The 576,716-nt window shown below is 42.9% G+C and overlaps 3 protein-coding genes and 1 long non-coding RNA gene across 7 annotated transcripts in view; 3 read left to right on the top strand and 1 right to left on the bottom strand.

The window, feature by feature from the left end:
* The window catches only part of DNAH8 (dynein axonemal heavy chain 8), a 329,691-nt gene extending 64,192 nt beyond the window's left edge, over positions 1-265,499 (bottom strand). Inside the window, exons 1-80 of the mRNA XM_090046651.1 lie at positions 265,236-265,499; positions 259,073-259,386; positions 258,289-258,423; positions 255,954-256,038; positions 249,735-249,883; positions 246,726-246,915; positions 246,220-246,383; positions 244,931-245,107; positions 243,616-243,729; positions 236,106-236,213; positions 232,929-233,030; positions 227,935-228,081; positions 221,387-221,584; positions 214,214-214,290; positions 213,742-213,841; positions 212,536-212,655; positions 208,150-208,285; positions 205,820-206,007; positions 202,837-202,917; positions 199,432-199,548; positions 197,599-197,718; positions 195,460-195,601; positions 191,430-191,545; positions 185,420-185,526; positions 184,649-184,751; positions 178,759-178,939; positions 175,792-175,988; positions 166,748-166,874; positions 161,071-161,306; positions 157,793-157,897; positions 152,647-152,760; positions 148,492-148,554; positions 146,227-146,327; positions 142,563-142,700; positions 134,546-134,786; positions 128,538-128,737; positions 126,685-126,838; positions 126,419-126,582; positions 125,345-125,447; positions 124,819-124,923; positions 124,354-124,515; positions 119,696-119,920; positions 117,526-117,698; positions 111,426-111,604; positions 109,365-109,552; positions 104,442-104,528; positions 104,177-104,284; positions 103,502-103,636; positions 102,754-102,915; positions 92,797-93,043; positions 83,665-83,906; positions 83,446-83,586; positions 79,075-79,312; positions 74,100-74,242; positions 68,100-68,234; positions 65,118-65,240; positions 62,629-62,842; positions 61,672-61,781; positions 58,309-58,472; positions 51,374-51,566; positions 50,890-51,012; positions 46,217-46,347; positions 45,689-45,842; positions 44,547-44,711; positions 42,854-43,080; positions 42,290-42,408; positions 35,995-36,098; positions 30,317-30,493; positions 28,199-28,366; positions 23,367-23,579; positions 19,466-19,603; positions 18,758-18,885; positions 17,797-17,968; positions 12,751-12,906; positions 8,826-8,981; positions 7,281-7,463; positions 6,734-6,839; positions 3,457-3,709; positions 3,161-3,351; positions 1-26 (exon numbers count right to left, since the gene is read on the bottom strand). The exon at positions 1-26 is cut by the window's left edge and continues 96 nt beyond it. Coding sequence (XP_089902777.1) covers positions 1-26; positions 3,161-3,351; positions 3,457-3,709; positions 6,734-6,839; positions 7,281-7,463; positions 8,826-8,981; positions 12,751-12,906; positions 17,797-17,968; positions 18,758-18,885; positions 19,466-19,603; positions 23,367-23,579; positions 28,199-28,366; positions 30,317-30,493; positions 35,995-36,098; positions 42,290-42,408; positions 42,854-43,080; positions 44,547-44,711; positions 45,689-45,842; positions 46,217-46,347; positions 50,890-51,012; positions 51,374-51,566; positions 58,309-58,472; positions 61,672-61,781; positions 62,629-62,842; positions 65,118-65,240; positions 68,100-68,234; positions 74,100-74,242; positions 79,075-79,312; positions 83,446-83,586; positions 83,665-83,906; positions 92,797-93,043; positions 102,754-102,915; positions 103,502-103,636; positions 104,177-104,284; positions 104,442-104,528; positions 109,365-109,552; positions 111,426-111,604; positions 117,526-117,698; positions 119,696-119,920; positions 124,354-124,515; positions 124,819-124,923; positions 125,345-125,447; positions 126,419-126,582; positions 126,685-126,838; positions 128,538-128,737; positions 134,546-134,786; positions 142,563-142,700; positions 146,227-146,327; positions 148,492-148,554; positions 152,647-152,760; positions 157,793-157,897; positions 161,071-161,306; positions 166,748-166,874; positions 175,792-175,988; positions 178,759-178,939; positions 184,649-184,751; positions 185,420-185,526; positions 191,430-191,545; positions 195,460-195,601; positions 197,599-197,718; positions 199,432-199,548; positions 202,837-202,917; positions 205,820-206,007; positions 208,150-208,285; positions 212,536-212,655; positions 213,742-213,841; positions 214,214-214,290; positions 221,387-221,584; positions 227,935-228,081; positions 232,929-233,030; positions 236,106-236,213; positions 243,616-243,729; positions 244,931-245,107; positions 246,220-246,383; positions 246,726-246,915; positions 249,735-249,883; positions 255,954-256,038; positions 258,289-258,423; positions 259,073-259,378 — 11,970 coding nt within the window. The 5' untranslated portion in view covers positions 259,379-259,386; positions 265,236-265,499. The remainder of the gene's footprint in view (positions 27-3,160; positions 3,352-3,456; positions 3,710-6,733; positions 6,840-7,280; positions 7,464-8,825; positions 8,982-12,750; positions 12,907-17,796; positions 17,969-18,757; positions 18,886-19,465; positions 19,604-23,366; positions 23,580-28,198; positions 28,367-30,316; positions 30,494-35,994; positions 36,099-42,289; positions 42,409-42,853; positions 43,081-44,546; positions 44,712-45,688; positions 45,843-46,216; positions 46,348-50,889; positions 51,013-51,373; positions 51,567-58,308; positions 58,473-61,671; positions 61,782-62,628; positions 62,843-65,117; positions 65,241-68,099; positions 68,235-74,099; positions 74,243-79,074; positions 79,313-83,445; positions 83,587-83,664; positions 83,907-92,796; positions 93,044-102,753; positions 102,916-103,501; positions 103,637-104,176; positions 104,285-104,441; positions 104,529-109,364; positions 109,553-111,425; positions 111,605-117,525; positions 117,699-119,695; positions 119,921-124,353; positions 124,516-124,818; positions 124,924-125,344; positions 125,448-126,418; positions 126,583-126,684; positions 126,839-128,537; positions 128,738-134,545; positions 134,787-142,562; positions 142,701-146,226; positions 146,328-148,491; positions 148,555-152,646; positions 152,761-157,792; positions 157,898-161,070; positions 161,307-166,747; positions 166,875-175,791; positions 175,989-178,758; positions 178,940-184,648; positions 184,752-185,419; positions 185,527-191,429; positions 191,546-195,459; positions 195,602-197,598; positions 197,719-199,431; positions 199,549-202,836; positions 202,918-205,819; positions 206,008-208,149; positions 208,286-212,535; positions 212,656-213,741; positions 213,842-214,213; positions 214,291-221,386; positions 221,585-227,934; positions 228,082-232,928; positions 233,031-236,105; positions 236,214-243,615; positions 243,730-244,930; positions 245,108-246,219; positions 246,384-246,725; positions 246,916-249,734; positions 249,884-255,953; positions 256,039-258,288; positions 258,424-259,072; positions 259,387-265,235) is intronic.
* LOC149873534 (uncharacterized) lies at positions 39,580-109,136 on the top strand. Of its 3 annotated transcripts, none has more exons than XR_016442261.1 (4): positions 39,580-39,754; positions 54,998-55,123; positions 55,944-56,099; positions 107,873-109,136. It is a non-coding gene; the product is annotated as an uncharacterized LOC149873534 (long non-coding RNA). The 3 variants fall into 3 exon arrangements; XR_016442260.1 differs by lacking the exon at positions 107,873-109,136 and adding an exon at positions 65,807-65,927; XR_016442259.1 differs by lacking the exon at positions 107,873-109,136 and having other exon boundaries at positions 39,582-39,754; positions 55,944-58,279.
* Positions 265,500-276,869: 11,370 nt separating the features above from the next.
* GLO1 (glyoxalase I) lies at positions 276,870-291,438 on the top strand. The gene is made up of 6 exons (XM_090046639.1): positions 276,870-277,038; positions 279,634-279,716; positions 282,103-282,243; positions 286,626-286,693; positions 287,940-288,029; positions 291,247-291,438. The coding sequence occupies exons 1-6, from the start codon at positions 276,958-276,960 to the stop codon at positions 291,333-291,335; spliced, it is 552 nt and encodes a 183-aa protein (XP_089902765.1). The 5' UTR covers positions 276,870-276,957; the 3' UTR covers positions 291,336-291,438.
* Positions 291,439-298,224: 6,786 nt separating this feature from the next.
* Positions 298,225-574,747, top strand: BTBD9 (BTB domain containing 9). 2 transcript variants are annotated; one of them, XM_090046617.1, is made up of 11 exons: positions 298,225-298,298; positions 314,541-314,751; positions 315,887-316,250; positions 318,694-318,958; positions 323,141-323,360; positions 333,989-334,108; positions 451,948-452,057; positions 475,732-475,921; positions 497,598-497,705; positions 554,084-554,162; positions 564,740-574,747. In XM_090046617.1, exons 2-11 carry the CDS (start codon positions 314,567-314,569, stop codon positions 564,932-564,934), a joined length of 1,836 nt encoding a protein of 611 aa, XP_089902743.1. In that variant the 5' UTR covers positions 298,225-298,298; positions 314,541-314,566; the 3' UTR covers positions 564,935-574,747. The 2 variants fall into 2 exon arrangements, with proteins under 2 accessions (XP_089902743.1, XP_089902752.1); XM_090046626.1 differs by lacking the exon at positions 298,225-298,298 and adding an exon at positions 298,462-298,546.
* The last annotated feature ends 1,969 nt before the right edge of the window (positions 574,748-576,716 follow it).

Below are 576,716 nucleotides of genomic sequence, written 5' to 3'. Positions count from 1 at the left end.
AGCTTTTAGATCCAGTGCTGCACCTCCTAGAAAGAAACATCATTGTGATAAAATACATACGATGCAATTTGATATTTGTTTGGGAATACTACAGCAATATGACTTAAAACAACTGCATAATAATCAGAGTTTCTATATTATGGGCATGTCAACATACAACAGAAAATATATTTTGGAACTTTAAGAGGGAGATTATGGCAGAGCAGGAAGAAATAAAGGTTGCAGAGTATATCTGTTCTTTTCACCTTGTTTTCAGATGATCTAAAACAGTAGTTCCCAACCTCCTTAAACTCAAAGTGCACCATAGAATACATCAGCTCTTAGCATTCACTTGTTTTTTTGACTACAGAAAAAAAACCAATAGAGTTCTTCTGTTGCAAAAAAAACTCAGACCACAACAGGTCAGTGTGTTTTTTCACACTACAGGTTCCAATCCATGTGCTTTGTGTGTAGGTGTTTGCTAGGGCTGTGCAAAGGTTTGGGTGGTGATTCAATTTGGAGGAAATTTGGCCTGGTTCGGTGGCTGAATCTCCAAATCTGAATTGAATCAGGGGACCAATTAAAAGCTCCAAATCAATTCAAAGCTCTGAATCTTTGGAAAAGATTCAGAGAGCTTTGATGATTTGGACAGTCCCTACCTGCTGTAGCATGGAGCTGCAGTCAGACTTGAAGCTGGTAAGAAGGGGGTGGGAGAGAGGGGTCTGGGGGAGGGGAGCTTTTACTAGCTTTGTTTTTCTTTAATACAATATAATATGGCAATGCAGGTATTACTGCAACAATATATGACCACAGGCAAAGCTGACTCCAGCTCTAAAGGCAATTATCTTTGTTTTAAACCCTGTTTTTAGCTTTAAGATGTATCCCTGAATCCATTTCATAATGCTTCAGATCTAGAATATACAAGCAGTTGTCTTCATTTTTATAGGAGGATACTGATTACACACTGATGTGTTTAATAGTTTATCACAAAACTATTTATCATCCTGACAATTTCCTGATATTAGGTTGTTTTACTGTACAGGGAATTCTTTGGATGAATTTTCTTCTATTTCATTTATTATAATGATGTATTGTAGATTGTTTTGCATTTACTTTTAAGAAGAAAAATATTTCTTTATGAAGAATTTATCCTTAGATAGTACTTTTAAAAAATAGCAGAGAAGGAAAGCCAAAAGGGAATCTTGTACTGTCAAAAATACATTGCACATTCACCTGCAGTTCTGCCTCTTTTCTAATACTTAGCATTTCTATAATGTTCACAGAACATTATTGACATTACTAAACTAGTCCATGAGGATGGTGGAAAGCCAAGGAAGGAGGAGAGAGAACGTGGAAAGGTAGAAGAAAGAACAATCACTCTGGTCTGAAGGACCTAATCTTGAATGATTAACAACAAAAGGCCCAACAAGCTAAGAAAGCATATCTGTGTTCCACAGTGTCTGACAACACAACTGGAGAGGAAATGCAAGTGAGCATCTCTGGAAGAGAAGTACAAACCAATTGTTACAGACTGGGAGAAAGGTCAGGATCTGAGTCAAATATTTTTACTATAATTTCCTTTTTCTTAGAAGCTTCTTTCATCATAAATGCATTATGCCTCTTTTCTGGGAGCCATTAAGGGTTTCCAGTGGTGTCTTGGAGGCCTCCAAAGCTAAACTGCCTCCCTCCTTTCAGGCTACCAGAATAACGCTTCTAACAGTGTAGAAACACTCCAAAAATTGTGTTAGCTCTAAAAGAGTATTTTGGAAAGTATGTTGACTAAACAGAGGTAACTACATGTAAGTATCCTTTTAGCTGGAAAAAATACAAAATGTTACAACTTGCATTGTAATGATGCAATAGATTAGACAGGGATGTAAAGTGAAGGAACAGAAGGAAGGAAATAAGAGCGAGCAATTTTCTGATCTGTTACACAACTCTGGGGCCTCATTCTACATGGATGAGATTCTGCCATAATTGAATCACATAAGTAGGAATGGAAAGAGCAAAATAAAAATATTATTACAGGGTACATCTACATGTGTGCTTTCCTGCAGTTGACTAATCAGCTCTGCAGTAAAGCATCACTGTCTACACGTGTGCTGGTATTAGGGCACAGTAAATTAATTAACTCTGCCATAAGATAGTACTATCCCTGGCAGTACTATCTTACAGGGGAGTAATTAAGTATGACAAAATGCACGTGTAGATGGTAACAAAGGCAGACCGGGGCATGAGGATGCTAAAGTGCAGGAGCTGCCTGTCACATGGCTCTCAATTTAGCACTGTTATGCCCTAGCCAGTCCTGATGTCACCCAACACTGCCACCCAGAGCCTGGGTCTGATCCCCCCCAAACCTGCTGTTAGCCCAGGGCTGCTCCGCCCTGGCTCAAACTGTAAATGCTGCATCTGGGAGCAGCTGACTCAGGCTTGAACTGGTCTGTGCTTTATTGGGTCATGTTAATTCATGTGAAGATGCACCCACCTTAGACTAAAAAAAATAAATAAACTCCTCAATACAAAGTAACTACTTTATACTTTAAGAAATTGTTGAGGACCATCCCCGTCTCAATGTTGACTGTACAGAGAAACAAAAACTCAATTTGTAGAGTGTGATCAATGTACTACAGAAATTATTTTTTACAAATTCCAATGCTATTGAACATTTTTTTCCAAAATGCCATTACAGACATTGTAAAGGGAAGTCTTGATTCTTTCAGGAATGTTTCCCTGCGTGCCTCAAAGATTCAGGATTTTTTTTCCCATCTTTTTGAGATTACTTTTAGGGGCAAACACCTTTGCATTCTGAATGAATGAATAAAGCACGTAACAAAAGATTCTGTACATTTGAGAATATCTTTGGAGCTCGCTGAAAGTGTGTTTGGAATAAAATCTTTCTATGGCATCATTAGAATTTTCTGCTAACATCTTATTATCTATGGGTTATTGTGGCAAAGAGTTTCACAGGAAAATTGTGGCTTGTATAAAAATATTTTCTTTAACAAATTTTGAATTTGCTGCCAATTTATGAGTTTTAAACATTATGGGATCTAGAGAGATTGGGAGGGGGTGCAGTTCTCTGCCAATATGCTTTCTACTTTCTAAGTTTAAAAGGTCTGTTAACTCACCAATAAAGATTCAAAATATTTTTTTATTTTAAATTCATCTTTTTTCTTTTTACCTCTAATAAGTGCTTGGAACTCTCTGGTTTTGACGTGTCCCCTCTGAAGATCAATTTTTAGTGTTAGAAGAAGGGTAAAGAGGAATTTGTGGTTTTCATACAAGCCTCTGACAGAGTACATATAAGTTTCATACGTAAGGTATTCAATAATATTTGAGATTCTTTTCTGAGGCAAAGGAGACTTCTCAGATCTAAAGCATGAAAAGAAAACACATAGAAATGGTATAAATAATATTGATATTAATTGTAATTGAAAGCTAAATGTTCCAATCATAGATAGGTCTGTATTATCATACTTGGCCATGGACTGGTCGAATAACTTTAAGAACTGGGCCAGTGAAGTTTGGTACATGTTATTGACCATGCTCATTTCTGTGATAAGAAAGTAAAGAATGCTTCCTCGTGTAGCAGCAGGTCGATATTCCTCTTGTGCAGTATTTATCTTCACTTGAGTTTCTCCTGCCACATATAACTTTTCAGCTACCTCAGCTGCTGTTTGTTTAGTTGTTCGCAGAACACCAATCAAAGATTCATCATCTACTAGAGAACCTAAAAAGTTAAATATAAAACATATTTAGAATTGGTTTTAGATTTTCCACATGCATGATTTTAAATGAAAATTAAAATGAAAAAGTTATTCGTTCTGAATGACCTACTGAATTTCACAATTGCACACCAAATAAAACAAGTACAGAATCAAAATACTAAGTTTTGCATACTAGAAAATTGCACTGATGCAGCTTATTCTGACATAGCTGTACCTTGGCTAACTGCAACTGTGCAGTGTGTCAACAACAGACACCATTCTCCATCACAGGGGTCAGCAACATTTTTGGGCAGAGTGCCAAAAACACCTGGAACCTTGACTTTCTAGAAGTCGGTGCCAGGGGTGGATGGCAAGGTAGCTGTGAGGGGCCCAATTCTTTCTATGGCAGTGCAGCCCCAGCCCCTTACGCACCATCCACCCCGAAGTGCATGTGCCAAGCAAAATGCCCCATGTGCCAGGGGTTGCCTACCCCTGCTCTATCAGGATCTCTAGACTGTTGCACTGAAAGTCAACAGGACTTAAAGGCTTCTAAATAGCTTAGATTCTTTAAAACTATTATCCTATATCCTTTAGAAGGCACACCGGCAGTTTTAAATCTGCCTAGTTCCATTAACTTTAACGAAGCTACGTACATTTTCACAAAACCTGAGTATCTGTCATAAGCAGTTTTGAATCTTTGTGTTACAGTCCTACTACATTCATTAAACTTCCCCTTCAGTGGCAGTGACAGTGTTTCCACCCAGGTCAAGACTTCTTTTTTTTTTTTAGTGTTAGAGCAATGCCTCTTTCAGTAGAGGCACTGACATACTAGTTAACTAACTTTTACCTTCTTCTTTAAAAAGATACCTCAGAAAGGGTCTGTGTACCAACTCACAAACATACTCCCAAGGAAAGGAGCAAAAGAGACAGTCCACCAAATAATGCTCAGTCTTTACTCATGTATTCTGCTCCTAGATGTGGTGTCAGGGTTCAAACAAGGAGAGTCAGGGTTCTGATATGGTAGCCCAGTTTCAGCTGCAGCACGCCTCCAGGCTTCAGGTGGATAATACCTTAATTAGGCTTAGATTAGGTCAAAAGGGGAAACTGGCCCCTATACCAGCATATAGGAGCCAAAATGATTGCCCCCAGTTTGGATAATTAATTTGGGTGTTGAGGAACTTCACAAAACAGAGAGATGAATTCGGACCCAGGGGCTCTGAGTAGGGTGGCCATCACAGTCCACTTAGCCTCTGTCCTCTATTGATATGAAACCCGATGCCTTTATGTCCTATAATTTTTTCAAGAGAAAAATAGAGGACATAAAGGCGTCAGGTTTCGTATCAATAGAGGACAGAGTAGCAGAAAACCGGAATGTCCTCTATGATGGCCACCCTAGCTCTGAGATGACAATACAACTGTTTCACAGCATCTGTGCCATCTTAGAGGCAGGTCTTTTGGACTTTCTCAGTCTCAAATACATCTTGCCCCCATGAAGTTTTCATTTTTACAAAGAGAAAGGAGCTCTATGCAACTTTCCCAAATCCTGCCTTTGCATTTGTACAGAACTGTATCCATTTGTGCCCATTTGTAGAGGTCTACTTAATTTGTGGTTTCACAGATTTTGCAGAAACGATGAAATCTGGAATTGTCTGCAAAATCCATGAAATCAACAAAAAACCCCACCTTAATAAAAATAAAATGCTGGCTCCCTAGTGGTCCTCACTGCTGGGAGGGAAAAGCACCAGCTGAAGGGGTAGCACAAAGGCCAGTAGGCAAGATGGCTGCTGCCACATCATCCCTTCTCCCCCTCCACCAATCAGCATTGTGGGGCAGGACCACACAAAGGGCAACGAGAAATCAAGATGATGGCCACCCCCTCAACTCTCCGCCCCCCCAGGGCCTCTCTGCCAATCAGCACTGAGGGATGAGGCTGCCAGGAAATGAATGCAGAGTGAGAACTTTATGCCATGATCAACCTATGAAAATTGGTAAATACCCCCATGATTTAGGTAGACTCCTACATATAAGCTCACAGAATCAAGGTTCACTTTATGAATGCAAGACTTGTCAGCTTCCTCCACTAGAGCAGTGGTTCTCAAACTTTCTGGACTTGAGGCATCCCTCACTGAACTGAAGGCACCCTTCGCTGGATTTGAGACAACCCTCCATAGCTTTTGTGAACTGAGTAGCATACACATTTAAAAAATTAATGTATAGATTACAGCACTTACTTTCTTGCAGAAGGGAATGGCAGTGGGGCTGGGGGATCTTTCAGGCAAGGACAAGCCTCTGCCTGTGCTTATCTATTTAATTTATCTGCTTATCTCCTAACACCTTACTTATCTCCTCATCTCATGGATCCCTTCAAAAGTTCCCAGAGGCACTTTTGGATGCCCTGGCACCCTGGTTGAGAATCACTGCTTTAGAGCAGGGATTGGCAACATTTTTGGCTGAAATGCCAAAAACACCCCAACCCTGACTCACGTCTTGAGTTGGTGTGGCAGGGGCAGACCGTGGGGAGATGGGAGGGGCCTATCCTCATTGCCACCAGCGGCTGCATATGCACCTCTGGGCAGACAGCAGAGGAAGAGCCAGGGTTGCACTGCTCCAGACCTCTCCCCTGCCATCCACTCAGAGGCGCATGTACAGTTGCTGCTGGCATAGAGTCCAGCCAGGGCTCTGGAGCCCAGTGAAACTGTCTGCAGCCTCCTGGCTACTGCCTGCCCCAGCTCTGGGCATCTTCTACCAAGCCATAGAGCCTGGGCTGCTTGCAGCAGAGCTTGTAGCCTCCCAGCTGCCTTCTGCAGGCAGCCCAGATTCCATAGCTGGCAGCAGCTGCCCAGAGCCTGGGTCAGCTGTGACATGCTGAGCAAAATGGCCTTGTATGCCATGCTCTGGTATGTGTTGGGGGTTGCCAACCCCTGCTTTAGAGGGTAATCTTGGTTTTGTTTACTCAGTGCCTCTGTGGAAGGACTTTGATGTAAACCACCATTTTATTTTGTTTACAAAAATCTCATATTCTCATATTTTGGATATTAATACAGAACCTTTAGTTGCACTTAGTTTGTAGAGAAGATTATCTTCAAGTTCTTTCATCTTCCTCTTATTAAAAGTAACATCTTCCATGAGTTTAATTCGTTCTGCTTCAAGCTCCTATTGTCAAAAACCAATTGTTAAAATTGTTTATAGATAGTATTAGTGTATTATATTTAAAATGCACTTTTCCATATTTCACTTTAGTTAAATTGTATTTTCAGTTATTTTAAGTTTTCACATTTTGAATAAATGGTATTTGCATAATGATCTTTTATTTATCTGTTAGCCAGTGTTTTTTTCTGTGTTCATCCATCTTAAAGTATCTCACTAAATGTCTAGTGCCAATATGCAATTCTTTCTAATGCCAATAGAACTCTTCATAGACAATCCAGAAGTACGTATTTCTGTTATTTAAAAAAATCCAATCTGAAACTTAATAAAATATTGTAAAATGGTTTGTCATTCTCTGCCTGCATTTTCCTTCTTCCAATACTACTAAAAGCAGTTGGATAAACCACAAGTAAGCATCACTGAACTTTGTTCATCTTAACAGCTTACCTGTTTCTCAGTAAGAATTACTCTTCTTAGTAATTGATTTTCAAGTCCCTTCATTGTAACAGTAAAATCAATAACTGATGTTTTAGCATTGATCTCAGGTGTGAAAGCTGGATTGGGTAGTTTTGTAGTAATGTATAGCTTAAATGTATTCATTACATCTATTTCTTTATCACCAACTTTCACCTGTAGAATAAATTAAACAAGTGTTAAATAGAAGAAAAATAATTTGCTTTCAATCAATCATGTTAACTGAACACATAATAGACCAAGGAAAAACATTTTAATTTTGGAAATATTAAACAAAGAAGACTATTGGTATATTTAGACCTCATATTTGCCATGAAAAAAAGTTCTCTGTGTAATGTTCAAGAACTAAAGGTAGTGGTTAGCAGCCATGGTGAGTTATAAAAATATTAGCATCTAAATACATGCAGAGAGTGCTTTCAGTGTAGAGCTCTATCTGCTTCAAGGGCATTAGACTGAATTCTTGATGTTATGCATAGCTAATCAGAGGTCAAGCTAAATGCTTAAGTGGTAATGTCAGAAAGTTTGAGCATTACTCATGATTTCCCTTTTAATATACAGGCTGGTGGACCTGGGCTGCTTCAAACAATAGTGCAGACTCAGTGGAAAGAATCAGGGGGCTGAATCACCTCTTCCTTAAGCAAGTTTCTTCTGCTGTTTTACTACTTCAGATAAAAATGGAAAGGATGAGTAACTGTTTTATATAGATAATTCCCAATAATACCAACAATCTGGTCTATAATCTTTTACCTGTTCTCTTCAGCTTCTAGCTTAGTTAATGGACAATTAAACTGAAATATAATGAAGACTTAAAAATAACCAGATTGGTCTTTTTGGTTTTTATGATAAAATAGGATGCAGTTATTTTAGTTGAGGAGACTTCTGTTTTTCTCTTTTATAACTTATGAAGGTTATTTTTTTGGTCTTGTGACAGTCACAGTGGTGGAAGACTTGTCAGTGTGGGGAGGATCAGAAGGAAAAAATGTGTGCACGAACAAGGAAGATGGACACTTCCAATATATCCTGTGGAAAAATCAAACCTATTGAATTATATGTAGTGTGCTCTTATATTACTAAATTAATGTGAAAGGGCTACACAAGTCACCTGAGTACAAAATTAAGAGATAACACAAGAAGTCTGAGATATTGCTTATTATTAACCAAATAAACATACATCTTGAATTGTTCTTTCTGAGAATGTATCGACTGCTTAAAGATCCCATGTCATAATGATCAGCCCTCTGGTATAGACAGACAGATAATGTTCCTTCAGCTGTTGGTGGGTATTAGGAGAATCACTTATAAATCAACAGAAAGTGCCTCCACCTTTCAATAGGATGAGCACAAATGATAGGTGGACCAGAAACTTCAGGATTGACCCTTGTAATTAAACTCAGATTCTCACACAGCAACATCGTTTATATTACCTCAGAAAATAAAGTTTGCACAATTTAGTACAGATATGGAAGTTAAAGAGAGAAGTATATTATTTATCATGAGCTCTTCTGCTAAGGAACTAACCTTGTAAGAGGATCCTGATTTAATGAAATTCTTTTCTAATATATTATCAAGGGCAGGATCCAACTCTTCACCTATATCCTCAATAACAAGTGATCGTCCCAGTGAAAGGCTGTCCTCCAAATGTGTGCGGAAATACTTGTGATTTAAAGTTGTCACCTTAAAGAGGAAATAATTAATTGGAATAAAAATAAAAGTACTTCTTCAAAGTACTATGTAAAAACTGCAAATCTTTTTGGAAAAATACTTTCTAATTTTTAAAAAACCAGTGGATTATGTCTATTTGCTTTACTATAGCAATCTCAAAATTGACGTGGTAAGAAATACTTCTTGTTACAACTACAAAGATAAGTTATAAAAAAAGCTCTGAAGAACAGAAAATGATCCCAGAGATTGATTGTAGTAAGATAAGAAGTCTTTCACTGCTGGGTACCCAGAATAAATCTGATACAGATTGTTCACAATTATTTTTTACTACTAGACAGCCATTCGATATTTTCAAACTCAGCAGCTGCTTCTCTATTCTGTTCCCTTCATGAAGATTTTCTAGCTGAACCACAAGGGCTGAAATTTGAATTCAGTCTCAGAGAAATATCAGTAGTTCACTGAAAAATCATGAACCATGGTCAGAAATCATAACATTGGATAAAAATTGTGATTAGAAACAAATATTTTTTAAAAATTGCCCCCTGGTTTTTGAGCCTGTAGGTCATATTTCCAAGTATTGGATGAAGTAGGCTATTACCTACATAAACAAGTTAATCTCTAATGGTGCTTGTCCATGTGACAAAAATGGGCTGTTTTCATAGTTGTCACAGAGCACTTAGGCGCCCTGCACCTGAGAACAGAGATGGCTCAAGAGAGACCCCTAGCGGTGAGAAGGGGGAGGCACAGCAGCCAGTCACCAGGGCAGCACAGGTGCTGGTTGCTGGGGCAACCAGCGAAACCTGCTGACAGGAAAGGGCAGGTCTTAGCCCTTCTTAAGCCCAGGTGGGAGGCCAGGGTGGCAGTTCCCCTCTGGCAGCCAAGGAGAGGGGAGCTCAGCCAGTGCGGAGAGAGGGGCAAGGATTGACTGCATGAGCATCCCCTGGTTTGCTGCCATGGGCTGGAGTATTTTTCCCGGTAGGGATCAAATGTTGTTTGACTGGACGGTTTAGTTTTACGTTATAGCCCAGGGGCTTTGTGCTTTGTCTTTACTGTTTTACCGGAGGACCGGGTGAGGCTATTAGGGGTTGGAGGAGGCCTCATAGGGACCCCACGGTAGCATGGGGGTCCTGGCCCCAGAGCGAGAGGGGGGCAGCAAGGAGCCCCAGAGCAAAGAAGGGGGTGCAGTGAGGAGCCCCGAGCAAAGAAGGGGGTGCAGTGAGGAGCCCCAGCGAGGTAAAGGAGAGGACCAAATTACAGCAAGGCCCAGGTCAAGATCCTGGCGGTACCATCTATGAGGCCTGGGCTGCGGTGTAGGGGAGAAAAGAAGCCGCAGATAGCACCCCCTGGCACCGGGTGTAGAAAGTGGGCAGCCTCCCGCTAATTAAATCATTCAATCAATTAAGATGAAGGCATGGCAGGCGAGTAAGCAGGCAGCTGGCCCATAACAGGAGGGCGGAGTCATCACCAAAACGACTCCAGCAGCAATACTCCTGTCACAGCAGTTTAACTGCATCATGCTGTACATGTGCGGGGGGGGGCGGGGTTATGATTCAAATGAGTTTGCTACATTGCAAACTAAACCACATCCACATGTAGTTTAGTTAGCAATGTAGCTATTTGCAATGTTGCAGCCTTTGACAGCTCGCCACCTCCCCGCTGCAGGAGAGGTGGGCTAAAGGCAGAAGTGGTAAGGGACCTGATCCTTTTTTTTTCATGGAGCCTGGCCACCTCTTCCATCGCCAAGGAGGCAAGTTGCTGGTGGGCCCTGAGCTGCAGGGAGCCCCATACTTTCCCTCCGCACCAGCAGTGTCCCCTAGGCAGCATGTGCCCACTAGCAGCTCACCCAGGCAGCCCTGGGTGATGCTGCTGCCACAGAGGGAAAAACCAGGGCTGCCAGCAGCTCACCTCATGAGGAATGTGGGCAGGCTCTGTAGGGAAAAAAATGATCAGGCCCCTCATCGTAACAGTGATGGAAACCCCTAACTTGAAACAGTGGCTTTTTTGTCACTGTAATTAAAAACCCACCATTTCAATTTAGGGGACTAAACCCGTTACATGTACAAGTGGCCTAAAGTGTCACCGTGTTGCCATGCTTTCTGTCTTACTTCAAACTAACATGACTCACAATCTCTCTCTCTCTTTCCATAGCAAGGAGGTCTAGAAACCTACTGTTCTATTACATGAAGACTGAAATTCTTAGTCATTTTACTTTAGGACCTGAATCTAGTGGAGCAAATATTTGCTTGAAATATATACTAGAAAAACAGCAAATAATATAAGCCTCATTATGTAACTGTGAAATTTGACACTGACATTAAAACTGTCAAAAATATAGGCTTTCCTGTCTGAGCTACTTTAGCTAATCTGGCTTGTTACTCTTGTGCATTAGGTTATAATGTCACTGCAGTGAAAATTTCTTATGTTCTTTTGCATAAATGGACTGTTTAACTTGATGATTTAGTTTGTAAATCTATTATTTTAATATCAATAATTTTGAGGGTGGAAACAGACTTCACCTTTTATCACCTTTGCACTGCCACAAAAAATGTATAGTGGCACAAAGGCCAACAAACAGACACATCAATACTTCTTTTCATACCACAAATACCCCAAAATTGTGTCTATGACAAAGTTGGTATCAATCCGTGCTGCTATTTAGCAGTAGATGTGCATTTACTTGATGGTATGAGACACTGGGCAGCCTGGATGGCAATCCAGGGGCTTGAGAGGCCCAGTCCCACACACCTTGGGAATTCCCAAATAGGACTGGGATCCTCAAGCGACAGGGGCTTTCCCTGCTTGCAGACATGTGCCTCCAAGAATCTTCAGGGTATATCTCTGTAAGCAGGGAAAATCAGGGCTTCCCCACATTCTGAGAAACATCCCTGGGATCTCTGGGGCACATCTCCGTAAGTGGAAAAAGTCAGGGTTTCCCTGCTTACTGAGATGCACCCTGAATATGCCAGAGGCACATCTTTGGAAAGAGGGAAGCACAGACTTTCCCCACTTACAGAGATGTGCCCTGGAGATTAGTGGGCGCATGTCTTTAAGCAGAGAAAGCTGGATAGGTGGTCCCAAGGCTTGAGGTGTTCAATCCTGCCTGGGAATTCTCAGCGTATGCAAGACCAGGCCCTTCAGGCACTGGGTGAATGTCCCATTTTCTCATGGCATCAACAGAAGGGACATCAGGCGATGTGTTTTCACCCAGACATATCCTGGCATAGCTGATCTACTTAATTTGGCAATATCTATTTCTAACCAGGGTTAGATAGACCTAAGTCCTTGCATTTAGACCTCAATTTACTCCAGCAATGACAGATCTATTTATAAATTCCTTCTCTTGCTCCAATTCCACTTACATATCAATTTTAAATATCTCATCTACACTTCCAAAGGGCTGCATAATTCTGCCTTTGGTCCTGTCAATGGATGCACACTCCCCCCTCCATATGAACTAGTATCTTTGATCCTGAACAAAATGCAATCTTCCTTACTTCAAATATAGCTCAGGTACCGTCAGCTGGAGCTGTGACATGCAAGAGGAGGGGAAGGGTTTGCAACCCAGTTTGAACTGTATGCTGCTGCAACTATACTATCACTACTTAAACTAGCTAGTTTAAAGTTTGGAAGACCCTTGTTGTAGCTAGTTTCAAGTTAGATTTGGTATTACCTACATAAGCTGTAGTCTCTGCTGTGACTGCAATGTACACATGCTCTAAGGAATAAGGGAAGGCAGAGTGATATACAATCAAGCATATTTCCTTAAAACTTTATTACTCACCTGCAATTCATTACCCTGTTCTTTCTTTTTAATCCATGTTTTCCCTTGAGTTTGTGGATCTATCAAAAGTGGGTATCTAGTTGCTTTAGTAACAATGATGCCATTCTGAATTGAGAGTTCATCTCCTGGCAGCCCTTGCAGGTTCCACTCACTAATCTGGAAAAAAGAGAGAACTTTATTACGGCTTGAACTAAACCTCACTGGACATATTTACATGTGAAATTAAGACAGAGCAATAAACTCTGGTACAGTTCATGCTGGAATCAACTGTTCCTGGATACAGTGCTTACATGTGCACCCAGGACCACAGCACTTTGAGCTGGGTAGAAGTCCCAGTCTGGCAGGGGGCCTGAGGGGTCAGTCCTGAGCTCTGGGTGGTGGTGTTAGGTGGCAGAGGAGCTGGCTGGGGCATGAAGGTGCTGAAGTGCAGGGCTAGGGTGCAGGCAGCTCCCACACTTCAGCACTCTCATGCCCCAGCCAACCCGTCACCATCTACACGTGTGTTTCAACACATGTAATTACCCTGCCATAGGACAGTAGTGTCCCCAGCAGTACCATCCTATGATGGAGTTAATAAACTTACTGCATCCTAATACCAACACATGTAAAGACTGTGACCCTTTACTATGGAACTAATTAGTCAACTTGCAGGGAAGCGTATATGTGGTTGCACCCACTGAAACTGATGAAGAGAGGTAAAAGAGCATAACCAAAGCCCTTCATTTTGGGGTATGGACAGGCACAAAAAGCAAAGGTACAAGCATTCAAGCAGTTTGTGGCAAAAGGAACCTAATGACTCCACCACAAACATCTAGCTTTAAGTAGCAACTTTTCTGTCTTCTATTGCCACATGTAACTCTTGTTCGGTTACACGTGGCAGGATGGGGGTCCTGCTGTATTCCACAGTTCTCCACTCTCTCTCCCCTACCCTCCATAGGGGATGGAGAGAGGGAGACTGGCTAGCTCCCTAATAACCTGCCCAGTGGTGAGCAGTCAATGAACCTATGGGGACTCTGCTGTTCCAAGGTCTCGGGTCTCTCCAGGATGTTTCAAGCAGCAGCGCCACTTCCCTTAACACCTTGCATGTTCCTAGATCTTCCTAGGACCATGTAAGGGGGTGGGGCATAAGTCCACAGTTTGAACCACCCTGGAGAGAGACCTGGAACAGTTCAAGCAGCAGTGCCACTGCTCCTCAACCCCTGAACATCCTGGGGATACTTGGTGGACTGTACAAGCGGTGTGGCGAATGCCTGGGACTTGGGGGCGGGGGTGGGAACGGTAGTGGGGAAGGAGAGCCATTCTGATCACCCCTGCTACCCTTACAGGGCACATGGTTATTGTTGGCAGCTGCTGCCTTTCAGCAGCTGCCAGCTGATCACTGATAGCCTGTCCCATTCCCCAGCAGGGGAGAGGGCAGGCTGTTAATGATCAGGCTCCCCTGTCAGCAGGGGCCAACCAAACAGTTGCCCCCTATTACTCCTTAGCTGGATAGCATGTGACTGTAGCTCTCCAAGCAGGGAGCTGGAACACCAGTATGGCTCCATTCGCACTATGCTTTTGTGGCACTGGAAATATTTTGTGCTCAAACAGCACAACTGTCTATATCTCTAGACAACTGTGAAAAACAAGAGAGGCCTCAAAACAAAACACAGCCTGTAATACCATGTAAAACAAAGGTTATTGGAAATTGCTCAAGGATTTGAGCTAAATGGAAAGAGGGACTTTTCTGCCTACTTCTTTTGAGGATGTTTGTGTATGTAAAGGAGAAGCAAAAATGTAGAAAAGTTGAGAGAAGAGGCTGCAAAGAAGTATTAGATACAGCTTGAACAAGCACCAGGAGTCTAGCTGCGTTAAAGTTTTCTGGTCCAAGCACTGTAATGATCACCTTTAGTTCTTTAATATATTTCATGAAATCTATCTATACTTTGCTCAGCAATGTAATATCTAATAGAAGCCAGTAAGAGCTTTGATATATTGCTAAGTATCATAGAATCATAGAAGTAGGGTCAGAAGGGACCTTGTAGATCTTCAAGTCCGACCCCACCGTCTGGGCGGGAGAAAAGACTGGACTCAAATGAGTCCAGCCAGGTAGTCATCAAGCCTCTTCTTAAAGATCCCCAGGGTAGGAGCCAGCACCATTTCCCTAGGAAGTTGGTTCCAGCTCCTAGCTGCCCTACCTGTGAAGTAGTTCTTGCGGATGTGTAATCTAAATCTATTCTCTAATAATTTGTGTCCATTGTTCCTTGTCATGCCAGGGGGCACTAGGGGAAACAGTGTTTCCCCATAACCCTTCTGGTCCCCCCTAGTGAGTTTATAGACAGTCACCAGGTCCCCCCTCAGCCTTCTCTTGTGAAGGCTGAACAGGTTCAAGTCCTGCAGTCTTTCAATATAGGGTCTGCCCTGTAGTCCCCGGATCATGCAGGTGGCCCTCCTCTGGACCCTTTCAATGTTGTCCACATCCCTCCTGAAATGGGGCGCACAGAACTGGACACAGTACTCCAGCTGTGGCCTGACCAGCGTCGCATAGAGGGGGAGGATCACCTCCCTGGCTCTACTTGAGATGCACCCGTGGATTCATTACAAGGTCTGATTAGCCCTGCCAACTGTGACCTCGCATTGTCGGCCCATGTTCATCTTGGAGTCAATAATGACTCCAAGATCCCTTTCTGCCTCCGTGCTCTCAAGAAGGGAGTTTCCCATTCTGTAAGTGTGCTGCTGGTTTCTACTGCCTAAGTGCAGCACCCTGCACTTGTCAGTATTGAAACGCATCCTGTTTACGTTGGCCCACTTCTGTAACCTATCCAGGTCTTGTTGCAGTCTTTGCCTCCCTACTAGCGTGCTCACCTCACCCCAAATTTTGGTATCATCAGCAAATTTAAACAGGTTGCATTTCACCCCGTCGTCCAAATCACTGATGAAGAAATTAAACAGCACAGGCCCCAGCACCAAGCCCCGGGGGATTCCGCTGCCCAATTCCCCCCAGGTCAAATATGACCCGTCCACCACCACCCTCTGAGTACGACCCTTGAGCCAATCTGCAATCCATCTGTAATTAGAGAAAAATGGGTATCAGTGATTATTCTTTAGAATCACAGAAAATTAGAGTTGAGGGGGACCTCAGGAGGTCATCTAGTCCAACCCCTGCTCAAAGCAGGACCATCCAACTATATTACTCCAGCCAGGGCTTTATCTAGCCATGGACTTTCCTTTAAAAACCTCTAAAGATGGAGGTTCCACAACCTCTCTGGGTAACCTGTTCTGGTGCTTTACTATCCTCCTTGTGAAAAACTTTTCCCTAATATCAAACCTACACTTCCCTTGCTGCAATTTGAAATGATTGCTCCTTGTTCTGTCATTTGCCACCACTGAGAACAGTCCAGCTCCATCCTCTTTGAACCACATTTCAGGTAGTTGAAGTCTACTATTACATCCCCTGCTCAGTGGGCACATCTACACATGACACTATGACATAGCAACATACTATGGCAACATAGATTCCTCAGGCAAAACCTGTGATGCTGCAGCTACGTCGCCATAGCAACATGCTCCCCCATGATAGCACATTATTATGGCAATATAGTACCTAAAAATAACCATGCGCGGTGAGCACAGCGCAGTACCAGCTGTTACTGCCCTGTCTTTTAGTACTTCAAAAGGAAGTACTAAATGATAGCACAGTAACAACAGCATGACAGCATCATGTGTAGATGCACCCAGTCTTCTCTTTTCCACATTAAATAAGCTCAGTTCCCTCAGCCTCTTCTCTTAAGTCATATGCCCCAGCCCTCTGAACATTTTCATTGCCCACTGCTGAACTCACTAATTTGTTCACATCCTTTCTTGAATGAGGGGCCCAAAACTGAACACAGTACTCCAGATGTGGCCTGACCTGTGCTGGAAAGGGGAATAATCATTTCCCTTCATCTGCTGGCAACACTCCTACAAATGCAACCCAGTATGCTGTCAGCTTTCTTGACAACAAGGGCACACCATTGGCTCATATTCAGCTTATTGTCCACTGTAACCCCCAGGTCCTTTTCTGCAGAGCTACTGGCCAGCCAGTCGGCCCCCAGCCTGTACCAGCATATGGGATTGTTCCATCCTAAATGCAGGACTATACACTTGTCCTTGTTGAGCCTCATGAGATTTTTTCTGGACCAATTTTCCAATTTATCCAGGTCTCTCTGAATCCTAGTCCTACCCTCCAATGTATCTACTACTCCTCCCAGCTTGGTGTCATCCACACATCAGCTGAGGGTGTATTCCATCCCATCTTCCAGGTCACTGATTAAAATATTGGACAAAACTGGTCCCAGGACTGACCCCTGGGGCACTCCACTTGATACTGGCTGCCAACTAGATAGAGCCATTAATTACTACTCTTTCAGCCCAGTGATTCAGCCAGATTTCTATTCACCTTACAGTCCATTCATCGTACTTCCTCAGCTTACTGGTCAGAATGTTGTGGGAGACTATCCTAAGTAAATGTTGTTCCAACCTTAAAAACTATTTATAGCAATAGTGGAGATAAAAATTATGAAGAACAGAATTTAGCTTTGTTCATTTGCATGTCAATTTTCAGAATGATTTTTCAAGTTATGGTTATTTTTATTTAAGAAGTTGGTGCTCAAACTCAGAAAACTAAAACAAAATGCTGAATGGTCCTTAAAGTGTATAACCTCATAAATCCAGGTATCAAAAATCTGGAATTATCAAAAATCCAGCACTTCCTCCTGCTGCTCCCTCCAGCCTCCCAGACACAGAGGGGGACGCTTGCATGTGGCAGCTGCTGCCGCCATGCACCACCCTGTGCTGGCACTCTGCGTGCGGCTGACGCTACAGTCCCCACCCTGCTGCCCTGCTCCATAACCGGCTGTTGCACCTGTTTAAAAAATCTGGCATTTTCAAATTTCCAGCAGGTGCTCAGTCCCAAGCACATCAGATTTATAAGGTTATACTGTATTCTGTTCTTATTAAGTATTAATATCATAATGAAAATGTACATTAAAATTAACTGTATACCAAAACAACATGATACTAACTTACCGTTGGTGGATCTACCAACATTGAAATTAGATTCAAGTTTTCAGTAAAAGGGATTTTCCGGTTTCTCATCTCTGCTTCCCACAAATCTTTAAGCAAAAGGTTCCGAAAATTTTGATTAAAAGGCCCACAGTAGGAAAGGAATCCTGTGCAGAGCAAAACATCTCCCACAAGTCTAGAAAAAGAACAAAACCACAATTAAAAGGTATGACTTCCAGCCCCTGGAGTTGAACAACAACATTTTAAAACATATTTATTATAAAAAAAGGCAACTGGGTTTTTGGTTGTAGCTGTGTTAGTCAAAGCACATAGGCAGGCAAGGTTCTTTGGGTGGATGTGATATTTTTTACTAGACCAACTGAGTACTTGGAAAAAAGTTCTTAGCAAGTTTTTGGGCACAGTCACCCTTCTTCAGGCACAGGGAGTCTCTGCTGGTCTGAGACTCCAAGGAATGAGAGAAGCTAAAAGTGTGGCAGGAATTCAGTGAAAATGTACATAGGTAGAAATTAGGGGAAAAAAAAGGTAAAGCAGGTAAAGGAGGGGGCAAGCAAGAGGAGAGAAAAAAGGCCAAGGGGAGACAACAGCAATATAATACAAGGTAGGAAAATAGTTGGAGATCATGAAAACAGGAACAAGAAAAGTGAAAAGTGTGACAGGATGTTAGTGAAAATATAAATAGGTAGAAATTAGAAAAACAAAAGGTAAAACAGGGAAGGAAGGGGGAAAAAAGCAAGGGGGAAAAAAGCCAAAGGGAAACACTACAGTGATAATAATACAAGCTAAAAAAGACACTCTCAGTGAAAAGGAAATAGTAGGAAATCAGGAAGACAAAAGGCAGAAAAGTAGGGGAGAGAAAGCAAGAAAAGGTGGGGGAAAAGAAGAATGTTCTTCTACCTGCCTGACCTGACCTCTTACATTCTTCTTCTGTTTTTTTCTAATTTGTATATTTTGACAGATGATATACCTGTTAATCTGAGCTCTGAACTCCTTACTCTGCTGAGTCCATCTAACTTTCTCTCCACTCAGACCATCTATAAGCGCAGAAGCTGCTTGCATCTTTCTCCTGCACATTTCTGCATCATTCAACAGGTCCTAAAATTGCCAAGTCATTCTAGCTTATTAAACACTCAATTTCTAAAATTCAAAAGCCTATATTTACAAAATCTATAACAATATTTTTGAGAACACCCAACTGATTGATTCTTATGTATAAATGAAAAAAAAAAAGAGAACTGAGGGAGTAGAGACCTTCCTTGGAAGCTGCCCCAGACAATTCAAGGCAATGGGCCCTGGATGGATGTACAGCTTTATCAGTGCCTGGCCCCCATGTTTCAAGCCAGGGTCTTTTATTAAAATAAAAAAAAATTCTTTTAGGTGAGTTTAAAAAACTTTAGAACTAAACCCAGATGAGTAAAAAGGTACTGTATTAAAAATGCACATAGTCCCTGAGATAAGAAATGGGTTAAAAGAGACTACATTTGCCATTCTAACATTGGCCTAATGCCTGAGAATGCTAATGTTTGTCAAGCAAACATAATATATGCTGGACAAATTATGTTTATCTTGTCTTTTAACTTATTCTGATCTGACTGAATCAGTAAGAACAAATTAGATAACCCTAAAATTTCTGCATGCAAACAATGTTTATATTAATAGAATATTTTTATCTCACCATTTTCTCCGTCATTGCTGCATCAAACTTTGCCTGCACTTTATCCAGCTCAGCTTGTTTCTCATCTAGTGCCTCCTGAGCCTGGGCTAACTCTGCATTAGCTACTTTCAAACGCCCTTCTTGTTTTGCCAAGTTAGCCTGAGAATAAAGAATAATTAGACAATGAGTGAGCATTTATAATCTATTTTAAATCTATTATTTCAGGCCTGTTTCACTACTAATCAATATGGACTTAGGATATGCAACTCTTGTTATCAAATAATCGCTGACAGTGTATGTTATCTTTATTAAATAAAGAGTATGAATACATATCTTTAAATTGTTTCCTTTATCAATTTCATTTAAATCCATTATTTAAATCTGCAGTTAATAATTATGTAATCATTTAGCTTTCTGTTCCCTACTATCCATTTTCTTTATGTTTTAAAAAGTATTCCAATCTACCAAGATATCAGATAACTTAGTGAACAAGACAGAACCATACAGAAAAGAACCAAGCAATGGATTGTAAATTATTGATCTGTGACCTTGATTATCTTGGAAATGAGAACCATAACTCAGCTTTATTGTTTAGATCTTGAACTTATTTATTTAATTTGTGTGCTCCACAGTGGTGAATATTTTTGTGCTCAGGAGACCTGTGAGTGATCAGTACCAACATACCTTCTCAGCCAGTAAGAAATACACCCCTAGACCAAAGAGCCACACAATTACTGCCAAGTATATATTTATATTAATTTCAGAATAGACTTTTGACCAGTGTTTTTGATCACTACCCTGCAATACTGTTGCTCTTGCAGTATGATACTATTTTCAGTTACAGCAAGTTTGCTGGCTGAAGCTCTGAAATCACTGTGCAGATTTCCCCCTATGTTTCACTTTATTAAACTTTTGAGAATTAAGTTCTATTAAAATCTCATAAATCTGTAGGTACCATGAAGGTCCTTGCCAGGTTCTTTCATAGAAACATCAAAAAGAATGGTTACTCATTCTATAGTAACTGTGGATCAATTTGAGGTGGTGCAGTAGAGCAACACAAATTATCAGAAGTCTAGAAAAGAAGAAAACAGTTTTTATTGTAGGGCTGCATCCTTTGTTTCAGTTGAAGCTGGCTCTTGAAAGAGTTAAAGTTATGTTAATGTGCATAGCCATAGTGACCTCAGTGTTCCCTTTAATTCCTGAGCAAGTGCAGTGCTGTACCTCTCTAGTTGCTGAAGAATTCTATTTGACACATCTATAATCATCTGCCTTTAGAGTATTGGATACTTGCTCCCAAGAAATGAAGGCTCACTATTCAGAGCAGGAGCAAAGTAACCATTACTTACCTTTAACTTATATAATCCACAAATATGTATCACTTATGGGACATGTGTGTACACAGTACATTCAAGTCAGAGATGTCTGGTCAGCAGTATGTGTTTAGTGGTGCATGCATACTGCACACATACTTCTGAGGCAGTAACACTGGCCAGAAGAGTGAGAAAACTGCAAACCCAAATGACAGGCTCCTCCTACTACATTTTCCACATACACAAAAAAAGACTTTCGCCTAATATGCTACAGTGAGAGTAAATGGACATATGGATGTTAGGTAAGTGTGTGTGAAAGACTAAACCTGAGCCATACATTTCATATCTATAATGTCTAATACACATCAATCTTCTGTAACAGTATTTGAGAAATGCTTAAATTAGTCTGGTGGTCAACACGGAGATGAGATGGTAAGTTCATAATAACCGGGTGAACAGTTAAATTTTCTGCCTCAGGTATGTACAGCAGTAGGTGATATGAAGTCTTTGCAAAGAAAGGATTGTCTCATTGAAAACTTTAATAATTTCTTTAAAGAATCTATTCATCAACTATTGGTACACCTATGGTGAGCCTGTGGTTTCTAATACTTCTAATACTTTTGCCTGGGAGTTGGTGTGAGTGCTTCTAGAATTCAAAAGGGGTTGTTCTTAAAACTCTGAAGGCAAGGAAATTTCATATGTCTTCTCATTAAAAAGATTATAGTTCACAAAGGGAAAATCATCCATGGGAATGCAAGAGGAACGGTGCCAGGAAGATTTATATTGTTACTGATTTAGATTCTGTGTCTGCTGTAATGGGGGCATTTTGCAGCAATGTTCTTATGCTTATCTGTGGTTTCGGTAGATAGATTTCTCCCTGGGTCTCTATGGTAATTTATCAATTAATTACAACATCAGATCCAAATTGACAAAACTGTATTCGTCAATTCCAGTTCAGTAGTTTGAGGTCCATGTTCACAGACTGGAGGTGTAATAAACCTGCCTCACAAGTCTGTGAAGTGTGTGGTATTCTTTTGAAGGACAGACTGTAGCCTGCAGTTACAACAGCCTGGCTGATGCTGGTTAGGTTTGGCTTCCATTTGCTGTGCTCAGATCTTTTATGTGGTCCAACTTTTTTTGCTCCTTGTTTTAAAGTGTAGATTTCTGATGTCCCAGGTAAGATCTTTTATCCACCAAATACTGGGTCAGTAATTTACTGATAACCATTTTTTGACAACAACAGAAAACCACAAAGTGTACTGAGTGGTTAAATGATAACGCCTGACTAGTATTGACAGGAAGTGAGAAGGAACTGACAGGTGTGTTGGGGAAGCCCGATCCTTCTGTACTCTCAGTTGGAAACATGAAAACATTCAGGTTGTGTCCACTGCCCCAGTGTGTACCACTGACTGAAATCTCCAACTTGAGTACAGAAGGTGCAAGCATAGCAAGAGTGAAGCATCGAGGAATAATCTATCAAAGCAGAACATTTTAATTTAGTAGATCCCATTCAGATCCTGCAATCTTTTGAATAAAGATGACTAAGGAAAAACATGCATCTAATTTTGTTTGGAGAGAAAACAATTTTCTTAGGCTTGGGGCAATATTTCTCTATTTTGTTTGGATACTATAGGAAAGGCTACTGTCATGTATGCAAGTGGAAGATCTATTTTCAGGTGTCTATCTCTAGTCTTATACTCAAATTGGAATAAAGCACCCCACTTTATTTTAATTAACCAAAGAGAAGCTCAGCCCTAAAGACTTTGAAGCTGAAGGGTCCTTGATACTCTATACTGCTGTGGAGGTTTCTATGCAGCAGATTGACTGGAAACCTGGATTGGATCCAAGATAGTTAATTCTATTGACCTGGAAGTCAGAACAAACGTAACACTATGCTGAACTCTATTACACAAAACGGGTAAAATTAACTCAGTAAATTGATGCTTCAACCTCGAAGCCATTTGTCAGGAGACAATGGTACTGAAGCAGCACATCAGTTCAGAAATTCAACAGCCACCAGAAGGCTTCCTTCGGCTCTGCCAAAATGTGATGGAAATCAAATGTCTTCTTTTCTCTTTTTCAGTGCTTTGGAGGTGGAATAAAATCAAGTAGCTCAGGCAAGGAAAAGCAAACTCATCTACGCAAATATAATGCCAATAAAAAGGATTTTGAAGTTTTATTTCCTAGTGCACTCACCCCCAACTGAAAAATATGCCAGGCAGACTCTAATAAGGGAGTATCATGGCATCCTAAGTACAAAGTGTCCTGCCTATAAGACACTTTTTTTTGCATAAAATGCACCTTTTAAATCCTAATTTCTTACTATTTTCAGTCATTATGATTTGAAGATAAGTAACGCTGAGAAATAAAGGCTTTAACAATAACATTGAATAAACATTAGTTAACTAAGGTAAACTGCATTAAAAACAAGAGAAACCCTTCTATTTTTTGGAAGGGACAGGAAGAAAGGAGAAAGTTTCTTATCAAACACCAGCAGTTCCAAGATCAGTTTTATAGACAACAGTACATTTCCAGTACATTTTTGCTAAAACCGAAACAGTATAGCCATTAACTACTTTATTAACATATTAAAAACAAGGAGTTTCTTTTACCTTAAGAGGTAACACTTCTCTGTTAATGCTATAAAATATTGCCATGGCTTGTGTCCAAGATAGGAGTCCTGCCACATTACCACAGACCTTTTTACCATTCTCCAGAGTATAATCTTCCATGTTGAAATAAGGCTGTAATAATTCTACTGTCTCCTCATTGATACTGTCCTTAGGAAATTGCTGGAGAGACTGCAGAAATGGACCACTCATAAGCTACAAAAAGAGAAAAAATAAAACTTTATAGAACATGTGTTCTTATTCTTTATTAAATATCTCAGTCTTCCACATTTAAGTATTTGCTATGGAAAGATGCTAAAATAGTTTTCTACAAGCAACAAACTGGTATAGCTAATAGGAAGAGAGCAAATTTTACTGTTCTAATTACTCCTAAATGTTTATATAATTATCACAAGAGTTTTAAGAGTCTTTGTGCAGTTCCACTTCTGGGATGTTGTCCTCATTGTTCAGTTCACAGAATGCTCGCTAAGACAGTCTGTGTGGGGAGGAGCTCTCTCATGGTGCTGAACAACAGTCATCCATGTCTGTTTAAATGCAATGCTCCAAACAGCTTCAGCTCCTTCTCCTTAATTACAGAATCTGGTCTGTGTAGAAAACTCAAAGGTAGAGGAGAAAAGTACATTGGGAATACGAGCGCAAGGATTCAGCTCTTCAAGTAATGAAGATTGCACACCTATGACTGGAGTTATTCAAGAAACATCTACATATTCATAATGGTATCCACAGGTGGTAGATTTGACTGGTGGAAACATTTCCTAAAATTGCACATCAGAGCTGCCCTTCCTCTTACTGTTCTTGAATTCTTTGAGAGAGAAGTTAAAAACTAGATGGGAGTACTAGTGGTTAAGCAGTGTTATGAGGAAAAGGAAAAGGCAGCTCAGGAAGGGTAGGGAGTTTGAATGTGTAGAATCCATTTTGCAGACATGCAGTTACAGGTGTGAATTTTCACTTCTTCCTCAAGAGGTTTCTGAATACATTCTAAATATAGGTTGACAAACTACTCTTCATATTGTGGACCAGGAAGTCCTAGTTCAGCAACAAGTGTAATACTATAAGAAAATGAGCTTTTGATCCAAAAGCTAGAGTTAGTCAGTAGCAGGGACCCTGTTTTTTTCCATTTAAAAATCCCAAACTCTCTAATAAAACCCCCCAAATCCACATTTTCCACAATTAAAATAAAACACCTCTCTCTCTCTCTCTGTGTATATGTATATGTGTATGTATGTATGTATGTATCAGCTGAACACAGTATTTTATTGATATATTTACAATTTGAAAGCAATTTCGAAGCCTACCAGTGCCTCAATCTTTATAATGAATATATTCTAAATACTTATATATTTTGGCATTTGATTTGGGGGTTTTTTATCATGGAAAATCAGAGTTCTCTCTGTCCCCTTCGCTCACCAGGATGTGGGTCCATCTGTGGCTGTCCTGCTTTGTGGTGCTAAGCAGCCCTGATATGCCGGTGCCCTGCCCCTATCAATGCTCCTGCCCCACACTCCCAAACCACAGCCCCCCAGGCCTGCTGGCACCCCTCACTGCTGACTCATAGCCCCCTGCCCCTGTTTGAGCCTCTCACTCCTGAGCCACAGACCCCCCGGCCCTGCTAGTGCCCCTCACCCCCGACCCACTGCCCAGTGTTTAAGGGAGGAGGTGGGGTGTAGGGAAGAGAGGACACAGACAATGATCTGGGGCTGGGGGGGAACATGCCCCCTAGATGTCTGTTCCCACAGTAGGGTGCAGGGCTGCATCCAGGCCAGACCAACTCCAGAGGAGCCACCTCCACAGCCCAGCAGGTGGGACGTAGCATGGGAAGGAGCACTGTGCCATCATGGTGAGTCATGGCAATGGCAGCACAGAATTGCGCAGCTCCTCAGGAGCTCGTCTGACTCAGAGACAGCTCGTGCCCCGCGGTGGGTGCAGAAATCTCAGGGTTCATGTGTGCCCCCCATTGTGTTGCCCTGCCCCTCGCCCCCACACACATCATCCGTGCTCCCCACTAATGCGTCACCTGTGCCCCCCCCCAATAGACTTACCTGGAGGGAGCTGTGGGAGCTGCTGTCCACCACTGCCTGGCTGCCCACATGCATGTGTATGTACACATGCACATGACACGCCCGGCATCCTACTCCCCTCAGCCCCAAGCAGCCCCTTGCAGACTGGAACTCTGCAAGAGGAAACCCATGGTTTTACCCTTTTACCCATTTTACCCTTTAAAGGAAAAAATCCATTAAAGAAGGAAATGTGCACTTTTCTGTGTTTTTCCACAGCAAACAGAAAACCTGGATCCTTGGTCAGCAGTATTTTTTTAAAGTGTGAATTGAGTTCCAAATAGCAGCTTTACAGATCTTCAAAATCAGGACACATTTAAAACATGCCAAAGAAATTGCATTTTGTCTTCTGAAATGTGATCCAAGTCCTGTGAGAAGATGTTTCTCAGACCTTTGTATAGAAATGTGTGTGACTTGTTTAGACAGGCACCGAGGTAATAGCTTGTCTTCTACTATTATCTTCATATGAAATAAAGTGATGATTACTCAAATTCCTCAAGCCAGTTTAAATAAAAACCTAGAGTTCTCTTCATATCTAAGGTGCTTCATTTTGCTTCACCTGTATGAGTCAAGTCTGAAGGAAAAACTGGCAAATTACTGGACTCGTTAAGACTGAGGTAGAATTCTGTTATCACTTGGGAAGAAGCTTAGGCTGCAGCCTTAGGACCACTTTGTCCTGGTGAAAGACTGTAAATGAAGGATCAGTCATCTATCTGAGACTGTAGTTTGCTTGCTCATCTAGTAGATTTAACATCCCCAAAGAAAGTTTTCTTAACTAAAAGATGAAATATGAACCAATCTTTCAAAGATTTTTGTAAGTGGAATAAGTACTGGGTTGAAGTCCCATATTGATACTGTGTTCTCGACTGGAAGGCAAACATTCCTAAGTCCCTTCATGAATCCCTCAACTAAGTTAGCATTAGTAGATGGAGCACAAAATAACTGCCAGCTGTACTTTCTTAATGATAGAGTCATAAAAATCATAGGGTTAGAAGGGACCTCAAAAGTTTCCTAAACAACATGCATTTAAGAATTATAAATGAAGGCACTACTTACATATGGATCAAAGTTGATGCAGCCTATTTGCTCAAACAGGAAAACTTCCCATTTAAGGACACAGAATCTGTGGACTGATTTTTTCTGTAATAGGGAAGAATATCTTGAAAACTGTTTTGAGCCAGGTCTGTTTCTAGGTCTATTAGTGTCCTATATTCCATGCTGTTACAATTGGGGGTTAGGATGGTAAAACCAACTGTTTTGCAAACTCAAATCTGTGTTTATTGGGAGTGTCAGGGGCACACCTGGGACACAAGCAGTTAGGGCTTAGCCCATTGAGAGTCACAGCACAGGGGTTCAGGAAGCAGCAAAGTCAGGGAAGCAAGGATCCATACTAGAGCCAGGGTCAGGGGATCAGAAGCAGGCAGGTCAGGAAGCCAAGGTCTATAGGGAACAAAAGGTAGGCAGTCACCCCCTGGGTAGAACCACAAGCCAAGGGAGGTCAGGCAGAATGACGGTAGGGATCCAGGCTGGTGTCACTAGCCAGGGGGTCTGAAGCAGGCTGCTATAGCTCATGGGCAATCACCTATCTAAGCCATGAGTCAGAAGCTGGCTGTCAGAGGACAGGTGTCTAGAAGCACAATGGATCAATGAGCTGGCAAGATAGTCTTAAAAGCACAGAGGGTCTGGGCTGGAGTCTGGAACTGGGAACAGGTCAGCAGGAATCAGGATTAAATCAGGAAGCAGGACCCAGGGCAAAGGAAGCTAGGAATTCACAAGTAGGACCAAAGACACTAGGAACAAATAAGCAAGACCTAGGAAACTGGGAGCAGAAAATCCAAAAGTGCAGAGCTAAACAAATCTTGCCGAGTAGGTTGCTGGACACCAAAAGGGCTGCTGCTTCAAAGTGGTAAGCCACACCTGAGACAACTGGTGCCAACTTGTGAGAGTTAAGCCACTGACAACCAGGCCACTCAGATAACAAGGGCCAACTAGTGGCAATTTAATTAGCCTGCTGCCTTGCTGCCTGACAGGGAGACAGATCTTTTACTGTATTTTTTGTAAAGTATGGAAAACATTCTCTTATCTATGATGGGGCAAGCAAAATCAGCTTAGCCTTATCCAGTCTTATTTTGAACAAGAGAAAAATGGGGAAATGGGAAAGGAAACTTCACAGCAGGCACTGTTTTTTTGTTTTGCTAAAAGCCTAAATATTCAAGACAAAGTTCTGGTGAAAATAAAACGGACTGCCTACCTGGAGAACTTCAACCCCTAGGAGGAACCCCCCTCGCTTCCCCCAACTTCAACTCCCAATAGGCAAAAAACAACCCAAAACAAACCAATTCAAGCTACTGAAGAGAAACAGAATACCATACCCTAGGAAAACAAGGGCAGAAAGGGCTTTTATTATTAAAACTTTAAAATTAATTGGCCTAATGAAATAGTCTGAATTAGGGGAACAGAGATGCTATATCCCCTTGTTTTACATCCATTGCAATTTTATCACAAGGGTCTAGACACAACTTTGTATTTACCCAACAAATCTCTAAGCAACAGACACATCACAGTAAATATGTAGCAAGATTTGTTTTGTCAAATCTTTCTGCATATTAATGTTGCTGTACAACTATAAGTTTGTGTCCATTTTACAGACCTATGTCCCTATTTTGAACAAGGATTTAGAATATAAGTTCATTGATTTTTTTCATATTGCCATTTTTTAAAGAAACTGTTCAAGACTCCTTGCTTAGAAATGCTACTTACTTTTAGTGACTCGCCCCAGGATGGCTTACAGCAAGGCTTTTCTGGATCCAGCATAACTGGGTCTATTTTCTTTTGGAACAGTAACAGAACACAATCCATGATCCTCATGATTAGATGAGGGGGTTTTGCAAGCTTCCTAACTGTGGCAATATCCACTGGTTTGATGGTCTGTATTGTGGAAAATAAAGTAGAATTACTGTAGAATTACTTCCCAAGTACTATTTAATAAGTTCTTTTTCATTCAGCATTTTATTATTACTGTTATTCTTTCTATGCATCTTTCATTGAGGGAAGTTAGATTTATAAATGCCTGGTAGATAAATTATTGGGATTATTTTACCAAACACTGCCATTCCACACCGCTGAAATATATTTGAATCAATACGCATTTCAGAAATATTTTCTCAATGCAATGAAACAGATCTGAAAATCAAAATCAAAAACACATAATACTGACATTATGGAATTAAGCTTTTAAGAGACTGAAAAAAGATGTATAGTTTACACTTTTAAGAGTTTATATTTCAGGATAATGTTTTTGGCAATACAATACACAAGGCTAGAAAATGGGCTATATGAGTATTTGGTTAATATGGCCAACTACTGTGAAAGCAAATACATTCTTTTCTTGCCTGGCAAAGTTAGTAAAGTCCCGAGCCGTTACTCTTTGACTTTTTATTAGTATTACTTTTAGGGTACAGCTTAAATACATAATCACTCAAATAATTAGGGTACTGCTAAACAAAAGGCCATTTCAAAACTAGCAAGTGAATTTATTCCTGAAAATATATATGCATTCTGCTATTTGCTTAGCAAAGAGGTAACCACAGCCACAAAATGGAATTGTCAAGGTGCATGTAGATGCAGGGTGCATCTACACGAGACACTGGTTACTGTGTGCCTGCGAATGTTTTTTAAGTGATGCTACTGTGCAGTAGCCTAATAATACTATGCAGTAGTGTATTAGCACTGTCCATCCCATGACATGCTACGGTGCAGTATTATTTGGCTACTGCACAGTCGGCATCTCATACAAATGTGCCCGGGGGCATGTAATTTATAAGAGCATCTTGCATGATGATTTTGCAAGTTTGGTTCATTCTATCATCAGAATAGATTTCAATTTGGAGAGGATGCTTGATTTTTTCTGAATTGCAATTGTCTGAATTGTGGACAACATTGAAAGGGTCTAGAGGAGGGCCACCCATATGAACCAGGGACTACAGGGCAGACCCTACATTGAAAGACCTAAACCTGTTCAGCCTTCACAAGAGAAGGCTGAGGGGAGACCTGGTGACTGTCTATAAACTCACTAGGGGGGACTAGAAGGGTTTAGGGGAGACACTGTTTCCCCTAGTGCCCCCTGGCATGACAAGGAACAATGGACACAAATTATTAGAGAGTAGATTTAGGTTAGACATCCGCAAGAACTACTTCACGATCAGGGCGGCTAGGAGCTGGAACCAACTTCCTAGGGAAGTGGTGCTGGCTCCTACCCTGGGGATCTTTAAGAAGAGGCTTGATGACTACCTGGCTGGACTCATTTGAGTCCAGTCTTTTCTCCCACCCAGGCAGGGAGTCGGACTTGAAGATCTACAAGGTCCCTTCCGACCCTACTTCTATGATTCTATGAATATTTTTCTTGTTATATACTAGGTGCGTCTACATGTGCGCCCCACTGCATGATTGGTATTGCACAGTCATTTAGTACTTGCTTTAGCATTTCTAACCCTACTGTGCAGTAGGGGTCGTGTCATGGTTAGTGCCTGCTGATGCTACATTACCATAGCTACAGCAACATAGCATCCCATGTACACATGCCCACTTACTAGTAATTTAAGCAGCAGATTGCTCCAATATAAGTTACTACTGCTTTATTTTTCTACATCACCTCTTTCTCCCATGGTTCTTTTGTAAGTTGTCCCTCTCAAAGAGGAATTCAGCATGCATTTTGAAGTAAAATGTGAGCTCCACAACTACTAACAAAAGATTTGAATATGAAATTAACAGAATGAAAACTCAAAATGACATGAAGCTTTGTTCTGGTAGAATTATTCATTCTTTCAACATATGAGTCAATGTCCAGTAAATTCATGAAAATATAAATTAATTACTTACATTCAGTGCAGCTTCTGCATCTTCTAAAGCTGGTCTAGCTGCCTCCAATTTGGTCTCAGCTTTTACTTTTTCTGAATCAATTTCATCTACAATTTTTTGTGCTTTGTCTTTCACACCCTGGACTTCATTTTTCACTTTAGCTGCAGCTTCAGCACTTACTGTAACTTCTGCCAGCACCTAACATTAAGATTAAAAAAAATATATGAAAAAATGGAATGAATTAATACTTTGCAAATGCAATGACATCCAAATCTAAACTATTGTTTTTATTTAGCATTTCTTATACATGATCTATATATACATGATACACACACACACACACACACACACACACACACACACACACAATTATGCAAGAAATATACCTGGAACCACAGGACTTGATTTTGTTATCTGGGCAGGTATCCAAGAGTTAAAAAGCCTAATCCCAAATGTAGAAATTGTGCTTGGACATCACTGTGATTTCTATAATGTATACATATGCTTCATAAACCAATAACAGTTATTGACTCAAAGGCAGTGGCATGGTTAGATGGTTGGCAAGAATGGAATGTACAAAATTAAACAGAGACTTAAGAAAGATGCATGGAGAGATAAAGCAGAGTTAATTTGCTATACAGAAGACTGCTGTTGAAGAACAGTAAGGTCTCATTTTTTTATGGTCCAAACTGTAGATTGTCTCTTCAGAGGATTAGGAGAAATATTTTCCTTCTTTAAACTTAAGTGAAGCTGACAGAAAACAGGTAAATTATAACCACCGCAATCCACCCCCCCCCACACTGTTCTGTCACTTGGTAAAGTGAATGTATTTGCCACAACACAAATAAAGCCAGGTGCAACAAGACGTCTCTGCTGGCATAAGTATACCTTTGTTTATGAGAGATTTTGCCTTGGTTCTTCCAAGTTCAAGATGTTAAAAAGCCCGCATTTTTCTTGAATTCTTATTGTAGATTATCAAGTCTGCTTGATAATGGTATTCGTATCAATGGAACCCCCGACTTGATGAGCAGAGTCTCCAATTTAAAGTTAGCTTGCTTACACAGTTTGGATTCTATTCAATTTTATAGTTGCTTATTTGTTCATTTCTTTTTTTTCAAAATTGCAACAAAGAACACCAAAAACTGCAACAAAGATATTGGATTTACCCTAAGAACCTTGTCTGCCTATACCCTTAGACCATCATGGCTACAACCTACACCCCTGCAAAAGGTCACCAAACTTAGAAAGTCAAAGGTGACAAATATGAAAATTGCATGTTCTGCTTCCAAATTAATACCTATATCCTTCACACAAGCAATGTTGTCTACTTAAGTGGATAAAAGGGGTCAATGCTGAAGTAAAAGCAAAAACATGTTCCTCCTTTTCCTCCTTCCTTCAATATCTTAACTCAAGAAAGCACCTTCCATTCAGAGGTGTGAAGGTATCTTTCAGAGACTCAGCTAAACCACTTAACTAACCCACTTACCTGTAGCAACGTTTTCATTAAAACAGGATCAGGATATTTGTATTCCCTTTTATAAAGATGGTGTTTAATTGCCCTTAGGACTGTTTCGCATTAATTTTAGTCAGCTCAGGGAACAATTAACCCCTGGATTGTCCACACAATAAGATGTGTAAACTAGTTTTAAGCATCTTTTAGGCATCTTAGGGCTCAAACAGGAGCGCAGCTCACCACTGTAACTCAGAAGGCTTTGCAGGAAGTGTTCTGAGTAACCATGATCACCTGGACCAAACAGAAGTTCATTGTTGGTTCTCCAGGGAGGAGGGGAGTCTACCTGCTGGCTGTGAACCTGCAGCCAGTTTCACTCAGAAATTGCCCCTCCTCTCTCCCAGCTTGTCCCTGTTTCAAAATGAGGAGGGGGAGAGAGGAGAGGAACCTCATTTTAGGAGTTCCCCAGCCAGTGTTGAAGGCAGGGGTGGCTGTACTGAAGCCCTTCCACCTTGGGGGCCGGGGAGGGGGCTTCAATATACCCACCTCACCCTCCAGCAAGGGCTGAAAACGTCCCAAACTGAACTCCCTCCACTCCCTTTCCCCTCTCCCATTCTGAAAACAGCTCAAAGCTGGGAGGCAGCACAAAGCTGGGAGACAGAAGTTACAGAAGACCATACGCAGCGGAAGGCAGGGGGCTAATGGGGCACGCCCCTCCCAAATACAGGGCAGCAGTAGGGTCACAATGCAGCTTGGCCACGGGCTTCCCACAGCTGCAGCAGGAGTGGGGTGGGGCACACAGGCAGCAGTGAGTAAGGAAGTGGGGCTGGCACAGTCTGGGGCAGCCTAGGGCAGCTTGTCTGGGCACTGCGGCTCCTGCTGCTACGCACACCCCGGCAGGCAAGGGGGGCATGTGTCCCCAGATCTGCATGGCGCAGGGTAGAGTGCTGCTGCAGGCTGGGGCCAGGGTGTTGCTGGGCTCTTCCTGGAGAGGGGTGGGGCTTGGCCACCCTGTGCTTGGGGCAGGCAGCCATGGAACTGGGAGGGGGCTATAGAGGGGAGGGGCTGCAGCCACCCCAAAATTTGCTGTGGTCCCTCCACTCCCATCCCAGTGCCACTGCCACTTGCCCTGAGCACAACACAGCACAGCCTCCACCAGGAAGAGCCCGGTGCAGCCCCAGCCCACAGCAACAGCCTGCCCTGCCCCATGCAGATCCAGGGGCACATGCCCCCCCATGCCCTCCTGTGGCACATACAGTGGCAGGAACCACCCCCCTCCCCAAGCCCCAGATGAGCTGTGGCTTATTCCCGTGCCTTAGTCCCAGCCCCACTCTCTCCTCCCCTCCCCCCACAGACTTACCTGTTGGGAGGGTGCGCACGTGCTCAGCCCCCCCACCCCAATTTTTTTCTCCCTCCACCTATGCAGAAGACACTTTTGAAATATATTCATGTGACCACTCATGCAATGAAGGTTCAACATTTCGCCTGATGGGCCATTTTTAAAACAGTCTGCAGCCACACACTTGTGTTTGGTCACAACTATAGATTGCTTTCTGTGGCTACATCAGGTGAAAATTGTCACTTTTCTCTGTGCCCTTAAAGTTACACCATTCCAGGTCAGGTTTATGTCTGATCCATGTTGCCCAGCTTGTGTTTCACAAATGTGTGGCCACTCCCCAGAGACAAGCCGCCAAAGTTTCAGTCCTCCATCATCCCAGGATGCAGTGTCCACCTCCTGCCCCATCCTGTTCTGTGTAGGCAACTCACAAGGTAGCTCCTAGTCAGTCCCCTACTTGCCAGCTCTCTAGTGGCAAGTCACAGCTACATAGGTCAAGGAGAGTCAAAGAAGGTTTTTAGCCTGAAAGTGTAATTACTCTAAATTCAAACTAACACTAACAACAATCAACATTTAAGAACCTTAAAGTGTAACAAGTTCCTTATATATAATACACCAGACCAAGATCATGCAGAAATACTCGGATATTTTGAAATTATATAAGACAAACAACTGAAATTCGACCTTTCTTCCTGGATCTAGTATGCTACAGCTAAGAACTGAACAATGATAAATTTGCCTAACATAAAACTGACTCAGGCCACAAAAAGAAGTTCATTTCTATAAGTGCTGGGGAGCCCAGGGGATGATGCAGTGGGGCAAAGCCCCTGCTTACTCCATATACCTGGGACTTTGGTATAAGGAGTGGGACCTGGATTTGCTCTGCTACCCTTCGGAAAGCCTCCCTGGATTTGGTTCCCAACTAACTGGTTTCTCTTGGCCCTCCCCACTCCCTAACCCCTCCCCACTGCTTCTCACACTAAGAAGTCCAGTGTAAGAAGCATGCAGGGGGCTGTGCTGCTCCCTATTGGTCTGCTTCCAGCGTCTGGCAGTCGAGCAGAGGGAGTGATGTGGCAAAGCTTCTCACATCAGGAACTCTGGAGTGAGAAACAGGTGAGGAACAGCTGGTGGCTCCTCCTCCTCTCTCCTCCCAGTCTACAAAATAAGTGGGAGCAGCTACCCCTGAGCCTTCTTTAGAACTGGTCTTGTGGAGGCATGGGAGCCTTTCCCCCAGCTCCACTCCACCTGGTCCCCAGGAAGAGTTAAGCTGTGGAAAAGTGTGCAGGTATTCAGCTTTCTAACAGAAACTCTCCTAGGAGACATTCCATACTTGTTCCTGGGTTATTTTACTCCTAGGGCAGCCAATTTTGCTCAGCCTGAACACCTGCATACTTGTAGTTTCTACTGGGAGAATGATGATTCTCCCAGAAGAAAAGGAATGTCTGCCTCAGCTACCAACGATTAACAAATTGCCTAATTAAACACATATATAAACCAAACTTTTACTATTAACAGCCGCAAGGCAAGTTGCACTACAAAGTCAATGAGACCAAAAATGAGCTCCAGTGCTCATGGAGATACAAAAAGAAATTGGGCATGTGAGGAGAATTATTTCTTATCTAGCCTTCCTACCACTTCTCTCCCTCATGAGTTTGACCGAACAGTGGCAGCTTTCAATTCTTTGGGCTTCTTCAGGAGATCCAGTAAGGCTAGGGACAGACATTACACATAAACTGGTTTAAATGATCAAAAAGTGGTTTAAACCTGTAACAGAACAGATGTTCAGTGCACATAAACCAGTTTGAAAATGGCTGAAACCACTTTGAGATAAACCTGGTTGCATGTAGTATCAGACTTAACTGATTTGGGTCAAACTGGTTTATTCAACATCTGTCCCAAACCCTTTCCTGGTTTAAGTTAAATCAGAGTCCCCCAGCATCCCAGAGGCTTTGCAGCCCTGGGAGGGGCTCTATGTTCCAGAGGGTTGGGATAGCCCCTCACCTCTGCTCCCTGGCGGGAGCTCCGGCAGAGACCGCAGGTACAGTGGCATCTGACTGGCCTCCTCCTGGCTCCCCATCCTCCCACCGCTCCCAGCTCAAGTGGGACTCCCCCTTCCCTCTGCTTTACACAGACACCTCTCAGCATTAGCCAGCATACCACATGCTGACTATGGTCTGGGCTGTGGGAAACAGGACAAAGGCAGATAGGACAGTGTTGGCTTAGGGCTTTTTGGAGTTAATTAATAGATAGCTGGTAATGTTCCTCCATTTCTTCCTTGGAAAAAGCTGTTTAAGAAGAGCTTAAACTAATGAGAGAGCATTTTGTTTTGTTTGATGGGCTGATAAATGCTAACAACTCCCTGTACAACTTCCTGCTGTGTAACTAAATGCTCTTATCAACAGCAAGGTGGGGATGGGGGAACATCTCCCTAACCAGATCATCCTGGTGGGCATAGCCACACTCCTTCCTCAGCTCAGCACTATCAATGGGAAGGGAGGGCTGCTCTAGCACCACTACCCCTACCCCACTTGGCTTCTAGCCTGAGCCACTGCAGGCATGTACCTGCATTTCTTCAGTCCAGAGGGGATATCTGAACAGTTACAAACTGGTTCAGCCTAGGCAGATTAGACTTACCTTCAAAGAGTGAATCAATTCAGATTCAGGCTTTTTGAATGTCTGTTCCTAGCCTGACAGATACTGTGGAAGATGTGCTGAAGAATCAGAATCATGTGCTGAGACCACACTCCCTTTCTGAACAACGGCATACACTATTTTCTTGTACTTATTACATGGAGAGGTTCCTGACGTGGGGAAGATTGTAGACCTTTTACACTATTGTAGTCCTCTAAGCTATTTTTTGCTACTTTTGTAATGGATATAGATCAGAAGTGGGTTTAACACTCCAGTACTCACTTTATCTGCTTTTATAGAAGCTGCAGCCAGTTCCTTCTCTTTAACTGCCAACTCCTGAGAGAGTTTAGCTACAGATTCACTGGCTTCCATCAGCTTAGAGAGACCTATCAAATATAATATAATAGCAATTCAGAAAGGTAAAGATTGATATTTTCTGCTAATGTTATCATTTATTATAGCTATGGATCCTAAGGATCTAATTTTTCCCTGAAATTTCTATACTCATTAACACCTGCATAAAATGAGACAAAAGACATAAAAATAGCATTCTGATCTGATTGTGCTTTATATTTATTTTTCACAAGTGCAAATGGTTGTTTTGAAGCATAGGAGTGCTTTCTCTGGTGGTCTTTTGCTGCTGTCACTTTGGACATGCAGGCTGCTGGGTTCTGTGCGTTCTGGAAGGTGGATGCTAGCAAGCAGCCTTCCAAATTCCATGGGTGATACAGAAAAAAGGACTTGACTTCATGTTCAGTGACAAAACTCAGGTACATTTACTGTCACTTGGTCAGTACACCAACTGGTTTGTTTAACAATCAGCCCAATTTAGTGAATCTTGCTTGTGACAGATAGTTACGCACTACATCAATCACGCTCCCCAAGGTAACTATGAAAAACGAATCTAGTAGCCCTTGTATTTATACCCAAAATACCTTAATCTCACACCAAGTTTATCTGTCTACATATTGAGATGTTTATTTCTACTTGTCTCTTTCACCAAGCCTGCACACCTGCATTTTCAGTTTTTATCTCTGCCTCATTAATGTGTTCTTATTTTTATATTACTTCTTGAGCTATTCAGTTACTGTTTATGCTTCTCCCTTCTTTGAGTCAGTTTTTCACTCATTAGTGTGTTTTTATTTTTTACATTTTTTGTTAGGACATACAGCAGTCATGTGGCCTGTTCTTCCTGAGCTCCTTTTCAGATCTTTAGCTTAACTATAGCTTAGCATAACTGGAACTCCTACATAAATGATGGCATGAGGCACAAGACAACAGACAAACTAGCCTTGATTTTCATGGATGGGACATTACTAACAATGAAAAACTATCCAGGCATATATTATATATTACCTTTCTGGACTTCAGCAAGGCCTTTGACACCATCTCCCACCCCATCCTCATTAAAAAATTGGGCGACTGTGGCATTGATGCCTACACAGTCAGATGGATTGCAGATTGGCTGAAGGGTCGCACTCAGAGAGTGGTGGTGGATGGGTCATATTCGACCCGGGGAGAAGTGATCAGCAGAGTCCCCCCGGGCTCGGTTCTTGGGCCCGTGCTGTTCAATCTCTTTATCAGCAATTTGGATGACAGGGTGAAAAGCACCCTATTTAAATTCACTGATGACACCAAAATTTGGGGTGAGGTAAGCACACTAGTACGGAGGGAAAGACTGCAGCAAGACTTGGATAGGTTACAGGGGTGGGCTAGCAAAAACAGGATGCGCTTCAATACTGACAAGTGCAGGCTGCTGCACTTGGGCAGTAGTAACCAGCAGCACACTTATAAGATGGGGTCAAGCACAGAAGCAGAAAGGGATCTTGGAGTCATTACTGACTCCAAGATGAACATGGGCCAACAATGCGAGGTCACGGTTGGCAGGGCTAACCGCACCTTTTCATCCATCCACAGGTGCATCTCTAGCAGGGACAAGGAGGTGATCCTCCCCCTCTATGCAACACTGGTCAGGCCACAGCTGGAGTACTGTGTCCAGTTCTGTGCGTCCCACTTCAGGAGGGATGTGGACAACACTGAGATGGTCCAGAGGAGGGCCACCTGAATGATCCAGAGACAACAGGGCAGACCCTACAGTGAGAGACTGTGGGACCTGAACCTGTTCAGCCTTCACAAGAGAAGGCTTGAGGGGGGACCTGGTGACCATCTATAAACTCACTAGGGGGAACTAGAAGGGTTTGGGAGAGACCTTGTTTCCCCTAGCACCCCCTGGCATAACAAGGAATAACGGCCACAAGTTGTTGCAGAGTAGGTTTAGATTAGACATCCGTAAGAACTACTTCACAGTTAGGGTGACTAGGATCTGGAACCAACTTCCAAGGGAAGTGGTGCTGGCTCCTACCCTTAAGAGGAGGCTTGATGCCTACTTAGCTGGGATCATTTGAGTCCAGTTTTTTCTGCTGCCCAGGCAGGGGGTCGGACTTGAAGATCTACAAGATCCCTTCCGACCCTACTTCTATGATTCTATGATTAATTTAATGGGTTAAAATACGATATGGAGAGGCAGATAAGAAAATAAAGCATCTCAAAGAACTCCAGTTAATGTATCAGTAACTCTTCCCTTTAAATGCTTGTCTATATGTGTATTTTACTCTACTGATTTCCAAACAGAAATCTAACTTGAGATCACGAATTCTCAAAGACTTGTGTGTGGCACCTCATGGCACCCTTAAAAGGATCTCACAGCATGGCTAGGTACCATGGCACCCTGGTTTAGATTCACTGTTCTAATACAGTAGAACCAAGATAATTCATATCCAGGTGAATCACAATATGCTTAATTTACAATTGGTTGCTGAATTAAGAACAAGCCATGCATATTTGGTGAAGCTTTTACTTCAAAACAGCACTCTTGCAAATAAACGCCATAGCAACTGGATCACCTCACCAGACCCACACAGCTATTTGATGCAGCATCATAAACAATATTCCCAGAAATTTCATTTCAGTTTCATATTTACAAAATGGCCTTAATAATACATTACCTTACAGGGTAATTCTGAAAATAAATCATACAGTATTTGTGAAGATATTTGTGATGACTGCCATAATGCAGGAGTAAATTAATAAACCTATGTTCAGAGAGGGGTTTCAACAGCACGCAGTATATAAAACATTGGGCCACACAATGATAAACAAAGATAGATATAGAATATCTGCCAATTAAGTGAACATTATCCTTAATGTGCAATAAATGAAGTAGATGTATCATAGAAAAAATTGCATGTAGTCATGCAATTAAAGACTATATCATAAATCATGACTAAATCATATATTATGAATCATAAGATCATAAGAAAGTAGGGCTGGAAGTAAACTTACAGGTTAGGGACAGAACTTACACATAAACCAGTTTAAGTGATCAGAAACTGGCTTAAATTTGTAATAGAATGGAAGCTTAGTGCACATAAACCAGTTTCAAAATGGCTGAAACTGGTTTAAGATAAACTGGGTTGAATATAGTATCTGACTTAACTGATCTGGCTCAACCAGTTTATGAAACTTCTGTTCTAGTCCCCTTCCTGGTTCAAGTTAAATCAGAGTCCTCCAGTATCGTAGCATTTTGCAGCCCGGGGCTGTGCTGTGCTGCCTGCTCCAGAGAGCAGGGCTGGCCCTACCCCTCTGCTCGCTAGCTGGAGTAGTGAGAGCTGGCTGACGAGAGGGGAGGGGGTGGCAAGCCCAGCTGGAGATGCAGCCCAGTCTGAAAGTGGGAGGGACTGCCCCCTCCAGGCAAAGCCCAGCTGTGGTCTGTAGCCAAGGGAGGGAGTTAAACACCCCTTCCCCTGTTCAAACTAACTGCTGGCTGCAACTGTGAACTACAAATCCCAAAAGCATCTGGAAGCAGGAAGAGGAAATGATGAACAATGCTGCGGAGTGCTGCTCTTATACTTCTGAACTGCAAATCCAAGACCTCAGGGGCAGCAGGAAGAAGTGAACACACAAACAGAGAGCCATGCTGCAGTGCCTCCAGGCAGCTGGCCTGAGATACTGCAGGCATGTGGCTGCATTTCCTGAATCAAAGGTAAGTGTCTGTTCAACTCTGTTTTAATTTAATTTGTGCAGTTTAAACTAACCTGCAAAGAGTGAATTGATTCAGCCTTGGGCTTTTTGGTTGTCTGTACCTAGCCATGAGGTCTAGACTAGCCCTGCGCTTAAGGCAGAATTATCCCTGACTAAACCATCCCAGCCAAGTGTCTATTCAACCTACCCTTGACAATTTCCAGGGATAGAGATTCCAAAATTACTCTAGGTAGCCTGCTCCAATGCTTGAGCACCCTCAGAAAGTTCCATCTTCAACCTAAAATTTCCTCTGCAGCAGCTTGAAACCATTGCTTCTACTCCTGTCCCCTACAGCCACTGAGAAAAGCCCATCTCCACCCTCTCCATAATCACCTTTCAGCTATTTGAACATTTTTTTCAAATCGTGTCTTCTTTTCTCCTGACCCTAGTTCTTTCAACTTTTCTTCGTAAGCCTTGCCTCCTAGGCCCCTAATCATTTTTATCACTCTTTGCTATAATCTTTGCAATCTGTGGGATTTAAGAATGGGCACAGTACTCCAGGTGAGGCCAAACAGAGCAGAAAAATCACTTCCATTGATTTGCAAGTGACACTCCTGTCAATACAACCCATTTTACTGTTGGCCTTTTTTGCAATAAGAGCACACTGTTGGCTATTATTCAGCTCATGGCCTCAGGAACTTCTCTGCTGTACTACAGCTTAGCCAATCATTCCTAATCTGTATTTGTGCATGCAATTATTCCATTCCAAATGCAGAACTCTGCACTTGTCCTCACTGAATCTCAGCTCACTGATTTTGAATAATTTTTCCAGTCTATCCAGGTCATTCTGGATCCTAGCCCTCCCCTCCAAAATGCCTGCAGCTCCACCCAAGTTGGTGTCATCTGCAAATTTATTAAGAATCTACTCAATTCCATCATCCATTAATAAAGATGTTAAACAATACTGGACGAAGGACAGAATCCTGGGGAGCCCCACTTGATACCTCCTTCCAACTAGACACTGAGCCACTGAGGACTACTCATTGAGCAAGATGATTCAACTATTTTACACTACTTTAATCTAGTCTTATATTGTTAGCTTGTTAATGAGAATGTCATGGATGAGTGTCATACTAGCAAGGTTTTTATCACATCCACTGTTCTCCCTCATACACAGAGCCTGTCACCTTATCACAAAAGAAAATCAGGTTGGTCAGGCATGACTCACTCAATTACTCAATTAGTGAATCCATGTTGGCTACTCCTGATTACCTTGTACTCCTTAAGGTGCTTCACAATAGATTATTTGAGGAGCTTTGCAGGTATTGAGGTCAGATCATGCATATACATGCATATAAACAAGGAGATAGATTCAAGTAGCAAAAGCAGCCTCAAATTTGGCCATTTCCAGCTTTGAAGCAGTTCATTGTCATCTTGAATATTCAATTAATGAAGACTGGAATTTTTTTTAAAAAATTGAAAAGAACAAATTTCATTATTGTATTGACAATCCCATGTTCCATCAGCAATATTGAAACCTCTAGATCATGGGTATCAAACTCATCATAACCCACAGGCTGCATGTGGAGCACAAAGCTGGCCAGCAGCTGGACTTGGTGCACAGGCAGGTGTTGCATGACATGTGTAGCACATGCACTGGCTCATTGAATCATGAGTGTATGCCAGACTGCCTCCACGTGCAGCATGCAGGGGTCCGGATGGCACATGCTGCATGTGGGGCCGGCCAGTCCAGGGCATGCAATGTGCAGGTCCAGTCCGAGATTTACACTCAGCACCACAGGCTGGATGATGTGGCTTTGTAGGCTGGATCCACCCCATAAGCCATATCTTTAACATCCCTGCTTAGATCATCCTCACTTGAGGCAAATATTTAACATGGACAATTTCATTCTGAATGGTAAAGTTCTTACAAAGTTACAAGCAAATGAAAACAGAGTCTTGTAATGAGAAATATGGGTCAGTCTTAATAATAAATAGCATTACCTGTTTTAATTATAATAATGAACTTAAGGAAGTTCTTTTATAAACTATTACAGGTATCAGCAGCAGAGGCAGCAAAAGCCTATCACTTTCCTCATACTCTCAACTCCAGCCATATTTAAAATAGTAGGTGAAGTGGTAGGCAAAGCAATATCTTTGCCCTGAAGTCCCACTACTAATGCAGGAACTTCATGAAAAAGTGAGGTAACTTTATGCTGCCTTTTTTAAATCTAAGCCAATTAGAAAGGTGTTATTTCTGGCTATTTTCAACTTGTATTTTCTGTTACAAAAGGTAAACTGAAAATATTAAACATTTTATTTTCTTACAGAGAATGGTCAAATAGATTATTAAACCACTTTTTAATGTTTGTCTGTGCCTTTTTCAGACCAATCAATTTGGCCATATTATGAACACATATTTATACATGTTAAACTTGTAGAATTCTAGTTTGGGCTACTGGATTTATCTTAAATGATCAGTGAATAAGATACCGCACTATAAAAACACATCTGAGATCGCATATGAGAAGTTATCTTTAACCCCTATCCATCATACCTATTTGCATGCGTTCAGCTTGTTCATTAATATTTTCTAGCTTATCAGCATAAACTTCTTTATAACCATTTATGAAAGAGAGATAAGATTTGGGTGTAACATGTGCTCTTCTTCGATATCTGAAAGACAGAATATCAATAGCTCTTATTTAATATAGAACAATATTGTGGCTTTCATTTTTTGCTTTAAATATAGGTTTTACAAAGTAGATCTTAATTGTAATGTAATTACTGTTAAAAATATAGGGAAAAAAGCATTTAAATGAAGTAAAAAATCCCAGTATTTCTTTAGAATAACGATGACAATTAAAACTTATGTCCAGTTACCCATAAAAGCTATATTAAAATTTATTCTATCCTTTTCATTCTTATACAGTGAGAAAAAAGGTAACATAGCTGTACTATCCTTGCAATTAGTGTTTATGGACTTTGTGTTTATTGGCATACTACTTTCACTTCTGTAAACTGGGAAAGCTGATTATAACTTCATCTATTACAATGACATAAAACAATTGGTGACAATATTTTGTAGTTATTTAACTATTCCACTTTCATAAAATGTTACCTCTGAAAATAATTATCACAGCTCTCAGAAACTATATCATGGAAGAGGCCCATAGTTTCTACTACACGTGCTTTAACTGAAGTGGAACAGACCATGTTAAATTCTGAAAGAAAATAACTAGCTACAGCAACAAGAGCTTCCTTAGGCCACCGATTAAACCAGTCCATAGTGCAGCCTGATATCAGACCAGGAAATTTCAAAGAACGAGCACGAAACTTCTCGCCTACCTAAAAAGAGTGAAAATTTTAAAACAATGTTTAATATAGAATACCAGATACCAAATACAAGTCTTAAAAATGTTATGCATATAAAAGAATTATCTTAGTTTGGTTTTTGTTAATGTTGTTGTTACCCTTATAACTTTATGCATAGGCTAGGTACAGACATTCAAAAAACCTGAGGCAGAATCAGTTCAATCTACACAGGTTTCTCTAAGGTGCGTAGATTGAATCATGAGTGAAAAGAACACACATTCATTCGTTGATTAGGACAGGCATGCTGATGTCTTCACTGGCCAAGGCCAGAAGGTGGGGGCACTCCTGCATACCTCCCAAAGTGCAACAGATTGCTAAGGGCAGTTGAGTACAGCTGAGCTGGGGCCACCCTGATCAGCTGTCAAACACACAGCTCCAACCCCTACTGCCACTGTGGATCCTCCCCTGTGCCCAGCCCTAGTTTTCCAGGAAAGTCCCAGAGCATGTCATCATGGCAAGTCACCCACTGCTGCTGTCACCCAAGCTACGATGGGAGCTGGCAGAGCTCACTGGAAGTGACAGCTATCAAGATGCACTGGGCAGCCCAGGAGGCTCGTGCCAGGGAGCAGAGACAGGAGCATTCCAAAGAAGAAAGGATCAGGCCCATTTGAGCTCGGCACCATCAGCAGACAAGAGGCCTGATACTTCCTTTTGTGGAGTGCTCTTTTCTCCACTGCCCAGTGTAAGGCTCCCAGGCAGCTCAGTGCATTTTTCTGGAGTTCTGCACTAGCAGCAGCTGGCAAGACCTACCAAGGTGCTCACTGCATCTTGCTGGAGCTCAGCACAGCAAGGTCTATGTTAAACCGGGTGCTGCCATTTTAAACCAGTCTATGTGCACTGAACTTCTGTTCTGTTACAGATTAAGCCAGTTTTCAGTCACTTATACCAGTTCATGTGTAATATCTGTACCTGGCTACAGTGTTTACCTTACTGCTGCATCCTATTTTATTTAGCTACCTTGAAATCCTCAATATTATCAACAAAATAAGAAGCAACTACTTCAGATGAGCAGAACCTTAATTTCATTTAAAAGGTAAAGTTTTTCATCTGCTCTGGTATGCTTCAAGGGTTCCTGTTTATCTGCCAAGCAGCAGTGACTTCACAAAAATCTAAAACAATTAAAGAAGCTTCATTTGCTGTTTTATAGCAAAGTTTGCTACTGTTGAAGAAGAAAAACAAGAAAACCCTGAATAGTCTTTGCATATAAAAGATGATTCCACTTTAAACTGTTCTCTCTTTAAATTTTGGCAATTATTAATATTATTTGCACTAGCTCCACCAATTTTAGTATAGATTTTAGTCACATTTTTATTCATCTTTAAAGCTTATGTTTCTGTCTGTAACAATTCCCAAAATTATAAAAGTTGTATGATTACAATATATTTATGAGAGAATCTATTTATGGAAATAAACAAGGTAGTTATAAAAATAAAACTCACAGGAGAAAAGCAGAGAACTACATGCAAATTCTTCTTTGCCCGAGATATAAAATACTCATAAAGATTATCATATGTAGGAGGACTTCGAGGCAGCTCTTTTTTCATCACAGATATTAATCCTTGAGTGATTTCATCCAGTTCATCCCGAGCAAATAAATTAGAAATCTTTAAACAAAATCAAAATTGACATGATAAGAAATTGCATTAAATAATAATGATTACAGTTCATAATTATAATATATCACTGTCTTTCTCTAGTTGGTTTATCTAACATTATGCACAAAAAATTGGTTGATTTAGAAGCTTCTGGGCATGCACAGACACAGAAGAGATCCTGTTTGATGCTGGGGATATGCCTACATCCTTAGAGGGACTTGATTCATTGAGTGCACTTGGAGCAGAACTTGCTAACTTTGAGCTGAATTCAATACTGTCAAAGACTAGTGCTGGTGGCTGTACCACAATATATCTATGATTACAGCAATCATCTAGGAAATGGGAGACGTGGGTTTAGCCCTATTGAGTCTAAAGTGATTCGCAACGCCCATTTTTAATAAGAATGTTCTAACCAGTGGGTACAGAATAAGCTAATTAAAGCCATTGCCCACTCCTCCTGTTGATATTGGGCCATTGAGTGCAAAGAGTTAAGGATCACAGGAGTAGAAGCACAGTAAACAAGACAAAGTATGCCATGGTAATTTATGACCGCACTCTGAGTATTACAGTTTGTGCTATGACTGTAATTTCTATTTTTTAAGTAATGACTATGTAACATACAATGCACAGCATGTAAAAGGAGCAAATAAGAGAAGACCATCCCTCCATGGGTGAATGGTTACAGCCCACTGCTGGAAGGAGAAGCCATGGTTTCTTGTCTGTGCTCCAAAGACAAGTACTATACTTTTAAGACTCAAATACACCTTTGCAAAAGCACTGATCTAGATTCAGTTTTGCCCCACCAGACAGTCCCAAGATTTGCAGTATTTGGGATACAGATTCTTGTCTGCCCCATAAACTATTACCAGAATCAATGACAATCAATTAAGGAGGAACCAAGAGTTCTAGTTTTTTGTAAACCAATTAGGAACAAATACTGATGCTTCTGATTGGTAAAATACAGCTTGCTAGTTTGAGGCTCTAACCTCTCCTGAGGACAGCAAATTGTTAAGGTATTCCAGAAAAGCCTCATCTTTTATTTCACTATCAGTGAAAATGAAGGTAATGCCTTTTCCTTCTGCTCCAGCTACTTTATACAGCAGTTTTAAATCATCTGTAAGATTGCTCACATTATATGATCTATGAAAAATAACAGAAATCACAAATTAGCTGAAAATACAATATAGAATTACAGCACTTTCAGATTATAAGATCCACCCACTTTGACCAGGATACATTCCATCTTTCAGTTAGATCAATGGGAAGTCTCAGACCCTGACTTAGGAAAGTACTTAAGCATCAGCTTAAAAGTATTTTTCCAAAAAGGGATATTTTGCCAAATCAAGACCCTAGTGTAAAATCACCTGCAACCAATACTGTATAAGTTGATCACATCATTTTTTTTAATTTACTCCTTTTAAAGTGGTGGCTAAATACGGATTTTTTTTTAAAAAAAAAAAACATTAGTTTCTAGGTGTAAAAAAGGAAAGCAAGAAAAAAAATCAATTTCTTACCTAGTTAAAGTGATCTGAAATATCCTATATCCTGCTATAAAAGAGGCCAACCTTGAAAGACTCTGTTTTCCAGAACCACCAACTCCCACAAGTAAAGCATTTCCACATGCTGTCCGAATTATTCGTGAAATCTATTTTAAAAAATGAAGTTAATCAGTGCTGTTGTATTTGTTTAGTTATAGAAGAGTAACAGAATTAAATATTGGTTATATTTAGGGATGTACCAAAATCACAATGTCACAATTTCCAAGGAAAAAGCAAAATCAGGGATTTTCTGCAAAAATCAGAGAAATCTGTGAAAAAGGAGCCCCGCAAAAAAAGCCGAGAAAAGCTGGGCTCTGTATAAAAATAAAAGGGTTTTCTTTTTTTCCTCCTGATTAAGCTAGAATGGCCCTCATGCAGTCTCTCAGCCCTGCAACCTGGGTAGACAGGGACTGGCCTAGCCTTGATTTTTTTTCGCTGCAGCCACAGCCACAGTCACAGCCATCCAACCCATCTGGGCCCGTCACACTGTAAGTGGGTGCTGTGGAAGGTAGGGAATGGGATTGTGGAAAGTGGGGCTGGGCCAGGAAAGCAGAGCTGCGGTGGGGCAAGACAGGGCAGTATAGCTGGGTTGTGGTGGGGGGAGTGGGGCTAGGCCAAAAGGAGCAGAGCTAGGCCAAGGCGGGCAGGCAGGGAGGGGGCGCGTGGCTTGGCCAGGGCAGTGGCGTGGCAGTGACCCATCCACATGCATGCGTGGGGCCAGAAGGAGCAGGGTTTGGCCAGGAAAAGCAGAGCCAGGTTGGGGCAGGTGGGCAGTGTCACTTGGCTGGGGAGCAGCAGCATGGTGGCAGCCCATCTCTATGTCTGCAGGGAGTCAGGGGGGACTGTCCCACTCTCTGCCGCCATGTGGGGCTGAGTAGGGAGTGAGGACAGGCTGGGCCAGGGGGCAGTGGCAGCCCATGTGTCTACTGGCTGCTCCAGCCAATCAGAGGCATGGGGGGCAACCATATTTTGCCCATGAAACTGGACCTTGGAGCCACAACAAGTCCGTGAAATTTGGCCCTGGGCTCTGTGATTTGAGTCCATCCCTACATATATTATATTCCAAACTTATTTGACATCTCAGAGATCAGCAGAAGGATTCTTTGTTTTGCAGAGAGCTTTCTGTTCCAGAAAAGTTAGGAGGACCTGATTTCCAAATAAAGCAGTATTACATCCCCCCAAAAGCTATGTGAGACTTGCATGTAGAAACGTGGCATAGATCTTCTAATTCTTGAAGAACATGTGTGATTTCAAAATAAAACATATGTAGAATTTAAGACTGATACCCAATCTACCATGCAGGGCCATCATGCATGAGCTCTCCACATACTCATGGGTAGCACTGCAGGCTGGATGACTGCAGTGGGCTGGATCTGGATATGGGCTGGGGGGGGTCAAGCACCCCTGAACTATGCCATTTTGCATCAAATATATTTATGTAGCACTGTGTGTCATACATAAGTAAATAAAGGGCATATGATATTTACTCAAATATAAGATGACCTTGATGACACCCCCAATAATTAGATTCTATATATGGAAAATATATAATTTTGTTACGATTTTCCAGGTGTAGAATCTAATCATTGGGGGTTTGGCTTGAATCTGTTCCCATCCCACCACTACAGCAGGGAAAATAAAACCATGGCATCAGGTAGTACTCTTTTTGCCTCCCCCAGACTTCTCTCCCCTTGCAGCCCTTTCTCCCCATGCACCCCTCCCCTGCCACACTTATTGTCTGACCACGCTCTCTCTCCCTGAGCACATGGAATTGAAGAGCAAATTGGAAAACACTGAACTTAAACATAGCTGTAGTAATTTGCATATAGTACCCATAAACTTAGTTCATCCAAAATTGATGCATGTTACATTTTTTTGAAACTGCTGCAAATTTTAATACAAATACTCCATAAACACACTTTTAAGGAACACATTGGCATTTACTTATATATAGTACAAACAATACATGATATTAGTCCAAAGCCAAAAAGCTGAGGATTTACCACATAGTTCATTGGGCTGGGCCCTAGAACAGTCAACAGCATTTCAAGCCATCATGACCCCATACCTCAGTACTGCTCAGTATGTATGTGTATTCCAGACATACCTCCCCCACTCAGAGAGGATCCATGTGCTAATTAGCCTCCCATTCATGACTTGTCACAAGTCTTTGGATCGTCCAAAAATGTATATGTGGAGGCAGCAATGATGAGCATGATGATGCCAGAAAGCAGACAGGAGCAGAGGAGAAGCAGAGGACAGCAGGACCACAACAGCAGGCTGATCCACCAGGATTGGCATGGCAGGAAAATGTGGAAAAGACACTGAGAGAAGCTAGAGAGGAGTGAAGGATGAGGATAAAGACAACTTTAACCAGTGACAGGAGGCAGACAGGATCAACAATGAACAGATACGATATCTTGAAAAAGGTACTGTTTGAGATTTTGGAGGTGCAGGTGGGGCATCTCACCAGTCTGACTGCTTTCTTGAACCAAAAGATTTGGGACTTGATTTACTGAGACAGAGAAGGATATGAGATTTTTTGGAAGAAATATGCAGAGAAACATGGAGGGTCATGTCAGTAGAGAAAGTAGGGGACAAACATGTGGACATCAGCAGAAGGACCTATGAAATTTTAAGAAAAGTTCTGGGCACGGATAGGGACAGATACAGTGGAAGTGTTTGAGGAAATAGCAGAAACAGAAGAGACAGGGGCAGATTTTGCAAGGGAGGTTGTGATCATATTCTTTGAAAAAGGGGAGAAGGAACTCTTGAAAAACCAGACTGATTATGCTGTCTAATATGAACTATAAGTTAATGGCCAAGATGTTGGCTTTGAGGAGGAGAAAAAACCTCTATCAGATAATACAGGAAAACCAGGTATGCCAAGTACTAGGTAGAAGGATCTCCAAAGAAATCACTGTGATCAGAGGTAAACTGTCTCATGTCCAAGAGAGGCAAAAAAAAAAAAAAAAGGTAAAGCAAACCTAGGTTTAGAAAAAAGTATATGATAGAGTGGATCAAGCTTACATATTTGAGGAGCTAGGAAAATGGGGTTCCCCAAGAAATTAATATGCTGGATAAGTTTATTGTATAGACAAACAGAGTCAAGTCCAAATCCATGGGCACCTATGGATTCTTTAAAATCCATATGGGGTGAGAAAAGGGTGCCCCTGTCACCACTACTATTTGTGTGTGACATGGAACCATTAGCCCAAAGAATAAGAAAACAAAAGGTCATAAGCAGAGTAAAGATACTGGGATCGGGTGAGGTAAAATGTGTAGTATACAGGGATGATATAAATGTTGTAATTAGAGATAGACTTTCAATGGAAAGGGTGCTAAAACATACATCAGAATATGGAAAAGTAGTGGGGGTTAAACTAAATAGATCAAAAAGTATAATGAGAGTGGGGAACTGGAAGAATTTGGAGAAGCTGGGCCATCAAATAAAAGAGAGAGAAATCAGAGTGCTAGGGTTCTTGATGGATGCCAAAAAGAAAAGTAATACAGCATGGAAAAGGATTATGGCAAGGCTATGACAAATATTTTGGTTATAATTCAAAAGGACACTGTCCTTTGCTGGAAAAGTGGCAGTGTTTAAGGCTGTGCTACTGCTGATTATTCTGTATACAGGAATTGTGTTCACTGACATGGTGGCAGATAGCAAAAGTACAGAGGTAAATACGTATGTTCTTCTGGAACGCCAATAGAGAAAGGTTGGCTAGATCTGAACTGTACAAAGTAAGAGAGATGAAGGGATGAGGGCTGCCAGACTTGAGATTGTTCATCTATGAGAAATATGTAAGCGAGATATGCAAGGCTTATAGTTGGTTTGCATTACTGAGCACATGCTGCTTTTGGCCACAGTTTAAAAATAGACAATGTATTTAATGAAGCTTCTTTATATACAAATATAAAATGAGGGGCTTTTCCCACCTCCATGCTGATTGGAGGGGAAAAAAAAAATCTCATGTGGCATTCCAGTAAATACAGTATTATCATAACATATAGAGGTGGGAAGGCAGACTCACTCAAGTCAAAGAAGCCAGGTAGCCCTGCCAGTTACATAATACTTCAATATTCCATCTTGTGTAACGTGTTGAAAGGAACCATTTTCTTTTTTATACAACCTAAGGCTTGGCAATTTTTGCTGCTGACAAAGCATTAAAGCAGTCACTTACCATTATCTTATCACTTACCATTATCTTCTAATATATCTGCCACCGATGCTTCCTTTGATACAGTTATTTCTGAATGACTTCCCCACACATATACCTTTACATTAACTTAAAAGGCATTCCATATTCCATTCTTTACTGATTATTCTATCCTTTTTTAAACCTCATAGGTATTACTCATGTATATCTTGACATCAACGTTTAACTTTAAAAACTTACATTTCCAAGACAATGTAAACTAGGAAGCATGTTACATCCACCCTATAACTCATATACAAGCCTGGCTTCTATATCAAGGTGTCTGTATCCTATTCCTTCCTTCTAAGAGGATTTAGGTGTGCACACAATTACATTCTGTACAATATCTGATAGACTATTTGAATTCAGATTGCCATTCTAGTTCTGTAGTACAGGCGACTCATGAGTTTTATTCATCTAAACAAAATATGTTAAAAAAAACCCATCAACCTTAACAAGATGAGTCATTGCATCTTTAAAAAACACCAGATCGAGAAATGATCCCCTGATGCATTCATTGTAACTTTTTTGGTACGCTTGAAGTCTTTCGCACAGAAATTCAAAAGTGGGAATCTGAAAGAGAAAAAGTTAATTTTCATACATTAATTTAGGACTTTTGTGTATTTATTTCTCAGGTTTTAAAATTGTTTGGAGACTCCTCAGTGCTGTCTTAAAATGCAAGTAACTGTCCACAAAGAAACACAACATTGTTTCAATGGGTTCAACTAGGGAGAGTCATATATGTCTCTGACAATGGAGAACGGACTACATTGATAAGGTAGATTCCTTACCACATTTTAAGACTTTTTAAAAATGTGGATAAAATGACTGACCTGACAAATCTGGAAATGTATTCCCCAGAAATTCAGCACGTGTTTAGTAAAATTTCCATATAATGTGAACTCAGCAATATGCCACATGTAAAATAAAATACCTCTTCATACATTTTTGGTGCTTCAAATACAAAATCTTCAGGTTCTTCTCCAGTGGGTTCAGGCATTTCCCGTAAAAAATCTACAAAATATGGTTCATTCTGGAGAACTGATTCTAATCCTGCACCCATACATTCCTCAACTGCTCGAGAAATGGTTTTATCAAACCAAGCTACGTCTTCAGCAGTAATAAATCTACAAGATACAGATTAGTACAATTTAAAAATTGAAAGATTTTTAATTAAACACACGTAAAAATATTTAATAAAATACAGAACAGACAAATCAAAAAGCATTTAATGAATTATAAATTATATAATTATAGCTACAAAAGTGTAAGTGCTCTCATGTTTCACATGTACAAGAGTCATAGCCATTCAATATATTGTACAGGCATACCTCGGAGATATTGCGGGTTCGGTTCCAGACCACCGCAATAAAGCGAATATCGCAATAAAGTGAGTCACACGAATTTTTTGTTTTCCCGGTGCATATAAAAGTTATGTTTACACTATACTGTAGTCTATTAAGTGTGCAATATCCTTATGTTAATTAAAAAAATACTTTATTGCTAAAAAATGCTAACCATCATCTGAGCCTTCAGCGAGTCGTAATCTTTTTGCTGGTGGAGGGTCTTGCCTCGATGTTGATGGCTGCTGACTGATCAGGGTAGTAGTTGCTGAAGGTTGGGGTGGCTGTGGCAATTTCTTAAAATAAAACAACAGTGAAGTTTGCCGCATCAATTGACTCTTCCTTTCACGAAAGATTTCTCTGTAGCATGCGATGCTGTTTGATAGCATTTTACCCACAGTAGAACTTCTTTCAAAATTGGAGTCAATCCTCTCAAACCCTGCCGCTGCTTCGTCAGCTAAGTTTATGTAATATTCTAAATCCTTTGTTGTCATTTCAACAATGTTTACAGCATCTTCACCAGGAGTAGATTCCATCTCAAGAAACCACTTTCTTTGCTCATCCATAAGAAGCAACACCTCATCTGTTAAAGTTTTATCATGAGATTGCAGCAATTCAGTCACATCTTCAGGCTCCACTTCTAATTCTAGTTCTCTTGCTATTTCTACCACATCTGCAGTTACTTCCTCCACTGAAGTCTTAAACCCCTCAAAGTCATCCATGAGGGTTGGAATCAACTTCTTCCAAACTCCTGTTAATGTTGATATTTTGACCTCCTCCCATGAATCACGAATGTTCTTAATGGCATCTAGAATGGTGAATCCTTTCCAGAAGGTTTTCAATTTACTTTGCCCAGATCCATCAGAGGAATCACTATCTACGGCAGCTATAGCCTTATGAAATGTATTTCTTAAATAATAAGACTTGAAAGTCAAAATTACTTCTTGATCCATGGGCTGCAGAACTGATGTTGTGTTAGCAGGCATGAAAACAACATTAATCTCATTGTACATCTCCATCAGAGCTCTTGGGTGACCAGGTGCATTGTCAATGAGCAGTAGTATTTTGAAAGGAATCTTTTTTTCTGAGCAGTAGGTCTCAACAGTGGGCTTAAAATATTCAGTAAACCATGTTTCATAGTTTCTAGGGTCGGAAGGGACCTGAGCAGATCATCCAGTCCAACCCCCTGCCATGGCAGGAAAGAGCACTGGGGTCAAACGACCCCAGCAAGGTGCTCATCCAACCTCCTCTTAAAAAACCCCAGGGTAGGAGCCTGCACCACCTCTCTTGGAAGCTGGTTCCAGATCCTAGCTGCCCTGACCGTGAAGACGCGCCTCCTGATATCTAGCCTAAACCTACCCTCTGCCAGCCTGTGACCATTATTCCTGGTCACTCCAGGCGGTGCTCGGGGGAACAGCGACTCCCCCAATGCCTGCTGGTCCCCCCCCGACTAGTTTATAACAGGCCACAAGATCCCCCCTCAGGCTTCTCATGATTGGCCACAAGATGAACATGAGCCTGCAGTGCGATGCTGCGGCTCGTAAAGCAAGCAAAACGCTAGCTTGCATCCATAGATCCATAGATGCTTCTCAAGCAAATCCCGGGATGTCATTCTCCCCTTGTACTCTGCCTTGGTGAGGCCGCAGCTGGAGTACTGTGTCCAGTTTGGGGCTCCACAATTCAAAAAGGATGTGGAGAAGCTTGAGAGAGTCCAGAGGAGAGCCACACGCATGATCAGAGGTCAGGAAAACAGACCTTACGACGACAGGCTGAGAGCCATGGGGGTCTTTACCCTGGAAAAGCGCAGGCTCAGGGGTGATCTGATGGCCACCCATAAGTTTATTCGGGGTGACCACCAGGATCTGGGGGAGCGTTTGTTCACCAGAGTGCCCCAAGGGACGACAAGGTCAAACGGTCATAAACTCCTGCAAGACTGTTTCGGGCTGGACATAAGGAAGAATTTCTTTACTGTCCGAGCCCCCAAGGCCTGGAACAGCCTGCCATCAGAGGTGGTTCAAGCACCTTTGTTGAACACCTTCAAGAGCAATGTTGTAAACAGATGTCCTGTCATCCAGGCTTTGTTGTTCCATTTATAGAGCACAGGCAGAGTAGATTTAGCATAATTCTTAAGGGCCCTAGGATTTTTGGAATGGTAAATGAGCACAAACCTTCAATTTGTAAAAAACGCAATATCTGCGAAGCGCAATAAAGCGAAGCGCAATAAAACGAGGTATGCCTGTACTTTTACTTTGTCTTTCTTCCAGGGTTATGACAGACAATTTTATCAGATACATAAAAAGAAACAACTCACCAATGATTTTGTACATCTCTTTTTGCAATGGGATTTAGTGAAGTTATCAGGCAGCAAGGAGGAAATGCATACCTTGGACAAGATATACCAGCATAGAAATGACATCAATCTTCATTTTCCCCCCCTGCACTCAGTAGCCTCAGCAAGGGTTCAAGACTTCTGATGTGCCAGACAGTTTAAACCCCAGTAGGACTGTTTGGCATGGGGATTTAAATTCCCTAGGATGGGGAACCCTTCAACTTTCCCTGCTCCTGACTGGAACAGCACAGGCCAGTTGGAGACCCTGGGTTTCCCCTGCTGCCAAATTTTCAGACTCATAGGGATACCATGGGCCAGATAGCATGGCCCTGCACTCCATTGGATTACCTTTTTTGTGTACCAGATGGCACCTGCATTAAGCTCAGGACAACTTGCCTCCCTTCTGCGTATAGTTCGTCTCCACTAACATACAGTTACAGAGGAGATGCATAGGAAGATGGTGTTTTTGAAGGTGATTGATCCAAAGAGATAAAGACACTCGGGGGCCGGGGGGGGGCAGTTTTGTTGGACAAGAAGCTCAAGGGAGAAAATGCTGGAGGGTTTCATTTACTGGAGAATACAATAGGACAGGAAGAGGCATGAAACCAAAGGACAGAAAGGGAGAATGATTGGATCAGCAACATAAGTGAGGACAGGCTTCGGGGACAATAGAAGGAAGGAAGGAACATCAAAGTGTTTCCATATTGTTATCATTTTTTGATCTATGCACTTCACATAAATTCAGGGTCTTGGAGCCTGTTTCTCTTAGAAGAAAAAGCTGATGTTGAAATCAGGTAATTTCTCTGATGTGATCCAATTGCTAAATCTGGTTTTAATAAAATAAAGTCAAAGGTATTCGCTCATGGTTTATTCCTTCTTCCTGAAGTTTACAGACAAAGTCCAAGCTGGAACCTCATGCAAGTCAAAAGGCTGAGATAGTCCCTGAGATGTTGCAAATGCAGTTATACCTTTGGACAGAGGAATTTGCCCAATGAACGGGCTAATATTTCAGGTACAGTAGCCCAAAACCACAATTCAGGGTTCTTAACCAGAATGTTCTGCCTCTAGTTCTCTAAGGTTTTGTTTCAGCACATGAAGGGTGCTACCAATCATTTAGGTTGAAGTTACCTACAGTTATCAGCAGTTAGTTAAACTGCCCCTTCAAACTTATCAGTTAGGCTGTGTTAACAAAAGATTTTTTGATTCAGTGGGTGATTTGCGGGGAGGGGAGGGGAAATGGTTCAGGGGGATCCTAAAGTGTTGGGTTTCACCATTTTTGGTGAAATGGGAAAAAAAAAGAAAAAAAAAAAAAAGAAAAAAATATTTTGGATCCATCTGAAAAAAATGGGTTTTCATTTTGGCCACCCTATTTTGCCCCTATTTAATTCAATTTCAAAATAAAAATGCCATTTGAAATAAGAAGTTTAAATATTATATTTAAAACATTATAAAATAAAATAAGCATTTCAACATTTTCATTTTTCCCTCTGAGCTCTTCAATGAATTTGACAGAAATTCAAAAATAGTTCAGCCCCCCTCCCTGCATTTTGAAGGTAAATTTACTGTTTGCTAAAAAAAAAATTCCCAGGTGTATTCAGGAGAGCTGTCTTTTATGTAACTATTCACCTGTCCCAATTGGCCTCAGTCTTTGTTCTTCAAGAAGATTCATCTGGTCTTCCAGTATTAAAGCCAGGTAATTAGCCACCATCTTTTCTGGGTGATTGAAAAAGCAACCCAATGGACTTCCCAGGAGATGGTAGAAAAGGAACTAAAAATGTTGTAATTCAGAGGGCCGTCCTAAAGCCAGGTCTGTATATTATAAATTTTTCCAGATATGCTGCACTATAACCTATGCAAGGCTATAGCAACGGATACATAAAACACTGGAACATCACTGGGAACCCATGTGCACCCACCAGGCCTCGATCATCCGGTCCCTCACCGCTCAGCTCTGGATTTTGATGATGGTCTTCCGCTCCGTCCCAAAGGTATTAGGGCCACGAGTTCTCACCTCGGGCAGTCTTATCCCCTCCTAATCCTGCCTGCCACGACTTTGATGATCCTATCAGTGGTGGAGGGGTCCAACCGTCCGGGTTCGGTTATCTCAGGCTGAGTGGTGATGGTCTTCACGAGGCTCCAACCTCCCCTGTACCTCACCCTATACCCAGCCACGACGGTGTGCTGATGTTGTTTTCCATGGCCAGCCTTCCCTGTGCAAGAATGTATTCCTGGGTCTCGCTTAAGCCTGGGTTGTATGGCCAAGTCAGACTAGGCCCTCTAAATCCTTGGCCTTTCGTAGCCCTCCGCCTGACTTTTACCCCAGCGTCCCAGACGATAAAAATTAACAAATAAAAAAGGAAAAGACGCTAGCAACAAAAACTGCCTACCACCTCTCAATAATCCATTAATCACTATCCTGGGGCACCTCAGTTACAGCGTGCCCCCTCCACGATTATACCACCCCTCCACCGGCTGCCCCCTTGGTGCTACCTATTCCCTACCTTAGTGTACCCTATGTGCATCCAACCCTTGACATCCCTTCTGCCTCAGAAAAGAAACCTTCCGACGGGCTCTCCAGGATCTTCTGTCCAGGACGTGATGGTCTTAGCTAGCTTCTTGACCGTTCACCTCTCCCCTTGGCGATTTGCTGGAACCAGCCTCTGCCAGTGAGGATCCTCCTGCAGGCTCTCCTCACAGCTTTAGGATAATATGCAGCCTGGACACCTCCGTCTTTCTAAGTCCAGTAATAGCATCTTTATATTGACGCTTCTCCGTGCGTTCTTCTGCCCTATTGGCAGCATTCTCCAGCTCCCCCTCCTCCTTGGTGGGTCCAGGAGATACTTTCTCTTTCTCCACCTCTCCTCCCCTTCTGTCTTGCTGTCTCCCTTTCTTATCCTTCCGTGCTGGCTCTCCTCCCCCTTCTCTCCAGCTGATTTCACTTTAAAAAAACCGCGGCTAATAAGCCGCGCGGGTCCTGCCGCCGCTTCCAGTCCCGCTGCGGTTCCTGCGGCAGGTAGGGCATTTTTACTTGTTTTTTCTTCTCTTATGTTTTCTCTGGGGTGTGTAGTCCCCCAGAGTCCCTCCTTGACCCTTCAGGGTCCATGTCCTCCCCTTTCCCCGGAACACCATGCAAGCCACAAGGCTGAGATAGTCCCCAAGGTGTTATACCTTTGGACAGAGGAATTTGCCAATGAACTGGTTAAACTCAATATACTGATATATTTAGCACTGCTTAAGTTTGACAAATCATCCCTGAGCCATGCGCCAATCTTGAATTTAATATCATTCATTCTTCTGAAATCTTCATTGAAATTAATTTCCTCATTCTCTTTTGGAACATACTATTGCTAAGCACCATGGACCATTTGATGTGGATTTGCTGTATCTTCTCTTCCACCCTGGAGTTCAGATGTTCTGGAATCTAATATGTTTTTTAAAGGTATCAAGGGAAACCCTTCCATTTCATCTGTATGCTGAAACACATTTTTCCCCTGACCTACAAGAAACTATAATGTGGAATATACTGATACTCTGGCTTAAATGCACATATTGTTCAGCTGTACAAATACAGGAGGTCAGCTGTCTATCCACTGACCTCCTGTACTTGTCACAATGCTTATGCATCCTCTGCTAATTTTCTTCCTGATTGAGGAGCCCAAACAACACTTTCTTTTTGTTTTTATTCTAAGATATTATCAAAAGTATATGAAAGTTCTTTCTTTTTCTGATAATTCCATTTAATAATTTACCAGTCCTACTTGATTAATACTTCTAATAGATGTTTTGCTAAGAGCTTACTGTCACAATAGCAGGTACTGACAACAGAATCTTGGATCCTACCTCAAGCCGTCATTCTGAAAGTCATTTATTGTACAACTTCACTTTTCTTAAGTGTTTGAATTTTATGATCTGTGGGCCATGTATAAATTTAAGACCACAGGTTTTTCTCACTTCACAGTGGTGCTCTCTCCTGAGGTCAAAAATTAAGACTAGAAAATGTCCTATGGAGAATCTTGGTATCTGCTGGGATAACAGCAGTAGGCAGCAAGCTCACAGAAAAAGTAAACATCTTTAAACTTGGCCTTATAATGCTAACATTCATTTCTAAAGAAACATCAAGAGCCTATTATCATAAATAAAATGGTCTCCTAGTACTCCTAAATATTTTATACATATAAAATGACAGAATTATTGTACCTGTCAGCAATTACTCTGGTGCATTCATGTTTAAAAAGTGCCATAAGTGTAGTGATATTGTTGCATTCTTCTGCTTTTATAGTTAGCATTCCTTGCCAAATTCTGGAAAGGTCTCGAAGATTGAAAATATAATGAAACTTGGATGGTGTGGGTAGCATCTTAGTCTAAAACCAAAAATATAGTAATTAGTTAAGTCAATGAGAACCAGGAGGAAACAAGAATATTACAAATCAAAATAATAAAGACATTTGCATTCTTAAATTCCACTTTGGGACTCATCTGCCTGCAATGAAATCAATGATAAAATCTTCTTGATGTTAGCGGGAGCAAGGTTAAGCTGTATATGTAAATGTCAACACTGAGAACATTCATGAGTGGCTATTTTTTAAAATAACAAAGAGACATCTCAAGTCCACAATATATGAATATATTAATGCTTGGGGTGTACATAAGGAACTCTCTAGAACTTACAGGAGTTAATAGACCATTAAAACTGTGTACACTGAAATCTTTAGATGTTTTTGGACTTTTACTCTAAAACTTATTCTCATAGCAAGCCCCTTCCCCCACCTCCTTTTGGCTTCTACTGTTGCTCCTTCCATTCTTACCTGGCTCTTGAGTTCATTACTATGACTTGTATGATTTGGTTAAGTTAGAGAAATTGGAATGAATATATCAAATAAATTGTTTAAATATAAAACATTTTAAAATGTAGGAGATTATATTTAGAATATGTATGCAGTCTTAATTCTAAAAATAGATACAGTTTAGAAAAATGGAAGTGTCTCATTATGACCTTACAGCAATAGCACTTTGGTGTCTTCAGTAAAAATACACTTTAATAAAGAAGTAAGCTAGAACCCTCAGTATAATTAAAGGTCAGGTGTGGATTTTATTTTACGGAAGTGTTCATATTCTTTGTATGAAGAATGCTGTACCTCCCCAAAAATGCTGTATATAACCTATGACAGAGGGGTAGCCATCAAGTTTGGCAACCTGGACAAACATCCCTGAGGAGAGGGAGCTAAGGGCCATAGAGGAGAGGGGTGATCTTGCTGCTACTGTTGAGACCCTTGCTGTTCCAGTTGTGTTCCAGCACCTGGCTCCTATTGTAAGGAAGGTTGCTCCTGACATGGCAAAGACTTTAGTGGAAAGGGGCACCATTCCTGTGCCCCCTCTAAGTTGGCAACTGGGGCTATCTCACTTCCCTAACTTACACTACTGAGCTATGACCAAAAAGCCAATATTTAGGAAGGGTGAGGATGGTAGTTGTTTATGCATTTTAATGAGTAACTCTTGAATGAAAAATGCATACATGTGTCCTTGAAGATTTGATCAGCAGGGATCTGGGTTTTCCTGTTTCCCACAGAAAAACAGAGAAAACCACAGATTTCCCCTTTTTATCAGAGAAAACGCAGATTTCTTCTTTTAGCAGAGAAACGCACAGATTCCCTGCTTTTGCAAACAGCTCTTGCAGGCTGGTTGAGCTCCAGCCTGCAAGAGCTGTTTGCAAACAGGGCGGGAAACCCCCAGCCCTGCCCAGAGAGGGAGGGAAAGGGCAGGGCCTGAGGTTCTCACTTAGCCACGGCTCCGCTCAGCTCAGCTTCACTCTGTACCTGGAGCCTGAGGTAACTACGACTGAGGTAAGGGGCAACTCTGGCAAGGGGTTACAGGGCATGGCTGGGGGGCACCAGCAGGGCTGGAGGGAGCCAGGAGAGCTGCAGCCCCACCCCCACCCAAGCAGGCAGCAGTAAGGGAGCTGGCTCCATGCTGCTTCTGCTGCAGCTGCCTGCTGTTGGGGGCAGGGAGCTGCAGACTTGGGTCCCTGGCCCTATAACCCTGGCACCTGGGGCTCCCTCTGGCAGGGCTGCGGGGCAAGGGCTGTGGGTGGGGGACAAGAGGCATGAGTAGGGTGGAGGAGCTATTGTGGGGGCAGTGAGGGTCACCAGCATTATTGGGGGGCTTTGGGGGCAGTGAAGGTCACTAGCAAGGCTGGGGGAGGCTTTGGGGTCAGTAAGAGGCACCAGCAGGGTTGTGGAGGCTTTGGGGGTAGTAAAGGTCACCAGCAGTATTGGGGGAGGCTTTGGGGGCAGTGGGGGGGGGACCAGCAGTATTGGGAGGGGTTTTGGGGGCAGTGAGGGGCACAAGCAGTGCCAGGGGAGAAGGCTTTGGGGGCAGTAAGGGGCACCAGTAGGGCTGGGGGGAAGCTGCAGGGGTCTTTTAATTTTAACAACAGATTTTGGGTGTTTTGTTAAAGAATTTGATATTTTTCATCAGAGAATGTGACTTTTTTTATCAAAGAAAACCAGGATCCTTGGTGATCAGAACTCAGGACTTCTGTTTGACAGGAATGCCCTTATCATACAGCTACAGAGTCATTTTCTTGAGCTTAGTCTCTTTCTGGCCTTATGGATTTTGTGGTTTTGGCTGTACAGTAGCACAGGTCCAACAGGAAGGGCTTTGGATTGGTATAATTGTTTTGTCTATATATATATTCTCTGATGAGAAATGGAAGTCATTACTGTGGCCAAGTCTTCACAGTTTTTCTATTAGTGTAACTACTTCAGTTAGAGAGCCATACACAAGGAACCTTGCAAAACACAAAGGAACAGTCAAAACCCCTCAAAGGGGAGCCAAGATAAAGTTCACTAGGACATAACAGCTCAGCAAAGGAAAGAACCATGATACAAGTCCAGAGATGTATTAAGACCACAAAGGTAGCCAAAGCAGCCCAAAAAGTTTTGTTAATTACATTCAGAACAGCTATACAACCTATTCTAAGTGGCATATCCTCTAGGTTACCTTACTCTGAGGACAGAGCTTGGAAGACTGATACCACTATTTTCTGTTTCCCTGCTGGAAAATGGTAACAACTGTGGATAGCTCCATGCAAAATATGATTTTTCTGATTTTCCAGTGCCTGCCTAAGTTATGATAAAAGCTACTTTGTGTGACCTGGTCATGCCTTCTGCCAACTCATTTATTGCAAGGCAGTCACTCTTTTCTCAGGTTTCAACAAAACCAGGCCCTTCAATTTGAAATCTTATCTAATACAAGTTCAGGCTACTCTACCCACTTGATTCAAAGGAAATAAAAAGAAAATAACTTAGCTCTTTCAGTTCAGGCCTCAAAGGTTCTTCAGCATCTCTCAGTAACAGTAACCTTCTTCAGGTCTCAGTTCTCTCTCAAGAGCTTTTAAATGCTCTTTGCTGGGAATCCAGACAGGAATCTGATTCCCCCTATCTGTACCTCAGTGTCAAGCAGAGCTAGCAGCCATTTTTGGTTCCTTAAATGGTCCCTACACCCTGTTGCACATTGTTCATACATAGTGAATATATTTTCATCATTTTTAGCATTGTGTACCTTTGTCCACTGCCATAATATTCTGCCAGTTGGGACTAATTTCTTGATTACGTCACATATCTCAGAACTGAATTTTCTACATGGGTGAAAGTATCCAGAGCCAATAATTCCTGAAAAAGAGTAAGACACAAGACAAAACTTTAGAATAAATGTAATATATACCTCATTCTTTCCTAAGAAAGAACTGTTATTTTGCAAAACCTTTGGTTCTTTGGGATGTGATATCCATACTGATCCCACTTCTGATGATTAGTCACCCATGAGATCCAATCCTTTTTGGCAAGTATTCTCTTGGGGCTGTGTCTGCACCTCCGCCTGGATGCCTTCACACCCCCAGGCATGAAGACATTAAAAGCAAAGCAGATCCAGTTATCCCTCAGATCCAGATATAAGACTCCATAGCAGAGGAGGGAAGAAGATCCACATGGAGAACACAACTTGAAGATCTGCAGTTATTATAAAGTAAAGTAACTACTTTTTTCTTCTTCAAGCTTTGTTCATATGGATTCCACTTTTTATGACCATCAAAGCAGGGTCCTCATAATTCAGGAGGTGGGAATGTAAAGTCCTATTTAAATAGCAATTACAAGACAGGTCTGCAAAAATGGCTGTTAGATCTTGAGGTCTGAGTTAAGTAGAAGTGTGGACTGATTCCCAATAAAGTGAAGAAGCTGTCTAAACCCTGGCTTTAACTTGCATGGGGTAGATCTAATCCAGCTAGAGAAGCTCTCAAAGGGTCTTACTGTACCAAAACAACATAAAACTCCCCACACTTAGGAATTGAAATCTGACTACCTTGTAATTGGAGTAAGACTCAGAAAAGGATGAAATCTGGGGGTACTACTGAACTAAATTTATGTGAGAAGAGAATTAAGTTTATAGCTTACATGGCTTAATTGGCAATAAATTATACATATACACATATATTATATATAAATAAATAAGTAAAAAGAGTACCAAAGATTTTGTCTATGGATGCATTGGATGGCAACGTGCAATTAAATATAGAAAACTGCCTCTTTAAACGCTGTGGGATATCATTACGACCTCCTCCAGGATGTATCATAGCTGCTATTAACTGTACATCAACAATTGTTGTAAAGTCTCCAGGTTTATCCAAACTGTACATTCCTTCCATTTCCATCATCTGGCGCACTATTTCATTTGTGATCTATAAAAAAAAAAAATTCACTAATTACCATTCCAAAGGAAAATAATGGAAAACAATCACATGCTAATTTCTTTAAATTGTGCTGTCTTGGTACTTGCTTCCAAAGAGTGTTTTGTGCTTTAAACTAGACATAGGTCAGAACAGAGATAAAATTTCAAGATTACATAAGAGATAATACCTTATCCCAGAGGACAACAGCCTTTTTCAAGCCTCAGGCTGAACAATCCAGCTCCAGTCTGATAGGGGATGGGTGGCTTTGGCAATGCATTGATGGCAGAGGCCAGAGCAGTGGGAGGGGAAAGGGAATGCTCGGCTGCTGCTTCTCCCAGGCCTGCTTGGCTGCAGTGCGAGTGCACCTCCCAGCAGGAGCAGAGCTGTGCTGTACTGGGCTAAGATGGGGTTGGGACAGAGGGAGAGGTGGGCAGAAGTGAGAGCAGCAAATTTCAGTTCCCCATCCCACCTATCTATCTATTCACCAGCAAAAGATCTACATGTTAACTAGAAAAATATTAATGAGTTTGTCTACCATTTTGTGGGAGGTACTGGCAAAGAGTTGAATAGAAAAAAAGAAATTGTTAGTTAAAAAACTATAAGCTGTAAACAGCTATAACTGAAAACTGTTTTAAAAGACAAAGGGAATGCTATACAGTAGGTCTAATAAAAGATATCACTAGAAACCTTGCTTTTTGCATATTTCCTGGATTATCACTGGTACAAGAAAACTTCAACCCTTCTTCTTAAAAGGGAAGCAAGATTTGCTAGTCAAAAGCTTGAATCAACTGTTCGAGATTAACAGTTATATTTAATCAGCCCTTACACTGGTGTGAGCGAGCTAAAGCACTGTAACTTTAAACCTGAATAAAATGGGTTTAAAGTTACAATGGTTTAGTTCTTTTTATACCAGTGTAGGAATGAACAGACATAATTATTATGTCATAGCATCTTACACTGGCACAATTTACTACTAGGATAATTGCTACATTTGTCCACACCCACAGTATTGTCCAACATAATTTTAACTGGATGCATCTACACATGAAATTAAGACGAAACAATAAACTCTGGAGCTGTCTGAACCAAAATAAACTGCTCCTGGGCACAGCATCTACACATGAGCCTGGGACAGTAGTAATTTGAGCTGGGCAGAGCAGGCCCAGGCTGGCAGGGAGTTCAGCCCTGGGCTCTGGGTGGCAGCATCAGGCAGTAGAGGGGCTGGTTGGGGCACGAGGATCTTGAACCTACAGACTTGCGTGGCTAGGTGGGAAGCAGGAGTCTGGCCCCTGCCTGGTCACTGTCTATATGTGCATTTCAGAGCAGTTAATGACTGCTGTAAGATAGTACTGTCCTCAACAGTACTATCTTACAGCAAAGCTAATTAGTTTACTGCACCCTAATACCAGTGTAGGTATAGAAAGTGATGCTTTACTGCAGTCTAGCTGGCACTAAAATGCATGTGTAGATGCACCCACAGATGGAGAAATCAGATTGCTGCTGACTTCAGTGAATGGGTTCTAATGCCTTTTGGAGCTGGTATTCCTATAGACCTATCTGTTGCCAAAAGGTTTTTTTATGTACCAAATAATAAAAACTTTGATGATTTCTGCCCTTTGCTTTTTTGGTTGAAAGAAGCAAATAATGTTGTATGTCTTTCTTAAGAAGAAATGTCCAAGAGAAAGATTCTGCAGGCTCTTTAATCATTTAATGTATGCAATACATTTTCCCATGGTGTGAATTGGCTTTGGACAAACAAGCAGACAGATGTCTTGGGAAATGTAGAATGGAAATAAATATTTTAAAATAAATATTTAAGCAGTGTTAAGAACTTTTATGTCTGCCTACAAGACACAGATGGCTTTTCCATAGAGAACACAAAATAAAACTTAAGCTTTCTCTAAAACAGCACTAAGTGACAGTTACCGTCAATTTAATATCACACAGAAAGTTAGTAACATGTTCTTTTGGGAATTATGCTGCTTTCATATGGTCTTATAAAATATGAAATAACTTAAAATAATGTATAAAATAGTACTTCTAAATCTGAAATATATATCTGAGATGTCTAATCTTCCCTTTTTGCTTCATAAACATATTATTATATGACTAATTTCCAGAATGTATTTATAAACAAAAATACTGCATAATAAAAAAGGATAAAATCTTTCCTGTATGTGAAAAAAAAAGGTTTGAATTATGGTATTTAACACAAATAATTACATCTGAAGTTACTTTAGAATATATTTTGTAATATATTAAAATATTAAATTTTAAACAATACCTGATCACCCCATTCATTGATAATTGGCATATTAATATCATCAACAAATACAGTCATTTTTCTGCCTCCTGGTGGTCCATAAGTACTACCCATGCGTTTGTCCACATAACTCTCTATCGTCCTCTATAAAAAAAAGGTTCTCATTTATTGTCTATTCTGTGAAAATAATTTTAAAATATTCTGTATACACTTCTATTTATTTTGCACTCTACTTCTTGTTCCCTTGAGATAAATGAAATTTTCTACCAGATCATTTTCTTTTGTTAACAGCTGCTCTCTCAGTTCTTCATGAATGGACTCTGCCTATCCCTGTTATTATTAGTGGGTTCAGGATTAAGTCCTGAAGTTCATTTCAGCCAGCAGATCAGTTCTTCTAAAGTTGAAGAAACAACTCTAAATTATTAGCAATAAACCCACAGTTAACAATAAGTTGTATGACTTTTTAGAATAAACAGGTTGTTAAATGACTGAAATGTAATTCATTACAAACTACCACAGCTGGCAGGATGAAATAAGAAGCAGTTAAAAGGAAGACAATTATCAGATAACAATTTGACAACTGACAATTTAGAAAAGTAGGCCAAGTTTTATTGGTAAAGGCAATAGAAACTTTAATGCTAGTCTCCTTACTTATTTCACATGCATTTTCACAGACCTACATTTTGTATATTGGCTTCTATTCCATGCAGGAGAGCATACAACACACCAGCAGACTCCCTGTGCCTGAAGAAGGATGTTTCTGCCCAAAAGCTTGCAAAGAACATTTTTTCCAACTATTTAGCTGTTCTAGTAAAAGATACTACATTTACCCAAAGAACTGTGTCTGCCTAGTCTCCTTACCCAGCACAGAATTAGAACTATCATCTTTTCTTCTTCTCACATTATCTTCTGGGGGGTGAGTCTTAAATGTGGGAGAGGTGAGCAAGCCTTCTGGCTATCTGTTTGAGACAGCAACCATTGCCAGTAGCGTGGAAGTTGTTTTTCTGGTGAAATAATCTGGTCATTGTGTGCAAATGAAACTGGCAAATTCATGCTTGTTGGGAAGTCAAATGTATGAGAAGTCATAAAGGGTATTTAGGATCAAATCCTATATCACCATGACACACCTACATATGTAACCCAGGTGGTACTCCAAGAGTTACCGCCTCTCCAATTGAAGGGATCAAAGCAGATGCACAAGCACTGTGGGAGGTGTAGAGACTCTCCTCCTCCTATAGAGCAGAGCCAGACCACCGATGGGGATTTAACCATATACCTTTTAATACTGGGAATATAACAGGCATAAATCAGAGGGTATAGTGGACACTACAATGCCCCAAGGGGGCAGGATTCAACAAAGGTTAGACACTTACAATCACGGACAAAAAACAGGGTTAAACAAAATATAAAACACAAACAGCAGAACAAACAATACGGGTTGGTGAAATATAAAAAGGCACAAAATGAGAAATGTCAAATGACAAGGAAACATAGGGCTTTAGTACCTGGAGGAGGAGAAAGGGGGGAAAACACAATGGCCCTTTTCTACTGCAAGAAGATTTGCTTCTTGTTAGCACACTCACCCCAAGTCACCTCAGCTGGGACTAGAAGCCAGATCTCCTACATGGTAGGCAGGGACACTGCCACACAACCACCACCGGTAGCACTGCTCTAGCCTGCTAAGGGTCTTGATCTTCCCGGAGCCCCGGCCTCACGTCGAGCTGCCTGGCCTCTGATTGGAGGAGCTGGAAGCAGAACTGGGAACCTCTCAGGTCGCTCCTCAGATCCTTGCTGATTGGTGAGGAAAGGAAATCCCAAGTCCTCCAATCATCTTTTGCCTTTTCAAAACCCCTGGGCTAAGTCACTGCCAGCTAGCCTGTCACACATAATTATGTAAGTGCAATTTTTTCAACTTAGAGTATAAATTCTGTTTCCACTTGTACCACTACACTCAGAAAGCTGCACAATGGCTACATAGGCTCCAGGGCAGAAAATAATCAATTTAAGTCCCCCTTTAACAAGAGGGGACCAATACTACATCCCCCACTTCCCAGGAAAGTTACTATCCGCTGGAACCCTAGCCCTACCTTGATCCACTGGGCCTCTGGACCTACCTTGATCCACCAGGCTTCAGGTCTGCAACTAAAATGCTCCATTCCTAATTGGCACCCACTGTGGCCTACCCCCAGCAGTCTTGTTAGGGCTCTCCCATGCTTGCCCCCCTTGACCAATGAATGTGATTACCCCTGATGTGACTTTGGCATCTTTGTAGGGCCAACTTTATTGCTTTAGCTCCAAGAAACTAATGTTCTGATACTTTCCAATGAAATTACACGTTTTGCTCCGGTTTCTCAAAGGATGGGCTGACATTTGTTCTGAGTTTTTGTTTTGCAGAAGCCAAGTTTTAATTCCCTTGAGCACCTGGAAATCTGCTTTTGTACCTCTTAACTTGGTTCTTGCATAGTTTGTATGCAGCTATTATTACAGTCTGCTAGAGAAGTGCCACCCCAGAGGTCCCAAAAGATTAGACCTTTAAAGTTTCAGTGATTCCTCATTTAACATATAATATTAAAAATGAATAAAAGTTAAACCTATAAAATGAACTATTTGGAAAAAAACCTGACTCAACCAATCTTTTCCCTAGGCATACATTTCTCATCGTGTGAAGTAAAGTGTGAGACGTAGTCCTAGAATCCCTACAAAAAATACTGAATCATCTCAGAGCTCCATGAAAACAGGACACAGTCCATTTGTGAAGAATGAATGAATTTGTGCACCTCTGAACTATTTACTATATCTTATTTTAATTGGAAAAGTATTTTGGTAAAGGATTTTCAAGAATGACTAAATGACGTAGGAGAACAAGACCCTTTCATAGGAACTTGCAGTCTTAACTCACTGAGGATATTTAAAAAATGTTAACCTATATTAACAAAATTAGGAACTTTCTAAATAGTTACACAAACAAAAATGCGTAAGTATTGCATAAATATAAGCTTTTACCTGAAACATAAATGGCTCTGTGGCAGAGGAAAAGTTTAAACATTTCGACAAATGTTGTTCAGGGTCGTATTTTTTCAAATAAGCTTTAATCATTACAGATTTTGCCGTTCCTTGTTCTCCTGTGAGCAAAACTGCCTGTAATAAACATTTAAAAAAAAACTTATGACAGAGCATTGCAGAAATATTTTAAATAATACCAAATAATTTTGGTATTAAAAATTATAATATTTAGTTATGAATGCATTATACTTGTAGGATTCCTATACCACTATAAAAACTATGAGGGTTTACCATCCCTTCCAGATACCCCAACACAAATTATTGAAGATGGGAGGCTAAAAGGAGTAAAATAAAAAGAATATGTATGGGAGGTTCCACAACTTTTTTCCTTGCAATTTCTGTGTATCACATTGTTCCTAAAACAATCACTTCAATAGCTTCCTTAAAGTGGTCCATTTGAGCTATTAAAACTGCATGTGGTAAGGACATTATAGGACCATCAAATGCAGTTTCTGACACATGATTTCAATATAAAATTTCTTACCCAATAATTTCCTTTCTACTACCATTGACTCCCACAATTTTGCCACAAAGAGCTTCCCTCTTCCTCTGAAATTTCTTAGAAGAGGTTCTGCATTGTAACATGGTATAGCAGGGCACTGTTTGTGCCTGCCACTTTAAGACCACAGCCAAGCAGCCAGCAGGTGCTTGATTGTGGCAGCCATTTTGACCCTGGCTGCCTATATAAATAGTTCAGTTCCCTACTGGCTGGTCAGGCAGCAATGCTGCCTAGCTGGGAGGCTTCTTGGAACATCCTGGAGGTAAGGGAGGAGCTGTAGGGGATGGCTAGGAGGCTGCTGGTCCTGGCCATGACCTAAAACTGCACCCTGCCGGGAGTGGGTGGCCTGGTGGGGCTCTCGGTGGCACAGGAGCCCCCAGGAAATGCCAGGCCACTTACCACCCCAGTGAAAAGCAGGTTGGGGTGCCTTAACCCCAGCTCCCACAACTGGGTGGGTTACTTGCTACTAGGGCCTGGAGGGCAGATGCCAGGGGAGAGAGTGGGGCTAGAGACTCAGACCTGATTGAGAGAGTACCCTCAACTGGTCAGTGCTGGGGCCAGGACCAGAATAGTCAAAAGGGCCAGGGGCCCACTGCAAGGGACACCCAGAGCTAAGAGGGCCTGGGGTTTCTGACTGGCCTTGGAGGTGAGGCCAGGGCCTGTGTGTCTAAAGGTCCCAAGGGGACCACACCTGGGAGGGTAAAATAGTTTCAGGGAGCTAGATAGCCTGAATGAAGGTGGGGTAGGCTGCCTAAATGGAGGGATCTTGGAGGGGTCCTGATAGGAGGATTCTGGTGGCCCAGTGTGTGCCCAGTGAGTAACAGCTGGATGCCATCTGTGAGGCATGGGGTGTAGTGTAGGGAAGGTACAGAGCTGCAGATAGCGCCCCCTGGCATCAGGGTAGGAAAATAGGCAGCCTGCCACCTAATTAAGACAATTATTTAACAACAAGGCATGGCAGGTGGGAATGAGAGAAAATTATCAGGTAAGGAATTTTCTATTCCACAGGCTATTTCCTACGATTTTATGTTGCCTAAGAACTAGCAAATAGAAAAATATAGGGAAACAGAAACAGGCTGAAGTTTTTTCTTTTTTTAATTTCTTGTCAGTAAATACATATGCTTTCACAATACAGAATTTAATCCATCTGGCCATGAAGTGGCAAGTTCTTTGGGCATCTTAACTATTCAAGTAAAAAGAAACAAAGAGCATGATTTTTTTTTCCAGTTTGGTATGTCTAAAATAGATCTTTAGTACTGGACATGCCTCCAGATTATACTATTACTCTTAAGCAGGATATTTTTTTCAGCAAAATGTTTCATAGTTTCATAGTAGCTAGAGTTGGAAGGGACCTAGGAAGATCATCTAGTCCAACCCCCTGCCTTGGCAGGAAAGAGCACCGGGGTCACATGACCCCGGCAAGGTGCTCATCTAACTTCCTTTTAAAAATCCCTAGGCTAGGAGCCTGCACCACTTCCCCTGGAAGCCGGTTCCAGGCCCTAGCCGCCCTGACTGTGAAGTAGCGCCTCCTAATATCTAATCTAAACCTACCCTCCGCCAGCTTGTGACCGTTATTCCTGGTCACTCCTGGCAGCGCACGGGGGAACAGGGACTCCCCCAATACCTGCTGATCCCCCCTGACCAGTTTGTAGCAGGCCACAAGGTCCCCCCTTAACCTTCTCTTGTGGAGGCTAAACAGGTTCAGGTCCCGTAGCCTCTCCTCATAAGGCCTGCCCTGCTGACCCCTGATCATACGAGTGGCCCTCCTCTGGACTCTTTCCATATCGTCCACGTCACCCTTGAAGTGTGGCGCCCAGAACTGGATGCAGTACTCCAGCTGCGGCCTGACCAGTGCCGCATAGAGGGGGAGGATCACCTCCCTGGACCTGCTCGAGATGCATCTGTGGATGCATGACAGGGTACGGTTGGCCTTCTTGACTGCCTCCCCACACTGCCGGCCCATGTTCATCGTGGAGTCAATGACGACTCCAAGATCCTTTTCCGTCTCCGTGCTGGCAAGAGGGGAGTTCCCCAACCTGTAAGTGTGGTGCCGGTTCTTCCTCCCCATGTGCAACACCTTGCACTTATCAGTGTTAAACCCCATCCTATTCTCATCCGCCCACCGTTGCAACCTGTCAAGGTCAGCTTGTAGCCTATTGCACCCTTCTAGTGCACCCACATCCCCCCACATCTTAGTGTCATCAGCAAACTTGAACAGGGTGCTTTCTACTCCGTCATCCAAGTCACTGATGAAGATGTTGAACAGTGCGGGCCCGAGGACCGAGCCCTGCGGAACCCCACTGCCCACGTCCTTCCAGGTCGAGAAGAACCCATCCACTACCACCCTCTGGGTGCGGCCCTCTAACCAGTTGGTGACCCATTTGACCGTGTGGGCATCGACACCACAGTCTCCCAGCTTTTTGATGAGGACAGGGTGAGAGACAGTGTCGAAAGCCTTCCGGAAGTCCAGAAAGACTACATCCACAGCAACCCCTGCATCTAATGATTTGGTGACCTGATCGTAAAAGGCCACCAGGTTGGTCTGACAAGACCTGCCACTGATGAACCCATGTTGGTTGCCCCTGAGCATGCATTCCCCCGCAAGGCCCTCCTGGATGTGTGCCAGGATGATTTTTTCAAAGAGCTTACCCGGGATTGAGGTAAGACTAACTGGCCTGTAATTTCCCGGGTCCTCTTTTTTTCCCTTTTTGAAGATAGGTACTACATTGGCCCTCTTCCAGTCCTCCGGCACCTCACCAGAGCACCACGAGTGCTCATAGAGCCGTGCCAGGGGTCCCGCAATGACCTCGGCCAGTTCCTGTAGAACCCTAGGGTGAAGATCATCCGGACCAGCGGACTTGAACACGTCCAGCCTCTCCAGAAGTACCCTAACTAACTCCTCGCTAACCCCTGGCCCAGGCGTGTCTCTCCTGGGGCCCGAGGGGGGCCCAGCAGGGAGGTGGCTGAACTGGTCCCTACTTAGGAAGACAGTGGATTTGGACAGATGATAGAGGGATTTATTTTTGTGAAGCATGAAAAGTGGAAATTCACTTTTGGTAAGACAAAATTCTTAGAACTATATTGTAATTATGGGGCATGCCATGTGGTTCCTTCCAAGACAGAGCTTGACAGAGTCCATGATTCTAGCTCAGAGGTAGGCAACCTAGGTAGGCAACCTTTTCTAGCTGGGGGTGAGAATGACCTACCCCATGTCAGAGGCAGGTGGTGGCTGAGTCTTAGTCCCCACCCACCTACTATCAATTCTTCCTAAGGCAGCTTGGGGACAGCATGCACAGTTGGTGCTTGTCCCCATGGCAGCATGGGGAGACAGCCCGCAGCTGAAACCCACGCTACTGAAGCTGTATGTCTGCTAGCCAGATGCAATGTTTCAGTGACCCAGACCTGGCCCCTGCTCTAGTTGATCTTATGATTAATAAGAGGGTAGAGATAAACAGATAAAATGGTGCAACCCTTGCTACAATTCAAAGCAAAAGGAGGTGCTTGTACATGTGACAAAAATAGCCCATTTTTAATTGCAATTTAATTGCATTGCGCTGTACACAACATGGGGTATTTTTTACAACTTAAATGAGTTTATGTTGAAAACTAAACCATATCCTCATGTAGTTTGGTTTGTAACATAGATATTTATAACATTGCAGCCTTTTGAAAGCTCCCCCAACACCCCCCCCTCCTTCCACTGCAGAAGAGGCAGGCTGAAGGCAGAAGTGGTGAGGGGCGTGGTCCTTTCCCCGCACCCCCAATGGAGCCTGCCTGCATCTCCTACAGCCTGGGATTGAGCTGCTGATGGGCTGAGCAACCCCTGAGCTACAAGGGGCCCTGGTCCTTTCCTTCACTGTGGCAGTACCCCTTGGGGCCACCAAGACAGGCTGCTAGTATGCCAGATGCTGCCCAGCTCAGGCTCAGAGAAGAGCTGGATTGGACTGGATGCTGCCTCTAAGCTGGGGAAGTAACTGCTCACTAGCCACCCACCCGGGCAGTCCTGGGACATGTAGCCACCACAGAGGGGAGGGCTGGGACCACTTGCAGCTCAGGGCCTGCCAGTAGCTCACCCCCTGGCCATGGGAGAGGCAGGCAAGCTCCATGAAAAGGTTCAGGCCCCTTGCTGATTTTTTTTTCCCAGTGGAGTCTACCCACATGACCTGCCAGTGGGCTGCACACTGCCTGAGCTGTGAGGGGCCCCAATCCTTCCCTCTGCAGTGGCAGTGCCCCCCAGGGCTGCCTGGGCAGGTTGATAGCAGGCAGGTGCTGCCCCATCTCAGGGGCAACACCTGCCAGATCTATCTCTTCCCTTGAAGAGTTGAATCTGGCAGAGTACTGCTTCCAACCCTACAAACTATGAAACTTGACAATAATGGAGGCCACATTCCCTGGGCTACAACATAACAATAAGAATGGGGCCACATTCCACCCCTTCATGAAGGTAAACTTCTCTCTTATTATTGTGTGCCTGTTGGCCCCAGGTATCTTATGAGCTCCATTAATCTTGCAGGCAGCAGATCTGGCCATCAAATGCCTTTAAGTAGTTCTTCCCTGAAAGAGCTCCTTCCCCTGGTGACAGCCAGGGAACTAACTCCTGCCAGCCCCTGCCCTGGGACTTATGTTCACACAGGGCCCTGCCTCCTTCCAGTCAGCTGACTGGGTGCAGGTGCTGGCTAATTCCTAATTAGCCTGCTGCAACCTGCAGCTGTGGAGCTCTGCCTCAGCTGGCAGGGCTCCCTAGCCCAGCTGGTTCTGTTCTTAAAGAAACAGCCTTAGTGCCCTGCAACAAATACCATTTTGGTTTACCCAGGTCTGTGGGAGGTTAGTTCTATGCCACAAGTGAAGTACTGTAGTCAGAGACCGGTCTCTAAGTCACCATGTTACAGTGTTACAATCCACAGAGATTTTAAATTGCTCTTTGCTGCATTAAACTATAATAAAAAACAAAAGTTAGTGAAGAGAAGGGTTAGGAACAAAGCAACCTGCCACTAACTGCAGGTGACAAGTTATTTTTAAAGGATGATGCTTAGCTTTCAAATCTAGATTTCCTATTCATGCAGGAGAGCATGGATCAGTTGATATTCAAAAAGTGTTGTAAAGACCTCCATGAGCCCTTTTCCAGACAGGGGAAAAAGGCAGGGATTATTCAGGTTATGCTTAATATATTTTTATATTAAGATCTTATTGAAATGATTTATTGATGTTAAGAATGGGCATTACTTTTAAATGTTTTTATATGGATCCAGAGATAATTGTGAGAGGCATATGCTTAGAAATAGTAAATAAACCAATAGGTAAATAAAAAAATTTTAAATACTGCTCAACCTACCAAAATGTGACTGGAGGCAGAGAAAATACAGATAACTTCTTATTTCCAAGTTTTAGCCTCTTTACTTTATATATTAGCTGCAATATTAAATAAAAAAACACACACTTACTTTGTGTTGCTTTGCAATAGTGTCAATCAAAAACTGAGTTCTCACATTGTCAACATTTGGAACCAGAATAGATGCATATTCCGGGATACTGTCTGTTGGATAAACATATTCTTGAACTCCTTTACTCCAGTGTTCCCAGTCACCTAAAAAGCAACAAAAGGGAAACTGTTTTGCCTTATATTTCCCTGTACACACCTAGAACTTTCACTAGTCCAAATACTGTTTTCCCATTTGCTGAGATCCCCAGAACAGCTCAGCCACAGGTGACTTACAGCAGAAGCTGTTATCTGGGAAGTCAGACAGTCAGATTTGGAGAGAAGCCCTTCCTTTCTCTGCTTCCTAGCTCAAAGAAAAAGGAAGGTGGTGGGGGAGGGGGAGGACACACTTATTCCACTTTTATATTATAAAGAAAAAGGAACTGGAGAACTATATCAACTCTTTCTTAGTGTATCCTGAATTCTGATGGAAAAAGGAGTCACTTTTAAGAAGCTAAATTTTGACTCTTCCTCCGATACTGTTAAGATGGCAGAATGCCACTGGGGTTGGACAGTTACTTAGTTGTTTGGGCTTTTCTGTTTATTGTAAATCCTCAGATGGGTATACAATCTTATAGAATGATTTTTGGAAAAATCTTATATTTTCGGGGCATAGAAAGTAGATGTAGCTATGAAATATACAGATGGGTAAGCAACCAAGAACCATACATTTTTTGTGAAAGTGACTATTTTACTGAAACTAAAAAAATATTGTGGAAATGGCTATATGTATTCTTTTTCATAGATTTCATAGACATTAGGGCTGGAAGGGACCTTGCAAGATCATTGGGTTCAGCCCCCTGCCCAAGGGACAGGAAGTCAGTTGGGGTCAAATGATCCCAGCAAGATTGGCATCTAAGAGTTTCTTAAACATGTTCAGCATAGGTGCTTGTGCCACCTCTGGGGTGAGTCTATTCCAGGCTCTGGGGACTCGGCAGTAAACAAGTTTCTTCTTATGTCCAGCCTAAAATGGTCTTCCAGGAGTTTGTGACTTTGTCTTTCCTTGGGTGCCCTGGTGAACGGATGTTCTCCCAGTTCCTGATATACACCCCTTTTATATATTTATAGGCTGCCACCAAGTCCCCCCCCATGCCATTGCTTCTCCAGGGTGTAGAGTCCCATTGCTTTCAGCCTCTCCTCATAAGGCCTGCTCTCTTGTCCTCTAATTATGCACGTGGCTCTTCTCTGGACTCTCTCTTAAGCTACGCCACATCCTTTCTAAAGTGCAGAGTCCAGAACTGGATGCATTCCAGCTGCAGCCTCACCAAGGCTGAGTAAAGTGGGAGGATGACTTCTTGGGTCTTGCTTGAGATGCATCAGTAGATACAAGCCAGGGTTTTGTTTGCATTGTCAGCTGCGGCATCACATTGGTGGCTCATGTTCATCTCGTGGTCAATTGTGACCCTCAAGTCTCTTTCTTTTGGTTTTGGTGCTAGTGAGTGTAGAACTGCTGAGCCTATAAGTATGGTGTGGATCCCTCTCTTCCCCCCTGAGGTGGTGCACCTTGCATTTCTCTGTGTTTTAAATGCCATCAAGTTTAGATCCACACACCTTGAAAACCTATCCAGACCTCTAGTGCAGGGGTTGTCAACTGTGGGTACACATACCCCCGGGGTACTTGGAAAGGCCCTAGGAGGTACGCATTGGCAGGTGGGAATGGAGCACCACCACCCCGCACTGCCGCCTTCCAGGAGCAGTGTTGGGGGTGGCGAGGGCAGCAGCGCCCCTCTGTGGGCTGCACAAGTACTGCCTGGATAGCTGGATACAGAGGGAGCTTGCATGTGGTTGCTGCTGCCACCATCCACCACCCTGCGCTGCCACTGCATCACATCCAGCTGCCAAGGGTACATTTATTTAAAAAGGTTGAAAACCCCTGCTCTAGCATGACCACACTTCACCATAATTTGGTGTCATTGGTGAACTTAGCCAGTCTGCTTCTGATACCTGAATCCAGATCATTTATAAAAATATTAAAGAGTACTGGTCCAAGTACTGCCCTGGGGAACATCACTGGTCACCACGTGCCGTGCACATATGGTTCCATTGATTATTACTCTCTGGGTCTAACCACAGACCCAGTTCCCTGGCCATCACACCATAAGGTTGTCGAGGCCTCAGTTCCCAAGTTTTTTTTTTTTTTGGAATGCAGATATATGATATCCTCGGTGAGGCAAGATCTACCTGCAATGAAGCCATGTTGGCTCTCTCTCAGAATGTTGCCTTCCATTAACCTGTTGTTAATGGTTTCTTTGACGATTTTTTCCAAAACCTTACTAGGGATGGAGGTCAAACTGATTGGTCTATAGTTCCCTGGGTCTTCCTTCCTCCCTTTCTTGAAGATGGGCAATACATTGACCCTCTTCCAATCTTCATGAACCTCTCCTGAGTGCCACAAGTTCTCAAATATCCTAAGCATTGGCCATGCTATGATGTCAGCCAGTTTCTTTAGCACTCTTTGGTGCATTCCATCCAGGGCAGCTGATTTGTACCTCTCAAAGCATCATCTCATGAGATCTTTGCCAATGATAGGCATATGTTTGCCCATACCCTGGCAATCCTGCATCTTGTTAGGCAGAGTGATCCCCTTAGGCTGGCGGAAGACTGATGCAAAGTAATCATTAAGGAGATGAGCTTTTTCTTCCTAGGAGTCAGTTGTCCGTATTTGGTTTAGCAAGGGTCTAATGTTGCTCTTGCTTTTCTTCTGACTACCCACATATCTGAAGAAGGATTTTTTTTATTGTCCTTGATTTCCGTAGCCAGTTTGCGTTTGCCTTGACTTTCCCAGTTTGCTGCCTACAGGTGAGGGCCAGTGCTGAATACTCCTCCTTGGTGATGTTACCTGACTTCCATCCTTTATAGGCTTCTCTTTTAAGATACAGGAGGTCCATGAGTTCTCTGTTTAGCCAAGGGGGTCGCCCAAGCCTTTTGCTACTGTTAGGTACCTCCTTAACTTGCATGCCCGTAGGACACTGCCTGCCGGCCAGCTTGAAGGACAAATTCCAATTGGAGGTCCACACACTCATGTTCTCACCTGCCATGACTTGGTGTTTAAGGGAGTTGATTCAGTACCTGGATGTGTACGTTCAATTAGACGTCCCACGAGGTCCTACATTCCTGAGGGCTCCTCCGCCCCTACACTCTCGCCTGTTCCACCAGTGTCTGATCAGCTATTTGGTCCTTCCCCGTGACCTCCGTCCAAAGAAGAAAAAAACCCCAAAAAAACAAAACAAAACCAAGCAGTCCTGGCCTGGTTTATTGTTCTGACTCCTTTTGGCAGAAAACAAACAAAATTGACGTCCGTGAGGTCAGCCCCTCTTTCTTTTCTGCTACCGTCTCTATGGTGGCTCTCTACAAGCATCTTATTGAGGTTGTCAAGATTCCCCTCATCCCACCGGTCTATCCATGACACAAATTTTGCTTGCACCCCTTTTAGGGTCTTTTAAGGTACCAGTTTTGCAGAGTGCCCCTCTATTAGACAGTTTATGGTACCTGTCTCTGCCGGGCTCTGCTGGCTCCCGGCATGGTAACAAGCAGTTCCAAGTACTGCTGGGTCAACAGTCGTCTCTCTAAGTTCCCTCTGGGGAGCTCGCTCTCTGGAGGAGTCTCCTACCAGCTCTCCCCGTTGCTGTCAGGGTTCCCTGCATTGTGGCTTGGCTCAATCCCTCTCCTTCCGGTTCCAAGCTCCCCCATCTTGCCTGTTCTGGGCTCCTCTTTATACTGGCATTGGAGTTCCCAGCCCCTCCCCTCCAGAAACACCTGGATAAGGAGGGTTTCTGCCAGGTCCTTTGGGGTTGTGGGTCTGGGGCCACTGACCCTATGTTTAGCCCTTGCTCTTTTGAGCCCTATGACTCTTTCTCACAGCTACTTTTCCTACAGGCTGGGATGGACTTCCCCTTGTACTTCAAGGATTGTGTCCTTAAGGAGCAACCACTCATCATAGACTCCGCTCTGTCAGATCATGGCCTCTGAGGGCCTTGGCAACCAGCATCCTGAGCTTGTGGAATTTGGCTTTCCTAAAGTCGAGGATTTTTGCATTTCTGGTTGATTTGCCAGCTTTGTGATGCATAGAGAAAGTGATCAACTCATGATCACTGTCTCCCAGCTTCTCTTTGATTTTTCAGGTCACTCACTAAATCATCCCCTTTGGCCAGTACCAGATCCAGCAGCACCTTGCCTCTTGTTGGCCTGTAGACTTCTTGAGACAAGTTTGTCAGTGCAAGTGGGGAAGCTTCACAACCAATCAGGTTTGGCAGAATGCTCTTCCCATGAGATGCCAGAGTAGTTGAAGTCACCCATGGCAACTACGCAATGACAGCATGCTGCCTCTGCCAGTTCCCTAGTGAATACGTAGTCAAGATCTTCCTCTTAGTTAGAGAGTCTGTAACAGACTCCTACTATTACATCCCCTTCACCACGTTTCCCAAACCAATATTATCTATTCCAAACCATGCTATTGGAGATTAAATAAAATAATAATAATACTATATTATTAAGAGAAAATTGAGACAGTTTATAGCAAGAAAAAATAATCATGAAGAAATACTTTCAAGTTGAAAATAAAGTACCAAATAAAAGTAAAATTAATTTAATGTTGAAAAAACATCCATGAAAATTCTCTCTAATTTACAGACTTTTCAAGGGCACTCAACAGAAAGAGAGGTCATGAGAAATAAATTAAAACGAAAAGGGATAAAAACTTTTATGAATAATATTAAACCCTCCCCTAAAATCCCTCTAGAAAAATGATTTATCATCTAAGGTATTATATTCAGATCCCATCAAACTAGTGCATTGCTAGGTTACTGGCAAGAAGGAAAAGGGTGACCAGGAAACAAGATAGTATAGAAATGTAGTCCTTTTTTTTATTATTATTTGCAAGCGATATAGTTATTTAGAAAAATAACCGAATATCAAAAAAAGTCCAGTGTGTGTTCTCTTACCATAATCAGTAACATAAAACTCATACATTGTTTGATTGGTTTCTAGAGGGATTTCTGGCAAATCTAATTTGTTATCATGAGCTCTAATGAAGGCTTCAAGTTTATCCCTGCTATCCAGTTCCAGAAGGGCACCTAAACTCCACATCAGCCCAAAGCTGAACAATTTATGAAGATGGAATACAGTTGAAATACCGCCTTCTTCCTTTGAGGGAATCAAACCCTCCAAAAGATGAATAGACTGAAAATAATAACAAAAAGACCATTAAGAAAACACTATACCATTTTTTACCTTCAAATATATGCAAACATAAAACACAGATTCTGAAAAACAATCTAAGTTGATAAACACAAGGAAAAAGAACAAAAAATAAGTAAAGCCACAGTAAAACTACTGACATTTTTTGTGCTCATGTGATTTTTTGGAACCCAACTCTCATTTTCGAAAATAATTTGGGCATTTAGAACCCATTCTTATTAGAAATCAATGGTCCAAATATTTAAAGATATTTAAGTGCATAAAAATACTTACCTACTGCGATTTTCCCATTTACCTAGGTGCCTAACGGCTATCAGAAACAATGAAAATGTAAGGGCCAGGTTGTATGTGAACTTTAAGTGCCCTAAATTGGACTTAAATGGAATGTAGGCAATTAATTCACTAAAAGAAATCTCTTTATTTCTACTAGATATTTAAGCCTATATAGTCACTTGGTCAAAGAATAAGTGTCTTGCCTCAGAACACAAAGTATTTGCTATGCAGGTAGATCCACCTCTCTCAAATGCCATGTACAGGAATTATATTTGTGCCAGGAGAAAAGCCTTTCAAATGCTTTCTTGAAGAAGAAAAATGGCTCATGGGGGACCTGAATTTCCCGGACATCTCCTGGGAAGAACAGTCAGCCAGGTCTGAACGCTCACGTAGGTTCTTGGCCAGAGTGCAGGACCTCCATCTAACCCAGGAGGTGTACAGCCCCACCAGGGGTGATGCCTTGTTGGACCTAGTGCTGGCCACGGGTGATGACCTGGTGAGGGGGCTGCGGGTGCTTGACCACCTGGGCGACCGCGAATTCGCCTGCTGGAATTCACCATCCAGCGCAAGGTGGCAAAGGCATGCAGTAAGGCAGCGGCCCTAGATTTTAGGAGGGCAGACTTCAACGAGCTAAGGAGGATAGTTGGAGAAGCGCTGAGGTCCCGGAGGGGAGGGGAGCCACGTGTCCAAGGAGAGTGGTCACTCCTTAAGGAGACGATCCTCCAAGCCCAAAGGAAGGTAATCCCAACATGGATCAAAGGGAGCAGGAGAGCACACAAGCCTCCGTGGCTCACCAAAAGCATCTGGGAATGTCTCCTTGCTAAAAGGGAGGCTTACACCCAATGGAAAGAAGGGGTCATCACCAGGGAGGACTATTCTGTAGTTGCTCGGGGATGTAGGGGGGTAGTTAGGAAGGCCAAGGCAGAGATGGACCTGGGACTAGCTTCCCAGATTAAGGACAATAAGAAGTCCTTTTTTAAATACATAGGGGGCAAAAAGAAGATCCCAGGTAATGTGGGGCCCTTGCAGGACTCCATGGGAAACTTGGTCGTCACACCAGATGGCAAAGCTAACATGTTTAACGATTTCTTTGCCTCTGTCTTCCTAAGTAGGGACCAGAACAGCCACCTCCCTGCTGGGCCCCCCTCGGGCCCCGGGGGAGGCACACCTGGGCCATGGGTTAGCAAGGATTTAGTTAGGGAGCTTCTGGAGGGGTTGGACATATTCAGGTCAGCCGGCCCGGATGATCTCCACCCTAGAGTTCTAAAGGAACTGGCCGAGGTCATTGCAAGTCCCCTGGCACAACTTTATGAGTACTCATGGTGTTCTGGTGAGGTACCAGAGGACTGGAAGAGGGCCAACGTGGTCCCCATCTTCAAAAAAGGCAGGAAGGAGGACCCAGGAAACGATAGGCCGGTTAGTCTTACCACAATCATAGGCAAGCTGTTCAAGAAAATTATGCTGGCACATCCAGGAGAGGCCAGCAGGGGACTGCATGCTTAGGGGCAACCAACATGGGTTCATCAGTGGCAGGTCCTGTCAGACCAACCTGGTGGCCTTTTACGATCAGATCACCAGATCATTAGATGCAAGGGAGCAGTGGTTATAGTCTTCCTGGACTTCCGGAAGGCTTTTGACACTGTCTCTACCCCGTTCTCATTAAGAAACTGGGGGGCTGTGGTGTCGACACCCACACAGTCAAATGGGTCGCCAACTGGCTGGAGGGCCGCACGCAGAGGGTGGTAGTGGATGGGTCCTTCTCAACCTGGAAGGACGTGGGCAGTAGGGTTCCGCAGGGCTTGGTCCTCGGGCCCGCACTGTTCAACATCTTCACCAGTGATTTGGATGAGGGGGTAAAAAGCACCCTGTTCAAATTTGCTGATGACACTAAGATGTGGGGGGACGTGGGCACACTGGAAGGATGCAACAGGCTACAATCAGACCTAGACAGGTTACAAGGGTGGGCGGACGAGAATAGGATGGGTTTCAACACAGACAAGTGCAAGGTGATGCACCTTGGGAGGAACAACTGGCACCATACCTACAGGTTGGGGAACTCCCCTCTTGTCAGCACGGAGGCAGAAAGGGATCTGGGGGTCATCACTGACTCCAAGAAGAACATGGGCTGGCAGTGTGGAGAGGCAGTTAGGAAGGCCAACTGCACCTTAGCATGCATCCACAGATGCATCTCGAACAGGTCCAAAGAGGTGCCCTCTATGCGGCACTGGTCAGGCCGCAGCTGGAGTACTGCATCCAGTTCTGGGCGCTGCACTTCAAGAGGGATGTCGACAGCATGGAGAGGGTCCAGAGGAGGGCCACTCATGATCAGGGGACAGCAGAATCCCCCTGCCTCCCCCTACACTGCTCTGCATTGGCCCAGAGGAGTGCAAGAAATGGGAGCTATTTTCCTGCAGGGGAAACAGGGAGGCTTCCCTCCATGAAAAAAAATGCTTCCCTGGGCTGTCTGTGGCAGCGGCTGCTTTTCAGCAATTAATGGGATTGGCCCAATAAGCACCTCACCCCACCCCCCCCATGAAGGAGAAGGGAACCAAAACCAAAAAACCCAGAAATTCCTGATTTCACAGAATAACAAGCAAAACTTTCTATCCACTACTTCCTCTCCCTTAGGGGGATAAAATTTCTGAGGCTGCTCTTTGAATTAATATACAAAAATGTGGATTAGATATGACATGTGGGATGTTGGTAAAGAAAGCAAGCAGGAGAAATTAAATCTACTCTAGGCCTAAGGTAAGTAACAAAGAAATGAATGTAGGAATAATATAAAGGTGAAAAATAGGATAGAAAGAGTATATATTGATAGACTGGCACCAGCAATTAAAATGGCTGCAATGGAGAGACATGGAAACACTTTATAAAATGATTAAACAACTAGCTGGAGATTTAGTTATGGGAGGAAAGGTCCAATAAAAGATAAATAAGGAAGAGTCATTATTACTTTAAAGGAGAAAAGGAAGAGGAGCAGAACATTTCTATAATAACCTTAACAGATCCCCACAAAAATAACATTTACATCTGATAATGGAGAAAAGATAGCAGAGCTTGATGTTTTCTGTGAAAAGAATATGTTGGTCAAATTTAAAGTAGCCACCGAACGACTGAAGAAATAATATACCTTTAGGGGAAAAAATCAAATCACAGCAGAATGTCTCAAGACAAACGGACAGATTGACAAAAAACCTGTTATACCTATTTTTTTGAAAAGGGAGAGTGGAATTTTCCATTCTTCTCAAAAGAATGGAAAATGGGATCATAATAAAAATGCCCAAAATAGAGAGAGAGATTTGAAGGACAAATGGCACAGAACTATGCTGATTTTAAATTTTCAAACATCTTACATAGATTTAGTTTTGGTGTGATGTTGTAGACATAATGGTCCAGGAAATATGTGAGGCAAGAATTTTTGTGGATGATATCTTTTATTGGATCAACTGCATGGCTGGTATAGATTTAGAGAAGCTTTTAAATGCAGGGAATTCTTCTACAGGTCCCTTTGCCTTCTATCCCAACTATGCAGTTGGTCTAATAAAACTATTACCCACAAAACTAATGCCTTGCTTAAGTAAATTTTGAGATTTCACTGAGAGCAGATATAGAGGAAAAGTTCAGTTTCACCCAAACTGGAAACACAAAAGGCTTTCTTGTATATCTTAGTACCAATTTCTGGCCATCCAGTTGTTGGGGTACATTTTTTTTTAAATGCAGTTTTACTGCACACTGAACAGCATTCATAGAAATGATTGTTTTGTTTGTTGTTTCTAGACACTTGGCTATAGAATGAATTCATAGACAAATATAAACTAATTTGCATGGCAATATATTACCTGCATAATATAGTTACATTCTAGAAGTTCCACTTTTGGATTAAGGCTTAACTTCATATATGTATACGCTGGTTCAAAGATTCTGTCATATAAATTTTGTAAAACATCAGCTTCTTGTGAAGAGCGTTTCTTCAGCCATGCCTGTGGGGGAGAAAAAAAATCTATACACTGTACAACAAAATAAAACTAGTAAGTAATGCTCTTCAGTCTTAATCTTACTTGTAATATTGGTCTCCAGCTGAGGGCAGAGGAACTGATGTAGACCATGCCCATCCGAGAAACTGTTGCAGGAGAGGCATTCTCAATGTTGTGAACCTCAAATAACAACTTACAGGTAGGAGCCATAGGAATTCTATCACCATTAGCCAGAGTTAGTGTCTTATTATCATCCAAAACAGAATTTAGATTTTCAATCCAAATTGCATCGACTGGGCCATCTAGAATCAGAAATATATTCTCGCCTGGAAATAATTGAAGGAGGAATTGATATTTTACACCAAAATGGCTGTACAATACATTTAAAAGAAGATACTTTAAACACCTAAATCATCATATAAAAATGATTCATCTATAGTGAATCTTATGTTCCTACAGTACTCCCTGTAGCAGCTGTATACCTCATCACTGAGCCCTAATTTACCCCAAAGATTTAAATATAAATAGTTTACACCAGGAATTAGCAACATATGGCCCCCACATCCACAGAATCTAGTCTGCAGAGCTGGGAGGAAGCTGTGCCAGCACTGCAGCTAGAGTCCATACTGGGCTGCAGCAGGACAGGCTTTGCCCAAGCTGCAGCCAAGCAGCTGGGAGGAAAAGGTGGGGCTTTGCCCACACCATGACTGGGCATTAGGGAGCAGCAGCAGCAACAGCAGTGGCCTGGGTTGGGAGCATAGGCCCACCACGAACTCTAGGAGGGTTGATCCAGCCTACTGCTCCAAAAGCTTGCCTAGCCCTGATTTATACCCTTCAGTAAAGTGGTCTGCAATCCACATTGCCTGTGAGATCCTGTGAAATTGGCCAGAGCCATGATATATTAAAAAGTTGAGAGCGAGCAAAGTAGGCTATTGCCTACAGCATGCTACTTCCTCAGTACTAGTACCCTGGTCTGTCACTTTTGTTCAGCTCCTGACGCCATATAGAACTGAGCTCTGAATTAGAGAGAAAGGAAGAAAAGTGGCTTGCAAAAGCAATAGTCAACATCAAAAGTTGGTGAATATAAAAGACATCTTTATCTTCTTTCTAGTATTGATTCCCAAGAGTTTCATTCTTAGGCTCCTGCCATGCATTATATATATTATGCAATTAACATGTTAATTGAACAATACATTTAGACCAGCCACATGTGCAAAGTAATTAACATGCCATAAACATGTCTACCCATCTATAAAAGAGTCAAACAGCTACACAGTTAGTGCTTGAAAATGCATAACAACTTTATAGTTGGTTTCTATCCAGCTTTAATTTGAACATTTAGTAGGGCCCTAAGGGTGTTTATACACATGTTCTGGGATTGGGGGGAGGGGGGGTTGCACTTTAATCTGAGTTGCTCTGAAAGCCACTCTAATTAAAGCACCTGGAGCATCATGTGCATCAGTGTCCCTACACTGACAAATGACAGTGGGGGCATGTAGCAGAGCACTAGGGTGCTTCCTACTAGCAAAGGTAACAAGGACCCAGCTGCCAATCTGCAGGGCAGCGCAGGTGGAAGTTGCTAGGGCAACTGATTGGGTCAGCTGACCACCAGGGGCCGGGCCTGGTCTTCATAAGCAGCCAGGCAGAGGCAAGAGGTCAGTTCCATCTGACTGCCTGAGGAGTAGGAGCTCTGCTACAGAGCCGAGCTGAGCCAGAACTCTGATGCAGAGCAGAGCAGAGCAGAGCAGAGCAGAGCAGAGCAGCCTTACCACCTGAGTGTCTGTATGAGGGAAAGGGGTGGAGAGAACCCTGACTGGGAAGCGTGAAGAACAGCCAGGTTGGCATGCAATTTGTTATAGCCGGGCGGCTTATTTTGAGTTATAGCCGGTTGGCTTATGGCTTTATGTTCCCTGGTTTGTTATTGTTATACCAGAGGACCAGGTGAGGCTGTAGGGGAAGGAGGAGTAGCGTGGGGGTTCCTGGTACCCTGGGAGGGCACAGCAATATGGTACCAAGGAGGGCACAGCAGGTGGTGCGCTGTAGGGTTGTGCTGTGTTGTGGGGTGTCCTGACCCCAGCCCAGTGGGGCAACATCGGGCAGAACTAGTGGGGTGTCCCGACCCCAGCCCAGTGGGGCAGTATCACGGGTAGAGCCCAAGCAGGGCATCTGACCCAGAAGATGGGTCAGGGGGCCAGGCACGGCTACAGGCCACCAGAGCCCCAACCGCGGGAAGTGCGGGCGACGAAAACCCAATGGGGTAGCCTACTGCGGGAAGTGCAGGCGATGAAACCCCAGTGTGGGTGAGAGCACGTGAGCGCGGGGAGACAGGCCCAGTGGGGGTGCTGCCTCTACATGAGAGGCCCTGGAGAGGGCGTGCTACGTATTGAGAGGCCCCGAAAGGGGAGGGGGTGAGTATAAGAGCAAGACGACCCAGAAGGGGTCACTAAGACGAGTGAAGACACAAGAACGTCCGGTACATCTGCAAGGCTTGGGGTGTGCTACAGGGGAGGTTGGAGGCACACGGCGCCCATAGGGTTAGGGCACTAAATTCATCTGGTACAGAGCTGGGACCGGTAGAGTAAGAACACCAAGTCCAAGAGGCCAAGTAAGGCAGCCTCCCATTAATCTTAGAGAAACAGCAAAGTCGTGGCGGGCGAGAAAAAGGGTGCTAGACCGGCAACTTGGCACGGTAGGGGCGCCACGGGAGATCATGGCCGCTCCTGGGTCCCCGCCCTGTGATGGGGCACTTTAACTAAAGATCATTGAATGCATGAGTTAAAAACTTACCAGGGGGACCAGCAGGGAATGGGAGAGACCCTGTTCACCCAAGCACCTTCCGGAGTAACAAGGAATAAGGAATAACGGCTATAAGTTGTTTGAGAGTAGGTTCAGGCTGGACATTAGAAAACACTACTTCACAGTCAGGGTGGCTAGGATCTGGAACCAACTTCCAAGGGAAGTGGTGCTGGCTCCTACCTTGGGGGTCTTTACGAGGAGGCTTGATAATTACCTAGGTGGGGTCATATGAACCCAGTATTCTCTCCTGCCCAGGGCAGGGGGTTGGACTTGAAGATCTGCTTAGGTCCCTTCTGACGCTACGTCTATGAATCTATAATGTGATCCACTGAAAATTATTTTTGTTAAACACACTGCAGACCTCTGGAAGTACAACTAGCAAGTTTTCACCCTGAACAAAGCCTTGCAGAGCAGGACTAGGAAAGGGGACAAAAAAGCTTTTGGCTAAATCCTGCTCTGGAGAAAGGAAGGGGGTGGCCAAGCACTGGACAGCAGGAGTGGGAGGGGGCACTCAAAGTCCCCAGCTGCTGCAGGTGTTGACTGGTGTGCCTGGCCCCAGCTCTTCCTGCTGTTGCTACCATGCCATCTGCCTTTGCTACTACAGCTAAGGCATGGGGTGGATGATGCTTAGACTCCTTCCTGGATTCCTGAGACAGATGTTCAACCAATCTAAGTATGGAATCCTGATAAATAAAAACACATTTTGCTAACATTACTTCTTAATTTGCTATTCTCATCTGTTAAATGAATACAGAATAGCTCTTTTGGCTGAAGGGACCAGCTTCTTATGCCATTGGTGTTTTAGCTTATGTCTCTCAGGATGTAAGCAAATGCTGCATTTCTCCTGGGAGAAAGTATTTTGTTCTGGGATCCTATAGACGTACATATCCATTGTCCCCCTGCTTGCTTTAATTTCTTTTAAAGGGTAACTTAGACTCATTTTTACAATACTCACTTTATTCCTACACTTTCTGACTGATAAGTTAAAGCAACCTTTGCTGGTTAAGTCCTTTTTCCTATTCCTTGTAGGATTTCTACTCCAGTATTGGTTTTGAGGTGGTTACTCATCCACGTTTGGAGCCCTTTTATAAGTTTTTTCCTCTTGACAGGAATGAAAAATCCAGATAATTTTTTACTTAAAAACATACAAGATTTCTTCACAGCAAAGTCATTGAGTTTTTTTAGTCCAGTCGAATTCACTACCTAGTCCAGGGGTGGGCCATTATTTTGGGTGGAGGGCTGCTTACTGAGTTTTGGCAAGCCATCGAGGGCCACATGAGAGGCAGCCAAGGGCAGATAACTATTAATTTTCTAAATTTTTTAGGGGCCCCAAGGGCCAGATAGAATGGCTTGGCAAGCTGCATCTGGCCCGTGGGCTGCATTTTGCCCACCCCCGACCTAGTCCCTTAATTTCTCCAAGTTTCTTCCATTTAGTTTTAAATGAATCGGCTTATATTCTCAAGGTCATTTTCCATGGCTGGCTTTTCTATAATACTCTTATTTTAACAAAACAACATCTAAACTATCATTACCTCTTAATTCAATGACAATTTAGTAAAATAACCAAAACCTGTCATTTATCACAGCCATGAACATTTATACCTTGCCGTTATTAGTGGTATTGTTCACCAATCTATATCTAGGAAGTTAAGTAAACTATTTCTGCAATATTATCAGAGAAATCTCTAACTTCACTTCCTGACTTCCTAGGCTTAACTTCTAACTTAACATCTTAGGGAAGGATGGTAAAAGAAGTGCTACTGGTGTAGTGCTAGGAGTCTGTTGTAGATCTTAAGGTCAGATTTTGACACAAACAGAAATTTCTGTAATATTATTAAAGAAATCTCTTTTCATATTAAAAACTCCCTAGCATCTACAGCAGACTCCCAGAACTACCAATAGAACTTCTTTTACCATCCTTCCCTTGAGATATTTTGACTCACACTCATTCTGTTTAATTCATGTTATTTTTCTTATTTTTCACAATTTAGTTTAATGAGCTGTTAACCCCGCCTTTACATTTTTTCTAATTCTAACATATACTTAAGTTCCTGAGTTTTAGACATGATTGCTAGTTATAGGTATACCTAACATTAGCCAATTCACATCACAAGTGATGTAAAAGTAGTCTCAGTTCATCCATTTCGTTGCTGAGGCTGTTTGCATTGACACAAAGTTTCAATTTTTTACTCATCACAACTAGTATCCTAGATATACTTAATTCAGTCTTTCTGTTAGCTGTATTGTCTATCTAAAAATTGTTTTAATCAATATTAGTACTTTCTTCCTCCTTGCTGTCTGCTCTCCTGCCTTCAGTTTTCCTTTATCAATCATTGCATCTTAATTTCCCTGACTTACCTCTTTGTATGTATTAAAAGCAGACAGAAAATTTCTCCCATCCTTCTCCTCTTATTCCTTATTTCTCTCTTGCAAAATGTCCAGAAACTTACTTGGTCTACTCTGGACCATCCTTACTTGAGATTTCTAGAACTGAAGCTATCCTCAAGACTCAGTCTTGAAGATGTTGATGTCTGGGAGCTACTGCTTCTTTTGGGGACAAAGACAATACAGTATAGTATCATGAACCTGGCATGAGCACCTGCTGGAAATGTGAAAATTCCAGATTTTTGAAACCAGAGCTGTGGCAGGTCCCAGAGTGGCAAGAGGAGGGGGAGGATAGTGGTGGCCATTCCCAGAGCAGCGGCCACATGCAGAGCAGTGACATGGGATCGTGGATGGCAGCAGCAGACACCGCATGCAAATTTCCCCCTCTGCTGCTCCAGGACCAGCTGCCACTACTCCCCAGTGGAGTGTAGTTTTAAAAAGTGCTGGATTTTCAATAATTCTGGATTTTTGATATCCGGATTTATGAGGTTACACTGTACAAGACCATGGGAAGATTACCCAGTCACCTGAACATCTTGGTCAGATAGTGATTTCACAAACATAGCTGAGGAGAGAACAGAATGAACTTCTTAGAGGCTATGGAGTTGGTAACCTTGGTCTGGAACACCTGGCTGATACCAGTTTTCTGTGCTGGGGAATTCCTCATGCACCTCAAAATTCCAGGGAATTTAATAAGCACGGGGTGCTAGAAGCCAGCATGGTATGTAGCAAGAGTCTTTCTTTGGTCCTTGTTTGGTTATGGTTGGGAGTCTGGAATTTCTATCTGTTATGGGAGGTTTAGAAAATACGGAAGCAACAGGCCACATAGAGGAAGACTTTCTCTTGTCCTCTGATTCTGGTGAGGTATGAGAATGTTCCTCTAGGAACAGAAAAACTCTTTCTGGTAGAGTAGTAGATGTACAAGGGAATGAGTTCTTTTCTGTTGCCAGTCAATAGTGCCTTAAGGTGTGTATAGAAGTTGCTTTTCTGGGTACAGAGCTTTAAATTAACACTTATTCAATGAGGTATTAAAGTTGAAGTGCTGTATTTTACAGCACTTTAGTAACCTATAGTGCTTCGAATAACTTCTGTGTTCTGCACTTCTGTCACGTTTAAGAGTGCTGTATCTTTATAGCATTATAAAAAGTCCTTTAAATTACAGTGCTGTAAAACGTGCACAGAGCATTTCTGTACATACCATTAGATGACACTGTAGGGCAGTAGCTTTATGAAGGCTAAAAGAGAGAGATCTGATGCTGACAAGAAATTCAAGCCACTGAAGTAACTCTTGGCACTGAAAACTGTAATGTCAAAGTTGGAACAGTGGTTGAAGACAGCCAAAGAGTCAGTACCATCAGGTGTGATCTTGAGAGTTGCTACCAACCACAAAAGATACAGAGAAACACAAATTTAAGCCACTGGAAAGAGGAAAGGGGAGCTGACACCCAGGAAAGCACATCAGCTATTACAAAGTAATTATTATGTCTGTGTGCTCCTGCAGGGATGCAAGTTAGAAAAATCACTGTAAGGATACTGTTACATGTTACCTTTCATATGTGTTAAGGACTTTTAAACTAGGAGTGTTCACACTCTGTGGTAGGAAAAGATAAACTAACTGCCTTCTGCTTGTCTGAGAGATAATCCTCTTCAGGTAAGGATTATCTTCAACTGGTATTAGGGAGCTCATGTTGCAGTCACATCAGACTACTCCATAGGGTTAATCTGAGTTGGGAGCAGCCCTCCAGCATTTCAGGAGACATTGTTTCCAGGGGACATTTTATCCTGCTCTGAGCAACAGCAGGGAGAGCTGGCAACCAGGGAGTCCTAAAGTTAAGAATCTCCTCTTTTCCTTCTGTGCTGTACAGGTTCTCTTCCTTCCTCTCCTGTTATACCACCCCCCCAACACACACACACACCTCTTCTGTCCCTTGGGGCTCACCCTCCCACTCCTGGCACCTTGGGGCTCATCCCTCTGCCCTCGTACCTCCTGGTCCCTTGGGGTTTACTCCCTGTCCCATCCACCCTTAGTCCCTTACTGTTCACCCTTCCTGCTCCCAGTCCTTCAGGGCTTATCCCCTGTCCCTCAAGAGTCACCCACTCTCAGGCCCCCTGGGGACCTCTCATCTGTCCCCACTGATTACCTGTGCTGCCAATACTGTTCCAGCAGCAAGTGGGGAAGGGACAGGCAGGGAGGGTGAAACCCACCTGCCTGACACCAATACCACTCTCCAGGCTCAGTCCACCCACTGGAGGCTGCCACAAGTGAGCAGAGAGCTGCCAAGGAGCCATGGGAAGGGTAGGTGAGTGAGCCTCTATCTGGATGGGAAGAAGGGGGAGCTGATGAGGTCAGGCCAGGCGGGGGCTAATGAGGCCCTGATCCTGGAGCCTGTACTATCTTAGAGATCCAGCAAGCCAAGCTTCTAGCTCCTAGCCAGTCCTGTAGGAGCAGGTCAGTGCAGTGCACATTACAGAGGGTATTAACCCTTACTGTGTGACTGCTCACAGCTAGTGCTAACTTTAACACACCCTTTAGCATGTGCTGATTGTAATGTGTAACAACACCTTAAGTTTAACCCTGTAAGAAACAGTGTCATTACATTTGTATCACTACAGGAGCTGTAGATGTAACAGTTACATTATAACAGCTTACAGCTCTAGAATTTGATACATAATAGCTTATATTAGTCTCAATTGATATTGCTACAATTCTTATATCTGTCTGCACCCAAAAATATGAATAGCACAGGTGCCATTGTGACTAGAAATCAGAGTTGTAGTCACCAGTGAAATCAATATGAGGGATAAATGAACAATTTTCATTAGTACCAAGGACTTCAGAATTGATAGTATGGTACAGTGGATGGTTGAGGGTAGAGATAATGACTAGTGGTATCAAATGATACTGATATAAACTGTTATAATGCACTTATTATATCTGCATGCTCTTGCAGTGATATAAATATAACCAAACATCAACACTAAATCTATTCTATTCAGGTTTATATTTACAGTGATTTATCTTAACTCTATCACTACAGGATTATGAAAATGCAACTATTACATTGTATCAACTAATAAGCCTTCCCAAGTAGTAGCTCTCCTTCCTAGAAATACCTCTTCTCGGAAGTTTCTGCCCAGATAAATCCAAGGTACAGGCTAATCACATGGATTTCTCAAGTGAAAATATCTTTAAGTGAGAGTCTCATACTTGAATTCTTCCTGAAAATGACCAATAAATGGCATCTCTCTTATTAATGTGGCCTTTTCCAAGGAAAATAAGCATCTTACATGCATTTAAATGAGATTTTATATCACCAGATGGACAATTTTTGAATTTCACAGACTTCCAGTCAATAATAACAACTAGGGAAGTATCATAATACCATCAAAATAAAATAGAATCAAAAGAAAAATAGGAGTTTTCTATATAGAAAAAGGAAACGCCCCAAAATATCTATTCTACCAATCAAATTTCACCTTCCAGTTCACAGGCAATGAGAAAGAACTGTCATTAGCTGAAGCTATCAAAATACTCATGATGCATGAATAAGGAAATAAGATTCCTTCCCTATACCAAAATATTTCACTGTTTAAATTTGAGATAACTATGACATTACTATGAACAGGAATTTTACAACAGCATATCCTGGGTTATTTAAATACAAGAGTTACTAAAAGCTTTTCAGACCATGGCAAAATATTATTTCAAAGCTACTAAAACTAATCCATATATATCTTGACTATGACTTTACAGCAGCAAAACATTTTTCATAGTCTCTGTACTGAACTGAACTGGAAAACTGAAGTGATTAGACTATATGTAGCTGTATATTTAAATAAGGTATTATCATGTTGAAGTAAGAAACATGGAAACTACAGCGTTCTCTCAAGGAAGGTACCTTACCTTTATCATTAAACTTACATTTCTTCATATTACAGGAAGCATTTTACTACATTTGCAAATTCAAGATGCTTTTTTTAAATATAGCATTCATGAGATCTATTGATCATATCACATACAATATATTTGCCTACCCTTTTTAGCTTTCAATGTTTTTCTCCACAGTGTAGAAAAGATTCCATCAGTCCAGTCATTAGTTGCAGTATCTAGTTTGCCAAACATTTGAGGAGCAGTAATAGCTTTTGGGTTCATACGCATCTCTCTGTGAGGATGCCCACATTCTGTCATTGCCCTCATCAGAATAGTTATAACTGTTGTTTTCCCAGAGCCACTGGGTCCAAGTGTCATCAAACCATGGCGTACTTTAGAAGTTTCATATAGCTATAAGAAAAGCAGTAAAATACTTTCTGAAACTTTATGCTAATTTAAAAAGGACATTTTTGCTCATCTTAAATCATATAATCAAAAGATAATATTTATGAAGTTACAATTTCAGGTAAGATACATTATATGCTAGAAAGTAAAAAGTTCTTAAAATAAAAAATTCAAAATCATAAGTTTAAAAAAGTGTATTTATATACTGCTACTAACATGTAGTGTCTAAGTCTGGGAGCACTGAAGACAGACTTCTTTCACCTAGTGGATAACTAAAGTGAAGTTTGTAACCAACTCTGAGTTACCTGGGCATGAATGTGCCCCCACTATAGGAACAGAACTGCCTTCCAGAAATGCAGAGATATCTCCCTGTTCCAATAACGGAGGCACCCATGTGCCCAAAGTGGATAACAGAATCACCCAAGCACTTTAGTCAGATAACTCAGAACTGCACTTTGGTTACCTACTAAGAGAAATAAAATTCTGCCCTAAAAGTATACTAGGAGAGTTCCCTGAAAAACCAAGCTCTTCAGAGCAACTCAAAATAATTTTACTATAGTGTATTTTCTAAAAAAGATTCAGTGCTATTCATAACAAAAAGTAAAGAGTAGTACAGAAGAGCCTATAGCCACATCACACAGCATGACCTTCAGTTCCGATTGAGTATATTTTATGATTATGTGCATTTTTGTATTTTCCCTATGACCGAGAGATTTCAGTGGCAGAAACAGTTGTTATTAACCAAGGACAGCCCTTTTCACAATGTGCATATATGATATGATGATAACATCAAAAGTGTGTTTTGGGTCTCCTTGCATCCGTTTGATAGACAATTAATAATTAGCATTAATTAACTAATTAACATGCTCAGAAAAAATACTACATACAACTATTTAGAAAAAATGAGGAAGAAATAGTTAAAAAAAAAAAAAGAAGGATAGATGCATTAGGAAAAAATTCCTTCACCTTTTAAGAGAAAATGTGGGTGATGACAGTACAAATGACACTTTGACACTGTTGAATGATGCATGTATAATGCACCTTGAAGCATGAAGACAACTAACAGTAGAAATACTAGTGCTCATATCAACTATTCATCTGTTTAACTCTTGATACTCTCTTCTGGATAGTATTCAGTGCTTAGCCTTTGTTTAGGCCTAATCCGTTTAAACTGGAAGAGGTTATCCAACATGGAACTACAATAAGACATTTTTTTTAAAAACTAGCAAAAAACCTGTCCTGCACTTCAAGAAGAAGAGTCAAACTAAACAACCAGCATTTTACTGTCACCACAGTTTCTACAGTCGCATCATGAGTACTGAATATGAGGCACTATATACTGCCTTAGATTCACATGGTTTTCTTGTCCTTCCTTATAACAGCACCTGAACACTGCAAGGACATTTTCTACATAAGACGTAGTTAGAGTTATATCCAGTCCTAGAAGCACAAGAAAGAAAAATTTCTTTCCGTAATTCTATAATTTTCATTCTAACAGCAGCATCTCCCACAACCAATAATGAACAGCCTGCCCCTCTTCCCTGAGGATTATAACAATGGTCCAATTTTGCTCTCAGGAACTCTGGGAGAGTTCTTTCAGATCTGTAAATAGATTCAAAGCTGTAAAACAAAACTGCTATTAGCTTCAAAATTGAATAACCTACATACATACCTCTCACTTCAATAAATAATGTTACCTATGTAGACTGATTCATTGGGGGTTATTATTTAAAGCAAAAATTATTTGGCAACATTTTTCATAACATGGTCCACAATCTGTGATAAATGGAAAGTAGTGAGTGATGAACAGTGTGAGTAGTGAAAGAAAAGATAAAGTTGAAATACTGTTGTTATTATTATGAGGAATTCATAATTTATGATTCCATATTTAAAGATACTGAGCTTTGCCTGGAAGCTGGAATTTGACTACTCTGATTCATTAACATAGAAAGGTGAAATACTAGATTGACTTGATATTCTCAAGGGAAAATACGGATGATCACACCTTCATTTTTTTCCTTCTTCCTTCCTGTTTCAGCATGTAATTTATGTGAGCTGCTCTAGAAAAGGCTTGTTTACTTTCTGCCTGACACATTATTTCCATTGTTTTTTTAAGGCCCAGATCCAAAACATTCTTACAGATACCTTCACTTAGATATTGCAATGCTCAAAAATAAGTACCTTGTCTCAGGAGGATGATCCAAATCAACAGGGTTAGATACTTGTGCTGCCTGTACAGTGAACTGGGAGAGTCTAGCCTCTCCAAAGGGTGATCCAAGCCACCTAAGTGCTAAGCAGGGAGGCTTTCAGAACTAGCTAACAGAAGTGTTGGTTCACAAACAAGCACCTGAACTCCCACTCCAATCTAGGGCTGACTCAGGACTCTTTTTTAGGCACCTATGTCACCTTGGAATTCAGAGTGCCCATGGGGAGGTACTAAACTGATCCATACTGCCAACATTGAGTTCGGTACAAAGCACAGCAACCTGTAGCCACCAGGAGAACTTCAAAAAAACTTAGAAATCATCTCCTTCACATAACCTACTCCAGAAGAGATCAAGTCAAGAAGGAAATGGACACATGCTGCAACAACTTATCCAGCATAAAAAGAAGAAAGGTAACCCAGCCACAAAACAACCATCAGAGTTGGTTAGTGGGCAGCGGGGTTCGGCAGGGCTCGGTCCTTGGGCCCGCACTGTTCAACATCTTCATCAGTGATTTGGATGAAGGGGTAAAAAGCACCCTGTTGAAATCTGCTGATGACACTAAGATGTGGGGGGACGTGGGCACATTGGAAGGATGCAACAGGCCACAATCAGACCTAGACAGGTTACAAGGGTGGGCAGACAAGAATAGGATGGGTTTCAACACAGACAAGTGCAAGGTGATGCACCTCGGGAGGAACAACCGGCACCATACCTACAGGTTGGGGAACTCCCCTCTTGTCAGCACGGAGGCGGAAAGGGATCTGGGGGTCATCATTGACTCCAAGATGAACATGGGCCGGCAGTGTGGAGAGGCAGTTAGGAAGGCCAACCGCACCTTGGCATGCATCCACAGATGCATCTCGAGCAGGTCCAAAGAGGTGATCCTCCCCCTCTATGCAGCACTGGTCAGGCCGCAGCTGGAGTACTGCGTCCAGTTCTGGGCGCCACACTTCAAGAGGGATGTCGACAGCATGGAGAGGGTCCAGAGGAGGGCCACTCGCATGATCAGGGGACAACAGGGCAGGCCCTATGAGGAGAGGCTATGGGACCTGAACCTGTTCAGCCTCCAAAAGAGAAGGCTGAGGGGGGATCTTGTGGCCTGTTATAAACTAGTCAGGGGGGATCATCAGGCATTGGGGGAGTCACTGTTTCCCCAAGCACCGCCAGGAGTGACCAGGAATAACGGTCACAAGCTGGCAGAGGGTAGGTTTAGGTTAGATATCAGGAGGCGCTACTTCACAGTCAGCGTGGCTAGGATCTGGAACCAGCTTCCAAGAGAGGTGGTGCAGGCTTCTACCCTGGGGGTGTTTCAGAGGAGGTTAGATGAACATCTTGCTGGGGTCATTTGACCCCAGTATTCTTTCCTGCCATGGCAGGGGGTCAGACTAGATGATCTGCTCAGGTCCCTTCCGACCCTAGAAACTATAAAACCCTAGAAACTATGAGAAACAACACCAACACCTTACAACATTCCAACCTCATACTCAATGAAACTGAAAGAACCAATCAACCCTCAAATATTACATCAATCTCTCCATACACACACTTAACAAAGCTGAAAAATCTGTCCCCTCTCAAGTTGTTAAGTTCTGTCCAGAAAAATACTCTAATATACTACAATATGGAGAACTAGAATAATTTTTCTGACACCTCCATCTCAAGGAAAATTTCCACAACCAAAATTAAAACACTTCAAACAACACTTCATCCTTTGACAACATTGAGGAAAAGATTAACCCCCCAAAACAAAAAAACATCAGATTGGAAGTCTCATAGTGGATAAAATTCAAACCTTGACCTCTATATTAGCTGCATCAGACAACGAATGAACAATGAAATAATAAACAACAAATGGCACCATAACAACCTTTCCCTCTCAGAGAGAAGGGCCATAGAATCTCTAAGATTTAACCACTAAATAGTAATAAAACCAGCAGATAAAGGAGGAGCTATAGTTATCTTTAACTATGAAGATGACATAAAAGAAGCCGATAGAAAGCTCTTTGACACCACCTACTACAAAAACTAGAGGAAGATTCAACTCCCCTTTTCACTTTAAAACTCAAAACCACCTTCACATCATTTCCACCTGAACTACAAGAAAAACTACAGAATTTGATCACCAATCATTTACCCAACTTAGGGACCTTTTACATGCTCTCTAAAATCCACAAACAAGGGAACCCAGGCAGACCTATAATATCCAACCACAGAACCCTAACTGAGGAAATATCAGGTTTCATCAAATCCATCCTAAAACCTCTTGTTACCCAAGCAGCAAATTTTGTCCAAGTAACAATAGACCTTCTACAAAAACTTAAAAGCACAGACTATCTTCCCAGCAACAACCCCCTAATCACCATGGATGTTACCAGCTTATACATCCCACACCAGGATGACATCAAAACTTGCCATACATATCTACAAGGTAACATTACAACTCATAGTAAAGACCTAAAAATATTTCTGAATATATACACTTCATCCTCACACACAACTTCACTTTCAATAACCAATACTTCCTCCAGACCATGGGCACAGCTATGGGCACCAAAATGGTCCCACAATATCCCAACCTTTTATGGCCCATCTGGAAGAAGAATTCCTCAAGAACTGCACCATCAAACCCATACTATATTTACAATATATAGATGACATCATCATTCCGACCAATAGCCTGCAATCTCTGATTGATTTCTATCACAAATTCAGTCCACAAATTCAGTCCACTCCATCAGACTATTTCCTGAATACTCCAGCACCAATATTTTCTTTTTAGACACCATGATCAATATCCAGAATGGTAAAATACAAACCATCATATTCAAGAAACCCACAGACCAATATATATATATCTGCACAGAATCAGCAATCATCCTAAACACACCAAGAAAAAGTCCTCCGATATCACCGAATTTGCACTGAGAAGAACACCTGTGATCATCACATCACAAATCTCAAAAGGGCTTTCACTCACCAAGGACACTCCTCCAGAGAGATAGAACACATTTTTGAAAGAGCCACCCGGATACCACATGAAGAATTGTTGCAGTTCAAAAAGAAAATCCCCACAAATTGCATACCATTAGTTATGACATATCATCCCTCCCTGGAACCTACACAGAAAATAACCTAACAATTGCAACCCATACTAGAAGAGGACCTAATTCTTAAAGAGATCTTCCCAGAACCATCCATCCTAGCCTTTAAACCAAACCTTGCCAATCTCATCACCAGAAGCAAACTTCCTATGGCCCAAAGCATGCCAAATAGATCCAGACCATGCTGGGACAAGAAATGTAAAACCTGCCAACATATCTCTACCACTTCTACAATAACTACACCCCATAATAGATCCATCACCATTCCTAGATCTTACACCTGCACCTCCAGAAAAGTAATACATCTCATCCAATGCACTAAATGCCCTGATGGAAAATATGCAGGAGTAACCAAACAACAACTGCGTACCAGAATGAACACACACCAAAAATCTATCAAAGACAAAAATTCCCAATTATCTGGGGGTGCACACTTCTCACAAGACAACCACTCTCTCTCCAATCTCTCAGTTTTAATCCTCAAAGGGAATTTACAAAACACCTTTTGTTGATGAGCCTATGAACTTCGCTTCATGAATCTACTGGATACAAAAAATCATGGACTAAAAATAGATATTATTTATGGCACATCTGATAACCCCAGGTAACCTCTGCATTTTACCAACTACATTCTATTAGCAGCTCAATATTTCCCCTTCTGCACACCACCTGTCTTGCATCTATTATTTCCCATGGCCTCTGATGCTCACTGACACACATCTGCATTTTCCCGGACCTGCATTTTGCATATTGGCTTCTATTCCATCCAGAAGAACACAAAACAACAACAGACTCTCTCTATGGCTGAAGAAGGGTGTGTGTGCCTGAAAGCTTGCAAAGAACAAATTTTGCAACTATTTAGTTGGTCTAATAAAAGATATAACATTTGCCCAAAGAACCTTGTCTGCCTGTGACCACCAAACACTCCAAAGCCATTTTCACTTACAAACACTGCTGGTGGTACTACTGTTCATCTTATGCACTGTAGTCTATTGTAATGAGCCAAGGCCCAGTTAAGAGAACTGCATGGGCAACAGATCACCTAGTTATGCCTCTGGTCTGCTTGAAACTCCTAAACTCTGTGCTCTGAGCCTCTGGCTTGTGATTCCCTGTTCTGAACCTCTAGCTTGGACCCTCCTGCTTATTCCTGATTTCTTCTATTTCTGTCTTGTGCCTTCCAACTTGTATCAATTGCTTTCCCTGACCACAACCTTGTCTTGACCTTCATACTGACATCCCAGATTCAGACAGATACCCAACTTGACCCCGGTTTACCTTCTGGTAATCCTCTGACCTAGCGTGCTCCATTCAGAGTGACCCTAGTCATCCCTTACATTTAGGGTACCTACAGACATTAGGTAGTCACGCTCTAACTCATGTAAAACCTTTCTTTATAGAAAGTGCCATGAGTTAGAGCCCCATCCCCACCCCCAACAGATATTCACCTGTTGAATTGGGGGGGAATCAAGCCTCGCTGCACTGGTACAAGCCAGCAAATGGGGGTGCTCCAGCAGCTTCTGAAACACCTCTCTCCCCAGTCCCGCCTCCCACCCCAGGCTCCAGGGCTGTCAAAGGGGGAAGTAAAGGGAAGGAAGCAGCACAGAGCTGCCAGCTGAGCTTTTTGCCTGGCCAGAGCAGGGCGGGGGGACAGAGTGGAACAGAACCCTCTTGCCTTGTGGGTCTCGTTTCCCACCCCCCAGCTACCCTGGCTGGAGTATTGTGGGGAGCTGAGCAGGGCCCATGAGATGAGTGACTTCTGTTCTACATCTGTCCTCTCTCCAGCTCATGCTGGACAAAGTAGCTGGCACCTGTTGCTGCTGCACTCAGGAGGCCTGGCTGGAGCTGAGGGGGAGGGGCAGGGGCAGGGTGGAACGGAGCCCCCTCACACCATGGGCCCAGCCTGGATTCCCCCAATACCCCAACTGGAGTAGTGGGGAGGGGGGCATGAAGCAAGGGGGCTCCATTCTATCTCACCCTCCCTCTCCAGCTCTGGCTGGGCAAAGTTCAGTCAGAGGCTCTGTGCTGCTCCCTTCCCCCTCACTCCACCACTGACAGCCATGCCCCTATGCAAAAAATTTACCCTGGTTCCTAAGGCACTCTGCCCTTATTTAATATCTGATTTGATGAGTTATTTTTTTGCATGTTCAGAAATTTTAAAAGCATTCTGCAGCCATGCACATGTGACATGTCATGGCTATAGAGTGCTTTCAGGGGCCCAATCGCATGAAAAAATGTTACTTGCATAACCAACCTTAGTGACCCAAAATTCCTTCCTCCCAGGAGTCTGCTTTCCCCACTGGACAAGTCAAAAAAAGGGATGTGATTAGCAAAGGCTACATTATGCAGCAAGCTCCCCTACTTCTCATCATTCTGAAACTGCAGGCAGAAAAGAAGAATCATGCAGCTCAGAACTGAGAGAGATGCTGCACTGCAGAAGAGACTCCCAAAATGTGAGTCTGTTATGAGGACAGGCTTCCTATTGCACTTTGTGCTTAAACCTATATTCTGTAAAACAGGGAAGGATCCCTTACTATTTTTGAGAGACAGATCCCTATCAGCTAGCAGAGTCAGAATCCATAGACTGAGAATTGAGAAGGCACAATCTGGTCCTAGAACCCCAAGAAAGAACAATAAGCCACCCCTGGATTCCATCGAAAGAGGAATATTCCATTACTTATGTAATAAAAGGGAACATTAAGTGCTAAAATGGATTATTTACATAGATATTTTGACAGCAAATTACAGAATCATAGAAAATTAGGGTTGGAAGGGACCTCAGAAGGTCATTTAGTCCAACCCCCTGCTCAAAGCAGGACCATTCCGAACTAGATCACCCCAGCCAAAGCTTTGTCTAGCCGGGTCTTAAAACCTTCCAAGGATGGAGATTCCACCACCTCTCCAGGCAACCTGTTCCAGTGTTTTACTACTTTCCTAGTGAGAAAATTCTTCCTAATATCTAACCTAAACTTCCTTTAATGAAACTTGAGACCATTGCTCATTGTTCTGTCAGCTGCCACCACTAAGAATAGTCTAGCTCCGTCCTTTTTGGAACCATCCTGCATGCCGGTGAAGGCTGCTATTAAATCCCCTCTCAGTATTCTTTTGACTAAATAAGCCAAGTTCCCTCATTCTCTCCTCAGCAGTCATGTGTCCCAGCTCTGAAACCATTTTTGTTGTCTTCCACTGGACTTTCTCCAATATGTCCACATTCTTTCTGTCGTGAGGGGCCCAAAACTGAACACAGTACTCCGGATGTGGCTTCACCAGTGCTGAATAGAGGGGAATAATCACTTCCCTTGACCTGCTGGCAACACTCCTACCAATGCAGTCCAGTATGCCATTAGCCTTCTTTGCAACACAGGTATACTGTTGGCTCATATTCAGCTTATTGTCCACTGTAACGCACAGGTCTTTTTCTGAAGAGCTGCTGCTTAGCCAGTCAGCGCCCAGTTTGTACTGGTGCATGGGATTGTTCTTTCCTAAGTGCACTTGTTCTTATTGAACCTCATGAGATTTCTTTTGGCCCAATCCTCCAATTTGTCTAGGTCACTTGGAATCCTAGCCCTACCCTTCAGCATATCTACTACTCCCCCCTTGCTTGGTGTCATTACAGACTTGCTGAGGGTGTACTCTATGCCATCTTCCAGGTTGTTGATGAAGACACTGAACAAAACCACCCCAGAGCTAACCCCTGGGGCACTCCACTTGATACCAGCTGCCAACTAGATATCAAGTCATTGGTTATCACCCTCTGAGCCCAATGCTTCAGCCAGTTTTCTATCCACCTTACAGTCCATTCATCCAAACCATACTTCCTTAGCTTGCCTGTGAGGCTGCTGTGGGAGACTGTATCAAAAGGTAAAATCAAGGTATACCACACAGGCTGGTCTCCCCATGTCCACAAAACCAGTCATCTCATCATAGAAGGCAATCAGGTTGGTCAGGCCCTTGGTGAATCCATGCTGATTGTTCATAATCGCATTCTTCTCTTCCAGGTACTTAGAAAGGGATTCCTTGAGGATCTGCTCCATGATTTTTCCAGGGGATGAGGTGAAGCTGACTGGTCTGTAGTTCCCCAGATCCTCCTTTTTACCTTTCTTAAATATGGGCACTATATTTGCCCTTTCCCAACTATTTGGGACCTTTCCTGATTGCCATGCATCTTCAAAGATGATGGCCAGTGGCTCTGCAATCTCATCAGCCAACTCCTTTAGCACCCTTGGGTGAATCCCATCCAGCCCCATGAACTTGTATATGTCCAGCTTTTCTAAATAGTTCCTAACCTCTTCTTTTGCCACTGTTTGCTGATTACCTTTCCCTCAAACTGTGCTGCCGGACACAGTATTCTGGGAGCTGACCTTGCCTGTGAAGACTGAGATGAAAAATTATGTCCAAAAGAATGCTTTACCTGAACAAGCTTCAGATTCCAAGGTGGATGATTAATCAATCCTGCTTCTTCAACCTGATTAGTTACTGCAGCTTGCAATTCAACATATGTATTACTATCTAACTGCAATCCTGGAAAGAGGTCGTTTATAAGACTGAGAAATAAGGGTTCATCTTCATCTACCTGAAATGGTAAAATTATATATATTTTTAAAGGAAGGCTATGCAAAGTATAGTTTTCTTAAATGAAAATGAACCTTTATGTTAAAACAATGGGAATTAATCAATTTAAGGATATAGTTTCAAAAGATATACTGATGGTGAAATTCAGACTTCAAAAAAACAAGTTGCCTCATTTTAAGTAGATGCAAACAATAATTTCTATATATCCAATTATGAGAATTCCAGAGTTGTAACTATGGAGATGCATGCATTCTTGAGCACACTGGCAGTGGAAAGCAATCTGGTTAAGTGACCATTCAGGTTACTCTGTTCATATACACCACGCTTATCACTCCATATACACTGAAATTAACAAGGACAATACTAAACTGCCCAGGAACATTATTACTATTACTTTGTTTATAACCTCCAGAATCATAAGGATTTTCAAGAGTTAGAAACACATGCTGCTTATTGAGCATTATCTACATGCCAAGTTTGATTTCTTCAAATGAGATTTAGAATTCCCTGAGTTTAAAAAACATCTGAAAGAACTATGAAACATCTAGCCGGCTCACCTGTACAATGTATGGAAATACTGAACTCACCAGTTTAGAGAGGTTCATATCCCTTAGCCCTCTCATAACAGTACTTAATTCACTGTCATCTGGTCTGGCCCTTTTTTGAGCTCCAAGAGTCCTCAACACTGAAAGGATATTTCTCAGACCAAAGTCGTAATGAACCTAAAATGGAACCCCACCCGCCAAAAAAAAACCAAACAGCTTACATGTCAATAATGAGAGGTTTTCAGTAAGTCAACACTCAGTTGTGTGCTGATCCACATAGGAATAGAACAACTAGACAACAAAAGGCACAAAAACTATGGCCTTAGGGCCCTGTTACATATTACAGTGTGAGCTGTGCTAGCTCAAGTTAGGGGCAGTAACATGTTCAGGCCACCAGGGGCCTAGGGGACTGAAATGTAAGAATCCCTCCCCCTCCTTGCTCCCCCCCCAGCCATTTTGGAATTCCCCCTTTACGCCCTAGGCTTTGTCCCCTGCTCAAGGTTCCCCCTGCCCCAGGGGCTCCAAATTAAAAATGATTGTTGCTCAAGTGCTTTATATGCTTTTCGGAGAGAATATTTGTTTGAAATTACCATTACAGTTTCAATTTTTTGCAAAAAACAGAAATCTCATTGTAAGGGAGAGCTGCAAGGAGCAAAGCCTACAGGAAAAACAGTACTGAAAATCCTGTAAGATAAAAAGAAAAGATAATACCCTTACCTGCTTGGTGAGCTGCTCCTCGCAAAGTTTGTAAAGAACAAAGAATTTCTGAGCCAAAACCACATTATCAATAAATCCACAACTTGCAAGCTTAACTCGCATAATTATCTGAAATATAACACAGTTTTAAGATTTACATTAGCCTTCTTGAAACGTAAAAAGAAGGAAAGACAGGGGAAGTAGCCTAATTTTAAAGAGGTATCAACATTTTTAAAAATGTATCTCTGTAAATATAGTTTTACTTTTGCATATTAATGCATTTTACCTGCCTATCTGGTACCATCATGGAAACAGTTCTAAATTGAATTTTTAGATTTTCAGGTAATTCCTGACGTCCAGCATATCCAGGATTCTATAAATAAAAGTATACTGCAATATTACAATACATAAAGTACATTCTTTTCATTCTCTAAAACAGTTACATAACAAATGTGAAAAATGGCTTACATAAACATGGGCTCATTCAGTTCATTGTACATTAAGAGAGTGAAATAAAAAACATGTCTTTTGTTTAATAATTAGTAAATGCTGTGAGTAAAATGTCAATAAATAGCTATAAATATAGCTGCTTATAAAATACGGCTGAAAAGGCATTTTCATAGTAAGTGTTTCATTGATTACCATTTTATGGAATAAAGTACCTATTTGGGTCATTTTTTCCTGATAATTTTCACCTCAAGAATTTAGAAGTGGAAATACTTAGATTGTATATATGAAACATCAACATTAAGATACTCAGTGACAATCTACTTATATAGAACTCGGATGGCCAACCCACAACTTGTGAGCCACAAGTGGCATGGACAGCTGCTATGTGTGCTACATGAGCCTTAGCTGCTCAGTAAAGGGAAGTACCAAAATGGAGACATGAAGCACAGTGCTCCATGGAGTGGAGTAGGGGCAGAACACTACTATGAGAGGTCTCACTGCCAAGAGACAAGTTATTCCTTTCTTGTCCCTGCAGCAGCCACCAAATTCAGAACTTTGGATCCTCACTTGCCATATAAAACTGCAGGGCCAGGGTAAGCTTAACTCGGCTTCTGGCAGTGACACCACCTCTTGCAGCAGCATCCTGTCCCTGCTCTATTCCATGTGGCCACAGCCAGAGGATCGAGCCCCTCTGCCTCCATTCCAGTACCCCAGGATGCAAACTATCATCAGTTACATCTGGTAGGGGAAGATCACAGTGACACTTAGGGGAAGTAGGACGACTTGTGACATAGCTGACAGAGGTTGGTTATCACTGAAAGAGGACATCCGGAATCATATTCCTTTGAAGCAGAAGTAGAAATACTATACAAACCAGACCCATCTTAACTTCTAAACTGATGCTATCAAGACTATTACAGCAGGCTCTTGCTTCAGTAACATATACACCACTCAGGAAGTTCAAAGAATGAGGAATGTTTCTGAGTACACTCTAGCAGTCATCTTCCACACACAGCTTAAAGGCAAAGTTACAACACTTTGGCCATGTCCATACGTGGTGTGGACGTTTGGTTCCCAGGGACAACTAGCAGCACCGCACCTTGCACCACTGCTAGTTGTCCCTAGGGAACACCTGTGCCATTCACGCTTTAGCACGAGGCAAGTTACCTCGAGTGGGGTAGGGGAGGCTGGGAGCAGCAGCCTTACCTGGGGTCCTCCTGGGGCTGCAGCAGTGGCGATTCTGCCACCCAGAGCCTGACTCACAACTGCAGCATGGCTCTGGGTGACCCAGCTCTGCTTTTGAGTGGCGTGAACTGCCTGCCTGCGGACTGCTCCACTTGTTTTCGCCACAAGTTTTTTTAACCCCTGGATATCCAGGGATCAAAAACCCTCTGTGCTGCTCCTTTGCAGCACAGATAACAACTGAACGTGTGGTATTTGTGGACATACTGCATGGCTGCGCTCACCTAGACATGCCCTTTGAGTTTATTTGTGGCAAATAAGACTGTCTCAGTGTTCCCAGTGGTGTAAGTTCTTTGGTTAATGAACCAACTTTTGTAACTTGCCTTCATCTTACCCTGAAGATCTAGTAAGAAAAAACAAAAAGGAGAAGGACCTTCCTACCTTTTATGTTTGCATTTTTCAAGGACCCAAGCAAAATGGAATATGACTGTATTTAAGCACCTAAGTACCAAGTAGTGCCTTAGATGTGGAGTAGGATTTAAGTCTTTATCTCATTGAAGCTTTCTTGCAGCAGTAAGTACAAGAGATCCAGTTATGGGATGAATATAAAAATACTCAATTCCATCCTTGCCAGTTTTCAGGAGCAGGTTAGACAGACACTTAGCTGGGATAATTTAGTTAGTGATGATCCTGCCTTGAGCAGAGGGGTTGACTAGATGACCCTGTAAGATCCTTTCCAGCCCTACTTCCCTATTATGCTAATTCCTGAAGAGGATATCTGGTAATCTGTATCTTTTTCAAAGTCAGCGCAACAGATACTGGTATCTGCCACAAAAACTTTACTATCTCTAACAATCCTTCATTAATTAGCAAAGATGCAAAATATCTAACAGTCTGAAATCTATCCAGCTGCACCTCGACTGACATTTCTAACGTCTTGAGCCAGGACTTGAAGAGTATTTTAATTATAGGGAGTAAGAGAGGGATAAAAGTTGATTGTACTAAATACTACTAACAAAATGGCAGCAAGAGTGAATCCAGTAGACTAATGGTGTTCTTCATCAGCAATTTGTAAATAATGAAGGTCAGTAATAAGCACCTAGCTTGTTGATATTGTTGAATACTCAAGATCTGATCCCTGAGGAGGCAAACGAAACATGCTTTCTGGGACTCTGAAGCCCTCATGGTGTATAGAAATAGGAAAAGGAATCCATAAGCAGAATAGTGCCTGTTAAATATCAGGCTACCTTTTCTTAACTCTTTTTTGTCTAATGGACTACCTCAGGCTCTGAAATCCATGTGAGAGGCATAACAGTTATGTGAGTAAGATCTAGGCATATGTGGGTAAACCCTTCTCCACTGAAGCCTGAAGCAAATAAGCAATAATCCTCCTCCAGTGAAGAAGCTGGTTTAACAGGTGCTCCAAAGCCTGTTTAAAGAAGATTCCCCTAGGGCACATCTACACAAGTTGCTAAATGTGCAGTAGACTAATTCTATTGTGCCTTATTAGTGTGTTACAGTGAAAGCTGTACTATTGCACTAATGCCCAGTAGAATTAATGTACTGTGCATTGGCATCACTTAAAAGGTGTGCATTGGTACTACTGTGCAGTAGCAGTGGTTACTGTGCACTTAGTACCTGTTATTACAAGTACTAAACTTAACGTGCAGTAACTACAGCACATTAACGCACACATAGATGTGCCCTGTTATAACTAAAGATTCATCTACTACCAAAAACAATAGCAGCAACTAGAAAAAAAACAGATACTTTTAAAGTTCTCAGTATCATGAATCTCAGTGCCCGAGGTGGTCAATGCAACCAATGGTTTTGAGGTCAAATATGCTGGAGTGGTAAGCGCTGATGTTGGTATCAGTCACATCAGTACTGCTACATGAGCCCTGACATCAGTCCTGAGAGACTTGTAGGCAATATTGTCTTGACGGAGCCAGAGACCAAAGGAGAATACACATAGGCCAGCACCAAAGTATAGAGTCCAGAGTTTTTATGGGTGCCAGAGGTAGTCCTTGTACTACTCTTGACTATGGAGAAAAGGTGATAATCTCTACCCTTTTTTGTTACTAGGTTCCTCAGAGGAAGTCGGTCCTTGTTCTCTTTAGTGGTGAAGTGCCCTAGGTCTAGTAGTTGATGATGGAGACTGGATAACAAGTGCCATCAAAAGAACAACAAGAACAGCAGCCCAGGATCAGAAGCAGAATTCATGGGACCTCTTCTGCAAGAATACTGCTCAGATCTGGGTGTATTATGTCCAAATTATAAGCAGACCTCAAATTTGAGAAAAAAAAATAGCATCCATACAAACCATGAACACAAAAGTGAAACATATGTCCATAAAATGTCATTCCCCACAGTAAAACTGATATCTCATATAACAATCACTGAATGGGACAGATGCCTCACATGAGGGGTATTATTCAAACTTTGATAATTTCTGCCTTGGGGGGTATTATTCAAACCTTGAGAATCACCAGGGTGGAAGCCTGGTACTAAGGAAAACCAAAAAGCAAAGTAAAAACTTATCTGTAGCAGAAACCTAGTAAAACTGTACTAATTCCTACAACTGTTTTTCAATGATAATATGTACAGTGTACAAACCCATCACTTTGTAGGTACTACAAGGTAACTAGTAATGTTTTCAAGCTTATAAATGTAGATATATAAATGCAAGAAGTGAAGCTGCTGTTAACTTTCACAGATAAGTAGTAAGAAGAAGCAAAAAAAAAAGTCATTTGGTTTCAATCTGTCCCTTAATGTCTCAGGGAGCAGGAGAAGATGGGACAAGCATGAATCTGATCTCAGATGTAAGGGGGGAAAGTACAATAAAGTTGATTAATATATACTGGACAAGCAGTGAAACAATAATTTATTACAAATATTCAAAATCTGTATAGAATCTAAAATTAGGACAACTCTGCACTTTTCAGGATCTTTGACAGTCTTGTTAGAATCCTATTTTTTCATGAAACAATGAATAGAACTATTAAAAACTTAATACATTATTTGTATGTTATGATTCTTTATTTAGAAACAGAGGTGTAACTAGCTATTTTAGAGCCCTGGGTAAAGCAGGAGTGTGGGTGTATTTTGCTGAGTATGGTAAGCAGGGGATGAGGGAGAAGAGTTTTACTTGCCACAGCACAGGCTCTCTGCATTCTGGCTGCTGCTGTGGCTGCAGGACAGGCTCCCCACATACAAGCTGCAGTAGCCTGTGTGTTTCAGGTCCCCTAGGAGCTGCCATTCTGGAATCTCCTCTAAATTGGCACACAGGGTTAGTCCCCTGCTAGTCCACCCTTAGTTATGCTACCATCCAGAAGGATGTTGTATTGATTTGGACAGAATTGTTGGGCTTTATTTGTGGAGGAAAAAAAACAGAAGGTAGTGAGGCAGTGATTTACTGCATCTTTATGATTATATGCAAACTCATGACTACCTAGATAATACCATGTAACTAACAAAGTGAATTACTTTCAAGTAACTACGCAATTAAATTTTATAATGTGCAATTTGTCATCTCTCAAGGACTATTAAAATTACATTCTTCCAATCACATATTTACCATTGTAAGAAAAATTCCAAATTCCGGGTTTAAATCTACAGTGTCTCCATCAGAAAAAATGAACTGCTTTTTCCTTTCTTTCCTTGCTGTTAAAATAATATATATTTGTTGAGCTGCCACTGACAAGACAGGTAATTCAATTCTGTTAAATTCATCAAAACATCCCCAGGAGCCCGACTGTGCAAGACCTAAAATGGGAAGAAGAATATCTGTTACCTGTTGATACACTGTGTGAGAATGATCTCCATGCATAGCTACATGTGCAAAGTAGCTATCACATGATAAAAAGCTCCAACCAGCTATAAAGTTAGACCTCAAAAATGTGTACTAAGTTTAGGTTGCTATCAAGCTTTAATTTGCATGTGTAGGAGTGTCTTACCTGCAGCTAGGAGCCCCATCAGCTGACAGGACTCCCAGCTCCAGGGTTGCACAATGTTCAGTGTGAAACCCCCAAGCCCTGGGGATCACAGCTACTGTGATACCCAACACTCAAGGATGTATGAAACCACTGGGCCCACATGGGGATCCTGGCCCTGGCTGCAACTGAGACACCCTGCAACTGACAGGACTCTTGGTCCCAACTACTCTTCATGCACAGCTATGACGGGGAGCCCCATCAGTTGAGGGACTCTCAGTTTCTGCTGCACATGGCTCCTGTGGCTGGCAGCCCCCACAGCAAAGGGGGCTCCCAACTGTGGGAGCCTGTTTCTTGCCAATGCAGGAGGAGCCCAAGATTGGATTCCCTCTACACCAGCAGTAAGGCATGATTGAATCTAATGTATGATCCCACAACCACACCTCTGCCGGGCATATGTGGTATGACAGAAGGCATGATTGTGTGGATCATACATTAGATCCAACTATGCCTTTACCTGCTTGTGTAAAGGGGGTTTGAGATCATAATCCTAAGCTCCCTCTGTGCTGGCAAACTGAAAACCAGATTTTTTAATGCAGATCTTTCTGAACCAATGTATATTTTCATAGACCTCAACTTCTATAATGGCAGGATATACAATACCAGGGTATTAGAGAGGCTTTCCTATTTCAGTGTGGATAAGCAATGTTTCTACCTCTAAAAAATAGTGATCAATGAACGGAATTCCCATGCAAGTGATTTTAACTACATGCTGAGCAGGATGATAGTAGACTATGCTTCTGGACAACTGAAAGCAAGGGGGCAATTCTTAATGACTCATTTCATCTACAGGTATTTAACACTGTAGATGTGATAAGGACATATAAGGTACTTGTAATATGAAGCTAAGTCAGGAGTGGGCAATTTTTTGCGCTGGAGAACCATTTAATAAGTTTTGGTGAGCTGTTGAAGGCTGGGTGAGGGGGAGATGCCAATTGCTCCTATCCAGGCCAGCAGCCATTGCTGGGAGTCTGAGAAGGGAGGGCTGTGCCCTGCACCACTCTGCTCTGCCCCATCTGCAGCTGGGCTGTGCTGGGTCAGGCCATGCAGCATACATATTTCTCCACCCCCTCTGCACCCATCCCCCTCCTGCCTGGCTTTCTGTTGGCACTGGGCAGTCCTGCCACCTCAACCACTGGCAGCTGGGCCTACATGGGATGGGGCACAATGCAGCACACTAAGTAGCTGTCTTGCCCTCCTGCCTGCCAACAATGATGAGCTGCTGATGTCATGCCACACTGGCAAAGCAGGGGAGGCTGCCCTGGGCTAAGCCCCCTTCCACGGCCAGCACAGACTCACTTCCTAGCAGTGACAGCACCTCATTGCGGTAGACTGGCGGGTAGGATGGCTACTCAGTACACTACATTACACCCTGTCCCATGAAGCCCTAGCTGTTGGCGGCCACAGTGCCAGGACTGTGCAGCCATAACACCAGTATTATGAGACAGTAAAATTGGGTCTTCCTTGCTTGCATCAAATTTGGGTGAGGACTCCTATAGTGGAAACCTATGGTGACTAAAGTCAACTTAGGGTAGTAAAACTTGATAGTGAAAACAGAGTGCAAGTCATTTAGGCACTTATATCCTCTATGACTGTTATCATTTTTGTTCATTGTTTCTCAACATGGTTAATACTGAACATCTTACCTTTGAAGATTCTTCCCAAGCCTCTGAAATCCATTTGATCAGAACAGTTAAATACCACTACATATTTTCCAAGAGCCTTTCCCATGTCTTTTGTGGTTTCTGTTTTACCAGTTCCAGCTGGTCCTGCAGGAGCGCCTCCCATGTTCATTCCTAATGCCTGAGCTAAGGTAATATAGCATCTGCAAATGTTAATTCAAGTTTATATTTAATTATACATCAAAGAGAGATAAATGCATATGGATATAATAAAAGCAGTAGGTATGAATGATCCTCTTCATCCCTTACATTGCATTATAGTTTATTCCAAGAGCAGTCCCACCGATTTCAACATGGCTACTCATAGGATAAGGCACTACTTAATATGAGTGAAAGTGGCAGAATATAGCCTTTAAGTATTAATGTAATAAATACAAATTGTGTCCTGTTTTATTACAGCACACAAATATTAGATTAGCTGCTACATAATGCCTAAAAGGGAACAGTGAACAAGTATTAATGTGTATGACAGAGACAGTTCACTATCATCGACTGTTAGTTCTGCTAGTCATTTTGATTAACAGATTCTGCTACTGTGTTCACCCTAAGTAGGACTTTACATTGTATATAGTTACATTAGACTAGATTGTCTTGAACTAAATGCTTAAGCACAGAAGAAAGAGGAACTAAAATATCTTCAGAGTAAATGGGTGGACAATGGGGCAGTACTATAGCAAGAGCAGTGCCAGCAATGAATCAGCAACATGCACCCTTGCACTAAGGGTGCCAAATCAAATGGAAGTAATGTTACACAGAAGTATGTAGAGGAGTACTCTGTACATGACCTACACAAGGCACCAAAATGCCTGGCTAGGGCTCTGGAATGAAGAGAGTCTTGGGTTAGCAGCTCATCATGCCAGCCAGTACATCAGAGCTGACACATCTCAGGCTGTGTGATATAACCTGTTGCTAGTAGAGACCCACCACAAATTATTATACTCCTGCCTTCAGAACAAGGAGGCAGCCAGGAGGGACTTGTGCCTCAAACAGAATGGCATTGGCTATTGTATCTAAAGGCATGATATAACCCATATATATTGTTCTGAAGGCAAGAGGGACTTGTGCGTATATATGGAAAAAACAAGACTATATTTTTCCCCCACTGGTATATCAGCATAGATGTTCACTGCCAGACAACCTCCAATTTCTGCTCTGTTTTCTTTGTCTTCTTAAATTTCTCCAAAATTCACCCTCTTCTTTGATTTACCATCCATTATTCTTACTTCTGAACTAGCTGTGAATATTTGTCATCATATGCCAGCTGTGCAAGCTTACAGCTAGGATACTCTAGATATCAGCCCCTCTTTTATGAGCAAGCATTTTTATAGACAGACCATGTATATATAGAACACGCCTAACTTAAAATCATAACATGTACTACAAGATTTGGTAAGATATTGCATGACTGGAATCTGTCTATTGATGATTATAGTTACTTCAGTAGGAACAGGCAAGGGAGAAGTGAAGGGGTGTTGCATTGCACATAAAGATTATGGACACTTGCTCCTTGGCCCCACAGGTGTGCCAGATACATTCATGATGAAGATAACAGGAGTAAAAATAAAGAAGATGTCATGGTGGGTCTACTACAGACCCCACACATCATAAAGAGAAGGATGATGAGGGATTTTTCAAGCAGGCATAAGGAGCATCCAAAATGAATGAACTAGTAAGAATAGAGGAATTTAGCTACCCTGCTATGCATTGGAAGAATAAAACAGCTACACATAAAATGCCCAACAAGCCCTTGAATCACAGAGGACAATTTTCTTGTCCAGAAAATGGAGGGAGTACCCAGAGAATCAACTATTTCAGACATGTTTCTCCACAATAAGAATTGGTTGAATGTAAAAGTGGTCAACAATCTGAATAACAGTAATCATGAACAAAAAAAAAGTATTTGCTCCCAAAGAAAGCAAGATGAGGAAAGAACAAAATAAGTAAGATGAACTTTTGAAAAGCTTATTTAAGCAGGCTTAGAGTAGGTAACATCCCTTGGATTGATAAATCAAAGGAAACAGTTATGCAGGAATGCTGGTTTTTCTTAAAGGATACAACAGCAGGGGTACAAATGTAATTTAATCTGATGTATAAGGAAGAATGAACAAGTCACAAGCGAGCAACATCTTTGTACATTTGTACTTTGTACAATAGGTTTTTTAATGACATAAAGAAACAAAGTTAGAACCATTACAGGAGTGTTGGGACAATATCAGGACACCAAAAGAATGAAATGAATTACAGCTGGCAATAAATGAGGCAGAAATAATACTGCTTAATGATAAGGGCAAGTTACTAACGGAAGATACAAAGACAACCAACCAGCTTAATGCCTATTTTGCTTCTGTTTCCCCAAAAAGATAAACTGTGAATAGATAGTTAGCAAAGTTAATATAAACAAAGAGGAGGTAGGGATGCAGATTAAAATAAGAAGAGGACATTAAAGAATATTTGACTGTTGTGAATAAATGTAAGGGTGTAATTCCAAGGATGTTGAAGGAACCAACAAATGTTATCTCAGAGACATTAGTGATTACATTTGAGAAGTCAAAATAGGCAAGCATGGTTGTAGAAGAATGAAAGAAAGCAAATGGAGTGTCCATCTTTTAAAAGTAAAAAGGGTAAACTCAGAGAATTATAAAATTGGTCAGCCTGGCTTCAGCTCTGGAAGTTATTTAAATGAATTCCAAAACAATCCATTCTGTAAGCATCTAGAAGACAAAAAGGTATTCCCACCAGCTGGCATGAATTTGCTTTCAACAAAATGTGGACAAAAAGAAACAACTATGTGGTAGATAAAATTTGGTTGAAGGACCATAGGCAATGAGCAGTAATTAAGAGATCAGTATCAAACTGGAAGGAAGTATTCAGTGGGTTATCACAGATCAATTCTGAGTCTAGCACTGTTCAACATTTTTATTAATGACTTGAATGAAACAGTGAAGAGTCAATTCACTAAATGTCCACATTATACAAAGTAGAATGTCATACACTTATAGACAGAATTGTAATCCAAAATTATATCAATAAATTGGACATCTGGGCTGTGAAAAATAAAATGAATTTCACCAAGGGAAAAATGTAACATATTTCGTATAGGAAAGAAAAACCAAATGCACAGGCACAAATGAATAAGAGCTGTCAAGCCACCACCGTGAATCTGGGACCACAGCCAGACTAACACAGTCACTCATCCAGGCCTGCCACTCCATCACTGACCACCTAGACAGGGCAAAGCTGGCCTGAAGCATCCAACAGGGCCTAAACCTTCTGCCCACCCTGTCACTGGAAGCCAGTCAGGTTCAGATGACCTTCCACCTCCCCTTCCAGTCCCCTGTGCAGGAATAGGAAGTGCCTGTGCAACAGGATTCAACCTGACCCAAGACTGCCTTGCAATCACTTTCACCTCAACTCCAATCTACTTGATCTCTCGGTTCTTGACCTGGCCTTTTCCTAGACTCTGCTCTCTGCATGATCTCCCGGCTTCTCAACCTGGCTATCTTCTCAACCCCATTCTCCTGGCTTCTTGGATTGACTTGCTCCTAGACCCCGCTCTCAGATTGACCTCCTGGCTTCTTGATCCTGTTTGTCCTCAGATTCTGTTCACCTATCCTGACCCATTCAATGCTTTGATTGGTAGCCTTACCCCAGCTCCTCAGGGCCTCCTGACTGACTGCTGGGAAAGCAGCCCACCCATTTAGTTCCAGCTATGGCCAGGACCTCTGGCCCCCACTACTGTAGTTCTGACTCCCACTCTGGTTCTTGCTCCCATCCTGGCTCTGGCTCCAGTCGTCGAAGCCCTTATGCCCATTCCTATTTCTTTCTAGGGGTCTTAAAAGAAAAAGTTGAGCTGAATAAATTTAGTCTGGAGAAAAGAAGATTAAGCAATAACATGATAACAATTTTCATAAATTTGATAGGTTGCCAGAAAAAATACATTAGGAAGGGGAGGAAGGTAATAAACAAAGGAACAAATCTGGCAAAACAGAAGGAATAACCTTCCTTCCCACCCCAAGGGAAAATACCACTCACTCCTTTTCCATATTTAGCTTTAAAAGAAGGGCATGAAGAAATAAAAATACAAGAGTTCTTAGCTGCCACTCTGAAGGCAAGTGAAATATGAAGTATGGGTGAAAGAAACCACCATGGACAAATCTGAACTGTCATCAATATCAGCAAGAAAAGAGGTATTGCCCAAATGTTCTGGAGCTATGGAAAGATCAGTATCCATAAAATGCATTGATCCTTGGTGCAGAAATTGTACAGCAACCCTTTTCTCTAAAAGAGAGATAAAGTTAAGTGTGAACCAAATGACAGTTAGTTAGTCAAGCATGATCTCATTAATTAGAAGAGCTATTTTTGTCTTCTGCTTAGCTTTTAGCAAATCAATTTGCAGGATGTTTTTAGTTGCTGACACCTGGATGTCAAAAATTTCTTTCAGAAAGTTAAATGACATCAAAGCTGTATTGAATGAAATCAAGAAAAAGATAAAGCTTCATCGACTCCTAGGACTCAATTTCCTTCTTCTTATCCTCTTTTTCTAATAAGCCAAAAACATCATAAAACATGCATTTATATGGCTTTTCATTTTGCAAGTTAAGGAAATTTCTTTAAATGATATTCTCCTTTAGATATTTAGGTCCCACACCCTAATGTGTTGCTGTTACTCCCTGGTGCGTAGCCTTGATGCTTTTCTTACTTGCCCACCACACCTTGATGAAAACAGAGATATAATGAAAAAGTGGACAATTTAGCAGGTGTTTCTCTTTAAGATGCCTTATGACTGTAGTCTCTTCACAGGGCTCCTACCTCCCCTTCACCCTGTCCTGACAATACTTTTGCTGTCCCGGCCATTGGTGTCATTTTGGGTGCCACATCCCTCTCTCTTCATCTGGCGGGATCTCGAGGTCATGAGAGTCCCCTTTTGTCCCATTGCAATTATCTCTAGGGAGATGGCATTCTGCTGCCCTCCCTTGTACTGGGCTGTTTGCTTCACAGCCCCAATGAGTATTAAACATGAGTCCTCCACTCATCCATTTGTGTAAGCTGGCCCTTTAAATCCTCAGGGCCACAGCCTCCGGGATTCCTTAGTAATTTAGGCAGCTGCCTATAGTCCTACTGTTGGCTGCCAATTCTCTTCCCTGAGTTCTCTCCCTAGATAAGGAGGGTTGAGGAGTTTGCCTGCCTCCCTACAGCTCTTTGCTCTGGCTCCTTTAAGCTCTTCGCTCACAGGCAGACCCTTCCCTGGCTCGGCACTCACTCAAACCACACTCGCCTGCTCCTTCCAGATGTCGTTTCAGCTCCTCCAGCTTCAGCGCGTACCAGCCTCTGATGTTGCTCAGTTCATTGCTTCTGCTTCTCCCCTCATCACAGCACTACCTTCTCCAGCTGGCCCCTGCTGTAGGGGCAAACTGTCCCTTCCCCTGCATGCCTTTTACCTCCTGGCTCCTCCCCCAGGAACCAATCTGTCTGGTCCCTGCTTCCATGTGAGGTCCTGCTGGGATCTGGGTAGGGCTTCATTGGGATTACCTGGGCTCCCAGTGCCCAACATCATTCTGCCTTTCCCACTTTGGTTCAGCTGTGGGTAAGTTTTCTTCATTGTTTTCAATGGCATATCCCCTTTTCCTCCATAACAGACACTATATCTGAAGCCCTGTTACAGTGTTAAACAAAGCTCATGGGAATTTTGAGTCTTAAAGACCAATTCTATCTCAAGTTATCCATGCATGAAATAGTATACGTAAGTAAACAAATTACTGTGTGTATATACATAAACACCAAAAAATATAAATGCAAATCTGCTATTAACTTATTGTTGATGTGGGCAGAAATCACCGTATTTTTGTAGGAACTATCAAATGTGCAGAAAGAGAGCTATTATTTTATGAAGTCAAAAAAATACAGTTCAACACACACAAGCAGAAGTTCATCACATGCTCATTTAACATATAGTTTTACATTTATAGTAATTCAGAGTATAGCTCTGTGAAGATCCCATTATAGAAAAGAAACATCCTACATGTTATAAAAGAGGCATGTTTTTAAGAAATCCATTGTTTCTCACCTGTCAGTTAGAGGAGTTATAACCAGACGATCAGTGCATCCCAAAAATTCATTTTGGTAAACAAAATCAACATTTGTAATGGATACTAAAACTTGATCAAAATCTTCCTTAAAATAAAATCTACACTGCTTTAGCCATTCAAAATCTGTTACTGACTTGATATGCATTTTTACCTTAAAAAGAAAAATAAAACATGAATTGAATATCTACAGTATCTCATGACTGCATCTTTGACATTGCTTGTATAATAAGCATCTCCAGTAGAACAACAGAGAATAATATAATCTTAGGACCATATAATACATTTCATTATACTTGCAAAATGACCCGTTTCCTGTTTCAGATTTTAGCATTGAATAAAGAATATGGTTTTTAAATTTACACGAATATTAAAAAAGTATTCTGAGTGTTGGAACTGATATAAAAAAAACCCCTATCACTCATTTACATTATAGCTCAAATTACTTTAACAGGACAGACTATAATAGCATGTATATAATACTACACCAAACAGAAAAGCTTTTAATAGGATGCAAAGGAAAATTCACAAAAATTGGATCTTAATTCTAGCCCTTAACCCTCTTTGGTTTCTATGCCTACCAGCAATAACAGGATGTAGCTGGGTGCCTGGAGCACAAAAACAGCAGTGACTTACAGTTGTCATGTGATTGCAATTGTCATCACACAGCTGCTATCAGTAGCCACTTTTTTTCACTCCCCTCCAAATGCCCAGGGCATTTGCCCTGTTAGCCCTGCCTTAGTTATGCCACTGCCTACTAGCTATCTGGTCCTTTGTAGCACACCAGCTCTTGTGACCCCAGATTTTTGTCCTTAGTTCACTGTATCTCAGCAATTCACTGTTAATTCCTTTCCAAGATTCTCAAAGTTCCCTGTCAGTCTCTCCAGATGTATAGATCCTCTTGCTTTTTCAAATAAGGAGTGCCAGAGAGCAGAGATCCAGGGAGCTGGTAAGGAGTTTGTTCCCTGTAACCCAGTCAATTTTTCTACCCAGCTCTACTTCTTTTTCTTCCTCCCTTTGCCACCATAATCCTGGCTTTTTTCCCATTGCCTCAAGAGTCCCACCAACTTTATAAAGGCAACAAGTAGCAGTCGCAGACTGATACACTTCACAGGACTCAAAGAAGAGCTCCCCTTCTGTAAAACTAAGGAAAATTGGCGTTCCCTTGTAATGTTAATGTGAGCCACCTGGGATTGAGAAGTAGCAGGGACTATGGTGGGGGCCAGAAATTAAATGGTACTAAACTGTGAGGTTGGGCAGTAAAAAGCCCTACCTCATCCCCTCACCCCTGGCTCCTTCACATCTCAGTTTTCTGCTCCTTCTCTCAAGCCCTCTTGCTCTTGAGTGTACTCACTTCCCAGTATTGTCAGCTCCTTACCCTCCTTCCAACTCAGCCTTTCCTCTTCCTCCCCTAAGTGTTTCCATGTCCACAGCCTCAAGAACCCTACCGTTTCATTGTAAGGTGAATATAAGGAATACAGGAAGCCAATAAGCACAGAAGTTATTAAATTGAGGGGCGGGAGAACAAAACACACTAGTTAGGAGAGGAGCCTAAGGGTGAAGGAGTGGTGGGGAGTCATTGCACCTATAACCCAAATTATCAGTCTTTTAAATGGTTAAGATAGCATCCTGCTCTGATTAACAAATGAATAAAGGGAAACAGCTCAGAAACAGACACACAGCCATTGCAAAGCCATGCAATCCCACATCTGTCCTTCAGGTTCTCAGAACCTCATCTATTCTAATGCACACAAAAGCCTCCAAATGTCAGCCAATTTTCTGTATGGTATTTTATTTTATCTTTTTCTACTACACTGCTTAGATTGTGACACCAATATAAAAAGGGGGACATTTTAAAAATGCCTTTGCCAACATTTTGAGATGTTCTAAAATAGCAAACAATTCAAATAGATTAAGAAGAATATCTGAAAATTTGAAGACTAAATTCATTTATTATAGTCTGAAACATGGATTTTAGTTTGGTTTAAGCAAAAATTAAATGCAATCTTAACTCAGGAGAGAAAAATGATATTTCAATATTACAAGCAAATGCAGAGGCAGATCCTTAGGGTAAAAGCACTTGGTATGGGAAATATTATCATTATAAAAGAAACATCATTTAACTTTCAGAAATTAAAATATGTACTTTACCAAGTCATCAAAAATATCTCGTTGATGCACATGAATAGTGACCAGAGTTTCATATTTCACTCTATCATACTTGGAAAGATCATGGGTTGTCTGGCTGATAAGTGTATTCAGAATATCCAGAAATCTCTGGTTGGTTACTTGCATTATTTTCCTGTCATCTTTTGCATTGTGTAGGGCTTCTTCAGAATCATGAGTCCACATCATCTGAATTCCTAATAATCCTACCTATAAATTTATAAGTAAATACATATGCAAATGAGGTTTTGCTGACCTCACAAATTTATAATAAATGGCTTGAGCATCCTAGTCTCTGATTATATGTTAGGGTAAATAATTGGAATGAATCAAAAATAGTTTCTCACTAATGATTAAGGATTTCTAGAGTACACATCTTTATTAGTTCATATTTCACAAATATTCAACCCACTCTCAAAATAACCTTATAATTTTTTTAGCCATTATCTCAGTCATACAGTAAAGCCTACACACATATTGAGAATGACTCTCAGTTAAACTTATGGTCCCTTTAAGCTGCTCTGAAAGCATCAGCATTAAATGGTCTTAAAGTATTTAGAAATGTCCCCCTGAGAGTATCCTTTAGCACAGGGATGGTGCAATGATTCTAAAAGGACAACATGCAAGTTCCATTCCCAGCCCACAGAATGGTGAAAGGACTGGGAATATGTTGAGGGAATGGCTGAAGTGTGTAGTACTACAGCTACTTTCTTCTCCACTGGAGGCCAACCAAGCCAGAGTGTGTTACAATTTCAGGGTTGCTCTAATTTAAAATAAGGACCAAACAGGCACCTGCACAGCCTCAATATAAAAGAAATTCCATGACTAAAAAAATAATCTTTAATTTCTTATTTTCCATTTGCTCACCAAGAACAAGAAAAGAGCCTCTGGGGAGGAGGCTCTTCTCCGCCAGACTGGCTGACCTGCTTCACTGGGCTTTAAACTAAGCCCGCTGAGGGACGGGAGGACTACCGCCACTGCTGGCCCACTGAGCAACTCTTGCAAAGCCAGCAGGCCAAGGCACTTAAGGGAGCCCACCCTTGCCCCAGCCCCAGTACAATCTGTGGGCAAGGCAAGAGCCCCCAAGGGGACACTTGCCTGCCTGTACACAAATGCCAGGAGCTTGGGGAACGAGCAGGAGGAGCTCATCCTCCTGCTCAATGCAAATAATTATGATGTCACTGGGATAACGGAGACCTGGTGGGACTCCATCCGTGACTGGACCACGGGTATAGATGGCTATACCCTGTACAGGAGGGGTCATGTAGATAAAAGGGGTGGGGGTGTAGCTCTCTATGTTAAGGAAAGCTACACGTCCCTGCAAGCTGATCTTGGCGACCAGGGTGGATGACTGTAGACCCTCTGGGTTAAAATTCATGGGGAACACGGCACAGGGGACACAACAGTGGGAGTCTACTACAGATCTCCCACCCAAAGTCCTGAGCTTGACAGGAGTTCGCCCAGGAGCTGGCTGAGGCTGCATGCTCCAGGACCATAGTTGTCATGGGTGGCTTCAATTACCCAAACATCTTGTGGGAGGATCACTCAGCAAAATCCAAGCGGTCGCAAAGCTTCCTCTCATGCATGGATGACCTCTACCTGACTCAAGAAGTCTATGGGCCAACAAACGCTGCTTGACCTGGTACTGGCTACAGGGGATGACCTAATCGGCAACCTAGTGGTCGATGGGAGGCTGGGTGACAGCGACCACAAGCTGATCACCTTCACCGTCTGCCGTAAAGCTGGCAAGTCAGTCAGCAACATGGAAGTCCTTGACTTCAGAAAAGTCGACTTCAACAAGCTCAGAAGGCTTGTCAGTCAGGCCCTAAGGGACCGTGATCCCAGGGAGAGGGGAGTTCAAGATGAGTGGTTGCTCCTCAAGGGAGTGATCCTCAATGCACAAGCTAAGTCTATTCCATCTCGAAGGAAAGGCAGCAAGAGGGCACAGCAGCCCCCCTGGCTCTCCAGGGACCTAGCAGACCTCCTAAGGCTAAAAAGAAAAGCCTACAAAGGATGGAAGATGGGATTAATCTCCAAGGGGGGTTATTCTGCACTGGTCCAGTCCTGGAGGGAGCATACTAGGAAAGCCAAAGCTGTAACTGAACTCCAGCTAGCTTCGAGCATCAAGGACAATAAAAAGTCCTTTTTCAGATACGTGGGGAGCCGGATGAAAAGCAAGGGGAACATTGGACCCCTACTGAACCAGATGGGGCAACTGACAACTGACGCCCAGGAAAAAGCCAACCTATTAAATAGGTACTTTGCATCAGTCTTTCATCAGTCCCATGGGACACCCATGCCCGCTAAGGGACAGGGAGGTCCAGGTGGGGGAGATCCCCATCCCTCCATAAATGCTAACCTCGTGAAGGAACATCTTGAGAAGCTGGATACCTTCAAGTCAGCTGGCCCTGACAATCTACACGCCAGGGTACTCAAGGAGCTGGCGAGCATCGTAGCCCAGCCCCTGGCACAGATCTTTGAAAATTCCTGGCACTCTGGTGCAGTGCCCGAAGACTGAAAGAAGGCCAATGTGGTGCCTATCTTCAAGAAAGGAAGGAAAGTGGATCCGGCTAACTATAGGCCCATTAGCTTGACTTCTAACCTGGGGAAGATCTTAGAAAAGTTTATTAAAGAGGCCATCCTTAATGGACTGGCCAACACCAACATTCTAAGGGACAGCCAGCACGGGTTTGTTGTGGGTAGGTCTTGCTTGACCAATCTCATTTCCTTCTACAACCAGGTGACCTATCACCTGGATAAGGGAGAAGAGATTGATGTCATATATCTTGACTTCAAAAAAGCCTTCAATCTGGTATCCCATGATTACCTCTTGGTGAAACTAGCCAACTGTGGCCTTGGGTCCACCATTATCCGCTGGCTGGGAAATTGGCTCCATGGTCAGACCCAGAGGGTTGTAATTGATGGCAGTCACTCATCATGGTATCCTGTGACCAATGGGGTCCCCCAAGGCTCTGTCCTTGGACCCATATTGTTCAACATCATCAATGATGTGGACATTGGAGTCAGAAGCGGACTGGCCAAGTTTGCCGATGACACCAAATTTAGGGGCAAAGCATCCACACCAGAAGACAAGTGGATGATCCAGGCTGACCTGGACAGGCTCAGCAAATGGGCAGACGAGAACCTGATGGTGTTTAACACTGAAAAATGCAAGGTTCTCCACCTTGGGAAGAAAAACCTGCAGCATCCCTATAGGCTCAGCAGTGCTACGCCGGCTACCGTTACAGAAGAAAGAGACTTGGGGGTCATCATTGACCACAAGATGAACATGAGCCTGCAGTGCAACGCTGCAGCTAGTAAAGTGACCAAAACACTGGCTAGCATCCATAGATGCTTCTCAAGCAAATCCTGGGACATCATTCTCCCCCTGTACTTGGCCTTGGTGAGACTGCAGCTGGAGTACTGCATCCAGTTTTGGGCTCCACAATTCAAAAAGGATGTGGAGAAGCTTGAGAGAGTCCAGAGAAGAGCCACGCGCATGATCAGAGGTCAGGGAAACAGATCTTACGATGACAGGCTGAGAGCCATGGGGCTCTTTAGCCTGGAAAAGCGCAGGCTCAGGGGTGATCTGATGGCCAGTTTATCAGGGGTGACCACCAGGATCTGGGGGAATGTTTGTTCACCAGAGCTCCCCAAGGAATGATGAGGTCGAACAGTCATAAACTACTACGAGACTTGTTTCAGGCTGGACATAAGGAAGAATTTCTTTACTGTCCGAGCCCCCAAGGTTTGGAACAGCCTGCCATCGGAGGTGGTTCAAGCACCTACATTGAACACCTTCAAGAGCAAATTGGATGCTTATCTTGCTGGGATCCTATGACTCCAGCTGACTTCCTGCCCTTCGGGCAGGGGGCTGGACTCGATGATCTTCCGAGGTCCCTTCCAGCCCTAATATCTGTGAAATCTATGAAATCAATTGAAAATCAAGCTCACTGGCTTTAGGCTTTTCTATTTACATGTATTCTTACTGCGTAGAGGGTTAACCAAAGTTTTGTTCAAAGAAAAGAATCTCAGTGTTTTGGAATTATAAAGCAGTCACTTGCTGACTGTGTATTCCTGTATCGACCATTTTTCTTCCTTCTTTTAGACACACTTTTGACCAAAGTGCATTTCTTTCTCCTCTTCTTCTCTCATAGTCTACTCATGTTTTGAATCTTGGATGTTGTCAGCAAAGAGAAAATAAGATGCAGGTGAAAGACAAAAGCTATCCTCGAAAGTGTCAGGATATAGTTTCTAGTATAGACATACATGGGATCTATAGAAGTCACTTCAACTCACTGCATATGAAGACAGCAACCACTTAAAGTGGCTGAAAAAGGCACCTGGTTACAATCAAGGACGCGTTTCTGGTAGTAGGATCCAACAAAAAGAACATGTCATAAGAATCTATCATAGTCTATTTCCTCTGAGTGCGCTGTGTTGTTAAAATATTATGAAATTGTAACAATTTCTCTAAGACAACCTGATTTTGTTTTGTTTCTGTTTTCCTAACCTCTATGTCTTTTATTGTTTAAGTAGAAGCTCTTGAGAATAATAATTGTTTAACGCTGTGAGTGAAGAATAATATTGATACCTATCTATCTATCTATCATTGTCTATACACATACATCATTAGTTCTCACCTGTGCTGGGAAATGATTAAGGAAATTCAGCAGCTGGTACCCTGAGTCACTAATTTGGTAATATGCTGCCCTAATTATACCATGTAATGAAGACTGTTGCACATGCAATAAATCTAGCAACCAAAGCTCTACAGGTCCTTTTGCATTCACTGGAGTATCCAGCTGAAAAATTAAATACATGTTAAGCATATAAAATTGGATGTAACTATGTGAACTTATTTCTATACTATACATTTTACAGACATTTTTAAACAATGATGGCTTTTACTTTAAAAATCAATAAGAACTGTTTTAAAAATAAGTAAAATATATTCTGAGCATATTATTAATCATTTAGCAGTTAATTCAGATATTAAGAATAACTTAATTTAACCAAATATCCTCAGTATATAATGTAATGGTTTGTTTACATAACTAGACATTTAAAAGATTACAAAAAATATTACAATAAATTAAGACAATTACAGGAATTTTTTCTCCTTCCCTTGATATGACTGCCAATATGCGATCATAGTCCTTCACATGAAACTGAACTTCATTCACATTGTCAGATATAGAAGGCAGGTGCGGCTATAGGAAAATTCAGAAAGTAATTCAAAGGTATACAAGTAATAATTCAAATAATTACACACAATATTAGCACATATTAGAAAATTTACTCTTCATTTAATTTTGAAAATAGCGTTTTACACGGCACAGAGCATATGGCAGTGCATTTATTTGTGCCCTAATTCAGTGAACTTTGTGGAATATTTCAACTATATTTAGTTAGTACACTTGTACTAAATGAGGTTCTACATGTATAAGGTGCTGCATCTATATTTAGTATTACATTATTTTAATGAATTATTATAAAATGTAATTATTTATAAAATTATTGTGAATATTTATATTACATTTAGTTTTTGCAGATTTTAGGTTTTATTTACTAAAAAACTTTCTTCACGTTTTTTTTTGGTTTGCTAAGCTAGAAAAATCAATCAAGATTTACCTGAATAGTGTGTGAATCACTTGCTTGTCCCAGAATTTCAAGAAGGGCAGGATCAGAGACAAAGAAGAATCTGGGAAACAGTAGCCTTTTCTTCTCTAAATACCTTAATTATTAAACAAGATTTTTTTTTTAATAAAATGTTTCAGTTTCCCCATTTTTTCTATAACTGAGAATCAGACTGAAAAAGTGTAGTACATTAAAAAAAAAAAACTAAAAAAAAGCACATGCCCTCAATCCTTTTATAGTTAAAACACTCCAGCCACAATTCAAAAAAGAACTTAGGGACATGCTAGAATCAATCTCTTTCAGTATAGCAATATCCTGAAAAGTACAGGCTTAAGTGTTATCCTGAACGTGAAGCTTTCCTGAATCAGGGTCCAAAATATGAAAGGATATAGCTCACTGTCTGAATATGAGATGTTCATACGTATAAATAAGATGTTCTGGCCAGTAAATGTAATTCTTTGAGAGGATATTTGAAGTACAGGTTTTTACTTCGGGGCACAAATGTACCTTGAGTTTGGAATTAAACAATGATGGGAAACTGATTTTTGGGATCAAGCACAAAACTTTCTAACAACAAAGACTACTCAGAACAGAATTACATAGGCTCTGATTTAAGCACAAGTTAAACTTTATACATATGTTTAAATGTTTTGTTGAATCAAGGTCATAAAGAGCTGATGCTGTTTTGTAAGCCTACCTTCCAATACATTAAAATTTATTTAAAATAGTCCGCTGAATGAGAAAAGAAGTATGGATGTCTAAATATACTTGAAGACACACTTTCCCCTTGACATTTTATGAGTATCTTGGGATAATATCTAGCTGTATCAATCACATCAGGAGTTTTGAAGAGATCTAACAGAATAAAGATTACAGGACTGTTCTCCTAGTGAGACTATAGCATATGACTGCAGTATGTGAGAGCATATAACTTCATAAAATAGTTTCTGTCTTAGTTACTAACATTCTGTGAAAGCAACTTTTTTATGTTTGATTTGTAATTGAATAAAATTGTTACTCAGTTTATGTAAATTATTTATAATGATGTTTTTAAGAAACTTTTCTTACCCTGTAAGTGACTTCTGACACACTTCCAGCTGCTCATGTAAATGAGGTAGAAGTTGTCCCATTGTCTCATCTCCAACACAACAGTTAATGACATTTGGGTTCTCATGAGCTCTCTGCATTATTTTTATCCATGATTTGTCAATGTTCTGAAAACGTTTTGCTTCCTAAATATGACAACTGAATTAATATTTTCACTCTATCCTCAACTTCAAATTACTGCTTAGATAGCTTAAAAACAGAAAAACATAAAAATATTATAAATTTACCTGAGGTAACTGTTTTGCAATATCTCCACCTACAAAAACAGCTTCAAGATAAACCCAGAGGTTTTGCACAACCAGCCATTCTTCAATGATATCGCTGGAGGTGGTTAGTTTGTAAACCCAGTTCTGAATTTCTTTTTTAAATGGTGTATTGTATCTAAAACCATGAACAAGAAATGAGAAAAACTTTAAATGTAAACTATTATCAAACTATCATAAAGTAACAATGTAAAATAATTTCAGAAGGAAGGAAAAAATATGGAACAATTAGAGTGTAAAAATTATCTTAAGTCTGTATACCAACTGGATTTCACTCAAATCCATCAACACAGGAGACTTCCAATACTGTACAAAAATCTCCCTTGACAGCAGTTTTTATCATCTGATGTAATTAACATTTAATGCTGAGTAAGTATGAATATAAGGTTCCCTCTACACATTACAAGGATCACACGATAAAAAGCTCTCGTCAGCTATCAAGTTAGGCCTCAAAAGTGTTTACTAACTCTATAGTTGGTTACTATCAAGCTTCAATTTGTACATGTAGTTGGGTCTTCCCTGCAGCTGGAAGCCCCATCACCTAACAGGGCTCCCAGCCTCAGGGCAGCCTCATGTCCATTGTAAAACCCCTAGGGATTGAGGCAACTATGATCCCCAGGGCTCAGCAGAATGTGAAACCACCAGGCCCTGGGGACTGAGGCAGTCACAGGGACGCAAGGGCTTACTTCTGGCCCGTGCAGGGGGAGCCTGGGCTTGGGCTCCCCCTGCATTGGCGATAAGAAGCAATGAGATCTAATGCACAATCCCTCAATCAATCGTACCTCCTGCCATGCATATGTGGCTGTGACCGTCGGGCTAGAGGAGGGGGAGGGTGACGCTATTCCCCTGGGACGCCGTTGATCCGGAGCAGATGTAGGGTCATCAGGTTCCTGTCCTGGTTCTCGCCTGCCACGACTTGTTGTAAGGTTCAGTGGGACGGCTCCTGGTTCTCCGTAGCCTAGGGTCTCCAACGGTCACGTTGTGGGGCTCCGCCACCCCTAACACCCCGGCCTCACGCCCCCTTGGGTCCTCTTGTACTCGAGGCCCCTGCCCTTGCCCGGACTTTCCCAGTGATGCTCCTCACCGGATTCCTCGTCTGAGGCAAGAGACCTAGCCGGTTAGCACCAAGCTTTCGACCTGGGTCCTCCGGGGGGATACTCCCCACCGGGTTCCTGGCCGCTGGTGTCCGGCACCGGTCCAGGCGCTCACGGTGCCTCGTCGGTGCCCTCCCGGGTCCCCGCGCCGGCCCCAGACCTGTAAGCTCTGTGAGCAGGCGGGGCACAGTCCCAGTATTCCCCATCACTGGAGTCCTCGTCCTCCGGGCCAATCTGCCACTCCCCGCTCGGGGTCCTGGGTCTGGCTGCTGCTGCTGTCCTTCCCTCCGCCGGGGCGGTTGGCCACTCCCTGCTGGGGTCCGCGCTCCCGCCTGGTGCGGAGCTGCCTGCCGGCTCCCCTCCTGGAGCCTTTGTCTCCGCGGCAGCGAGTCCCCTCTCCAGACTCCTGCCCCGTCTGTTCCGGCCGGCCATTTTTATTGCCGGCTCCCAGCCGCCGGCACGGGCACCGGCTTCCGGTGCAAACAAGCAGCGGATGTCCCACTCGGGCTCCACCACCTCCGCGGGCAAGCTCCGCCCCGTCTCCCCAGGACAGTGGCATAGCAGGAGGTGTGACTATATGGATTGCATGTTAGATCCCATTACACCTTTACCTGAATATGTAGAGGGGGTCTAGTAATACAGTTGCTGACTTTAATTAAAGTTGTGTTTATTTATAAATGCTTCCAAACCTTAAAATTCCACACAAAAACCATTTAAAATTACCTGTTGCTGAGCAAAGAGCCCAGAATCATTAAACTATCCTCCATCATTGTAATAATCTCTGATGATTCAGTTCCTTTTAACAATAGTTCTCCTCTTCCTTTAAATGCTGAAAAACTGAGGCTCTGGCCTCCCCAGCTTTCAACTACCTGAGACAATTTGGCTTCAATATCTTTTTCCTTGATAGCAGATATGCAAATATCCTGAAACAAGAAGGGTTTTTTTTATTTTTTAGATTCTTCACATGTAAATAACATACAAACCAGATCTGGAATTATGGCTGGAATACTCTTAACACATGAAGTATACAGCTGAGGAGGAATAGTCTGCTATTTTAACTGAAAGTTCACAGAATTTAAATGTGTTTTAAAAATGTACAGGAAGCAAACCTGAAAATTTGGGCTTGAAAATAGGACACTATTAATCCAGTTCTAGAGTCCCTTTTTTGGTACTGAAAACACCAGGTAATTTCTATATTATAGTTTCTACGTACTTGCCATATGGTAATATTTTAATATATTAAAAAGGCTTAGTCTGTCTGTCTGTCTGCCTGTAACACTTTTGCCCAACTGCACATGCCCCAATTGGCTATGCCGGCCGGGCAGCTGGGGGCAGGGCCAGCTGAGTTAAAATGGAAGCCTCCAGTGCTGGTTCCCTCCACCTCACCTCACACATGGCAAAAAAAAATAAATTAGCATAAGCACTTTACAAGTTGTGGGGCTAGCTGAGGAAAGGCAGGAGCCCCTCCATTGGGCTGGACCCAGACCTGAAGGGGGGAGGAAGAGGGGGAGCGGAGTCAGACCTGAACAGGGGGAGGGGGTGGAGCAGGTTCGGACCCGAACAGGGGACGAACAGAGTCACACCCAAATGGAGGTGGGGGGAAGCAGGGTTGGACCCAAACCGAGGGGAGGGGGGTGGGGTGGGGTTGGACCTAAACCAGAGGGAAGAGGGTGGGGTGGGGTCAGACCTAAACTGGGGGAGGGAGGGGGGACAGAGGCAGGGTCAGATACGAATGGGGGGATCAGACCCGTACTGGGGGGGAGGTGTGGCATGGCCAGACCCAAACCGGGGGGAGAGGGGTGAGGTGGGGTTGGACCCAAACTGGAAGGGTGGGGGGCAGTGGGGTCAGACCCAAACCAGGGGGAAGGGGATGGGGCAGGGTCAGACCTGAACCAGGGGGTGGGGATGGACCTGAACCAGGGAGAGAGGGGGCAGGTTTGGACCCAAAGCGGGGTAGGGGTGAAGTGGGTTCAGACTCAAATGGGGGGCTGGGATCAGACCTAAAAGGGGGGAACGGAGTTAGACCTAAACTGGAGGGGAAAGGGGGCAGGGTCAGATGCAAGGAGAGGGGAGGGGATGTGCGGGGCTCCATCCCTCCTCCCCCCATCATTCTTTATGGGCAATTTGCTAGTTATGTGATAATTTTTAGATGCTCACTGAAGCCATGGACACACATTATATTTCTAGTGAGAATTATGCTGCTCTAGCATTGCAAACTGTGATCATACATCTGTACATATATGATCCAGGTGGTCATGAAGTATCTCACAGAGCAAATACAGCACATTCATGAGAAAGTACGCACTCTTCCTACAGAGTGGAAAATGCAGGCTTATTGCAGCTACTTGACTTGAGTAGCTAGAACACCCAGAATCCTCTGGATAAACTCCAGATTGGCGCAAATAGCTGTTTTTCAGTTTTGCACTCAGACCTGGAGACTTAACTAAACAAACAATGTTTTTTTACTGGATGCTCCAGTCCATCATCCAGCCCACCGATTATTACCCCATGGTCCTCGTCCATGTGGGTACTAACGATGCGGCCAGGAGAGCCCCTGATCACCTGATGGAGGACTACCATGCTCTGGGAGGCGTGCTGAGGGAGATGGGCGCACAGGCGGTCTTCTCTTCCATCCTGCCAGTGAGCGGTCGAGGCAGACGTCACGAGATGTGCATAGCAGAGACCAACTGGAGGCTACAGGAATGGTGCTTCGAGGCGGGCTTTGGCTTCCTCAGCCATGACCGGCACATGGTGATGAGAGACATGCTGGGATGGGATGGGCTCCACCTTTCCCCTAAAGGTAAGCGTGTGTTCTCTTCCAGGTTGGTGAACCTCCTTCGGCGGGCTTTAAACTAGGCTCGTCGGGGGAGGGGGAAGATGAGGGCGGAGGAGATGATGAACTACCAGGCCCAGCAACAGCCAGCGAGCCCAGACCAATGGTCAAAAGGGAGAAACAGGTAAGTGATGGGGGACGGGGCATTGCTGAGACTAGGGGGTCAGTGGGCACAACCGTTGGAGGCCTCAAATGCCTCTACACGAATGCTCGAAGTATGGGGAAGAAGCAGGAGGAACTCGCCCTCCTCCTGGCTGTCACCAGCCCTGACATAGTAGGGATCACAGAAACGTGGTGGGACTCATCGCATGACTGGGCGGTGAGTGTCAAGGGCTATAGGCTGTACAGGAGGGACAGGATAGGAAGGAAAGGTGGAGGAGTAGCACTCTACATCAAGGAGGAATATACTTCCTCGTTAATTAGCAAGGGGGTAGAGGGGGGGCACTCTGAGGTGCTCTGGGTTAGAGTAAAAGGCAGTCCAGGGGAGAGAGACTTAACAGTGGGAGTCTACTATAGACCTCCCAACCAGGGAGAAGAGCTCGACCAGGAATTCTTAGGTCAGCTCACAGAGGCAGTGAGGGCTAAGGATGTGGTCATCATGGGGGACCTGAACTTCCCAGACATCTGCTGGGAGGAGCAGTCAGCCAAGTCTGATCGCTCACGTCGGTTCTTAGCCAGAGTGCAGGACCTCCATCTAACCCAGGAGGTGCACAGTCCCACCAGGGGAGACGCCTTGTTGGACCTGGTGCTGGCCACGGGTGATGACCTGGTGAGGGGGCTGCGGGTGATGGGCCACCTGGGAGACAGTGATCATCGCTTGCTGGAATTCACCATCCAGCGTAAGGTGGCAAAGGGCTGCAGCAAGGCAACAGCCCTAGACTTTAGGAGGGCTGACTTCAACAAGCTAAGGAGGATCATTGGGGAAGCGCTGAGGACGCAGAGGGGAAGGGAATCAGATGTCGAAGGTGAGTGGTTGCTCCTTAAGGAGACGATCCTCCATGCCCAAAGGGAGGTAATCCCAACAAGGGTCAAAGGGAGCAGGAGGGCACATAAACCCCCATGGCTCACTAAGAGCATCCGGGAATGTCTCCTTGCTAAAAGGGAGGCATATACCCAATGGAGAGATGGGGTCATCACCAAGAAGGACCATGTTACAGTCGCCCGAGGATGTAGGGGGGCAGTCAGGAGGGCCAAGGCAGAGATGCAGATAGGACTAGCTTCCCGGATTAAGGACAATAAGAAGTCCTTCTTCAAATGCATAGGGGGTAAAAAGAGGGTCCCGGGTAATGTGGGGCCCCTGCAGGACACGATGGGCAACTTAGTCATCACGCCAGATGATAAAGCTAACATATTTAACGATTTCTTTGCCTCTGTCTTCCTAAGTAGGGACCAGTTCAGCCACCTCCCTGCTGGGCCCCCCTCGGGCCCCGGGAGAGACACGCCTGGGCCAGGGGTTAGCGAGGAGTTAGTTAGGGTACTTCTGGAGAGGCTGGACGTGTTCAAGTCCGCTGGTCCGGACGATCTTCACCCTAGGGTTCTACAGGAACTGGCCGAGGTCATTGCGGGACCCCTGGCGCGGCTCTATGAGCACTCGTGGTGCTCTGGTGAGGTGCCGGAGGACTGGAAGAGGGCCAATGTGGTCCCTATCTTCAAAAAGGGAAAAAAAGAGGACCCGGGAAATTACAGGCCAGTTAGTCTTACCTCAATCCCGGGTAAGCTCTTTGAAAAAATTATCCTGGCACACATCCAGGAGGGCCTTGCGGGGGAATGCATGCTCAGGGGCAACCAACATGGGTTCATCAGTGGCAGGTCTTGTCAGACCAACCTGGTGGCCTTTTACGATCAGGTCACCAAATCATTAGACGCAGGGGTTGCTGTGGATGTAGTCTTTCTGGACTTCCGGAAGGCTTTCGACACTGTCTCTCACCCTGTCCTCATCAAAAAGCTGGGAGACTGTGGTGTCGATGCCCACACGGTCAAATGGGTCGCCAACTGGTTGGAGGGCCGCACCCAGAGGGTGGTAGTGGATGGGTTCTTCTCGACCTGGAAGGACGTGGGCAGTGGGGTTCCGCAGGGCTCGGTCCTCGGGCCCGCACTGTTCAACATCTTCATCAGTGACTTGGATGACGGGGTAGAAAGCACCCTGTTCAAGTTTGCTGATGACACTAAGATGTGGGGGGATGTGGGTGCACTAGAAGGGTGCAATAGGCTACAAGCTGACCTTGACAGGTTGCAACGGTGGGCGGATGAGAATAGGATGGGGTTTAACACTGATAAGTGCAAGGTGTTGCACATGGGGAGGAAGAACCGGCACCACACTTACAGGTTGGGGAACTCCCCTCTTGCCAGCACGGAGACGGAAAAGGATCTTGGAGTCGTCATTGACTCCACGATGAACATGGGCCGGCAGTGTGGGGAGGCAGTCAAGAAGGCCAACCGTACCCTGTCATGCATCCACAGATGCATCTCGAGCAGGTCCAGGGAGGTGATCCTCCCCCTCTATGCGGCACTGGTCAGGCCGCAGCTGGAGTACTGCGTCCAGTTCTGGGCGCCACACTTCAAGAGGGACGTGGACGATATGGAAAGAGTTCAGAGGAGGGCCACTCGTATGATCAAGGGTCAGCAGGGCAAGCCTTATGAGGAGAGGCTACGGGACCTGAACCTGTTTAGCCTCCACAAGAGAAGGTTAAGGGGGGACCTTGTGGCCTGCTACAAACTGGTCAGGGGGGATCAGCAGGTATTGGGGGAGTCCCTGTTCCCCCGTGCGCTGCCAGGAGTGACCAGGAATAACAGTCACAAGCTGGCGGAGGGTAAGTTTAGATTAGATATTAGGAGGCGCTACTTCACAGTCAGGGCGGCTAGGGCCTGGAACCGGCTTCCAGGGGAAGTGGTGCAGGCTCCTAGCCTGGGGATTTTTAAAAGGAAGTTAGATGAGCACCTTGCCGGGGTCATCTGACCCCGGTGCTCTTTCCTGCCAAGGCAGGGGGTCGGACTAGATGATCTACCTAGGTCCCTTCCGACTCTAGCTACTATGAAACTATGAAACTATGAAACAAACAGCAGATAGGGAAAAAGTCAGGTCAAGAAGGATAAAAACGGAAAACCAACCTTGGGAAATTAAGAACAACAGGTTTGTGGTGTCTAAGGAGGAGACTGTAATTGTAAATACTGCTGAGAAAGAGAGAACTGCTTAAAAAATAAAATAGGGTAGCAACTGCCTAGCAATGATGAAGTCACAGCAAGTCATAAAAGAACCAGCAAAGGACAATGAAGTTGTCTCTCTGCTGGACTGTATCCCAAGAAACATTGGGTGATCAATGCAGACACAGGAACCTAGGAGCCTCATCTCAATATGGCCAGCTGATTGAGACCTCTCATTAAACCCACCCAGGACTGATGCAGCATGGTGAGATTCACTTTGCATTGCTGCTTAGTTCTCTGAGTGTGTGTGTGTGTGTGTGTGTGTGTGCGCGCGTGCGCACGTGCTTGTGTAGCCAATAAAGCTTTGCTTGATCTTTAATCAGACAGGTGTGCCATGGTGCAATCTGTATAACCTACATTCCTGGCCCACTCCCAGATCTGAGGGGTAATAAATTCTACTCCAACACTTTCAACCAGCAACTTTTTGCCAACACCACCAGGAATGCTTGTGCAATTATATGTGGTGAAAGAGGGCATTGTTTAGCTATTTTGCAATCTATCAGGCTGTATTTCTTGTACTCACCACAGCTCCATGCATCTTGTTTGTGACTCATACTGAACTCAACTGCTCCAGCGACTGAGACAAGTTCACAGCCTGGCACAACCCCTGCTGCCTGACACAAAGGCACACATACCAAGCCCTCTCATTTGTCCTGCTGACGATAATAAAGGAACGGAAAGCAATGTGTGTACTTACTTCAATATCTTCTTTATGTTTAAGAAGTGGTGCTTCCATGATATTTCGAAGACAAAAAGAATCAGATTCCACATCAAACGGATGTTCTGTTGTTTCAGCAATGCGATTCCAGTGTCTCTGTTTCATCGCTTTGTTGGTCATCATTTCCAACAAAGGGCATGATTCACTAAAATTATCTATTCTTTTCTTGAGATCTAAGAATGCCTGCCAGTTTTTAAGTCCTTTGGGAAGTTTGCGGCACCTTTAATTGATTTAAAATAATGGATTTAGTAGTAGATTTCCCGTACTTTTATTTAATTTTTTTTTTAAATATATATCTTTATACCAATTTCAAAACAAATTAGGATAAAAACAGAAATAATTTCATTAAAAGTTAATTTTCTTTTCAGAAACAATTGCAAAAAAAATTAACTTGCTGAGTTTCTTTCCGGTTTAATTTATAGGACATATAACTAATATGATTATCTATCTTTTCCAAAAGGCAGTGCTAGTGTTCTCTGAAAGCATAATGACAAAGAATTATAAGACTTGTTTCAAAAAATAATTATTTTCTATTGGCAGCTTATCTCCTTATTCATTACTAATGGGTTAATGTCCTCCACTTCTGAAATTCAGACATGATCTAGTAGCCTTGAAGAAGACTCTAGGACTGAGCCCTGCCCTTTATCTCATGCCACCAATAAAGTAATTCCAAAGTGCAGAAATATAACATCAACTAATTAGTACAATGAAGACAATATGCTTAATACAATACATATTAGAAAGCGGTAGTTAGCCATGTTAGTCTGAAGTTACGTAGAAGGCAGAGCAGGATAGCATCTTATAAACCAGGGATGTCTAACTGATGGCTCACAGGCCACATTCAGCCTATGAGAGACTCATTTGTGGCTTCTGGGCACCTGTACTGCTACCTACCATCACTCCAGCTGCAGGAACAGGAAGATCTCTGGTTTCTTCTCCTTCCTCCAGCTTACACTTCCTGGGCTTACCCTCAGCAGACAGTGCAGTGGACCATCCAGTGCAGTACAATGAGGTAGCCTGTAGCTGAGGTTGGGGCTGGAGTGCCCAAGCAGCAGAGCAGTGACAGAAAGCACCCAAATGGTGCAGTGCAGTGAGGGATATGCAGGCAGTACAGTACATGAAAGGGTTACCCACACAGCATGATGTCCAGGGGCTATGGCTTGTACTCATGCAGCCCACACAGCATGTAGATCCCACAGTGTGTTGGAGCAGATTTTATTAATCGAGTCTGCTGGAGCATGGAAATTACCATAGTCAAGCAGACTCCTGTGTCTCATGTATCAGTGTCTCCATGCTCAAAAATGGCAGTTGAGACACTTGAACTAAAGCTCAACGAATTAATTTTAGTTCAAGCATGCCCCCCACAACCACCACCACCATTTTTAAGTATAGGAACACTGATACACAAGATGCTGCAGTGTTTAAATTAGAACTGCTCTAATTAAAGCACCATCCACCCCAGAGTATGTGTAAAACTGCCCTTAGATGTTGGACAGCCCTGTTGAAGACTAACTATTTCAGAGATGCATGAGCTTTCATAAGCTGCATCCTACTTTGGTAGATGCTACCCTAATGAAGTAGGCTGTAGCCTACAAAAGCTCAGAACTATTTAGTCTACAAGATGCTACCCTGCCCTGGCTTCTATATAATATATATGAGTTAAACTTCAGGTAAAGATATGTCTAATTTTCCTCATAAAGAAAACAAGTTGTATTCCAATTCTTTATTGGAATACTAGGGTGATGTGAATAAAGAGAGAGGCTGTTAACAGAAAGAAACTCAGTTAAGAATTTTCACATTCTTGTAGCAAAGATTCTGTCTACAATCTCAGAATAAGAAATAGCACCTGATAGTGTTCAACTCTGAAAAATGGAAGGTACCTTGGGAAGAAAAACCTACAGCACGCTTATAGGCTCAGCAGTACTAGCACCATGGCCGAAAGGGACATGGGGGTCATGGGTGACCACAAGATGAACATGAGCCACCAATGTAATGTTGCAGCTGGTAAAGCAAGCAAAACTCTGCCTTGCATCCATAGATGCTTTCAAGCAAATCCCAGGATGCCATCCTCCCACTGTACTCGGCCTTGGTGAGGCTGCAGCTGGAGTACTGCATCCAACTCTGGGCTCCACAATTTAAAAAGGATGTGGTGAAATTTGAGAGACTCCAGAGGAGAGCCATATGCATGATCAGAGGGCAGGAGAACAGATCTTACGACAACAGGCTGAGAGACATGGGACTCTTTAGCTTGAAGAAGTACAGGTTCATGGGGGACCTGGTGGCTGCTTCTAAGTATGTAAGGGATGTACATCAGGATCTGGAGGAACGCCTGTTCACCAGAGCGCCCCAAGGGATGACAAGATCAAATGGTCACAGACACCTCCAAGACCGTTTCAGGGTGGATATGGCAAAGTGGGTAACCCCACTGGCCACAGCTAGCCCCTCACCTGCCTCTGGGCATGCCACCCGCCTGTCTCTCCTGCCACGCCATATTATTAAATATGCTGTTAAATAAGGTGCAAGGCTGACCATTATTGCACCCCCATATTTGGGGGTGTCTGCAGCTCCGTAACTCCCCTACACTGTGGCCCAAGCCTCACGGATGGCATCCAGATGTTACAGTGCCCCTGGCCTACAGCCAGAGCATGCTTAGGCCATGCCGTCAGGCCTCAGTCACACTCACAGTCATACCGCCCACCTCTCATTCAGGCCTCACTCACTCCACCCTCTCTCACAGGGTCTCTTTCTCATGTTGACAATGCATGCTGCTTTGCTCCCTCTTGGAGCGGGCACCCTTTGGCTGTAGGCTTAGCTAGTCTGCTCCCTGGGTGGCAGATGTACCGTCTGTTGGGCCTCTCCTGTGACCCTCACCAGGGTAGTGGCCAGCCAATTACCCGAGCAGGTCTAAGCACATTCAGGCTCCTTTCGGGGTAACACTCAGTGTCTGTATGTCTACTGGACCCTCAGCTCTCTGGTTCTTCTCTCCCTTTTCTTGGGGCTCCACGATGCATCCTCACTCAAGGTCTCGGGGCTTCCCTCCATGGGTGGGCTCAGGTGGCTGTAGCCGTGCCTGGTCCCCTCTACCTCTGTTGTCACCTGACCCACCCAAAAGTGGGAACTGGGGTTAAGGTGCCCCAACCCACATTTCACTGGGATGGTAACTGGCCTGGCATTTCCTGGGGGCTCCCATGCCACTGAGAGCTCCACCAGGCCACCCACTCCTGGCATAGTGCAGTTTTAGGTCATGCCCAGGAGCTTTGTAAACCATCCCCTACAGCTCCTCCCTTATCTCCAGATGATACCAGCAGACTTGCAGCCAGGCGATGTTGTTGCCTGGCCTTCCAGCAGCAAAAATGCCCTGTTTATATGGGCAGCCCTGAATCCAAAATGGTTGCCCTAATCAGGCACCTGCCGGCTTCAGGCCTTTAAATTGGCAGACACAAACAGTGCCTGCCACACTAGACATAAGGAAGAACTTTACAATCCGAGCCCCCAAGGCCTGAAACAGACTGCTGCCAAAGGTGGTGCAAGCACCTACTCTGGACTTCTTTAAGAGACATTTGGAAGTTTATCTTGCTGGGATCCTTTGACCCCAGCTGACTTTCTGCCTCTGGGGCAGAGGGCTGAACTTAGTGATCTTCCGAGGTCTCTTCCAGACCTAATGTCTATGAAATCTATGAAAACCCAGAGAGGTGGTGGAATCTCCATCCTTGGAGGTTTTTAAGATCCAGGTAGACAAAGCCTTGGCTGGGATGATCTAGTTAAGGATGGTCCTGCTTTGAACAGAAGGTTGGACTAGATGACCTCCTGAAGTTTCTTCCAACCCTAATTATCTATGATGCTATGATTCTAAGATATGGAACAGAATAATAGAAATTGAAGTGTCAGCCCATACACCCTATATAACAGAGTTCTGTGATCTAAAACATTATTTAGTACAGAACTCATTAACACATTCCTACAAAAGAATACCATTGATCCTCTTCAGAGGAATGGAAATCTACTTTGTATGTCTTCCTCACAGCTCTCCCTCTAAACACCACTAGGGCTTTTAGATGGAGCCTTGCTTCTTTTGCTTATTCAAAATTTTAACATCTAGACTGTAGAAATGTGGGGCTTTTCTTTTCTGGTGTTTGGGATGGAATAACACAAAGAGTGAACAATTGAACTAGGGACCTACTCAACTCACAATTTCACGGATTTTGTGAAATCCACAACTGTCCCTAAAATCAACTTAAAAAAAAAAACAAACCTTAAAAATAAAATGCTTATTCGCCAATGGAAGCCAGCAGTCCTTGCTGCCTTGCAGTCCACCTGGGAGGGGAACTTGCCAGCTGGTTAAGCAACACAAAGGAAACCGTCAGCCAAGATGGCAGCTGCTACCTCATCCTTCCTCCCACCAATCAGTGGCAAGGGGTGGGGCCACTGGGAAATGCCTGCAAAATTGGCTCTTTGTGCCACAACTAAGCTGCAAAAAAGTTTTGTCTGGCTGCAATTTAGGTAGGACCCTATTGATAACTGTACTCCATATGCTTCCTAATCCTTTAAAACTCCTTTAAAATGTGTGCTAAAAATTAAAACAAATGATGGGAGAACTATCTCCCAGGACTTATAGAAAGAGGAAGTCACATTGAAAATCAGTGCTTCTGAAGTTTTAAGAATAACCTTCAGCAAACAGTTTAGGTCATTGTTTTATATATAAACAAACTCCATAACCTGTTTTTGGAGATGAATGACAACTAGAAAGGTTAACAATAGGCGTATCTCTCTAGCCTGTTATTCTGATTACCATGGTCACCTAATGACAGAGATGCCAATGTGCCTTTATAAATAACACCACTAGAGCAGGTACCTCCATTTCTATGTTGGCTGTAGAACTCCTATCAGGAATCACAGATAAACCCTAATCTACCAGAGATCACTAGAACTTTGTGATAATTATTTATATCACAGCACTCCCATTGTGCTGGACACAGTTCAGACACACACCAGCCTTTCCCCAGAGGATCCTTGTGTCCTGCTTGCACAGGAATGTGTCCTGATCCATAACTTAAATTTCCTATGTTCAGTTTTGATACCAAAATGTACAAGTAAATGTAATGGAAAATTCCATACTGAACTACTTTTTTCTCTGATAGCCGGGCTGCTACCTATAGACAATTCATATCTGAAAGAAGGAATCTCTGTTTCAAGAGAAATTTAAAGCCACTACAATTAAACTTTTCTGCCACTACAATGGGTTCTTAATATCTATTCATCATTTCCAAGGAATGAAATCACATATAACAGATTATGAAAGAAAACAAGGCCCCCTCTATATGTGGAGGTAAAAGTGTGATGGGATCCTAAGGCACAATCCATACAATTGTGCCTCCTGCCATGCCACACATACATAACAGGAGGCTTAATTGTGGGACTGTGCATCAGATCCCATCATGCCTTAATGCCAGTGCAGAAGGAGCCTGATCCTGGACTCCCACTGCACCAGCAAGAAGTAAGCTCCCATGGTTGGGAGCCTCATTTGTGGGGCTCCCAGCTGCAGGGGTGCCTCATGTATTCCTGGGCCTGAGGGATCATGGTAGCTGCAACCTCCGTTGTGAAATCTCTTGGCCCTGGTGATTGAGGCAGCATGATCCACAGAATCTGAGGGTTTCACACTGAGTATCGTGCACCCCTATGGCTGGGAGCCCTGTCAGCTGACAAGCTCCCAGCTGCAGAAGAGACCCTGCTACCCATGCAGATTAATGTTCAATAGCAACCAGCTATAAAGTTAGTACATATATTTGAGGTCTAACTTTATAGCTGGTTGAAGCCTTTTATCATGTGAAAAGTACTTTACACATGTAGTTGGTCTTAAGGTAACAGTGCAATTAACAGGTTCACTGCACCTGTTATGTGTACAGGAGGCCCAAGAGAGAGAGGATGAAAGACAAAAAAGAAAGAACTGGTATGAATCCCAAGTTTTCTTCCATCACTAGAAACAGGTCTATGTAAACAAGAATGAGAGTGGCAAATGTGTCCACAGAGTAGATCCAAAGAAAAAAGGCATGCTATCTCCTAGAAGCATACAAGATATGGACCTGAGACTAAAAAAGATCATGATAGGAACAAAGAAAAGGAAAAATCCACTGACAGGCCTTCATTTTTGGAGTTCATGGCACTGCCTGAAGGCATCTCTGAACATCTTGAGACCTCCATACCTCACAGTAGGACAAAAGAGAGCTATATATTAACTCTGTTCCTTTCCTCAAAGAACTGGAGACCTCTTGCAGTTTCTCAGAATTTTTTTCGCCTTTCAGGTGGATAACTCCTCCAATCCAGTTCCATAGCTGGACTTAGTCCTGGCACTGGGTGATTTTTACCCTTGACCTTAGTCAACTTCCCCAGAACTGCTTATAAGCATCTTTTCAGATTTTTCTGTATTGTAGCCACAATTCCTGGGAGAACAGGTATCCTGACATATCTGAGTCCTGTGTCCTGAAAGTACTGAAGAGAGTTGGCTATGAAAAGGCATGAAACAATTCATCTTAGAAGTTGCCTCTTATGGAGACAAGGTTTAGATTTAGTCTGGTGTTTGCAGGACCATTCTGCCATTTTCTCAGATGTAGACTAGGGGAAAGGAATCTCAGAAGGAAGCGACTGAAACCGCTCATCTGAGAAAAAAAATACCCAGGAGCCAATTTAAAAAAATAAAATAAAGTTATAATCAATACAATACAATACAATAATCAATATAAATACAATCATCAGAACAAACTAACTACAAACATGATCATCAACCAGGGAAGTATATGGAACTGAAGGATGAGGCTTAGTTCAAATTCCACAGGTAGAAGACATTAACTCAGGACTGTTGGATAAGGAAAGTAGTTGTGCAGCAGAAAAAAACTACCCTATCCTACAAAACACCTTGGTTTTATCCTCCAAACTATATTTCCTGTCCTAATACTAATTACTAAAACACTCAAAGTTTAACTAAAAAGATTAAAAGGCCCTCTTGTGACCAAATTATAACTTAAGTGTCAGAAATATATTTTAATCTTTCCACTTTATAATAGAACCAAATAATTCTTTACCAGGATCACATGCTGTAAAAGATGACCAGTGTTTATTAATTTGCTTTAGATGACCTATATATTTTAAGAATAGTGTATAAAAATTTTAAGAGATTCAGAGATATTTTATATACAACATTGTTAAACCAATGTGCAGGTTCCCTTACTACAGATATCAGTCTGCTGTAGACCTTTAGCTGAACTGATATCATGAGCTGCATTAACCCTGGAATTTGAAACAACATACCTAAATTATTATCATTTGGGAAGTGGCAAACTAATGTGACCAAAACTGCTTTCTGTGCCAAGGTATTGAATACACATATAGTCTGGAGTGCCTTGCACAACTTTTGTAACATGTAGTATTAGTCTATATAAGGACTAGATACTCTTCAGTGGGCGCATCTAAACTAATAGCACACTACTAAGAGTAGAGTATTGGTCTAGTATTAAATTAATTTAATCAGCAGTAAAGTGTTACTATCCACACGTGTGCTGCAATTAGTGCACAGTAGATAGATTAATTTACTTGAGAGTAGGATAGTCCTGTCGGACACAGGTACTATCCTACACCGCAATAAATTATTTTGCTTAAACACATGTGTAGATGGTGACATCTCAGGATTAGTTTACTCCAGCTCAAACTGAGCTGCAGAATATTCAATTGCATTAATTGCACATGTAGTCGTGCCCAGTCTTTCAGTAGATCCCTACTGTCACAGCCTCAGTTGGAAGCAGCTGATTACCACAGACGGAGATAGAATCCAACTCTCCTTAAAGAGGCCAATGATCTTATTTTAATAAATTACACACTACTAATATTATTAACAAAATTTACTTATTCCAATATATTAAGTTGTTTTATAATGAATTATTCTTAATAACATTAACATTAGTTATACTTAATTATATCCTTCTAAAAGGTCCACATTACAAAGCACCTGTTTTGAAAATCCAGAAGTTCAGCATTAATTTTTTCAATGTCTACATCTGTCCAAAGTATCTCATAATATCCACTAATATTGTTCATTACGGTATCATATAAGCCATAAAGCTTCTGAAGCAATCCTAGCTCCTTCCTGAAAGATAACAATGATATCAATCCTTACAACTAGCTATTAAAATAGTGTTACAATGTCTATTCATAATTATAAGATGATTACTAAAATTAACATTTAAAATGAAACCCTAAGGGTAAAAAAAATTACTTTAATAGGATCTGTACTGCCCATATTTTAGGGAGGGGGCTATGTATGTGTCAATGTCCCCTTCCTGCAATGGTTTAGGAAGTAGGAAGAATGTTTCATTGATTTGTCCAGAAAGGCAAACTTCAATAAGCTTTAATCAAATAACAGAATTGGGGGAGAACTGGAAGATGACCAGAACTATCAAACACATTACCTGACAGCAAATATATCTTATAGAATAAATTAAGAACAGAATGCTTAGAAGGTTATAACAGACACAATTAACAGGACAGTAAGTTTGACATATCATTTCAGGATTATAAAAGTAAATTTCTAATGAATTTTGGGCTGCCTTTGTAAAAATATGACATGGACCAGCAAACTAATTGTTTTCTCAATATAGTGGGGTCTGCACTATTCTTAGAACACTGTCTGGATGTCTCAATGCCAAAGGAATTTCTATAAATTAGATGAAACTCAGACAACAGTAATCAAAAAAAATCCAGAGGGATTATTCAAAAAAAGTAGGTAGCTATTTAGTATTTACTGGCATCATACCAAAATATTTTAAAGTAGATAGAATCCTAAATAAAAACAAAAGACCTTGCCTTAAATCTTTTAAATGTAAAGGCATGTGTAAATGCAAGACAATATAATACTGTACAAATGTCAAAAAGGAAATAGAGGGTACATTCAAACATTCAAATTAACCAGTGGGAACAGCATTTTTGTTTCCATGGTTGGAACCCTACTAGTAGAGCACTGTACAAGCATTCAGCACTTGGGGCAGGCACTGTGCAGACAGACCATCTTCTCTGGTGATGGCCCACAGTCAAGGACTACATGTGCACACATCCTAGGATGCTCTTCACAGGGTCATCATGAAAAAGCCAGGTTTAAGCCAGGGTCTAGATCATGGTCTAGGGGCTAGGGAAAGACATTCAAAAAGCCTGAGCCTGAATTGATTCAATCTTTTCAGGTTACTCTAACCTGAAAAACTTGAACCAATTTGGAGGTGGATAGACATTCCCTTTTCATTTCAGAAATGCAGGTACATATATTCCGTGGCTCAGGCTAGAAGCCGGGGGGGAGGGCACGGGGGGGATGCAGTCTTCCCTTCTGTTCCATAATGCTAAGCTGAGCAGGGGTGTGGCCAAGCCCCAGAAGGACACTCTGATTAGGGAGAGGTATAAACCTCTACCCTGCCTGCACCATCTCAGGCTTTTCCCCCACTCACTGCTCAAGGGGCAGCAGTGTTGTCAGACCTTAGCCCCAGGCTAGCACTGTGAAGCAAAGGTGGGGGGTGTGTGGTGCATGCATGTGTTGATGATACTGAACTTTTCAATCTCCCTCTCCCTGTCCACAAACCTGACAGGGCTGCAAACCAGCAGGGGGGCTGATAAAACCACAGTATTGATCAGCCCACCAGCAAAACAAAAGCCTCATTAGTTGAAGCTCTTCTTAAATAGCTTTTTCCACAGAAGGACATTACCAGCTGACCTGCTCATTAGCTCCAAAAAGCCCAAAGTGGAAAGTATTCTGCCTGCCTTTGCCCTGTCCCAGTCAAATTGGAGACACACACACAGACACCTCTCAGTATTAACAGGCAAACCACCTCCTTAGGATCTGTGGGGATGGGGTTTATGTTGTGGGAGATGGGAGGGAGGGGGGAATCTCTGCTTGAGCAGCAAGCAGTGAGGGAAGCCAGGCAGACCCTGCTGTGCCTGCAATCTCCCCAAGAGCTCTGGCTAAGGAGAAGAAAGGTGGGGCCAGCCTGTTCTTTGGAACCTAGCCTAGCCTAGCCCAGTCCAGCCCAGCCCAGCACTACAAAGCATCTTGGATGCTGGGGGGCTCTGGTTTAACTTAAACCAGGAATGGGTCTGGGACTGACATTACATAAACCAGTTTGACCCAAATCAGTTAAGTCCAATACTACATTCAACCAGGTATATCTTAAACCAGTTTCAGACATTTTGAAACTGGTGTATGTGCACTGAACTTATGTTCTGTTACAGGTTTAAACCAATTTCTGATCACTTACATGGGTTTATGTGTGAAGTCTGTTCCTAGCCTGGCAAAATAGCTTTTTCTAATTCTGCCTTCCCAAAACAAGGTGTGTATTTTCAGGCTCCCTAGGCTGCCAGAGATTGCCAAAAGCAACCAAGTGCCCCACCCCCTCCAGGAATTCCTGCTCACAGTAACACCTCCCTCCCTGCCTGCTCGGAGGCTTCTAAAGAACAGACCTCAAGCGTCCCCTCTCTTGCCAGTTGCAAGTATGTCAGTATCTGTTCCTGCACCTTGCAATATATCCCGAGCTCTCTCACAAAAGCCAACAGACCCAGGAGTTGTGTCATGTCCTCACTGTTGATCTGCGCATGTCTCGCTGAAGACTTAGGGACATTTAACATGTGTGTCTGCAGCTGACCTGATAGATGCTCATGCTGGAGCATGTCATCATTATACCGTCCATGCAGAGCCACTTAGTAGAGCTAACAGCCACCAAGCCTCCTGGATACAGCCAACATCTTCTGCTTGGTTGATGACATGGCATCCAGGGGGAAACCTCATCTTATTGAATAAATTCAGTAACTACATGAACACTTATGTGAACCAGCCAGGCAGAGAGATCTTGAATACTGATCAATGATTACAGAAATACAGAAATTTTTTGGAGCACTAGTGGTGGTTTACCCATCTTTGCAGCTATATCATTTCTCCAGATCCTTAAAATGCTTTTGTCTTTACAGTTCTTACTAGTCCCTGGTCATTCTTCTCCCAGCTGAAACAGAATTTCCTTACTCTAGTCCATGCCATTCTACAATCTAATTCTTTCACAAAGTCTGGTGACCAATAGAATCCAATCAATCTTGATGCTGCAGATCCAATTCTATTTTGGTTCAAGCCCATAACTATTCTTTGTTCATCTCTCCCAGTCCATTCTCTCTGTTAAGGTTTCCAAAATTCTTTTATTTTACATACATTCTGACAAAAATGTCTCATAATTTTGTTCATGTACCTCTTTTCTATTCATTCCTATACAAAAACTTTTTAATACACTTAATGGCTGCTTACAGACATTGAAAAAAATGAAAGTGGTGCTTTACTTTAAATTTCACGTGGCCCTGCACCAAGCCCACAGCATGCCCAGAAAAGGCATCACATTAGTTGGACCTGGCTTGCCCAATGTCTGTATAGATTGGGTGCCTCAGTGGGGCTTTTTGGCACTTTTATCTAATAGCTGATTGAATAAGCTATTAGATTAAAGCACCAAAAAGCTCCACTGAAGTGCCCGATCTATACAGACTATGTGGAACTGCATAAAACTAACACACAGCTTCTTCTAGTAGAGCCTGTTTTTTTTTTACGTCTGTAAGCAGACGATATGTTCTTGTAGATTGGTCTATTTTCTAGCAATTACCTTATTTTATGTAAAACTTCATAGTCTGTGACAGGCAATCCAAACAGCTGTTCACCAGATGAATAAGTGACAAATTTTCTCCAGAGTTCATCAAAATTAGCCTAAAAAAATTCAGATTAATGCTTAAGATTAATTATTTTTTAATGCTGTGAAAATATAGATTTTATCATCATGAAAATTCTCTAATTATAATATGGCAGGGCACTTGCAGTGCCTGCCACTTTAAGGGCTGAGTCAAGCAGTCAGCAGGTGCTTGATTGTGGCAGCCATTTTAGAACACTGGCTGTCTATATAAACACAGCAGTTTGCTGCTGCTGGCCCAGATAGAAACATCACCTGGTTGAGCTGCATGGAACATCTAGCAGGTAGGAGCTGGAGGCTCCTGACCCTGGGCATGACCTAAAACTGCACCCTGCCAGGGAAGGGTGGACTGGTGAGGCTTCTGGTGGTGTGGGAATTCCCAGGAAATGCCAGGCCAGTTGCTTCTCTGGTGAAAAGTGAGTAGGGGTGCCTTAACCCCTGCCCCCATCTTTGGATGGGCTTTGGAAGCAGGAGTGGGGCCAGGCATGGCTGTGGCCACCTGAGCCCATGAGGGGGGCGTAAGACCACAGGGACTGAGTGTTGTGGGGCCAGGTATGGTAAACAGAGTACTATGGGGGTGGTTGACCCTGAGGCCCCAGGGAAGGGGGTGGTGTAGTAAAGCCCAAGGGAAGAGGGCGGAGTTGTGTGGCCCCATACAGAGTTGGGTTGAATGGGAGTAGGCCTGAAGGACTGTGCATGAGGGGAGCTGAGTAGGACTGAATCAGAAGTAGACCTGAAGGGCAGTCCCAGGGGTGCTCTGAGTAGGGCCAAACCGGGAGTAAGCCTGAAGAGCAGTGCAAGGGCCAGCCCCGTGAATAGTTGATTGGGAAGATGATGCAAAGATCCCAGGGTGGGGCATGGTGTGAGGCCCTAGCCCGGGTGTAATAGGAATCTCAGTAGAGGGAAGTAGGCCAAGGCAGATCTTTGGATGCCTGAGGCTGTAGCTGGACCAGAGGCCAAGTAGGGGGCTCAGCCAGAACATGAGGGGCAAGTCCTGACCCTGGTAAGTCCTCTACTCCTAGGAGGCCAAGTGTTGGTCAAAAGTAAGACCTATAGTTGAGCACAATGACCTGCTGCTCCAGGGTGGAGAGTGAGAGTCCTCATAAGACCGTGGAGCACCAGTTGTGGTATGGGTTAAGAACATCACATGGATGCCATCTGCGAGGCATGGGCTGTGATGCAGGGAAGGTAAGAGCCTCAGATAGTGCCCCCTGGCACTGGGGCATGTAATAGGCCGTCTCCCGCATTTACCACCAGTTTGAGAACAGCATTTGTGGAGCCACTGCATTCACACAGGAGGGAGGGAAGCTTCATGTGCTAGAGCTAGGTGCCTTCCCTGCCTTCCTTGCCCTATATACCAAGCTATAAAATAAGCTGAAGAGAGACCCTAGACAACCAAATAAACATTATTATGAAATATTACAACCTTAGGGCATAAACAACCATAGCAAACAGATAATATGTAACATAACTATTACTGTAGCAGTTGAGCTTCATCTGCTATTTTAAACTTTTTACTGCATTGACAGAACAAGAAATCAAAAAAATTAATGCAGTAAACTGTAGTAGCTGGCATATACCTGAATTTTAGCAAAGTGATAATTTGAGGAGACCTATACTTTTATAGTAATTTACAACTGCACAGACAATGCAAATCACTGTTCCTTGGATTTAGCAGGATTTTACATTCACCTTGTCTTCACTTTTCAGAGGCAAATGACTATAGTACATAAAAAACAGCAAAGAAGGTCCGGTTTCTCAAAGAAAATTAGTTTCAAAATTACTTATTCAAGCTGATTTGGACAGAATCAGTATCTTGGTTCTAGGACCATAAAGGTAACGTTAAATAAAAAATATTGAGCTGAGAGACAAGTATGTAGAAATGAAGAAAAAAAGAACACTAAGACTATGGGACGTACACAGATATAAATCCCCTGTTTATGACTAAAACAAATTAAGCAAAGTTATACGTTCATTAGGTATCTTTGCTTCAGAAATCAATCCTTCTACATAAAGAAAACCCCCTTCTCTGTCCATAAGATTTTACCACTAATAAACAGAGTGATGTAAGAGATGTCCTTTGATACCTTTAATTCTAGTAACAATAATCAATCATTTCTAAATTGGTTTTGATTCACAACAATGAATCTCAGTTCAACATTTGAAAACTAACATTTTTGTTACCTGGTATAACTGCAGTCTATTGCTAGCTTCTTGAGGTGGTATATTTGGAACCATAGGTCCTTCCTAAAATATACAGATTGTAATCAACAATAAATATTAACCCTTCCAGTGAACTACAGCAAAGTGTATACCTATTATTCATAAACACATACAAAAATTACTTAAGCTGTCATGGTACAAAAAAAAGCCACATATGAACTGTTGAAATGTCCATGGATCCTACTAATGGCAAAAGAGGACAGGGACAGGGAAATTATTTTATTTAAAATGGACACAAATGTCCATCTTATCAAACACTGTAGTTGTAGTAGTGATAAGTAACAGTAAGAAGAGTAGTAGCAGTATCACTATTATCTTTTGATTTATATCCCACCATACACAGAAAGGCTGTGAGCAGGTTACAATAAACACAATAAAAACCCACAAGATAAGAAAGGGCAGCAGAATCCCCAATTGACACCCTAAACTTTAAGCTCCACTGCACCCCATGAACTCATGCTTTCCTGCTTACTGCCCAGGAAAGCAAACCTTCTGACCCATCTTAACTGCACTTCCCAACTCCCATTCACACCAATTACACAAAACCTCTTTCCACTTCCCAACATCATACCCACCCACTCCCACTGCCTTTTCTCACACCCAAGAGAGATCCTTCTTTCCACCCCGACATGTCCCTCTCAAACCTATGTCCTCCTCTCTTACACAGGAGGGGATGGCATCTAAAACGCATAAACCTTCTTCCCCCCCCACCAAACCCCAGCAAAAAAAAAAGATTAAATTCAAAAGAACCAAAACAGGAAAATAATGGAAACCTCTCTGTCCCTGTCTTCATCCCCACTGAAGGACAATGCCAAAGAATTCCCTCAAGCATCACCCATTAGTTGACAGTATACCTTGTTCTTCATAATTTTCCTCTTTCAAGAACAAAGCAATCATGCCCAAAGAGCTACTTTTAATAACTTCTCCTTTATTTTTAATTTGTACTTGTGATCACTTAGTACAATACCCAATATGCACTAAAATTCCTATATTGAGATTTTTTTAATTGCCTTTAAACAGTGCTAACACAGTACCACTTGAGGAATGTAAGCGAAGAAAATAGATTATATACCAGCTATTCGTAGATTATATACCAGCTACTTATTCAGCTATATTTGCTCCATAATTTTATTTTCACACCGTCAGCGTGTCCGCGCAGACTACCCCCCAAGCCTCTTGATTCTCGCCTGGCACGACTTGGATCTTAATAGAAATAAGGAAGAAGGGGTTGTTATTTGAGGGAGTACCCGCAGGAAGTACCACGCTGGATCGGGTATAATGCAGGTGCTTTTATTCATCTCTTTTCTTTCTATTATTTACAGGAACCCCCTTTGGAGGAGGAAGCAGTCTGACAGACCGATCTCGGGGATCCTCCAGGCGTCCTGGCTGGTCCTGATCCACTAATCCAATAGGGAAGTACCGCACAAAGTCCTGGTATCTGCCACTAATTATCTCATTAGTGGCTCGTTAGCATTCCCTTGCCATGTCTTTCCTGGATTGGGGTCCGCCATGTGCTAGGGGTCTCTTGTTTCCAACCCCTTTCTCTGCGGGTGCAGGGTGCCGGATCCCTGCCTCCTCAGGGTCCAGTCTTGTCTGGGTCCTAGCCCGCTTATCTTAATCAAAGGAAGAAACTGAAAAGAAAAGTTTTCCTTTGTTCTGCTCCCACTGGAAGCTTCCCACCATTAATTGTCCTATTAGTGGCTTGTTATAGCCACTACCTGTGTCTTTCTCTGGCAGAGCTGGCGTGAAGGCTCTGCAGCTCTCCCATGGTCAGGGCTTGCCCTCTCGGTCCTTGGCGTCTCTCTCCCCTCAGGGTCCTGGATTCACCCAGACTCTTCAGGGATCTGGGTAGGGGTCATCCCTCCCGCTGCCCCTTCAGCTCGATGTAGCCTCCCTGATCCTTAATGCTGGCTGTGGCTCCAGCCCGTGGTGCAGCTCCGCTTTTCCCCGTGCTCACCGCCGTTCCCGTGGACTCAAGGTAAACCAAGATGAGGGCTGTGTTCCAGGATCCTTCTGCTCCCTCTGATCCTGCGTCAGGGTCCCTCTTCCAGATCCTTCTCTCTGGAGGGTCTCTCTCGCAGCTCTTCTCTCTCTCTTTCTCTGTGGTGCCCAAAGGCAATTTCTCCTTTGCCTTCCCTCCCTCTTATCCTTTGGGTCCAGGCCTCATTGGTTCTCCGTGGGCAGGGCCCACCTCCTCCCCCCGAGTTGTAATTGTCTTCAGCTGTCCACATCCCTCTAGTAACAGGGTCTCAGTTAGGGCCCTGTTACACACACTAATGATGCATAGACCTTTAAATCACTTATTAAAAAGCAGTGCCCATTAGCACTGTAAAAGCATTAGACATGAATCTAACAAGAAGGAATCTAGTGCTATAAATTCTCTCAGATCCTCTCGCTAAAAAAAAAAAATTAGTTAATACGAAGAAGACTGGAAAAACAGAGTACGTAGTGTCCATCTCGAAAAGCAATACACTCATAGAACTCTTTTAAGTCTCTTTGTGAGAAACATTTCAAAAGCTTTTAAGTGGATATTAATAGAAATTAGGCTCCCAAGCCCCTTAGGTACTTTTGAAAATTCCACTCCCAGTGATATTCAAAAAAGTGAGTTGGTTATTAAAGACAGGTTTTTCACCAAAAAAGGCTATATCTTCAGCTTCTGAAAAATCAAGATAATTTCACATAACTGTAGTATCCATTAGCTTTGCATGCATGTCAGAGACAATTATATGATTAAAGAGAATTTACAACTGTCATTCTGAAACATTCCATGTTCCTTTGGAAGATACTCCCCCAAAGATAACACATGGTTTCTAGGCTGAAATTTGTTCAGACAATAATTGCTTGGTAATTGCAAATGCAGAAAATGGCAGGTGGCAAATCTGTTCTACTTCTAACTTTGTCTTCTCATAACAAGGAAGGTGTGGAAAATTGGTAGTTAGGTATATTTGTAAGTATATGCACTTTGCCTTACCAGTTTTATATTTTCATGCTTGAATACAAAGAGCTAAATCAAAGGAGGCTGTAAGAGGGAAAGCAACAGAAACTGAAACAATGAAAGGAATACTGTGCTGCTAAAATTAATATGGATCCTTGGTGAAATAATGGGAAAGATATTAAGCAGTAAATAACTCCAGCCTGGCAATCTTAAGGCTAGAAAAGTTTATTTTTTTAGGTCAACTTTAGAATAGACCTTTAAAAGAATGTTAGCTTCCTCATGCATCTCAATTGATCCCATCAACCCACTGTTTACCTTGCTTAGCAGTGCTCTTTCCCCATGTCCCTTTCCTTTCCATATAAAACCTTTTCTTTCTGTCCTTTCATAACATCTGGCAAAGCAGGTTGTTGTCTATGAAAGTTCATGCCTTTCAACCAAGTTAATCTCTGAGGTGTCACCCTAATCTATCTTCTGCCTTAAACAGATTAGTGTAAGAAAGAAAACCTTATAGAAATTAGTGTAAACAGGGAAAGAAAGCACTGTCATCAAACTGACAATACCTACTGCACCATTTAACCCAACCCTGAGATAAAGGTAACTGAGCTAATAAAGCTTTACTAAAGCCTGCAAGGCAGAAGGCAGGGCAGGGTGGCACTTGCCTATCTGGGAAGATGAAGGTGTACTTTAAGAGAAATACATATGATGGTAATTTTTTGTTTGATAACTTTCCTCTGCATATTTTGTATCCTTGGAAAAAATGAATAATGGTTAAATAATGGTCGTTTTAAAAAACTCTTTGTGAGACCCTTTAATCAGTTTTCCCATCTTAAAGTCCTGTAGAAAGAAGTTTGCAGTACCAAACTAATTTGGTCTATTTGATTAATGTAATTGAAAATAGGCAGACTAAAACTCATCATCAGAGATCCAATTCAGAGTGGTAAGACTGGATGTTTTCACTATTAAAGTGGACACTGAAGAACAGTCACCTGAGGGGTGAACTTGAGGGGAATGAGAAGTTTAGCTTGCCCCAAAACCATGACAGAAAGACTTTTTAATGACATGCCCTCAAGCATTCACAGAGGCAAATTAGTGGATCAAACTGGTGGCACTGAACAGGTGCCAGTCACGTATACTGACAAAACAAGCCGAAAGCTCAGTAGGTAACTTGTCAACTTAATTACCATTTCATATGATGTTTCAAAGCTGGACACATCCTCACGAAAAACTGCAACTGATTCCAGTAGGCTACTCTTAAATTTGGGCTGAACTTGAACCAACTCATCTTGAACACTGACCTAAAGTATAAAAGAGAATCTATTATTTAAAAGTATATTAAACAAATGTATTCAAAACTAATAATACAGAGAGATGCATCTATTTATATATCATCAAAACTACAGAAGCCCTAAGCAAAAGAATATTTTATTTAGAGCATCAAACATAAAGAAGGTTTTATAAAATCTTCAAAACTTTATTGTCTTACATGATGCTGTGATTTCAGCTTCTTGAATGAAAGTTAATGTGGCAACAAAATAGCAAAAAGTGCAAGTTTTACTCTAATGTATTCAAAGAAGGAAGAGAAAACAAACACCCTCCCTTTTACAGTAACTGGGGTTTCTAGAGATGTAATGTACCTCTTGTTCCCTCCAGATGTCACATTTGTTGCAGAATATATGCAAGTTTTCTGCAACAAATGGTAAACATGCCAGACTTAACACCAGTAGCACATTAAAGCACTGGCAACTTTAAAAGGCTCCCAAGACTGGCTTCAGCTGGCTGTCAGGCTGTTCAAGAGCTGGGAACTTTAAAAGTCTCTGAAGCCTGTCAATGAGCCTATCTGGCTTGCAAACCCTTTTAAGTTCTGTGGGGACTAGAGGCAGCCCTCTACTGACGCCCCCAGGCTAGAGCAGGGATGGACAAAATAGATCCCATGGGCCAGATCCAGTGTGGAGGGGCTTTGTATGACCCACAGTGGGTCCCAGTCCTGACTAGCCCAGGCACCCCCTGACCATGGTGCATCCTGTTGCCCCCTAGGCACACAGTGAGGCTGGGGCAACTCAGCAGTGGCTCCTTCTGGTTGCCACCACCACTGGCCCCAGTACCACGGTACCAGTGGGGACCCGCACACAAAGTGCCACTCCACCCTGCCCCGCCCCGCCCCGCCCCGCCCTGGACTCGCCTGCCCAAGCTGAGAAACAGCAGTGGCACCAGCCAGGCAGAAACAGCTGCTCAATGTGGGGGGAAAGTGGCCCCCTCCCCCTCACCACTGTCATGCCCTTCTTGATGCAGCCACGCAGAGCCCATGTCCAGGCTGCCCTTTGGCTTCTCTGCACTGCCACCACTATACCACTGGGCAGCTTGGACATGGCAGTGACAGCAGCAGTGGAGATGCAGAGCAGCCTGGTCACAGGTGGCTGCAGCAAGAAGGGCCCAGCAGCAGCAAGAGGCTGCCATGGGCAGGTGGTGCAGAGCAGAAGTTTTGGCTGGTCTGCTCCTGCCAGGATAAGTCCAGAGCAGGTGTGGAGCAGGACTTAGGCTGCATGCTGTTGGCAATGGTAGCAAGGCACTGTAGAGCGCATGGGCTCTGGGCTGTTGTGGGGCAGAGGCAGGTGCAGGGGAGGCTCCCATGCACACCCCACTATACCCACAAACCCTCCCCCACAAACTCCACAACCACACCCATCCCCACACACAATCAGACAACCCATAAACACTGCACCCACCCACACCCTTCCCCCTTTACCCCACAAACCCAACACCCTTCCCCACATGCACTCCTTCACACACACCCACATACCTTTGGCGGGAGTCCTGCTCACTGCTATGCACACATCCCCCTCCACACACCCACACATCCCCACAAACCTCCCATACTGACCTACCCACATCCACATATACCCCCACACCCCACACACAGTCCCCCACAAACCTCATTACCCACTCACCATACCCTCCCACACCCCTCCACACACCCCATAATATAAAAGATTAAGACTTCATTTTGAGCTAGTATACAATCACTTCTATATAAATGATGCAAATACACACAAATAAGGACTTTTTAAAAAATAAAATTAAAATATATTATTGTGGATGTTTGATTTTTAGTAATGTAATTTGTATTTTTTTCCACTTCTAAAACTGCAACCCCCACCTTCCCAAATGGAGTACTTTTGGGGGGAGGGGAGGGACTTTCAGTGGCAAAGGTCAAGGAGTAGGAGGTGGTGGTGAAGGTGGCAGAGCCACAGGGCAGCCCCTCACAGGCTACGAGAGGCTGTAGCAGCGAGTACTGGGCTGCAGCAAGGAGAAAGGGCCATTTTTTCCCTGTGCTGAGCAACAGTTTCTGCCTAGCTGGTCCTGTTACTGCATTAGCCAGAGATTCTGGAGAAGATGTGGGGCGTGCCTGGTCAGGACTGTGGCACGAGTCCCCACTGGTACCATGGGGCTGGGGCCAGTGGCAGCAGCAGATGAAAGAAGCTGTCACTGCCTGGTCTGCCTAGAAAGGCAATCCTGCTGTGGAGCCACCCCAGCCCCGCTGCGAGCCCAGGGGGCAGCAGGATGTGCCACCACCTGATGGCGCTTGGACCAGGCAGGACCAAGGGACCCACTGTGAGCTGGACAAAGCTCCTCCATGAGCCGAATCTGGCCCACAAGCAGTATTTTGCCTCCCCTGTGCTGTGCTCCTAAGAAATAACTCCAAAACCTTTCACTGTAAGATAGGAGCTCACAGACTGGAGACAAGAGAGGCAGAGAGAGACCTGTATGTACTAGTCAATCATAGGAATATTATGAGCCACCAGTGGATGCAGCCACAAGAAAGAGTTATTGCATTCTCAGATGTATTAGGTGAGGTATAACTCATTACAAAGTAGTACTAGGTACCCTGTATAAGCTATTAGAAATGCTTCATTTAGAATACGATGTATATTTCTGGTCACCAATATTCAAAAAGAAGAATTTAAACTGCAGTAGATAAAAAGAATGGCTGCTTAGATGCTCAGAGAATGGAGAACATATATTGCAAAGTGAGACTAAAAGAATTTGACTCGTTTAGTTCTGCAAAATGAAGGTTGAGAGAGAATATGATTACTCTGTATAAATTTATCCATAGAGTATATATCAGGAAGGGAGAATAGGTATTAAACTTGAAAGAAATGTATCGTACAAGTTACAAATGGTTACAAACTTATCACAAACTAATTAGACTAGAATTTAGAAAAGGGCTTTTAATGGTCACAGTGTTAAGTTTTAGAATTATTTTCCAAACAAGATAGTAAGGGCAGGTAACATGAATTGCTTCAATATGGAGCTAGACAAGTTTATGAACAGGATGACAGGATAGAATAGGGGTGTTCACAGAACAATAATCAGAGATTGCGATAAGTAGATTTAAGTACAGGCAACCCCTGCTTAGCACTCTTAATTGGTTCTGGAAAAACAGAGTGCTAAGCAAAACAGCGTTAATTGAAACCCAGTTCCTCATAGGATTTAATGTAAATAAATATAATTGGTTCTGAACAACTTGCTGGCCCAGACCCTACACAGCGAGGCTCTCGTCAGCATGTGGAAAGCAGTGGGCCCACCCGCCAACCAGAACCTGCACCCCGCTCCACCCAGCGGGGGCACCCTCCAGGACACCCAACACTGGAACTATATGCCACTGCCAGATTGCTTTAGGCTCAGGACAGTTTTCATGCCCTGCGAGTGAGTGTGCAACTGGAACAGGGCATGGGCTGCAGGCCAGGGGCAGTGGGGCTGCAGCCTGGGGGCCAGGGAGGCTCCGCAGGCTCAGCCCCACTGTGGCCTAGAGCAGCGGACAACACACATGTCCTACCACCCTGGGCCCCGTACTTCTGCCGCCCCTCTAGCTTGGACCCCATGCTCACACCCCCTGCCCACCTGCCCCTTCTTGCTGCCACTGCCACTCCTCCCCACCTGCATGCCAGCCACGGGCTTCTGTTGCCCCACCTTGGGCACTGGGCACCAGCCCAGGCTCCCTGGTCATGCCCCACCCCCCACCCCCTGCTTTCTCACTGCCGACTCCATTACCACGTGCAGGAGCAAATCCCACCCTGCTGCCCCACCGTGGGCCCCCACTGGCTGTCACTCACCTCTGAACTTGCTGCTGCCACCACTTCTGCACTGAGCATTATAATGAAATGCTCTGAGCACTAAGTGAAACTGGGTATGTATTTTAAATACTGCGGTTTCACTATAGCGCTCAAGCTGGGGTTGCCTGTATTTGGAATCCCCATAAATCAGGGTTAGCAACCTTTTGTCCCAGTGGGCCAGAGCTTGCAACTTGACCACCTGCTGCAGACTGCAAATCTGTGCCTTGTAGACAGCTCAAGCCACCTGTGCTTACTCTCACTACAGATACCTGGTTCATCTGCAGTTAGGTAAACAGAAGAAGGAGAGAGCAGAAGGGAGGACTGCAGAGGAGGGTGCTGGAGAGGGGACAGGTGGCTTGACAACTGCATGCTGACCAGTCCCACATGCCTCCTCTTTCCATGAATGCTCTATCTAGCTTTTGAGGCTTTGGGTTGTTTTTTGGTTTCCACTCAACACTGAAGCTTTTGAAATTGGCTGTAGCAAGTGGCCAGAGTTTGTATGGGGTACTCTCAAATGTGTGGCTGAAAGGCCTTACTCGCATGCTCAGTATAAAACTGATCACAAGATTAGTAGTCCAAAAGGATTTTTTTCTCCAGGTTACATTTGCAAGGATTATATGGTCTTTTGCCTTCCTCTCTAGCAAAGGACATGGGTCTTCCTAGGATCATCCAAGCACCTGGCAAACAGTGGACAAATGGGAGGGAACAAAAGGCAGTGGACACACCCTGATCTCTCCTTACTCTTTACCTGTGGGTTAGGTTTTTTTATGGGGTGCTTTGTGAATATGCTACCTAGCAGAGATTGGAGTGGATGATTTTATGGACGCTTTTGTATAAGAAGTGGTCTGTGAGCACAGATAACTGGACTCAGTAGCCTGGGAGGCCCCTTCCAATGCAATGTTCTTAATTTTTGTACTAGTCTTTATGCTCTTATTACATGGCATAAAACCAAACAGGCATTGCTGGCCAAACTTCTGTGACCTCAGGTGCCTGGGGCGTATTCATCGTATATACACCTACAGTGCAATAAAATTAAAAAAGGCACTAGAAAAATTTAAACCTATCACCCCCTTTGAAAGAAAGGAGGACAATTCCTACATTGGCTACACTTTCAGAAGTACAGCTTGTGCAATGTTTCCTTTCTCTAAGCTGAGCCTCATGATTCAGACTGTCTCCTAATAAGTAGAAACAAAAGGATGCAGCTTCCGATACTTACAGCTTTGGTCAGTAATTTGTTAAAAGAATATCTGAGTGTATCAACTCCTTCTGATTCTTCTTTTGTCACCTCAACTTCAAATCTGTTTAAAATAGTATAGGCTTCCTATAGAACAAAAACATAAACTTACAGATGCAGTATTTCTAATTTATTTATAGGAATACAAACATATTTGTAAGAAATACATGAAAGGAATACTGTCAAATTAGTCTAGGTCCAACATTTAAGTTGTGTTATTTTTTTGTAAATGAGAATTTTTGGATTAAAACAGATCAGTTACTTATCAGGACAAGAGCAAATGAGGGTATTCTAATAAGCAGATCTGAAAGAAACTTAGAAACCCAAGACATGGGCTGGTTTCATATTCAGTGTTATTTAACACCACTGTGGCAAAGCAGATTACTCATATTTTGAATTATTTGGATATACTATACATTTTAAGAAATCTTCCCAGCTCTGAGTTATTATCTGCACCAAACTTCACATTTAGAGGTTCCCTTACCCCATTTATAACAAGTTTTATTACAATATATTCACTGATTTATTGAGCATTTTATTAAATAACTTTGTTATGATGAGGATGGTTTATCGATAGATCTTCTTTCTACTTACCAGTAGTTTGGTTCTCTTAACGCTGTGGATTTTATTACCCTCATTATAGAAATAGGACATAAATTATTTAAAGGAGGAAATAGGATCATTAGATTACTTTATAGTTTCCTATCAGAAGGAAAAAAGTTATGGTAACCTGAGATAAATGGCTATGTGAAGTTTGTAAGCTGTCTGGTGGCCATTTTGAAGATTGTTTTTATTCAGGGCAGCTTAAGATACCTCTAACAACATGGTGGGGAGGGGGTTTCCATGCATCCCTTTAACTCTCAGGAACACACTTTGAGGTATTAGTCACATTAGAATCTCTCTCACAGGCATCAACCACAAAAAAGAAGCTACCTGAGCCTGTTCCCATTCTCACATCTTTTGTCAAAAAAGTGTCTCCACAGCTGCTATTCTAAGACTGCACACTCTGCTACTTTGAAGGCCCAGACAAATAGGAAAGATAGAACTGGGTGTCATCAGCACACTGATAGCAGTCCAAATCTCTACACAGTCTCTCGCAGTGGCCTCAGGTACACATTGAATAGGAGGGGTAACAAGATGAAACCCAGGGACACCCCACAGGAAAGGTCCCTATGGGACAAGCACTTGCCCATCACCACCCTCAAAACCTTACTGCTAGGAAAGCATGGAAGGGTGGTCCTGCAAATACCCACCAGATCATGAAACTGTGTTATTAGCACCTTATGGTCAACTGTAAGAACAGATCACTGAAAGAATTAATAGGATCAACAGGGTACTGTTTCCCCTATCAATGTTCAGGAAAAGATCATGAACTAAAGCCAGGTATCCAAAAGACTCCAGATATATCTGGAGCTGTCAAGTGACACCCATACAATCACCTTCCCCAAAAGGGGAAACAGGGATGAGAAAGTCAATGTCAAAACAGATTTTCTCAAGTAATGGATGGAAAAATGCAACTTAAGTATGTCCAGCACTCACCCTCCCAAAATGAGGCACTGACCATGCTTACAAGCAATGGCTCCAATCTGCCTGGGGCTGGTTTTATAAGGTAGGATTGTGATCAATCCAGTTCACAAATGGTCACCTGTATCTCCCCAAACTCATCTTCTGCATTGGTGAATCACAACAAATGAAACTGGTCCAGACAAGGCTGAGCTTCCCAAGTCAAAATATACACTCTATAGCTAAATTGGTGGTACCCAAGCCACACTTTATACAAACATTATTTCTGTAAAGTAGGTGTTGAAATAATCACAGAAGACCGTGGATGACAATTTCCAGGCAGAAACGATCAGGATTTACCAAGCCATACACCATCTGGAAAAGTTCTGGTGGACAATACTTTGCAGATACAATAGCAGAGGAGAAGAAAAACATCTTTCCTGCTGCCACTGCCATACTACTATAGTCCTTTATAAACAATCTATGCCACAGTCACTTGGCTCTGGCACAGGTTGAGAGTGACCTCTAATAGCCTAATCTTCTGCTCCGTGCTCTAACTGCCCACCCTCCTGCTTCAGCTGTCTCAACTCCCCTGTATACCAAGCAGATCTATGCTCCTGCTGTGGTGGGAATGGGGACCTGGGTGCCAGTGTGTCTATGCCTGAGGTCAGTATGCTGTTCCACAGTTTGACCAAGCCTGGAAATGACCTCTGTACAGTACTGCACTCATGTAGTGTGCATTGTGTTGTGTACACATACCCTAGCAGTGACTTTAGTCATATGAATAATCCCATTAATATCAATGAAACTATTTACTTATAAAATATATTGAATAAATGTTTGCAAGATCTACTGATTATAAACCCTCTGGTGTAAAACCTTTTCTTTAAACTCCTCTCAAAGCACCTAGGATACATTTATACTACTAAAATAAAATAAAATATACAATCAATTACCTTTTCCTATATGCCTATAACAATGTGAATGAACAACATAGGAAAGTCTGGGGAATTATGCTTCTGCTCCAAGAATTTGTTTTAATTTGATCCTGAAAAATAATTAGTTCTGTGTCTTCCCTGTATTAAGTTCCATTACATACCTCCCTTAGCCCCCATTTAATATGAAGGTACCAAAACTGGTGACACAATTTGAAATCTTTTTGATATGCTGATATACAACCTTTCTGGAAGAAAAAAATTAGTATTTAACCTTTTTTCTCTCCATAAAAGGTGGACAAATAAACAAAAATTGCAATTCTTTAAATTGATTAATTTATTTAGGAAAAAACATAGTACATAGTATATATACCAGAGATAGGCAAAATATGTTCTACGAGCCAGATCCAGCCTACCAAGGGATTTTATTTGTCCCACAGTGAGTCCCTCAGCCCTGCCTGGCACAGTGTGGGGGGCAGCCCACACTGCAGTGAGTGCACCCAGTCCCACCACCCTCTAGTACAGGGCTGGAGTAGCATAGCAACCAGACTCTGCTTTCCAACAGCCCCAGTGGTGGTGGCTCCTTCCGGTTGCCTCTGTTAGTGTTGTCACCACCACTGGACCTGGCCCCGCCACCTGGCCAGCCCTGCCTGTCTGCCCCTTACCCACTGCCAGGGGTGCCAGATAGAGCAGGCAGGTTGGGTCTCCAGGAAGACCAACCTGGGACCCCCATGAGCAGGACACATTTGGCCAGGGGATGGGATACAGACATCCCATTTTAAGTAAAGTTTTAAACAAAAAGTCTGAAAAGAATGGTCTTACCTCAATAGGTCCTAAAGTCATATCTATTTGTATTTCTTTATCACGGATGTTGGATAAAGCTTCCATTGCAAATCTGACATCATCTAAGTCACGAATGGGTCGAGATAATTTCTTTAAATATTCAGTTATAAATGATATAATGTCAGTCATTTTCTTCTTGTATTCCTCATTTAAGTAACGACAGAGCAGCATTTTCCATGCTTTGGCTTCAATTGACAAAGCTAATTTCAATGGCCCTGAATTGCAAAACACACATATGACTTTACTAAAATTTATCTAAATTTTAATTCTCTCAAGAAAACCACACTATTGATGTACAAGTCATGTATATATCTTTACAATGTAATTCTGGTCAGAAGAATGGCTGTATGAACAGAACCAAATTATAACATTTAATTGCTTCATAAACATTTCAAATGTACTGGTTCATTTTTGTGGTTGCTTTGTACATTTTATAAACCTTTAAAAACAAGTTTATTTCACTAGAAAATGAAAAAAAATTAGATGAACAACAAAAGAACAAAATTGTCCAATTAAACTGTATTTATTTAGATTCTCAGACAAGTCTCATTTTCTGCAAATCAATGAAGATCCATTAAAGCTAGTGAAATTAAACTGATTTACACTAAAAAAGGATTTGACTCAGTAGTTATTTTTGAAAAAAGAAAATTTTAATTAACAACATTTATTACCACTAGCAATGGAAGATGAGTGATAGCTAACCTAATATAATCATTATATTCACAAAGAAGGATTATGTGAAAGCATATTTATCCATTTTATATGCCCTCCTTTTTTTGGAATTTTTTTTCAAAACCAAATCATATTTCCCTTTGTGGAGAAACAGGAGCCCTGAAAAAACTACAAAAGGACTGATGATGAGTCACTTTGAGTGGAATGTGGGTTATTTAAGGGCTGCGTTGACGGACTTACTATTCATGTCTGCCTAAGGACAGTATTTCAGGGTTAAATTCTCTCATAAAAATCCTATAACCCAGAAAAGTGTTTCTAATCAAAAAGGCAAAAAAGGGAAAAGAACAAAAACTATTTTTCTTCTGATGAATTTGCCAGCTGAAGTTCAGCACACACAGACCAGTTTAAAAATGGTGGGTTCTGGTCTAAGTTAGACCTCAATGTACTGTCACACTTAAGCAATTTAGGGTAGACCATTCTATCAAACTTCTACACCAGATCCCCTCCTAACTCAAGTTACGTTGCAGGCATGCAGGAGCTCAGTTCATACTTGGCTGCTCCAGCCAAATGTCTAACCTACCCCCCACCTCTGGGCTGCCACAGAGCCAAGGCAGCACAGACCCTCCCCATAGCCCTGCATCCTGCCTCTGGCCAGCTGTCACTGGTGGAGGGAGGGAGGTGTCCGTGGCCCTGAACCAGCCCTGGCATTTGAGCACCTGTGTCCCCACACTGTGCTACTCCACCAGGTTGTGAAACATCTGATGATGTACAAATACCTTATGCTGAACCCAGGAGAAGCCCTGCATGCTGGCTCAGCCCCATAGGAGCCTAGCCCTGTCACCTGCACACCCACCCCATGGCTCATACCAGCTCAACTCTGCAGAAGCTCAGGCCTAGCACCCATTATACACATACTCACCAATCCCCTTAGCACCAGGCACTGGCTCAGACCTGCAGAAGCCCAACCCTAGTACCAACACACCACATCTCAATGATGAGAGCCAAGCATCCTGCCCTCAGACCCCAGAATGGCCTTCCCCGAAGCAGGAGCTAGTGTGGGAGGCTTGCCTCTAGCGGGTCAGGGTGGCAGGAGGCAGAACATTGGGACTGGGTCTGCATGGAGGCCCTGTGGCCTCTGAGGCCAGCCACTGCTGGTAGGTACCTAGGGCATGGGCACTTGGCATGCCACAAGGCTTTTTTTGGCCCACAACTACAGTGTACTACAGTGTACTACAGTGTGGGGTATGGGGAGGGCACTGAGCCTCCAAACTGGGGCAAGCAAGCAGATGCCCCTGGAACCTTCAGGTGGGGCATGGCAAGCTGCCTCTGTCTTGCAGGTAAAGGTCAATGGAAATTTCCAGGCCTGGCCATGCAGCATTGCCAGAATCATGGGGTGTCTGCTTGAAGCCCCTGGAACGTTTTAAGGTTGTGGGGATGGCCTGGCCAAGGGAGCCCCAGTTACGTGGGAGCAGGAGACACACCCAGCTGCAATGAGAGGGAGAGTCACACGCCAGGACCCACACCTTTGCACATCCTTTGCTCTTCCAGCCTTCCATCCACCCCCTTGCAGCTACACCCTCACCCACCCACAGACGCTGAAATCCCACAGGCACCACCACAAACCATGAATCATCCCATCCCTTCCTCCTCCACTACGCAACCCTGGGCACACAACTGGGACTATGGGGAGATGAGGGATCTCGTCGTCATCTGGGATGAGGAGGAGATCCAGCACCAGCTCCAGAAAATATAATGCAACAGGGATGTCTTCAAGTGCATCACCTAGCAGATGCAGGAGTGGGGCCACAACAGGGACTAGATGCAGTGCCCAGACCATGTCAGTATAACCACATAGATGACACCAGTGAAAGATCCAGAGCCTGGAGGCAGACCAGGCCATTCTGAGGAGCTGTCCTGCTTTCTCACCAAGGACAGTGCTGTTGAGACCATGCACACCTACAACACTGCTCAGGGGCAGGAGGAGTCACCTTTTGGGATTCTGCCAGAGGAGCAGGTATAGGGAGGCCCCAGGATGGCAGGATAACTAAGTCCAAGAGCAGGTCCCCAGGGCAACAGCACAGCTGGTGGAGCCAGCTCACAAGGAGTCTGTCCCATTTGTGCTAATCCCCACACCATCACAGGATATGGGAACTGAGGTGCACTGAACCTAGACCTTGACTTCCCCTTGCACAGGGCCATAAGCAAGAAGCATGGCACACAGGAGGGGCACCAGTGCCATCAGGGACATCACCACACTCCCACACCCAATCAGCCTCCCCCAATACTGGCAGTCACCCCATGTGCACAGGATCCCCAAGCAGTTCCAGGCCAGTCCTGAAGGGATACAGGAGTACTCAGAACAGGGGGAAGAGTGCAGCCCACTGAGCCAGGCTGTCACTGGGACAGTGTCTGGCAGGAGAGCCCACTGCCCCAGCTCATTCACCTACCAGCTGGGAAGTCTGGGAGTTAATTTTGCTCCCTGCAGTCCCCCTCCTGACCCAAGCCCTGCTGTGGGGGAGGCAACAGTTTTGGTGGGGATAGGCAGCACTGTGTTCAGGCCTGCTGCATGACATGGGCCTCCTGGGGTCCAGTGAGGGAGAGCCAGGAATCTATGGCACCTGCTGAGGCAATGCCTTGTGCCCCACTATCTCTTCCCTCTAGCTCAGAAGCCACCTCCCACCCCTGGTTCCACTCCACAGCCCTCTCAAGCACACAGTGGGTTTGGGATCACCCACCTGTCCAGCTCCTACAGGGGGAAGTCCATGGTCTTCACTTCTAAGTTCAGGGAGTAGTGTGCCAAGTGAAAAGCCCCTGAACCCTGTGCCTCCCCTTCAGGGTTTTGTGTTTCTTGAGTTCAGCCCCTGAGGCATTCCCCCAAACCCCGCCCCTGTTCTAACTGCCCCTTCCAGGTTCTTTTGCCCCTTTCTCAAACTCCCTGCACTCTCCAAAGGTTTGCTGGTTTGTGTTAATTGGGAAGAGAGACCTGGGCACTGTTCAACAAGTTTTATTTATTAAACACAGGGAAAGCTTAGCAGCTGCAACATTTTATTAAAAACTAAGGCATGTCTCTTCCTCGCTCCACATTCCTCTGTGCTCTGGTATGTACCCCTGCAAGGGCAGGGGAGGAAGGGAAAGGTGAACAGTGCCCAGGAAGCCTGGGTTGTGGGCAGTGCTGTTCAGAATGCAGGGCCAGAGGAGCTTGGGACAGGAGACCCAGAGCCCAGTACCAGGGCACAGGCATTCAGAGGCCTCCAGCCTCTGGCTCTACTCATCTGGGGAGGGCTCCTGGTCCTCCAGGGTAAGAATGTAGTTGGCCAGGGCTTCATAGATCCAAACTGCCTGCTGCTGTGTGGGGATGGAGTCCCCAAGATCAGTGGGGGGGCTTGCCATCTCCCTTATCCCTATGCTGTCATTCCCATTCTGTACATCAGGCCTTCCTGGCCCAGGCTGCATGGAAGACTTATCCCCTGGTCTCACAGATGTTGTGGAGGACACATGCAATGAGTTACATCAGGTTCTCCATATCCACCTCTAAGTGTGCACTGAGACTCCACCACCATGCCTTAAGGTGGCTGAAGGAGCACTCCACCATCATGCAGGGCTTGTTCAAGCAGTAGTTGAAGTTCTCCTTCTGGCAGTCCAACTGTCCTACATAGGGCTTTATCAGCCAGGACATGAGGTGGTAAGCCGAGTCCCTGACGATGATGATGATGGGGAGATCATGACATTACCAGTGATGAAATCGGGAACCCCAGGAGCATAGCACCCACTCTCCATCAGCCTAGAGAGCAGGGAGTTGTGGAAGAAGTGGACATCATGGGCATTCCCCGCTCAGCCAGCAGAGAGTTGAGTGAAGCAGCCCTGGTGGTTGACAATGCCATGCAGGATGACAGAGAAGTATCCCCTACAACTGACTAACACCTGAGCACCTTGGACCAGGCAAAGGATGGGGATATGGGTGCCATCCACAGCCCCTATGCAGTTGGGGAAGCCCATTGATAGAAACTGGCAACCACCTCCTGTGGGTTGATGAGGCAGATGAAGCAGCTGACCAGGATATCCTAGATGACCGGGTACACCTCCTGAATGGCCTCAACAACCATAGTCTTGCCCCTGCCAAACTGGCTGGTGATGTGACAGTAACTGCTGGGGGGTGAGGGCAGCTTCATGGCAGCAATGGCCACCCACTTTCCTGAAGTGAAGGACTGCCATATGCCAATGTCTTGGTGTGTGTTGTGGGAGCCACCTGGACAATGATATCCATGAAGGTAGCCTGGCACATGTGGAAGGTCTTGACCCACTGTCCAATATCCCAGGTGCCCAGGACAATCTGTTTCCATCAGTTGCTGCTGGTAGCGCAGGCCCAGTACTGGCAATTTATGGTCTGGAGGTGGTGCCACAGCACCCCAGCAACAATGGCAGTCTGGGTGACCTTGTCCTTATCTGCCACGTGAAAGTCAGTGGCCCAGCCCAGGACACTTCTTGGGCACAGTGTATAGTAGGTGGCCCTGACTGGGACAGCTGGCTGACTCCTGAGTCTCGTTGCTTAGATGCAGGAGGCAGGATGCGAAATTGCTCTCAACCTGCTGGCCTTGGCCAATGCAGACAAGCTATGTGCCCACTCCCACTAAAGGGCGAATGTCTGTTCTGTTCATTCCCTGTCTAACCTAGGGTGTTTAGAATAAAGTGCAAAACTTAAACTGGTTCCACCTCAGGCTTTTTGAATGTCTATACTTAGCCTGAGTCAGTCTGTGTCGTACACTGCATTAGACTGTAAAGTATCTAAAGTAGGAAGAAGCACACATAGATATAATAATAAAAAGATTTCTAAGAATTCCCATTCCTATATGACCACTGATTACAATCATTGCACACATTAATCAATAAACTTCATTTTATACAATAAATCAGATGATTTAGGATATAACGATTACATTCATCTATTACCTTTACATTATGTAAAAGGAAAAAGGAATACTCATACCTGTCTGCAATTCAATTGGACCTACAAGAATAGTAGGTTTTAAATCCTCAATCTCTTGCTCAAAAGTAGCATAATGAAGAATTTCAGCTCTGATTTCAGTCAGAGAAGGATTGCTAGCCAGAAATTCCTGCATGAAATTAGAACTATTATTAAACAGTGTTTCTACTTCATTGGTAAAATTTTGGGAACCGCAGAAAACAGATGAGCTACATCAAATACATACACAGTTGCACGAACAAATGTCCTACAATTTTACAGGCAAACTGAGCAATCCCATGTATGAATACCAATATGTCCATGCAAACAGAGTATTTCCCCATGTAATGTCACTCATTGCACAGCCCTTTGAAAATTTGGCCCTCAAACTATCAAAACAACTATATCTTAACTACTGTTCTACTGTGCGCATTCATGATCTGATATTTCTTTTCTTGTCTGAGATTGGCTTTGTTTTCTTTCTCAACTAGTACTCAATACACATGACATTTGTCTCTCAGTTTTTTTAAATAAGATGTATAAAAGTGGCAATGAGCAGAAGGGCTTATTAAGAATATGGGTTGGGCAAAAAGTTAATGAATTCTAGGATAACAGGGACAGACAACTCAGAACTAACTACAAAAAAGCCCCAACTGTTTTCTGAAAGAAACCCACACTCCTTTAACTGTATTTCCTGATAATACTCCTCCTCAGTCTATTCTAGGAAAGTGCCTAGTCCTAAGTATAATTCATACCTTAAAATTTAAAAATATAAGAGTTATTTTCTGGGGCATACATACAAAATAATTTGCTTTCCTTCAAAAGGAATTATTCATATAACTGCCTTTCTGCTTCTCCTTGGCTTCACTTTCCAAATCAGAATAATTAAGCATAAGTGACCCAAGTGCTGCTTAGTGAAAAGGAATTTGCTTGCTCATAAATAAAAGTGTTGCCTTTGTATAGCTACAGCTGTGAAATGTGTCCCTGGATGGCCTCCTCCTGGGACCCAATATCCAGAGCCAAAATTATTTAAGAGAGTGCTGCTCTCCACACGTTAGTTATTTCTTTTAAGCCTGAAAACACAAACTTAACTTGGAACTCCGAGCAATTAGGGGAATGAGTGGATAATATAAATATTCAGAGACACTGGTCTCAAAGACTTTCAGTTACAGGCAACTGACCTCTATAGCAGCATCTACAGAGTTTCATTATTGTGAGGGCATAATTAATAGTACAAACAACTAGAAAACTGAATTTAAGAGTCTTGTTCTACACTGCAGAATGTGCCTCATAAAAAAAGCATTCTGCAATGATTCTCAGGGGTACCTGTGGCCACAATTTTCAACTGTATTGACTAATGTGAAGCTGGTCAGAAATCTGCCTTGCTCCCCCCTAAAATCTCATTTTGTTTTAGAAAAGTTTTTCTTTTTTTGTCCTGCCAGGCCACATATGTAAGCAGACATGACTTGGCACAGACAGAAGTGTGGACCACCAATCCAAGGCCCCTGCTTCGAGCAAGCCGGAAATGCTAGATTCCCTCAGCCTCAGGGGAAAGGATATTATGTAATCCCAACTACATGGGAACCACAGAAACAGACACTTGCAAGGAAACAACAGAGAACAAGTAAGCAAGGATTGATAGCGGGTTGAGAAGCAATGTATATCTAACTTTTGCATTCTATTTGACTTTATTAATTAACTCATGGAATACCAGCAGAAATGGAGACAGCCATTAGCAGTCAGGGTACAGTGCATCCCAGCCTAGAACAGTGCATTGTTAAACACTAGAAGTCATCTAATTCAGATGGAAATACCTAGGGAGAGTAGGTTGGCTGAAGCTTGAAGAACCAGTTGCTCTGAAATGGATTGGGATTGAAGGGAGAAGAGATTGACGTCATATATCTGGACTTTAAAAAAGCCTTTGATCTGGTGTCCCATGACTTCCTCATGGAAAAATTGGCCAACTGTGGCTACACCACAGTTTGATGGTTGGGAAACTGGTTCCCAGGTCAGACCCAGAGAGTAGTGGTTGATGGTAGCGAATCAGCACAGTGCCCTGTGTCCAGTGGCATCCCCCAAGGTTCTGTCCTGGGACTGGTTCTCTTTAACATCTTTATCAACAATGTGGACATTGGTGTCAGAAGCCCACTGGCTAAGTTTGCCAGTGACACTGAACTTTGGGTCATAGCGTCCACACCTGAGGACAGGCTAGTGATCCAGGCTGACTTGTATAAACTTAGTAAGTGGGTGGATACAAACCTGATGATGTTTAATACTAATAAATGTAAGGTATTACACCTCGGGGAAAAAAACCTGCAGCATACTTTAGCCTCTGTAGTTCTATGCTTGCTAGCACCACTGCTGAAAGACTTTGGGGTCATGACTGACCACAACATGAACATGAGCCACCAATGCGATATCGCAGCTGGTAAAGCAAACCAAACTCTGCATCTGATTCTGGTCTCCGCAATTCAAGAAGGATGTCAAGAAGCTTGACAGAGTCCAGAGGAGAGCCATGTGCATGATCAGAGGGCAAGAGAATAGGCCTTATGAAGAAAGGCTGAGAGCCATGGGACTCTTCAGCCTGGAAAAGCACAGACTCAGGGGGGACCTGATGGTTCCCTACAAATACATAAGGGGTGTACATCAAGATCCAGGAGAACATCTGTTCACCAGAGTGCCTCAAGGAAAAATCAGGACCAATGGTCATAAACTCCTCCAAGACTGTTTTAGGCTGGACATAAGAAAAAATTTCTTTACCAGCCAAGCCCCCAAGAGCTGGAATAGACTCCCTCCAGAAGTGGTGCAGGCACCTACTCTGGACTCATTCAAGAAATGTTTGGATGTTTATCTTGCTGGGATCCTTTGACCCTAGCTGACTTCCTGCCTCCGGGGCAGGGGGCCGGACTTAATGATCTTTGAGGTCCCTTCCAAGCCCTAATGTCTATGCAATCTATAAAAGCCAATACCCAAGCACAAAATAAAGCAAGCAACCTTCTGATGCTAACCTTTAAACGCAGAGGTTGGATGGATCAAAAAAACCCAGAAAGTCCTTCTTTTCAGTAGAAGAAAGGATAGGAATAGATGCATTTTGAGAAAGGGTGTCATATTTAACTGGAAGATCTACCAAGGTCAAAGAAAAACAGATTTGGAGCAGCTGCAGAGAGGGTGAATCCTGAACTTTTTATAAGATTCTATCTTAAAAATTCTTTACTTAGGGAAATGCACACAAGAGGCAAGAAATACACATGGGAAATGTTATTATTTTGTCTAAAACTATGCCTTGTTTCTGTTTTTTATGCTATCAAAGTAAAAAGTAATATATTTTGGAACTGCATGCAAAGTCTGTATGTGTTCCTGGTACAGCTAGCACATGCCCCTGAAGATTTAAATGATGCAGTGTTTGGGGAAAGGATATGGTAAGCTACCCTCCCCTTGCGGGGTCTGCTCCCTGCTGGGGTCTCTGGCGCACCAGCTGGAGGAGCTCCAGGCCACAGTCCAGAGACTGCGTGCCATCAGGGACTGTGAGCAGGAGATAGACTCCTACTGCCAGGCCTTTCTCCCCCGGGAGCCGCAGGGGAGAGCTCCGTCTCCCTCCGCAACTAAGGAGGACTCTGGGACCTCCCACTCTGCCCAGTCAGGGGCATGGACCAAGGTGGTCAAGGGCCCCAAGGCCCGCTGCACCAAGGCCGCTGCCCCGCCGGAGCTTAGCAACAGGTTCGCACCTCTTGCAGCCCCAGCAGAGCCCACGCAGTTGCCAGCTCCCGCAGGCAACCCAGGCTCGACCGCAGCTACTGGCCCCGCTCTCCCCAAGATAAAGCGTAAGGTGTTTGTTGTGGGAGACTCCAACCTGCGGGGCACTGAGGGGGCAATCTGCTGCCCCGACCCCTTAGCCCGGGAAGTCTGCTGCTTCCCGGGTGCCCGCATCCGAGACATTGCGGAGAGGATCCCGCAGCTCCTCTGGCCCACAGACCACTACCCCATGCTCCTGATTCATGTGGGCACCAATGACACGGCTCGGAGCACCCCCAGCCAGGTCATGAGGTGCTACAGGGAGTTGGGAGCGGGGCTTAGGGGTCTGGGAGCTCAGGTGGTGTTTTCCTCGATCCTCCCACTCTCGGGCTATGGGCTGAGGAGGAAGAGGAGGATCCACGCGGTGAACCAAAGACTGCGGCGCTGGTGTTATTGGGAAGGTTTTGGCTTCCATGACCACAGCCCACTCTTTGGAGAGAGAGGCAGCGAGCTGCTGGGAAGAGATGGCCTCCACCTCTCTCCCCTGGGGAGGAGGCTCTTTTCAGCCAGGCTGGCTGACCTGCTCCACCAGGCTTTAAACTAAGCCCGCTGGGGGATGGGGGGACTACTGCCCCTGCTGGCCCGCTGAATGGCCCTTGCAAAGCCAGCGGACCAAGGCACTTAAGGGGGCACTTAAGGGAGCTCACCCCTGCCCCAGCCCTGGCACAATCTGTGGGCAAGGCAAGAGCCCCCAAGGGCACACTTGCCTGCCTGTACACTAATGCCAGGAGCCTGGGCAACAAGCAGGACAAGCTCATCCTCCTGCTCAGTGCAAAGAAATATGATGTCATTGGGATAACGGAGACCTGGTGGGACTCCACCCATGACTGGACCACAGGTATAGAGGGCTATACCCTATACAGGAGGGATCGTGTTGACAAAAGGGGCGGGGGTGTAGCTCTCTATGTGAAGGAAAGCTACATGTCCCTGCAAGCTGATGTTGGCGACCAGCATGGACAGCTAGAGACCCTCTGGGTAAAAATTCGTGGGGAATTCGGCACAGGGGACACAACGGTGGGAGTCTACTACAGACCTCCCACTCAAAGTCCCGAGCTTGACCAGGAGTTCGCCCGGGAACTGACTGAGGCCGCTTGCTCCAGGACCTTGGTTGTCATGGGTGACTTCAATTACCCAGACATCTCGTGGGAAGATCACTCAGCTAAATCTGAGCGGGCGCAAAGCTTTCTCTCGTGCGTGGATGACCTCTACCTGACCCAAGAAGTCTATGGGCCAACGAGAGGCAAAGCGCTGCTTGACCTGGTACTGGCTACGGAGGATGATCTAATCGGCGACCTAGTGATTGATGGGAAGTTGGGTGACAGCGACCACGAGCTGATCACCTTCACCATCCGCCGTAAAGCTGGCAAGTCAGTCAGCAACACAGAAGTCCTTGACTTCAGAAAAGCTGACTTTGACAAGCTCAAGAGGCTAGTCGGTCAGGCCCTAAGGGACCATGACCCCAGGGAGATGGGAGTTCAAGAAGAGTGGTTGCTTCTCAAGGAAGCGATCCTCAGTGCACAAGCTAAATCTATTCCAACACGGAGGAAAGGCAGCAAAAAGGCACAGCAGCCCCCCTGGCTCTCCAGAGACCTAGCGGACCTACTGTGGCTAAAAAGGAAAGCCTACAAAGGATGGAGGACGGGATTCACCTCCAAGGAGGATTACTCCGCGCTGGTCTGGTCCTGCAGGGAGCAAACCAGGAAAGCCAAGGCTGCAACTGAACTCCAACTAGCTTCAGGCATCAAGGACAACAAAAAGTCCTTTTTCAGATATGTGGGGAGCCAGAGGAAAAGCAAGGGCAATGTTGGACCCCTGCTAAACCAGATGGGGCAACTGACAACTGACGCCCAGGAAAAAGCCAACCTATTAAATAGGTACTTTGCGTCAGTCTTTCATCAGTCACACGGGATACCCATGCCTGCTATGGGACAGGGAAATCTGGGTGAGGGGAATCCCCTACCCTCCATCAATGCTGACCTCGTGAAGGAACATCTTGAGAAGCTGGATACCTTCAAGTCAGCTGGCCCTGACAACCTGCACCCCAGGGTACTCAAGGAGCTGGCGAGCGTCATAGCCCAGCCCCTAGCACGGATCTTTGAAAACTCCTGGCACTCTGGTGTAGTGCCCGAAGACTGGAAGAAGGCCAATGTGGTGCCGATCTTCAAGAAAGGGAGGAGAGTGGATCCGGCTAACTACAGGCCCATTAGCCTAACTTCTATCCTGGGGAAGATCTTAGAAAAGTTTATTAAGGAGGCCATCCTTGAGGGACTGGCCCAGGCTAACATTCTAAGGGACAGCCAGCACGGGTTTGTTGCGGGTAGGTCTTGTTTGACCAATCTCATTTCCTTCTATGACCAGGTGACCTATCACCTGGACAAGGGAGAAGAGATTGATGTCATATATCTTGACTTCAAAAAAGCCTTTGATCTGGTATCCCATGATCACCTCTTGGCCAAACTGACCAGTTGTGGCCTTGGCTCCACCACGATCCGCTGGCTGGGAAATTGGCTTCGTGGTCGGACCCAGAGGGTTGTGATTGATGGCAGTCACTCATCATGGTGCCCTGTAACCAGTGGGGTCCCTCAAGGCTCTGTCCTGGGACCCATACTGTTCAACATCTTCATTAATGATGTGGACATTCGAGTTAGGAGTGGACTGGCCAAGTTCGCCGATGACACCAAACTTTGGGGCAAAGCATGCACGCCAGAAGATAGGCGGGTGATCCAGGCTGACCTGGACAAGCTCAGCAAATGGGCAGACAAGAACCTCATGGTGTTTAACACCGAAAAATGCAAGGTTCTCCACCTTGGGAGGAAAAACCTGCAGCACCCTTATAGGCTCGGCAGTGCTACGTTGGTTAGCACTACAGAAGAAAAAGACTTGGGGGTCATCATTGACCACAAGATGAACATGAGCATCCTATGCGATGCTGCGGCTAGTAAAGCGACCAAAATGCTGGCGTGCATCCATAGATGCTTCTCGAGCAAATCCCGGGACGTCATTCTCCCCTTGTACTCGGCCTTGGTGAGGCCGCAGCTGGAGTACTGCATCCAGTTTTGGGCTCCACAATTCAAAAAGGATGTGGAGAAGCTTGAGAGAGTCCAAAGGAGAGCCACGCGCATGATCAGAGGTCAGGAAAACAGATCTTACGATGACAGGCTGAGAGCCATGGGACTCTTTAGCCTGGAAAAGCGCAGGCTCAGGGGTGATCTGATGGCCACCTATAAGTTCATCAGGAGTGACCACCAGGATCTGGGGGAACGTCTGTTCACCAGAGCGCCCCAAGGGATGATGAGGTCGAACGGTCACAAACTCCTGCAAGACCGTTTCAGGCTGGACATAAGGAAGAATTTCTTTACTGTCCGAGCCCCCAAGGTCTGGAACAGTCTGCCAGCGGAGGTGGTTCAAGCACCTACACTGAACACCTTCAAGAGTAAATTGGATGCTTATCTTGCTGGGATCCTATGACCCCAGCTGACTTCCTGCCCTTTGGGCAGGGGGCTGGACTCGATGATCTCCCGAGGTCCCTTCCAGCCCTAATGTCTATGAAATCTATGAAACCAGAAAATATGAGCAATCAGCACTGCTCCTGGGGCCTTGGGAGAGTTGGGCTTTTGGCCTCTTTTCTTTGAAGGGATAACAGTCAGAATGTGACAGAAGAAAATGCCTGAGACATCATAGACAAAAGACAGTACAGCAGCACGCTTTGACTAAGAAAGCTTAAAATCATATAGTTCTGGGTCACTGGGACCTACAACTGCAGCTTGGTGAGTGTTTAGTTAGAAGAGCTAACAAGGCTGTGACACTAAATAAGGTTCTACGAACTGTTATAAAGAAAGTCAGACTAAATCAGTGTTATCCAATTTCTGAGTGGTTGGGGGCCACAGGACCCTAGGACCACATATCCTGCCTCCGTCCCCTCCTCCCCCACCCCTGACTTCATGACACATCTCGGCACAACCCCCCACACACTATACTGCACCTCCACACTGCTGCACTACATGCCCTAGTGCTTCCCTGCTGCACCATGTACCTGAGCATTCCCTCCCTGTGGCACCACATGACCCCCTGCTGTGTGCCCCACCTCACCCTCAGCTCCCCAGCTTTGGGGTCCCTCACTGTACTGTGTTGAGTGGCACTCTAGCCATAAGCTACCCTGAAACTGCAGGTTGTACCACACTATACCACTCAATCCCCTGGGGCAAGGGTAGGAAAGGGAAGCCATAAGGACAGAGGGCTCTGAGACCCTAGTTGCTGCTGTGGTCAGATCAATGTGGGAGAGCAGCAACTGAGCAGGAGCCCAAGGAACCCCTGTAATTTACCCCCTCATGGGCCACATGATGTCCACAGGCTACAAATCCTGGATTACATGGTTTCTTCCAACAATATAAAAACCAAACCTGAACCAAAAAATTGGGTAAACAAGCATAGCACATAACAGAACTAAAAGACAACTGTACAGAGTTTGCAACAAAATGGAACTTACTCATTGCAACATACTTACAAAAACTAAGACAAGAAAAAGTAATTATGTACAAATGGTCATTTTAGAGGTTTTAAAAAGAAAGCCAAATAAAAGATTAAGTGTGGGAACTATGGCACCTGACTATACACTGATAGAGGCAAGGAAGAACTGAATGACAATTTATGTTGGGTACATTCAGATCCTGAATGGTATGATTCTGAGAATTCTCTCTGAATAAATTTGGAAGCATCTGGATTTCAAAATGTATACCAAGATTTACAGTACACAAAGAAGAAATAGCAGTTCAGTCCTATTAGTTCTCTCCCTCTAACTGTCACACTTTTGCCTTTTTCCAAGGAATGTTCTTACGAAATATTATTTCATCAAGAAAAATAAATTCCTCTCTAAAGGAACTAAATACTACTCCACATAGTAATTAAATTTGTGTGGTATTTAAGATATTTTCTGTTTTACTTAGAAAATGTGATAATAATGGCAAATACCGGGCTGAAGTATATTTCCATTTTAGTATTGCTTAGTAATGAATATTATAAAGATCTAAAATGGTAGCACAGAGAATCATCCAATACGTAACTGGGGAATTTTCAAAAGCCATTAAGTCATCTTTCTGACAACAGCGTACAATTGCTCATAGTTAGGAAATATAGCAGCTTTTATTATTACTCTCAGGTTAAAGTAATATTTCAGCTGTTAAATATCTTTTACATCCCTTTCCTCAGTATCTTTTAATTTCAAAGAAGGAGCAATTTATAAAGGTTACTCCTGCAGCAGTGCTCATCATTAAATTTACCTGAACTTTAGCATCTCTGTCTTCTGTCCACAACACTTTATATTTCTGGAAGTCCTGCAGTGCTTCACTGGTTGCTTTCCTTACAGAATTTACAGAACTTGAGAGGAGTACAACTAATTTGGAAACATCTTTGTGTTCTGCAACACCTGGATAAAAATTTCTTAGTTTTCTTACAGGACCAGACTCTTCAGCTGCTTCTGTTAAAAAAACAAACAAATTGATTAATTCAAAAATCATTAAACCCATTTCAACATTTCCCGCCAAAAATATACATAACAAAATATACATAACTTTAATCAATGTCATCAAAACACCAGCCGTCATTTTAAGAATACTTACACCATAAAACACCGTCGAGCAAAATCTCTGGAAATGCCAACACATGGACTAACTTTATTACAGCTAGTGAACTTACAGCCCTTTTTCCTGCTCTGCATATACCTGTTTCCCATTAATATTTGAGAAGTTTCAGGGACTTTTGCCTAGATCTCTTACACGGGGAACGGGGAGAGTAAAGCATCCCCAAAAAGGCAATCTTAAGTACCGAACAGAGAGGAACCTTGAGCTACCCAACAGGAAATACTGAGCATAGGGGTGGTTTTGAAGTGATGCCCTTCAGACTTCAGGCATTTACTTTAGTATTGAGTTAGGTGCTTTTATACCCTCAGAATCGAAACCAGACAGAAGGTAAACCTTCTGCATAATAACTTAGGGGGTTACAGCATAAACCCAGGGAGTGGGAGAGGTGGGTTATACCCCTAAAAGAATTCAAACCCATCTCTCTTGGGTTCCAAGAGAGTGCCGTACACAGCAGGCCACAGAATAGGTATCCCTCTTGTTGGGATAAGCTGGGGCACAATGCAAAAATGAATGTAAGAGCCAGAGCCAGAAGGGGAATAAACAAGAAGGAGCTGGACTCTTTAGTACAGTGATGAGGGTATTCTGTTTGGAGGGGGAAGGCTTTGGTTCCAGTCCCTGATATTAGGGTTATTTGCTTATTTATCCAGTGACTAATGTAAAATGTATAAGCAGTTTTGAGAGCAGGGACCCGAACCCAGAACTATCCCTAACCTGGAGGAGTGCTCTCATCACAGGCTAGAGTAAGTCCAACACTGTGCAATAGCCCGTATCTATTATTACATGGCTTCTGTTGTTTGTACTGAACCAAATTTAGTCCAATTTACCCATTTTCCAGAACACACCTGAAAAAATGAGTCAGGCCTTGCTGGGGACTCAGGGCTTTGTTACCCCTTACACTGTGAGCCGCACAAACGTTGATCAGTTAGTGTTAGCTTAGAGTTTGGAGCAGTCATATCTTTGGTCTAGAAATCATTTCTGACTGTCCCCCACTTGCACAGCTGTGACTTGCCACTAGAGGACTGGTGAGCAAGGAGGTCCCATCTAGCCCTACTTCTCTATAACTCTCTATGCTTCCCAGGCTGAGGCTGGGAGGGAAAGCGCCTAGCTCCCCTGAGCTAGCAGGGGAGGGCTGAGGCTGTGCTTGGTGCAGGGTGGGTGGGAGCTGATGGAGATAAAAAGCAAAGCAACTCTTATGAAACTGAATTAGCAGTTGGCCCCTGGAACCATTTTCATGGGGGTGAGGCATGACATCGGCTGCACTAGAGGGGCCCAGAGCACCCAGGCCTGACAGGATGACTGAGCTGGCCCCAGCTACCCTTCAAGATAGCTGTCCCTGCCAACTATCCCAGCCCTGTCAATAGCTGCCCTACCTGGCCCCAGTCTCCTGGCACTTAAAAAATAAAAATAAAAAAAATCCCCACACTCACTGGCTCCTGTCAGGTGCTGGGGGGGAGGGTGATCCCTACTGCTCCCCCCTACGCCGCGCTATGTGGGGGGGCTCTGCCATGATCCCCCAGACACTCTGACAGCCAGCCGCTATAGCAGCCAGTGAGTGTGGGGCTTTTTTCTTTTTTTTAAAGTGTCAGGACACTGGGACCAGGTGGGGCAGCCACTAATGGGGCTGGGAGAGTGGGCAGAGGTTGGGGGGTGCTCAGAGGAGCTGGGGGAGCAGGTAGGAGATGGGGCCTAATGGGGGTTCCCCCACGGTCCCCTCCCCCTCCCCCAGCACCTCCCTCACCCCCTACTTACCAGAACAGAGCCCAGGTCCAGCTCCCTGTGGCGGCAACTGGGGACTGGCCAAATCTCCAAATCACTGAATCTTCTCTGAATCGATTCAGAGGTTTCAAATCGATTTGGACCTTTTTATTTGTCTCCCGATTCAATTTGGATTTGAAGATTCAGCTGCCAAATCAAGCTGAATCTCCTCTGAATTGAATCAGCAGCTGAAGCTTCACACAGCCCATTTCATAGTAAGAAAGTAGGAACAATATATAGGGGTAATACTTACAAAGTTATTTGGTTTGGGATTGAAGACTCAGGGTCAAATTCTGTTTCACTTTTATGTACCTAAGTGCTACATACACATCCAAACGTAGCCAGGCAAGTGCCATTTTTGGCATTTACAAAGATTTTAGATTCTATTTCCACTTACTCTAAACTGTAGTACACACTAAACTGCCCACTGGTGACACAGTATAGGTGTAGTAGAAAAGATAAACTACTTGACCTTGTCTAACATCTCTCTCAATTATACAGTTCGTCCAATAAAGGTGTCACAATAAAATCCACGCCTCCTATATTTTCTGGACCAGCATGCCTACATAACTCTCCCATATTATTATGTAGCACTTAGGCACATATAAACCTGAAACAAGACTTGGCCCTTAGACTTTCACAATATTTACAGGCAATATTTTCTGATTGCTTCCTAGTTGTCTGTTACTTTCACAAGCATGAAATACCCATTTCTTGTTAATTACAAATAGCTAAAGTAAAATTAACTAGATAAACCATAGGTAGTCCCTTTGAGAGCAAATAAGTATAGTCATAAAATATGCAGATTCTATTGCACTGTATTAAAAAAGTTAAAGTTAGCAAAAACCTTACTTTCATCTTTTTTGCCTACTTTCACTCCTATTCCACTGGGTATTGAAGAGATTTTATGTGCAACAGTGTTCAGCATTAAGTGTTGCTGTCCCCACTGTGCAACTCCACGACTTACTTCCAGTATTAATTGGATCATACGATTGATGGCTTGCTGTATATCATCCAAACTGGGAACCATTACCTAGACAAAATATTACAAAAGGTGTTTAAATAAACAGAACCTAATTTTGTAAGACTGTTCTTAATCTACCTAAGGCAGGGGTGGGCAATTATTTTGGGCAGAGGGCAGCTTACCCAGTTTTGGCAGGCTATATGGGTAGCCCCACCCCTTGATAGGTGCCCCACCACTTGACAGGTACCCTGCCCCCTGGTCACCATCTTGGGACCAACATCCCAATGTCTTGGGACCAATGTCCCAAGCCAACACCGGTGGGGCCCAGAGCGGGGCACAGGCCGGCAGGGGTCTGTGGAGCTGGGCTGGACTGAACCAGCAGGGAGGGAGGATCTGACTCAGCTCCATAGATCACCTGCCAGCTGGAACCCTGCGCTCCTGCCACCCTGCTCTGGGCCCCACCAGCACTGGCCCTGGGATACCCTCACACTGGCCATGGGGCAAGTGACGGGCCACTTCCCCATGCTCAGCACCAGGTTGTAACCTGCCCCACTGCCAGCTAGGCAGTGGGGCTGGGTTCCAAGCTGGTGCTGAATGTGGGGGGGGAGGAAAGCAGCACCTCCCCACCCCATGGCTAGTGCCATGTGCTGCAGCCACTCACAGCTGGCCTGAGGCTGCCTGTGCCTGCTCCGGACAGCCCCGCACAGGCTGCAAGTGCCTGCAGTGCAGCGCACCAGTCACAGGGCGGGCGAGGGGCCACTTTTCTCCGTGTAGGGAAGGAGCCCAGGGAAAAGCTGAGTGTGGAGGGGAAGCGGCCCCTCGTCCTCCTCCCTGTGCCCAGTGCCCCACGCTGCAGGCATTTGCAGCCTTCATGGGGCTGTCTGGAGCAGGTACAGGCAGTCCAATGAAGGCTGTAGGCAGCTGCAGCGTGGGGCACCAGGCATGGGTGGGGAGGGGCCGCTTCCCCCGTGCTCCTTCCTTGCTTGGGGTCCCCCCACACTTACCTGAGCTGCCCACACCAGGCCAGCCACATGCTCCCATCCCAGAAACTGTAGCTGGGGCTTCCAGCTGGGGGCCGGGCCAGGAGTGCTCTGCTGTTGTTGGAGCCCACTGGGCTTCCCCTGGGTCCTACTGCCCTTGGTTCCTGTCATTTTTAAAATTTTTAATATTAATTTTCTACATTTTTTTTTAGGGGTCTTGCGGGCTGGATAGAATGAACTTGCAGGCCAGATGCAGGCCACAGGCCATATTTTGCCCTCCCCTGGCCTAAGGGGTGCTGTGTAGTTGTATCCTCAAGAGAGCCAAAAAAGAAACTTTGATTTAAGAGCACCCCTCTAAAATCACTACTGCCACTGAGCGTGTGGTTTTCTTAGGAAAGGAAATATACTGCACTCACCAGTTGCAAGAGGCAGAATACTCTGTTTTGCACAAAGTGATTCAAGATGTTTCATATACATGTTTTATATGCAAGTGTTCTCTGCAAGTGAGGTCATAATCTTTTTGACCAGCATTGTCCATTGGGACCAGACCCGTACCCTGTGTCTGTGTCCTTTCCAGAAAAGACAAAGGGCAGAACAGTCCCAGGCATGCTCCACTTCCTTCAGCAATACAGAACCAGAGGGAAGAGGGCGCCATAGAATATATGTGGTCAAACCATCTCAAAGAAAGGAAGATTACTTACAGTAATTGAATCTCTTCAAGAAGCATTTGTTCACACAAATCACAATGTAGATGGGTGTGCTCTATATGCATAAGCTCAAAATCATTTAGCCAGTAGTATTTTGGGGACTACACATACACCCTGCATTACCAATGGCACAAAAGGCAGAGCAGCTCAAGCGCCATATGTCCTTCACTTGTAGGAAACACCCAGGTAAAAGACTGTATGAGAATAAGAGTGTACTGTGTAATCCATGCAGACAAAAGTATATGAAATAATTCCAGTTACTGTTAAGAAAGTAACTTCCCTCCGAGTACTTGTCCATCCCAATGTGGATGGCTACTACTTAGCTCTCAAAGACGTGCGTGAAAAGCATCCCATCCAAATAAGATCTGTAGGACAGCCCTAACAAATTGGGCATATATGACCAAAAAGCTGCCACAGAGTAATGATTAGTAAATGCATTAACAGAATTGTAAGCAATTGCCCTACAAAAATTTCAGAAGTAAAATCCCTGAAACAAGGAACATATGTTACTTAGACTATAATAGAGTATGCCCTAACCCAAAATGGAAGGGTCAGTTTGTTCAATATATAACCAACGTTAACACAATCTTTAAGAACTTTAAGAACTAGAGGAAAAAATAATTGATATTATATTTTTCATCAAAAGCCACAAAATGCTTGGGTGAGCTACAAAGAGGTGTTTTTTTCCCCTTAGAAAGGTTAAGTAAATCATGCTAAGAACTTTAGGTATATGAAATTTAGCCTCTGCAGAACAGTCATGAAGCTCAGGAAAAGTATTCATAAACACAGTTGATTCATGGGAAAATCCAAAACAACCTATGGTAGAAATTTTGGGGATAATCTGAGAGTAAGTCTCTAGTAATGAAGTACAGAGTATAGGACCTTGCCATCAAGGCTGTATTGTGCTCACTATAAGACAAAGTGGGTGTCATTTTTAGATAACTGAAATAAAGAACCATGTAACATCAGTTGAAAAGGAGAATCCATTAAGAACAACAGCACACATTCAAATCCTAAGCAGAAAAAGTCTCATTTATGAATGGAAATATGAAACACCAAAAATAGTGACCAAATGTGCTCTAATACAAATGATTAACAGCCCTAAATACTTAAGTAATTCAGGATATTTGAAGCAGAAGACCCCAAGAACTGAATGCACCTCAGAATAGAATGAAAAATGCTATTTAATCATATGCGTAAGTGCTGTAAAGGGCATGCATTCCTTTCAACTCTGAATGTGACCTCTCAAACAATCTCAGAGAACTTTTATCAACAGAATTTAATGAGCTCACCTCTATAATGTCAGATGTAGAGATACTAAACACAATATATGTCTAGACCCTAGATTTGTGAAATTATGTCTAGAAGATACACAGTGGAAGAGATGGACAGATAGAGAGATGCATCCAGTTAAAAAATAAATTAATGTAGGTATCCAGGCTGCAAAAAAACACTATCATCTTTCTGAGGACTCTAAGAATAAACAGAATTTCAGGGAAGATGTATACTAGATCTTTTTCCAACCAAATCAAAAAGCACATTCATCAGACAACCCAGACTTACTCCTTTTTAGAATAAAAATATGGGACATTTCTTTCTTGTATCTCAAGCAAGAAGGTTTACTGAGGTGATCACTCTTCATTTCAGGCATAACGAATCTGGAATTAAGCCTTTCAGTTCCTATGTTTGGTAATGGGGCCCTATAGCTGAAATGATTTACCAAGTTGTGCAGAGCACCTGGCAAATGAATGTCTACCAATGTAAAGATACTAGAATTCTTGTTAGAACTTCTATTGGTAAATCCATGCTGTATCTTACTGGAGGAAAAATCAAACTCAACAATCACTGGAGATGATGAAGTTACAGGCCTGCATGTGTAGTTGTGTAAGTAGACACTGCCATGTACAAACTACCACCCAGGGTCTTAGCTGAAAATCAGATATTTGAAAGTGTGTGTGGGGGGGTGGGGGGGTGTCATTGTAAAAGCTTTTAGTTCTGCCTCTGTAAATTCTGTTGAATAAATAGGGGTGAAAGTGTACGTGTCTTAACAGAGCTTGGGATCTAGACAGAATAAAAGTAGGAGCATCATGTAAGAATCTCTGGTGACCAGCTGTAATAAATGTCCTAAAGTTAACCAACAGATTAATTTGGCTTAACTCCACCCCCCAAGCTTGTGGCTTCAGTCAAGACTACAGTGTCAGGCCACAGCCTTGAACTTAGGGCCTTAGCCTGACAGCACAGCCACTCACCTCAGTCTGCCACCTAAGACCGTCAAAGCTAGCATGAAGCCTCCAGTAGGGCCTAACCCTCCACCCATTCCCTGTCAGCAGAATGGCCAAATTGGGATTATTTAACTTCCACTTCCCCCATATAGACCCCTTACCCAGAACAGGAAGTGTCTGGGCAACTGAGCAACCTGACTCAAGTCTACTTTGCTGCTTTCTCTGGCTTGCTTTTTGATGTCATCCTCTGTTTGATCTCCTGGCTGCCTGACTCAACCCATCCCTAGACTTCACTTTTGTTTGATACCTCCCTGCTTTTTTACATGGCTTGTCCCTGAACTTTACTTTTGGATTGGCCTCCTGGCTTCCTAACCTGGTTCGACCTCAGGTTCCTCTTACCTACCACAGCCCTTGCCAGTGGCTTGATCCCTGAGTGAGCCCAGATCTGGCCATCCGCATTCAAGTGCGACACCTGCTTCTGGCTCCTGACCTCATCTGATCCTGATCCCCTGGCTTGTGACTCTCTGACCTTGCCTACTTCTGATACCTTGAATCATGAACCTTTAGTGTCAAGCCCCAGGGTGACTGCCTTAATCCCAGTGATTCCCTGACACTGATGTGCTTGAAGATGTTTATACATAGCATGCTTTTATAACAAGGATCCTTGAAAATATACAGGGCAAGTGGGAATAAAAGGCTCAGAGATTAAGAATGAATTAAATATCCTAGCTAGTTAACTTTTCACTTAAGCCCAAGCATCCACAAGAAAAGAAAGGGAACTGACAAAGGAAGGAGGGAAATGCTATACATCTTTGCAGTCTGACTCAAGATTCTCAAGCCACAGCAGCAGAACTCTGACTTCTACTCCAGAGGTAAATGCATGGCAACAGTAAATGAAGGAAATTAAGTCTTTTCTTCTAAAATTATGGAGAGAGGTAGTTAGATGTGTTAGTCTGAAGTCAGGGTAGGTTTGCACCTCACAGACTAACTAAATCTGAGATGTATAAGCTTCTGTAAACAAGAGCTGTCACTGATAGGTTCACATGATCAGCTGTTGCCATTCTGGCAGCAACAGCTGATTGAGACCAGAGAAGCTGGAGCATGGGGTGGTCTCCAGCTGCCTCTAAAGCTCTATGAGCCCTCTAAAGCTCCCCATTTGGAACACAGACTGGATCATACCACTGCAAGGGGTGCTCCAATCTTGGCGGCTTCCAAGCAGGGAACTTTTAAGGGCTCATGGGAAGCCCAAGACAAGACTGGCGCTGCTTACAATCCCTGCTGTTGTTCTATCCTTGTCCCTGTTGCTATCCGACAGCAGCCAGGACAGGGTTGCCTGCAAACCAGTCCCTACAGGGCTCTGACAGCTACCTGCTGGAAGAGAGGGAGGGAGAGAGGAGCACTGTGGGTACAGTGGGGTCTCTCAGACCTGACCACATGTTAAATTTGTCCCAGAAAGACCAAGAAGTTCCTGTTTCAAATAACTTCAAGCAACTTCTTTGTTATGAATCTGTCCTCTTTGTGGTAGACTGGCCATTTTTTTAGTGAGACAAAGAGCATGAATGTGTGGCCAGCTGCTTTTTCTTGTGCTAAAACAAGAGATATGGCTGGAAAAGTGTAACATCTGTCTAAGCCATAATGATGATGGAGACTTTTCTTGAAAAAGACTGTCTACTTTGTTTGCTCCTCTAAATTGCAGTACAGAGGCCCAGAGACTGAAGCATTACTTTGGAGTTATTTGTCATATTTTCCTGCCTACCACATATTTCCAGGTTCAGCACTGGTGTGCACATTACACAACTGAGGACATGCAGAGGCAATTATTAGGTAGCATATTTTACCTTATTAAACATAATATCACAAGTTACTTACCACATTAGGAATGGCAAGATGTACTTCAGCTTTTAGAAAGCAAACAACTTCTTCAGATTTGCTTGCCTGAGAAAAAAAGCCTGATCGCCCAAAGGAACTGGTGCTGAAAGAATATTGAAAAACATTGCATATTCCACCATACAATTATTTTAAAATACATAGCAAACATAATTTTAGTTACTATAAAAAGAAACAGCTTTATCTGTACTTCTGTCTTCAGCTTCTCTGAAGTTAATATCTTTGAGAACTCTCACCCCAAGTTCTCAGCTCTCTTATGCATGACAGACCAAACTCATTTATTTTTAAAGCTTTGATACCTAAGGGAAGAGGTTGTAGACCTAATTGACTTCTATGAAAATTGCTATTTTTTGTTTCTCTTCCTTCAGTCTTTGTCTGTCTGCCAGTCTGCAGGATGGGCGTTGCCTGAGGTGGAAACCACTGCCTCTTGAATTTCTGTAAAGCACCCACTACATTGTGATGCCACCAGGAACGAAACAGAAGTGAATTTGAAATATGTCAAACTGCCAAAAGCTCTAGTTTGTCCACGTTCTATTGATAGCTTGAACGTTATTAAAAGGGTTTGTGTCACAAAAAGGGAGTTTTGCACCTGTTTGTAACACAAACAAATAATTACATCAATAAAAAAATTAATTTTTCCTTGATGCTTTTTATCATCTTTTGGCAGTAAAGATAAACTAAGTTTTCATACTATCACTTTAGTATTCACTAATTAGGCATCTATTGTAAAGTAATACTTCACTTTTGACTTACTTTGAAACAAATATTCTTTTTTTAAGTGTATCCAAAGATAGTCGGGTGGTTTTTAATAGACTGTCCAGTAACTGATGGCTGAAGTATGCAACCATTTCTTTACATTCCTGTAAAAAATAAAAATATTTAGATCTTGCCCATATATTACCACATAGCTCTAAGGTAAAAAAGAAATCTAAAAGGAGTAAATAGAACCATAAAAAGTACTGTAAAGGACAACCATCTGAATTATTTGGAATCTCTTTTTCTTCAATACATTTTCTCTCATTTTAATAATCTGGAATTTCACTTACTTTTTATTTTATTCTGTAGTGTCTATACCCAGGAAAATCTTCCCCACTCAAAACTTTGACTTTTCACCATTTGAGAACCAAAGATTAATTAGAAGAAACTCATCAGTTTTTTAGACTGATTAGCTCATATCCAACCAGGTCCTGAAAAGTATTGGACCCATGTCACTTACTAAAAGAAATCTTTTATAATTATTGTTTAAAAAGTAAATTAAAACACACACATATATCACCAAAGCTAAGATATTCATAATATCTTGAAAATAAATTTTAAAAGAAACATTATGGCCATCAAAATTAAAATAAACAAATGAGACTCAACATTGGATGGAATTAATGCCAAAAAATAAGTAAATCCTTATAAATTCTCAAATGGATTTTTAAGGGGTGGCTGGCAATTTCGTTCTAAATTGCAACTAAACAAAATCATCCAAATCAATTTAACCTTTGCATTAAAGCTGTCAGGAACTTAATTCTGAAGCCAAGCTATGTCATATCTAAATCACAATGCCTGGATCAATTATAAGGTTTCCTCCTTAGGCCTCCATGCTCATATGGTGACTAATCCATACCTTTCCTGCTCCTTCTATGCATAGATAATACAGAATTCAGTGAAATATTTTTGTTAAGAAGGATGACAATCTTTATATACCTGAAACTACAGATAATTTCAAAATTCTCGGAACTTTAAATTGTGAACACAGAACACACCAAATTGTTTTATGAAACAATATTTAGGACTGCTTAAACCATAAGAGTTTTCTTTCCCTAGTACTTTTCCCATGCAAACTGAGCAGACTGAAGCTCAGACAAGTATATATATGCATGAAATCAAACTTTAAAATACCAAAACTAAAGAATATAAAAGTCTGGGATGTTTCCTAGTTAATAAAAATAGCAAAAGGGGAACTAAGATACTTAAAATACCAAGGCGGAGATGGAACTGGGACTAGCTTCCCGGATCAAGGTCAACAAGAAGTCCTTTTTAAATACATAGGGGGCAAAAAGAAGGTTCCAGGTAACGTGGGGCCCCTGCAAGACACGCTAGGAAATTTGGAAATAGCACCAGACGACAATGCTAACATATTTAACGATTTCTTTGCCTCCATTTTCCTGAGCAGGGACTGGAAAAGCCACCCCGCCTTAAACACCAGGGAAGGCACACCTAGGCAAGGGTTAGTGAGGAACTAGTTAGGGAACTTCTGGAGGGACTGGACATATTTAAATCAGCTGGTCCAGACAATCTCCACCCCAGAGTACTGAGGGAATTAGCTGAGGTCATTGTGGGACCCCTGGCATGGCTGTATGAGCACTCGTGGTGCTCTGGTGTGATGCCAGAGGACTGGAAGAGGGCCAATGTGGTTCCCATCTTCAAAAAGGGGAGGAAGGAGGACCCAGGAAACTATAGGCCAGTTAGTCTTATCTCAATCCTGGGCAAGCTTTTTGAGAGAATTATCCTGGCGCATGTCCACGGGGGGCCAGCAGGGGACTGCATGCTTACGGGCAACCAACATGGGTTCATTAGAGGCAGGTCCTGTCAGACCAACCTGGTGGCCTTCTACGACAAGGTCACCAAATCCTTAGATGCAGGGATAGCAGTGGATGTAGTCTTTCTGGACTTTTGGAAGGCCTTCGACACTGTCTCTCACCCCGTCCTCATTAAGAAACTGGGGGACTGTGGTGTCAATACCCACACAGTCAAATGGGTCACCAACTGCCTGGAGGGCTGCACCCAGAGAGTGGAAGTGGACGGGTCATTTTCGACCTGGAGGGATGTGGGCAGTGGGGTCCTGCAGGGCTGAGTCCTCGGGCCTGCACTGTTCAACATCTTCATCAGTGACTAGACAATGGGGTAAAAAGCACCCTGTTCAAATTTGCTGACGATACTAAGATGTGGCGGGACGTGGGCAAGCTAGAAGGGAGGAATAGGCTGCAATCAGACCTAGGCAGGTTACAGAGGTGAGCAGATGAGTATAGGATGGGATTCAACACTGACAAGTGCAAGGTGCTGCACCTCGGGAGGAAGAATCAGAGCATACCTACAGGCTGGGGAACTCCCTTCTCATCAGTGCAGAGGCAGCAAAGGAGTCATCATTGATGCCAGGATGAACATGGGCCGGCAGTGTGGGGATGCAGTCAGGAAGGCCAACTGCACCTTGTCATACAGATGCATATGAAGCAGGTCCAAGGAGGTGATCCTCCCCCTCTATGCGGCACTGGTCAGGCTGCTGCTGGAGTACTGTGTCCAGTTCTTCAAGAGGGATGTGGACGACATGGAGAGGGTCCAGAGGAGGGCCACTCGCATGATCAGGGGGCAGCAGGGCAGGCCCTACGAAGACAGGCTACAGGACCTGAACCTATTCAGCCTCCATAAGAGAAGGCTGAGGAGGCCTGTCACAAACTAGTCAGGGGGGATCAGCAGGCATTGGGGGAGTCCCTGTTCCCCCGAGCACTACCAGGAGTGACCAGGAATAATGGTCACAAGCTGGCAGAGGGTAGATTTAGGCTACATATCAGGAGGCACTACTTTACTGTCAGGGCAGCCAGGATCTGGAACCAACTTCCAAGAGAAGTGGTGCTGGCTCCTACCCTGGGGGTCTTTAAGAGGAGGCTAGATGAACACCTTGCTGGGGTCTTTTGACCCCAGTACTCTTTCCTGCCATGGCATGGGGTCAGACTTGATCTTCTCAGGTCCCTTCCGACCCTAGAAACTATGAAATTATGAAATAACAAGAATTTATTAAATATTCAGTTCCCGCAGAGCATGCCTAACACAGACACACAGGGAGCATACAGACCAATGGGAATGTGCACTTCCCTGGGGACAACTAGCAGCAGCACATAATTGTGCCACTGCTACTTGTCTCTGGGAAATGCCTCTGCATGCATGCTCTAGAATGCAGCAAATTGCCCTGGGTGGGGTAGGAGAGGCTGAGGCCAGCACCTGGGCTTGCCTCAGCAGCCTTACCTGGGGTCCTTGGGGCCTCCTGGGGCTTCAGTAGCAGCAATCTAAGTACGTGGAGCCTGACCAGCAGCCAGAGTGTGGCTCTGACCAGCCAGGCTCCAGTTTCATGTGGTGCATGCTTCAGCCACTTTTTTTTTTTGCCTTGTTTTTTTAGATGCTACAATTTCCTGGTATCTAATTTTGCCTCCGTGATACAAATCTACAGCACGAAGAACCTTTTCATGTGTGTTGCATGCCTTTTAGGTGCTGCAAAGCTCACTTTCCCACTCATCTGGATGTGACCACAGAATCATATATGAAGTGAAAGATGCAGTTCTTAAAAGATGGCTCAATAAACAGGTGAGGGGGTCAGACCCCTTCTATATAATAATCTATTAGTTAAAGTATTTCTCAACAGGTGGGAGATCTAGATTCAACTCCCCCTCAGACTGCAAGGATTCAAACCCACATCTCTGACCTCCCAGAGGAGTTCCCCAAGCGCCATGCTATAGGCTCTTCAGTGTATGTATGGGGATACTTTCCACATCTCTTGGGCTACACAAAGAAGTTGCATTTGTTCAGGAGAAACCATTTTATCCTGGGACAAAGTACAATTGTTCAGACACCCATAATCTGTTGTCCTGGGACAAACCCTGAAAAGGTTCACAGGATAAGAAATACTAAGAGCTTCTCCCAGGACATGCATTTGAATGGTTGCCCCAGGACTGCATCATTGAATCAATAGCAGAAAAGCAGCAGTGCACTGAGCTGCTCACTAAACCCTGACTGGAAAGGTGACATGTATACATGCCAATCCTGGGACCATTCTGCTTCAGGATAAACATAGGCACAGCTTGTCCCCAGACAAATGAAATGTCTGCTCTTAGCCTTGTAATTCAGGAGAGGGAGGGAGTGAAAAAGGAAGAGAGAAACACGATTCTGTGGCCTAGTGGGTTGGTCACTTGATATAGGGCAATCTTGAGTTCTGGTTCCTGCTACCAGAATTTCTTGTGTAATTTACATTAAGTAGACGTTAGATAAAATACAAAAATACTTCTTGGAGCCTAGTAAGTGCCCTCCATAGGCGGTGGAAGCCCAGGGCTAAGGGAACTTAGCCCCCACAAACACGGGGCAGCAGGGAAGCCCAGGCTCTGGGCAGTTGCAGCAAGGGGGGAGGGGCATGCACAGACTCAAGCTACACAGCTACAGCCTGCATGCACCCAGGATTGCAGCCCAGCAGCATGTGGAACACTGCCCAGCATGGCAGACAAGTCTGTGAAGGGGCATGGGGAGGCAAAACTGAAACCCCCACAGTGAGGGAGGGAGTGGGGCAGATGCAGAGGCAGGGGTGAATGGAGTCCCAGTGTGGGTCATGGGATGGCTGGAGCTGAGGCAGCTCATCCAGGAGTGCGGGGGGGGGGGGGGGCTCTTGCTGCTGTGCGCACCCCAGATGAGTCATGGGGGCATGTGCCCCCCAGATTTGTGCACAGGATAGAGCAGAGGCAGGTTGCCACTGTGAGCTGGGCTCTGCACCCCACTGCTGTTGCCTTGGGAGCTGCACAATGCCATGTGCCTGCCACCAGTAGGTGGGCAGGGGACGTGGCCCAGCCTGACTATAGACATGTCCCTATGTTTGGGTTCAGGAGATTCTGTCAGCATGTGTCTGCAAAGTCCAAAGGAGAGAACTCCCAGAGGGATTTCCCCCTTCCATGCTTGCAAACTAGGCATGGGGGAATCTCTCTTCAGGGAATTCAAGCTTAGAGAGGGAAACTCCTATGCAGCAACATAGTAGCAGCATGACCCATTCCCCTGGCATGGGTCTGCAAGCACAGGGTGAGGAAATCCCTATTGGGGTTCTCCCACTATTTGCACATGGCCCTGTGATCCAGGCCACAGCAATGAGAAACGTGCATCACACCCTGGCACACCTATCATGCCGTCAGGTCCTGGGTTGGGGTTCTGTGTACAAGTGGAGAGACGTTTTCTCAGCTGCAGACATACACCCCAAGTCGAAGCAACGCTCCCAGGGCCCTTTTCCCTCAGGATACAGGTCCCTGAGCCTGGGGGAGTTTCTTTCTGGAATGGCTGGAGAATGCAGATGTCAGCGGCAAAAAGACAGCACAAACTATTACTAGCTTCATTGTCACCACAAAATTTAAGCACTTTTGGTACAGTAAAAGGCTATGGTCTCCATTCACTTGGCTTTTGTGCCGCCATAAAAATTTTTATGGTGGCATAAAGTCAATGTCTGTTTGCAGCCTAACAGTACTATGTTAATAGAGCATGTGGAAAGCATACTGTTCAGCCCACAAAAGACATTAACTCTCTGAACCTGAATACATCCCAATAGTATTATCAACCCTCACCTACACACGGCAGCTGTAATCCACTAACATTTAATGTAGGTTACTATGGAAGATGAATGAGTGCTGCTTTCTTGTTCTGTCTGTTGAAAATATGGGAGTGGATTTCCTGAATCCAACTAAGTGTGGGGAAGGATAAAGGTGACTATTCATCCACATTAGAATAACAGCCTGTGCACAGGATGCTGACCTGTTTTTCAGGCAACCTTTCCCTACTCCCTTATTTACTAATACTTTAGTTAGTGAATGCCAAATTATAACATGGCATATAATATTTGAAAGCTAACCTTTGAAAGTTAACCTTACAATTTACAGTCAGAAGTTGTGCAATTATGTTTATGTTCACTTAACTAAAGATATCTGAGTTTTGATAAATCCTAAATAATTTGTACACTCTTTGTATAATAAAGCACCTTTTTAAACTCATCTTCTTTCTCATTATCTTCACTCTCCTCACTAAGAATAGGGAAAAATTCATCAGTTTCTTCTTCCTCTTCATTACCCCCAAACGCCACATGCTTCCCTTCTACTGTAAATAAAAAATAGCAAATATGGAATAATAAATTATTATTTATTGTTATCTGAATATCAACTTTTGCTTTTTTTGTCATGCTTTACCTCCCAATAGAATCAAAGAACATTTTTCTATTCACTTTAATGGAAGCTGGAAAAGATATTTGGCTTGTTCTCACATGACTTTCAAAACAAGGCCAAGGAAACCGTAGGTTAACAATATATCGTGTATCATTAGTGTGTGTGCATGTGTACATGCACATGTATGCAAACAAACTTCCTAACCCCCCCAAGAAAAATGAGGGTTCATGACTTAGCCAGAGGTATATACAGCTACTGCATGCAGCTGAACTGTTCCTTCTTAATCTGGCTACTCGCTATGAAATAAGTGGGTTACAAAACACCTGTTTACAAAGAAAACCAAAACTGAATTCTACTGTGTGCATGTATATACAAACACACATGGTGAACATATACCTGCATGCATATGTGCTCACACACTACACTACACACACACGGTAGGCACATCTACACATGTGCATTTACTGCACAGTAACCAAAATTACTGCGCTGTACAGGAATGTCTACACCACGGCAATGGTGTGCCCTAGCCAAGATAGCCTTGAGCATGTCCTGCCCACCCACTCCCTATCACATATTCTAAACCCAGAAAGTCTCCAGCATGTTTGACAATAGCTGCTGAGGATGATTGCAGAGTATTTTCAAAGTGTATTTCTGGTGCATTTGGAGCATGTAAGCAGGAAGGGGGTAAAATGCACAGTTGAGGTCATTCTGCCCTGCTGTAGATATTAGGGACGAATAGGGATGATATTAGGGAAGAATCTTATTTCATCTTTACACAACCTTAACGGAATTTAAGTAGCCACTTAACTGCACTATTTGATACCTACACATAGTCTGGATTCCACATAGCTATGCTTGCCCTGCATTTTGCCTATAAGCATGCTCAGTGAACTACACTCTTGTTGCATAGGTATCCAAGCCTGTTAATAATGCTGGGTAAGTTCTAAAACTTTAGTCACAGAAAAATTGTAATTAATGTTCAACACTGAAGAAGAAAGATAGTCCTAGTACTTTTTAGCCCAATAGTCTAGACACCAGAACACTTACCTAAGATGCAAGAGACCCCAGTTCTAGGGTCCCATCACCGAGAAAGTATTTGAACTTGTGTCTGGCTTCCTAGAAAAGCGTTCTAATCACTAGGCTATGGTCTAGACTTTACCAAGCTCACTTACCAACTTTCCTCTTGAAGCTGGCACACTGGTCATCCCAGAAAAGAAAATATATGGGGCCAAGAGGAGGAAAGCAGCAGTTCAGTGAGATAGATACTACTCCGGAAAGCAGGGAGACTTGGACTGAGGCCCTAACTAGTATCCCCAAAGGGAAAAAAATATTTCATTGCCATTTACTCATTGTGTCAAGGTGCAGTGAACCAGCTTCAATTCTCATATACTGGATAATGCCTATCCCATGGTCTGATTGAGCACTTTTTTCCAAGAAACCAGAGATACATATTTAAAGCCCCTCTGGGTGAGGGGAAGCTAAAATCTGAGTCTTCTGTTCCTAGGGCAAGCACCTCAGCTACTAGACTACTGGACTAAAAGGCAGGAGGGTCTTCCTCTTCCTTCATATTCCTTCTACCAAGTACACATGTAGGGTAATCCTATTCCACCACAGATGGAAACAGAATCCAACTTGCATGCAAGTGCCAAGAGTTGCTGGTTTACATCTACATACATGCCTCTTAGGCACATAGAGGTGAAGTAGCATTTAGCTTTTATGTTATGTAATGCACAAAGTCAGTCAGATGAAAATATTGCCATTCCTTCATTATTAATCAATATTTTGATGGCAAGATTTTAAAATGGATATGATGATACGATGTTCTAGCAACTTCTTTCCTTCCACACTCTCCGGAAGTCTGACACTATAAGGAGTCCAAAGAAGAGGGAATGGGGCAGGAAATATAAATGTGTAGAGTCTATCTTCAAGAATTCCAGATATAGATGAATAACCAGAGCTTTTCTGAGTGGACTCAACACATTGCCACTCTTTTATCATCTGACAAGCAGTACCCTGAAACAAGGGAGAGGAAGCATGGAAACTTAATTAAATACTAACAAAGTGTTGCCCTACCAAAGATGTATCAGCCCTGCATACTAAATCAAGGGAGTAATATCTTAATGTTACCTGTCAGGTCTGTGTTCCTGGGGAACCCTGGAACAGTACCCAGCCTGTCTGACTCACAAAGGACTCCCCCGCCACAAACCGCGTCCTCCCACCTCTGCCTGAACCAGAACTGATAAGAAGAAGGACTTACAAAAGGCAATGAAGATGCAGTGAGAGACACACCTAAATCCCTCCATGTAAGGGTGGCAGGACTGAGGCAACTTCTCCAGTCTCATTTGCATCAGAGATCGGAAAGAGAGACACCTCCATTAGCATTCAGAATGGAGAACAGAAATTCCAAGGCAAGGACCGCACTGGGTCCAGAGAAGCAGGGGCCCACTGCATAATGGGGGATCCCTGCTCCAAATGCTAATTAACCCACATCTGCACACACCCAACTCAGCATTTATCAGACCAATTCTAGTAATGACTCCTTTACTGGTACCCAAAACACTGAATCCGCCTGTCTGCATTGTGAATTCCTTCAGAGTAATGGCACCCATAGCCACGTGTAATCAGTTCCTATTATCCAACACATGAGCCATCATTTACCCATAAACAAACCAAGTGTTTGCCCTTGAGCCATTGTTAGTTCCCTACAAAAAACCCTACTCAAGCTCAAGTTTCTGTTCTGGTGCTTTAATCCAAACACTGCAACAGTTCCACTTCCCTCCTGGTATACCGACATTAATTGCGCTGAGGGCTCTGCCTGTCTGCAAGCTCCAACAAACACCTGGGAATCTCGACCAGTTCAAGCTTTGCTGAGTGCTGAGATCCCAACTCTCTCTCTCTCTCTCTCTCTGTTTATGCCCACTTTCTAAACCTCAGACTTGGTTTAATCTCTCTCTTTCTCTCTTAGTCCAGGTACAGCTTCCTAAACCTGACTTTTGCTGATCAAACTTGAGCTAGACTTCCCCAAATACTCACTTGAAACTGTGTAATATTGTAACTGCTTTGTTTGTCTCTCCTTGTATGGCTAGTAATACTGGTGACATTCTAAGTTTCATATAACTGGCAATAAAATAACTTCTATCGTCAAGCTGGTTGCCATACTCTCTCTGAACCTCATTTACTCTTCCTTCTCCTCAACCTCCCCATTTGGTCTGCAGCAACACTTCTTTTACCTAAGCCAAAGATCCCTGTAAAGCCTAAAAATTCTGTGGGGTTTGCTCATCAAAGGAGTTACTACCAGGAAAACTGGGGCAAGAGATTGGGAACCGCTGAGCCAGGGCATATGAATGCTGATTGACCTGGCCCAGCTCAGACGTACTCTGTTCCTATGCTGAGTTCGGGGCACATGAGGGTGGCAGCCTAGAAATGCTGAGTAACTCTGCCTGCTCAGACTTGCTTTGTTAACTTGTGTGTGTCTGACTTCATTTTATTGCTGCCCTGCTGAACTAAGCTCTGTCCTGAGTCTGGGGCATATGAGGAATATACATGTATGGTTTTTAAAACTAGCTGAAAATAAATGTAACCATCACCTTATTTGACAGCCAGAGGCTGACAGATAGCTTTGAGCAGGGCTTGCCCTGAAACCACCAGTAACAATACTGGACTACCTTTGAATGATATAGTTTAAAACCCTTCCCTGAAGAGTAATAAGTGGGCAGAGAAGCTGCTCACAAACAGGTGGGTTAAACAAAGAACTCTGAAACAGTTTTACTAATAGATTTTGCTTTGCCACATAATATTCCAAATCCCTAAAAAAATCTTTTTACTTAAACACATACAAATAGCTACCTGGTAATGAAACTTTTTTTAATGTTCTCTTAGAATTTTTAACTTCATAAATTGTCTCAAATACAGATATCAGTTCCTGGACAGCATCTTCAATATGCATACTTTTGTGGTTCAATATTTCAGCACATTCTCTGGTGTAAGTCTGTTAGATAAAAATATCAATAAGTTACATTAACTGTTGATTTCCACTCTGGGGCTACGTACAGACAGTCAAAAAGCCTGAGGCTGAATCAATTCAATCTTCACAGGTTAATATAAACTGCAAAAATCAAATCAATAAGCAAGTGAATAGACATTCACTTTTGATTCTGGAAATGCAACCACTTGCCTGCAATGCCCCCAGCCAGAAGCTGGGGGTGTGCTAGAGCATATCTGCCTGCTTGGCTGCAGGAGACAGCTTGGGCCAAAGCTAGCCTGCCCTCCCTGCAAAAGGGGGTAGGGGAGAATTTTCAGAGGGGAGGCCAAACATCCTGGGATGCTGGGGGACTGTGAGTCAACTTGAATCTGGAGGTGATCTTGGACAGAAATTTAATAAACGGATTTAACCTAAATTAATTCTGATACTATAGCCATCCACGTTAATCTTAAACCAGTTCTGGCCATTTTAAAGATACTTTATATGCAATAAACTTCCGATGTGTTACAGATTTAAACCAGTTTCCAGTCACTTATACCAGTTTGTGTGTAATTTCTGTCCTTAACCTGAGTTTACTAAAAACTCAAGGTACACATCCAAAATTAAACAGCTGACTATGATTATTATGATCTAGTACAACTTTTGATTGTAAATACAAATCAACTTGCTGCAATGAGAAAGTTACAACTTCTCTTTCTTTCTGAAAGCTCATAACATCTCCTTAACAATGCAATCCATAAAGGAGATCTATGATACCTCCAAACTTTTCCAAAAGTGACATGGTATAAGGAATAAGTTGAGCATCTAAAGTTGACTATTAAAGTCATACAAACCCGTAGCTGAATTACTGTCTAAACTACAGGCTTGTGCAACAAAAAAAATTGTTGGTGAATTTTGAAGAAACTATGTTTGTGGAAATTAAAGTTTTTAAGGGAAAAGGCAGGGCCTATTTCAGTGAATTTCACATTAAAAAACAAAACAAAACCTTAAACCCAGTTTCAAAATTACCAATGCTGGATGTCTTATTTTCTAAATGAAAAACATCTAATTTTAGTCATAAATGATTTTGTGTTTTCAAAATTCAAAGTAGCTTGTTGTAAAGAAAATATTTAAACAGAAAAAACTGAAAAGAAACATTTCAAAATTATCAGAATGTTTTTAAATTACCAAAATGAAATATTTCAACTGACCCAATCAATTTTATTTGCACTTTGCAATTTTTTTTCAAGATTCTGACATTATGTTCTATGAGCTTGAAAAAATGCATTTATGCATGTATTTCCTGCCCATTTCTAAGCAGTAAGTGTCCAGAAAAAACCTTGCACCCTTCTCAGTAGCTTTATTTGACTGTTACATTATACCAGGGTGTCAACGATACAGCCAACAGAGCTGTATCACCCAGTCCAGGTGCTCCTGTAGGGGTTGCAGCAAGTTGTGGGGGAGGGTCCAGCTGTTGAAGTTTGGTATATGGAGCCCCGCCAGGGATGTCCAATGGTGGCAGAGGGTTGAGTAATAGGCACATTAATCCTTGTGGGTCAGGAACCTATGGCAAGGAATGCTAGCACAGCTTGTCTCACTGCCAAAGGTGGGTCTGGAACAGGCCCATGCAAGCCTTGCAGTCTGGATCTGGCCCAGCAGGCTAAGGGAGTTTGATATTCCTGCTCTATACTGTACTCCTCAGTGAAAGAAAAGGTAGAGCTATCTAGCAGTGAGAGTTATTTTTTTTAAATAAAGTAACTGAAATTATGTAAGAATAAATAGGTTATTTGAAAATTATGGTCCTTCATTTATACCTGTAAACTGCTGAAGTTGAAGTTTTGCAGGAAATTTTATTTGGAAAGAAAATACATCTATAGTTAACAATTTTTAACTTAGCATGTTGCTTTTATATTGCATTATAGTGTATTTTTTCCACATTAAAAAAACCCAAGAAAGTATTTTGAAAACATTTTTGAAGGTACACAAGGGAAAGAAATTAAAATTCTAAGATGCAAAATATGTACCTCATTGCGTGTCAACATATCCTCCACTTTAACAGGACGATCCTCTGGCAGTACAATTAAAAGAGTATTTGATACTTCTTTCAATATTAAGTCAATCTGTACTTCACATAAGTCATTAACCTAAAAAAGAGTAGATCTAAATTAACAGCACACCTATACTTCTACAGTTTTGTGTACTATTATTATTTATACAATGCCACAAATATATACTGGACCCATCGATAAGTGCAATTAATGGTATTTGGCTTTACTGTCCAGTAAATTTACTACCTGCATATGGTTGTAGAATATAATGTCAGAATCTTGAAAAATTTGCAAAGTGCAAATAAAATTGATCAGGTCAGTTGAAATATTTCATTTTGATAAATTAAAAACATTTCACTCTGATGATTTTCATATGCAGGGAGTAAATTTACTGCAGGTGTACCTTGAGTTTTTAGTAAACTCTGGGGTTAAGGACAGAAATTACACCATCTTCAGGGGCGGGCAATTATTTCAGGTGGAGGGCCGCTTACTGAGTTTTGGCAAGCCTTTGAGGGCTGCATGACAGGCAGCCAGGGGCAGATAAATATTAATTTTCTAAATGTTTTAGGGGTCCCGCAGGCCAGATGGAATGGCCTGGCAGGCGACATTCTGGCCCGCAGGCTGCACTTTGCCCACCCCTGATCTAACTGATATAAGAAAGACACATGAGGAATAAGAAAGAAAAATAAGAAGTACCACTACAAACATGGAATTAGGATGTAGTTGGGATAACAAAGACTTAATGGGATAGTTCACACGACTGGCAGACTTTCATGGATGGGTGTAACTTGTTTAGGAAGGACAGGCCAAGGAAAAAAAAAAGAGGTTGTGTATGTTTCTTCTGATGTGCACCATAAAGCAGGAGACGGGCCTGTTGTAATGTCTCTGGGTCAATGTTAGAGGGGAGAATAACACGAACATAGTCATGATGCGTATCTGCTACAGACCACCATACCAAGAACCAGAGCTTGACAAGGCCATTTTTAAAAAAACTAATCAAAGCTTACAAATTGCAGGGCCTGGTTCTCATTTGGGACTTCAGTTACCATGGCATCTGCTGGGAGGGCAACATAGCAGAGCACAGGCAGTCCATCAACTTGCAGTGTGTCAGGAATTATTCTTTGTACTGGTAGTGGCCAACAAGAGCTGACACAGTACAGCAGCAATATAGTAGTGCAGGAAAAAAAGGATAAAAAAAGCAGTCTGTAGGGCTACCTATCTATATATGCTAGCTTATCCCAACAGTGACAGAAGCAAGCAATTATGTACTGTGAGATAGCTGCATATGCTTAGAAAAATTTAAACTTAATCTTTTGTCACTGAATCTACTGATGGCAACTGGTTCATAGTTTTAGTTTAGGTTCATGTTATATTTTGTACTGGTCAGCATGACAATATTCTTACCTTTGCTAGTAGCTGGAGTCATTTTATTTCTGTCTACACTTGGGAGAATGCAACACTTACCTTGCTCTTCAAATCAGAAGAGGATGGTAACGGTGAGAATTTGAAAACCACTTTAATAAGCAATTAGATTTGCTTGTTAAAGAAAACGAAAAAGTTTGTGTTCAAGAAGAGAAGTTAAGATCCAGTGTTTAAATGAAGGTAAGTACAAATGAATAATCTACAAGAATCCTTATTCTTCTTCCAAAAATACACATCTTAAAACAAAACACATACTTCAAGTATGCCAAACAAGAAAGATATAGGTTTGTTTTTGCTGTGAACAATTTATAAATTGAAAAAATATATATTTTTGATACAATTTAGTCTAAAAATGTTACTTTAATTAATTTGGAAAAATAAGTATACCTTTTTCAAAAGTTGTTTAAACATATTCATAACTTCATCAACTTCTTGAAAGAAACTGTCTAATGTCAAAGATGACCAAGTTAATATGGTAAGTCCCTGCCTCAACACAGATTCCACCTAAAAAAAGAAAAATATATGGTAATTAAAAACAGGAAAAATAAACAAAGTAGGAATGTAATATACGTAGGATTTATAATCATAAGGATCAGTAACAGTCCTGTTCTCATTTCCTGAAAAAAATAGTTTGCATATATGTTTGTAATTTCACAAAAAGCTGAAAAAATTAGTTAGTACTCATTTGGGTCTTTATATGTACCACATCCATATTCACCTTTGTGCTAACAACTCTCAACTATCCCTATATATTAATGAATTATCTTGTTCTGTCCCACGCGCACTTCTCCTGCTGAAACTTTAATATCACTGTATGGATTCTGCTTCCTTAAACTAAACAAACAAAATTTGAACTTCTGATATTTCCTGTTGATCATATTAATTATTTTTCCTTTCTATCATTGTTGACAGCTTGACTACATGTCAGCCAACACACCAAGTCATTTTTGATTCTCCCCTTCCTCTTTAATCACATCCAGGTTCTTACCAAATCTTACTGCTGTTCCCTGAACACTATTCCTAAATGCTTCCTTTCTCACCATTTTCATTGCCAAAATCTTGGTTACAGCATAGGTCTGTCTCCTCTCAATACCATTTTGAATTGATTCAAGGTGGTAGAAACAACTGAAATGATATTTCTTTCCTGGCACTCTATGTCACTGACCTCAAGTTCTTTCACTGATTCCCTATGTCTTTCTGCACAAACTTAAAGCTTCTTAAAGGTTGTTTATGAATAGCTATGCCCCTGCCACATTTCTTCTTTCATTTTTTATTCTTCCCCATATTGCTACCTAGACTCTTCCTATTCTTTCAGTGTTGTTGTTCTCTTTGGATATGTCTACATGGCAGTCACATGTGTAACTATAGTTCTAACTGTAGAGCTAATTTAAACCAGTTAAATTGGGTACTGACAGCAGTACAACTGTAGCAGCACAGAGCTCAGACCAAGAGAGTCACCTAAGAGGCTACCCAGATTTTCAGATGAGTTTTATAAAGTCTGCGCTGATGGCCCTGCAACCCTACTTAAGCTGGTATCAATACCCAAGCTGGTTAGTTTAAAGACAGCACTAACTCCCTGCAGACATAATTTTTTACTCTGCTTCAACTCTCATATTTGTGCCATTTTTTTCATAATTATCCCTATATCTGGAATGGCATTCCTCCTCTCTAAATATTCAGTCAAGAGAGAATATCCTTGGGAACAGAAGGGGAGTAAGCAAGAGGGAAGATGACTCTATAGGAGTCTAAGAGTATCTGAGGAGGCTACTCCCCTGGGAGATTCCAACTGCTGGGATTATTTCTGGGTGCATAAAGATATTTGGGGAGGTTAGGGGATGTTGGATCATTTTAAAAGTGGCTACCCAATCTAACTTAGTTTGCCCACGTGTGGACCTTACACTTAGATCCCTAGTTAGCTGGATCTAAGTATGAACTGTACAGATTTCCAGGACACTTAGATCAGGTAAAAATGGCTAACCTGATCCAAGTTAATCCTACCTCCAAGATCAGGTTGACTATTTTTAGACTGATCTAACTGTCCCGAACTTCTGTACAGATCCCAGGGCAGCGCCAGGGCTGGGAAAACCCAGTCACCGACCTCAGTCCCAGACCTGCACTTTTCATACCTGCCCTCTGGCAGTGGGCTATTTTTAGACCCCAGCCCCTCACCCCACCCCCACACCACAGACCCCCTGCTCACCTAACACCAAGACCACCAAACCCTCATTTCATAAGCTGCTCTTGGTGCCAGTTTTATAAGCATTTGCCAATGCCAGGAGCTGAAGAATTAAGTTTCAGTGGGAGAAGGGGGGAAGGGAATGGGGGTTAGGTTTGGTAGGGAGGAGGTTGGGGGGGTGCTAAAAATAGCCCCATGTCCCACAGAGCAGGGGAGAGTGCTCCCCATCCCCCAAGCATGACCCTGCAAGGCCCCCTGATCCCATCATACCCTCATGGACCCCAACAATCCTCCACAGATGCCACCTGCCCCCCTGCAGTCATCCCGATGGACTCCACTTGGCCCTCCAATCTCCCCCTCCAGGTGCTGCCTACCCTCTTCCTCCCCGCCACAGAGGCCACCTACTTTAATCCCTCCCACAAATGCCATTCGCATCCCAATCCCCCTATAGATGCCTCCTGCTCCCCCCATCCTCCGATTCCTCCCACAGATCCCACTTGCCCCCCATCCCCTGGCTGGCCTCTTGATTGGCCCCCAACCCCCCAACCCCTCCCGCTGACCCCCCCATTCTGACTTACCTTAGATCAGGTGGCCATTTTTAGCTTGATCTAACCTCCCCATAACCTTCCCAAATTTCTGTACCTAGCCTCTAAGTTTCAACCAATCATTGTTTATTGAAGAATGCGCAAGTAGTCTTTGGAGCAAAGGCCAAAATCCAGGCCTCTTTTCTCCCACCTAAGTGCCTTCATTGCTGCACCACCAAGCTATGCTCCCTTTCACTTACTCTCTTTTTGAGAGCTTCTTGATATATGAGCAGTGAAATACCAAGACAACCATATTATTTCTTGTTTCGGAGACAACGTACACAGAATAGGCATGTCATATTTCAGGGTAGTACTGCTTGGTGCAATAACTGAAAGGGACATATACACACCTTCAGTAAATACTAAAGTTTGGGTGAACCACTTGCTGCACCTTCTTGGGACCATAGTTGCCTACTATATTAAAATTGGTCTACGTATTAGTGAACTGATTACTACCAATTTATAAATCTGATAATTTCCTCAAGACAAAGCCATAAAACAGCAATTATACCTAGTATAGAAAAAGAGAGTAAGAAAACAATTTTCTGTGAAAATCTTCAACTGGCATACTACATACATATTAAATTAAATGTCTCTGTACTTGCACATGAAATTCAGAGATGTATGCACATAAGACATCTGCTAACATGCTATAAGTGTGAATAGAAGTCTGAATATTTAGTACATGGAAATAATGTTTACATTACTCTGATAATGTGAAAGGGCTTCAAAGGGAGTATGATATATTAATACCCTTTTAAAGGTACTTTTGCTGTTGCTAATGTGGTTAAAATTGTAAATGGGAAGCAGTCATATAATATTATTGGTTTACTTATTAAAACCCAAAAGCCAGTAATTCACAATGGGTCTTCCACATATTAGCATTAATTAGAAAGATTCTGCTATATCCAAGTCTTTAATTTAGTATCTTAGTAACTTAGTATCTTAAATACTCAAAAGTACACGCAAACAATTCTACATCTGTGCAAACTTCTATTATCTGAAAATGTAAACAGATTATACAATACCAACCTTTCTCATTTTAGGGGCCATTAAATTCACAAACACCATGGGCGTTTCCTGACACACATCTTCATAACATTGCAGAAGATTCTGTTAATATTATAAAACAAATATTTTACTAATAATGCTTTAAAGATTTTTACTGAAATATTAATGAAGGCAAGTCAATAGATATAAAAGATAATTTATAGTAGTAGGGTTGGATATTTGACTGGTCAAGTAAAGTTTGGTCAATTGACCAGTCAAATATTGGTCAAAATTGGGGAAAAAAATTGCCAATAGGTCCAAATAATACCTAGAAAAAGCACAAGTTTTCCATTAAATGTGTCAAAAAAGAATATAAATAATTTTTGTGAAGTACAAAAAATATTGTTTTTTAAAATAAAATTGCTATAATTTTGACCGGTCAAAACATATGCACTCAATTGGCCAGTCAACTGACAATACTTGGTCAACTGACCAGCTTGCCAACCCTATATAGTAGATATATAAAAAATATTCAGTCAAAATCGTTCTAAATGAAAAATTTGACACCGATTGATAGAAGATGGATTTATTCCCTACCATCATTGAAAAGCAGATAGATTGTATCTTGACCTATATGAGTGTGTAAGAAAAGGAGAAGAGCCACACATACCTAGTTTCTAATGCATGTAGACCAGACAAAATACTAATTCTGATGATTTTGAAAAATGAAGATGACTCCCACTACCCACATCAGTTTGTTTCCACTTTCATTGTTAGAAATGTGTGCATAATTTCCAATTTAAATCTTTCTGACTTCAGTTGCCAAACATTGTTTTTGTCATTCCTATCTCTACTAGATTTAAGAGTCCTTCAGGACCTGGTATTTTCTCCCTGTCAAGGCTTTTATACATTATAATCAAGTTACTTTCAAATTATTTTTAATAAATTAAACAGATCCAGCTCTTTATTCTCCTACTGTAAGGCATTTTCCCCAATCTGGCTTTTCTAATAATTACAGAAACAAGACGATATTTGATTAAACTAACAGGCAGACAATTTGAAGAGAACAGTAAATGAAAAAACTGTCATATAATACTTAATACCACACACTGTCATAGATGCAAAAAAAATTAGCAAGATTAAAAAAGGGTTAGATAATTAAAGGTAATGAAAAAATACAGAATTAAAGCAGTAGGGATCAAAATCGAAATAAGAAAAGCATTTTTGGAAGCACTATATACAGGAGTTTACCAAAGTCAAGGCAGCTGCCAGCTGATTTCAAAGGAAGAACACAGGGTTGGCAACTATTGACCTCCCACACCTCTAACTGGCCGAGGGGTCCTGATGGTCCCACCCCTCGCTGATTGGCTATGAGAGCTGTCTGTCATGTGGCTCCACCCCTTGCCACCAATTGGTGAATCAGCAGTAAGGGGCAGAGGCGGCAGCCATCTTTCTGTGCCAGAAGCCCCTCCCTTCCTTTCCCCCAGTGGGCTGCATGGCTGGGCTGAAATGATCACAAGGACTCCTGGCTTCCCAGAGGCAGCTAGCATTTTAGTTTTGGTGAGTTGTTTTTTTTCAGGGAGCCTGCCAAACGTGCAGAGCCTGCACTTTTTCACAGAGCCCATGGTTTTTTGCCGGGCCTGCCCAAAACCATGATTTTGGTAGGTTCCTAGTTATATACTAACATGTTTCAAGGCATAAGGAAATGGCTAACACCAAAAGTTAAGAAGGAGTTTGGTTTTTTTTATTGGCAAGGTTCTCTGTACCGTCTCTGAATGTACTGGCAACAGGGTACTGGATCTTGTACTGGTAATTCCCATGTTCAATAGAACTAGGCCTCTTTCATGCTCTATTTTTTTCTTCTTTTCCTAGCCATTGACAAAGTCCTTGCACATCTTTCTATACCAAGGGTGTCTTACCCTGGAGCCCAGATGAGTGACGCATGTCTAGCCCACAGTCCAGATTGGGTGCACTGACCTCTCCCCTCCAGGATACTGGATCTAGTGCCTGCTCCAGCTAGTCTAGGGCTTGTGCTCTGTGAAGCATAGATCCCAGAGAGGTTGGAATGGGGGCTGTATGTAGCACAATCCAGTCAGGGGCGTGTATCATGGATACCAGACTACAGAGTGGGTGCTACGCTGCCCACCCCAGCAAGAATACTAAGTGATACTGTGTTACAGCTTAGCACTGAAATTTGGCATAAGGTCAAAAATAAGACATAAGAGATCAGGGCAATCCATGTAGAAGAGAGGAGTGAATACATGTCACAAGGGGGACACTAGCTGTCAAATCTCATGGTTAGACTTGACATCAGGAACCTAGGAGTCAGGACAGTGGCACAATCAGGCTCTGGTACCAGTGGTGAGACCAAGGGCCAGATGCCAAAGAAATGACCAGAAACAAACCAAGTCAAGAAGCTGAATACAGGAATCAAGCTAGAGCCACAAAGTAAGAGCCTAGCACTACAGATCATACCAGGATCAGCAAGTCACAGATGAGATCAGCATCAAGTGAGAGCAGGTAACAGGTTTCAAGGCAAAGTGATGTGACAAGAGCAATCTACAAGTTCAGGAGGAGACTTGTACAGATAGCTCATGACTGTCTGTTCTACTGGTTTTTAACAGGGTGAGTTTGGGTTCTTGCCAGTGCAACAGCCAATGACTGGCTGCAAGAAGGATGAGTCATTACAGGAGGCTCTGCAACAAAGAAGCAAATATACATAATTTTCCCTTCCAACCTGGACATCCAGTCAAACAAATTTTCCCTCTCTTCAATACCTTGATCCTCATCCTTATCAACGGTATAAACTGACGAAACTTTTCCAAATGTCAAATTTTCCTTTAGGCAAAGAACATCCATAATTTCCAAATGTTATTATGTATTAACCTTTTCCCAGACACTGGTTAATACAATCCTTAAAAATCTAGAAATGTTGACTATAAACGTAAGTATACTGAGCAGATCACTGCATTCTAGATATCATTATTTATCTTAAAAATTAATTGTGATTTTTTTTCAGTCTTACCTCCAAAATAAGTTTGTTTGCCTTCAGATTATTTTCCATTTTTACCATTCTCTTTGCTTGCTCCGGTACTTCAAGACCCATCTTTATCATACATTTAGTCTCTCGAACAATTTCTAGCATTTTGGGATCAAAGTTAACCAGAAACTTCGCAGTTTCAGGGTGACGCACAAGTAGTGAAGCTTGTAATGCTGTAAACATATTTTTAAATGAATTTCCAGAACAAACAACTGTTCTAATTGTACAACAGTTCTTTATGAGATCTCTTGTAACATGCATGTGTTGAACATGAAGCAAATATGCAAGCTGTTTCAGCTAATGAAATCAAGTAACTGACTTAATGTATTTTTCACTCACAAACCAAACTGGCCCCAGATTCAAGCCAGTATCAAGGTAAATCAGGCAATACTTTCTCAACTTAGGTCAGTGAATAATGTGCTCACAAAGAAATCTGTGGGCATACATAACCTTCAGGATCTGCTCATTATCTTGTAAGATGGATTTCTATGAAATGATAAGATAGAAACAGGTAAATTTAGGAAAAACAAAAACAAATGCCAAAAAGGAAAACAAGAAAAAAAAAGCTAAAGGTCATACTTCTTTCAAATCTATGCCTGTCAGCCTTATTTCAATACAGAGCCCTGTTGACTCCGATAAGGTTTTTGTAGCTCTGTCTTCTTAGAGCCACCCATACAATTGAAGCTAAATGGTTCCTCCAATGTTCTGTCTCTAAAGCACCCGGCACAAAAAGGGCATCTCAATATGTCTTGAGCGCCTCTAAAACCAAAGATAAATGTTTTAGACCAGGGTGACCAAGATCTGGTTCATGGGCCAGATTTAGCCCATGGAGCCACGTCATCCAATCTATAGACCTCAAGGGTCCAGAGATTTTGCAGTGGGGGAGAGGTGGTTGTGTTAATTGCCAGAGTCTGGAGCCACCACTCATCCTGTTCACCAAGTTTTTGGACCCAGACAGAGCTCCACAAGCCAGATAATGCACCCCCCACACTGAACTGGGATCATGGATCAGGACCATGGACCAGCCCCACTTGCTAAATTGGGCTCACTCCCATGGGACAGATTTGTTGGCATCCCTGTTTCAAGCATTTAAGTGAAGGTGTTAACAGTGCTTCTTTCTGTAAATTAAATATATCAGCATGTAGTAAATGGCTACTAACTGAATACCTATTTATAAGCAAATATATTTTAAATTATTTCAGTTCATGTGAATCAACCTGATTTTAACTTCACTAATTTCCATCTGCAATTACATTAATTGCAACTTCCTGTAATCCTCCCTAGATTTACCTAAGATTAGTGGAAACAATTTTGTCTGGCTAGCAAATGCGAAGGCAATATTTTAGGAGCAGATAAGTGTGTAAATAAAATATGTTCTTAATTATTGTCTTTCTATATATCATGGAGCTAGCAAATAACTTGTATAACAAATTTGAATAGTGGCATGAATTCAATATTATGGCTTTATCTTCCCTTTCTAGCATCTCTTCCAGTTATCTGTTGCCTCCTGTTGTGCCACATCTTGAATATCTCTCTGTATAGAACAGAGGTGGGCAAAATGGAAGAACCAGCCAGTGGTCAGACTCCATCTCCCAGCATCTCCTGCCTGTGTTGCTATGGCCAGTTTCCATGGAGACCCTAGCAGTAGCACAGCCATGAGCGGCAGGGCAGAGTTTCCATGGAGACCGGCCCCAGCAGTGCTGGCAGGGCACGCAGCTGGGCAGGGATGCATTCCAGGGACAAGATCTTACAGTGGTGACAGCATGGTCTACAGCCAGGGCAGAGCTGCAATCTGCTACCTACACGCCCCTGCCTGGGGTGTGCAGGCAGCAGATTGCAGCTCTGATCCACCTCCAAACCATGCTGTCACAGCCGCAAGATCCCATCCCTGGAGCAGCTCCCTACCTAGCCATGCACCCTGCCGCCCTGTGCTGTTGCTGCACTGCTGCTACCAGGGTTCTTCATAGATACCAGCCAAAGCAACATGGGCAGGGGCTCCTGAGAAATGGAGTTTGCGACGTGCCTGACCAGCCCTCAGGCTGGACTTTGCCCACCCCTGATATATAAGGTGACTCCTGCATCCATACCTTGTTCTGTCAGTCATTTGGGTACAAACCTTCATGCTTTCCCACATACTAGGATTGTAAAGGTATTTAAAAGAGTTTAATCTATTTGAGTTGATTTATGTAAATTTAGAATTTGTCACCAACAGATAAGAAGAAATCATTTAAATAAAAGATCACTGCAGCCAGAAAAAGAATAATGTGGAAAAGAAGCACACACTTCTTATAATTCTTGCATATTTAACTACTCACCATATTGTAGCTGTGAAATTTCCTTCACCCAAGCATTGTGATAGAGTACCTCAAATTCCACTAATACGTAAGAAATTTTATTGAATGATCGAACCACTGCTTTTCCCTCTGGGCTTGTCAAAATATCTGAATTTTTCTATTAAAACATTGTAACTTAGATTTAGAAATAAATCAATCAGTAGCATAACTTCATTTTAAACATTTTCATTTAACAGTGTTTACTATAAACAATTGAAGCTTCTAATCTCATAAATGAAATGTATATATAAATAACACTTATCAGGTAGTTTATGACCCACTGAAGCCAATAATAACTTAAAATTATGACCTGCTGAAGTCAATAGGAAATTGCCATAAGTAATAACAAAAGCTGTGTTTTTTTAAAAGAATAAATTAAAAAATGACAACTTTATATACTGCAGCGAGCACCTGTAAATTCCCACTGAAATAGATATCAGTAATATTCAAGGTTTAGCACAATACCAATAAAAATAGTTACTTACCTTCCAGTAACTAGGGTTCCCAGAAATGTGCCTTGGTGCACCTGAACACCCAGTACTGGAGGCCAGAATATTCTAAGTAGTAATGCCCACTGGCTCATGCTTGCATTCTATCTGTGTTTACCTACTTCTCCACCCCATAACATGTGAATGCTGAGCAAGACCAATCACCTGAATTTCTGCATCAACAAGAATCCATCTGATTATGAAATATGATACAGTATAGAGCAAATATGGGGACACATACAGAAAACAAATTTCAAAGAACATCAGTTACTGGAATGTTACCTTTTTTTCTTCAAGTTATTATCCACATATATATTGATATTACATTTATTGAGACACCCAGGCTAGGGACAGACATTCAAAAAGCCCAAGTGTGAAGGAGTGACAGAAAGTAAACAAAAGCCCCGAGGTGCCTTACGTGCGGGGCAGGGTAGGTCAGGAGAAGAAAAGCAGCTGGCAACAGACAGGGGAAGTGAAAGCAAGGAACACTTACAGCCTAGATGGCTGGTGGGGCCACTGCTGGAGACTGGAAGAAAAAAGAAGCAATTGCCACACTTCCGGAGCAGCATATCATTCCAGATTGGAGGAGGGAGGTATTTCCTGCCCCAGAGAGGGGCAGAAGAGGTCAATTACAACAAGTTTGCCTGGGAACTGGCTGAGGCCACATGCTACAGGACCATGGTTGTCATGGGTGACTTAAGTTACCCAGACATCTCGTAGGAGGATCACTCAGCAAAATCCGAGCAGTTGCAAAGCTTCCTCTCATGCATGGATGACCTCTACCTGACTCAAGAAGTCTACGGGCCAACAAGAGGCAAAGCACTGCTTGATCTGGTATTGGCTACTGGGGATGACCTAATCGGTGACCTAGTGATTGATGGGAAGCTGGGTGACAGCAACCACGAGCTGATCACCTTCACCATCCGCCGTAAAGCTGGCAAGTCAGTCACCAACACTGAAGTCCTTGACTTCAGGAAAGCCAACTCTGACAAGCTCAGGAGGCTTGTCAGTGAGGCCCTAAGAGACCATGACCCCAGGGGGAGGGGAGTCCAGGAAGAGTCATTGCTCTTCAAAAGGAGTGATCCTCAACACACAAACTAATTCTATTCCATCTCAGAGCAAAGGCAGCAAGAGGGCACGGCAGCTCCCCTGGCTCTCCAGGGATCTAGCAGACCTCCTAAAGCTAAAAAGTAAGGCCTACAAAGGATGGACGTTGGGATTCACCTCCAAGGAGGAATATTCTGCACTGGTCCAGTCCTGCAGGGAGCAACAAGGAAAGCCAAGGCTGCAACTGAACTCCAACTAGCTTCAAGCATCAAGGACAATCAAAAGTCCTTTTTCAGATATGTGGGGAGCCAGAGGAAAAGCAAGGGCAACACTGGACATCTGCTGAACCAAATGGGACAACTGACAATTGACACCCAGGAAAAAGCCAACCTATTAAATGGGTACTTTGAGTTGGTCTTTCATCAGTCCCATGGGACGGCCATGCCCGCTACAGAACAGGAAGGTCCGGGTGAGGAAGATCCCCTGTCCTCCTCCAAAGCCAACCTCATGAAGGAACACCTTGAGAAGCTGGATACCTTCAAGTCAACTGGCCCTGACAATCTATGCCCCAGGGTATTCAAGGAGCTGGCGAGCATCATAGCCCAACCCCTGGCATGGATCTTTGAGAACTCCTGGTGCTCTGGTGTAGTACCCGAAGACTGGAAGAAGGCCAATGTGGTGCCTATCTTCAAGAAAGGGAGGAGAGTGGATCCGGCAAACTACAGGCCCATGAGCCTGACTTCTATCCCAGGGAAGATCTCCTTAAGGAGATGATCCTCCAAGCCGAAAGGGAGGTAATCCCAACATGGATCAAAGGGGGCAAGAGGGTGCAAAAGCCCCCATGGCTCACCAAAAGCATCCGGGAACATGTGGCACTGGTCAGGCTGCAGTTCGAGTACTGCATCCAGTTCTGGGCACCGCACTTCAAGAGGGATCTGGCTAACCTTGAGAGGGTCCAGAGGAGGGCCACTCACATGGTCAGGGGCCACCAGGCCATGCCCTATGAAAACAGACTAAAGGGCCTGAATCTATTCAGCCTCCACAAGAGAAGACTGGGAGGAGATCTGGTGGCCATCTATAAAGTCACCAGGGGGGACCAGCAGAAAATAGGTGTGGCTCTGTTCCCCTGGGCACCACCTGGGATAACAAGGAATAATGACCACAAATTGATTGAGAGTATGTTCAGGCTTGAAATTAGGAGGAATTACTTAATGGTTAGGGCTGCCAGGCTCTGGAATGGTGGTGCATGTACAGCATGGCAAGATGTGCAATTTTTGGAGCATACCATTCCACATTTCAATTGTGTCATTATTTTAACATCTGCCAGGGCCCCAGAAATCTCAGATGAGGTCTAAATGAGACTATATCTGTGAAGGTGTCCAGTTGAAAAACCATTAAAGCTCGAATTTTTCCTATCTTATGGACAGAAGTAATATCAATCTAAAACAGTGTTTTCATGGAAAGAGGATGTAAAACCCTATTGCTAATCACTCAGATGGAGGACCCATCAGACCAACTATTTGCATAATATGTGATATTTTCAATATCACCCCAACTACAAGTGGGAGTTTCCTAGTGACATGGAAAATATGTACTGAATCCTTTATTAATCTATGAACTGTAAAGTATAGATTTCATAGACATTAGGGCTGGAAGGGACCTCAGAAGGTCATTGAGTCCAGCCCCCTGCCCCGGGGCAGGAAATCAGTTGGGGTCAAAGGATCCTAGCAAGATAAATGTCCAAATGCCTGTTAAAGGAGTCCAGAGTAGGTGCTTGCACCACCTCTGGTGGCAGTCTGTTTCAAGCCTTGGGGGCTCGGACAGTAAAGAAGTTCTTCCTTATGTCCAGCCAGAAAGGGTCTTGGAGGAGTTTGTGACCGTTTGACTTTGTGGTCCCTTGGGGAACTCTGGTGAACAGGCATTCTCCCAGATCCTGATGTATACCCCTTATATACTTGTAGGCAGCCACCAGGTCGCCTCTGAGCCTGCAGTTTTCCAGGCTGAAGAGTCCCATGGCTCTCAGCCTCTCATCATAAAGCCTGTTCTTCTTCCCTCTGATCATGTGCATGGCTCTCCTTTGGACTCGCTCAAGCTTCTCCACATCCTTTATAAATTGTGGAGCCCAGAACTGGATGCAGTACTACTCCAGCTGTGGCTTCACCAATGCCAAGTACATGGGGAGGAAAACATCCTGGGATTTGCTTGAGAAGTATCTATGGATGCAAGCCAGAGTTTTGCTCGCTTTACCGGCTGCAACATCACATTGGTGGCTCATCTTTATCTTGTGGTCAATCATGAAATTATGACCCCCAAGTCCCTTTCAGCCATGGTGCTAGCAAGCGTAGCACTGCCAAGCCTGTAAGGATACTGTGGGTTTTTCTTCCCAAGGTGGAGTACCTTGCATTTCTTGGTGTTGAACGCCATCAGGTTTTCATCTGCCCATTTTCTGAGCCTGTCAAGATCAGCCTGAATCACCCTCCTGTCCTTGGTTGTGGATGCTTTACCCCAAAGTTTGGTGTCATCAACAAACTTGGCCAGTCCACTTCCGATACCAATGTCCACATCATAAATGAAGATGTTAAAGAGTATAGGCCCAAGGACAGAGTATGAAATACTGTGATTCTGAAATCATGGAAGACAGGTAGATACAATTTTCTATGTCTAGCATCTAATAACTGGGGGTCACCTTTAAATTTAAGTCATCTTAGATTCAGTTAAATATGGCAATAACCAGAGGTGTCTTGGTCATTGGGCAAAAAGTAAACTAAATATTGATTCTTTTAGGACCTATGAAATACATAATATTTCCCATCATCAGTGATGATCAACTTACAAAGAAATAGTTGATTGGTTCACTTATCCGTCTGAAGAGCTGCCTTACCCACAGTATCTTTCCTGATACAGGGGGCATGTTTCGAGCAAGAGGAGGGTCATCTTTTTGGGTCTGGTAAAGCTACAATATATTCATAATTAATAAATGCAAGTATAAAAATTGTTAACAAATTAAAAGGTGTATTTATAATGCTTTAGATTAATGCTTCTCTGTCCAAATCTAGGGAGGAAATAGAGCTACTACTAATATTTCTGTGGTATTATATTCAGAACAATTATAACTTTTTCATCAAATCCCATTTATATTTGCTGAGAGAAAAAAATACTGTCTTTATTTTTCTGAGATGTAAACTTTGGCACTATTTTGGGGATATACTTTTTCTTTCCCTGTTTTGTTTTTATGTGATAGTGTGGATAAGAGTGCATACCTAAGACAGCTGTCATGCATCTAAGCTGTGAGGGAACCAAATTCATAACTTTAGATAGCATTATACAAAGGAATATGTTCCTACCAAACCTATGTCATCCTCCTGACTCCTCTAAAATATATGTGTAGATATAACTGTCACTGATCTTTTTTCTCCCCCACTAACTCAAGAATCTAACAAAAGACTCCAAAACTCTGAAGAATAAAAACAAATAGTAAAGTTTCCTAGGCAGACAATCATTTTGAAGAACAGTTTCTTCAATAAATAAACATATTTTTCTTTTTTAAATATACTACATATATTTATTCTACTTTAATGCCCCTTTATTCTGACAAAATAGTATATGGTGGTCTTCTATAAATGAGAATTAAAGCCGTACACATCAAAATATAACAAGTCAAAAAGTATGTATGACATCAACTCTGGTCTAGTATTTATATGTGTAAAAATGGATATATAGTTATTCTCAAATGTTAATATATTTTTTACTTTGCCTGCCTCAATAATAATTATTACTACTATTAACTTTAAAACATTTTATAAGGGAGAATTCCTCCAGATGCCCCAAGAAGAAAGACTACATCAGGTTAGCTTATCTACTTTTGGACAGGCTATTTTCTATAATAGGAGAAAGGAAAAAGTAGCAATTAAACTTTGACTCTGGGCCAATAATATAGACTGAAAAATTAAGTAGGAATTATTTAGATAAGAGGTGAAATATTAGAAAATTTATTCTTATAAACTTATTAAAATTTTCTGATTGTAGAGAAATGTATTACCTTTTTAGTAGCTTCAAGTTCTGCTACATAATGCTGAAGAATAAGACCAACAGTATGTGATATTTCTTGCTGAAGACAGGGCATGTTCAGTTTCTGAAACCTATATTGGTTTATGATTAAAGAATTTAGAATATATTCATTTAAATTGTATTTTATAGCTGTTTTATCCCAAATAAAAACTCTGGGGTATACATATTCATATAGCACAAAGTGGCATACAAAAGCACAACTCAGAATATTTCAACTTCTCTCATCCAAAAACGTAAACCCTAGCTTTTCTGAGATTTGTTTGATATTACCTAAAAAATATTGAGGGTAATTTTAAAGATATGTTAAAAAGTCAATAACATTCCTTGGCCTGTCAAAGATTTCATGGTCCATAAAATCACAACTATATTATCCTAGACTAGGTGATTTGTGATACAATTAACTATACTATTAATAGATATTTTGTAAGCATAACAACTGTTACCTTTGAAGCAACTGAAGTGCATGCTGAGAAGACAAAATTTTTCCAAAACAACTACTCATAAAAGTCTGTATCTGCACCTATGACAAATAGGAATATTTCTAGATATCTTATAGTTCACGGCTACGATTTCTATGATGACTAATAATATGTATACTTGTATTCCCATTTACTCTATGATACTTTCTTAATATATTACTTTTTAATTTTTTTCTCTTTAACAAGCACATGAAAACACACATGAAAATACAAGAGAAAATGGGGAAGGATCACAACAAGAAATCATTGTTGCTTCTACATAATTTCAAATCTTGTGTTTCTATTTTATTAATGTTCAATACGAAAAGTATTTTTCTAACTACTTTTTATTTTGAATTCAGATCCTGAGGAATCCAGGGATGCAAATACAAATGTCAGTTTATTTTCTGCAAAGGAAAAGACATAAACAATCAATAATGTAATAAGGGGGAGCAAGCAGGGAACCAACCCCAGGCAACAACTATGAGGCGGTCCCAGAATCTACCCCCTGGGAGTCCAACACAACAGGGCAGCCTATATTGCTGGATTAAAAGAAATGGGCAGCACAGCCCCGCACTCAGCTGTGTATCTGAGGGCCAGGGGATGACTGGAATGGTGTTTCCCTTGCCCAAGAGAGATTTTCTCACAGTAGGCGCAATCCTGTACTCAGCAGCATTTCTGGCCAGGGCAGGGAGTCAGGGGGTGCAAACAGGGTCCCACAGGTAGCTCCCAAGGAGCCCATGCCATGAGATTACTACCACCAGATTCTGCTGCTGCCTCCCAGGTTCTCTGCACATGGAAGGCACCTGGGACCTGAACAAGAGCATACTGCCATGGAAAGCTTATCTAAGTCTCTCAACCATGCACTTGGTTCAGTAAAATATATCGCCCACAAAAATCCTTGCTTCTCTCATATTTCCTAGACCATCACAGTTACAAAAGTACTCGAACACTGTATCTGTGATAGTTTTAAAAACTAAAGAACACTTTGCACGTTTGCCAGAAATTAATTATGACATTCTTTTTATTCAGTTTCTACATTGTAATTTTATTTGGTGTGTAACAGGTCTGGCGCACTGGAGCCTTTCTGTTGGTGGCTCCGCATTCCTGTCTTGGGCTAACCACCTGCTTACTCGCCTGCCATGCCTTGATCTTACTTGATTGAGTGATGTAATTAGCGGGAGGCTGCCCACTTTATATGCCCAGTGTCAGGGGGCGCTACCTGCGTCTCCTTTTCCTCCCCTACACCGCAGCCCAAGCCTCGCAGATGGTACTTGACAGGGTTTGCCCTATGCCTTGGCCCTCTTCTTTACTTCCGGGGCCCTCTCTGCCCCTCTCGCTCCGGGGCTCCTCTCTGCCCCCCCTCGTTCCGTGGCTCCCTACTGCCCCCTCTCCGGGGCTTCTCGCTGCCCCCTCTCGCTCCGGGGCTCCTCTCTGCCCCCCCTCGTTCTGTGGCTCCCTACTGCCCCCTCTCTGGGGCTTCTCGCTGCCCCCTCTCACTCTGGGGCTCCCGGGCTGGGGCCAATGTGCCCCCAAACAATGCTGCGCCCTCTCTGGTGCCAGGAAACCCCTGGCATCCCTATGAGGCCTCCTCCACCCCTAATAGCCTCACCCAGTCCTCCAGTTAAATAGTAAACACAAAACACAAAACCCCTGGGCTATAATGTAAACAAAACCGCTCGGTCAAAAATCCATGTTCTGTCCCTACCAGAAAAATACTTCATCTCCGCTGCAACCAGAGGATGCTCCTGCAGTCTATCTTCCCCCTTTCCCTGCATGCTGGCCGAGCTTCCCCCTGCTTGGCCGCCGGAGGGGAACTGCTCACCTGGCCTTATGCTTGGGCTTAAGAAGTGGTCAAGCCCTGCCCCTTCCTGTCAGCTGACCCCCTTGGTTTCCCTGGCAACCAGCACCTGTGGTGCCCTAGTGACTGGCAGTTGAGCCTCCCCCTTCTCACCACTAGGGGTCTCTCCTGCCATTTCTGCTTTTAGGTGCAGGGCACCCTTGTGCACTGCAACATGGTGAAATATTGGTTCAGATTTTTTGTTGCATGCACCAAATCTCTGTTCAACAGAGCAGAAAAAAGGGGTCATTGAAGAGCCTATTACAATTCTGTGCATTTGCAGATACATTTGTTTCAGTTTTGGAACTCAGTTTAGACTAGAAGTACTAAATCACAACATCTGTCTGCCAAAAGCAGTACTGTGGTGTTTGGTGAATGGGCAGGATCTACCTCCTGAAGTCTACCTCCTCTCACCAAGCTTACCTGCTCCTAACATATCTGCAGAAAACAACTCTATACATACAGTTAGAAGTAGCAAAAGCAAAAAACAAACCATGCATCTCTATGCCCATGCATGATTCTTCTTAGTATGTATTTCTAAGAGATATGTCCAGTCAAGTTTAAATTTCCCAATTTGCTGACTTTTCAATGCTTCCTTCAAGAAAGTCCTTCATCATCTACTATATTTCAATGTGAGGAAATTACTCCTGTATACCAGCCTAAAATTTTCCTTTAATTCATTTTGTTCTCAAACATATTTCTGCTCCTATATATTTTCCATAACTCTTCCTTTTCCTTATCTTGTATCCTTATAAGTATGCAATCTATTATTTTTATCATAGCTCTTCTAACACTAGTTATCATTCAGCTAAAACTAGATACATATATGCACTTTTAGCACTAAAGACAGTAGGCTACTGCATCTTGTGCCATGTTAAGGTGATTCTGGGTATGTAACTCCAAAATGCCTTAGCTTTATGCATTACAAGCTCCTGCTTCATTTATAACCCACCGTCTCCCCTACATTTCTTAAAACAATTATATTTTTCAGGTATCTCCCATAAATATTTATGTTTTATATTGAGGTGGCCAACCTGCAGCTACTAGTGGAACAGGAAGCTTGTGTGTGTGTGTGTGGCATGTAGCAGCTCACAGAAAGCACAGGCAGCACAGCAGCATGTAGGACAAGAAACGGAAGGCAGAGCAGGAGATCAAGCAGAGGAAAGAGATTGGAATCAGTAAGACACCTGCCAAAAAGGTTGTCTCTTGCTGTTTTATATTATTTATCTCCAAAGATATCAGCCTGCGTTCATGGAGATATCAAATGGCTCTGGTTCTAGGTCTTCTCAAGTGGCTTGGGCAAATATCTAAACTAGACTTTTATGCAAAAGACAGGTGGCACCATCACAATTACCAGTTAGCAGTTGGTTGGTCCCCAACTTCTGGGGGACTAAATAGCTGGAGCCTGATTAAGACAGGGGCAGGAACTCAGGCACATTCCTATATTTAACATTTCCCGTGGCTACCTCTAGGTATCTCCTAATTTTCTGGATGGCCCTCCTGGGTTAAGTACAGACAGTCAAAAAGCCTGAGGATGAATCAATTCAGTCTTTGTAGGCAGTCTAAGCTCCAGAGATTAAACTGAGAAATAACTGGACACACATTCAGGAAATGCAGCCATATGCAGCCAAATGCAGAGGCTCAGGCCAGAAGGCAGGGCGCACTACAGCACAGCTGTCTGGTACATAGCCAGCATAGGCTGTGTATTCACTTCCTCTTCTTACTATCCTTGATGTCTCTGGGATTTGAGGTCCAGAATCACAGAAGCAGGAATCTTCAGGGATGCTCTTCACTTCCTCTTCCTGCTTCCAGGTGCCTCTGGGATTTGTAGTCCACAGTCAGAGCCAGCAGTAACTTTCAATACATTTAGCAGGGCAGTTTGCCGGGGGGGGGGGGGGAGTCCCTGCCTTCCCCACTCCCCACAACCCTTCTCAGCTGGAGAAGACAGCACAGCCCAGCCCAGAGCTGAAAAGCTTGCTGGAATGCTGGGAGACTCTGATTTAACTTAAACCAGGAAGGGGTCTGGGACAGAAGTTTCATAAACCAGCTTGACCCAAATCAGTTAAGTCTGATACTACATTCCACTAGGTTTATCTTGAACCAGTTCCAGCCATTTTGAAATTGGTTTATATGCACTGAACTTCTGTTCTGTTACAGGTTTAAAAAAATTTCTGATAATTTAAACCAGTTTACATGCAACTTCTGTCCCTAGCCCTGATTTACCTGCTACTCCTTACTGTCTTGTAGCAGGGGCCCAGTTGAACTCTGTACTTATCAGGACAAAGTCCACCAGCACGTTCCAAGGTCAGCAGATCCCCAGCCATGTTCACAGGGAAATGGTGAGCCCACGCTTCTGGGGCAAGCCCCACAGCACTGCTGGGTAGGCAGCCAGTGCACAGCAGGCATTTCCTGAGCCCTGCACCCAGAACAGGGTGGGGATCAAAACCCCAGCCCCACAGGAGCTCGGGCTGCAGCTCCAAGAAAGAACAGGCAGCTAGTGCATGGAGCACCACCTGGGGTTTGGAGGCAGCAGCTGCAAGGGATAATGAGCCCCTCAGGGGCTCCAAACACCTGCCAGCAGCAGGGCACATGGAGGTGCACAAAGAACCGGATTGGCTTACACTGGCCTGGATACCCTTAAGAAAGTCTGCACCGACACCAAGACAGGGGGAATGCATAGCCTGCTGAGGAGTCTCATCACATTTTCCCATGGAGGCAGAGGACCAGGAACCCAGGACAGTGCACATCTCAGCTCTCCAGACTGACACCAGACAACTGTACTGTTGGGATGAGCCATGTACCTCTAGGGGCTAAGCCAGGGTTTGTAACACCGTTGGCCCCACATTATTCCATGGGCTTGCCCACAACAGGCAAGACCATACAAACTAAGCCCAAACAGGGCTACCCCTGTCCAACTCAGACTGATGGAAGGCAACCAAAGCACCCATAGGGCCAGAGAAAGGCCTAGGGTACAGTCACTTGAGTTATTATTTAGTTTATGTGCTTCTTTATACAGGCCAAGCCCAGGTAAGCGCAGAACTTGCAGCAAACCTCAGCAATCATAAGTGAAATGCACCAGCTTCAGACAACTCAGCTGTTTCTCTCTATGCCTGAGCTGCAGGGCAAGCTCTCAGGCCAGCCAAATATGTATATTCAGCACCAAGTGGCACCCTAAGTGTTGGCACAGTACAGGATAGGGCCATGGGGCCTGACAGCCCTGTACTCAGTGAGACTGGGCCATGGGGATACAAGTTCACTCAGTTCTAGCACCCAGTAGAGATTGCCTGATTCTCGCCTGCCACGTCTTGATTTTGAAATTTGTCTTAGTCAAGAGATGGTCCACTTCTGCTGCATGTAGTCCTGGATGAGCTGGGTCCAGTTCTTCTCTCCCCTACGCCCTGTCCAAATGCCACCCTGTTCTTACAGGATTCATTGTGCCCTTGGTTCTCAATGGGTACTCTTCTTCACCCCTGCAGACTCCCATTCATCTCAGGCCTGGTTTGTAGAGACTGCAACTGAGCCAGCCCTGCAATTGGTCAGTTGTGGCATGATGCGTGGAGGAAAAAAGGAGGACAACAGAAATGGTGAAACAAAACTCAGGTAAGTCTTGGCCAGTACGGTCACTGCTACCACAGACAGCATCCACTGGCCCTGAGATAATCCAGGCCTTAGGGCTGGGGGTCTTTCCTAAGTTCCCAGCCCTCCAAAAAGGAATAAAAGGCACCAAAAGGAAGTGTCACAGGGCGGGGACCCAGGAGCAGCCGTGATCTCTCCTGGCGCCCCCTACTGTGTCAAGTGGGTGTCCATGCACCCTCATTATCTCGCCTGCCACATCTTGCTGGAAAATATTATGAAAGGGAGGCTGCCTTTTACCCCCTTGAGCACAGTGCTCTTAGTTATCCCAGCCGGCATGACTAAACCAGCATTGGTTCGACTCTTCACACTTTTCCCAGGATTGCACCCCAGCCTCCCACGTTCTATGACCAAGTAAAGAAAAAGCAAAAGCAAAAACCTGCTCAGAGCACTGCTGGTTCTCCAGATGGCTCCTTCCTTCAGCGCATCTCCCTGCCAGTGTTCTCTGCTATCCCCACTGCTGCAGTCTTCGTGGTGGTGTTATAAATCAATGGAGCCCCTCCAGTCTTCCAAGGGGTAGTTCTGCTGGCTCGGAGCTCCTTTGCTGGTGTCTCAGTATTCCTGGCTTCCCATGCTCATCCAGTGTCTGTTTCTTCCCTGCCCCAGCCCTGGCAGCAGGCCACGAACACCCACACTGCCATTGGCAGGGCCAACCTTGATTGAGCAGCTGCTGATGAACCACAATGGCCAGCAGTCGTTCATCGTACTTGGCTCCTGCTGGGTTGGGAAGTTTCCCCTGGCTGTGAGCTTGGGAGAGTCCTTCCTCATTTCTTCACACCGAGTGGAAAGGTGTGTGGTGTAGGAGAGGAGGAGCCCCAAAGAAGACCTTGACATCTACTCATGCTAACCTTGGTATGATCTCTTTCTAAGCAAGTACTACCTCTAGATATCTCTTTTCAACTACATCAAGTCATGGCAGGAGAGATTTAAAGTGAGAGAGCAAGACATATGCTAAGTGTGTGGCACACAGGCCTCATCTCAGTGTGGCCACTTGGCCTGGGTCCCCTCTACACTTCTGTATAAAACTCTTATGATAGCAAAACGCGGTCAGGTGCCTTCCAACCTCGCCTTCCAACCATGCCATTGATTTCACCAGGATCCAAAACACCTAAACATCATCAATTGGATTGTTTTCCACAGCTAAGGTACCTAGATTTTAGATGTTGGGATGACAAGCTGCACCACCCTAAAGGGGATGGACAGCAATAATAAAGAATGCTTATCATACTCACATATTTATCTTCACAATATTTGTAAGATTTACTTAAATTTAGGCTATGATCTCAGATTCGACAATAAATTTCACTACTTTGAAACTGGACAGTTATGAATCAATGTTATTAACTGAGCACGTATTTCCAGAAGCTAACACACAAATCCTATGATATCAATGGAAACTATTCATATGAAAGACAGAAAATCAGACACACATTTGACAAACAAGTAGTCAAATATATCTCTGCTGCTAACCTTTAAATATTCTTAAGAAAGGTAAGTGGTTTAAGAATTATGTAAACATAAGTCCATTTAATAAATTGTGAATTTGGTGTTTTTTAGGTTGACAATAGAACCTAATGATATAGGCCCTTTCCAGTAAACACTCTCAGTGAATTCCAGGTAGTTTTGAATAAGTAACAGTGACAGAATTTTGCCCTGGGTAAGATACTAATAGCAATACTACCTACCTCTAAACCTCCGATTTTTGTTGAAAAGTCAACAAAATCTAAATCAAATTCTGATTTTCGTGGGTCAAGAATATCGTATTGTTTCTTCTGGACACTTTGGTAGATATTTTTGAATTTTATTGCCATAATATCTATACCTTCAATTGTAGATATACTCAGTGCAGAAAAAGTTTGTACTATAGTAATCATTTCTGTAATCTGAAATTAAAAAAAAAAAAAATTACACTCATATAACATTATGAATCAACTTTTGGTATTTCCTTTTAGCAAGGTAATAATTATATCCAGGTCTAATTAGACTAAATTCAGGCTAATGACTAATCTCTTCTTATAAACTACTATCCACAAGATATTATCATCCCAATCACTCTTCATCAAACATAACTAAACACAGCAGCCTCAACTTGCAACCTCAACCCTTACCATAATTTTTTCTACCATAATCGGCCACTCGGAGATGGGGCAAGATTCCCCTCAGTCTTACTGCCCCCTCTGCCTGCTTTACAGACAACAGCTTTTAGTTCAACCTTCTCACAGCTGCTACTGAGTTAAGGCTTTTACAGTACTGGTCTGCATACAATTAGGGCCTTGTTACACCTTACACAGTAAGCCAAACAAATGTTAATCAGCTTAGTGTTGTTCGACTTACTGGAGCAGTAATCACCTTAAGCTGAAAAATCATCTGTGATGAAACTGTGACTGTCCCTCACTTGTACTGCTGTCACTTGCCACTAGAAGTTTGGTGAGCAGGGTCAGGACTAGGAGCCTATAAGTAAAATGTTTCTTAGTGCAAACCAAATCAGTGCTGTCAGCCACAATATCTTCAATTTCTGTTATGTTTTGTAGTCTATTATATTTATTGGCATTGACTGCAATGCCAATAAATACAGTAGGGGCAGAACTGGCTCCCTGCTTCTGCCAGGCAGAGCCAGCATCACAGCCCCAGAGTGCCTGGTGACCGCAGTACCTCCTGCTGCCATCTGAACCAGCTCACTGCTTGAACTCTGAGAAGCACAATCCTTTTTTTCCTCCAGAGCCCCCTCCCCATTCTGCCCCTGCCTGGGCACCACCTGAGCTCCAAAAGTAATCAGGCTTCTTGGAGCTGAGGTGGTGTTTGACCAGGAGCGGGGTGGGGAGGGGGCGGGAGGGGAAGCTCTGGAGATAAAAAGGATTGGGCCCCTTGGAACTCAGCTGGCTAGGCTGCCAGCTGGCCAGGTGCCTTCTGAGCTCTGGAGAAAAGAGCTTTGGGCCCCTTGGAACCCAGATGGCACCCAGCCAGCTCAGGGGCCATCATTAGCCTGAGGAGCCCAGTCTTTTTTTCTTTGGAGCTCGCCTTCCCATGCTACCATGAGTGGTAACAGCAAGATAGTCTAGGCAGCAGCAGGAGGCACCATGACTTCCAGATGCCCCAGGGCTGCGCTCTGCCCAATGCCCCCAGGGGGCAAAGCACTGTGTCCAGCCCCGTTGCAACCCTGGTATCCCTACTTGCCCACTGCATCCTGGGATGCTGGAAGATTCATAGATGTTAAGGTTGGAAGGAACCTCAGTAGGTCATTGAGTCTGACCCCCTGCCCTGGGCAGGAAAGAGTGCTGGGGTCAGATGACCCCAGCTAGCTGCTTCTCCAGTCTCCTCTTGAAGACCATCAAGGTAGGGGAGAGTACCACCTCCCTTAGAAGCCCATTCCAGATTCTGGCAATCCTTATTGTGAAGAAGTTTTTTCTAATGTCCAACCTAAATCTGCTCTCCGTCAATCTGTGGCCATTGTTCCTAGTTACTTGAGGGGGTGTCCTAGTAAATACAGCATCTTCTATTTCCTGCTGCTCCCCCTAATGAATTTATAGGCAGCCACAAGATTGCCTCTCAGTTTTCTCTTGCAAAGGCTGAAGAAATTTAGGTCCCTCAGTTTCTCCTCGTAGAACCTTGCCTGTGGGCCTCTGACCATACAAGTGGCCCTCCTCTGAACCCTCTCAAGATTCTCCGCATCCCTCTTGAAGTGTGGCGTCCAAAACTGGATGCAGTACTCCAACTGTAGCCTGACCAGTGCCACATAGAGGGGAAGCATCATCTCCCTGGACCTGTTTGTCATACATCTGCTAATGCATGATAAAGTGCAGTTAGCCTTGTTGATCACTTTGTCACATTGAAGACTTCAACTTGGGTGGAACAGCTGTGGAAAGTGGCAATACTTTAATGAAACAGGAGCAAAATTAGGCAGATTAGAGATAATTCTGCCCTAGGGTGGTGTAATTAAACTGAATAATGAGTGCTTTAAGCCAGTTAAAATGTGTTAAGGTGCAGGAAATCCATGGCTTAAGGGCTCTAGAAATCACCTACAATCGCTGTGTAACAAGGGTCTTAAGCTGCAGTTGTGAGAGGGTGAACTGTAGCTGTTAGTTGCAGCTACAAGGGAAGGAGGGGAGTGAGGGTGATGAGAGGGTTCTGCTCCTGCTATGCATAGCTGGAGCCTCTAGCTCCTGCAGTGGCAGTACAACTCTGTCTCCCCCTTCACACCTTCTTTTCAAGGATTCTTTTTTCTTCATTCTGACTTCCCAAAATAAGGTGCTTGTGTTATTTCAGAGGTCTGGTATGTAAACTGCATTGTTTTTTTTTAAACAAGCTGGGACACAATAGGATGGACTTGAAAATTAAATTGAACCATCTATATTTAGGATATAGAGCAGTGTTTCCCAAACTTTTGATACCTGGAGCAAACTTTTCCCTGGATTAAAATTGGTGGCATACTTCACTCTTACACCTGAAAAGATACATTTACATTCCCCTCCCCCCCATCATATAAAATAACCCCCATATTTCATTTCCCTGGTAGAGGAAATTATACCAGTGATGAGATGTATTGTTAAAAAATAACTTGTAACTTTTCTGAATTTCATGGTACCTAGCTGAAAATTACTGAGATGGAGCTAAATTCAGAAAAGATATGGAAGGGAGCCTTGAGGGTAAAAAAAGTTAAAAACCACTTATCTAACTTGCCATTTAAGGGAGTTGGGGGCAAACTCTCATCCTGCTGCGCCCTGCTCTTTCCACTTTCTGCCCCTTCCCAACTCTTGTTCTGTACCTCAGGGGCTCCTCCAGTGTCTCACCCCTGTGCCCCTCTTGCTGGCCCCAGGAGCATGGGAGTGGAGCAGATGAGCTAGGCTGTGAACTGCAACTCTGCACATCCACCCACCCATGTACACAGAGCATGCTGCTGGCAGTGGAGGGGGGACTGGCAGAGAGGCTGCCTGGGTATGCAGAAGAGTGTAGGAAGGCAGAAGCAGGGGTGGCAGCCCCCACAGAAGCAGCCATAGGTGCTGCTGGAGTAGCTGGGGCAGGTGCCGGGTGCCCGATGGGAAAGGAGAGCATTCACCTCCTCATAGAGGGGGATCTTTCAACATACTTTCTTTGCTCTGTCCAGTGGCACACCTTTTGAGAATCACTGGTATAGAGATTAGAAGTGATGACTGAAATAAACAAACCAGAAGGATAATACGAGGGTAGTGGTGAGAAGTAGTAGCATAAATGTAAAGTCCAAAGAAAAAGAAGCAGTTAAACAAAAACAAATATTTTTCTCTGTATTTATTCATGTATTGTTTACTGGTTTTTTTATTCATTCAGTCCCTACATCTACTCTAAGAAGCCATGTATTTATTTGATTCACTGAGGCATTACACTGATCACCAAGTCTGGAGCAGGTCATCTTGAAAGCTTTCTGTCCTCCAGATCCCAACTGTATCAAGTTTTTATTTATGGCAGAAAACTTTAGCCAGTTTGGCAATATTTGTGAGTGAGGACAAAAACACCACTGAATCTCAAAATCTATTCACCTTGTTACTATCATAAGACTTGTGGTTGGGGGGACAGGGGTGGGAGGGGGCAGTGCTAGGCTGGCCTTGTTGCTGTCTCCTACTGGCTCCCCCTGGGTCATGCTGCCCCTTGCTCCTGTCATCTTTGACAGGCAGCCAGGAGAAGATAAATATATATTTTCTAAATCTGCAGGTCCTGTGGGCCAGATAGAATGGCCTGGCAGGCCAAATCCAGCCCACAGACCATATTTTGCCCACCCCTGGGCTAGAGGCTGAGCTCTGCCCAGGGCAGGACATAAGGTCAGTGCTTCATAGAGTAGGGAAGCTCGAGTGACCTGAAGGGGCTGCCCATGCACCAACTAGTGTAAGAATAGGAAACCTGATTGCCCAGGGGGTCACTCAAAAGGAGCAGGGCAGGTTCAGAGTGGCCCAGTGAGGGGTGGTATGTAAGAGGGCCTGTGAGAGTGGACAGAGTAAATAAGGCCCTGTGAGAGAAGTCATAGTGTGCGAGTAGAATGGGAGAGGCCAAGCCAGGGGCAGAGCTAGCCTGGCCTTGGGCCACAGTTATGATCTACTTATGATGCCATCTGCAAGGCATAGGACATGGCATAGGGATAATATGGAGCTGTGTACATCACCCCATGGTATCAGGACATTAAAATGGGCAGCCTCCCTCACTTTACACCAGTTATCAAACAACAACTTGTCGCGGGCAAGATTGGGTGGACTGCCCCACATAAACAGTTGGATGGGCTGATGTTGAGATCTGGTCTTAACTTGGTCCCCTGTCACAGAGTCATTGTGGACAGCTTGTTAAAAACATCAGCAGCCATCAAAAAGGAAAGCAAAAATGTTAGGAATGATTAAGAAGGGAACTGTACACAAAATAAAGTATCATCATGACCCTTTATGTATCATCATGACCCATGGTGCATCCACACCTTGAATACAGTGCCTAGTTATAGAACATCACCCTGCAAAAAGAATATAAAACTACAGAAAGCACAGAGAAGGCCAACAGGGATGATTAGTGGTATGAAAGGTATGACACAGCATCTTTAGTGCCTGTTACTTTAAGGGCTAGGCCTGGAAGAGGGCAGGTGCCTGATTAGGACAGCCATTTAATGCCCAGCTCTCTGGGCTGATGGGGGGCAGTTTGTGACCAGCCAGCAGGGGAGAAACATCTCTCTGCTGAGCTCCTGCCCCAGGAACAATGTGGAGGTAAAGTGGAAGCTATGGGGGAGGAAGAGGCCTCAGTGGTCCTGGGTATGACCTAAAACTGCACCCTGCTAGGGAAGGATGGCCTGGTGGGGCTCCTGGTAGTGTGGGAGTCCCCAAGAAATGCCTGGTCAGTTGCCTCCCCAATGAAAAGTTACCTAAAACCTAGCCTCCACCATCTAGTGGGTCTTTTAGTTAAAACTGGTGGGCCAGGCATGTCTAGGCAGGCACCTGAGCCTATGGGGGTGGTCAGGATGGAGGATCCCAGAGAGCACTCGCCCTGGCAATGGGGCGGTGTGGAGCCCCCGAGAGATTGGGGCAGAGAAATGGCCCAGAGATGGGCATGGGACAAAGTTAGCCTCAGTTTGACAAATTGCCTGGTAGCCATTCAGATGAGGTCATGACAGAGCACCAAATTGCTGCATGCCTGCTGGCCAAGGACTGAAGGGAAATAAACCCGATGGCCCAAGGGGGGTGGTCGCTCAGGGAGCAAGGGGAGGATGTGTGTGGCCCAATGAGACCTTGGTGACAGCAGGGGGAATGAAACAGTCCCCTGTGAGAGGGGGGCTGCATGCATGTGGCCCATAACTGGGCAGTATGGAAGAGGCCTAACTACGGGCGAATTCAGCCTGGCCTCAATCCAGAGACAGACAGAACTTATGATGGCATCCGCGAGGCATGGGCTGCAGTGTAGGGGATGGTTCGGAGCTGCACATATCATCCCTAGACATCAGGATCTTAAAATGGGCAAACTCCTGCCTAGTTAAGATCATAATTTAAATCACACCGAGGTGTGGCAGGTGAGACGGGTGGGCAGAGTGTCCATGGACAGGGGCAGCCCAATAGAAAGATCAGGGTAGCAAGCTTGCTTACTGTCACAGAGGGGCTTCCATATGAGGGGAGACTAAAGCAGCCAACATTATTCGGTTTAGAAGAGATACTTAAGGGAGGACATGATAAGGAGTACATAAAATACTAAATGGCTAAGAAAAAATATAATACAAGAACTAGGAGCCATAAAACAGAACTAGTAGGTAATAAATTCAAAACCAACAAAAGTCCTTTTAACACAAGGAATTCAAGTGTGGACCTCATTTCAACAAGATACTGTGGAACCTGAAAGTTTACCTAAAAAGGGATTGGACAAATTATTGGAGAGGTGCATCAGGAGCTACTGAGCACAGGAGTTAGGAGTACAGCCTCTGAATCAGAACGTCTTAGAACTTAAATTCTGGGTGCTGCAAGGGGGAGAGAAACAGTGGAAAAAACCTTGGTGATATTCTGTTCACTCTCTCTTTCAGCATCCGCTCTCTGCCACTGTGTGACACAGCATACTGAGTAATACGGATCTATGATCTGACCCAGTAAATGGCAGTTCTTACTATCTAAAAATATCAAATATTTAATCTTTTTTCTTAACTTCCTACTGCAATAAAAATGCAGGATACTAAGTAATCCTTTACTCAAAATTTATCATTAAGCAAACACTTATATTTTTCAACACAACAGTTTTATGAGTTACTTACTTTTTCTAGCCTTTTACAAAAAGCTTCAAATTTGCCAAAGATATACATCTCTGACACCTCAAATGTCTTTTCCCCTAAGGCTTCCAAGATCTGTGTCCTTGTTTTATGAAAACATTTCTGATATTCTTTAAATAAAAACATGCAGTCCTAAAAAGGTTAAAAAACAAATACCATAATAAATATTAGTTAAAGGGAAACATACAGTATTTATTATGATGTACAAAAAGTCTGCTATTTCTGTTGGTATGCATTACCAGAATATGTGGAAAAACCTACTTAATTTACTCATAATAGTATTTTTCTATTCACATCTCCAAGAAAAGAGTACCAGGGAAAAACTGTGCCTTCTCCTAGAGACCCATGCAAAACAACTAAGCTAGGCAAATGGCCAATAACGACTTGTATACCTATTTCTTATCATTAAAATAATTTATTCATAGCACAAAACTTATATCTTGCCCCATTTCCAAGCACTGTTTCTCTTGAATTCCTATCCCACATCTTTTTTCCTGTACTCATGTGATGTGTCATCTTAATCTAATACTGCAAAGAACTAAAACATATGTTTAAATTGAAACAAGTAATTCCCTCTAACTGAATTATAAAATATTATTCAAAATCCTCGTAATTGAGAATGTACATCAATCTTTGTCAGAGGGCTTCACTAATAAATCTTTACCATGTGTCAGCACCATAGCCAAAATAAATGGGGCTATAATTATAACTAGGGCTTCTGAATGGCATATGATTAATAGTAACATGCAATAATATGCTTAATAATGCATCAGATGGTTTATATTAAATAAAACTAGATCAAATATTAGTCCATTAGCACCTGATGGTTTGTTTTAACCTTAATTTAAAAAAAGAAAAACAATCAATAGCTATTGAAAAACAGACAAACAACAGTCAAATCATAGTCAAGGTCCCAAGTATTTCACAACACCATGGAATTTGTTCTAGAATTCACACCTATTGCAAAATTGTGTTCCAGAGTCTTAGTTTTCATTTCTGTAAACAGTTTTCTAGTCTGAGTAGTTACAAAAGAAAAGCCTGAACATATGGATCGAGGGTAAACCAATGAAATTTACTAATGTAATGATAATGATAATGTAATCAAGGATAAACCAATATAATGATAATTTTTGGAAAATTAACAGCATCAGCAATTGGCTTTTTTTGGCTGATGTGGCCAATAATGCTGTTGATAAATGCCCCATGAATGCGTGCAGCCACAGTGAAACACAGGCAGCCAGGAGCATAGCCCAGCATCATGGAAAGCAGCCAGGTCTGGCTGCTGTTGTAAGGGGCGTGGGGAGAGATTGAGGTCCAGGTGGTAAGGGAGGGAGTGGAGAATGTGCTGCACAGCCATGGTGGGACATGGGACAGAGCTGTGAGCTGATCATCTGGGGGATGCTGGGACTGGGGTGGAGGGGGCGCGGCTCCTGCTACTGCAAGCATCCTAGCATATCCCCCTGGATCTGTGCCTGAGGCAAGGGTGGGCTGCTGGTGGAGGCTGAGGCCAGGGGTGGTGCTGGGCTCTTCCCAGCAGGGAGTTTGGGCAGGGGGTGCACTCAGGGTGGGTGGCAGCGAGACTGGGAGGGGGCTATGAAAAATTTTGGGGAGGCTGTAGCCACCCCCGTAGCCTCCCTCCCAGTGCCGCCACCACCTGCCCTGAGCCCAGCCCAGCCCAGCCCCCCAGGAAGAGCTCAGCACCACCCCAGCCCCAGCTCACAGCAGCAACCTGCCCTCACCCCACATACGTATCTGAGGGCACTCACACCCTGTACCCTCCTGGGGTGCATGCAGTGACAGGAGTCAACTCCTCCCACTCACACCTCTGTTCTGCAATCCACCCCAGCTGTGCAGTGCCTGCCCCAGCCCCACTCCCTCTCTCACCACGAGGGCCTTGATCTGCACCCATCATGCCTCTTCCCTCCCTCCTTGCCCTTTCCGCCACAACAGACTTACCAGCCAGATGCTGCTCTCCAAGCTGCCCGGCTGCATATTGGGTATCAGCCAATACAGCTCATTAAAAATTGGCCACCAGTCTTAGCCCAACGAACCTTTATTGGTGCACCCCAAATTTTCCTATCTTATTCAATAGAATCTTCAAATGTATAATATTTTCTCATACAGTTGCAGTATTGCCACCTGACTGCTACAAAACTTAGTCACACTTGCTGCACAGGGCCTTAATCATATGCAGTCTGAATTTGTTTTTTAAGTTACTTGTAAAGTAGAACAGCAAGTGCTCTAAGAAAGTCCAATACTGTTATTGTGTTCTCTACACACCCCAATACTATAATCCACCCAAAGTATACTCTCAGTGATTTGAAGGTCTGACTTTATCATCCTCTGTTATCCTCCTACATTCCAATTCAGTTTGGTCTCAGAGGCACCTACGTTTAGGCATTCCAATACCTAAAATTGAGGTGCCTTACCTCAGAGAGAGTAACCAAATTTTAACTGGATTTAGATATCTAGGAACCTTATAGAACCAACGGGAAGAATCAGTCACCTCTGAAGAGCAATTCAATTTGACATAATTGCTCTATATAGAGATTGGGGGGGAGACAGATGCCTCCCCAGGGTAATTCAGAAAGCCAAGAGGTATTTAGAAGTAGCCAATAAAAACAAAACAAAACAAAGTGCCGGGATGGGTCTGAACCTCTGCCCCTCAGTAGGGTTTAGGGATTTAACTAAAAGTACACAATGGTTACCTTCAATAAGTCTCAACTACACTATATCTACACTACAGTCTCAAATACAGTAATACTAAATCCAATACACCTACTCCCCCATCTGACAAAAAGCAGTCTGTCTAACAGTTGGGAAAGTAGTAATGCCCACTTCTTGCACAATAACCTAGTGGTCGGAGTACTTATGCATGAAGAATGAGATCTGGGTTCTGAGTAGTCTTTACCTCATGGGGATTAACACATGATCTCCTACTTCCTTGTAAGTATCTTACATTGGGGACAACAGGCAAGAAAACAGAAGGAAATATGCCACTGCAGCCCAGTGTTTACATAATTCCCCTGGAAGTAAGGCATTCTGGATTCTGCCCCCTTCTCTGAGGGTTACTTCTATTTTTAAATAATGATTATCTACCATAAAAGAATATCACTTACAACTAGCTCATACACTGCTTAACTACACAGCTGTATACAGTATAGGCAGAACCTGAACCCTGAGGTTCTTTTGTTCCTTCCCTTTTCTCCTCACCATTCCTTTACCAATTAATTTGTTTTTCCTACTAACATTTCTGAAATCTTCCCCATTCTATTCAACACATGGCCAAATTCTGGCTCATGATATTAAGCAGTTCTCATCAAAACTATTGACCTCTACATTTCCAGTCTCCATGACTCCTCCTCCTCATCTTTCCAATACACTTAAACACTGGGAAGTGTGAAAACCCTACCCTTCAGTGGGGTTTAGGGGCCTGACTCAACATGTATATTAGACACCTTCATTCAGTCTCAGTTACACTGCATACACACCACACTTTCAAGATAAGCCAATATAAGATCCCTTTTTCACTCACCTCCTATCATTCTTTCAATGGTCCCTATGCATTTCTACATAAAGCCTGAACTCAACCCTGTTTTAAACAAATACTGCTTTGTCTACATTTCATTATTCCTCATCATGCCTAGTACTTTGCCCATTCTTCTGCTCCCTCTGACCCCTGCTTCCACTCTTCTCTTTGGACTTTATTTAACACTACTAATGATGTCTAGAAAAGACATTTCTCCTCCTGTACTTTTTTAGATCTTAATCCTGCTCCTCTAGACCTATTCACCTTCTATGCCTTCAGTATTTACTCTTCCAAATTTTGGTCTACTTTCAGCTTCTATCTAAAAATATCAGAATTTCTTATTGTGATGTCCCCAGATGGTGATGTGAGTATCTCCTGCTCACTGGGCCAGACACCCCAACTCGCCTACCATGACTTGATGGAAACATACTTGGAGGGGTTCAGTAGTGTTCCCATGCTGTCTCGGGGACAGTAATACACACAGAATTGGTGCTGCTGGTCCTCCTACACCCCAGTCCACTCACCAACCGTGTGGGCTGTTGTGCCTCCATTCCTAATTATTGGTTCTGGCTCCTTATGGCCTCTCATTGAGCCTCACCACATGTGTCTCAGGGGAGAGTGCAGGCTTATGGTTTCAGCCTGGCTCTTGTCCCTGCTTCTTGACCCTGCTCCAACCCTTTGCCAGGCCCAGAACAGCCATGCCCTCCTTAGGGTCAAGTACAGCTGCAGTGACTCAGAGCTCCCAACGCTGGGACAGAGCCCAGAGTCCTCCACTGGGTGCTCTGCCTGGGGAAGCATGTTCTGTCTTCCCCAATTTGTCCTACTTTGGCGGGTCAGTGTTGTAGAGAGCCTGTGCTAGCCAGGACCCACCCTGATGAGCTCGTTGTCTCACCCCACTGGCTTCCCCTATGCCTGGCCTTTGCTGGGGTTTTTAAACCTCCTGCAGCAGCAGGCAAGGCTGATGTCACCAGCCAACTGCCGCCCAGCCTGATTGCCAGCTGCTTGCAAAGCCAGCTTGCACGGCTCTGGCTCTCTCCTGGATAAGTTCCCCACAGCATTGGCGTTCCCGGGGCTGCCTTTGGGAGCACCAGGGTCTTTACCTGATGCCTCTGACCCTTTGAGCAGCTCCAGCTGCCACACGTATTTTTTCTCCTATTCTCCAATTACTTATTTTGCTTGTTTCAAATGTCACTTTTTCATTCCTTTACTCATTGCCTTCAAATTCTATGCCTCTTTATCTTGCACTGTAAATTCTATAAGGTGTTATGACTGATAAAAGTATCTCTAAACAACAAGTTGACATTAAATGTTCATAAAACAAAACGATGTATTCTTGTATAATAAAAATATTTGACCTTAATGTAGCCTTGCTATTAGCATATGTTTATCAGGTGAAAATTAAAAGCCAGGTAGGTGATCAGTAAAAACAACAAAATTACATTATACAGACCTGAATTTTTTTAATAACTACTGGTATTTCCTGGTCCCATACACGAGAAACACCACCATCAGTAATATAGGCCTTGCATGCTGTGACCATTTGATTTGTAACCTAGTATAGACACATGAGTACAAACAGTACATCGTGTTAACCAGCTCCAAAAATAAATGCCACTGCATCTTTAAAAAATAAATTATATGTCTGTAATTGAAATTGTTTAGTAACTTTAAATTTCTTACCATCCATGATATTAAGATAAAAGTCTAGAATTTATGGACTTTGGTATAATATTCTTATAGGCTTAAAACATAAGGGAAGTTATTTGTTTATAACTCTGCTTCCTGAAAATTACTTTGACAAGATTCTCACATCCAGATCTTACCTTCCTGGTTCAAGTGGCAGAACCATTGAAGTTCTGATAACTTTTACCTATGTGAACAATAATAGCTGTGAATCATGTTCTCTGCTAGGAGTCATGCATCATGTGGGTGCATAGGACATGTACACACATGCATAAAGATACAGACACATACATGTGCAAAAGGCAGACACAGTTCTTTGGGTAAACGTGATATCTTTTATTAGACCAACTAAAATAGTTGTAAAAATTGTTTTTTGCAAGCTTTTGGGCACAAACACCCTTCTTCAGATTCTCTTTATGCCTGAAGTTTGCCCAAAAATTTGCAAAAAACAATTTTCCCAACTATTTAGTTGGTCTAATAAAAGATATCACATCTACCCAAAGAACCTTGTCTGCCTTAGTTCTTAGACCAACACAGCTACAACCAACAGCCCTAATACATGTGCAAAACACACACATATACAGACCTACACACAGAATATCACTATTTCAAACTTTGATTGAGAAGACACCATTTCCAATGCACAAACAGTCCTCCAAGTGTTCCAGCCAGAGATCTTTGCATCTGTGGACAAAGGTCAATTCCCTATGAACAAGTGTTCTTTCAAGTTTGACTGCTAATAATCAACATTAGAGGCATAACACGCAAGAATTTGCCCAGGGAAGACCTCTCTCACCTTCCCCACATTGGGCAGTGTGTAGGGGCAGCAGGAAACAGTGCTGTGGACGGTGTCATGGAGTACAGGGTATTCTGGGAATTAGTTCTGTAGACCTGCAAAGGAATTCACTGCTACTGGGGAAGGGCTTTCACCCCATTTTCTGCCACTCAAGCTCATGTCAAGATGAAAAAATGCTGACTTCTGCAGCAAAAAATGTGGGCAAACAAGACAGGATGGAACCAAAGCAATGTTACTTGATTCAGCATGGAAAATGCAAAGGTACAGGCAGACCTACAGCTTTCAAAGGGAGTCTGCAGATTTGTTCCAATGTTACTGGATAGCAAGATTTAATCAGACCCTGTGTCACTGCATTTTACAATATGGCCTTATAGGATTCTAGTGTACCTTAAAAAAACTTCCCCTTTAGAGAGGCAAGAAGTGTTTTTTAATTCCAGAAGACATCCTATAATTTTAGAAAGATAAGATTTGTGAAGGAGATGCATGAAAACCTGCACTTGCCACTGTCAGCTCCAATTAAGTATATTCTGGAATATTTTCTGGAACATTTATTTCAACTCAAAGTTACAGATTTCTAATATTATCTCTTAGAATATGTTTAAATTGATATTTAGGGTCAATGCTGAGCATTGCCCTCTACCAACCTGAGCCACATGACCTTCCATGCCAGCCCTTATTCAGTTTTACTCCCAAGTCTCACTTTCTGCTAATACTTGCCAATTTTTCTCATAAGTAGGATAGGTAGAAGATACTTGATTACCACAGTAAATTGGCATCTGACTTCCTCAAAAATAACTTTACACCAAAAAACCACATTTCTTCTTCAGTAAAGACTGTATTGCATGTCCATTCACTTTTCTAGAGTAAATTGAGAATACTCTGAAATCACTGGTGTTGTGAGTCTGCACCCTTAATTATAACTGGAGATTTTCAAAATGGACTCTGCATATTCACATTACTGGCTTCCTTTCCTGCCTTTCTTGAAGGCGCAATAAAATCTGATTTTGGGAAAGTAGTAAAAAAACATAGACGTAGTAGATGCCATGTCTCTTTTTATATCCTTGACCTCAAAACATTAAGGAACACTGAGGGCAGAAGTAGGAGGGGTGTGAAAGCTCTACTGGTATGAAAAGATTTCATTGGCTAGAGCCCAGTAAGGGATGAGTAAGATCAGGAAGGCCTAAAGACCCATCCTGGTAAAACCTGAAAATGTACCATACTGGGGCTGGTTAGTGTGGTGGCAACCTATAGGGGGTGCATGTGCACCCCCTGAGATTGGTGATACACCCCCTGAAAGAAGCACTGCCACCACTGCCAATGGTGCCTGCAGGCAGCCGCTGCTTGACATCCACCCTCCCCTACCACCAACACTGCTGTGGCCACCTGCGGGAGCTCTTCCAGGGCCCCACTACTGACACTGCTGCTGTCACCTGTGGGTGGTCACCATGCCCCCCAGTCTCCAGGGGCACATGTCACATGGTGGGGCTGCCTGTGGCAGGGCAACCTAAGAAGTTTCACACATGGGCCACCCCAGGGAAAGGTGATTATGAGACACCGGAAAGCCTCAGCTCCACATTCAACAAGCTTTAGATAAAGCACCCCCACCACCATTTTGAAATGCAAGGATGTAGATATATACAATGCTCTGGGCACTTTAATTACAGCTGCTTTTGGAAACACTCTAATTAAAGTGTGTCCCCCCACCCCCGCACATGTATAAATGCCCCTAGACACAGGCAGAAAGAGAAAATTTTGGGTTGGGCACCCATGGCACTGTCAATCTGTAATAAGGAAATCATCTCCTCTATAGCAAAGGCATCTGAGAGAAAGGGCTCATCAACCAAAGGAATGCCAGATACCCCAGGGAGATAAGCTTCTGCAGGATTCTGAGATTTGGGAGGAATTGGAATACTGCTGCTGGGAGGCAATGGAGGTGCTGGCTTGGAGTTATTTAGAAGGCTATTTGTGTGATATACCTGATCTCTGGATCCTAGGCTTTGGGGAGTTCATTTCTCCAGCAGTCAGGGTGGTAGAATCAGCAGGAAGGCTGATCTACAAAACAGTGGCAGGACTCATGCGGTGGGACAGCACGGAGAATTTTAGGGCTCTGGGGGTGCCCCATTGACAAGTTTGTGACAATATGCTTACCTTTATAAACAGTGATGTCATTCTCTCTGATGTATTATAATATCTTGAAACGCTGTGAATCATTCTTATAGCATTAATCAAATTTTGTATTCCATGTGCCATGGATACCTAAAATTTTTAAAGAAAATTTCACTTCTCTGTTCTTAAGGTTTTTTTATTCTCAACTTATAATATATATTTTTATTTAAATAATATATATTGATTAAATGATCAAAACCAACTCACATCTTGCACAAAAAAATTGTATTACAAAAGCAGTCAGGCATACCGAATTATTACTAATTTGGTAATAGTAAAACATGTAAAATTTGTACATAATCTGATGTGACAGAGAGCCTGGGGCACTCTGTCATTTTAAGAGATAAGCAGCCTAAGGAGAGTCCTGCAGAACAGGCAGAGTCCCGCTGTATCTGGGTAGCCATAGAAATGAGCTGCACGTGCAGGTAACCCTGGGGAGTCACCTGACTGGAAGAGGGCAGGGCCCCACAGAAGATGCAAGGCAGGAACAGAAGCAGACCTGGCAGTTTGGCTCCAGAGGCTGAACAAGGAAGAGCTCTGTAGAGGTGCCTGTGGCTGAGAGGCAGATTGTCAGTGTGCTAGGCCCAGAGATAGCTAAAGAAAGGCTGAAGGATAGCAATGGATTAAGACCAATGTTTGGGTAGGACTTTGTGTTATAACCAGAAGGGCTTATATTTTGGTTGCTGTTAGATCCAATGCCTGGGGGGAAGAGGAGATTCCAGCACCCAGGGCGGACTAGATACTTAAGTGAGGATCTGGTGGCTTGGGCGAGACTGTAGGGGTAGTTTTGGAGGTCCCATAGAGGCCACAAGAGACAATTTTCATTAGCACCTAAGGAGCATAGACTTGGGGGCCAGAGAGCCCAAAGCCTGGAGTTGGACAGAAACTGGGCCTAGGGCCTAGTCAGTGAGAGCCCAGGGAAGCTCAGCAGCCCATGAAAGGGCAGAGATAAAGGCCTTGGAAGGCCAGACAAAAAGCTGGGGTCTGGTACAGTGGACTAGAGCTAGAGAGCTCAGCAAGAGAAAAAGGGGTGGAGACCATGAAGGCCAAAGCCTAACACACAAAACAATTGAGGCTCACTGTAGGTCCCTCAGCCAGCCTCCCTCCCAAAAAATATTAACATCAAAGGCATGATGGGCAAGTAAAGGAGGTAAGGACTTCAGAGATAAGGAGCAGTAATTGCATGACCACTCCCCCTTAGGAGTCATAACAGTTGCCCCTGGAACCTGAATCTGTCACATCTGGTCAATGGTCAGATCAGAGGTGCAGACATTTTTACCTCTCAGTGGGCACATCTACACAAGACACTTCATTGCACAGTAGACCAACTTACTGTGCAGTAAAGCATTATCATCTAAATGTGTGCATCATTTACTGTGGTAAAATAGTCTAATATACAGTTGGCTAGTAACTGTAGATACAGGTAGATTTACTGTGCAGTACCTACTGCATATGTAGACAGCTGACCAGAAGCAATTTGCTCCCAGTCAGCCCAGGTGTAATAGTAAGAACTTTGTTAAGAGCAAGAGTTTTGCATGCTGTGCTAAGAGCAAGAGTTTTGCATGCTGATTCCATAGGAGGCCGGTGAAGCGGCACATAGCCTGCTGCTCTGTGAGTGTGACCGAGCCATGAACCTAGATAGTAGAATGTTGTGCTACAGGGGAATGTGGCAAACATCAGGTGCACTGGATCATGACTCATCCCCATTTTCCTAGCTTGAGATAGTGTTGTTTACTTCAGACTATATAAGCTGTATTTTCTTAAGTTACTACGGGTTCCTTCACTCTGGCAAAAGTCCTGACTTTCGCAGAGTCCCAGCACAGGCTATTGCATCCCTGGGATCGGGACACTCCAGGGCCAGGGGAACCATGCGGGGTAGCAGCTGCTGCCTAAGGCTGGTGTGAGGTGACTGTCCTCTCTGCTCTATTCTATCACCTGCTTCAGCAAGTATCTTTAAATAAAGCTTTGGAAGGGTGAAAACAACCGTGAGTACGTCCTTTGTTCAAGCGTGGGGAATTTGCTGAACCCGGGAGTTCAGTCTAAGACACCAGGCAACAAGGGCAGAGGAACTGTCCCCGCACTGGGCAGCTGCCTGCTTCCCAGCTCTGTGCCCCAATCTCCAAATAGCGGTGTGGGGCTAAGAAACAGGCAGTTGCCCATGACAGGGGGCAGTTTCTCTACCCCATGATGCTGGGAGACAGGTAGATGCCTGGGGTAGGGGACTGTTTCCTAGCCCTGGGCCCCAATCTGCCAATCAGGGCACAGGGCTGGGAGGCAGCTGCCTGAAAGCAGGACAGCTCCCACTGCCCCCCAGAACTAGGCCCGACCCTGGTGCCCCCTGCCAACCTGGGGCTGGCACCCAGAGTAACCTGGAGCTCCCCCTAGCTACTGTGGAGGGGCAGAGTAGGACAAGAGTATCCCTGCAATGAACTTCCCCCAGCAGGTGCACGTGTTTAGGTTACCATATTTCCAGTATCAAAAAAGAGGACACTTGTGGGGGTGGGGCAGTGATATGCCCATGCCCTGCCTCTGCCTCTCACTCCTAAGCCCCTGCTCCCACAACCTCCAGACACACACATACACAACATGTCTCTACCTGGGAGTGGCTTGCTGGGGCCTGCTTGGGGAACACATGACCCCCAACAGCCAATCACCCTGCCTGCAGCTCCCATCCCCAAGCAGCCAGCCCAGGAAAGCAGAGGAAAAGTAAAAACCGGGACACTTGCTCTCATTTTAAAAACCCACCGGATACAAGGACGGGGGCCACAAAAGAGAACATCTCCAGGAAAACTTGGACATATGGTACCCTGGTGTAGACGCCCTCCCAGGGAAAGCTTATTAATCCTTATTTTACTATGCAATCAGTTTAAAGCGCATTAATAGAATGTATAGATGCGCCCAGTACAATTACCTCCATGCCTATAAGGAGTAATATGCAACTAAAATCACTTGTATCAAGCACAGACTATCTAAGAAAGGAAAATCTTAAATTATATACCAGGAGAAAAACCTTGAAGATGCTCAGTAGTAGAATTATCTCCCAGCAAAGAGAGACACCTCGGACTACTGCGCATTAACCAAAGAACTAAAATTAAGTATTCTATCTGGGCAGAAGAATGTACTGTATGTCCAATTAGCATAGGTCTTCTGTATGTAACTTCTATGATGTTTTCTTTAAGAAGACTTTCAAACTAGTAACTCTCACAGAACAGTCTACATTTGATGTTTACATGAACCTGTGAATTTGATGTCAGATACCTGGCACCATCTAGTGACACACTGTGGTACTGAGGGAAGACTGGTTAATCCTATTGATTACAGCAGGGATGGCCAACTGCCAGCATGCAGTGCCCCAAGTGACATAGGTAGCTTCTGTGTGTGGCATGTGGCAGACCAGGTAGGAGACAGGCAGCACAATAGGAAATAGGGAAAGAAGCAGAAAAAAGAGCAGCAATCAGACAGGGGAAGGGAACTGTGTGGCAGTTGGGGAGAGTGAGGGACTAATTTTGTGTCACATCTGCCAAAAGTTTGACTCCCACTAGATTAGTTTCCTCTACTCCCATTTTATGCACTTTATATGGGAATAGCCACTATGGGAAGCACTATGTCTTTATTAAGCAGAAAGTAAATATATGCTATATATGATTGATGGGTAAGTCCTAGACAGAAACTTACAAGAAAATACTTAAAGCAACATTCCCTGGAGTTCATAGGTGCAGAATGGGAAAAAGAGGATATGACAAACAAAACTAAGCAACCAGTTTTTTCCTAGTTGCATTCCTCCTTCTTCCATGTCAACTTAACAGACAAATGTGGCATCCTTCAAGTAGGTCATACAGACCTGGCAAAGAGAATCAATTAATTATATTCTGCACCTTATGCAAGAAACAAGACTAGTTGGTAGTTTTGCAAACAGAAGAGGCAGATAACTTAACTTGTCATATCAAGATATTACCTGAGATTAGTAATACATATGACATAATTAGGATTCATAACTGGAAACAAAAGAACAAAATGCAATCTTTCAACCAATAAGGAAACCACAAGAAACACATCAGATACCCAAAGAAGAAACCAAAACCTAAGCCGAGCATATATTATTTTCAATATGTATACAATCTTGTATCTCATTTTAATACCTCATTTTCACATCTAAAGTGGGTATAGCTTGGAAAAATACCTTTAGTATTAATATATTTGTCCCCTGCTCAAGAAATGCAATGATTCCACAGCACCTTGAGTAAAGTTGTCTAAACCTCAGAGTAGGTAGGAGATGATAATCACAGTATTTCTAACAAGCACTCACTGGCTTCCTCTGAGAAACACGCTCATATGCCAGCTGTGTTTAAACAAGCTATAAGGTTGATAAAGCTGACTAAGACTTGAGATAGACATTTTGGTCTCTTCAGAAGCTCCTACAATTGGGTCTTTGAGCATGGAGACTATAGTGATGTCCCTAAGGTAAATCACTATATTAGGTGATTATACATATTAAGAAAACCAGAAGTGACTAAACCATTATAAAACCCTGCAGGATCAGGTTCTTACAGATAATTATTTTGGCTGCCCTATATAAGGTGAACTAATCACCTGTTAGAGATGCTTATCAGTGTCATACTACTAGAAAAATATGGAATAACAGACTCCTTTATTTACATGAAATTTTCCCAGGAAAAACCACAAACATATAGCTGTTCATTTTTTTCAAAGAGGCAGCAGAACACAACCTTCCTCCCCTGTATTTAGGTCTAGAAAAGCCCAGCACTGAAGCACACAGGGGCCATGTTCTTCTCCCAGCTTTTTCAGCCACAGCCAATCCCACTGTGGACCACTCAGGCCAGAGCAGAACTGCCCTCCCCCACCTTTTGCCACACAACCTAGACCCAGTTGACCTTAGCCTCCCCTCCCCAGACTCTAGCTTTTGATTCTAAGAAGCATAGCTCTCTACCTGTCTGCAGACAACCTGGACATGGCACAGGAAATTCAAGGCTGGAGGACTTTGGGCATGGGGCAGGCACAGACCCCTTGCCCTTGTCACTCACCCAGCAGAGCCTGCACACCCTGTCACTGACCAAGCAAAGCCCTCTTCAGTTGGGAGAAGGCAGAGTCTCTCACAGTTGATTAGATGTGTGATTCATAAAATAGTGAATGATTTTATCCCTAATTTAAACAGAAGTAGATACCAAAAGGTCTGGACAATATTAGTGATGAGGGCATTAAAGTACATGCATATGATTAAAGTCCACTGAGCAGAACAGGTTGAACGACTTAGTTTGGAGTTTCCATCTGGAAATCATAGAAAGTTAGGGCTGGAAGGAACCTCAGGAGGTCATCCAGTCCAACCCCCTGCTCAAAGCAAGACCAACCCCAACTAGATCATCCCAGCCAAAGCTTTGTCTAGCCAAGTTTTGTAAACCTCCAAGGATAGAGCTTCCATAACCCCTCTGGGTAACCTGTTCCACTGCTTGACTACCTTCCTAGTGAGAAAATTCTTCCTACTATCTAACTTAAACTTCCCTTGCTGCAACTTGAGACCATTGCTCCTTGTCCTGCCATCTGGCTCCACTGAGAACAGTCTAGCTCCATCCTCTTTTGAACCCTGCTTCAAGTAATTGAAGGCTGCTATTAAATCCCTCTCTGTCTCCTCCTCATGACATGAAGAGCCCAACAAGATGGAAATCCCTCCATCTTCCTGCATTATGTGCAAGTACAGACAGAAAACGCACTGCTTTTCAGACATCTTTTCAGCCAAAAGATCCTGAAATGTACCACACTAGGCCCAAGTTCCAAAATGATGGTAGCTTAAAAATTAAAAAAAAAAACAAACCAAACCTCTTGTCATTCATACCTGGACCACCCATGCCTACCAACTGAAAAAGAAAACCAGAACCCATTTTTATAGGAGGAAGAGAGGAAGCCACGTCTATAGTACTAAGGTGGAATGTATCAGACACAGATTTAAATTCCCTGCGCTGCCACAGCTTTTCTTTGTGATCTCGGTAAGTCTGTTCTCTAATTTTCCTGCCTCACAAGGGTATCACATACTATGGTAATAGGGTTTTTTTTAAGTAACTTACCTGGCTCTCCCTTATCTAGAACCAAAAGAAGGAATAAACATGTACAGGAAATGAATTTCAGTAAGATTACTTAGTAGTGAGAGTCAAAAGAAAGTCTAATGGATTGCTGAACTTATTGAAGGCATAAATTAAACATGATTTTCTCATGTAACTCCAGGAAACCTCCCAAATTGCTTGTATTTCTTTGCCCATGTTAATGGAAATGATTACTCCAGACACAAAGGTTGTATCTAATTGAAGGGCTGTCTTAATGGTCTGTAAAAAATGACTGAGGAAAAAGATTCACTAAGCTGCAAAAGCAGCAAGAAATCTGGCATTCACTGTAACAGTCACTATCCAAAAAACATTTTACTGGTAATTATAGTTAATTTGGTATATACACAAGGTCCCTAGTCCTCTCAATCTGATTTTTTCCTGTTTTGAGACAGTTTAATCATCTCATTTTCTGTTCTTCTTCATCCTTCTGACTTCTTCTAATGCATAAACAGATCTTTATGTATAACAAAGCTAAGATACAACTACAAGGTTATGCTGACCCATGCTGAATGTTGGAACATGCTGAAATAAGGCTTAATTTATAGGCAAAGAAGGTAAAGTATAATTAAGTCTAATCAAATAATAGTTTAAAAATTCAAAGTTAGATTAGTATTTAGAAAAAATAATATTCTGAAGTAGAAGTCATCATAAAGAAGCTTCTGTCTTAAAGTTTACTGTTTTCTACACATTCTACATGAACATTTTACTAGGAGTGCGCCAATAAATATTTTTTTGGCTGATACTGATAGCTGATTGATTATTAACCAGTCATACCAATCCAATAGCCAATATGCAGCGCCGCAGCTTGGAAAGCAGTGTCCAGCCAGTACGTCTGTGGTGGGGGAAAAGGGCACTGGGGTGGGAGCGGCAGATCAAGGTCCTAATAGTGAGGAATAGAATGGGGCAGGGGTAATAGGCACTGCCTCACTGGGGCAGGGCAGTGCATGAGACACAGCCACAGCTTGTCCACAGGGGGGGAAGGAGTGGGGGCAGCTCTCTGCCACTGTGTCCACCCCTGGAGAAGGCATGGGGGGCATGTGCCTCCTGGATGTGTGCGTGAGGTGAGGTCAGCCAGCTGCAGGCTTAGGGCCAGGGACTGCACCAGCCTCTTCCCAGTGGAGAGACTGGGTCAGGACTGCGCTCAAAGGTGGCAGGGGCGAAAAGAGCGGTGGTGGCGCTGGGTGGGGGGCCCTTCTCCCCCCATGCCCCTTCCTCCCCCAGATTTACCACCAGAATGCAGCATTTATCACTACCAAAAAAAGCTAATTGTCGATAATGTCAATTTTCGTTTTATTGGTGTTGATTCAATATGGATCGCTATACTGGTGCACCTCTACATTTTACACTATATACTTGAAAATCACAAAGGATAGAATTACCAGATCATAATTGTAAAGTGGCTGACAAACTTTTTCAAGTGTGTATAAATATCTCACGTTGTCTTTTGATTCATTTGCTGTATCTGTGATTCTGGCATCCAACTCTCTCCATATCTAAAGGGAAAAATACAGTAAAAAAAATGTTTTGAATCACAGGAGTTAGGGTTGGAAAGGACTTCAGGAGGTCATCTAATCCAAACCTCTATTCAAAGCAGGACCATCCCCAAGTAGGTCATTCCAGCCAGAGTTTTGTCAAGTCAGGCCTTAGACACCTCCAAGGATGGAGATTCCACCACCTATCTAGGTAACTTGTTCCAGTACTTCACCACCCTCCTAATAAGAAAGTTTTTCATAATATCCAACCTAAACTTCCCTTGCTGCAACTTGAGACCATTTCTTCTTATTCTGTCATCTGCTACAACTGAGAACAATCTAACTCCATCCTCTTTGGAACCATACTTCGGGTAGTTAAAGGCTGCTATCAAATACCCCCTGGGCATGTCTACATGAAACACTTAATGCTCATTGGAGTAATTCTACTGCGCATTAGTGTGTCATGCAAAAACCATACTAATGGACTAATGCACAGTAATTAGTCCAATGGGCATTAAGCATCACCTATAAAGCTTTCATTTGCACTAATGCGCAGTAGCACCAACTGCAGCACATTAAGTTAATACCTGTTACTATAGGTACTAAACTTAATGTGCCGTAATGACAGCACATTAATGAATGTGCAGACATGCCCCCTCAGTCTTCTATTCTGCAGACTAAATAAACTCAGTTCCCTCAGCTTCTCCTCCTAAGTCATGTGCCCCAGCCTCCTAACCATTTTTGTTGCCCTTCACTGGACTCTCTCCACTTTGTCCACATCCTTTCTGTAGTGTAGGGCCCAAAACTGGACAAAGTATTCCACATGTGGCCTCACCAGTGCTGAATGGAGGGAAAGAATCACTTCCCTTGATCTGCTGCCAACGCTCCTACTAACGCAGCCCAGTATACAGTTAGCCTTCTTGGCAACAAGGGCACACTGTTGACACATATTCAGCTTATTGTCCACTGTATAGTGATCATTTACCCCAACCAGGGATTGAACCTGAAACTTTGATATTATTAGGACCATACTCTAACCAAATGAGCTGGTCAAAAAAGTTTCCTCAAACACAAGGACTGCCATTTCCAGCTGGGAAGTTCAGGGAGATACACCCAGCCTTGAACTTGTAACCTTTTGATCCCTCTCTCACCACACAAGCCCTTGGCTACAGAGCCCAGCCTTGAATCAATCAAGGCAGAGTTGAACAGAATGGAGAATTACCTTCAATAGTTTAGAATGTGCAATATTTAAAACATTTATGACAGCTTTGCAGCTTGGTCCTTTGATCTGTTCAATAATAAAATTAAATTTGGCAGACGTGCGTTTCCAATGTTCTAGCTCAGTCAGCGGACCTGAATCATCAGCTTCTTTTCTCATCTGCTCACTCTCAATCAAAACCTACAACCAATAATTTTAAATGTAAAAACAAACTGCATTTCTATTTTATATATTGCATATTGTATATAACTATCAGTGATAGATATAATATTTCTAAATTTAAAAATAAAACATGAACTTTGTTCTCATATGTATTTGATTTCTTATAACAGAAATTTCCAGCCATAAATAATAAACAGCTGGGCTGAAGACATTCAGGATACAGTGAGAATCAACCTTTTTGACAGGGACGCTACAAATTAGTCCCGCACTGTCCAAGTGCCACTCCGACTTCCTTCCTCTGTGTGATCTGCTACTCTGCTTCTGCTCCCCACTCTGTTTTTCCTGTTTGATTTCCTACTCTGGCATCTGCTTCCTGCCTTATCTGCTGCTGTGCTCCCTATTCCTTCTCTCATCTGCCACATGATACCCACAGAGGCTGAGCCACTTACGGCATACATACTGCATACTGCCCACCCCTGCTTTAGAGATGGGATACAGCATTTCAAAGAATAATTCTATTTAAAAACGAAAAAAAACCAAACAAAAACAAAATCAGTCAATCAATCACACTATCATACACTGAAACTTAGGCCAATGAGACATGAAACGAGCACTTAAGTGTTGCCGTTAGCTGGGATGAGCTAAATCGTGCATTTACATGATTCCTTAAGAGTCTGAGTTTCAGTGAAGCTAACCAATTACTTTTTAAAAAAAAACCTAGGGAAGATAATTATTTACTTAGAAACAAAACTTTTTATATGTTTTTCTTTTGTTGGACAGTCCATTTGACATGGTGGATTCAGAGAACACAGATGAAATTAGCAAGAGTATCAACAGTACATTGCCAACTGATAAAAACTTCCAGAAACATGAGGCTTGAAAGACTTTAATGGGGGAAGATCACTGGCATGAAGTGCCATCTCTCCATAGAGAGAGCTAGTATTTGGTCTCTACAGACCAAATATCAGTATATGCCTATAGGTGTGTGGATGTGTAAAATAAGTATGTTCCCTTGTCTTATTCTCCTCTCCTTCCTACTGTTTTGTAGACCACAATGATTTAAGACTATATAGGTTATTAAAGAACTTATTGGTTCTGTCCATTGGGATATACATTTTAAGATAACTTACTTGTTCAATCTGCTTATACCATATCATAAACACATCCTCTAGCTCACGCACTGTATCAGGATTAGCAGCTGCTGCTGTGACTTCCTCAAAGGACTGGAGTTTAGAAAAGTCAACAGAATCTATTTTTTTTAACTCAACAGTTCCTTTAATGCTTATTGTAGCACCTAAGATAAAACAATTAAAATGAAGAATACGCTCAAACCCTGTTTGTTTCTAGCAATCCAAAACACTTCACTCCGGAAATAAACCCAATAATCAATTTTGCTGCTACAAAATAATAATTTTACTTGGCTCACAAAAAAAGTAATAAAAAAAATGAAAATTGTGATCATAAATACTGTGCTAGCTCCTTCCTTAAAAATGTCATGCCATGCAAACTGAAGCCTATTAAGTAACAACATTGTATCTTCCTTGTAGAATAGGATTATATTTCTTTAATATGTTCAAGACACTTTCTTTTAAAAGGTAACCCTTAAATGGAATGATTTACTTAATCTGTTTCTTACCATCTAAAAATGAAAGATATCTGTTAATGGTTTCTATAAAATTCTGTTTTTCATATGTTCCCTGTTTGGTTTGGTTTAAAGCACCCCAATTGTTTGTTGCAAGAATAGCTGGTAGAAAAATCTTTGATAGCATGTTCCTAACACCAAGTAGAAGTCCTTCAGTAGCATCCAATGTACAAAAATATATATCCTGTAAAAGAAAACACAATTATTATAAGCAATGCAACAGATTTTCCTGAAAACATTGATTTTTAAAACATGCAAGCCTTCCATATAGGTCAATTTAAATTAAAAAAATATTACAACAAAAACTTTGTTTAGGAAAGGTGTTGTTTAATTTGAAATACCGACATACATATGAATATGTAAGTGTTATTGATTTTTATCTCATACACAACAGATAAGAAATTATTCTCTGATGATTCAGTACATTTTTAATATAGTATAGACTATTTAAGACACCCATCGGTAGACCAAAGAGCCATTTAAATCATGCAAAACACACTAGCCATTTGCCAAAACCCATTCATTTCAATATTAAGTGCCACTTAAATCTTTGTGCTAATAGCTGAAGAAGTAGCCTAATTTTAGCTGTTGGCACCTACAACTGGACCCCCCACCTCTGCAGGTGGCTTGTCTGCACTAGTCCTCTCTCTCTCTAGTCTCCCAGGGTATTATCCAAATACCTTGTCTGCACACCCTGATCTTAAAATGGATATAAATTTAAGATGCTGCCTTCAGGTTATCAGACTGGGCCTTGAGTTGCCACACTCTGCCCTATTCATCATGGGGCTGCCAGTCAGTCCAATCCTTCAATCCTACCTCTGAGCAGGGCTCCCTATAATCCAATTACCAGTCTCTATGGATAGCCCTCAGTCTCTTTGGGTGCTCCAACCTTTCCAAAATATTTAGGTGGCTTTCAAATCACCACTTTTAAATTAACCCCTTACCCTTACGAAATTTTTCCCAATATAAATCTTGTGTTCAATACTGGGACTACACACAGCATTAAGATCCTGTGGCAGGACGACCTAGGCGTACCGTGACCTCCCCTGGCACCCTTGCCTACCGTGCCAAGTCTGGGTCCTGAACGCACCCTCCGTCTCACCTGCCACGTCTTTGATCTTATTTATCAATGGGAGGCTGCCTTCTTGCCCCGCTTGGCATGGGGCCGGTCTTGCTATACCACGATTCCGGGGCTACTCCCTGTGCCGGCCCTTACCAGCCTGTCTCTGTGACTGTTCTAAGTAGCCCGCTCTCTCTTCGGGCTTCCTAGTAGACTCTCCCTTCTCTCCAGGGCCTTCCACTGGGCTTGCCCCTCACAGGCAGTGCCCCACTGGGCCTGCTCCAAGATACACGCCCTCTCCCGGGGCCTGCTCCAAGATACACGCCCTCCCCTGCCCACACCGGGGCCCTTGCTCGCGCCTCCCACGCCCACCCGCACTGGGGCCCTCTATGCCCGACTTGGGCTTCCCTGAATTGGGGCTCAGGCGGCCTCAGCCTTACCTGGCCCCCGGATCCCTTTTCGGATCCTGCGCCCGACTCGGGCTTCGCAGGATTGGGGCTCAGGCGGCCTTAGCCTCACCTGGCCCCCCCAAACCCGCCTCTTCGGGCCTATGCCCCCCTGGGGCTTCTGCCTACACCGAGCTCTTCCCGAAGCTGCCCCCACTGGGCTGGGGTCAGGACACCCCCAAAACGCAGCACCCCCTGTGGTGCCAGGAACACCCCCACTTTACTGGGGAGCTCCTAATGAGGCCTCCTCCACCCCTACAGCCTCGCCTGGTCCTCCGGTGTAATAATCACGACAACCAACCAAAACAGAAACACAAAGCCCCTAGGCCATAACACAAATCTTAGGCCAACCTGGCTATCCTTCTCTCATCCCTGTCAGGGTCCTCTCCATCCTGTATCTGCACACTGGTGCACAACACCGCCCTGCTCACTCTAGCAGAGCTCTTACTCCTTAGACTGCCAGAGGGGAACTGCCTCTGGCCTCGGCCTTCTCTGTTTATAAAGGCCAGGCCCTGCCCCCTGGCAGTCAGCTGACCCAATCAGTTGCCATAGCAACTCCCACCTGCTGCCCTTGTGAGTGGCAGCTGAGCCCATTTACTACTATTCAGTAGCAGGCACCCTAGTGCCCTGCTACAGATCCTATAGTATATCTGACTATCTACCAGTGCTTTCTTTCTTTTGAGGCCTAATAATCTAGACTTTTTAATGGTAAAAATTGTATTACTTTTTAAATATTACTATTTATTATTCATTAAGTACTAATATGCATAGTAGTGCTTTAAAATAAAGATGGAATTCCTATAGTAGGGCTTTAAAATAAAGATGGATTTCCTATCCTAAGAGTCTGAAATCACAATGAATTACTAGATAAACCTATACAGACTTGATTTTCATTTATGCTAAGGCACCTTAACACTGTTAGAGTACTATAAAAAGGCTTTAGTGTAAATGAAAATCAGGCCAATATATTTTTAATATCAAAAGAATAAAATAGAAATGTAGATTCTCCACAATCTACTTAGGCTAAAATTGTTTTTGGCATGCCATAATGATGTAAAGGAGGAAGGAGTCAAGCAATCTCTTCCTCTCCTTGCTTTCTGCATGCAGGAGGATAGACAAAACTTCATGTACTTGAGCTTAGAGATATCCTTGATATCGCTAATATTGATTGTGGCTTTAACCTCTTCAGAGACAGTAAGAAAGGAAATAAGGAGCAAATCAACGTAGCTGGTAGCATATGCAACCCTTTCGGAAGGGTATCTCACTTGTGCTTGCCAGGAATATGCCCATTCCTAAAGTATTCAAGGATCTTGCTGTACTGTATCTGTCTAATGCCCCACAAAAAGGAGAGTACAGAGAACTTTGTGCTATGAATCAACAGTCAGGAAAAAATATGAGGTGCTACATTTTAATGCAATAACAATATGAACCTGATATAAAACATCCTAACTTTAATTCTGGGTATTACCAATATAAGAACCATAAAAATGAGAGTACCTCATGCATAGTTTTTGCATTTATAGGGATGTCATTCCTATAACGAGTGAAGAATAAACAGAGTCCTTTGAATTTGTCTGGTGTGGTATCAACATACAATCTCATAATTTTAGTTCCTTTTACAACTCCTGGAATTGTTCGACCACATTCTGAAAATAAATTAAAGCATATTAGTATTTTTTTTTAAATCCAAGTGTGTGTGTGGGCACATATACATACGTATATAGGTGAGCAATGGAAATGGCCAAATGGACACTACCTCCCCTGGAGTAGCATGTAATACTGCAGGTCACTGGTTAGTGACATGGGGAAAGACTGGTCCCAACCCCAGACCAACTAAACAACTCAGTCTCTACTATAGCAGATGTGCCAAGAACCCTGTGGAGGATGCCAACAGTGGCACACACTCAAAATAACAGCAGCAGCATCTTCTGCCACATCTACAAGACAGTTTACTAACTGGAGGCAGGCAGAGGGAAGAGATGTCCTTGCCACCGGGGGTGACAAGAACACATACAGCTCACTCTGGACATGTAAATACAGTCACGCTTTCTATGAGAACATGATTTTAAAAATGGCCCCCTTGGGACAGGTATGGTTGGAACTAGTGTCACATCAAGCCAAAGTGCTGAACATGAGACAACAAAGCCAAAAGCCCAATAAAGTATTGGACACTTGGAGGGTGTCTTGCACCTAATACAGGCAACTGTCTCAGATTCTAGCAGGCATAACTGACTTAAGAGTATGACCTCACTGCTGATTCCAGGGTTAACGCTGAGGCCAAAAAAGGACTCAGGGAAATAAGACCTTTGGTTCCAGGCCTGCCACAGCCAAGGAGCAGGATGACTTTGGAGAGTCCCTTCTTCTGTTCAGGAACATTGGAAAGGAGGTTCCTGATGTCACTAACATCAAATATCCCATCCCACCTGAAAACACTGTTGATCTTACACCAGGCCAACTCATCAATATCACATCCCACTGTCTCCTCATCCGCGCAGCTGAGTATTCCCTCCATATTCCTGCTACCCAACTTCCATGCTCCTGCTGACCACTCCAACTTCAACTCATGAGTACACCCCAATAGCTGCACACAAGCCAGCTCTCTTTCTCCAAGCGTTCAAGACAAAGCCAACTAAAGACATAGGCAAGACAAGAGCAAACTACTTGATAAGTTTCAGCCCTCTAGTACAGTGACAATATAGGCATTTTTCCACCCCACAAACTGACTCCTAGCCTTATTATACTCAACCAGTCCCACAAACTGACCCTTGCACCATCATGCCATGATCCTCCACCTCAAATAGGATAGGAGAGACAGCACCTCTCACCCAGTATTACTCAGCTAAGAACTCCAGGAGGAAGAGATGGTAGTTATCCATTCTGAACACCTCCACCCCCCGACCTCCCGCAAGGTGACTGTGCTGCTCCTGTAACTGAAGAGCCCCCAAATTTTACAAGGCTTGCAGTCACAGCAAGCACTCAGCACATACTAAAAGGGGGGCAGAGGGGGCAGGCACTGGGCTCCTTCTTCTGCATTTGACAGTTCTTGTGGATCTCCAGAGACTTGGGCCTAAAAAACAAATTGCCAGCCTAGTCCTCTAACCGCAGAGCACCAGCACAGCATAGACTTCAGCTGCAAGGGAGAGTAGGTCTACATAATTTTCAAGTGCTCCAAATTAGAAGCTCTTTATATTGCAGTAGAATTTGATGCACTGCAAAAGAACATTTGCCCATACCCTTTGATAGGCACTTCCTTTCTTTCTGTGATGTTGAGAGGCTTCAATCAAAGCTGGTATGCCTCCTCAAACTGGTTTGAGAGAAGGGCAACTTGAGACCATGTGGGTCAAGATACCGTGGGGGGACAAGGAGAAGGAGACTTGATGGTAGGCATCTACTACAGATCTCCACACCAAGAAGAGGAGCCAGATCTGGAATTTTCCAAGAACTAATGAAGGCTGCACATTCAAGGGACATGGTTGTCATGGGAGACCTCAGTTATCCTGACATCTGCTAGGAGAAGCACATGGCCAGATTTGACTGGTCTCATAGGTTTTTGAACTTTAGTTAGTACAGGAGATGAATGGGCCAACCAGGGGGAAGGCTTTGTTGGCTTTGGTTCTAGCTAAAGAGGATGACCTGGTGGTAGATCTGAGGATTGAGCGTAATCTGAAAGATGGTAATCTCGTCCAGAGCACAGATATGGGGGCCCATACCCCTGAGAGGGCTACAGGGTTTTCAAGGGACAGTGTTTTGTTTTGCCATTTTGTTTAGAAGCACTGTCCCATTTTGTCGAAACTGTTTCACTGAGTTTCGACATTTCACCCATACGCTATAATGGGGAATCATGAAAATGCCTAAAACTTTCTCATTTCTTGCCCGATTTGGATGAAAATTGCAGGGATGGTAGCCCCTTCCAGAGGCATGACACCTGCCAAGTTGCAAGGAGATGTGTAGAGGTTCCTGGGAAACTGCACCTCAAACTGTTCAAAGCAGAAGTCCTGACACTTGCCTCCTCTCGTCAGGCAGCCTCCTCTCATTCGGCACATGGATCGGGGGTTCGCATCCCTGGGAGGTCTGTGGGGCTGTTCTAGTCCTCCCATGGGTGCAGGCCCCCAGATCTGCACACCAGATAGGAGGAGGCTGCCGCTGTCACCTGGGACCAGCGCTGGGCACAGCCTGCACCCAGCAATGGAGAACAGTGCTGCTGTTGCCTGAGCCTCCTCTCATCTGGCACAGATCCAGGGGCTCGCACCCCTGGAAAGAGTCTGGCACAGCCTGGCAGCCCTTCCAGAGGTATGAGTCCCCAGGTCTGTGCCCCAGATGAGAGGAGGCTCAGGCTGCCGCTTCTACCAGGGACCGGAGCTGGGTGTGGGCTGTGCCCAACACCGGACAAGATTGCTGCTGCAGCAGCCTGAGCCTCCTCTCATTCAGCACAGATCCAGGGGCTTGCACCCTGCGAGGAGTCCAGCACAGCCCAGGAGCCCTCCTGGAGGTGTGAGCCCCCAGATCTGTGTGCCAGATGAGAGGAGGGTCAGGCTACCTCTCCCACCAGGGACCAGCGCCCCCCAACTCACCTCCCTGCTTGGCTGCAGCTCCCTGGTTGGATTGTGCCTGGCTCCAACCCCACAGCTGGCTGTTGCCTGCTCACTAGCAAAGTAACCGGCTGCAGCCACCTTGCGCACTCCCCACTAGGCTGCAGCCCCCCACATGCGCCCCCCACCTGGCTGCAGCGCCCCCTCTGCATCCCCACCCGCACCCCCATCCAGCTGCAGCCCCCCGCCACAGCTACAACCCCCCCACGCACTCCCCAACTGGCTGCAGCCCCCCTGCAGCTTACCAGCAACAGCAGCCACATTCTTGGCTTTGTGGCACAGCCCCCCTGCACGGTCTCCCCACAGTCACCCTGCACAGCCCCCCCACAGTGTGCCGCTGTGGCCCAGCTCAGCTTGGCACAGGGCCATGTGCTTTTGGGCAGCTCCAGGCTGTCACCCAGGGCTGCGTGCCGCTCACAGGGACCACTCACCGGCCACACCAGCCCAGGTCCTGCGTGCACAGAAGTGGCCCAGCTGGGTGACGCAGGGTTCATGCATGCAGTACCTAGGCCAGTGTGGCTGGTGGTCCCCACAAGTGGCACACAGCCCCAGGTGACAGCCTGAAGCTGTCCAAAAGCACAATGCCCTGCACTGCGCTGTGCTGAGTCAGGCTGCGGCAGCGCACTGTGGCAGAGGCTGTGCCAATACCTGGAGGCTGGGGCCAAGCCGTATTGCCCCCCACCATGCAGGGGGGCTGTGCCACAAGGCCAAGAGTATAGTTGCTGTTGCTTGTAAGTTGCGGGGAGGCTGGAGCTGGAAATTCCATCAAGTGTTTATAAAACAGCACAAGTTGTGCTCTGTTACTCACAGGGACATGGGAGCAGCAGAGCATCCTGCAGGTGGCTGCACTCCCAATCAGGCACAACTGCCTGACTGGCAACAGGGCCTGCCTGTTGGTGATAAAAGCAGGCCCTGAGCCATGGAGCCAACAGTTTGTCGCTAGCAGACAAGGGGAGAACATCACCTGGCTGGACCTGCTGCTCAGAACAACTTGGAGGTACAGGGCAGGAACTATGGGAATGTTTGGAGGTTCCTGGTCCTGGGCCATGACTTAAAACTACACCCTGCTGGGGCTGGATAGTGTGATGGGACTGCTGGTGGTGGGGCAGTCTCCAGGAAGTGCCACATCTGTACCTCCCCAGTGAAGGGTGAGCATAGGACCCCAGAAAGGCACAGCCCTTGCTGCCTTCTGGGCTGCCCCATGGAGGGGAAAGGCAAGGGGAACATATCCCAAAGACAAAACAATGGCACAGGCTCACAGCAAGGCCTGAGGCAGGGCCCAGGTCGTGTGAAGGGACCTGAGGCAGAGCCCAGGTTTACAGTGAGTCCTTAGGTGTATGAAGGAGCTGGATGTGAGGTTCCAGAGGGGGGGGCCCTGAGCCCAGGAAGAAGCTGGGTGTAAAGCTCCTCAGGCAAGGCGATTGAGGCCCAGTGGCGGGCAGGGGAGTGTGGGGGCATGAGGAGACCAAGAGGGTCCCAAGCCAGGCAGGGAGCCCAAGGAAAGGGAAGGGCTGGGAGCCCCAAGTGAGTGAGACTGAGAGCCCAGTGCGAGGGCACATGGATTGTGAGCCCAGTGTGAGGGCATATGAGTGAAAATCCCAACGTGAGGCACTGGAGTACAGGTCTCAGTGTGAGGGCATGGATTTATATGCTCGGTGTTAGGCCATGGATGCTATCTGCAAGGCATGGGACAAGGTATAAAGGGAGGTTCAGAACCATGTATAGGCCCTGGGCATCAAGGCAAGTAAATGGGCAGCCTCCCGCCTTGTTATCAACTTTATATTGATATAAAGACGTGGCAGATGAGGTAGGTGAGTGGTTAGCCCAGAAACAAGTGGGCACGCCAACAATTCAACCAGCCCCGGGATGCTCACTTTTTACAGTGTTATCATATTGAGACTCACATGATGCACTGGCAGGATGAAATCTTGAGATCCATAGCACAGGCCTGTTACTCAAGTTAAAAGAGTAACTATGGTAATAGGCTATCATTCTCTACCTGAACCAGCAGTAAAGAGTGAGGCACACCTGGCCAATGGGTTTCAAAGATCTTCAACAACAGCAGAGGAATGGTGAGAGTTGGGAATCGTGGATTTCCTTCCAGGTTCTGATGTGCGTACACTCTGGTTAACATACATCTTCTGCCTATTTCCTAAAGCTTGGTACCTACTGCACCCTTCTCAGCAATTTGTCCCTGTCCTAATTTTGTTTTTTCCATTACCCAGTTCCTTGTCTTGTTTCTCCTTGCCTATACAGTCCCAATCTCCATTCCTCAGGCTTCTCATCTGAGTCTTTTCGAACAGCTAGTCCTAGTTTCTCTTGTGGGCTTCCTATCTAAAACCAAACCTCTTTACTTACTCCCAGTCTCTCCTTCCCATACTTCAAACTTGCACAGCCAATTCAACTTCCCCTCATACCTTGACTCACTATTCTCAACCTCCTTGTACAATAAATTCTTGCTCTCCATTTTCAGCTGATATTATCCATCTCTTTCCTCTCTTCCAGCCACCTAAATCATCGTGCCTGCCCAATTTTCCACCTCCTGCACCATCTTCTAATCCCTGTCTCTTTTCCTAACCAGACCTTCATCCTAGAACTCCTACTCACAATTTCTCGTTTATGTCCCTAATTCCAAATTTAGGCTTATCAAGGTACTAATTTCCCAATCTACAAATTTCCCTTCTCAACTCCTTTTCCCTCTGGGCCTGAGTCAAGCACCTTCCTCCTCCATGCTGCCTGGGTGTCAGTGTCACTGAAAGGAAAAGAGAAATAATCCCTAAATTTTCAGTTCTAGTGCCCCAGCCCACTCAGCTAAAGCAGTAATTAGATAGCAAACCAGGAATGAGACCTTCTTAAAGAAATGGCTGCCAGATTTTTTAACAATATAAAAAAACTAATGCTCTGTAGTTTTGTTCTCAAAAGCAGATGGATTTCCAGACTGAAAAATTCTAAAGCAATTCAACCTGAGCCAGATACCCAGCAAAAAAATGTCAGTCCATGTATGGTTAAAGATAGATAAATGTATAAATGACTGTGAAGAGGATCTTATAATGGGAAGATTGAAGTAACACTAGATGGTACAATCAGCACACAAATTATGATAATGTTAAGAAAATACAGAATTTACCTACTCCTGGTGCATCTCCTTCTTGATACAAAAATTTCAATGTTCTGTTTCCTCCTTTAGCAAAAAAATTATTGAATGCTGCTAACTGTTGAATCAAAAAGTATATCACTGTAAATCAAATGCTGTCAGAATATTTCATTTATATTTATCTTAAAATCATACAATGTTCTTTGACTTGTTCAAGGATTTGGTGACATGGGATAAGTATTTTATTCTATAAGAGCAGGAAGATGAGCTAGGTGACCAAATTGTTCTTTCCAAACTTTAACTTTATTTATCAGGACTTTAAAGTGAAAATAAAGAACCTGAATATAAATTTAAAAAAACAAACCAACCCCATTCTTGGCATTTGCTGGTAACTAATACCCTGAGCATGATCTTTGAAAACTATTATGTTAATGTAAAAGTGTGTTAAATAGCTATCTCCACATGATCCAAGCAGAATTGAAAATACTACAAAAGAAAAAGCAAAAAGTAGTTGGCAATTAACTATGGTTCCCTGGAGCAGATGTAAAGTACAGATGTTCACTCTTGTGTGTATTTTCACACTTAGTAGGGTTATAAATATACACCCTCAGAACATCAAATGTCTCCGAGGAGTTTATACTCATATAAAGAGATGTAACAATAATCTTCTTCCGCATACATCAATTGGTGTTGGCAAGTCAACTCTTGGACCTTCTGGTGTTCATAACACTGGCCACTTGTATGCATTACACTCTAGTAGGATAATGGTAACTCACTGTGAACGCCTTTACACTTCTCCTGGTTTCTACCAGGAGTTTCTCCAGAAACAAAAATGGTGGTTCTGGAAGAAAAATAACCTATCTCCAACCCAGCAGAAGTCACTCCTGGGACAGCTTCTCCCAGGGAACAGAAAGAGTTGAACAGCAGGGAAATGTCTTTCATAACTTCTGAGATCAGGGTGACCCAGATCTCAGGGGAACAGCTGCTGCTTGCATTTTCCTGGTCCCAAGAGGAATCAAGTGGCAGGGAAAGGCTTCCCTACTTTTCCCAGAGCAGGAAGGGAGGGGAAGCAAGAAGCAAACCAGGGGCAACGCACAGGGGTGCACGTGCACTTCCTGTGCTTGGCAGTGTGCCCCCTGCAAAAAGGTGCCACCAACACTGTTGGCAGCGCCTGCAGCACATTGCCACTCGCCACCCCACCCCGGCATGGTTAGCAGCATCTGTGGGCGGTCCCCAATTGCCCCTGGCCGCCATTGGCATCTGCAAGTGGTCACCGGCCCATGGTTGGCATTCACCACCCCACTCCCACCAGTGCTGGTGACGCCTGAGAAAGCTCCCCTCTCACCGCCGCTGGGCTCCCGCTGCCGCTGGTGCAACCATGCCCTCCCCAGCCGCTGAGGGCACGCATCGTTCATGGAGCAAACTGCCCATGCACCATGCATGTTTCTCCTACCAAAGTCTCCAGTGTGAAGAGTGGACAGGAGTCATGGCAAGAGCCAGGATGTTCAATCTGCTTGGCTCCCAGGCATTAGGAACACACTGCTTGTTCCCAAATCCACTCCTCACACCAGGTTCCCCAACAATACAGCAGTTTAACAGTAGAGCATAAACAAGTCAGATGTATATACTCCCATAAGCATTAGAATAGCTATCTGTAATATAACCCATGAAACCCTGCATGGAAACCTGATAACAAAATAACTATATTTACTAGACTCTAATATGAGATCCCCCCCACCCCAAGTCAGCATGGGGGGGGCTCATTTTAGATTTGCAGACAAAGTGGCAGGGAGACAAATGGTTGCTGCAGCTCTGACTCAGGCCATGGGCTTGGGTTGGGGCCATAGTCAGACCCACAGCAGCCTCCTGCCACCCCCCTCTACACACACATTTGCCCTCTGCAGCTTCTGTCCTGCACCCCCCTCCCCCCACCCCCTTCCCTCGCCTTACTGTCAGACACAGCTGAGCTCCAGTTCAGGCTGGACTCCTGCCCAGGCACAGAGCACATGGAAACTGTGTCCCTTGCCCAGCCTATCAGCAGTGCTGACACTGCTGCATGACTGAGCAGTGCCTCACAGTAAGGGGTGGGGGACAGCGGGGGGAGCCAGAGACTGGAGAGTAGGGGAAAAGGGCAGAGATTGTGGGGAGATGGGGGAAGAACAGAGGCTGTGGGGAGCTGGGGCAGGAAGACTAAAGGGTAAGAAGCAAGGAGGGCAGGGGGCAGAGGGCAAGGGGTCACCTGCCTCCCCCCAGCCACTGCTTTCTCTGCCATATTAGTGGGTGAGGGGGTGACAAATTTAAGACAACCATCCAATAATGAGATTCTGTAGCTGGAAAATTATAACAAATGTAGTAAATGTAGACTCACTGATGGGCCATCTAAAATCATCTCTTCCACAGTTGTTACATCTAAGCAAAGTCTGTCTCCTAGAACTTCAAATATATATTTATATGAAGCATCAACTTTCATCTTTCGACTTTCTCTTGCATCTCTATATCGTGCCTAAAACAAAAGAAACAAACAAAAGCATTTAGAAGAACTAAAGTCTATGAAGTGGTTACAAACTGTAACTCCTAACCTGCTCCGTAACTGAAAATTGTTACTAAATATTATTGTTTTGGTACTCTAGAAAAAAGTAAATTCTTTCTTTAACAGAAAAACAAAATAATAAAAATTACAGAAACACACATGAACACCACAGGAAGGCCAAGGAGGAGCAAACAAACATCCCACACTTAAAAAAAATGTTGTTCAAAAAAAAATTGTGGTATGTATTAGCTAGTATTCTAGCTTAATCAATATTTCAATTACTGCTGTCCAAAATACATAAACATAAAGGTCACTTATAAGTTAATTTAACTAAAACTACTTTTAATGGAAAAAGTCAAACACATATAGAAACATCTGCAGGACCAAGGACATGTACAGTTTACAACTGTGTCCCAGTATGCTATTCAGTGAGCATTTCATGTGCTTTTCTCTCCACTCTTCTAAAAAATTAAAATATGGCAAAACAATATTTCTAAGATAAAAAGCTATGCACATTTTAATAGGCAAAGCTTCTACCGACTGGATTTAATAAACTGAGGGGTAAAAGTGAAACTCTGGGGAGAAGACTACTGATTTTAAGATCTAAAACTTAATACTAAACCTGTTTTTCTTTTATGGTTTCTTGTAAAGACTGAACTCCGCTAACACTCCGGCGAAATTTAGACATCCTGCGGCTAGCTGGAAGATAGGCAGGAGGGTCTTCAGAAGAATGGAGAGGTGCTGTTTGTCGAGCATGGCCGGCAGATCTGGGCACAATATCCTCTGATGCAGGAGGGCCAGGGGGAGTATCTTCTGGTACAGTTGTGCCAGATCCACCATCCTCAGGTGCAGCTGGGCTCAGGCCAGGCTGCCCAGCATCTTCTTCAGTTTTTGGAATTTCTATCTGATCCCCTGGTACCTCCTCCATTTTGAAATCTGCAATTTATCAACAATTCAATTACTGTTATATTTTAGAAATACCTTTACTTATACTCTCAAGTTAGAGTAGGAAATAAAGGAGCAGATCTCTAAAATTCTCTATCTGCATAATGCTACTATTCCAATCCAGTCCCTTAACAGTTGATAAGCATAATTTACTGAAAAACTTAGATTAATGCCTGTGTTACAAATGTGTGTTGAAACTAATTACGGATTAGTTAGCTTTTAGTAAAATATAATAGAGCCATTTTCTGTCCAGTACGAATAACCTGTAAGATCATCATAAATAAATATAAATGATTTTTTAATTAAAAACCACATTTTTAGCAACACAAGATGGACCACACAACATATTAAAGACTAGCATAACTTACATCACTGTTCAAAACTCATGTGGGTTACGCTACTATTCGAAGAGGACAGGCTATTAGAATTCCCAGGGAAGCTGCCAAAGTAGGTACGCTTATAGGAGGTCACAGGTGGCAGTAAAGACAATAACACATTGCACTGAGCATAGCTAGCTCAATAGAAAAGAGGACATGTGATACCTAAACTGTTGCAACTTACTTCAATGCAGCACCAGTAAGTTTCACTACTGTAGGGCTAAACATCGTGCATACATTCCATTTTTTAGATCTATGTTAGGGTAGGCTATGTTAAGGCAAACATATTGCTCGTCTAAGCCCTTAGACATTTTGAAAACTACTGAGTATAATAAGGATGGAATAGAAAGTGCTTTTTCAGTTGATCAGTCAATCAAAATATTCTGGAACTTCTGGTAATGATATTAAAAGTTTCAATGAATCTGGAAAAAATATTTAAACTTAATACTATAATTGTTTATAAACAGTAAATTATTTAATTTGTTGGTTAGAACGAAAATCAGAGGAGTTTGTGTATTTAGTGTTTGTCTTTAGTGCTTATGATAGTTAGATGTTTTCATTAAAGACAAATCCAAATTGTTCCCTTAACCTCCAAATTTAGTTACAGCCTGGCTGAAAATTAGGTACCTGACTTAAAAAGCATGTTTCAAAGTAATCTATGCTCCCAATGCTTTCTACAAGGAAAGATAGGACCCTCCGAAGGACAGTTCAGAAGGCATGGAAATTAACCAGGAAACCACCAAGAGCAGGCAAAAGGAAAATTAAGCACAAGTGTGTCAGAACTGTCTATGTTTCCCGGAGCTTAAGTATCTGCCTGAGCACTGCATTTTAAGTACTTTTATCCATTCATGATCCAGAATCTTCAATACTCTTCTGAGAATAGGAACCTAATTGAACACAGCTCATTCTTGCTGAGAAAACAGCACTGACTTCTTTTTTTACACTTACCTAGTATGGCTGCGTGAAGTTTCAGTCCCCAATTCAATTCGGCAGAGCTTCGGCCCAATTTGGTGGCCAAATCTCCGAATCTGAATCGAATCAAAGGACCCTTGAATCTCTCCGAATCCAATCGAAACCCTTCGGGATTTGGAAAGATTTGGCAATTTGGACATAGACACAGCTTTAAATGTTTTTTCTACATACCTCTAGGTAGCAGGGGTTCCTGAGTTCTACAATGCTGGGGCGCGTGGAGTGTCCCACAGAAGCACAGGGGGCTCCCCAGCATGCTTGGCAGCAAACCTGGAAGTGGACTAGAAGCACTTCTGGTCCACTTCTAGTCTGCCGGGGAGCACACTGGGGGCACCCCCCAGCTTGGCAACTGGTACCTCCTGGGTTTCCCCATGGGGGGTGTGGAAGAGCCCCCCTGCGTGCTCCCCAGTGAGCCTGGTTTGCTGCTGAGCATGTGGAGGGTCCACCTGTACTCCTGTGAGACACTCCATTTGCCCCATCATCGCAGCATTCACAAGCCACAATGGTACCTCGAGGTATATAGAAAAAACATTTAAAGCTATGTCTATGTCCGAATCATTGATTTGCCACGTCAGCATCGAATCTTCTGATTCAGATTCGGCCGAATCAAATCAGGGACAGTGATCCAAATCAATGAAGCAAATCACTGTTCCCAATTCAGACCGGCTCTGAACCTAAATTGAATAGGGCCAGCTTCACACACCCCTATTACCTAGGCAGGGGTGTCAAACTCGTCCAGCCACTTGGGTCAGATCTGGACCACGAAGCTCCTGGTGGGCGGGATCAAGACCCAGATGTACCTCAGATGGCAGGACAAGCAGGGGAAACATTAACCACTGCAGATGCCTGAGGCACTATGTTAGCTTAGGGCAAGGGTGAACAATTATTTGGGCTGGAGGGCCACTTAAGGAGCTTTAGTGAGCTGTTGTAGGGTGGGGGAGGGGGTGCTGACTCAACTCAACCCAGCATGGTAGAGAGGGTGCTGACTTGGCCAGTGCAGCAGAGGAGGGTGCTGACCTGGCATGGTGCAGCTGGGGCGGGGACGGGGAGAGGATGCTGGCATGGTGGGGTGGGGGGCAACTGATCCTATCTGGCCCTGGGCCCATCTGCCCCACACCCACTGTCCAGGGCACCAGACAGAGTGACCAGGGACTCCACAAACACCAATGTGGAACAGGAGTCCACGGCAGAGATGTGATCAGTTCAGGTTGGGCAGGGATGTGTGGGAAATGGATCACAGCTCTGCCTTGGCCCCACGCTGTCAATGCCCCATGACCCTGGCACCAGCAGCTGCCTACCCGTCCTGCTCCTGGATGCTGCTTCCTACCCGCCCACAGCCCCAGGCTTCCCCCTACATCTGAGCTGTGAAGGGCTGAGGGACCCACTGTGGGCTGGGTAGAATCCTTTGGTGGGCCGAATCCAGCCCATGGGCCATATTTTGCCCACCCCAGCTTAGGGAATAACAGGGGTTAACACACTCATTTCTTGCCCTGCTGCCACTGAATCAAGCCCCCAACAGGCCTCCATACCCAGGCCTCCATACCCTGGAATTCAGCTGTTGTGTCAGCCTCAGGAGCTGTAGGGTTAACATAACCATCATTTGTTCCACTGCCAAATTCCTGGCCTCTCCAGGAGCCCCTGTGGGCCAGAGACAGGCCAGATCAAGCCCATGGATATATTATAACCCCACTGAACTAGGAGATATATAGATTATAGTATGCCATTAAGCCAGGGGTGGGCAAAATGGATGATCCGGCCGGCAGTCAGACTTCATTTCCCAGCAGCCCCTGCTGCATGACTTGGGACAGTCTCCTTGGAGACCCCAGCCACACCTGCACAGGAAAGCTGCACCTGCATGGGTTGCCATGGAAGCCAGCCGCTGCCACGCTGACAGCAGGCGCAGCAGAGCAGCAGAGGGGCCTGCTCCAGAGCCACTGGGAACTTGCTCCAGAGCCAGGACAGAGCCGCAACCTGTAGCCGGCATGTTCTGGGCAAGGGTGCGCAACTCTGCCCCTGCTCCAGACCAGGCTGTCATCACTGCAAGGAGCTGGGGCAGAGCCATGATCCCCTCCTTGCACACCACTCCCTTCACTCCTGTGTGAGGCAAGTCCGCATACCTCTGAAGCTAGGGATACTGCAGTATAGACTGACCCTTGAGTCAAGACACAGTTCTCTCCCCACATACTAGAAGGTGGGAAACACTGCGCTCTCACCATAAACCCAGATACCCATACCTGACCCTATATCTACCCATTCTGATCTTATAACTAGGGTCAGAATAGGAATCTTTACTTCTCCCCTAGTGGCTAAATGGCTCAATATTAGAGCTGACAAGAATTCAGAATATGAAACTCTGAAACATCTTTACTCTGATTGAAAATTAAAGCATTTTTTAAAAAAAGTTTCCCACAAAAGAGAAATTACAGAATAAATTGTTTTAGAACCATCAGCAGATGGTATTTTTAAAATGAGATGCGCTTCCTAGGACTTCAGCAACCACTGGATGAATGTATTATGATTCTTGCCAATTCTACTGCTGCCACTACTACCTACTTGCGCAGAGAAACTTTCAGTTACACGTGCTCTTCAGCGGTGGACAGCAGCATAACTAACAAGAAACGTTACAGGACAACTGTCACAGCTTCCTTGGTTCATATCTCTAGGACAGCCTTACTACAGACTGGCCTGAGCAAGTGAACCCAGGCCATACAGCCTCCTTGGCCACTTGGTTTACCAGTCTGCCCAACCCTTATGGTCCTAAGAGGCAACCAACAGAGCCAGCTGTCCCAGGAGACTGAAAGGCATACAGCCCTTAGCTCTGCAGCAGTCTAGATGGCAGGGCTTCCCTGAACAATCCTGAAAGCCCTTCTGGAATTCTGAAGCTCCTGGTTTCATGACAAGGAATCCAGAAGCCCTGAACGCCTTAAGTCCTGAGCTGGTATTTTCAGAGCTTCCAGCCTTCCTGTCACAGAGTCAAAATCCAGGGCTCATTTCTCCTTGGGCTTTCAGTGTCTCAGCTCTGTGGTAGGGAACCTGGAAACCCTGTCACTCAAGACAGTTCACAATACAGGCTTTACACTGGATGTTTTGAGATCCTTAGCTCAAGGGCAGCATATATACTGAGGCTCCCCCAGAGCTGTGAACACTGCCAAATTGCCTTAAAACTACACCTTCTCAACTGCATAAAAGGGGGCCTGGTGTCCTTAGAGCAAAGGTAGGCAAAATGGCAGATCCAAGTGGCAGCCAGACTCCCTTTCCCAGCAGCCCTTGCATGCATTGCTGTGGCCAGTTTCCATGGAGACCACAGCAGCAGCAGGGCCATGACAGCAGGCTGGGGTTTCCATGGAGACTGGCCCCAGCAGTGCTGACAGGGTGTACAGCTGGGTGGGGAACTGCTCTGGGGCCAGGATCTTGCCCCAGTGACAGCGTGGTCCCCTGCCTGCAACAAAATAGCTCAACCTCTCTTCTTCCACAACCAAAGGCAGTTTGTCTTCCAGAAACTAGAGCAGGGGTAGGCAATGTTTTTTGGCTGGAGTGCCAAAAATCCCACAATGTCTGCCTTGGAAGGTGCTGGAGTCCAGAGCACCTGTTTGCAGTCTCCCGACTGCAGCTGGCCCATTGAGCCCAGTCTGCTTGCAGCCTCCCAGCCACTTGCTGGGACCAGCCTGGGCTCCGTGCCTGGCAGCAGTTGCTTAGAGTGTGGGCTGGCGGCGGCGAGCCAAGCAAAATGGCCTTACGTGCCACACTCAGTACACGTGCCAAGGGTTGCTGACCCCTGAACTAGAGGAAGATCTCCCTCCGCTTCAGCAGCTAGATAGCCCATCTTTCCCTGAGGAGTTCAGGATCTCTAGTTTCCAGGTTCGTCCCTTTTTCTTCCTACTTCCAGATCTTCCCATGCAGGTGCCTGCCCAGGCCACAGTGTGCACAGCCCCACCACAGCGCATGCAGGAGTGTGCAGGAGGAAGCAAGCAGGGATGGGGCTGAAGAACGCTGCATTCCAATCATTCATTCATGGCTGCCAGGCAATTCGCTTCCTAGGGACTGCTGCCGGCTGAGCACAAATTGCAGCCACCAATTTGGCCACTACCATTTGCTGCTACATTTCAGAGATGCAAAGGCAAAGTAGAAACTACCCCTCCCGAACTGTGCAGGACTCAGGCCTCCCTTCTCTTTTGGGGGCAGACTCTTCCTCCTCTCCATCCTTTGGAGAACAGAGGCTCTTCACGAAGCCCAGTTGTTTAGACTGGGCTGATGGGCCTGTCCTCCAGGGTAGAAACAGACATCATCTGAAGTCTCACTTGTGCCACCTTAAAAAAAAGAATTAAGGTGACACAGATAAGCCTTCAAATGACTTTCCACTAGAAAAAAGGCCCAGCTTAAAAATTAAGACACACAACCCGCCCGCCCCCGACTCCGCCCAGCGCAGGGTCCGGGCGGCAGGCGAGGGCAGACGAGACGGAAAGGCAGAGGCGAGCAGGTGCCCCTGTCACTAACCCGGCTCCGCCCGCACGGCCAACCGCTGCTGCGCCTCAACCGTTTCACTCCTCCAGGGGGAGGGAAACGAGTTCCGGCGGGTGCCGGAACCCTCCGCCCCCGCTCTTCGAACGCGCGCGTGTCCCTCCCCGCCCGGCTCAGCGCAGTGGAAGGACACCGTTTCCAACGAAGTACTAGGATCGCGCGAATCGTTGCAACGGATACTTCCCCTGCCTCTGCGCAGGCGCAGGCCGTTGGTCCACTAGGGCGCAGGTGCGGCGTGGCCTCGCCCCCTCGTGCCGCGCGGGGGTCGGGTCCTAACGTGGGTGTTCTGCGTTCTGCGCTCCCCTTGTGAGGGAGCAGTCGTGAGGTCCAGGTCTGCGCTGTTTCGGGAGCCTTTCAAGGACGCCGCTCGGTGCCAAAGTACAGACGAGATGAGCCCCGGGGTTTCACGTTGTGTTGCAGCCGCCTAAGGGCTTTGCAGCAGTCATTTTCTGCAGTCTAAAAACGAGTGAAAAATGCCTCCTATAGGCAAGCCCTAGAAAATAATGACCCTTTCTTTTTAAATAGAGACTATCTCACCTGGACAATTATTATTATTCCTTAGTAATTTTTTTTGCTCCTTAAATCATTTTATAATGAACTCCCCGTGGCCTCAATCCTGCAGTAAAGTCAGCATAGCTGTTGCAAGAGCTGGTGTTTGCCAAGTGCTGTGGCAAGGAAGTTTGGCACCCAATGCAAAGCCTGTAACAGCAGCCCATCCTCACCCTGTGCACAGATCCAGGGGGCACATGCCCATAGGCAACATGTAGCAAGGGGCACGTATGGACCTCTGCTGCCTGCAGGAGCTCGGCAGCTTCAGCCCTACCACCAACAGTGGTGCCTGCTGGTGCCCCCCTAGACTTAGGAGGCACCAGTTGCCCATACATACCCCCTATGCTTGCCCAAGAGTGCATGCAACAGCAGGAGCTGCCCTCCTGTCCCCATGGCCCTGCAAATGACTTGCTCCTGGCTGTCCCATCCCGGTTGGGCAGTGCCTATTGCTGCCCCTTCACTTTGGCACCTGGATTGGTCACCCTCCTTGCCCCCCGCTTGCTACAGCATTGTTTGCCAAGAGGCCTGGAAGGGAAAGGCAACAAAATTGAAGTGGAGAACTGCTGCATTGAGCACCAGGAGTGCAGCCGTGGATGAGGCATGTTCCCACCCCAGGAATGCTCAGGCCCAACTTCCGCTTCCCCTGGAAAAGGAGCCTAGCACTTGCCATGGTTGCCAGCAACACCTGCCATACCCGTAAGTCTCCCCATGCTTCAGGTGTTCTTGTTCTCTGGTCTCCGCTCTCTTGTATTCACAGCCCCTGATAGGAGAGAACCTGCAAAGACACCGGCTGCCTTTTTTAATTTGGCGAAGGAAGCAGAATCAAGATAAAGTCTTAATTCTTGTGCTTTCTATACCTGTAGGTTTTGAACAGGCTATATGTAGCACCCACTTGCTACCATTACCACCACCCTTCTAAGTGTGCAGTCAAAATCCATCCTCCACATGCAGATCTAGGGACGTGGTCTAATTCAATAATAATATTGTAATTAAAAATGAGAATTTGGACTGCCCGCTACCCAAAGACAAGCAGATGACTAATATAGTTAAAAAGGCAGCAGGGCCTAATAAATACATTTAAAATATATTAAGTTAATGCTGATTGAATACCTTTGTTGGGTTTCAGGGGTATAGGTTGTAGCTGTGTTCATTTAAGGACATGGGCAGACAAGGTTCTTTGGGTAAATGTGATACATTTTATTAAACCAACTCAAATAGAAAAATTCTTCTTAGCAAAGCTTTGGATTTACCCAAAGAACCTTGTTTGCCTTTAAACATTCTAGCATTCATAACAGTTGCCTCAGCTATGCAGTGAAACAAATAATATTCCCTAAAGAAGGTTAAAGGAATAGTATCAAATGATTTAAGGAGTAATAATAATGTCTGTTTGGGTTAGATAGACTGTACTTAAAAAGAAAGGATAATTACTTTCTAGGGTTTGCCTATATGAGAAAGTTGCACTGCACTGGTTTAATGTAAAATATGATTTTAAACCAATATGGGTGGACCAATGCAAAAGTGCAATAATAATAATCATCATCATTCTTATTATTGTGGTGTATATAATGAATATGTTGAATGCATTGATATTTTTATATAACAAACAGATTAAATGTAATGAATCAAAGGAATTTATATAATTACTGGTATTATTAAAGGAATATTATCAAATTTAAATTACCTAAATCTTACTTGGAAGCACTTTCAGGTGCTGTATTTATGTCTATTTTTGTTATTTTAAAACAACTTTGTTCCCATTTTAAACAATTCCCCATCCCCATTGCTGTATGAAGCCCAGGAGGAAACTGCCCATGCCCTCAATCTTGCCATGAAATCAGCACAACCAGAAGACTGCAACTTGTACGGTCCAATGAACCTACAAGTGCTGATCAAATTAAAAAATTCATCATCTGTAACAGATAGTGATTTTCATGCAGTTCATTTTTTTTTGTTTTGGAACCTAAAGAATTGCAGCTCCACATTTATAACTGGCAAATTATAATACATAAACATTTTACATCATTCCAGCCATTTAGCACTAATCTTCCATACTTACCCCATTTCTCCCTCTTTTATACATGTTTCAGTGGTGAGGATCATCTCATCAGACAATAGTTATTCCCAGTCAATCACACTCTTTACCAGTAAGCAACCCTTCTACCTTTTGCTTATCTCTCCCTTATTCCTTGCATTTTAGTCCATAATCCTCTTTATTTTTAATTGGTTATTTTCTTCACAGCAACTTCCATCTGCAGTCCTAGGAATCAGTCCTGTGATATTCTTGGCAACCTCAACTGCCACTGAAATAGATGTGCTCTCATAACCTTGCTAGAAGCATTCAACAAGTCACAGAACTGGGTTTCTTTAGTGTTGAGAGTTCCCAGTGGATTATTTGAGTAGTTACTATTATCTTTCCTTTTTGTTTAAACTTGCTTATTACATAATATTGGCTGTGCATTTTTAGATTTATCTACATGCACAGGTTGAATTGGCTCAATATAACTTGCTTTTTAAACCAATTTATCTAAACAGTTGCAAACTCATGTTTTGATTTGAGAGTGGCTTAGTTTGGTTCATCTTAAATTTGTTTCTGAATTAGTTCAGTTAAACTGAAATAAGCCTGGTTCAAACCAAAATAATAAGAAAGCTGATGAAGACTCCTAAGTACCTAAGAGCAGCCCTTTTAAAATAGTCAGGTTCTTCACACAACTTACTAGGATACTAGGTTTTGAAATGTTGTAAAGCAAGACAAATACAGACAATTAAAAAATGCTGAGATTATAATGCATATTATCAGCTCTTACTGATGCTGCCAAAAGATACATACATACAAAGGCAAAACAAAAGTGGCCAGTGCCATGCATTTGCACCTATATCAAAAATACTGCCTCTGTAGGGGTAAGAAGTCATGGGAGCACAAATGGGAGTTAGTGGAAAAAATGCTAAATGAAAATCCTCTAAGACAGGGGTGCACAACCTCCTGCCTGAGGGGCAAATCTGGCTCCCAATGCCTTGTTATCTGGCCTCGGGAGTGTGTGGAGAGCCTCATAAACTACTGCCCTGCATGCTAGATCTGATGTGCAGGGCTGGCACATGGGAGCAGGCAGAGATAGCATGGGCCCCCCGGACCCTGATCCCAGCACACAAAACTAAGTGGAGGCAGCACAGGGTCCTGGGGCCCCGGTTCTGGCATGTGGGGCTGGGTGGAGGCAGCACAGGGTCCAAGGATCCCAGTATGCAGGACTGGATGGAGGTGTTGCAGGTGTTGCTGTGCAGTTAGATATGTAGTGTCCAGGAAACAGGCATCTTACTGATTTAGGAAGCCTCAGAATCACACCCACACATATCACCATAGTAAATGTTGTTTGTCCATGACATGAACATCAGGCAGAGAAAGAGGGGGACAAAATCTCCAAATAGAAATCATAACAGAAAGAATGTGGAGGAGAAAATTTACTGTATATTGTTAGTGATCCCTTGAGGACTATGCAAGATTGATAAAGATCACCTCAGATATTTCATTCAGCATGCAGATGCTCGCAAAGGCTGTTATTTTGAAGATGTCTCCAATATTGTGACAATATCTTAATCTCTAAGACCCTGGCTGATCCTAGGTTCAAAATGAAAGATAAATAACTCATACACAGTGACCTCACTTAATGACAGTAAGACTTGAAATAATAAATATAATGTCCACTCAGACTTTTGCACTGGTCCAAGTATACTGCTTTAAAAATCAAACTTTACATTAAATCAATGCAACTTTCTCATACAAACTCTAGAATGTAATTATCCCTTCTTGTTAAGTAGAGACTATCTAAACCAAACAGGCCTTCATGGCTTTTCCAATGCTCTTTAAGGCCCCTATTCAGCAAAGCACTTAAATGTGTATATAACAGGGAGCCTGAGATATGAAGGCATTTGGAATTGTTCCTGACCAATGGGAAACCTTGGCAAGTGATTGGAACAAGTGGCATCACCGTCTCCACCTGGGTATTAAAGTCCAAGACAGGAATTGGCTCCAACAGCTTGAAGAGAAAAGAGTCTGCAGGAAATAAGCAGCTCCTGAACCACCCAATCATGACACATGCGAAGCACAGGCTCACAGGTGTCTTAAATACATAAGGGGTGTGCATCAGGATCTGGGGGAACGCCTGTCCAGATCACCCCACGGGATGACAAGGTCCTGCAAGATTGTTTTCGGCTGGACATAAGGAAAAACTTCTTTACTGTCCGAGCCCCCAAGGCCTGGAATAGACTCCTCCCAGAGGTGGTGCAAGCACCTACTCTGGATACTTTCAGGAAACATTTTAATACCTATCTTGCTGGGATCCTTTGAACCTAACTGACTTCCTGCCCCTTGGGCAGGGGGCTGGACCCAATGATCTTATGAGGTTCCTTCCAGCCATAACGTCTATGAAGTCTATGATGTAGGGCATTTTTATATATGCATACATTGCAGCACTGGGCACTTTGAAAAGCAACCAGAGCTGTGACGTGTGCAGTTGTGTAAGTGGTGAAATGTGTCAGCACTGAGAAAATGTCAGTGGCGCACTTTTGAACTAAAACATCTTGGGGGTGCTTTAGTTCAAAAGCATACTGCTGCCACTTTCTGTGCGCTCACTCACATTTTGCCATTTATACAACTGCACCGTGTGCAGTGTAGTTTACCTCAGCTCACATGTGGAGCAGACTTGATTAATTGAGTCTACTCCAAAGTGGAGGATCTCTGGCATATCACTGGGAAAAAAGTATGTGCATTAATGCCCATACATTTGCAACCTCTGCCACAGGTAATACAAATCTCTGATTGGACTGTTCAGTCACATGAGACATTGCAAACCATGGGCTGCAATATCCACCATCTCTCACAGAGGAAAGGATTCCAGTCACAATCACAAGGCTTTTGTTATGAAACATATGATGTGCTAGCTAGAGAGCAGACGGAGGAAGAAAAGAGCTGCTGATTAGTCCAAGATCAGAAAGACTCACCTGGGGGCTGGGGAGAAATTGGCCACAGGTGAGAATGGATATGGGCTTGCTCTGAAACCAGGAAGATAGCAGAAGAACATATCCTGTTTTTGTTTTGGGGGTTTTTTGCATCCCAAGGTGGGAGGTATTGTGTTAAGGCAGGAGCCAGATTTTTAGTTTGATATCTCACTGGTAGCTTGGGTTTAGGAGTGTCAGGGGAAGTTGGAGGTCCCAACAGTGCCCAAAGGCATGGGCAGGTCTCAAGACACAGAGCAGGCCTAGCTAGAGAACTGGAGCTTGGTGAAAGTAGGTGAAGCCTAGCAAGGGCAAAAGCAAGGCAGGGCCAGGGACCCAGCAGCCCAGGAGTGGCAAAGACCAGGGCCAGGGGCCCAGTACCCTGAGAAGGACAGAAATCAGAACCAGGAGCCCAGCAACCCCGAAGGGGCAGAGACCATGGCTAGGGACCCAGAATAAGAGATACAGGGGCCAGAGGCCCAGAGATACTTATGACTAAGGGCTGAAGCTGAGAGAGCCAGATCTGAATCAGTGCGCTAGAGAAAAGGGGTGGAAGCAGAAAAGACCGAGGTCCTAACAAGGGAGTGGTTGTAGACTGACATCTGCAAGGCCTGGGTGTGGTGTAAGGGGCAGCTAGAGTCACCGTAGTAAGCCCTTAAGGCACTGAGTAATGAGACTGAAGCAAAGGAGTGAATGAGATCTTGCTCAGGGATCCCAAGGGCAGCCTCCCTTTCTAAGTACTTATTTACATCAAGGCATTGCAGAGGAGGAGAAGGAGACCAAGGACATAACAGGAGCAGGATGACTATCAGGGGGCATCACCACCAGCCCTGGAATCCTTGCCTGTTACAGCTTGCAAAAAGTTCAGCAAGTGGTTAAGTGCTTTGCTGAATCACTCCCAATCTCTCCAGTTACTTCCTCTGAAAATTCCCTTGCAGGTGTTTGCAGGGTTGAAACAGACTTTTCCTGCTTAGATGTAAGGATGCAAAACCTGTTATAATATTTCATACAGTTTTGACCCACCAACATTATATTGCTATGTTTAATAAAGTTACAAATAAATAATATCCTACTAAAATGGTATTAATTTGATCCATTTTAAAAAACGGGACTGGCAAAAAGTGTACCTGAAATGAACAATCTAGATTACATAATTTTATTTCACTGTCCTTCTTTAACCTATTTGGCTATTTATATGCATTTATTTGCAGAAGTAGAACTTAAGCTAGACCATCACAGAGTGCCTGAAAAGTAAAAAGAACTCTAAATAGGCATGGAGGTCCGTCTGTGCGCTAAAAGTGAAAGGTCATGTTAGAAATATTATTAAAAATGTATTATCAATAAGTCTTGTTAAAACAGCGCAGCTGTCAGCCCTCCCTGGTGAGAGAGCTGGGAGAGCTACTGAGAGCTCTTTGTATTAAGGTATCACTCTCTCTTTGTTTTGCAAAAGTTACTATCTCTTTGTTACAGTAAAGCATATACTCCTCAGCTTTTCTCATGCAGATAAGAGTAAATTGCAATTCTAGCCTTGAAGCAAGAAAAATTTGAACTCTTGTAACCTCAGATACTTTCTAACCATGCGCAATAAGCTAATACATATAAGCCTATCCGCCCCGTATACTTAAGTAGTTAATTATAATACACATGCGACGTATGATTTGACGTATTCACATGCATGTTTGTATGAATCGAAAATGAGTTGTAAAAGTTCCTCCTTCTGCACACGTGGTCAGGAGAGAGGGGATAAAGCCAGCTGGGCAGTTTCCCTCGGGGGCAGCAGAGTGTTTGATCTTTTGTCTCTCTCTCTGACCCTATTTGCAAATATATACCTTTTGTGTTGCTAATAGAGTGTGTCTGTGGCTGAAGGTTTTTTTCACCTCCCGAGAAACGAACCGCGATTTTTACATCAGTCAGACCCTAATATTGTAAATTCTTCTAACAAGGATCCGTATACATTTATGGCAATGTATAAATGACGCCAAATATTTTGGTGTTGCATTTCTACGGCTCCAAAGCCACATCCTCTCAGAGTAATGTTTCCTCGGTCATCAGAACATTTAATTTAATCTGAAGTTGCATTGTTCTAGAAAAATAAAATTATAATTTAAATGTAGCTATATTTTGCTTGACACAAAGATTTCTTTTTTGTGTTTTGGATCTAAAACAAAAAATTATCATAACCTGCCACTGTATAATTCCACAGTTATAGAGACAAATATTACTTGGAAGTCCTTCCATAATTCCTTCTGTAGATGAGGATGGAAGCCAATATCTCAGGTACTGAAATGAGATCCATGACTCTTCATAGTGAGCTGCTGGTCTGTTTATAAATAGAGCTGTATGATCTAGATGATTTTTGGAACAGACAAATCTAATGCTTACAAACAAGTCTAATGCTGAAATTTACCCAGGAGACACAGTACATAATTTTCTGGATTTATTAATAAAATTGATCTTTTTAAAAATGTTAATCTGTTTACAAGCAGTGAGAAACTTTCCCAGAGTGCAGGAAATGAAAGATGGAAATAATATTTTTTCAAATAAGATAAACCTAGCATTTCTAAATAAAAAGGAGGCAAAATCCATGCTTTGGCCTCACCCTAAAAGGAGAAGGAACCTGTAAAAAAATATTTTTTTAAAAGTGAAAACCATTCAAAAAAATCTTAAACTTCTGCAATCCCAAATTAGCAACAGGATATTTACTCTATTTTGGCTTTTTGGGTCAGAGCTACGTATGTTGTAAAAAAAAGAAAAGAGTATTATTATCTGAATAAGACTTTCTAGTGGTATAACCAGGGGTGGATCCACAGGGGAGCACTGGAGCATTTGCACCCCTCTTTGATTCCTGCTTCACCCAAAGTTTAAGATCTACTGCCTGGCCATGGCAGCAGCATGTCTAGTCAGGCAGTGCAGAGGGAGTCAATTGACTTCATGGCTTATTATAATCTGGGATCCCTTGTAAACTCTTCATTCTACAGGTGTTAAAGACTCTCTCTCCTTTTTAATGATCTTGAGGTGCCACCAATCAAGTTATCCTTTCTTTTTCAATTCTGCTCTCTGTTAGCTGCTGCTGGTAATGAAGCTCCTATTTCACAGCCCTTCAGATTTTTTTAACTTATTCCAATTAAGTAATATTTGTTTTTGCTTCAACTTAAATTGCTTAATACAGCCCTAGGCCCCTATCATGTCAGTAAACCTTCCAGTGTATTTTAATGGTAGAAAATATGTGTTGTTGTATACATGGTGATGAACATCAACATCTGTACTCCACTTTTCAAAAATCTAGATCCACCCATTGGTATAACTCCAGTTTTTTCTACAGCATTTAAGCCCAATGCATTATACAGTGTGTCCCAGGAGACAGTAAAGAGAAATATCTGCCAGCAGCTCGAGATGCAGCACGCAAGGGGCAGAAGGAAGAGCCCATGCAGCTCGTCAGCAGGCTTTTTATCCAATTACGGCTGGCCGATGACATCAGAGTCAGACGCCGGCCGGCGGAGTTAAAAATGGTGGCCAGCACGGGCAAGGAGCTGCAACTGCTGCCGGCAACGAGAGGAACCCTCCCCACAGGATCCATGGAGCCTGGCAGGCCGGAGCGGACGCCGATGGTGCGAGGTAAAGCACCCTGACAGGAGCCTGCACAGGACAACGAGGGAGCAGAAAGCATGCTGGCTGGAGACATGGCTGGAGCGGCACCCGGGAGCAACGCAAACCACAGGTGGGAGTGCCCAGACAACAGGGCACAGAGGAAGCCGTGCCAGGGGGAGAAGACCCCGGGAGAGCCCTGAGGGGGTTCAGGCAGGGCGGGCATCGCTGCCAGTCCCAGATGGAGTGATGGGCAGGAGACAATAATGCTGGAGGTGACTGGTCTGGAGAGTACCAGAAAAAACCCCAGGGAGAGTCCTGGGAAGGCTAATGAGAGGGCAGGGAGTGTCCTGTTATTCAGTATTTTGTTGGTACGTTTATTTAGTTACCCCAGACAAAGGGGCATAGGGGAAGGGGGCGCGTACCCCGGGGAGCGAGGCTGAAGAGAAGCCTTGGTAGGTTTACCTTTCTTTTTGTTCGTTTTCCCCTGAAGAATGGGGTGAAGGTGAGGAGGGCCGATAAGCGGGCCCTTATGGGTGAATGTGGCTACAGGCCACGGGCACCTAGAGGCAGGCATTACCCCACAGAGGCGATGATACCAACGGATGGGTGACACACCGAAGGCAGTGTGAGGCCGGGGTGTAGGGGTGGCGGACTGTGAATGACCGCTGGGCGAACCCTGGGCCACCGAGTACACTCGACCAACCCTGACTACTGAAAGAACAACAAGTTGTGGCAGGTGAGAACAGGGTTGGCGACCCAAGGAGAAGACATTGACTTGGGCAACAACACGAGTCCATAAGGCATTCTATGTCTAACAACAGAGCGAAGGCCGCCCGAGAGTGGCTATTCGAAGCCCGGTGGTCACATAGTGGTGCATTGGCTGGGAACCTCAGGGGCCACCCAGCCAGCATGCAACCTGCTGAGATGGCTCCAGCAGACCTACTGGGGCAGAACCTGCAGGTCCTGACGCAGATTGTGGGTTCACAGCAACATATATTGGAGCGGCACCAAGATTGGAGCTTGTCGGCCTGTAAAATGCCCAAGATGACATCTGAAGACAACTCGGAGGCATACATCAAGGCCTTCGAGCGTCATGCAGTTATCATGGGCCTCAACAAAGGATACTGGGCCAGCCAGCTGGGGGCCTTGGTGGTGGGTAAGGCCCAAGCAGCCTATAGGGCCTTGACCTGAAAGGAAGCACAAGAGTACGAGGCAGTCAAAGCTGCTATTCTCTATCACCACTCTTTAAATCAATGCAAAACAGTATTCACTGTCATGAGACGCTATAGTATACAGGTACTGATAAAATGTGAGAATAAGACAAATCCAAAAGTCAGCCATGAGAAGTAGATGAAAACATACCCAACGTAACACATGAGAACTAAAACTGGCAATCTTCCTGGACTTTCCAGGAAAGTCCTCAACTTCAGGGCTATCTATCTATGACTTGGTGACCTAGAGCACTTCTTGAAATGGAACTTTATTCCTGAAAATGGAGCGCTGGTCCCACATCAGTATCAGGCAGAATCTAGATCAGGACCTGCACTTGAAATCGTTGGCAACTGGGCCCCTTGTGGTTTTACCATTTACAAATACAGGCAAGTCAAGTCAGTCCCAAGGCTGCTGAGCATTTAAGGTTGCCCAGTGGTGACAGAGGCCTCAGGACTGACTCAACGTGATTTACCTGTACAGTATTTGAAAGTGGTAAAACTGCAAGGAGTCCAGTTGCCAACTTCAGAGCTACTAAAAAGGGCCCTCTGCGGAGCATCCAGGACTGTCCCCAAGTTTGCTGTTTTACCCAAGCCAGGTATTACATAGTGGCTGAGGGTTTCATGCTGAGGGTTTCCAACACTTGTGTGATTCTCTTTTGGGAGAAAGTTGTTAGATGCTGCTTCTGCTGCCTTTTCCCTTCCACGATTAAACACAGATTAATTTATCATATATGAAATGGGCAATTATGTATAACTTGTGATTTCTTGCACTCCCCGATGTCAGCTAAACTGCAAGTGCTTTAGGACCACTGGAAGTAGTCCTATAGCAATCAATGGCACTTAAGCATATGAGCAAATGTTTGCAGAATTATTGTGCTTGTATGCCAAGCTGAATGAGTGATCTCGAAACGGCATGTTTTGTAAAGATCATAACAGACCAAGTTGGTCTAATAAAAGATAACAGATTCACCCAAAGAATCTTGTCTGCCTGCGTCCTTAGACCGACAGGGCTACAACCCGCACCCCGGAAAGATCTTTTTTTGTGTTTTTTTGTAACGCACAGATGGAAACGTAAGACACTGGAGTTTAGATCTTTTTTGATTTGGAAATCTCTCACTGAAAAGTATGCATTAAAATATACGCGCATACCGAACCTGCGGCTTAGCATTGCACAATGGGAGGGGCCGGAGTGGAGGACTGGTCCCGCCCCTGGAACTCTGAATCACCCAGGCGCGACCTCATTTGCATAGTCGGAGACGATTGGTTCTGACGCGTTCGGCGTCTCTGCTGCGGCCGGTGCTGGGGCTGTCTCCTTGGGCAAGGCGTACGTCGGCGTCTTTCGCTTTCCGCGCCGCGCTTCCAACATGTCCGAGCCGCCGGAGCCCCGGGGCCTCCCCGACGAAGCAGCTTACAGCGCCTGCTCCGACCCGGATCCCAGCACCAAGGTGAGAAGGGGCAAAGCGCGCAGTCAGTGCATTGGGCGCGGGCGGGGTGACTGCCCCTCTCTCTCCGCCCCGGGCTGCGGGGAAGGGGAGCTGGCCCAATGCTCACAGACCACAGAGCCCCCTCCCCGGGTCGGCGGAGAGGCCGGTGCAATACTAGGGAAGCTCGGCTGGGTGCAGAGTTGTATTTACCAAGCGTGTGTGTTAGGGCAAGACCCTAGGGGACTGCCCATTATTTTTCCCCAATAGTCGACTTGACTCCTTTCCCTCTTTCCCCCTTTGGTGTTCAGATCACTTAACTTTGCACACTGCTTTCTGCTGGCCTTTCCTTGCATTTCTTAGATCAGTGTTTCTCAACCCGTGGGTCAGAACACAAAAGCAGGTTGTGACAATATATGTGAGGGATGGTAACAAACTTTAAAAATGGATTCTCCTTTAAAGGAGAAAAGCGTGGGAAACCAGGGCTTTTCGCTTGCAGACTGGCAGAGCTCTTGCTTGCCAGGGGCTGCCTGGGGCCCCCCTGCCCCACAGACCCATCCCTTGCCCCACACACTGAGGGGCTGAGGCCTGGGGGGTGAGTGGCAGCTGGTTGGGAGCAATAGACGCTGGGTTGAAACTGGGCATCAATGTTTATAAATGGGTCCTGGTGCAAAAAAGGTTGAGAACCACTAGACTAGAGTGAATTCCAGTTGACAAAAGCTTTTGCTTTCTCTAGATATGACTTAGCTAGTGCCCCTCTACCCTGCGTGCTTCCTGGCTTCAGACTCGCAGGGCTCCTATACGTATGCAGGGAGTATGCTCCAACATGCTGGAATTCCCGCATGTTGAGTCTGCCAGAGTGTGGAAATTACTGTGCTCCAGCAGACTCCAGCATCACATATATCAGCGTCCCTGCACTGAAAAATGGCGGTGGGGTGCTTTAAATTAAAACTCATCCAACAAGCTTTAGTTCAGAGTGCCACATCGCCATTTTTTCAGTGTGTGGATGCTGACCCACATGAGGCTTGGGGCACTCTTAATTAGCACAGCCCCCCACACCCCCTTTGGAGCATGTCTGTGACACCTGCACCAGGCTCCAGAGCCCCAGCACCGGTTCCATGGCAGCAGCGACTGCACGTGTGCCTTGGATTGCAGGGTGGGGAAGGGGCCAGGGCAGTGCAACCCCAGCCCCTCCCCTGCCATCCACCTGGGGGCATGCATGCAGCTGCCACCAGCAGCAAGGATTGGGTTCTTCATGGCTCCAGGTCTGCCAGGTCAAGGTATGGGTCAGGGTTGGGATGTTTTTGTCATTCCAGCGAAAAAAGTTCCTAACTCCTGGAGCAGAGATTATGAAGTAGGGTTGGCAAGCCAGTCAATTACCCAGTCAAATATAATCAATTGAACTGTCACTTGGCTGCTTATTTTTTGACCAGGCAAAGATAATAGCAGTTTTATGGGGAGTGAATTTTTGTTTGCAGTTTTCTTGACAGAAGTATGATTTTTTTTTAAAATTGTTTTGACACATTCTTAATGCAAAAATTGTGCTTTTTCTGTATATTATTTGACTGTATTGGCAACTTTTTACAATTTTTGACTGACATTTGACCAGTTGGTTGACCAAATTTTATTTGATGGATCAAATACCCAACCCTGTTATGAAGATGATTAAAAATACTGGCCCTCTTTATGTATATCTAGCTTACCAAGAGGATGAAGGGGCAAAATCTAGGACAGTTTCTCCCCCAAACAGGTCCATATGAAGCTCTACTGAGTAAAGGAATGGAAATACGTGTGGCATGGTTAAGCTCAGAGGTGCTTAACCTTTGGCCCATGGGCCAAATGTGACCCATGAAGCCATTGCATCTGGCCTGTGGGCTGCCCATGGGTCAAGAAATTCGACAGCGTGGGAGTGATGGCCATTAATATAGCCACCTTCCCCTTGCCAAATTCCCAGCCTTCAAGCCCCATGAGCCCAAATGGAGCCAGGTCATGTTCCCTTCTTCTTCGGGGCTGGGTTGGGGCCAGGCTATGCCCCCTCTTCTCTGGGGGTGGGTTGGGGCCAGGCTATGCCACTTTGCCCTCCTGGGCCTGAGTCAAGTTCTTTTCCCCCTTTCCCCCCTACTCCCTCCCTGGGGCCAGGTGAAGCCCCCTTTCTTTCTCCCCTATAGGATCAGCCTCAGGTCAGGCTGCTCCTCATCCCTTGAATGGCCAGATGGTGCCCGATGCACTGGCCCTGTACATTGGATCAGAACTACCATCTGGCCTTCAACCAGGCACAGCTCATCCAGCCGTCATCTAACTTGCTTTTTTTTAATGAAAATGTTAAACAATAAAAACAAACTGTGGCATATTTACCATTAGTAAGGGAAAAACAATTTATATGTGGCACCAATCATTTTTCCAGTATATTATTAATTAATTATGTGAGCCCTGTTAGTGTTTTAAGGTAATAAACTATCATTTTGTGTACTGTATATGACTCTGTAACTTTTGGCTCAACTACTTTTAACAGTATCCTACTAAATTATTTCCAATAAAAAGTCAACCTCCTGTACTTTATTTGTCATCTTGCTTAATGTGAATTATGGTTAATGTAAAACAAGTATAATTTTTCTGTAGGACTTTCTGATGCAGCAAACCATGTTAAGAATAAAAGATCCTACAAAGTCGCTGGATTTTTACACAAGAATTCTTGGAATGACGTGAGTAAAAATTAAAAAGGATAAAATGTTTTGGTTTAGATTTGGTGATTCTCAACTAGGATGCTACAAGATTCTTTCAAGAGTGTTGGTGCTGCTCAGTGCTAGCACACTTCAGTGCACAAACATGATTCACAAGATAAACCCACAGATTTCAAATAGGAATCCATAGGGTTAGAAGCATGCTCACCTGTTGTGGTGTTTATGAATTTTTTTGCAACAAAAGAATTGCTCTACTTTTTGAAGTAAAAAAATAAGTGAAAACTAAGAGCTGGTATTTTCTGAGGGATGCCTTGAGCCAAATAAGGAGTGCCCTGACCCCATAAAGGTTGAGAACCAGTGGTTTTCAACCTTTTTTTCAATCTGTTTTTCAAGAATCACAAACCTTGGTATTTAAAGCTGGTTACTAGGTATTTCATTATCAGCTGTCATGCAGGGAGATGACTTAAATTTTAAGTGGTACACAGTGAAATTAAAACAGTTTTAAATGGAATGTTACACTGGACAAACAGTAAACTGTTGCAGGGCTTTTTGTTGTTAGCTACAGTAATTGCCAAAGCTGACTGATTATATGCTTGCTTGCTTTCACTTCTCTGACAAGGCAGTTAAGTAATCACGTTTAAATTGTGAAATCTGCGAACATTTTCTTGGCAATTTAGTCTCGCTGTAATCACAGAACTATGACTTAATTATAGGATAAAACAATAAGATGCTCTCTGAAGACTACTAAATAACTTCTAGGGCTGCTCTGTGTTTTTGTCTTCCTATATTCTGGGATGCTAAGAGCTGGTAGTCAGTTGAGCCTGCTGCTTTGGAGAAGGCTATTGGGAGTTGAGTCCCTGGCAGAAGATCTGCGTGCATCCACTTTGTTTGAGCTAGTATTCATTTCAAGAACCTTAAAGACTTTGAAACAAAGTTCTGGTAGATTTTAACACTTTGACATGTAAAAAGGGCTCCTCTAAAATTGATAAAGGAAATATTTATGCATAAATGAAGGGCTTCAGATACAGTGGGCATAATTTAGAAATTAGCAGTGAATTAATATCTCTGGATTGGATTTTATGTAAAAAAATTATTTATGTGGTGTGAAATGGGTTTATAACAGAAAATGTATAAGAGCATAAGAAGTGTCATGCTGGATTAGACTACAAGTTCCATCTCCTAGTGGCAGAGTGGATACTAAAGAGAAGAAAATATATGCAGGACCTTTCCAGATTGATGTTTGCTGCTCAGCTTCCCTTCCATCTTCCAGTATTCAGAAGTTTAGGAAATCATAATCTGGAGATTTGTCATCCTAACTGTCATGTTTAATATCCACTGCTGGACCTGTCCTGAATTAATTTGTCCAGTCTAATACAATATCAGATTGACCTTCTGTATTTTCTTGCATACAACATGGACCATTTTTTATCAAAAGCCAACTGTTGGAATGGAAACATGGTAACAATAGTTTCTAAGCTTAAGCTTTTGCTGGGTAAAAACAAAAGTAATTGGACTTGCCGTTGTTCTGTTCCCCATGGATCAGGCACTGCTCCCAAACTGCTGCTACTCAGTTACTTACTACAAGAAAAGATTTTTTTCTTTCATTCTGCCTTTCAGAAACAAGGTATATATCTTATTCCAGGGCATGTTGTATGTGAGAAAATACAGCATTCTCTTTAATGCAGTTTGGTGCATCCAATAGTAGCTAATATCAAATACAACTGAGGAAAGTATACAGATTCCCACAGCTGTTAGTAAAGAAATAAAAATTAGATTAGATTGTGGGAAGGTTTTACTAACTACAGGTATTTAGTAATTTTCTTATGCTATAATCCATAAAGGTTTTATATCCCTTTCATACTTTTGTCTAGCTACTGAAAATGTGAAATTGTTAATTCCTCTAAATCCACAATTCTATTTTTACTTCTGATAAATGCTACTATCAATGATATCTTGTGGCTGTCAGTTCCATAGGTCAGTTTTAGTTTGAAAATTAATTCTTCTATCAGTCTTTACTGAGAGTCTTGAGGGGTAAACTTAGGGACACATATGCACAGGGCATTGAAATGTGTGCAGAGGGCATTGAATACTAGACATAGACTACAGATTGTCTACTGGTGTTTATACAGTTGCTGATTTTAAGGTGTTCTTAACTTGGTTTTAACAAGCTGGTTGATTCTTCTCATGTGGTTTGAGGATGTGAGGTGCTGTCAAGAATATTTGTATGCCATACTTCAAAACTCAGCCATTTCTAAAGTGCAAGTGAGAAGAATAAAGAAATGTGCAGCAGTAACTGTAGAAGGGATCTTAGGGAGAAGCATTTACTTTTTTTTTAACTTAACTGTAGCTTAGTTGCTTCTTTTAAAAACTCATCAGTAATGATTTCTGTCATATTATTTCTTTCTAGATTGCTTCAAAAATTTGACTTTCCTACAATGAAGTTCTCACTTTATTTCTTGGCATATGAGGATAAAAATGACATCCCAAAAGATAAAACAGAGAGGACAGCTTGGACCTTCTCTCGGAAGGCTACGCTTGAATTGACACAGTGAGTATTCACATAAATATTCTTCTGCTTGCCTCTGCTTACTTTTAATAGTCTTTAGTTGTAGCTATGTGTGCTCAGCTTTGCACTGTTATCTATAGGATTTTTGTCTTGCTTTTGATTAGGGGCTGCCTAGTAGTACAGAATTACTATATTTTCTTGCATATCTTTGTGAGAAATTGGGATGCATCTGTTAAGTAAGGAAGCCACTTGTTTCACTGGACAAGAAGCACTCCTGAAGACACTGCATGGCATGCAGCTATCAAGATGGCTGCTGCTTATCCGCCCTTTTCTAACCTTTAAGAACAAGGCAAGTGATGAATACTTTCCGACTGAATAAAAAATAGTATATAAGCGTGAATGAAAACTTGCCAATTTCCTGGGGTTTTTTTAGAGTGCATTTGCTCTCTTAATATCAGTCTGTCAGTTTAGCGTGTAATATTACCATTATACAAGAAAAATTTACTTGGACACACGTCAGGTTATAACACGACATGACTATAACAGTTCTGTGTACTACTGTGTATATTTGACTTGAAAATAAAACATATCCAAAATGTGCTGACAAAGTTGAGTGTTACGCTAAATGAGAAAGATGCAAAGACCCATAATAGTCCACTGCCCTAACTTATTTCAGGTACCATTTCCCTCTCCCCTCATGTTCTGTGGAGTATGGTAGATGGCTGACCTATTCTCAATACACCATAACTCTAACATATGTGAAGAAAGACCCTTAGTCCAGTATTAGAGGTGCATTGTGAACACTAATAAGGAGGGACCTACCCAAACGCAGGCAGCAGATGGGCTTTTTCATGGGCTCATTGCAGCACTGGCTGCCACTTTTGTGGGATTATCATGGCAGGGGCCCCCTCGCATCTCTGCTCCAGGGGCCCCAGCAGTCCCTCCCCTTGCTGCAGATTGACAGATGACCTGAAACCACTGCATAATTACCCTGGTTAAGCCTGTGGGAACCATTAATTGACCCATTATTAAGCAATCTAAACTTCCAATTAAACTCTAAATGGAAGTGTCTTATGAAATTAAAGCTATACACACTGAATTGTAACTAATACCATTGTCATACTTTATTAATGATGTTGTAAAAAGGAGTTTAGCAATATTCAATGCTAACCATGAGACAGGCAGTCAAGCTGTTAAATGCTAGCATGCAGCATCTACCAGCAGTTGCTGTAGACAGCCTTGTCTCTGCAGGATTAACACGTCTGAGATCACACGCTCACTGTCCACTGAGTTGGTTGGAATGGTGAGGCAGCATTTTGCCAAGGCATACAGATGTGGAAACCAGTCACAAATAGAGTCCCAAAACGGAGGCACAGGCATCTGGCACTCTTTGACAAAGTTCATGCAAGCAGTATGTTCCTTGTCACATTCTTTTTCCCCATCCAAAGATTGTTTTCAGTAGGTGAGAGTCACAAAACAGAACAGGCATCTGATTGGGGTCCAAAATGCAAACAGCAGTGAAAAAAGGAGACAGCTAGTTGTCTGAATTGTGGTGGCAGTGATGGGTCGTACCTGTAGTACTTGTTCAGCTTCACAGCTATTGCCTGGAACGGGTCCCTTCTCCACTGGTTTTTATAATGACAGCTTGACAGTTCTTGTGATGCCTTATTTTTGATCTATCTTACAAATCCATCAGCTTATTGTATGCATGGTGGATCAAAGCCTGCTAGGTTACAAACCACATTAGGAGTTGAATGAACCAGATGGCATTACTGCCACAAACTTCACTTGATCTTGAATGTCTCCCTGTTCCAAGAGATCTCATAGCTTAAGCATGCAGTGTGTGCCAGGTTTGATTTCCAGCTCCTCACACACAAACTGCTGGTAGTACTGCATATGCTTGGCATGGTAGTGGACAGTGCTGAACCATAAATTCCACCCTGTGAGCGCAGGCTCTGGTGGCAGCGGCGCAGTCACATGTGGCTCCCCACTTTAATTGGTGAGGGACTCCCTGTACTGGAGTTTACAGCCTGGGTGGTACTTGAAGGCTTTCTTAAAGGAGGACACCAGGCTGTCAGGGGAACTGTGTGTACCAGATGTCACTTACTAAAGACAGAATGTGTGCATTGCAGGTGACATGAACCGCCTTGGGCATCATTCCATGGGGTACATCACAGAGAGCCTTGCACATATGCGTGGCATTGTGAGACAGAAATGCTGAGATCTTTTTAAATTCTAAGCTGTAGTTGACAACTGCCTTCACTACAGTCTAAGCCGTGGTAGAAAAATTGACAGATACAAGATAGACAGGCTGTGTTTGAAAAATAGGCAGGTCTTGGTCTATCCAGCTCCCAGGTATGAATAAAATGTGCAGCCCATAGTTACCTTGAGGGTCAGTGGCTTCATCAGCCACAATGGAGAAGGATTCATATTCTGCCAATTCAGACTGTAGACATTTGAAGTAATCACTGCAGGGAGATGGTTTTGGTAAAACTTGTTTGCATACAGAAAACTGCCGGCATTTGCCACATTTTGGTTTGGATAGTCCCTTAACTTAAGGTGATTGAGTTTTTCCAGATGTTCACTGCTGTGAAAGCCTCCACAAGGGAAAATGGTGCTGTTCACCTTGCCAAACTCTTTCTGTGGTCCTTTAAAAGAGCAAGGACACAGTCACTTGTTTCTTGCTCTTACCTTTAGCCTTTGCAGCGGCCTGTTGCTTCAGGTACACTTTGAAATCTGAAGTGTCAATCTATAGTGGTTTTCCTTGATATATCCAGAGACATGCTGTAGGCAGTACAGAAGTCTGCCTCTGTCTGTGTGCAAGGTACCTACAGGATATTGCTTTACGTAGTCCAGAGCTAAAATGTATTCTTGTTATTCATCCTGCTTAGTCCTCCTCCAGCAGCATGTCTTTGGCTGTTAAAACATAGCTCCAAAACCCTGCTGCTTCCCTGACTGGTCCCAGACTGGTGACTGTTGAGCCTGTTACAGGCTCAGCCTCATTTACTCCTTCTCACTCCCTTCTTCTTCCTCCTCCCCTCACCCCCAACCTGTGCTCCAAGGGTGCAGGGTTTCCACCCTTCTCTCTGCTTGCTGGTACATGTTTTTTTTTCCCTTTCTTTTATTTGCAGTGAGCCTGCCAAAATTGTGGCATCCACTTTTTTCACAGAAAATACTTTATTTTGCATTTTCTGCAAAAATGTGAAATTGCAATTTTGGTGCGTCCCTACTAATAGGGAAGAAAAGACTAGCCAGTGATACAGACGCAGCAGTGATAGGCAGCAATTTGAATAGTCTTCATGCTTTCCAGCATAGGGAACAAACCTTCAGATTTTTTGAACTGTTACTGTCAACCTCTGTTACAGACAAACTACATGCTTGTGCACAGGCTTGCTTTTGCGATTAAAATGGCTCTGGAATGGTGCCTAAGGTTGCTGTAAGGGCAGTAACCTAAATCTAAAAAGTGGATGTTAGATAAAGCAAGGGAATTCACTGTCTTTATTTAATTCCCAAAGCAGAATAGGGTACATCTAATAAAAAATTAATTTGGGTTATACAGTAATCTTAATCGGAGATTATTGGCAGTTCAGTGTCAATGAACTAGTGAAAAAAAATGGAAAAGAACAGTAAACTGATCAGAAAACATTTTTCAGCTGCTTTGTTTAGTGAACCACAAAATTTACACATGAAATAACTGAATAATCATATCCTATTTTTCAATCTTGTTTCCATTATTACCCCCTTGTGTTTGAATTAACTGGTTCCTGCACCAAAAATTAAAAATGCCTTGCTCTCAACATGTTTTTGGAGAGCTTAATGTGATAAGGCCATAATTCAATTCATTGTTAGTATTCTTGTGTGAGTTGTCTATATGCTAAATAGCTTCTGAAAAGCTTATCTTAACCCTTTTTAAACTTACTTGTATTCAATTGTTTTAATGTATAATGTAATTATCTAGGTACCTGCTGTAGAAATCTGCAGTTTTATTGGAACAATTTGTATTAGTTAGGCTGCAATCTCAATGCTTATTTAAAAACAGTCTGAGATGAGTATTTCTTTATCTTGTAAATGAGGCAAAAGAGTAAACTCAAAATATTGCAATATAAAAATGAAATGTTACATTTTTCTGCAAACCAGGTTCCAGTTTTAAACAGCTGGAGAATTTTGTGTGAGATGCCCAAGTCATTCTTATGCATAGCAGCTGGGTGCTGTAACTTGGGAGAATGTTCTAATGGGCATTTTGTTATGAATTGGGAAATTTGGATCTCTGTATGTACAGTATTTAGAGTGCATTTGGAATGTATTTTTTGCTCTGAGGAATTCCACATCATTCTGAATGTTTTTTTATTTCTTCTCAGAATTTTTGATAATCAGTAGGCAGCTCAGTATTTTTGTTTGTCATGCATTTTCCCCTTTCTTTGCAGTAATTGGGGCACTGAAAATGATGAGAGGCAGGCTTACCATAATGGCAACTCAGACCCCCGAGGATTTGGTATGTTTTCTGAGAAACTACAGGGCATTACAGCCATGTTTCTTTTTTTGAGTCTTTGATACAGAACCTCAGTATCTCATAGGTCCTTAGAAAATGTCTATATAAAAGTAAATGGTACAATTATGCTGGAATTCTCTTACAAGATCTGGTTCAATTAAATGTAAATTCTGTATATGGATGTATTGGCTGAGCCAATACAGGTTAGTTTGAAGAAAAACATAGTAGTTCAGAGGTGTGAAAGAACTCTAAACATAGAATGTTTCCTGTATGCAGTACTTTGATTGCTTAGGAAATACATTGTGGGTATATAGTGTCCCAGAATAATGAGCTACATTTCTGAATAGTACTGTGTACAAATTTTGTTTGCTTGCTATTAGAGTCAATGTTTCCTGAAAAATAAATTTGAATGAAATCTAATAATAATATTATTTGGTTGTTCCTAATGTTAATACCAAGTTAAGGGTCTGTAACTTTGAACCTGATTAAAATACAAGTAAAATGCAAAACACAGTTTTTTTTGAAAACAGAAAGTGGCTTTTTATTCATGTGTATACATGACAGTAGAATTTAGCCTTGGGCTAAAGGAGGAGGTGTAGAGGAATTCTGTGACTTGATATTCTGAGTGTTTGAAAGGTCACTAACTACTGTGACTTATCAAATAAAAGTTTCAAACCAGGCCTATCCAATTTGACATTCAGAGTTTCTGAACTGATTCCTAAATGTGGGAACAAGTAATTACTATGCTTTGCATTCTGCTAAGCCAGCCTTTATCAACATGGCATTATTGTTAAAATCCTTCCTCTGCTGAATTGAGTAACTACAGAAAAAAACCTTCCTCATATCTTTTTTTTATGAATACTTTTATTTGGCCTGTGAGTCTGTTATTTTTTTTCTTCTACTTTAGTGACAGAGTTCTGCAGTATAGAATTAGAGTCCTCTGTAACATTTGACTTTTTCAATCCTTATCAAATGGCTGGCTTTTTTGCTACGAGAGGGAAGGGGTGGGGGTGGGGAGGCTAGAAGTAAAAATATCCAAAGCAAAATTATATAACCCTAAATGCATTGTTTCTAAAAACTTAGAACATACTTTCTTTGAAGAAACTACATATTTGGGTATCTCATCTAAAATACAGCTTGGAAATCTTGTGCATACAGTAAGGTGCCCAGTACATTGTTGACTACTCTGTAAATAGTCTGTGTATACTATACTCAGTATTTACTGTGTAACCTGCTTGTTGTTGCACAGGTCACATTGGAATTGCTGTCCCTGATGTACATGCAGCTTGTAAGAGGTTTGAAGAGTTGGGAGTGAAATTTGTGAAGAAACCAGATGATGGTAAACCTTCAGCAAAATCATGTTTATCCTTTTGATGCATCATGTTTGTTTCCTTGTTCTATTAAACTGTGAATTAAACTTTCTTTTGTGTATTTTTAAGGAAGCAGGCTGAATGGTGCAGATATTTAGTAGGGTTTGTTACTACTTGGCTTGTGCTAGAACCCGTCCATTTTGTTCTCTTATACAATAGGAAGAATCTAGTTTGTCTGACAGAATTGCAGTTGCAGATCTAATCAGCTATCTGTATACTTGCTGTAGAAATTACCTTTGCTTGATACACTTCAGGCTGCTGTTTATGCTTTTTGTTGGTATCTCAGTTGACTACATATATAACTGCTTCTATTTCTCAAGAGAGTTTTGTGAGATGGTTATCTCTTTAGTCTTAAGCCAGGCAGAATGTAGGGCAGGGTGGCAGCTTGAAATGTAACTAGTTCAGAGAAGTGTGAGCTTTCACTGGCAGTGGCATTTGAGGAAGTAGAATTCATAGAATGTTGTATACCTAAAATCAAAGTATTGAGAAGTATGGTGGCAATGGTTAAGCATAGTTAAAATCCACAGACTTGAGTTTGAGCCCTACGCCAGACTTGCACCAAAGGCTGCTCCAAGATGACCTAGCTAAATAGGTACATTTAGACTTTGCAATCAAAGGACCCAGACGTGATGCTAACCATAATGCTGCCTTGCATAGTGTTGCTGTAAAAACTGATGTACATTAACCTGATGATGAACACTACTGGGCCACCTTGTTTTGGACAGAGCTGGGATGTTTTGAATTATGGGATTGCTGCCAGTATACCTCATGGACCATGTTCACTTTTAGCTTCTGCATTTGCCTTGTTTTATCATCCAAGAAATATAGTTTTCAAGACCAGAAATGGAAAAATTCTGCTACTTGTCTGAGTTTCCCTGGCTCTAGCACATATCCCATACCCATTCTGTGTATGCCAAACCTGGATATGAGCCAGTGAAACTGCCCAGAGTATCTCCTACTGCCACTCTTTGATGTGTTTGAGAGCAGGAGAAGGGTGGCTTCACTGGCTCATTTCTAGGTTTGGCTCATGTGGGATGTACTTTCAGGAATGTTGTGGAAGTGGTATATGCATGCCCTCAGTTCTCATATGATTATAGAAATATCAAAGGGGGCTATAATCTGAGTTAACTGAAGGTGTGCATTTAAACCAGATATATTAAAATTTGTGGACCTTCTTCTTTGGATTAAAATTGTTGTAATTGGATTTATTTAAATTAACTTCCAAAGTAAATAAAGGGAGAAGGAAAAGCCAGTGTTACCTTAACAACCATCTGGTTCAAACAAACATAAGCTGTGTTAGGTAGGTGACAGCCTTCTTTGTCAGGTACCATGAATGGACTTGCAGTGAACAGGGGTTCTAAATAAAAAGGAATAAAGTGATTTAAATACAAAAGATAGGGGGAGAGCACTGCTGTGAGAGTCCTTATCTGCAAACTTATGCTTTTCTGAATGAGTTAGTCTCTAAGGGCACACATACACATGCAGAGAAGCTGCTCTGAAGTGCTGTAATTACAGCGCATGGGAGCAGACTCGATTTCATAGTTTCATAGTTTCTAGGGTCGGAAGGGACCTGAGCAGATCATCTAGTCCGACCCCCTGCCATGGCAGGAAAGAGTACTGGGGTCAAACGACCCCAGCAAGATGTTCATCCAACCTCCTCTTAAAGACCCCCAGGGTAGGAGCCTGCACCACCTCTCTTGGAAGTTGGTTCCAGACCCTAGCTGCCCTGACTGTGAAGTAGTGCCTCCTGATATCTAGCCTAAATCTACCCTCTGCCAGCTTGTGACCGTTATTCCTGGTCACTCCTGGCAGTGCTCGGGGGAACAGTGACTCCCCCAATGCCTGCTGATCCCCCCTGACTAGTTTGTAACAGGCCACAAGATCCCCCCTCAGCCTTCTCTTTTGGAGGCTGAACAGGTTCAGTTCCCGTAGCCTCTCCTCATAGGGCCTGCCCTGTTGTCCCCTGATCATGCGAGTGGCCTCCTCTGGACCCTCTCCATGTTGTCCACATCCCTCTTGAAGTGCGGCACCCAGAACTGGACGCAGTACTCCAACTGCGGCCTGACCAGTGCCGCATAGAGGGGGAGGATCACCTCTTTGGATCTGCTCGAGATGCATCTGTGGATGCATGACAAGGTGCGGTTGGCCTTCCTGACTGCCTCTCCACACTGCCGGCCCATGTTCATCTTGGAGTCAGTGATGACCCCAAGATCCTTTTCCGCCTCCGTGCTGACAAGAGGGGAGTTCCCAACCTGTAAGTGTGGTGCCGGTTCTTCCTCCCCATGTGCAACACCTTGCACTTATCAGCGTTAAACCCCATCCTATTCTCATCTGCCCACCGTTGCAACCTGTCAAGGTCAGCTTGTAGCCTATTGCACCCTTCTAGTGCACCCACATCCCCCCACATCTTAGTGTCATCAGCAAACTTGAACAGGGTGCTTTCTACCCCGTCATCCAAGTCACTGATGAAGATGTTGAACAGTGCGGGCCCAAGGACTGAGCCCTGCAGAACCCCACTGCCCACGTCCTTCCAGGTTGAGAAGGACCCATCCACTACCACCCTCTGGGTGCGGCCTTCCAGCCAGTTGGCGACCCATTTGAAACAAGTCTGCTGGAGTATGGTAATTACTGTGCTTCAGCAGACTCCAGCCTCATGTGTATCAGCATCCCTGTTTGAGCTTTAGTCAAAGCCCCCTGCTGCCATTTTTCAGTGCAGGGACCCTGATGCACACAATGATCTGGGGACTTTTAATTAGAGTGGCTCTCAGAGCTGCTTTAATTAAACTGCTTTCCCCCCACTCCCGGAGCATGTCTATAAAAGCCCTAAGGTTTCACCCTGCCCTGCCTTCTTCTTGACTTCAAACTAACACAACTATTTCTCTGAAGTAAATAAAGCTAAACCTAATTAAGGCCACTTTAATTTTGAATGAGTGACTACACAGGAGTTTTATGTCTTCACCTAATTTAATTTAAAAAATCATTTGGATTAATTTCCCTGAGCGCTTCTGTATAGACAATCTCTGTTTGACATTTTATTTGAATTGCTTTTCTCTTTTTGTCATGCCAGAGGGAGAGAAAACATTGAAACACATCTGTGTAGCTTTCTTATTTATGAATCTTGATCTCTCAAAGTTTTTTAAGATTATTTTTGGTATATCTGAAAATGTTTTTTTTTTTAAATTTTAGGTAAAATGAAAGGACTTGCATTTGTACAGGATCCTGATGGCTACTGGATTGAAATTTTGAACCCTAACTACATGGTGACCCTCACCTAGACTTGGAGGAACATACTGAACAAAATTTGATCTGTGTTTTCAACTTCCCAGTAAACTTTTGTAACAGTGTACTGTAATAAAATTTATGTTTCATTGGGAAGAATTAATCGTGCCCACAAGTTATTCTTTTGCAATCCTATTAGAGACATTTTTCTGCTTGAGTTTCCTTTTGCTACTTGATCTTGTTTTTTTGTGATGCCCATGCATTTTGCTTCTAACTGGGAAGGCACAATTCCAGCTGTTCTGGAAGTGCCTATACATTCTTCCCTTCAAGGTTAATTGAGGTAAGCTGTATTCATTGGCCAAAATTTCAAGAATATTTAAATCTAGCCTGAGACCCTTTTCAGCAAGGAAACCTCTGCTTTTTAATATTATTTAAATCCACCGCCAGCATTAACAACTTGGTTGTTTAATGTGATAAAGGGGAGAAAATATCTGAAATTAGTAGTCTGATAAACTAGAAATAGAAATTTGAAGGCTTTGGGCCCTATTTCACTTTATTGAAATTATTAAAAAATTCCGTTTGACTTCAGGATGAGGAGGACTTGCACTTTCCTGTTCGTGATTGTCATGTTTAATGGTAGACTTTCTGGAGCAACTTGCAGATATGCAAGTTATTTAAGCCTAGAAACTTAGTGGGAGTGCCATTTTAGTGCAATATGGAAAATTCATTTTGCATACTTTTGAGCACTGTGGCTGCTGACTGCAGATAGATATCGAAGCTTCTATGACCCTCAGCTCAAAAGGTCCCAGTTATCTATTCATTAGCTGAGTATTGCAAAGAGCACATACCTCCTAATCTGTTACTGGCTGGGAAGCTGGAGGTTTGTTAAAACAGCACACTTAAAATTTATCCAGGTACAGTTGGTCATAGAGGGGTCTAACTAACTAAAACCCTAGTAGTATCTAAACCACCTGCTGTTATAACCCACTCTTAATCTGCCTCTTAAAATGTAAAAAGTAATAGTTGCAGTTAGACTGTAGTTGTAAATAACAAAAAACATTTCAGGTTTGAAAATCTTACAGAAGATAATCTGGGTTTAAACCATACTTTTGGAGTATATGGGGCACAACATAGGTTATGAAATACTTTAAACCAAACAAATGAACAACACTGCTTTGATAGTTGGTGCATTTCAGGAAACACTTTTTAGGTCCCATAGATTGAACAACCCTGAGTAATGTGACTGGTAAACTGGGTAGCAGTGTACTATCAAAAAATATTTCTTTCTAAATAAAGCATGTGTGAAATCTTCAAAGTCTTTCTTTGCAGCTCTTTCTCACAGCATTTCACACGCATTGAAAATACTGGAAGAATTTAAAGGTCTAGAATCTCAATTAAGAGGGCAGAGAAGTCTTTGCAAATGAGAGGTTGTCAGCTACTTACAAATTACAGTAACTCAGAAATTAGTCATAACTGAAAACCTACTGAAATTGAGGTGGACAATTTTGCAGGCAGATTGTGAGGCCGACTACCATTTTTGCTGATTTATTGTGGTGGGACCCCATTTCGCTTCTGGCCAAGTGGCCCCAATAGCCTCACTGTTGATGTGGTTGAGAGGGCTGTCTGTCATGGGTACTTGCCCCTTGCCGCTGATTGGTGGAGAGAGACAGGGTTGCACATAGGCAGCCGTCACAGCCAATCACCAGCAAGGGGTGGGGGCAGCCACCATCTTGGCTGCTCCCCATCTTGCTGGCGGCTCCCCCTGCATGGCCAGTGTGCTGTGTGGCTGGACCTCATCAGCCATGAGGACTGCTGGCCCCCGTTTTATTTTTAGTAAGGTGTTTCTTGTTTGTTTGCGGGGTTCAGATTTTGCTGACAATGCCTGACTTTGTGATTTCACCAAAAGTGTGACTTGAGTAGGTCCCTAGTCATAATACCTCTCAATAGTAACTCCTGCTATAATACTCCTTATGGGCCATATAAGTGAAAGCAGATTTGGGGAGGCTAGTAAAGTTGCTTTGATATTTATTTTTCTGTTCAGATTCACAGATGCAGAAAACTAGTCCAAGGATCAGCAGGGGCAGAGGAAAGAATTTACACCTGTAATAATAGTTACAAAAATTAATCAAAGTTAATTTTTTAATCTTATACTAGGAAACAATAAAAAAATTATTGGTAGCTAACAGTTAAACAAACCACCTAGATGAACCTTGATAGCTGCGAAAAGAGAATTCAGAGGAAATGAGAATTTTCTGAAGAACCTTCAACAGGCATAGTTTAGCTGTATGCTTACTCTGACAGAAAACAAAAACCCAATGTTTTGGCTGGCCTTTATGTTTGTCAGGACAGTTTTGTTGTCCCTTTCCATTCTGAATCCTTTATTTTTATGATACTCAATATTTTTACTATTTTTCAGTAACAAAAGCTCCTGGATCAAGAAACTTAATATTATTTTAGGAAGTGACACTATTATTACAGTTGGGGGAATACAGAGAGAAGGTATAACACAAGAAGAGAAGGGATTGAGACTCCTCAGAGCTTTAAGTCTTTCTTTTTCTGTTTTGTTAACAGGACTATGGTGGTTTAAGTTGGAAAAATACAGTTTAGGTTGGACCTAAATCCTATTCCCAACAAAACTCATAGTCTGATCACTCCAGCTGGTTTTGCACACACTTGTGTCCCTGTAATAGTGCTGCTATACTGAAAGCTCTGCCCTGTTCCTACTAAACTAGTTTGTCGAAAGTGACAATGGGGGCTGGTTCTTTACAAACATCCTTTTTAAATTAGCTGAAATGGGGGGCATTTTTTTGCCCTGACATTTCCAAGATTTTAATGCTTGCATTGGTATATAAAGACCAATAGTTGTGTCAGTGGTGAGTGGACGTTTCTAGAGGGAACTAACTAACTAACTCTCTGCTAATAAAAGGAAATCAGGGTTGTGAGTAAAACCTTCCATCAAAACACAACATTGTTAATGTGTCAACATTAGATGCTTCTGAGCATAGTTCTCATTGTATGTGTACTGTTCTCACGTAGTGTTTCAACAAAACTGGCAGCACTACAGATAAAAGCAGAGTTGCGTGACTGCATATGCTATTGAGTAATTGTGTAGGAGACCTATAATTAAATAACTCTATAATATAACAAATGGGGTGAGACGCTTCCAAACCGAATATATAACTACATGAGGAGTTGAATGAGAAGGGGTAGTAGATAAGCAAACTTGGTGGTTGTTCACTTCACTTGTAGTCTCTATCCTTTCTGCGGAAATGTTTGAGATAACGCTCTGTGATCTCTACTTTTGAAGGACTGATATTCGTGGAAATGGAAATATAACTAAAGGGATGGGTGAGGAAATGACTGCTGGCAGCATCAGACTATTAAATAATTTCTGTGGGGAGGTGGAGAGCTGTCATCTCCATTTTATGGAAAGATACAAAGTCTCTAATTTGGCCCAGATCCTACTGATACCGTAGAGAAAGTGGGAGATTCCTCATTTGAATTTTGAAGGAAAAGTTATTGAAATGGAAGTGATGACATAAACTACCAAAAGCCAACAAAAGCTACACTCATTGTGGTTTTTGAGGTAATTATAAAAAATGTATTATTAATTTATATATATTAGCATTTAGCACCTTGAGAACAGTTCATAAGTAAAGCAGTTTATTTGTGATAACAGCAAAAATTAATACTTTCCACTCCGGTTTTTTCTATCCAGCAGTATAGATATTTTAAAAACAGAAAATAAAGTGATTTACTACTAATATTTTTTTCATGAAAAATTCAAATCCATTGTTGCTTACTTTTACACCTATATTTCCTGTTTTCTGAGTGGATATTAATCTTGCATAGTTTTCTAGAAGAATGCATTGAATTAAATATCTGAAACATGCCTTGCATTCTAAAGCTTGTTTAACTTTATACCAGCCATGCAGTTAGTCCAATAAAACGTATCGCCCACAAAAATCCTTGCCTCTTGAATTAAATGCATCATTTACAAAGCCTTTCTACTTTAAGAAGATAGTTTTTTAATTTTTATCTTTTGCCCACATGCTTCAAAAGAGCTTGGTATACCAGTTGATCATCACGTGTGAGGCATCAGTGTGATATAGCTATGAAGAGATGATGTATTCAGGTTGTGTTCAATGTTCCTTGTTCCTAGGTTCTCTGAAACCTGCTGTGGAGCTTGGGCTGCTTTTAATCCCGGTCTTACAAATTGCTTAAATAGTATGAGCACCATTGGAATATAAAAGTCAGAGCTGAGCCCTTTCTGATCTTTGTCTACACTGGTAGTTAGACACCTATCCAGGACCATATTTATGCCCGTACCACCTGTTTGCCCACACTGTTATCCCTCTTCTATCCTAGTATGTCTCCAACATAGGTACACAAACTACTCAATTTAGGAATAAACGAACGTCATGTTCAGCAAGCCTCCGCATACAACCATTTTGCAGTGTAGCCCTGTCCTACAGTACCTGAGTGCAGGAAGTAATGTCATTAGGATCCTACAGTTCCCTGTTTTTTGCCACTCTTCTTCTGCCTTTTACTTTGGATCTGGTTTGTGCTATGTCATCCTCTATTGCAGTTTAATGAGTGGTTTGTTTGCTTGTTTTTTCCTTATGGCCATTTTCAAAGCAATTAGCAAAGTGCTGTGTAATGCCTACTCTGCCATTAACAATATGACCTTCTGATGAGATGTTTGGTGGTTAGATCAACAACTCCCCACACAGTGAGGGAGGAGTGGGGCAGGGGGTTGGGGTAGATGCTGCTCTGCTGGGTGGGGTGGGCATGGCACGGGAGCTGTGGCTTGTCTGAGGGGTATGGGAGGAGGGCAACTCCCAGTGTTGTGCACCCTCTGAAGGGGTGGGGGGGGTGCCCCCCCAGATCTGTGCGGGGAGGGGCGCAGGCTGCAACTTGGAGCTGGGGCTGCGCAGGACTCTTCTTGGCAGGGGCTGGACTTGGGGCGTGGCGGCAGCACTGGAGGGGGTTACAGGGGGCCTGCAGCCACCCTAAATGTTCATAGATTTCATAGACATTAAGGCTGGAAGGGACCTCGGAAGATCATCAAGTCCAGCCCCCTGGCTGAAGGGCAGGAATTCAGCTGGGGTCATAGGATCCCAGCAAGATAAGCATCCAATTTTGCTTTTGAAGGTGTTCAATGTAGGTGCTTGAACCACCTCCGATGGCAGACTGTTCCAGACCTTGGGGGCTCAGACAGTAAAGAAATTCTTCCTTGTGTCCAGTCTGAAATGGTCTTGTAGTAGTTTATAACTTTGACCTCGTCATCGCTTGGGGCACTCTGGTGAACAAATGTTCCCAAATTTTGCTGCAGTCCCCCCATAGCCCCCTCCCAGCACCACCACAGCCCGCCCCAAGCCCAGCCCTTGCTTCCACCCATGTGCCAGGAAGAGCTGGGGCTGAGCCAGGCACACGGTGGCAGTGCTGGGAGCAGGCTATGGTGAAATTTGGGGTGGCTGCAGCCCCCCATTACCCCCTCCCAGCACTGCCACTGCACCCTGAGCCCAACCCCTGCTGAAAGGGCCTAGTGCAGCCCTGGTTTCAGCCTGCTGCTGCAGCCTGCCTCCTCCATGCAGATCTGGGGGGCATGCTCTCCTGGGGTGTGTGCAGTGGTGGGAGGTGCCCCCTGGATGAGCATCAGCTCCATCCCATTCCCGCCCTGCCTGCTAGGAAGCATCTACCACTGTTCCGCTCCCTCCCTCATGGTGGGGGGCATTGGGTTAGGGGTGCCGGGCTGTGTCCTCACTGCCTGCATGCTGTGGTTCTGCATGCACATGGGCATTTATCAGCCGCATGGAGCCAATTTCTAATACAGCTAATTTTCTTTATACCAGTGCCAATCTGATATCGGACCAATGTATCAGCGCAGCTCTAGTGAGAACCACAGCCTCTGAACTATCCCCGCCAACTCCACCTTCCCCTTTTCTTTTGAAGCAAGTTTTGGTGTAAAGAGTAATTTCTTGACTGGTGGCCAATTTGTGCAGAGTTGGGGAGCTTCCTCAGAGTGCAGTCAGATTTAAGGTGTAATTGGATTTAATTTAATCATAAGCCTATACCTATATAAGTTTATGATTTGTTTTTTCTGCCCCCTCATGGTCAGCAACAGGACAGGACAGGGAAAACACTTCTACCCCACTAGTGAAATTGCATCTTCAATTTAAGCATCGCATGGTTGCACATTTTTTCACTTAGAAAAGATCCAAATGGTATTTTCAACTCCTTTTTTACCAGCTGCACAAGCAAAGTGCAATGAGTGATTTCCCCTAGCAGTGTAGCAACGTGGCCCAGTTGCCGCTGCCACTGCCATCACAATCGTGGCTGCAGCAAAAGCCTTTTTTTTTTTGCTCCATGCCCCCATTGGCACCTGTCACTCTACTCGAGTTACACCAGTGCTTTCTGCACAAGAACATATTTTGTAGGCTGAGTACTTTTCACTGAAGGCCGACATGCAGAGTTGTTAACGTTTGCTCTGTCCTGTCCCTCTTTGCCTGGGTTGAAAGCTGCCCCGGAGGGAGCTGTTTCTTGGCAGAGTTCCCACTGACCAGGCAGTGCCTGGAGACAAATCAACAAAACCCCCGTGCCAGAGTCCAAGCCCTGGTTCTTGCCCCATCACCTACAGCAGGGCAGGGCAGGGCAAGCCGGCCTGGGGCGTGTCAGTGTGCTTCGGAGCCCCAGGAGAGGAGAAGGGGTGCTGGAAGCAGAGCGGCAGATCAGCAGAGAGCACGGCAACGGGACAGGGACGGAGGCGAAAGACCAGCAGCTCGAGACTGCGCGCCAGGCAGGGAGCAGACGAGCGAAGGAGCAGAAACGTTAAGCGGCGAGTGCGGGCCGGGTCGTGGCCCGAGCCCCGCGAGAGCTGAGGCCCGCCCTCTGGGCGTTGCTGTTAACGTCAGCACGTGGGGGGTGCGGCTGCCGTTGCTACGTGGCGTCAACACGCACGGTGACGTAGAAGGCGGCGGTGCACGGGGTGGGCGGGGGCCCCGCTGTAGCTGCGGCCGGTGAGTACAGGGGTGGGGGGTGTCGGCGTGGGGGGCCGTTACCTGTCGTGCCTTGCGCGCGCCTGGCGGTTGGGGTGTGGGCGCCAGACCCCGCTTGTCTCGCACGGGGGGCGGGGTGGAGCCGGGCGAAGTCCCCCGGCCCGGCCCTGCTTCAGCCCCAGCTCCCGCTCCTGGGGCTAGACGACGCTGGGAACAGGCAGAGGTCGCGTGCGCACGCTGGGGGTGCAAATGCCGGGCTGTGCGCACAGGTGCGTGTGCTTGCATGTATGCGCGCAGACAGGCGTGTAGGGGGTGTGTGCAGGAGCGTGTGCCTCGCGTGGAGTGTATGTGTGCATGTATCTGTGAGTGCGTGCAGGGGGTGCCTGCATTTGGTTGGTGTGCACCAGTGTGTGTGTATATGAGTACAGTGCACACGCCTCTGTGAGTGTGCATGGTGCAGCATGTTCATGCACATGCTTGTACGTGTGCACAGGGGGTGTTTGCAGGAGTGTGTGAGTGCATGTATGTGTGTTTATGTGTATGTGCAGTGTGTGTGTACATATATGAGTGTAGTGTGTGCAGGAGTGCGTGTGTGTGCAGTGGGTGCATGCATGCATGCATGTGCACGTATGGACAGTTGGTGTGCACGTGTGTGGGAGTGCACACATGTACATATTTTTGTCTGTGCATGCACAGCGGGCATTTTCCTGTGTGAGAGTACGTGTGCAGAGGTGTGGTGTGTTCTTGGGTGTATGCATATGTCTGCTGTGAGTGTGTAGGTGGTGTGTGCAGGAGCGTGTGCCTCACACGTGCAGTGTATGTGTGCATGTATCTGTGTAAATGTACGCATATTTGTACTGTGTGTGCATGGGTGTGTGCATGTCTGCACGTGTGCAGTGGTTTTGTGTGCGAGTGCATGCATATACACAAGTGTGTCTACAGTGTGTGCATGTGTGTATGTTTATATAGTGTGTGTGTTCACATGTGTGTAGTACACTCGGCCTCACTGCATCATAGGCCCACAGATGGCAGGATGGGAGTCTCTTTCCTTAACAATGACTGTGCACGTGGCCTGAAAAGTTTCTGCAAATGGGACCTGGGGGTGCTTAATGTTAAAAGCACACCGTGCTTGTGCATACTCAGCAGTTTGCTGGGGGGTGTTCAGTCAGCAGCCTGTGGACCACTTGCAGGGTTCCATGGGCCATGTTATGGCCCACAGACTGCATGTGACTTGCAGCCCCTGCTGGATGGCGTACAATGTAAGAACAGCGGCTTACTGGGTCAGACCATAGGTCAGTTTTGCCCAGTGTCTGACAGAGTGGATGCTGGGTACATGTGCACTTGTGCTGCGTGGCAAGGGAGGGCCCAGGGGTCTGTGTGCTGTCAGCCCCACCTGCAAGAAGGCCAGGCAGCACAGCCCATGTTGTGGTGTGGGATCTCACAGGATGTGGCCTGCATGGTGTGCGTGGCCCTGGCAGATGCACACAGGCACATCCTGTGGCTCCAGCCACCCTGAAGTTAGATAGCCCTGGTTTACATTACTTAAAAAGGCATGTATATGTTCAGGCAGGCCTGCTAAACATCTGTATTGAAAGACTTAATGGGGGCTCTACTCCAACTATGTGTGTAGGATGCAGACCCACAAAAACTGCACCCTTCCAAAGTGTCACTGATTGGGAACCTTTTGGCAGTTGTGTGTGAAATACTGTGGCTCTGATACCAGGGAATGGGAATGAGCACCCTGCCCAGCATGCCTTGCAGTGGAGGTGTAGCAGGGGAGTGCTTGCACCCAGGCTTTCATGGTCTTAAGGGATGGATGACCTGGGGCTGCCCCCCTCTTCCCCCCCCAATTCTCTGCTGTTCCTTCTCTCTTAAACATTAGTTCAATAAATGTCAGTAGCCTGTAATTGATCAAAGTCTGTAGCTTGCTTTCCTGATCTGAGGAGTGCTTGGTCCTGAGTTTTTGGATTCCCAGGGCCTGAGGAGGCATGATGAGAGGCTTCCATGGAGTAGAAAGTGAGGGCACAGCTAGTTGTTGGGAAGACTGCTTTTATTGAACAAGCAGTACAGGGGAGCAGATGCAGCCGGGGGTGGGGGTGGGAGAATACCCAGAGCATTGACCAGACCTGTGTCATACGATGCGTGGTGTCCAAATGTTATACTGGTTCACAGTGAGCCAGTTCAAAATAGTACTTGATTTTCAATTCCAGGCAGTTTTCAATTGTTTTAACAGACTTGTTTGTCCATTCACTTCAGATTTAAACTACATCTAAAACCAGTTTGAGTATTATGTGTATCCGTGCCCATAGGTGTTTGAAGATTTTCACAATGAAAAGGGTCCATGCATGATTTCAGTTGGGTCTGTTCACTGTCTGGCACCTTTACTAACCAGTTATTATATATGAATATTTTCAAATAGCTTCTGAATAAAACTTAGAAATAAGCTTGCAGATATGATATGTAAGGGAAAAATGGGTCTGAATGATCTCAGTTAGGTATGACAATGAGAACCTTCCAGTTAATACACATGTCAAGTTTTCTGGAATGAGGTCGGGTTGATTTGTCATCCACCAGAACTCTTTAAAAACATCCTTCTTGAAACAAGAGTCAAGAAAAGAAAAACAAAACAACTTGCCAGCATGTCCACTTTTACCAAGCCCTACTTTGGTCTCTCTCAACAAACAGATGACTTGGGATGCCATCTGTGTAACAGTTGGTATACTAGTCACTAGGAAGAAGAAAGTACTTTTGGTAAAATGATCGCTTGGACCTGTTGACATGAAATGGCCAATGATGGTTCTGTAATTAAGCATGAGGTGCCAGCATCTCTCTTTGCTCAGTTTGTTTGTTGGTAATTGCACTTTGCTCAGTTTGTTTGTTTATATTAAAAAGTTGCACTTGGGAGTGATCTACAGTTGCTTGAAGGAGGACAGAAAAAGAAATATTTGGAGCAGGAGGTTGAAGTAGCCAGAGCTTTAATCAGGGGAAGTCCCAGAGCCACTCCTGCCTCACTCCATCTGTGGAATCGGTAGGAACTCCTGGGAAAGCGGCAGTGACAAGGCATTCTTTCCCCCCTGTGCTCAGAGACGTAAGCAGAGAGGGAAAGGTGTGGAGTGAGATATATGGGGAGGTGCTGCTGAGCATGGAAGGGAAAGGAAGGGGCATTGATGAGGTGGGGGGAAATTCTTACCTGATTTGGGAACTTAAAAAGAAAAGTCCCTGGCTGCTGTTCCCATGGCATGGTATGCCCTCCCTGGGTGTTGGGGGAAGACTGGGAGCAGAAGAGTACAGCTACTCCTGCAGCACCAGTTGCTGCCCCTTCATCCCCGTTTTTTGAAATTACGCTCTTCCTGTGGAACCTGTATTAGCCAGGGGCTACAATGCGTTAACTCTAACAAGCTATGTTTCTTGCCTGGTGTATGAATGTCAGCCTTAGTAAAATGTATGTTGTCCTATGATGTGAAAATGAGATGGACGTGTCATCATTTCTAAGTGCCTTTAAAAATAAAAAGTGAAAAATTGCATCATGGTTGTAAAGAACAGTGTCAGTCTTTTCTTTCACTATACAGAAAAGGACTTACACTTCTTAAAGAATATTTATAAACTGTCAACTAATTTATGAAGCAGGTTAGCCATGGGTCATGTATCCCTTATGTATGATGCACTGTTTCAGGAACTGTTACAGTTCTTACTGTGCGGCTGGATATTGCTGAATAGGATTTCTTTGGGCTTGCCTATCAGTCTTTCTGTTGTTCTGAATGGCAAAGAACCCTAATTTTCAGGAAGTCACTCATCTGTCTGCAGGCTATATCCACTGTAAATCTCCACACAGCTTTACTGGTGAGTGGATAACTGACCTTTTTTCAAGACCTGAGGTTACCCCTTTTGTCAAATGGGTATCAGTTTTTACCCACTTTTTGTTAAGTATATTTGATGGAAAACCTCTCAAAATACAGTAATAATTTTGTACATAAATGTGTGAATATAATTTTCCAAGTTACAATACTCTGCTCTTGTAAGGACTAGTTTGTAAGACATTTAAAAAAATATAGTAATTAGGTGATTGTCATGGGGTGGGGTACCTAGGGACAGCCATGATACCCCTAGAGCCCTGTGATCATGCCAGTCTTGCCCTATGGGCACCTTCTATTCTCATCTGCCATGTCTTGATGGTTAAGATAATAGGTGGTAGATAGGGAGGCTGCCCTCAAGTTGCTATGCAGTCATGGTCCTGGTGGACCCCACTAAACCACATTGGTTCTTAGACCTCTTGCAGGATTCTGTTTTAAGTAAGTGCCTTGTAGGGCACACCAAGCCTTATGGGCTAGATGTGTGGCTTCAGAACTGCCCCTTTGCCATGCCCCATGCCTCGCAGATGGTGTGTAGACGTTATCTCTAGTGTTACGGCCTCAGTTTAGTTTGGCCTCTTGTTGCCACTGGACCCTTAGCCTCAGTAACTGCACCCTCTGGCACTCAGGTCTCCTCATCCCGTGTCACTGCACACTTTGGTGCTGGGGCTCTGCACAGTAGAGTGCCCCAATGAGCCCTCTTCCTCCCCTGTAGCCTCAGCCAGTCCCATTGGATTAAAAGCAACAACATAAATATGAGCCCATGGGCTATAACGTAACAGCAATCGTAACAGAGGAAGTCACTTTAAGACGGCCAATTTCTTCCTCAACAAAGTGTGCCTCCTAGCCCTGGATACTTTAGGAGCTCCTAAACCTCATTAGTCTCACCAGCAGTAGCAGCACAGGCACATAGGTATCTCAGTGGAGCTTTTCTGCACAAACTCCACTCCTGGCAGCTGCCAGGGCCCTAACTGACTTCAGTCCCAACTCTGGGGCTTATATGGGCTCAGGGCCCTGCCTCCTTCCAGTCAGCTGACTGAGTGTAGATCCAGGCTAATTTCCTCATTAGCCTACTCCCATGGCAACCTGCACCTATGGGGTTTATGCCTGGCTCCTAAGGGCTGTTTCTGCCCTTAAAGGAGCACTGCAACAATGATTTTTTTTTTTTTTGCACATGAACACCCCAAAAACATCTCCTAGATCCCAAAGTCAAAACACTTATGGAGCTATATTTTATGGTTTTTAGTTATGCTTATGTGGAATTGCATCTTGAAAATAGCAGAGACAGTAGTGAGTTAATCAGTGTTTTATTTTTGCTTCTGTTTTCCATCCTTCTGCAACAAGGTGTGTTGGACATGAGGTGCCACAGTAAACTAAAAATAACTTAAATGTACTGGCATTAAATCGTAAGAGACTCAGAAATCAGGAGATTAAAAAGTACCATGCATCTTTGTTTTACATAATGTATAGATTCCTTTATTACTACTTGTTTAAAAAGGACATTGCATTTAAGAGAGTTCATGCTAACCATGCACTTGGTTCAACAAATAATATTGCCCACAGAAATCCAGTGCAGCTGCAGTTATTTAGTCTCTTCACTTTTATTTTACTGAGGGTTTGAATGGTTGTATTTAAAGTTAAATTTTTTTGCTATATATGCAGTGTGGTAAGAAAAAGGGTAATCTTAATTTTTTTTCCACTGGTCATTGATTAAAACTCATTTTTTAATCTTTCTTTATTTCTTACTGTAAAATATTCAACCAGACTGCATTTGATTTTTAGCGATGTACTCCATTAGTAAAATGTCAGTCTAGCTGTGTCTCTTTTTTCTCTACTTATTGGGAAGGTTTCTGGAAAGCCAGTATCAATGGAAGTGTTTTGTATATGGTTATATGATTTATAGCGTACTTGCATTTTTTAAGGGCCTATGAGCTAGTACAATGTCAATGGAAAGAGTTCTTCCTCCTCTTCCTCCTCTTGCCTTAAATTTAAATATTATAAATTCTTGGTGTGATACTCTAGCTGTTGCATATGACTAAGATTTTTTCCTCATTTTCACTAGTTTTTCAAATTTAAAAGCAATGAAATACCACAAAGCTCGCTAAGTCATTTTGTGAAAATTAAGATAAGGGGGTTCTAAGAACTGATAGCTTGCTGACACTGTGTTTAAACAGTCATTTTATATTTTAAGTAATCATTTGTTTGTTATCTCTCTCTCTCTCTCTCTCCAATATTTTATTTGATTCCAAGATGAGGTTTTTTCCCCCCCATTTAACATCGCTGGGGGTGGGGGGGGAAGTTGCTTCCTGTACCTCCCCAGCTGCCACTTATGCACCCCTTGCCTTCACCTCCACAGTCTCAGGCCCCTACCTTGTCCCATCTCCCCTCTGCCCAACCCGCTTATCCTTGTCCAGCACCACCTCTGCTGCAGCCTACAATATGGAGCATGACCCCAAACTTGCCCTGTACCAGTGGTGCTGGCTCCATGAGGCTGCTGCAGGGCCATGCTGGGGCCATGCTCTGTCTCAGGTTGCAGCAGGGACAGATCCTGCTGTCATTGAGCAAGGGTAAGAGGGGGAGAGGCAGAGGCTTTGAGAGGGAAGGGGGCTGGGGGCCTGAGGCTGCAGGGCAGCAGAAACGGTGCAAAGGGGGGAGATAAGCGGGGGCAGGGGCTTGAAGCTGCAGTGTGGGCTTTGCTTTAAGGGGATAAGTGTGGGGTGGACAGGCATGGGGGAGCAAGCTTCTGCTGTCTCCATGCTGCCTGTCCCCCAACCACCTGTCCACCACTGCTCTCCTCACTACCTCCCCCACTGCCTGCCCTACTGTATGCATCCCGCACTGCCTGTCCCCCACTATCCTGCACACTGCCTACTCCTTTACTGCCTCCCCAAGCCCCCCATTGCCTGTCCCCTTCGACTGCATGCAGCAATAGTAGGGATGAATTTAAGACAGTTCTCCAGTTATTATTATTTCTATACGTGGAAAATTATAACAAGCATATACATATTTAATGTATAGAATCTAATTATTGGGGGACATCTTAAATTCATCTTGGATTTGGGTTAATATTAGGGCTCTGCAAACCTTCGATAGCTGATTCAATTCAGAGGAGATTCGGCCCGATTTGGGGACCAAATCTTCGAATTGAATTGGGATACCAATGAAAAGCTCCACATCAATTTGGAGCTGCAGCTGGTGAGTGTGGAGCAAATGCCCTGCACTCACCAGCTGCAGGAGTGGTGTTTGGAGCCTCTGGGCGCTTGTGGCAGAGACCCCTGCATAGCGCAGGGCAGTTGGGGGGCAGCGGGGATCACCCCCCGTTTAGCATCTGTGTGGCAGATGTCGCATTGCGTGGGTGCAGTGTGGCTTGGCAGGGCGCTGCTCACTGCCTGGGAGCTGGGGCAGCTCCACATGTCAGCCACAGCCTGGCACCACTCAGCCCCAGTGGCCCAAGGTCCCAGGCAGCGCGTGGTGCCTTGCTAAGCCACACTGTACCCTCACCATAGGTCAGCTGCCACGCAGGTGCCAGGCTGGAGGAGCGACCCCTGCTGCACCCAGCTGGGCCACGCTGCATGGGACGGGCTCTGCCACAAGTGCCCAGAGGCCCTAATTGCTGCTCCTGCAGCCAGTAAGTGTGGGGCTTTTTTTAAGTGTCAGGTCTTGCTGGGGCAAGACAGCCATGGGGGCTTCTCCTGTAGCTCCCCCGCCCAAGGAGAGGCAGCACAGCCAGAAGAGCTGTGGGAGAACCTGCAGCTGCCTGGATGTGCCTGCCTCTCCCTGGCTGATCCGAATTGCCAAATCTCTCTGAGTCGGCCAAATCTATTTGGGACAGTGATCCAAATTGAATCGCTGTCCTCCGAATTGGCCAAATCCGAATCAAATACTTCCCTACTCGCACAGGCCTAGTTAGTATGTCCAGGGGTATGGAAAAGAAAACAGTATCTTTATCCATTAACATATATGGTCTTCAACATTTGTTTACGCTCTCTTGTACATCAGTTTGTAGATTTTGGCTGACTTTCTTGGGTGGGATTATGACTTTAGGAAGGCATTAGGAGCAAATATAAGAAGGACTGTTCTGAGTTTGAAAGAATATGAAGAAAAACAAATTTAGGAAGAAATTATTTTCAGAGAGTAAAAAGGAGCCGCCAGAAGCATTGTCTGGCTTTCATTTCAAGAACAGAATTATGATTTATCACTGGAGTAGAGTAAAAGAATAGTGTTATTGTGATAAGTTCTTAACACTGCTCCTTCTTTGTGTTTTGAAATAAAGGTTACCATTAAAACTGATAAAACTCCTATAGAAATCTTAGTTAAGATTTTAATGCAGACCTACCCGATTCCTTAAGGATAGTTATTTGACTTTAAAAGAAGCGCAGCAATTATATATTTGTGTCAGAATCTTTAAGGTTAATTTATTTTTAATACTGGCTGTTTGTAGCTTGACATTACATTTTAAAATTGTTCACTAACTTCACTCTAACTTTAGCTTTAGCAATTGTAGTATTACAGTGTATTTAATATACTTTTTGCTATGTTTTCTCATTTGTATCCAAGATTACATGCTTTGTTATTCAGAAATCTCTGTGCTCCAGCACTAAGACAGAGTCAGCTTTAAAACATTTATTTAGTGTTTTGTGTGCGTATAAAACTGCATTCAGAGAATTTCACTATTTTCTGATTTCATGATATATTGGCTTATTGTACTGAAATGCCTTGAGTGAAATGTACTGAAATGCCTTAAAGCAGAAATTTAAAGTTTTTGTCTGGTTTATAAGATAACTTAATATATTTCCTGTGTAGTAAAGGTTGTAGTGTTGTAAATTAAATTTTATGTGCAAAGAATGCAACAACAATATATTCAGTTGTGTTGTTCTTAAGTTATTTAAGTCTCTAAAAAAGCAAAATATTTTTCTACTAAAAAAAATTGAAATCCATCTAAATTGTCCTCTCACTGACTCCTTGTCCCCAGTTTTCACTTAAGCTTGACTCTTCATTCTAGGAAAAAATCAAAGTGAGAGAATGAGGAGAAATGGATTTTCTTAAATATTTGTTAGGGGTGCACCAATAGAGATTTTTGGGGCTGATAACGATAGCCGATTTTTAAGGAGGCATATTGGCCAATACTGATTTGATTTCTGATACTGGCCTGGCAACTTGGAGAGCTGCGTGTAGCTGTTAAGTCTGGTGTGGTGGATGAGGAGGGAAGGGAAGTGTGGTGGGGGGGAGCAGATTGAGCCCCTGCAGTGAGGGAGGAATGGGGCAGGGGCTGGGGCAAGTGCTGCCCAGCTGGGGTGTGGCAGGCATGGGACAGAGTCCAGGGAGGTTCAGGGAGAGCGGGGACGGTGCCTGCTGCTGTGCACCACTCATCTGGGAGCAGGCTGGTCTGGCACTCACCTGCTCCTGCCACTGCTCCTGCTGGTCGTCTGGGAGGGTGGGGCGGGGGCGGGAAGCGTGTGCCCCCAGATTTGCAGAGTGGGCTGGACTAGGCTGGGCCAGGCTGGGAAGAACCCCATGCAGCCCTGGCCCCAGCCTGCCCCGCCCCGCGCAGATCCGGGGGCACGCTCCCCATACCCTCATGGACAAATGGCACACAGCGGCGGAAGCTGCCCCTCCCCTCATCCCCCAGACGAGCCACAGCTCCGTCCCCCACCCGCCCTGCCCTGGCTGGGCAGCGCTTGCTCCTGCCTCAGCCCCAGTTCCACTCCTCCCTCACCTTGGGGAGCCTTGATCTGCCTCACCACACCCCTTCCGTCCCCCCTCCCCTTCCACCACACCAGACTTATCAGCTGCATGCAATTTTCCAAGCTGCCAGCCTGCGCTCCTCATGCCTATGTGCTGTATTGTGGCTGTGTGCATGCATGGGCATTTATCGGCCAAAATATTGGCCACATCAGGCCGATTTCTGATACAATCAATTTTCTTTGTGTCAGTGCTGATCCAATATTGGACCAATATATCGGTGCACCTCTAATACTTGTTTATAAGGACAAAGTAATTATAATTGGATAGGTAAGATAAGAAATAAACATTTCTAGAGAAGGACATTCATTTCTATGATTAAAAAAAATCAGATTTGTTTTATGTTGGTTTTGGGTTCTAGTGTGATGTCTTCTGTTTACCTGCTAATGAACAATAAGTTTATAAAAATCAGAGTTCTTTGACTGTGGTTGTCTAACTAGTCTATTACTTTCTTTTATATTTAAAAACAAACGTTGCAGTTTCCATAAATAAGTCCCTATATTATCTTCTGAGATGCGATTAAAAAAGTTATTCTGTTAGCAGGAGAAAAGTTCTTTTTCAGGTAATGTGAGGAGCCCAAATGGGAGAAAATGACTTACTGCTGACCTTTTCTGCTGCTCCTTTTTGAGAGCTGGATAGTAATAATGTCACTGCTCATGGTAGTGTTTCTGTGCATTGCATTTCTTCTTCATATTTCTGTTCAGCATATCTTGTTCTGGGTAAATGTTGGAAAATGCTGCATACTTAGAGGAAAATTGTTCAGATTCTTCATAGCTGGAAAAGGAGAAATTCATTTCATTAATAAATTTGAATAGTAAACAATTAACCTTATTTTTAGAGGCCCTGATCTGGAAGAAAAAAACTCACAGAAATGCAGAGGGAAGAAATGATTTGTAGGAAGTTCAGTTCATTGGAATTCTATTTGTGATTGTTTTGTAGATGATGCAATTGTTGAGCAAGCTTATTGAACAGAACAAAACCTTTAAGTTAATTTTTTGTGAAGTTTGTCCACTGTTGTGGAGTCTGGTTTCTGATGTTACCAGTAAAACAGTCAAACTACTGTGACAAATATTTGATTGTAGATTTTAGGTTTAGCATGATATTTGTAAACAGCTATGCCTTGCTTCTTGCTCTAAAGCTGTATAAATATAGTTTTTGTATTCTACAAATTATACACTAACATTTTACATTCTGCTGGGGTGCAAGCAAGAAATGTATTTGCACAGGTATAAGAAATCAGATGGTTAATGATGCCAACCCTTATTCAAGGATACTTTAACCAAACCTGATCTAGAATTGTTGCTGAAAGAAATGGGTAAAACTAACCTGCTGAGGCGCAGACAGAAGTAACAATTTTCACCCAGTCTGGCCACAGAAAGTGGTTGTAGCTGTGACCAAATGCAAGTCCACGGCTGCAGACCACTTAAAAAAAATAACCGATTGGGTGAAAATCTGAACTGTCATTGCATAAAGGTTCAGATGAAGACCTTTCAAAATGTCTTCTGTAACTTGTGTCTGCCTGCCTGTAGATGTCATTTGTCTGTAGCTGTTCCCAGGGTAGCTGTTTGCTCATGGCGCACAGTTACTTGCCACTCTGTCACCTAGTGGCAAGGCTCTGTAATAGTGGGCTACTGCATGCAGTTTTCCTAGTACAGTTGCAAATCTGCATGCTCTTTTCAGGAATGGACAAAGTTACATTTTAACTACTGGACTTGCCATTTGACTATTTGAAATACAGTGTGTACAAGTGTTCAGAGCACTTCAGTTGCTTTAAAAATGGCTAATGCAATAGAAATCTCTGTTGTGCTGGACGAAGCTGAAACACTAATCAAGTGGTGTAGGCATTTGAATGAACACTTGCACACAATCCCAATTTATTAGTAGTACAGTGGTTGCAAATGCCCATCCTCCCTGCCTCCTTCTAAAGTAACACTCTGTGACACTGGCTACATTGTAGTGCTGCAATCTGAGATGCTGCAAGTCCCTCCCCCTATGAGCATCTGTGCTATAGAAGGCCCAGCTCCTTTCTACAGCCCTAATCTGCAACAGGGCTCCAGAGGGACGCAAAAGCTAAGGCAGCTGTGTTTCTTGCACAGGGCCCTGGCTGCCTTTAAATCCCATAGATGCAGGGCCAGACCTTAGATTACATGCCCCAGGAGAGTCTAGGGCTGGGTGGCACATGGCTGGCTGGGGAATGCGTGGTAACTGCCTGCCTCCTCCCTGGCTGGCTATGCTCCCACTAGCCTTAAATTCTCCTTGGTCATTTAACTGACTGGCCAGGGAGCGAAGGCTCCCAAGGCATGCAGCTACTGGTTGCTTCCCAGCCAGCCACACTCCCCTCAGGCCCAGACTCTCCCAGGGCATTTAAATGGATGGTCAGGGAGCAGAGTCTCGCAGGGTATGCAGCTTTTGGGCATTCCCCAGCTGCCTACGCTCCACACAGCCCCCGAGTTTCCAAGGACAGTGGTTCTCAACCTCTGGCCCACAGACCAAACACAGGCCACAGAGCCATCTCATCTGGCCTGTAGGTACCCCATAAGTCCACAGATTTGATAATGGGGGAGTGGCAGCCACCCTCCCTCACTGCCAAATTCCCAAGCCCCATGTGTCCCCCCTCCCCCTTGCTTCTGGATCAGAGGCCATGCTCCCCCATAGCCGGGCTGCGGCTGGGACACTCCCCCTCTTCCCCTACTGTGGGGCTAGGTTTGCACCAGGCCACACTGCCTTCCCCCCTGTGGGGCTAGTTCAAGCTCCTTTCCCCTGTGTAGCTACGTTGGGCCTGGCTTATCCCATGCACCTCTCCATGAAGCTGAATGTTGCCTGCTGTGCCTGCCCTGGGTGCCAGATCAGGATCACCAACTGGATTCAGTCTGTGAAGGGAATAGGTACTGCCCATCTGGCCTGCCAGGCCAAAAGGTTGGGTACCACTGCCCTAGGGCATTTAAATGACTGACCAGGGAGAGTGCAGAGCTGGGGTGAGCAGCCAGTCAGGGCAGCCTAGCTGCTGCCTTCAACAACCTCCTTCAGCCAGGGGGCCCTGCAGAGCTGCTTGGCTTTAGTACATGGGGCCCCCTGGCTGTGGATCGATGGCGGCACAGCCAGTCTCTATTGGTCCAGCCTGAAGCAATAAATGCATGCACAGTTCACGATTAGTTGGGGCTCCACTGGATTCCACAAAACAGCTGCACTGCAGCCATTTGAATTGAGTACTTGCATCCACCCTTCCAGTGCCCTGTGCAGCTTGCTTCAGCGTATAAAACCAATGCAAGTTGTAGCAGTGTAAACACATTTCCTTCCCAGGCCCTCAGAAATAAATATTTAGCAAAGGCAGAGAACCAATGTAATGTGTTCATAGCATATTGCTGTACTTGGAAAGTAGCGTTTTTCCTTCTTAAATAGGAAGTGCTCAGGGATAACTTGAAGCCATTGCGGTAATTCAGCTTAGAAGTGGGAAGCACACAGATCATTTTGATTCTGCGTTTCAGAGGTGGGTTCAGTGTTGTCTGGGTCTTTTCAAATTAAAAAAAAAAAAAAAAGTTATGAAGGAACACTGCTGTGGAAATCCCAAGCAGCAATTGAAATGGTATGAACACTAAACGAAGATCAAGGATATGTTTCTTAACCCTGCCACACATTTCTTCCTGTGTTTACCAACTAGCTTCACTTACTTTATCATCTCTCTCACTTCATTTTAGGAGTTGTATGCTGTAGTACTGTCAGCATGGAAACATGTCTCTCATCGGTAGTGTTTCCTGATCTTACTCAGTGGCCAAAAATGTACACTGAAGAGGCAAGGGGGGTTTTTTTTGTGTTTTTTATTGGACCAAGTCCATTCTTTCGAGAGGATTCTTTGTTTTCACTTACACATGGAGTAATGCATGTACTTGTGTTCTGTCTGCTATTTAACTCAAGTGGTGTCTACTTTTCACCAAGACCTGAGGAAGGATGGGTTGTGTTAAAGTGCTAGGTAACTTCTCTCTCAGCTATACAGTTGGTCCAATACAAGATATCATTAAAAACCCTCACCCCTTGTACGCTTCCTGGACCATCATGGCTGCAACGACACCCTAAGCCAGAGGTGTGAAATATATGGCCTGCAAGCTGAATCCAGCTGGCCGATTGTTGTGTCCAGCTCACGGGGCTACCTGTGGGTGACTGGAACTGTGTGGGGGAGAGGGAGAAATGGGCAGCCTGCCTAGAATTTGTTTAGATTCATATTCTTTGTGGTTGTGCAGTATCTAGCACAGTGTGGCTCTGATCTCTAGTTAGAGCCTTAAAGTGCTGCTGAAAATGCAAATAATATTTAAACTCTGTTGTGTTTCTCAGTGTGTAGGCTTCTAAGTGTATGCATGAGAGAAGTGTAGTGAGAACTTGCATAGTTCATAAATATTCCACCAAGAAAATAAATGTGTTGCATGTGTGCAAAATGAACTTTCACACAAAGCTTTTTACTACAGCACAAAAGTGCCTGAAAATACTCAATAAACATAAAATCTTCACTAACCCAAACAGCTGAACTGTGTTGTTAGGGGGAGGAGGATGGTAATCAATGGCTGAAGCTTTGCACTGAATAACTCTGCAAACAAGGTTGAAGGTAGCACTTAGCACAGAAGTATTTTTAAATTTCTAAAACTACTACTTTACTTTGTTTGTGTGGACCAGGAAGTACTAGCACACTCCCACTAAAGGTACCTCACAGCGCATTATTTTTTATTGCAGGTGATGCAAGGAATGACCCGTGTCACTCTTGTGGTCACTTCCTTATGTACATTGAAACATGAGTATCAAAGAGGAAAAAGAACTTTAAAATAGGGATGTAATTATTGTTTCAAAATGTATCTGTTTAAATACTTAACTGGTGATAACACATAACTAGTCTCGCTGCGGGGTGTGGAGCCCTGCCCAGGGCTTGCCCTACCCTGATCTGGTTCAGGGAAGGGGCCACAGCTGCTTGTGTAGAACAGTGTAGGGAGCCAGTTGCCCCCAAAAGACCTGCTTGGACACAGCTACTGCTGGGAGCCGCTCTGCAGGGCCTTTGACTGTGGAGGGAGGTGGTGGTTGCAAGATCTACTAGACAGTGTGGGAGATTTTCCAGCCTGCTGCAGCTGCTGGCAGACTGGGAGGGAGGGAGCAGACTAGCTATGGGTACTAGTCTTCCTCCCCCTTCTACTCCACCTCTTTGCTCCTCCCTCCTGCCTACCCTGCCACCTCCCTGTTCTTGAGGCACCATGCTGCTTCCTGCTGCTTCCTTTCCCCATCGGACTGTGCTCTGTACTGAATGTTAACTGGCAATGCGTTACTGGTACAAATATACTTACCATTTAAACATTTAACCTTTCATGTCCCTGTGTTAAAATAGTTGTTTTTTTACTGAGTGCCCCCTTGCAACTTGGTGATTGACCTTCACCAATCTGAGCTTTACTCCATTTCTTGGTTTGATTCAGGTTTCAACTTTGATCTTCCGAGAAATGGTTGGGAATATTCTTATTCCAAACTTATTTTGGAAAAACTTAAAAGATAGTAATATCGGGCTGGAGTGCTTCCGCCCCATATTATTATTGCTACTTACAAACTGCCCATGAAGAATCATGGGGCAAATAAAGCTTTACGGACAGACTGACAAAGGCTTTTATAATATTAGAATTATCATTAGCCACTTTAATATACGAATATTGATGAAATCAACAAGGTGGTTGTCTTTTAAAATTGCTAACGCGTTCTGTTTGAAGCTTGAGGATTCCAGGAGTAGAGTAAATAGCCAGAGGATGCGTGGCAATTTTTCTTTTGTTCAGTGAGGAGAAATTTATGCAGAGGCAAATTTTCTGTTTCCATATGGATATCACTTTATTCATCTCCCGAAGCGGTGGTTGAAATTTAAGAAATGCTACTTCAAATTACATATCGTATGGGTAACATGAATAGATTGCAATTGCTAAAACATAAGCTTTATAAATGCCATATTTTCCCTTGAGAGATGTTTGAGGCTCTGCAATTAAAGAGCAGAAGACCTAGCTTCTCCCCCTGACTCCCCCTGCCCCCCAAAACTAGAGCCTCTCAAGTCAGAAGGTACACTTGGTGAAGTTACTGTCCCAGTAGAATCCTTTAAGTCTTTCAGAGACTTACTGAAATCTCTGTTGTGTAGAACTTTGCTCTCTGAACAGTCTTTGTATATTAATCATTAAGAGTCCCTCTGATTTTTTTCAGATCTGGGAACTTAATTGAGTTCTGGTGAGAACAGATTGCCAACACCCATATGCTAGCTAATTACTGATAAAAACACTTTAGTCCAGATTTCATTGTGTAGACCAAGCTTATTTACCAGGTTGATTTCTTAGTCCATCAGCTGATTTTAATTTATCTAGGGTCTTGTTTTGTGAATTGCTTTAATTGTTCAGAATCATTACTTCTGTAGATTTAATTTAGATTTTTTGATGGAGATTTTTTGATTTGTTTACTTAGAGCAAATACATTGACAGAATAAAAGCAGGGTTGGAGATAAAATGTAACTTTTTAAGATCAAGTGGATTTTTTTGTAATTGTAAGTAGATTTTAGACCCTTTTTCTAATATCTGTTCCATCTGTATTGGGTTATTTTTTTAATAACTTATTCCTCGTGATAATTCCATTATGTACCTGCTTAAAATACTTACGTTTATTTTCTTTCTTCCTTTAGGCTACCAGTACCATCAGCCCTCCAAGATGAGTAACAGTCACCCGCTCCGTCCCTATACTTCCGTGGGTGAAATTGACCATGTTCACATTTTGTCAGAGAATGTCGGTGCTCTAATGAATGGGGAGGAGTACAGTGATGTTACTTTTATTGTAGAAAAGAAACGTTTTCCTGCACATAGAGTAATCCTGGCTGCTAGGTGCAATTATTTCAGGTAAAGTATAGCATCTTGTCAGGCCTACAGAAAGCTTTAATACATATGAACTATACACGGGAAAGTTCATAAAGAAACAGTCTATAATTACCTATCCATTGAACATGACCTTTCTTGTGCAAATGCTTTCCAATGCATCAAAACACTGTGGCCAGCTATAAAAAGATAGAAAAATACCACGTCATCGTAATGTTTTTGACCTTCATTAAATTGGACTTTTGAGTTATTTCACAGATTTAAGAGGAAATAAACTTCACAACATAAAGAGGATGGTGTAAAGGTATTGCTGATGTTCTCTCAAAGTAAAAGTCCAAATAACAGATTTGGGCACAATGTATTGACTTTGTGAAACTGGAGATTTGAAAAGATATCTGCTGTGTTATGAAATAGGAGACTACTATTTGTTTAAACAAGGGGATTGAAATAACCTAAAATTTAGGCCAGTAATGCCAATCTTTTTATCCATTCTTAAAATATATCTAATAAAATTTTGAACAATTGTTCTTTTGTACAAGTATTGTCAGAGGGGCTAAGCTAAAATCTAGATGTGTAGTATACTTGAATTCATTATCTAGTGAAAACATTGTTAACCCTTATCTGATGAAACTGAAAAAGAATCTATGATTTCAGGGCTGTCCTATGCCATGGCCAGAACAAGGGACAGGGGATCCAAACTCCAGAAATCTATCATCAGTTCTGAAATGTCTTTATTTATTGGTAGTGATGTATGAGTAGCAATGAATCTGCCTTAACTCCCAGGCTGAGTTTTCACAGTTACCATTTACATGCAAACTGAACAAATCTGATACAGACAAATAATGGAGATATGATGAACAAGAAACTTTGGCATGCCACTTTGACACACCTATGGTTAGAGAAGAGCTGTAGTTGTATTCAAAAGACGTTTCTATGTCTTACTTGCTAAGCCAATCTTCCTCTGTTTTATGTTGTTTCTTCAAAGATCTGTTAAATGTAATATAATTTATTCTTTTATCTGGCAGTTGGATATGGATAAAATCTAGGATGTTTATTGTATTGGTTTTTATATAATGAAACACCTTTTTGTTAGGGCATACATTTCTTATATTCTCTCTTTCTCTCATTTTCTTTTTGCTTTTTTGCTTTTTTCTTTTAGAGCATTATTATATGGCGGAATGAGAGAATCTCAGCCAGAAGCAGAAATCCCTCTTCAAGATACTACTGCAGAAGCATTTACAATGCTGCTGAAATACATCTATACAGGCCGTGCCACACTAAGAGATGAGAAAGAAGAGGTGCTCCTGGACTTCTTGAGCTTGGCTCATAAATATGGGTTCCCAGAGCTGGAGGATTCCACATCTGAATATCTTTGCACCATACTTAACATTCAGAATGTTTGCATGACATTTGATGTTGCCAGTCTCTATTCACTTCCCAAATTGACTTGTATGTGTTGTATGTTTATGGATAGAAATGCTCAAGAGGTGCTCTCCAGTGAAGGGTTTCTGTCTCTTTCTAAGGTATGTTTTTTTTTTTTTTTTCAAATTCATGTTCTTCTAGCTGTCTTAGTTGTGGTCTCTAACTTCATGATAAAATACTATAGGGACCGAAAATAGAGTAGGCTAAGTTACAGGAAGCTCTTTACTATAGTAAGGTCATTTAGTAGTGAATTTGTTATTGCTGGAGGTATTCAGGGCAAGGTCAGATGAAGAATGAATTATACTTTTATATAATTCTATACAAGTAAGTATTGTGGTACAGGAAGAATGAGAGCACGGGGATTCATTCTGAACCTGCTGTCTGTATCTTCCAGATTTTGACCAATAACAGAAGTTAAATATACCACATTTACTCTCATACCACATATACTCCTTCCCCAAAGATTAGCCCTCCAAAAAAGGGGTGCATGTCATATGGGGGAGCTGATAGATCTTCACTGGAGTGGAAGCATGGAGGAGTAGAAGCAGGGAGATGCCTGGCTACCATAAAACTACCGTTACCCTTCAGGGTCAGAACTGCCTTGTTAACTGCTTTACAGTCACTGTTTTACAGCTGCTGCAGTTAACACTGATCTGTGACTAAAAAAAATTCCTCCCCCCCTTTTGGGAACAAAGTCCACATCCTTTTTGGGGGAATGTGGTATGTGAGAAAATACTGTGTAACCCTAGAAATGCACTGTTAAGGGTAGGAGCAGACAGATTTCCTATTTTTGTAGATGTTTTATTACAAGTTTATGAATTCTGTGTTGCCTTTGAAACCTAATCTGGTTTCTGAAGACTGTCCAAAGAGTACACAGTAAGGTTGGAGGGAGGAAAGTGAAATGTGGTATAACACTTATCTTTGTATTCATTTTCCTATTGGGCCCCCTGTGTGTAGTGATAGCAGCCTGCAGGGTGCTCTGAGTTGTACCCTGTAGTTGCTGTCACTTACATTAACGAGTCAGTCCTATATATGTTAGCTCTGACTTGCACTAGCTGCCAAGTGCCCCAGTAGTTGAAACCATGATAGTTTACCACTGCAGTCTGGGGAAATGTGGTTATGTCCCTTGTCCTCTGCTCACACCGTTTACATGGTCTATTACAAGTAGGTATGGGAACGTGTGTAGGAATGTATGGTAGGCTCCAGGACAGGAGACATCAGGGATCCAGTATCTATCGCTTTCATCCACCTCAGACTTGTTGTCATGAGCTGAGCTTGAAGTAGCAGAAAAAAATTGTGAGAATGTAAATTTGTTTTAAGCTTCCAAAGGATGTTTATAAATGTGCATTAAAATTAGTATCTGAAAACATATCTGAGACCCTTTTATAGTAAAACTATACCAACCTTCTGGCAGTTTTAATAAGAACATCTGTTCTTTGAATAGGTATGAGATTCCTTGCAGAGCTGATTAAATTAGTAGCTGGTTAGGGAAATTTTAATTGGGTCTTCTCCTGATGCTATGCTTTTGACTGTTAGCTACTTCATGTCGTATGTAATATGGCAAGTCTGAATGCATTGGGGTTAACACCAGGGTGAGTGGAAAAAAATCAATGGGGTTAAGTTTCAGGAAGGCAGGCACCAGAGGAAGGAGGTTGGTAAGCAGTAGTGGGGCAGGTGGTGGTGGGGCAAGTGCTAGCAAGGCAGGCACAAAAAGCTAAACAGTGGGTAGATAAAGGGAATGGGTGACAGGGTGAGTCACAGGGAGTAAGTGAGGGAAGGAAAGCAGTTGGGTGCAAAAAGTGATGGTCGGCTGCCTGCCCTGCTACCACTTGCACCCACCTCTTCCCTGCTTTCCCCACCACTTGTCACCCTGCTGCAGATTTCCTGATGCAGCAGGGGGTGTGGGGTGAGAGGGGTGGGATGGGATAAATTTAAGGTGACCCTCCAAAAATTAGATTCTAAACATGGAAAATTAAAACAGCTTTATAATTTTTTGTGTCTGGAGTCTAAGGGGAGGTGGGGGGAAGGTTGCATTAAATCCCAAGTCATCTTGGATTTGGGTAAATAGGGTAATTTTTTATAAAGTGTTTTAATATATTTTAGACATTTAAGATATGTGAAAGGTGGCAAAACCCCTCTCTTGCTCAATATGGAAGTATGTTGTCCAGTAGATTGTGATAATGAAGACATTGTGTCTTGAATCAAAGAAGTGCTAATTAAAGTAACATACTTTTTTTAGGGCACCAGAACAGTTCATCCAGAGGAGCTGTTGCTTATAGTGGTTTCCAGTAAGGAGGCTGGGGTTTTAAAATAAGTATTGAGTCTGCCATATCTTTACGTCATTTGCTTTCTTTGTCAGAGCTTAGTTTTACACATTCCAGAGACTTTTATTATTACAGATGCAATGAAAAATATGTAGTTTATAAAAACAAAGCAGTAAAAAGAACGTAATTCTTGGTATTTCTATAGCTTTAGCAGTCAAAAGGTCTGTTTAATATTAGCTTAATTCTAGAAGTTTATTCTTGGTGTATTTCTCCTTTTTAGGCCGCTCTTCTAAGTATTGTACAGAGAGATTCATTTGCAGCTCCTGAGAAAGATATTTTCCAAGCCTTGATGAACTGGTGTAAACATAACCCCAAGGAAGATCATTCTGAAATCATGCAGGCAGTACGCTTGCCATTGATGAGTCTGACGGAACTATTGAATGTTGTAAGACCTTCTGGCTTACTGTCACCTGATGCTATCTTGGATGCCATTAAAATTCGTTCTGAAAGTCGAGACATGGACCTCAACTACAGGGGCATGTTAAGTGAGTATCAGGGTTTTCTTAATTTGTGTAATTTGTGTGGGAAGGACTTGCATGCTTTTGTTTGGAGCATGTGGTTAATCTGTTCCATGTACTGTGCCAGTTTAAATGAGTGGCGTACTGCTAAATGGGAGAATGTTATACAATGACATACAGGTATGCTAATAAAGATCTTTTGTGCCAATACTGATGGCCAGTTATTAACTGGATGATATAGATCCGATTGCTGATATGCAGCTTGGCAGCTTGGAGAGCAGTGTCCTGCTGGTAAATCTATGGGGGAAAGGGATATGGGGGAGAGAAGGGGGTGTGTGTGGGGGGGAGAGGGGGTTCAGTTTGAGGGTCCCCATGGTGAGGGAGGAATGGGGTTGGGGCAGGGCCAGGCGCTGCACAGCTGGACCGAAACAGGGAAAGGGATGGAGCCACAGGCAGCTCATGCAGGGAGCAGGGGGGGCTGCTGCATGCAGCCCCAGGGGAGGCATTGGGGCACATGCCCCCCAGATCTCTGCACGGGGTAAGGGCGAGCTGCCTGCTGCACTCTCAGGGCTAAGCGCTGCACTGGGCTTTTGGTGGGGGCTGGGTCAGCATGGGGCAGGCAGTAGCAGCTCTAGGTGGGGAGTTACAGGGGACTACAGTGAATTTTGGGGTGGCTGCACCCCCCCCCAGCACTGCCTCTGACCATCCAGCCTCTGTCAGGAAGAGCCTGGTGCAGCCTCCAGCCCTAAGTATGCTGTGGGCAGCCTGCCTGCACATGGGTCTGGGGGGCACATGCCCCCCCATGACTCCCCTGGGGGTGCGTGTAATGGTAGAAGCAGCCCCTGGACGAGCTACAGCTCCATCCTGTGCCATGCCTCGCCCTGGCTGTGCAGCTTTTGCCCCACTCCCCCTCTCATTGTGAAGGCTCGATCTGCACCTCTCCTTCCCTCCCCCACACATCTTCCCCCCCTCACAGACTTACTGGCCTGACACTGCCCTCGAAGCTGCCAGGCTGCACTCCTGCCTGCCTGCATGCTTGCTTGCTGCAGCTGCTCACATGCACACAGCATTTCTTGGCAACATTATCAGCTGCATCAGCCAAAAAAGCCGATTGCCAATAATGTCAATTTTCCTTTGATTGGTGCTGATACGATATGGACCTATGTACTGGTGCACCTCTACAGTGACTGTGGCTGAACCAGGGGTGGCAAAATGGCGGATCCAGCTGGCAGGTGGACTCTGTTTCCCAGCAGCCTCTGCCTGCATGGCTGGCACTGGTTTCCATGGAGACCCCAGTCACAGCTGCACTGTGATAGCACAAGGCTGGGCTTGCCATGGAGACTGGCTCCAGCTACGCTGGCAGGGTGCACAGCAGGGCAGTGCAGGGCAGGGGGATGCTCTGGAGCTGCTGGGATCTTGTAATGGAGCCAGCTTGGTTTGGGGCCAGGGCAGAGCTGCAGTCTGCAAGCCTGCATGCTCTGGGCAGGGACACTCAGGCAGTGGATTGCAGCTCTGCTCAGGCTCATTGCAGTGGTGACAGCCTGGTCTGGAGCAGGGGCACAGCCACAGTCCTCTACTTGCGCACCCCTGTCTGGAGCATGGAGGCTGCAGATTGCAGCTCTGCTCTGGCCCTAAGTTGCCCCTGCTGCAAGATCCCAGCAGCTCGGGAGCAGACCCCTGCCCTGCCCTGCACTGCTACACACCCTGCCAGTGCAGCTGGGGCTGGTCTCCATGGCAACCCCAGTCTTGTCAGTGCAGCTGCAGCTGCACTGATGTCTCCATGGAGACCAGCCCCAGCTATGTGGGGAGGGGCTGCTTGGAAGTGGAGTCCACTGATGGCTAGATGCTGCATGCAGGCTAGACTTTGCCTGTCCCTGGTCTAAACTAATACATACCTACCTGGGATAATGTGAAATTACTTTATATGATGGTGAACTTTTTTATCTGAAGCAAAAAGAGTAATGATCAGTGTAACTAGATTTGAGCTTCCTAACTTGCCTTCTGTTTTTTATGTGAGGTACCACAATAACAAAAAGGAGAACAATGTGTTGACTCCACATATCCCAGTTTAAAGGCACCTGCCTCATTTTAATACTAGCATCATGGTTAAGTATTTCACCTTTTAATTTTACCCACCTTTTAATTTCATATTTGAATCTTCTAATATTATAAAACCTTAGTCTGTCTGTCTGTCCATAATGCTTTATTCGTGCTCTGATTGGCTGTCTCAGCAGCCAGTCAGAGTGCTCTAGCTGGACAGGACAGACAGCGGAGCACTGCCATGACAGTGAGAATTGAGGATTCAGAGGGTGGAGGGGCAGGACCCTCCCACCCCCCTGCTCCTTGGAGGCAGAGGGGGATGGCAGGGATGGAGCCGGGGGGTGAGGCCAACAGCACTGGCCTTGACTCCCCAATCTGTTCTTTGGAGCTAGGGGCTGGAGCACCCGTCCCTTGCGCCCCAACAACAGCTGGCAGGGAGGGGAGGGGAGGAGAGGGGGTGGTTACCGGTAGCCACAGCCACCACCCTTTGGCTGCTGCACCGGGTCTGCAGTTGCCTCACTTGGCCTGGGCTCACCAACACTGTTGCTGGGCCCGCACCTTCCCCTGCAGGGAGCCTGTAGTCTTTGCCCACACCCCCAGTCATTCTTGATGGGCAATTGGCTAGTTTTCTTTCCATATTTTTCTTATCTTCCAGTAGAATAAAAATAAGTCCCTGCTCCCTTGTGTATATAATTTTAAGCATGAAAAATTAAAACATTTTTGTTGTTTTTCCTGTGACAGGAAATTGCCTGCACCATTGTACTAGACTCTGTCACATAAAATGTTAGAGCTGAATTCATAATTGGCCAAGCCTCTTATAATTTAGTGGTGCAGTGTAATAATTACATAACAAATATTTTTCCCTGCAGTTGAGAATAAGGTTGAGTGTTCTTAGGGAATTTGTAGCCTTTTAAATCATACAGAATGAGCTCTTCTTGGAAAACTGCTTTCAACAGCTACATCTTCTATGTCTTCATTTTGGGCATAGACAGATGTAATAATTGTTTCAGTATGAAAGGATACCAAATATAAGCAAATACTGCACACCTGTTTCATCTGCATGATTCTGTAGTGAGAAGAGAGGCAAAACTTCCAGTTTTAATGCTGCTTTATTCAGGGTCAAAATTAAGGTAATTTAGCTCACTTGTATCAATGCTGGATCTGGAGATGTAATGGTTACAGTGTAACTGTAACTGCATGTTCCGGAACCTCAGTTCTCTCTCCTCTTTTAAAGTGTCTGTCTGTGTGTTTGTCCATACCCTTTATAAACCATAAAAGTTGGTCATCTGATTTCGTGGTGCATGAGGTGTTGGGGGGGGGGGGGTGTAAATCCTTCTTTCTTCCTTTCCTCCTTTCTTTCACCAAGTATATCAAAAATAATCATTCTCTTAATAGCACTAAGAACCAGAAGTTTGGAAATCCTGAATGTGACCTGTTGACTTTCCTTGTTAATGTACTTGTGTGATAATTGATAGCATGCACTCAGGCTCATGATTTCTAACTTGTTAAAAATGAAGTTTTAGTACAAAGACATGGGAAATCGATCCCTAGTTAAGACTTGGGAGGTTTTTTTACATGTACTGAAACTAGGAGGCTGCCTGTAATTGTGGCAGCAGTATTTTAGCTTGTTGTTTCTGCTGTCATGTTCACAGGACAGTTAAAATGTTGACATTCAAAATTTGTGTTCTTTACTTCTTGAATTTACCATCACACGGAGATGAATGGGAAAGCCATGCATCTGAAAGCTATAGTCAAGTCCTCATAAGCACCAAGGCGACAACATTATCATTTAGCATTCAAATCATATTTTCAAGGTTTTAAAGAAGCCTCTTCTTGAAAATGCTAATAATTTTTATAAAGCGTTTTAATCCTATATTGTTTTACTAATGGAAAGCCAAGGATCATTATCTCCAGGTTTTTAAAATAAAAGATTAGGCACAATTCTGTGGCAAAAATAGGGAATCCATTGCTATTAATTTGACACATTAGAGAAGCCCTACTTAGGAGCACCAATTCAGAACCCACAAAGATAATAGAACTGTTAACTTCGGTGGGCTTTGGACAAGGCTCATGTAAAATTGATGCAACCTAGAGGGTTGCATAGCCATCAGACACTTCACAAATTATGTAATAGGAATATAAGTGATAAGTAATACTTTCTTCTTTTAGTACCAGGTGAAAACATTGCCACTATGAAATATGGAGCCCAAGTTGTGAAAGGAGAGCTGAAATCTGCTTTGTTAGATGGAGACACACAGAACTACGACTTGGATCATGGTTTTTCTCGACACCCAATTGATGATGACTGCCGTTCTGGCATTGAAATTAAATTGGGTCAGCCCTCAATAATCAACCACGTACGAATACTACTGTGGGACAGAGATAGCCGGTAGGTGATGAGTGACACTTATTTGAAGGGAAATAAATATGGTTTGTACTCTGCCTGCTCTAATACTAGGATTAAATTCATAATAAATGGGCATTTAGTAGAAGTTGCTTGGTTTCAGTGTCATGTTTGAGGTTGGGGATTATTTAGGTATGACTGTATTTAATGTATGATATTTCAGTAGGCTTTTATATATCTGGAAGTGATCTGTTTTTCAATATTTTAGGTCTTTGCCCATAGTTAAATATTTAATTCAGTTTGTATTACTAATAACAGTTTATTATTAGAACAGTGTTAAGTGCCCAATTGACTTCTCACCTTACACAGTCTACTTTTTTACTTCAATTCTGACGGTGATTCTAGGCTGACCAGTTTCAATTTCTGGTTCTCTGACAAGGACACAAGGATGTTTGAACAAGCTCTTTTCATGAAGTTATTTCGTTCTAATGAAAACTAGGTTTGAAACCATAAGTGAGGTGATAAAATCGTCCAGTGATAATAACAGTCTTCACTTTATTAGAAACCTGTTAACAAGGAGAATTGTGATGCTTCAGTGGTTGCTAGCCATGTAATTAATAGAAGCACTCCAGTCCACATAGTTTTATTCTCTGTTATTTTCAGTTTTTAAAGAACTCCTAAAACAACACTTCACAGTCTTTTTGCATTGTTGACCTCACTTCAGGACTTGTAAACCTACTTCTAATGTAGGCCAAAGTGCTATAATTAAATATTCATGGGCATGTGACCTGATTTGGGGTCCTGACTCCACAGTTTGGGTACTGCTGTCTTGGAGAAAGCAATTGCATACTGTGTGAACAGTTGAGCGACAATTTTTAACTTAAGGGATTATAAACTTTTTTGCTTCTATTACCACAAATACTTTTTCCCAGCAAGTTATCAAGTGAGTTTTTGCAGTTTAGTAGTCAGTTCTCTAAATCATGCAGGTATTTGTGAATGGCTTTTTTCTGTTAAGGAAGAACAAAAAAACTTATTTATGTCCCCTTCCTGCAAATGATTTGTGTAGTATGCAAGAATTATTTTAAATACTCAAAGGCAGACATTCAAAAAGCCTGAACTTGAATGTCATAGATTTCATAGATGTTAGGGGTGGAAGGGACTTCGGAAGATCATCGAGCTCAGCCCCCAGGGGCAGGAAGTCAGCTGGGGTCATAGGATCCCAGAAAGATAAGTGTCCAGATGTTTTTTAAAAGAGTCCAGAGTAGGTGATTGCACCACCTCTGGAGGGATCTAGTCCAGGCCTTGAGGGCTTGGACAATAAACAAGTTTCTCCTTATGTCCAACCTAAAATGGTCTTGGAGGAGTTTGTGATTGCTGGACATTGTTATCCCTTGGGGCGCTCTGGTGAACAGGTGTTCTCCTAGATCCTGATGCACATCCATTACATACTTATAGGCAGCCACCAGGTCACCTCTGAGCCTATGCTTTTCCAGGCTGAAGAGTCCCATGGCTCCCAGCCTCTCTTCATAAGGCCTTTTCCCCTGCCCTCTGATCATGTGCGTGGCTGTCCTCTGGACCCTCTCAACCCTTGAATTTAATTCTTGAATTGAACTGATTCAATCTTTGCAGGTTAGTCTAACCTGGCTAGACTTAACCAGTTTGTAGCCACACAGACATTCTCTCTGGACTAAGGAAATGCTGGCTATGCCTGCACTGGCTCAGGCTAAAAGCCGGGGGGAGGGCAGGGGTGGTGCTAGAGCAGCCCTCCCTTCCCTTGCACATTGCTGAACTGAGGGGGTGGGGCGTAGCCAAGCCCTGGCAGGACCTCTGATTAGGGAGATCTGCCTGTACCATCCCAGGCTTTTTCCCACTGGCTGCTCAAGGGGTGGGAGTATTGCCAGCCCCCTGCTAGCACTCTGAGGCAAGGGGGTTGTGCAGTGCATGCATCTATTGATGATATGGATCTTTCCAATCTTCCTCTCCCTGCTGCTTTATACCGTCTGCAGCAAACTGACAGGCAAGCAAGCCAGCAGGGGGCTAATAATAATGTTTATCACCCCATCAGCAAAACAGTAGCCTACCAGCTAACCTGTTGATTAGCTCCAACAAGCCCTAAGTGCTGTTCTGTCTGCCTGTCCCAGTGAAATTGGAGACACTCACACAGACGCCTCTTGACATTAGCTAGCATACCAGATGCCTAGGGCTTGTGGGGCTGGAGTCAGTGCTGTGGGAGATGGGGGGGCAGGGGGAAGAATCCCTGCTTCAGCAGTGAGAGAGAAGCCAGGCAGACCCTGCTGTAGCTGCAGTCTCTGTCGGAGCTCTGGCCAGAAAGCAGAAAGGAGGGGCCTGCTGCTGCAAAGCAAAGTGCTCTGCCCAGCCCAGAGAACATGCCAAGATCCAGGGAGAGTCTGGTTTATTTTAAACCAACAAAGGATCTGGGACAGACATTGCATAAACCGGTTTGACCCAAATCCGTTAAGTCTGATACTACATTCAACCAGGTTTATCTCAAACTGGTTCCAGCCATTTTCAAACTGGTTTATGTGTACTGAACACTGGTTCTGTTCCAGGTTTAAACCAGTTTCTGATCACTTAAACCAGTTTATGTGTAAAGTCTGTCCCTTTCCCAAAGGTTTAACAGTTTACAATGACTAATTTGTCATCCTATTCCTGGATTATTTTTAACCAACTTGCTTTATTTCAGAAGAGGAAATTCTTCCAAGTAATATGAAAACTCATAATATCAACTGCAGTTATTGTTTTGTCAAAGCAACATACATTGATTCTTTTTTTTCCCCTTCTAATTCAGGCCTGTCCAACTTTAAAGTGGCTGGGGGCTGCATTTCCACCTGCTGCACTAATACACATGGCTCCCTGGCAGTCTCTCCACTTCCAATGTACTATGTTTGCGCAGGTGGCACCTCCACCTCCGGTCCCTAGCTTCAGGCTCCCCCAGTGGCACAGGCTGCAGGAGCAGGAAGTAAAATTCAGGGAAAGGATGGAGAGCTTAGAAAACCCAGCTGAAGCAGCAGCTGGAAAGATGAGGGGAGTGGTAGCTAGGTGGCCTCCCTAAGAGTCACACATTAATTCCTTGCAGGCCACATGTGGCCTGCAGGCTGCCAGTTAGGCAGCCCTGTTTTAACTAAAAATGTTTTAATTTTTATGGTCAGACTAAAGTTAACTCAAAGCTATGTAAGTATATGCTTCTCCTGCCCCCCCCCCCGGAAACATTGAACTATATTATATTTTAAAGCTAATAAAGGCAAGTACTTTGCATAATTAATGTAGTCAACTACTTGTCACAAGAGATCAACCAACCAAATCAAGAGCTGGTAGAATTCAGAAAAATTAGATAGTTACATGGATAATGAAGCAATCTATGGCTACGTTAAAGAAGATTATAATATTTCTTCCTGTATTCCAAGGTGCAAGTCCACTACTTAACTGCCTGAAACTAGCAAGAATCTTCTTGTTTACGGCACTTCGTCCCAAAATTACTTTCCACTAGGTCTTTTCCCCTTTCAAGTTTTTGGCAGGAACCAGCATTGGTCCAGATTGACTTGCCACCTGGTTTGATCTAATCTTCATTTAAGAAATATTCAGGTTAGAATTATTTAAGATCTTACCCCTACACTTCCCTTTCAGCTCTCTTTAAAGTTCTTTTTGCTTTTCTGGGAAAAGCTAGATGTTTGATTTCCAGTCTGTATTTCCCCACTGGCAAGTTACTTAACCTCTGTCTCAGTTTATGCATGGCAGTTTTCACCCCTATAACCCAGTTGTCTGAAGCCATAACCCAAAAGCTAGAGATTAGTCAGTTATCCATTGATCATCTTGGATGGTGCAGTACCTTACTGTTAGTTGAGCATGTGGTAGCAACTGCAGAGGCATGTTGTGCTATTCTGCAGGATACCACTGTAAACTTATACTCCCTCCCTTCCCACCTCCACCCCTTGGCTTTCCTTCTCTTTTAAACTACCAAAAATGTTGACCGTGCGAGTGTCTGTTTTACAGACATGAAAAAAATGTAGCTGTGTGTTTTACCCACACATGAACCTTGTGCATAAATATTAGTATGGGTAACTGTCCACATTGCCCTTGCAAAAGGGAAGTTATTCTTCTGAAAATATAGGTCATTTTGTTATTGATGTTGTCATCAGCCCATATTTATAAGGTGAATTTTCCTTTTTACCTGGTCTCCTCGAATGAACAAATAAGAGCACAGGTAAATGGAGCATCTCTGCAGTATCAGAAAGTACAGATGGTGTTAGCCTCCCTAACTTCTCACCATTTGGTTCTCCCATTCCTTCATTTTACAGAGAAAAGGGAACAGCAACTGCTTTATCCAAGCTGTGAATAATTTTAGTGGGGTGTCATAGGGTCACCACGTGATGCAGCTGCTCTGCAATGGGCTTCCTAATGCCCATTGCAGAGCTTCTACACTATGCAGAATTTCTAGGAACTGCACAATGCATATTTAGTTGTTGAGGTCTTTAAAGCTCATAAAACATTGATGTGGTAGGGTCCTCAAACTTTCTGGATGGATAAACTACTCTTTGCTATGGACAGGATTTTCAAAAGCATCAAACTCTTTTCAGGCTTTTGCAAACCTCATCATCCTACATGACTACCACTTTAAGTCCCTCTCTGCCTCACCCCTTCTCAAAAAGCTGAAAACACCAATATTAACAAGACTAGCCGCTTAAACCAAATTAGAAGCTTTTGGGTTGGAAGGTGAGGTGAAAACTGGAAGCTCATACCGTAGTTTTTGCGAAGTGGTGGAAGTTCTGACTGGTCCTCTTCAGAGCCTTGTCTTGTGAAGATTGCCACCTATGGTAAGAGAGCTTGTTGATAACTCACAGTAAAGCCTTCTTGAAGAGAATGCAGGGTTTGGCCTGAAGGGCAGCTTGAGTTCCCACATCTTTTGGAGAGAAACTCTGGTAGAAATGGACTGATGTTGGCTCTGAGAAAAATATTCTTACTTTGAGAGAGCCCTTCACCAGCTATCATGACCCATGTGTTTAGTGACCAAAGGTCTAGGAGCCACAGTGAAAAGGAAATAAGAGTCTAAGGCTCTTAGAGTCCAAAGACAAGTCCAGTAACCATGCTTCAAAGGTATGCGGATTAAAGGTATTGTATCTAAGGGAAATGGGCTGCTCTTTGCTTGGTAAGCTCTAATCTGGCATAATCGTGAGGATCTTCTCTTAGTAAAGGTTTACCAAGATGATAATATGCCTCAACTCCATTCCAGTCTGTGAAAGTTGTATTTCTCTGCAAAAGGATTATAACTTTGAAGTAAACTGGGGACCCTGAAGTACCTTCCTGAGCTAAACAAATCTGAGAGGGATCTTGGAGTTTTCCTATTCTGCTAAAGGTGAGGGAACCTACTTCCTTTTCTCCCTTGCCTGAGCTTCTGTCAGATGGGTGTGAAGTTGACTGTTTTCCAATCTGCACCCCCTTTCCTCACCCGCTCCCAGCCCCCAGATCAAGGTTTTGCTTTTCAATTCTAATGTAGCAGTGTAGTGCCAAAGGTCTAGTAGGGAGGGCTTCTGGAAGAAGTGAGCCCAGGATAGTTCTAAAACCAAGTAGGGCTAGCTTGGGTTTTCCTCCCTGCAAATGCGAGATTTCTAAACTGGGCAAATGGGGCCATGACAGTGTTGTTTGTGGTGGTAATTTTGGTTTTTGAATGTCTGATGGATAACTACAGGCATGTTTGATAATGAGAGTCTGTAAAAAAAAAAAAAAAAAAAAAAAAAAAAAAAAAAAAAAAACACCCTGAGGAGAAGAGTGATAGAGACAATACATAGTTTCATAGTTAGTAGGGTTGGAAGGGACCTGAGCAGCTCATCGAGTTCAACTGCCTGCTGTGGCAGGAAAGAGTACTGGGGTCAAACGACCCCAGCAAGGTGTTCATCTAGTCTCCTCTTAAAGACCCCCAGGGTAGGAGTCAGCACCACTTCACTTGGAAGTTGGCTCCAGATCCTAGCCACCTTGACAGTGAAGTAGCGCCTCCTGATTACCTAGCCTAAATCTACCCTCTGCCAGCTTGTGACCGTTATTCCTAGTCACTCCTGGTAGTGCTTGGGGGAACAGGGACTCCCTCAATGCCTGCTGGTCCCCTCTGACTAGTTTGTACAGGCCACTAGATTCCCCCTAAGCCTTCTCTTGTGGAGGCTGAACAGGTTCAGGTCCCGTAGCCTGTCCTCGTAGGGCCTGCCCTGCTGCCCCCTGACCAGGCGAATGGCCCTCATCTGGACCCTCTCCATGTTGTCCACATCCCTCTTGAAGTGCGGCACCCAGAACTGGAAGCAGTACTCCAGCTGCGGCCTGACCAGTGCCGCATAGAGGGGGAGTATCACCTCCTTGGACCTGCTTGAGATGCATCTGTGGATGCATGACAAGGTGCGATTGGCTTTCCTGACTGCATCCCCACACTGCCGGCCCATATTCATCTTGGCATCAATGATGTCTCCAAGATCCTTTTCTGCCTCTGCACTGCTGAGAAGGGAGTTCCCCAACCTGTAGGTATGGTGCTGGTTCTTCTTCCCCATGTGCATCACCTTGCATTTGTCAGTGTTGAATCCCATCCTATTCTCATCCGCCCACCCCTGTAACCTGTCTAGGTCTGATTGTAGCCTATTCCTTCCTTCTAGCGTGCCCACATCCCTCCACATCTTAGTGTCATCAGCAAATTTGAATAGGGTGCTTTTTACCCCCTCGTCCAAGTTGCTGATGAAGATGTTGAACAGTGCAGGCCCGAGGACGGAGCCCTGCGGAACCCTGCTGCCCACGTCCCTCCAGGTCGAAAATGACCTGTCCACCACCACTCTCTGGGAGCAGCCCTCCAGGCAGTTGGTGACCCATTTGACTGTGTAGGTGTCGACACCGCACTCCCCTAGTTTCTTGATGAGAACAGGGTGAGAGACAGTGTCGAAGGCCTTTTGAAAGTTCAGGAAAACTATGTCCACTGCTATCCCTGCATCTAAGGATTTGGTGACCTGGTCATAAAAGGCCACCAAGTTGGTCTGACAGGACCTGCCTCTAATGAACCCATGTTGGTTGCCCCTAAGCATAATCTCCCCTGCTGGCCCCTCGTGGACATGTGCCAAAATAATTCTCTCAAAAAGCTTGCCCAGGATTGAGGTAAGACTAACTGGTCTACAGTTTCCTGGGTCCTCCTTCCTCCCCTTTTTTGAAGATGGGAACCACATTGGCCCTCTTCCAGTCCTCTGGCAGCACACCAGAGCACCACGAGTGCTCATAAAGCCGTGCCAGGGGTCCCGCAATGACCTCAGCTAATTCCCTCAATACTCTAGGGTAGAGATCGTCCGGACCAGCTGATCTGAATACATCCAGTCCCTCCAGAAGTTGTCTAACTAGTTCCTCACTAACCCTTGGCCCAGGTGCGACTCCACTGGAGTCTAAGGGGGGCCCAGAGTCGGGGTGGCTGTTCTGGTCCCAGCTCAGGAAAATGGAGGAAAAGAAATAGTTAAATAGGTTAGCTTTGTTGTCTGGTGTGACGACCAAATTTCCTAGCATGTCTTGCAGGGGCCCCGCGTTACCCGGAACCTTCTTTTTGCCCCCTGTGTATCTAAAAAAAGACTTATTGTTGTCCTTGATTGGGGAAGCTAGTCCCAGTTCCATCTCCGCCTTGGCCTTCCTTAGTGCCCCCCTGAGCAACCGCAGTATAATCCTCCCTGGTGATGACCCCTCCCTTCCATAGGGTAGGCACCTCCCTTTTAGCTAGGAGACATTCCTGGATGCTTTTGGTGAGCCATGGGGGCTTTTGCGCCCTCCTGCTCCCTTTCATCCATGTTGGGATTACTTCCCTTTGGGCTTGGAAGATCACCTCCTTAAGGAGCGACCACTCTTCTTGAACACCTGGCTCCCCTCCCCTCTGGGACTTCAGTGCTTCCCTGACTATTCTCCTTAGCTCATTGAAGTCCGCCCTCCTGAAATCTTGGGCTGCTGCCTTGCTGTAGGCCTTTGCTGGATGGTGAATTCCAGCAGGCAATGATCACTGTTGCCCAAGTGGTCAAGCACCTTCAGCCTCCTCACTAGGTCATCGCTGGTAGCCAGCACCAGGTCCAACAAGGCATCTCCCCTGGTGGGGCTGTGCACCTCCTGGGTTAGATGGAGGTCCTGCATTTTGGCTAGGAACCTACGTGAGCGGTCAGACTTGGCTGATTGCTCTTCCCAGCAGATGTCTGAAAAGTTCAGGTCACCCATCATGACCACGTCCTTTGACCTAACTGCCTCCGTGAGCTGACTTAAGAATTCCCGGTCTAGCTCTTCCCCTTGGTTGGGTGGTCTGTAGTAGACCCCCACCATTAAATCTCTTTCTCCTCGACTGCCTTGTATTCTAACCCAAAGCACTTCAGAGTTCCCCTCCTCTGACTCTTTGCTAATTGATGAGGATGTGTATTAATGTAGAGCGCCACACCCCCACCTTTCCTCCCCGTCCTGTCCCTCCTGTACAGCCTATAGCCCCTTGATATTCACTGCCCAGCCATGCGTTGGGTCCCACCACGTTTCAGTGAACCCCACTATGTCTGGGTTGGTGTCAGCTAGCAGGAGAGTAAGTTCCTCTTGCTTTGTTTCCCATACTACGAGGGATGTGTAGAGGCATTTGAGGCCTCCTGTGGATGTGTGCACTGGCCCCCTACTTTCAGCATTGCCCTGGCCCCTGTTGCTTACTTGTGTATAAGTTCTGCTCATGGGTCTAGGATGGGCTGTACTTGTGGGTGTTGCTTGGTTTGGCAGTCCAAGGCTTCCTCTGCCCTCGTCTTCCCCTTCCTCCAACGAGCCTAGTTTAAAGCCCGCCGGAGGAGATCCGTCAACCTAGAAGAAAATACACGCCCACCTTTAGGGGAATGGTGGAGTCCATCCCATCTGAGCATGTCTCTTGTCGTGATGTGCAGGTCGTTATCAAGGAAGCCAAAGCCCGCCTTGAGACACCATTCCCGAAGCCACCAGTTGGTCTCTGCGATGCACGTCACATGCTGTCTTCTATGTCCGCTCACTGGTAGGACAGAAGAGAAAACCACCTGTGCACCTACCTCCTTCAGCACGCCTCCCAGAGCATGGTAGTCCACCATCAGGTGATCAGGGCTTCTCCTGGCCGCATCATTAGTACCCACATGGATTAGGACCACAGGGTAGTAATCGGTGGGCTGGATCATCTCCTTCACGTCCTGAATCTTTGCTCCGGGTAGGCAGTAGACCTCGTGTGTTGAGGGGTCCTGGCGACAGATGGGGCCCTCTCTACCTCTCAGGATGGAGTCGCTTATGACGATCACTCAACACTCTTTCTTCCGGGACTGCTTAGCTCCTTCAGCCTGCTCAGATCATGGAGAGTATGGAGTTGCCTCCTCTTCGGTTGCCTCCTTCTCCTCCAGAGTTTCCAGGGCCTTGTTACCTGTTGTCCAGCTGGACTGGAGGAAGTGGTACTGTTGTATTGTGAGCAGCCCTGGTACTGGAGGTGACCGTCTGCCACTCTGCAGTGGAGGGCACTTCCCGAGGTGCTTCTTCCTTGCGTGTGTGGCCCTGGAGGGAAAGGATATAGCCATCAGTTTCATCCTCCGGCTCCCTTATTCCCCTCAGCCTGCTAACCTCCTTCTGGAGCTCCGTCACCTGTGCCTCGGGCCCCAAGGCAGGTGCCTGCAGGACGGGTGTGGGGGTCCCCAATCCCAGACCCCCCGGGCCTTGCTGGGCTGCTCCTGCAGGCCAGGGGGTGGGGAGCTGCCACCCCCCCCATGGGCTCTGTCTGGGTGGAGGCCTCAGACAAGCCCCAGGTAGGCTGTGCCCCCTGGGCAGGGGCCCTGGCAGCACTCTGTGTTGACACCATCATAGGAGTTGTTGCTTGTTTATGGCTTAGTGCAGTGCCTTTGCCATGCCCTAGCAGGAGTCTCCCTGTTTGTGCGGCGTGGCTCAGGAGCACGGCTCCCTAGCGGCTCAGCTAAGAGGGATCCGGGGGGCTTCCCCTCCGGATCTGGTTCAGCTGTGTCCGATCCCTCTGCCTACTTACCTTAGGGGGAATCAGCTGCTGCTGCCCCTGCTGCTGGCTCCGCTGCTGCTGCGTCCGCGTCCACCTCCACCTCGGGTCAGGTAAGGTGGCACACGTGTGTGTGGGACACGTGTGCCTGGATCCCTCCTGTCCTCCCTGCTCCTGGCTCCCGAGTGCAATGAAAACGGAGATCATGATACAAAGCAAGTTTGCCTTCTCTGGTGAAGATTTTGAGACTGGCATTTATGATCTGCTAAATCTCTTCCTATTTTCCTTGTTGTTGTGGCTATAGAAATAACTGCAGTGTTGGTCTTAAATTTAGCCTGTGCTAGAGGAATACAAATTATTTCTTTATGGCTTAGGCATGTACAGTGCCTGAATTTAGTGTCTCATCATATCTTTTCTGGGAAGATGGTCTCATCTTATTACTGGGGATTGTGAATTTGGACACTTTAAATAGTTTTGAAATTAACTTAAACATGATTACACGTGCATTTATTTTCAAAGCTAGTTTGAAACATTGACATCCTTATAGCTGACTAGATACGGGCATGCATGCAAAAATTCTTTTTTTTTTAACTTGGGTACTAATATCAAGAAAGCATTGTGTGAAGTTAGAATCCATATATTTGCTGCTTTTATTCTAACTGTTATTTCTGACAATTCAAAGGTCATATTCCTACTACATTGAGGTATCCATGGATGAACTAGACTGGATCCGTGTGATCGATCACTCAAAATATCTTTGTCGATCTTGGCAGAAGCTGTACTTTCCAGCCCGTGTCTGCAGGTTAGTTCACATATTAATATCTTCTAATAATACAGACATTTAAGTGGATAATGATTGCTAATGACTTAAGAAGTTGTAGAAGTCTTTTACCACTAAAAATCAAATTAATTCTTTATATGCTTTGGTATGTAACTAGTTGCTGAATTCAACTTTGAAAACATTGTTGCTTTTCTCTCAAATTACATTGAAAGCAAAGTTTAATAATTGTTTACATATTTTCTTTTTCTCTGATTTTTTTGTAGTCTAATAAAGTTATGCTCCTGATGGCTTTTTTCACTCAATAAAAGTGGCCTGCAGCAGCTGTGTATTCACTGAGAAGTTTAAAATGCTTTAAAAAGTTTGATGCACATTGTAAACCTATTTTTATAGATTTTCTGTAGCTACAATATAACGATGTAATTGAATGTCTAGTTAGGAGACCAGGCAAGAATTAGGATTAAATAAAAACAAACATTTTAGAAATGGATTACCCTTCTCAATTAGCAGAGATATAAAAAATAGGTTTATTTATATGATTAACAATTGTGTGAAAAGGCGGGGGAATAATGCTATTATACAACAAACTTTAAAGTAAACATAGCTGAAAAAAGCTTTGTCCCTTCTTAAAGGCCTTTTATGCTCTTCAGATAGACTATACAGCCAGGAATGCAAAGGTCATAGGGCAGAAAGAAAGAGAAAAAAGCAAGAGTTTCCACAACAGAGGTGGAGGGTACCCCACACCCAGCCTATTCTATAGCTTTGTAGTTGGGGCACTTGCTTAGAAAGTGGGAGGTATGGATTTGAATCTCTTCAGGCTAGAGGAGAGGCTAGAACCCAGATCTTTCACTTCCAGAGCAAGTATGCTAACCTCTAAGCCAAGGCTGTTCAACACGTGGCCTCCCAGCTGACCTTAGGAAAATGGCACCCTGGACTGACTTGTGTTTTGGTGCTGCCCCCCACAAGTCAGTGACACTGATACAGTCATGGGGCACAGTGCAGCATATAGGTGGAGCAGCATGGTGTACCAGGCAGATGGGTGAGCAGACACTGCTGCTGCTGTGCAGGAGCAAGGTGAGTGGATGGGAGTAGGCACTATCCCATCTGTGCTTACCCAACCTGGCTCCTCCTGAGCAGCGGCTGAGAGTGGGCTAGGCTGGGCACTACTCCTGCCTGGGCCAGGGAGAGAATGCTGCTGTGAGCATGGGCTGATCGTGTGTGTGTGTGTGTTTGTCAACCCCTGATCACTGCTTCCCAGGCAATCGCCCACATTGCCCACCCCTAAGGCCAGCTCTGTGTGGCCTGTAAGCCACATGTGGCCTGTGAGGGATTAAATTGTAGCACCTGGGATCTTGTCTGGTTGCCACCCCGCTTCCCCCTTCCTTTTCCTCCATTGTTCTGGCTGCAAGAGCAGCCTAAGTCTCCAGGATTCCCTTCCTTCTTTTAGTTTCCACTTTCTGCCCTGTCCTAGTGTGATGCTGCACAGGGAGCTGGGAGTGAGCCCTAGGCCATGCAGTGTGGCAATGGATGGAGGGTGGTATCTGCATAGGTGTATGGTGTAGTGATGGAGGGGGAGCCCTGCTGGGATGGTTCATGGGACATTCAGTTCCCATTTGTTTAGAGGTTGGGCAGGCATACAATAAGCTATTGTAATAAAAGCTGGAGACTATCACGCACAGCCTCATTTTCAAGCACGAGTTTCCCTGAGTATTGTGCTTTGTACTGAATTTAGTGGTATTGGTGTGCTTTATCATCTACCAGTCATACCTCCTTGGGGACTTGGCAGAGTATAGATGCTTTTCAGCCTTGATCTGAAGCACAAAACTTTCAGGTTGTGGACACACACAACAGTTGAACTGTTCCCAGATGTTACTGATGGGGAACAGGGTCACAATTATGTATAAAGTGCTGTGGCATCAACACTAGCGAGTGAGAATGAGCATCCAGCCCAGCATGCCCTTGCAGTGGGTGAATGGGTGTGGGGAGTGCTTGCACCTATACTTTGAGAATTTTACAGGGTAGATGATCTGTGACTGAAAGCTTTTCACTTTTCTGCTTCCCCTTCCCTCCTAAACTTTAGTTAACTAAAATTTAAATAACCTGCAGTTGACCAAACTCTGTAGCAGACCCCCACTTTTGAGTTCCCAGAACCGGAGGGGAAGGAGGGAGGAAAAATAGGTAGAGAGTAGAGTTCTGGTACTGTACCAGGATGGCCAGTTGCAGCAGTGAAGGGGGTGAGGAATGGTACAATGTGGGATACCTAGAGGACCAACCAGACCCATGTCATAGAATGCTTGATGTCTCCATGCAACTTTGAACTGGTTTAAAGGAATCCTTGATTTTCCAAGTAAACTTTTGAACTGTTCCAGGCAGCTTTAAATGGGTTTAACAGGTATATACGTCTGGGTGATTCAGATTTAAACCAGTCTGTTTCACATATGTCTGTACTCTAAAGCACCTATACATATACATCAAGGCTGCCCTGATGTATGCTAATTACAGTGGTTTGGATGGGTGCTTTTTGAAACTACTCCAAATGGATGTGAATCCATATTGAGAGCTGCTCTAATTAAAGCCCTTCACCCACCCCTTTTCCTCTCAGAGCACATGTATAAACATCCTTAGCACCTAGGTTCTTGAACTGGATTGCTTCTGAGAATGCTTATGCTGCAGAAGTCTAAGTCCCTAGGTCAGGCCAAAATAAAGCTTTCAAATGAATTCAGACATTTAAGTGACTTTGAGTATGGATTGCCCATCCAAATTGAAGCGGTTTAAAAAACATTCATACTAATGGAGTTGTCTGAGTATAATATATCAATTAAAGATCAGTAGGAAAATGCATGACCGTTCTTTGAGAGGTTGACCCATAGATTCCAATGCTCAGCATTTTTGTATCCCTTGTGCATGAGATCAGCTCTTTTTTTGAAGAACAGAATTTTGCTATCTGTTGGGAAGGACTGGGCCCCAAGTATCCTCCCAATTCCTATAGATTAAGACATAAAAATCAGAGCAACTGTAGCTGTTCTCAATTCCTTCTTGCAGCTCTTTGCTACAAGGTGGATCCCTTTAGTTCTGTGCTCTTTGCTAATGGGAGGTTACTGCTAGTGTCATGTCAGTATGTTTTCTTTACCAGTTGCTCCGTATAGGTCCTCTCCCACACAATATCCCTGTATGACAGACTTAGTGTCAACTGGCTTTTAGAATTACCTGTTCTGCAATGCTGCTATGCTTGTGAATAGTGTCATTTTCTTGGTGGCTGCTGTGGTTTGGAGAGCTATGATCTGATGTGCTGTTTTGATTTTTAAATCATTCTTCAAAAAGTCCTAAAGGTGAATGAGGTGAAATAGAAGCTCTTCCTTTTGAAAAGATCAATGCAAGTTTCATAAGGTTTAGAACAGGGGTCTTCAACCTTTTTTCATTTGCAGTCCCATAAAAAAAATTTGAATGGAGGTGTGGACTCCTTTGGGTGTTCACATACTTTTAATCATAGTCCTCTTTTGCAGACCCCATAGACATAGTCTGTGGACCCCCAGGGTGAAAACTGTTGATCTAGAAGTTCCTCCCAGAAGCTCTAATTGTTAGTTTACACCCAAGCGAGCCAGGACACAGCTGGAGCCTCCTGAACTGCTTTGCATAAATCCCACTTGTCAGCTGCATCAGAGATGTACTCTAAAGATGGGTTGTAAATAACCGGTACTGATCCCTTTTTCTAAAGAGGGAACACAGAGCCTCTTCTAAGCTTGTTAATCCAAAACTGTTATAGTTCTGTGAGAGTATAAAAGGACCAAAATTCAAATTCTTAGCGCTAATTTCTTCTTGTTCCAAGGACTATGCTATTGTTACTCTTGCTAGGGGAGAGTCATGTTTGGCATTTTGTGTCAGCACCAGCCATCATGGTATCTAGGACTACTCTTGAGTCTGTTTTCCTTCACAGTGGTGACATTCTTTAATGCTGGCTGTGTATTAACTGTCTTGGCATCCCTACTATACTCTCACTGAAACACTAGTCTCTGACTTGCTTTTCATTTGAGAAGGGAAATTTGTTACCACAGCAGAACTTCTTCCCAGAAGTAAACATCACCTCTATGAGTTGAGACAATAGGACTTCAAAGCAAGTCAAGGTAAGTATCCCTGGCAGGTGCCAGAAGATCTCTGGGAACACAAAGCAGTTCTCCTGGTGCTTGCCACTGAATCTTCTTTCACTGTCTATACAGACTACAGACATACTGGTGCCCTCTTGGGAGGTGGATGGGGAGGAGAATTGCTTTTGCTCTAGAGAATTGACTTCATCTACAGTCTACAGCAGGGGCTGGCAATCTAGGACCCACAGACCCCAATCTGTTTTGCAAAGAGATTTAATCTGGCCTACCAAGCATGCCAAATGAGTTTATATAATCTGTGTTAGTAAATTTTATACTAGAAGGTGATGCTTAGTGGTGGAATATCTAAGAACTGCTACCCATGCCCTGATGTAGGATTGAGCTGCACTAATTTGGTGCACTGTTAGTGAAAGCCTGCTGACCACCTGGTGTACAGAACTAGATTCCCTATGCCAAAAAAACAGCAGCATTTGTCACAGGCTCTTCTTCCTTACCCTGAACTTCTGGGGAGAAGTAGAAAAGAGCTGAGATGGGCAATCTCCTGAAATTTATTAGCTGTTGGCCATTTTGTCCTCAGCAGACACGTAAGCCCTTCCTCTGACTCCCTACATCCACTGTTTCTATGGGCAAGCTAAAGATTTTACAAGACTTGCTAAAAATAATGGCAAAGATACCGGCTATCCCATTGGATGCCATCCAGGAAAAGCAGTACAAGCTTCCAGATACCCTGCAACTTTCCATATTCATTCTTGACAGACTGCTCAATATTACCAGAATGATTTGGTAGTTCCAGCAATGTCAAAGAGAATTGATGGGAAATACCAGGCACTTACCTAAAGGGATTGAAATGCCAGGCACTCATTTAAGAACTTAAAAATATAATTTGCCAGTGTTTTCTCTGGTGCACTTCTAGCACAAGCAACTCAAGAGGATTTGAAGAAGTAAGGGCCAGCCAAGTTTACCCTGAAGGAGGAGGATTCAAAGAAATTAGACCTCTGTGTGAGAAAAGTGTACTCCTCAGTAAGCTTACAGTTGAGAGTGGTGAAATATCAGACACTGAAGTACAGTCTTCTGTTGTGGGACCAGCTCTTTTAATTGTATTGATCTGTTCAAAAGACCAGCATGACTAACTGAAGTTTTCTACAGCAATGGTCTGCTTGCACTCCAAGCAGTATTTGATGAGTCAGGCTCAACAGCTAAGTTGGTAGTTGCTGGTTGAGACCATGAGGAGACCCCCTAACTGTTGATGACCTGAATTCTTAGGAAAGGTTCCTGTTGCCATTTGAGGAGCTCTCATCTGAGGGCATACAGCTCTCTAATAGTGCTGTGAGTAAAGCACTTCCTATCCAAGAGATTCCAGAGCTCCCTTAAGATCTCTGTGTTCCTGTAGTTCAGACGATTGTCTTAGCTGCTCTATAATTGTCCTGTATAAACTACAGTCTTGGTACTATTCAAAGAACTCATTCTTGGATCCATTGAAGAAGAGGCAGTGACATTGTCAGAGGGGATTCTTTGCTGGCTTCCACAGCTCAGCAACTCTGGATTTCAGAGAACCATCAGTTTTAACCCACATGTCAGGAGTCTGGCTGGACCATCTTTGGGTTTTCCTCCCTTCCAAACATTTTTTTCAGAGTGGAACTGGATAACTCTTGAGAGGTTATCTAATTATAACCCTCAGATTCTAACTGCCTGTCCTGTTTTCAGGAGGCCGTGGGAAACACCAGCACTAATAGGGCCTAAGTGTTGTCAACATGAGAGGTATTCTGACATAACTGTTCCTATCCCCTTTCTGCCATCCCCATCCCTCTTAATTGGCCTTTCTCATGAGGATCGTGAAGCAAGAGCCTCTGATTCAACTAGGAATGATAAAGAAATGCCATGCATATTAAAGGGTAGGAGACTTTTAATTTTACTTGCTTCCTAATATCAAAAAAAGAAAGGTAATTGGAAACTCATCCTTTCTTTAGCAATGGAGCTCCTTTGTTGACTTCAGGTTCTTTATGGTGACCCTTACTTCTAATCCCTTCCCTGTATCCTGCAGACTGGTTTGTGGCTCTTGAGTTCTTTTCAAGATGTCTGATTTCACATCTTGGCATATCTGGATCACAGAAAGAAGCTGAGGTTACTGATGGAAACATTATACCAGAGATGGCCAGTTTTTGGCACAGGCAGTCTCTATGTGCGGCATGCAGCAGATTGAGGAAGCAGGGAGCAGAAAGCAGAGCATCAGACTATTCAGGGAGCACAGAGCAGAAAACAAAATGGAATAGCAGCTTCGTAAGGGAATACAGGGCAGGGAGCAGCAAGCAAAGTAACACATCATGCAAGGGAAATGGATCAAAGTAACACTCGGGGAGGGGGTGGTGCTAATTTGTAGCATGCGTGCCAAAAAGGTTGGCCCTCACTGCATTGCATCATCAGTTCAATATCTTATGCTTTGATTGGCCCACAGCCCTCCATCAAAAGAGACAAGGAATTCAAAGGTCTCCTTACTTGGGTAGCCTGCTGGTCATCTGGGAAATTGCTCTTACAAGCGATCATTTCAGAAAGCATTACATCTCTTCTCCACACTGGGACTAAGGGCTTGTCTACATGGGGACACTTGGGAAACCTGCAAAACAGCTAGAGGTGTGGATTTAAAGAGGGTTATTTTCCTATCTTCGTGCACACACTCATTCTGATTTAAAACATCCTTTAATCTAATTCACTTATGATTTTCTGTCTAGGCAGTGGATAGTCAGCTTGCCAGTAAGGAACCTTGATTTCAGTTGCATTGAACTGTTTACTTTCTTTGAAACAATCAGTTTAGCTTGATGTGGATATATCCAGCAACAATATCAGCAAATCATCCTCCTATGCAAGGCTGCACCATATTCTCACATACTCTATTGGTAAAATTCCTCAAAGGTCTCGCATGTTTTCCTGCCAATGAAGGAGTTTTTTTCTCTCTGTGACCATAACTTAGTGTTGACTGGTGAACTCTTTGGCTGTCTGTCCTCTTTATCACTTTTTAAACAGCAAGAAATGAAGAGACCTACACCTTCATGGTGAGTCCCTGTGTGTGATTTTTTCATGATAATATAGTCCTTTCTTGGGTCTCACCAGCAGTTTCTGTTTAAAGTAAATTCTGAATTCTGTCAGTTAGTCTTTTTACCACATTTTTTTTCTGCGCTAGCCCACAACTTGCTTATTTGTGGGTCCGGTGAAGTGACATGCATTGAATGCCACAAGAATATCGTCATTTTATTTCAGTAGGCTAATTTTTTGCAGTTGTATGTGTATAATATTTCTGACCTTTTGTTGAAAGTGTTAAAGGGCAACCTGTTTCATCCCTGAGGCTGTTATTTTCAGACTGTGTCAGCTGTTCAAGTTTTGGCCAGGAAAATCATGTAGACAGGGCAAATCTCATTACACTAAGGCCCAGGTCATAACTTCCCATTGCAGATATGTCTCAGTTCGTTACTGAAAGCTAAATGTAAAAGCTCAGCCTGCACTTCCATGAATGTCTATAGTACAGCATATACTAAGCTATACTATTGAGCTTTCTGTAGCATATGCCAGAACACAAATCAGTTTGAAAATGGCTGAAAGCGGTTTGAGATAAACCTGGTTGAATGTAGTATCACACTTAACTGATTTGGGTTAGTGTTTCTAAGGGCTTACAGTTTTTCTTCAGTGAAGTTTGCTTCTACTAGGTGCTGCAAGAGACATCACCTTTGTGCTACCATAAAAATTTCGATGGCAATTCAAAGTGAAACCAAACCTGTATTTTTATGCTTGATTTTGAAGGACAGCATGCTTTTGTGTAATACAAGGGAGAAATTTGTTCAAATACCGATTTATAAGGAAAATATTAGTCCAGCAATATTGTCAAGGTTTGTCATCTGTCTATGTGATGTCTCATGCATGTCACTTGTGAGAGGTTAGAGCTGTCAGGGTTAAACTAGACTAATACATACACCTGACTTTTAAGAAAATATACCAAGTTTTTTTCCATGTGATTAAACATGGTTTGAATAAATTCCTTGTTTATACACATCATTTTCTTAATTCTGTGATCCTTTTTTATCTTTCAGAGCAGCCTCGTTATTCATTTTTTGACCCCATATTTCTCAGTAAAGAATATCAGTTTCTTATGAGTAGCATTAGAATAACAGGTTGTGTGATTGCGTTTCATGCACAAATTCTGATTGTTAATATTTAAATGTACACATGATTTTTTCACAACACACTTAGACTGATTCAGTCTTCCTAATCAGTTGCTCATTATATTACCTGTAATGTATTATATTCGCTATTATGGCCTGAAATTGGTTTTGAATAGCACTTTTTTTTAAGTTAGTGGGAAAACCTTACTTATGCTTTTGCAAATAGAGAAGTTGATCATTTATTTTCACTTCACATGATTACTATCTCAGGTTAATTCAATGTATAATGGAGGTAATTCTAGAGGTATTTTTTTAGGATGGAAAGCTCCTATGTACAAACAAATATTGCACGGTAGTATTTGAGACATACTTTTGAGTATCAGTGGATTTTTATTTTTGCCATATATTTTTTTTTCCTGAATATTTAATTTCTTTTCCAACTATCTTCACTTACATGGTGTTCCTCTGTCTTTTTACAACACTGGAAAAGCAGGTCAGCGGAGGAGAGTGCAGCAGCATTTGTTTTTTAAGAATCTTTGTTCTTACCCTTCTGAACCAGTAACTCTCTTCCTATTACCATTTCATACTAACAGTTTGAATTACAGAGCAGTTTTCAACCGAGAAACTCTGAGTTCTTTACAAAGACAGGGAAAAGAGAAGCAAAAATCAAGCAACTTTCTCAGAATCATAGGTGACCAAGATTTACCACATCAGCCATTCTGCAGTAGCTGCTCACTTGTGCTGTGGGAAATAAAAGCTAAACCAAAGTAGTAGTAGTGGACATTTACTACAGAACACCTAACATACTTTTAATTTCATCTCCTTTTTACTTTTGTGGTACTTTCATAGTTTCATAGTTTCTAGGGTCGGAAGGGACCTGAGCAGATGATCTAGTCCGACCCCCTGCCATGGCAGGAAAGAGTACTGGGGTCAAATGACCCCAGCAAGATGTTCATCTAACCTCCTCTTAAAAACCCCCAGGGTAGGAGCCAGCACCACTTCTCTTGGAAGTTGGTTCCAGACCCTAGCCGCCCTGACTGTGAAGTAGCGCCTCCTGATATCTAACCTAAACCTACCCTCTGCCAGCTTGTGACCATTATTCCTGGTCACTCCTAGTGGTGCTCGGGGGAACAGTGACTCCCCCAGTGCCTGCTGATCCCCCCTGACTAGTTTATAACAGGCCACAAGATCCCCCCTCAGCCTTCTCTTGTGGAGGCTGAACAGGTTCAGGTCCCGTAGCCTCTCCTCATAGGGCCTGCCCTGTTGTCCCCTGATTATGCGATTGGCCCTCCTCTGGACCCCTCTCCATGTTGTCCACATCCCTCTTGAAGTGTGGCGCCGAGAACTGGACGCAGTACTCCATCTGCGGCCTGACCAGTGTCGCAGAGAGGGGGAGGATCACCTCCTTGGTAACTATTTTGTGTGCCTATACACTTGAACAGTAAAGTCTTTGGGGTAGGGTGCTTTTCTGCCTTGCTTTCTTGGTACTGCTGAACTTACGTGTTGTCTCTCAACAAACAAACGTTAATGTTCAGTGAAGATATATAGGATGTTTTTGGTGGCCCGTGGGGTTAATAACTGAAACATGGGACAAGAAACAGTTACTTATTAAGTTAGTTCCTTTATGGAATTGATAGTCATGAAGACCATATAAGCAGTCAGGATTGTTTGGTTCTTATCCACTGCCCTTTCTTGGTGGTAGAAGAGTTGTGAATTCTTCTGCACCCTTCTTAGTGACTGTCAGGACTTCCTTTAAGCCACACACACTGGAATATGCAATGCTTGACTAATGTTAAAGAAACTGTTGTTTGATGCCTCATATCTTGCAAATCATTTAGGCAAGGTAATTATGAATCAGGCACCAACATTACCAGTAACAGTTGTCAATAGGCGTGGCTCCTTAGGCTTCAGACTAAGATGCTCTGCAGTGGTTGTTGCCTTGTTGAATGATCTCTTGACTATATGCATGGGAACAAGAAAGTGTTTCTAAATGCACTTTCACTTTCTTTTAATGTTCTCTGTGCCCATATAAATCACTTGAAAATTGAGATTTGGATAATATGAGGCAATTTACATCCTTCCTCCTTTATTTTTATGTTTTGCAAATCTTTTTATTTGGTTGTATTTCACTAGTTTATAAGAAATTAGCTAAGAAAGAAAAATTGCAAGGCAATGCCAAACATACTGAGAACAGGGTTTGAAAATAATACAAGGCAAAATACAGCCACCTGGTGTCAGTATAGTACAGTTTTTCTTAGGCAGATTAGACTAGTAGGGAATCCTCAGAAATATCCTTCAGACATTCCTTTTAACATAAGATAACACTAATTTGGATGGTTTTTATTAAAGTTTTAATTAGAAAATAAAAATTAATTGTCCAAGTGGAAGATAATATGGTTTGTCTAGAAATTCCAGGTTTTACCAAAAAAAAATCAATAAACGGAGGAAAATTTATTTCCGTCTGTCTGTATTAACATTGGCATTTTATCTCTTTATTCATATAAGTAGGGGTGCACCGATAGAGATTGTGGGGGCCAATACAGGTAGCCAATTTTTAAGGAGGCATATCAGTTGATACCAATCCTATTTCCAGTACAGCTGTGTGCAGCTGGCAAGTCTGTTGTGGTGAAAGGGGACTGGGGAGGGAAGGGCTATGGGTGGTGTAGACCAAGGCCCCTGTGGTGAGAACTGGAGTGGGGCTGGGGCAGGTGCTGCCCAGGTGGGGCGGGCGCTGCCCAGGTGGGGCGGGCATGGGACACAGCTGCGGCTCTCCCGGGGGACACAGTGTGAGGGTGGTGGCTCCTGTTGCGTGCACCCCACAAAGGCAGGGGAGAGGGCGTGTGCCCCTGGATCTGCGCAGGGCACGGGGGTGGGTAGGCTGCAACTGCAGGCTGGGGCCTGGGCAGTGCTGGGGTTTTCCCAGTGTGCATGGAGGGGGCAGGAGTTGGGACAGGCTGTGCTCAGGGCAGGCAGTGGCTGCACTAGGAGGAGGGGTTATGGAGAAATTTGGGGTGGCTGCAGCCCCCCCATAACCTCCCTTCCACCACTGCCGCTGCCTGCCCTGAGCACAGCCCCAGCCCCTAGCTGCAGCATACTCCGCCCATGCCCTGCCCAGATCTGGGGGCACCCCTGCCCCTTCCAGGGGCGTGCACAGTAGCAGGAGCTGCCACCCCGCATTCTCCGCCCCCAGATGAGCTGCAGTTCCATCCCATGCCCACTCCACACCACCTGGGCAGCTCCTGCCCAAGCCCCACTCCCTCCCTCACTGCAGGTGACATTGATCTGTCCCTCTATGCACCTTCCCTTTCTACCACAATGGACTTACCAGCTGCATGCAGCTCTCTAAACTGCTGGGCTGTGCTACGTACTGCCTATGTGCCATGCTGCCACTGTGGGCATGCACGGGCATTTATCACCCAGATTATTGGCCACATTGGGCCAATTTCTGATACGGCCAATTTTCTTGATATCGGAGTTGATCCTAAATCTCCCCTTGTTTTAACCCATGATGAAACAGGGTTAAAGATTACCTTCTCTTTTTTTTTTTTTTTTTCCTTGTCTTAAAAACTGCAAAACAGAATGCAGATACTTCACTAGTAATATAGATGGGATGCCAGGCAATTGTGGGTGTCTCGTGCTGTGCAGACCCTGCTGTGCCAAAAACTGGACTCCAGCTATAGTACAGTTGAAGAAAATCTAGTAATTTTTCCCCAATCTTTTTTGGACAAGCAGCCACAGAAGTTTCTGGGCTTAGCACAGTGAAAATAATCATTTGTTTATCCTTCCACTCTGAGCCAGTGCAAAGCAATTATCACTCAAGAAGCTGTTTTCACTTTCAGCTGTATCCATAGGGCTTTGGTACTTTTAGATGTAGCTGACATGCATTAAACACAGTGCTCATACACCTACTGGATAATTAGTGATGATAATTTGCACAAAGGCTTTAAGAAAATCGTTCAATTAAATATGTGTTGAGCAGTATGAAATGTAAATGATAATACTTCTGTGGAATCAGAGACACTTTCTCAAGTATTTTAAACACATCTGGGGAGGAAAACGGTGTCTACAAAACAGATCCAGCAGTAGCTGTCTTTAGGAAGCAATTATTTTTCTCTATAGAAGACAACAAGTGCTGGAAAGACTCGTAGAACAGTCCAAAAGAATGTTGATCTAGTTTACAGGTATCTAGAATACTTTTGTGATACAATTAACAAACAGAGAATACAAGCTGCCAGCAAAGAGCAATCTAAGACCTCAAGAGCATTTAAAAAGCCTTATGGCCAAAGATATATCATTAATGGCTGGAGGTTTATAGTTTCTTGGAAGTGTTTCTTTGAGTGATTCACCTTGTGGTTTTAGGCAATATACAATTGCTTCAATATCCAAATGTGAGAATTGGGAATATTTGCCTATTAAACATATTTTGCAGATTCATTGGTTACTGTGTACAGTGCTTACTACTCTGTAAATATTCAAGTCTTCCCTCGCAAATAATGCCTAACATCTCAAAATAAGAAAGGAGATGCTTATTCCATAAAATAATAGGAGTGAAAAAAACTTTTCTGGGCAAGTTCCTCTAGTAGGCCTTACAGTTCTTCTCTCTTTTGTGTAATTGAAACCTTTGGGCAGCTGACTGGTTCACTGTTTTTTTTTCTTAGCTTATAAAGCTTAAGGATCATCCTTAGTTTAAGTAATCATCTGTCTCCTGGGCATGGGTTAGTGGGATATCATTCACCCACAAGCTGGTGAGCTGATACTAAAAAACTCCCTTCAGATAATATAGAGGTAGTACACTAAATGGAAATGGAGGTATGTCTAATGATAAGGTAAAACAGGTTGGTGCTTACTATAGAAACATGTTACCGAGGGAAAACAGCAAGATAACAATGCTCAATTATGTGGCTCCACCTTTTGGAATATCTTCCTAGACCTTAATGTGTTCACCCATACACTTTTCTCTTTTAACTGGTCACTAGTAACAACTAATATTGAGGTCACCGGCTTATAGGCACCTTTCCATACATACAGTTCCAAAAGGTTGCCTTTTTAATTTGCAAAAATACAAGCAGTTAAATTCTTTTAAGTGGCCAGATTGTAGCTAGCTCCTCCCCCCCCCCGCCCCCCCCCCCATCTTATGGCTGTTAAGTATCCCTAGCTGTTGTTCATGCATTCCTTTTGCCTTTTTTTCTTTTCCAGAGGCAATAACATAGCCTCAGAGTTCTCAGAATAGAGCAGGGCCCCTCTACAGATGCACAAAATCAAACAAGCTACAGTTTTCACCAGAAAGAGCATTAATTGATTACAAGATCTTGTGTCTGACCTTTTGTATATATTTGATCTTTAGCTTGTGCTTTTAATTTGAGCTCCTAATGAGTAGCTCTGCACACAAGGAACAAAAGGATGTTTCCCTAAAACCTATCATCATAATCAGTAAAATCACCAGAACTTTCTCAAGAGGGCTTCTTTGTCAGATTCTTTCTCAGCCACTATCCTAACAAATGCAGCTACCCTTTAGAATCGAGAGTCCCTACGGACGTACAGGCTAGGTACAGGCATTCAGAAAGCCCAAGGTGGAATCGATCTAAGTTGTACGGTTTTCTGTAAGTGGCATAGTTTAAATCGGTAGTAAGCAGAATGCATTCACCTTTTTGAGGGGGGGGACCAAATCTCAGACTGGTTTTGCCACTTTTAAATCAGTCTGTGTGCACAAGTTCTGTTATGAGTATAGACTGGCTTCTGATCACTTATACCTGTTAAAATATAATGTTTGTACCTGGCCACAGTCAGCTTGGGAGAGAAACAAAAATCCAGTTTGCATATCAACTGCCAAAGCCCTAGGCAATCTGTCAGGCAGTTCACATTCTGAAATTTCTGTTTTCATACCAAAAGCTTAACCTCTCTCTGTTGAACAGTACTTCTGTTGGACCATGTGTGATATTGTAATTGGGGAAAGGTAAGAGAACTAATTAGTCCAATTGACTGGACTGAACTTGTACAGAAATGGAGTTGGAATATTCTCTTTCTGTTGCACATTTATTATATTTCAGCTTGTATTTTCATATTTTTATGTTATTCTTAATTATATAAACGACACATTTTTTTTCATATAGGAAGTCATGAATTTAAGTTCTAATATACTGGTAGAAATTCTATGTACCTGTAGTGAATCCTGGGAGAAAAAAAAAAAGTAATGCCTGTTTTTAGACCATTACATCCAAAAAAAGAAATGATATGGGCCAAAATTATCCATAATTAGGAAATTTGAAACTTAAACTTAGATACAAGATTAGTGTATTGTAGATATTTAATAATTTTATAGTGTATATATTGTATATTTTGAAGCTGCTGTTATCTGTTGCATTATGAAAGCATCCATGCATTTTCAGCATTTTTCTTCTCTTTTTTGTGTTCTCCATTATACTCCAGGAGCTAGAATTAGCTGTGCAAATCCATCTAATTTTTTTTACAAGAAAGAGTTTTTTAAAAGAGAGTCTAATTTTGCTGATTTCCTAAGCATTCTGGTTTATTTCAGTTTGTTGATCAGTGACTGCCATCTGTTGAGTTTGTTTAATGTTAGTATATAAAGCATCCATGCTTTTCCTTATTTCTAAACAGCTGATGAGTATGGTTTGTTGATGTACATCTGAAACAAACCATACCATGGTTAAAATCACACTTGAAGTGCAAAGCAGATAATGACGCCATTTCTGGATGGTTATGAATATTCAAATCTTATGTGCAAAACAAAGGAATACATTAATGTGGATTCGCTTCTCGGTTTTAGGATCCAATCTTTTAAAGCCATCTGTCATCTAACACTGGGTCAGACTCATTCCTGGTGTAATTCAGCTGAAGTGAAGGGGTTAGGCTAGAGAGAAAGTTGGCCTATTTTGTTTAAACTTGGTTCTCTGAGAGTGCAGACACATTCTGTTTAGAAACCTTATTTTCTTTTGTGTAAGATGGAATCAGTATGATGAATGAGAGTATCATATTAGTGAGAGATCCTACCCAACAGAACTTTTTGCTCTCTGGAAACTTAAACTTGGCTGTACTTCTTGGATAAAAATCCATCTTTCTAGTGATGCTGATAGAAAAGACCTACTGGGTTGTTTCTTCCACCTCTTCCAGTCTAAGAATATTACCTATAACTGGGATTGCCAATCTATAGTACATATACTGTGAGTAGCCCAGGCAACCCCTGTGTGTGGAATGCATCAGGTCGGGGAGGGGATCGGCAGTACGTAAGAAGATCAAACAGGAAACAGAAAGCAGAGCAACAGATTGGGTAGGGATCAGAAAGTGGATCGGCAAGTCAGACAGGAACGGGATTAGAATGGTACTTGAGGAGGATGTGGGGCTAATTTGTAGCATGAATGCCAAAATGGTTGGCTCCCACTGATCTACAGGGTTGCTGGCGAACTAACTTGCCACAGATTTGATATAGAACCTAAGGATTTGTATAGCTTAATTTACGTAGGAAGAGTCCTGATGCAAAATACTAGATCTGTTCCTCTTTTTTTTTTTTTTTTAACTCAAATTAAATGTTACCAGGATGCTTAGAACATCATATGAAATCCCTTTTTCTTTCATATTTGTGTAGAAAATATTGTGATACAAAAGACATCCCCACTTTTGAATGAGACCATTTGGATGTTCAGAGTAGCGTTACTGAAAAGATGTAAAATACTGTCCTTGCAGCTGTTTCTTTCCCTTGACTTTTCCTTTTTGCCTCATGTGTTCAGTGTCTTGAGTTGTCAATGCCAGATCTTTCTCATCCTTTCTTAGCCCTAATAGTGGGTAAGTAGAGCCTGTATTCGCTCTTTTCTGTCTGAGTTTAAATCGAGCTGATCTTGTACGTCAGTTTAACCTGCAGACTGAACTAAATGTCTCTTCACTCTAGAAATGGAAAGAAAATTCGCCTCCACTTGTGAAAAAGGTTGAAGGGGACTGTATGCATGTACGTGCCCTACTGAGGGTGGTGAGCATGAATGAAATAATGAACAGTAAAAGAGGAGGGAGGACTTGATGGGCAAGTTGACAGGCAAGAAAGAAGAAGTAGAATGCAGAAACAAATGATGGCAGAGGAGCAGCAGGTTAGAAGGCAATATAGAAAGACAGGAAAAATTATGTAAAATACAGTGGGCTCTACAGTTGATAGCAAAAATAAATGAAGGAAAGGAAAATGAGAGATAAGAACATACAAAGCATTCTAGTAAGTGAAAATAAAAATAGTAGTATGGTTGGGGTGGGCTGTGGGGAAACGCATGCTGAAATTTATTTTGTGTTTTAATATTTTCTGGGTCTACCACTGGAAACCACTTGCCTGGTACTTACAGTACTCTAGTATTGAGGGAATGAAACTCAAGACATCTGGGTACAGTTTTTGTTTTTTGCCACACACCTCTGTTGGGACTTAATCTTTGTATTTCAGTTTTCCTATCTGTAAAATGAAGATGCTGTTTCCTTATACCAGTGAGGTCTTTTGCGAGTAAATTAGAAAGGTGCTTCATTATAAGTAAACCAGTAACCTCACCATCTTTTTGTTATATAATAATCTTTATTGTTCAAATCAGAGAATACTATATGTACCTTATGCATATTAACTATTAATTTAAAAGTCTATGTTCCATATAAAAACTGCACTGTATTTTCATACAGAATTTCAAACTGATTAATCAAGTTTTGTGCTGTTAAGTAGGAAAAATTGCTTACACAACTTTTTTCATTCCCAAAATTTCTGAAGGCTATACTATGAGAATATACAGCTATAGAACTGAAAAAATAGAAATGCTCCTCTGCCCCCCCCCCCAACATTTCTAGAGTATGTGTGAAAATGCCCTTAGATAATGATAGGCCTCCACCTCAGTAGTGTCTTAAATCAGATTCTTTAATGTAGTTATTCATGCAGTGGCCCTGTGATGCTAGGCAATACTATTTATCCCCATTTTATGGATGGGCACCTGAGACACAGAGTAAGAATGAGAATCAGAAAGGAAGGTAAGTATTTAAAAGGTGCATCCACACATGCAGTCATGTGTGCATGTAGCAGCTCAAATAGTAGCAGCACAAATTTGCACCAGAGATTTTTCCTTCAGTGCATGTGGTTGAACATGCACTTTGCTGTGGGGTGAGTTGTGCCACTTGGGGCAAAATGACCCTGCCCAGCTCTTCCTGGATCTGAAGCCAGGGGAAGCTAGAGGCTGGGGCCAGCACCTGTGCTGTTGGTCTCAGCAGTATAAAAAGCTGCCCTGGTGCACAGCTTGGCTCTGGCCCTAGGCAGGCCATAGACAAACTTCTCTGCCTGGGCCTCACCACTTGTCTCACAAGCAGAGATCCTGGTATTCCCTGTTTAAAAATTGCAAATTATCTGACGAGAAACCCAAGTTCCCTCATTAAAGTACCCAAAATAGTGTTCTTCCGTTTATTAAGAGGAAACATTCTATAGAGAGAGAGAGATCAGTTGGGCAGTGATTTATTGATATATTTACAAGTTTAAAGCAATTTGGAAGCCTACCGGTGCCTCTGTCATTGTAATAACAAAAATTTTAAATATCTGTACACAATGGCATTTACTTTGGGGGGGAGGGGGTTCATAGAAAACTCAGAGCTGCCCCTACCCCTTCACTCACCAGGATGCGTGGCACTGAGCAAAACTGATATGCCAGTGCCGTACCCCTGCCCTTGCTTTTCTCTGTCAACCCACAGCCCACCCCACCCCAGTCTCCTCACTTCTGGCCTGCAGCCCCTGCTTGCCCCCACTAGCTCCCTGCCAGCTGCAGCTCTGTCCCAGCACCAGGACATGAATCCAGCTGCAGCTGTCCTACCTGCTGCTTTGTGGCTCTGAGCAGTGCCAGCCCTTGCTGTTCTGCTCCTTGCCCCATCCTGGGAAGTCCTCAACTGGGAATCGGGGACTGAGCTGGGCCCTTTCCTCACAGGCGAGCCTCCCCCTGCACAGGCTGCTCCAGGGGGCAGAGGGGCTCTTATCCTGCTCTGGGGCCTCTTGTACCCAGATCACACTGCCAGCCCCACTCTCTCTCTCACACACCCCTGCTGCTACCTCCACTCCTCTCTCCAGCCTGTCGCAACTCCTAAGTGGCTCCTGGGCGAGGAACTTACCCAGGATGGGGCCATCTGTCTCAGTGGGCACGGGGCAGGGCTGCAGTGTGCCAGTTGCCCCTGCAGCCACAGCTCCCACCAGCAGATCCCATCCCATCCCATGTTGTTGACTGGACGTGCAGATTGTGAGATTTTTTTGCGGGGGAATGGGTGTGGATGTGGGCTTTGGGGTGGGGTGGGGTTTGTGTAGGGATTTGGGGCCTATGGATGGGTATATAGCTGGGTGGGGGTTGTGGCAGGGGGCGCTTCTCAGGAGGGGTGGATCCCCTGGCCCCCACATGGTACAGCCCCCTCCCCCCCAGCTCATGGACTCTACACAACATTGGTCAGGCTGTAATTGGAGTACTGTGTTCAGTTCTGGGCGCCGCACTTTAAGAAGGATGTGGCCTGCCTTGAGAGGGTTCAGAGGAGGGCCACTTGCTTGGTTGGAGGGCAACAGGGCAGGCCCTATGAGGAGAGGCTGAGGGACCTGAACCTGTTCAGCCTCAGCAAACAGAGGCTGAGGGAAGATTTGGTGGCTGCCTACAAACTTGTTAGGGGAGATCAGCAGCAAATAGGAAGGGTCCTGTTCCCCCCAGCAGCACCTGGGGTGACAAGGAACAATGGCCACAAGCTGCTGGAGAATAGGTTCAGGTTAGAGATTAGGAGGCACTATTTCACTCTTAAGGTGGCTAGGACCTGGAACCAACTTCCTAGGAAACTGGTCCTCGCTCCTACCTTGGGTAAATTCAGAAAGAGGTTGGATGAACACCTGTCTGGGGTCATGTGATTCCTGTGTGTGCTCCAGCCAGTGGCGGGGGGTCAGACTAGATGATCTATTTAGGTCCCTAATGACCCCTAACTACTATGAAAGTATGACTGACCCCGCTGTAGGGGCCACAGCCCCTCCCCCCCAGCAGCCATGGCCATTGGGTGCTCAGGGTCCACTGCTGCTAGACCCACTCTGTGGCATGGCACAGCCCTGGCCATCTCAGACCCAGCGCCACCCTGACTGCTTCCACCCCCCCCCCCCGCAGCCACAGCCATTGGGCACTCAGGATCCGCTGCTGCCAGACCTCCTTTCTGCTGCGGCAGCAGTAGGCCACTTGGTCTGTTACACGGGGGCAGGTCCTGCCTCCACAGAAACAGCCCCACCTGACAATGCATAGGGCCCGTGGAGGCAAGACCCAGCCCAGCACCACACGCAGTGCCTGCAAGTGGCCCTGGGTCCTAGGTGACAGCCCGAGTGGCCCAGTGCTGCCTGAAGGCGCACAGCCCCACGCTGAGCCAGGCTGGGCCTGCTACAAGTGCACAGGCAGCACTGGGTCTGAGGCGGTCCCCAACCAGCCCTCCCCACCCCCACACAGTCCCCCCACACATGCACAGCCCCCCCACACATCCCTTATTCCCTACTTACCAGGGACAGCACGTGGATCATGCTGCAGCCTTGCATCACTCCTGCTTGCCCCCCCCACATGTGATTGCAGCATGCTGGGACAGCAGGGGAGACTATAGAGATGCTCAGGCTGGATGCCAGAACATCTCTGGAGGTCCAAGCCCTGACTTGCCTTGGGGCACGTTAGGGAGATGTGCCCTGCATCGCTTTTTCCCAGGGTGTTTTATTTTGATACCTGGAAATCCAGGTATCAAATTTAGAGCCTGTGCTGCAAATATGCAGTATGGGCAACATTTTTTTGTTCTAGTGTGCCTCTTGTGGCTTCTCAAACTGGTTTGAGACTCCTCAAGAGGCACGTGTACGCTTATCTGGATGTGCCCAAAATGTCTGGAATTGAGGTGCCTAAGCCCAAGAGAGCAATTCACAGAAAACCACTTAACTCCTTTGGGCCCCAAACCCCATTATGTATTGAAATTTTAACCAGAAGACTTAATTAGGTGCTCGCATTTCTGCAGCTGCATATCCAGCAGTGCTTCTGTATTGTCACCTCTGCATCTCAGCACGTACTTCAAAACTAAGGCCATTTGGGGTTCACAAACTAGGCATTGTTGTATCAAAGCTTGGAGGGAGACCTTTATTGTACCAGCCATTTTCCAGAATCAGTGTCCACACATGGAGTTATTCAGGAATAGCAACTTCATATTAGACAAGCCCTAAATAAATTGTAAGTATTCAGGGAAAAGTCCCAATAGAATAGTGAGTCTTGAAGTACCTGTGCACATCCCAGCATCTTCTCCTATGTATCGTTTTAATACAGGTAACCCTTGCCGTTCGTGGGGGATACATTCTTGGATGCCCTGCGAATGGTGAAATCTGCGAATAAGGCACTGCGTTCATGAATGCCATCTGCATTCATGAAGTCAGTGCCGCCGGCGGCTTGGGGGTGGGGCACGGATACTTTGGCAATGGCAGAGCCCGGCGGCAGCTCCCAAGGAGCTCCTTTAAGTGTATTACAATACAGGTTTGGTATTCGTGAATACAGGCAGTCCTTGGACTTATGCCACTATTGGTTCCTGAAAACTGCGTTGTAAGTTGAAATGTTATAACTTGGAACCAATTTTCTTGTAAGAAACAATGTTATAAATGGGGGATTGGTTCTGAACCAAGGCCCAATACCCTATTTTCACCAGAAATACCCCCGAATTTATATTCAATCAATTATAGATGAGTAATGTAGCTACATTAATGTATTTATATTGTAAATAGCAATTGTATTGATTTTGAAGGACTTCTTTGAGGTGACTTTGCTGGACTTTTTGAAGGGTTCTTGGCTGGAGTCTTCTCAGGAGTCTTGACTGCAGGTTTTTCTGGAGTCTTGTCTGCTTTCTTAAAGAAAGTGTCCCAGTAACTTTGGACAGATGTTCTCCAGGGAAATGGGCAATGGAGTGAACTTGTTCGCTGGCATGGCGTTGCATCATATCAAGCCTTGTAAAGTCAAAACTGATGTCAAAGTTGAAACAGGGTGTCAATTTATAAACCTTGCAAGTGCAAAACATTGTAACTTGAAACATTGTAAATCGAGGACTGCCTGTATTTGAAACCCTGAATGCCGAGCCTGCAAATAGTGAGGGTTTCCTGTACTGTAAGATCAAAGGAACATTCTGCCAAAATAAATGGCAATGAGATTAAAATTGATTTAAAAAGAAATCTCACAATGCAAAATGTGAACTTTTAAAAATAGTTCCTCAGTCAGATAAAAGATCTATACATTAGAAGGTTGTAAGATAAATATTCCTATTCCAGTTCTGTATGAATGTATATTAATTCAGTTATAAACATCTCTCTCAAACTTGTTGTAACATTAAAGTATTCATTAATCATTAACAAAAATAATTCAGAAGGTCAACTTTTAAGACCTAAGGCTTTCTTAAATTGCAATAAAGAAAGCTTTTATTTGCTACTTAGAAGCAGGTCCTATAGCTTCTGTGCTGCCCTTCTCCTTTTTTTCTGGTACTGATAGTACTTCTGTGAACTAAAGAACTGTTTTGGCTTTCTAAGTTTTTTGGGCTGGCCATGTGACCCACCAGAGATTGGAAGACTTGGCACAGCTGTTATCATTCTAATCTTTAAAAAGCTGGATTTAGCAGTAGTCCTTTGGGATGAATTCAGTTCATTGTTTACAAAGGTAGATGCTCTGAAGTACTGTATAAAGCTGTGACTTATTGATTTGCTTCTCCTAAAACTCAGTCTTTTAACCTGATCCATAGTTTTTCTTATACTACGCAGTGTATACATTTTATATACCTCTTTTAATTAACAAGGGAGGCATTATAACACTTAAAAATAAAAGGAATGTTCTGTAGTTTAAAGACATTATTTCCGTTCAAGTCCTACATGTACAATGTTTCGAGTGAAGACTAGGAAAGCTTTATCTTGTTAGTTGATCATAAGAGACATGGAGTGAGCTCTGTAATGGATCAATAGAATTATGCAGGGAATTTTGACATCTGTGAGGACTTTACTGGAGAGTCTAGATTTTTTGTGAGGCTTCATTTTTCATAGATGTACAATTTGGGTATATTGTTTTAATTTCCTACACAATTTGACCTTATTTTCCCAGATAAAAAAATATAAATGATTTTGCAGTGGAATTGCGCTTGGAGGCAAAACTAATTGCATTTGTTTATTATTATCCCCAAAGCAAGCATTACAAACCCCAGACATTTGGAATTTTAACTTAACCCTTTGAAAAATCCAAATATATTAATATATGAAAATGCAGTAGCAAGGCACCTAAAAGCTTGGGACAGAAATTACCAGTGTGAGTGATAGGAAACTGGTTCACATGTGTAACACAACAGAAGGTCAGTGCACATAAACTGTTTTCAAAATAGCCAAGAGCTGGTCTTAAACTACAACACTGGATGGATGTAGTTACAGACTTAAGTGATACTTAAGTTAAATCAATTTATTGAACTTCTGTCCCAGAGCCCCTCCAAATTCAAGTTAACTTAGTGCCCCATCATCCCAGGATGCTTTGCACCTCCTTGCAAATCTACCCTCGCAGGGTAGGTAGACTAGGCTTGGCCCAACCTGTCTGTTCTAGCAAAGCAGGGTGGCACGCTCTGGCTTTTGGCCTGAGCCACTGCAGGCATGTGGCTGCATTGCTGGAATCAGAAGTGAATGACTGTTCACTTGCTTAGCGGTTCGAGCTATCTAGTTTAGACTAACCTGCAAAGATTGAATCAATCTAGCCTCAGGCTTTTGACTGTCTGTATATAGCCAGACTTTCTTGCATGGTCATGGCATGCAATAACTGTATTATTATGCATTAGTAATATTAGTCTGTTCTGTGACAAAACCCTGATTTTGAAAGCTGTTTTTGAAAAATATATTTAAAAATATATCCTATGATATCAGAGGAAAAGACAAGTTTGTGGAGGTAAATGAGTGTCTTCAGCATTAAGAAGATGGTCTGGTAAAGTATGTGAATGGACTTCTTATTGCTGCACATTAATTAAGTATATTTTAAGATGGTGATCTTGCTTGGTGTGCTTTCATAAGTAAAGGCACCTGACTGTGTGTGGGAAAGTAATGTATACATGTGCACTTGTAGCCATCACTTTCTATTTACATTAGACCTCTCTTGAAAAGGACAAGGTGAAGGAGAAAAGCAATTTAAAATATTTTGGTAAAAAAAAACTGATTAGGAAGCCTGAATAGAACAGAATGTAGTAGATTGGAAGACTAGAAGAAATTATTGCTGATGATTTCAATTTCTAGTAAATTACAAAGCATACATAACTGGCTGTAAAGAGAGATGATTTCCTGTGCCATACTTCATTCTGCCTTCCCAGATAAGTGTGTAAATGAAAGGGAAACGAATTGTTTTAACATGGCAAATCTATACTATTTTTATAGGGTGAAAACGAACAAATTTGAAATAATTCACTCTTGGCTGAAACTAAAAACTATAAATGTATTTTATCCCTTGCTGTGAATTGACATACTGTAGATGAATAATAAGAGAATGTTTCTTGTATCATCAACAGAAGTCAAGAACATATTCATGAATACTAAATTATAGTCAAGAACAGAAATGCACATCATTTTCATATAATTCACATAGAAGAGTATGGAATTCATCATTTTCCTAGAAACTACTGTTTACTGCAACATAACTTATTTTCCAGGTGACTTAAACCTCTTTGTCCCTCTTCATAGTGGGAAATTTGTAGTCTCTTTCAGAGTCCTTATACATTTCTTGATCAGTACAAAGATATTGAAGACTTTTGCAACACTGTTCTTCAATATGAGCATTCCGTGAGTGGTATAGAGTCACCAGTCCTGTCCACTCATAGCCCTTTGTGGGGCATCAGGCTGCTTACGATAAGGAAGCGTGGCTGGAACATTATATATTTGGTACTTCCCAAATGAATGACAGTCCCTGGGAGTTTAACAAAGAATCAGAGAGCTCTAAATGACAGGAATTACACAATTCCATTCTAAGGCCAAATGTATGACTCTAGGCTCATGATGTTATTACTAGTGGTACTTTTCCCATTTTGGAAGTCCTTGCTTTTGTACTAGTTGTCATCTGCAGCCCTTTCTATTCAGTAGTATGGTGGCAATGAGGGTTAAATGGTATTAGCTGAGCTGGCAGTTTCAAGAGAGAAATTTCAGAAGCTTAAGTCTTTCAGTCTTTGAGGTGAGCATGGAGAGACCAAATGGAAAGAAACTGTTGTCTGGACATTGGGCTCATCGTCAACACTTTTCAGTTCAAATTATTTTCTTAGTTGAAAAAAGATGCATTATGTTTTGTGGCAGTTAGCAGACTTAATTTGGATCTGAAATCACAGTGCAGGAAAGACAGTTGGTAAATAAGAAGTTACCACAAAATTGATTGAGCATTTCATTTATAATGGTAAGCTATTCAGTGAATACCTTCTCTGCAAAAACTCTACATTTTTTCAGTAGATATTTTCCAGGATTACTTTATTTAAAATATCAAGTAAAATGCAAACTGCATGTCACCCCCAAGTTGCTCATTTATTATATCAACTTAAGTAACTGTTGGGCCTCTGATTATATTTTGAATGTCCTATAGTTTTTTATATTACAAGGTTGCTGCAATTTAACATACGGACATCTTTGTGCCAGTGAGTTGTCTGTTTTTGATCAGCTGATCAAGCATTCACAGAACACAAGTAGAAAGTCATTTTCAAAATAATTGTTTTCTTAAATTGTATTAATGAAAAATAAATTCAGCTTCAAGGGAAATATAGCCTTGGAAACGTTGTTAAAATATAAAAAAGTAAGTTTTCCTTGGCTTTATGATATTTAAAAATTTAAAATCAGGAATATTCTTTTTTAGAAGTTGAGAAAGATTTCACTAAAAATATTATAAATATTTTTCAGTTCCTAAATCTCTAAGTTTTGTACTCCTTGAAACTGTCCTCCTAAATTCACAACTTATGTATTTACACGGTAGCTTCATGATCTAGCTTATATCTAATCATCATGTTGCAAAAAACCTGACTTTATTTATACTCTTATGTGTTGCCGAAAAAGGAAAGCTTCCAATATGAAAATGATATGCTCATTAAATCAGTTTCTTAAGTGTAAGTGGGAGGAATTGCTATCGATCTAATAGATTTAATAGTTCATATACAGAGCCTGTGGAAAAGAAGTAATATTTTGCAGCTGAATAACTACAGATTAATCCTTCAGACAGAATTCTAAAAGCATCTGTAAAACTGGAAAATTACTTTTTTTTTCTTTTTTTCAGGCATAACAGGGCTAAATGTATTTTCAGAAGATCTTCGTTCACAAAGCTAAAATGAATAAAAAATATATATATTTGTATAAGCAGTTAAATTAAAACTGCGGAAAACGAAATAAAAAACATAGTGTCCTAAAAGAGATTTTTCTTAGTGTTTGCTTTTGCCACACTGCCAGAAGTGGTTGTGGTACTTAAGGGTAAGTGGAAGTCACCAAAGGAAGCAGTTGCTATGGAGAGCACTTTTATATGAAGGTTTATATAGCCAGAGTGAACACATCTTTTTCCATATCTGTTTCCAGTGACAGTTGTAAGGGACAAAGTTCATTTGCATATTCTTTTTACTTCTTTGCCAAGCTCAGACTTCCTTATCACAGTTCTTGGTTTTTACAGGGAAAGCTAAATAGGGCTTCCTGTAGAGTCTATGCCATTGGAGGCATTGGCTCAGGTAGTTTGCTTGACGGTAATGTGCGTCTCTCATGCTCTCCCGACCTTTTGAAGGACTGTGCATTTGTGTTGGCTTTGTGATTAGCTTGATTTGTGGAACAGAAGGGTCATTCACAACTATTAGAGTTCTTCAGTTGTTAATGAACTGTCTCTCATTTACTTTTAGTTTCATTGAAGCTGCATAAAAATAACCTGCATGTTACCAAATGTTAGATGAAGATAAAGATAGAATAGCTTAACATGACTCATTTCCCAAGTATTGTGAGGCTTGTCTTGACATAAAAAGATGATGTGTAAATTGGCATGAGAATAGAGAATGAACATTTTGTAACTTATACTTGTCACGCAAATGAGAAACAAATGTGAATATGTAAATCAGACACCCATTCAAACAGGTTAACTTTTTCATTAAGTTTGCACAATGCAAAAATATTTTGCGCAGGTGTACATCATGTTTAAAGCATGACTTCCACCATAACAGACATGGATTTAAATTATTCTGGTACTTGTATATAAAACCAAAATCATCATGTCATTGTCTTGTGCCATGCTTTTCTTGGGGGACTGTTAGTTGTACATGGGTGGATTAATCTGAGAGCTGTGAAGCTAACATTTCTGAATGGATGGCTAAAATAGATAATGAATTGCAATAGTAGAATGACCGTATGATATAAAAGAACAGATCAGGAAACTTCCTGATATTCATGAATCAGTGTTGTGTTGTACTTTGACTGGAAGACTTTTTTTTAAGGGTAAACATGTTCTGTGAATTTAACTGTCAGAAACGCATGCCCTACCATAGCTGGAGTTTTGATGAAGGAGCGTCTTTCCTTTACCAGCTTAAAAATATACTGCTTCCAGGGCTGCTGACAATAGATCACATGTAAGCACTGAGGAAAATTCACCCCAAACCTCTTTGACTATGAAAGGGTGAAGGATTAGTGGTAACCTAATGAATAATAATACACGTCACTCTGGGGTACCTAACATTTGCTGGCTTTATCAAGGTCTTGGGTTTTGGTTTGTCAAAAAAATCACATGATAGAACATGTACTTGCATTTTGATATGGCACTAAACTAGACTTTTTCTGGGCTCTCTTCTCCAGTTTGGATTTAATCTGGTGGCAATTTTAGATCCACTTTGTAGACAGTTTGCCCCCTACTAGAGAATATCTTGATGGTCATGATTTATTTGAGGCCTTTTCTCAGGTACAACAAATTATAAATTCCTTAAAAATTCTATGACTTCCAGCCTCTTCCTAGGCTAAGAGGTATTCACAGGAATTTGGACAGCCAGCTAAACTCTGTGAAGGTAAGCCTTGATGTAGCAACTTGTTAGGTAGCTGTACAAATTGAGAATAATAGATAAAAGTGGATTGCCAACAGGAATTGGAGGGAGTTGTCCCCCCCAGTGTAGAACATTATGTTAATATTGCAAGGCAGTTATGGGCGGTGGGAGAGGAGGTGGTTACATTTGAACAAGAAATGAAATGATCATGCTATCTATATTGTATCTGAGCTTGTTTTTCAGATCATTTTAAAATTTTTTGGAGGATGAGTTTAAAATAGTATATAAATGTAAGGTAATGCAACTCCTATCCAGCTCACCCTGACTCATGCTTAAAATTACTATAAGAAAATCAGCACATCATTTTTGGTTTAAAGGTGATCTGCAAAGTTCTGTTCACTTTTGCATCACTCAGCACACTGAGCTTAAGAGAAGTAAAAAAAAATTAAAATTAAAATAGACTTCTCAGATTCATAGATTTTTACCTGATGCAGCAAAAGAATAACTGCATTCTCGATGGGTCTCTCCAGCATGTTTATATGGACCTTAGTTTTGGAGAATGGGAAAGCTGGGGCACAAAAATAGGCAGTAGTGCTGACTTTTAACCACAGAGTTAGAGGGAGTTGGTGGAAACTTAGAGATATTCACAGAGACAAAGGGAGGTTGGGTAGGAGAAGGAGGAGGAGACATGTTTTTTTTTTTATGGAGAAGTCCTTTCCTTTTAAAGAAAGAACTCAAGGATGAAACAAAGCTCTCTGAAGGAGAAAAAAAAGAGGCTGCATAATTCCAGTATTGTAAAATTACCCTTTGAGCTATATATCTAGTGACATTTAGGGATTTCTGATGACAAAATATATTTATTAGGGATTATGTCACCTTCTAGCCTATGTTGAGATTAAATATCTTACAGTCTGGGCCATTTGGCTGCTTAGGTAAGAATGACAGTATTGTCTTGATAAACCTGAGGAGATTATATGCATTTCTGGTGGGGATATTGGTCTGTGGAAGTTGTAGCCTTATGGGACTGGAAATTTAATGGAAACCTATTGCAATGGGAGAGTTGATATTCAGCTAAACAGAAGTGAAGAGTGGTAATAGTGCAAGGGGAGGAGTGAGAAATTAAATGGTATCTTTTTAGAAGTCTGCCTTATTGCTGCCTGCATTGGTCCTCTGGGATTTTTCTACTGAGTGCAAGAAAATCAGACAGCACTTCTTGAAAAACCCCAAATGAAATTACTGCCATAAATTTTGATTTTTCTCATGGTATAAAAACCTTAATTTAGATGGGGAGGGTTTATTACCAATGTTTTCTTGGCATGGCTAAGTTCAATTAATTTCAGATGACAACCTCCAGGGTTCTTTAGCTCATTCGCGCTCTCTCTCTCTCGCTCTCTCTTTCATTTTCTTTTTCCTTTTTCCCAATATGTGGAAAGTACAATTTGTTATTGGTTTGCCTTTTGGCTCTAGAGACCTCATTAAGGGCTCAGGAAAGGGTTTCTATCTCTTTCTCTGACACCTTTCTGTTTTCTGCTGAAGTTGGGCCATTTGCATTGTCACATGGAAAGGAGTATAGGGGCTAGAGGATAAAAACTGTTGTGTTTTATAGTGCTTGCCTATTGATGGAAAATGACTATGGCAAATTAAAAGTCGCTACCCTTTAAGCTCCAGTGTTATTCTAAAATATACAGTGCAGGAGAATAGACTCTGAGAGGAATCTAAACACATTTAGACAGGAAAACTGATGTAGTTTTTGTGATTCTGACAGTTCATAAGTACCGTATCAATTTGTTTGATAGAAGAGAAAAGATACCAACAAAGCATTTACTCAGACTTCTGAGATATCACATACTGCTCTTTTGGATTCTTTCTCCTATCAAAATACTTCCTGCAATCAGGGAAAGCGGTGTGGGATTTTTTAGTCTACTCAGTAACACAAGGTACATCATAATGTCACTATAGGAGAGTTGCAAGGCACACTTCAGTGTGCACAGTATGTTTCTACAGCAGCTGTGCATGTGCAAATTTATTTTATTTCCTGATAAAACTGAAACTTTTAAATAAAGGCATGATCAAAACCTTACTGGCGTAATATTCTGCATTGTGAGCAGTAGAGAGAGGAACTCCCCTGATAACTCATGAGCCTTTGATCCACAAGTACACGAAGGCCAGGAAGAAGCATTCGTTTCTAACAGTTGAAATTTCTGAGGTATTTTTCCTGTGAGGAAAAACTTACTAGAGGTGCACCAGTAAAGATGTTTTGGGCCTATACTGATAGCTGATTTATTGACCAGCCATATTGGCCGATACCAACGTGATTGCCGCTATGCAGCCCGGCAGTGTGGAGAGCAGCATCTGGCTGGTAAGTCTGCGGGGGGGAATTGAGGCCCCCATGGTGAGGGAGAAAATGGGGTTGGGGCTGGGGCTAGGACAGGGGCAGGCGCTACCCTGCTGGGGCGGAGCAAGAGATGGAGCCACAGGCAGCTCATCTGGGGGGCTTTGGGAGTGGGGCAGGGGGGCAGCTCCCATTGCTGCCCACACCCTGTGGGGGGAGCATGGGAGGCATGTGCCCTTTGGATTTGTGTGTAGGGCAAGGGCGGGCTGCCCACTGCATGCTCTGGGCCAGGGACTGTGCCAGCCTCTTACCAGCAGGCACTGGGCCAAGGCTGTGCTTGTGGTGGGTAGTGGCAGCTTTGGGAGGGAGGGCTACAGGGAACTACAGCCACCCTAAAATATGCCATTGCCATCCCAAAGCCCCCTTCCAGCACTGCCCCCGCCCATCCTGAGCACAGTCCCGGCCCAGCCCCCTGCCAGGAAGAAGCCAGTGCAGCTCTAGCCCCAAGCACGCAGCAGACAATCCACCCTCACTCCAAACACAGATCCAGAGAGCATATATTTCCCCATTTCTCCCCCACAGGTGTGCACAGGGTGGAGAGCCAGCCCTGCATGCCCCTGGACAAGCCACCCACAGCTCTGTCCCATGCCCTACCCCAACTGGACAGCACCTGCCCCTGTCCCAGCCTCACTCCCTCCTTCCCTTCCCTTGGATGCTTTGATCAGACCCCTTCCCTCCCATAGACTTACTGGCAGGACGCTGCTCTCCATGCTGCCAGGGGGTACTCCTGGCTGTATGCATACTGCGGCTGTGCACATGCATGTGACATTTATTGGCAACAATATCGGCCACATCAACCAAAAAAAGCCAATTGCTGATAATGTCAATTTTCCTTTTATTGGTGCCGATAGGATATGGACTGTTCTATCAGTGCTTCTCTAATAACCTGTACGCTTCTACTGGAAGAGTGGTGATTCTCCCAGCAGAAACATAATGCCTGTATATGACCTAGGAAAACATCTCCTGAAACATGGTTAGCATTTCTCCCTCAATTCACTTAATTTGCTGTGGAGCACCTAATACTGCTGAGTGTGAGGCCCCTGGCACACATTCATTTAGTGAAATCTAATCCCCAAACCTATTAATTGATCCTGCTGCTTCCATGGGTTCTCTGGGACCTTAAAGGGGGTGTGCAGCTGGGATGCGGAGAATCCAAATGAATGGATCAGTGTCATCCTGGTGAGATGTGGGCAGTGGCATGCCCCAGGGATTGGTACTTGGCCCAGTGCTGTTCAACATCTTCAGTGACTTGGATGAGGGAGTGAAAAGCCTATTGGCCAAGTTCGCAGGCGACACCAAGACATGGGGTTCTGTGGGCACACCCACAGATAGGTCTGCTTGTATCTGCAGCCTAGACAGGCTGGCATGTTGGGCAGAACAGAACCAGATGAGATTCACCATAGAGAAATGCAGAGTGCTGCATCTGGAAGGAAGAACCCCCACCACACCTACAGGCTGGACATTGCTAACCTGACCAGCACTGCAAATGAAAGGGATCTGGGGGTAACAGTAGACCCCACCATGAATATGAGCTGGCAGTGTGACGCAGTAGCTGCTAGGGCCAATAAAATTCTGGTATGCATCAATCGATGCATCTTCAGTAAAACCCAAAAAGTGATTCTCCCGCTTTACTCAGCTGGAGTATTGCATCCAGTTCTGGATGCTGCACTTCAGCAAGGACTTGCTAAAGCTCGAGAGGGTCCAGAGAAGGGCCACCCATAAGATCAGAGACTTGCATAGCAAGTCATATATGAGGAGAGGCTGAGGGATCTCGGACTCTTCAGCCTAGAGAAAAGAGGGCTGAGAGGGGACCTGATTGCAGCTTACCACTAGATCAGAGGCATGCATCCGGGGCTTGGTGAATGACTGTTCACCAGGACATCCTGGAGGAAAACTAGAAACAACTGCCACAGAAGATAGTTTCAGCCTGAAACTTAGGAAAAACTTCTTCACAACTAGGGTGTCCAGACTATGGAACAAGCTCCCCCCCAGAGGTGGTACAATCATCTACCTTATCAAGAGGATACTGGATGGTCACCTGACCCCAGATGTCTTTCTTGCTCATGCAAGGGACTGGACCCGATGATCCTTTGGGGCCCCTTCCAGTCCTATGATTCCAGCTGCAGGGACTCTTCAGCTTGGAAAAACGCTGGCTCAGGGAGGACCTGGTGGCTGCCTACATGTAGATAGGGGTGTACATCAGGATCTGGGGGAATGCCTGTTCATCAGAGCGCCCCAAGAGAAGACAAGGGCAAACGTTCGCAAACTAATATGACACCATTTCAGGCTGGACATAAGGAAGAACTTCTTTACTGTCTGAACCCCCAAGGCCTGGAACAGACTGCCACCAGAGGTGGTGCAAGCACCTCCTCTGGACTCCTTTAAGAGGCATTTGGACGTTTACCTTGCTGGGATCCTTTGACCCCAGCTGACTTCCTGTCCCTGGGGCAGGGGGCTGGACTTGATGATCTTCCGAGGTCCCTTCCAGCCCTAATGTCTATGAACTCTGAGTCCAGGGTTCAGTGAGCTTGAGATTAGGGAGGTGCTCCTTGATCTTGTGCTCATTGTCCCTCTCTGCCCCCGTCATCTGCCTCCAGGAATCAAGCAGGATGCCAGGTCCAGGACCTGGTGCAAGCCCCAGCCCAATCCCCCAAACTGGAGTAGGGTATGGCTGTGTCCTGGACCCTGGAGTTGAGTATTGGGATCTCTTGTGGGTCAGCCTTGACATGCCACATATTTAGTTTACATGTGATACAAATGAAGCACAGAGATATTATCCATTATATGTAGAATATCCTTGTGGCTTGTTTGCTATATTATCATGCCATACATTGGCTTTAATGTGTGGCTTGGTTACTATTTATGGTGCAATTAATACCTCAGTCATGTCCCAACTGTAATGTGCACAGAGGCCCAAGAAATGCGTCTGGTCTTTTTGGTGATGGAAAAGGAGAGGAAGTCTGAGTTTTGTGCTCCTTCTTTCCCCTGCGTGCTTGCACAGAGTTAAGTACATTCTGACTCTAAGGTACTTTGGAAAATAACGAGTCATTTACTTCATTTGTAAAATTAACTTGAAATGTTATTTTCTCGAAAACGTAAAGTTACTTTCCCTGTTGATGTTCTGGCAAATGGAATTAAATGTGTACTCACTGGGGACAAGCCCGCATATGGGTAAGGTCTGATTTAAACCCCTTTTTATGAATGTTTCCATTGCAGAGAGAGTGCCAGCATATTTCAGAAGGAACTAGAACATTTAAATAGAACCAAGGTTTGGCATAATGTATACAGTTAATTATCCACCTGCTGCTTGAATTTTTCCCTCCTCTGTAATATTTTCTGGTGAAAGTGAATGGTTTTTATCCAATGCGCAGTAGGCTGAACTTTTCAACAATATCTTCATTGAGAACATAAGGGAATATATAAGGCTTTTCAGAATGTTCTTAAGAAGATTAAATAAAAACTTCTTGAAAATGTACACTGCACCTATTTTTGCTTTGCATTCAATATTGATTTACTATTTAACTTGGCTCCTCCAAAGACTATTCAGTAGTATTAGGGATTTTGTTTTTCCTTAATGAATGCAATTAGGGAAGAAGTTGTTTTGGTAGGTACTCTGTCTTTACTCTGTTTGAAAAGTGAGGGTTCAGATGGGAAGATAGACTCAGAAGTCCCATGTGGCACACCCTTTTAAATACAGTAGAATACAAAGTGCAGCAAAAATGATGCTGAAGAAGTGTGTGTAGGGCAGGCTTACTAGACCATGCCATGCTGTCTTTCCGGAAGTGATTTTAAGATTCATAATCTCTTAAGGTTTGTGAAAAGAGTAATTACTCAAGAAGTGCAAACACTGTGATATATCACAAAGTGGCAATTGATATCACCATTGCTGAAATGATAGATCTGTAGTGGTTTCATCTCTTCTGATACACACACATTGATGTTTTGGTCTATATTACAAATTGGTAGATCTGCGATGATTGCAGTACGTTTATCTTAATTGCAGAATATTTTCCAGCAATCTCTGCAAATCTAACTGAAAATGTGGTGGTTTTTTTCTTTTATGACCTTCTGCTATTTATAGGCTCCTGCCACATGCTATGCTTATGGCATGATTAATCATTAACCAGTTAATCACATCTTACATTTATAACCTGGCCACACATTAAATCAATTAATAGTGTCCTAAAACAAGGATTAAGCCAAAAAGTTATTCTACAAAAAAAAAATGTGTAGTAACTTTGTGGCTCCTAAGACACTATTAATTGGATGTGTGGCCAGGTGTGCCCTTGGTACAATCCCGGGCTCCCCCTTCCTGGGAAGTAAGGCATGGTAGGATCTGATGCATGATCCCACAACCATGCCTCTTACCATGCATATGTGGCATGACTGGAAGCATAATGGTGTGGATCTTGCACCAGATCCCATTGTACCTTTACCTGCATGTCTGGGAGGGCCTTTAGATTAAGTAAGTAATTCTTGTTTAAGAACAAAAATATTCCTCCAAAGCTGCTCTGATCTGTGATTTCACGTAGTTATCCCGAGTACTGTGCATAGTTGCTGTTCAGCCTCTTTCATGGCCATTTGCAACTGATATATTCCAGTATCTGATGTCCTCTTGTTTATTCTGTTACATATGGAATAAAAATGCTGATGCCCTGTAAAGGTCCCTGCTGTTCTTTAGGGGTCAATACTCCCATCCATCTATGCAAATAAAATATAGGGGTATAAAAATGGGTGCAGATGAGTTGGGGAGTATGTAAACTGGTGATACTCAGCCCGGATGCCATAACAGCCTTTAAAAGGTGTCACTGCAAGGGGGAAGATCAGCTTGAGGAGATAGGTGCAGGCTCCTCCCTTCCAGTTGCTCCTCCTCCCCCCATTAACTGCCAAGCAGGCTTTTCCTCCCCAGCTCTTTCAAGCAAGAAAATGCTATAAAAATATCTTGGTTTTTGAAATAGGGTGCTGCTCAATTTACAAAAGTTATGCGGGGGGTGCCTCAAGTCTAAAATGGTTGAAAACCACTGGTGTAAAGGGAGGGAAGAACCAAGAGCTGTTGGTAAACAGCTGTAAGAGAAATATCTGGTAATGGTACAGATTCAGATGTAGCCCTTCTGCCAGGGTAGAGAAAGGTCAGTGATCAGGGGGTGGGAAAAGATGTCCTTATAAATACCCAGACTCCTCAGCCTTGATCAGCCACACGTGTTCCCCTTCCATAGCTCCTAGGGTGAGCATTATTAGAGAACCCTTGAGACAAATCTTTGTCTGGATCTTTGGGAACGTTGTTCTTTTCCTGTATGGTTGTATGCCTTACTCTTAAAATTCTGATTTAAGATAAATTGTCTTGATCCCATTACATGACACAAATCTATATTTGCATCTTTATATGTAATTTTTTTGACAAAGTGCAGACAGATTTCCACTAAGGATACAGTGTTTTGGCATGCCATATAATTATGGCGCTTGATATATACAGAAAAGCGAAGACTAATGATGGGTTGCATAAGTTGTGTAATTGTAATCTTATGTACATGGAAAAACCATATATTGTATAATAATCCAGTCACTACAAAAATACTGTTTTCTAGCATTTAAATTTTGAAGCCACCATATCAGTACTACTAAAAATAGAGTGAAATATTTTATTTCTTGGTTGATTGTCATAATGGCATTTCAAAGCAATGTGCATTTACTTCCAGTATGTGATTCTTGTAAAGGATATGTTCAGAGAATGTATGACTCTTGGCAATGTACTTGGAAGGTTTTCTTTATCTCAGGTTTGTATCCTTTTGGTGTTTTCTTGACAATACAGCTTTAAAATGAAATAACAGTTTCTGTTACTAAATCTTTCTTTATTTTAACTGTGTTGGGGGACAGGTATGCTCCTGATATCAGGTATTTTATTAATTAAACATACTAGAAGAAATACTTTAAATGGCTGGAAAGCGGTAAGGTATGAAATAAAGTAGCTTTACAAAATCATCATGAAAATTTATCATCCTTATTATAAAACTTACTTATTTGCCCTTATACTGTGTTTATAATTAAACCCAATAATTTTCTTGTCCACCAAAAAGTTACTTGTTTCAGGCATCCAGAATTTTGCTCGGTTTAGTCAAAGTTACACTAAAAATTAGGATTTTTTTTTAACCCTAAACTTCTCATCATAATTACAGATCTGAGTTATCCTATTTTGTGATGATTCATTACATAATTGGTAATGGATGTTCCTTTTCAAGGGCAGTAGAGTTGTAGATTGAAAGGAACAAGACAATTAATTTTATAATTGTAGTAATTATATTTGATCTTGTTTTTGAAAGAAGTATGGCATTTTACTAGTTTGGCCTATATTTTAATGGGGGAGCTGAATGGTAGAAACCATGTTCTCTGTTGTTTGTTTTTGTTTCTTTTAACTCAGGCACTGATTTGAAGATAAATAGATACTTTTGGATTCTTTACATAAACCAGAAAATAAACTTTTTTCCAGTTTCATACCTTCCTGTTGCCTCATTTTATCATGGTTGGGAAACGGTTTGGGTGTGCATATGTGGAACAAGACCAGGGCTTTCTTTTTTTTTTTTTTAAAAGGAAAAATACTAATTTTTATCAACTTCTTCCTAGCACTTGGAACATTTTCAAGTAGATAAAGGAATGTGTTATGTTTTTATACAAGAAGCTGGATAAATTATCTAAAACTGTGTGTGTATCATGTCTCAAGGCTGTACTTGGATACTTAATCACATGGCTAAGCTCTTATCCAACCCTTTACCATATTCAGCATCATTTAGATTGCATTGTCTGTGTATCGGAAGGAAATGTACCTGTCTTCATCTCTTTTCAAATGGTTGAGGGAGTGTGGAAATGCTAAACAAATTATGCCAAGTCAGGTGTGGGTAGAAAGGACTTAGCGTATGTCAAATGACCTGTGATAACTGTTTTGTGTGTTTATTTTACTACACAGTAAGTGGAAGTTAATCTGGAGCATGTAGCCATGAATGAAACAACTCTTAAATTACTGCATTTTAATTTCTACTTACTGTAGGATAGAACAGAAACAGAAAACATATCATGGATAAGATGGCATGCTGTAGGCTTCCCTTTAATTTAGTGTAATTATTTGCAAGTCCATACCCTTGTACGTATATGATTTGTGCTTGAAGATAAGGGATGTAAACTCAGATCACAGCACAAATCCTTTCTCCTCTGAAAGTCATTCTAGGCTTGAAAAGAAATTAAGTTCATCCTTGTAAAAATAAATAGCCAGCATTCTTTTAAACATGTAGGAAGATTTATAGGAATTTTTGCCAAAGATGACATCTGTACATAGGGAAAATGTGCTTGGAATCAATCATTTCAAGAAGTGTACTTGGCAGACTTAAAAAAAAAGAGGAAGTCTCTTCCTGTGTATAGTAAATATATTTTCCTGTGTTCCCAGAGAGTGAATAGCATATTCTGAGTACTACTACTTTAATAGAAAAGGTTAATTCAGAATATATTTTCAAAGTTAATAAATCACAATTTCACTTCAGTGTTTGGTTGTTTTAAATGTCTTTGACCACTAGAAAGCACTGTGAACCTGCTAAACCCTTCTTATTCAAGAACAGAAATTCTCCAATCTCTTCATTCCGTGTTCACTGTAAACAGATAAATGATTTATATTCTTATAATACCAAATCAGTTCATACTTAACGTGCTGCCTTTAACGGTAGAAGCATGTTTGAATGACAGTAATGGCTTCATTGGAAGCTATTTAAATGTTTAATGTTGTATAATTTACGCCAATGTGGATAAGCCTTTATTTAACTAGATCAAAATAATATACTATTAACATTGTTTGTAGCATTAATTAATGTGGTTAATTTAACTTAAAACACCAAAGCCAATCTTCCTGGGTTTTATTCCATAATCGTGTTTTATAAGAGGTTATTTAGGAAGAAAGTCTAAAAGATAAACATGTTTTGAAGATTTTTTTTAATGAGTTTTTTCTTGTTGGATAAATTATTCTTTTCCTTCCCTTCACTTTTCCAAGTCCTTGCTGTGTTTGTAACTCATTCTGTTTCAGTAGACTGACAGCCACCATTTGAAGCAGACCTGATTTAACTTCAGATTGTCTTCCTGTTAAATCTCGGTTTTATAGAGCAATGCTGTAGACACTTTTGATCTTTGTGCCCCTTCTGACTTCTGTTGAGCCGTGCTGGTTAACATAACAAAATAGTGTAACTGTCAAACAAGGGGAATAAAGCTTTGACTTATCCAACAATGGCAGTTCTTAGACTCACTATCTTCAGTCCCAAAATGTGTTACCTCAGTGGCAGATCCTAGTGATCACAATCAGCCCTACTGCTGTATTTGTTAGAGAGGAAATGTAAACAAATGCAGTTTGCTGTGCAGTTTTCAAGGGTCTGGTTTCACCCTGTGATATAAAATGAATGATAGACAAGTAAGCATGATCTGTTACTGTATTATATTTGAAATGCAGTTGTTAACATTGTCTGTCATTAACAAGAAGACCAGAGAAAGTATGGGTCCTTTACTGTATGGGGGAGGCAACCTAGTGACAGATGATATGGAAGAGGCTGAAGTGCTCAATGCCGTTTTCATTTCGGTCTTCACAGGCAAGGTCAGCTCCCAGACTACTGCACCTGGGGAAGAGATGAGCAGCCAACAGTGGTTAAAGAACAGGTTATGGGCTGTTTAGGAAAAGCTGGACATATACAAGTCCATGGGGCTCGATGGATGCACTGGGGGGTGCTGAGGGAGTTGGCTGATGTGATGGCAGAGCCATTGACCATCATCTTGGAAAACTCGTGGCAGTTGGGAGAAGTTCTGGACAACTGGAAAAGGGTAAATATAGTGTATATATTTAAGAAAGAGAGAAAAGGGGGTCCAGGAACTACAGACTGGTCAGCTTCCTCTCAGTTGCTGGAAAAATCTGGGATCAGATCCTCAAGAAATCCATTTCAAAGCACTTGGACAAGATGATTAGGAACAGTCGGCTTGGATTCACCAAGAGCAAGTTATGCCTGGCCAACCTGATGGCCTTCTATGATGAGGTGACTGGCTCTGTAGATATGGGGAGACCAGTGGATGTGGTAAACCTTGATTTTAGTAAGGCTTTTGATTTGATCTCCCACAACATTCTTGCAAACAAGCTAAGGAAGTATGAGTTGGATGAATGAACTATAAGATGGATAGAAAACTTGTTGGAGCATTGGGCTGAGAGGGTAGTAATCAATGGCTGGATGTCTAGTTGGCAGCCAGTATCAAGTGGAGTGCCCCAGAGGTCAGTTCTGGGGCTGTTTTTGTTCAGTATCTTCATCAGTGACCTGGAAGATAAGATGGACTGCACCTTCAGCAAGTTTGCAGATGAAATCAAGCTAGGAGAAGTAGCTGGAGGGTGGGGCTAGGATTTGGAGACATGGACAGATCTGAGGATTGGACCAACTGAGAGAAATCACATGAGGTTCAATAAGGACAAGTGCAAAATCCTGCATTTGGGATGGAACAGTCCTATGCACCAGTTCAGGCTGAGGACCAATTGGCTAAGCAGCAGTTCTGCAGAAATGAACCTAGGGTTACAGTGCACAATAAGTTGAATATGAACAAACAGTGTGCCTTTGTTGCCAAGAAGGCTAATGGCATACTGAGCAACATTAGTACAAATGTTGCCACCAGATCAAGGGAAGTGATTAATCCCCTCTATTTGGCATTTGGTGAGGCCATGTCTGGAGTACTGTGTCCAGTAGAGGGTAATGAAAATGGTGAGAGGGCTGGGGCACAACTTCAGAGAAAAGGCTAGGGAACTGGCTTTATTTAGACTGAGGCGGGATATAAGAATAATAATAGTCTGAAGGATAGTTCTAAAAAGGATGGAGCTAGACTGTGTTTTTAGTGGTGGTAGATGACAAAACAAAGAGCAACGGTCTCAAGTTGCAGCAGGGGAGGTTTAAGTTAGATATTGGGAAAAACCTTCTTTCTAGGAGGGTAGTAAAGCACTGGAACAAATTACCCAGAGAGGATTTGGAATCTCCAGGCTTGGCGGTTTTTAAGACCTGACTAGACAAAGCCTTAGCTGAGATGATCTCATTGGGGGTGGTCCTGCTTTGAGCAGGAGGTTGCACTAAATGACCTTCTGAGATCCCTTCCAACCCTAATTTTTATGATTCTATGATTACTCTTGCAACATCTTGTTATCAGGCATACATAGATACAGTGCTTAAAAAATCCCCAAACAAAAAAAAAAAAAGCAAAGTAGAAAACAGCACCCTTCTGGATGAATATTGAAAAAGAAGATGCAGCCACAAAGAAAATGTTATGTTTCTTTCATTTTGAAGTTAGGGTAAATATTTGTTCACCAGCTTGACTCTTAGCCAATAGGAAAATGGTAGTTTTTAGATGCCTCATTTATGTGACACCATGTGTCCTAATACAGACTAGTTATTTTCCTCAGTTCCACTACTCGCAGTGCTCCAGATGGTACCAGTCACTCTTTTAAGTTCTTCTTTTTGAAACTCCCTTTATAGCCCATTGGTGTTGCTCTTTTATCTGCTACTATGAAATCAAGGAAAGGGCATACTTTCCACTCACTGAGGTGCTCAGGCCATTGTAGCATGACCTTCTGTTTTTCTTAGTTAAGTAGATTTAAGAGAGGGAATAATAAAAGACAAGGGGTAGGAGAAATTATTACAGCTGTTGCTGTAACTCCTCCATTATGTAGGCACAAGGTAGCCATGCTTTAATGGGTTTCTGATTACAATCTATTGTAATAGGTATTCAGTGTATAAAGTATTTGTCTTCAGCTGTGAATTTCCATATTTTCACTATCAACTGTTGCAAGTAAGGTTTCTTATAATGTGGCTGCCGGTACGTGTGTGATGATAGATAAGGTGCCTCTGTTTAAGAGAAGTAGTGTTATCAGTGTCTGACCAATACGACTAAATTAGGTTGTAAATTAGGATGTAGTGTCCTAAAGATAGTTTACGTTTTAATCAGAATTGAAATGATCTGGGATAAACAGGTAATGAAGTGCTAACAAAAAATGAAAGCTAACAGATACTATTTCTTACCTTTTGGTGAGCAATACTATTATATTACTTACTGTTCATATATAAGTATATATGGAAGGCCTGAAGCACAGTGGCATGGCTGATTTTTAATTTTCTTTTAATGACTATGACACTCCAAGATACTTAGGAAATGCTGGTGTATGTCAATATAGAGGCTCAGGCCAGCCATTGCTTAGCCTTTAAAACTGAGCTCTGATTTCTACTTGTGGCAGGGCTATAGCTGCTAGTTGTTGTATGAAAAATACTGTATGCCTTCCCACACATCATTACATTTTTAGCAAAAACTTGACAGAAAATTCATTTTGTACTAAATATTTACAAATAAATCCAGTAATTAGTCTGTAAGTTAAAAATTAGATTAAAAATACAGTTTTTAAATTTGGTATCTGTTAGTCTCTTCTTGGGTTCATAGGAACTTAATGCAATAATGCAGGCTTATTAAACTTTCCATATAGTTAGAATTAATTGGGATTATTCACAGGCTGTCTCTGACAAAATTAGCTTGTAATTGAGCAAAGTTGTTAATGATTGTCATATTTAATTGCTTGGGTTATATAAGCTGCAGGCTGGCTCAGGTTACTCCTGGGGAGGTCTTATGATATCAGAAATCAGTCAGGGTATAGACAGCTGTTACATCCGGGATGGGCAAAATGAGGCCCGGGGGGCAGATGCGGCCCACCAGACCATTCTGTCTGGCCCACAGGGCCCCTAAAAAATTTAGAAAACTCATATTCATCTGCCCTGGACTGCCTGTCATGTGGCCCTTGATGGCTTGCCAAAACTCAGTAAACGGCCCTCTGCCCAAAATAATTGCCCACCCCTGTGTTTATAGTACACAGCAGCCCTTGTAATACCACAAAATGCACATGCACAAGCATTCAAGCGGCTTGTAGCAGTTCAAATGTGACCCAAGCACTGCCAAAAAGTACCTGTTTGAAACGGGAACTTCTCTGTAGCACTGTGTTTTGTGGTGCTGTATGTAAGGTCTCTTTAATTATATGCAAGTGCTCCAGGAATCTTTCAGACACCCAGTATTCAACAGTGTCAGTTCTCTTCCTCTACCCTCCAAGAGGGGTGGAAAGGAAAAGCAGGTAGTTTTCTGAGAGCCTGCCCTTGGCTAAACTCAGATGTCATGCTGCAGGGGGAGCCCTGATAAGAGTGGCATAGATAGCACTGTTGCTACCAAGGCATAAGTGGATACTGGTGCTCTTTTGGTACTGGTAGGAACAACTGTCACCGTCACCACCACAGTCACAGTTTTGACAATCCCCCCATTCTGGGACTGGGACACTGTCCTGAAATGATGTCAGTCAAAAACCTGTCCTCTCCCCTATCAGGATCAAGTAGAAGCTGTCCAGTACAGAGGTGATGGGAGTGGACAGCATGCCCCTTTCTCTCCCCTTCCCATTAGACAGCTGGGGGCTGCCATTGGCAACCTGGGACAGACCCAGCCCCTGGATGCTTGTGGCGGTGACAAGGATGAGGAGAGCATGCATCGTCACTCCTGCAGGTGGCCAGGGTGGCCTCTGCCGCTGCTGCCTCCAGCTGATGCCATTGTTGGTGTTGAAGGAGTGAAGGAACAGCTTGCAATCACTTCTAGCTGGAAAGTGCATTTTTGGGGTGACTTGTGGCTCTCCAGCTGGATCATTTGTATCCCTCGTAGTGCTATATTTTTCTAGCACTACAAGGTACTTCTTTAACTAATTTGTTTGTAATTTCTCTCTTGGTTGTAATAAGAGATTAAGAATATAAGAGAGAGACTAGATATGCAGTAGATTACTTGGCCAATCTAACTTTGTTGTTTAAAGATTCAGTGACCACATACTGGCATGAATATCGGTTCTTGAAAAGCTCCCCATGGCACTGCTATTTGGGTTCATTGCTCATTGTGCTATATTGACTATAGAGTGTATAGACCCTTTGGGATGTTGTATGGTTCCAGTTAACACAGCCTTCTGTACTAAAAAATCAATTGCAAATTAAGAGCTATATCCACTAGGGCTCAATGTATATTGCATTATAGCTTTCTCTTTTTGGGTTTCTTGTTTGGTATTTACATGCTATCTTATTTTTTTAATTGAGGAAATTTCCCATTTTGTTGGAGTAATGCTACAAGGGGAAAAATTAAGTGTTTTCAAAATTACTTTATTTTGGGCCACAAAGACTAAAAATGCTTTAATAGTCATGTACCTGTTTTGTAGTATCATTATGGCTAGGGACGGACGTTACATATAAACAGGTTTAAGTGATCCGAAACTGATTTAAACCTGTACAGAACAGAAGTTCAGTGCACGTAAATCAGTTTCAAAATGGCTGAAACTGGTTTAAGATAAACCTGGTTGAATGTAGTATCAAACTTAACTGGCTTGGGTCAAACTGGTTTGTGAAACTTCTGTCCCTTCCTGGTTCAAGTTGAATCGCATTCCCCCAGCATCTCAGCATGCTTTTTGGCTCTGGGCTGTGCTGTGCTGTCTGCTCCAGAAAGCAGGGCTTGTCCTGCCCCTCTGTTCCCTAGTTGGAGTAGTGAGGGATGGCTCACTGGCCTTACTGGCTGGATCACTGCCCCCTCCCCACCAAGCAAATGCTGGCTGGGGACTGGGGCCAGGGAGGGGGGATTAAACTGCCCTTCTCCTGTATGGAGCTACCCTGTGAGGTTACTTACTGCTGGCTGCAACTATGGACTACAGCTCCCAGAGGCACCTGGAAGCAGGAAGAGGAAATAACCCTGCAGCATCCTGCTGCTGTAACTCTGGACTGCAAATCTCTGAGATCTCAGGGGCAGCAGGAAGGGTAAGCTAACACACACCTATGTTGTGTTTTATAGTTTTCAGTTTATAGTGTTTTAGAGAGAGAACTATTCTTGTTCAAGCTTTTAGGAATTCAGTGCTACTGGCTGGGGCCTACCCATGCCCCTTCCACTCCACCAGGGAAGGGGGAAAAATCTTGGAGTGCTTTCTCCATTCCCTCTCCTTTGGCAGTGGCTGGCAGGCGTGCTTTAGTGCCCCCCAGCTTCTGGCATGAGCCACTGCAGGCATGTGGCTGCATTTTCTGAATCAAAAGTGAACATGTGTTTGTTTGCTAATCAGTTCAGTCTCTGCAGCTTAGACTAACCCGCAAAGACTGAATCAATTCCACCTTGGGCTTTTTGACTCTGTACTTATCCTTAGGACAGAGTTAAGGTTGTTTGACTTCCTTAGCTCCACGCTTCTGTACCTTAAATATTTGGATCTCTCTTAAGTGTGACCTTAACTCTGAATTTTTAATGCTTGGTTTGGGGAATTCTTAAAATATCCCTGTAATACATTTTACCCTTCAGTTACTCTTCAGTTGTAGCCTTAACTCTGTCTAAAAATGTTCGGGGGGGGGGTATAGCTTATGAAAATATAGATTTTGTGACCCTTGGGTATGTTCTGTATTGATATTGAAAGATATAAAATGGTATTTGAGAAGCAGGTTGTGATTAAAGCTGCAATATTCTATTAATTCTAATATTATAAAAGCTGTGGTCTATCTGTCCATAATGCTTTATTTTCACTCTGATTGGCTGATGGAAACAACCAATCAGAGTGCGAATACAGTGTTCAGACAGGAGGTGGCAGCATGGTGGAGCACTGCCATGATGGTGGGGACACAAGGGACGGAGCAGGAGGGGTGAGCCCTCCCCTGCCCTGCTCCCTGGAGGTGGCGGCGATGGAGCAGACAGAACAGGGTGGGTGAGGGCAGCAGAGCTGGCCTCGCCCTCCCCACCCCTTGCTCCTTGGAGGTGGAAATGGCAGAGGGGAAACACACTGGGCCTGGCATGGCCCCAAAATGGAGGGCATGGGGGGTGCGCTGGGCCCTGCAACATTGGTGGGGAGGGTGGGCACGGTGCCAGCCCCACAGTGGCAGCGGGGAAGGTTGGGAGGTCAGTCCCAGCTTCTGCACTGGAGTGGGGGAAACAGGGAGCACCTCCCCCACTCCGTGGAGGAAGCGGCAGTGGCACAAGGGAGGGGAATGGGGTTGGGGCTGCCGTGGCGAGGGAGGGGGTCGGGGGGAGTGTCCCCAAAGCCAGACTGCCAGGGGGAGACCAGGGTCGGACCGAAGCAACGGTGGGGGGGGGCAGGGGACCAGGGTTAGGCTCGAATTGGGGAGGGCAGGGCCAGACAAGGGAAGCGGGGGTGCAGGGCTGGATGCTAGACTCTGTTCCTGCCGGCCCCCCAGGTGGGGATGGAAAGAACTGCCCAAGCCCCAAAGCGGCACAGATGAAGTTGGGGGGAGCAAGCTTGTCCCTGAGCCTCAATCCCCCCCCCCCCCCCCAGCAGGTGATGGAGTGGATGGGCAAGCCTGCACCCTGCCCCCCCACGGTAAGGCCAGCGCTGCTGGCCTGGGTCCCCTGACCCTGCAGTGGGTATGGAGCAGAGCACTGCCATGACAGAGGGGATGAAGCGGTGGGGTGTCATGGGGCTGGGTGTAGGGGGTAGGGAGAATGGTGGTGTGGGGCCAGATGCAGAACCGGGGGTGGGGAAATGATGGAGGGGATAGAACAAGGGGGCAAGTCCCCTCCCCCCCCCGGCTCTGCTTTTTGGAGGTGACGGTGGCACAGGCTGGTGGCAGAGGGGTACGGAGGGGATGGCAGAGCGCTGCTATGATGGCAGGGAAGGAGTGGGAGAATGTCATTGTCCACTGCAACTGACTTTCAGAAACTTGCAGGCCACATTGTTAAATTCCATTACTTGGAACTGTTGAGTATGGTTTCTTGATGCAGTTGAGTTCCATGTAGAGATGCATGAGTTTTAAACAAGCTACCTCAAATGGCAGAACCAATAGAGCAGTGTTAGCGCAGAGCTCTCCCTAAGCCGGGGTGAGCAAAATATGGCCCGCGGAACCATTCGGTCTGGGGAGCATAGGGTTGGGGCTGTGCGCTGCCCCCTGCCTGTACTGGGGGGCGCTGGGAGTGAGCAGGTATGGGAGCCAGTGGGAGCACAGGGCCAGTGCTGGTGGGGCCCAGAGCAGTGTGGCAGAAGTGTGGGGTCCCAGCTGGCAGGGGCTCTCCCTGCTGGTGCAGCCCAGCCCGGCTTCACAGACCCCTGCCAACCTGTGCCCTGCTTTGTGCCCCACCGGTGCTGACTCTGGGACATTGGTCCCAAGATGGTGACCAGGGGGTGGGGCAAGGGGTGGGGCTACCCATGCAGCTCTTGACAGCCTGCCAAAACTGGGTAAGCGGCCCTCCGCCCAAAATAATTGCCCGCCCCTGCCCTAAGCATATTAGCCCTCCTTGAAAAGCATACTATTTTGTTCCTAGTACCCAAGCTGGCTATACACACAGTAGTTCAGGGTCTTCTGCACAGCACTTCATTGTGCTATTGAAGACTGTTAGAAAGGAAAGGGATAGTTCAGTGCTTAAGGTACTAACCTAGGACTCGGGAGACTTGGGTATAGTGCCCTCAAAGTAAGTCAGTTAACATTTCTGTGTCTCGGCCTAAATGCAAAACAGAGATAATATTGTCAACCTACCTCACTGGAGTGTTGTCAAGAAAAATGTGTTCCAGATTGATTAGCCCTCAAATATTTCACTGATGAGAGACAGAAGTTTCTGGTTGCCTTAGTGTTTCCTCAGCTGGAGAAGATTCTGAGTATTTAATCTTTTGCTAGATTTTAGGATCTCAGGAAGCCAAGTGGTTTTACCATGTTTAATTGTTTTAGGTGCTCTTGAAGTCTCAGCAGCTGCTTTTTCCATTTTAGTGTTCTCTCAGGGTATAAATACATGTCACCTCTGTGCCACTATAACAATTATTGTGGCAGCACAAAGGCAAAGCAAACAGACGTCCAGCCGTTTGTTGCAACACAAGTGCCCAAAATTTGTGACCACAACATATGTGATATGAATTTGTGCCACTGTTTTGCAGTGGGTATCTGTTTGCCTTAAGGTACTCCCCAGCCAGGCACTCCCAGGGCTTCAGGGGCCTGATCCTGCACACCCCAGGAATTCCAATTCGGTGCATGGGATGAGATGTATCCAGTTAGTGCCCTTCCCCTCCCAAACCCCTTCCTCCCACTTTCCTCCTAAATGATACTGTGGGGGTTGGACAGGTTCCGGAAGAAGTAAAAGAAAGAAACAGGTTGATGTCTAGCTTGAGGATCAGAATCTTAGAAGTAAAAATTTTCTCTTCTGAATTTTACATAGCGTACCAAATAGATCCAGTATAAGAATTTGAAAAGATAATATGGACAGTTTTGTAGATCCGCATGTTTGATCCAAAGAAAACAAAGTTTAAAAAAAAAAACCCTCTCCCTTTATGTTGATATTATTTGTTGTTTTAAAGAGTTTTTGATAAGGTTATTGTGAAAAACATGTTCATTGTATGGCTAATAAAGTAGAAACTACAGTATAGCTATTCATCTTTACCCCATAATTAGCATTTAAATGTTTTATTCTAGCCCTTAGTCTATCAAATAATTAGGTCATTGTATTTAGCTCTATTTGAAAACTGCATTTCTTTTCTGAAATGGAAGGATAGATTTTTCTGATTTTTAAATCAAACAGTTGCACTGCAGGAGACCAGCAAACAGGGGGGAAAGATGCATGGTTTTGTTTATGTTTCTGTGTGATGTGTTACAAAAGTAGATGAAAGACAAAACATAATTATGGTAGAAATGTTACAGTTTGTCATGCCATGTCCCTGCCGCTGGCCTCTTGACATATCAAAGTTTAGTGCTACTTTTTCTTATTAAACTAGAAAGGATTTAAAATGTTGTGGAAAGGGGTTGCTGGACAGTAAGTTTCTTTCTGAGTAAGTTATGACTACTTTTTTTTTAATGCTAAAAATATTGAAAACTAGTAGTTGAGAGACTTGTGTTCATTATGGACTTTTAAAACAGATTGAAGCACGGATAAGAAAGAGAAATAGGACTGATGCTGAGGGATGCATTGAAAATAATAATGATTTCTAAAGTGTTTATAAGAGGTAACAACAGTGCATTTCCCAGATGCAGTCTGGATTCAAACCAACTTTTGCACTACCGTATACCAGGCTGCTGAAGATTGTGAGAAATTCTTTGGGCTAGATCCAAAAAAGGACATGGACAATTGAAACAAGGTTTAGGCTTACTTGTCTGGCTCCAAAATTGTGAGCTACACAACTTCCAATAATGTCTACCTCTGAAAGTGCCTAGAACTCACCAGGTGTGTCTTTTTTCAGCACGACAATCCCATAGGTACCTGCAGTTATAGTTCTGCCACAGGCTGTGCAGCTAGGTGTCTGCCTCCTGCTTTGTACCATATGTAAGTAGCCTTGGAATTCCTGTGAATTCCTGTAAACACACCCAGTCTTTAAGTAAAAATACTATTTGAAAGGAAGCCTTGAATGCACAAGTATTCAACAAGAAATGCAAGTTTTGCATTTCTTTTTGCCTCAGATTAACATCCCTCAGGTATTCAACAGTTTCTTTCCAAAAGTAACTGTGCGGGGAGTTTGTCATAAAACAAAACAGGTTTCTCCATTCAACATCATACCATGCGTCTTACAAGAAAAATTATGCCTGCAGTTAAAAGCAGCCCTTGGCATAGAGGAGTGTTAGAGCATCATCCTAATACGTGCACTGAAATTAATGGGCCATGGTAGCTAGAGATTTGTGAGATGTGGTGTTAGGTATATCAAAATCAATGGTTCTTTTAACTGCCTCTATTAAGTATTATGAAATGAACAACACTAAAGAAAACACAAGTAAGAGCTCTTCCATGTTTTAAGAACTTCTTAACCCATGGTTATTGGTGCTGTTATGATTTTGTATCTCCCCAACATGACCCCCTGTATATTTGACATGATTCACATATACATACTACTCTTTTATGATTAACTCCCAGGTCTGTCCGTTCTACAGTGCTACTTTCCCAATTCTTTTTCTGCTTAAGTGCAAGCTACTTTATTGTGTTACCTTCTGTGCTGATCCCAAGAGATGGTTCCAAATTAACTTTGCTTTCTTGGGTGCTCTTTGTGTACACAGCAGGCATGGACTGTTAGCTGTTGAAGCACTTTGCCAATAATGTTGTTCTCATGATAAAAGACATATATAAGAAAGTAGGCCTTTTGTAAGTCAAACATCCAATTTTCCTTTATTTCATTTGATCAACTAAGTTAACTAAAACATTATATTTCTATCAGAAATTTTTTTACCTCGTTACAAATAAAAAAAAATATTTTTTCCTTTTATCAGTTACTTCGTGTTTTTACTTTTCACTCTGTTGACCATATGCATCTTTTCTGAGCTCTGAAAGAGTTTTGTGATAAATGAACAGCAAAAGTAACATTGAACAAATACATGGACAGTTGTGTGCAGAGAAAAAGGGGATTAGAGAAGTGGCTCTTGGGGATGTTGCTTGTCTTTGTATGCATAAACGGGTTCAGAAGAAGCATTTCTTTAAACTGGGAGTGTCAGACACTGCCTGTGGGACAGATTCAGCCCACAGAATCAGTTTATCTGGCTTTCTGGTGGGCCAGGAAATTTGGGAGTGTAGCTTATGGGAGACAGGGGTCCTGCAGCCCTGTTGGATGTAGCCCTGCTCACCCTGCAGCCACTTGTGCCTGCAGCTGCTTGGCTCACCACAGTTTGCCCTCCTGCTGCTTGGCCGGCTGCCCTCACTGCCACTAGCCTTGCAGATCTAGCCAGTGAGCAGCTTTGCAGTCTGGATCTGCCTTGTGGCACAGTTTGAGTTTGACACCCTTAATTTAAGCGGGCGGTGGGGGGGTCTTACTGATTTTTGGCAAGCTGTCAAGGGCCACATGGGTAGCCCTGCCCCTTGACAGGTGTCCCACCCCTGGTCGCCATATTGTGACCAGAAGTCCTGCCCTAACCCCTGGCCTTTGCCACCAGAAGTCCCACCCCGTGACCCTGGAAGTACTGCTTTCAGCAAGGGGTTTTGCCATCTTGGAACCTGAAAAATACCAAATTATATTCTAAAACTCAAAGCTCTACAACATTCGTTAATTTGATGTCAAAAAAATATTTTTGTCCTGATTTACATGCATTTGTTTAGTATTCATAAAGGTGATTGCACAATAAGTTAAAATGAAGTCTTACTCTTGTATGTTGTGGGGGAGGGGTATGAGGGGTATTGATAGGTTTGGATGTGGAGTGAGGGAGTATGTGGGTTTGTATGTGGATCTGTAGGGTGTAGGTGGGTATTGGGTTTGTGGGGGCCTGTGTGTGGGGGGAAGGGTGGCTGGGTTGCGTGAGGGGGTTGGGGGTCTGCATGTATGGCAGTACAAGACGGGGTGCATGTGTATGGTAGGGTGTGTGGGATCGCCATATAAACACGCACACTCTGCCCCTCCCTTCACACTCGCACCCACACTCACACTCACTCTGCCCTTCCCTACACATGTATGCATGTGTGCGTGCACCCCCCTCACTCCTGGCCCTGGGGTACCGGCACGGTTCTGTTCTCCCCAGTCTGGTTATGCAGCCAGGAGCCACGTGGTGCTGGACCAGTGTAGGGGTAGGAAAAGGGAAATGACTGGGATGGGATGGAGCTGGGCTGCTCAGACGTGCTGTTGGCTCCCCTGTGTTCTACTGCCCTGACTCCTGTCATCTTTGATAGGTACCCAGCAGCAAATAAATATTAATTTAGTAAAATTTTTAGGGCCCCAACAGGCCATATTTTGCCTGCCCCTGATTTAAGCCATGGTAGGTACTTAAAAGATGCTTATTTTAAATAGGTTTAAGCTCTCAAACTTAATGCCACTTTCCAATGATAGGGTTTTCATCCATTAGATGGCAGCCTCATTATGCTCTAATTTTCCAATTCCCTTCCCTTGCTGAGAGATGATATCACGTAGAAGTCCCTAGGAAGAATTTGACTTGTGCTACAGCTGCCACTTCACATGGTAGCTTTGTTCAGTAGGTAGACTTTTTCATAAAAGCTAGCCTGGAATTTCAGTGGCAACATTAAAGTTGGGAATGACCTCTTTGGTGCCCCATTTTCAAAGGAAGTGGAAAGTTACTAGTTAGCTCTTATATAAATGCCCCAGTTAAGAGGTTGATGGAATATTTTTCAAGAATTTGTTTTATACACTACATTTTCTTTCCCTTTACCTTTTTTCTCTTCCCTCCTTACAAGAGTACTTTATATAGTTGTTGGAAGAGGAATGGTTCTCTAAGACCAGCTCCTGAAGCCCTTGGATTAGTCAGATCTAAAAAAGCTTCCTCCAGTTATCATTTTTAAAACTCATTGCAGGATCTATATGTAAGGTACTTATATTACATCTACCTTTCCCTCCAGAAGTGTTTGTCTAAAGCATGATTCTGGGATACAGTTTTTAACTGTGTTGGTCTACAGGCAAAAAAAATGCAGACCTCTGGGCAGAGGTGATATCTTTCTAAATAATTGCAAAAAAATTTCTGGAAATAAAGAATTTTTTTGCAACTATATTTAATTGGTCTAATAAAAGATATCACCTCTGCCAAGAGTTCTGCATATTTTTTGTCTAAAGCATAAATCTGGTTTATAACGGTGTCCTGTCATACAATTCTGTACATATTTGTATAAAATTGCAAGCGTTAATGTTGTATACATAAGATAAACTCCAGAGCCAATACATGCACTGTATAATTCCATTAATGTTGTGTTTCACAGTCAGGCCAACCATGGCAGAATTGTTTAAAGGTGTGCTAGAAACTTTATAGTACAGGTGCTCTACTATTCTTGTGCAGAGCCAAGGACAGAAATGTCTGACCTACCTAACATGACTGGAGCTAGAAAATGGCAGTTTTAAATATTTCTCACCCAGATGTTGGGGCCTGAACCTTGCCAACAATTTCTCATTTCTCTTGCTCCTTCCAGGACTTACTTGCTGCTATTTCCTCTCCTGAGTTTGAGTGAGAACGTGTGTACTTGTTTGTTCAATCTAAAACATTAGGAAAACAGAGCATCTACATCTTCCTCAAGACTGATTGGCACTTTTCTGAGAGAGATGCTTCTTAGCTTAAGAAATAACATTTTGCTATGTTGACTGTGACTTTGTCCTAGAGGTATGCCACATAGCATAACTGTTCTTTTGAGTATATCAGAAGTTGTTAGAGCTAGGTTTGACCTCATGTCTTGTCCTTATTGCCAAGTCTCTCTGAAACACTTCTGGTGATCCACAGTGTGCCTTCTCAAAAGCAGCTAGAGTTTTCCTAATAGACTGGAAAAGAATTACAGTTCACTGGTAGCATTTTCATATTGTTAGTTGCCATGTTGGCATTGATGCAGAGAAATCTGTTACGAAAACCTGTTTGCTCTTTTCGCTTGTGTCCACTTTGGATAACCACAGACCTAGATGTGCTGTCTCTTTTGTAAATGCTGTCATGTCCTCCATTAATTGGCTTGACACTTTCTTTTTTTATAATGCAAGGAAAAAATTGTCAGAGGTTGCAGCAGTAAAATGGCTGTTGTTATTATTTTCATCTGAACATATTGTTCCTTCTTTCCCCTCGTAAAGAGGACTTAGACTTGTAGCAGTCTAACAGTGGCAGTGCAGAACTCAGTACTGGCCAATCCAGGCTGAGCTTCGTGATGCTATGAATTAACTGTTGTTGGTGCCCAAGCTAAGTATTTTAAAACTAGTTTGAATATCTTTTCACTGTAATAATTTTTGTGACTTCAGTATAGACATGCTATTAGGTGTTTGAAGGATCAGAATCTTTATTTTTCTTTTTTACTTTATCTCTAACAGTTTAGAAATAGTCAAATAAATTATGTTACCAGTAATGGCACTAATAGAAAAAAAATAAAAGTATAGTTTATAATATTTCTTAATTTAGCCTGTGATGAATTTTAATCTAAAACTGTAATAGTACAAATCTTCATTGTTTTTACAAAAGCCTCAACCTGATTTAAAATTAGCTTTGTGTTGTGCACTATTTCCTGTAAAAAAAAAAAAAAAAAAAAAAAAAAAAAAAAACAACAACAAGGAGGGACCTTTCTGAAATTCTAAAGCAATCATAGGGTCTTTTACGTTAATTTGTTTATATACATTTATAGAAAGGACAATAAGGGCTGTCCATCCAAAGCTTATTTTTTCCATACATTAGAGAAATAAACTTAGAATATGAAGTCAATTCCTGTCAAAAGCCTTTCTCTGCAGCAGCTTATGCAAGTGAAGTTTCCACATACACTATATAGGTCAAGGATTGGCAACGTATGGGCTATGGGCAAGATCTGGCATGCTGCACCATGGAGAGATGGATGGAGAAGTAAGGTTTGTAACAGCAACAGGTTGGGTCAGGAACACATCCCCACTTAGGACCTGAGAGGGTTTGTTATGGCCTGTGGCTCTAAAACCTTGGCAATCATTACTGTAAGTCAGTAAATGCAGTGTTATATCCAAGATCCAGGATTTCATTCATGCTGTTGTTTATCCATTCACCCATGTTGACTCTTGGATACCCAGAGTGGTGTCTGTGTGTAAAATCTCAGCTGTCTCTGAGAACAAGGCTAGGGAAAAACAGGTTGCTCTCTGTTTAGAGTTTTGAGCGACCCTTTCTTTGAGAAGCTCAAAGTGGCCGAATGTTGTAAATGTAGTAGTCTTTGTTTTGGGGAAGTGTCTTTCATGCCCAATTGAGAATGCGCACACATTTGGCTAAGATGTGTCGTTGCATTAATAAAAAGGAAAGGAAAGGAAAGAAAATTGATTTTATGCATGCTCGATAGAGACTTGCAAAAGCTTCATAACTAAATTCCCTGAGAATTTTGTTTACACTGGAAAAGGTTTGGCATAAATGGTTTGTATATCACGATATCAGAATTTTGTTCATCCCCTTGAGATCCATCTTGCAAGTGAATGCTAGCCCTCTTTATTGTCTTCTACTCCTGATGCCATACAAGTAACTGTAAATGACCCTGTCATAGAAGACTTAAATTTTATTTAATCCAGCAGGTCTAACATGTTTTTCTCACTGTACAGGGCACAGTAGAAAACACAAATATTGATTTGAATCCATTTCGTATTTTTAAATATGCCCTTTTAAAATATGCCAGTACTAGAATTTAGGTGCTGATTTTAGATTTCCTAATTTTTTTTTATGATGTTGACTCAGCTACCATTGCATTTATAGTTTCATGAATAAATAAATTCACATGAAGAATATAACGGTACCAAATTAGGTAGTTAGCATATACAAAAAATGAGTTATGATTACTGTAGATCCCATGAATTAAAAATTCCAGATTTCATTATATTTAAACTTTCAACCTTTAATATTTTATTTATTTAAGGATGCCTTATATTGTATCTGTATTATAGATGATTCCAAGTCTGAAAGCTGACGTCTACATAGCTGGTTTCCAGTTAAACATTTAGAACAATGAAAGAAAAACCTGTTTTGAATATATTTGAAGGTTTCAGTAGGAGTAAAAAGACGCTATGAATCTGTCTTATGGAAACAAAGCATTTTGAAAAAAATAGAACAAACTCTTAAATGTTTTCTAATTTACTTTCTTGTTCAAAGCATGTTGAAAAAGAAGCAATGAATCATATAATTAAATGTGACTTTAATGCCTCTGCTGTAGATTTCAAATTGCTACCCACTGGTTTTTTAGTTAGATTTTTTTGAGGCAGGATACCCTCAGCAGAGACTACCTATCCTTAAAAAAGTAAAAAGTGTGAGGAAGAATCATTTTAGTTCAGTTTGATGCTAATATTGGCTCAGCTTTAACTCTCCATTAGCAGAATTTATATTTCTGACTCACTCATAATGCCACCCTGTTCTTGAATGTTTTATTTCTTAGGGAAATTTTAAATTGGCCAAGTTGGGGGGGGAAAAAAAGGGGGGGAAATAAAGGAGCTATTTGTTTTCTCTGTTCTAGGTGAGAGTAGAACAGCAGTTTTGATTCTTCCTCACTTGTCAGAACTGAGTCTTTTGACTGTAGACATCCTTAAATGCTAGGCAGGGTAGCTATAGACTGTTTTTAGTTTTCTCTTGTACATTGTGAAGCAGTGTTGTTTATGAATTGGAAAGTAAATCTGGTAATAATTAGCACTTGTTGACTGAGCTCATGAGGCTTTATTCTTAAATTTGATAGTGTTCTTATTTGGATGCATCATGGTCCCTTTTGTATCTTTCACCTATTCATTTCCAAATTAGAGGAAATATTTTTAAGTGTTAATGGGCAGAACCCCACTGAGACTTGTGAAACACCAGAAAAAGAAAGAAATGAATAACATAAATAGACCATCACATCTGGTTACCATAGGTACCAGGATTAGCTTCCTCTGTGATTTGTCTGCAGATCTAAGAACCAGATGTTTACAGTTATCAATTCATTTTGGCATAATAATAGCTTCTTGTCATAATACCTTCTTCCCATGCAGTTTAATAGGTAGACACCAGGAAAAAAAAAGATTTAAATACAAGGGAAGAGTGAGGAATACAGAGCCCCTAGCATAGGAAAGGTGGACCCTGGCATGAGAGGAAATGGAGAGCAAGAGTCCTTGGCATGGGGGAAAAAAATGGGTATTGGCATCAGAGGGAGAGAGACACACAACGCCTCTTCTGTGGCATGGAGGAAAAAATTGAAACCCTGTTACATGGAGAGAGGGGGTCACACTGAATGTGTGGAAGGGTGGAGGAGTGGATAATCCGATATGAAGGGGACTGTGGGGAAGTAAAGTGCACAAGGCCTTACCATGTGTAAGGATGTTGAGACATGACAAGGAGCTTCTGAAGGAGAATGGGGGAGATATCAAGCCCCCTGGTGTGAATGTGGCCTACAGAATCAACAAAGACACCCCAATGGACCCAACTCTGCACCCTTCTCACCCTTGTTTGCACAGTAAGTTGACACTCGGTATCAGTAAAGCAGAAAGGATCCCTCTGGTAACATTAAAACAGGGCAGTCCTCAATTAGACTATCCAGGTAGTTAATTGGTAACTTGCCTGGGCTGAGACTACTTTTTATAAAACATAGCAGATTTGAGCTACCTCCCTTTTGATGTGCCTTTTGAGCCACATGAAGCGCAGTCTTCTGTTCAGCTAAAAATTAGGGGTGCACCAGTAAAGATCTTTTGGGTCAGTATCAATGGCTGATTGTTGACCAGCCATATCTGCTGATACCATTCCAATGGACGATATGCATCCTGGCAGCTTGGAGAGCAGCATCTGTCCAGTAAGTCTGTGGGGGGGAAGGAGAGAGGGGCCATGGGGTGGGCAGATAGAGGCCCCCATGGTGGGGGAAGGAGTGGGGCTGGGGCAGGTGCAGGCACTGCCCAGCTGGGGCAGGGTGCAGAATGGAGCTGTGGCTTGTCCAGGGGAGTGGCTCTCCAACAGTTTGCACCCCTTAGATTTGTGCATGGGGTGAAGGCAGGCTGCTGCTGCAGGCCGGTCCCAGAGGTTGTACCAGGCTCTTCCCTGTGGAGAGGGGGATGAACTGGGGCTGCGCTCGGGCCAAGCAGAGGTGGGACAGGCGTGCAGTACTTTGGAGGAGAGCTACAGAGGCGGCTACACCACCGCAACATTTGCCGTAGTTCCCCGTAATGCCCCCCCCCCCCGCACTGCCGCTTCCTGCCCTGCCCCTTCCTGGCCTGAGCACAGCCCTAGTCCAGCCCCCACCACCAGGTAGAGCCTAGCACAGCCCCCAACCCTGGCCTGCAGTGGCAGCCCACCCTCACCCTGTACACAGATCTGGGGGCGGGAAATGCCTCCTATGCCTGCCCTGGGGTGTGTACAGCTGCGGGAGACACCCCCATCCACTTCGCTCCCCGGACGAGCTGCAGCTCTGTCCTGCACCCTGCCTCACTCCCTCCTTCACCACAGGGGCCTTGATATGCACCTGTTTAGCCTTCACAAGAGAAGGCTGAGGAGAGACCTGGTGACTGTCTGTAAATTCACTAGGGGGGACCAGAAGGGTTTGGGGGAGACACTGTTTCCCCTAGCGCCCCCGGCATAACAAGGAATAATGGACACAAATTATTGGCGAGTAAGTTTAGATTAGACATCCGCAAGAACTACTTCACAGTTAGGGCGGCTAGGAGCTGGAACCAACTTCCAAGGGAAGTGGTGCTGGCTCCTACCTTGGGGGTCTTTAAGAAGAGGCTTGATGCCTACCTGCCTGGACTCATTTGCGTCCAGTTTTTGTCCCGCCCAGGCAGGGGGTCGGACTTGAAGATCTACAAGGTCCCTTCCAACCCTGATTCTGTGATATGGCCCCTCACACCCCTTCCCTCCTACTCCGATTCTTTCACCCAAAAGTCTTAACAGCCAGACGCTGCTCTCCACACTGCTGGGCTGCACTCCTGGCCACACGCATACTGCGGCTGCGCGCATGCACGTGGCGTTTTATCAGTGATACTATTGGTCACATCAGCCGAAAATGCTGATGGCTGATAAAGTCAATTTTCCTTTTATTGGTTCTGATATGATAGGAACTAATGTATTGGTGCATCTCTACTAAATATGAAGCTAACTTTGCTTGCATCTTAGTCTTCGTTGTTCGAATCCTGTGTACAGGGTGGGCAGAACATTTGGGATTTCAGGGGTCATGGTTTAGTTGTCTCTGGACATGTCTATACTACATGTGCATATTAATATGATGCAATAAACTCCAGCACTTATCACTCTGGAGTTTACTGCTTCCAGGGCTCTACATTTTACAAGTGCATCTGGAAACACAGCACATTGAGCCTGGTTGAAGCAGTCCTGGGCTGGCAGGGTCATCGTCTGCATGTGCTCTGCCTTGGAGTTTATTAGTTTACTCCATCATAATAGCCGTTTATGTGTAGATGCTGAGACATGTACTGCATAGCTAAGTAGTCTGCTCCACAGTAAACTTTTCGTGTAGACACACCCTCAGTTGATTAGAGATGATCAGAAAAGAACTTTGGTCTTGGATTATATGAAGATATCTATCTAAATGACAGCTCCTTCTCTTTGTCATGCTTATGTTATAAACACCAGTTTACTTTTTAGTAATCCAGCTAATTTTTATGTAAGATTTTCTCGCAGAACTATGTGAAGACCAGTGTACTCTAGTTGGGGGTCTCAGGGCAATAGAATTCTCATTGCATATTATCTTCCTCTGGCATTAAGGAGCACAGATGTGCATTGGATATACATACAGAGTATGGTGAAATCTTTATTTGTAGGAAGTGTAGGATATAGCAGTGGAGATTCTGTGAGACTGGGCTATTTCTGTTTAAGGCTGTCTTGTGTGGGTACCCAAGAAAGATTTCGAGTGAATCAACTAAAGGTGCTTGTAAATTGAAGCATGTTGAAGCCCGACATAGATGCATAGATGCTCCATTTCAGTAATAAACTGAGCTTTGTTTGTTGCTTCCTATTCAGAGAAGGATTAACTGGCTTACACTTAAAAGGGTTTTCCAGAATAGCAATAACTCAAGTTAGCAAACTTCCCAGTTTGAAAAAGCCTCGTCTACATGACACAAAGAGCTTTAAAAAATGTTATTTCATTCTTGCCTGCTTGATTTATTTATTTATTTTATTTTTGTCCCAGAGAAGTGCATCCTACTTTCCTACAGTAGCAGCATCTTGAGGGAGCCTGCCTTCACTCCAGAAACACTACCTCCTAAAGCAAAAACACCTGTGCAATACTGTCTCTGTACTGATATATTGGCCTGGTTTTGTCTGCTGTTAACGTCACTGAAGTTGTCAGGCCTGCATAGAGTTTTGCTGTTTATAACCTAGTTCTTCAAGCAGAATAAACCATGTTGGTAAAAGGGCTTTTTTTCCTGATATGACTGCATCCACACTAGTATTTTTGCTGCTGTGGATATTCCAGTTAGGAGAATGGTGATTTTTATTTTGCATTAAGTAGCTATTTTGTTAAAGTTAAATGTAGGTCAAGCTAAATCTATAGTGAGCTAAGGCCACTTGAAATTTTAACCTTCCTGAGTGTGTCTATAAATCAAGTTCTTCCTGCAAAGGTCAGAAGCAATGCTTCTCATGGGAAATTTCCTTGTGAGTAATGTTTAAAAATGATAGCTTTCCTTTTAACACCTGTTACCCAGTAATAACTTTTTGTTTTGATTTTATTATGGCATGGAGATCAAAAATATTGGCATGCTATTTAAAACAATCCAATTAGCTGCTAACCATATGTTTAAAAATATGTAATGGATATTTCTGCATAAACTTTGTTTTCATTCTGATACTATTGAAGCCTTTTAGTCTGTCTTGTGATCCATAGATATTTTATGAGACATCGTGATGATCAGGACCGCTGAATCAAAATTAGTTATTTTAGCTGGCTGAGGGCAACCCAAGCATGGGTTTGTTGCAGGTAGGTCTTGCCTAACCAATCTCATCTCCTTCTTTGACCAGGTGACATATCACCTGGACAAGGGAGAAAAGATTACGTCATATATCTGGACTTCAAAAAGGTTTTGAACTGGTGTCCCATGATCTCCTCACAGAAAAATTGGCCAACCGTGGCCTCGGCTTCACCATAGTCCAGTGGCTGGGTAATTGGCTCCAAGGTTGGACCCAGAGAGTGGTGGTCGATTGGTAGCAAATCATCATGGCGCCCCGTGTCCGGTGGCATCCCCCAAGGCTCTGTCCTTGGACCAGTTCTTTTTAACATCTTTATTAACAGTGTGGACTTTCATGTCAGAAGCTCAGTAGCTAAGTTCACTGATGACACTAAACTTTGGGGCATAGCGTCCACACCTGAGGACAGGCTAGTGATCCAGGCTGACTTGGATAAACTTAGTAAGTGGGCAGATACAAACCTGATGACACTAAATATTGATAAATGTAAGGTACTCCACCTTGGAAGGGGTTGGGGGAGGGGAACCTGCAGCACACTTATAGGCTTGGCTGTGTTACGCTTGCCAGTACCATGGCTGAAAGAGACTTGGGGGTCATGATTGACCACAAGATGAATATGAGCCACCAATGCAATGTCAGAGGTCAAGAGAACAGGCCTTATTAAAAAAAAAAAAAAAAAAAGGCTTCGAGCCATGGGACTCTTCAGCCTGGAAAAGCACAGGCTCAGGGGGCACCTGGTGGCTGCTTATAAGTATATAAGGGTTGTACATCAGGATCTGGGAGAATGCCTGTTCACCAGAGCACCCCAAGGAAAAACAAGGACCAACAGTCATAAATAAATTCCTCCAAGACCGTTTTAGGCTGGACGTAAGGAAAAATTCCTTTACTGTCCAAGCTCCCAAGACCTTGAACAGACTCCCTCCAGAAGCGATGCAGGCACCTACTCTGGATTCATTCAAGAAACACTTGGATGCTTATCTTGCTGGGATCCTTTGACCCTTGATGATATTCAAGGTCCTTCCAGCCCTAAGGTCTATGAAATCTATAGAATCTATTTGAATCTATAGCATATAAGAAAAGTACCAGTTTAGTTCAACTACAACAATAAGAATAGCAGCAGCAGCAGGTCAAAATTATTTTTTATTTTAACATTTAAGCCTCATGCTATTGAAGTCTAGTATGAAAAGTTCATAAAAGTTTCTCTCCTAGACATATAAGTCACTATGGCTGCCTATACATGTTTGGGGGGAGGGGTGTTTTAATTAGAGCAGTTTCTGCACAATCGTTCTAATATTAAAATGTCTTGTTGCATGTATTAAGCCCCTGCAGGTTTAAAAATGGCTGTGGGATGCTTTATCCAAACCTCATTCAACCTCACTGGCCCCATCTGCCGTTTTTAAATGTGTGGGGGCTTATACACATGATGGTGAGGCCATGTTGAATGGCCTAATTAGAATTGAAAGAAAGATGTTAGCATTCTAATTAGAATGCGGATGAACACATGTATAGGCAGCCTATATGAACAGTGTGGATACATCCTTTGTTTGAGTCTTGTGCATCCCTGTTTTGTTTTTAAGTTTTCGTCAAAAGGCCTGATACTGTGCAGTGCTCAGAGCCTTCCAAAATATATTGAGTTACCCTCCACTGCTCCACGAGTCAACAGTTTGAAGTCAGTTCAGTACATTCCCTTTTGCTTGCAGCTTCTTTCAGAACTGGTCCCTTTATAAGACATTTATTGTAAGGACAGAAAGATATATGCAAAAAAGTTGCAAATTTGAACATAATTGTTTTGGGGTGTGTGTTGTCTCTTCTGAAATAAAACAAAACCATCAAAAGAGGAGTGAATATGTGTTATCTAATACACATTAAACTTAGTTTTGGATCTGGGACAGCGACATAATACCATGATTTGAATTAAGCATTGATGAGATTAGTTTCCTGTAAAAGGAAATGTTTGACTGGAAAAAGGGAATTCAACCTTCTCTCCCATTTTAATTTTCACTCCCTTTTAAAGAGAGGGCACGCATGTTAGGGGTTGCCTACCCCGATCTAGACATTATCAGACAAATGGCATGTGACCAAGACGGAGCTTGAAGCCTTTTAGCTTCTAGGCTCTGACCAGAGAAACTAATTTGTGTTCAGTGCTTTAGTACATCAAAACTGTAGACTGTTCGTTCGTTCTCTCTCTCTCTCTGTATATATATGTGTGTGTGTGTGTGTGTGTGTGTATATAGATATAGCGTGTGTGTGTGTATATATCTGTATCTATGTTGAGAGAGAGAGAGAGAGATATCTATATAGATATATACAGAGAGAGATCAAGTACTGTGTATGCTTTAAATACATTTATTTGCTTTCCCTATTGAGAGTAGGGGGAGAAGAAAGGACCCTTAGAAGAAGTCTTGGGTTGTTACTTATAGGTTGTTTCGTAGATGTCAGTGCCAAAATGAATAAAGTTAAGTAACTCCCATAAATATTTCTTCAGAATTTCATGTTTGGACTTTATATATATAATTTTTAGTGCAAAAGTCTGGAATTGGTTAGTGCCACTAACAGTTGTTCAGCACTTTAGTGCTACATCTCTAGAGTTTTTTCTTTTTTTTTAATGTTTCTGTCAAACAGAAAATGTCTCTGAGGTATTAATTTGTTGTTTACCTTTTTATTTCATAAAATGTTACAGTTGTGGGGTCTCTTAGTTGACGTGGTATGTGAAAAGGAGCTAACTTTGACTATGAAATGTAGAGATTGCTTAGTGGTAAAATGTGTTCAGGCATGTCCTGTTAAGATTTCTCTTGAGATTTTTCCTATGTATGTTGAGGGAGAAAAAGGGACACATTTTGTTGAATTATTAGCTCTTGTTTCACCAGAAAACAGAACCACTGAAAGGCAGATGGGAAGGAAGGAACTGTATGCCGTTGACAAGTTTATGGGAAGTTTTTTCTCTAATTTACATAAAATCTTCAGTGGTTTTTGTGGCTCTAAAAAAGAAAAAAAAAGAAAAATGGATTTGGAGGTTGATGGGGCCTTTCCAAGTTTTTTTTCCAGTGCTTCAGGAAGATCGAGTGTCTCTACTTTGGATGACTTTAGTCTAGACAGTCTCTCATTTTTAGCTCTATCAGCTGGCTTGTCAACTAGTAAACTGATAAAAGGTAAAAGAGCTTACCATTACTTCACAGAGAAATAAGTAGCTGGGAACAAAAAGTAATAATGAAAAGGGAGGGTGTTTTTCCCCTCCCCCTTCCTTTCAAGGCCATCTGAGAGTTAGGAACCAATCCTTTTCCACCTGTAAATAAGTAATTTAATCTGATGCTAGTACATTATAATGAGTTTCTTTCATCGTGTTAGAGCTCAGCCTTCATCACTAAGATATTCTTTCATACTGTGAATGATCCATATGTTTGGAAAACTGAGATCATAGTGGAGACAAACCATCAGATAGATCCATCATATTCAAGGATCTTCTCTATTCAACTGATATATTTCTCTGTTTATCTAATCTATTGATGGTCTTTCAAGCCTGCCTGTCATTCTAGCATCTGAGCACCAGTGTAATGCATGTGTCCCTGTAAACTGCAGTATTTCATTAATGTATAGGAATTCCATGTCTCACTTAATGGCTTCATTTTGTCTTGGTCTGAGACGAGTCCTGAGTTCTTGGTAGTGAACAGTGTCTTTTTCCCACCTTTCCTCTAGCAGCTGATATCCCTATAGCATTTTATTCCTACCCAAGATAGAAGTAAATGGCTCTAGTACTGATGAATGCATCTGTTGTGAAGGCTTAAAAGAAATTCAGTGGCAACTCTCCATTAGTGACAATGATGGTTTCACATCTATGAGTACGGCATAAGCTAGCGTGTAGCTGTTGATGCAATTACGTGAACATCAGATCAATTCTAGGTTATTCACTCTTTTAAAACATCGAACCAACAATCTCGTAACGTTTTAAATATTTATCTTCTTGTGCATTACCATTAGTGTTATCTTCTAAGGTGGTGTAGATTTCAGCTGTTAATCACGTCATTATCCTGTAAAATATGTGATGAACTATTGAACAGAATAATAAGACCAGTAGATAAAGAGTGCTGGTTCAGTTGAGTTCATAGTAATACAGAGGTTTCCCAGAAAGTTATTTTAAAAGCATGACCACACGTTGAAAATAAAACAAAGAATAACGTCTTAGAGGAGAAAACTGTAATGAAACCCATAACAGCTGGAAAAAGATTCAATAAATTCTGCAGCAAGAGTTTTCCATTTTCAGTCCCTCTTTAAAATTCTAACACCAAACTGTATTAGCAATCTATATAAAATGAAGAGAGATGAAACCTTGATGATATAAAACTTACTATACATATTTCTACACTTTGAAGACAATTTGTGACTTTTCAGGAAAAGACCTGTTACACTGCTTCCAGCCAAACAGATGAGACTTATCTCCCATCTTATTTGAATGGTTCCTAAGGGGACTTGAAGACTTTTGGAAGGAAAACAGAGAGGTCAGTCCCGGTTTTTTAATTCCCATTTAAAGGTCAAGTACACTCACCTCCATTAGTAATTACTGAACTCCCTTCTAGGTTTTAACCTTTTTGTAAACAGTATTTTATTGAAATCAGCTATTTAGGAGGGTTAAAACCTTTTGTCTTGCTTTAAGAACCTCATTAACCTAAATGGTCCTTGTCCCTTAGTAATTTTGGATTTTGTGAGTGGTACTGCAGGTTGCTTCTCTTTACTTCTCTAGCCTCTGTGTTAAGAGACCAGACTTCTTTGTTGTCCCTCTCCATGTAGTTTCCTAATTCTGATTCATTCTGAAGTTTGTAAAACCTCACCTAATCCTAATATAGAAATTCAGACTATCGCTTTGGGGATAACACATCCTATTACATTTCAAACATCAAGCACTAACCCTATGTCTGCCTTTTGCCATAAAGTTTCATAGTAAATGTTCATAGAGTCAAATGTTCAGTGCTTCATAGAGTTAGTTTCATAGTAAGAATTCTAGAACTTTTTATAGAAGCAACTCACTCCGCTATGAATAATATTGTAACGTTAGTTCTCTGAACACTTGCTGAGTCATATAGAAAATAAACATAGATATGGTAACCTTGAATTCAGGGTTATTGGAAATCCAGGGCTGTTCAGCCCACCTGAGCTTCAGGATGCTCTGTACTCTGCTTAGTGCCATATTTCTTTCTTGGTGTTGTAGCCCACAGAATTTTACAGTTCACCCTCTGTGGAGTTGAAATACTAAGAAGCAGCTTGTCTCAATGTGACATTTGTGCAGAATGATGGCCCCCTGGGGGGGAGGGGGAACAGAATTTCTCCTTCTCCCAAAGTTTTATTTTGCATGGTGTATCCTTCATCTTCCTACTCTGAGCAGTCAAGAAAAAAGCAGTCCATCTGTCAGATCTGGATGGTGCCAGTAAGAAATCATATTGGAAGTAGTTTACTGAAAAGTGTCCTTGAATTTTACCATCTTCACTCTTCCAGAACTGTGCTACCGCACTATTATACCAACTTTTTTCCCATGAGTGTTCACCAGCATAAGGACACTATTGGGCTTTCAACAGATTCAAGCACAGTTTACAGTATTACTTTTATTTAAGTAGCTCCTGTTTGGAACTGTTTGTTTGGTGCTTGTTATGATTTTAATTGAGAACTTCTTGGATCTCAATCCTGACTGTTGATTCAGTTGGTGGGAGCTGAGAGGAAACAATATGCTGTATAGATTAGCTCAGATTATACAACATTAATAGAATCTGTTTCTTTGATTGATTTGAATGACAACCCTTTCTGTGGAATAACTTTGGGCAAATGTATTCAATCATTAAGGACATTGGCTGTTTTCAGTTTGACATTTGGTTTACTGTATTTTACTCCTGTTTCTTATGATTGCTGTTACAAGAATTATTGGCTGAAGTTCCCACTCATGTCAGCTCCTAGGGAGTTTAATATTAAAAAAATTATAGTTAAAAACTTAAGATTTTTAAAATTATATCATGTTTTAAAATCAAAGATTTGGGATTTCTTGGTTTCAGCTTAATAATAGGACAGAGAATAAATATTTTTCTCTGAACAATTCAATTTATACGGAATTTGTTCGAGTAGCAAGTTGTATCCTGACAGAGCAGAAAAATACTCCCCTCTTGTTGTCATTTAAAACCAAATGCAATATCAAGGTGTAGGTTACACTTATCTTTGAATATGAGTAGGGACCTACTGAATTCATGGTGGAAGTGGACTGTGCAATGGCTCCTTTAATCTTGCAGGTTCCCCCACCTACCCCCTGCTGATTGGTGGGGGGGCTGCACCACTCGCTTCCGATTGGCAGGGTGGTAAAAACTGTGGTTTTAAATATAGCAGCATTTTTGCCTCCCAGCCAATCAGCAGCAAACAGAAGGGCCACTGGGGTCCTCTCAGCCAGTCAGTGATGGGGAGGAGCGTGTGCGTGGGAGAATCTGTAGGATTAAAAGAGCTGCTGTGCAGCCCACTTCCGCCGTGAATTTGGTAAAGCCTTTGATATGAGAACTAAATGGTCATTCTTTGATGCTATCAAAAATATTTCTCAACCACATTTTGAATCTGATCCAAAGCAATACCTTTTCAGAAAACAAAATAGAATGTCTCTAGGCTAGGCCTATCCCTCCATGGAAGAAGGAAACAAAATTAGGGAGCCTGTATTATAGGGCAAGGGTTGTCAATATTGTACTAAAGGCAGGCTGCAGCTTGTGACTCAGCTACTGCCACAGGTCACTGTTCCGTTCCCTGTTGCACCCCACCATGCCTTCTCTATGCGGGTGGGGGGGGGAAGGTGTCTCTCCCTTATACTGCAGCCTCCACTGAAAAAGTGCCACCAAAAAGCATAGTGAGTGATAATTTGGAACATCTAATTTGGCAGCAATTGGTAAGCAAGAGGGAGTAGTGGGGGAGCAAGACAGCAGGCCTCTGCACAGAGCAGGGGATCAGCCTGCCTTTAGTGGAACATGGAATGCAGATCAGATCTGGCCTGTGGGGGCTGTAGGTTGCCAACCCCAGGGATAGGGCACTAGCAGTAGGCCACTAGATCAGTTAAATATTTTTGTTTAAACAATTTCCCCACAGTTCTAATTTTTTCTAAATTAACATTATTTTATTGGTTCCCATAAAGTTATATATAGTGTTATATGTCCTATATAAAAGAGGAAGAGAATACAAACAAAAACAGGTTTATCACATGGTTGGAATACCCTTTCAGTAAAAGAAGCATTGATTAGTAATCAGTAAAATGCTGATACTTTTATTGGCTTACCAGTGTTGTCAAAGGATAGTATATAATTTGTAGTAAAACTCACTAATGAGAACACTAAGTTATTTTTAAGGATATAGACAAAAGTAAAATTGCTTCTATATCTAATTATACTGAAATAAGCTGTTACAGTGTAGCTCAGGGGTCCCCAACCTTTTTCTTCCTGAAGCCCCTTTAGCATGCTGTAAAAACTCAGTGGCCCACTTCTGCCCCAATAACTACCTGGCTCCCCAGCCCTACCTGCACAACTCCATGTGGGGCTTGGTGGTGGGGAGCCCCAGAGCTCCACTCACCTGAGCAGCAGCAGTGCAGAGCCTTGCCACCGGCCCATAGCACCACTTACAAGATGGAGATTGTAGGGCTGGGTGGGATGGTCTTTGGGACTTGCCTCAGCCCTGGGGGGCCCCAAGGCAACTGCTCCCCATGCCAGGCTGGGCCAAGCAGACACCCTGAAACCTGCTTGTGGCCCCCCCCCGTCGCATCCCCCAGTTGAGAATTGCTGGTGTAGCTGTTATAATGTAACACTTACACCTGCATGAGTTATGTAGTAACAAAGGCAAAGTTGGAGCAGTGTGTGTAAGTAACTTGTAACACCACAGTTGTATTCAGATATGCAGATGTAACAGTTGCACTGTAACAGCTGATATGTGCTCCTGAGCAACAAAATTCCTTCTTTTACTGCAGTTATAAGGTACGTTTGTCCATGCCCTAAGGAATATTAAAAAGGCGCTTGATCCCTTCACCTGTGCATTTTGCCTTACATATTGCTATGTGTGATATGTGGTGTGTCCAGGATTCAGGCGCTAGATTTTCACATTGACACATGTAATTGTTTAATGTTTAAATGGTTAAATGTATTTTCATTTTTCTGTTAAAAACTTACGTAATCAGTATTTTCATCAGCCTAAACTTGCCGTGGTCAAGAATCTCTCATACAGCTTTTCTTATCAACTCGTGGATTATTGTACACATGAATAACCTGATAGTTCTAAAACTGAATACTTAAGGAATATGTTCAGGTATAAAAATTTCAGCCATTATTTGTTCTTAGCAACAATCCCAACATATAAAAATTGCTTACAGAAATATGATTCTTTTTGAAAACTGACCAGCGGTTAGCATGACTGGAAATTCACATCATGTTAATTTATTTCTGTTGCACTGTCGCTTACTTGCGTTTTCCTGCATTATAGCTTCCATAGCATATTATAGTTCCCTAATAATTACAATGCCATTTACTTTGAAGTTGAGGTTAGCTGATGTATATAAAGCATTTGTCTGCAGAAGTTGTATTGTCCTGCATATCTGTTAAACACATAAGTAAAAATCAGTATATTACAGACGATGATGAAAAAGTTTCTTGATACTGTCATTTGGATAGTTCTTTTTTTTGTGCCCATTGTGACTTAGAAATGTTTGTAACCATTCTAAAGACACAGTAGATGATATTTCCAAGCTTATGTCTAGCTTTACATAGAAAAAAATAATTAAAAGTTGACAATATTCTAAGGAAAAGGGTATATATCCTTTAGATGCACCATATACACATGCATATATAAATAATTCTATGCCAAACATACTACCATGTTCTATTCTTTTAACAATAATTTATAGAGCTTTATGGATCAAGCTACAGTTAGGATGTGAGCCTAATGGCTATTTGTTTATTCACATAAATCAATGCATAGAGGACCTGTTAAATTATTTCATGAGCGATGGATTTAGAAAATGTTTGCATCCTTTTTAAAGTCTTTTCTTCCACTTCCACACACATTTGATAATGGTATACCTGGAATCATTTGATATTTTATCTGTGCTGCTATGTGAAATGAGTACCATTGTATACATGTGTATATCTTCACTGTATCAGTTTGCTGGTACTTTTGTATCGCAATGCTTGGAGTGCTTTCTTGTTTTAAATTTATTGTTTGCTATGCAAAAATATAAGTAAGTAAAGCCTCCCACAATTCTTGACTGTAAAGCATAGAAAAAATAATGAAGTGTGTATTGGCAAAGCTTAAACCTTTGTATTTATTCCCTGAACTTGAGCCACTGAACTTTGAAATTGAAATGAAAACAACATGGGTATTTGCAAGAGGAAAAAGTGCACAGCAGAGTATTACTCTTTCCCTCATTGCCATCCAGCCCTACCATAAAATGTGGCTTTTCCAAATAGAAAAGAGTTTCCTCAGTTCATAAATTCATTTATTTATTTAGAATGCATGGAAGTTACATAGATACCTTTTGTTGTCTGTCCAGTATTCCTCTCAACTACTCGATTTTCCTCTATTTTAATTTCACCCCTTTTAATGTATATTACAAGCTTTTTATAATATCCATACATTATACCACAAGCTAAGACAATGTGAAATACCTTACCATTTCTGGTAACACTAAAATGAAGTCTCTAGGCAGAAAACATGAAATCAGGAACAGTGGTTTAGTACTGTATTTACTCAAACAAAAGACAATGAGACAAGGTTTTCTCATCCCAATCGACATGGTGGGAGGTGGGGGAGCCCCTCCTCTAACATCCGCATACAAGAAAGCTTCATTAAATACATTGTTTGGCATTAAGCTGCTGCCAAAAGCAGCATGTGCTCAGTAATGCAAACCCACCAAGAAGTTAATTAAATGCATCCAAGACTGAGCATGCCTATAAAACACATGACCCATATTGGGCAAAAATGCTGATGGGAACCAACCACAAAGGCAGGTTAGTGCAGCCTCTCTGAATAAGATAGATGGTAGTCCCCATTAAGTGCAGTCTTCCTCACTGCTGACTCTCTTTTTTTTTCAAGTTATGGTGAGCCACTACACTGAATACATTTTGAATTCCTCTTCACTGCCACAGCTGAGCTGTGCCTTTCTTTCCCATTTCCAGTGATTCCTGTTTCTTCACCAACACTAAGTGTCTGGCAAACATCACCAAACAGGGCCCCAGACAGTTCACTCTGAATTACTCTGTTGCCCCCTCTCTCAGCCTGTTGCATATGACTAGTGTGGCCCCATGTGGTGGAGCTGGACCAGGTTGTCCTGTGCCCCATCTGCATATAAGTTTTTGTAGGATCCTAAGATTCGTGGGAAAAATACCTGGTTCCAGTCATGAGCTAATTAGCACACGGCTTCTATGTGGCAGCGTATCTACATGCAGATACTGAGCAGTGCTGAGTTGTGGGTCACCATGGCTTGTCTGGCTAAAAAAAAAATCCATGTTTTATCATGTCAATAGACTTTTCTGTTGTTTAAAGTCCTGAAGGATCGGCATAAAATGGTGCAGTTGCAATTAGGGCAGGGAAGAAAAAAAATTGCTAAACAAATTGTTCAGGCTTCAAGTAGATGTGATCAGTCTGCATTTCTGTCATGATGTCCAGATACCTTGTCTTCTGTATGAGGTTCTTTCTGAAGTCATGTCTGTTAATGGATTGAGTATAGTTACTGCAATGCTGAATCGATTTAAAATAAGTGGCTGGAACTTGTAATTGATCTTCACAAGTGAAACTTCCTTTGATCATTATTTTTGTAAAATATCTTGTATTGCTTCTTTCTAATTAATCTCCTGATGCGAGCTGTGCTGTTTATTGTGAAGTGGCAACAAATACTATTGCTTACTAAAATCAGTTCATTTCTAGGTCTTCAACAATTTAATTTAACTAAGTAATTAACCGATATAAATAGGAAATAAAATGGAAAATGTCATTGAACTGAACTAATAGTACCAATGTTCTCTCTCTATCTGTTATATAGAAAACAGAAACATATTTGGTTTTCATTTATTTGCTTGTATGTTTAGGGGAAACCTTGTGGCAGGTGAGTATACAGCATCACACTGATAAGACTACACTGCTGTGGTTCATTCAGGATCTAACACATATGCTGTGTCAGCACAGTGCTCCTAGGCACTGCATAAATATCATGGAGTGTCAGTGAGGAAATGTGTTTGGCTGTCTTTAATTTGAGGATTGAATTCAGTTCTATAGTACATTGATCTTGTTTGTCCAGTTCAGTAGCATGTAGTGCACACAACTCTTTTCTCATGGGTAAAGGCCAGCTTAGTGCAGAAGAAAGGATGGTTGTGTCCAGATATTTAATACAGTTAGTTTTAACAGCAAGGGATTAGGAGCATAGGCTAAAAATGCAAAGGGAAATAGCTTGAAAAATTTTCAGTAAATTTGTATGCATTTAAGTTGGCAGGGCCTCATAAAAGTAGAGTACTTAAGGAACAAGCTGAACCAATTTATAAACCATTAGTGATGATTATCTTCAAGAACTCATGAAGAACAGGTAAGGTCCCAGAGAGCTGAAGGGAAATTTAGTAGCTAGTTTAAAAAAGGAGAATTCAGGGAATTGTAGGCCAGTCTAATTTGAATAGCAGGAAGGATACCATGATGTGGCTGCAGTAGCTTGGGCAGTTGATATGGAGATGCTGCGTTGCCCATGTATCAGCTCTCTCTCTTGGCTACACTGGTTTGGTCCAGAGGAAGAATGGGAGTCGATATGTTTTGAACTAGATACACTGCAGGAGTTTCCGAGGCAGAGGAGGTCTTCCATCTGCCTGCTTTTCGGGGCTCTGCTCATAGATTGGTTGCCAGTCACAGGTGAAAAGCCTAATCTGCCCTGCACAGATGCCATTGGCAAAATCACTGAGTGATTATGCTCATCTGCCTTTTGATGGCATTCTCTCCATCAAGGGTTCCACTAACCCCCTCAGGCGCTTATCCACCCAGAACCATTGGCACTTCCTGAGGTTGCCAGGTTAATCAACTGCTGGCCAGAACTCAGCATTGACGGGTACAGGTTGTACCATTTATGGTCCTAGCAGTAGCAGGTTTTCAATCCTGACCTGATCCCATCTCCCTCCCCCAGCTCGGAACAGCTCGCCAAAACTCCCTAAGTGACTTTCCAGTCCAAATAATTGCCCATCCCTGGGTTAACCAGTAGCAGCATGTGAGTAAAATGAATTTTAGCAGCACTCTTTGTCCTTGTGCTTAGAAAAATGTGACCTAATCCTTTCTTTTTAAGAAAGGTATATTTTCTACTCTCTGCCCCCCCCCCACTCATAAATTGGAAGAACCTGTTTTTTTTTCATGCTCTGAAATGTCTTGCACTAATTACTTCATTACATTCCAGCTATCCTCATGGTCATAATGGGAGGAATTAAACTTATTATAATACATTGTATTCATTATATTGCAGGTACAAGGCCTAAAACAAAAGGACAAATATATATCATTAAATCTTTGCATTCCCAATCTAAGCCTATGTAATATCAGTCAAGACTATAATATGAAAGTCTGGACAGCTTAAAAGGTTATTAGATATAGACATATGCAATGGAAGAGAGATTTTTTTTTGTTTTGAGTTTAATGTAGTGTTTGTCCACAAATGCATTTGAAAACAATCTGACTTCTCTTGCATGTTTTTTTTGAAAGAATCAGTGCCATGATACCAAACAAACTTTTGTTTTATAAAGTGAAAAGAAAGTTTCACACTGTTTAGTATTTTAAGATTCCTCGTTTTCTAAGTCCCTTGTTTTATAACAATTCCCCTCACCCCCTTCCTTCCTTTTTCTTTTTTTAATAAAGTGGATTTATCCTTGAAGAAGTCTCTAAAGCACACTTATGTCCCCCCACCCCACAACACATCTTCATAATGCACTAAAAACAAGGTAACAATAAATATGGCTGTTTATGAGTACTAGTTCTGTGCTCATTTCTAGGCATCAGCTGCTTGCCTTCTAGATGTGTCAGTAGGATGTTCAGTCCTCTAGAGAGCATGAAGGCATTGAAACTGTAAATAGCTTGGTTTCATCATGAACTTTGAGCAAATTTGTGGAGGGCCTGTTTTCTCTTATGTTTTTGCTTCTCTTGCAGAAAAGAGAAAATATATTTGTAAATATATGAGCGAAACACTTCTTGCCAGGGCTTAAAATTCAGAGGGCAAAACCTGCTAAGTTTAGTTATAAACCCAGCAGAAGGAATACAATTTTGACAAGTTTTAATGTGTTGGGCCACCAAAATGCAGCTATAAGCATTCTAGAGATGGGAAATATAATATAGCTACTAACATAAGATAATTTTTTTAATTTGCTTTGTGCTGTGTATTTCCTGCATCTCTTTTTTCTTTTTCTCTGCCTTCTCCCCCCCCCTTTTTTTTTTTTAAAAACATTTTTTCTCATCAGTGTCATCTTCTTGTTCTTGGATTTTCACTGACTTGGTGGTTGGGGATCATACCAACTAGAGACTTAGAATCATCCTGACTTCCCTGTTCCTTGTCAGGAAATTCAAACATCCTCCCTAGATGGGTCTGGAGTCCTGATGTGGGAAGAGAGAATGCCAGTGTGGAAAAGTTTGAGGAAATGCTGCCGTATTCAGTTTTCATTCTTTCTTTTTTATTTACTCCATCCCTCATTCTCTCTGGCCGTTTTATATTTGACAGTCCAGATATATTCAGTTTCTTTTACTGGAAACTTGATGAGAACAGTTCCCCTTGTTAACTGTTGTCTTTCTTCCCTTTTTCTTCATCTCTTGTTCTTTCCTTACTCCTCTCTTCTTTGCCTTGGGTTTTCCACTGCCCAGTTTGCTTATTCCCTATCTTTCACTCAGGCTGCAAAGCCACCATAAATATTTTTATGGCAGCAGAAAACCTGAGCAAACAGATGTCCTAGCCTTTGGTTGCACCATAAATGCCCAAAATTGTGGGCATGATGATTTCTGTTCATAGTTTGTGCCTCCTTATTGCAGCAGACATCTGTTACCTCATGGTGTGAGAGTGCAGGCAGTTCAGGGCTGATCATGTGGAACAACAGTCTCAGGTAAATGGCCCTAACCTGGTCCACGTGTCTACAAGTGTAGAGCTGGGGAGCCTTCTTGCAAGGGAGTTTGCAAGGCATGCATTTATAGGCACAGAGCTGGGTCGTAGCCAGGCAATGAGAACTATTGTCTGCAGAATTAGGGCCCTGAAGCCTGAGCAGCAGCAGGACCCAATCCTACAGGACAATGGCCCTGGGTGATATTTGTCTCTGCCCATCTATCAGGTCCTCCCACAAAGACAATGTTTCCCCTCCTCATAACTGCTTTGGTACTAATACAGACTACTCATTGATATAAACCAGTGCTGCTCAATCTCTTGGCTTCCCATATCAGGTGAGTGGTATGGAGGCTGTCTGCAGGCTGGATTAGGCCTTGGGGTCCTACACTACCACATCTCTGCCCCATGTGCCAGGATTGGGCCCTGGGGACCTGGCACTGCCTTCTTTATTTTCCTGCATGCCGGATTGGGTTCTGGTGGCATGGCATTGCCTCCTCTCACCCTCTGTGTGTCAGGATTGGGTCCTGGGGAGCCGGTATTGCCTACTTCCTCCTCCTCTCTTGTGCTAGGATTGGGTCCCAGGGGCTCAGTGCCACCCCTTCCCACCCCCCCACACTAGGATTGGGGCTTGATGCCATCCCTGCCTGGCCCCTGCTTGCTGGAATCAGGTGCCATATCCAGTGCACAGGGCCCAGTACCCTCCATGGATCTGGAGATTTGACAGCAGTGGAGCACTGCCTCCACTTACCCACTGCTAAATTTCCGGACCTGTGGGGAGCCCTTTGGGTCAAGTGACGTGGTGCCTCAGGCTGGATCTGGGCCAGAGATTGAACAGCCCTGACATGAAAACACTTTAGAGAACATGGGAAAGGCTATGCTAAGAACACTGCAGCATTTATAACCTAATATAGAGAAGATAGCTGCTCAAGTGATGTTGTATAGGGAAGTGTATGTGGTATAGGTACTAGTGTAGGAAATGTGCTTTTTAAAAATAAGGAGTGATTTGAAGAATGAGAGCATATGTTAGAGTATATATGTTTAAGCACAGGGACAGCACTACAGGCATTGAAGCTGGTAGTGGAGAATCAATAAAAAGTAATATTGAGAAATGGTTAGAGAAGAGTATTAGGAAGCAAGTGGGATTCCTAAAATAAGTGAAAGCAGAGCTGTAGGTAGGATGGAGATTGTATAGATTTTCAAGGTGGGCATATGGAATTCTTTAAGTCAATCAGCTAAAAATCAGTGAAGCCATTGAGCTGAGGGTTGGAGGAAGGGAGTTTTCTCTTCCCTCTCTACACATTCTTTGACTGTGGCTGAAAACATGTCTTTGGAGCATGTTTGACTGTGCCACAGTGTGTCAGATGATCCAGTTTACTGACACCTGGCTGACAGGTGGTTGTCCTGAAGGATTGGACCCCAGCTCCTCCTGGAGTTTCAGAGGCCAAATCCTGTGGGAAAATGCCCCACCCACCTCAGGCAGGGAGGGCATGCCCTGTCCTGCCCTGGCGTGGGGACTCTAACTGTGCATTGCCCCCTGCACTGAGGATTCCCAGAATACATGTCTGCAAGCAAGCAGGGAGTCGGGAAGTGCCATAGGGGTTCTCCCATCTGCTTGTAAGTAACCCCCTGTGTCAGGTGGGGCAGCTGATATGTGCAGTGAGGGAATCCTGTGCAGGGGATTCCCCCAGCACATGTCTACAAGCTCAGATGGGGGAACTCCCATAGAGGTTCCCCCCTCCTCATTTTCAGACTGCATCCTGACCTAGGGCATGGCAACATGATACAGACAGGTGCTGTGGGATTCCTTCTGCAGGAAATTCCCCAGGTGGATGTCATCAGCATGGAGGGGAAATCCCCATGGGGGGGGTGGTGTCCATATTTGCAGGTGCATGCCAAGGAACCTTCTTCCCTCTCTCCCCCTTTCCCCCCTAATTCAGGGGATTCCCAGAGTGCCCCAACTCATCCCCTGTGTCTGCAAGCAGGGAACCCCGGGGTCCTGGTAGCCTGTTGTCTTGTGGGATCAGGCACCTGAAGCCGCCAGAGCTGGAGTGGGTGGATAGTATGGGCAGCCATGGGCTTCCTGCATTCTCCCTCTGTAAGCAGACGGATATCAGCTGCAAAAAGGCAATCCAAATGATGACTAGGGTCATCGCTGTGACAAAGTATAGTTACTTGGAGTGTGACAAAGGGCTAAAATGTCTGTTTGCTTCAGTTTTGTGCTACCAGAAAAAAATTATAGCAGCACAAAGGGAACATCTGTTTGCAGCCTAAGTGAATTAAGTTATTTCTATAACAAACATTGGGAATTAAGCACTCTACTCCAAAAATCTTTTTCTTGGGGCAACTTACTGGTAGATTTGAGTGCTGTATTAAACTTAAATTTAAACCTTGAGAAGACAATAACATTTAGATTTTCCTCTGTAGGACATTTCTGTTTTTAAAAAGTGTGTGAAATGGAACAGGCTCTGAAGATAGATACCCCAAATATTCTTTACTTTAGTGAACTGTTAAAACCATTTTATGTCAGAAGTGATGAATAGTTTTTGTGGGTTCTGAGCAGGTTCTTTATTGATCAGCTGCTAGTTAATGAAGGAGTGGGAGATAAGGAAAGTTGAAGTTTAACCGCCTCTGCCAAAGCCCACTTGCCTTTTTTCTTTATTTCATTTTCTCTCTAATGAAGGAACCAATTGGTTTAGACTGATCAATGCTGACCTATTAGGATCAGACACAGTTCTGGCATTGCCAAGGCAATTAAATTCAACAGTGCAAGGATTTAAACAAAAAAAGCCAGGGACTTTGTATTTAGTAAGAACAACATTGATATTTGAAGGTAGGTGGACCCCTCACCCCCCAAAAAAAACAAAACAAAAAACAGCAGAATAGTTGAAAGGAGCTAATCATCATGTTCTCTTTCTGTGACCTCAGGAAACAAAAGATCGTTGCCATTTTTCCTTATATTTGAGGGCCTCTGGGCTCTGTTTCTGAGGCTTGGGCTTTCCCTGTTCGTGCTTGGAAGAGCACATGGAACATGTTTTAAAAATTCATGTTAGCCTCGTGTTCTGAAATATTTTTCCTTATGTTCTCTATCTCTGTTGTATGCTATTAAACTCTTAAGGTGTTTGACTGTCCTAGACAGTTCATTGTTAGACATCTATCTGAAAATGACAAGTTAGTAAATAATCTGTTATTTTATTAACTGTTCAGTGATTTGTTGAGACAGTATTTATTTTCCCACTTAATTCGCTAAATGGGAGGTAATGAAGAGAACAGCCCAGAGAATCTGCAAACTTTCCCTTTTGGTTTTGGTTATTTTTTTAGAGGGAACTATTTGAACCTATGCTTCACTGTAGAAGATTAATTTGATTTTTTTTTTTTTAATTTTTATAACCTTTCATCATAATCATCATCACCTTCACTTTATGATTTATGCATCGTTGCCTGTTCCAACTTCAAAAGCTTTCAGACCGTTGTTTCCATCTGCTTTCTTCTCTTGTAGACTGCAGTTGAAATTTTTGACATGGGTGAGCTACCAGCCCCCACGATCTGGCTTTTGGAATAAGAGATTTAATTCATATAGATTTTCCCTCTCTAAGATTTCAACCTAGCCAAAAAAAATCTCTTCGAAAAGTGAAACATAAGATGATTGACTATTCCATCTTCTGCTATATCTTCTGTGCTTTCTGAATTTGAGTGTGGACATTATCTAGCAGTAACATTTACATAGCATCACATATGAGGATGTGCCAACTATGCTTCCCTGTTTGTTTGGAAGAAAGCTAATATGCCTGTACCATGCACAGTCTGAGTCCAACTATTTATATTTTTCAAGAACAATAGAAATGCCTGCATGTATGCCATAATTCTATATTAAGTATGTCTGTGGTGTCTCGGTGTAATCTGACTAACAGTATAAAAGTTGCATTTCACAGCAGGTGATGACATTAAAGTGGAATGTCAATACAGATATTGTAAAAAGAATACACTATTCCCACCCAAGAACGTCAGAACCATAGAGTCAGGTATTTTAAAAATGTTAGAAAATTAACATCCCTTTAATCATTTTAACTCATACCACCCAGGTGCCTCTAGACATACAGGAAGCCTGCTCGTTGGAGCAGACTCAATTAATCAAATTTACCAGAGCATGCTAATGAGCACATTCCAGCCATCCTCTGCATCTTGTGTATCAGCGTCCCTGCACTTCAAAATGGTGGCAGGGGGTTTTTAACCAAAAGTGCCCCTGCAACCATTTTGAAGTGTGGGGGCATTAATACGTGAGACCCTGGCTCTTGGAGCGACCCTGATTAAAGTGCAGCTCCCCTGAGCACATGTAAAAATGCCAACAATGCCCTTTAGAGTATGTCTGCTCTTCAGAATGATTACAATCCCAACATTAGTTTTTTAGGCTTTTAAAACCTTATTTTTCATAGGAAGCATGTAGTTAAGTGGTATGCTTAAATGTCCTTTCCTCTTTATAAGCCACATTCTGGAACTGAACTTCACACATGAATGCTGTCTTGGCTTTAAGCCTGGTTTTGAGCAAGTTTCTGTGGTTGTTTTTAAATCTATAAGAGCTTTCATTTGGATTCGAAAATCCTCTTTGAACATAATTGAGTTTTCCCTTGATGGAAAAGAAAATACCAAGCCAATGTTGTTGCGTAGTGAAACTAATCTGTAATGGTAGAACTGAAACAAAAATAAACACAATACAAGAACGTTTTATGATGAGGTTACAAAGACATGAGGTGATTCTAAGGATTTCACTGATGGTGCATGTTGTTCACAATGAAACGTGTAGTGTCTATGTGCTGCATTATAGGGGGCAATGATCTTTTTTTATTGAACCAACTGTATAGCTTGCAGAGATGTTAGACAAGCTTTTGGGCACAAAGTGCCCTTATGTATGGAGGTTGATGGAAACAAGGAGTCATTTCGTTCCAGCTGCGCACCCTGTTCAAGCACCCACAGTTCTAGTCTTCAAATGCAGTATGTTTTTTCCATTGTTGTACCTGAATTTACTATTTAGAAGATAAGGGTTCTGTGACATGTCTTGAATATATTTTAGAATATAATGCATTGATCTCCAGTGTTCTGTACTGTATTTATAAGGCTATGTCGTTCTCCCTAAGTATTCCAAGGAGGAAGGGAGTTATTTAATGTTTGTTCTCGCACATATTTGATGTATCATAAGTACATTGTGGAGTGTTTGCAAAAATTCTGAACTCGTAATTTAGCAGTAACAGAGGGAAGAATGATCTAAAACAGATTAGACAGATTTTCTGTAGCAGATGAAGAGCCAAATGTTACATATTTAAGTAACTAAAGGAACTAAAACTTGCTCTTCCTGCCTTTGTAGTGTAGAATTTGACGGTAATCTTGTCCTACCACAGCAACATGTTCTAAATAAAATGAGAAAATGGGTAAAAAGGTACTGCAGGATCCTTTCTGTATTAAAAAGAAAGAGACAATATGGTCAGGCACAAGCCCCCTCCTCAAAGAAAGCATTTCAGACTATATACTAGACTACACACTTCCAGAGCAGCAAGAGAAGTCTGTTTTCAGGCCAAAGAAAACATTAGTTTATCCGTTTCAGCCTTTATTTAAGCAAGCTGCATCTAACTCAAAACCTTTTATTAATGTGGAGATTTGGAATTTTACTCTCTAGGAAAGATGGAACAGTGCATCATAAAATAAAATTTATGTAATACCTTTAAAAATGTATTTTTTATGATGACGCTTTAATATTTCAAAAGTCATGAAGGTTTAACTTTGAGTTCCATTTTAAATGTCTCTCAGGTCTTTGGCATTAGTATTTATGAGAATCTAAGTCACTTCAAGGTTGAAGTTTTAGGTTTAGAATAGGCATTTTCATATAAAAAGACCGGGGGGGAGGAAGAGAAAGCATGGCTTTTAGCCAAGATGTCAGTGCAGTTACAATGTTCACCATTTACAGTGACCTAAAATGCATGGCCCTGTGTTTGAATCCTTTTCTGTTTATGCATAAGTACTATGAGTGCCTTAAAAGACTGGTGAAAAAAATGAAATAGATGTGGCAATCGAGGTGTCTAAAAGGGTTTCATCCATCTCTGTTTTATCATTTTAGGCCTTAGCAGATTTTACATGCATGGCATTAATAACCTATTAATCTTTAAGATGCAACATGCCACACGTTCAGCCAATGTATAGTGTTATGCAAAACAGCCACAAAGATGTACATATAATGTAGAACATTTTTGTGGCTGGTTTGTATGACACCTTAAATTTAATGTGTGGCATGTGTCCCAGACCCATGATAGCCTCAGGTCCTGAGGATACCCCCAGCTGGATACCTGGGACCCAGAGCTACCCCCAGCCCAAACATGGATCCAGGGCTTTACTATCCCCAATCCCAAAACTCAGCTGAGCATTTAGATCAAGCACAAAGCAGCCCCAGCATCTGAGGCACAGCAGCTTTCTTCAGGCAGTTGCTGGTCCTAGTTTAGCTCTGTCAATCACACAGATGGGAATCTGAGGAATTTTAAGTCTCATCTCAAACACTGCATGTCATGCCATATACATCTGGCTTGGCAGGATATAAGATTCTGTGGATGGAACATAAGCTTCCACTAATCTCAATCACACTATTATATTAACATTTGCCAGGAGCCTCAATAGCAACAGACTATTTTCTGAAATGAGAAACAATCTTTAAAATAAATCTTGCTAATTGTATTAACATCTGATCCAGGTATCTTACAAATACACTTTTCCTCTAGTACAGGACAGCAACTTTTATAATGTTGTAAGGAACAGAAGAAATGCATGAATGCCCTTTTCACCCCCGGCGCCCCACCAGTGTCCTCATGTTGTATTTGTGCATATTCACTATGCACCTTGTTCCTAAAATTCAACTACTGGAATTTGGGATTCACATTATAAGTGAGGAAATATGGTAATAGCTGGTTCTGCTTCTGCTAGGAGAAAGTAAAGGTAATGCTGCAGTACTGCATGTAGGACTCTCTAGCTGCTGGCTATTCAAGGATTTTTTTTTAATTCTGCCTTTCAAAAGCAAGGTGTGTATGTTATTTAGAGGCTTGTTATGATGATGTACAGGCCCAGAATATTTGGGTTCCAACAAAATAAACTGAACTCTTAAGTCATTGTGCCAGAAAAAGTAAATAAGTCTGCTGAAATCCATTTTTTACATAAGATAATTTAAACGTTGGAAAGCTCAAAAGACAGATATGTTAATAGATGTAATTTGTGCAAAAGAAACTATAAAATGGATCTTACTTGCATGAAAAGAAGATATTTTCCCAAAGTGTTGTATTTTGCAGTGTCAGATAATGAATTAAACCATAAGCTCTTTGGGTGGATATTAGCCAGGTTATTTGGGAAGGAGGCAAATAAATAAACTCTTGGTAATGTGGACACAATTATTTTAAAATGACTCTTATACTCTTAGACCATGAGAAATTTGAAAGACTGTGGAACTGTCCATTATTTAACTGTATTTGGGTTTTCTTCCCCTACCCCCCCACATGCACACGTTTCCTGTTAGTATTCATCCTTTCTTCCAATTATATTTCTGTTCTGTTTGAACTCATGAAAACAAGTGCCTTCCGTGATATTTGAATAGATAAGAAGTCTCTTGAAGTCACTAGTTCAGCTCTTATATATATGCAGCAAAAAGCATAATGCTATTTCCCAAATGGCTTATATACAGATATGCCTCTTTGAATAAGATCTGATTAAATGCAATGTTTTCTTATAGTGGCTATTGTATAACACTAATTATTAAACTAATTGCAGAAGATAGAATCATGCCCTGGATAAATGATTGTTGCTATTCCAGTTGCATAAAGGTGTTGGAGATGAAATATGTTCAGACCTAACCACACAGCTGCTTAGTGATGCATGCCTCACATAGAGATGAACTTTTCAGATGTGTCCACACGCAAACTAAAGGTACAACTGTAGCACAGATAGACATCTACATGCCACTTGAATTCAGCTAGTACAGGTAACAATGGCAGTGATAATGTGGTGGTACAAGCTTCAGCTGGAACTAGAAATTGTGTACCTAGGATTCCCAGAGGCCTTGTATTTTGGTTGTTAGTCAGTGCTGAAGCCTGTACTGTTATCTTCACTACTGTTGCTGTGTATGCTATTTGGGTGAAAGTCTTCATTTGAGGCCAGATCAAAATGTTCCCAAAAACAATTTGGAATGAATATAATTTCTCTGGGGACAATAGAAGTAACAGTTTTGTTCAGGATCATTTTCTACAAGAAAAGTTAGCTCAAGAAAAGACTGCAGGGTTATACCTTAAATTGAATCACCCCTCAGTCGATTCATAATTTGAAGATTCTCTAAGCATGTTTTAAGTAGTCAGTTGAGAAAAACTTCAGTGTTATTTTGTAAGGAAAGTTATAAACAGTATGAGGAAAAAGATGACTGAGGAATACCAATTAGCAAAATATTTGTTTGGGGTTTTTTGGGGGGAGGTTTGTTTTGTTTCTGGTTTGGTGGGTTTTCTGCTTTTTAATGCCAGCAGTTCCTGGTGAGGCTGTAATAGAATAGTTTGTAAAAGGCCACAGGCTCTCAGGAAACATAAAAATGAATTTATATCTAACAACAATCTTTGTCCTTTTTTAATATCATTTTATTGAATTCTTCATAACAAGGAACCGCTTGCTGAGGCTAAAGGTATGAAATTTTTGGGACCTCAGCATTCAATATATTAGAAGTTAAGTATGGCAGAAAAGTAGTAAAATACTGCACAGTAGAATGCTTCTTACTGTATATAGTTAAGACACTAGTGTAGAAGACAGTTGCAGAGAAATTCAGGTTCAAGATAGAGAATAGGAAGATGTGAGCGTAAAGTTAAAGGGAAGTTACTCAGCTGGCCCCGAGAGTTGCATCTGAGACCTCCAAACAGATGACAGTGTAGCAGAGAATGTTACCAGCCTTAAAATTTATGAAAACATGAAAAAGGAGAAGAAGAATAGAAATGTGGATTAAGACAGAGGTCAGCAACCTACGGACCACGGGCCAGATGCAGCCAATGGACATAGTGTTTCAGTGTAGTTGGGCAGCGGGAGGCTTTGGCAGAAGTTGCCTTCCAAGTGGCAGTGTGGGGAAAAGCAGCAGCACCATTTATTTTCCCCATCCTGGTGGCAAGGAAAAGCAGGTACAGTGGCTGTGTCCTAGGGCCTGCCCTCCCACCCACTGCTCCACCTCTGATCCAAACTGGGTCAGTCCAGCCTGCAGTCTTGATGGTTAGGGACAGACATTCAAAAAGCCCGAGCCTAAATTGATTCAATCTTTGCAGGTTAGTCTAAACTGGGTAGGTTATATCACTTTGTAACTGCACAGACATCCCAGACATGCAGGCACATGTCTACAGTGACTCAGGCTGATAGCTGAGGGGCACTAGAGCAGTCCTCCCTTCCCTTGCAAAGTACTGAGCTGAGTACATGGACAGGCCCTGGCAGGATGCTCTGATTAGCCCAGCAGGGAATTGATAACTATGTTTATCACCCCCTAACTCAGTGTTAATCACCCCATTAAGAAAACAACAGAGGGACATTACCAGCTACCTGTTGATTCTACCTGTTGATTCAGCATGGACTGTAGCAACTATATGGTCTGCTAGCTAATGCACAGACATTTCTTGGCAAGGCAGAGGGGAGGAGGGAATTCCGGCTTAGCAGGGAGTGATGAGAGGCAGAGGGGAGAAGCAAACAGCTCTTCTTAAACAACTTTTCCAAGGAAGGACATTAAGCTACCTGTTGATCAGCTCTAAAAATCCTGTCTGCCTTAGTCATCTCCCACAGCACGGACTGTAGTCAGCATGTGGTCTGCTAGCAATGTGGAGGTATCTGCATAAGGCAGAGGGGAGTGGGGAATACTCCCTGCTTAGCAGGGTGAAGCCAGGCAGACACTGCTTGCCTGCAAGTCTGCTGAGCTGCAGCCAGGGAGCAGAGGGGGAGGGACCAGACCTGCTGTGGAGCAGACAGCCCCACCCAGCCCAGAGAGCATGCCAGGATGCTGAGGGAGGGCTTGGTTTATCTTAAACCAGCAAGTGGTCTGGGACAGACAAACATTGCAAAAACCGGTTTGAGGCAAGTCAGTTAAGTCTACATTCAACCAGTCTTATGTCAAACCAGTTTCAACCATTTTCAAATTGATTTATGTGCACTGAACATTTGTTCTGTTACAGGTTTAAACCAGTTTCTGATCACTTGAACTGGTTTATGTGTAATGTCTGTCCCTATCCAAAAGGTTACTGCTGAATTTTGGGGTGCTAGCCATAATAAACTTTGCAGTGAAAGGCACACGGGTGAATCATTAACTTTAGAGGAGCCTCAAAAGGTAATGCAAGCCAGTATATTGAGGTATTAATTTTGACCATATCATCTACTCAGGATACTTGATAGCACTGCGTGCTAATTACCTTTTACATGACCTGGGTGGGAGGGTGGAGATTTGTAGGAGTGGCAGGAGCAGTGAAGATTAGAAATAGATGTAAAGTCCAAAATTGAAGTTTTGAACTGGAGCAGACGAAAGAAAGCCTGGAAAGGTGAAGAAGGCAAGAACTGTGGTCCATTTTCTAAAATAAAAGAATAAATTGGTCACTTATTTATAAACTCCTTGGAATTTAAACTCCTTAGTGCATTTTAGTTATTCAAAATACAGCAATAAATAATATTGAGTGTCTCTATTCCCAAAAAGGCGGGATTATTTCATTAGGCTGAGAATAATAATATTGCAGTGAAAAAGATAATGTTAGCCCCATAATAGCCTTCTTGTCAAAACTGACATCAGTTATGGCTAGGAATAAAGTACTAACCTGCTGAAATGTGTCTTCTGTAAATTTAAATATAAGATTACAATGCATAGGAATTTTCTACCTTAGTTTAGCTACATATTGAAATATACCAGTGCCAAGTTCATACGTATAATTTATGAGTTCAAAAAAATCAACTGGATACTTATAAGAAGGAACACAGCAGATTCGAATAAATAGGTCTGATATGTTAATGAAGGTGAAGTCCATGAACTCTGATAAGAGAGCAGTTTACAGAAAACTTATCTCACAACATTGGGATCACTTATGAAGCAAGAATCAAGTTATTTAGAAGAAAAATGTGTTTGAAGCAAATATGATATAGAGGGATGTATTTGGATTGCAGTTATTTTAATTCTAATTATCTAATCTGTTTGGATATGGGATAGTATTGTATGGTAATAACCACTTCAGGAAGGCTAGATATGAGGTAATAACCTTGCAGACTTATCAAGCACCTAGAGTAGAAGTGATATTAAAATAAGCATCAGAATATATCAGCCTGTGTCAGTTTTCTTTTAACACAAATGCATTAAGCTCTGTATTGCAATATTATCTGAGGCTGTTCAGTGCTTAGTCATTTCTTTGTGTACTCTTAATTGTAAAATTATTAGCACCACATTTGCCACCAGAATCATCAGTTTTATTTCTACTATCTAGTAGGGCAGGGAAAATTTGAAGGGATATACCTACTGTGGTTATTTCATATATAGTTCCCTTTAAAGGGGTACTCTCATTTGCTTTTCCAGGCGTTTTCTTTTCTGATTGAAATGAAGTAGATTTGATCTCAGGAAACTTTGAAAAAAAGTTTGACCTAAATCAGTTCAATCAATTACAAAAGCAGATAAAGCAGTGAGAGAAAGTAATCTATTTAAAAATAAAATGTTTGCATCAATGGCTCGGTAGCTGTAACACATTAGTGACTGATTACATCGACTTTTGTTTCTTAAATAAACGGGTTCCCTTTGCAACTCTGTTGGAGTCCTACCTCTCATTCATACATTCAGAGAAGGTATCACCTTTTCTTGTACATTCATCTACCAACCAAAAAAATTCATGAATAAGGCAAATTTATAATATTAGTTGTCCAGACTGACTATATTTTAAAACAAGTTTACAAAAATTTAATATGCACAAATGTAAATATGAAAAATACATATTTTTAGTTCTGCATACACATGCTCCTCCAGCTGAATGCACAGTCAGGTGGGCCCAGTCAGCAACCCTCCAAGACAGATGGTTCTGATTTAGTCTCTTGTTGCTCCTCTTTCCACCTCTGGGTTTGGTACTGTCCACAAAGGGCATGTCTGCAGACCATGATGCAGTATAGAGATACCTGAATTAATTCACGTACTGGAAGCAGTTTAGCTGTGATAACATGTTGTTTTCCACTGCTTATTTAACCCACCAAGAAGCTAGACCTAGCCCAGGCATTTCTGCACTGCACTGCATTGTTCAGTGTAGAAATGCGGTAAGTCAAGGAAACTTGATTAAAAATCATATTGAAAAATGCTTTTTTGCAAGGGTTAGAGAAATGCCTCTGAATAGTCTGCTACATCCAATGTAAATGAAATGGTGACAATTCACATCGTGGGGGACAGGGATCCGCAAGAGGAGGAAACAAGCTTCTTTGGTTAAAGCTTGTTTCCAAAGACTCAAGACTGAGTGACACTCTTGCTATACGATTTAAGATTATTACGTAATCTCTCTGACTCGGTCTCCTGTATCTGATGATACTTCGTGGCATTGATGGTGATGTCCTAGATTCTAGAGCTGCTGTTCTAAGATTTTATACGGGACAACATTCTACTGAAAATGCTATAAAGTAGGAGGAAATCCTTTATTGCTGGGTTTGGATAGTCCCTGGTATACAAATGTTTAATGCATGGAATGATAGATAAATATTGAAGAGCCACCTTATTAAGGGTCCAGTCCAATCCCCACTGAAGTAAACAGAAAGAGTGCAGTTAATTATAATTGCCCAGAATTGGGTCCTCACTGAGCTCCATCCCTTTGTACACTGCTGGAGAGTTGATTAGTTTACTCCAGCATAATAGGGCTGCATGTGTGGACACAAGACATTTAATGTGAATGAGGCAAGAATTCTGTGGGGGAAAAATAGTCTTATCATATGATCACCTATTATGCAAGCCATTTTAAATCTGTTGCATCTCACTTTTGAAGCTTCACTTTCCAACCTTAGCATTCTTTGAATATAATTATGTTTATATGGAATATGTAAAGTATATTTGTTTCCCCCAAGTATTTGATCAATCTAGTTTATTTCTGTTCTCAATGGCTAATTAAAAGATTGATGACTTTTGTGGCAGGGATCTTGTGTAGGTATGTGACAAAAAATCACTCTATAATTTCCAAACAAAGTTGAGACAAATTGGTGCTTCTGCATTGAACAAGATTTTTCGTATTTTAATATAGTTGAACGTGGGGACTTAACAGATAGCATCTTTTTCTGTACGATGTGCCATTCTCTACAGAATCTTTTCTTTTCAGTTTTCTTAAACTAATGATTAACAGGCTCCAATTTTAAAATTCATTTAAGGATCAGGACTAGCAGATATCTGTATTGAGCAGTAAGTTTCTAATTTAATAACACTTTTTGAGAATTTAAACTAGATTATGTTCTTAATTTGATTACTATGAAAAACTTTGCTACTTTCTTAGCAAAACATCTGAAAAAGTTTTTGCCAGATTTGTTTGGTCACTCTACAGTCCTTTGGGAGGAATACTTAATTTTTTGTCTGGAATTTGTATATGCTGAAACCAGAATTATAATTTTTCCATTACCCATTAACATAAAACAAGCACTTCACTGCAGACTTTATAACAAAATACTGCATTTGCGTTGCTCTCCTCCCACCCCCGTTGGATCGCTTCTTTTTTTCTGGTAATGATGGTCACCTTATGAGTCATTAGCTTTTATAGGTGACATAGGTTTTACAGTAACTTCAGTGAAAAACCATTTAAACACTTCCAAGCTTCTCAGTTTTCCATGGAAATGAGTGCTGTGCAGGGATACTGTCAAATAGAAATTTCATTGTTTAATGCCTGGGGAGAAAGTGAAAGGGTTATTATTCATTCATTTAGCTCCCTTTCCTAAATATGTATGGTGACAGATGGGCTTAAAGGGATTGAGTTGCATACATTATTAGAGTTAGTAAAAGCTTTTTGGTAAATGTTCAAAAGGGTTACATTAATGTAAGGTTACATATGAAATTTTAATTTATTTCACTGAGTTTTTATTGCACCTGTGGATAAAGATGCTCAGTCTTGCCTCACTTCCATTGTGTCTGGCAACAGAGTTGTATCCAGTAGAAATGTGCGATTAGTTTTAAAAATGAGACTAGCCAAGGACACAAACAAGAGCAAACTGGCTTCCAAAATATATATTCCATTAATTTTCATAACAGCTGCCGTGTCATTATAAAGTTCTCATTCATACTACATGTTTTTAGCAGAATGAAACTGTCTGACTAATTCTCAAACACCCACTTATTTAAATAGATTAACATGTCCTGGTTTGTATGTGCCAGAAAGAAACAACCTAACTAAATATTCTCCAGGAACATAGCTGTTGACTTATTGTTGCTGGTGAGGGGGGAGAAGGGCGCTAAGATGATGCACATGTGGAAAGTTTTATGCATTTCAAGTGACAGTCCTCTTCCTGAGGGAGGCTAGGGCCCTTGGGCCCCCGTGTACTAGGCATCTCTGTCCAGCAGAGTAAATTCTAGGAAGATATGAAAACTGAGAGAGCTTATTTTTTCTGTTGTATACAACATGGGACTGTTCTAGTCAAAAAAGCCTTTCTCTCATTTCGGAGACTGGCAATTCTTGTGATTTCCTACTGCTGCTATATAGAGGTGAATAGTGATAGCACTGTATTATAAAATGCTTAAAAGATTTAAACATGGTAAGGTCTTAAAAGCTCAATCTGGGTATTAGCAAGCTCAAATTGTTTTTTTGATGTGTCTGCTAGACTGGAACTCAGATCTGGGTTCAATTTCTAGATCTTCTGTATACTTGTGTGATTCTGGACAGATTATATAATCTCTCTGCTTTAGTTCCTCGGTGTATAAAACACAGTAATGCTTTCTCCAATCCTTTAGTTATCTTGTCCTATCAGAGCTCTTCAGCACAGATTTTCTGTTACTGTGCATTTGTGCTAGCACAGCAAGGTTCCCATCTCATCAGCTTCTGGGTGCAGCCATAATGCAAACTTAATGATACCTGCCTCCTCAATTTAAATAATCTGTTGCTTTGCTTACACATTACGTCCCCACAGTGTTATAACCATTTCAGGGTCAGAATACTGTAGTTATGTATAGAGCCACAGTTGAATTTCAACAAAATATAAAATTCTCTCATGGGTACAACATAAAAAACACTGACTTGTCCCAATCTGACAAGTAGCCCTTCAGGAAACTTAATACTTACTTTAATCCATTAAATTCATGGAATGCTACCAAGTGTCCTCAATCTGGACTCGTCAACTTGTTTTTTTGCTGACCACTCATTCAGTCAGCAAGAGAAATGTGATGAATTGTAGATGATAAACATAGTTCTTTTCTCCAGATAAAATGGATCACAGAGGAGAAGGGAAAATGTTTAAGATGAGAGAGAGCGATAACAAGTGCAGGACTCCTTTATATGTTAAAGTAATTGTCATTCCTGAATAGGGGCGCTAAAGAATACTTCCCCCTTTTTCAGGAACTAAATTTTTGGAGGTTTTTGCACATTGGCCTACCAGGTATAAGTCACGGTCCTTTTTCCTTTGCAGCAGTCTTTCAGGGAGGGGACTTCTTTTTGCTGAGGCAAATGAAAATGTTTGTTACAGGTTAATACAGCTCTACTCTTATATGAATTTATTGTGCTCCTGTGTCATGCTATCTTCATTATTTTGAGCACAATACAATTTGATTTAAAACTGGTCCTATGATATTTACAAGGTTGAATCCAGTGCATGGACGGTGTCTGATGAATAACGCCTAAATAATTGTGCATTCCCTCATTCAGACCTATAGTAATTAAAAGCTAGTTTCTAAGTCTGCTGGAAACTAAAAGGAAGTGGTGCAGATTAGAAAAACCTTTCTGATTTAACTGGAAAGATAATGGTAAAAACTAGAGGCATGTAGCCAATGCTTTCATTAATTAGTATAATGTCAACTTGTTCTCATAAAGCACAGAATTTCAAAGCTCTAGAAACAATTGATATTTTTATTGATGTATTTTGTAGGGGTTTTGGATAATTAAAATACCTTGGCTTAACTGAAGAGGGAGACCTTTTGTGATTTACAATGAGTCTTTGCCTCTGTTTTATACAATGTGTAATACATACTTTTGTATATGTATTTTTTTTATTAACCCGTTACTAAAATACCTGTAAATATGGTCAGTTTTACAATTCGGATAATCTGTTTGATATGAATACAGATATATGGTTATGTTTAATGACAGTGGAAAAAATCAGCCACCGCTTGAGTTGAAAGTGGCTCATTCTAAAAGTAGAAAACCAAAATCAGCACTTCCAGTCATTGTAGCTCATTATTTCTGAAATTATTTACCTATCTTAATCTGTTTTACAAAGCTTTAATATATCTTCAGTTTTATTATTATACCAGAAGCCAGGATAGGACATGCATCTCTCTTTCTCAAAAAAAAAAGAAAATAAGAAAAAAAGAAAATGTTAGTTTAACATGAGAACAAATTAAACAGATTATTTACATTTAAAATTTGGCTTTAGAATGAAATGCAACTTTGAGACTACATGATGTCTATTACAGTCATCATTATATTATTGTCTATTGTTTCATTTTCTCCCTTCATAGAAAGGTAGGTTTAGCTTGGTCTATCAATGAGTTCAACTTGGAGGCATTTTTAGAAGCAAGGAAACATTCAGTTGGATTCTATTAATATTTCTTCTTACAGAGTAATCAGCATAATTACTGATTGGCACCTACTGTGTTCACTTGAATAATAGAAATCTCCTTTGAAGGGAAATTTTACAATATTGGCTCATAAATAAGTCTTTTAAGGACCAGCAAGATACCACTTTGCCTTTTGGCCTAGGAAATGCCATTGAATGAAGTTGATTTATTCTTCCCGTCTTGTCTAAGTAACTCATGATATACTGCTACTTATCCGATATGCTTCTGAGGCAGCACTTCCCTTTATGCCCTGCTTGTGTCAATAAGACAAACAATTGCAATGCTATGAGACTGAAGAAGTTTCTTAGTTACTCTGTACTGCCAATAACTTCACCTGGAATTGTGCAAAGACACTTGTTGACAGAAAAGCATTAAAAAACTACATATTATTTGCATACATCTATGAGTTCAGTTTAATTACACTAAAAGGGCCATTTTATAAACAAAATTTGTTCTTACCTTTTCTAGAAGTGATGTCAGAGATATCACATTTTTTCTTGCAAGTTTTTAAAAAATATATAATCAACTCATCATTGGAACAGGGACATATTTTACATGTCTTAGTTTAGTGGATATCATCAGAACTGGACTACCCTTTACACTTCCAGGTACAAAATAAATATGTATTAGAAGGAATTTCTCCTATGAGCTGGTTACTTCAAGATTGTCCTTGAATGTTTTTCAGCTGTATATGTCACTTCCCCCCATCTTAGGCAGGATAGTAAATTAGTTGAATCATTGATCTTATTTGGTGTGATAATTATGTTTCTATACTTTTATTAATCTTCTATTATTTATGGTGGTAACTTTCCCAATGGCTCCTTTGTAATTAGGACTGAATTATGCTAGTTGCTGGTCAAAGACAAAGGTAGACAACTCTTTGCTTGAGAAGTTGCAGACTGAGTTCTGATCTAGAACCTGGATCCATGTCAGCAGCCCCATTTACTTCAATAATGACTCTCTTTGTAGGCATAAGAATCTGCCCAGGCAAATTCGATTGCAGCATTGGGGCCTATATTTTTAATTGCTTTAAAAATAGTGGCCATTGGGCAGGACACTTATTAGCAGTTACTGGAAAAGTGGAAGACCCTAGTTCAGTCTATAAAAATACATATCCAGAATAGAAACAAACAGTAAAATAATTTATGGGTTGAAAGATTAAAATGGAATGATGTTCTGTAACAAATAAGAAACAAGGGTTAGGGGTTTTTTTAACAAATATCTTTGTTAAATTCATATAAATAATATGGAGGAGAAATGAGATCAGATCAGATGAAAGCAAAAACACAGTAGCAAACTGACTGGGAAACGCACATGCACAATTACTTGTTAGTACCTTTTTAGCTTATAGAGTTTTGAGTTTTCTGTGATTATAAAGTACATAAAATAAGTAAGTGGCATACTTTATTGGTTGTTGGGGAAGGTCAGATTACGTTCTATAACTCTTGAAAGTTCAATCTTAAATATCCGTAAAAATGAGTATATAGGTTGTATTTACTAGGGGTGTGCTAAGCAGGCCCTATTTGATTCGGATTCAGATTCGGCTCGAATCAGGGACAGTGAATAGATTAGTTGATTTGGATCACTGTCCCTGATTCGATTCAGCAGAATCCAAATCTGAAGATTCGATTGGACATAGACACAGCTTTAAAAGTTTCTTCTACATACCTTGAGGTAGTAGGCACAGCTTGTGAACGTTGCAGTGCTGGGGCACATGGAGCATCCTACAGGAGTGCAGGGGGGCCCTCCACATACTCAGCAAACCCAGAAGTGGAATAGAAGTACCTCTGGGGAGCACGCTGGGAGGCTGCCCCCCCCATGCCTCCCTGGCTCAGCAGTTGGCCGCAGGGGGACCCCAGGTGCACCCCTGAGACTCAGGAGGCACCAGTCACCGAGTTGGGGGGGGATGTGGGGAGCCCCCCGTGCACTCCCCAGCAGACCCACAGGTGGACCAGAAGTGCTTCTGGTTCACTTCTGGGTCTGCTGCTGAGCATGCTGGAGAGCCCCCTGTGCTTCTGTGGGATGCTCCACACGCCCCAATATTGCAGCACTCATAAACCCCTGCTATCTAGAGGTATGTAGAACAAACATTTAAATCTGTCTATCCAAATCTCCAAATGTTTTTTAATCGATTCGGAGAGATAAAAGGGTCCTCTGATTCGATTTGGATTTGGAGATTCGGCCACCAATTTGGGCCGAAGCCCTGCTGAATCAAATTAGGGACGGAAGCTTTGCACAGCCCTACTATTTATTGGAAGTGAAGATTACCAAGACTTCCATTGTCAGTTGCTCTTCCTGAATTTTAATTTTGGAAATTAAAGATTTGACCTCAAAGCATGAGATTACCCCAACCTTGTGTCTTTTTTCCTCACTCTCATTGGTGTTGTCTGCTGTTGGGGAAGTGGCTCCAGCAGGGGCTATGTGGGAGGCAGCACAGATTCATACTGTAGCATCATGTGGCTGCTGTGGCACAGAGGTGTAAGTAGTGGTTACCTGGGAGAGTGGAACCGGGCCATGCTGGGCAGTGGAGCCGGCAGGTCTTAAATAAGAATGAATGTAATGGAGAGGTTGCTTTGGGTGCTGCAGGAGCAGGCTGCATGGAACCAGGCATGTCCTTCCCCTCCCCATAGCACCAACAGGGGCTCCTGCCTGCCAGGGCAGCCACTTCTTGCCATGCCCAGGCAGTGTCTCCAGCCTGCAGGTGCCTGGAGCCCTGGGTAGCAGCTCCCTCACTTTCATCCATCCTTTAGGCTCTGGCAGCTGCTGCTTAGCAGGGACCCAGTCTGGTTCTCCCAGGATTGTGCTCAAGACATTCACCTGTGGGCTGAGCACCCTCTGCTAAGAGCCTTGGTACTGGGGCAAGTCTTCAGCTAGCAGCTGGATCAGCATCAAGCTCTTCCTTCCTGTGTTACAGAATTGAAGTCAATGTCACTTACAGGTGACATATATATATATTAACTGCACATACTTCCTTCACTTGCTGATCACTTCTGTGGTTTCTGATATAACAAAACTGGATTAAGAACCATTCAGTAAGCTTTTAAGATAAAGAGCCAACTAATAAAAACTTCCTTGCTATATGTGTAAATAACTTAAACATTAATATGGAACTTTTTTATCATAAATGTTTAAAATAAATTAGACAGACTCAGCATAAAGTAATGAATCGCCCTATATTCTTGTTTAGCATTCTAAAACTATTTGTACAAGTTACAAATCAGGCCAGCAGTGTTTTCTATTTCTTGCACAAATAACAACAGTTCTAGGGTTATGACACAAGTCTTCACATCGTAGGAACTGGAGATGAAAAAGACATATTAGGTCATTTTTATTCTGTTGCATACAAGGGTCAGATTTTTCCTTCTGGTATATTATCTAAAGTTTGTCCAGTCTATCTTTTGATTGTGACAAACTGGGGAATGTCCCTTATATCTATTGGAAGTCCCAGGATCTTAACAGAACATATTTTTTCCTGATACTCCTCTCATCTTTTTGGTTAATATTCATCCATTTCTGTTCCCTTGTAACATCCTGCAAATCTTCCCCTTCTCTGTCCACACCAGTGATTCTCAAACAGGGTGCACCTTGGCATGTCTTGAGGCCCTTTCACAGGTGGCACACAATGTTAGCCCTTTTAGGCTTGCAAGCGTGATTCACAGATAAACCCAGATATTTCAAATAAGAATCCATAGCGTTAAAAATATTCTGACCTGTTGTGTTCTTTTGGGTTCCTGGCCATATAAGAATTGCAGTATTATTTTGCTGTAGTTAGGATGTGAGTGAGGACTAAGAGATGGCTTTTCCTAAGGGGTGCCTCAGGTCTAAAGAAGGTTGAGAACCAGTGGTTTATACTTCAAATTCATACAGAGTTGCTGTGTCTAGATATGATTCACCTATGCTATAGTTTACATCTTAGTAAATTTCAGCTTTCTTTTATATCAGTTACTCTAACTCCCTCTCCTCCCTCTTCTCAAAATGCTTTCCACTGTATCAATGTCCTTCTGGTACTGAGGTGCCCAGAACTAAAGGTAATAGGCTATGTTGCCCTGCAGTACAGTTGTGAAGTAGGGGGACTGTTAACTCCTTGTTCTTTGATATGCCACTTACACATGCAGGTCTAAATCGCAAGAGCGTTTTTAGTTGTATCACATTTCAAGCTCATATCTAATTTTCTGACCATTGTTAGGCCTAGATTTCTTTGCATCATTGCTTTTCAAATATCTCATTCCTCAACGTATTGTCTCATAACAAAATGCAGTTACAAATGGAGCGACACTGTAAAGATCAGCAGTTGTTCTCCTTTGAGTAGTGATCCTTACACATTTTCACATGTAAGTGTCCTTAGTCTTTGAGCCTTTTGACTACAGTCCTTTTTGTTTTAGCAGTATCTTCCCTTTTGGCTCCCTGCCCCTATGGAGGGGATAAAGGACAGAATTTCTCAGGGTATGGGGAGGGGGAGCTGCTGGTGCAACTTGTTTACCTCTGATCATGAGCTATATCATCCCAACTTTGATCCTTAATGGAGGAAGGGTAATGCTAGAGTGGTTTTGCTATACTTGTAACAGTCATATTACAGTAGCATGAATTGGTATCTTTCGGTATCAATACATTGGTTGTACATGTCTGTACCCACAGTTTCTCTCAATACCCTGGCTGAGTTTGAGCAACTTCTTATTGGCTTTTTATCAAAGCCTAAAACCACAGCTGTACTTACCACTGAATGGCCCTTCCCCACCTGTTTCCTTTTGTCTTTTTTCATTATTTGTCTTTTCTTCTTCCTGCCCCATAAAAAAAAAAAAACAGAGTGGGGTTGTTGTTTTTTTTTGGGGGGGGGGGTAATTCTTTCTGTTTTGGGAAGCTTTAGGCTTGTTACCCTTCACTGTTTTTCTTCATAGTTGTGCCATGTTGGACCACCATTATGCAACCCAATTTTTAAGATAGATTATTCCCATTGGGCTTCTAAATCACTAGGAGGAAAATAAATGAATAAATAAATATATGTAAAAGCTTATTAAAGCCTTAATCTGTCTGTTTTTCTCCATAACGCTTTATTTGCACTCTGATTGGCTGACTGAAACAGCCAATCGGATGGGACAGGAGGTGGCAGTGCAGTGTAGTGCCGCTGTGATGGTGGAACATAAGACACCGGGGGGGGGGCCTCCTCCCTTACCTGTTCCCTGGAGGTAGCGGTAACGGAGGAGACAGAACTGGAAGGGAGGACGAGGCCAGTAGCACTAGTCTCACCCCCTCTGCTCTGTCCCTGCAGGTGGCGACGGAGTGGCGGGGGAGGGGGAGGTCACCAGAACTGGCCTTGCCCCCTGTTGCTTCTTGGAGGTGGTATTGTGGGGGGAGTGGTATCAGGACGTTGCGGTGGGAGGGTGTGGTCACTGGCACTGGCCTCAGCCAGCCTCTCCCCACTTCCGTTATTGTTACCTGCAGGGCCAATGCAGGCCAAGACAGCAGCAGTGGGGGGAGAAGCGGGCCCGAGATGTGGCGGGGAGCAGGAGTGCCATGATGCGGGAGGGGGAGAAGAGTGGGCCTGGGCCAGTGTGGCAGCAGTGGGCCTGCTGCGGGGGGGGGGAGGACCAGGCCTGAAGTGGGGAGAAGCTGTCCTGCTGCAGTGGTGCGGGGGGGAGCAGCCGGCCCAGTCTGACACGGGAGTGGGGAAGAAAGGGCTGCCTTCCCCCCCCCTTGGGCCCAGGCCCTCTTCTCCCCTGTGTTGGCCCCAAGCCCGCTCCTCCCATCCCTCCCACTGCTGTGGTGGACCGACTTCTCTTCATTCTCAGGCTTGCTCCTCCCCCGCGTTGGGCCTGGGCCTGCTCCTCCCCTCCCACTGCTGCTATGGCGGGGAAGGGGGTAACAGGCCTGGACCCCAAGCGGCAGGAGGGAAGGAGGGAGCGGGCCTGAATGGGGGGAAGGGGGAGGGACTCAGCACTCATGTGACGCACAGAACCATGTGACTTTGGGCATCATTGTTGATACCAAGATGAACATGAGTTGTCAATGTGACAAAGCGATCAATAAAGCTAACCACACTTTATCATGCACTAGTAGGTGCATGACAAACAGGTCCAGGGAAGTGAAACTTTCCCTTTATCCAGTATTGGTCAGGCTGTAGTTGGAGTACTGTGTCCAGTTTTGAGCACTACACTTCAGGAGAAATGTAGACAACCTTGAGAAGGTTCAGAGTAGGGCCACTCTTATGGTTAGGGGCCTGCAGGCAAAGCCCCACGAGGAGAGGTTGAGGGCTCTGGATATTTAACCTCCACAAGAGAAGGCTGAAAGGTGATCTTGTGCCCATGTACAGATTCATCAGGTGGGGGGCCAGCAAGGGATAGGAGATGCTGTTTACCAAGGCACCCTTTGGAGTAACTAGGAACAACGGCCACAAACTGATGCAGAGCAGATTTAAGTTAGACATCAGGAAGAACTTCTTTATGGTAAGGGTTGCCAGAATCTAGAATGGGCTTCCAAGGGAGGGGGTGCTCTCCCTTACCTTGGGGGGTCTTTAAGAGGAGGTTAGACATGCACCTGGCTAGCGTTTTTTCTAACCCTAGTGCTCTTTGCTGCCCAGGGCAGGGGATTGGACTCAATGATCTGCTAAAGTCCCTTCCTACCCAAACATCTATGAATCTCTGAATTCTGCAGCTTCCTCCAGGCATGAATGGCGCATGCCCCTGGTGGCTGGGGGGCACGGCAGTGGCAGGAGCAGAGGGGATGCGGCGGGGGTAAGTGGGGGACCTCCTGCAGATGCTGCTGGCAGTGTTGGCAGCAGCCAGCAGGAATCACGGACTGCCTGCAGATGCCACCAATGGTGTTGACAGAGGGGTGGCAAGCCTTTTTTTAAGGGGGTGCACCACCATGCTCAAGGGACGCCCCTGCCTCCAGGTCTGTTGTGTGGAGGAGGGGGCAGCTTGAGGTCCCCATGGCGAGGGAAAGAGGGAGTAGAGTAGGGCAAGGCTTGGGCTGGGAGTGCTGCCCAATCAAGGTGGCAGGGCGGGAATGTACAGCTGCAGGGCCCAGCCAGGAAGCAGGATGGAGCCACATGTGGCTCATCTGAGGGGACAGTAGGGGAGCCAGCTCCCCACTGCTTCGTGCCTTCCTGGGAGGGAGGCATGGGGGGGCTTGTGCCCTCCCATATTTGTTCATGGGGAGGGAGCCAGATGTGGGCTTGGGGCTCCTCACCCTGCTGCTGTCCCCAGGAGACCTCCGTGGCAGAATGGGGTGTGTAGGCTCAGTGCTGCTGCAGGGAGCCCCATGCCATCCACACTGCCATGGTGAGGCCTCCCCGTCCTCCCAACAGCAGCAGGGGGACCCAACTCTGTGCTGCCACTGCTGCCAGGTAGGCAGGGAGTGCCCTGCCATGGCAGTGCAGTTGGCATGAGGCACCCAGCAGCAGCACTGAGCCTCCCAACCCACCAGCACCAAGCCTCACCCACTGGTTTATGGAGGCTCGGGGGGGGGCAGGGCAAGGAGCCTGCAGCAAGCAGCCTGCATGTGTCCCCTCCCCACCCCCCCATGGGCTCCACTCTGGCCATGGCGCCTGTTGGTGGGGGAGGGAGGGGACAGGGAGCTGGACTCTGTGCTCTGCTCTGGCTGTAGCAACTACCATCTCCCATGGGTAGCTGGGGGTTGGGCACCACCTCTCGTGGGCAGCAGTCCTGGCAGTTGGGGGCCCCCTCACCCATGGGGTGTGGCCTGCATAACATATTGAGAGCTGCAACTGTGGCCCACTATGGCAAATAGTTTGGGAATCACCATTTTAACCTGCCTGTTAGAATAAAGGATGGCTGATCTAGTCTTCAATTCAGCTAAGGTTCATTTGGGGATAATCTCTGCCCATCACCCCATAGTCCAGTGTCAATCAGTTTTCTTCTATCTTTCGTCAGTCAGAAACTCCATGATGCTGAGGTTTCTAAAAAATAAATAAATAAATAAATTTAAAAAAAAAATGGCTGGCAAAGACTCCTTTACTTCAAGGACTCAGATTCCCAGTGGGATCTGAATCTGATCCTCACAGCACTAATATGCCTACTTTTCAAGCCAATGCTTGCTCCAACATGTCTGTGAAAATGACCTGGTCACATCCACCATGAGTTAGTGAGATCAAAGCTCAAATGGTGTATATCATACATCTGTGACCTACTGTTTGGGCAAGGTGATCCTCGGTATTCACTCCAGATTCCTGCTAAAGTTTGTTTTAGAGTTTCACCTAGGCCAGAAAATTGCATTTCAGATCTTCTTCCCAGAGCTATACCATTCACTGTCTGAAGAGGCCCTTCACAATTTGGATGCTAAGTGAGCTCTGATCTATTGTATGCATAGGCCTAAACCCTTTATAATGTCCCACTCCTGTTTGTGGCCATAACCAAGAGATCCAGAAGCTCCCTTCTAAAGTTTCTCCAACTGGATTTCCAGTTATGTCAGACTGTTACAAACTGGGAGAGTTTGGACTCTCCTCCTTTAATTTGAGGCTCCAGCTATCTCTTCTGCCTCTTTCTGAGGGGCCTCTGTCAGATGTTGCAGAACAGCAATGTGGAGTTAAGAGTTGTGCCTTCATTAAATACTATGAGCCCTGTCAGACATGAAAAAATAAAATAATGCTTTACTGGAAGAGGAAGTGCATTAGTTTGCCCCCACTCCCCAGCATCTATATAGATTTGGCACTTCAGCAGGGCTGTTTGGTGCTTTTGCTGATTGTTTGGTGCTAACAGCTGATTCAATCGGCTATTAGGTAAGAGTACCAAAAAGCCCCACTGTAGCACCTGATTTATACAGATGTTGGGCGAGCCAGGTCAGATTAACGCAATGTCTCTTCTGGGCATAGAGGCCTCTTGGAATACTACCATCTGGTTCAGTGTTACTTCACTCGGTCTTTGCATGAAGAGACCTGGAGTCACCTGCAGATGTTTTGGGCACTGCCTGTGAGAGAATGTACATGTGGACAGCCACTCGAAGAAGAAAAGGAAATTGCTTACCTGTAACTGGAGTTTTTCATGGTGTTGTCCATGCACATGTTCAAACCCTGTCTTCCTTCCCTTTTTCTTTCGACTGTGCCTCTTAGAAACTTTCAAGGCAACGGAGGAGTGGGATTCCATGTGCTGGCCTTTATCCTCCTAGTGCAGTGAGAAGGTAGAAGAATTTCAGAAAAAGGGCTTATTACAGCCTGTATAGGAACTGTTAAATAGGAAAGTCTAATAAAAAGGCCCAGGGACTGTAAGAATGTTGTGTGAACAAGGTAGATAAGGTTCTTTGGGTGAATCTGATATCTTTTATTAGACCAACTTAAATACAGGAAAAGCTGTGTTAACCAGCACTTTTAGCCAGAAAACTCTATTAACCGGCATCTGAGCAACGCGGCAAAAGCAAAACCAGAAGTACCACTTCTGGGCGACTTCCTGTTTCACCATCATGAGCTGAGTTTTTCTTCACCACTTTTTTGGCCCACAGCCCAGGACAAAGCAGCCTGCACGGGGAAAAAGCAGCTTGCACGGGGCCCCCCTCCCTTTCCCCCACACTGACGCTGGGGAGTGCACCAGACAATGCACATTTTTTGATTAACTGGAATATTTCATTAACTGGCATCCCCCATTCCCAGGGGATGCCAGATAACCAACTTTTTACTGTAGTTGGAAAAAACAATTTTTAAACAAGCTTATGAGTTCAAAAACACTTGGTCAGGCTGAGGAAGTTTCAGCAGTTGGTGTGTGATCTTCCTGGATGGAATGAAAAGTAAAGAAGCCAGAGGCTGAGCTGGTATGCATACAAGATAGGCAGTCAGTAAAGATGTCGACTGAGGAGTCAGTGGGTGAAAGACAGGCTGGGGGTGCAGGGGGAGAAAGAAGGGGGATGAATAGTGGAGAGGTACCTGGGGAATCAGATGTCAGGCAGGTCTAATGTGTCATAAATCCAATGTCTATATTTAGTCCATGATTTTTAGTATCCAGGAGGTTGATGAAATGGAGTCCACAGGCTTGTCTCTGGGAAGTGTTTTGTAAGTTTCCTTTAAGGATTAGAATTGAGAGATTGGAGAGAGAGTGGTTTTCCTGTGAGAAATGTGCCCCGCAGGTAATTGGGTATTCTTGTCGTTGATAGATTTCCGGTGTGTGTTTATTTTGGCACGCAGTTGTTGTTTGGTCTCTCCTATGTATTTTCCATCAGGGCATTTGGTGCATTGGATGAGATGTATTACACTTCTGGAGGTGCAGCTGTAAGATCCAGGCATGCTGATGGCTCTGTGGTGGGTAGTAATTGTGGGGGTGCTAGAGATGTGTTGGCAGATTTTGCATTTCTTGGCATGGAGTGGTCTAGATCCTTTTGGTGTGTACTGGGCCTGAGAAAGTTTGCTTCTGGTGATGAGGTTAGTGAGGTTCGGTGCTTGTTTGAAGGCTAAGATGGATGGCTCTGGGAAGATCTCTTTAAGAATAGGGTCTCTTTTTAGTATGGTTGCAACTGTCTGAGGATTTTCTATATGGGTTCGAGGAAGGGGTGATATGTCATAACCAGCGGTGTATGATTTGTGGGGGGGGGTTCTTCTATACTGCAGCAATTCTTCATGTGGTAGGTATCCGGGTGGCTCTTTCAAACATGAAGTCTGTTTCTCTGGAGAAGTGTCCTTGTTGGGTGAAAGCCTTTTTAAGATTGGTGAGGTGGCAATCCTGGGTGTTCTCCTCAGTGCAAATTTGGTGGTCTCTGAGGGCTTGGCTGTATATCACAGCTTTTTTGGTGTGTTTAGGGTGAATGCTGTTTCTGGGCAGACATGTATGTTGGTTGTGGGTTTCTTGTATAACATGGTCTGTATTTTATCATTCTGGATACTGATCATCGTGTCTAAAAAGGAGATGTTGGTGCTGGAATATTCAAGAGAAAGTTGGATGGAGGGATGGTGATTATTGAATTTCTGATGGAACTCAATCAGAGATTGCAGGTTTTCAGTCTAAATGATGAAGATGTCATCAATATATCTTAAGTATAGCAAGGATTTGATGGTGCAGTCCTTGAGAGAGTCTTCTTCCAGGTGGCTTATAAAAAGGTTGGCATGCTGTGGGGCCATTCTGGTGCCCATAGCTGTTCACATTGTCTGGAGGATGTGTTGATTATTAAAAGTGAAATTGTTGTGTGTGAGGATGAAGTGTATAAGGTCAGTAATATCTTTGGGTCTGTACTCTGAGATGTAATCTTGCTTCTGTAGATATGTAAGGCAGGCTTGGATGCCATCCTGATGTGGGATGTTGGTATATAGACTGGTAAATGTCCATGGTGGCTAGGAGGGTGTTGCTGGGAAGGTGGTCTGTGTTTTTAAGTTTTCGTAAAATGTCTGTAGTGTCTTGGACAAAACTTGCTCTGTAGGTGACAAGCAGTTTTAGGATTGATTCAGTGAAACCTGGTATTTCCTCATTTAAGGTCCCATGGTTGGATATGATAGGTCTGCCAGAGTTCCCTTGTTTGTGGATTTTAGGGAGCATGTAAAAAGTCCCAGGGTTAGGTAGTGGGGGGATCAAGTCTGTAGTTTTCCTTGTAGCCCTGATGGAAATTATTTGATGGTATTGTTGAGTTTCATGGTGAAAAGGGGAGTAGCATCTTCTTCTTGTTCTTTGTAGTAGGTGGTGCCACAGAGTTGTCTGTTGGCTTCTTTTATATAGTCTTCACTGTTTAGGATGACTGTGGCTCCTTGTTTATCTGCTGGTGTTATTACTATTTGGTGGTTAGATCTTAGAGATTCTATGGCCTTTCTCTCTGGTAGAGAGAGGTTGTTATGGTGGAGTATGTTGTTGATTATTTCATTGTTCATTCTTTCCCTGAAGCAGTCAATGTAGCAGTCAAGCTGTGAGGTGTCCAATCTGATGGGTTTTTGGGTTTTTTGGGGTTGATCTTTTCCTGAATGTTGTCAGAGGATGAGTTGTTGGGAGTGGATTCAGTTTGGTCATGGAAATATTCCTTGAGGCGGAGGCATCGGAAGAATTCTTCTAGTTTTCCACCTTGAAGTATTTTGTTAGGATATTTTTCTGGACAGAAATGTAGACCTTTAGAAAGGACAGATTTTTCAGTTTTGGTAAGTGTATGTGTGGAGAGAGTGATGATATTTGAGGGTTGGCCGCTGCTTTCAGTTTCATCAAGTCTGAGGTTGGAATGTTGTAAGGTGTTGGTGTTGTTCCTCTGATGTTGTGACTCCGGAAGTTGTTCTTGGAGTAATTTGCTCCGTTTGTTTTTATGTTGGATGAATGTTGTAGAAAATTTTTCGTAGTCTCTTTGTATCCATTGTATATTATTAGGGAAAATGAAGTTCTGCATATCTGTGAAGCATATTTGGAGTTGTGTGTAGTAGTCAGTAGATTGTGGATGTTTAGTCCTCTGGGAACAAAATTGTGTTTCCTGCATGGGCTTAGAAAATATATGTTGCTGTTGAGTTTGGCTTCTTTCTTTTTCATGTTGTATAGTTTCCATTTGTGTGGATAATGTATCTCAACAAGCTCTCGTTTCTGATAAGTAACTTATTTTTGTAACAGGGAGCAATGGAGTAATGGAACATGAAGGATTAGGGAAAAGTGAAAAATAGTTTCAAATTATTGCACAAAATACCTCAGAATGTATATTCTTTATATATAAACTAGCAATCAGATCATTGTTCTAACAAGAACAGTGTAGTCAACATGTAAAAAAAGAAAGAAAGAAAAGAAAAAGGGAAGATAATGAAACTGCCTCTAGGACCACTTTTCCTTGTAGTGTTAAGGGATTGACTGTGCACACGACAAAATATTCAGAATGTTTTCAATTGAATTGCATGCATTTTTCTATATTTATCAGAAATGGGAAGAAGAGAAAGGGAATGGATTTAGGTTTAGCCAAGACACTTGGATGCTGAATCACGAGTCATATCTAAGTACAGATTTTGTGATATCAGAGTTTCATTAGTCCCCCATATTAGATTTCAACATGATTATGGCAGCAGTCACATCAAGTCAGCTGAACTTACAACATTTTTGTCCTCATTTATGTGGAATCTGAAGAGCAGGACCATTCCAGTTTGGGACCTGACCTGAAATTAAAATCCTTGGGGGACCTGCTGTGCTATGAGGGCTTGAATGACAACTGACAAACTCAGATGTGCGACTTAATGGTTCATAGTTGAGGAGGTTTCATAATTTTGCCACCTTATAGTTTTTGGCAGCTTTATTGTTTTATATTTAAAAATTAATTTGAAAATAGAAATGAGGATTTTTAATATGTGTTTTCCTTGTCCTTGAAAGTTCATCATTCAGACTTGTGGAAAGCTCACCATAATATCATGCATTACTTATTTATGCTTTTATTGAGATAGATCTATCTATATATATTAAAAAAACTGTTCAGGTGCTTAAACATCTACAGAATTTTCTGTTAGTTGCATAGCTTATGTGGTGGTTACATGTATTGTGCCAGAAACAAAAAGTCCCATGTATTTATTACATAAGCACAGAAATGTTCTTACCCACTTAGTTGATTCAGGCAGATTCTGTGATGTAAAGCACTGGGGTAATGGCTTAGTAAATCTATTAGCAGGAATGTATTAAGTCTTTTAAATCGTCTATTATTCTGCTGGTTCTGTGTATATCAGCTGAGTGGGTGAAAATGTAGTTGCCTCTGTGAAGCATTTGCAGCGTGTATGGGTGTTACATATATTTTTCCTACAGGCATTAAATAGCTTTGCCTTGTGTGTTTTATTTGCTTTACCACCACTGTGAGTCATTTCATATCTTTAAAGCAGGGCTTTCCAATCTGGTAAAATGGACTTTGGTTCTGTTTTAAGGAGATGTTGTTGTCTAAGTGCAGGAAAAATCGTTTTCTGTCAGAAGAGAGAGAATTTTTTCACATTTGTTCTGGCGTCATTCCATTTAAGGTGTGACATGTCCATTACTTTTGCATGGGGTGTAAGGCTAGCAAGGCTTTTCCCTTCCCCCTTGATTCTTTTATCTTTTTGCCATGAGTCTGTGGATTCAGCTATGTATGTTTGAAGGATTGTGCATCTCCGAGTTGCCAAGATAAAGTAGCTTATATGGCAGTGAATGACTTTGTTTCCTTTTCCACCAAAAGACAAACACAGAATGGCCTTTTAATGCCCTTGTCGGTTAGGCCGTACATGATGGAAAAGGAAGGACCTCTGTGGCAGGAACAGCTTTGTAAGATAAGGAAAGTAATGATCAGAATGTGAATTCTGCTTGTTTCTAAATAGGCAGATGGCAAATGTGTTTGTAGAGCTGGTAGTGGCATGCTTCCAATAAATGACCAACACATGAAAAAAGGAAACCTGATACTGGTTTGGGCCTATTTTAATATGCATCACATTTGTTTTTCTTTGCCATTAGCCTGACTCTCTTTCTGTTCTCAGTTGTCTTGATAATAAGCTGGAATGAGATATTGATGCAAAAAAATTCTCATTTCATTTCTTTCACCTCTCTTTAGATAGTCTTCTTGTTCACAGTTCTTAGGGGGATTAGAATTTATGCCTGCACTATAACTAGTGTTTGTCTCCATTTTACTGCAGCTGTTATAACTAAGGATTAAAGGGGATCTACAGTATGTACGTTTTTGTTCTTTGGCACACAGGTCCCAAGCATTGTTCTGATGCAGCTGACTGAGCCCTGGTATTAGGAGGCCTCCAGAGTATCTGCAGCTGAATCTATGGTGTACTCCCAGCATCTGTTATCTGAATTAAATGTGTCAGCTGTACAAATGAAAGCAACAGAAGTAAAATGCAGGACAGTTGTTTAGGAAGATAAGAGACATTTTGTATCTACAACAGAGGGTCTGGGTCATGAGAATTGCATATGGAATTGGAAGATGGTTTTGGAGAGGGAAGGAGGTTGGAGACATTGTCCTTTTACAGTTGACTGGTGGTAATCAATCCATGTAATTCAGTCAGCTTTTTATGGGCACATATTCTACAATCAGGCCAGCAGAACTTGGTTGTTCCCTGCAATTCACCATCATATTTATTTTATTCATGTGACACATATGCTGTATTAGAATTAGGCAAGTTAAACATCGACATCCATGGCATTGTCTCATCATGGGAACTCGTGGGCAAAATTGAAACAAGACTAGAACTCTTGTAGCATAAACACAGGTGTCAGTATCCCTTGTTCTCAATCAGGACCAAAACCACAAATATTGTATCAAATGGCAAAGTTGTGATGGTTCAGCCCACTTCTACTAATTATAGCAAAATATTTTAAAACTTCAAAGTTTAACCTTCCTTCCCCACATCCTAGTTTCCTTTTTCAGAAGGAATGGTTCATTATTCGTTTTGTCTGCTGTCCTATATTGTCAGTTGACAGGGAAGCTAGGCTAGCCCTTGAATTGAGTTAATTCCCCCCTCACATTGCAGAAGGATCAGTAGAAAATGTGGGGCCTATAGGAAACTGCTGTGTTTCTGACAGGAAGGTGAACAGTTTCTAGTGTTTTTAGTGTCCCTACTCCTCTGTGCCTGTTGTGTGATTTTTGTCAGAAAGCAGTATAATTACAATTCATAATTTGTCCCCAGGTTCTTCACCATTCCCGTTTCACAGAACAAAACAGTTATGTCCAAATTTACATCATTCTCCAGCACTAAAGCACCTAGCATAAGGATTTTTTTTAACTTTGGTGGGATTCAGACTTTTTAATGCAATTTACAGTTCAGGACATTAGTCTAATCAAGAAACTTGCATATGAAGAGATGAAACTTATTTTAGCCAGTAATACATATACCAATTATGGGGAATGGTAAAAGTATATTTGGCTATATATGTTTATTAACAGACTCACTTATGTTGACTTGAGCAATATAAAAGATAGCTATCTAATAAAGATACAGTCTTTTGGTTTCTATTCTGTTTTATCTATTTCAGAACTCTACAGGAAATGCAAACTATTATCTGATAAGCTGGGGGAAAAGCTCATTTTAAAGAACAGCCTATTTGTTGTTGTTAGTACTTGAGTTGATAGCAGAACAATAAAACATGCAAATTTTTAACTTTTTCTTAGTTTAGTTTTTAGTCTCCAAAACAGACGAGATTTGTTGCAAATATTTTATTGAGCAATAAAGAAAGGCTTAGTTTAGTCCCACATGTGTTGATTTGTTGTTCATAGCACAAAATAGATACAGAAAAGGGAACAGTTATCAGTCCCCAGCACATCCACCCACAGGCCTTTCATTTGTCACATTCTGTTCCCAAACACTCCCCCTAATTCCTTGCAAAATACAACCATCATAAACAAAGGAGGAAATAAATGAAATGCCTAAAATAAACAGTGAGTTAAGCAAAAATCAATAACTTTCCTTCCCAGACTGTATCTAATTGTCTGAGCTTGTATACCTTCTCCCTATATTATGTAGCAAAAAATATATTAAATGAAAATTAAACTTATAAAGTCAAGCTCAGAAGTTAAGAAAAACCAAAATTAAAGATGCTTGTGTTTTACGCCTTATGATACAACCTTTAATTACATGTACATGAACTATTTGTTCCACAGAGCCTTTACAGTGCATGAGATTGACTGTACTCTCTGAATGGATAGTGGCTTTACAATATTGCTTCTTATCCTTATCATTATGTGAATGGCATCAGGCTTCATTTACCAAATATCACTTGATCTCTGCACTGAATACAAAATGAAGGATTTTTCATAAAGTTTTAAGATGTGCTGCTCACCATAGTACCTGAGGGCACTTTTACATGTGCTCCGGGGGTGAGGGGGAGTGGCGCTTTAATTAGAGCAGCTCCAGGAGCTGCTCTAATTAATGTGCCACAGCATCTCATGTATCAGCATCCCTGTGCTTCGAAGTGGCGGCAGGGGCACTTGAACTCTAAAGCTCATTTGACAAGCTTGAACTTAAGCTTATTCAACAGCATGTTTGGAGCTGCCTGCACACTCATGTGACACCCTGAGTGTTTCAGACCATTAATAGTCAGACCATTAATTAGCTTATCATTACCACAGCCTTGTAAATTAGGGAAGAATTAGTTTTCATGCTGTATTGGTGGGGGGACTGAGGCACACCCTAAAATTAATGAAGCTATTAACTGATTAAGAAAAATTAGTTTTGAAAGCCCATTTTGAGACACCTAGTACCTGATTTTTTTTTTCAAAAGGTTTGAGTCTAAGGCAGTGGCCAGTAATAAAGCCTCTGAAGCTTGTGGAAATCTGAATGGTAATCAGTTGAGGTAAAATTTGCTTTCATTCTTTGCTGTCTAGATTAGCGTACATCTTGGCAACATGGTATTTGAAATGGGAATGTCTTTTACAAACTGTTGCTGTCATTTATGCCTGTAATATCGTAGTGCGTCTTACTGATATTCCAAAGACTTATAAAACGTCATAAGCAATTATACAAACATGTATCTCTTAACAAATATTGGTCCATATTGTGCATACTAAAGTATTGAACATGTTAAGTTAATGTCTTATGCTACTGTGTTGCACTTAAGTGATCCAGACAAACAATGAGACAATGCAATATCCTGGTTACCTAGTATTTTTTAAAGTAGTAATTAGTTCATGTCCCCTCTTACCCTTGGAAACTGTCTGAGAAAATGATGCCAAGGGCATCATGGACTACAGTAAATATTTTGAATGGATCTTCTCTAAAATCTGGGGGTTTTTTGCGTTTTAAAACTCAATTGTTCATGTTAAATCAAAAAGCTTCATGCAAATTTAATCATGGTGGCTCTGCTGTTTAATTGTAATATATTTATGGACCATTTTTCCTAGTATTTAAGTCATTGTTTAGAATTTGCTGAAGACAATTTCTTCAGTGGTTGAGCTGTGTTCATTTGACGCTTTTGATATGGGTTATCTATTGAATATAGCTCTGTATTACTTGTATATATCATTCAGACACAGTTAATTTATCCATTACCAAGATGTACCAGACTTTCTGAATACATTTTTCTTTGTTTGAAAGGAGATTTGTTTCCATTGTCAGATTATAGCAATGTTTCTATTTGTGAACACAAGAACAGTAGGCTTTCGTTTAAATTCCACATCTCAGAATTTGATTTCAGAAATCTGGGTGCTTGAGCAAAATTGCTAAAAGTCATGGATTTGTTTATTTTATATCTGGAATAAACTTCTTCCACACAGAAGAATGCAAAATTAAGTTATGGAGCAGTGCTGATCATTCATTTAATGAGATATCCAGGGGAATAAAATACAAAAGATTTATTGGCAGAAGGGACACATTCTTGTGATATTATCTTTTCCTTATTGTGATAATAAGGAAAAGTATAATCAATCCCTTTCCTGGTAATAGCAACAAAAAAATCTACCTGTGAATAGTAATGTAGAAATATGTAACTCTTAGCTGATGAAAGAGATCTTTATTATATATTATTTCTAATGTGAAATACTCTTCACTGCTATTTACGTTTAAGGATTTATTCCTTGATGTGTAGTACTGTCTTAACTTGAATATAAAATGACCCACTAATAATTAGATTCCGCCTATGGAAAAGTTATATATTTGTTATAATTTTTGAAGTATAGAATCTAATTATTGGAGGTATGCCTTAGATGTGCCCCTTTCCCACTGCTACAGCAGGGGAAATAAGTCTTGGGGGTCAGCTAGCCTGCTTACCTCTGCCTCTCCCCAGCATCTTTTTCTTGCAGCCCCTTACTGTCAGACCCTGCTCTCTGAGCACCTGGAAGTGAGGAGCAAATTTGAAAAAAGTGCCCTTGAAACAGAGGTAGTAATTTGCCTATAGTAACCATAGACTTTGTTCATCCTGAGTGTTACCTTTTTAGAAATGATTGCAGGTTTTAGCACAGTACTCCTTAAACACAGTTTTAAGGTAGGTGTCAAAGCACTGCTTATGTATAATAAAAATGATGAATGATTTTAGTCTAAAGCCAAGAGGCTCAGGATTTGTTATTTAGTCCCTTGGGCTGGGCCCCAGCAGGGCCAATACCATTTCAAACTATGGTGACCCTACAGCTCAGCACTGCTTAGTATGTGTGTGTGTATTTGAGATTCCCCTCTTCCCACTTACAAATTATCTGTATGCTAATTAGCCCCCCACTTATGACAGGAACCAGGTGTTCTTGTCATGAGTCCTGGTATCCTCCAAAAATGTATATGCAGGTGAGGCACAGGGCAGCCTGGTCCAGCTCTACCTCATGAAGGGCAGGGCTACACTGATCACGTGTGACAGGCTGAGAGAGGGTGACAGAGGGTTTTGGGTGAATGTTTGGGACCCAGTTTGGTAATGTTTGCTAGATATTTAAGGCTGGTGAAGAAACAGGAATAATTGAAAATGGGGAGTGAAGGGGAAGGCAGAGCTCAGTTGTAGGTGTGAAGAGGAAGTAAAAATATATGCAGTGCAGTGGCTCACCATGAGTTTGAAAAGTGGTGGCTCTGAGGAGGACTGTGCTCAGCGAACACTACCATGCATTTTATTCAGATGTGCTGCCCTAACCTATCCTTGTGGCAGGTTCCCATAAGCATCTTGGCTTTTTGGCTAAAATGAAATGTAGCTCTTGAGCCTCGTCTGCCTCCCTGTGGAACCAAGCCTCCAACTATTAATCATGGACTTTTCCCCACACCCACAATTGTATCCTGTATGTTGTTATTTGTAACTATGTGTTTTTGCCATCTTCCTATTAACATTCAGTATTGTTGTGCAGGGTTTCCTGTATATTCTCTGCTTTGTAACCTTTGTGCCCACTCCCTCTCCTTCCCCTTCCCTCCCCCTTACTTTTAGGCTTAGTTGGCTACATGTTTCATACGTAACTCAGTTGTGTTGCCACCCCTGCCCGCATCCTCTACTATGTAGCCCCCCCGCTTGAGTATTTCTGTACTTTATTTTGTCACTTGAACTTTAATATTCTAATATTATAAAAGCCTTAATTTGTCTGTCTGCCTGTTCATAACGCTTTATTCATGCTCTGATTGGCTGACAGCCAAATGGAGTGCAAAGAAGCACTCGGACAGGTGGCAGTGCGTCACCATGGTGGTGGGGATGGGGGGGGCAGCCCCCCACTCTCTGCAGGTAGCAACGATGGAGCAGGGGTGGGGAATGAGGTCACTGGAGCTGGCCCAATATGGGCCATGTGTTTCATAGTCGTGCTCAGTGTTGGCTGCATTTAATTATTTTCATAGTTGGTTCTTATCATTGAGCACATGCTACTTTTTGCAGAAGTTTAATGATAGACAATGTATTTAGTAAAGTTTCCTTGTATGCAAATAGAAGATGAAGGGCTTTTCCCCCCGTATGCTGATTAGAGTGGGGGAAAAACTTGTCCTGTATTTGAGTAAATACAATAATAACCCATGTTCCTTTTATTTTGCTGAGTGAGAATACGCCAACCTTGTACTTCATATTGTTTAGCATAGATCTAGGTCAGATTAAAGACTGTGTCCTGGTAGCATACACTTCAAAGCTGACAGCATGATGCTTACTGTATGAGTGTTTCTTTTTTAACTAGTTATTTTTTATGTAATGGCATAAGATCAAAACAGAATTAGGATTTTAATATTTGTATGGCCCGTGGCTGATACTAATATAATAGCATGATTGAAATCAGGGGAATTCTATCCCCAATCCCAAACACTGTATTTTCTGACATAACAGACATGCTGCTTTTTTTAAGATCCCAGGACACCACGAACCTGACATCAGGAAGAGGCTCTTTGATCTCAGGCATATGACACCTCCGAACCTTAAACCTTAAACTCTGGCATCCTGCTACGTCCCAAGACCCAGCTGCATATTTACCTTTGTAATTGTGCTGGGGCATTGGGAGCTCAACATCAGGGGACAGCTCTCCAATTCTTGTTTTTCCAGATCTGAGATATTTAAAAGGGTCTGTGCCACCCAGAAGGGTGGGACTTCTGCTCTTTGATCATGCGAACATCCCTTAGACCAGCACATGCAAAGGGTGAATATGCAACTGAATACCTACATGCCACACATTCAAAATTAAATGTCATACAAACCAGCCTCAGAGATGTTCCACGTTTAATGCAGAATTTAATCTTGCAGAACATGCAAGTTTTGGATTGGGGATGTTCCACTTAGCAATTTATCATATCTTAAATGTCTTGCATGTGGAACATGTAGGTTTTTATCCTGTGAATAAGATGTTACATTTATCGTGCAGTTAACGTCTGCCAGAGCCCTATGAAACAGTATGTAACATTGACGTAATATTTTTCTCTTTTTTCTTCTTATTCCTCGTTCCCAAATTCCTTAAACAAAGAAAGCAGAGCCTGCAGTTTGTTGGATTATCCCCTTTAATAGTGCTGCACTGATTAGTTCATAGAGGATACTTTACATGCTGTATTTCTCTCCTCTTGTCATATTCTTATACAAGGTTGAATGTCTCTAAAAGATGTTAATCTCCGCTTGTCTTAGGGACAAGAGTTCTGAGGTCATTTTCAGACCCAGATAGGCTGACAGTGTGCTGCATTACTTTCCCACCCTCAGTTTGAATTAAAAATGTGACAATTAATTTTGAATTGCATTTAAATAGGCACAGTTATTTTCACTTCAGAATTGCAGGTTATAAGATGACATTGCTGAGACAAAGTGTTGATTAAACAGAGCACTGTAACTATGTTGAAATCCTAGATCGGTTGAACTCTGGATTTAGTGCTTAGGGAATGGCGACTACCTATAATTGTTTTAAGCAAGTAATTTTAAGGGTAACTGTCTTCTTCTAACCTCTGTAAAGAGTGTAGTTAGTGTCTGAACTGAGAAGCTAATTTCTGACAATATTCAATGAAAAGATTACTGGGGATTTATAGAGTTCCCAAACTAATAAAGGCAGGTGCTACACAGTCCCCAAAACTAAACACTCCTCAAGACCACAGGAGTGCTTAACTTTGGGAACAGCACAGGACAGACTCCTAGTTCCTTGTTGACTTCAATTATAAACTTTGGAATATTATTTTAATAATAGGCTCATAAAAGGATGCCTCAGAGACTAAAACTATGTGCCTGCCACCTATACTTAATCAGTGGCTGTTAACCTTTATGGCACTGGTGCCAGTTAACCAGACTGACCTCTGCCAGTGTGCACTACCTTCCATTCACTTATGTATTCTCTGACCATTATTAAAATATAAGCTCCTCCAAACTCAACTGCTTAAATCCTAAATAACCATAGCTCCATTGTATGTTAAAATTGTAAACTGTTGAAAGAGGGGGGCAGATTCATAATAGAGTAGAGTATATTTTAGAGGTTCATGATGAAGGTGACAAAAAGGCAGACTATTTAATATGAATATATTACTAGTATTAGTACTTTTACATCTGGTGAATTTATATTTTACTAATCAATAAGTTATGTAGTCCAAATTTCTCATTGCTCTGCTGTTCTCATGATTTAAAATACCTTGAAAGTTATGTGCATTTTGCAACCTTGTCCTGTTTGTCAGCATTGAACTGTTAAACAACTAATGGTATAGTATAGGTGAAGGGAAGATGAGGATTTCCAGATGAGGATTTGTGTCTTTAACATTAATTTTCATCAGAGATAGTCAATTTGTTGCATATCTACCTTCACATCCATGTTAAGTTTTAATGAGCTTCCATCTGGATGAACTGGTATCAAGGGCCTTAAAGATACTGAGGAATAGCTTTCCTTTTTTTTCCAACATTATCCCTCTACAGACTATAAAGTTCAATGCCCTTATTATCTGTTCAAAAGTCAGCCTGCTGTGTGTTGAGAAATGACATTGAAGGGGGAAGAAGATGACTAAAATCTAAAATGTTTAAAAAATAATTGTGTAGCAAGTAAGGTATGCATTGTCATTGTCCCTGTCCCATCATCTAGAATTGAATTTGAATTTTATAGCAAATTTATATAAGAATAAATGCAGACTATTCCATTTGATTGCTTTAAGTTACTCTGTGTTTCATAACAGGGGTAAACAGATAATCAGGTCCAGGATTTGATGCAGGGCTGGATTCTGGGATGAATTTTGAATCTCAAGTGCTGATTTGTAAAGACTGGATATATTTTAGTAGTAATACCATTGATGTTTTTCAGTGGAGATGATGTAATTTTACATTATTCATACAGCACCTCCTGGTGGACAAGTTACCCCAAAAAAGTTTCCCTGTGGTCTGTTGGATTATAGATTGTTGAATTTTTAAAGTGTGTGGTACATTTAATAAATTTTGCACTTAATTTAATGAAATTTTAGAGTGCCAGTAAAAGTGAATAATTAAACATTGAATAATTAAGTATTATAGTCAACAGCTTAGGTAAGAATTCGATGTATTATACCACTTAATATTGTAAAATTTAATATCTTACGTTTATAAATCTTCTACATGCTTGAAGTTAGTTGCTTACCATAATATTTGTAATATGTGGTATATTTTATGGATGTGTTTGTCACATTTAAGTTAGGTTGAGTTCTGTTTTGCAGTTAACACAGGGATTCAACATTTTATATTCACCAATAATATACATCATCTTCCTCCGTTTTGTAGCACTTACGATTTGAGTATTGTTGAAAATTTACAGCTATAGCGATTAATTGTTTTACAAGTTGAAATTGATTAAATTGATTAAATATAATCTAGTTCCTTAAAAACGTTAGCATCTATTTTTCTTTGCTTCAAGCAAAGTTAAGAACAGAAAAACAAGCTTTAAATTTTCTATGCAGTTAACATCAATTGACATCTAGTGCATAGGCTACATTTGAAGAAATGTAATTGTAGTTAAGGTGAGCTATTGATAACTTTCTTTTTTAGCTAAATTGCTCTTATAAAGGGTATAGAAATTGTAAGGTCAGAGTTTAGGTAACTTGTAAATGAATTCATTGTGAGATAACTGAGTAGATCACCACGTTTCCTCTGCTGCTAATTTGCAAGTTGTAGTGAGCCAGTGGTTTGTGGAAAACTAGATACAAGTGAAGCATTCTCAGAGATAAATTACTTGGCCTAACTGTCACAATCAACAAAATGGGTGTATCAGCAAAATGCAGTTTGCTGACTGACAAGGCAATCGGCAGAAGGTAGGGTAGCAGGTGGCAACTTAGAGACTGGCTGGTTCAGAGAAGCATGAGCTTTCATAGGCGATAGTCTAATTCGTCAGATGCTATGAACAGATTTGCAGAAAAGAAGGGTGGGGACTGGCAGGTCTTGCCTGACCAACCTCATCTACTTCTGAGACCAGGTAACATGTGCCCTGGACAAAGGAGATGATGTGGACATCGCATATCTGGACTTCAAGAAGGCCTTTGACCTAGTTCCCCATGATGTCCGCATGGTTAAGCTGGGGAACTGTGGCCTTGATCATCATACAGTCCAATGGCTAGGCAACTGGCTACAGGGTCGGACCCAAAGAGTACTGGTTGAAGGGAGCAAATCAACATGGCGCAGGGTGACCAGTGGAGTCCCTCGGGGCTCGGTACCTGGGCCAGTACTCTTTGACATCTTCATCTATGATCTGGATTCGGGAGTCAGATGTGAACTGGCCAAGTTTGTTGACGATGACAAATTATGGGTCAGGGTGATCACATTGCAGGACAGACTAGGGATATAAGCCGACTTGGACGTGCTCTCAAGGTGGGCCGACCAAACCTAGATGGCCTTCAATGCAGAGAAGTGTAAGGTGCTGCACCTTGGTAGGAAGAACCCCCAGCATACTTAGTCTTGGCAGTGCTATGCTCACTAGCGCCATGACTAATGACTGAAAGGGACTTAGGGGTCTTGATTTACCACAAGATGAATATGAGCCTCCAGTGTGATGCTGTGGCAAACCTAACCAAACTCTGGCATGCATCTACCAGTGCATCTGGGGGAAAACCAGAGAAGTCATCTTCCTGTTTTACTTGGCCCTGGTGAGACTGCAGCTGGAGTACTGTGTCCAGTATTGGGGGCCCCCACTTCAGGAAGGAGAAGCTTGAGAGAGTCCAGAGGAGAGCCATTCACATGATCCAAGGCCTGGAGGGAAGGCTATACAAGGAGAGGCTGAGGGACTTGGGACTCTTCAGTCTGGAGAAGAGAAGGCTCAGGGGGGACTTTGTGGCAGCCTGCAATTACATAAGAGGGGTACATCAGGAGCTGGGAGAATGCCTGTTTACCAGAGCTCCCTAAGGGATAACAAGGTCTAATGGCCATAAACTCTAGGAAGGCCAATTTATGGTGCATGTGTCCAGGGTTTGGAACAAACTCCCACCAGAGGTGGTGCAAGCACCTGTTCTGGACTCCTTCAGAAAACAGGTGGATATATTTCTTGCTGGTGTCACTTTATCCCAGCTGACTTCCTGCCTATGGCAGGGGGGCTGGACCCAATGATCTCATGAGGTCCTTTCCAGCCACTGATGTCTATGAAATCTATGAGAAGCAGTAGCAATCTATAAATTTCTCTATACATGTTATAAATTCGTTAGTTTTCCATACATAGACTCAAATTATTTGGAGGTTGCCTTAAATTCATTCACCCCACCACTGCAGTAGGGAAAGCAATTGGGGTGGAGGCAGGTGGAAGGGCAGGCAGTATGAGGAGGTGGTATGGCAGCATGCAACAGGCAATGGGTCAGACAAGTGGCCTGACCCCTGTACCTAGCTCCCTGCCATCTGCCTCCCCCACTTGCTCTCTCTGCTACCTGCCATCCCTACTGCCTGATCTCCATGCCTGCAGCCCTTGGTGCCTGTTTGCCACTGACCCCCACCCTTGCCTTCCCTCTGACCTCTGCTTTCTGCAGCTTCTGCCACCAGCCTCTGCCCCCTCCCCTTGACACTGCTTATAGTCTGGCTCCAGCTCCAGCAGGACTTCAATGCTGCTCTAGCCCCAGGCATGGAGCACATGGTTGTGGTGGTGGTAGCTCTGACTGGTCTTTAGAGTCAGAGCTGGAGCCTGGGCCAAACCTGCTGCCATCACCACCATTGCTACCAGGCGAAGCAGGGACCAGAGCAACCGTGTTCTCTGTGCCCCAGGCTGTAGCTGGGCCAAAGCTAGAGGGTAAGTGACAGCAGTAGTGATGGTACAGAAGAGGCTTTGTTGGGGGACAGACAGGGAAACGAGGGGGTGTAGTGGATGGGGAGACGGCAGAAGGGCAGGCAGGGGGCAGAGGGTATGGCAGTGAGAAGACAGCAGGGGATAGAGGCAGTGGTGGGGTGAGCAGCAGCTGCAGCTCTGACTCCAATCCAGCCCTGAGCCTGGGTTGGTGCCAGAGTCCGAGCCGCAGCGGCTGCCTGTCCCCACTCCCACCCCTGCCACTTTGTACTCAGATCCAGTGCAGCTATTACTATTTGAATCTAAGATGAGATTATTTTCCCTATTTAACATGAACTGGGGGGAGTCCCCCAGATGGTATCTCAAGATTTCTAGCACCAAGTACAAAAATCATACTATTCACATGAATTAACACTGCATGGTCTTGCATTACATTTAGGGAAGTAGGAACTCATGCCATGCTGTCAGGTGAAAGTCCATAAATTCTACATACTTTAGCACTTCAAGTAAGTTGACCAAAAGTTTAACTTTGAAGGTGAGTGAACAGCACGAGACAGTCAACAGATAAATAATGCTTGTAATAATAAATAATGTAGGTTGTTTAAAGAGAGACTAAAAACCTGTATGCAATATATAATCAGTGGTGCTAAGAAATGTATTTTTAAAAGCCAGTGTTTTGAGTTTTCAGTTTTTACATTTAAAACACTTGTGTGGATAGAAAATGTTTCCTAAAATTTTAACTGAAAAAATATTTTCAAAGAGTTATATCTACACTAATGACAAAACCACATTAGCAGAAACAGGTTTCAAGTCTGACTTCTTTAAAAACTATTTTTAAAGTGTTCAATTCTGTTGTGCAGGTTAGGGCACAAATAAAACTATAAGGGAAAACAGTTGCAAGTGTGAATTGCTTCCTTAAATTAAGGAATAAAATGAGGTTGGGCGGGGGTTTAGCTCGTTAACTTGAAGTAATGAAGAAGGTGAGATGAAACTGCTTTATTAACATTTGCAGCCATCAGGTTAGAACTTAAATTATATTAAATAAATGAAAGGTTCTTTTACATAACAGGGAAAATATGGCATAAGTCATATAGATTCTGCTTCCTTTTAATTGAAATTCTTCATTTAATATACACCTTCCTTCCGTGTAGATAAGTCATTATTTGAGGAAATGTTATCTAGTCTTAATTTTTCTGTTTGTTTTAACTCTCCTGTGACAGTGTATAGTATCCCATTTGGGATTTTCCCAAACTCGTAATGGATATTTCAGCTGTTCATTAACCTCTGAACTCTCAGTTCCCTCTGGAAAATGAAGGGTTCAGATTGATTCAAGGTTAATGCTCATTTGGAGAAGGTGAAGCCTCCAAGGAAATTGAAAGGGTGAATAGGCCACTGTGTTCAAGTTCAGCTCCATCTTGCTTTGCATTAGTGTTCAGAAGTGCATGCTGTACAACCAAGAGTGAAACCTGGAGGTAGTTTTGTCTAGCAAAGCTTGACTTTTTAAATAATTTAAGTAATAAAAGGTAAGACAGCAGACTGTTGGTGTCTGAAATATCAAATGTTAGTTTATTAATTGGAAATAGGCTTATAATAAAGGGGAATTTAATCTATGACTTTTTCAGGGAAGCAATATTTACTTATTGGGCTTGGCCCTGGCGCGCGCGCACACACACACACACACACACACACACACACACGATTTTATCCAGCAGAGACGAGCCCAATAAATAAATAAGTGTGTGTGTGTGTGTGTGTGTAATTAATATCTATATATCTATATCTGTGTAGATTTTTTTAAATCTTCAAAGCCAAGAGTAATCAGGAGATAATGTGTAACTCCATAATGTCATATTAGGGGAGCACAGTCAATGTTCAAGTTGGATACAGGCTCATTTTAGTTTTCTCTGTACATCTAATTGAAGTTTTTCAAGACATATATACAGGTACAAGATCTGTACTTAGATTTCTAATTTTCTTTGCAGTTCTTCAGTCCTTGTGACTGTGTGTGATACAGGAGCCACAATAATAGGGCAGAAGTACTAGCACTCTCATAATGAATCTTTGATAACTTGGTGCTAGGATTTTGTTTGTCCTTAACTTGTTCTTCCTTTCTTTTTCCATAGATATATTCGAATAGTTGGGACCCACAACACAGTGAACAAAGTTTTCCATATTGTGGCATTCGAATGTATGTTTACCAACAAAACCTTCACTCTTGAGAAGGGTCTGATAGGTAAGAGATCAGACTGTTTTTAATTCAATGGTTGTCCGTACTAAGACACTTTTATTCTCAGGTCTTGTTGCTATTTCATTTTAAGTCTAGGTATAACTTGGGCTTTGCCCTGTAATCTGACTCTGCTCTTTGCACAAAAATCTCTAGCTGAGTCAAATTTGACATTAAGCTTGGTTGGCCTGGCCAGTCAGGCTAAAGAGATTGAAACTCTTGATTAGCAGGTAATGCTGTGGGAAAGCACCCCCTCAAGTTACAAGATCTCATCAACTGCTAATCACACACACTCTTGTAATTCAGTTAGGCTGTGCTGTTAATCACATTGGCTGCTTACAGACATTAAGAAGAAAACCCCAAAACGGTGCTTTACTTTAAAGTGTGTGCCCAGAAGAGGCATTACATTAGTTGGATACAGCTTGCCCAACCTCTGTATAGATTGGGTGCTTTAGTGGGGCTTTTCTGGCACTTTTATTCATGGGTGGGCAAGTATTTTGACTGGAGGGCCACTTAATGAGTTTTGATGAACTATCGAGGGCTGTAAGGATAGCCCTGCCCCTTAACAGTTGCCCCACACCCGGTCACCATCTTGGAACCGGTAGTCCTGCCCCTAACCCTTGCCCTATGGCATCTGAAGTCCCTTCCCTTGCCCAGAAGTACTCCCTGGGGAGGGAAGGGGGGCAGGGACCTTCCGTCTTGGAACCGGGGGGGAAAAAAACAAATCTTATACTAAAACCATCTACTGTAACATTTTAATTTTATGTAAAAAATATTTTTGTCTTGATTTGTGTGTATGTGCATAGTGTATACATAGAGGCAATTGCATAATAGCTCAAAATACAGTCTTACTCTTGAATATTGTGGTGAGGGTTAAGAATGTTACTGGGAGCACAGTTCCCAGTGTGTGTGAGTCCCTGGAGCTGGAGTACTGCATCCAGTTTTGGGTGCTGCACTTCAGCAAGGACATGGAAAAGCTTGAGAGCGTCCAGAGAAGAGCCACCCGTATGGTCAGACCCGTATGGTCTCTTGTCTATTGTACCAATTGCTTGATAAAAGCAATTGTATTTCAGTGTCAATCCAGTGGGGTGGTGACTCTTGGTTTTGCTGGAACTCTCACTAAAGGTTGTAAAGCCTTAAATGTCTCTTTTTTTTATAGCAACATTAAATGGTAAGTTACCTTTTAAAGGCACAGTTAGGTTTCACCAGTGAATAAGAGTAAATTGAAAGCATGCTAATACTGTGATACAATTAGCATATATACACCATAGAATTCTGTCAGGACATTATTTGATTTTTAGCTTTGTGATGGAAGGAATAGATAGCCGATCTTTTTTATTGACTTTATTTTCCATGCTACTATTATAAGACTGAAAGTGCAATAAATTGAAGTTTAAATGTTTATGTTGACTAGAGGAAGCCCTGAGACTTTCAAACCTCTTGAATTTGGTGAAATATGTTGGGGATTTTTTACTGAAAAAAATACAATGCTTGCATTAAAAATCTTTACATTATAAAGTACAGGGTTAAAATTCTGTACGCATTGGACCAGTAAGGACATGTCCTTACCTTTAATATCACTTGGGTATCAGGATAATAAGTATTTGGAAGTCTTACTCGCAGCTTAGTGCCATTTGACATTTTTATTTGTGCATTAACTATTTGTGCAGTGTGGCAGCCATTAAATACTAGGTCTCATTATTAGTGCCTATTACACTAAGAAAATAAAATGGTGGGCGCTCCCTTTGGGAGCGTGCTACCTTTTTATGAAGAACCATGTGATGTTTAACTTCTACCTGGATGCTCACTGCAGACAGTACAGAAAAGGGCTCTTGCCTCGTTCAAAGGAATAGCAAGAAATGAGGTCATTGAGAGTCTCATGCAAGCACATAGACTGCACTATTTATTTAACCTTTGTTAGATGTATTCAATAGGATCAGGAAGTTGTATATGCAGGGAGGATCATTTGCCAGACATATTACCCAGTGTGTAGTATCTACATAATGGTCGTCACTGTAAACTGTAGATTAAGGGCCTGACAAACAGGTAATAAAAGTGAAGTGTCATTTTCATGCAGTAGATTGATAATAGCAATTTTATGTTACTGTGTTTTACATACAACATTTTCATGACAAGCCATTAGCTTCTGACTTATGACATTTAAAAGTTATAATGTGGGGAGAGATGTATAAACCAGTGACTGAGTGCAATTCTGAAAAAACTCTCTTGGCAGTTGCATAACATTTTTAAGGTAAGGCTAGACAGAATTGCTTCTTCTAGTATTGCTTGTTGTCTTTGTGCTATCCTGTAATTTATTGTCTTACTAAACTAGATAAGTGATATAAATGAATTCAATCATACTGAAACTGTTCCCTGTTGCAGATGTTTGGGCTGAGGTATATTTTTCCTTATGGCACATTACTGTTGTTCTTGTAAATGCATATATAAGAGAGTTTTACATATAAGAGTCATTAAATGCATTGTTCCATGTATGAATTAACAAATATTTTGCTTACTAAAGAAATACAATTAAAAGTGGTTTCTGATACTGAAGTTCACTATAGTAATTCTGAGGAGCCCTAAATAATTTTTTTTAAATTAAAAGCAAAATAAACCAGTATTTTAGCAAATGACAGAGGCATTTGGATGCAGAACCAGGGCCCTCTGGGATGCTCTTATCTTTCTCTACCCAGTGACAGGGTTCTACTGCAAATGTGTGTGCGGTTTTCTGTATGCACTGGTTGGCTTGTCTTGCATCTCTCCTTGGAAGTGAGAATTTGATTACCTCATCTGAGTCTCAGGAGACATTAGTCAGTGTTATAAAATCCTTACTGTAATTGGTACTTTAGGTAGCATCTGCTGAGGGACTGTCCAAGGCTGTGCAAGCACAGAGGTTTGAGTAACCTCTCACTCTACCTTGTGGCCTGGTTGAGTTCATGGAAAGTGCAATTTGGAAAGCCTATATTAAATAATGTTCTGTTTGTGTTTGTCTTTGAAGGTCTGTCTCAGTTTCTCAGGCTATCTTTTTACTTCCACATAATGCACCAAGGGGGAAACAGTGAATAATGGCTAAAGAGCAGGAGATGGAAATGAAAAATGGAACATCCTTGGTTACCCCATGGGGAATACTGTTGAAAATTATGAATCACTATGAAGCTTCAGTTGCCTTAGGATCCTGTGCCTTAGGAAAACCTGTTTTAAAGAAAGAAAGGAGGAAAGAGAGAAAATGTATAAATAATTCTCTTGTCTTTTGTGCACTGGCAGTTATTAAAAAAAATCATTTAAACATACAGCAAAGGGAAAACAGCCAAATCAATTTCCTGGTATTCACTTCAGATCTGTGAAATATTGCTGTCTCTCTCTCCCACGGTAAAGCAGGAAGAGATGCTATTTTCTTGTCCAGTTTAATGGTAAAGCTACACAAAGCTATTGCAACCTGTTTCTGCTCCCCTTTTTAAAGGTTAACCTTCTTTCAGAATTGCACAAGTTTTCCCAGCAACATCTGTCAGCTTTGCAGTAAGCATACCCTTAGGAAATTATGAAAATTTTAAGACCATCTAAATACTATTGGGAATTTTTTTTCTGTCTACTGTAAAGAACAGCCACATGGCCAGTTTCATTTACTGATATTCATTTCTCTGTGGAGCTAAAGATGTAGTCACATGATTCAGGGTTTTTTTCTTTCTTGCCTATTTCCAGTGTACTTCCCTAGCCTTTCTGAAAGCAGATTGCAGATAGACTCTCATGTTTAATGAAAGAGTCTTATGACCACTGTGGCCTGAGTGAAAAGTCTGCCTAATTGTTAGGACTTGAATGATCTTGATGCGATTCATTGGGTCAGAAGCCACAAAATGCAGAATATATCAGCTGGAAAAAATAGGTGTCCCTGTTTTTTATTTTAAGCTAGCCTGACAGTTGTGCACAACATTGGCAGGTGTTACTAGTGTTTCTCAGGTCAGTGGAAAACTTATTGGTTCTAATTTCTTTTCTTCTTCCTTCTAGATGACAGAATACAAATATGTAGGAGTATGTGGGAAGTTTCAAATTTTTGCATAACATCCAATGTAGTAGCTGTTCGTCTGTCTAGTGCTGAGAAACAAAAGTACTCTGTATAATAAAAAATTTGTGAGACTTTAGGTTTTAGACATTTAATGAGGAAGAAGAGGGGTGGACTGTTTAAGGAAGAAAAACAACGTTTTCTAGTCAAATGCATGATACAAAGCAGGAACTCTTGTTCTAATCTGGATTTTACCCATTACTTGCTGAGGAAACTGAGAGAAATAACTAGCTTTCTATGTTTTCCTCGCATGTAAAAATAGGGCCAATAAAACATGCCCAAGGCAGATCCAGAGGAAGAACAGGGTTGCGGCTGTACCTCCCTTTTCAGACTAGACCAGAAAAGGATCCATGCTTACCCTCCATGCTCAGGGGCATGTCACCTTTCTTTCCCTCCTGTCCCTTCCTCCTCCAGTTCCTGCTGTTTTCCCCACTGTCCCAGTAGTGGGGGAAACTTCAGAACTGCTCCTGTACGCTCTAGTTGGGCTGCATGGGAGTTGGGATCACCTAGGGAAACAACAACAGTGGTGGCTTCTTGCACTTGCTCCTTGAGATGGGGTGGGCAATTATTTGTGTCCGAGGGCCACAATAGGTTCATTTTGATGACAGGTCAACATCCTGCCCTCCCCCCTAGCCCCTGCACACATATCCTGTGCAACAACTCACCAAAACTCCTTATGGGACTGTGCATGGGTGGGGAGCAGCGCTCAGGAGTAGGAAGGATGGGAGAGGCTGGAATTGCATGCCCCTTCCCCCTGGGGTGTGTGTGTATGTATGTGCATCTGTGGAGAAGGAGCTGCCTGGGCACTAGGTTCTGGGAGCCTGTTGTTCAGGAGGGGAGGGGAGGGGCAGAAGGAGGGAGGCATGGGGACAGTGCAGCAGAGCTAGCCCAGGCAGTCCAGTCTGCACTGCTGCTGTGGCATTCTGCATGGGGCCAAGCCCCAGACAGACTATACTGCGTTCCAGCTGGTGACTGCGGTCCAGCCAGGTTCTGTTCTGTGCCCCCTTCACCTCCAGTGGCAGCTCCTGCTCCTTATCTTGCCTCTGCAGTGCTTCTGTGTACTGCATCACTCTGGGTGAGCAGCTTTAGCTTGGCTCTTGCCCCAATACGCCTGGCTCCAGCTCCCAGGAAGGCGGCTGGGACCTGAAGCTAGAGTCCCACATACTGGGGTAGAAGCCGCCTGGCTGAAACTGCTTGCCTGGAGCAGAGCAATGTGGCACGGCAGGGGCAAAATGAAAAGCTGGAGGCAGGGGAGGCACAGAGCAGAACCCAACTGCAGCTGCTCTGGGAACAGCCCTGCCAGAAACTGTGCACTGGCTGGGGCCTGAGCCAATTGGAGCCCAGTATAGGCTGCCCCAGTGTGAGTGGGCAGGGCATGGCCCCATGCGCAGCACCATGGGGCAGCTATGGGCTGGATCCTTGTACCTGGCGGGCTGTATCCAACCCATGGGCCGTATTTTGCCCACCCCCATCCTAGCAGAACTGGGCTGTTAGAGGAATCCTCCCTACTGTTGCTGCTGCTCTTCCCAGCAAAGCCCAGCCCCCACACAGCCTGGCTGGAGTTGACAGGAGCAATTCTTGAAGCTTCCCTGGCCTGAGGGATAGTGGGGAAAGCAGCAGCACCTGGAAGAGGAGAGGATGGAAAGGGAGGGGACATGCCTCTGAGCACAGAGGGGAAGAAAGGGGTGCTTACCTGTTTTGGGAACGTTAAAAAATCTCTAGAGGCAACATGGTTTGCCACACTGGCAGTTTGCTGGGAGGAAACTGGGAGCAGGGATGAAGCCATTTTTGCAGCACAGATGGCCGTTCCTGCATCCCTCTTTGCCAGTTCCTGGATCCACCCCTACTCACGTCTATCTTGGAGGATACTGAGGTTTAATGTTAAGTGTTATATCAGTGTTGAGTATTATGTCCATAATATAATACCTAGTGTTTAATACCAAACAGTAGGGCTGCTCAAAGCTTCGGTCGCCAATTCGATTCAGAGGAGATTCGGCCTGATTCAGAGGCCGAATCTCCAAATCCAAATTGAACAGGGAGACCTATTAAAAGGTCCAGATCAAATCCAAAGCCTCTGAATTGATTCAGAAAAAATTCAGAGACATTTGGATTGGCCAGGGCAAGGCAGGTACAGCCAGGTGACTGCAAGTTCTCCCATGGCTCCTCTGGCTGTGCCTTCCTCTCCCCAGGTGGAGGGAGCTGCGGGAGAAGCACCCATGGCTGCCCTGCCCGGCCTCATCCACTGCCCGCCCCAACCTCCTGGCACTTAAAGCCCTGCACTCCCTGGTTGTTGCAGCGGTGATCAGGGCCTCTGCAGGCACATGGCAGAGCCCCCGCGCAGGGCAGTGGTGGGCAGCAGGGATCGCTGTCCCTCCAAAATGGCCAAAACGGAAATGAAACATTGTTTCGCACAGCCCTACCAAACAGCTTTTCCGAGATGAGTAAGCATCATTGTATTGCAGGTGGGGGTATGACATCATGGAGAGATTTAGCAATTTACCCCAAGTCAGAGAGAAAAATCACTGGAACAACTGGGATTTAAAATCCAAGTCTCCTGACAATCCAGCCTTGTGCCCTATTCACTGAATTTTGCTGCTTCCTTTGAGTGAGATGAACAAATGCCCAGGAAACTTCTCAGTTGAGATTTACTAAGATAAAAATGGGAATTAGGCATTCAGCTTCCACTGAAAGTTAATGGGAGTTGAGTTCAGGACTTTTAAGGTCCAAATTCTTATTGTACTTTTGAAAATCTCTGTTTTTATGAATAATTAAGAAAAAAATGGGTTTTGGTGATAATAGACACTTAGGAAGGACATGTTGTAAAATAATGTCATGAGGATCAATATTTAGATGCCTTTAAGTGGTATGAACTTGTTTACAGAAGTTATCCTAAGGTCCTTTTCTTTTGGAGTCAGTACATCCCCTAATACTGCCTAGCCTGGCACAGCACACTACTGACTGGGATAGTTGAGGATAACACTGTGCAGAACTTCATTCAAAACATGCATAATATAAATGGATGGTTGCAGTGATTAGATGCTTTTGAAACACTTGCCTGTGATTGAAAGGTAAATGTCTTTAGAACAATACAAGATTATTTGAACTAAAAAGACCTTTAAATGAATTCAGAGCAGGGACAACATGGGTGCTTGCATTCTTTGAGGGAAGGAAATTTAGGCTAGCATGGTCCAATAGACATTGCATCCCAGAAGGGACATGGCGTGGTGCAGTTTGAACAGGGCCCTGGTTTCTTCTGCATTTGCTCTTACTTAGATATTTGTGGGCTGCAAATTTGGGGAATGGAGAGTGCACTCTTAAAGAATGTAATAGTTGCTGTTCCTGAGAAGGTCCCTCACTTCACCCCAGATTTCCTCTGAGGTCTCCTATAAGAGTATTTTGTCTTTGTACTTTATCCATCTCTACTGCAATTATAGTTGCAAAATCAGTCATCTACTCCTAAATATCTAGGTCATTTAAAAAAATCTTCTGCTTTATCACATGCAAACAAAAGAGCAAATCTAACCAAATATATAGATATTATTTTTGTGGATCATAAAAAGATGTGTTGTGCTCCTTCTGCTTGCTTTCTGGCAGCAATTAAATAGCAAGTACACTATTCCCAGAACTGTACTGGCATTTTTAATTTTGATGCTTCAAAATGGTTTTGCCTAATGCAGTGCTATAAACTAGCATTGAACAAAATCAATTGTTAATTTCTTCATCAAATGTATTATTTGTATTCCAAAAGGGATCACACACATGGGCCCCAAGGTAGGCCCTATTGTTCTGAATGATGTACACGCATAAAATCTTAAGGGGAATCTGAACTAAACAGAGACAAAATGCAGTGGCTGGGTGTAAAACCCAGTATCTGAGTATGGGAGAACCTAGCGTGGCAGTAATAAGTTATATGCATATATTAGTTAAATGTACAATTTAGAAACTTAATAATAATTATTTTAATAAATGAACAAGATATATTAAGTTAATATTCTCCATTCCAAACAAATAAAAACCCCGATGTTTGCCATAAATAAAAAAATGAAAATAATGTGACCAATATTCTTTGAATTATTTAATATAATAAAAAGAACAAAACCAGATACAACGAGAACAACCCTAATATCTTTCTTTCCCTGTGAATTAAATATTTCTACCTGTCATATGCTAGTGAGGGAAAGTTAACCATATATGTGTTGAATACAGGGAGAGCGAGCTGTTTGCCTTTAAAAGTAAGTTGGCAGCAGAAGGAAGGGGAGTGGTCATTTCACATTTAAAAAAGCAAAATGTCTTTTGCATTATTGGTTGTTGGTTATCTCTTCATGGATTGTAAGAGCAACAAGATCTTTGAGGTTTTATTGAAATACCATATGTTCTTGTACACCTCCCTCCCCTCCCATGTAAGAGTTGTCCCTTATTTTTTGGAAAGGCAGAATGAAAAGGAAATGATTTTTTCAGCATTTTAGCTGCATAGAGCAGGGACAGAGCCTAATCTTCAACTGACTCATCCTCCTTTTCCTGCTTCACTAAAAGCTGAAATGTTAGGTGCTGCTGAAGATTGGTCTTCATGAGTGGATCTATGAATTTGGGAAAAAAAAGTATCTCCAGGCATGTGAAACAGGAAAAGAAAGACAAGACCAAACCAGTGCTTAATTCTGGATTTTTGTCCCTGTTCCCTCAAGACTTTATGCATTTCACAAAGAGAGTCCTGGGAACAGGGACCGGAGTAGAGGCTTTTGGATCAGAGTTTTGGATTTGATGCCTAAAATCTGGTTAAGATCAGCTTTGAATCTGCCCTGAAATTGCTTATTACTATTCTTAATACTGGGAGTTGATACATGAGTTAGTTGTGTTCCTTCTTGGGTATTATCAACAGAATTGTTTGCTAATTACCAGTCGTTTACATCCATGTTAGGCAGCTGAATGCAAGGTGGTTGTGCTTTTGGCACTGAGAGCAAAATTCGGCCCTCAAGTACCAGCTGCTGCTTGTCATGTACGTGATGAAAAGCACCCAGGTTCAGACTTGGATATGGAAACCATTGAGAAAGAAATGTAGAATCCTACAGTGTTACTTTTTAAGAGTTACTTTCCAGAGAAGAACTTTACTTTAGTGACCAGTATTTCCTATAGAAAGTATAGTTGATAAAAATAATTATTAATAAAGAATACCTTTTAATAAAAAAAGGGGAAAATATGTGCCTGGCAGATTTTTCTCTACTGCTTTCTTTAATAGATGATCTCTGAAGATAGTTAACTAACCTATTAGTCTTATCTTTTAATATTGTTGATATATGTGGCTCTCAGGTCATGTCCTGGAAATAAGTCCTCTGCAAAATTTATTGTGTTAAAATTAAATATACTGCCATGCTGCTGACCACTGTTTGATCCTGTGTGAGAACAGGGAACAATAAACATCCTTTTTAGGTAAGTATTTTCTTTCTGCTATTCACTGCCTGAGTCTTGGCATATACAATGTATATACTTTAACATGCATCCTTTTCATTCCATAAAAGCAAATTAAATTTGTCTGAGCAAAAATGTTATATGCACAGAGGGCAAAAAAGTAATTTCAATCCTGTAGCCATTTCTCTTTTGCTTTCCCTTGCAGCACAGGTTACTGTAATAGTTGGATAAATGAAGGATAGCAAAAGAAAAAAATAGATAGAAGCAAGACACTGTTGTTTTTGGCAGTACATTTTTGTAAACAAAGTGACACAAATCGAGGCAGAAATTCCAGTGGGAAAAAGGAAAAGAACCAGAAGACTGAAAATACAGCACAGAACAGAGTCCCTTCCAGATGGTGTTTTTAATAAATTTATCAGGCGGGTATGAAAGACTATAATGAACATTCAAAATGGGGAGTGGCAGACTCCCCTGGGGAGCAGAAACAGCATGGCACCTTCTGTGTGTTGCAATTAGTTAGACTCTCTCTCGAATTTACCACTGTAAAGAGGCCCATGAAATTGCATTCAGTGTATGATAAAATAGGTTTCTGCTCAATTATTAGAAAGCCCAGGCAGGCAAATTAACAGTTTTTTTATGAATAAGATTGTGGAGTTGTACCAAAATCACTAAACGTATCAGACTAAGGAAAGGTCCCTAGGGTACATGCAGGTAAAAATTGATGGATGGCATTGAAATGTGCTTAACAATTGTACAATCCAGAAGTGTGATATAAAGTCTCAGTCACAAGCTGAAAATACTGCCGTTTTGGCACAGCCCCACCGCTCCTTTTTTACCCATAATACAGTCCACTCCTCCTTAAGCTAAAAGCAGCAGTTTATATGTTTTCTACCCATTTAAAATGGGCACCCACGGAAATTTCTTAGGACTGGAAAGCAAGGAGAAGAAAGGAAGGAGTAGAACTAAAGAACTCTTTTTAGTTGCCAGTGCTTTTAATTGTCACTGTCAGAGAAATGGCAGTTCATGTCTGTCCACATTAATGCACAGTTCAGATCTGTTCCTCCTTGTAAAGCATTTCCAGTATTTACCATTTTTCCCCCTTTGTACACCAGGAATGTGCTGAATGACTGCTTTCAGGAATAGTGTATTGGTGGTTTTCTAGAATGCCATGTAGTCACTTGCAGACAAAAGTCTTGGGGTAGAAGCGACATCTTTTATTAGACCAACTAAATAATAGCAAAAAAAACCCCTTTCTTTGCAAGCTTTCAGGCCCAAACACCCTTTGTCAGGCAGAGGAGAATTCAAAGATTGTAAAAGGTCTCCCAGGTAGAAATCTTATATCCCTGAAACATGGAAGATATCATAATTAGCTGTCTGGAAATGTGAACTTCATTGCTAAACAAGAAAGAAGCAAAATTCAACTCCTTGTCTGCCATCTGACACCTTCAGAGAAGAAGCCTGATGGAGCCTTGTCTCTACCTAATCTGCAGTCACAGAGCAACTTTTTCACAAATGGACTTTGAAACCAGGAGAACCCTACCATCTTTTACCTCCCCTGTGCAAGATGAAGTTTCTTTTCTACCTGGGATAACTTTTACAATCTTTGAGTTCTCCTCTGCCTGATGAAAGGTGTTTGGGCCTAAAAGCTTGCAAAGGAAGACATTTTTTTGCTACTATGTAGTTGGTCTGTTAAAAGATATTGCTTCTACCCCAAGTGTTTTGTCTGCCTCTGCTTTTTAGACCACCATGGCTACAACCTATATCCTTGTGTAGTTCTTTTACAAAGCACATAAAAAATGGTATATGTGACTTTCTGCCATTGTGCAGTGGATTTTTGAGATGGGAACTTTTTTCTTTCTTGGTGCAGAACAAAGTCAAGTCTCGCAGGATTGCATGCAGTCATTTCCCCACTCCTTTTTTTATGAAGTCATTGCTGCCATCAACAGCCTAGTAAAACCATGGGATTTAGGGATGCTGTTCATTTGAACCTGATTTCAGTGACTTAAAGCTGGAGAGTTTATGAATAACTCAAGTTTCATATGATCATAGTGCAATCACTTATAAACAGTACAATAATTTAAATGTACTGTATAGAAGCACTTATTGCAACTTTAATTCTTTGTATTCTGAAATGGATTTCACCTAGGATGTGAATTCCATTTCCCCCCCCTAAAGTATGTGATATTTCCATGTAAAACACGCATAGTATTTATTTGTTGTCATGTCCTCTAAATTTTCTCTGTAGTTCTTGTTTGGATTCTTTTCATAAACGTTTAATATGGAGTGGCTTGAAATTGGTCTCAGTGAAATTTGTCTTGGCAGTCAGATGATTTTTGTCAACTAAAATCTTTTCAAAAAGCTTTGTATTGTCTGCACAAAATTGTTAGAATGATGAATCTTGAGTAATCTGGCACAATGGGTAGTTTTTAAAAAGAAATATTTGCCCTTCTTTTTCATAAATGAAAGTTTGTCCTTCATCTAGCAGTTGGTACATAAAACCTCACCTTTCAGAGACATTCATAAATAACCCATTTTTCAACATGATTATCATCACTCATTTTTCTCAGTGGGACTGAGATCAAAAAGCTTCCTTTAGTTAAGGTGTCCTTTTACCCATAGCCTATGCCAAAGGAAGTGTAGGCATCATTTAGCTAAGAAAGTCACGGCCTTCCATTCTTTCCAAAAGGAGAGAAGTTCAGCTGTCCATGGGGGCGCTGTGAGACGTATATAAATATTAGATGGGATAAGGGCAGAAAGGAAAGGCAGATACTGGGAGTCATCTAGAAGATCTGAGGCTATTGAGAGTCATGAAGAGACATAAAAGTGGAGCAGAAGACTCCAGGAATGGGGTAGGTTGGAGAAAGAGAAACAGGAAAGGGTGGCAAGGAGGAACAAGAGACAGGTAAGCTATAACAAGAGCAGGGAAATGTAGAATCAGGAGAAGCAAGGTGTCTTCTATTTCGATAACCAGCAAAGGAGGTCACTTTTGTACATTTTTAATCTCAAACGATCGCACAGGCACATTAGTAGTCAGTAGCTTCTAAGAGGGTATGTCTTCACTGTGGAGTTATTCCAGGTTCTTATTTGGGTGTTTCCAGCAACCACTCTGCCTGTTAATTCACACAGCCCTCTCAAGTTTAATGATACTTTCAGCTTTGGCTGGCTGGGTCATTTTGAGCTACAGGCTAAAACCAGTACTGAAGTACTGATTAGTTCTCCAGTGACTTCCCACAATTCCCCCCGTTCTCAGAATGACAGATCATTTTTTCCATAATTCTTTAGGGACAATATCTCAGTTTACTGCAGTGCAGTATGGGTGCACATACTGTAGACACACTGTACACTGTAGGCACAGTCATTTGAGTATGGCTTTGTAATGTGCCTTGTCACACCTAGGGTAGGTTAACATCTTGCCTAAAGCTGGCAGCCCAATGACCCAAGTTAATCTTGTACTGAAGGAAATACTTTTCAACTCACAAGATAGCACTTTACCACTCCCACAGCTACCATATGCTGCAGATTACACCCCACAAGCTCAGCTTTGTGTGGACTGATATAGTGTTTATTACTTGTTAAGCGGCTTAAAAGCATAATAAAAGTCAAGTGGGCAATGAACAGTGAGATTATGATGTAACTCAGGCCTCCTCCCGATTAAAAACTAGTAATATGGAAAGGGACAGCTCTATTCAGATGACATCTCTCTGGCTAACAAGCCCATATTAGTGGTTTGTCATCCCCACAGGGCTTAGCTTCTCTCCCTGCCACAAAGTTCCTCTGCCCCTCCATTCCTCTGGCATTAGTATAGCATGTAACCTGTTTTTTTATAAATTAGCTGCTGCACCATCCCTCAGGTTTGGTTTTTCAAAACCGACTCCACCTACCCAGTGACCCACACTTAAGGATATTAGGTTCCATGCAACACTCCACTAACTGGAAGGGAGCAAAAGTCTTCAGTCTCATCTCCATCTGGAGAGCATTCAATGGGCCTTTACCCATAGTCAATGAAACTAGGCCATCTATGAACCATTTGTGATGGAGATGGTAGCACAGGTTCTGAAACTGCCATCAGCATCCAAAGGCCTCCCACATCTTCATTTGTCCCCAGGCATTTCTTGCGCCCTTTGCATGCCCACAGTTACCTGCTATTGGGGCAACCCAGGCCAGTCCCTTGTTGGAGGGCACTCGCAGCTTGGTACGTAAGGAATGCCAGTTTGTCCATCTTCTCTTTCTGGCTGATTATGGCCACCAATGAGATGTGTAGTATGTTGTAAGTCCATCAGGCAACCAGTAGTGTGTGCAGCATGTAAGTCCATGGGGGCATTCCCTGTTGGGGAGCTGCAAATGAAAATGTTCAAATCCTTTGTCTGAGAGGCATTGGAGAGTTGGGAAGGAGAGACAGGGTCCAGTCTATACCCAGGAGCTTTTGATTCAGGTATGGCTGTAGGTATGACTGCTGTTCTGGAGCCTACAATGGGGGCATATGGGGAAAGGCGTAAAGACTTGTTACTACCTCCTAGCATTCTGCCTTTTCATGGCCATCTTTGCTGAGGGTTGGCCTTCATTTGGCAAGGCCTTTCTGTTTTGGCCATTCACAGCCCCAGCATTGTAGTTCAGGGAGTAAACACCCTGCCTCAGTGCCAGGCATAGTCAGGAGGGGTTTCACAGAAGACTTCTCTCGCACCAGTTAATGATTAAGAGACCTAAGGTAACTAGCAGGGCTAGTTGTTTTTAGGGCCTTTCTCCCCAGTCATTGACTGCTTTTAAAAACACAGTTTTGTCGCCTCTTTAATATTCCCCTGTGATCCTGAGGCTTCGTGTTAGAACTTTGGGGGTCACATCAGGATTGGGACACATCCTTATAATCATTGGCAGGCTGTTCTGTGTTTACACAGTACTACTGACAGCACTTGTTCCCTTCCAGCTACACTAGCAGCCTCCAAGATGCATAACTCTCCCCTGACCACAATGGGCAATCACTGTAAATGGAATTAAAGGGGATGTCAGTAAACAGAGATGGTCAAGCTCCCTGTTCTTCAACTTCTCCCCCTCCCTCCGCCCCACCCATCAGCTACCATTGGATGGCCCATGCTAGAGAGGATCCATCAGCCATTGTGGGATCCAGGCTGCCGTATTCACTCCATCCCTCTACTTCCAGCAATGGCAACTGATGAACTAGGAGAGGAAAACATAAAACACATAGCAGAATTGCATTGTACTTGCGCTGTCTTGCCCCTCCCCATGGCTAGTCGTGTTTGTGAAAAAAAACACTGGCCACATTTACATTCCTTTTCATGTGCTACAAGATTTGTCGTAACCACTTCCACTTGCACTTAGGGTATGATAGGTTCCTGGAAAGAAAAACTTCCCACCTCCATAGAGTGAATGGCAGCACACAAGGGTAGTGGAAAACAAAAGTGTTATTCTTTGCAATCACAAGCACTCTCCCTTGATCCCCTTACAACCAGGGTATTACTTAATAGGGGAGCTTAAGCCAGTTTTTAAATGGAATACCAGGAATGTGCTACAGCCCATCCTGATATTGTGGTTGCAAAATTGTACTCTTTTGTCTATCAGGAATAAACATGTGCAAAAATGTCCCCAGTAGGGGTGTATGAAACAGGCCATATTCGATTCGGATTTGATCCGAATCGGGAACAACGATTCAATTCATTGATTCGGATCACTGTCCCTGATTTGATTCAGCCAAATCTGAATCTGAGATTCGATGCTGATTCAGAGAATCAACAATTCGACCATAGAGACAGCTTTAAAAGTTTTTTCTACATGCTTTGAGGTACCAGCACGGCTTGTGAACGCTGTGATGTTGGGGTGAATGGAGCATCCCACAGAAGTGGGGGGGAGGTCCCCCACATGCTCGGCGGTAAACCCAGAAGTGGACCAGAAGTGCTTCCAGTCCGCTTCCAGGTCTGCTGCAGAGCATGCTGGGGGGCTCCCCTCCTCCCCCCGGCTTGGCGATCGGCTGCAGGGGGGACCCTGGGTCCCCCCCAACCCAAGAGACACTAGCTGCTGAGCCGAGAGGGCACAGGGGGGGCCCTCTGCTTGCACTCCAGCTGATCCGGAAGTGCTTCTGGTCCACTTCCAGATCTTCTGCTGATCACGCTGGGGTGAGACGCTCCATCCACCCCAGCATTGCAGCACTCACAAGCTGCCTGGTACCTTCATGTATGTAAAAAAAAAAAAAAAAAAAAAAAAAAAAAAATTAAAGCTGTGTCTATGTCTGAATCTCCAAATCTCTTCGAATCGATTAGGAGAGATTAAAGGGTCTTTTGAGTCGGAGATTTGGCCACCAAATTAAGTCGAATCTTCGCCAAATTGAATAAGGGGCTGAAGCTTCGTACAGCCCTAGTACCCAAGTCATGTAACTCTTTAATGTTTGAATGTTGCAACAATAATAACTAGTATACATGGAATTAGCAGCAGAGGTGTAATGAGCAAGATTTGCAACCTGAGCAGACCATGCAGGACAGTGGTGGGGAGTGAAGAAGGTGCTGCTGAGCACCAGAGGGGTGGGGGACTCTGAGAATGGGACAGGTAGGATCCGGGAGTCTTATTCCAGGGACTCAAAACAATCTCTGGCCGCTACTGCTGCTGTCACAGCATGGTGTACCCCCCCAGCCTGGTGTGGTGTCCAAACACCCAGCTGCCGCTGCAGAGGCACTGCCATGGGGATGGTTCTGCTGCTGAGGTACTGAACCTGCAGGGGTGGGGTGCAGTTCTGGCATCCCTCTTAAGTTGCCATCTGGGGCTGGCCTTCTTGCCCACCCCATGTTATGCTACTGGGAAGCAGACTGCTGGGTAATCCAAATCAGCACTACTTCCCCATAGGATTACAAGCTTCCTTACTGAAAATAATGCTGGGGAGAGGCAATGGGGAGAAGGAGGGACAAGAAAAGGAATAGGGTACAGAACAGTGAGGGAGGAGTGGAATGCCATCCTTTGCTACTTCCAGTCTTATTTGCATGTGGGCAGTCTGGAACGTCCTGATCCCTAACTGTTCTCCACTGTACAGCCAAGCAGCAGCTGTGAGACTTAAAATCTAGGGGGAAAAGTGAAGTTATTGGAGACATGTATTTTTGCCACAGCCCCTTTGTCCTTCTTGGTGGATTCAGTGCCAGTGCAGAGTCCTGGATAGCTTATGCCAGGATGGCCTTTACATATCACAGGTTTTGTCATAGTGGAACCTGCAATCAAGGATGGAAGGACTGGTGACCAAGGGAAGTAGGCAGGGGCATGTATTTTCCTTCATGCAAGTACCAACTTCTACTGTTTCCTTCCTCCCCCATCTCCCAGCAACAGATGAGTATGCCAGGAACAGAGATAAAGGAGGTTTTAAGATATTTAAACTAACAGTGCACCTATACATATGAAGTGAGGCTGCTCCGACTTGCTGTAATTATAGCACGTCAGAGCAAGAGCAGACTTAATTAATCAAGTCTGCTGGAGCATGGTAATTACCAGGGATCCTGGTTTTCCTTGGTAAAAAAATTGCAAATTCTCTGGTAAAAAAAAAATTGCAAATTCTCTAATAAAAAACCTAGAATCCATGATTAAAATGAAAGACTCCACCCCGCCCCCCCCATTTCTGCTCATGCCTCTCACTCCCCTGTCCACAGTCTTGCTGGTGCCCCTTGTCCCCCACCCACAGCCCCTGCTCCCCCAGCCTTGCTGGAGGGGGTCCCTAGCTGCCAGGTCTATGGAACCGGGTCCACAGCCTCCTGCCCCCACTCCGCAGGCTCGGTGGTGGGGGTGGCTCCCTGCCACAGTGCTCACTCCTGGGAGCAAGGAGGACCCACACCCTCCAAATAGGGCAGGTGCAAGCTGTGGGCTCAGGCTCTTGCTCTGCTTCCCTCCCCTGGGGCCTCCGCAGCCCAGCACAGCATGGAACAGTAGGGCTGCGTGGGGATCTCTTTGCCACTGCAAGCTGTATGCTGCCTTAACAATGTGCCTGCTGCTGCTTTGAGGGGCACAACCTCATGCCACTGCTCTCACTGGAGCCCTGCGCACAGGAGGTGCATTGCCAGGGCAATGCAGAGCTCGCAGTAGGTTCCTGAGGGAACAAACTTTAGTTAAAGCATCCCTGCTGCCATTTTGCAGTGCAGGGACACTGATAAGTGGGACACCCTTGGCACTTCAATTAGTGTGGTTCTCAGAGCTGCTCTAATTATAAAGCATCCCTCCTCCCTGCTGCACCTGGAGCACATGTATAAACACCCACAGTTTTTTGGGCCTGTGTGTCATTTATAGCCTTGCCCTGTACAGAAAGGAAGCCTGATGAGGAGGGAGGGGGATTGAGAGGGGAAGGGAGCCTGGCCACAGTGCTGCTGCTGCCTGAGCCAACATGGCTATAGCAGCAGCAGTCTCCATTCTGCAGAGAGCAGTGGCAGGTAAGATTTTACTTCCCCTCCCTTTCCTGGCCCCCAGCTTGCTGGACTTCTCCAGTGGGTGGCATATCCTGTGCCTCTCTGCTTTGGTCCTTGATGGAGCATGTTATCCTTTTGATTCTGGTAATCTCCTTCAACAGATGACCCTCTTGATTCATATGGCACGTGAACTGCTTCAGCAGAGGAGTGTGTCTGTGGAAAGCCTTATCACCCTCCGTTGTCCTGTTGGTATTCTCCTCATGCCCCAGCTTTATCCCTGCCCAGGGCATACCCACTTTAGGTTCAGGGGTTGCACTAAAGGTACAAGCTCCCACACACCTCTCCTGCATAGTGACCCATGTACTGGTGAGTTTATGAAAATGCATCAAAAGTTCTGGTCTTCGATGTTACAGTGGTTTCACAAACAGTCCTATCCTAAATAATCTTTTCCAGTTGCTTTTAAATTTGTTATGGTTCTGTTATTTATTTGAATCGCTATTTTGTATGTTTGTTTTCAGCCCTGGAGTGAGGAATGGCAATAGGAGTAGGACAGATGTTCTTAAAGTTTGAGAGGAAGTGCTCCAATAGTTTTTCAGAAATGAAGGCAGTGAAAAAGTATGCTTAGATGTTATGATTTTTTTTGTCACATTTTAAGATAGTTATAACACTTCAGCATGAGGTGGCAGAAAATTAGAAATTGGATGGGACAATCAGATTGCTAATGGATCTTTCAGAAAACGGAAGAAAATCTGCTTTGCTTTCATTATCTATAAAGTTAAAAATGTATTTTGCATATGAGCACTTTTTTAATGAAATAGGGGTTTTGCTAATGATATGCTAATATGCCTTTGATGCTGCACACACATGTATGGACATGGAGACAAAATTTGTATGCCATACATGACCTCTTTGAACACTGATTGTTTTTTCACAGGAATATGCAAGAGAGTTGTGTGAATTTTTCTTTTAATATTTGAACCTTTATGAGTTCATGGGATATGATTCAAGAATAGTATATGTGGCTTGAGGAAGGGATACGGAAGAGACTACAGCATTAGCTCCAAGTATAACTTGAGTTGCCTTTAACACAGTTCTACTGTATACACAAAAAAGTCTAGCTGAAGTAAAGAGGCATGTCCGACTGAAGTTAGCAGTCCCTTTGTGATGTGTGGGTTAAGCTGAGTGCTGCTGGCAATGTGTCTGTGCTGCTAATCTAAACACTTTGTGCAGTTCAAGTGTTTGTTTTTTTCATGTCACCACTTTCACCTGAAGCAGGCCAGCTCAAGTGCAGTTAACTTGAATGTAGATAACTCGAGCATGCCCTGCAGTAGAGACACACCAAGTGGAAACAAACACAAGAAGTATGGGAACAACCATGCCTTAATCTGATGCAATAAGTGAAGATGGAATGAGGAAGGATTATACAGTGCAGTGCCTTCACTGTAGATGTTGGATTCTTTGTGATTTATGTGGGCTGTATGGTATAGTAAGTGAGGCTAGAGACCCAGGGTGAAGAGTTGTGATCAGTGAATGAAGCAGTCTCCATTCACTGAGCATTATCTAATCAGAAAACTGAATGAGACAGTGGATCTACAAAAATAATATATAACCATGTAATAAGAATATGTATCATAATACATGCAAGTAGAAAGGTTATAGTTGCACAGACATCCTTAATTTTTCAGTTTTCTAACTTCAGACAGATTCATTTGTGCAATCTTGGCTTTCTTGTAACATAGTTGTTATATACACAGTGGCATTAGATAAAAATCTCAAAAGTTCAGTTGAGAAAAGAAGGAATATTTTAAGATTCATCTGTCCGCTATTGAGAATGTGCTGGACTTGAACAACAAATCTTTAAGAGTGGTAAAAATCCCTTCATTATACATACACTTTTATAGTTTATCTTTCTCTCTACTGTCAAAATGAAAATATGAAAATTTGACAGCAGCTTTTAGGCCAAATGAATTGCAGAAGGGCTAGTTAAGAGAGCACTATATCTGGTTAAATAGTATTTGAAGAAAATATTTGGATATTCGAGAAATAAGGGTTTTTTGTTAAAGCACTTCATAAAACACTGTGGGGAAAAAAATTACTCTTTGCACACACAAGCAAACCACATCGTTTCAGCATCCTTCCAGAGGAGTTAAAAGCCTTGATATTGTTATTGTCTTGAACTTTGGAGTTTGCTGAAACAGACTGTTCCAGCCATATAAGTAAACTACTGTAAAGATTGGTGTTTGCTTTGGATAGCAGGGAGAGCTGCTTCAGAAGGATGGATCACTTTGGAATCCGCTGAGGCTATGTACACGCATTGAATTTAGACTGACCTAACCAAAGTTAAGTTGATCTAAATTCCCAATTGTAGAGGTATGCACAGGGCTTCAGTCTCCCAAAAATGACACACCTGATCTAAATTAGTTCACCTGAGTAGCTGCACTAATTTAAATTGAGTTAACCCAATTTAAGAAAGGGTTAACCCAATCTCATGAACAACTGTGTGGCTAAGTACAGAAAGTCAACAAGCCCAAGTCTGAATCAGTTCAGTCTTTGCAGGTTAGTCTAAGATGCAGAGATTGAACCAGCAAGAAAGTGAACAGACATTCATTTTTGATTCAGGAAATGCAGATGCCTTCATTGGCTCAGGCTGGAAGCTGGGGGGTGCTAGAACTCATCTCCCAGCCTGCCAGCTCCAAGGCTTTTCCTCTCTCCCTGCTTTAGCAGAGGAGGCATGGCCAATCCCCAGCCCAGAGCTAGCTGTAGAGTCTGCCTCGGCAGAGGAGCAGTACCTGCCAGGCTGAGAAGGGGGTGGGTAGAGAAAAAGGTAGTGGCGTTTCATAGTAGCTAGGGTCAGGAGGGACTGAAACAGATCATCTAGCCTGACCCCCTGCCACAAGCAGGAATGAATGCTGGGTTCACATGACCCCAGACAGGTGATCATCCAACCTCCTCTTGAATTTGCCCAAAGTAGGGGTGAGGAACACTTCTGTAGGAAGTTAGTTCCAGATTTTGGCCACCCTAACTGTAAAATATTGCCTTCTGATCTCTAACCTAAACCTGTTTTCCATCAGCTTATTACCATTGTTCCTCGTCACCCCAGGTGGTGCTGGGGAGAAAAGGGCTCTACCTATTTGCTGTTGATATCCCCTGATGAGTTTGTAGGCAGCCACCAGGTCCCCCCTCAGCCTCCTCTTGCTGAGGCTGAACAGGTTCAGGTCCCTCAGTCTCTCCCCGTAGGGCCTGTCCTGCTGCCTTCTCACCAAGCGGGTGGCCCTCCTCTGAACCCTCTCCAGGCTGGCCACATCCCTTTTGAAGTGTGGTGCCCAATACTGGATGCAGTGCTCCAACTGCAGCCTGACCAAAGTCACATAGAGGGGTAGTATCACCTCTCTGGACCGGCTTGAGATGTACCTTTGGATGCACCATTGAATTTTTAAAAGCTTGAACAAAAATAGTCCTTTCTCTGAAGTAAGCATGTATTGAACAGAAGGGAACGACCCTGCAGAGTCCTGCTGCTGTGGATCTGGACTGCAAATCTGAGACACATCAGGGACTGCAAGAAGAGGAAGTGAACACACAGCCTATGCTGGGGGACTCAGATTGAGCCTGAATCAGGAAGGGGTCTGGGACAGAAGTTTCATAACCCAGTTTGAACTAAATCAGTTAAGTCTGATACTACATTCAGCCAGGTTTATTTTAAACCTGACTAAGCTATTTTTAGCCCACTGACTCTCCCTGCCCCTTCCCTCCCCTCCTGACCTGCACAACATCCCACTTCCCCTCCAGTCTATTGTTAGCCCTGCACCTCTCCCCACCCTCAGTTACGTTAGTGCAGCAAACCACTGTATGCATCCAGAATCTATAGCTATGGTTCTTCATCTTTGCAAATCTGAATAGACTTGAGGCACCTCTTGGAAAATGCCACCCTTTCATTTTAACTTTTTTTTGCCTATAAAAAATAATAGAGCAGCTTTTCTGTTGCAAAGAGCTCAGAAAGACCACAGAGATGGGTGTCTATTTGAAATCTCTGCATTTATCTTGTGAATCATGTTTGTACACCTAACAGTGTGGTACGACATGGCACTCCTGCAAGGATCTCAAGGTACCTAAGAGCACCATGTCATTCTGGTTGAGAATCACTGGTTTACAGGTTTAAACAGAGCATAATGACAGAGAACCAATCCATGCCAAGCAACATGAGTCAGAGTTAAATATCTCCCATTATTCAAACTTTTTTGTTGTTTTTATCCTGACGCATGTCAGGAGTTGTCTAATGGTTACAGACTCCGAACTTATTATGCCAATAAAATAATTGAGAAAATAATTTAACTGAGTTATAGCATTACAAGACAGTATAATCTTGTAATTACAAGATTATAGTATAATCTTGATTATCTGAGGCTTCCTGTTGTTAAAGCTCAGTCATTGATTCATTACAATGAAAATTCATTCAATTCTCTAAAATTACTCATTGTCCTTGTGACATTCAAATAATAGCAATTCTGTTATATTAGCAGAATCCTGTTTACAATGGAATAGACATTCCATTGTAAACGCTCCCACTTTCTGTGACGCTGCAGTAGTTCATCATCACTCTTGCAATTATGTATGAGGAGTGGAACAATGACCCGAAGTGTTTTTTTGATCATATATATATATAAAAAGGAAAAATACTTCATAACTCCACCTCTAGCCCTCTCCCTCTAACCTCTCCTCTTCCATGATGGTCATTTCCTTGTGCTTTCCTTTCTTTTTTGTTCAGAGACATCCTGATATGCACTGTTCTGGGTTTGATTTCTCCTCCTTCCTTGCTCTTCTTGACTGGGAGAGGAATGTTAGGAATTCTTTTAACTCTGACTGAGCATGTCGCCATGTCTACACAGTAACCTAACTATATACAGCAGTGGTGCCCTTAAGCCTTGTATGGTCTTCCCCCTAAACCATTAGGGGTGTAGCCCCAGAAGTGTAGTCCTGCAGGCAAACTAATTAGCAAGTGTAGGCTAAGTACCCCTTCTATACAGGAGTGCTGCCTATATGCCACCCATACTAGTCTGCCAAAAAGTGTGCGCTTAGCTCCACCTTTTTTGATTTAGGAGGAAGACCACACAGTGCGTTTCAGGGCACTGCTACCAGAGGCCTTAAGTTTACCATGTAGATATGGTCCGAGTCCGTTTGGCTAGAGTTCTGTTAGCAGGAACTATTTGCTAAGTTTCCTAAGTTTGCTAAGTTTCCTTAGAAAATGCCAGTCACTAAAACCAGTGCTTGGTAGGAATGTACTTGTTTTGATGAAAAAGCTTTCTAAGGATCAGGTTTGAATTTGTTTGCAGGGAGAGACCAGGCTAGCCAACAGTGTGGTGATGGGAGCACTCACCTGGGGTACAAGAGGTGGATTCAGACCACAGACTTTACGCTGGGTTTCTCACACCCCAAGTGAGTCTTCTGATCATCAGGTTGTTAGCTCTTCCCTGGTCTTGGTGTGTGTGTGTTCATGAAATATTGCAGTGGTTTTCATTTCATCCTGGTGCAGAATGGAAATACTTTTAACATTTACAATTTTTGTGGGACAGGAAATCCATTTCCCACCTAGCTCTAAAATGGAGAACTTTCACACTACTCAGGAAAGAAACTATTTGTTAAATCACATGGACACAGTTCTGTAGAAAAATGCCTTGTAATGCATGGGTTTGTTTAGTTTTAGTCTGCACCATGAAGCAGATTCACATCTTCCTCTGTTTAGCAATAACTTTGTGCTTTTTCTTCAGGATAAATAAAAATTATTATTACTGGGGAATGCGCTTGCTGCATACATGACAATATGTGGCTTTTCTGTTTAAATTCACAGTTCCAGCTGAGAATGTTGCAACAATTGCAGAATGCGCCAGTGTGATTGAGGGTGTAAGTCGAAGTCGTAATGCGTTGCTGAATGGAGATACAAAAAATTATGACTGGGATTCTGGATACACATGCCATCAGCTAGGCAGCGGTGCTATCGTGGTACAGCTAGCACAGCCCTACATGATTGGATCAATACGGTAAGAGGAATCTTTTTCTCTCAAGTAATAGCAGCAGTGAAACTTAAGTAGCCTGATAGATACTGTTGCATTCTTTTGAATCAGCTTTGAACTACACATACCCTTGTTAGCAATTATATCTTTGGGGATATTTTATTCATCTTTTTTTTTTCTTTTTTTTTTTTTTACAGTAGAACCTATTATAATGCTGTATGTCAAAATACACTCTTCCTATATCAGAGCAAGTCAGACTTATATGGCACATGGCTTCACAACAGAGTTAAGCCCAGACCTTTTTAAATTGTTGTTCCTGACCCTTCTAGGCACAAAACCACATCAGACTTCAGCACAATTGAAGTACTCTCATTGTGAATTAACTGGCTTGGCTGGGTGTGTTGAGATACAGCTCAGGTTCTTGTTTCACTCAGGGGGGTAAAACAGTCATTTAGCAGCAAAGAAGCAAGCTAAATCATTCAAGTGGTGATAGTTCTTCAGTGTTTTTTTCAGCTTCCTTCCAAGTTCTCCTTCCAACCGTGGCAAAAGAATCATAGGGCATCATGCTTTATATCATGGCTGTCCAGCTGGTGGCCCACAGGCCCCTGTTTCTCCCACTACAGTGCAGTGGGACAGAGCCCAAGTAGCAGCTGTGCACTGCTGGTGCAGCCCATGCAGTAGTGGAGGATCCTGGGGGCCTGATCTCAGGCAGATGGCTCATGTAGTGTATGACTTGGGGGCTATAAGCTGGCAGAACATGCACCAAGGTTGAATGACCTGTCGCACTCAAAATAGATGAAGGTACAAATAGAACCATTCCTAAGTAAAAGAGAGAGTACTTTTTCCAACTTTTGAACCCTTTGGCTTTGAGCTGATTGTTTTTTCACTAAGAAAATTAAGACAGTGAAATCCTGCATATCTATCTACCCTGCTGTTTTTTGTACATCTATATCATTATGTTGTTGGGAAGTATGTTTGTGCCTTGGGTGACATGCTGAAAACGGAAAGAAGGAATTTTGAAATTATAGTGCATGTCAGGGGCAGGCAGTTATTTTGGGCAGAGGGCCACTTACTGAGTTTCGGCAAGCCATCGAGGGCCGCATGGCGGGCAGCCCAGGGCAGATTAATATTAAGTTTCTAAATTTTTGAGGGGCCCTGCAGGCCAGATAGAATGCCCACACCTGGCCCCTAGGCTGCATTTTGCCCACCCCGGTATATGTAGATGAAGCTGGGAAACTTGGTGCAGGCAGAGATTAGCAACAGTTGCCTGGCCCAAGCAGACATTTAGTGCAAGAAACTAGGGGTGTGCAAAGGGGAATAGGAGATGCTCTATTTACTAGGGCACCCCCTGGAGTAACTAGGAACAATGGCCGCAAATTGACAGAGAGCAAATTTAGATTGGACATTAGAAAGAACTTCTTCACAGTAAAGGTTGCCAGAATCTGGAATGGGCTTCCAAGGGAGGTGGTGCTCTCCCCTACCCTGGGGGGACAAGCACCTAGCTGGGGTAGTCTTTCCTGCCCATGGCAGAGGGTTGGACTCGATGACCTACTGAAGTCCCTTGCAACCCTAACATCTATGAATCTCTGAAGTGGGCCCTATTTGATTCAGATTCGGCCCAAATCAAGGGATAGTGATTCAATTCATGACCCACCCCCACAACCCAAGAGGCACCAGTTGCTGAGCCAGGGAGGTGCAGGGGGGTCCCCCCAGCACACTCCCCAGCAGACCCGGAAGTGAACCAGAAGTGTTTCTGGTCCGCTTCCGGGTCTTCTACCGAGTGCGCTGGGGAGCCCCCTGTGCTTCTGTGGGACACTCCATGCATCCCAGCATCGCAGCATTCACAAGCTGCCTGCTACCCAGAGATATGTAGAAAAAACATTTAAAACTGTTTCTATGACCGAATTGCCGAATCTTTCCGAATCTCTCTGAATTAATTTGGAGGATTCCAATTCGATTCAGAGAAATTAAAGGGTCCTTTGATTCGATTCGGATTTGGAGATTGGACCACCAAATTAGGCCGAATCTCCCCCAGATTGAATCAGGGACCAAATCTTCACACAGCCCTACTAGAAATCAGATGTATGCCATCCTCCTATTAGAATGGGTAGCTGCCTTATTAGCTAACTCAGTCTTGTGACACTTGATTCTCCTTTTCTACCTTTGTAGAAAAATGTGAGACATTGGTCCATCCTGAAGGAGTGAAATGTAAGGTGTTTCTCCTCTTTTCTGTCATCTTGTTCCCATTATACCATAAGAACCTATACATGTGTTCATTTAAAACTGGAGCTATCCTTGGAAAAGTGAAGACTTGGCAAGCCTATTTTTTAGCACTCTTAAAAACTGAAGCAAATATTCACTCCCTTTCTGATAAACTTGTGTATTCTAGTTTTGGTTTGCAGCAAATTATTGTGGCAGTTATGAATATTTGAAGGTCAGGGGTAATATCAGATATGCTGACAATTCAGAATAGCATAATAGCACTCATAGTTTTCATTGTGATACTTCTATAGAAATTGCACAGAATTGGAGTCCAGGGTTGTTGTCTTTGTATTGAAAACATTCAATGAACAAATGTATTACAATCAGTAGCTTGGCAAAGTGAATATTTTTTACTTTTGAGTTGGGGTTTTACATGTTCAGCCAAGTATCATGTGGGAAAAAGAAAAACTGCATTACTCAAATGTCTTAAAAGTAGGTAATTGAGAAGTAATTACATCACTTTCATGTCACTTAAATTTTAATGTTTTTAAATTGACAGAAACCTTTAGAGGCTCAGCCACATAAAAGATTAGGGAAAAGATGTAATAACTAAACTATGTAATTTCTCAGTTTATAGTCCCTCTGTCTCCCTATCAAGAGACTCCCTATTATTTTTCAGTTAGCAAATTGTGATTGCCTTTTCACTATTTTCAGGTTAATACAATAAATGGACTATTGTCTGTATGAAACCTTATGCTACCATCTATTCTGTTCTAACAGAACTAATTTTAATAAATCTCATTTTTAAACAATCTATTAAATGAACTGGATTTTTGGATGCCAAGAACTGATTATTATACAATTGGCTTGTGAACGATGTAAATAAAATATAAATTATATTATAACTAAGGGAAAATGTTGGCACAAAAACAAATAGGTACAAGCTGGCCATGAATAAATTTATTTGGGAAATTAAAAGAGGGTCTACAGCAATCATAGTTCAGTGGGGCTTTGAAACAGCCTTCCAATAGGAGCAGTGAAGACCAGAAATCTAAAGAGTTCTTCAGATGGAGCTTGATTAGCTTAAAAACAGGGTTTGTATGGTGTAGCTGCCTGCAGTAGCATCTGACTGGACTCATTTACCCAGGAAGCCCCTTCCAATCTTGTATTCTTTCACATGTATCATTAAAATAGTTTATAGAGCCAGTAAAAACCTCTGGAAGTCAAATGTCATCACTGGTTTCTCATTTGCTTTGATGCAGAAGCTCTTACTTGTATTCCTGGTTAACTCAAGTCTCATCAAGTGCTAATTAAAAAACTTATCACCAGCAATTCTATCTCTTTCTAAAATGTAAACCCCCTTAAGTAGTTTCTGGTACAGATCTCCTGCACCCCTTCCCCCCGCCCCCCAAACACCTTTTATTAAACTGGCTCTTCATAGAGCAAACTAAAACCAGACCCATTTGATTTTTAACTTCTGTAATTTAATTTCCTACTGCAGGAAAGTTAACCATTCCTAGCCACAGTCTCTGATGAAAACGTCCCTTCAATTGCACTGGATAGTTGTACTTATTAATTTCACAGTTCATAAAATGTGCACAGCATGTCATGACTTGACATAGATCCACATTTACCATGGCATCTAATTTTTATAACAAGTGCGAAGAAAACAATTACCGTCTCCCAAAGTAGTACAAAGCAACCACATATAAATGTCCTAAACACTGATGGAACAAAAATAGAGCTAGGACACACAACCTGTCTACATTGGTGTAATTTATGTAAGTTTCATGCACTGATATAAATTATGCTGGCATCCGAAGTAGACAGACATGCAGGTATTCGGGGTTAGCTGAACACAGTATGTGCTAGTCAGCACTTTGCCGCTAAATGGCAATGGAGTATGTAATAGCCTGTTTGCCTTGAGTGAATGGCACCCCGCAGGATAAGCTATAGACAAAGGATACATGGACCTGTTTAGTTTTACGTCTGTTTTTTTTTCCCAGATGAATGCTAACCTAGATTCATGTAAGTTGTATCAGTGCATGATTGTATGTTCCCTGTGTCCTCTACCTTGTTAATACAGGTGTCATGTGTCCAGTGATCAAGTGAAGGTTTTTAGTCCATGTAGAATATGTCTATAAACATAGAATTTATAGGGGCTTTTCCTTCAGTAATTGTCCTTTTAAGGGGACTGGGGTACAGGCAGTGCAGACCATGGTTAGTACCATGGATTAGGATAGTAGTTTCTAATCTTCCAGCCCCACAGGCTGAACAAGTAGCACTGGGTCAGTTCATGGGCAGATCCTGCCCCAGGATCAGCGTGCAGATGTGATCCAGCACACTGACCTGGGCCCTGCCTGCTGATTTTAGCTGCATTCTGGATCTGGCTGTGTGCCAGTCCAACCTCACACAGCCTAATTTTGCATGCCCAGATCTGGCTTCAGAGTGACCCCACATGCCAGCTCAATCACACACTTGTGCAGTCTAGCATTCAGGGCAGTGTTATCTGGCCCTTGGGACTCCCTGTCGCTCTGGAAATTTGGCAGCAGGGGAGTGGTATTTAATGCTATTACTGCTCCCTTGCCCCAAATTTTTAGACCTGTGGGGAGTCAGATTTGGCCCATGGGTTGGAGGTTGAACACCACTGAGCGAGGACAAAGGGGCAAGCCAAAGGTCCAGATCCTATACAGAGACTTGGTTGCGGGAGGTTTGTAGGCTGAATTCAGGAGGCAAGTGAAAAGTTGGGACCAGAAGGCAAATTGGAGGTCAGACCAACAAGAGAGCAAAAATCAGGGAAGTAGGTGAACTAGGAACAACAGCAACCTGAGGATCAACCAAGCATGAGGAGCAATTAGGAACAGGGGATCCGGGAAAGGTGAATATACCCAAGTCCTGGAACCAACTGAAGCCCTTAAATACCTCGGAGCCATTCTTTGGCACAGCTGCAGAGGTTGGCACTACAGCTGGGGGCAGACTCTAGCTTTTAGACTCTAACCTAAACTCATATCGTTGCTGGTCTGCAAACATAGCTCTCCATTACCTTTCCTTAAAGTACAGGCATATCAAAAAATTACTTTAAGGCAAGCAAGGGTGCACAGGCACTGACTTTGTTTTTTGCCAGTGAGTACTTTTTTTTGCATTTCTGTGCATGCTCAGAAGAGGCGGCCTGGCTTGCTAAGTGTGGTTTGTGGGTGCTGAGCACCCACTAATTTTTTTCAGTGGGTGCTTGAGCCCTGGAGCACCCAGGGAGTTGGCGCCTATGCTAGGGTATGAAGTTACTGCACATCAGTCAGGTCATGTTATTACTCATGTGTGCTCTTACCTGAAAGTAAATGCCAGGTTGCTTTCTCCACTTTCATTAAGGAGTAAGTTGCTTTGCATTTGCTTCAGGACAGGAGTGTGCACATAGGTACTTATTGTGAAGACAGTGTCAACACTTTAAGTTTGCATCCTAGCCTCTCTAACTTGTTCATGTACCCACACCTTGAATATGAAACCTGAAGGGTCAAAAGCACACCTATTACAAGGTGTTTAAGAATGAGAAGCAGATAGAGGTTAGACTGTTCTCATGCAGGATTTCCCTTAATCCAAATGTGGCACCTTTTTTGGAAAGGTAAGGAGCCTCCATAATCTTTTTGTCCCCTGCCTTGTGTTCCCATTTTCCAGTCTCCCAGCTCCTTCAGATCTGCTCTGTTTAATCCCATCTGTCCATCTGGGAGGAGGATCCTCATAAGGCCGGCATTACTTGTTCAAGCTGACAGTAGAGGGTCACCATAAAGTTACACTTTTTACTTGTTACTCCATAAACTGAGTTTGTTTCTAGACAAGTAGGTCATCAGGAATGGTAGCAAGTATGAAATGTTAAACATGTCATTTGAATGTTGTAAATCCTAAGAGATCAAGACCACTGACGTCTTGAAAAGGTAGTTGGTTATTTTCAGTCTACAGAAACTGGAAGGAGCACGAGTAAAAGCCATCTTTCAACATTGGAAAATTTGGCAACTGTCAATCCTTTGGATCATGGTGTATACATGATCCAAAGGATCATGTATACACCATGTTTCACTTTAGGCTACTGAGACAGAATCCAAAAGCCAGACTGAGTCCAGACCTTTGGTGCCTCCATGGCTATATTTGTGTAAGCTTTCGGGAATTGAACCCAGGTTTCCTGTGTGGCAGACAAGGATCTACCACTGAATCGCAGGGGAATCCAATTTTGGAAAATATTATTGTAGCAACCACATTATGTCTGAAAAAAGCTGAAGGGCTGCTACTGAAACCCAGATATGCACGAGCAATAAATAGAAAGTTAAACTCAGTAGGAATACGTGAAATATATGTGATTTACTGCAAACTTGATTCATCTCTTTGTCTCTTTCAAATGATTCACCTTCCATACAAAAAAAGAAGAAATATACCCACACACACACCCATCATCATCAGTCCCTCAATTTGAGGGTGGTCTCTACCATTGCTCATTGATGGGTCTTGAGGTGATTTAGGAATCCAATCCTTGAGCCACAGACTCATCAGCAAAAGTTTGTAGGCTTTCTGCAGAGCAGTGTATGCTGCAAGTTTGGATTCTTCTCCTTTTCCTTCCTCTGCTCTCTCCTCTCTGCTTCAAGGGCAAGATGCTTTACCTTAAAATGGTTTGATGCTTGGTTGAGGTTGTGGCACCATTGGAGTCAGTTGGCAGCCAGCTCCTCCCAGCTCTTGATGTTAGCATCTGTTTTCTTGAGGATTGATTTCAATGTGTACTTGTAGCATTTCCTCTGGCGACCGTGAAATTTCAGCCATTACTAAGCTGGGAATAGAGCACTTGTTTTGGGAGTCAAGAGTCAGGCATCCTCACAGTGTCCAGTCCAGCAAAGTTGGTGCTTCAGGATCACCGACTCAGTGCTGGTAACAGTGGCTTCAGCAAGGATGCTGGTATTTGTGAAGTGATCGTCCCATTTGATCTGAAGGATTTTCCAGAGGCATCGTTGGGGATACCTCTCCAGGCTCTTGACATGATGCTGCGGCTAATAAAGTGACCAAAACGCTGGCTTGCATCCATAGATGCTTCTCGAGCAAATCCCGGGACGTCATTCTCTCCTTGTACTCGGCCTTGGTGAGGCCGCAACTGGAGTACTGCATCCAGTTTTGGGCTCCACAATTCAAAAAGGATGTGGAGAAGCTTGAGAGAGTCCAGGGGAGAGCCACACGCATGATCAGAGGTCAGGAAAACAGATCTTATGATGACAGGCTGAGAGCCATGGGACTCTTGAGCTTGGAAAAGCGTAGGCTCAGGGGTGATCTGATGGCCACCTATAAGTTTATCAGGGGTAACCACCAGGATCTGGGGGAACGTTTGTTCACCAGAGCGCCCCAAGGGATGACGAGGTCGAACGGTCACAAACGCAAGACCGTTTCAGGCTGGACATAAGGAAGAATTTCTTTACTGTCTGAGCCCCCAAGGTCTGGAACAGTCTGCCAGCGGAGCTGGTTCAAGCACCTACATTGAACACCTTCAAGAGTAAATTGGATGCTTATCTTGCTGGGATCCTATGACCCCAGCTGACTTCCTGCCCTTTGGGCAGGGGGCTGGACTCGATGATCTCCTGAGGTCCCTTCCAGCCCTGATGTCTATGAAATCTATGATGATAGTAGGTCATCCACATCTCATATCCATAAAGGAGGGTGGGGATGATGACCATATTGTAGACCTGGATCTTGGTGTCTTTCCAAAGATTTTGATGAATAAAGAATTGCAGAAGCAGTTTCCCAAAGGAGGTGCTTGCACACCAGATCCCATTCTGGATCTTCTCATCAATTTTCACTCTCTGAGAAAGGTGGCTACCAAGGTAGGAGAAGCGCTCAGCTACCTCCAGGGTCTTTCCCTTGGTCATAATTTGGAGGGAGTCACATTCATGGCCTGGGACAGGCTGATAGAGCACTTTAGTCTTCTGGATATAGAAAGAGATGCTGAAAGTTCGGTAGCCTTCTCTGAAAAGATCCAGTGTGTACTGGAGGTTTTCCTGAGTGTGCACAAGGATGGCACAGTTGTCAATGTATTGAAGGTCAAAGATGGGTGTTTTGAGAACTTTGGTCATTGAGCGAATATGTCCCAGACTGAAGAGCCCTCCATCCATTTGGTATTCAATGTGCATTGTAGAAGGAAAGTGTCCTTAATGAGAAGCAGGATGACCTGTTAAAAAATGGAGAACAGAGTTGGGGCAAGGATGCATCCTTGCTTATCCCCAGTTCAGATAACAAATGGATTGGTCTCTGTTCCAGTACAAAAAACGGGTGACAGTTGTCTGGTCATGAAGAAGCCTCAGAAACCTGATATACTTTTCAGACATCCACATATCAGCAGTCCTTTCCACAAGGCTTCATAATTAATGGAATAAGAGGCCTTAGCAAGGTCAATGAAGGCCATAAACAAAGTCATGAACAGACTTCTACCACAGGAAATAATATGCTGTTCTGTACCCATCTTCAAAAACCCTGTGGTGATGGACCAGAGGTGATGGAGACAAGATTAGTGAATCTGGCAGTCTCCAGCCACAGATCTGCACACAGGCAGAAGTGATCTGGTAGTTGTCTTGCACCTGGGTTACAGCAGGTGTGCAATTTGGCAGCTGCCACCAGGACTGGGCAGTCCTATTCAGGATCCGCTGTGCTCACTCTGTATAGGGTAGAAGCTAGAAAAGGTGCCCTAAACTTAGGCTGTCTTAACTGCTCCTGGCTGGATAACCATGTCCAGTGGGATCACTCTCTCTGTGGTCAAAAACATCATAAGACAGTGATTTTTTGCAATGTGGAATGTTTGCACCTTGATGGATCACCAAGACAATAAATGACCAAAAAGAACTGCCATAGTCTTCAGGGAACTAATGAGATACAACATTGACATTGCAGTCCTAAGTGACAGGAGAAGAATCAGCTGAGGGTCAGCTGAGGGAAGAGGGTGGAGGTTACCCATTCTTTTGGAAGGGGAAACCAGTCCAGGATAGATACATTCATGGCGTTGTCTTTGCCATCAATAATCAGTTTGTCAGTCAGCTTACTGGGTCTCCCTGTGGGCATTAATTGAATGCCTTGTGATCCTCCGTCTTAAGTTCAGCAATGACCAGTACGTCACTGTCGTCAGTGCGTACACTTTAACGCTTGATGCTGATGATCTCAAAGAACAATTCGACTCTAACCTTGACCACATACTGACTAATACTTGTAAGGAAGCGAAGATCATTTTCCTTGGTGACTTCAGTGCCATGATTGGACATGACCTGGACCTCTGTGGAGTGGCATCATAGGGAAAGCCACCTCCAGTGGCATCCTCCTGAGCAAATGCATGGAGTATGGTCTGTCCTGAGTACCATCATCAGACAGTGACAAATACAGGGTGTGTGTGTGTGTGTGTGAGGGAGGGTGGGAGGGGTGTGGGGATGTCCTCACACTCCCCCCATTGTGTGCAGCCCCACAGGCAACAGCAGTAGGCAGGGACGCTTGGGGTGTTCGTGCCCAGCACAGGTGTTGCTGCATGGTGGCACACAGCTCTGGCCAGCACTGCACATCATGACGAGGATTGCTTCTATTGCCAGCACTCTGCACTGTGTACGCTCAGCCCCTGCGCTTGTGCACCATCAGATATGAGCTGCACGTGTTGAAGCCAGCTGCCTTCCCCACACCTTGCTGCACAGGTCCCAGGAGTCCGCCAAAAAGTGGAGGGGAGCCCCAGCCCCTGCTTCCCCATGGGGTCCTGGGACCTGCATGGCAGGGGGCAGGAAGGCAGCCAGCTCCAGCATGTGGAACTTAAATCCAGTGCTATGCGAGTGAGGGGGCTGTGCATGTGCAGTGGGGAGCGCCAACAATAGAGGCAATCCTTGGTGCCTGCCAGAGCTGCACCAGCGCCTGGTTGGGGTGTGAGCATCCCAAGCCCTCCCGCCTGCTGATGTTGTACCATGGGGGGAGGGTGGGGAGAGGCTCCCCACCACCCACCCTCCCTTACACCCCACAAACACCAAACATGCACTCCCTGCCCCCACAGCCCCCTATATATACACATACTCCAACATACCCTGTTGCTCCCCAATACACACCACCAGCCACATCCCCCACACAGTATACAAGATTAAGAATTTATTTTTGAGTTACTATGCAATCATCTCTATATACAGTACGCAAACACAAATCATGACAAAAATGTTTTTTGTAATAAAATTAAAATGTTAGAATAGGTGTTTCACATTTTTTAGTGTATGAGTTTGGGGGGTTCTCATTCTAAGATGGCAACTCCTCCCCTCCTCCCAAAAGGAGTATTTCTAGGGGGCAAGGGGAGGGACTTCCAGTGGCAGAGGTTAGGGGGTGGGATGTCCGGTCCCAAGATGGTGGACCAGGGGGCCAAGGGGCAGGGCTACCCATGCAGCCCTCAAAAGCTCACCAAACCTTGGTAAGTGGCCCTCTGCCCAAAATAATTCTCTGCTCCTGGTCTAATGTAAAAATGAATAAACAGTGCTGGCAACTGGGTCCAAAACCCTGAACTTCTCTCTCCCAAGACAGGGCCAGGACTGTTATGCTACTGAGTTCCTTTTGCTTGCTCTCACTCTGGCCTTATGACACCTACATTTTTGGCTGTTCAAACGTTCTTGTTTCAGTAGCGGGTTTGGAGAGCACCTTATCCAGCCATTTCTAGAGCCTCATAGTTAGTTACCTTTCCTAAGAAGTGCAAGATGTGAGTTTTGAATCCCTCAGGTTGAACAAGTCCTAGAACTCAGGCTTCCAATTTATGGGTGGGTGCTTTAACCAGGGCTACGCGGAGCTTCAGTCCCTGATTCAATTTGGCAGAGATTCGACCTGATTCAGTGGCTGAATCTCCAAATCTGAATTGAATCAGAGGACCCTTTAATCTCTCTGAATTGAATCGGAACCCTCCAAATCAATTCGGAGAGATTCAGAAAGATTCGGTGATTTGGACAGACACAGCTTTAAATGTGTTTTCTACATACTTCTAGGTGGCAGGCAGCTTGTGAGTGCTGCAATGCTGGGGCACATGGCATGTCCCACAGAAGTGCAGGGGACTCCCTAGCATGCTTGGCAGCAGATCCAGAAACAGAGGGCCTCCCCGCACTCCTGTAAGATACTCCATCTGCCCCAGCATCAGTGTTCACAAGCTGCGCAGGTACCTCGAGGTATGTAGAAAAAATATTTAAAGCTGCGTCCATGTCCGAATCAGCATTGAATGTTCGGATTCAGTTGTATCTAATCAGGGGCAGTTATCCTAATCAACGACTCAAATCACTGTCCCTGATTCAAACTGAATCCAAATTGAATAGGGCCTACTTCGCACACCCCTAGTTTTAACCACTAGAGGACTGAGCAAAAAGTTGTACCATGATCACACTGAATTTAATTTGAGTTAAGTGTAGGCTTTTTTTTGCCTATATACAGAGGTATATCCCAGAATTTAGGAAAAATCGAGGTTTCTCTGGAAATGTACATTTCCCAGTAACATTTTGAATTGCATTGGGGCTAGGGGTGTGGTGTGCTTAGGCACACTGTGAATCACTTCTTGGTGTGTGCAGAAGTCCTAGTAGAGACACCTTGGGAACTTGGCAGTACGAAAATGAAGGTTCCTAAAAAAATTCAGATGCCAAAGGAGTTTTGTGATTGCTGGTGCAGGTCCAGTTTGAATTAGACTTTGGAATTTAGGCACCTAAACTCCATTTAAGTGCCTGAATGGCACCAAGAAGCAATTTGAATCTTGTCCTCACTATGAATTGCTTTTATTACATTTTTGTCCATAGCCTGCTAAAGTCTGCCTAAATCCCATGTTAGAGCACCTAGGTCCTCTTTTGGATCTGACCCTCACTATCTTTTTTTTTTTTTTTTCTGTTTTGGATAAAAATGTCTTTAACCTTTTTCCCCTCTTCAGGTGCAGACACACATAATAACTGAACCATTCCAAAACGTCACTAATTGGGAAACGGTTCAATCTTTGGGGACCCAAGGGGTGGATGACCTATGGGAGGGGAACCATTTTCACTTTCTACTTTCCTTTGTTTTTTAAACGTGAGTTCAGTAAATTTAATAGCTGACAAATAACCAAAGTCTGCAGTCTGTCTGGCTGACTTTGCAGGGTGGGCAGGGGGTGAAGGAAATGCTTGGTCTCACACTTTTTTTTATTCCAAGGGGCTTGAGGGATGAGAGTATGATGACAGGGTGCAGTTGACTAGAGAGTGAAGATAGAGCTGATTGTTAGAAAGACAGTTTTCATTAAACAAGCAGCGCAAGGGACTTAAGCACCTTTGTTCAGATACATCAATGAAAAGTAAAGCAGGGGGTAGGAGGGCAGTAAAGTTCTGGCTCTGTAGTAGAGCAGCCAGTTGCAACAGCGTGCATAGGGGTGAAGAGCAATGCAATGTGCAGTGTCTGGGGGGCACATTAGGTGTTCACACATAACACTGAACTACCTGACAGTGAGCCAGTTCAAAATAGTGCTTTATTTTCCAGATATGCTTTTGAACCATTGCAGGCATATTTAAACCAGTTTAACAAGCTTATTTAAACCAAACTTAAACTGCCCCTGTTTTTTGTGTGCTCCTTATCTATGACAGAAAAAAAAAATTATTCACAGAGGGACATTGATATGGCAAATAGTGTACTTAATATGGTAAACTTAATGCAAGTAGCCTCTTACTAAAATGCTAAATTCATTAAACTGTTCAGTAATGAAACTACTTTAGGATCAAAGTTAGCTGAGTAGCTGTAAGTCTCTTCCAGCATTAATTCTTGAATGGGGGCTTTAATAATAATGTTACAGTTCCATAGTTAGTTGATAACCCTATATGATTGTTTTCTACAGGTTTCCTAACAGAAAAGAAAAGACAACTCTCACATACACAATTTGTGGGAGCATATATATAGACTGTTTGCATGCATCTTAATGGCTTTTTTGTATTAAATTAAATAAGATTATTTTATACCTCTATAAACCTATATTAACTGCTTGTCCCTCTTTTATCTTTTAAAAAACTTTATTGTTAATAATAATTCTTGGTACATATGATGCTTTTCATCTTCAAAGTAATTTCTAACATTAACAAATGACTAGCAGAAGCTTTAATATGTGTTTTGTTTGTATTTCATCATCCTGTACATCTACTGTACTTCCTAACTTCCCATATCATGCCTGCTAATTATTTCTGTCTTCTATTGCTGTTAATCTTTTGTACTTGCCTGATCCTGCAGTGAAATCATAATTCTGAATAAGTGACAACGTATGCATATAACAGTTTTGCAGGATTATGATTTCTCTCTAGGTTCCAGCAGAGATGGTTGGCTTGTTTCAAACTAATTTCTTTAAACTGCATCTATACAGCAACAACAAGAGGATTATGGAAAACGATAAGCAACTGAAATATCTATGTATAAAAATATTAAGGCTTTCTCTTTAAGTCCTTTACCACTGTTCTTACCTTGGCCACATACAGATGTTCAAGTGGCCAGGAGAATCAGTGTTCTCCCAGTAGAAAACTGAAGTGTGCAGATATTCAAGCTTTATCTCCAGGAACAAAAATAGCCATTCCAGGAGAAGACTAACCTGGGAAGAAGGGTTAAATTGCTCCTGAGGGAGTTTCTCATGGAAGATTGAAAGTCTGCACACTTTTCTCCCAGCTCAGTCCTCCTAGAAACCAGGAGTAGAAAGGCTCCTTTGCTTTGCTGAGACTGGGGTCACCCCCATCTGGAGAAGGTGCAGGGCGGCAGTTCTTCTCTCCTCCTTTTCACACCAGAGATCCTGGAGTGAGAAACTTGGGCAGGAGTGTTGCCCCTTGCCTGCTTCTCCTTGCCCTGCTTCCTTCCCACAAGTCTGACCAGCGTGGGTGATGAGCCTAGCTGTTGGCCCTTCTAGCTTCCCCTTGCATGCCCCTGCTGCTCAGCTGAGTGTCAGGGGCAGCCATTAAAACCCAGAGAAGCCAGGAGCTGGGCTTGGGGAAAGCCTCCCAAGCTTGGCACCCAGCCCCTCCAGGTTCTCTTTGTCATTTCCCCCCCCCCTTAGCTGAGCAGCAGGGACAGCAAGAGAAATGTAGAAGCTATTCCCAAGCCTGCCTCCCACTGGAGCAGAACGTGATAAGACAGGCTACCGGGCCCCTGCAGCAAGCCTCCCAGAGCCTTGCTGTCATAGCCAAGTGCTCCCCCCGTCCCCCTTCTGCACTTATTCAGGTAAGCCCAGAGGAGTGCAGGAAATGGGGCTGTTCTCCTGTGGGGAAGGACTTGGAGGTTAACCACAATGAGAAGTGTGCCCCTCCTGCCAGTCATCTGATTGGCAGGAGGGGGGCAGCATTCTTCTGGGGCTGGAACCTTCCCAAGTCTGTCTGTAGGAGGTGCTACCTTTCAGGAGCTGCCAGCCTCCCAACTTCCCAGGCAAGGGAAGGTACAGGCTATGAATTAATGGGCTCCCATAAGGGCAGGGGTGGCCCAGGGAGGAGTGCTTCCTGGCTGGGGAGCTTGCCTGTGACACTCTCCAACTGTGGGGCTGGAGGGACATCTATACAGTCTGGCTCCTGTGCTTTTTTTCTACCAGAAAAAATTTCTTCCAGTAGAAGTGAACATCTGTTTGTTGTGCTGTGAATATTTTCTGAGCAGTAATTGGTTTTCTCTCAAACCGCATGTAATGTTCAAACCTGTTATTAGCTGGTTTGTGTAGTGTGTTGTATTACACTGTCTTCAAGATCTGGATGTGTTCCTGTAATGTATGCTGCTATTATAGTTCAGTATTTTCTCAACATCTTGACTGTACATAACTCTGCACAACAATTACAACACACAGAAGAGAGAACAAAAGTTCTTTCCCAGAAAGCTAGCAGCCCAAAAAAATGAGCAGAGGCAGCACAAAATGTTGGTATTGATACAGTATGGAGAGTTGCAGGCAGTGTGGCTCCAGAGTCTGGGGCCCTACAGTTGTGTTTTTATTAGGAGCAGAAGATACCAATCAGTTACTACTTCCATGCACTCCTGTTAATTTACAAAGCAGATAACGAAGTTCTGTTTCTCACAAACACATCCAGGCAGTTTCCTTTCTCCAAAATCCCCAAACCTAGTTTTCTAAGAATTTCAGTGCCCAAGAAACATTCATGGTGATTGCACATAGGCACTCATGATCTCTTTAGACCATGCCTCTCTTTCTGTTTGCTAGTCTTTTCCCTTGTGGCATTTTGCTTTGTATAGGCAACTTCCCAAATAAGCTTTTTAACCTCTGCAGTTGCAGTCAGGCAACCCCTCAGCCCACACAGCTTGGCTTAACATCTGATCAGGCTATCTGTTGTAACCCACTGAATCGAGTGTAAACTTCCATTGCTTGCAATCATCCCTTTATATCGGTGACTATCAGCCAGGGTGCCCCAGCATCTTGAGGTGCATCTGCTGTAGGCTAAGTTATTTACAACAGTAGAATTGCTCTGTTCTTGTTCTGTAGTCAAAATTAAGTGAAAACTATAGGAGCTGCCGTTTTCCAGGGGGTGCCTTGAGTCTAGTGAGAGGTGCATCCAAATTAAAAAGATTGAGAACCACTGCTCTGTATATCCATTGAGCCCTAAAGAATTGTGTTTAACTCATGTATTACCATTAAGTGTCTGTGATTTTTCCACAGGAAAGTGTCCTAACTGCCTGCCTAAGTATAGAAGAGTCACAGGGTTTCAGATGTAATAGTCTCTTCCATGGTTCCTGCTGGCTAGCCTCGGCAATGCTCAGTATGCTGAGCATTATGAATTCTAGTCCTGGATGCCTGAGTTGCCATTTGAATTATAAGGAATTTAGGTACCTTTATTCATTTTTGTGAATTCTACTCCTGGAGCTGGATGTCTAAAATGTTAGGTGCAGAAACGCTTGGCATCATCATAACTAACACCCTTTGCAGACCTTGGCCTTAAGTCGTATGTGTCTCAGTATCCCATACCTGTATTGTGTAAATATGAACCTGCATGTGATAGGTAGTTTATAAAATGAAAATTATTATCAAATGTATAGTCTAAATAAGAACAGCCTGGTTAAATGAATAATAGGTGAAGCCTTGGGCTTCTGGAAAAATTGGCATAAGAGAAATGTTTAATTCTCCTGATATTGAAGGGAATGAGCTGGATGAACTTTTAGTTCGCTCAGCATTTTTTTTCTCAGCCCACAGGGCAAGATTTACTAACGAAGGCTAATTTAGCACTTTATTTTAATATGAGAAGCCCCAGTAGCATCAGCAGCTTTGCCCTAAACTCTTATATTCCTATGATGTATGCAACTCTGCCTTCTTCAGTCAAACATGCTCCTTTCAGCCATCCCATATCCATCACAACAAAACACAGCTTCTCTACAGAAGTTTACCCTGGTATCTTGCCTAGAATATGTTTGAAGGATTAGTGTACCTGGCATGAAAAGTAGCCCTTGTGCCCAGTATGCACTGGTGAATATTCATGCAGGTGCCTGGGAGGCTTTTGCTGTTTCTCTGAAAAGGCAGCTCATGCAGAATAAATTCCAAACAGGTTGTGTGAGGTTTTTTTTTTTCCCTTGCTCTCCTTCAAAAGTTATTGTGGAGAGGTGAAGGAGGAACTTTCATCTCGTATCTCATGAATCTCAAGGGAACCAGTGTCTGTTTATCATTCACGTTAAATCTCTTTGGGAATGGTTCTGCCTCTTTAAATTAGTATGCTATTTGTTTATAATAACCCCAAGCCTGGCCTTTTTGTTCAAACAATTTAACATGGGCCAAGTACTGCTGAGATGTGAGCAGCTCATCACCTCACTAAAAGGACATACGCCCATTTAGGCATTTGTTCTGAATCCATGCCAGTTGTGTGTTAACTAGAGGAGGAGGCAGTGAGAATAATGGTCACTGGCATGCTGTCAGCCTCGTCTGAATTTTAAACTCCTGATTTGTAGCTTTGAAAACCTAGATGAGGAAAACCACCCTGAGCCCCCAGTAATGAAAAGGAGCAGGTTGAAAAACCCAGTTCACTACTTTTTATAGCCTTCTTTCAAAGAAAACCATTTACATAGTGTTTGCCCTTTTCCCTCCATTTACTCTTTCAAAAGATTTAGCCTACAATTAGATGATGTTAAATTGAGCCGAAATCTGTTTATAAGTATTCCTCATATCTTGGATTCTACCTTTAAGTTGACTGACTTCTAACAAAGAAATTGGCTACAGCCAATGGCAGGCAAGCAACCTTTAGGCTCTAGAAAAGCATATTAGGTGTGGATCTAAGGAAGAAAAATTTCTGGTAGCTGAGAGGTTTTCTAAGTCCTTCATTATGCCCCTGGGAATTTTTGACTGGATCCTCTCTGAAATTTTAATTTGCAGATAGGCAGCACTAATGAGTACTAAAAGGCTTCTTTTGGAAACTTTTTATTTTAGCTTCTTAAATTATCATTTAATATTATTAACAGCCTGGAACTGAGTTGAGAAATTAAGAGTCTCTCCAAAATCAGCGTGTCCATTTTATCTGAGTCCACCTTAATTTCTGGGATTCTGACATATGAAATTAAAAACTAAATCTAAAGTTTTAGCAGGTTATGATTTGAACAGAATTTGAAGCAATAGTGTTCTTTGGGCAAATGTTAGACCAATGCATTTCTGGTAAATGGATTCCTACAGCAATTCAAGCTCTGCTTTGAAAAACATTTTCCCATAAGGGAAAGGGCTCTGTCTGTGTTCAGCTGCTCGCTAGGTCATTTCCCCTTCTCTACCAGCAGCCTTGTTACTTAATGCTGAAGAGTGTGCAGTAATTTTTGCAGTTATATTTGTCACAGCAGAGGTAGCAGCTGAAAGCAAGAAAAATTGCCTCACTGGGAAGAAGGGATTTTATATCAAACGTCAAAGATTCTTAAAGATGCATAAGCTTGGTATTTGCTACTAGAAAAATCTGTAACACAACATGTCTTTTTTTTCTTTTGGAATTATATCAGTTACGGGCACCAGACCTTTTCCTCTCAGAGGCCCTGAGCAGAAGTGATTATATTAATGTGAAAAATTAATGGAGGAATGACTCCAATCCCCAAACTTCTATAATTTCACCTGATCAGGTGCACCTAATATTTGGCTGTTGTAAGTTAACTTTTAAGTTTCATTTGTCCGTGTCTGTCCTGAGGTAGCTCTTTGCTACAGGCAAATTGGGTATTACCTGCTTCCCTGCTGCCTAGTGGCATGGCACACTAATAAGTGCCTATCAAGTTAACTGCCTTGGAACAACTGCACATAAGTGCATCCCTGATCTTGGTGCGATTTACATCAGGATAAATTACACCGGTGTATGTATTTATCTTTCCAAGATAAATAGTTTGAAAACTGTGAGTCTAAAAGGATTCTTCGGCCCTTGACTATCCCATTTGGTATCTTTGCTACCAGTTCTCACTTTACTTGTATGTATACTTCTAGTGCATCTGGCTTAGATAGTGGGGTTAGTTCAAACTATTTTGTAATTAGGTACTTTGCTATGCTTTAGTTGGTGTCAGTGGTACAAATCTTCCTCAATTCTGTAATAAGTTTATGGGTAGAAATCTAGATGTGGTGAATACTTTTAAACAGATTCTGGTTGAATTTAACACCATCTAATTGTAGGCTAAATCAGTTGAAAGATAAAATGGAGGGAAAAGGGCAAATCCTATGCAAATTATTTTCTTTGAAAAAAGGCTACGGAAGGTAGTGATTCAGGTTTTTCAATCTGCTGCCGCATCTTGTAACTGGTGTTAGCGAACTCTGATGACAAGAATCTATAGATTGAAGGATCACAATGATGGAAATATTTACGCTACTGTATTTACTCAAATACAAGATGATCCTGAATATAAGACAACCTCCCAAAAATTAGATTCCGTATATGGAAAATGTATAGATTTCCAGGTATAAAATCTAAGTATTGGAGGGTTGTCTTGAATCCTGCCCCTTCCCCATTGCTACAGCAGAGAAAGCTGTGGCTGGAGAGGGAGGTTATATGACCAGCATGCCCTCTGCCCCACCCATTTCTCCCCCCTGCAGCCTTCCTGCACCCCCCCCCCCCACCCCAGTTCTCCACAGCCTCTGCCTCTTCCCTCCTTGTTCCCCGGTCTCTGCGCTTTCCTCCCAAGCTCCTCCCAGTCTCTACCCCTTCCACTCCTCCCTGAGGTTTCTGCCTCTTCCCCTCCCCCTCCACTTACTGTCAGATGCTGCTTGGGATGCTTGATCCTGGAACACAGCATGGGGAAGCTCAGCCTTTGCCTGCCATGCAGCAGTTTTGGTGCTCTTGATTGGCCAGGCAGGGGAAGGAGTTTCCATGTATCCATGCCTGGAGAGACCTCAGCCTGAGCTGAAGCCCAGCTGCTGCTGACAGTAAGGGCAAAAGAAATGGGGAGGTACAGAAGCTGAAAAGAGGAAGCTGAGTTAAGGTAGGTAGGAAGCTGTTCTAGGTCTGACTCTGGCCCCAATCTGGGTTCATGGCCAACGTTGGAGCCACAGTAGCTGCCTGCTTCCCCTCTCTACTTTATATGCAACTATAAGATAAGGGGCTTTTTCTCCCATGCTGATTGTGGGGTGGGAGGAACTTCATCTTATATTCAAATAAATATGGTAATAGCCAGGACATTGTACAAATCCAGGCGCATTGCAGAACACTCTATTATAAGGTAGTCATTTTTCTTTGGTTTAAAGATACCAGTGCAATGAATAAGCAAAAGACTTCAGCCTTTGTAACTCTTAATCTGTTACAAAATTAATCCCTTAAGGAAAAGAATAGGAGATTAAAAAAAAACAAATTCAGCACAACAGTTTGCCTTAACATGCATAATGCAGGCTTTCCAATTAAAACATTACAATTTAAAACTTTGCTCACAGAATGATGAGAGAGCAGTTATTTTAAGAAGGGTACAGGCAGTCTGCTAAGTTTCCCTCTAGTAACCTCTAACTCAAAAGGCAAAAATAAGAGTTTTGAAAACATACTTGCTATTGGATTTTGTATCAAAACAGCAACAGAGAGGGCAATTAGCTGTTGTAAACTGAACTTCTGCTAATCAATGGTACGCAGCCAGCCAAGGCATTTATGTAAAATGTAAGCAAAATCTCATCTGCTAATCAATTTTAAAAAACACTTCACTGCTTCCTAAGAAAAATCCACAATGAGACTGCCCCTTCCCTCTACTGCTTCTGAGATTCAGAAGCTTTTTGTGGCTGGTAGGGAAAGAAACCATAGGTTTAGAATTGATTGGCTGAGAAGAAAAGTTTAGCATAAATGTCCTTATGTATATGCACTGAGAAAAGACTCTCCCCTTCCCTGTTCACACTAGAATATGACCAGGTTTGTGTGGGATTAGGTGGAGATATTATGGTTGTCTCCCTCAGTATTGAGAAGCAATTTTTTGTCACTATCAAGTTGGTGTTGGTGAGTGTGTGTTATTTCCCCCTTCCTCTTAGCGACTCAGCCCCAAAATTCATTTTGTCACAACTTGATAGATGCCAACTGCAGGTTAGTTATTCAATGCAAGATTCAGTTTTTTGTTAAACTAGAATTAGAAGCAGATCCGGAGAAAGCATCTCCTAAATAAGCTGAAGAATGGTGTTTATATTCCTAATGTAAGGTACAGAGGGGAGAGAAGTCCCTCATATCCCCTCTTCTTGTTTGAGCGAAAGGTATTGGTGTCCCAGCAATGTTTCTTGGGACCAGGTTAATGTGGCAATCTGCTGATGGAAGCCTTCCACAAGGTGATAACAATTAAAGATATGGATAACTTCCACTAGTTGAATAACTACCTGCTCTCAGATGTAATATTTGATAAAGTTTCAGCTTGGCTAAACCATATCCTTGGTCTCTTACCTTTTTCTTTCTGTGGTGTCTGGTTAAATGAGGGAAATTAAAGGCAGGTCCTTAGTATAACCATTCTTTTAATGTACAGTATGAGAGCTTGTGGTCATGAAGTACCACGGGTAGAGGAAGGTGTTGACCTGACCTGAATTGTTTGTTTTGTCAATTTGATCAAAATTCCAATTCTTTTTCCTTATTTGATAAAGGATAGAGGTAGAGAATTTTCTGCAACTGAAACATCTGTGCACATTTGCCATAAAGAGAGAATATGTGCAGGAAGATAGTTCTTCTCAATAAGAAGAACCTGCTTTATTTTTTCCTAGCCTTTAAGTTGCACTTTCTGTATATGTATTATCTAAACAGATCTTTAAGTTGGTGATATGTTCACAGTTCCACTTGCCAAAAGAGTGCATATATTGATTTTTAAATGAATAAAAGTAAATTGAGTGAATGTCATACAATACCTTGAATAAGCATGGTATATAGGCTGGTTGTTGGAGTTAACATAAGATAGTGCAAATAAAGTGATTTGGAGGGTCAGTAATATCAGCCAAGAACTGATAGAGGCACTTTACAGAATTAGCCGTTAAACTAAATAAGGTTCAAAGAAAAGAGAGAGGACTGAAAAATGTCACTTGCAGCCTACTTTAATGATCATTTTACTCATCACATCCATGTTCTAACTGCTTCTCCCTGTTTAGGTTACTACTGTGGGACTGTGATGATCGGAGCTACAGCTATTACATTGAGGTTTCCACTAATCAGCAGCAATGGACTATGGTGGCTGATCGAACAAAAGTTTCCTGCAAGTGAGTTTAATTCTTTTTTTCCACATACTTGCCCAGAAAGAGAAACTAAGGGAATTGTTTGCCCATTGATCTGTGGAAGATTTACATTGCTACTTCTCACTAACCACAAATGGAGTGATACTTTTATAACTGCAGATCACTGAAACTAGACCCCTACTGGTATACTTTTGAGGAGCAGTAATTTCTAAGTGTAGCTGAACAGTCAGCTTTAATACAAAAATCACCTTTTAAAGATGCTATAGATCATATCAACTGTATATTTTCCAGGCTGATTTAACCGGTCCTAATATCGGTTTGGCTGCCTCAGACCACAAAACCCATATTGCTGTCTTGGTTAAAAAATTTTCCCCAGATTCCATCTTGTCATTGAAGCTCTGGTTTCTCAACAACGGAAGATAATGTGACAAGAAAGTAAGGAACACCTTTTACATATAGCACAACTGGTAATACTTTCCAGTATTCCATAAGGCTTTCACTTCCCTCTCCAGCAGACAGCAAAATATGTACCTCAGTGTCATCAAACTTGCACTCAGTGTCATCTAATGCAAAGCCTTCTATGCTTTTATGTCAGTAGGTCAGCACTTCCAACTGTCACACAAAACAGACATTGGAAAATTAATTTGCTGTACTACTTTTGAGGTTATTGGTAAAGTGTTTAATAACACAACTTGTCTAATGGTAGTTTTTCATAGAATCCCATGCAGCTATAAAGATACCACAGATATCAGCAGTCCTAGCTAGTCCCAAGCTTCCCTTCATTCTCACCTCAGGCTTCTTTTCCTGATCGGTTCCCTTTGCTGCCAGTCTGCCTACTTTTCCCAGGTTTGGTTCTTATCACCTGTGTATTCAAGTCAGGGTTTCTTGTCCTGCATATTTTGTGGATGGCAGCAGTGAGAACTACGAGAAGCTGAGAGCACAGGAAGAATCCCTTTGTTCTCATTCTCTGGTTCTACAACATCTGCAGAAGCCAGGGGGAGCAGTTACAGCTGTAGGGTAGAGTTCACTTTTTGCTAATGGACTATTCAGATAATTTAGCTATCAAACCCGTAGCAGGTGTTTAATGAGTGTGTGCAAACTGAGATTTTTCAGTCTTACTTTAGCAGAGGTGGGTATTTGAAGCAGCATATCCCTCACAGGAAGGCACCCCCTTCCTTTTACATTTCAAGGTCTAGCTCTAGAACATAGTTTCATAGTTGTTAGGGTCAGAAGGGATGTCAATAGAGCATTCAGTCTGACACCCTGCCATGGGCAGGAAAGCGCTTGGGTTACATGACCCCAGCCAGGTGCTTGTCCAGTTTCCTCTTAGACTCCCAAGTTAGGGGAGAGCACCACCTCCCTTGGAAGCCCAATGCAGATTCTGGCAACCCTTACTGTAAAGAAGTTCTTCCTGATGCCCAACCTAAATCTGCTCTCTGTCAGTTTGTGGCCATTGTTCCTAGTTATTCCAAGGGATGCCCTGGTAAACAGAGTATCTCCTATTTCTTGTTGCACCCCCCTCCCCTCCTGTTCCCCCCCCAATGAATTTGTAAATGGCCACAAGATCACCTCTCAGCCTTCTCTTGTGAAGGCTGAAGAGTTCCAGGTCCCTCAGTCTCTCCTTGTAGGGCTTTACCTATAGACCTCTAACCATACAAGTGGCCCTCCCCTGGACCCTCTCAAGGTTATCCACATCTCTCTGTCGCGAAATGCCGGATTAGAGACTCCGACACCACTTGGTGAGCCGCAAACTTTACGGAGCGAGCGAGTACGCGGCTTGTGGGGCAGGATAAGAGGTGGCTCGTCGACTGCCCTTGAGATTCACCTTACTGGCGCAAGTAGGTGAAATGCTATATGCTTTCAAAGTTTATAGTAAAAGGTTTTATTCAACTCACCTGGCCTCACCCTCTTACGAATAAGAGGGGAGACCGGCTGGAGCGAAGTTTCAGCTAAAGTATAAGCGCGGAGGTATGGTAAAAGCAGGTATGTGGTCTAAGCTACGCTGAGAGGCTGATTTTCGTTGTCGGGTTTTCGAGGCCTTTGACGGGTTTTCGCTGGGATATGCCCAGACGGGAGGCTGAGGACCGGCAAAAGGGTGATCAAGCCTGAGGTTTATCCAGTCGTCGTCTCTGCCGTTTCCTGCTTCTTTGACTCTTTATTGATGTTGGTTGGACCGCCTCTATGACACTAACTATGACATAAGCTAAGCGTGCAGGGATAGGATAGTTTTTTTTTTTTACATGGGTGTTGCTAGGCAGATTTTTATATAGGTGGTGTTTCTGCAAAAGTGAAACTTACAGTATAGAAAAGAAACTTACAAAACTCGCGCGCGGGGGAAAATACAAAACTCGCGCGCGCGCAGTAGGATTTCGGTTATAGCTATTACTAAATAAACATTTTGGTTTGGGTTGACCAAAAGATAAGACTATAAAGTTACATAAATGTGAAAAATGCCACGCAGCAGTTATACAAAATGAAATAAAACATTTACACCCTCTTGAAGTTTGGCACCCAGAACTGAACGCAGTACTCCAACTGTGGCCTGACTAGTGCCACAAAGAGGGGAAGTATCTCCCTGGACCTGTTCATGATGCACCTGCTAATGCATGATAGAGTGCAGTTAGCTTTACTGATTACTTTGTCACATATTCATCTTGGAGTCAACTATGACTCTAAGATCCCTTTCTGCCACTGTGCTGCTGAGAAGGTCATCCCCTAGCCTATAGGTGCATTGGTGATTCCTTCTCCCTAGATGCAGCACTTTGCGCTTGTCTTTGTTGAGCTGCATCCTATTCTTTTCTGCCCACTTTTCCAACCTGTCCTGGTCTGCGTGGATTCAATCCCTTCCCACTAGTGTGTTTACTGTACCCCATAATTTTGTCATCTTCAGATTTGGACAGAGTGCTCTCCATGCCCTCATCCAAGTTGCTGATGAAGAGAATGAATAGCACAGTTCCAAGAACTGAGCCTTGGTGAACCTCACAGCCCACATCTTTCCAACTCTATAATGACCTATCCGCCACCATTCTCAGGGTGCGACCCTTAAGTCAATTTGCCAGCCACCTGGCCATGTAATCATCTGTGACACAGCCACTCAGTTTGTTTATGAGAACAGGATGAGATAACACATCAAAGGCCTTCTTAAAATTCAAGTAGATGACAAATATCTCAACTCCTGCGTCTAACCATGTTGTGAACTGGTCATTAAAAAAAAAAAAAAAAAAAAAAAAAAGGTTAGGATCTACCTGCTATGAACCCGTGCTGGTTGCCCTTCAGTGTTATTTTTCCTGCTGGGCTCCCACAGGTGTGATCCTTGATAATTTTTTCAAGGGTTTCCCCAAGGATAGCAGTGAGACTAACTGGCCTATAATTACCCGGATCCTCCTTCCTCCCCTTCTTAGCCCTTTTCCAGTTCTCTGGGACCTGACCTGAGCACCAAGAGTGCTCTAGCAGCCATGCCAGTGGCTCTGCTATGACACTGGCTAATTCCTTCAGCACCCTTGGATGAAGATCATCCGGGCCTGCTGACTTAAACACATTCATCCCCTCTAATTGTCTCTTTACTAGGTCAGTGCTGACTGTTGGTGAGCTGGTGTTCCTCCTGTGCCTATTTGTAGTGCAGTTGGGAGGTTTGTCTTGATCTGTGTTCAGGAATACAGAGGCAAAAAACTAATTGAAGAGTTCAGCCTTGTCCCTCCTATCTGTCCGTAGGGGTCCTGTGCTGCCCTGCACCTTCTTTTTGCTCCCTGTATACCTGAAGAAGGACTCTTTGTTGTCTTCAATTTTTGTCACCAGCCTGAGTTCCATTGCTGCTTTGGCCTTTCTGACGGACTCCCTGCAAGTGCAAGCCGAGGAGGTATACTCCTCCTTTGTAGCTGCCCCCTGCTTCCACAGCTTGTACGCCTTTTTCTTTGCCCCTCAGCTTTCCTGGATTTCCGTGTTCAACCCAGAGGGTTTCCAACTTTGCCCCATTTTGTGTGCAATGGGATTGTCTCCTTCTGCGCCCAAAGTGGGGGTCAGACTCGCTTCTCCACTGCTGCTGTTGGAATCAACAGCCAAGATGTCTAGCAAAAGGGCAAAGATGAAGACCACCAAAAAGCGTCCTCAGCTCACAACCTCCAATGTATTTGAAATGTTCAATCAGTCACAGATTCAGCAACATAGGCAGTGCTAAAAGTTGTCAAAGATTTGATTGTATGAATTGTCTTAACATCTGTTGAACTATGTGTTTTTCCTTAGTCTCATGCCCTGAAACAGCTAGACCATTATTGCTGAAACGTAGGAAAAGAAGGAAAGAAATTAATCCAGAGGCAGATGCCATGCATGGAAAATACCATGCTGAACAGTTTAAGTTTAGCAAAATTATAATCAGCTGAAAACAGAGTGATGTAATAGGAAGTGTTGGAAAAACTTAAGTAGAGGAAGAACTACTATCTATATGCCAACAATCATCTGTGCTAACAACTAGAAGGTCTTTTTCAAGAGGCTCAAATTTGCAAAGGCAGAGCAGATAAAAAAGAAAAAAGCCAGCATAATCCAATGAGGATAATACAATTTAGAGAAAAACTGTCAACTTGAAAAATTCCATTTGTGTCTGTAGTTTTTATTCCTATTATACTTGCAAGAAATTCTTAAAACTATTGTAACAAAGAAGGTTAAGTGGGGGAATATTTTTTCTTTTTTCAGTTAATACATCAGACACTAAATATTGTGCCATAGTCAGTTTCACTTTATTCCTTTTTATGTTCAGTTAATTGGTCAAGCATCCACAGAATAGCAGAAAAACTAAAACTTTTAATTTTTTTCTGTAAAGTACTTTAAAAATATTTTTGGTAGGAGTTAAAAAATGGTAAAGTTAACTAAATGCAAACATGAATTTCACTGGAACTTACACTTATAAATCTTGGCACTTTTTTGAAGATCCCCATTAGCACTTAGTCCTCAGTTCTATAAATGTTTAGGCATGTGGCTGACTTTATTGACTAGAAGCCCCATTAACATGGGTATTTAGAGGTTGTGCTAAGAGAAGCTGGACTGTTAAAATGAGTTAAAAAAATAAATAAAGATCAAAATGAATAAATAAACCTATAATACAAGTAATATAATTTAATTTTGTAATGTAGGAATAGTAGTATTTTCCTCCCTCATGGAGGGATTTTGGGGATTAATCAGTAAAGTACTACTTTACTACAGACTGCTGAAGTCTCCTGGTACTGGAATGCCACTGAAGCCCTCCAGGTCTGCACAGAGGCCATTGGTCACTAGCCACTGTACTACATGAATTCTCTAAGTATTGTTCTACCTTACTGTTAGAATACAGATCATTATAAAATGACATATGGTCTACTTGGAACATTTTGTAAAATGGGTGAGTTTTGAGAAGAGTATCAGAAAATATTTCTCCTCTTAAAGATGGTTCGAATTATGTTACATCTTCTATCTTAGGTTAATGTGCTGAGATTTCCTATGTTATAAATGTTTATAGGCTAAAGCAGAAAAGTGGGTTTTTATGTACTGTGTAGACATATGGGGGAGCTCATTTGAAAATTAGATTTGAAAAGGTCTTAGTATTTGGTGAAAGAAAAATTTTAGCAGAGAGAAGTGGCTAATAGTGAACCATGACAGACTCTGTAAATGATTAATTTTGCATTTTTTTGCTGAACCAAAGGACTGGAAAGAGCCAGTTTGAACTGAACTAAATTAAAAGGGGTTTTTCATTGTTTTTTTTCCCTGACAAAGTAAAAGCCCAAAATATTTTGTTTCTATTTCAGGTATTTTTAACAAAAGCTAAACAATGGAAATTTAATGCCTAGATAAATGCCTAGATTTAAGTGTTTGTAGGATGGCTTGGATAGGGATGATCCTGCTTTAGGCATGGGGTTAGGCCAGATGACCTCCAGAGAGGTCTCTTCCAGCCATACTTCTCTACAACTCTGATTCAGTCATTGTTCATAAAATCAGTAAGGAGGGGGAGGATGGTGCAGCAGTACTTCTTAGCTAATCACCTAGTGCAGTGATTCTCCACTAGGGTGATGTACGATCCTTTTAAAGGTGCTACATGATATTAGCATTGCTAAATGTGCAAACATCTACACAATTCACAAGATAAATCTAGAGGTTTCAAATAAGAATCCAGAGTTGTGTCTAACCTGCTATGATTTTTCTGAGTTTTTGCATCAAAAGAATTGTTTTATTATTTTTCTGTAGTCAAGAAATGAATGAAAGCTACAAAATGGCATTTTCTGAAGTGTGCCATAACCCCTGAGCTATAATGTCATTCTCAATCTCTGGCCTAATGAATATTTGAATATTATATCCAAAGTTTTACTACTCCAGTTTAAGAGATAAACAGACCTGGTAGCCCTTTGTTTAGGGGCTTCATCTACTCTGTGCTTGATTCAGAGCTGGGATTTTTGAACCAGGGTCTCCCAACTCTGTGAAATGCCCTAACCTCTAAACTTTAGCTATGAATTTCCTGTTAGTGTCTGGTCGACTAAAACCACATTTTCTGGCAAATATTTTCTTCATCTAAAAAAAAAAAAATCCTCCTTCCTTGTTACTTGTATAGCAGTTAGTGATGCATGCTTGCATTCCTTCATTCATTGAAGAAAAATAAGAGACACATCTCCACATGGTACTGTGGCCACCAGTTATTACACCAGTGTCTAATCCAAGATATTCATGAGGAACTGAAGTTTTTGTGCTTACTCTTATTAGTACTGGTTTCACAATTAAATATTATCTTCTGTTGTGAATCTCAATAATAGACATTACTCACTTTTTTATGCAACCTTTGCTGCAGTAGCGAAACAAAATAGAGAAAATTAAAATTGAATAGACTTTAAAGAGAGACATTCACAAATCAGCAGACTTGGGAAAAGTCAACGTTTAAGCCAACACACTTTACTTTGTAGTGTTATTTTTATTCTTTTTCTTAAAGATGGGCTTAGTTGAGAGCTTTTTCCCATGCAGCCAGGCTTGTCTATCAGCCTAATACTGCAGTGAATTATAATCCTTTGTTTAAGGCATTACACTGTTGTCTTGAAAGTGATTGTGAAATCTCCAAACCAGCCTGCTGAATTCTCAGCAGGCAGACTAGAAGATACTATTAAGGTAGCAAACCCCAACTTCCACAAACCTTTGTTCAGTCAGAATGGCAAAGACTGTAATGAGAAGCATAAGGAAAATAATTAAATTATGTTTAAGTAGTATATACTGTATTTGCTAGTCTATACAAGTGTGAAGTTTCCTTTTAAATTCTGAATGTGCCATCTTTGGTTGCTTTAATGGTTTTTTTAATGTATTATTTTGTTTAAATTAATAGTTCAGTGCTCAGTGCCTGCTGTGGCAGACTTCTCTTACCTCCTCATTTCTCTCTCTCTCTCTCTCTCTTTCAGCTCAAAAAGCTAAGGAAAGAAGCAGGTTATGTATATGTTACCTTCAGAGGGAAAGCTTGCTGTCCTCTTTAAATGAGAGCCAATTAATGCAACTGGTTGTGTAATTGTCATTGTTTAAACGCTATATATAGGCTAAATTTTTCTTCTTATCAGACTAAAACTCTGTTTTCTGTATGGAGTATGACAGTAATGAAAACCAGTCATATTCTGTTCTTTTTTTTAAAGGGCAAACATTTATGATAAATGATAAGTTCTCCTGAGTTTGTTAGTCTTGAACAACAGAGACTTGTACTTGTTAGAAAAAATTGCTGACAAAAGTCTAGAATCCGGATGAAAGATGAAAAAAACCAAAGGGCAATGGAAGCTAGACCTCTGAGTTAATGATTATTTTGATAAAATAAGAACCATGATAAAAACAAATATGAAGGAGGCTATCACTAAGGTTAATATCAACTGAAGCATTGGTCTTTGAAGTCTTTTATACTGTTACTGTGACATGGATTCTAAACTAATGTTCAGTTTCTGAGGGAAAATTATATCCAGAGCTATTACAACTAAGTGCAGACATTCAAAAAGCCCAAGCTTGAATTGATTCAATCTTTGCAGGTTAGTCAAACCTGCATAGATTGAACTGATTTGCAAATGAATAGACTTTCACTTTTGATTCCAGAAATGCAGCCACATGCCTTCTGTGGCTCACACTAGCAGCCATGGGGCACTAAAGCGAGCCCTCCCTTCCCTTTCACAGCAGCTATAAAGCTGGAGGGAAGCTGACCATGTGGGGAGAGGGCGTGGCAGGACCCTGGCCAGCTGCTGAGTTTGGCTGGGGAGAGGTTTAAACCCCCACCCTCCCCTGCAGGGACCCAGCTGGGGTGTACCTGGAGAAAGAAGCCCTTGCCAGGTTTGTCCCTGGGGGAAGGGGACGTGGCCAGACACTGACACTGGCCAGGACAGCGCCTCAGGCAAAGGGGAGGGGGATTAAACTTCCCTGTCTTCCCCTGGGACAGGGACCCCAGCCAGGGTCTGCCTAGCTTTCCCCCCGCTGGTCGCTTGCGTGGCATGGGGCATGGCCAGAGCCAACCTGGGCTGCTGTCTGAGGTTCTGCCTGGGCTGGCTGCAGCCACAGAAAGCCAGACAGACCCCAGCTGGGGTCCCTGTGCTGGTGGGAGAGAGGGAAGACAGGAGTTTAATCCCCATCCCTCCCCCACTTCACCAGAGGCTGCTGCCTGGGTGGGTTCTGTCCATGCCCCCCACTGTTAGAGTAGCAAGCAGCCAGAGGGAGGGGAAGCCAGGCAGACCTGGGGTGGGGTCTCATGTGGGTGGGAGGGGAGACAGGGGTTTCATCTCCCCCCCCTGAGCCTGCTGGCTCATGCCCCCTGCCCACTCCATTCCAGTGGCAAAAAGTCTGACAGGGGCTGCTCTTACCCTGCCAGGCAGAGTGGCATTCACCAGCTGCGTTTCCCACCGTCATCCCTTTGTCAGCCAGCCCTCACTGCTCCACCTAGGAAGCAGAGGGGTGGGGCTAACCCTGCTGTGCTTGATCAGACAGCCCAGCTCAGCCCCAGGCTGCAAAGCATGCTGGGTTGCAGGGGGACTGTGATTGAACTTGAACCAGGAAGGGGTCTGGGACAGAAGTTCCATAAAGCGGTTTGACTGAAATCAGTTAAGTCTGATACTACATTCAGCCAGGTTCATCTTAAAACAGTTTTGGTGATTTTTGAAACTGGTTTATGTGCACTGACCTTCTGTTTTGTTACAGGTTTAAACCTATTTCTGATCAATTAAATTGGTTTATGTGCAACTTCTGTCCCTAGCCTATGCAGTTTGATAGACAATACAATCAAGTGTGGGTTTTATGTGTATTCAGTTCCTAAGCATTTGGCACCAATTATCTCTGTGCCTGTTTTCTTTCATTTTCACGTTTTTCATCGCAAAGATATTATTTTGTAATTGCAAAACCATGGGTGCATTTTCTGACTTCCCCTTTTTCTAGCTGGGCTCTCATTTTAACATTGCTGTGATGCTTACTATAGCTATTCCACTTCTTGAATTCTGAGTTCAGTTCCCATTGTGCTTTATTGCAGGCCCTATATATGATGAGGCCTGAATTCCACATAAAAATCAAAAGGAAGTTGGGCACTTTATAAGAATGATTTTTATATTTTTACATGTTCTGACTGAAATTTTAAGTATAATTTCCCATTGTTAAGCTAGCTGTCTTCCTCAAGTATTTCACATTTCTATCCTTGTCCTGTTGTGCAGTGGCATATCTTTCCTGACTGTAAATCACAGCTTTAGAAAGAGACAGAAAGGTCAGTTGCAGAAAGCAGCTGATGTATGTACCATAATTTTTAACCATATTTCAAAACTCATGGTTTGGCCTCTTCCAGGTTGTTCAAGTATTTAAAAGAAGAAAATACTAATTGCATGCTTCTCGTGGCAAGCTTGGTTTTTGGTTTTTATTTCTCACCTTTATATTTGCCAGAATTTGTCATCTAAAACATGGAGTGAGATTGCTTCTGTTACTCTAGAGGGAAATGAGTGAGAAACAGCCCAAATATCCATGTTTATAATAAAGTGCTGTATTGCATTCTGTTTTTTTTCATATATGACTTCTGGCCTTCCATTCTCTTTTCCTTCTACCCAGTCTCAGAAGTTTCTTGTGTTCCTTCTTCTAACAGCCCCTCTCAGCCCCTTACCCACTGTCTTAACCATGGCACCCCTTCACTGGCACCCTATTCACCATCACATGAAATATATCTTCACTTGCAAATTCCTTCAGAGTCTGTCCCCACTCTACTTATTATTTGTCATTCACTACTGAAATATCAGCTCCTGGCTCCTTTTACCCCATGAAATCAGTATTTGTGGCCCACTTAGATTTTCAAGAAAGTATTTTTGTTTTCTCTCTTACTGCCTCTTAGAGGGAGCTTCCAGCAAACATCCACAAAAGTACCTCATTTTCTTCTCTCAAATCCATCCTTAAAACTCTTCTTTTGATGAAGGTGGTTAAGTACTGGAACAGGTAGCTTAGGCTGTGAAATCTTACTCACTGGAAGTTTGTAAAGGCAGGTTGAAAAAAAAATCTTCCTGGGATGATTTGATATAGTTTTGAACTAGATGACCTCTTGAATTCCTGTCCCAGCCCTGTTTTTCTATGATTTACAGTGGTTACAAAAAACTTGATAAAAGTTAAGTTAGTAGGGGGCTGAGATCTACCTGTCATGCAGCTCAGTTGTTCTTTTTGTTTCCCCATTTGTCTTATATCCATATCTTCTCTTTTTCTTGCTTCCTTAATTGGGACAGGGACCTCTTTTTGTCTTATATTTGCACAGTTCCTAGCACAGTGGGTCCTGGGTTCATAAGTAGGGCTCCAAGGTGTTGTATTAATAATAATACCAGTGGTAAATAGTAATAATAGTAAGCCAAAGCAGGGTAAAAAGAGCTATCTTCATACCTCTTCAGTGAAACTTACTAGATTTTGGCCATATTTATGGCTTTTTTTACATGGTATCAACCACACCACAGTATTTTGAATTACATGCTGGGGTCCAGGATTCTGCAGATTTAACATAGCCCTATCTTACCAATGAAAAATATTACATGAATTCAAGCAAAATGGCTTAGGAGTTGTCCCATTGTCTAGCTGACATTCAAGTCTCATGTTATAAGAATAAACAGAGATTCCTCATTATTCTGTTCTGTATGCTACTTGTAGTGTTTGTGCTGGAACAAGTCAGACTGACAGTAACGCTAGGGACAGACTTTACACATAAACCGGTTTAAGTGATCAGAAACTGGTTTAAACCTGTAACAGAACAGATGTTCAGTGCACATAAACCAGTTTGAAAATGGCTGAAACCAGTTTGAGGTAAACCTGGTTGAATGTAGTATCAGACTAAACTGATTTGGGTCAAACTGTCCCAGACCCCTTGCTCATTTAAGATAAACCAGACTCTCCCAGCATCCTTGAATGCTGTCTGGGCTGGGCAGGGCTCTCTGCTCCCCAGCAAGGCTGACCCCTCCCCTCTGCTCCTTGGCTACAGTTCCAGCACAGACTGTGGGCTGCTTCCCTACACCCCTTCACCACTTCCTGCTGAGCAGGAATTCCTCCCTCCACATCTGCCTTTCTGAGATGTGTCTATGTATTAGCTAGCAGACCACATACTGACTGTGGTTGGTGCCAAGTCAACAAGTAGAATCAACAGGTAGCTGGTAATGCCCCTCTGTTGTTTTCTTAATGGGGTGATAAACACTGAGTTAGGGGTGATGAACACTCTTATCAGTTCCCTGCTGGGCTAATCAAAGCATCCTGCTGGGGCCTGGCAACCCCTCCCCCTCCTCAGATCAGTACTGTGCAAGGGAAGGGAGGGCTGCTTTAGCACCACCCAGCTTCTAGCCTGAGCCATTGCAGGCATGTGCCTGCAATTCTGGCATGTCTGTACAGTTACAAAGTGATTTAGTCTAGCCATGTTGGACTAACCTGCAAAGAGTGAATCAATTCAGGCTCAGGCTTTTTGAATGTCTGCCCCTAGCCAAAGGGATCACTTTGTCTAATTATTTAACTGAAGCACCCTGAACAATAGAACCTTGAACTATGCTAATCTGTTAGCACTGTAAAGGATTTTCAGGGAGGCAAACAGAAAACATATAAAGCAGTGTCAAGCACCTTGGTGTATTAGAGAAAGTATGTTAGAATAAGATTTCACAAAGAAAATTGTCTTGTATCACATTTCAGAATATAAGGAGGCACTTGAAAATGTGAATATTCTCTGCCTGAAATCGCATTTGGCCAATTTGATTTTAACTGATTCAGGGTAAGTGAGGAAAAATATTCTTAATTGTATCCCATAAAATTGATCCAAGAGATAGAGATGTTTTTATTAGTCATCATATGCTTTTTTCTTCATTGTCCCTTTTACTCTATATATCTTTTAGGCTTTTCTTCCACCACATAAATCTGTGGGTCTTGTTAGAAAGAAGCAGCATAGAGCAAAGAAGAATTATCCTTCCTATGACTGTCACAAATGCACATTCTGTTGTAGGTGCACATATGCTTCATTTGCTCAAACTTGAACATGTTTTCACCTTTTAATTACCACTATGTTATGCCTGTGCCCTGCTCATCCTGCCAAGTATTATTGTTCTTGTAAACCCTTAGTTTTGCATAGTAATTCTAGCAGCATACAACGATGTTGGTTCAGCATCATCTCAGAAAAGTTGATCTTCTACTGAATCAGCAGGTACTGTATTTTACTTTCATCCAATCACAAACTAGGGCCTACAGGCTAGAAAAGTCTGATAAGATCACAGGCCAAAATGGGCTGCTTGCAGATTTTCAAAATATTTCGTAAAAAAGAATATGCCCAAATCAAAATTCACAGTGCTCTTCATTTATTAGGAAGGACTACATTTTAATAAAGGAAAATGAAAACTTGTAGGAAATTAATATCCCAGAAGAGAGGAAAGTGTAACTCAACATATTTTCTCTCATACAGCACACACCCAAATAAAATATGCACCTTGTTTTTGGAAGACAAAATCAAGAATAATGTATTTTTTCCTGTCATGGACAACTGTGACACATAGAGTAAGCCCTCCTAGAAACATACAGTGTCTAGGAAGAGTGGCATCATGAGCCCTGGGGTGACAGTCCATCTCCTTTGATGCCATACATCCTGGACACTTTGGCGAAGTATAGACATTAACCAAATATATTAGCTAAGTACAAGCCCACAGCGGAAGCACTGTAAGTTTCAAGCTTTACTCTAAGCTCCCCTGTTTAGATTGGGAGGGAGCATTGGCCCTTGGCAGGGGGGTGAGGGGGAGTAGAGGGGATGGTGGCATGGAGTCTGCCTGCATAGGCCAGTCAGAGAAGGTAGGAGGAGCTTTGCATGCCTCCCAGCATGCCCCATGGGCTTCCCAGACTGCCAAAGACTCTCATGCAAAGCTGAATGGCCAAGCCACCCCTGATTGGCTGGTGGGGACATCACACTAGCCACCTAGGGCTGATGTGGCAGCGGCTTGTTATGGGCATGAGCATCAGCCAGCCATCCCACACATGCCCTCCCAGTGCACCCTGCTCCCACTCTGTGTGTGTGCATGGTATGTGTTTGTCCATCCCAGACATCTGGGTTCCGCATGTGTACATGTCCTGGATACCTGTATTTCCAGCCCTCACCAATACTGGTGGCCTTGGCCCTATACTGCAGCAGGCTGTCCAGATCCACAAAGCCCTAGCTGAGTAGCTTCTCACTTGCATGAATTGGGAGCCTTCCCCAGATAAGTAGAGCCAGAGGGCTTTGAGTTCCCATGCCCTGGCTTCAAGAAGTTGGTCTCCTGCCATGTACTCCTCTGGCCCTACATCATGGGCACCACTGCCCAGAACGCAGGCTGCCTGGGCACTGGTCCCACTTCTCCTCTCCCTCTCCAGCTCCCACCAGAGATGCACACTGGGGTGCAGGGGAATGTGGTGCGCAGAAAATGTGTGCCTTACTTTAATCAAATGTTGAAGCTGCTAAACTTTTAGTGCATTTATTAAACAAAAACGGTATAATGTTGCCTGCTCCGGCACTTGGAACCTTCTTCTCGCTTAACATTAACAGAGTGGGGAAAGACCCTGGCTGCACTGAGCAATTATGACATTGATGAGGGGGTGAACAGCTGCAGGGGCTCAACAAACATGAAACCATGGGGCAGCAGGTGGAATACCGCATGTGAAATTGCTGCCCCTCAGTTTAATTAAATGTTAATTAAAGCTTCCAAACTTTTCTTGTGCTTAATAAAGAAAAATTGTGAAATTTTGCCTGCTCCAGACCATAGCCCAGGGGGCTGCCTATCTTTCCAAAGGCTATGCCGCTCCCCTGAAGCAGGACCTGGCCCCAGCATGGTCTGGGCTGTTGAGTTGCACCCTGCCTCCCCACCCTGTTCTCTTTCAGACCCTGCATCTGCACTGGTCACTGCCAATGGCCAGGGGTAGCAAGTTGGTCCTGGAAGGTGGGCTGGGTCAAAGTCAGCCCTGGCAGCCTGATTCCCCCTCCCTTCCTGCACTGCTACTCCAGATGCCTTCCTGGCTCTGTGGACCCAAAGGGTAGCAGCTCCTATGCATCATATCTCCTGTCATAGACCCCCCCCCCCAACCCCCTAGCATCTCCCAATAAATGTCAAGCATTCTCCCTCCATCCAGGGCCACCTTCCCTGCCTCCCACCCCATGGGTACTCTTGGGCATGTCATCCCAGAGAGGAGTCTCAGGAGCAGGGCTCTCCATGCCCAGGGGTGGAGGGGGTGGCAGCCTGCCCCTCCTCTCTGTTCCAGGAGGGAGACCATCTCCACATGGGAAGTGGCACTTAAGCCACTCAGGGGTTTTGTAGCTGGATCCCAAGCAGTCCTTCACCCTGTGCATAAACACTTTATCCTGTCACTGTGACTCTCAGCTCTGTAGCAGCATGTGTAGCTTCTCTCAGACAGTGGGTGGCTATCCATAGACCTTCTTGGACCTTCACAGTACACTCCTGGGCCTGGGCAGCTTGTTCAAGTGCTGCAGCACCACGGATGCAAGTAGTCCCCAACCTGTCCATTCTAATGCCCCACATTGAGGGTCCCCTTTGGTACTCATGTCGCTGGTGCCATCTGCACACATATCTCCAATTCTCTGCAGGTATCCTGGTGAGCATCCTGCATCCAGCATCTTGGGCTCCACAAATGCAGAGCCTGAAGACCAGGGAGATACCAAGACCTCTGGTGAGGCCTTTGTCCAGACCCTTTCCCCAACCTGAGGACAGAAGCCATATAGTTCTTTACGACCCAGTTCATGGCACAGAACACCTGAGTTCTGCCTCCCAGTTCAGAAAACCTGGATGCCGGGCTTCTGTCTGCCCACTGGGGGGGAGGGGGGCAGGGGGGCTGGCAAACCCAAGCATCAGGACCTGAAGGGATGAGCCTTCTCCAGTTCTCTGGGAGGAGAGGGAGGGACAGAGTAGAAGCGGGGGCTGTTGGAGAGAATTCCTGTTTCCTGCTTTGCCTTACCTTGGGTGGTGCTCATTTCTAGCAGCACCCAGAAGATCGCCAGTAAAAACATGTAGTTTTGCCTGTTGTTTACATACTGCATATGAGGCTCAAAAAAGCTTTCGGTGTATATCATGCTCTTTGTGGGTTAGGGGTTGTGTCAGGAGCTCCTGGTAACATGCTATCCTCCCTCAGGAAAGCAATGCGACCTTGAGAGATGGGGTGGTCAGTTGTCAATTACCCAGATTTATGGCCCCAGTCAATGTAACACAAACTGATAAGCCCCCAACAACAGCAGGGGGACTGAGCCTAGAGCCCTAGCTTCATTCAGCCCAGTGGCACAGGGGTTGTTGGGGGAGGGGGTTGTTCAAGAAGCACAAGCTTAGTGAAGAGCATCAATAAATCAGTTCAGGCAACCCCCTGCTTAACACAGTTTCACTTAGCGCTATTTTGCTAAAGCGCTCATTTAAAATTCATACCTGATTTCACTTAGCGCTGAGCCAGTTTAATTATGGCGCTCAGCGAAGCAGTGGTGGCGGCAAGAAGTGGTGAGTGGTAGTAAGTGGACGGGTGGCCATGAGCTCAGGGCCAGCACTGGTGCTGCAGGGCGAGGGCCAGCAGAGGCCTAGGGCAGGGCAGCAGGAGCAGGGAGCCCGGGCTGGCATATGGTGCTGGAGCAGCTGACAGGTGGGGGATGGGCAGAAGTGGTGGCAGGGAGAAGCAGTGAGTGCGGGGCCCTGTAGTGCCAGAGCCAGCAGGAGCACGGGCTGTGGGCTGGCACGTGGGGCCAGACTGGCCAGCAGGCAGGCAGAGGGGTGGGGAGAGGTGACAGCGATGGTAAGAAGCAGCAGTAACCACTTATTTCTATTTACATTAATGCCTATGGGGAAATGGCTTTCGCTTAATCTGGTTCCACCTAACATTTGGTTTTCCTGGAACCAATTAAGAGCATTAAGCAGGGGTTGCCTGGATTGGTCTTGCATGTGGACAGTCATTGAGCCAAGATGCCAGAGTAGGCAACCACAGCCTTCCCCCTGAGCATACCCCAATTTACCAAGGAGTCACGTTAGACCATTCCCTCACCTATAAACATCACATTCAGAAGTTCAGCAGTCTCTGCATGAGTAGCTGCCTTATGATGTTTAGCCAGCATGACATGGATTGCCAACCTCAGAGTGCTCAGAACTACTGCACTTCAGTGGTATAAGCACCAACAGATTACTGTGCTCCTGTACGGTCCATAAATTGTTGCACTAAAGAGCTCAACTCTAAACAGTGCACAGACTCATAACAGGCTGCGCAGTTTGCACACACACATGCACATGTATTCCCTGCATTAGATCAAGGCATTAGATCAAGTGACATAAGAAAACAGATCCTACTGCTCCCTTGCTGCTAGGTTTGTGGGCCCGTGGAGAGCCTGACAGACCAGGTACTGTGGCTTTGTGTGTTGTGCTAAATTTAGATAAGGGAAGGCGAAGGGAAATGAAATGATTGTTCAGAGTAATCCAGTCTGAAATCTATTCCTACAGTGTTTTATACCAACACCAAATCAGTCCCCATTGGGCATAACCTTGACAGAGAAGTGTGGATCAAGCTGAGCAGACCAAGATCTGGATACGGAGGCTTCAAAACAACACTGTGCAAGATAACATTTAGGAGAGTCCCTTATGTAAATACAGTATCCAGAATCGGCACAGCACTTAATAGAAAGCTGCAATCTTTACAAATGCCCAGATGGGGTAGACCGAATCCACGTGCTGAATGATAATACCAGACAGAGGCTCATAACTGACTGGAGGCAACAAGGGGTGCAGTGATGGAAACATGGGCTTTGCTAACTCTTGTCAGTGATAGCCTAGGTACAGGACCAGCCACCATGTGGTGCATGGGCAGACCACACAAGCTGTGGCTGAGGCTAGAGTGTTACCCTGGGAGCGGGGGTCATCAGGGTGCCACATAGCCTCATGGGTTGCCAGAAGAATGTGACCTACTGTGTCACAATAGGTTGTAGTACAGATGTTCATTACAGCACTCGTAACCTACAGCGCTTAAGTCTGATACCATATCTATCCAGTGTTATCTTAGACCAGGATCCACCATTTTTAAAGCACTCTGTGTGCCCTGACCATCTATTTGGTTACAGTTGTAGAAAGATTTCTGTGTGCCTGCCACTCAATAAGTATAACTTCTGTACCTGGCCTTCATGTTTCCAACTTTGTCACACAAGATTTGGCCTCAGACACTGGCAAAGGGCAATAACAAGACTGCTTGTTCTTTATTGTAAGTAGATTTTATATATAAAACTTCTGTAAATGAAACGTTGATGCCACATTGCAAGCCTCATCAAGATACTACCAGCAGCTCATTTATTGCTTTGGGTGAAAGCTACAGTACTCAGCCAATAGCTATGGCTGTAAGAGGATTACCACAAGACTTCACCCCTTCAGTATGCTGAGCAGATGCAAGCGGCAGCTATCTTGGCAGCTGCATGGCATGCACAGTGGCTCCAGGGACACTCCCTTTCCTGCAAAGAAAAGTCTCCCCACTTAAAAGATGCACCCTAATTTGGGGGGGCTGATTTTGGGGGAAAGGTGCATGTTGTTTGTGAGAAAATATGGTATTTATCTAAAATAGCTTTACTGAAGAAAGCTGCCATGGTGAATGATGCTGTGCTTGTTAGGGTGAATTATATTTGTTTATTTGGTGGGTCCACAGGTGTGAAGTCCAAGGGAGTGCTCCAAAGCTCAGTGTTACCTGGCAATAGGTGGCCTTGCTTCCACAGTACTACATCAGTCCAATTGTCATTGTTACCTTTGTTCTTCCAAAAATAACTTTAGCCAAATGAGTCCTGAAAAAAAAAATACATTTTAGTCATTTGAAAAGCACATTCTTCTTGATAAATAAAACAAATCTTGTTAATTATGTTTTAGGTAGTAAATATACCCAATCTAAATGCATTTTTAACAATATCTTGAATTTTTTTTGTAAAGTTTTTATTAGAAACTGCAAATTGTAAATATGCTAAGAGTAATGTTTTGTCTTGTATGTAAAAGCAAAGTCTAACAGTATTTAGGAGGTGGTAGTCTGTAATAAAATCACTGCGTACATTCTTTAACCAGCCTTAGTTTTCCAGTGGCTTTGCCTTTTTTGACTCTCACAAGATAGGAATCTTGAAAATCAGCCCAAGAGCTTCTATGATAAAGCTGCCAACTCTCAAGTTATTGTTTTTAATTTCCTACAAGAGATTACATCTTAAGTACAGTCTAGTTCCCTCTCTCCAGTTAGCCACTGCTCCCACTGAGAAGAGGAAAAGACAAGAGGGCTGTTCAGTAGATGTATTTTCACTCTTCTTATACAAGTGACAAAGCTTGGCACTGTTGTTGAGAAAAGGTTATTGCATCAATTATTTCATAAACCCCAAATTATGTTAATCATGTTCAAATATATTTTCGTTCTTTTTTACACCCTCCTTTTTTACTTCCTGGTAGGCAGTGGCTCATAAAGCAGAAAACTTGGTGTGAGTAGTCAGAATTATTTTTTCATGTTTTGAGTACAGGTGGGCTTGCCTCTGGTATTGGCTGCAGTACTCATTGGTGCATACTTTGCATTAGCCATTCATACATTTATATATTCATCTTTGCAACTACTTATCCCAATTGGGTTTGAGCAAGGCCAGCTGCTGCTGGAATTGTTGATTTTTGTGCTACCTTGTAAGTCTTGTAAATCATGATGATGAGATGCCGTGGTGCTTTCATCACAAGCTGTTGTTGTCGTTTATCTGTCGGGTACATGGCCTTCCTGTAGATTTCTTGCCTGCTATTTGATGCCTGTGATTTTTAAAAAATATTATGCAAACATACAGTTGTAGCTGATCTGTTGAATTTGCATGAGTCGACCACCTTCAGTTTATAACCTATCAATGCAAAATCATGGTCTGTATAATAAGGCTTGTTCTTTTCTTGCATAGGACACATCATTATTTTCTTTTCTGACCCTAGTCACTTTTCTCATTCATTGTCCACAAAAGGGAGGATGAAAGTTTTTCTCTCAAATCCATTGTTTGTGAGAATTTTTGCTGAGAACCTGAATTCTAGTTCTTTTAAAAAACAGCTTTTTGTTAGTTTTCTGAGAAATATGCTTGCTTTCTTATTTTCTTGAAAAAGTTTCCATTTGTTTTAAGCTACTTTATCAACTGTGTTGATTTTTTTAATATTAGATAGGTAGATATACGTATACCTATGAAAAAGGAGCCATGTTACTCACTTGTTGCTATACTGTTTACATTTGTACTTGGTAAATTCAAATTCTTATAATATAAAAGCCTTAATCTGTCTGTCCATAACGCTTTATTCACACACTGATTAACTGACAAACAGCTCCCTGCAGGTGGTGACGATGGAGCAGGGGCAGGGGGCGGGGGAGGCCACCACAGCATGCCCCTCCCCCCCTGCCCCCAGCTCCTTGGAAGCGACAGTGGCAGCAGCAGCACAGGGGGAAGCGGGGTCAGGATGCCCCAGGGGGAAGCAAGGCCACTGGTGCTGGCCTCAGCCTACCCCTTCCCACCTGCAGGGCCAATGCGGTGGCGGTGGGAAGAGGAGTGAGCCTGAGCAGGGGAGAAGCCGGCCCACCACAGCGGTTAGGAGGGGAGCAGCCAGCCTGGCCTGACATGGCAGCTGCTGGGTGAGAGGAGGAGCAGACATCCTCCCCACCTTGGGCCCTGCCCCACTCCTTCACCACCACCACCCCCACGCTGGCCCTGATCCTGCTGCTTCCCCACCCCTGCACCCCACTGGCCCGGCTTCTCCCCACCCTCGGGCCCACTCCTCCCCTGCATCAGGTGCAGGCCCGCTCCTTCCCTCTCCCCACTGCTGCAGTGGGGAGGGGGGAGCAGACCCAGACCCCAAACAACAGGACAGAAGTGGGGAGTGGGCTCTGTCCCTGCCTGCTCCCCCTCCGCCATCATTCTTGATGGGCAATTGGCTAGTAATTAAATAACTACATTTAAATAGACAATATTCATGAGGAGGTGACATGGTTACGCCCCATCCTGTCTGTCCTCTTGCTCAGTTCTTAGGGTATCCGTCTGATTTTATATCCCCTCTTTGACTGATTCAGAGGAGGAATTTGAACCAGGGTGTCCCACCTCCTTAGAAGTGTCGGAACCCTTATTGTGTATTTATTCTTATTTTTTTTCCTTGCTGGTCCAGAAAGACTTATCTCAAAATACCTATTGAAGTGAGGATTTTCAATTTATCAAGAACTCTAAAAAATTTTGTTTTCCATTTGACCTGAAAGATATATATTTATTTTCCATCTCTCTTGCTGTGGTTTCTGGTCGGTTTATCTGAATAGATTCTCTTGTGATGTTGGTCAGGTTGCTTTTTGTGTGCACTATTATTTGTGGTGTTGTAACATGTTATCTGAGTGCCAGTTTCCATTTTGTTGATAGTAACTAGGGCATGTGTACTAGTACCAAATCAAAATGGCAATGACTGGTTTGCCATTCAGATAATTGAGGATTTAGAGAACAAAGGGAGCATGTAATACAATACTTTTTTCTAATTCTGTCACTTTCCATCTGAGGATCTCAAATTATTTTGTGGATGTTAAAGTATTAAGCTTCTTTCTCAGCATCCTTATTAGGTTGGTAAATATCATCTGCGTTTTATTGATAGGGGTGCTGAAGGAAACCCTCATTTTTCAGAGAAAGGCTGTGAACTCTGACTTCTGCTTATGTTTTTTTGTGTGTGTGCTTTAGTTACAGGGCTCTTAAGGCATTACCTCTTCATTGGTTCATAGGCTACTTCTTCATTTCATATTAATTTTCTTCTTAAAAGATTGCCTGATTTTATGAAATCAGAGACAGAAATGGTAGTTTCAGAGATATCAACATATATACAGTAGTCTCTAACCAAATCTATTTTTACTTTTCTTATTTATTGAGTATAACTTGCCAGATGTCTTTTTAATGAAAATCTTGTTCTTCTGAAAGTTGAAATAACCCACTGTCTGTCCTCTTTGCCAAAAAAGGAAAAGCCTTCTTCATCCTGTGTATCTTTACTATTTATCATCATTACCAAAATGTTTACAAAATCATTTCAGATTCAGATGTATCACTCATAAACTTCATTTATAGGTGAAGAAGAGCAAACCATTACAGAGCCTGCCTTTTAAATACGTCAGAATTAATTATGTATGCAGAAGCTTTAACTAAGTTTGGGTGTTCATTTACATGACTTCACAGTTGGAAAAGCTTGAAATTTGTGATTTGTTTAGATAGATATCCCTGACCTCAGCCCCTCCATGTTTCCTCATTCTTCATTAGGCTTGCAATAAATTTTACTACTAAATGTCACTTGTAGAAAATTACAAGCACACATATGCACAACTTGCACACATCCATTGAAAGGTATAATTGATGCTTTCTCAATTCCAGCAGGATCAGATCTTTTAGAAAATATAGCCAACAACCTTTTATCTTCTGTTTGTTCTTTTGATATTTAAAAATGTTAAGCAATGTAAATTATGGGGTTTGAGAAGTTGAATTGTCCACAATGAAGATCAAAACATTAAAATGGCTTTGGGGGGGTATAATACCTCTTCATTGTGTATATTTTTTATTAGTAGGTTTAACGTTTTTAGATTATAGCAAAAGTAATAACTGCCGTAGTTAAGGTTTATATGAGAGTTTCTATTCTAGCTGTAAAAATTATTAAAATATGTAACGTTAAAGAGAAACATACGTAAAGAAAAATGTAAGTTAATTATACTGAACCATTATGACAATGAAAATACAATATACAAAAATGAATGTATTAAAAGATGCTGCTTCTGTCTAGGGCTGTAAAAGAAAACTTTGTGATATTATATAGCTTTATATGGTATGTGATCATCTGAGTAAAATCTAGGGATTTTCTAATGCATTAGCAGAACAGGGCCTGGTTAACATTGCAAATATTCCTTTTGACATTTCCTGATTTTTGGAGTCCTTAACCTTGCAATCTTAATATCTTTCTAACATAGATTTTGGTTGCAGCTTTTCTTTAAGCATAGTGGACTATCAAGGTTTTGAATAAGTAATGCATGGAAGATCTCTGTTCCATTTTTACCCTGCTGTGCAGTTTTTCTTGAACATATTAGATAATCTCAGTTGTATCTGTAAAGATTCAGAAAGTGGTGCACCCTGGTCAAAATTCAGTAACAAATATTAGCTAATCTAAAAGTCTGTAGAAGCACTTAGATTTGTCTGTAATCTGGTTCTGTTATTGAGCTGCATTATAAAAGATATAATAAGGAATATCTTCCCCTTTTGAATGGGTGTAATCAGTTAAAGTAAATTATTTTTTTTTGTTAGAATAGAGATTATACAGGAACTTAAAGGAGAAGCAGCTGAAGCAATAGAGAAGTATTCCTCAATTTATTTGACAGATCTTGTCCTACTTCAGATTGAGTGGAAATGCATGTGGTGTTCCCAACGTGGTGTCTGTTCAAGCTATAGCTGTTTTACTGTTGCCAAACAACTTCCCATCTTTATAAATATAACCTAGGAGTTAGGATTACATGAAAAGCAGAAATGACTTGCACTGACACACAAGAGATCATGGCCACTGCCATGCACAGTTCATTAGAGAAGTAAGGTGAAATGAATGCACCAGCTGCCAGATGTACGGCTGATCTGTCATTAAGCAGAGAGACTCTGACTTACTAGCTAACTGTTTCTCAAGCTTTCCAAAACATTTTCTCTGCTAAAAATTCTAGAGTGGAGAGCACATCTATTTTAGAGCCCTCAAAACATATTTTAGTCATCGTTTTCTTTTCTGTCATTGCAATTATATAGACTTTAGTTTATGATTATGAAAGTAAGATGTGATTATAAAAAAAAGCCAGCATCTACTGTGGACTCATTCAGGTGTCTCGATGTTGTATCTTGCCGGGATCATTTGAACCCAGCAGTCTTCCTGCCTATGGCAGGGGGCCTAGGCTCGATGATCTTGTGAGGTCCCTTCCAGCCCGTAACATCTATGAATCTGTGAAAAGTTTGCCCCAATTTTTAATTCTTTTAATTTCTCCTCTTAATCAGGTAATGAGGGCAAAGTATTTGCCATCCCAGCCAAGTTCATTACTTCTATGACAGTCTCAGCCTCTGGTGGCTCAAAAACACTGTTGGATGAACTCTTATCACTCACAAGACTGCTCTCATAGCACAAGTCTAGACCATTATTAAAACCAATGTTCTGCAGATCTACTCAAAGGTTTAAAGTAGTTAAGGCCTCAATACTGATTTCCACTTGGGGTCAGGGGCCAAACAGATCTGAAATCAGCCCGGGTCAGGTCCCTAGCCCCAGACAACAATCAGCTGATTATCAAAACCCTTTGGGGTTTGTACAGGTCCCAGCGCATGGGAAATCTGAGTTTGGGCCATGGCAGCCTGATCCTGGAGTCCTCCCTGTGCTGGGACCTATAAACCCCATGTGCTGCGCAGCTGAATATCTCTTTATGAAGGCATCTATATATTCTGAGTGTATCTTTTAAATCTCATTGATATTTTTTTCAGCCAGTACATCTTCTAAATCTCATAGATATTTTTTCAGGTCATTTTATGAGCAGCAGCAATTGTATTTCTCAGAACAAAAGTGCAATATGGGCCAGAACTTTGTGCTAATTTATTTTGAGAGGTGTAAAATTATTTTCAGTGACCATCTTGCTCTAAATGTGCTAAGTAATCAAGCTTCCACTCTTTCCCATGAAGAGACTACTGTACATCTAGTCGCTTCTCGGCCTCTTGAAGGCTCAGATCGAGCGAAAACATTTACTCTTCAATCTGATCTTAGGATTTTTTCTTTCTTAACTTTATGCTATTATTCTTAGCTATAGATCACTAAATAGATCACTAAATCTATCTTTCATTGCAACGTTTGTAGCTTATTATCATGTTCCATCCTTGAGTCATCTCTCTTAGATAAGCTAAGCACATTGAAATCTTTCCTAAAAAAATACTTATCCAGTTCGTTAGCTCTTATTGTTGATCTTCTCTAAGCATTCTCTAGTTTACCTGTTGTCTTTGAGAGTGAGATTTCCAGAGTGAATTCATTACTTTAGGTGTAAGGTGTGGTACCATGATGTGAACTCTTGTAGCCTGCCACATATTAAATTGCCACAGTCATCTCAGCAAAACTATTATCACTTTATTTAATTAAAACCGAATACTTCCTAGTTGAGTGTTTATTCACATTATGTTCATCTTCATGATGTACTATGTTGCATGCAGTGCTAATGCTTCATAAATAATATACAGTAATCACATTGCAGATGTACACTTAACTTTCTGTTGGCTTTCATTCCTAATTTTGGTATGGCCAAGTCCCACATTCCCTCCCATGGAGTGTGTGTATTTGTTTGCACACACGCACACACTTGCTTTTTCCACAGAAGTGTTAAATTATATTTTTTCAAATTGAATTTCATTTTATATTATCTCCTCCTATGTTCCTCATTTCTCTGGGTTCCTTTGTATTATTTCTTTTTCATCACTGTTGTTGGCAATTCCTTTCATATTAGTGTTATCTGTGAGCTGCTTTGAGATGTTTGTTTATGGCCCTCTCCTAAAACATGAGTAAAATCAGAAAACACACATTCCATGTTTTTTGTGGACAAAAGAGACATAAGAAATTCTTCCTCATCTTCAGATTTAACCACTTACCTACTTTTAGTCCATTCCCAATCTGTAGCAGTTTTGGGGCATTTAATTATGTGCTCGGAGGCGTGGGGATGCTTTAATTAGAGCGACTTTGAGAGGCACTCTAATTAAAGCACCCAGATTGTCATGTGTTTCAGTGTCTCTGCACTGAAAAATGGTGGTGGGGGCTATTTTAACTAAAGTTTGTCAAATAAGCTTTAATTAAAGCATCCCTGCTGCCGTTTTTCAGTATGGGGACTCTGGTACATGAGTCTGCTGGAGCGTGGTAATTACCCCACTCCAGCATCACAATTAATTGAATCTGCTTCGATGCACTGCAATTATAGTGTGTTGGAACAGCCTCGCTACAGATGTATAGGTACCCTTTATGTCTAGACCAAGATGGAATTAATTCTGAAAGCAGTATATCACAAATAAATCTGAGTGAATTATTCCTATAAAACATATTAAATGAATTTTGTCTTTTTTGTCTTTGTGACTAGTCCATCAGGAGAATGTAATCTAGAGTTGTCTTTTTCTTCCCCAAAAGTATCCACAGAAAAATTGTGGAGAATAATGTGTCTTCTGTGGATTACTTTCAAATTGGGCACTGTATAGGTCCTATACATGAAATTTCAAATTCATGCTGTTTTAATTGGACACTTAGGCCTAGATAGTGAGTTGCTGCCAAGGAGACTTGGCACAGTTTGGGTGGAAACCACAGGTGGTTTTAAGTCATTTATTTATATCCCTACTTTGGAAGACTCCTCTTAGCTCCAGAACACTTGGCAGCATCCATCGCATACCAGTCACTCTGAGAGGCCATTTCAAGAATCAGGAATCAGTGAGCACAAAGCAGTGCTGTCTACACCCCACTCTTATAGCCTGGGTACTAACAGCTATGGTTTGTACAGTGTAAGAGCTGCCATGCTTACTCTGTACTACCTGGAGTGTTCTTCGTGCTGAAGAAGACTTCCAGAGGTCAGAAAAGCTGCCTTTGGGGAGCTTTGCTAAGGCAAAACAACATCAGCCTTGCATGATACCCTTGGAAAAGTCAGGTTTGTGTTTCTACAAGCTGATTAACTAAGCACAAATCTTAGCAGCATATTACTGGCTGACAGTTGCAAATTTAAAAAAGTAGTTGTACTGTGTTTATGATTTTACCCCCTTCTTAATATCGTCACTTTAATAGTAGCTGTTTCTATAAGATCCTGTCTGATCATCTTTTTACTTTAGATTTTTTTTATAATTTCCATGACTGTTCCAGTAGTGTTTATCTTTCATGAGGTCCCAATATTCTTGGCTCTTGTGTTGGCTTGAATAGTGTTGCTTGAAAACGTTTCCCTTATGCTATTGAAAGAGACTGTTCTGTTTCATTCAGTGTTTCTGAGCCTTATTTTCCTTCCAAGATTAGAAATCTTGAAACCCAGTCCTGAGTCGTTGACTGATGTAATCTTGAATAATCCCCAATTTCATCCTCACCTTAAGTCTGACAATCCATAGTCATGCCCCTCCATTCAGGTCCTGCAATTAGTTTTTTATGTTCTTCTCAAATTCTTACTTTTTCAACTTCTGGTAGGCCATAATGCTACAGCTATATTATTTTGTTGTTGCACAAAACAGGGTGGGGTTTTTGGGTTTGTTTACATTTTTCAGTAGTACAATTTACTTATCTTGTATTTGAGTAAATACAGTATATAATTGTGGTATGAAAAATATTTCTTTATAGAAATTCTTTTTGGATTGGGTTTTGTTTTGTAGAGGCTACAGGTATCCTTCCATGTAATATTTTACTGGTGTGTATTTTTTTTTTACATTGCTATAATGTTTCATGCAATTATAGAACCAAATCCAGGGATAATGAATGAAGGCTAAGGGAATCTAGTGCAACATGCATGACTGGCTGCTTTTTGATTTCTCAGCTACATATGTTGCAGTAATTTAGACATACTCACCGACTTAAATGTTCCGTCCTTTAAACATTACATTTCAATTTGGCCTACATTTTGAGCAACCCTAAAAAGTTCTGCTAAAACCTTGGGCAGTTATTGTTATCTCTGCTAAGCCAAACAAATACCAGCTAATTTGTGGTACTGAAACTTATGTTTATCCCTTTCCACCAGACTTTACCAACCCCAGTCAAGAACACATTCATACCTGGCGAAGTAGGAGCTGGAAAATACTGGTCATTGTCTGTCCATGTTTGAATCATTGGGAAAGTATAGGCTGGAATCTACTTCTGTCTTACCTTAAAAAAAAAGCTGGCAAAACACTAGAAGATATTTAGTGAAATAGAGAAAGCAGTGGTGCCCAGAGGGATGGACTTCATTAATCTCTAATAGGTCTTTTCTGTCTCTCAATCTTCTGATTCTATCACTGTTTAGGTTTTTTCATGAAATTTTCTTTTTTGTTTATTATTTTGTGTCATCTTGCATTTGATTATTGCATTTTGGGTTGTATTTGGCTCTATAATGAATCTCATGGCAGTGCATTTCATGAGACTGACTTTGCTGAGGTTAGTAGGGCTGGAGTGTTTTTGTAGCCACAATGGTCCAGGACTATATATGAGAGCCAAGGGTGATGATTTTTTTGTAATATCTGTTATTGGATGGACTTTATAGTCAGGAGAGGTGTTAGACAAGCATTCAGGCATAAAGTGCATTTGCTAAGCTATGGCATTTTTCTTTCTCTGTCTCCCCCATCCATTATGAATAAATATTACCACAAAATAACACTCTGAACATCAGGCCTGTCGTAGGAGAGGTCTGACTACTTGCTGGTCTGAGGAAAAAATGCCCAGTGTTTGAATTATTATGTTCCAGTAATGTTTACTTGCTGTGGAGTTGATTGTTTTATAATATTATCTTCTAACAACCTAATAAATAGAAACTGTTCAAATGTTCATGGACTAGGTGGTAAGTTACTGTTCCTGTCCTTGTTGCCCACAGTGTTTGCTGTTGCCCTTTATTACAGAAGAGGGCATTAAATTACAATGACTGTTAAAATCTCCTGTATAGTCAGAAGCTCAGCCAGAAGTTGAATGCATCTCATGCTAAATGTGACATTCGGCTTTCTTCCTAAATATTTGTCCCAATTAGATTGTCAGCATGTGAGATCTAATGTAATTAAAACCTTAAAAATCACAATATTACTTTACCCTGGCTGACAAAATCACATGTAGTTCTTGTAGCGCTGGAAACCCTACCTGGCTGCTATAAAGTGCAATAAGACATGCACAATATGAAACTATTGATTTATTTCAGGTAATTTTTTTTTTACCCGTGCAAATTAAATACATGAATCATAGAAATCAGAGGTGGAGAAGAATTATTTGGTTTTCAAGTTCGTCCCCTGCGGACCACTGCAGTATTGTTCTCTACAGTGTATTTTCTAGAGTTATATTCAGTCAGTCCAGTTTCACATGACTCAAGTGATAGGGCTCCAACCACTCCCTTAGGAGAGTATTTCACAGTTCAATAGATTTACACCATTAGGAGATTATTCCTGATATTTGTCCTAAACTTCCCTTTACCTCATTTCTTCCCTTGTATTGCCATAAACAATTTTACTCCTTTCTTGGATTTCAGGCTCTTGAAAATATGTGCTTATAGATGGTCATTCTCTTTCACTTATCACCTTAGTTATTACTTAACCAATTAATCAGGAGTTGCTTTTTAATCTTTTATCATAAGTGTGTCCCTCCTCCATATAAATAATTTTTGTTCACCTTTAAACTTTACCCAATTTGTCCATATCTTGTTGGTATTGAGGTACATAGAATTGAATGCAGTATACAAAGCACAGTCTCCCCTGGATCAGATGGACAGAACCTGTAATCTTCCTACTCTTCTGCAAACCAAAATTTTCTTGCTTTTTCTTGGACTGCATATTTCATTTCAGCCCCATATTTAAAATAATTTAAATTTGTGTCATTGTAAATGTAGATCAGTTTATGATTCTGTTGTACCAGTTGCACAAATCTGAATTAGAAGCAGTGGCCTTGTTTCCTGATCCTGTTAGTAGCTACCTCACTGTGAAGCAAACAGTCAGGGAGGAATTTTCTCCCTGATTACCAATCACTAGTATATTTGTATGTTGTTACAGGGAGGCAGAAGCTGACTTACCTTTTTACCTGTTTATTCTTCTTAGAGGTAGCGCTACAATTTACTGCATTCCTTGGAGGCTTGACATGTCAATTAGATGTTATCAACAGTAATGGAGGGGCAGTTGCTATAAATGAGAAGTTTTTATGGGTAGGCCATGAAATGCCACCCCAAGGGTACATAAGAGATTAGAGTGATAAATACTATAATACCCTGCACACGACAAAGGAACTGATTATTAGGGAACGTGATTCTGTCTCCTGCACTAAAACATTATTCATTTGTTTGTTGTTAATTAATACTTCTGTTTTAATTGTCTGAAAGTTAAATAATCAAGATTTGTTGACAGGAAGATGGGGTAGAATGGGGCGAAATCTTTTCAAGATTGTAAGTAGTGTTCAGTTTGTGCTTGTGTTACTACATATGTAAGGACTTTGGAAGAACCTCTTCACTTTCTACTAGTTATGTCATGTGGACAGCCATGAGCAACAGCTGCAAAGCCTACCAAAAGTATGGGAATAAGTGTATAAACAAAATCAGTAGAGGTGTACCAATATATTGGTCACATATTGGATCGGCACTGATAAAAGGACACATGACATTATTGGCTTTTTTTGGCCAGTGTAGCCAAAAATGTCACCAATAAATGCCACATGCATGTGTGCAGCCGTAGCATGCATTCAGCCAGGAATGCAGCCGGACAGCTTGGAGAGCAGTGTCCTGCTAGTAAGTCTGTGGGGGGGGGGGGAACAGATTGAGGCCCCCACAGTGAGGGAGGGACTGGGGCAGGAGCAGGGGCAGGCACTGGCCAAACAGGGCAGTGAAAGGGACCCTGGCTGCCAGAAGTGGGGCGGAGCTGCAAGCGACTCATCCATGGGGTGGGGGGATGGCTCCCTGCCACTGTGTGCACCCAGGGGTAGCATGGGGGGGCCTGTGCCCCCCTGGATTTGTGTGTGCAGTGAGAGTGGGCTGCCTGCTGCAGGCTCAGGGCCAAGAGGCTGTGTCAGCCTCTTCCCAATGGGCACGCCTGGGCTGGGGATGGGACAGGGGTGGACTCCACTGTGTGGGGCAGGCAGCAGTGGCAGTGCTGGGAGGGGTGGCTATGGGGGAGGGCTGTGGGGAATTCTGGGGTGGTTATAGCCCCCCAAACTCCCCCCCAGCACTGCCCTTGCTCAAGGCACTCCACTCTTCTGGCTTTTCCCTTGGCAACCCTGCACCAGCCATGCACGCCCTGACAACCCTGCAGCAGGGAGCTCCCAAGGGACAGGCAGAACAGAGTGTCCCAAGCATGGGTGGCGCTATGGAGGGTACTTGGGGGGCTATAGCCACCCCAAAATTCCCTGTAGCCGCCCCTCCCAGTACTGCTGCCACCCACCCCACACAGTGGAGCCTGCCCCACTCCCAGCCCACCCCCACCAGGAAGAGGCTGGCACAGCTCCTGGCCCTGAACCCACAGCAGGCAGCCCACCTCTGCCCTCACTCTGTGCACAAATCCAGGGGGACACATAGCCCCAGTGCCTCTCCCAGAGATGCGTTTAATGGTGGGAAGCCACCACCCCTGCACCTCCTGGATGAGCTGCCTGCAGCTCCGTCCTGCTCCCAGCCCCAGGGTCCCATTCACCATCCTGGCTGGGCTGTGCTTGCCATTGACCCATCCTCTGCCCCACACCCTCACCATGGGTCCTCAATCTGCTCCCCCATGCTCCTCCCCCCCCCCAACCCCAGACTTACTGGCAGGACACTGCTCTCCAAGCTGCCGGGCTGCATTCTTGTAAATCAGCTATCAGATCAGTATTGGCCAATATGGCTGGTTAATATCTATTATTAACTATTGGTATCAGCCAAGAAAATCTTTATTGGTGCACCCCTAAAAATCAGTATGGGCTCATCTCAGCCTGCAAAATCATGGCTCACAGACCACCTACCTGTATAAATTTGTGTGGGCTGGGGTATGAAATCAGATAAATCCTCATACCCCGTTATTCAAGTGAGTGTATGTACAGCATTTTTTGAAGCTGTGTGAAAATTTGACTTCCAGTGTTTTGCTTAAGAATGTCACGCAAGTGGGGAACAGTGGTATTTGGAGTCACGTTTAAAAAAGTAATTCATGTGCTAAAAGATGCAGAAAGGCACCAAGTGGAATTTTCAGAAATGCTTAAACAAATTAGGGCTCTAAGCTGTTTAGGCATGGAGTGGTATATTCAAAATGCTTAACTCTATTTTAAGTACCTAGATACCTTTGAAAATCTGGCCCTTAGTGACTGAACTCAGATTTACTGTTGCGTAGTTTTTGTTACAGATTTTTATTTGAGATATATATAATTGTGCTGATGCTACACTGTGGTTGTGAAAGGAAGGATTATGTTAAAAGGATTTTTTTTATACTAGCTGCTTTATAAAAATGTCAGGAAGTCAGTATAGACTTCATTAAATCTCTTTTATAAGTCAGTCTTTTTTGTAATAAATATGCATTATCAGGTCTGTATTTTATTTCTTCAATAAATCGCATAGTATAAAACTTTATATCAGTTTAGTAAAAGATCTCCTGTTGACAGGTTTGGGGTTTTTTGCAGTGGGGGAGGTGGAAGATAAGCATGTGGAAGGAATACCTACAAATTCTTGTGGAAATGCTTACAAGATTGCATATTTTTCTTTTGGAAAATGTATTCAGAATAAAAACCTTTTTTCAAGTTTGTAAGACGCTTTCTCCCTAAGGCAATGGTCACATATGTTTACTTGTTAATACATACAGCAGTTATATAACAAATATTGCCACAAATAATTTGCAATGCTTATTCTTCTTACATTTCCATCAGATCTTTCATTACGTGTGTCCTCAGCCACTTTTAGTACCACTTTTATTACTATTTTAAGCCCTCTTGCTCTATTTTTTTCCTAGTGCAGTGAGTAAAATGTGTTCATTACTATCACATCAGCAGAATATAACACATAAATTTAACCAAGATAAACTTGTCGATAGCTTTTAGCTTTAGTTATATTAAAAGATGGCTGCAGAAAGAAAACAATTACTTTAGCTTCCACCCCATTGGTGCCTTTAGAAATGTCAGGTTTGACAGGCCTCTTTTTGTGATAGAACTGTATCCAGCCTTTTTTGGCAGATTGTCCCATTGACATCAGTATGTATGAAACCTTAGCTACAGCTCTCCTAATCTTCAGTTGAAGGCGGTCAGGGGAAGAAGGATGTTGATTCTGACTTTGATTTCAAAAGAAACTCAAACTTAAAAGGGCTCTAATTATTATGAAAGCCCTTTAGAATACTATTTCCTCTCTTCCTCATGCCTCAAATTTCTCTTTGCTGACTTCAAGACAGGAAGATTAAGTCTGGGTCCATAGTCTGACTGTCTTCTGTGGTTGTATACCTACCAACTCTACTGTGGTTTAGTTTTTTTTAAGATAATGTGGTAAATTAGAGGTTTCTCTGATTGGGGAATTTAATTTAATTTTTTTTAAAACTACTCTTAACTAAAAATGTGCTGTATTTTTACAGACAAATAGTCTATAAAGTGGCTTAGACCTTTTTGTTGTTTAAATAAGGGGAAAGAAACCTGCCAACTTATTAACATTTGAGAATTGGCTGCTATACAGCTTCAATGACTGTTTTCATAGCATTATAGAACATATTTCCATATTAATTTGGTAGCTGCTCCATAGTAGGGATTAATGTAGTATTAGTTAATAACCCAGGAGGAGTATTACATATTGTGCGGAATATGCTGTAGTACTTTCTGTAGACACAATGGGCTGGCCTTCTGTGTACATATACATCATAGTGATTTGCAAATGGCAGTTTGCATATATTAGCTGGGTGCTCATTAGTAAGTATTGGATTTTTGTGAGAGAGATAAGCGGACCACGTGAATGTTTACCTGTCATCCGTTTGCACTATCAGGTTGGTTATCCCTATCAAGTGATTTCAGAACCAGACCTCCAGTAACATTTATATCCACCTCAGCAACAACATTTGCTTGCTTCATCACATTTCTTGGGTTCCATATGAAGACCAGTCAAAAGGGTATAGGGATGGTGACTGCCCACTAGTGTCACTATCCCAAGGACTGACGCTCCCATTTCTCCCCTGCACCCATAGAATTTGAGTCATGAGGTCCAGGCTGGATGCTGAAAAAGAATTTCATCCTTGATGTATATTCAGCTTATGTTGATTCATATTTTAAAAGGAAACTGTCCTACCAGTAGGTGTACATAGAAATTAATTGCATTAATGCTTTTGCTTTGGCTGTGGCTGTGTTAAGAAAAGCTGGACCTCATACAACACAGTACGAGCAGTCTTTGGATTTACAACAGAATTGGTTCCTGAAAACCATGTCTGAAGTCGAAACACTGTAACTTGGAACCAATTTTCCCATAGGAGCAATATTATAAATTGGGGATTAGTTCCTGAACTAAGGCCCAATACCCTATTTTTACTAAAAATAACCCAGAATTTTCTACTCAGTCAATTACAGATGAGTAATATAGCTACATTAATGTATTTATATTGTAAATAGCAATCGTATTTATTTGGAAGGACTTCTTTGAGGTGACTTTGCTGGACTTTTTGAAGGGTTCTTGTCTGCAGTCTTCTCAGGAGTCTTGGCTGGAGGTCTGTTTTCTTAAAGAATGTGTCCAAGATATTTGTTCACTGCCATGGCATTGCATTGGATCAAGCATCATAAAGTCTAAACTGACGTCAGAAATTCAAACCAGGGTGTCAATTTATAAACGTCATAAGTGCCGTTCATTGTAACTCAAAATGTCTTAAGTCGAGGACTGCCTGTAATATCTGATGTGGTCATTCAGTGTAGGCAGGCAACATAAAGCTGTATTTTAACTGAGTTTCTTAGTTTATGCCAAAACCTTGAATTAAGCCAACTACAGCACAATTGAGCACCATGGTTCAGGTTTTTTATGCTACAAGTCTGAATTGGGTTTGAACTATATCCAAAACTACTATGCTGTAAGAAGATTCTGCAGCGTGATAACTTTATCATAGTTTCAATGGAGCCTTAGAAATCTCAAGAAAAGATAGGCTTCTCCTTCTTTGTCAACTTGCTTTCTTCTTGAGGGAAGTATGTAAGGGGGAATGGTCATTATAGACTTAACTGTGTAATACATTTTTATGAACAATTTCACCTTTGCATGCGACTTAACAGGCAAGAAATTGAGAGAAGCCATTATATTTTGTAACACAAATTGCTATCGTAGACATGTGTAGAGATGTGTGTGTGTGTGTGTAGCATAAGTTATAATTCTATATTGCATAGAGACATAGCATATATATGGCTTGTACAATAATACATATATTATTGCATAAGCTATAATTTGGATAACAGTGCCTCTTCCATTCTTCTTTACCGACCTTCCATTTTCTTTACCTGATAAATAAAAAGGCAAGAAGAAACATGAAGGGTTTTTTTCTGAATTGATTGTAAGATGCTCAAAGCCATTGAGTTTTCCAGTGACAGCTGTTGCTGCTGGAGAGATGAAAGCACTTGGCCTGAGAGTCTGTTTATGTGTTTGAGAAGAGAAAGTGATTTTTGTTGCACAGAGCTCTAAGTGAGACAGACAGAGTCAGAGAATAAGAGAGCGAGAGATAATTATCTAAATTATGTTCAGGCCATTATCGAAGACGAATATAGTTAAAATGTAATTAAATATGACGGGCTTACAGGATGCAAGCATGGCTTTGGAATGCTAATCATCAATTACTGCATCTCCTTAGGGGAGTCAGGCAGAACGAGAGAGTTGGGAGCGGGGTGGCTGAGGTGAGATGTAGAGTATTAAATAAAATACCCTAGAGCTGTAACAAGGCTAATTTCTTTTTAAAATGAAGCTGTGGTACCGGGAGACTTCTGCTGCACAAGCAACTTGCAGTGCTTTCTTTCAGGTTGAGGACCCTAGCATAAGTCTGAGTGTAGGCTTCTAGTCTCTAGTCTTTTCTTCAAGATGTAAACCTCAGCTGGAGATAATGATTATGTCTAATGTTAAAGTGATGGCCTGGGCTGCCTCAGCTTAAGCAGCTAATCTAAAATTAATCAACCAGCAAGATGCTTTGTGAGACCAGAAAAAGATCAACGCTTCAAAAAAGTGTAAAAACCTAAACCAAAAAACTCCCCAAAAACCTGTCTCCCTAACAGGAGCACAATAACAGGAAAACAGGAGAATCCAAAGGCAGCAGCCTCAGTCTCTGGGACTAAGAATTTTTTTTACAGTTCCTTCAGTTGACACCTTTCTAGTTGGAGGGTGCTGAGGCTATCAGCATTACTGTGGAAAGATTTGGTAGACTTTTAGGCCCCATTCAGATGAGCAAACACATGCCTGTTGCGGTGTCTCAGAGCAGTTTGAGATGCCGCAAGAGGCATGCTAAGAATTAAAAAAATGTTCCCTGCACTGCATATTGCCAGTGTGGACTCAAAGTTTGATATCAGGAAATCCCAGTATCAAAAGGAAGCATGCTAGAAAAAAGCAGTGCAGGAGGCAACTGAAGGCTGGGTCCTCCAAGGAGATGCTCTAGGACCTGGCCAGAGCATCTCTGTGCTTGCCACAAGCTGCTGCTGCTCCAGCACCCTTCCTAGCTTGCTCCTGGGGCCATACAGCTGAAGGCAAGCAAAACTTGGGGCCATCTAAATCCCAAGCCTCCAGGCTTGGGCCTGCATATTGGATGCCTGCCAAAGGATTTGGAAGTATCTGAAGCCCCAGGCTGAAAAGTCTGGGATGCAGGATACTTGTCAGTAGTAGGGCCACATAAGTTTTTTGAATGATTCAAGGGATTCAGAATTGATCTGGCTAATTTGACCTGGGATGTGAAAATTTTTCCTTAAAAAAACAAAACAAAAAGAACAGTGCTTCAGCGTGCTAGAGGGAATAAAAGCGAGGCGAGGCTGGCAGCAGTGGCTTGGGGCTAGCTGGAAACAAGGCTTTGTCCTGAGTTACTCCAGAGCCTGCCTGGCACCCAGGGTCTGCCCTGGGCCCAGACACAGCAGCAGGTCCAGGCATGCCCGGGGGTCAGTTGTGCCTGTGTCCCGGAGGTGGAGGCACTCAGGACTGTCCAGGCCAGCAGCAGAGTCAGGAGAACCCAGAGGCTGTAGCAGGGAGCGTGGGTGATCCCAGTAAGAAGGGATGTGGGAAAATGTGAATTCTGCCCTGTTCACGAACAGCTCTCTGCAGGTTGGCAGAGTTTCAGCCTGCAAGAGCTACTTGCAAACAGGAAAAAAACTAAGGGGCAGCCACAGAGCCCTTCCTGCCCAATGGCTTGTGTGGGCCCCGAGATGGGGAACTGGGTGGGGTGAGCCCTGCCATGGCGCACAGCCCCCATGGCACACAGCCCCCATGGCTGGCAGCATCAGGCAACAGTGGGGCCATGAGTGAAGGGAGAGACCACCAGTGAGCACAGCACCATCTCAGTCACAGGGTTACACATGGTGCAGGACACCGGCCTGGCCCATTGGTGCATGCCCTTGAGCAGGACTGGACTGGTTCTTGCTGCCACCCAGGGCTACATGTGGCAGCAAGAATCAGCCCAGTCCTGCTTGGGGGTGCATGGCAGCGGGCCAGGCCTGTACCACATGAGGTATGTGGGGGAATGGAGTTCGTGGGTGGATGTATGGTTGTGTGGGTGTGGGGGGGCTGCCATACACCTGCCCCTCCCCCCACTGCACACAGACCCTGTGGCTGACAGCATGAGGCAACACTAGGGCCATGAGTGCTGAGTTGTGGGGCTACATGTGACACACAACACCAGCCTGGCCCACTACCGCGCACCCTCAAACAGTACTGGACTGGTTCTTGCTGCCATGTGTAGCCCAGTCCTTCCTGAGAGGAAGAACCAGCCCGGCCCTGCCCAAGGGCATGTGCCAGTGGGCCAGACTGGTGCCCTGTGTCATACATAGCCCTGTGATTCAGGCAGCGATATGTGCTACTGGGGCTCTCTGCCTGCAACAGGCCCTCATATTGCTCATGGCCCTACTACTGCCTAATGCCGCCAGCCATCCCCACACCCATACACCCCCCCATGAACCTCCCCATGCCCTTCCCCTTTTCACCCCTCTTACAAACCCCACGTCCCCTGCCACAGCTAACATCCTGCATACCCAGCCAGCACACAGGGTGGGACCTTCTGGCAGAAGCTGTAGCTGCAGGGGCAGCTGTCCCCGCATCCTGTAACTGAAGGGGGCAGGGGGAGCTCTGATTTTTCTATGATTAAAAAAACCCCCAAAAGCAAACACCAAAACATATAAATATTTAGAATGTATTTTATTATGATGATAGAGGTACCAGTAAGCCTCCAAATTGCTTAAAAATTGTAAATATATCAATAAAACTTTGGCCAACTGATCTCTCTCTCTTGCTCTCTCGCCCTCTGTGTGTGTGTGTGTGTGTGTGTGTGTGTGTGTGTGTGTGTGAGAATAGGAGAATTTGGTGGTGGGGGGGTGGGGTTTCAGAGATTTTGACGTTTTTAAACAGGGAACACCAGGATCCCTGCTAGTGAGGCAAGTGGTGGGACCCAGGCAGAGGAGCCTGCCCAGGGCCGGCACTGGGGACCCAGCTGGATGGCAGGTGAGGTGGCCTACCTCCTGGCCATTTGGGGCCAAAAGGACATGCTTCAATAGTTCAAAGCAGGCAACCGCAGTGAGCATACCTTCCGGGAGGTACCTACCCAGATGGTAGAGTAGGGGTACTGGAAGACATGGCAGCAGTGCCAGATGAAGGCCAAGGCATTGTGGCTGAAGGCCAAGGCATTGTGGCAGCAATTTACTGTGGTCCATAATGCTAACTAGCACTCATGGATGAGGTGCACCATCATGCCCCACTACTTGGAGCTAGCCCATATCCTGGGCCCCACAGCCACCAAGCCCTCCCACTACTTCATTGCTACTGAGAGAGGAGTGGAGACAGGGACAGCCAGTGCAGAGACCAAGCAAGAGTCCCCAGAGGCAGGGCCCTTCTCCAGGCCTGCTGGGCTACCACCATCCAGTCATGTCAGGAACAACAGCAAGGGGCAGACATTGCAGACGGTAGCTACTGCCACTGTCACGCCTGAGGGGAACCCTGAGTGAGAGGTCCCCTGTCTCCTGTAGGACAGCAGTAGGAGTAGGAAGGAGTGGCCCAAGGTGTTGCCCAGGTTGGTGGAGGTACATCTCAGTGGCCTTGTGGAACATGCCCATACAGGGCCTTTTTGGTGAGGAGGGTAAATGGTAGGGCTGTGCAAAGCTTCAGATCATGATTTGGATTCAGAGATGATTCAGATGATTTGGACGCCGAGTCTAGAAATCTGAATCAAATCACTAGAAGCTTTAGGCTTTCCGAATCAATTCGGAAAAGATTCAGTGATTCAGAGATTCGGCCATAGGGTATAATAAAGAATCAATGAAATACCTATACCTTTGTTGGTTTTTGGCTGATTCAGAAGAAACTTGCAGGGATGGTAGCCACCGCTGAGGGCATGAAGCCTGCCAAGTTTCAAGGAGATAGGTGCAGGGGTTTCTGGGAAACTGCACCTCAAATCCTGAAAGCAAAACATGTCATGTGTTTATGTTAAACCACAGTGGGGTGAAAATTGCAGGGATGGTAGCTCTTGCTGAGGCCACAAAGCCTGCCAAGTTTCAAGGAGATAGGTACAGAGGTTTCTGGAACTGCACGTCAAACTGCTGACAAGCAAAATTCATGGCATAGGTAACGCTGTGTGTACGTTAAGGCACAGAGGGGTGAAAACTGCAAGGGTGGTAGCTCCTGCTGCGGCCACAAAACCTGCCAGCTGTCAAGGAGATAGGTGCAGGGGGAGTCTGGGTTCTGGGTCCCTGCACCTCTAGCCGCAGGTAGGCAAAACTCACGACATGGGTGCTTGTGGGACTGTGTGTGTTCAGGTGCACCTTTCCTGGCACTGGGGCCTCTGCACAACTTGGCAGCATGCCCCCATGAGGCCTCCTCCTTCCCTACAGCTTTAGTCTTGTCCACCACTGTAAATAATGGCAGGTCAAAATAACTTAACTGGCTCAACACCAATACCACCAGCAGCGTCAAAGGTACCCAGACGGAACTGTCACAGAGCCTTTCTTTTTATAAAGAAACTGACAGCAAGAACTAAAGATGTTGTGCTTGATATATGTTACTCATGGTGCGTGATGGCTTATCTTGTGTTTTTATGTTTATATGGTTATTTTGAAAAAAATGAAATAGAAAAATATATCTTAGGAAGCTTTTGGGTTGCAAAACCTTTTATCAGACTGAGGAAGTACCTGCAGTTGATGTGTCTCCTGGTCCTGGATGGAAGGAATAGTAAAGAAGCCAGAGGCTGGCCTGGCACACAATACAGGCAAGAAAGCCAGGCAGTGAAAATGGAAATGGAGGCATCAGGGGGTGAGGGACAGGCTGTAGGGGCAGGGGAAGAAGGGGGATGTAGCAGCACAGTTAAAGTGCAGAGGTACCTAGGGAGTCAGATGACTGAGTTTTGCCTCCCTGTGGCCAGAGGTGCAGGGCCCCAGAACCCAGACTCCCCCTGCAGTTTTCACCCACCTGCACCTTAACACACACACAGTGTCACCTATGTCATGAGTTTTGCTTGTGAGGTGCAGTTTCCCAGAAACCCCTGCACCTATCTCCTTGAAACTTGGCAGGCTGCATGTGCTCAGCAGTGCCTAGCACCCCTGCAAGTTTCATCTGAATCAGACAAAAAACAACAAAGTTATAGATATTTCATTGATTCCCCATTATACCCTATGGCCAAATCTCCAAACTGCTGAAAATTTTCCAAATCTTTGCCGAATCGATTCAGCCAAATCGAGTCAGAAAAGTGATTCAGATCTCCAAATCAAAATGGATAAATCCAAATTGAATGGTTGCCTAGTCGCACAGGCCTAGTAAATGGAAGTATGCATAGGACAGGGGTGGGCAGTTATTTCAGGAGGAGGGCCGTGTACTGAGTTTTGGCAAGCCACCAAGGGCCACATAACAGGCAGCCAGGGGCAGATAAATATTAATTTTCTAAATATTTTTAGGAGCCCTGTGGGCCAGATAGAATGGCCTGGTGGGCTGCATTTTGCCCACCCCTGGCTTAGAAGAATCTAATCAGACCAACCAACAAGGAGTTGTGCCCCTTGCCCCCACCTACTGTATGATTGAATATAATGGGGGGATGTATTTTGGGCATCTGAGCTGTATAATTTGAGGATAAATTGTGAAAGGATCAAAGAAAAACACTGAATGTAATTAAGGAGCTGGAGATACTGAGTCTTAAGAAGACAGACTAAAATAAGTACATATATATTACTTGATTAAATATATACAGCATACACATTTCAGAGAGGTGTAGGAATTATTGTAAGTGGTAGCAGGAAGAATTAATAGGAATAATAAGGTGAAATTAAACAAGAGAAATTCAACTTCAACTCAAATTTCTGTTCTGATATTATATATTCATTTAGGAATAGTATTGCATGATCCACCTGACTCTAAATCCTTTTCTTTATACAGAACCCCATGAAATACTGTTACCTCAGTAAGTACCCAGACTCTCCACCCCTCCCATCAGTCCTTTCTATTCGTTCAGTGAAACAAGTGTGTCTAGTCCTTTTCCCTCCATTTCTTCTCCACCTCTTCTTCTCCAATCTCTTTTTTCTTTTAATCAGTGTAGTTTTTCAGTTCATGCAGCTCCAGCTTCAGGCACTCGCTTTCAATGAAAGCCAGCCCCTTAAAAACCCAGAGGTTTCTTACTTTCCATAAACTAGTCTTAAAACATGCTAATAAAGTCCTTAATAATGTTTTCTCCTGTCCCTTTGGTTTGAGTCCATATAGTACTATCTCCTGCGCGAACAGGTTTATTTTGGTGACACTCAGAAAGCAGCAGACCCTTTCGCACACCCTCTTCGCGTATTTACACTCCCAAAAAAGTCCCACCATTTCTTCTTTCCTGCACCTCTCCCTTGTGCACCTTAATGAGCTTATCAAGCTCCTTCTGTGTTGCATCTCTCTTACTGGCAAGATATTTCTTACAATCATCCTCCACGCTAGGTGAGAATGTTCCCCTTTTAATTGTTTACCCACTGCTGCTCTCCGTACCTTCTTCACATGTCCTTCTGTGAGCTTTCCCACCTGTCACCATCCTGGCAGTCTCCCTTACTGCTTTCATCAATTTCTTATGATTGTTCAGGCCCTCCAGCCCTACCTCCCTAGTTTATACCTCTGCATGAAATCTTCCACCCTGATGTAATGAATCAATGGTTGCCACACCCATGGACTCTTTAAAGAGGTTTGATATACTCCCCATTTCCTCAAAATTGCAACTGCATGAAATCGGATGATACGTGCTGCTTTACCCTCCCCCTCCATTACCACCTTGCATACTGCACTTGCGTATTTTGCATGGACAATCCCAAGTCTAGCAGCCCCCCATCTCTCTTGCTTTGTACAGTTCAGATCTAGCCAACCTCTCTCTTTCAGCATTCCAGAAAAACACACGTATTTCCCTCTGTACTTCTGCTATATGCCACCACATCAGTGTGAATACAATTCTTATATACAGTAAAAGCTCTGTTATCCAGCATCCCCCTGGAATGTAGGATCTCAGATAAACTGTGCCGGTTAATTGAGTGGCCTGGGCTGCTGCTTCTCCCACTGCGTCTGGGGCGTCTTGCTGCCCCTCCCACCACATCGCTGCCCCTCCCACAGGCCCCGTGGGTCCCATTGGACAGGGAGGTGGGCCCTGCACAGCCTGTTATGCCCCCAGGCCATGGGGGCTCGGCAGCACAGGCTGCTTTGCCCCAGGGCATGGGGGCTCAGAGAAACCAGAAGTGCCACAGTGGGCACTTCTGTTTTCGCTTTTCCTTACAAGCTGGCATGCCGTTTAACAGAGCATGCCAGCTTGTAAGGTGCCAGTTACTGGACAGTTTACTGTATATAGAATACAGGAAACCCTCGGTATTTGCAGGTTCAGCATTCTCGGTTTCAGATATTCACAAATGCCAAACCTGCATTTTAAATACACTTTAAACACTCACCGGAGCTCCTCAGGAGCTCTGTGCTTGCTGCCACCAGGCTCTTGCCGCTGCCACCAGGCTCCCACTGTTGCTGCCATGCTTCTTCCATCACCACCTGAGCTGTTGTGTGCCTCTCCCCACCCCCGGCCACTGGCAAAACCCTATTAGCGGGTTTTGCCATTCACAGGGATTACAGAAACATATCCCTTGCAAATGGCAAGGGTCGCCTGTAATCGGCAGTAACACAGCCTTAACCACCGCCACTTTTCTGGCAATGGACAGTGTCCTTCCAGACGATAACCAAAGTAGTTGCCATATCTTTGCCGTCACCTTTTCCCACACTGTATTATCTTTCCCCTTGCCATCCATTGGGATCCGTAGTACTCTGATTTCTCTTTCTCTTATTTGAAGGCCCAACTTCTCCAACTCCCTTCAGTTTCCTATTCCCATTATGGTGCTTTTTGATCTATTTTAGTTTAGCCCCTGTCATTTCCCCATATGCTCTGATATATGAAGTTGATCTCTAACTACTGCATTTATATCATCCATGTATAATATGCATTTTACCTCTCCCTCTGTTGGTATCTTTACTCTGCTTATGACCTTTCTTATTCTTTGTGCTGATGGCTCCCTGCTGACCACAAGCAGTAGTGGCAACAGGGGGCACCCTTGTTTCATCCCTGTTTGGATTTTAAAACCCCAACTTAGATGCCCCTTACTTAGGAGTTAACTCTGTGTCTTTAGACAATAACCTTATCCAGCATATAAATTTCTCTGGGAACTCCATTTTTATTAGCACTTTGAATATGTAAATCATCACATACTTTGTCATATGCTTTTTCTAAATCTAGGTTAGCTATAACTAGTTTTTCACTTGATCTTAGCCCAAGAGGCTTAGAAAATGTTGATGGGAACCTACTGGAAGGGTAGGTTAGTGCAACGTATCTGAATAAAACATGTGCTAGTGCCCATCAAGTGCAATCTCCCTCACTGTCAACTCTTTTTTCAAGTTTTGGTGAACTACAACTTTGCATACAATTCACCCAGAATCACTTTGCTGCACCCTCTCTCAGTCTGACACACATGATTAGTGTGGCTTCACCCACCATGAGGTGAAGCTGGACTAGGTTGCCCTGCACCTCATCTGCACACAAATTTTTGGAGCATCTCAGGACTTGTAACAAGAACACCTGCTTCCAGTGATGAGTGGGGGCTAATTAGTACATTAATCCTTTGTGGGAGGTATCTGGAGTGTACACACATACTGAGCAGTACTGAGCTGTGAGGTCATCATGGAGGGTGGGGCCACATTAATCATATGCACCAGGCTGAGAGAAGGTGTGACGAAAGGATTCTGGGTGACCTTTTTGCAATGTCACTCACCATGGCTTGAAACTGCTGATTGGTGAGGCCCAGCCCAGTGAATTGTGTGGTAAATCATATGCCTTTTGGCTTTGAACTAAGACCATACATAGTTTACATTAGATATAAGTAAGTACCAAAGTATTGCTCAAAAGTGTGTGTATGAAACATTTGTGTTAAAACTTTCAGTAGTTTAAAGAAAAAATAGGTAATATGCATCAATTCTGACTTAACTAAGTCTGTGAGTATTTTATGCAAATTACTACAGTCATGTTTGATTTCAAGTGTATTATATTCAAATTTGCATCTCACTTCCACATGTTCAGGAGAGCAAGATCTGCCAGGAAGGAGAGGGGGAAGAGGTTGCCAGGGGAAAAGGTTATGGGGAAGCAGAGAGCAAAGGGCTGCCTGACCCTACGATATTTATTTTCCCTGCTGTAGTAGTGGAAGAGGGACAAATTCAAGGCAAACCTCCAATAATTAGATTTTATACCTGAATAATTTCCATATTTTCCATATATAGAATTCTAATTACTGGGGGGGAGGTCATCTTATAATCACGGTTGTCTTCTATTTAAGTAAATATGGTATGCTGGTTGGGCATGACTTGCTCTCGGTGAATCCATGCTTGCTGTTCCTGATCACCATATTCTTCTCTTGGTGCTGCACAAGATTTCTTGAGCACCTGATCCATGATCTTTCCAGGTATGGAGGTCAGGCTGACTGCACTGTGATTCTCTGGATCCTCCTTCTTCCCTTCATGAAACATGAGCAATATATTTATCCTTTTCCAATCATCCAGGATCTCATGGGCGCATCCACACATGCAAGCACATGCGCTTGTAGTATCTCAAATAGAAGCAGTGCAAATTGGAGTTAAAAAATGGACTTAAAAATGCTAACTTGAACAGGTTCAAGGAAATAGTAGGGGAGGCGATGCAGGACCAGGGACAGAAGGCAATGGGGTGCACAAAGAGTGGTTGTTCCTCAAGGACATGATCCTCGAAGCACAAATGAAAACTGTTCCCATAAAGGGGAAAGGTAGCCGAAGGGCCAGCAAGCCCTCCTGGCTCAATAGGAACATTGCAGTCCTCTTGAAAAAGAAAAAGGAGGTGTACACAGTGGAAACTAGGGACAGCCCTCAAACAGGACTATACAACATTGGTCCGCACATGCAAGGAAATGATTAGGAAAGTTAAGGCAGAGACTGAGTTTAGGTTAGGCAAGGGAATCAAGAACAATAAGAAGTCCTTCTTTAGGTATGTAGGGAGCAGAAGGAAAACAAATGGAAGTGTTGGGCCCCTGCTTAACACCTCGGGACACCTGGTAATGAACACTCAGGAAAAAAACTGACTCCTGAGTGCCCACTTTGCTTCAGTATTTCACCGGACCAAAGGGAAAGACAAGCAAGATAAGGATCAAAGGGGGCATGGTGGGAATGATAGCCTTCCCACTGGATGCTGAGGTGGTGCAAAATCAATTAGAAAAGCTAGTCATAAGTTAGCAGGACAAGATGGACTTCACCTGAGTGCTGATGGAGCTGGCTGAGGTCATTGCAAAACCCCTGGCAAAACTCTCTAAGAAATCATGGCGCACAGGGGAGATCCCTGAGGACTGGAAGAGGGCCAACATTGTGCCTATCTTCAAGAAGGGGAAGAGGGAGGAGCTGGCCAACTGTAGGCCAGTCAGCCTAACCTCCATCCCAGGGAAGATCCTGGAAATACTCATTAAAGAATCTATGTGCGATACACTCATTGAGAGTAAGATTCTGAACAACAGCCAGCATGGCTTTGTCCTAGGTAGATCTTGTGTTACCAATCTCATCTCCTTCTATGAACAGGGCTCTCACCATCTGGACACCATCTGGCTAGACAAGTATCCCACAATATCCTTGTGGAAAAATTGGAAGATTCTGGGCTTAACTGCACAACAGTTCAGTGGGTGGAAAAGTGGCTGCATGGTAGAACCCAGAGAGTTTTCATGAATGGATCTGTGTCGTCCTGGCGAGAAGTAGCCAGTGGTGTCCCTCAGGGGTCTGTGCTTGGACCGTGCTTTTCAACATCTTTATCAATGATTTGGATATGGGGGTGAAAAGTTCGCTGGCCAAGTTTGCAGATGACACCAAGTTATGGGGGAGCGTGTTCATACCAGAAGATAGGTTGCAGATACAGGCAGACTTGGACAGGATGGAGAGCTGGGAGGACCAGAACCAGATAAAGTTCAACCCTCAGAAGTGTAAGGTGCTCCATCTGGGGGCAAACAATCCCCAACATACCTACAGGCTCCGTGGCAACAATTTGACTTGCACTACGGCTGAAAGGGACCTAGGGGTAGTGATTCACTGTCGCATGAACATGAGCCAGCAGTGTGATGATATGCAGGGCATGCATTAACCATTGCATCTCATACAAAATTAAGGAAGTGATACTCCCACTGTACTTCATATTGGTGAGACTGGAGCTGGAGTACTATGTCCACTTCTGGACACTACACTTCAACAACATGGAAAAACTTGAGAGGGACCAGAGAAGCACCACCTGTATGATGCAAGGAAAGGCTGAGGGACTTGAGCCTCTTCAGCCTACAGAAGAGAAGACTGAGTGGGGACTTGGTAGTGGCTTATTGCTACATCAGGGGAGTACATCAAGAACTCAGTGAACAGCTGTTCACCAGAGCACCACTTTGGGTGACCGGGAGCAATGGATACAAACTCCTGGAAAGCTGCTTCAGGCTCAATTCCAGGAAAACCTCCTTCACAATTAGGTGCTTTTTGCTACCCTGGAAATCTTCAAAATGAGCCTGGACAGTCACCTCACTAGGGTCACTTGGCCCCGTTGTCTTTTCCTGCCTGGTGCAGGGGGACTGGACCTGATGATCTACAAGGTCCCTGCCAGCCCCTAACAATCAATGAATCGATGAAATTTGAGCCAGGGCTTTTTGCCTCAGTACATATGCCCAGACATGCACTTTAGCGTGGTGCAAGTTGTGCCACTTGGGGCAAAATAACCCTGCCTGGCTCCTTCCAGATCTGCAGCTAGAGCCCTGTAGCCCCAGCAGTGTAAAAAGCTGCCCTGTCGTGGTAGCATCACTACAAAAAGCTGCCCTAGCAAGTAGCTTAGGGCTACTCGCTCTCAGGAGCTTCCGGGGCAGGGCCAATAGAAACCTGGGGACACTACCCCTTGTGCCAGCTGGACTGCTGAAGCAGCCCTGAGAGTTCTCTGCACCCTCTACCCACTGCAGCAGTCTGGCAGTGGAGGCTGCTGCCTGGGTGTGACCTCCTGCCACCTATGACAAGCATGTGGCCACAAGGCTGTGCACCTGCCAGACCCGGATGGGGACTGCACAGCCAGTAGAGGCATCTGCCCCTCTGGGCCAGCTGCCAGTGGGCCTTTGTGTGGCATTCCTGCCATGTGTGCACCTGCCTGGCCATCTGGGTAGCTATTGCCCGAAAGATGTTAAGTGTGGTGGCCTGCTTTGAACTGTCAAAGCATGTCCTCCTGGCCCCAGTTGGCCAGGAGGTCAGCCACATTCAGCTGCGTCCAAGGTGCCAGCTCTGTGCAGGCTCCTCTGCCTGGGTCCTGCCACTTCCCTCCCTAACAGGAATTCTGGTGTTTCCTATTTGAAAACTGAAAAATTCCTGATAAAAAGTCCCAAAGTCACTCTGTAAAAACCCCCAAAATCCGTGTTCCTCCACAATTAAAATAAAAGACCACTATATACAGAGAGAGAGATAGAGATTGATCGATCGATCAGTTGAGCAATGCTTTATTGATATATCTACAGTGTTAAAGCAGTTTGGAAGCCTACCAGTGTCTCTGTCATCATAATGAGATGAATTGTAAATATCTATGTTTTGCTGTTTGCCTTTGGTTTTAGAGGTAAGTTAGAACTCCTCTGACCCCTTCACTAACCAGGATGTGGGGATAGCTGCCCCTGCAGCCACAGATCCTGCCAGTGGGTTTCATCCTGTCTGGCAGCTGGGCATGCAGGATGTGTACTGAGGGGATGTGGGGTTTGCAAAAGGATGGGTGACTGTGGGAGGCTATGGGGTGTGTGGGTGGATCATGGGACTGTGGGGGAGGGAGGATGCTGAGGAGGCGTGGTTCCCTTGCCTCTTTCAGGGCACAGCCCCCCCGGCACAGCTCACGGACTGTCCCCCCATGGAGGCCACAGCCCCCAACAGGGTCTACCATCCCCCCCCACAGGGCCCATGTGCCCCCTGGCTGGACCTACCCTTGCTTGCTCCCCCAGCGCCCTGGATTCCAGCCCCACCTAGCCCCTGCCAACTCCTGCAGCCCCCCGATGGCTGCCCCACCTGGCCCCAGTGTCCCAGCACTTTAAAAAAAACAAAAACAAAAAACCCCCGCACTCATCAGCTGAAGCAGCAGCTGTCAAGGCCTCTTGGGCCTTATGGCAGAGCCCCCCTGCACAGCCCAAGTGTCCCTGAGCTGTCAGACAGCATGGAGTGCCAAGTGGCACCCTTCCAAGCTGCGCAGCACCCAGACAATCTGACAGCACAGAGCAGGTGCCAGGCAGCTAGAGTCGATCCCCTCTGCCTCCCTCTGCCCCATGCATAGGCAACTGGTGGCACCTTAGTGGGGGGGCACGTGCCCCCCCAGCAACCAGTCAGCGACCGGGGTGGGGGGTGCATCCCCCTGCAGCCAGTCTCGCCAGCCAGGGGAGGGGTCCCCCAGCAGCAAAACTTACCAACCGGTGAGTGACTGCACTGCTCCCAAAAGTGGCCGTGGTGCTCCTAGAAGTGGCTGCAGTGCTTCCGGAAGCAGTCACAGCCTAAATCCGGTGCTCCTACTCCCTGGTCAGTGCTTGCAGGGCAGGCACCAGCGATTCTGTCTGACCCCTCTGTCCATTGTTTAAGTGGGGAGCGTGGCCTGTCAGGAGGTGTGCCAGCACTCTCAGGGGGTACACATGCACCCCCTATGTGTCGCAACTGGCCCCACATGGTGCAGCACGGGGGGACTCTGCCACGAGGCCCCAGAGACCCCCATGGCTGCTGCTACCTCTGGTGATTGCGGGGCTTTTTTTTTTAGCTTTTTTTTTAAGTGCCGGGACTCTAGGACAGGGCAAGGCAGCCGCTGGGGGGGCTGCAGGAGCTGGCATGGGATGGGGCCGGGCAAGGGAGCGATGGGGGGGCTCAGGGAACAGGCAGGGGATGGGGCCAGGCAAGGCAGTGTTCAGGGGGAACTCAGGGATGGGGCTGGCAGGGTTCCCCCCGTGGTTCTCTCCCCCGTCCTCCAGTCTCCCACCCCCTACTTACTAACACAGAGCCCAGATCCAGGTCCCTGCAGCTGGCACACTGCCTGCTCTGCACAGGCAGGCAGTGTGCTTCAGCACTGGGGCGAGAGCCAGCCATAGAGACACTTTGGCTGGCTGCCAGAGCGGCTCTTTGGAGGACCTGTGAGCCTCTATTGCCTCAGGGTATGGTCGTGGTCTCTGCCCTGCCCTGCTTTTTTCACCCAGAGTATTTTTTGACCCCTGGATATCCAGGGGTCTGATTTTGCCCCTGCGCTGCAGGTTTGCAGCACGGGGAATGTTTTTTGTTCCCACACGTGCCTCTTGCAGCGTCTCAAACAGCTTTGAGACGCTGCAAGAGGCACCTGCACGCTCATGTGGACATGGCCCACTTGACCTGTATGAGTTATCAAAGAGGATAGCGTAACAGCCTGAAATTACTTCACCCTATTCTTGCAGTACCCTCAGCTGCATCTGGCCCTGCTGACTTGAAAGCACTAGCTTCTTTAAGTAACCCTTAACCTGCTCTGCCATTCTTATCCTATGCTGTTTGACCTCTTCCCTATTTTTGCTGCCAACTGCAGTTGTTACCTGGTAGCTGCCCCTATTTTGAAGACTGAAGTAAAAAAGGCATTAAATACTTTAGTCTTCGCTACATCGTCCTGTAACAGAGTGCCAAGGGCTTCTATTACTTTCAAGCTGAAGGAGCAGCAGAGAGCCTCAGGCAGGGAAAACTGCGCATTATGAGCTGCCAGAGAACAGGTACTTAGGGATTTACCTGATGCAAGCACTTAACTGCAGAACCAGAGCCTTGCATGGGAGGCAAGATAGGAGTGCAGCAGAGACAAGCAGCCATAAGTCGCCCTGAGGTTGAGCCAGCAAGCTGAATCAGAAAACATTTATGAAAACACAGGGAGGCACCTGACCAGCCAGGGGCAGGGCCAAGGAGATGTATAAACACAGGCCCCGAGCCAAGAGGGTCAATCTGGCCCTGGAGGCTGTAGAGACAGGAGCTCCAGAGTGGAGGGAATACAGGAGATCTCCTAGGTGGCAAACTGAGTGCAGGTGCCCTGCAGGGGAATGTTACCTCAGGTAAGGGGAAGCCTTGTTATGCAGGCAGGTAGTCATTGTTTATGTTTGAAGCAGTTCGTGTTTGCCAGAAGGCTCCTTGGTTTTTCAATCAGTGGTTTGGGTGTGACTGAAAGGAGAGTGAATGGAGGACATGGTGGGGCACCTGGAGGGGGGTGGGCATTAATTCACAGCAGGATGCCAATGTACACCAGCGTGCCAGGGCACACCAGTGTATAGAGCCCTGCTCTGGGCCTTGATTCATGGCTTAGACCCAAATAATAGGTTGAAGACGAGAGAGAAAGAAAGGCTGAAGCCTAGCACAGACAGGAGCTGGACAAAGGCCAGGGGGCCCAATGCCCAGGGAGAAGAGAGGCAGGGCCAAGGAGTCCTATACATGAGAGGGACAGAAAGGGGCCAGGGGCCCAGAGTGAAGGACACCAGGGCCAAAGTCCCAGGTGGAGCCACAGTGCTTGAGACAGGACAGAGATGTCCCTAGAGGAGCAAGATCAGAGCCAGAGGCCGGAGCCCAAGCAGGGCACAACGTGAGAGGACGAGACTTAAACCAGAAATCAGGCCCAGAACAGTGGACCCAGGCTAAGGGAACCAGTGACAGAGAAGGGACCGAGGCCCCAACAAGGGTGTAAAGGCCTGAGGTGGCCTGGTATCATACTGGGACAAGTGCCCACCAAAATAATTAATTGGTAACATCTGCGAGGCATGGGCATGGCTGTAGGGGAGGTCAGAAGCCATGATTAGCCCTTAAGGCTAATAGGTGCCCTGGGAGAGCTAGCTGGCATCTAGAGGAACTGGGGATTGCTCTCAAACCAATTAGGCAGCCTCCCTTCCAATCAAACAGTTATATCAAGGTGTGACAGGTGAGTGAAAAGGGGAAGGCACCCTAGACCTGAAGCAGGGTAAATATGGCCACCTAAGACTGTTCCGGCCACCCCTTGAGTCCAAGCCTGGTCACACATCGATAAATAGATTTCCTTCTGCATTCCATAAAGGACCTACAGTTTCTCTGATTTTCCTTTTACACTTGACATACTTCTAAAATCTTTTTTTACTGCCTTTTATGTCCCTTATCAGCTGCATCTCAGATCATGCCTTGGCCTTCCTGATTTTCTTCCTGCATACCTATGCAGTTCTCTTAGACCAGTGATTCTTTAGATTCTTCCAAAGGTGCCTCAGAGTGCCGCATCATGTTGGCACTGCTAGGTGTGCAAATATGATTCCAAAGATAAACCCATAGATTTCAAAAAGGAATTCATATTATTAAAAGTGTTCTGATCTCTTCTGGTCTTTCTGAGTTCTTTGCAATAGAAGAACTGTTCTATTCTTTTTGCTGAAGTCAAAAAAAAAGTGAAAACTAAGAGCTGGCAGTTTCCGAAGGGTTCCTTGAGTCTGAGTAGGGTAACATGAGTTGAGAATCATTATCTTAGATTTTTCCCTAGTACTATGACCCAAGTTTCCATGTTTTGTAGGATTCTTTTCTGAGTTTCAAGTTGTTGAAGAGATTACTGTCTAGCCAGGCTGGTGTCCTGATGTATTTTGCATTTTTTGTCATATCAGGATAGCTTATTTCAGGAGCCCCCTGACCCTGCCCACTCTATTAACCCCCCATGGCTGCCCGCCCACCCCAGCTCCAGACCTTTAAGAAAAAAAACAAAAAAATGCTGGACTCACCAGTTCCTGCCCAGCAGGGCGTGATCCCTGTTGCCCCCCCCCGCCCCATGCTGTGTGGGGGTTCTTCACGAGCCCCCTGAGGCTGCTGCAGGAACCGGTGAGTTCTGGGGGAGGGGGGTTTCTTAAAGGGCCAGAGCTGGGGCAGGCAGGGCAGCCATGGGGGAGACTGGGGGAACTGGGGCGGGTCAGGGAGCTCATGGTAGAGCCCCCCACATGGCATGGGCAGTGGGGGGCAGTGGGGATCTCCCCCTCCCCTCTGGGCAGGACCTGGTGAGTTGGGGCTTTTTTTTTTTTTTTTTTTCAAAGTGTTGGGAGCCAGGGTAGGCAGGGCAGCCATGAGGCAGCTGGGAGAGTGGGTGGGGGTTGGGGGGTGCTCGGGAGGGCTGGGAGAGCAGGCAGGGGATGGGCCCTGGCAGGGGGGCCCTCCACCCTCCTCCAGCCCCCCCCTCCCCCACCCCTTGCTTGCTAGCTCCTAGTCAGGATCCAGCTCCCTGCTGCAGCAGGCAGGGACTACCCAAATCATTGAAGCTCTCTGAATCTTTTCCTAATCAATTCGGAGAGTTTCAAATCAATTCGGACCTTTTTATTGGTCTCCTGATTCAATTTGGATTTGAAGATTCAGCCACTGAATCGGGCCTAATCTCCTCTGAACTGAATCGGTACCTGAAGCTTCGCACAGCCCTACTGCCTTACCTGACCTCTGCTCCTGAACTGAGTATATTTCCTCTCACTTTTTGTAGTAGAATCCCTGAACTGCCTTTTTCCAGATCACAACACGACAAGCTTTCTTAGTTACAGGCCAGGAACACTTAGTACCTCACTAGTAAATAGATCTAGTCTTTCCAGCATCGTTTTGATTGGCTTCTCTCACACATGGTGCAGATACAAAGATACAAAAATACATACATTAATGCAAACTACAGCAATATTATTAGTGTAAGTTAAAACACTCCAAAATACAACACAAAAATTAACTTTGATAGTTGACACTTCAGGCAAAAGCCTTAGGTGAAATACATAAGCTTTGCAACAGGCCCTCTAGGTTCACTGACTCTAGCTCTGTCAGAATAGGTGAAACAAACTCAAGAAGCAAGGAGATTTTTTGTCTGCATCTTCTCAGACTTACAGAGTATCAGAGTAGTCAATGAAATAGTCCCAGCTGGTTTCAGGTGTCATTTTGGACCATGAAGAAGCAGTTCTCTGAAACAGGAAGAACCTAAGCTGCATAGGATAGAGATTGTTCCTCTGAGACCTGACTAGGATTTCACCTATTTAAAATCATAAGTTATTTAAAGGAAACCTCTTCAGTAACCTCAGTAAAACCAGTCAGAGCAATGTTTTCTTTTGTGAAGAAGAGATTATGATGGTTTTCTACTGGGGTAAAACTCTAGCTGAAGTCAAACCGGCAGCAGCAAAGCTCTTATAACAAACTGGCTCTGACAGGCCGATCAGTTAATCTGATACTATATTGTTTTTCCTATGAACAAATTTTAAACGTCTCCTGAATACATTTAAGAAAATGGTATCTGATTTTTTTCCCCTTTTCAGTAAGTTCATCAAATTGCATTAACTACTTATTACCATTCAAGTCCATTTGTAATGATATTAGAATCTAGTTTGGCTGAAAGTTAAAGTCTACATCTCTCCTTCAGGTTTTGTTAAGTGAAAATAAATGCTAAATTCTAATGTGATTATATATTAATCCAGTATAACAGAAGATTGCTATTAAACTGAGACTTTCAGGTCTTATTTCTCTTTACTGTTCTTTTTGCTTTACTTTCAGCGTGATTTATGTGCATAAGGGAATGATGGGAATTAAGGTGCTTTACATATTGTTCATTGGAGTAATCCTGCCCTGTTTTATTAGGAGGGAGAGATTTTACACTATACAGAATATGGAACACAAGATTAACACTGCTCATGCTGTTTGCAAATTAATTTTTCCTGTTCAAGAATATGATTATGATGTAAATGTCAGATTTCATGGCTTCAAAGTGGAGGAAGTGCTTTTATTTTTAAAAATTATGATGCAGAGATGACCTTACAGTAATGAAGAAACCTAGTCCTTTTAACTGTAAACAAGATTTCTTTTACGTGTGGGAGCTGATTTGCACTATGTTCATGCAAAGCTTTTTATTCATTGTTGTAAGTAAACAACATACTGTATTCCATTTTCAGTCTTGGAATCAATGAGGGGAAAAATATCAATTGATTACACTTCCAATTTACTTAGTTTTTGCTGAATATAAAACCAGTGTTTGCTTAAACTACATGGACTGTACATCTCCCTGACATTCTGCAGTAACTAGGACCCTTAAAAGTACAGAAAGTGAGTTGTTTCCAATAAGATTCTAACTCTTGTCCTCCATAATAGAAGGCAGTGTATTTAACTATGTTATAATGAAGATAAGTAACACGTTAATGTGTTGAGTAGGTGTTTTTTCGTTTTTATAAAGTTGCTTGATAAAGGACTTGCATGACTATGACATACCAAAGAGACACATGGGCATAGAGGGTCAATTCCTGGACCTTCATTGAGCCCCTCACCAGTCCTTGCATCAGTTCCAGGACCTAGCAATCCTCAGTTACAAAAGTCTGCTGAAGAGCTCTTAGAACTCTTCTGACTAGTCCTGCTGGTGCACATAGGTGACAAGCCAGCTCTCAGTAGTAGCTCTGCATGTGGAGGACCTCATAAGGTCCTTCAGCATCTGATCTCTGTGATCCTACCAACATTTTCCCCTATGGGACATCCTCTGATCAGGAGTGTTCCTTCATGTCCTTGGGGTAGCATCCATGCTGAAACCTCCCAAGCTCTCACAGTCCACACCTAACACTGAAGAGTAAACCTTGTAGAAGAGATCTTGAGTATGTTTCCATAGTTAGCAGATAATACGTGTTGGTTCTGGATTCCCACACATATACTTGCAAGTGTGCTGACAACAGCACATTGATAGCAGGGAAGACTTTGAAATTGTTACAAACTTAAAGATATTGTGAGGGAAAGCCTGAGCACCTTGCTTTCCCAGCAAACTCACTCCCATGAGCAACCAGAACAAGATCAGGACTGTGTCATGGTAAGCATTCTCTCAGCTACCTGCTAGCTAACGTCTCCCCTGCCTCCCCTCTGAGATGTTCCTGTAAAGAAGGCACCCACCTCCCATGCTAACTCATCTTTTTGCCCTTGTCATGACCCCAATCTAAGAGAGAGACCTGGAATCGTAAAGCATGACCATTTTCACTGCCGCCTGAAACAGCAGCACCCAGTATCCCTGGGGTTATAGAGGCAGCTACCATGCCAGGACCTGAACAATGATAGTATTCCCTGGATCTGGACCCATCCACACCTGGGCCCCAAAGAAGTATGTAGAGGACTGCTACCAGCCATGTCTTTGAGGGTGGCAATCACCCTTTCCCCTGGATCTGCTGAAACTTACCAGTGGCTTGCACTGGGTTGTCTGTGTCTGTTTGCTCAAGTGAGGGCCTTGTCTGAGCTGTCCCTGTCATGTACTGGATCTGAGTTAGGGTCAGTCTGGGTGGGGAACAATTCCAGTGAGCACATCTCCTCATGCTCTTCATGGCTGTTTTGATAGTAGACAGCAGAAAAAGGGCTCCATCATCATTTCTGTCATCATCGTTACACTGTACCAGGCCCACAGGTGTGCCATACATAATGTGGCAAGGAGCAATGGCATGGTCTGCCTCCAGAAGCCTTGCTAGCTCCTCATGGTAGAGGACCATGCTCCTTATGACATCTGAGACCTTGTTGGTGTCCCTGCCCCAAACACAGTGTACTTTCATGCTCTTGATTTTGATGCAGAACGGCTGCTAGTCCTGCCGGTGCCCCCAAGTCACCATCTAGGATGCCATGCACTCACACAACATCTGGCTTTGTTTGGTGCCTTTCCCGCCCTTGGCAGTAGTGGTGATGGTTCTCTTCTCACCCCAGATTATGATGAGGTCCAGCATCTCATTGTGAGTCCAGTTCACAGCTCTTCTGCAGGCATTCCTTGGTTCAATTTGGTTCACAAAGCTAGGTGACTGCTTTTTGCAGCAGAGTGCTCGAGCAAAAATGGCAAGCCTCAGCAAATCTTGAGCCTTTCAGTGTGTGCTCAGGGTACCATGCAGGCCAGGGTCACACTCCCCCAATGCTATACAGACCCCACCGGCTGCCACATGTTCTGTGCTCCAACCGCTTGCCACTCCCCCGCACAGCCTAATATGCCCCACACGCCCCTAGGGTCGGCTCTGGCTGGAGAACCACAAATTGTTCATATTGTCTCCATGGAGCAGGCCAATGGTAACTCAAAATGTGTCACTTAATGTGATCTGGAGATGCTCCTTGCCTGGAAAGTCATGTTTGTTACAATACAAGCCCACTTTGCATGAATTTAACTGCTTGAAGTTGAAGATGCTGTCATTTTAAGTGAATTGAATGCATAATAAGTGCCTTATGTGGCGTGGCCCTTAGTCCACATCTGGTGTTTGCTGTGGCCTCTTCTTGCAAGTTAACAAGATGCTTTTCCTCACGTATTTCTGTTAGTGAAGTTTGTGATAAATTTAGTATCGTAGATATTTTAGACGTCTCGCTCATAATGATTCCTATTACTATTTTTATAACAGTATTTAACAGTAGCATGAGCTTTACTCCTCTGTATTATTTGTAGTACAGAATTGTGCATGAAGTCAGGACAGCTGAAAAAATCTAAACTGAATCAAGAGTGCTAGAAATTCAGACCTTGAAAAAATAATATCCACTTCTGTCTTTATTAAATGATGTCCTGTATTATCACTTGAATGGATTCTTTCACTGCTACCTGTAGTGTCTCTGCCTAATACCACATGTACCTCTGCCTTTTGTAGATCTTGGCAAACAATAACTTTTGACAGACAACCTGCATCCTTCATCAGAATAGTTGGAACTCACAACACAGCTAATGAGGTAAGGTCTGATTTTAAGTACAGAAAAACTAATATATTCCTGACAGAAATATAAAATTTGCCCAGTTTTTATGTTAAATTATTAATGCTGTCTAAAATGCATGTGTTTCTTAATACATTCAGGCATTCTAGTCAATAAGAGGAAGTACATTTTGTTCAAGTGTTCAGGAATTTTGTCATCATCTTTCTAGAGAGCATAAGTCCTTTCACAAGCAAATATAAAAACAGAATGCTTTCATGTGTTGTCGCCTTCACTAGGACATTATTAAACATTTCTCTAAGGCAGGGGTTAGCAGGCCATATCACATGGGCACTGGAGAAAGTAACATAAACCCTGCCTGTTTCTTTTTATCTCACAGTATTAAATCCCCCTGATAATAAATAAAAGCCTAATATCCTGTTTTCTACAAGAAGATCATACTTAAACGAGATTGTACTTCTTTTAGATCTGCGTGTTAAAAAATCAGCCAGCAAGTGATGACTATGTTACATGGTTATCATAGGTGGCTGTACGAAGCTTCGGTCCCTGATTCGTTTTGGTGGTGATTCAGCCTGCTTCAGTGGCTGAATCTCCAAATCTGAATAGAATCAGGATACCCTTTAATCTCTCCAAATCAAATCAGAATCTTCCGAATCGATTTGGAAAGATTCGGCGATTTGGACATAGGCACAGCTTTAATGTTTTTTCCACATATCTTAAGTTACCAGGCAACTCACGAATGCTGAGATGCTGGGGCAGGTGGAGCATCCCACTGCTCTCTGCTTACTGCTGTAACAGATTACTGGAGTGACATTATTTGACTGGCCAGTTGACCATCTTCCAACCCTATCTGTGATTAAATCTCGATTTGTTGTTGTAAGTATTAGTGAGAAAAGACTTCATGAGTTTGGTTCAACCTATTCAACACCTGTTCTTTTTCTTATTTTATTCTAACTGTTCTCATTTTCATCAGCAAGGGCTTTGTTTGGTAATAAAAACTGTGAGATAAAATGCACCATAAATGAAACTGGCAGTAATTTAGGAGCATAATTGTTGCTTAGCTGAATCATGTCAATGATGCATTTAGTTGGTATCTTATCACCAGTGGTATACCGTATCAGAAGCTTTCAAGGAAGTATAGCATAATCTACTTACAGGACTTTTCCTATCCTTCAATAGTTAAAGTTGGCATACACCCTGAAGAACCAGAGACTTTTCTAATGTAACCATCTAAAGGCACCTGAACATTTCTAAAGAGCTACATATAGTGTAAACAGTTTATGCAGTGAACTTTGCCTCTCATTCCTTCCATGTGTGCAAATTCATTGCATAACTATCTACACTGTAGCTTGAGACAGGACTGTAAATAAAGGTTGCACTGAGGCCATGATGCCCACTGAGGCCTCTCACTCTTTTGGCATTAAGAGCTGTATTTCCATGTAAATTTGTTCCTAATAATTATTTTGCTCCTCTTCCACAAGAAAATTATATTCTTGTTCAAGAATGCTAGAAAGACATTACATGCATTGCAGCTGTTGCTGGGCTTGGTTGCTTCTGTGTGTATTAACTAATCAGCAATCCATGAGGTTCCATCTTCAGCTTCTCCTTTCCAAAGAGTGTACCTAGATTCTCCAGCTTTTAAATTGATCATTTCCTTGTACTCCTGATATTATTTCTATTTCCAGAGTACCTCTTCAGAGTAAGGTACTCGGAGCTTTGTGCAATATCCGAAAGATGGCCACAATAGACTCTTCAGAAAGACCACAACAAATTTCCTCAAGTTTATAAAATGTTTAATCCCTCTGTTTTATTTCTTGTAAAGCCCTTTGCCGTCTACTTCCCCATAGTCTTTCGGCTACCGTCACTTCTTTTTTCTTCCTGAGTTTCAGCTCTGATATTTTTCTCCCATTGAAATACAATAAGCTTGCTTTGCCTGTTCCACTGCTACTGAGTTGTGAACACTGTATGTCTTTTGTCTGCCTCCAGCAGTTCTTCATCATCTGTTAAAGCCTTCATCTATCTTTCCTTCCAAGTCTCAGATAAAATACAGTGTTCAAAATTACTTCTCTCCCCAGGTAGTCTCCTCCCTGTACTTTGTACTGTTTCCATTTGCATGCATCCTTATTCTTAGGACATAATTCTCATTTATATTAAGACCTTTCTACACTGCTCTGGAAGTACAAAACAGCGTCAAAGCATATTAAATTATATTTTTTGCCAGTTTGAACACCACAAAGCTAATTTACACCTATTCTAGTGCCAGCTGACACTTTCAGAGCAGTCTGAAGAGACCTTAGTGCAAGTGAGGTCCTTTATCTTTTCTTTATTTTAACTTTAGTTCTAAAAATCCATGAAAGCAGCAGAATTTACACACAGTTACAAATCAGGGCAGAAGGAGTTAAGCACTCGTGCTTTAAACTTTTATGCCTAACTTTTGTCTTTCATGCTGCACTGTATCAGAAATTCAGGTCCAAGAAAATGATGTTTACTGCCTGCCTTTCTCTGATCCACAATTTTACCTCTTCAAAAAGATATTTGTTTGATGTGATCTCCTTTCTGTGAATGCATGCAGAATTCATTAACTCACACTTTTCCAGGTACTCTTATATTTTAGCTTTGATTAATGTTTCCACTGTCTTTGTCCTGTATGGAAATTAATATTGCAAATCTGTAGTTTCTAGATTTCCCTAGATTGTGTCTACTGTGGATTTTAAGAATGTTAAAAGCACATGTGACAACACATGGGATTGTCAGAATTGGCAAACGTAAAAATGGCAAAAAGGCTGCATTTTATGGTTTGTATGAGAATATAACATATTGCAATATAATATATATTGCAAAATCAGCAGGTTAGGATGCTCAAAGGAACCCACTCCTACCCCAGCCCAAGAACAGAACTTCTCCATGAGTGCAAGGAAGCCTAGGTCTTCCAATGGCATACTTGCTTGCCTGTACACTAATGCCAGGAGTTTGGGGAATAAACAGGAGGAACTAGACCTTCTGCTAAACAAAAAGGACTGCAATCTCCTAGGGATAATGGGGACCTGGTGAGACTCCTCCTATGACTGGACTATGGGTATAAATGGCTATACGCTGTACAGGAGAAATCATGCTGAAAAAAGGGGTAAGGGTGTATCTCTCTATGTGAAGAAGAGCCACACATCCCTACAAGCTGAGACTGACATTCAAGGAGGACGACTGGATACCGTCTGAGTTAGAATATAAGGGGAACATGACAAAGGGGATATAATGGTAGGAGTCTACTACAGACCTCCAAAGCAGGAGCAAGAGCTTGACCATGAATTTGCCAGGGAACTGGCCAAGGCTGCACACTCTTGTTGCATAGTTGTCATGGGAGACTTTAACTACCCGGACATCTCATGGGAAGAGCACTCAGCCAAATCCGATCAGTCTCAAAGCTTCCTCACATGGGTGGATGAGCTCTACCTGTCTCAAGAAGTTTATGGGCCAACAAAGGGGTAAGCCGCTGCAGGACCTGGTACTGGCCAAAGGGGATGATATAATCAGTGGCCTAAGAATCAAAGGAAGGCTGGGTGACAGTGACCACAAGTTGATCACTTTCACTCTCCATCACAAAGCTGGCAAATCAGCCAGCAATGCAGTAGTCCTCGACTTTAGGAAAGCCAACTTTCATAAGCTTAGGAGGCTTGTTCTTGAGGCCCTGAGAACCCATGATTTGACAGGGAGAGGAGTTCATGATGAGTGGTTGCTTCTTAAGGAAGTGATCCTAGAAGCACAAGGGAAGTCCATTCCAGCTCATATGGGCTTGCAAGGTGGGCAGATGAAAACCTGATGGCATTCAATACAGAGAATTGCAAGGTGCTCCACCTGGGGGTGGGGGGAGGCAGAATAACCCCACGTCACAGTTATAGGCTTGGCAGTGCTACACTTGCTAGCACTACAGCTTAAAGAGACTCGAGGGTCATGATTGACCACATGATGAATATGAGCCACCAATGTGATACTGCAGCTGGCAAAGCAAACAAAACTCTGGCTTGCATCTACCAATGTATCTCAAGCAAGACTAGGATGTCATCCTCCTCCGAGTACTAGGATGTACTCGGTCTTGGTGAGGCCGCAGCTGGAGTACTGCATCTAATTCTGTGCTCCACAATTAAGGAAGGACGTGGAGAAGCCTGAAAGAGTCCAGAGGAGAGCCACGTACATGATAAGAAGGCAAGAGAACAGGCCGTATGAAGAGAGGCTGTGAACTATGGGGCTCTTCAGCCTGGAGAAGCACAGGCTAAGGGGTGACTTGGTGGCAGCCTGTAAGTATGTAAGGGGTGTGCATCAGGATTTGGGGGAACAGCTGTTCACCAGGGCACCCCAAGGGATTACGAGGTCCAACGGTCACAAACTCCTGCAAAATTGTTTTAGGCAGGACATAATGAAAAGCTTCTTTACTGTCCGAAACACCAAGACCTGGAATAGACTCCCCCCCAGAGGTGGTGCAAGCACCTACTCTGGACACGTTGAAGAAATATTTGAATGCTTATCTTGCTGGTATCCTTTGACCCTAACTGACTTCCTGCCCTTTGGGCAAGAGGCTGGACCCAGTGATTGTATGAGGTCTCTTCTAGCCCTAATATTTATGAATGTCTATGAATAACAAACTAAAGAAGCAGCATAATCCAGTAGAATGAACACGGGTCAAGGAGTCAAAAGCCATTGGATGAAGTTCCAGACCCACTGAAAACAATGGCAAAACTTTTACTGACTTCAGCAAAGCCACAATTTCACCCTTATATTCTAATCCTTACCCATGTTGCATGGTTTTGGGCAAGTGACATTTACTTCCTGTTTTCCTCATCTTTAAAACAGAATGAATAATACTTGGGAGAATCTACTAGACAGATTGGTGAGAATTAAATAGTCAGTGCTGATAAAGTGTGTTGAAGATGTACAGGGTGATGTATGAGGAACTGTTGAGTAGAAAAATCCACAAATAAATCTTGTGATCTTGAAAATATCCTAATTTAAATTGCAGCCTGGTACAAGGAGGTCTGGCACCTGCATGTTTTGAATGAGATGTCTTAAAACCTAAAAGACCTGCTTAATTATAAGTATTACACAAGCTGAAGCTTCACAAGAATCTGTCACTACTTTTTCTGCTTCCAGATGATTTGCAATATGTCTGCAGAATGTTAACATTTGCTGTTTTCTGTGGAGTTTGGGGATGAATTTCATGTGACTCCAAAGTTTTGTTAGTCTCTGCATGTTTTCGTTTTGTTATCAGTTCAGCAAGATCCTTATTTCTTGTGGTATTTTATTAGACATGGTAAATGTATGTCTAATTCTTTCATCTGGTTCTCATCTTCCTTTGTGAATACAGAGGCAGGCAGTGAATTCATTAATTTTTAGCAACATTTACTACTTCTGACAAATTCCCTTAATATCATGTCTTGAAGACCCTACTGCCTTCTTCAGTGACCACCTGTTCCTTATGTACTCCAAGCTATTCTTACCATTTATCTTAACTTCTTATGAGTCTTCCTTTTATTCTTTACCTCTAAGTTTCCTGCTCTCTAGTTTAATTCTGTAATGTTCTTATGAGCTTGTTCAATATTTCACCTATTCTGTCTTTATTTTTCTTCTATGTTGTATTTTGCTTCATTTAACTCAGATTAAGATTGTTCTTCTTACTTTGCTTATCACTAGATGGCAGACATCTATTAATATACTTTTAACACAGCCCATTTCTCCTCTCTTGTTTCTGCCTTTGATTTCACTTAAACATTTTTCACCTTCTTACAAAATGTATGCTTTCTGGTTTTTAATTGTGTCTATTTAACTCTCAGGTATCAGTGACTACTTTTCTTAAAGGGATATAGTTTTTCCTGACTGAAGCCTAATGGCCAAACTCCCACTGGCTTCAAAAGGAGCAGGACTGGGTCCATAGTTCCTCCTTTGCTTAGTGCAAACCAGTTGGCTGTTCTCATCAGGGTGCCTGCAAGTGTTTTACTCAATGTATTCCTTCTGTTTAGTGTGTTCCAGTTTGTCTAGATTATTGATGCCCATTAATATTTCACTGTTACTGTTCTACACCCATCACAGATCTATTTTGGTTATTCACATCTCTCCTCCTTGTTTTAATCATTCAAATCAGGTGCTGTGTGGCAATTTTTTTTCATTCACTTTCTCCCTTTATCATATTCAAGCTATAATTATTCTCTTCCTTTCCTTTAATTCCTCTAGGATTCCTTATCTCAGTTACTTAGTGCATTATTGCTTTCAAATTAATCTGGGCACATCCTTCATTTATGTAATTCTTCTCTTTCAAATAACCAGATACAGTTGCTCCTAAGTAGTAGAATTCCTCATTGAAACAATTTTAATTTTAAACATATGGGGTATTGATAGCATAGTTTCTATAAACTTCAGCTCTAGTATCTGCATCCCCCTAGGTCTACCAGCACAAGGATTTGCTGGCTTTTAGGGGATGATCTCCTATGAGTTTTCCCATATTTTTCTCAGGACAGGTTGTGTTTTGGATTGCGTGGTTATATGAGTTCTTTGACACTGAGCTTCTTATGTGAATGTATTTGTTTAATCCTTGTAAACTTTTTCATCCACCCCATGTTACATTTTTGTATGTTATGGTGTGAAGAACGTTTTCATCACCTTTCTTGGTGGGGGGTTTTTTCATCCTTTTGCTTTTTTAACTAAGAAAAAAATTATTCCTACCTGGCTTTGTTGTTATTAGTTTATAATGGCTAACAAGTATAGATAAGATCTGTGGTAGACTGAGGCTAGGTATATCTTGCATTCTCCCATAATTGTTTGAGGGAGATACTTCAGTGTCTAATTGAAGCACTTTGCCTCCCCAATCTACCTTCCTAGTGTAGAAAGTTTGGCTCTGCTCCTTTGCACATGAGACTTTCATAAAATCTCCACAAGAAGTCCAGTAGATTCTTGTATTGGATCATGTGGCTGAGACCCATATCCCTGCTTTCATAAAGAAGTGCCTGCATTATTATTTGCTTTCCAATAACTGTGTTTATGTATGTAAATCAAATACTGGCTGGAACTGATGCATTCAGGACTGTACTTCTGGATTTCTCCTTTTTTTCATAGCTGCTTTATGTATGCTAAAGTAGAACAGTAATAAAACACTTCTTAAATCTACAGTGATGTTAATGTAGCAGATGCTGGGATGGTCATTAGAGCCTGGTATGAAGGAGAAATGGTAAAAATGAAAGCTATAATTTAGAAGCGATGTATTTCTGGTTTTATGGACTGGTATCAGATAAAGGTTAGCAATAGGTATACTGTATAAAAATATGCATCACAATTTAAATGTAAGGTGAAGTCTTAGATGAGAAACACTAGTTAGTGTAGGATATTGTAGAAGCATGGAATCTCGTCTGTCACAAACTTGTGCCCTTGCCATTTGACCAGACTGCTTTGGAAGGAAAGAAGTGTATTACAGAGATGTACTGATGAGCTATAGTCCATTTCCACAAAGTCCAGTACTAAAAATGGAGGCTGGGAAAATGAGAACAGCGGTTATGTCAAACACCTAAAAACGTGACAAGTAATTATAGTCTTTGATAGGGGTGTACCGATAAAAGTTTTCATGGCCAATACTGATAGCTGATTATTCACTAGTCATATTGGTTGATACTGATCCAATAACCGATTTGGTTGCATTGCTCCCCCCCGCCCACCAAAAAAAAAAAAGCGGCTTTATTTATGCCAGTACTTTAAAATGTACTGCATAAATAAACCTTTTTTGGCATGCTCCAGAAGTCTCTGGTGTCACATGTATCAGTGTTCAAGATTGTTGAATAAGCTTTATTTCAAGCATTGCCACCACCATTTCCAAGTGCTGGGACACTTTTAAGCAGGCAGAGCCAAGTACGGCGAGGGTGGACACAGGCTGCCCGCTGCAGGCTCAGAGCTCTCTGCTCTGCTGCCTTTGCTTCAGGAGCCCCATGTCAGCCACGTGTCTCCTGTCCACCCAGCAGCAGGAGGCACAACTCACCACCCCCACTGCTGCCAAGCAGGCAGTGGGCACGCAGCAGGTGCAGGGGTCCTGGGGCAGAGGCAGCAGAGCAGAGAGCCCCGAGCCCACAGTGAGCAGCTTGCATCCATCCTGCGCACAAATCTGGGGAGGCATATGCACCACCTATGCCTCCCCCAGGGGGTGTGCTCAGTAATGGGGAGCCACACTACTTGGGTGAGCTGCACATTGCTCTGTCCTGCTTCCTGTCCCGTGCACTGCCCTGGCTGGGCAGTGCCCTCAGCCCCAGCCCCCGCCCCAATCCCTCCTTCAGCATGGTAGCCTTGATCTGCACCCCGCCCCATCCCCCTTCCCTCCCCCGTAGCCCTTCTCCTCCATAGACTTACCTGCAGGGAGCTGCTGTCCACACTGCCCAGCTGTTTTCCTGGTGATATGCATACGTGTGGTTGTACACATGCATGAGGCACCCTCTGCATCTTATTCCTGGCAGCTCAAGCAGGACCTTGTGCAGGCTGGAATGCTGCCTGCCTGCAAAGGGAAATCCACTATTTTCCAAGGGGACCTGGGTGTTGGGGGCCCTGGTCAGAAGGCATAGTTAATTATATTTATTGGAGAACATTATTGGCTACAACAGCCACAAAAAGCCAGTAGCCAGTAATGTAAATTTCCCTTTGATTGGTGCCAATTCAATATGCAACCGATATATCAGTGCACCTCTAGTCTTTGAGAAATTCCGTTCATGAGGGGCATCCTAGCAACATACGTGCCAATGCAGAGATTAGTTTGTCTGTTTAAAAACAAACAGACAAAACCCCCCCCAAAAAACCATAATCAACCTAACATGTTAATATATATCACGCCAAGAATTGAGAGAAAATAACAGGACAGATTACAAAATTTTAAAAAAGAAAGAAAAACCCCTGCATTGCAAGAATTCTGGCACCAAGGAAGAGACAGGAAATTATAATAAGAGAAAGCTACAAAGGACACAATAACACAGTGACTGTGAATAAAGCTCTGTGGGTTTCATACACGCTGTTGGGTTCTAAATTAGCTCACACCTCTCAGAAAAAAAGATCCAGGAGCTATTGTAGACACACAGCTCAATGAAGATGTCTGCTCAATGTGCACTTGTGCAGTGACAGTCAAAAAGGCTAATAGGATTCCAGGTTGCATTAAAGAGAGGGTAGCAAAAAAATAGAGAAGATTATAATGGTCTTATGGTCTTACATGAATCAGTTGTTTGTCCACGCCTTGTATTCTGTGCTTGGATTTAGCCACTTTGCATCAAAAAGATTATTGCTCAACTTGAAAAGGCCTGAAAAAGGACGCCTAAGATTGCAAAAGGTTTTAGAGGTTTTATGTGTGTACAAGATGAAATTTTAAACTATTTTTTAAAAGAGGAGAATAAAAAGAGATATGATATAAATATACAAAATAGTGATGTAGTAAAACTTGCTCTGGCATTCTTCTTCAGACAGCACCATGACAGAAGAACAAGGGGACATTCAGGGTGTGGACACTCGAACAGTTTGATCCCTTTCACAAGGGGAACGTTTCAAAAGGGCAGTGGCTGGTCTATTTTAATTGTATGTGAACAAGCTGAGACTGAGTCAAGCAAACCCACTCCAACTTTAACCCCTGGTAAAGGAGTGTTCAAATTGGAGCAGGTTTGCAGCATTTGAATCATTCTGTTTGTTCACACATAACAATTGGCTGAATCAGCTGGTGCCCTTTTGAAATGTTCAACATTTGAAAAGGGTTCCAAGCCTTCAAGTCTCCACATCCTGAATAAAATGTATTGGCAGCAAATTTTAAATAAATAAATAAGATTTCTTTGCATGGTCTGTGCAGTTCATTGCCTTGAAGAAGGCATTGTGAAAAACAATGATAGTAGCATTTAAAAGAACCCACTGAATATCTACAGGAATAAGTATCACATAAGTAAATAGGAAAGGGGTTTTAGAGTGACTAATTTCTTGCTATCAGGCTAAGCTATTTACCTGAATGGTTGGAAAGGAATTCCCTTATGTACTGTTGATTCAACTGACCAGGTGCATCTCGAAATAGTTGACCTTGCCTGCTACTTGAAGTGAGATGCAGCATTTGATGAAAAAGTGGTTACAGTGGCAAATCTTATATTTCTATATGCTGCAAGATACTTTGTCTGCAAAGTCATTGCAGAGATACCAATTATGAGACAGCTTCATCTGCATTACAATTTAACTTTTATTCATAGAGAATATGGATTTTCATTCTTTTTCTGAGATTTAATTAAGTCACTTTCATTGTTATTTGATACGCTGTTTTGCAAAAGAAATGCTGTTTATAGACCATAAAAATATCTCTGTCTACCTCAAAACAGTTTTCCTGATGTCAGGCTTAACACCTTAGACTAAACACAAGAAAAAAAGATGTGTAAACCAGGGTGTTACACAGGCTTTAGTCTCATTGTTTCATAATGCTTCTGAAACCCAAATACAAAATGTTAACTTCTTGGTGTACTGTTTTAATGGGGACAGATGTTGCTTGCACACTTCAATGTGTCATTTAATTCAGATCACACTTTTGCTGAAGTTTAATTGTTTTGCTTTATCTCTTCATTTATTCCCAGGTGTTTCACTGTGTGCATTTTGAGTGTCCAGCACAGAGCAATACTCACAAGGAAGAGGGTAGCGAGGAAGTGGCAGCAACAGAGCTGGGGACTGTTGGACAACAGCTTGTTTCTCACCCAGTTAGACCGTCAAGCACGAGTTCCCTGCACTCCCTCCCTGGATCTACCTCACGTTTGCAGGTTCACCAGCCATAAAGGAGATTGAAATGGAGCTTTTGCAGCCCCAATGATGCAATATGAAATTATTCACAACCTTCTTAGGTGGGCACCTTTTCCCTTGTTCTCAGTGAACAAAGGGAACCATGTCCAGCAGCTGGAAATGCTGAAATGGAAAAGGCTTCCCAAAGACACAAAGGGGCTGCTTCATACTCCTCAGTTTGCTCAAATGAGGCTGATCATAGGGGAAGGGGGGAAGAAAATAGGTCTTCAATCTTCATCAAGTCTCCCATTAACACCTTACCTCTCTAATCTAACCAAGGCAAGGAGAATGGAAGGAAATAGAAGGCAGAGCCATGTTGGAATACAAAAATGGTGTACGAACAGTAGAATGGAAGGGATATGAAATAAGTATTGGTTGCCTGAAGGCACCCATCAGCAAAGAGAATGTTTATCTTTATGGAACACATCACTATAAAACATAGATTGTTTTTATTTTTTTAAGTTATTCTCAATCCATATTCCTTTGTAAATGGTAAGCCATTTTCAAAATCATTTTGACTCTATGTCATACTTGTGTTTTGGTTGTAGCAAATTAAGTAAAATAGATTAGGGAAGGGCTACCTGTTGAGAGGCAGACTTCACTCAACTCTGCACCAAAATGGCAAGAAAACCCCCCATGGACAAATGAATTCATAGATGTTCATTAAATCTTACCCTGTTTGACTTCTTTAAGTTAAGATTGTCATTTCTTACATATATTCAAGTGGAAAATTCTTAGTTTAACTTCCAAGTTAAGAAACAGAGTTGTTGTCCCTCTTAAAAATGAGTATTCAAGTTAAACTTTCATTGCTACAAAAATTGTTGTAGATTTTAAAATTGGTTATTTTTGTTTGGAAAAGCAGCTGTATGAATTATATCACTGATGTGCTGCAGAGCAGAGCCAGGAATACAAAAAGGAAAATTTGCAGTCAAACCTTTTTTTTTCCAAGAAAAGAATAGACTGTCATGTTCAGCTAGGGATTTAGAAAGCCACTTATAAGCTTTTCTCATAATCTTCATAAAAAGATTTCATTTGACTATTACAGTTAGATCAGGCTCTTGTTGGCTCTTGCTTTAGTAATTTACATCCCAGAGTTAACTATCTTTCACAATTCAATCAGATTGTCTACTTCTTTACTTATCTTGAGCCTTATTACCCAGAGTCATGCAAGGTTCCCTAATCTCCAGTTTGTGTGCCTCTTAGCAAAAGCACTGTGGAATAATCGTTTTGCCAGTGTGTGAAGAAGAGGTTCTACTTTTATACAAATACTCACGTCAGTGGCAAAAGTCCTTAGGATATATATGTTTTCTGGAGCATCTGCTGTCCAGGTTTTATCAACTTGGAAAGGATTTTTTCCCCTTTGTGTAAAATAGCTTTACCAGAGTAAAAAAAAAACATGTCAGATTAGGGCTTGTTAAATTGCATGCAACTTTCCTTTTCTTGAGCATAGTGATACATAATGAGTCATATGCTTTTTGCTGTATTGATATATCAGCTTATCATACCAGTGGAATTAATTTCTCTCTGCTGAACACCAATTGGGCTAAAAGCAAGAAGGAATACTGAGCAAGGTGACAGAAGCAGGAGATATTTAACAGAGAAGAAAAGATACACACTAATTTATTTCCTATGAAGTTGAATAATTTTGTCAAGAATTTGGTAATAGCTTTTCTTTCCTAATCTCCAAGCCTGTCTTTAGACTTTTTGATATTTGCCCATTATTTCTCACCATCACCTGAATCATGATAGTTCTCACTGGAGGCATGTAAGCATTGCATTAGATACTACACTTTGATATGTGCCATCCCTTTCTCATTGCCCTGCTGTGTAAATGTGTCAGGGTAATGAGATGTTTCTGAGTAAGAAGCCAGCCCTGGCTGATGAATGCCATGTGTTCATTCTGCAACTTTCTGACTATGCTGAAATTCAGACCATGTAAGTGGTACAGAACTTGTTCATTAGCTTCAAGTACAGAAGTAAAAAACAAAATGAGACTAAAGTTTTCTTTAAAAACACAAAAAGAATAATTCCATACTCTCAGTATAGTCTTTGCTGGACCTATTGAGATGCATGGGACATACCTTATCTTTCTTGGGTTGGTCCTTCAGTTTCAGAACTGATAGCACTGGCAAGAAGCTACAAATAAATTAATAGCTAACTTCACTATTCTCAGATTGTGGATAAAGAAAAGGACATTATTTTCTAGTGCTGTTAGCATCTTGTTTCTTACCTTTGTAGGGAATGTAATATAGGAATCAAATAGAACCAAGCCAGTTGTTCTCTAGCTTAAATTGTCACAAGGAAAAAGCAAGATTTGTACTTTCCAGACATGCACAACTATTTTGTAGACTACAACTGAGTCAAAAACAAAAACACCTTAAAAGCCAGTGGTCTGAACACCTCTTTTAGTTATTTTCTTTAAACTTGTCCTTTGATTCTTAATAGATCAAAGATATAAAAATATTATAGATTTCTTATTTCATCTGCTGAGGTATGAAGAATCTGAAATATCAGCTGAATAGCACAGTCAATGTGCAAATGATTCTCAAAGCAAAAAGCAATAGGACCTGTCGACCTTCTAATATCCAAAGACAGGATATCAACCATTACTGACACAAATTACTAGAAATATAGGAGTCTTGTGGTAGCATGGTTTCCAGTTACATCATGCCTTTTTCCCCACACCCTTAATTGCTTTTTGTGACAATGAGGTGTTTGATCTCTTTCTGAAGTGCATCCGGAGTCAACACAGAGTTTTCAAAACTTTATAGGACAAATCTTCCTGCTATTTCCTGTTTTGTGGTTTGAATCCCGTAGTCTTATATGAGAGGAATATTGTTAGTGGGGTTTAAATTTCATAGTTATTGAGCACCTCAGCTTTACTCATTTAAATGCCCACAAATTCTGTTTATTGCCTTGTATATTCCTATGCCATGAATATTCTGTTCTCAGTATAATGTGCCATTGATGAAGCAAAAGGAAGATATCACAAGGAATTAATTTACAATTTAGTGTAAACTTCCTCTATTTTTTCTAAATATTTTCTTCAGTGTGTGATTGCTGCTTTACTAAACTCCGAGTTTTGTATGTGTCACCTATCTATACCTCTGTTTTGTCATTTGTTTCCTGGTAAAAAGAACTAAAATCATAATTGTGTTATTTGACTATAACATTAGAAAGTCTGCTACTTCAGAGGGGTGATATATTTTATAACTACTCTGAACTGCACGCCATATATGCATGTTTGTGATTGAGATGGAATAGAACTGGCCAGATGTGCTTTGGCTTTCTGACAGAGACTGTTACATAGTTCTGTTAGTGGGTCTTTGTTAGCAGTGGCATTTGCTTCAGTTATCATCACTGAGCCATTACTCATGTTTAGTACTTAAATAGATTTTGAAATCAATGATGATAAACTCTGCCCCTTTTCCCCATATTTCATTTCCTCTGTTTCTTTTCTTCAGTGTAGACTAGCATCTAAGTTGGGTGGAGCTCAGAAGTGTTACCTTGTAAAGTTTATCTGTTCAGTGAAGTGACTCTTTCTTCTAAATACATTAAAAATACTTTGTTCCCAGAAACATTTGATAAAAAGAAGAAAAAAAAGCTGACATGTTTTTAACAAGAATAGGACTTTATGTGTAAAACTGATTTCTCTGGGAAAATGGGTTTTTGAATTGAGCAAAAATTGCTCAGATCTCTTTTCAAACTATTGTCAAACTGTTTCAGTTCTCCAACAAGCTCCTGAAAGATCAGTTTAGGCTTTCTTTAATTTAGAAAGAAACAAAAATATAATTTTGGCTTTCTATAGCAGGGGGATGCAGGGCACCAGTGAAATAAACAAGTATTTTTATTTGTCTATAGAGAGTTATTTGGCAGTGTAGAGACGGGTTCCCTATTTCATAAGACTTCAATTAAGAAGTTCCTTTTGACAATGAAGAAAACTGTTAAAAGCAAAGGAAATTAAATTTGTTTTCTTCCAGGAATTTGTTTTTGTAGTATGTTCTTTTTATTTTAATCTTACCTTTTGCCAAAATGGCATGTTCAATTTGAATTATAATGAGACAAGTTAATCCAAGGTTGATGTGAGAGACTTAGCACAGAAGAGAAATCACCCTTTCTGTTGAGGAGGGAAAGTGGCTTTTCAGTGAAGTTTGCTTCTTTTAAAACTACGTTTATTTCTGTTTCTGCAGAAATCAATTCTGCATGTTTATCCTCACAGCAAGTTCTGCTAGAGCTCAGTGTTCATCAGTAATGCTGGAAAATTAAAATGCAGTTAATGTATCTTCTCCTTAACTCTTTTTTAATTATTATAATAATGCATTAGAGAATTTTGTGTGTCATATCTGTCCCAGGGAGGCTCCCGTAAGAGGAAGAAAGGAAAAGGTCATGTTAGCAGTAATTCCAGTTCTGTAGGTAAATGAAACGGATTTTTCTAGGGTTACTTCAGATAATCAGATGTGAAGTTTTAATATCCCCCTGATTGTTTAACAATATCGCACATACCCGAAGTCAATGAAGATAGCAGACGGTTGAGTTAATTAAGTTTATTATTGCATTATTAAAAAGAAATACTAATTCTGCTTGTCCAGAAGGTATATTATGCCCACCCAAGAATGTTCAATGCAGGATCAGAGATTACACAGCACTTTTTAGGTTTTCTGACAAATAGGAATATTGCACATTATTTTCCTTTAAGACAGTATTAGTTCCCCTTATATAATTGTGTAAGATGTTCAAACACTATAGAGATGAGCTAGGAGTAAATGCTTAAGTAGATACTTTGGTGATAGCTGCAGTATAGGTAAATATCAAAGCTAGTAAGAGTAAGACTTGTATGCATGTGTACAGTCATATTAGCTCCTACAATGCTAAACGTATTTCAGAAATAATTTACAGGTCCTGGAGGCCTGATTAAAATAATCTTCTATTTGTATAGCTATTAATGTTTGTCTAGGCTAGAGTGTTTGGTCACATTATAACTCAGTTAATTGCGTATTAATTTAAATAATACAATTGTGAATGCTAATCTAAAGGCTCCACAACCCTTTATTCCAGGATACATTGATGAATCAGGACATGGAAGAGACATTTGGATCCCGGAACAAACATTTGTGGTGTGTCTAATTAAACATTAGCTTGTGTTAATTTGACCAAACTACTAATCAGTTAGCTTGAGGTAAAACAGACATTTTTCACTGGGGTCTAAACTCCTGTAATTTAGCTTTTATTTCCCTGGGATAAGAGTCTGCACACATGCAGTTACCATGGAGCAGCTGATAGGCAGCAAATCACCACCCAGTTTTACCTTATGTAACTAGTTGATGTGTATATGCGCTACACAAGAGACTAATACCTGTGCAAGTGAGTATAAAATGCACTAAATTTATTTTCACAGAAAACATGAGCAACTAACTAAGCAACATTGAGACAGTAAAGCCAAGGGCACTTTCATGTTTTGTCCAACTGATAGGAACTGGCGATTTGGCTGTATGTTATGTAGAAAGTAGAGTAATTTGTGGCTAGCCATCTTCAAGACAGTAATGCGGACAACAGAAAGTGCAAATCCCACATGAGCCGTTTTACGCTGTGATCCACATTCTCCATATAAGGGCACTTTGGAAGTGCATATATGCCACCCTGGCTACCTCTGTCCTCTCTGTTTTTATGGCTACCATTTGGAAAAATACAAGACTTCATTTGAATGCTTTGATGCATGTAGGATGTGTGCTTATATCTCAGAACAGATTTGGGCCATCTGTTATACATTTAAAAGCTTAGAAATATTGTAACTTATGAAATCATATTGTCATTCATATTAGAGAGTCCAAAAGAGTGGCTGTGACATGTAGGAGTCTTATGTGGGAAACTGAAAGGTCCTGCCATTTCCCAATAAAATGACTACAATTTACAACTAATAGTTCAGTTACACACCATGCAGGACTTAGTTACTTTCAGTAAATGAATGACTAACCTTACTCTGAGAGTAATAATACCCTACCGACGTTCATCATTATTACCCAGTCAGACATCAGAGAATTATCTCTTTTCCCTCCACCCCCAGTCTAATAGAATGATGGATTATATTTGTTCTCAGAACATTGAAATGCATCTGTTATAGAAATGCTATGAAAATTGCAGTTCAGATTATATCAAGTAAAATATTTATGGTTGGTAACTACTATTTTCAGAGAAGGCAAAAACAGGGCCCCCATCTGCTACTACAGGCCCTGGGATTTAGTCAAGGAGGAAGAGCTGCCTATGAAACTGCATTGTTGATGCAATATAAAAACAGCTTTGCTCTCAGAAATTCTGCTAGATCTGTTTCCATGCTATTACCTCAGCCCATCCAACTTTGTGTGCCATCTTTGTTAGCCAGACCTCACTTCAACAGAATGTAAGTGGCTTCTGCAGGGTTTTCATTGTTGTCCAATGAGTCATGAAAGCTGGCAGACACATCAACAAAAGTGTCTGTTTTAAGGAATCTAGAAGACTGAGAAAGTTGACTTAAATACCCCTTTCAAACAACATACTGTTTATCCAGAAGTGTCAGATGTCTTCTGCAACTTGTGGATAAGCAGGGTTGTACAGACCTCATTATTCAGACCAGTGCCTGCACCTTTGCAACCATGTGCCATGTAATCTGACTTGGTAACGGTATTGCAGTTTCTCCCTATACAAATGGTAGTGAACCTACATACCTAGAAGAAAATAATTCATTTTGCATGATCACAAGTTTTAGATTATACAGTTACCTACTGAGTTAAAATGGCCATGTGAGTGATCAGTGATAAATAGTACATACTGTATTTCTTTATGTATACAGATAGGTGATGCAAAGAGGTTTCCTATTATTAAATACTCTCCTTTAATGAAAACATTTGATTGTGCCCTTGAAGTACCATCTGCCACAGATCTTGTCTGGTATCTTCTTCGTCTGTCTCTTGTTTCTTGCTTAATTCAGTCACTGGTAGACAATGACATGTTTCATAGGAAGATCTCGTAGAAATTTGACATGCTGAGAAACTATACCTTCAGAGCAATTGCTAATGAGCTCATTGCAAAGCAACTGAAGCAGGTTTCTTCTGTTTTATACTTTTCAGGACTGTATAGTGCAGGAGGTAAATAGGGGTGTTGCCTAAGAAACATAGGAGTGTTATCAAAAATGGGAAGAGATTCATCCTAGGGTGCAAAGGGAATTTATAATGACACAATTAAAGCTAGATGCTTGCAGGGAAGTCCAAAATACTGTGACCTGATGTGGAGGACTGATAAGATTCTGTTTTGACATTTGTGTTTGTCCACCTCTGATATTTTTGTAGCAAAGTTGTTCAAATCTCCTAGTTTGGACATGTTGTACAAATACAATGTACTTTATTGTTGGCTTTAGGTGGTAAACATTTTGAATGAACGTTTAAAGAGATAATTAAGTTCACTGGACTCCATATGTTCTGAGGATAGATGTGTACTATTAGCAGTGTGGCATTTGGTAAGAGCCTGGACTGTAGTTGCAAACATGCAGGCATATAATATGTGGCTTAAAAAGTGTGTCTGTCACTTCTGTTTGCCTCACATTTGCCTCACATGGTGCAATTCCTCCACTTGTGTCTTGATTCATTGCTCCTGTTGTTTTTCCTCTTCCCTCCACTTAAACATTATGCTGCTTTAGCTGGAGCCTTCCCTAGCACTATTCTTTACATGTTCTTCTGGAAGTTGATCAATTAGAGAAGTGCTGTTCACATTCCTGCTAAGTACCTGAGTAAAGTATGCCAATTCCAGTTTGTTTACTTCCAAATTTGTATGATGAGTCCGAAAGCCGATAATTGTTAGCCTACAATATCCAACCTAATCTGCCCCACCATGGGGGAAGCACTAACCCTTCTGAAAACTCTGTTTTCATAATCTGCTATGGCTCTGATCCAGCACCCTTGAAGTCAGAAACAGAGTTGCCATCAATAAAGGCAGGATCAGAATCTGTTTGGAAATCCATAGCTTAAAAGTTAAGCACACACATCAGCTTTTCTTCACTTTTGTAACACAGCAGATGCCATGAACAGTGAATTTATCTATCGCATGTGAATGCTGTTTGTCTGATGAGCTGCAATAGCGAGAGTGAATCTTGAAAGAATTCGCTGATTTGTCTTTCCAGAGCAACATACACTGAGAAGATAGTTTAGTTATCTCTAGATTCAGGTATCAGGTTAACAGCTTAGTTTGTTTTTGAGAAATATGACTTTCTCTTAGGACCCAGCATCTAGTCATTAATAAACTAAGATTCTAGAGGCATGAAGTTCTTATATTTTTTTCACTCTTTTACTGAGTTTCATTATTATCGTTTTAAATAATTGGGTTTTCTTTCTGGAATGACTGTTAATGCCATTGTTTCAAAGCTCATAAAAGAAACATTAGAGCCAAGCTCTACGTGTGTAGGATCTGTTATGAACTTCTCCACTCATCTCTGTCAGTGCTGTTCTTTCCTGACTTAGAGTCAACTCATTATACCTGGTCCTGTTCTTTCCCTAAGAAGCAGTTGCCAGTTGTACCCTATGAGGGTGATTTTTGTGCATTGCTGCTCCATGCCACCTTTTCTCTTTACCAGGTTTCATGGTCCTATGCTTCCATAGCTTGATTCTAAACTACCTCAGACCTTATTGTGAAGAGAGATCAGCTGAAGTTCAAGTCAGTGCTATAGGATGGAGCCCTTGGGGGCTCTTAAAATGCCCATGAATATCTAGATAAACCAGCCCACCATATAATGACTTCAGTTTCAGGAATGCTCCTCCGGAGAGAGGTACTAATTGGGATGAGTTCACAGGCAGGCCCACTCAGGCTTGTACTTGTCTCTCCTTCTACGAAAACCTTTAAAAGAGCATGACTTCTGACGGTGCCACGTGGCAAATAAAACACTTACCTTATCCAGTCTCCTCCATGTGTTCGAAGGAGCATGACATTGTTTGCACTGGACTGCTGTAGCCTCTCTTTAACTGTGACACCCTCTATAAAAATTGCTTTGTCAGTCCACAATGCCTGGCTGTTGAAAGAAGTCGTGCAGTTGTTGTGAACTGTGCTTATCCTGTAGGAATACTTCCACCCACAGCATGCTCTTATGACCTTGGTGACATTTTTATACTACAATGTATTTGCATTTCTAACCATTTTGCCTAATTAGGTTTTAAGTAGAACCCCAGTCCCAGATTGTGCTGCAGTTATGCAATCAATAACTTGGGAACTGTCTGGTCTTCTAAGTTATGCATTGGTCAAGCCAGTAAACCTCTTTAGTACTGAATCCCTGCTGCTTTTGGAACTTTACCAGCTGGTATGTACAAAACAATTAGTTTGTAACGTGAAATTTTCTATGACTATTTAGAAAGGGAGACATCACAGTTATGCCGTAAATTTTATCTTCAAGAAAATGTGTGAGTTTGTAGTGAAAGACCATAGAATTGTAATACTGGCATGAGACAATCAAAGCATGCCTAAGTATTTGATTAACAGCTTGTCTTAAAAGCTGGTGATTTTGGAGAGTGGGGGAGAGTATCCCTGGATTTTTTTTCAAGCATATCAGAGGGGGAGACTGCTGAATACACCTTCAGCTACCCGAATTAATGCAGGACCAGACAATGCTCAAAGCACATGTTAAAAGTAAAACTGTTATGCTTTGTATTTATTTTAGGGGTGTTTTTTCCTTTAAAACATGTAGGTTATGCAGGAAAAAATATAGATATATATTTAAAATGTTGAAAACTAGAAGTGCACCTTTACAAGAATAATGTAGGTGTGATTTGAGGAATAAAGTGATCTTTTGTGCGTAATCTCTTCTCTGGAGTTTTCTTGCAAAATAATGACAAGTTTTGATACATGGTGTCTGATGCTGCTGTGTGTTGTGCCTGAGGAGTGTTTGGGCAGGTTTCTGTATGTCACCAAACAAATGGCAAAGGGACATTTGGAACAGAACATAGAGTACCACAGTCCTATTGCCAAAATTGTCCACAGATTGGATTGTGTTAATTATGGTCTTAACAGAAGCTATGGAGTCTTACCCATTACTGGACTAGCTTTTTTGCCTCCAATGTTCCTCAAATGGGTTAATTGCCTTGTGGGTTAATTGCCTATTGATCTATTCAACCCACCTTTGCCTCTTTCAGCAGTGCCCCCCCCATCCTTTGTATTTAAATTCTATTCTATTTAGACCCCCTGCTTTCTGCAAGTCCATTCATAGCATCTGACAAGGTAAGCTGTCACCTCTCTGAATCAGTTAGTGTCTAAGGTGCCACCCTGCCTTGCCTTTCACCAGAAGACAGCACAGAAAATTTGCCCAACATTCTTTAATGCCAGCATGAATCTATGTAACCATTGGGAATGTCCAGTTCAGTAGCTCAGTAGGCAGCCGTAGCTTCTGGGGTGAAAATATGTTAAAAGAACATTGCAAAAGAAATAAGAGGTATGCCCTTTGTTTTATCAAAAGCAGGTAGACATTTTCCAACTTAGATACTGAAATGTTTGACCTCAGTAGAAATGGCTACATTTTCAGAGGTGCCAAGTTCTCAGCACTTTCCTGGATGTCCATGATTTTGTGGGTGCTCATGACCCCTAATGAATCAGGGCACTTTTTATTTGAGATCCTAAGTAGGGATTTTGCTTGCCTCCCTTAGCAGCCTTGCATATAAAGATTCTGGTTTATATGCTCTGAGTGTATTCCAAAGAGCCCATAGTCTGACAGCAACTAACGCTTTCTAACAGCAGTGATGAATTCCCTCTGTCTTACGACTGTGGAAGCATTCTGCATATAGAGAACTCCTAGTTTAGTAGTCGCCGGATGCTTGTTTTGTCTCAGATTCTCATGCTCTAATGTACAGCTGCTGTTGCCTAGAGCTTGGAAGCTATTAAATAGAACAACAGTTAGGGACATATCCTCTGACATCCCCAGACCAACGATGGTTGATTCGTGGGAAAGTGTGTCAGGGAATGGATTACTCTGCCTTGTTCATAAGCTCTTCCTCTAAAGCTCTAGAGGCCAAGCTTTTTGCTAGGCATGGCACAAATTAGCCCCATACACCCTCCGTGAGTGCCACTCCAGTCCTCTTCCTCTGCCCATGTGCTGCTCTGTTTTCTGTTCCCAGTCCAGTGCACTCTGCCCAATCTGCTGCTCTGCTTTCTGCATCCTTCCCTGTGCTCCATGCCCTATCTGCTACTTTGCTTTCTGCTCTCTGCCCTGTCTGCTACAGTGTTCCCTGCTTCCTCTCCAGTTTTCCGTGTACCACATATAGAGGCTGCAAGTTGGCCATCCTTGTTTTATTGCATCCAGTTGCCATTGTCAGAGACAAGTTATTGAGGGTAGATGGACTGTTGGTCTGACCCAGTATGGCACTTCTTATGTTTTTATGTATTGCAGGGATCAAACTGGGGAGAAAAAAATAAGTGATATTATACTCCCAACTCTCCCCATAACTTACACTCCACCAGTTTATGATAGGACACTTAAATGCCAGAGTAAATAGTGCAGACCTATAACACAATTACCACTTTTCTTGAATGCTTGATCAATACAAAAGTTATTCGTGTCAGTATTTATCTTGTCACAAGGTTTTAGGGCAACCATTCAATGGCATTAATGAGCCACTTTACACCTTTGTCTTTTCAGGCTTTCTGCAGACTCAGGCAAGCATCACTACATTAGTTTTCATTTTGTTTATGTACTGATGATCATGTCTGGACTGTAAGTGAGGCAGATTTCTTTAAAAAAAAAAGAAAGCTTAGATTTTTGGTACTCATGGCTAGTTG

Source organism: Crocodylus siamensis, chromosome 1, assembly GCF_052110815.1.
Source record: "Crocodylus siamensis isolate JL-2025a chromosome 1, ASM5211081v1, whole genome shotgun sequence".
In the NCBI taxonomy this organism is placed as follows: Eukaryota; Metazoa; Chordata; order Crocodylia; family Crocodylidae; genus Crocodylus; species Crocodylus siamensis.
Note: the sequence above shows the minus strand (reverse complement) of the source record. Positions and strands in the feature narration are given on the sequence as shown.

What these genes read in the sequence shown, in the direction of transcription:
- GLO1 (XM_090046639.1), top strand. Translation starts at nt 276,958, where the DNA reads ATGTCCGAGCCGCCGGAGCCCCGGGGCCTCCCCGACGAAGCAGCTTAC. An exon ending in ACCCGGATCCCAGCACCAAG is followed by an intron (nt 277,039 to 279,633) that starts GTGAGAAGGGGC and finishes ATTTTTCTGTAG; the next exon opens with GACTTTCTGATGCAGCAAAC. An exon ending in CTCAGACCCCCGAGGATTTG is followed by an intron (nt 286,694 to 287,939) that starts GTATGTTTTCTG and finishes GTTGTTGCACAG; the next exon opens with GTCACATTGGAATTGCTGTC.
- BTBD9 (XM_090046617.1), top strand. Translation starts at nt 314,567, where the DNA reads ATGAGTAACAGTCACCCGCTCCGTCCCTATACTTCCGTGGGTGAAATT. An exon ending in GCTAGGTGCAATTATTTCAG is followed by an intron (nt 314,752 to 315,886) that starts GTAAAGTATAGC and finishes TTTTTCTTTTAG; the next exon opens with AGCATTATTATATGGCGGAA. An exon ending in CTGTGGGACAGAGATAGCCG is followed by an intron (nt 323,361 to 333,988) that starts GTAGGTGATGAG and finishes GACAATTCAAAG; the next exon opens with GTCATATTCCTACTACATTG.